The sequence below is a fragment of the Balaenoptera borealis genome (assembly GCF_965194805.1).
Source record: "Balaenoptera borealis genome assembly, chromosome: 3".
NCBI lineage: Eukaryota > Metazoa > Chordata > Mammalia > Artiodactyla > Balaenopteridae > Balaenoptera > Balaenoptera borealis.
Genome location: NC_138866.1, coordinates 55962445 through 56523970, shown reverse-complemented (window position 1 = coordinate 56523970; position 561526 = coordinate 55962445). Strand labels below are relative to the sequence as shown.

Below are 561526 nucleotides of genomic sequence, written 5' to 3'. Positions count from 1 at the left end.
TATAGATACAGTGGTAATTGTCAAGGACTGGGGGAAATGGGGCACGGGGTCTTGCTATCCATGGGCATAAAGTTTCAGTTATGCAAGATGAATACATTCTAGAGATCGCCTATGCAACATTTTGCATATAGTTAACAGATTTTTAAGTGCAGAATACAGTATTGTTAAGATGGTACTTTCATGTTGTGTTCTTATACCACAATAAAAAATTCACATAGAGAATGTGTGTAGACACTGATACACATACACACATACACATGTACAACTGGTGAAATCAGACTAAGGTCATCGAATTGTATCACTGTCAATTTCAGTTTTTTAACTATTTAGGATAATTTTGCTCTATGGATCTAAATATTCTAATATCAGAATGTGTTCACCATAAATTTCAAAAATATACATATGTATATATCCACATATTCACATATGTGTGTGTGTATGTGTGTGTGTAGGTGTATATCATGAAATTGTTCCTTCATATGGGCCATTTTACATATGCCACTTATATAATAAGCTAGAAGCATGGTTCTGATTATGTCACTCTTGGATTTGTAAACATTTAATCTTTTACTAGATAAAGTCCAATTTTAAAAATCTGTCTTTAGGGTAATTCTGTCTTAAGCTGACCTAACAAGACTCTTGCTGAGGGCAGGTGAGGTTGATAAGATATTGAGAGTGAGAGGATGAGGAATTTGATCATATGTATAAAGGTTGGGGGGTTTTAGCTACATTGACCTGGCAGAATTATAGCTAAAACTGGGTTAACAGGCCAAGGACAGAAGTCAAGGGTGAGGTCTAGTCAAAAATAGGACTCAGAGGATTCTGACTAAAAAGTTAGTTAAGGAGGTAATTTTTCTCAACTCTGAGATGGATGTTCTTGTGCCAAGTTTATTAGGAAGAGCTTTTGTAATCAATCCCTGTGGATGAAGAGGAAGAAGCAGAATTGGGAAGAGAAAGAAGATACTGTCACATGAAGGACTCAGCTCTTCACCTGCAAAGCTTTGAAGGCCTGCATATGATTTTAGAATTTTCCTGGATATGGAATGAGGGGGGCCAGGCCTTTACACCCTCACCTCTACTAATCTTGGATTCAGGCTGTGCCCATAATGGGTCATGATTTGAGTAAGGCAGCCCTTTTTAGCGGATCCCACACAGGGCTGTCAACTAGCAGGACTCTTAGTACCTGGGGAAAACCATCCTTAGCCCAGGGAGATTAGAAGATCACGGAATACCATCCATTTCAGCTAAAAACCAAGGTGCTCCAGTTATTTCCTTCCTTAGGACTGAGAATTAAGGACAGTGTGACATAGAGAGAGCAGCCTCTCTACGATGGCTGGGCTATTAATAGTTGAATTAAGGAGTTAGCCACATTTTCCACCTCATTGCTTAGGGGAAAAAAAACTTCCATTATCCAGAATAAAGAATTAAACAAATGTGAAGAGAGAAAAGAGGCAAGAGATAAAGTGAAGGTCTTCAACTTGTTTAAAGTTTTTTTGGGGGGTAAGGGGAGGAAAATATCCATTGTTTTGTGATAAATCTTTATGTCCTAATGATGAAATTTTCTTTTTATACCCTTTAGTTTACAGGAGATTCTGTTACCTTCATGTAAAAGACTTCTAATTAATACAGACAATTAGCTCTGTTACTTGTTAACTGTAGAGACGGGTATATTATTTAGATATTTTAAGCTTGAGTTTCTTATTTGTAAAATAATGATAATGATAACTACTTGAAGGACAAATAAAATTAAATATAAGAGCTAAATTCTCCCTATTGAAAATAAGGTAGGGACTCCTGTTTTCCCTTTTCTTAAAGCATTTTCAAAAGCACTTAAAACAAAACTTGTAATTTAAGATCTTTCTCTGGCTCTTTGAAATGTATGATAGTTTAAAAGCTTGATAAGCCTCTTGCCAGCTTTAAGACCCAGGAAGGTCTTTCAGAAGGACCTGGTTCCCATCTGTTTGAAATGTAATCATCAAGAAAGATAGTGCTCAAGTAAATGAAATAGAAACAAAGAAAACAATAGCAAAGATCAATAAAATTAAAGCTGGTTCTTTGAGAAGATAAACAAAATTGATAAACCATTAGCCAGACTCATCAAGAAAAAGAGGGAGAGGACTCAAATCAATAAAATTAAAAATGAAAAAGGATAAGATAACAGGCACTGCAGAAATACAAAGCATCCTAAGAGACTACTACAAGCAACTCTATGCAAATAAAATGGACAACCTGGAAGAAATGAACAAATTCTTAGAAAGGTATAACCTTCCAAGACTGAACGAGGAAGAAATAGAAAATATGAACAGACCAATCACAAGTAATGAAATTGAAACTGTGATTAAAAATTTTCCAACAAACAAAAGTCCAGGACCAGATGGCTTCACAGGTGACTTCTATCAAACATTTAGAGAAGGGCTAACACCCATCCTTCTCAAAATCTTCCCAAAAACTGCAGAGGAAGGAACACTCCCAAACTCATTCTATGAGGGCACCATCACCCTGATACCAAAACCAGACAAAGATACTACAAAAAAAGAAAATTACAGACCAATGTCAATGATGAATATAGATGCGAAAAACCTCAACAAAATACTAGCAAACAGAATCCAACAACACATTAAAAGGATCATACACCATGATCAAGTGGGATTTATACCAGGGATGCAAGGATTCTTCAATATATGCAAATCAATCAATGTGATACACCACATTAACAAACTGAAGAAGAAAAACCATATGATCATCTCAATAGATGCAGAAAAAGCTTTTGACAAAATTCAACACCCATTTATGATAAAAACTCTCCAGAAAATGGGCAAAGAGGGAACCTACCTCAACATAATAAAGGCCATATATGACAAACCCACAACAAACATCATTCTCAATGGTGAAAAACTGGAAGCATTTCTTCTAAGATCAGGAACAAGACAAAGATGTCCACTCTCACCACTGTTATTCAACAGAGTTATGGAAGTCCTAGCCACAGCAATCAGAGAAGAAAAAGAAATAAAAGGAATACAAATTGGAAAAGAAGAAGTAAAACTGTCACTGTTTGCAGATGACATGATACTACACATAGAGAATCCTAAAGATGCCACCAGAAAACTACCAGAGTTAATCAATGAATTTGGTAAAGTTGCAGGATACAAAATTAATGCACAGAAATCTCTTGCATTCCTATATACTAATGACGAAAAATCTGAAAGAGAAATTAAGGAAACACTCCCATTTACCATTGCAATAAAAAGAGTAAAATACCTAGGAAGAAACCTACCTAGGGAGACAAAAGACCTGTATGCAGAAAACTATAAGACACTGATGAAAGAAATTAAAGATGATACCAACAGACAGAGAGATATACCATGTTCTTGGATTGGAAGAATCAACATTGTGAAAATGACTATACTACCCAAAGCAATCTACAGATTCAGTGCAACCCCTATCAAATTACCAATGGCATTTTCTACAGAACTAGAACAAAAAATCTTAAAATTTGTACGGAGACACAAAAGACCCCGAATAGCCAAAGCAGTCTTAAGGGAAAAAAGCGGAGCTGGAGGAATCAGACTCCCGGACTTCAGACTATACTACAAAGCTACAGTAATCAAGACAATATGATACTGGCACAAAAACAGAAACATAGATCAATGGAACAAGATAGAAAGCCCAGAGATAAACTCACGCACCTATGGTCAACTAATCTATGACAAAGGAGGCAAGGATATACAATGGAGAGAAGACAGTCTCTTCAATAAGTGGTGCTGGGAAAACTGGACAGCTACATATAAAAGAATGAAATTAGAACACTCCCTAACACCATACACAGAAATAAACTCAAAATGGATTCAAGACCTAAATGTAAGACCAGACACTATAAAACTCTTAGAGGAAAACATAGGAAGAACACTCTTTGACATAAATCACAGCAAGCTCTTTTTTGATCCACCTACTCAAGTAATGGAAATAAAAACAAAAATAAACAAATGGGACCTAATGAAACTTCAAAACTTTTGCACAGCAAAGGAAACCATAAACAAGACGAAAAGACACCCCTCAGAATGGGAGAAAATATTTGCAGACGAATCAACGGACAAAGGATTAATCTCCAAAATATATAAACAGCTCATTCAGCTCAATATTAAAAAAACAACCCAATCCAAAAATGGACAGAAGACCTAAATAGACATTTCTCTAAAGAAGACATACAGATGGGCAAGAGGCACATGAAAACCTGCTCAACATCACTAATTATTAGAGAAATGCAAATCAAAACTACAGTGAGGTATCACCTCACACCAGTTAGAATGGGCATCATCTGAAAATCTACAAACAAAAAATGCTGGAGAGGGTGTGGAGAAAAGGGAACCCTCTTGCACTGTTGGTGGGAATGTAAATTGATACAGCCACTATGGAGAACAGTATGGAGGTTCCTTAAAAAAACTAAAAATAGAATTACCATATGACCCAGCAATCCCACTACTTGCAAATACCCAGAGAAAACCACAATTCAAAACGACACATGCACCCCAATGTTCATTGCAGCACTATTTACAATAGCCAGGTCATGGAAGCAGCCTAAATGCCCATCGACAGATGAATGGATAAAGAAGATGTGGTACATGTATACAATGGAATATTACTCAGCCATAAAAAGGAACGAAATTGGGTCATTTGTAGAGACGTGGCTGGATCTAAAGACTGTCATACAGAGTGAAGTAAGCCAGAAAGAGAAAAACAAATATCATATATTAACACATGTATGAGGAACCTAGAAAAATGGTACAGATGAACCAGTTTGCTGGGCAGAAATTGAGACACAGATGTAGAGAACAAACGTATGGACACCAAGGGGGGAAAGTGGTGGGGGTGTGGGTGGTGGTGTGATGAATTGGGAGATTGGGATTGACATGTATACACTGATGTGTATAAAATGGGTGACTAATAAGAACATGCTGTATTAAAAAAATTTTTTAATTAAAAAAAAGGAAAGATAGTGTTCTTATCTTAGCCTATCTAAAAGGTTGAGATTTCATCCTATCTTTGCAGTCTCTTAGCAGATTGCCTGTGATGCATATTACTTTCTGGATTCATCCTTATTCAGAAATAAAATTGTTTTCCCTCCACCTTTGTTGGTAGGTTTTCTGGGTTTTGAGTTTTTTTTTTTTTTAAATTCTATTTCTCCAACACTATACAACTCTCAGAATATTTTTGTTTGTTGTAGATTATGTAAGTAATTGTATCATTATTAATATTATTTCTACTAATTCTCATTTTGAGAGAAATTTGAGTTTCTGACTTGTTTTTTAATTTCTAAGTATTCATTCTAGTACCTATAACTGCTGATTATGTATTTACTGAATGAATAAATACATATATTTCTTCTGAGAAGTTCAGAGCTGTAGTGGTATTGATCTTTGTTCTGTCTCTCTAGGTTAGAAAATAACAAGTGATAGTGAAATATCTAGTAAGCTAATCACTGAAAATATAGTAAAATATTGGGCATTAAAACACATTGATATTATGCAAATAGGTATATATTTTATTCACCTTCGTATCAGCAAATCAGAAACTTAAACTGGGTAAGTACATGTGAATTAATGCTTATGTCAACTCATGTGAATCTTGTTATGTTCTAAGTCCCCATAGGCTGGATTTATATATTCTTCAAAATATGTGAAATGTACAAGTAAATTAATATTGCACAATCATTTAAACTAATATTTTCAAATATAGAACATTCTTTATGATTTATTTTAATGAGTCATAAGAACATAATATTTTCATATTTTTCCCCACAGCCAGTAAATATATATCAACTTCTTAATATAGCTAAAAGCTAGAACTCACATGGGCTCTTTTTATATTTAAATTTTTAATTTAAAACTGTTGTATAATTTTTTATGCATTTGTATTATCTATTATATTTCTAAATAATGTTTTATTGAAGCATAGTAGGTTTATAATAGTATATTTGTTTCAGGTGTACAGCTTAGTGATTCAATATTTTTATAGACTATACTCCATTTAAAGTTATTACAAAATAATGGCTATGTTTCCCTGTGCTGCACAGTATACCCTTGATGCTTATTTATTTTCTATATAGTAGTTTGTATCTCTTAATCCCATACCCCTATGTTTCCCCTTCCCTCTTCCCTCTCCCCACTGTTAATCACTAGTTTCTTCTCTGTATCTGTGACTCTGTTTTGTTATATACATTCATATTTCTTATTTTTTAGATTCTCAATACAAGTGATAACACAGAGTTTTTGTCTTTGTCTGACATTTCCTTAAGCATAATATGCTCTAGGTCCATCCACATAGTTGCAAATGGCAGAATTTCATTCTTTTTATTTTGTGTCTGAGTAATACATGATTTTGTATGTGTGTGTGTGTATAACATCATCTTTTTCCATATCTGATGATGGACACTTAAGTTGCTTCCATTACTTGACAATTGTAAATAATGCTGCTATGAACATTGTGGTTCATGTATCTTTTTGAATTAGTGTTTTTGTTTTCTTTGGGTGTATACCCAGCAGTGAAATTGCTGGATAATATGGTAGTTCTATTTTTAGTTTTGTCAGGGACTTTCCATAGTGGCTGCACCAATTTACATTTCCACCAACAGTGTATGAGGGTTCCCTTTTCTCCACATTCTTGCCAATATTTGTTATCTGTAGACTTTGTGATTTTTAACTATTCTGACACGTGTGAGGTGATATCTCATTGTGGTTTTGATTTGCATTTCTCTGATAATTAGTGACATTGAGCTTTTTTTCATGTGCCAGTTGACCATCTATATGTCTTCTTTGGAAACATGTCAAGTCTTCTGCCCATTTTTAAATTGGGCTGTTTGTTTTTTCAATACTGAATTGTATGAGCTGTTTATATATTTTGGATATTAACCCCTTATTGGTCATATCATTTTCTCCCATTCAGTAGGTTGTCTTTTTATTTTGTCAATTGTTTCCTTTGCTGTGAAAAGAAAAAGTTTTAAGTTTTTTAAAAACTTAAAAGTAAAAAAAAGTTTTAAAAAAGTTTAAAATCTTTCAAGGTAAACCAACTTAGCATTCATAGTTTTCTAAAAGTCTTAGGGTTTGTACCCACATAAATTGTGGGCTTCGAATGATAATAATGAATCAATGTAAGTTTATCAGTTGTAAAAAATATACAACCCTGGTAGGGGACCTTCACAATGGGGAAGCTATGCATGTGAGGGGGAATGGGTATATGGTAAGTTGCTGTACTTCACCTCAGTTTTGATGCGAACCTAACGGTGATCCAAAAAAATCTATTAAAAAATAAGAGTGGGTATTTTAGTTATCACATTTGGAATCAGTTTATTTTCAGTAACAGTAATAAAATCCTGAGGGCATAGCTGATTGTAAAGATAATAGGAAAAGTGCTAAAATACCTTTAAGCACCTTGATGACTTTTGAAATGCTAATGACAACCCCTTCTGTTACCTTGGAATTCATTCTTACTAAATTTTACATTCAGCTATATAAAGCAACCATCTGTGAACACAAAATATGAAACCAAAATGATGCAAACTGTGAAAACAGCTTTATTCTCTATTCTGTGCTTAAACTTTTTTTCTACATAGTGGGTAAAAAGGTAGAATCTTACCCATCCTTACAAAAATAGCATATTTAACATGTTAATAGACTTCACAGAAGGCTAGAGATACAATCCATTCTATTTCTATACTATCTGTAAAATCTCAGAGAAAGAGTATTATCTCTGGGGTTGCTAGTATTTTCGTGAATCGACTCCATGATATTTTTCACCTGAAGCCTTGATATTGATTTATAATAAGTTTTAAGTCTCTAAAGACCTGGAGTGATACTGGCAAGTCTATAAATAGGGAAGTTAAAAATAGTCCTGATTTTATTATCTAATTGGGAAATTTTTATGTGTTTGACCTAAAATAGAGTGCCAGGTATGTCTTCAGCAAAGATGGGTTTATTCAGGATCAGCAGAGATTTGCAATTTGGGATCTGCTACCATGATGAGCCACATGCAAATCCCTGTGAGGCAAGGGAATGGGAACTCTTATAGAGGGGAAAGGAAGTTGTGAGGGCTACAGTAAATAAAGTGTCCATGGCTTTTCATTGGCTGAGTCCTTGCCAAACAGAAGAGTCTTTCTTCTTCCTGTTGGGCTCTGCTGTTGTCACAGGGTGTGAGAGCTCCCCTTCTGGTCTTCCAACTCTACTTAATTGTGGTTTTTTGCTTATTTTTTACATATCCAACATTATTGCTTTTTTTATTATAAAAATTCTCTTTATTAGAAAAAATTCTAAATAAATTTGGAAATATTATTAAGATTTATTTTTAAGGTTCCATTTCTTATGTATATTTTAAAATTCTAGGCGTTTAGGCATACCTTCAATAATATTTTGCAAGACAGGATAGATGATATTGTAAGTTTTGAGTTGGGTCAATCTGATCTCAAATATCGTTCCAAAAATATTAGATTTTTACCCTTTTATCAGTTCTTTCAAAAATAAATTTTGGACCTTGTATTATAGAGTCCTTCAGAGAACCTGAGAATCTATCTATCTATCTATCTATCATCTATCTATCTATAACTCATAATGTCAAGTAGCATTATATAGAAAGATCACAGTTACTAAAATAAAATAAAGTTTGAAAAATACCAGTATTCTCACAGATTCAATAAATGTTCTTGACTTTTATAATGGTCTTTAGCTTTTTTATATTTATATATTTATCTGTAATATGGAGACATTGATAACGGGTAGGAAATTTTGAATCCTTTATTTGTGCCAAAATTGTTTCAAAGTTGTGCAAAAAGTACACTTACTCATTTGATTCTCACAACAGCCTGTGAGGTATGTACTATGGTTTCCAGTTTTACAAATAAAGAAACTGAAGCACAGAGAGATTAAATATCTTGCCCAATGCCACACAGTTTTTAAGTGGTAAAACTAGGACTGGAACTAAAATACTCTGAATGCAGTGCCCAAATATAAATTACTAAGCTTTATTGCTTCTCTGTAATATATGCTCTAGTACTTCCTTATAATTATATGACAATATTGTATTGTGGTAACTGTACTCTTTTGTCTAGTAACATACACGTTAAAAATATAGAAATAAGTGAAAATGCAGTCTGTTTTTAAGGCATTTTAATACTAGTGGGAAAACGTATATAAAATGGGATAATTATTATACAGTATACAGTGAAAACACACAAAAGGGACACACTCTCTGTGTCCAGGTGTCCAGCAGTCAAGCAGTTCCTAAGCAGCAACTTTGTGGAAGCCACTGGATTGGCTTGCCACACTTGCATAGATTTGGCTTATAAGGGACAAGATGCCCAAATGGATTTATATAGTTTATTACTTATGGAACAGCAGGCAGCATGAGGTTTTTGTTTGCATTGTTTCCCAAGCCCCCAAGTTCCAATGGGACAAAGTAGAGGCAGACTCAGGTGGATTCTGTGCACACTATAGGTCTGTGTCACAACTGAGGATCACTGAGCTTAGGAAACCCCAAATCTCATAAGGGGTCTTCTGGGAAACTTTTGAACCCTCCCCTCTGGAAAGAGACATTATCTTCACTTTTCTAGATTATAAGCAAGCCTTCAAAGAGGGGAAGGGAGAGTTCTTTATCTTTACCAACCTTGAATATTTCTAAGAATGGAGTTGTTCTCTTTCTGGAATTTAGATAAGCCTGAGCAAATTGACTGTTAATTCCTAGTTGTACAGAAATGTGAGAGATTTGTGGAGAATTATATCTCAAAGTAGGACAATTCTGGACAGGCTTTACAGAAGAAATAAAAGCTAAAACTTGAGGCTTGTGAAAGAAGATGAAAGATACACGCATTCCATCAAAAACATAGAGGCAGCAATAATTTTGATATGACTGGAATATAGATACAGTGCCTTGGCAGATTATGTTGAAAAGACATCCAGCCATAGCATTTTAGGGCACACTAAAGAGACTAAATAGTTTAGAGTTGATCCTGAGACTGATAGAGGGCATTTGAGTGCTTTTATAATACATAAAGACATAGGTAGAATTGCTTTAAAGAATGTAACTCTTTGGAGCTATGACTTGCAGGAGGAAGTTCAGAGCTAATTTTGCCTTTTCTACTTTGACCAAAACATAAGCAAACCTTATCCCAAAGTAAACCCTTCAGGTCACATATTTGTTTTCCCCTATTCTTACTTCTTTTCTGATCCAAGTTACTACTTCCTTTATTCTCCTAAATTTTTATGCTATATGCTACCAGCCCTGTGTTTAATAAGAATTCAAATTTTCCATACCCCTATCACTCCCAAGGGTCCTTTTCTGCACATGGCTCTCATTTCTCCCTCAGTCTTCTCAAGGGTGACTATGATTTCTCACACAGGACCAGGAAATAGAGACTATATTCATCCAGTTCCCAGTGCTGTCTTCATATTACATATCTTATGTTCTTATAAAATGTTTTCTCATTCTTGGCATATGAAGCTTGGTTATCTACTTTGACTGTTGCAATGTGTAAGTTTTTACATATTTATGGGAATTTTTGATATATAGTAAAATTTTACTTCTCTATCTCAGGTTGTGATATTGTCTTTGTTAATTTGTGTGCCCTTACAGAAACTCCTACAGCATTGGCAAATTCCATTTCTTTACTTCTTTAAATCCAAAACATTTCAGTTATACTTCATTCCAGCTACTCAAACACACAGTCATATTATCCAACATAACAGTACCAGCAGTTACTTCATCTCCAGAGTAAGACTGTCTACAACCACTTTGTTAACAATCTATTTTAATTGTGCTTATTATTTCATCGTCCATCAACCACCACTTACTTGATGTCTTGATTTCCTACCAATGAAAAGTGCCCTCCTTATCTTCAACTTCTTCTCTATGTAGACTAAGCTTAAAGTACATAAATTCAATTTTGATGATGTAAATGCCCCAACTCTATTGTTCCCTTACCCTTTCTCACATCTGCTGAGAAAACACAATTATAAGTTTGTCAACTGTTTGTCTTTTTCCATCCAGGTCTCTGAGTACTAAAGAAAATGATCCAAGCAAGTACATCAGGGACAACTTCAATTCATTGTGATAAATATCATCTAGGTCCCAATCAATAATTTACAGAACCATTGATATTTAATTAAAAAGCTCCATGGGATGTTATCTCTGAGGTCTTTGAACTAAGTCTAGCAAAATATCCATGAGATTCAGCAAATGTCCTTTAATCCATTGAGTATTTGCAAATTGGAATAAGAGGGATTATCCCTTATGAAAAGCACAACTCAATACAATATAGTTCTTGAATATTTGCATATTTATAGAGATAGTAAGAGCTAATATTAATAATAATCATTAAAACAACTTGGGTGGTAGATGTTTAAAAGTCAAAACCAGGTATTTCACAAATTGCTACCAATACAAATTTTATTATTTCAAATAGATTTATCTTGTTCTTTAGTATCTCTGGACATGGAAATTCTCAGTCCAGTACTTAATATTTATTCCTTGATGCAAAATTTACTTATTTTAGATGTATTTTCTTTGAAGTGTAATTCTCAAGTATGTTTTGTTTTCTTTGTGTGAGTGTGTGTTTCAGACCTGGTTTTATATTCATATACAATGGTATACAGATTTAATTTATTATACCTATCACTAAGACCTTTAATATTATCATCACATGCCAGAAATGTCCACATTTTTCTTTTGTTGAGTGTAAGATACTAGAGGGCAGGATATGTGTCAAAAATATTCTTTGATGGCCTTGCATTAACAGAAGGCTATTTAATGACCTTTCAAAAATGGTGATAATTTAAATATATCTAAAAAATTTCTGACCTTGCTGTTATGCCCTTCTTACACTCCTCTCACACATGAATACAAAAACAAGCAATCTTTCTGTACAACAAAAATTCGTTAGTGTGCCAGCATAATACAATATTAGTGCTTAAACAAAACTAGGGAAAAAGAAAGTCTACTTTTTTTTTTTGAGACTAGAATATTTGTTTCTGGCTCTCTAAGTTTCTGTTCCATTCTACTTCCTCTCTTTCATTGCTCTGACTTGCCAATGGTACCAGTGTAATGTTACATACTCTGACAAGTCCAGTGCCTAATTATTTAATCAATTTAGTTTCATATTTCTCCTATTTCAAATTTACAAAAAGGAAAAGTATGCTTGTTTGACTTCCTTAATCTATTGACCTTCATTAGACAAGTGTCTCCTTTCGGTCCAATAATATGCATAAATCGGTTTTCATCTTAGCATTCTATATTTTCAAACTTTTCTAAAAACCTTTATTTTTTGGCTTCTAATTAGTATGAATTAATGAGGTTCTTGCTGTAAAATTCATTCCAATTTTCTCCCTAATCAGAATTCACTCTTGCCTGCTATGATGGTGTGGTTTGGTTGATTGAATATTATGTTCTCTGTGGTTTCTCCACTCACAGGTCAATTAACTCCTTTGCTTCAACTCCTCTGTTTGGAAATGGATCTCTTATTGCTTGTAATTCAGCTTTCTCACAGGAGTGCTATGAAGTATAATGAAGAAGGAACTAGCATCGACAAATTGAAATTGAATGAACTGAGGATTCAAGGACCTATGATTTGCACCTGGTCTTGTTAGTTAAGAAACACTGTAAATTAAACAACTTTTCTACATCTAAATTGTTCTTGCTTAAAATATTGGAAGGAATTTTTCTGTTATTGTTGGAAAGACTTAAGTACCACCTGTGAGAAAATAAGTAAAAAAGGGAAATAATAGCCAAAAACAAAAGTAAAGAATATTTAAATTGAGACACTGAAAGATGATGATTTTGGAAAGAAAAAGAAAAGGAGTGAAGTGGAGAAGTTGAGAAGAAACATCGGCAAATCCTCCTGTTCAAGAGGGAGAGGACTGGGACTCATTTTTCCAGAGGTAGTTGTAGGCACATTACAGTAAAAATTCAAACTAAGAAGTAAGGTATGGAAAGAGCTGGCAGTGTGAGTGTGTGAAAAGGTAGAATAGAATAAGTAGAAAGTTGATCTTTCTTGCAATAGCTTTGCTACCTGTGGATTTTCTTCTAACCAAAGAGGTGAAAAAGATGGGTTGAGAAAGAAAAATACCCATACAGAGAGAACATACAAGTCACTAGAACATCTAAAGTCAATCCTTTATCTGACCACATTCAGAGGAAATGGTAATGAGTGGACCTTTGGGTGATTTGAAAGATATTAATAGTGCCTCTCACAGGTGCTTAGGTATGGGAGAACATGCTGAAAATTCTAGAAATGTATGGATATATTTAAAAGATTTATTGGAACAAACATGATTGAATTCAAGAAATACAGGATTTTGTTTTTCTTTATATTCCAGACACTATCTGCATTGGCTTAATATCAATATTATCAAGCAGGGCAAGTGTAAAGTGTCTTAACCTATTTAGAATTTTGTCATTTCCTCAGATGACAACTTCCTATTTAAAGAGATCAACTTCATTGCTATTCATGAGATTTCCAATGTGATTGTTGGACTATGAAATAAGGTTGAATATAATAAGAAAGGTATTAATACCTCATTATTAATTATCCTTTATTTGGAGTAAAGAAAACCTGTCACAAGTATATTTAGTGGCATGACATCAGCCATAAATACATAAAAAGTCAAATGAATGTGACTCATATTTACCTACAGACCTGTGTCCAAGGAAGACTACACTAGAGATTTTTATATCAGCATATATTTGTAGCTTTAAAAAAATAGAGAAAACTGACATATGACCACTAAATCTTAGGTCAATTTGAAAGTCATAGATTTGTATCAGAATTCATCAAAAGCACTACTCAAATATGAATAAATTTGAAATATTTTTATTCTTAAAAATCCACTCCTTAACAAACCCTGAGGTTTGTTTCTGTTAAGTAGGGGGGAAATTAGCTGCACTTTAATGTGATTATTTGGTAATATTACCAGTACAGAAATTTTAAACTAATGTACTTATTAAAATTTCATTTGGCAACTACTCAGTGAAATGTATCCTTCTCTTATACTCTTATCTTTCACACTTCTAAGTGTTTTCTCTTTTGCTGATTCCTCCTGACCCTTAACTCCCAAATGGATTCTTTCAATGAGGATAATAAAACAGTAGAAGAAACTTCTTAAGTAGATGATGGCTCATGAGTAGAATAAGGATCTTGCATGGCTTTTCAAGGCTATTACTTTGCTTCTCCAACTGCTGGGGTGGTTACCTACCGTTTCCATGCTGATGATAATGGCTACAGGGATACATATCCTATCTTCTCTGTATATACTTAGCATTGCTTTCTCAGCCCTAAAACTCTTCCTTCTTGGCTAATGTCTTGTTCCCTTCGATTGAACTACCAGGAATTGTTTCTAATTTCTCTCTCTGAGCCATGAGGGACCAGAATGGTGGTGTTCCTCCAAACTTAGCAAGCCTCTTACATTCTGAAATATCTATAGGAAGAATGAGCAAGTGCTTGTTCATTACTCCCAAATTCCAGGGATATTTCTGTGAATCACTATTCTTATCACCAGACAGGAAAACACATTCAAGGAGAAACTATTTTAAAAACCCCAAAACTCTAATACCCAGAAATTTTACTGTATCTATTGTGGTGGATAGCTTCAAAGGTGGTCCCCAAGATTCCTACCTCCTGGTGTTCATGTTCTTGTGAAATTCCCTAACCTTGAGCATCAATAGGACCTGTGAATGGCTTTTAATAGAATACAGCAAAGGAGAGGGGATGTATGTGATGATGTGTACTTGATTACAGTACATGAGGTTGTCACCCATCTTACAAGGAAACTCCTTCTACCTCACCAGCTTTGAAGAGGCAAACTGACCTGCTGTCAGCATCCATATGGAGAAGGTCATATGGCAATGAACTGAGGGTAGCCTGTGACCAACAGCCAGGAAGAAAGAAAGATCTTTGCCCAGCAAGGAGTGGCTCTTTCCAAAATCATACCTCAGATGAGACTCTAGCCCTGGTGGACATGTTGATTGCAAGTTTGTGAGATCTTGAGGCAAAGGACTGAGGTAAGCAGTGCCCAGAATCCTGAACCACAGAAACTGATATAATAAATGTGAGTGTTTTTAAGCACCTAAATTTGTGACAATATTGTTACAAAGCAATAGATAACCAATATCTTGAGGAAAGATTAATCTCTCTTCTCTAGCAAGTTTTACTTTTTTATTTTCTGGTGAATGAGAAATATAATTGGGGAAAAACTAGTCCTCTTGGTTTGTATTGACCTTGTTTATCTCACAGTGACAAGTTCTGCCCTCAGCCTTACCAAGAGTGATGGAGGTGGGTGAGGAAAGGAAGTAGAAATGATCCTGAGGGATGGAGAGAAATAAAAGGTGACTATGCTGCAGTTAGATGGAAAAAAAGAGAGAGAGAGAAAGTTTCCATTTGAAACTGTAATATAGGAGGAACTGTGGGAAAAAGGAAGAGAAAATGAAATGAAAAAATGCCTATTAACAGTGAAAGAATTAGTAAAAGAAAACAGTCATAAAAATAATTGTATGCTTTAAAAAGTATGTCTTTTGTTAATCCATCAAAATAAATAATGAAGGAAAGAGTAAGCAAATGGGAAACCACAAGACATCAAATAAGATTTTTTAAATAGAGTTATGAGGAACAGAGGTTAGCCTGATGTTACTAGAGAAAAATTAAGGTCAGAAATTAATCAATTTTAGTAAGAAATAAGTTTCCTAAACATACCTAAGCATTGAATGAGGAAAAATTTTTTTAAAGTTTACTCTTACAGTAAAACAAACCAGATTCAAGGGAGCTTTGAAAGATAAGCATGTCAAAATCAGTCCAGAAAATAGCAAATCCCATTAAATGTGTGTTTCTTAATTCAATCAGTGAATATGGGAGGAGGCAGAGAATTAAAGTATGGAGAATTTTGTGGACACGATATGACTTCCTCCTATGTTATAACACTCACCAGTTCTGAAAGCAATAATAAATCCTCAGGAAATAGAGAATGTTTTAAAAGGTTCCATAGGAAGAGGGAACTCTTCACTAAATTTAATATTTTTCTAGCTGTTTATGGTAACCATTGGCAAGTGTTTTCAGTGTGATTACATATTGGAGAAAGGGAAGATCAAAATATAGGTGGAAACATTTGACAACTCTAAACCACATAAAAATGCAAAGCATTATTTTAAAAAGAAAAAGAGAAGGTACAAAATTTGAAGCTTTAAAAAATTAAACCTGTCAATTATATCTCAATTAAAAAAACTAAACTCAAAATCTCAGATATTTGCAGGAATTTACTGGAGTTTTGTTATTTCTGACAGAGTGATATATCTGATCTAAAATAAAAAGTAAAAAAAAAATCACAGAATGCTTCATTAATTTATGAGAAATAACTGCATTTGGAGACAGAAGAAAATAGAGTACTTATGTCTGATTTCAGAGCAGCTATCTGACAATATATCTGGTATTATGTTTCACAAAATATCATGTTACTAGTTTTCATCAAATTTGGTATTGAGCTAGATATTAGCAAAGGGAATAGAAAAGAGAAAAAATAAATTTGTAAATACACAGGCATTTGTCTGTTACCTAAAGATTTTTATTCAGCTTTTAACCCTGAATATATACAATGTGTAAAGGAAAGGAAAGCAGCAGGTTGAACTCAGTGCTAGCCTACAAGGCATATGATTTTGTATGGTGTTAGTTGTGAAGAAAATACATTATGATTTCCAAACTTTCACTCTGTGCATGGTCAGAGAGAGAGGATGATCAGGAAAAACAGATCATGAAGGCACTGAATATGCTGCTATCCTCTATTGTTGCATTTAAAAAAGTATGTGAAAGGCCCAAAGATAACAGGGAAAAATTAATGAACAGTTTCCTTTGCAAGTGGAAGGCAGAGGGAATGATTCCTGAACTAGAATTTGGAGATAAACAAAAACCAATAGGTAGAGTAAAGAAGGGCATTCTAGAAAGAGAAACAACATATGCAAGGGAATGTTAACAGGAAATAGAAGTAGTTTCTTGTTGCTGATTTTGTCTGCTAATGAGAGGCAGGAAGAAAAATGATACAGTTTGGAGACTGAGACAAAACACAAATTAAAAAATGATCTGAGAGATAGTTAAGTATCAAGAAAACTTGGTGACTAATTAAATATGGGTGTGAAAGAAAGAATGGAGTAGAGGATACTTAAACTTACAGATAAGGACAGCCAGGTAGATAATGGTGTCACCAACAGAGACAGCAGGTACAGGAAAGATCAGTTTTACAGTAATGAGTGCAAACAGATGACAGAATAACAAGAGAAGTTTAAGATAACTTGACTTTAGAGGATAGAAATGGGAATGCCATTTAAGTCACTTGATATAACAGTCTGAAATTAATTTATAATGTTAGTGATTTATAAATTTAAAAATGTTTTAAAATATCTTACATTTTTTTATTGAAGTAAAACTACCTGCAGAAAAGTGCACCGATATTAAATATTTAGCTCAGTGAATAATCATAAACACACACACACAGGTGTGAACATGCACGCTCTTGTTAACACCAGACAGATTGTGAAATGGAATAAAAAGACCACCTCAGAAGACCCCTTCATACTATTCCAAAGCACCATCCACTCTGCATCCTCAAAGTTCACCACTATATACATTTTTAATATCATGGGTTTGTTTTGCCTGGTTTTGAACTTTATATAATGGAATCATGAAGCATATTATTTTGTATATGACTTATTTTCCTCAACATTATGATTTTTAAATATCTTCACCTACACCTGCTATTGTCTACCTTTTCACTGAGAAAGAGATTTTTTTAACTTATTTTTTTTTCACTGCTTTTTCTCCTCTTGGTCACCTTCATTACTGACTTAAATGACAACTTTTTTCACCCTTATAACTCTTTTATTTGTCAAGATCATTCTCTCTGCCCTCATCTAAATATGCAGCCACTATTTTCAGAATTTTATATATACAAATTTATTTAATTCTTATGACAATCTATTAGATAGGTATTATTACTATTACCTGTATTATATATAAATGACATGCATCATTATATTATTCCTATTATAACATATTCTATCATGTAATATTATAAAATAAACTATGACTAATATTATAATATTATTATACATAATAGTGGAATATGAGACTCAAAATGTTTAAATGACTTGCTTATTAACTAACTAGTAAGTGGCATAGCCAGGATTTGAACTTATAAATGACTTGAATTTTAAAATTTTATTTAACATTAACATAATAGAAAAACCTACATGAGAGTTCTGTTCAGATACCTGAGAATCTAAAATTGTAAGCTCCAGAAAAGGAGCATCAGCAACAACTGGGAAATATTTAGGAATGCACATTCTCAGGTTGTACCTAGATTCATTGAATCTGAAACTGTGGGCCTGGGGCTCCAATCTGTATTAACAAATGTATCCTTATGCGTGCTAAAAATTTGAGAACCACTGCTCCAAAATATTCTTTGCTGTAAAGTTTGTGTGAGGCTGAACTAAAATGAACTGATTTTATTAAGGGCACAAGCCCTTAATAAATTATTACTTTATTAATATTTGTCAATGGCCAAGTGATTAAAAAAATATCTTCAGGGATATTAATGCAATGTTGTGTAAGAATAGAATATATAGAGACATGTTTAAAATATAAAAGACTTCATTTAAATTTTAGTTGGTAAGGCAGGTAGAATAAAAATGATATTTCAGAAGATAGCTTCAAGATGGTGGAGGAGTAAGACGTGGAGATCATCTTCCTCCCCACAAATACATCAAAAATACATCTACATGTGGAACAACTCCTACAGGACACTTACTGAATGCTGGCAGAAGACCTCAGATTTCCCAAAAGGCAAGAAACTCCCCACGTACCTGGGCAGGGCAAAAGAAAAAAGAAAAAAAAAAGAGACAAAAGAATAGGAATGAGACCTGCACCTTTGGGAGGGAGCTGTGAAGGAAGAAAAGTTTCCACACACTAGGAAGCCCCTTCACTGGCGGAGACGAGGGGTGGCGGGGGGGAAGCTTTGGAGCCATGGAGGAGAGCGCAGCAACAGGGGTGCAGAGGGCAAAGCAGAGAGATTCTCGCACAGAGGATGGGTGCCGACCAGTACTCACCAGCCTGAGAGGCTTTTCTGCTCACCCACAGGGGTTGAGGGGGTGCTGGGAGCTGAGGCTCGGGCTTCAGAGGTCAGATCCCAGGGAGAGGACTGGGGTTGGCTGCATGAACACAGCCTGAAGGGGGCTAGTGTACCACAGCTAGCCAGGAGGGAGTCCAGAAAAAGTCTGGACCTGCCTAAGAGTCAAGAGACCATTGTTTCAGGGACTGCAAGGAGAGGGTATTCAGAGCAATGCCTAAACGAGCTCCAGAGATGGGTGCAAGCTGCGGCTATCAGCACAGACACCAGAGACAGGCATGAAATGTTAACACTGCTGCTGCAGCCACCAAGAAGCCTGTGTGCAAGCACAGGTCACTATCCACACCTTTCCTCCTGGGAGCCTGTGCAGCCTGCCACTGCCAGGGTCCGGTGGTCCAGGGACAACTTCCCGAGGAGAGCACACGGCACACCTCAGGCTGTTGAAACGTCCCGCCAGCCTATGCGGCGGCAGGCTCACCCCACATTCTGTACCCACCTCCCCCCCCCCTCAGCCTGAGTGAGCCAGAGCCCCTGAATCAGCCGCTCCTTTAACACCCTCCTGTCTGGGTGAAGAACAGATGCCAGAGGGTGACCGATCTACATGCAGAGGTGGGACCAAACCCAAAGCTGAACCCCAGGAGCTGTGTGCATGAAGAAGAAAAAGGGAAATTTCTCCATGAGCCTCAGGAGCAGTGGATTAAATCTCCACAATCAAATTGATGTACCCTGTCTCTGTGGAATACCAGAATAGACAACGAATCATCCCAAAACTGAGGCAGTGGACTTTGGGAGCAACTGTAGACTTTGGGGGTTTGCTTTCTGCATCTAATCTGTTTCTAGTTTTATGTTTATCTTAGTTTAATATTTAGAGCTTATTATCACTAGATTTGTTTATTGATTTGGTTGCTCTCTTTTTAAAATATATATATATTTTTTTCCTTTTTCTTTTTTTGTGACTGTGTATTTGTATGCTTCTTTGTGTGATTTTGTCTGTATAGGTTTGCTTTTGCCATTTGTCCTAGGGTTCTGTCTTTCCTTTTTTTCTTAGTATAGTTTTTACTGCTTGTTATCACTGGTGGATTTGTTTATTGGTTTTGTTGCTCTCTTCTTTTTTTTTTTTTTGAATTACTTTATTTTTTTTATTTTAATATATACTTTTATTTTAATAACTTTATTTTTTTTTCTTTCTTTCTTTTTTGGTTTTTCTCCCTTTTCTTCTGTGCCATGTGGCTGACAGGGTCTTGGTGCTCTGTCCAGTTGTCAGGCCTTAGCCTCTGAGGTGGCAGAGCCGAGTTCAGGACATTGGTCCACCAGAGACCTCCCGGGCCCTCATATTATCAATTGGTGAGAGCTCCCCCAGAGATCTCTGTCTCAATGCTAAGACCCAGCTCCAGTGAATGACCAGCAAGCTCGAGTGCTGGACACCCCATGCCAAAAAACTAGCAAGACAGGAACACAACCCCACCCATTTGCAGAGAGGCTGACTAAAATAACAGTAAGTTCACAGACACCCCAAAACACACCACCAGACACGATCCTACCCACCAGCAAGACAAGATCCAGCCTCAACTACCAGAACACAGGCACCTGTCCCCTCCAACAGGAAGCCTACACAACCCACTAAACCAACCTTAACCATGGGTTGCAGACACCAAAAACAATGGGAACTACGAACCTGTAGCCTGTGAAAAAGAGACCCCCAAACACAGTTAGTTAAGCAAAATGAGAAGACAGAAAAATACACAGCAGAAGAAGGAGCAAGGTAAAAACCCACCAGACTAAACAAATGAAGAGGAAATAGATAGTCTACATGAAAGAGAATTCAGAGTAATGATAGTAAAGATGATCCAAAATCTTGCTAATAGAATGGAGAAAATATAAGAAACGTTTAACAAGGACCTAGGAGAACTGAAGAGCAAACAAACAATACTGACCAACACAATAAATGAAATTAAAAATTCTCTAGAAGGAATCAATAGCAGAATAACTGAGGCAGAAGAACAGATAAGTGACCTGGAAGATAAAATAGTGGAAATAACTACCACTGAGCAGAATAAAGAAAAAAGAATGAAAAGAATTGAGGACAGACTCAGAGACGTCTGGGACAATACTAAACGCACCAACATTCAAATTACAGTGGTCCCAGAAGAAGAAGAGAAAAACAAAAGGCACTGAGAAAATATTTGAAGAGATTATAGTTGAAAACTTCCCTAATATGGGAAAGGAAATAGTCAATCAAGTCCAGGAAGCACAGAGAGTCACATACAGGATAAATCCAAGGAGAAAAATGCCAAGACATATATTAATCAAACTATCAAAAATTAAACAAAAAGAAAATTATTAAAAGCAGCAAGGGAAAATCAACAAATAACATACAAGGGAATCCCCATAAGGTTAACAACTTATCTTTCAGCAGAAACTCTGAAAGCCAGAAGGTTGTAGCAGGACATACATAAAGTGATGAAAGGGAAAAACCTACAACCAAGATTATTCTACCCAGCCAGGATCTCTTTCAGATTTGATGAAGAAATTAAGACCTTTACAGACAAGCAAAAGCTAAGAAAATTCAGCAACACCATACCAGCTTTACAACAAATGCTAAAGGAACTTCTCTACACAGGAAAAACAAGAGAAGGAAAAGACCTACAAAAACAAACAATAGCAATGATCAGTAAACTAATTTAGTAAATTTAGTAAAACTAAAATTTAGTAAAACTAAAAGCTGGTTCTTTGAGAAGATAAACAAAATTGATAAACCATTAGCCAGATTCATCAAGAAAAAAAGGGAAAAGACTCAAATAAGCAGAATTAGAAATGAAAAAGGAGAAGTAACAGCTGACATTGCAGAAATACAAAGGATCATGAGAGATTACTACAAGCAACTATGCCAATAAAATGGACAACCTGGAAGAAATGGACAAATTCTTAGAAGAGAACAACCTTCCTAGACTGAGACAGGAAGAAATAGAAAATATAAACAGACCAATCACAATCACTGAAATTGAAAGTCTGATTAAAAACCTTCCAACAAACAAAGGCCCAGGACCACATGGCTTCACAGGCGAATTCTATCAAACGTTTAGAGAAGATCTAACACCTATCCTTCTCAAACTCTTCCAAAATATAGCAGAGGGAGGAACACTCCCAAACTCATTCTATGACCAAAACCAGGCAAACATGTCACAAAAAAAGCAAACTACAGTCCAGTATCACTGACGAACATAGATGCAAAAATCCTCAACAAAATACTAGCAAACGCAATCCAACAGCACATTAAAAGGATCATACCACATGGTCAAGTGGTGTTTATCCCAGGGATGAAAGGATTCTTCAATATACGCAAATTAATCAATGTGATAACCCATATTAACGAATTGAAGGGTAAACACTGTATGATCATCTCAATAGATGCAGAAAAAGCTTTCAACAAAATTCAACACCCATTTATAGTAAAAAATCTCCAGAAAGTAGGCATAGCGAGAACCTACCTCAATATAATAAAGGCCATATATGACAAACCCACAGCCAACATCATTCTCAATGGTATAAAACGGAAACCATTTCCACTAAGATCAGGAAGAAGACAAGGCTGCCCACTCTCACCACTATTATTCAACATAGTTTTGGAAGTTTTAGCCACAGCAATCAGAGAAGAAAAAGAAATAAAAGGAATCCAAATTGGAAAAGAAGTAAAGCTGTCACTGTTTGCAGATGACATGATACTATACATAGAGAACCCTAGAGATGCTACCAGTAAAGTACTAGAGCTAATCAATGAATTTGGTAAAGTAGCAGGATACAAAATTAATGCACAGGAATCTCTTGCATTCCTATACACTAATGATGAAAAATCTTAAAGAGAAATTAAGGAAACACTCTCACTTATCATTGCAACAAAAAGAATAAAATACCTAGGAATAAACCTACCTAAGGAGACAAAAGACCTGTATGCAGAAAACCATAAGACACTGATGAAAGAAATTAAAGTTGATACAAACAGATGGAGAGATATACCATCTTCTTTGATTGGAAGAATCAACATTGTGAAAATGACCATACTACCCAAAGCAATCTACACATTCCATGCAATCCCTATCAAACTACCAATGGCATTTTTCACAGAACTAGAACAAAAAATTTCACAATTTGTATGGAAACACAAAAGACCCCGAATAGCCAAAGCAATCTTGAGAAAGAAAAACGGAGCTGGAGGAATCAGACTCCCGGACTTCAGACCATACTACAAAGCTACAGTAGTAAAAATAGTATGGTACTGGCACAAAAACAGAAATATAGATCAATGGAACAGGATAGAAAGCCCAGAGATAAACCCACGCACATATGGTCACCTTATCTTTGATAAAGGAGGCAAGCATATACAATGGAGAAAAGACAGCCTCTTCAATAAGTGGTGCTGGGAGAAACTGGACAGCTACATGTAGAAGAATGAAATTAGAACACTCCCTAACACTGTATACAAAAATAATCTCAAAATGGATTAAAGACCTAAGTGTAAGGCCAGACACTATAAAAGTCTTATAGGAAAACGTAGGTAGAACACTCTATGACATAAATCACAGCAAGATCCTTTTTCACCTACCTCCTAGAGAAATGGAAATAAAAACAAAAATAAACACATGGGACCTAATGAAACCTAAAAGCTTTTGCACAGCAAAGGAAACCATAAACAAGACTAAAAGACAACCCTCAGAATGGGAGAAAATATTTGCAAATGAAGAAACTGACGAAGGATTAATCTCCAATATATAGAAGCAGCTCCTGCAGCTCAATGTCATAAAACAAACAACACAATCCGAAAATGAGTAGAAGACCTAAATAGACATTTCTCCAAAGAAGATATACAGATTGCCAACAAACACATGAAATGATACTCAACATCATTAATCATTAGAGAAATGCAAATCAAATCTACAATGAGGTATCAGAATGGCCATCATCAAAAAATCTACAAACAATAATTGCTGGAGAGGGTTTGGAGAAAAGGGAACCCTCTTGCACTGTTGCTGGGAATGTAAATTGATACCACCACTATGGGAACAGTATGGAGGTTTCTTAAAAAACTAAAAATAGAACTACCATACGACCCAGCAATCCCTCTACTGGGCGTATACCCTGAGAAAACCAGAATTCAAAAAGAGTCATGTAACACAATGTTCATTGCAGCACTATTTACAATAGCCAGGACATGGAAGTCACCTAAGTGTCCATTGATAGATGAATGGATAAAGAAGATGTGGCACATATATACAATGGAATATTACTCAGCCATAAAAAGAAACGAAATTGAGTTATTTGTAGTGAGATGGATGGACCTGGAGTCTGTCATACAGAGTGAAGTAAGTCAGAAAGAGGAAAACAAATACCGTATGCTAACATATATATGGAATCTAAAAAAAAAAAAAAAAAAGTAGTTCTGAAGAACCTAGGGGCAGAAGAGGAATAAAGTCACAGACGTAGAGAATGGACTTGAGGATACGGGAGAGGGAATGGTAAGCTGAGACGAAGTGAGAGAGTGTCATGGACATATATACACTACCAAATGTAAAATAGATAGATAGCTAGATCTAGTGGGAAACAGCTGCATAGCACAGGGAGATCAGCTCCGTGCACTGTGACCACCCAGAGGGGTGGGATAAGGGAGGGTGGGGGGAAGACATAAGAGGGAGGGGGCATGGGATATATGTATACATACAGCTGGCTCACTTTTTTATACAGCAGAAACTAACACACCATTGTAAAGCAATTATACTCCAATAAAGATGTTAAAAAAAAAACAATATCTGTCCATCATATTTAAAATGAGTATATGGGAATTCAGTCTTGCAGTGGCCAAAGGATTTTTTTTTTTTTGATTTGGATGAATTAATGTTTTGTTGTAATATTCTTTTTTCAAAGATTTATTTATTATTTACTTATTTATTTTTGGCTGTGTCAGGTCTTAGTTGCTGCACGTAGGATCATTGTTGAGGCATACGGGATCTTTCATTGTCGTGCGCGGTCTTCTCTCTAGTTGTGGCGTGCAGGTTTTCTCTTCTCTAGTTGTGTCGTGCAGTCTCCAGGGTGCATGGGCTCTGTAGTTTGCAGCACTTGTGCTCTAGATGAGGCACGCGATCTCGGTAATTGTGACACTCGGGCTTAGTTGCCCCACAGCATGTGGGATCTTAATTCCCTGAACAAAGATCAAACCTGCATCCCCTGCATTGTAAGGCACATTCTTTACCACTGGACCACCAGGGAAGTCCCTGTTGGATTTCTTTGACAGTCCTCATCTCAAGCAAATAAATTACTGGCATTTATAGAATGGATATCATTCTAAGAAAAATGATTTGGGATAGATAGGAGAACAGATTGAGAAGAATAGAAGAGAAATACAAGAATTTATAGCACTGTCCCTTTCACAGAACCTTCCTCCTCTTTTCTCTGCTGTCTCTGCTTCCTCTGCTTCTCCTGCATTTCTTTATCCCTTCCTGCGTCAGTCTGACTCCTGGGGAAGGGGAAGTGATGATCTTTTAGTTGGTGGTTCCCATCATTCATGCATTTTCACATAAAAAGGGATGAGGACACAACTTCTTTAGCTGGTAATGAATTATGTGCTCCGTTTGAGGACACAGGCTTGTGTTCCTGGTGGCTTAACCCTGAGTCCACTTCATATCTTAGTCCAGATTCCACCTCCAAGAGTCCCTTCTCATCCACACACCAGGTAGCTAGGAAAGCAGATATGGTAAAGAGACCTGATCAGGGACTAAGGAGAACTTAGATAAAGGACTATGCCCCTTATGAAGGCAACAGCATGGAGGGTTGTGACTCTACTTAGGCAATCAAACAAGGCATTAATCTGATAAATGTAAACACAGAGAGAACAGAGTGCCATATAATTTAATTTTTCTTGTCACAGGGCAAGGAAAATCAGCCTTATTTGGATCACCAGGAAAACTATTGCCATTGAGAAGCTACTCAGGACTGAAGGTACCCCTACTTACTATCTATGTGAATTTAATTTAATTGAGCCTAATATGAAACATTGAAATAATAATATCTGCTTTAGCATTGTTGAGAGTTAATAATGTATGCAAATCTCCTGATATATTTTTGGCACTTAACAGGCATTTATTTAATGATAGATCTTATTAGGGTTATAATTATCATAATCATAATTAACCAATGAATCACTTGTAATAAGAGCATCAGGCTCAACATTTAATAAGTGAGCTGCTTTAATCTTTCAAGAAACATATACATCACTGCCATAAGTAATTAAGTTATCTTTTATTGTGGAAATAAAATACGAGTAAATCAAGTCTAATATCCAGCTAAAATTAAAATATACCACAATGGTATTTTTCTTTATTTCAAGGATGCAAGTGGGGCAGGATAATTTATTGAGATACTAATTTGAGTTTTATTCTCCCTTGTACTCTCCTTCCCTCATTCAAGTTGGTAGTGAGACTGTTGGTTTCCTTGCCCCAGAAGAGATTTGTGTTGCTAGGCTAAATATGAGAAGCATGTAAACAACTGTGTTCCTGGTTTTTTAGTTCTTGATACTTGATATTAATTCAGATACTTGATATTCCTGAGGGTATTTTGCTATTAGAGAGGAGAAATAGGTGGATGGCTTTTAAACTTGTGAGAGAGGGAGGGGGGATTCCCTCAGACTCCAAATAGATGCCAATGTGAAAAGTATACTGTGACGCATTCTTGAGACACACCAGGATGAAAGTGAATAAATACCTAGGGCAGTGTTTGAGTGTGGACCTTAAGGAAACTGGAGCTTGGTTGCCATGGCTCCAACTCCTAGTAAAGATTTCCAGGCCCAAGTTTGACTCATGCAGAAGAACTGAAAAATTCAAGAGTCCTTATATTCTGGAAAATTAGATTACAGAAAATCATGATGTGATAAAGAAAAAATACACTTTCTGCAGTTTCTAATCATTGCTTAAGACTCCTTGATTCTTCTGTAAAAAGCCTCAGTAATGACTGAGAGTGATTTTCCTAACAGGGTGTCAGCACATGTTCTGAACCATATTTAATCTGACCATAAAAAAATAATATGGATTTTTCTGATGTGTTATCTCTTGCATGATAAGTATTGGTATAAAGTTCACATAAAAAGAGAATTTAATATTTTATTTTATTTTTTTTCTGGCAATCCACTCTTTTTTTTTTTAATTTATTGAAGTATAGTTGATTTACAATGTTGTATTAATATCTGCTATACAGCAAAGTGGTTCATTTATACACACACACATATTTATTTATTTTTCATATTCTTTTCCATTATGGTTTATCACAGGATATTGAATATAGTTCCCTGTGCTATATAGTAGGACCTTGTTGTTTATCCATTCTCTATATAATAGTTTGCATCTGACAATCTACTCTTTTATTTTTTAACTTTGTATTTTATATTGAGGTATAGTTGATTAACAATGTTGTGTTAGTTTCAGGTGTACAGAAGAGTGATTCAGTTATACATATACATGTATCTATTCTTTTTCAAATTCTTTTCCCATTTAGGTTGTTACATAGTATTGAACAGAGTACCGTGTGCTATACAGTAGGTCCTTGTTGGTTATCCATTTTAAATAGAGCAGTGTGTACATGTCAATCCCAAATTCCTTAACTATCCCTCCCCCCACCCTTCCCCCTGGTAGAGTTTAATATTTTAATATAACAATCTATCATCTAAATATATCAAGGTACAAAAATAACCTAAAATGGTGTATAAAACAAATTTGACAATATTTGACATTTCTTCTTGATACTCATGATATTTCATCTATCTTAGTTGGAAAAATCATGGCACTTCATTCTTAATCCTCTTGTTTTAACTGGACAGTAAAGATAAGGAGTCCGACAGCTCAGGTAGGTTCCATGAAGAGCCCGCACTCTGTGCTACATGAGTCATACCTTATAGGAAATTGAGGTAAAGACCATCTGGGCCTGTGATGGTAACTTTCTCTGGGTCCAAGATGGGGGATAACATGGACTTTGTCCTTTGATGCCACACCCTTCTTTTCTACAACATCTATAAAAGCCTACTTTTAAAGTATTTGGTTTAAAAATTGATTCAATTGAATTAAACATCAAGGGAGAGAAAGAAGAAAGAAACTAGGTGAAGTATAAAATCCTCAAACTAACCTGAAATATATTCTGCAACAAAGATGTCATGGTGAAGGGCTGGTTGATTAGAGCAGACATTTTGAGTTCAGTGACCCAGCAGCCCTTTGGAGCGTTGGGAGAGAGCTGCCAATTTTGAGAAACACACTTTTCTGTTTGGCTTTACTGATTATTTGAAACAGTATTGCCAAGGCCCTAATGTCGGCCCCATCTTTATTGTTGCTTGGCCTCTATGATGCTTATAAGGTGTGGCTCTTCCTGGTCTTCCCACTGATGTTTGGTGTCATATGAGAAAGGAGCCACAGGAGTACCAGTTTTCTACTTGGTTTAGGCACTAAGAAAATCCTGGGGCTTCCAGCACAGCTGCTTCTCAAAGCTGTTGATTTGCACTATAAAAATTGATCCAAGTGGTTTGTCCTCCATCTGTCCCGTGGCTTGCTCTTGCTCCTTCAGTTAGGAGGTGTTAGTGAGCTCCTCCTAGTATCTCTTCTCTGGCTGTTTCTTCAGTTAGTGGAATTGTGTGTTGAAGGTATCGCCTCCAATCAGTCTAGCCCCTCTGCACTTGACTAGGGGAAAACATCATCATCAACAACAATAATACCATAAATTTCTCATCTGCACAATATACTTATCCTTATTCTCTTATTTTTTTTGTGCATAAGAAGGGTATGTATAGCTTTTTAGTAATTTCAGTGCACATATGGATGGAACATAAAATGGATCCCTGAGCGATCCTTGCACAAAAGTAAATATGTATTACATCTATTCCTATCAACATATATAATTGTTTAAAACAATATTTTAACAAGGTGATCCCTGATCACTTTAGTCAAGAGTATGTCATTCTTCAGATAAATATCAGCTCTGAAACAGTTTTTTAAAAAGGCTTATATTTCTGTTTTCTACAGTTCACATTCATTCCATAAACAATGAATGTTGAATTGCTGAATGAATTGATCAATTAATCAATTCACTAATAATGTGTAGAGTGAGAAAATGATAAATAGGATGAAAAAGATCTTGTGGAAAGGAAACCATTGCATTTTATGCCACCAGAAGGCTCATTTAAGTAATGAAGGAAATAAAATGTAGGGACAGGCAACAAAAATATTTTTTAAGTACCCTTGTGGCATAAACTAATTTTTCCATACAATAAATGGTCATGCCTCATATACCATTGATTTTATATTAAGTTACAGGTTTTAGGATAAGAGGTGGAAAAACTGCATGAACAATATTCCAGATCAACTGTTTGCAACCCTAAAGTATTCCTGGAAGTGTCTGGAAAGGATTAATTCTGGTGTCTATATATAACTGCATTTTAAGAAACAGTGGCTATTGTACTGTAGGTACAAACCTGAGTCAGCATCGTCCAGTTCTGACTGATAATTTTTTTTGTCCTGTCTGTGTTTCTCTTCTCCCCTTGGAGCAGCCAAGGGATACATACACTTTCTATTAGGTAGAAAAGAAGTAATGGCTTTCTTAGTATCTGAGCTCAGCAGCAAAGAAGTCTGCAATTACAGCAAAAAGAAAAAGACAGAAGAAAAAGAAAAAAACCAAGAAGCTTGCCCCAGTTTTACTTAGAAGCCTGTGACTTATGTTCATTTTTCCATGAAAAGAGGCAGGTGAAGTGTAACCTCTACAGGCAGCCTCTTGAGAAGGTATGATAAACCTGGCAGATAAGACAGACCAGCAGGAAAGTCAGAGTTAGAGATTGGGAATTATGAGTACTTAGTTAATTATGAGTATCCGCTAGTTATTGTCATTAAACCAGGTTTTAATTTCACAGAACCTCTTTTAAAAAAAGTAAGCTATTATAGAATTATCTCATCCAGCTCAATTTTTGTCCTTATTCATGAAATTTTTTGTTCTACAGAATAGTTGAGTCAGTGATACACAAAAACAAAGATACAAACACTGATACATATATTTTTCTTCTAATTAGAATGTTTGGCTTATAAAATAATGTGGCATGGCTATTTTCAAAAGATTGGATTTTAGCACAACTTTATCAGTAGAACTATATATAGTAAACAGTGATGGTTTTACTTATTATATAACATTATTTTACTTAAATTTAGGAATGTAAAATATGCAAAGCTCTGACTTATTAGATTATTTGAAAGTAATATTTTATAATAAAATTTGGCCTTGAGATTTTGGATTCAGTGAGTTCAACCCTGAGGTTCATTCTTATAATTTCTATCCACATGGTTTCTCAGATAGTGATTTTCGTTGTCAGTCCTGGCGTGGTAGCCCAGCCTACAAGATGGCCTCTGGTAATTCTGCCTCCTGGTATTCACACCCTTGTATAGTCCCTCCAAATTTGCTAGGATGTTGGATTCTGTGAATAGTAGACTATGATGGAAAGGATGGATGCCACTTTAAAGAATAGGTTCTAAAAGACAGCGTGACTACTGTTTTGCTTGTTCTCTCATGCACTGTTTCTCTGAGATCACTTGCTCTGGGGAAAGCCAATCTTGCCACCTCTTCAGACAGAAATATATATGCATATATATATATGTATATATATCTTCTTTTTCAGATCCTTTTCCCTTATAGGTTATTACAAAATATTGAGTATAGGTCCCTGTGCACAGTAGGTCCTTGTTGGTTATCTAGCCTGCTGCCTGTTTTTGTATATAAAATTTTATTGGAAAACAGCCCCATCCATTCATTTAGATCCTATGTATGGCTACTTTCACTGTATAACAAAGACATTGGGTAATTGAGACCTCATGGTCTGCAGAGTCTAAATATTTAGTATCTAGCTCTTTTCAGAAGAGCAGTTTATAGATCCTTGTTCTAAGCCAAGTCTAATAAGTCTGTAATGAATTTAGTTCTCTTCGTGTTGAAATCATACAAATAAAACAATGTATAAGGAATGCCATGGAAAACTATTTTCATAAAATTAAAGTATGTGTTATGTTCTTTTTTCCTCCCATCTAAAATTCATTTCAAAGAGTAATAAAAATCATCATGACCCTAGGGATTCCAAACTATTATTTTTTTGTAACTTTGGTAAAATTTTGTTCTTGTTTTTATTTTGTTTCATTTTGGAATACATGAAGGCCCAAGTTATAATAAAACTTTCTACAGCACTGAAATGACCCCAAAAGACATTATTTAAACAGTTGGCTATTTTCTCTCTGAAAAGTCATTCCTCCAAACATTTTAATGTTGCCTTCATAGGTAACTAGAATAAATCTTGTTTAAATGTTTGATGTGTAGCATGAATAATGGATTAAAAAATTTTTTTAGCAAAAAGTTAGGGTTTGAACCTTACAAATATCACCTTTCTGAGGCAAAACTCACATGTATGTATATATTCTATAAGAGTTAAAGGTCATTACTTCTTGGAACTCTGGAACAGGTTAGATGATGACACAAGTTTTATGAACTTGGGGTATTTATATGGGGTGAGCATACTGCATACTTAAAGTGATTATATATATATAAGTCAGCCTCTAAATAAACAACATAGATGTCTGACAAATAAGATGTTGGATTCTGAAATATTTACCTTTTCTTTAGTATTTCATGCTGTTTCATTTTTAAAGTAGAAGTTAATTACAATTATTTTAGGTTGTTTATATTTCATACTTTGTTTCAGTGTTTTAATGAATATACACCCATAATATTGGTCTAGTATACTCTCAAATATTTCAATTCTACCCAGTGTTTCAAAATTAATTATATTGACAATAAGCATATAAATAAATTATTAGCACAAAGTCCTCTTGAAATATATATGCTGCATGTGAGTGCATGTGTTTTCTCAAAAGACATTATAGGCAGGCATATTTTGTGTGATAAAAAAGGAAAAGCCAATTTTTCAATAAATATTTATAAAAATATGATTTTTCCACTATAAGTTAATTGGAAAGTAATTTAATATTTGAAATGTTTTAGCTGCAATAGAAAACCTTGTAAATTATGGTATAAAATATGAGAGCAGTTATTATTTACTCAAGAGACAGGCAATCCAGACTATATAGCTGCTCAAACATGTTAGCAGGAATCTCAGCTCTTTCCAGCTTTCTACTCTTCCCATCTCAGTGTTTTGGCTTTAGCCTTTATACCGGTTGCGAGATGACTATCACATCTCTAGATGTGAACTATTATCATTAGCCTCCCAAGTATGAAGAGGCAGAGGTCAAAGGTTTTTTTGTTTGTTTGTTTATTCTGTGAGACTTTATCAGGATCCTTTAAGCATTCTTTCTCTTTCTTTGACCATATCTGAGTCACATGGTAGCCCCTAGTTGGAGGAGGCTGGGCAAAGCCATATCTGGCCAAAGGGAAGGCAATTGACATGACTGACTTAGACTGATTATGGTTATTTTGGGAAGTTGGGCACATTGTTGACCTAAACATATTTGGGTTCTATTAGTAAGAAAGAAGGGGTCTGGGGTGGATGGGGAGCAGGGGGGAAGTATAACTACAAGTTAGTCAGTATACTGTGTCTGCAACAGAAATACAATAGAACAAGAAACATATAATTCTTATTTGATTTGGAACTTTATTATTAAAATTATAATCTTTAGTGAAATATAAGATTATAAAACTGAGGCTGACATTTTTAGTAATTGAATATTCTAAAATATTTTTTTTAATTTATTTACTTATTTAGTGATTTATTTAGTGATTTGATATTTTTATAGATTATACTCCATTTAAAATTATTACAAAATAATGACTATATTTCCTTGTGCTGTACAATATATACTTGTTGCTTATCTATTTTATACCTAATGTGTTGTATCTCTTAATCCCATACCCCTATCTTCCTCTCCCCTTCTTCCCTATTCCCACTTGTATCCACTAGTTTGTTCTCTATATCTGTGAGTCTGTTTTGTTGTATATACTCATTTGTTTTATTTTTAGATTCCACATAGAAGTGATAATATACAGAATTTGTCTTTATCTGATTTATTTTGCTAAGCATAATACTCTCTACGTCCATCCATATTGTTGCAAATGATAAAATTTAATTCTTTTTTTATGGCTGAGTAACATTCCATTGTATGTATATGTGTGTGTGTGTGTATATATGTCTCACATCTTTATCCATTCATCAGTTCATGGACACTTGGGGTGCTTCTATATCTTGTCTACTGTAAATAATGCTGCTATGAACATTGGGGTGCATGTATCTTTTCAAATTAGTGTTTTCATTTTTTTTGTATATACACCTGGAAGTGGAATTGCTAGATCATATGGTAGTTCTTTTTTTAGCTTTTTTGAGGAGCCTCCATACTGTTTTCCAGAGTGACTGCACCAATTTACATTCCTACCAACAGTGTAGAAGAGCTCTCTTTTCTCCCTGTTCTCCTCAACATTTGTTATTTATAGACTTTTTGATGATAACCATCCCAACAAGTGTGAGGTGATATCTCATTGTGGTTATGATTTGCATTTCTCTAATAATTAGCGGTGCTGAGTATTTTTTCATGTGCCTCCTGGCTATCTGTATGTCTTCTTTGGGAAATTTCTATTTAGGTCTCCTGCTCATTTTCTAATCAGGCTTTTTTTTTTTAACTGAGCTGTATGAGATGTTTATATATTTTGGATATTAATCCCTTATTGATCATATCATTTGCAAATGTTTTTCCCATTCAGTAGGTTGTCTTTTCATTTTAAGACATTATATTTTATAGTACTCTACACACTTTCCTTTAAGTTCATTAATGGATTATAATATTGATACATAGAACACACATCATTCCTCAGTTCTTATTTTAAAAAGCAAATATCTTTTTAAACTAATACTTTTTCAAATACTTGACTAAAAGAAAAAAGCTGGCTACATTTTTATTAAAATTTACTTAACTCAGCTATGATTTTATATAATAAATATGAAATTTAAAGTCAGTTGAGAGAGGTTAAGTCCTGATATATTTAAAACTATTCTTTCTGTTGATAAATGCATTTAATCAGCAATACTGTCTGTGCTGGTAGATAAAATAATGAATATTTCATTCAAATATAATGTTGAAATTTTCAGTGGCTTTCCAATAGCACCAAATTTTGGCTTAAAGCCCAGATATTTCTTAAGATTCTAGCCAATAAAATGTTTGAAATTGTGAGGAAGGATGGAGGGTAAGGGAGTAATCAAAATGCTTTGATATTATAAACTTTGTAATTTGGCTGATAAATACATTACCTGTAGTTATGTGTAGTACTATAACGGCTTTCAAATTATTTAATTATGACTATGAATAATAAAAAATACATAAACTCTAAGGGAAAATAGTTTAAACCCAGGTTAGATGAAGTAGGTAAGAAAATAATTCGCTAAATCTTGAGTAAGTCCTTCATCCCAGAGTCTCATTAATAATCACAGAAAGGCCTTCGGTAAATAATAAGCTCTTGAGATGATGAGGCTCTTTACTTCAGGGCAAGAGGGCACCATTAGGGTTATGCTTCCAAGCCTTGTTTTCTATTTGGATTTGTTTATATCTAATAATTTAGAGTCTCCCTTGGGATCAGGGGCATAAGCTTAACAGATAGGGGATAAAACTCAGAGGCACAAATTATAGCTGTAGAATAGGGATAAGTGGCCCTAATAGGGATAGAACTACACAAAGGTTTTACTACACATTATACTATATATGTGGGCCCTGAAGCTTCTGCATATGGCTGAGTAATGAGACTCAGTAGAAGCATTTCCTTTTGCATTTTTATGCCCCTAAACTTCCCTACAAGTGTGTTCAAGGAAAAAGAGCATTATGTAAATAACTCTTAGGAAGTTATCATGAAATACAAAACATCATCAAAGGGTATAAAAGAAAACATAAGAAGGTTTACAAGGTGAATCGAAGCTACAAATAATAGAATCTTTCCTTCTGGCCCATCTTTGTCACATTTCTCACTCTATATACCTCTTGTCTATTTATCTGAGTAAAATAAGAGAATCTTAACATGAATTTATATGAAAATATGAGAATTAATGTTTTCTTTTAAACAAAGTTAAATAAGTCAAACTTGAGGTACAATGTCATGGAAATGTTAAAACCCATTCCCTTCTCTGTGAAAATGAAAGCTTCCTTCAAACTCTGTGGACCAGATAAAATGAACTTCTTCCAGAAGTAATATGTGACTAATAGTTAACATAAATGACCTTTATGGATGGAATTGTCAGTTGAAAACAATTCTTTTAAATTTTTATCCAGAATTGAAGGCTATCAGGTTTCCTTCTCCACTAGTAAAGTGTAAATCATTCGAGTCACTGTATTGATCAGGGTCAAGTCAGGAGACAGAAACCATGTCAGTTATTTTAACAGAGAGAATTTAAGATAAAGAAATATTATGTTGTAACATATATGTATATGTTACAACATGGATGAACCTTGAAGACATTATGCTACAGGAAATAAGCCATATACAAAAGAACAAATATTGGATGATTCCACTTATACGTTGGATCTAGAATAGCCAAATTCATAGGCACAGAAAGTAAAATGGTGGTCTTAGGCACTGGAGGAAGAGGAGGATGGGCAAGTATTGTTTTTAGGAATACAGAGTTTCAGTTTGGGATGAAAAGTTTTGGAGATGGACAGTGGGCATGGTTGCACAACTGTGTATGTACTTAATGCTACTTGAACTGTACATTTAAAATGATAAAATTAGTAACTCTTATGTATCTTTTGCCACAATAAAAAAGTAAATTGAAAAAAACCTGTTAACTAGGGAGTGAGGAAGGAAATAAACAGTAAGGTATCATACAGGTGATAATTGCAGGAAACACCAGTCAATCTGAGGGTGGAGGAATAAAGGAAAAAGTTTGGAAAAATTAAAACTTAGTATCTTAAAATAAGTGGCACATGGAACTGATATCAAGATCTCTGAGGAAGGGTACTTCTCAGCTAGGACTGATCCTCAGGAATTTGGAGGAAGGATTTCATATAGCTGAGATCCAGGAATCTGGAAAGTTTATTCCATAAAGCAGGTACTCATATCTCTGAGGGTACAAGATAATGCTGATTTTGAAGTTACTGGACAAACTACAATCTGAAACCTAGTGTTGCTATTAGAACAAAAGGTTATTGTTGGTATGAATGAACATTGTTGGGGTAACTCCAGTAAGAACAGTAGGAAAAGAGAAAGGATCCAGTTCCTTTCTGCTTGAGCCCAACAGGGAGCCATTTGGCCAAAGAAAAATACAGTTTGCAGAGTCTTGGCCCCAGTAATCAAAAAGGAGTATACACAGGGATGCGCAGGGAGATGAGAGACCATACGTTAATAACTGTTGCAGTCATCTTTGAGTTACTATAGATTCTAGCACAGTATCATGGATATTAAATATTTAGTGAATAAATAAATACTTATTTTATGCTCTTACTCTTTTCATGGTCTTTTGTTAACACTATACAAGAAACATTATGAACCCTGAGGTCTGTGATCTTCAAGATCTTGTGATCATATGAGAAATATAGACTTTAAAAGTTGCTTTTATTTATAAATTTTAAGTACCACATGATTTGTATAATTAAAAATATTTTCTAAAATACCATACATAGTCTTAGAAAGTGAGCTATTCTTTCTACTTTATTTCTGAGCATGAATATTCCAGCATCTCTAATTCCTGCACAAACACTGTCACCAGCTCATTATCATGACATTAAAGATACCTATGAGCAATTTGCAGAGTGTCTGGGCAACAAATGATCTTTTTAACTGGATACTCTTTAATGGAGAGCGTACTGCTGATTAAAACTACCTTTAAAACATCCTGTAAATTAGAAGAAAAATTCATGGAAATGCAATGAAGCCAAAGTTAAAAGAGAACTAAGATTCTTTTCAATTATGTCAGTTCTGTGGTTAAAATGCATAAAACTAATGAGGCATTCATGCAACTATGAGTTTATATGCTGTTCACTGATGCAGCTGTTCTTAGTCTTCCAACGATATGCTATATTGAAAATAATTAAAAGATAAAAGATAGTTTTGGAGATGAAAATAACAGCAAAGAGGTAGCTTTTGTTGTGTAGCCCAGAATCATAAGAGTGAGGAAAAACAGTCTACTTAGGAACCTGGGCATTCTCTTCTTTCTAGTTCCTGCTTTTATTCACCTGAACAATTATAAATACTACTATTATTTTTCATAAAGATTATTTATTTCTACGTTTACAGTTTAGACAGTAATTGCTGTGTAGTTATCAGAATTGAACAAATACAAAATACCTCTAAAAGATATTAAAATACAAAAAAATACATTAATACCATTGAAAGATTCAAAACACAGACATAACTACATGTTACAGAACACATATTAGACCCCACATCAGAGACTAAGACATCTGATCTTCAAATCCCAACTAAGTCCTCTGAGTCAGTAGCACAAATTGGTCAAGACCAGATTCCAATAAGTTCCTTCAAGAACCTCTTTTAATTATCCTTATAGAGGCATTTATTTCTTCTGTGCACTCTTGTCTCCTTCCCACCAGGTTCCACTGATTGGTAACAAACTTATGCATCAGGAATTGTTGACTGCACATCTGGATCAGTCAAAGGTCAAACAGGGCTAATTTTCTTAGTGTAACATTCCTCTAATAGCTTGGTTCCAGACTTGGATGGGTTCTATTCCTATAACTACACCGTTAGGTCCTTTGCAGTTCACCAGAATCATGGAGGCTGGCCAGAAATATATTGTAACTTAAGTAAATTCAGGATTTGGGAGTTTGTAACTTACTTAAGTTCACTGAATTTATTGCAATAATATAAGTAATAATGATTTGCTACTTGTATAAGCAGCAGGCACTTATTGAGCCCTTAATATATCCAGGTGCTCAGATTCTATATGGAATGTCTTATTTAATATTTATAATGATCCAATGATGAAACTACATTATTCCCAGTTTAGATGAAAAAACTAAAGTTTAAAGAGCCAAAGGGTGGAATATTATTCAGTCTTAAAAAAGAAGAAAATTCTGGATAAAGAAGATGTAGTACATATATACAATGGAATGCCACTCAGCCATAAAAAAGAACAAAATAATGTCATTTGCAGCAATATGGATGCAACTAGAGATTATCATACTAAGTGAAATAAGTCAGAAAAAGAAAGACAAATACCATATGATATAACTTATATGTGGAATCTGTTAATAAATATGACACAAATGAACCTATCTAAGAAACAGAAATAGACTCATGGACATAGAGAACAGACTTGTGGTTGCCAAGGGAGAGGGGATTGAGGGAGGGATGGTGTGGGAAGTTGGGGTTAGCAGATACAAGCTATTAGACATAGAATGGGTAAACAACAAGGTCCTACTGTACAGCACAGGGAATTATATTCAATATCTTATGATAAACCATAATGGAAAAGAATATTTAAAAAATGTGCATGTATGTATAACTAAATCACTTTGAGGTACAGCAGAAATTAACACAACATTGTAAATCAACTATACACCAATAAAAATATAAATTAAAAAATAATTTTTAAAAATTCTGCCATATGCAGCAATATGGATAGCACTGGGATAGCACTAAGTGAAATTAGCCAGTCACCTAGGGGTAAATATTTCATTATTACACTTATATGAAGTACACTCTAATCAAAAAGCAAAGATTGTCAAACTGGACAAAAAGTTAAAAATAACTTGAAACTTAAAAGATAGACAAAATATGCAAGTAGCACTCATAACTGAGGTGGAATGACTATAGTAAAATCAAATACAAATACTTAAAGAAAAAATTATGCTAGAAATAATGATGGACATTTTATAAAAATAAACATCAAATTTTCATGAAAATGTAACAATTATACATGTATACACCCAAAACTAGAATCCCTATACACAAGAATCAAACACTAACAGAATTAAAGAGAGAAATAGATGACTTAAAAATAATAGTTGGAGACTTCAATACTCCAATCAATAATGTATAGAAAACTTAGGCAGGAAAATTGGTTATTATATAGAAGACATGAAGAAAGCTAAAAATTAACTGGATATAATAAAGAATCTATAGAATACTTTATCCCAAAACAGTAGAATACATACTTTTATCAGATGCACATGAAAAATCCTCCATGATAGTATGTATGGTGGATGGTAAAACAATCCTCAACAAATTTAAAAGGAATGAACTCATACAAAGTATGTTCTCTAACCACAGTGAATTAAATTCCAAATCAACAACAGAAGGAAATTTGGGAAATTCACAAATGTATGGCAATTAAAAAATACACACCTAAATAACAAATAGATCAAGAAAGAAATCACAAGGGAAACTAGGAAATATTTTGTAATGAATTAAAATGAAAGCATAAGAGCAAAACTGAATGGCTTCAGCTAAAACAAGCTTAGAGGAAATTTAAGTTGTAAGGCCTATACAAGAAATGTAAGCTGTAAGGCCTATTTCAAGAAATGAAACATCTCAAAATAATAATCTTCTACTTAATCTTCTACCTTAAGGAAATAGAAAAATAACAAACTTTCAGCCAAGAATTGTATACCCAGCAAACTACATGTTAAAAATGAAACCCAAATATAGACATTCCTGGATTATTAAAGAATTTTTAAAAATAAAAATAAAGACTGATTTCTAAAATATACTAAAAAACTGCTTCAAGCTGAAAGGAAGTGACACCAGATAATAACTTGAATCTTCTAAAGCATATGAGAAAAAAGTTATGTAGGTAATTATTAGAGAAAATGTAATTTTTCTTTTTCTTTTTTAAAAGTGATTTAGAAGACAATTTTAAAAACAACCATTTTAATAACAATGTATTATGTGCTTGTATGTATATATCAATTTTGTAAATTCTAACAATTTTAATTGCCATATATTTGTGAATTCCACTCCCCCTAATATATATATATATTTATGCAGAAGGAAGAGGGAGGGAACGGATATATATGGGAACAAGGAACTGACACCAGACACTGAAATCCAACACAATATTTCCTATTCTATGAATCTGTGTTAATAAAAACCATCCAGAAGACATAATGACCATGTAATTTAACATATTTGTTGCAATATTAGGGTGCACATCAAAATGACAAAGATGCTTTGAAATATGGAATGTGATTAGATATAATTTCCTCATTCGAAAATAAATATGAATGGTATATAACATTACACAAATGCTTATAAATTGTGACCTGTAAAAAAAAAACTACAAATTAAAATAAACACTGGAAAGTAAAATAAAAACATTACCACACTTCAGTTTGTTCAGGATGCAGTTGAGTGTGTTTATGTATGGTAAGGAGGGTCTATATTCAACTTCTGGTCCTGCCATTACTAAACATCTGCCATTTATGAAACTTACCTCTCAGTTTTCTCATCTGTAAAATGGACGTAGTAATATCCCCAACCTCATAAAGATGTTGTAAGGATAAAATAGTTAATATATTTAAAATGCTTAGAGGATTACCTGAACTATTCTAAACACTAATATTTGATTTTCATTTTTACTTAGAGTTATATCAATTTTTTTGAGTAATTAAAATAACTTTGAATATAATAAATACAATTTTATTGAATTTTATTTAAAAGAAAACTCCCAAACATGTCTTTCAGCTTTATGTATTGATCTCAGCTGCAAAAACAAATATTTCAAAGCAGTTCAGAGAGGAGAGACAAGACAGTTCTAGATGATGTTCTGTTACTCAGAGAGGTCACAAATAGTGCCCACATACAGGTATTGGGTTGGCCAAAAAATTCGTTTGGGGTTTTCCATAACATCTTAACGGAAAAACCCGAATGAACTTTTTGGCCAATCCAATGTAAGCCTGTTCTTTTCTTGTGGAAACAACTTCATCTCTTGTATGCTTCCTTGCATTATACTAATTAGTATATATTTTCTCTGCTATTTATCATTTAAAATAACTTGACTAGGGCTTCCCTGGTGGCACAGTGGTTAAGAATCTGCCTGCCAGTGCAGGGGACATGGGTTCCAGCCCTGATCCGGGAAGATCCCACATGCCACAGAGCAACTAAGCCTGTGCACCACAACTACTGAGCCTGCGCTCTAGAACCCACGTGCCACAGCTACTGAGCCCATGTGCCACAACTACTGAAGCCCGCATGCCTAGAGCCCATGTTCCACAACAAGAGAAGCCACTGCAATGATAAGCCCATACACTGCCACCAAGAGTAGCCCCTGCTCACCACAACTAGAGAAAGCCCACACACAGCAAAAAATAAATAAAAAAATAAATTTATTTTTAAAAAATAATTATAAAATAAAATAACTTGGCTATACATTACAGAGAAAAAGAACTAAGTAAAATGTGATTCAGCCTTCTTTCTCTGCCTTCTAGTAAAATTATTTTCATGTCCTTGCTTTCGTTTAAGACTTACAAATTATCTCTTTCTTTAAGGTAATTAATTTTGAAGTTATATCAATCAGAAACTTTTAGGTTTAAACCACCCACTCTCTTCAGTGACATCACCGGTAAGCTCTAACTTCATGCAGTTGCAGTTATTAGGGACCTAGAAAAAGGAGCACTTCTGTATTTGCTGGTCCTTTCTATCTCAGTTAGGAAGGACCAGCAGCTGTGCCTACTCTCTTCAATTTATTTCTTGATTAGCATAATTAACTCCACCATCTATTGGTGATTTATGCTAAGATGGAAAATGCCCAGAAAGAACTACATATATTGGCATGACTAACTTCCATCCTTTCTAAGATATGCTTTTCATTGCCAATTCAGAAAAGGATTTATTGGACCTATATTTTGTGTAGCACTCAGGCGATGTCTGTCTTCAGCTATGTGTTAACTTGTTCTGCAAGAAATCTTAAGTGATGAGATGCCACTCTATTTCATAGATTCCAAGACGTACCTGGTGACACATTTTAACATTTGAAGAAAGGAGATGGCTCATAAACAATGGCATCTTATAAGTACCGTCAGCAAGGTGGCCAGAGTAGATAGTTGTCACGGGCTGGGCAGCATCACGTTGGTCACAGGGGTTCATATAATTACACTTTCATTTAATCTATGTGCAGTTTAGTGCATTTTGTTACTAAACATTTTGGGTTTGCTTGAGTATTTAAATTGTCTTCAAAAGGATTGAACTAAAGTAATCAGGAGAAAAACAGTTAAATTCATTAGACAATATTCTACAGGATACTTGTTCATTATGCCTTAGAACTGTCAAGGTCATAAAAAACAAAGAAAGAGTAAAGCAGTGTCAGAGACCAGAGGATGCTGAGGAACCATGACAACTAAATATAATATAGTACCATGATTGGATCTTGGAATATAAAGATGAAAGATGATATCAGAAAAACTGGTGAAATCTAAATAAAGGCTGGAGTTTAATTGATAGTAATGTAATGTATCAGTGTTTTCTTAGTTTTGACAAATGTGAAGATGGTAATGTAAGTTAACAATAGGGGAAACTGGGTGACAGATATGTGGAAATCTCTGTACTATTTTTGCAACTTTAATCTAAATTTACTCAAAAATAAAATGTTTACTATAAAGATTACATTCTGATTGATAATTGAAATGGAAATATTGAGTGCACAGAAAGGCACAAAAACAGAGCATGAATTTGATGCTATCAAGCAAACACTCATTATTGGAGAAATTATGGCAATTCCCTATCTTCTTCCAAAGCAACAACTGTTTTAATGAGACCTAGGAATGGCCAATGGATAGATAAAGATATGTTAATGCTTTACTAGTGAGTTAAGTGCAGATGAAGTGCCTGTCTCTCAAAGTAATACAACAGAGGCTGAAAAATTGAACTTTCCCTCCCAATGGGCAAGAGGAATGTCAAAGCCCCAGCAGAGCTGGTGAACCAATTCATGCTCTGCATGCACAGAATAATTGAATGTCGTTTTCTCTGAAGTTCATTGTTAAATTTTTGAGAATCTGCTTATATGCTAGAAGCAATCAACAAAAGAAAAAAAGAAATGAAATTTTGCCAGATGAGAGAACTTCAACATTTTTAGAATGACTATCACATTTTGAATTTTAAGTAAAATCCTGAGTCACTAAAACCCTTGGAACACAAAGAAAAATGTTTTCAAACACATGGATATCAACAATTCTGAGTAAAACATTATTCAGAAGTGTAAATTTCTTAATTTATAGACATTTTAGGAATTTATTAAAAATTCCATTCACTATTTTATTTTTATGAATATATGGCAATGATATATGACTAAGTTTAAATAAGTAAAAATTAGCTCTTTCAATAAGTATAAAAAATTCTATCTAGTAAAAAAGCATTGTACAATAGCTTAATCAACACTGTATTAACTTTGTGGTATATAATGTCATATTTTATAATCTTTTTTATAGGCACAGTATGCATATATATACACATACATATATTCATATATGTACAAATATATACATATACACATAAGTTCATATATATCTATATACACACATAAATACAACATGTATGTTTTTTAAAGGAAAAATATTTATGGATTCTTGGTTACCTATTGGAGTAGTTTACACTTGTTTGTTCCTAGTATATAATATATAAATACACTTTGAAATTTTGTATTCAGAAATGTTACTACAATCTCATATATTATTATTAATTTTATATTTATTAACAGTAATATTTTAGATAATAAGTTATTAGATAATATTTTTCTAATAATTCTAAATTTTAAAATGACATAATTTTTTTCTTTGTAAGTTTTATACATTTTGTTTTTTATATTTTTACTTCAGTGACTGGTACCTGAAATAAAATGCTGAACAGAAATGGTTCTCAAACACAAAGAGAAAACTTTTAAACTTTCAGCAATAAGTAATTATTTTAACAATCAGTAGTTTATTATTTTTATCAAACATATTCTATATTACTATATAATTTTTTTCTATTTTAATTGTTGATATTCTGTATTAATTAATTGATTTTCTAATGTTAAATTAGTTTGCATTCTTCAAAATGCAAAACTCAATCTGATCATGGTATACTATCCTAGTTATACTTTGCTGTCACTACCTTATTTAAGATTTACATTTTTAAATAATATTGACTTGCAATTTTCTTTTCTCATGATCTCCTTACTTGGTTTTTCTAGCTCCTTATTTAGTTGTGCATCATTTTGTAGATGGCTTACATGAGGCCTAATTTGTATATTAGATTAAGCCTTTTATTTCTAGAAGTTATCTCTTTGTCTCTATAAATGTGTTTTACTATAAATATGTTTTATTTTATATTAAGAGAGCAACCTCCAAATTTCTTTTAGTTAGTTATTGCATGACATATTTTTCATTCTTTTCTTTTACTTTTTAAAAAATTCTTGCATTTCATATGTCTTTTGTAAAGACCTTATTATTTGTTTGTTTATTTTATGCAGTCTAAATATTTCTTCTTTATCTGGAGCATTCAGTCTATTTACATTTATCTTAGTTGCTCCTTTATTGGGTCATATTTATTTAAGTGCTTTCTACATTTGCAGCCTGTTCTTTGTTAATTTTCTCTTTCCTTTTTTCCTTTTTCTGGAAGGATGAAGTGTGCTTTTTTTTATCATCACCCTCATATAAGAATCTGAAAGTTATGTTGTCTATTTCTGTTCTTTTAGTGTTTATTCCTTTATTGTAGCCAATAGACATTTCAAAGCATGGCCAGAGACATATCAGATGGTATCTGTTCTGTCAGATTGGGTTCTGAAGCAGGGCATGTAGTTTAGAGCACCCAGCCTACTTACAATGATTGTATTGTGTGTGAGAAAAACTTGGTTATTATAAGCGACTAAGAATTTTGTTTATTGTTACTGCAATATAACTTAATATATCCTGTCTAATGTATAAATTATTATCAGTGGTAAATATCATACAAAAATTGAAGTTGTGTGTGTGTATGTGTATTCTGTAAATAAATTATTATAGTAGGCTGGAAAGATGATGATGCTATTTATGTAGTGGCATATTATTTGGTCAACCTGTGTCTGTGGAAACATGGAAGCATATCAAGTATGTAATGCACTTGTAGCTCTAGGGGAAAAATTTGGAAGTAAAATGCTAGTACTATGACTTGATTTCTGTGGACATATTTGGTAAAGTAATACAAGGTAAGAAAAGAAATAAATATATCAGAAAAGATTTAGCTAGTTTGAAAGCAAAACTGAAAAAGACTAGAAAAAGCCCACAAATTTGGCAATTTGCAGGTTTGGAATTGCCATTGCTTCTAATCCCAAAAAGTAAAAGTCAGATTTGAGAAATACTTTCAGCAATAATTGCCAATTAAACTCAGTGTTGTATCAAGGACCAAGTGAAGTATACAATGGTCGCACCCAATAGTCATAATCACTAAAGCTATAAAAATTTCTCAGACTTAATGTCCAATTAATGATGTGTCATGAAATAAAATTACTTCACTTAGAACAAAGGACTTAATGGAAAGGAATGTCTTTCCTACTAAAGCCTGATAAATAATCATATTTAATCTAAGAGATAGTCATATGGGAAGAATCATGGAAATGTGAAAAAATATAACTATATTTGACACTTACTGAAGTATACCTGACTATAAAATTCTAAGGAAAAAAAAAGCAGGGTCTTTGATTATGCAACAGTTACTTGCATATGATACCAATAGCGCAAGTAACAAAAACAAAACAACATAATACTTATGAGTTTTAAAAATTAAAATTTCTTACACTTCAAAGCATACAATTCAGTAAAAAAGATTATTAACAGACTGGAAGAAAATAGTGACAAATAATATACCTGATAAAGGTCTTATGTCCAAAACATGTAAAGAATTTTTACTACTCAATAACAAAAAGGCAAATGACCCACCTAAAAAAATGGATAAAAGATTAGGGTAGGCATATCTGCAAAGAAGATATAGGATTGAACAATAAGCATATCAAAAGATGCACAGCATCATTGGTGATTAGGCAAATGTAAATCAAAACCACGAGATATCACTTCCCACCCACTAGAATGGCTATCGTGAAAAGATAATACAGAGTGATGTTGACGAGAATGTGGAAGAATTTAAAACCCCACATATTGTGACTGGGAATGTAAAATGGTGCAGTGACTTTGGAAAAGTTTTTGTGCACAGTAATCAAAAAGTGGAAACAATCCAAATGTCCATCAGTTGGTGAATCAGTAATAAACGTGGTTATACATACAGTGAATTAGTACTTGGCCATAAGAAAAAACAAATTGCTGGTACATGCTACTACATGGATGAACCTCAAAAACATGTTAAGTAAAAGAAGCCAGACACAAAAGAACTCGTTTTATGATCCCATTTATATAAAATATCCAGTAAAGGCAAATATATGGAGGCAAATGTAGGTTTGTGGTTGCATAGTACTGGGAGTGGGGATAGAGAATGACTGTAAATAGGCATAAGGTTTCTCTTTGAGGTGATAGAAATGTTCTAAGTTTATATTGTGATAGTTGCACATTTTTATTAATATGCTAAAAATAATTGATAGGCTTAACACCAGCGTTTATTGAAATACATACATATTAATTTAATGAAACAAAGTATACTGATAATAACTCTGGGTGCAGCTATGAGTACATGTACCTAGATCAAACAGACACAAAGCTAGGTACTTTAGATTTATACTGACAAAATAAAAATCAGCTTGGACTAAAAGGTATTGTTATTGTGGCTTAAAACTTTTGAGAGGCAATTTTCCATAGGTTTGTCATGTTTCTTCATGTTTTGTGAAGTGTGGTTCTGATTGCCCTTGTTTCAGAATATCTGTTCAAGGATTTCTGTATGGAAAATAGCTTTGAAAAACACAATGACTCGCTCTGTACCAAAGGGGAACGTAGTGATAGTGTCTCCCTACAGAGCAAACGGTGAGCGTACTTACTTACCTTTTAAGAGAGATGGAGTGCACTAAATTTAGGAGTCCTCACCTGAACCACAATATGGTTAATATGCAATGTCACCTGGCCTTTGCCATGTCACCATGTGAGAATTGGGGCTCAGTGAACTGGAACAAAACAGACTGAAACTCTATTGCTAATGCTATAGATAATAAACTATCCTTCATCTCTGACTCAGGCATCTCATGTCTTCTACCAGCAACCATGATGTTTCTTGCATGTAAGATAAAATCTCATTTTTCATATTTCATGACAAAAACAGCCCTTACACATGAAATAGATTGAGAAAACTCCCACCAATCAGGTACCTAGTATCATGGGGACCAAAATGTTATTAAAGAACAAACCATTATACCCACCAAATTTTGTGTAAGAATATAAGAAATACCCTGGAAGGTGTCTCTGTTATGGAGTAGGAACAAAATACACAAGAAAGCCACCTTGAGCAATGGAGTGGAAAATGCATATTCCAGTTGTTCAGTTCTTTCACAAGAAACTTTGTTTGACTCAGAGATTACACAGCCCAGCAGAGGAGAGCATTAAATGATAGAATATCAGGCACAATGGGGAAAGTATAACATTTTGATTCAAATGATAAAGTTTTCAGAAAGTAGTGTTGCCATGAATAACATTGGCTTTGAAATTCAATCATTCATTTATCTAACAAAGTCTGAGGCAGGTCCATCTATAAATGTTTTGTAATCTCCATCTGTGGATGTTTTGTAAATAATGGTTTAAAATATAACTTGTGGGAGAAAGAGGTTTACTATGACCAGCTACTCAGTCTTTGGGAAGAACTCACCACTTACGTTCATAAATACTTGTCAGTGTATATACACACAGATGCACAGATTCACAGTTGATTAAATTTATCAGATAAATAAGAATTGGACTGAAAATAAAATAATCTAATCTGGCAATTTTGTAGAATCATGGATAAAATAAATGATTGCTTTTTTAAATACAATGTTGATATGCTACACTTTTTATTCTTTTTTATCACTTAAGTATATAATAGTGATTTTTGTCAAGTGACCAAGTATGTAATTGAAGTGAATAAGAAACCCTTTTACTTCTAGTTATAATGGACTACTCATTCTTCAGGAAGGAAATATTTTATGTAACATAAACACTTATTTTTAATGACTCATATTTGCATTGAATGAACAATGTTCAATCTCATATCTGAGAGTGGTATTTGGTAAAGCTTATTTGGACAAAACAGAATTATGATGCTGAGTGATATATAGTACTGGTGATTTTTCTGGCTTGTGAATCATTTTCCAGGGTTTAGAATGGCAGATTTTTTTCTAACAATGTTATGAATTCAACCCAATGCCAATTATCTACCATATTCTTCTCTATGAATTGCTTTTATGCACCCTAAGGACGTTCAGAAAGGACAAACATTGTATATTAATGATTCAGATTTGTAAGTAAGTTTATTTGAGCATTTTATAGGACACAAAAAGTTCAAATCTGATTTTCATATGCTTTCTTTAATCTGAAGTATTGCTTAGCTTCATTCAGCAGCTTAATATATTAAGCTGTGATATAACTCAGAGTAATAAGTTTCACAATTATGATTAATGATGAAATTTTTAAGCCCATGTACAATATAAAAAACTCTATGTACCAGTTCTAAATTAATAAAATACAATATTACAAAATGAATCAGTGATTACTTCTTTAAAATATCTGTAGGTGTGGGAACTCAAATACATATATTCCTTTCTGTAAGAAAGAAAAGCAGAGGAATTGAGAAAAATATGGGTCACAGTTCCACAGAATTTTTAGTTTTGCAATGTTATGTCCTTTGATGCCATTTTATTATATTATAGAAAACATCTTAATATTACAATTTAGCTAAGTATGACTTCAGACCATATCAATATAGGGTCTATTCAGAGTGCTTATGTATCTATCGAGAACTTCCACTTCTTTTGGTATTTGCTTTATGTCCATCTAGAGTGCTATAATATTTATTATTTTCATTATATAGTGTATGAAATAATATTATTTATTATATATGCCATAAGTAGACAGTAGACAATATATGTCATGAATATAAAGGATATCCAATATATATTGTAATTCATTTAAATAAAGAAACTAAATGATGATTTCTTTTTCTAAGAATTACAAATGTCACAAAGTTAATATTGTACTAGAAATGCATTTTTTGAAAATTTAGAAGGAAAAGCCTATTTGAGTTAACATATAAAAATATCTAGGCTAGAACTAGGCTAGCCTAGTCTAGGCTACTCATTCTGCAGGAAGAAATGTTGTATATAATAGAAATATTCATATAATTTTAATACCTACTACAAGAGAGTCAACATTCTAAAAATAAGTAATTTTTGGATTTTGCTTTATTTTCATAGCTATAATTAAAAATGAAATACTATATAAATTATATTTTAAATATATATTTCATATTCTATTATATCCTATAATAGACACATCAACTTATTCTAATTAAAACCTTTTGGAGAAAATATATCCTAGCCTTAGAGCAATTTGTGCTACCTGATTCTCTATATTATTTTTTAAATTGTTGAATTTTCAAAACACTGTTCATGTTTTCCATTATTTAAAATAAGTGTGTAGTTTCCAATTATTTCTATTTTTTTACAATGAGAATGCATATTATTTCTTTACTAAATTCCAAAAGCTTGAAATTTGTGAAATGCACATGTTTATTTATTATCTTTTACAAACAATGCAGAAATGACAAAAAGTAATTTTTAAAAAGATTATAAGTACTAAAATAGAAAAGTAAAGAAAAAGGAAGTGTGTCTTTAATGGACATAATTTGGCTGAATTTCTCAAGGAGAGAAAACCAAATGAATACAATGATTAGAAAGGAATGCTTTAGAGATTGAGGTCTTTATAGGGCTGCCCCAACCTCAGAGGTCCAAGAAACAATAAGTAGGAAAGTATGCTAGGGTACTATGTAAGTGATTAACTCATGTACCAGATTTGAAGAAATGGGGATATGTAATGGACACAGGAAACATATATACCATTGAGTGCAAATATTGAGGCACAAAGAAATTCAGTGCCTCCAGGTAGACATGGAGCCCAAAAGTAGTGTTTACCTACCAGGAAAACAATTATTGGAACAACATATTGGTATTATGAATTGTTCCTCCCAACCAAAGCTTCTGAGGCAGACCATAGTACACAAAAGTAGCTTCCATAGTCTAGGGCTTGTCTTTGAACTTTTTTAATCTGGTGAATTTTCTAAACAAATATTTTCATCTTGTGTTTTAGAATTTATTACTCCTTTCCTTAAGACTTTCTGGGTGCTGAGTCATAATTAAGGAAATCTTTATCTCCCCTTGAACTATTGAAACAAATATAGTACTTGTGCTACTAAATAACCAAGAGATTACTGAAGAAATCAAAGAAAAAATTAAAAAATACATAGAAACAAATGACAATGAAAACACGATGATCCAAAACCTATGGGATGCAGCAAAAGCAGTTCTAAGAAGGAAGTTAATAGCAATTCAATGTCACTTCAAGAAACAAGAAAAATCTCAAATAAACAATCTAACCCTACATTTAAAACAACTAGAGAGGGACTTCCCTGGTGGTGCAGTGGTTAAGAATCTGCCTGCCAATGCAGGGGACACGGGTTCGAGCCCTGGTCCAGGAAGATCCCACATGCCACGGAGCAACTGAGCCCACGCGCTGCAACTACTGAAGCCCGCGTGCCTAGAGCCCGTGCTCCACAACAAGAGAAGCCACCAAAATGAGAAGCCCACACACCGCAACGAAGAGTAGCCCCCGCCCGCCGCAACTAGAGAAAGCCTGCACGCAGCAATGAAGACCCAAAGTAGCCATAAATAAATAAATAAATAAATTCATATTAAAAAAAAAAAAAAAACTAGAGAAAGAAGAACAGAGACAATGCAAATTCAGTAGAAAAAAGAAATCATAAAGATCAGTGCAAATGAAATAGAAACGAAGAAAACAATAGCAAAGAACGATAAAACTAAAACCTGGTTCTTTGAGAAGATAAACAAAATTGATAAACCCTTAGGCAGATTCATCAAGAAAAAAAGGGAGAGGACGCAAATCAATAAAATTAGAAATGAAAAAGGAGAAATCACAACTCACACTGCAGAAATACAAAGGATTATAAGAGACTATTACAAAAAACTATATGCCAATAAAATGGACAACCACGAAGAAATGGACAAATTCTTGGAAAGGTACAATTTTCCAAGACTGAACCAGGAAGAATTAGAAAATATAAACAGACCTATCACAAGTAATGAAATTGAAACCGTAATTAAAAACCTTCCGACAAACAAAAGTCCAGGACCAGATGGCTTCACAGGTGAATTCTATCAAACATTTAGAGAAGAGCTAACACCAATCCTTCTCAAACTCTTCCAAAAAATGGCAGAGGGAGAAACACTCCCAAATTCATTCTACGAAGCCACCATCACCCTGATACCAAAACCAGACAAAGATGTCACAAGAATAGAAAATTATAGACAGTATCACAGATGAACATAGATGCAAAAATCCTGAACAAAATACTAGTAGACAGATTCCAACAACACATTAAAAGGATCATACACCATGATCAAGTGGGATTTATCCCACTTGAATGCAAAGATTCTTCAATATACGCAAATCAATCAATGTGATACACCACATTATCAAATTAAGGAATAAAAACCATATGATCATCTCAATAGATGCAGGAAAAAGCTTTTGATAAAATTCAACACCCATTTATGATAAAAACTCTCCAGAAAATAGGCATAGGGGAGCCTAACTCAACATAATAAAGGCCATATATGACAAACACACAGCAAGCATCATACTCAATGGTGAAAAACTGAAAGCATATCCTCTAAGATCAGGAACAAGACAAGGATGTCTACTCTCGCCACTATTATTCAACATAGTTTTGGAAGTCCTAGCCACGGCAATCAGAGTAGAAAAAGAAATAAAAGGAATACAAATTGGAAAAGAAGAAGTAAAACTGTCACTGTTTGCAAATGACATGATACTATACATAGAGAATCCTAAAGATGCCACCAGAAAACTACTAGAACTAATCATTGGATTTGGTAAAGTTGCAGGATACAAAATTAATGCACAGAAATCTCTTGCATTCCTATACACTAATGATGAAAAATCTGAAAGAGAAGTTAAGGAAACACTCCCATTTACCACTGCAACAAAAAGAATAAAATACCTAGGAATAAATCTGCCTAAGGAGGTGAAAGACTTGTACTCAGAAAAGTATAAAACACTGATGAAAGAAATCAAAGATGACATAAACAGATGGAGAGATATACCATGTTCTTGGAGTGGAAGAATCAACGTTTTGAAAATGACTATACTACCCAAAGCAATCTACAGATTCAATGCAATCCCTATCAAACTACCAATGGCATTCTTCACAGAATTAGAACAAAATACCTTACAGCTCCTATGGAAACACAAAAGACCCTGAGTAGCCAAAGCAATCTTGAGAAGGAAAAACAGAGTTGGATGAATCAGGCTCCCTGACTTCAAACTATGCCACAAATCTACAGTAATCAAGACAGTATGGTACTGGCACAAAAACAGAAACATAGATCAATGACACAGGATAGAATGCCCAGAGATAAACCCATGTGCATATGGTCACCTAACTTATGACAAAAGAGGTGAGAACATACAAGGAAGAAAAGGCAGCCTCTTCAATAAGTGGTGCTGGGAAAACTAGACAGCTACATGTAAAAGAATGAAATTAGAACACTCCCTAACACTGTACACAAAAATAAACTCCAAATGGATTACAGACCTAAATGTAAAACCAGACACTATAAAACTCTTAGAGGAAAACATAGGAAAAACACTCTTTGACATAAACCACAGCAAGATCTTTTTTAACCCATCTCCTAGAGTAATGGAAATAAAAACAAAAATAAACAAATGAGACTTAATGAAACTTAAAAGCTTTTGCACAGCAAAGGAAACCATAAACAAGACAAAAAGACAACCCTCAGAATGGGAAAAAAATATTTGCAAATGAAACAACAGCGAAAGGATTAATCTCCAAAATATACAAACAGCTCATGGAGCTCAATATCAAAAAAATAAACAATCCAATTAAAAAATGGGCAGAAGACCTAAATAGACATTTCACCAAGGAAGACATACAGATTGCCAAGAGGCACATGAAAAGATGCTCAACATCACTAATTATTAGAGAAATGCAAATCAAAACTACAATGAGGCGTTACCTCATGCCAGTCAGAATGGCCATTATGATAAAATCTAGAAACAATAAATACTAGAAAGGGTGTGGTGAAATGGAAACCTTTTTGCACTGTTGGTAGGAATGTAAATTGATACAGCCACTATGGGAACAGTATGGAGGTTCCTTAAAAAACTAAAAATAGAACTACCATACGACCCAGCAATCCCACTACTGGGAATATACCCTGAGAAAACCATAATGCAAAAAGAGACATGTACCACAATGTTCACTGCAGCACTATTTACAATAGCCAGGACATGGAACCAACCTATTGACTTTTTAAACATTTTGTTTTCAGCAGTTACAGTTTGAACTTTTCAAGGACACGGTTACAACTTAATCTTCTTCATATTCTCAAGGTTTATAATAGGGAGAGCTACACAGTAGATGTTAGACTAAAATGTGTTGATTTTCCTACTGCAATAATTTAAATAACAAGTTTTACTGTTTCAATTAGAGTACTTTGTAATAAACTTTAGAAGAAGTATCTATATATTTGTATTAGTCTCAAGTTTATCCAGAAATTACTTCTTATAATATTTTTATTTTATTTATAAATCTTTATATTAATATCTCCCATAATTAATTTTTGTAAAGTTGTACCATTCTGAAACCATAAGATAGACTCAAGCTTCACAAAATTCAAAATATATAATTAGTGTAATTATATTGTTTTCTTTCATACTTTTCATCATTTCTTTAGTACTTGCTTTTCTGTCACTAGAAAAAAATCAAATTGATCTTTGAAATAGTTGCATCCCTGAAATATGTTTAATTATCACTGCCATAGGTAACTGTGCCTACTATGTAGTTTATTGCTACTAAATGCATATTATACTCAGATAAGTATAGCAAAGTGATAAAATCATAGTGATAAATAATAGAGTGAAAGCAGAGGTGTTAATTTATATAGAAAATATGTCTCCTGATAAATATGTAACAATTTTTATGGAGTGGCTAGTATGTGCCAATCAATATCTTATACCAGTAAACAAAATAGCTTATGTGATTTTAGCTTCATAAAATGAATATGGAATAATGAAAAAATGACAAAATTGAGAACTTAAATCCAACTTAATGAAAAATTTAACTAAATGTTTAAACTTAAATGTAACTTAATGTTAAAAAAATAGGTATTACTTAAAGGAATTATAATCTCTCGGCTATAGAGACATTCAAACTTTAGATACTAGCATTCCAAGGCTTTGATTCATGAAAGAGGCCGGCTTAGAAAAGGTAGCATGATGACCCTAATTTTTTTTTTACTGCTATTTTGGGAATGTAAGAGCTGTACTTAAAGATTATGTTAATTATTTTAAATGACAGAAAATGCTCTGTTAAAAAAAAAAAACAGAGAAAAATACAAATGGGGTCTAGTACATCTTAAGAGATATAGACTTTTTAGTTAAGTGATGTGGGTGATGAAAAAAAGAATGTGGATAATCTGTAATGCCCCATCAGCTACATTCATACATAGATAATTAGGCAAAGGTAGTGGAGAAAAGTTGCAATGCCATATATGTTGAGGTGTACGATTTTCTTACAGAAACCACAAACTGGAAATGACATGGTAGAACTTTAGATGTAGAATTGAGGGAAAACTGAACCAAAAGAAATTTAACTAACTTGTCTATTAACAAAATAAGTCTAGAAATTATGTAGTTTGTTTCAGATTGAAGAATGGAGGAAAATAACTTAGGTAAAATATTTTATAGTAAAAAGGAAAATTAAGAACATCCTGGAGATTTAAGAGATAATACTTCTTAAAATTAGGTACTATGGGATTCTAGTGTCATAAAACTGGAATATTTAGCATATATTCTTTAAAAAAAGCAATTACACAAAGAAAAAAGTATTATAAAGAGAGGAAACACATACAAAAGGAAAGCTAGACATGAGCTATAGAAAGGAATGCAAGAAAATTATCATAAGAAAAATTTACATCAGAATTATTAAAATATTAGAATGATGGCACAGAAAATGGGTTCAATGAAATAAAGAATGTCAAGACAGAAGAGAAGGACAAAAATGTAAATAAGGTAAGAAATTAGAGAGAAAGCATTCTGCTAAATGTTGTTTTCCAAGGAATTTAATTTTTAAAATGTGAAAATCAATAGTCTATAGCACAGTAGGAGAAAACATTTATGTGTCAAGTAGAGAATTTTGTGTGTGAATTCTATAGAATTCAGGTTTCTATAAAAAGTGAATGAAAATATAACCACAACAACCTAAATATAGTGTGGGGTTTAAATAAAAATAAAAATATTTATGGTAGATTTACTTTTAGTTTTTTAAGGAACCTCCATACTGTTCCCCATAGTGGCTGCACCAATTTACATTCCCACCAACAGTGTAGGAGGGTTCCCTTTTCTCCACACCCTCTCCATCATTTATTGTTTGTAGATTTTTTGATGATGGCCATTCTGACAAGTTTGAGGTGATATCTCATTGTAGTTTTGCTTTGCATTTCTCTAATATTTAGTGACGTTGAACATCTTTTCATGTGCCTCTTGGCCATCTGTATGTCTTCTTTGGAGAAATGTCTATTTAGGTCTTCTGCCCATTTTTTGATTGCATTGTTTTTTTTGATGATATTAAGCTGCATGAGCTGTTTGTAAATTTTGGAGACTAATCCCTTGTTGGTCACATCATTTGCAAATATTTTCTCCCATTCTATGGGTTGTCTTTTTGTTTTGTTTACAGTTTCCTTTGTTGTGCAAAACCTTTTGAGTTTCATTAGGTCCCATTTGTTTATTTTTGTTTTTATTTCCATTATTCTGGGAGATGGATCAAAAAAGATATTCCTGCAATTTATGTCAGAGTGTGTTCTGCCTATATTTTCCTCTAAGAGTTTTATAGTGTCTGGCCTTACATTTAGGTCTTTAATCCATTTTGCATTTATTTTTGTGTATGGGTTAAAGAATGTTCTAATTTCATTTTTTTACATGTAGCTGTCTGGTGTTCCCAGCACCGTTTGTTGAAGAGACTGTCTTTTCTCCATTGTATAGTCTTGCCTCCTTTGTCATAGATTATTTGACCATAGGTGTCTGGGTTTATTTCTGGGCTTTCTATTCTGTTCCATTGATCTATATTTCTATTTTTGTGCCAGTACCCTACTGTTTTGATGACTGTAGCTTTGTAGTATAGTCTGAAGTCAGGGACCCTGATTCCTCCAGCTCCGTTTTTCTTTCTCAAGGTTGCATTGGCTATTTGGGGTCTTTTGTATCTCCATACAAACTTTAAGATTTTTTTTGTTCTAGTTCTGTGAAAAATGCCATTGGTAATTTGATAGGGATTGCATTGAATCTGTAGAGTGCCTTGGGTAGTATAGTCATTTTGACAATAGTGATTCTTCCAATCCAAGAACATGGTATATCTCTCCATCTGTTTGTGTCATCTTCGATTTCTTTCATCAGCATCTTATAGTTCCTGGAGTACAGGTCTTTTGTCTCCTTATGTAGGTTTATTCCTAGATATTTTATTCTTTTTGATGAAATGGTAAATGGGGCCATTTCTTCAATTTCTATTTCTGATCTTTTGTTGTTAGTGTATAGAAATGCAATAGATTTCTGTGTATTAATTTTTTATCCTGCAACTCTATCAAATTCACTGATGAGCTCTAGTAGTTTTCAGGTAGCATCTTTAGGATTTTCTATGTATAGTATCATGCCATCTGCAAACAGTGATAGTTTAACTTCTTCTTTTCCTATTTGGATTCCTTTTATTTCTTTTTATTTCACCTTCTTATTAAATTTATTTTTGAGTAGTTTTGTAGTTCATGTACCACAATGTGCAATATTTTTCTGAAAGAGTCAGAAAAATTATGTTGCCAGAGAAGTGCACCTCAGATAGCTTAAGCCCAGGTAAATCTTAGCCTGGATTCTGGAACTGAAACCCAAGTGTCAATAGAACATAATGTTTCTGACTTTTTTTCACTAGGATTTCTATTTTATCTTTCTTCCAATTGTGTGTTTTCATTTTGTTCCTCCTTTGTTTACAATCAATAAGTTTTTCCCCACTAGTGGCAAAGATGACTGGGTATTTAGTTTTGTGGTCTGACCATTTGATGATCTCTGTAGATTAATAGTAAATGTCTCTTCTCTTTTGGTAGAAAATCTAGTTTGTTAGTCTTTTTCTGTTGATTTATTTGTCTATATTTTTAGCTTATATCAGTTAAGAATGTATGCTCCCAGTGAAGGAGAATCACTTTCTGATATCTAAAAATGTGAATTTTTGTTTTTTTCTTTACTCTTTACCTGTATCTGAAGTTACAGATGTGAAATCATAAGTACTCTGTGTCTATAATTCAGAAAACCTTTACCTCTCATTTGGCAAATCTGTAATGTTTTTCTATCTTTAGAGAGTATCAGTATATTATAAACTTTCCAAAATAGATGTTATCTGATGGCTTGGAGATTTGAATAAGCACACATATGTTCCTAAAATTCCCCTGAAATAAGAAAGTTGAACTTTTAATACATTAAGGGTGATAGAGTTGAAAATAACTTTCTTTTAATGGAAACTAACTCATAAATATTTTATGAACCCACACACATAAAAATAAAACATTAAAATAACGTTTTGGCAAACTAGTCTACTTTAATAATTTTGTGTTTTAAAAATCTATCTTTTCTCTAATTTTTCAGTATTAAGTATTATACAAGCATACATTTATTCTACTTCTTCTTTTTTCCTTTTCTGAGCTTATACAGGATGACTAGTCAAATAAGTTAACATTATTTCTGAGTAATTTTAAAGATTATTTTAGCAGTACTCATATTTTGTAGTATGCCTGCTTGATGTTAATTTCCAAGATATTCAGGTAACTTAAAATCTTGGATTGATATAAAAAATTGATTTTAATTAATGTATAATCAATAGATTTCTAAATAATTTCTAATGGGGAAAGAATTCTGAAACATTCATTATAAAGCATAAATTTAAGCTTATATACTTTTACTTCTTATTTTTTTGTTATATATATATAGATTATGTCTTTTGGTAATATTACTGATTTTGTTTGTTCCTGCCACTTTAAGAAGATGAATAAGGGATGTGTGACTGTAGAGTTTGTTACCTTTGCTCACAGTTTTGATAGTCTGCCAAATGCGTGAGTATACCAGACAGTTTTCAATTGTTCATCCCTAGTCCCCAGTTTTCTCTGTAAAATAGAGGTTAGTTAACTGGCTAAAGGTAATTAATATGAGTAGTTGAATCTATACTAGGAGCAGTAGTGACAGAGGAATACAGTTATGGAGATGCTTTTGTTTTACAAGGAAAAAAGCAGTTTGATCTACAGCACTGAATCTCAAACTTCTTTGGTTTCCAGCCCTCTTTATACTTTTGGGCTTACTGAAGTCTCTGACGAGCTTTTGTTTATGTGGGTTATAACCATCAATGTTTACCATGTTGAAAATGTGAAACTTAAAAGTCATTAAGTACATATGTTCAATTCATCTGAAGATAGCAATGATGAACATAGTGTATTTTAACAAAAATAAGCTCTTGGTGTATTGTGAAAATAGCTTTGACTTCATAAATCCTCTGAGGGAGAACTGCTGACGTAAAGTATTAGTTTTTCTCAGAACATGAAATAATAATGGATAAAACTTGGAAAGTGAATTTCATTTGCTTTGTTTAGAAAAACTGAGTTTGTAAAAAAAAACAATAAAATGTGTTAAAATCAAGAAAATTTCACTCAAACTTGATGGGTTTGCCTCCTTGGTTTATTGATGAATAATTTGGCTGCAATATGATAGATTTTTTTATCTTACATGTAATCTGTCTTGTTAGAAATGATTTTATTTCTTAGAATAATTTTTTGTGCTTTTTGTTGAATCTATTTCTCTTTCATATTAAAATCTTGGTAACCCACAACAAACTAGTAAACTCCAGTTGTGTAAACTAAAAATTTTTTAAGTGATATTTTATTCTTACTGACTTCCAAATATTAAGAAATTTACTAGATTTACTAGATTTCTTCCTTTTCATGGAAATGCACTGATTTGCAAATGTTCAGTAAGCATTCATCCACATATTGCTAGGATATATTTAGGGTTTATTTAGTCAAAGCAATTGTGTAACTGAGATCTTACCTTGAGAATATTGTTCATTTAATCAGATAGAAGAGACCACTTTTAAGAAATAAATGTTGGCTGTATTTGTAGAGCCAGTACCTACAGAACCTCCTCAGAAATGGGGAAATTCCCAGTTTTATAATGAGGGCTATTGTTATGATGGTGGATACTGTTGGATTAAATTTTTTTGTGATTGTCATTGATGGAATATATTAGACTAATAATAACAGCTATTATAAGAAGTATTGATGTAATGGTTTGTGTTAAAAATATTTAGTGGATGCTTCTATGGCTCCTGGGTTAAATATGTTAAGACGGGCATAATAGCTAGTCTATTTATTTTGAAGCTGATTTTAATTATTAATCAGTGTGAGCTTATTGGCTTTTAATAGTTCAATCCAACTTTCCTTATGAAATCTTTTAGTTAATAGTTTAGTAGTGATATTTACGGTGTTAGGGGTTGGTTATTCAATACTACGTGGCTGTAGATTTGCAAAGCAAATTAAAAAAACAAATGTATGGTTAATTGACATTCTCCTTGCACTTATATAAATAATCAGAACAACATAATGGTGGCAGGTTTTTGTGATTTGTTTTTGCCTCAAGAATAATCTTGCTTTGTGATCATTATGCTCACAGGCGAGGAGTACTAGGAAAAATGGTACAATATTGAAATGGGCAAAAACAATTACTGGATGTCCTCTAGAGCACACTTTGGGGTTATCTCCTGAGCTATTTAAAACTAGGTACATTATTAAAAAATTGAATCATGTGGATGGTAATACACATGATTTTTGTCCATAGGAATCCAAATGAACTTTATGAGATACTTCTGATTATTGTACTGTGAATATTGACAAGTTTTACTTCTATTTGGAAATTTATTTCAGTATTCCTTTTTGCCTAATTGTAATATCTTAATGGTACCATCATTGACTAATTACATACATTTTTGACGTGTATTTTTTTTTACCAAAAATAGTTGGCATTAGATTTTTCCTCTCATACATTAAATATCAAAATATACTAATCATATCATTGTTTTAAGATAATAAGAGAGTAACCTATCAAAGAAACTTATTCATCTGTATAAGCAGCAAAAACACATGCTCAGGTTTTCAAGAAATGAGAAAATGTATTCCCAGTGAACACTTCAAAAATTAGTTTTGTTTGGTACAATATTACTCTCAGGGAACAAGAAATTACATAAAATACTGGAAAATCTAAATAATACTTCTAAATCCAAAAAGTGATAATAATTTCCAAAATCTAAGATGTTATATATAATAATGAGAATTTAATAATACTAATATATACTAAGATTATAACCATAGTTAACAAATATTAGAAGAGGGATAATAAAAATATATTGTGATTTATAGAGGATCAAATGACATTATGGGTTTTGACAATAAAAGTGAACTAATATATTAATAATCTTAATGGGAATATTAAGTTGATCAGAAATTTGTATGTATACATTTCTTGTATTATACAATACTGTATAATACAAGAAAATAAAACATACAAATAACTAAAAACAGAAAGTGAGTTTTACACAAAGCCTAAAAACCAAAAGGATAGAATAAAATTGTGGCATAAAGTAAGGGTCTTTATAATTAGTGAGTAAAGTCTTAATTTTGCAATAAATATTATTTAGAGCACTAGCTAAAGATTTTGGAAACAATAAATATGGTCTCCACTTTGAATTTCCTTGAAGAACACTCTAAATTGTTTTTTGGCATCTCCTTGGAAGTTGAAACCTGTGCAGTCTGCACAACTGTAGGAGGCAATCCTGAGTACATACCACAACCTTATTCCAAAAGGGTAGGTTAAGCATTGAAAATTAAAGCTCCAAACCACAGAAGAATTAGAAAATGTGAAAGAATATAGACGTTCACAAGTTTGAAGGCAAATGAATGAATGGAGAATTTTCAATTATATGATAAAAGTTGTAATCCTTAATATACAAGTGTACCTCTAAATAGTGTCAATATACAATTAAAACTTATTTGTGTATATCTTTTAATTGCTCTCCCAATACTGTAAATTTTATATAGGAGATCTCAGTAAGTTTAATTTTACAGTACACATATAGAAAGATACATACCTCAGTAGAAAAACAGGTGAAGTATATTAACATCTATTTTACAGAGAATAATTTCAAAATGCCAATAAACAAGTATTACTAGTGATCTAGGAAATGCAGAATAATAGAGTTTTTTTCATTTACCCAACTTGCAATGATTACAGATTAAAATTCACGTGCTACTTAGATTTTATGTAAATAGTTATAGTGTATAGATGTTAAAAGAATAAATTAGCATGAAGTTTCTGAAAATACAAAGTTGTAATAGGCACCAAATTAAACAAAACATGGTATCAATGACCCAGGAATTACATCACCAATAAATTATGTTAAAAGGCAATAAATTTGCAAATTTATATATGTAAGTATATTCTAGACAGTACCACAATATTGTAAACCAAAGAAGTGACTGTAAATATAGGTATATTTAAATCTATTATAACATATCTGCACAATGGAATTGTATTTAGTTTTAAAAGATAAATATAAATGTATATATAAAAATAAAAATATTATAATGATGTAATAATAAATGAAAATACTAAGATTAGTAAAACAGTGTATGTACATAGATAATTATAAAATAAACAAGATTGTGTTATTAAAATTTTTCTAAACACACCCACAGAATTAAGAATAGTAAACAATCTTTTCAACAAGAATGTGAAAAAGGGGAAATAAACCTATTGATTGGATATTCTTTTTAGAGACGTATATGACATCTGTCTTTCCACTGACTCCCTTTGTTCCATGACGAGATACTTTCATGGCCTAGGCATTTGTCCTTTTGGAATAGATGTAGGTGATGGCAACTAAATTTTCATTAGCTTCTTCTGAGTCCTAAGTCTATTCTCTTATCTTTCCCTCAAGTACCTGTTTGAAGTGGGAAAATGTTTCACTGAGCATTCTTAAAACACATTAACTGCAATAATTTACAGTGTTCCTAGAGCCTACTCCCTATTTTCAAGCAGGGCTGACCTGTTCAGCTATTTCCCTAAAGGAAAAGTTTCTACTCTTCAAATAGAACCATATCTTTCAGTAATGTGTATTGAATTTCATCAGGTGCTTTTATCTGAATGTATTGAGTTCCTCACAAGGTTTTCTTCCTCTCATCTTTTAGAATTGTGAATTATTTACATAGATATTTCTAATATTAACCAACTTCAAATTCCAAATAAATCTTTCTTGGTCATTATGATCTATTTTTACTTTTTACACACTGATGGATTCAATTTGTTAATATTAAATTAAGAATTTGCAGTATATAAAAGTGAGAATTGCCTAAATGTTTCTTTTCTTGTACTGATTTTGTGTAGTTTGGGTATCAAGTTGAAACATCCTTCATTAACTGATTGAATGGGATTTTGACATTTTCTTGTTAGATTTTTATACTCTGACCTAGTCAGAATAGGGAGGAATGAGGCTGCAACTACTTTCTTACTAAGAATGACAGTTTTCACTAATCAACTGTTCTGATCTGATCTCAAAGAGTTATATACAGTTACTTTAGATTCAGACTGCATTTTAAAACAAAATATGATCAGTGTTTGAACTAACTATAATCTGTGTTTTTTTACCCCCCTCCTTCTCAAGGGCTGATGACATATTAACCAATCCCACTTTTCCCTATTCTCTAATTGTCATAATTTTTTGAAAATATGTGTTTTTTAAATAATGTATGTTAATACTTGTCCTAATACTTTCTCCAAGTACTTTGCCTTTAAAATGTTAGTATCATCAACAAAAATTTGAAAGGTATTTTATATTTTCATATTTAATTCTTCCATCTACTAACAGCTTATGTATTTTGAAAGATATGTACTTCACATTTAATAAGAGTAAACAGAGGCAGTCCCATCTTAATATTATATATTTTTCATATCACAAAATGTAATCTGCCTATTTAAATGTGCAATATTCTAGAAATCCAAATGATATGAAAATTATCTATGAGGTGATTTTAATACAAAAAACTATAATACATTGGTATAAATATCACATGAACTGATTGTTCATTTTCTCTCTTGCCCAAAGGGATTCATGAAATTACATTGTCAAAAAGCCAAAGGATACTTAAATTTTACAATGCCTATGTGATTTTTATATTTTTGTAGCAACATGTAGAGTTGGAAAGACAACTCAAATTATTATAGAATCAAATAAAAATTATAGCATATGAAAATATTTGATTTGCATACAATTCCTAACTGAACCTTATGCACAAATGCAGCTGACAATTACTTTTTTTTTTTTTTTAAAGACTGAGGGATTTTAGTAGCAAGCATACCTTGATATTTATTTTCCCCAAAGGTGAAAAATCATGGAAAAAATTACCTAGCATATAATTTAAGTTTAAATCTCAGTTGGTGAAATGCATTACATTGTCTCCCTCACATAAAAAGTACGTGTTTTATTTGATAAAAGCTTTCAAAAATATGCTTTTAGGTTTTTTTAAATAAATTTCCAAAGTAGCTAATTTTTAAATATTCATGTCTATTTTATGTTGCTTATTGTCATATACACATTAAATATTTGATTTATAAAATCAATTTTATTGTAATAAATGTAGAAATCATAAATAGAATCACTACTTAACTTGATTCAATTATTTTCATTTGGTCTGATATTCTAATTATATTTTGACTAATAATTTTGAATTTCTCTAAATTATAATTATCTCTGGTCTTTCTAAAGCATTATTCATTTTGAAGCTCTCTATGACTAATGAATTAAGTGGCTAATTAAGAAAAAAGGAAATTGAACTTAATCATACTGCTTCTGGAAAGAGTGGAAAGTTACTACATGTTTTGTTTGATAGAAATGATTTACTATAAATCTTGATTATATTAGGCCTCTTATCAATGAAAGGAATGTGATAGTGTTTCTTTTTTTAGTATTTTGCTTAAGGTAAATATAGAAATATTATAAATATTCAGGGGATTCATTCTTTTTTTCAAAATTATGTACTGATTACCTATACTTTGCCAGGAACTCAAAAAATAGTTGAATATTTGCAAAATGGTGACACACGGGTGACAAAACAGATAAGAGCCCTATCAAATAAAGGGCCAATTGGGGAAAAGCTGGTGATAATAAAACAAATAAATAAACAATAAAATTGTGGGAAAATAAAACAAAATAGCGCACGACTTGGTGGTGGGGAGAGGATAGTGTTTAGATAGTATCATCTGGGAAGCTCTCTGAGGAAGTGACATGTGACCAGCAGTCCTAATTACAAAGACAAGCCAGCCATGTGACAGTCTGGAGGAAAAGTGTTACTGGCTATCAGAAGAGGAGGTATAACAGTCTTGAGTTTGAATGATCCTGTTATTTTCTAGGGACAGTCAGATTCTTTAACTGGAGCAAAGGAAGATTTGTAGAGGAAGTCCACAAGACAGGGAGGAGCCAGATGATGTGTGGCCAAATGAGCCATATTAAGTGTTTGAATATTATTATATATACAATGGAAAACCATTGGAATGATTTAAAGCAATAGAATAATATAACCAGCCTTTTTTTTTTTTTTTTTTAATGCAAGCAACCTGATTAGTATAGGAGGTATAATCCTCTTTGTCAGAGACAAAAATCAAAACAGTAAGATTCTTAAGTAAACCAGAGAGAGTTTGATTAGTAGATGGTGTTGGAGAAAGTGAAAAATGGATAGATTTGGTATATACTTTGGAGTCAGAACTTGCTGATGGATTGGCTGATGGAGGAAGGAAAACATTACAAAATGAGATCAAAGTTAATTATATTTGAGCTGTTATAAAGACTGTCATCAATCTTATCAGAGTGAAATATTCTACACAGAGCAAATAGCCTTACGGTGAAAGCCTTTCCACAACAAGGAGCCCTGACCATTTAAGAAACTGTAAAGTGCCCAAGTATGTCTGTAGTGCTGGTGGAGAAACAAAAGAGGAGAAAAATTCAGAGACAGATAAAGGCTAAATATACAGAGTTGTAATTCACGTTTATAGTGTAGATGTAGCAAAAACAACAAAAAGGTCTTGGCTTAAGACTTTATTAAAATGTCCTAAGGTCAGAAGAGCTCAAGATGACTAGTTGGGGTGGGAGGGCAAGATGAAAGAATTTAATGGGTGTATTGCAGGAGGCAAGTCAAAGTTCAGCTCTGTTCCAAGAATTATCTTTTCAAATTCTCAGAAAGATTGAGAAAACTGAGGTTTTGTTAATCATGAGACAACCCTTCGTTTACTCTTTATATAGCCAAAATTGCTAGAAAAATTTTTTTTCGAGTACTTAAGCATGCCAGCATGTTCCTCTTTCTTGTAAATCTTAAGACAATGCAGAAGGAAAGTGAGAGTAATGTATGATGTTCTTGGTGAGAGGGAATAAGTAGCATTTTTTTATTTTTAATTTACATCATTATAGATTATTAGAACAGGAAGAATTTTTTGATAATGTCTAATAAATAGCACTAACTTACAGATGAAAAATAAGGTTTGGAGAATATATTATATGTGAACTTAGTGACAAGCCAGATGTAGAATTTAGAATTAAACATCTGAATTCTAGGTGGTGAGTGTTCCTGAAGGCTTGAAAATTTAGTGATATTCTCATTTCAATTTTTAAGGAATGGTAAGACAAAATAATGTGTTAGCCATGTTCTTTCCAAAATGATTTTTTGTTTTATAAGTGACATACAAGTATTCCTAATTCCACTCATACTACACTGAGTAAGAATAATTATCCCTATTTCAGAGCATCTGAGTTGGAACTCGAATAGCATTTTATGACTCAATCCTGTAATTAAGTCAAAGCCTTTCATTATATTGTAAAATAATACACGTATGCTCTGGATCAAATAAAAATCTCTCATGGAAGTTAGTGTAAATGACAAAATATATATTTTTATAGAGAAATGATACTGAATTTTTTCAAACATATTTTTAATGGAAGAAAATGGTAACTTTTACATTAAATTCATCTATTTCCATGGGGAATGATGTTCGAAGATGTGCAGCAGTATAGGAACCAGTACAATAGAAGGACCTAAGGGAAAATTAATGTTTTAGCAAGATAATGGTGAAGAACATGTAAATGCATCCATTTATTTGCACATTTTTATGTTGATTCTGGCGATATAAAAATACATTAAAGTAAATTTTACATTCCTTTTAGCTTTGGAACTTTAGCTATATAATTGGCAAAAGTTTAAAGAATTTTATTAACAATGATTTGGCACCTGTAAAGTGAAACATAACTTATTGTATAAAAATGTATTAATAATTATCAAAAGCTGTGACAATGTTAATATATGTTGAACTAAAGATGCATCTTATAATAACTGAACCAAAAAAAATAAGTGTACACAGAGGTATGAATTTATCAAAACAATAAGAAATCCCCTTTAGTCGATTAACACTTAACTATGTCACAGGCATTTTCCTAAATGCATTAACATTTCTGATTATTATTTGACTGAATAAACAGATAGAATTGACCTGATTTTGTAATATTCTGTGCCATATTATAGTTTTCCTTCTCATACTACTCCACCTAATTAAAAACCTATGGCTAGGAATCTTTCCTGGGGATGATGGGTAAGCACCATTGAATGATTGAAATATACACAAAATCTGTGTGTACACGCAAATGGAATCTACTCACAGAGATTTGTGACTCCAAGATTTAAAATTCTTATGTTATTTAAATTAGCAATACTTTGTGTTAAGAGTAATCAAAAATGTAATTATTTTGTATTCCCTCCAATAGGTACTATATCGTTAGACTAATTTTAAAAACAACTGTTATCACTGGTGAAACACCTCATGAAAAATATCAAGAATTCTCAGTAATAAGGGGGGATTTTCTGGGCAGCATTTCAGCCTCAGAGGATAGATAATAATACATATTTTTTTCCCAATAAATAAGATTTTATTAAACATCTCTGAGGACATGCCATATAGAATTCATGGAATACATTCACAGATATTTTATAAAAAAAACATTTGCATGATCAGGAAAACATGGTTTCAGCATTTCACAAATATTTAAATCACAAAGAAATACAGTTGAGGGAATTTTTTATTATCATTGAATTTTGGACAATAAAGAATGAGACCCAACTACCTAGCTACAATAAAGCATGGGTCTGATAGATGCCAGCAATGAATCAACTGATGAATATAAATCAAAATAGGATGCAGAATTGGATCAGGGTATGACACAATCCAAAGAGTAAAAAAGAAAAGAAAAACATGTCATGGAAAAAATACATGTTTATATTATATCCAAGAACATGGGATATCTTTCCATTTATTTTTGTCTCCTTCAGGTTCTTTCATCAATGTCATAGTTTTCAGTACAGGTCTTTCATCTCCTTGGTTACATTTATTATTATTAAGTATTTTATTGTTTTGGATGTTATTGTAAATGGAATTGCTTTCTTAATTTTCCTTACAGAGAATATCTTGTTAGTGTATAGAAATACAACTGATTTTTGTGTGGTGATTTTCTATCCTGCAATTTAATTAATTCATTTATTCTAACAATTTTTTGGTGAAATCTTTAGGGATATGTGTGTGTGTGTATGTGTGTCTGTGTGTTTGTGTATACATATATATATGTTTGTGTGTGTATATATATATATATTCACAATATTTGCAAACAGAGACAAATTTACTTCTTCCTTTCCTATTTGGATGCCTTTCATTTCACTTTCTTGACTAATTGCTATGGCTAGGGCTTCCATTACTATGTTGATTAGAAATGATGACAGTGGGGCTCCTTGTCTTGTTCCTGTTCATAGAGGAAAAGCTTTCAGCTTTTCACTGTTGAGTGTGATGTTAGCTTTGGGCTTCTCATACATGGTCTTTATTATGCTGAGGTAGAGTCCTATACCAAACTTGTTGAGAGTTTTTATCATGAAAGGATGTTGAAATTTTTCAAATTCTATGTCTATTGAAATGATCATGTAATTTTTATCCTTTGTTTTGTTAATATGGTGTATCACATTTATTGATTTGGGTATGTTGAATCATCCTTGTGTCCAGAGATGAATCCCTCTTGATCGTGGTGTATGATTCTTCTAATGCACTCTTGAATTTGATTTGCTAGTATTTTGTTGGGGATTTTTGAATTGATGTTCATCAGTGACATTGACCTGTAATTTTCTTTTCTTGTAGTAGTGTCCTTATCTGACAGCAGTATCAGAACAATGCTGGATTTACAAAATGAGTTTGATAGTGACCCTTCTTGTTCAGTTTTTTGGAAGAGTTTGAGAAGGATTGGTATTCATTCTTCTTTAAATGTTTAGTATAATTACCTGTGAAGCATCTAGTCCTGGGCTTATCTTTCTTAGGAGATTTTGTATTACTGATTCAATCTCCTTGCTTGTTATTGGTCTGTTCATATTTTCTGTTAGTGCATGATTTAGTCTTGGTAAGTTGTATGTTTCTAGGAATTTATGCATTTCTTCTAAGTCACCTAATTTTTTGACATACAATTGTTCACAGTGGTCTCATGATCTTTAGCATTTCTGTAATATCACTTGTAATATCTCCTCTTTCATTTACAAATTTATTAATTTGAATCATTTCTCTTTTTTAATTAGTTAATCTAGCAAAAGTTTTGTCAATTTTGTTAACTTTTAGAATAACCAGCTCTTAGTTTTGGTTGCTCTTTCTATTTCTTTTCTAATCTCTATTTTGTTTATTTTTGCTCTTATTTTATTATTTCCTTTTCTCTGTTAACTTTGGGTTTAGTTATTTCTTTTCTAGTTCCTTAAGTTGTAAGGTTAGGTTGTTGTGTTATTTATTTACCTATCCACAGAATCTGAAACCAATAAATTAATAGGAAGACCATAATGCATCAACCATTTACAGTTCAACCTGCTATTGATTTTGTAATTGTGGATACAAATGACAAAACTTAACTGTCCACTAATCATATTATTAATATGAATTAGTAAAACTCAGGTTGGTATTTTATTGTAAATTCAACCACAATATAATTATAAATTGATATCCATGGTTCTTTAAATGCCTCTTGAAGGAGTAATCTGAGTATGAATTTATTATTTTCAATAGAGAATTTCTGAGAGATTTTGAAAAATTATTTTGTTCACTAAAATAATGTCACTTCCTGTGAAACTGAGTCATCAAGTGCAAAGAAAATTATGCATTTTCCCAGGTAGATGGAAATTGAAACGTTTCTTTGGGTGTATTTTCTCCATTACTCAAGTCATGATGTGTATAACTTTAATATTAAATAAGAAGCTTTTGATTAATTTTTGGATACACTAAGTCAAGAAAACATTGTCTGATATTTTAACTAAAAGATTCACCATTAAGTTTTATATTACTCTCCAGTATTTTGTATGTGATAGAAACATATGTCAGTACAAGGATTTTCACATATTTCCATCTATAATCGAGCCTTTCTAATGGATGTTTTATATTTCTGAATCACATTCAAAATATTTTTGGCTCAATTTGAGCCCTATAAAACTTTTTTTAAAATAAATTCAATCAATAATTCTTTTGGATATGTTAGTATTGATACTACTAAATGCCATTTCAATAGCTAATTATTTCATTTGATTTGAAAAATACATAAATTGAAAATTATCTGAGACATTCTATCCTGGATAATAACCTAAACTCTTGTAAGAAGAGTCAAAAATTTCTGCTTTTTTCCCCCATTACATAATCATTGGACCGTATGATAAAGGAGATTGTATAGAGCAGAAAGTCACATTAAATTTATTTATTAGTACCTTTTAAGCATACTATTGGAGGAAAATTACCTGCAAATATGATGGCTAACAATTCCTTTCATCTCTGTCTGGATATGCCTCTCCTCTCATCAAAAGGTGGAGGCCATTTCCTTATCTTTTGAATCTTGACTAAGTTTTTGATATGCTTTTTCCAATAGAAAGTGACAGAAGTGACTTGCCTAGATTTCTGAGCTTATCTATGTTTTAAGAAAACTTTCAGGTCACATTTTCACCCTCTTAGAACCCTGTGCCACTATGTAAAAATTCTGACCTCTCTGCTGCATAGAGTTCCAGCTGGCTCTCAGCATTTCCAGGTATCCCAGATGAGGCTCCAGAGAGAAAAATAAAGTCATCTTGAATGTATAAGCCCCAGCCTATCTCCCAACTAAATTTAGGCATATAAATAACCTCAACTGACACCATGTGGAGCAAAATAACTGTATACTTGAGCCTGGTCACGCAGTAAAGGATTAAGCTTACCCAAGAAAGGTTTTGTATTTTCCCAGCCCCCTGAGAGGTAACCCCTAGACCTTTGGAATCTGCCTGATAATAATATTTGCTTTCCAGGGGGGCTCTGATCATGCTAAATAGTCTATTTTAACAATGTGATTTATGATGGGGGCCATGCAAGCCATGGGGTACCAGGTCAGCTTCTGGAAGGGCTGGAGACTAAGGTCAGCCATGTCTACACAACACTCCCCAATAAAATCTCTAGACACCAAGGTTCAGGAAAGCTTCCCTGGTTGTCAGTGCTCCATTTATATTGTCACACATTTTTTCCTGGAAAAATTAGACATTGTGGAGAGCACAACTGGAAGTTCTGTGCTTGAAAGTCTCCTAGACCCTGTCTTGTGTGCTTCTTCCCTTGGATGGCTCAAATCTGCATCCTTTCATTATAATAAATCACAACCATGAGAATAACATTTGTACTGATTTTGGTGGGTCCTTTTAATGAAACATTGAAACTGAGAATGGTCTTGGCCACCCACCCACCCCACAATAGCCTTTATGTCAGAAGCAAGAATGATCTTGGAGACCCCTGAACTTGCAGTTGGTGTCAAAAGTGAGAGTGGACTTGGAGACTCCTGAAATTTGCACAAGCCAACCCACAGGTTTATGAGAAATAATAAGGTGAAGTTGCTTTAAGACATTCAGTTTTGTTGCAACTTGTTATATACCAATATATAAGATGGGCGTTACCAAAACAACAGACCAAAATATGATAAATTTTGAATTTTTAATTTCATATAATTCAAAAGAAAATGGTATCTGCTTATAGATGGCAGATAAACTTATTTTGGAGACTGAGAAGGAAATTGTGTTTATCAGTAACAACATATTTAGTAAATGTACTGTCTACAATAACTTGAAAAGCAAATCAAGTGACTACTTAGCCTGTAGCTCCAGGACATAAGATTGCAAAAAGCTGGTACATTATTGAATATTGACTGTTGCTTGCTGTGTTTAGCAAGATATTATAAGAAAGAGATTAGCTCAGGCAAGAATTACCCAGTTTTTAAGCAGACATGAAAGTAAGTTACATCTATAAATGTAAGACTTTCAGAGTGAGAGAAACAAACTTCTTCTGGATCTAAACAACAGGAAATATGATGAAAAAGTTTATGAACAACGAATATCCATTACAAGTTCTCTGAAAACAAGGGGTCTTGGCCTTGAGGCAAAGCTCTGATTAAGTATGTTGACCTCCCACTCAGACTATTATTTTCACCTGGCTCAAAGTTTTCTATTAAATTAAGAAAGATGACAATAAAGCAAAGAAAGAATAAATAAATAAATAAGGAAAAAAGAAAGCAAAGAACGAAAGTTGACTTGATACGCTAAGTCTCAGAAAAAAAATGTATTTTTTATTAACAGTACATTAAATGGAAGGCAAAAGTAACAAAAACATGATTTTTTTCTACTTTTAAAATATTTCACTTTGAAATAATTTAGATTTATAGGAGAATTGTAAAGATAGTTTGGACAGCTTCTCTTTATTCTTCAAACGGCTTATCTTAATGTCAACACCTAATATAAGCATGGTACATTTATCAAAAAAAAAAAAAATATTGGTACAACACTTTGAACTATAGATTTTATTTGAATTTACCTAGTTTTCCTTATACTAATTTCCTTTTTCCTGTTCCAAGATCCAATCAGGATAACAATTTTTCAGTTTTTCCTTGTCTTTCATTATTTTTACATTTGAAAACTACTGGTCAGGTATTTTTAGACTATCCATCCTTGTGGGATGGTCTGACATTTTCTCATGATTAGACTGGGGTTATGGCTATGAGGGAAAGTATCACACAGGTGAATGCCCTTCTCTTGGTATCATACAAGTGGGTACATAATAGCAACATGAATTATCACTGGTGATATGAACCTTCCCTTGGAGTGAAGGTGGCATCTGCCAAGTTTCTCTACTCTAAAGGCACTCCTCTTTTTCATACTCTAATTATCAGAAGAAAGTGATTTAGTCCAGGCTACTCTCCAGGAAAGAGAACTTAAGGTTCATCTCCTGGAGGGAAGATTATCAAATAATTTGTGGGCGTATGTTAGAGCTATCATGGTAATTAATGAATATTTTGGAAGAGGCAATGTGAGGTATGCAAATATCCTGTTCCCCAAAGTCTCACAGATTAATTTTGCCATTCATCAGTGGATCTTGCCTAAGAAGAATGATTGCTCTCATGTTCTAATACCGATTTTCCATTTCCTTCATTCTTTCTTACTGATATGATTTGGACTTTTTCAATAAGGAAGATTTATTCCTTCCTCCCCACTTATTTTACATATCCAATCATGTATTTATACTAGTATGGATTCATATGTATATATTATTCTTTGAGTTGTTGTACAATACTATAGATATTTATTTACTCAAATTGTGCCAGTTTGTCCATTGGGAGGTCTTTCATTTAGCTCCTGTGTCTTTCTCATATGTCCCATCCTTTTATTGCTGTTGTTGTTTTTAACATCACAAGATACTTCAGGCTTATCTTGTATATATGCTGTCCTAGCTTTAGAATCAGTCATTTCTCAAGGGAGGCCTATTTCCTTTTACAGGAGAAAAGTATTTAAAATCTAAGATGTCGGCATTTAGTATGGTTATTGCTACTGGTTGTCACCACTTTTGACCCTTTCAGTGAATGGTGTTAGAAAGTATATGTATGTAATATATGTACAGTTTCAGTCTATCTAGCTATCCATCTATCATCTATGTATCTATCTCTTAAAATGAGTTCATTCTGACATCTCCAACTCTAATTCAGTTACATAGGGTTCATTCTAGCCTTACCCTTTGCCTATTGTAACTTTTTTGACATGAGAAACCTTACTCCCAATATCTATATATCTATATCATTTTAAAATTATTTGTTCAACCTAGTATACACCTAGATTCAGAATCGCTAATTGATATTATTGTGAGCAACAAGTTTAACTGGAGTACAGTTTTGATGTACAGTTCTATTTTGACTTTATATTTAGAGTATCCATTAAAAATATGGCTCTCCAAAATTACTTATACAGCTCCTTTTTCTGCCTACCCTTTTCAATGAGGTTATATCATACATTTCTAATATAGTTAGATTCATTTCTGACAGTCTGTACTACATCCCTGCATCCCTCAACACACCCTGGTTGGTTGTTTTTTTTAAGTGCATACAGTAAAATTCTCCCTTTTTGATGTATACTTCCATAGTTTTTGACAGATGCAGAGTTGTATATGCACCAACACAATGCTGTACAGAACAATTCCACCACCCAAACAATAGACTTGTTCTGTCCCCTTCTCATCAACCACTCTGCTCTCCCTCAACTCCTGACAAGCATTAATACATTTTCTTTTCCTGTAGTTTTGCATTTTCCAGAATGTAATAAATGAAATTAGGCAAAACGTAGTCTTTTGAGTCGGACTTCTTTTACTTAGCAAAATACATGTGTCATCCATGTTTTAAAAGGATCTATAGCTGATATTTTAAAATTGTTGAGCAATATTTCACTTTATGTATGTACCAGAGTTTATCCATTCACCTGTTGAAATACAACTTGTTTTATTTCCAGTTTTTGGTGATTGTAATAAAAGTTGTTATAAACCTTCACAGGCAGCTTTATGTGAACATAAGTTTGTAGTGCACTTGGGAAAATACCTAGAAGAAGGCTGTCGTGTGGTAAGTGTATTTTTAAGTTTATAAGAAGTCATCAAACTTTTCAAAAGTGGCTGTGCTATTTCACATTCCCACCAGCAATGTGTGAGTGTTCCAGTTCCTCTACATCCCAATGTAAACTTAATATTGTCTGCCTATTTGATTACAGCCCTTTAGTGAGTGTGAACTGGTATCTCATGGTATTATTAGCATTTCCCTAATGACTAGTGATATTGAGTATATTTCATGTGCTTATTTGCTATCCATTTATATTCTGTGGTGAAAGTTCTGCTCAGATATTTTGCCCATTTTTCAAATATTTTTAAACTTTATTTTGAACTAATTCCAGGTAACAGGAAGTTGCAAAGATAGTACGTAGAGTTCTCATGTACCCTTCATCAAATGTTACCAGTGGTTACATCTGTTATTAAGTATAGTATCAAAACCAAAGAATTAACATTGGGAAAATGTGAGTGTATAATTCTATGTCATTTTATGATATGTAGATATTTGTGTAGTCCACCACTGCAATTAAGATACAGAACAATTCTATCACCACAAAGATCTCTCTCAGGCTACTCATTTATAGTTTCCCCCAAACACCCTGCTCCTCACTATTTCTAGCCCCTTCTACCCACTCATCTATTCTCCTTTTTTATAATTTTGTCATTTTAAGACTTTTTTATAAATGGAATTACACAATATGTGACCTTTAGAGATTGGCATGTTCACTTACCATAATGGACTTAAGATACATCCAAGTTGTTGCATGTATCAATAATCCATTCCTTTTAATTGTTTAATTTAATTTTAATTGTTAAGTAGTATTCTATGATATAGATATATCAGTTTGTTTAACCATTCACTCACTGAAAGGCATTTGGGTTGTTTCCAGTTGCTGACTATTAGAAACAAAGCTGCTATGAATATTTGAGTGTGAATTTGAAACCGTGGGTAATCATTAGTCAAATCCATTTCACCTGCCTTCACTAATCAAGGTAGTTTTAAGACTTGTGTGTCCTCCAAGCAGCATGTAGCTTAAACAGTAAGATGTTTGCCGGAGTTGTTTTTCAGCAACTTGGAGTCAGCTGTGTCTAGTTAGAGTTGAAGTTGAGTCAGCTGTGTCTAGTAAGGCTGGATAGGACCAGAGACCCTCCCATTTGGCCTGCGCGAGTGTCCGCTCAGTGACCTTTTCACATCGGAAGACCCAAAACTCCATCTTCAGAACATGCTAATCACCTCCATTTTTAAATATGCAGAGGCCTGCAGCTTAATTACACCTGAGAAGATTACTGCACCTTTTTCCAATCACCTTTCCCCACCCTCCCCAAGCTCCCCATACCTCAGAATGCCCTGCTTCTTTATTCTTTAACCCACAAACCTCCCAAAGTCCTTGCCCTCGAGGTGGAGGTTCGGAGACTTGCTCTCCCTTCTCGTTTGGTTGCATTGGGAATAAATCCTCTCTGCTGCACACCTCAGCTTCTCAGCGGTTTGGCTTGCTGTGTGCCAGGTAAAAGGAACGTGGTTTGCTAACAAGTTTTTCTTTGTTTTTTGTTTGTTTGTGCCTGTATGTGCATGTTAATATAACTTTAATTTCTCTGGAATAAATGCCCCAAAGTACAGTTGCTGGGTTAAATGGTAAGTAAATGTTTAGTTTTGTAAAAAGACTGTTGTAGTCTTTTCAGTGTGGCTGTATCATTCTAGATGCCCACCTGCAATGTATGAGTAATCTAGTTCTCTCCATCCTTGTCAGCATATAGTATTATCAGTATTGTGCATTTTAGTCATTCTGACAGAGAGAAGTGGTATCTCGTGGTTTTAATTTGCATTTCTCTAAAGGCTAATGATGTTGGACATGTTTTCATGCTTATTGATGGGTCTTCTTAGGTGAAATATATTTTTATGTCTTTTGTTCATTTTCCAATTGGAATTTTTTAGTTGTTATTCTTCTGTTGTTGTTTGTTTTGTCTTACTGTGGAACCCTGAGAGTTATTTACGTCTTCTAGACACAAGGCTTTTGTAGGATATATAGTTTGCAAATATGTTCTCCCAGTCTGCAGCTAGTTTTTTATGCTCTTGACTGAGTCATTTGCAGAGAAAAGTTTTTAATTTTAATGACATCTATTTTTTATAAAGGTTTCCTTTTGTGGGTTGTGCTTTTGGTTTGAGTCTAAAAATTATTTGCCAACCCTTAAGTCCTGAATTTTTCTTCTATTTTTTTCTAAAAGCTTAGATTTTTCTGAGTTTTCTTTTCCTAGAAGTTCTCCAAAAGTGATTCATTTTAGTTAATTTTTGTATGAAGTTTGAAATTTAGTTCAAAGTTCCTTTTTTTCCCTACGAATGTCCGATTGTTCCACATCGTTTGTTTAATAGGCTATTCTTCCTCCACTGAATTGCTTTTGTATTTATCAGTTAGGCATATTGGTGTGAATCTATTTATGTTTCCATTCTATTACATTAATCTGTGTGTCTATTCTCCACTAATACCACACTGCCTTGATTACTATGGGTATAAAGTAGATGTTAATGTCAATAGAGTGATTCCTTCTTTATTCTTCTTTTACAAAATTGTTTTAGCTATTCTAAGTCCACTGTCATTCCATGCAAGTTTTAGTATGTCTGTCTATATATGCAGAAAAGAAAATCTTTCTGGAATTTTTGTAAGAATTATGTTAAACTGCACATATATTTGGGAAGATATCTTTAGTATGTCGAGTCTTCCACTCCATGGACTCCGTATACCTTTACTTGTTTAGATATTTTTTGAATATTTATCAGTAATTTTAAAAAGTACTCAGCTTAAAAGCCCAGTACAAGTTTTGTTAGATTAATGCAAAAGTGTTTCATTTTTATGAAATATTGGAAATAGTACTATTATTTTTAACTTTGGTTTCTACATGCTATTATATAGAAATGTGATTGATTTTCCTGTTGTTGATCTTGTATCCTGTGAACTTTCTGAACGAAAAAGTCTATTTGCAGAGACTTTTGAAGATTAATTGAGATTTTCTATGTAGACCATAATGTCATCTGCAAAAAAAAAACTCTTTTCAATCTGCAGGTCTTTAATTTCTTTGTCTTGCCTTATTGTGCTGGCTAAAACATACACTATATGTTCTCATGCTGGAACATCACTATTGATTAGAGTGGTGACAATGGATATGCTTTCTTTGTTCTCAAAATTAGAAGGCAGGTGTTCGGTCTTAACATCATTAAGTACAATGTTAGTTGTAGGTTTATTTTTTTTTACTAGGTGATCTTATCAAGTTGATAAAAATTATCCTCAAAAAAAAAAAAAATTATCCTCTACAATGTCCTGATAGTTTTTTATCATAAATTGATGTTGGATTTTGTCAGATGCTCTTTCTGAATTAACTGATGTGATCACATGATTTTTCTTCCTTAGCCTGTTGATATGGTGGATTATTTTGGTTGGTTTTCAAATATTAAATCAACCATGTATACTTAGAATGAATTCTATTTAGTCATGGTATACAATTTTCATACAACTCTAGATTATTCAGTTTGCTAATATTTTCTTGAAGACATTTACATATAATTTTATGATAGAGAAACTTCTTTAATTGTTATGCTTTTTTCTGATTTTGTTACCAGGGTAATGCTGGCCTCAAACATTGATTTAAGAAATGTTTCATCCTCTTCTATATGCTGGAAGAGATTTGCTAAATTAGTATTAATTCTTCTTTACATATTTGGAAGATTTCTCCAGTGAAGTCTTCTGAGATTTGTTTTACAAAAAAATTTTAATTAAAAATTTATTTAATATGATTACAGTACTATTCAGTTTATCTATTTCATTTTGATTTAGTTTTGCTAGCTTGTAGTTTTGAAGTTGATCCATTTCTTCTAAATCATTGGATTTATGAGTAAATAGTTGTTCATACTATTACCTTAATGTCCTTTTAATAGCTACAGTGTCTGTAGTTCTGTACAAATGATGCTCTGTCATTTCTAACATTCATGATTTATTTCTTCATCTTTTTATTTTTGCTAGAGGTTTATCAATTTAATGATTTCTCTTTCACTTTTGAAACATTTTTGCAAGGTAAGAATTCTGTTTCAACATTTTTCTTTCAGAAACTTGCAGATGTCACTTTATTTATGGGTGAGTTATTTACTTAAACCATTTATTTATGCTTTATGATGGGAAGTCTGGTATAATTCTCACCCTTTTTCTTTTAGAAGTAGTGTGCTCTTTTTCTCTATCTGCCTTCAAGATTTTGCTTTGCTTTTCATATGAATCCTGCTTGGTGCTCTCTGAGCTTGCTAGGTCTGTTTTAGTGTCTGTCACTGTTTTGGGAAATTCTTATACATTATTTCTTCAAATATCTTCAACCTCTATTTTCTCATTCTAGGCTTCTAATTACATATGTTAGACCATTTGGTATTGTCCCAGAGCTCTTGGATATTCTATTCTGTTTTTTATTCAATATTTGTTTCTCTTTCCGTTTTAGTCGGGTAGTTCTGATTATACAAATTCGTCTTCAAGCTTATTGATTCTTTCCTTGGCAGTGTCTAATCTGATGAATCTATCAAAGATAGTCAATCTCTGTCACTATAGTTTTATTTCTAGCATTTCCACTTGCTTCTTTCCTCTATGTTCTATTATCTTTGAGTGAATTATTTGTCTAATATTTATGTTTTATAACTTTTCAATTATAGCCTTTATCATATTCATCATAATTATTTTAAATTTACTGTTTGATAGTTCCAACATCTGTGTCATCTGATTCTTATCCCAATATTTGCTTTGTCTCTTTAGACTGTGTTCTTTCTTGTCTTTTGGTGTGCCACGTTACTTTTTGTTAAAATCTAGGTGTGCTATATAGCACAATAATATTGATATAAACATTTTTTTCTGTTTGGAGATGAGTACACCTTTTTTTCTGGCTAGGCTTTTAGAGTGTAGGTTCCTGTTATTCTAATCTGACGTTGAGCTCAGTTTAAACTTTTCTCTATGCATGGTAAGACTTTTTAAAAAATTATTTATTTTTGCTGCTCTCCAGAAAGAATATTTCTCTTGCAGTTCTTTTGGCTGTTCCTATTATTTTCATTTGATGCTTGTTTGCCTGGTGGTAGGGGCTGGGAAATGGGGTGTTTTCTGATTGTTGTGACAAAGATTCAGTCTTAAGTAGATACTCTGAACCCTTTTCTTGATGGTGTGACTTTCACAAGGGATCTTGTCTGTAGGAGTCTACTATAGCAGCTATAATAAGCTACCACAAAATCAGTGGCTTAAAACACCACAAAGTAAAATCATTATCTTATCATTCTGAAGGTCAAAAATCTATAATCAAGGCACTGTCAGGGCTATGTTCCTTCTGGAGGATTCAGGGGAGAATCTGTTTTATTGACTTTTCCAATTTCTAGGGGAATTCTTTGGCCAAGGGCTGCTTCTTCCATCCTCAATGTCCATTGCTCTAACCTCTGGTTTTTTCATCACATCTCATTCTAACTTTTGCAGTTGGAGAATTCAATTTAAAATGCATAGCAATAGCAGTTGTATGGTATGGCAGATTTATTAGAGGAATTGTTCACAAAATTTGATTTTGGCAATAAATGGTTGGTAATTCTGTATTTGTTTCCTATTGCTACTGTAACAAATTGCCATAAATTTAATGGCTTAAAACAACATAAATTTATGATGTTACAGTTTTGAGGATCATACTTCCAAAATGGGTCTTGTGGGCTAAAAATCGTGGTGTCAGCAGAGCTGTGTTACTTTGGAAGGCTACAGGGGAGAATCTTTGCCATTAGAGGCTTCCTGCATTCCTTAGCTTGTGGACCCTTCCTCCATCTTTATAACACAGTATTTTATCCTTTCCCCCCCCATCCCCAGGAGTGGTTTATGTTTATTTCTTTTAAAAATCATTTTAAAATTTTATATTCAAATAATGAATGCACATGATTTTATTTTATTTATTTATTTTAAGATCTTTATTGGAGTATAATTGCTTTACAATGGTGTGTTAGTTTCTGCTTTATAACAAAGTGAACCAACTATACACATACATATATCCCCATATCTCCTCCCTCTTGCATCTCCCTCCTACCCTCCCCGTCCCACCCCTCTAGGTGGTCACAAAGCACCAAGCTGGTTTCCCTGTGCTATGCGGCTGCTTCCCACTAACTATCTATTTCAGTAGTATATATAAGTCCATGCCACTCTCTCACTTCGTCCCAGCTTACCTTTCCCCCTCCCCATGTCTTCAAGTCTATTTTCTACATCTGTATCTTTATTCCTGTCCTGCCCCTAGGTTCTTCATAAACATTTTTTTTTCCCTTTAGATTCCATATATATGTGTTAGCATATGGTATTTGTTTTTCTCTTTCTGACTTACTTCACTCTGTATGACAGACTCTAGGTCCATCCACCTCACTACAAATAACTCAATTTCATTTCTTTTTATGGCTGAGTAATATTCCATTGTATATATGTGCCACATCTTCTTTATCCATTCATCTGTCGATGGACACTTAGGTTGCTTCCCTGTCCTGGCTATTGTAAAAAGAGCTGCAGTGAACATTGTGGTACATGACTCTTTTTGAATTATGGTTTTCTCAGGGTATAAGTCCAGTAGTGGGATAACTGGGTCGTATGGTAGTTCTATTTTTAGTTTTTGAAGGAACCTCTATACTGTTCCCATACTGACTGTATCAATTTACATTCCCACCATCAGTGCAAGAGGGTTCCCTTTTCTCCACACCCTCTCCAGCATTTATTGTTTGTAGATTTTTTGATGATGCCATTCTGGCTGGTGTGAGGTGATACCTCATTGTAGTTTTGATTTGCATTTGTCTAATGATTAATGATGTTGAACATCCTTTTATGTGTTTGTTGGCAATCTGTATATCTTCTTTGGAGAAATGTCTATTTAGGTCTTCTGCCCATTTTTCAATTGGGTTGCTTGTTTTTTTTATTTTGAGCTGCATGAGCTGCTGGTAAATTTTGGAGATTAATCCTTTGTCAGTTGCTTCACTTGCAAATATTTTCTCCCATTCTGAGGGTTGTCTTTTCGTCTTGTTTATGTTTTCCTCTTTTATCCTTTAGTTATGTCATTACGTCAGCTTTATCTGACTCTCATCCTCCTGTTTTCCTCTTAAACAGACCCTTGTTATTACATCTGGCCCACCAGAGACTCCAGGATAATCTCATCATTGAAAGACTCTTCATCACGTTCTCAAAGTCCCTTATATAATGTAAGCTAACAACATATCACAGGTTCTGGCACTAGGATGTGAACAGTTTTGGGGGGTCGTTATTCAGCCTACTGTGTTGCTCTTCCTCCAGATACAATGCTAGAACTAGTACACATTCCTGCTCTTCCACAGGCTAAAGCTGTTTTTTCCCATTCCCTTCTCACAGCTGCAGTGGATTTCCAACAATGTATTCAGACTAAAATTCCATTACCCCTGACTATGTATATTAAGGATTTGTTATTTAGGGGAAATAGGTGACATAAATTTGGGTGAAGTTTTGGTTGTTGTTTTGGCTCTGCCCCAAGCTGCTGTAGGTAATCTCTTATACCCTCCGGAAACCATTTCCACTTCCTTTTCCCTCTGGAAGCTTAAGTTTTGATTCTATAAATGGTATAGGGGGTGCTGTTTGGGATGGAATATCATCAATAGCTGCTATTCTCTTCCCTCAGCCAATATCATGGGGACTATTTCTCAAAATTCTCCTCAACCTTCACTGTGAGCACTCACTAGTGTTCCTTGATGGAAAAGCCTGGAATAAGGTACAAATCCCTCTATGTTCATGCCCCATAGGGGTTTCCCACTTTCACTTTAGTCCTCAGCAATTTATTAAAATTGTCTAGCTGAGCCTTCTCATGGGGTTATACAGTGTCCTACAATGTTTGGCCCAGGTAAGCAAGTGATTCAATTCTATTATGTGCCTGTCTCCCTTCAGTTTTCAGTTGTTTGCCACATGACTGCAGTTCTCCAATGGGTTCAAAAAAATCCTTAATTTGACATTTTTCTAGGCTTTATATGTTAGTTTATTTCAAGAGTGGAAATAATGCCCTTTCAGGTCTGTACCACTCTTGAGTTCAATCCAGAATAACCTATTCTGACTTACTAATTTTATTTTCAAAAGAAAGAAAAAAAAGGAATATAACAACAAAAAAATTTCTAAAGCAACACTTGAGGCCCTCAAACTTGCCCGAGCAAAAAGTGAGCTGTGAAATCTTCTCATCTCTATAGCCCCCAGACATAAGCCCTAAAGATCATTTTCTGTCAATGAAAGTTCATGGACAAGAAAGTTCCATCCAGAAATGGATTCATTTTAAAAAACAGGAGTATCTTCCACTATAATACAAGGGCTCCTCATAATTGTTTAACATTATTTCATCATTGCTGTAGATTTCTCACTCTTTACTGGATGGAATTTTTCTTTCACCTTTTCTGTCACTGTTCCTCATCATCATTTGCATGGAGGTCATATGGGTCACCCACTATGGGAACATGCGCCCTGAACTGACAGAGAAAGCATTGCATATTACTAAAGAATTTGAAAGTCTTGACTATGTATTTATTACAAACTTTTCTCTCTAGTGGGGCTGTACTCGAATATCTTGTGGCTCTGTGTAGCCTCTGAAATCTCTGTGGAGAACTCTAGGCAACAGTTTTCTGCTGAGACATCTGGGTCATACCTTGAGTATGCAGAACTTAGGAGTTTGGCCAGCAACCAAGGGACGTTCCATGCATATTTTTAGAACCCCTTTTCTGTGCCCCCATTCTATTACCTACTCCCTCAAATACCCTTGTCAACACCAATGTTTGATTTCTGCATTTTCTCCTCCAAGTTCCATCATTCTCTACTTGGACTGTACTTCCCTGATCTCAGGTTTTGACAGTGCCCTGCAGGAATGAGCTGAGTTTAATGTGGAGCTCACCTCCTGAGCTTATCCTTCTTTCAAAGAGAGTAGAATGATTTTAGTTTATGTGGAATGTCTCAAAAGAGACTTTGTATATAATTTTTTTAGCTTTTACTGTATTGAGCTACTCTATCATGACTGGAAAAATACATAAAACATTTTTAAAAGAAAGATAATATATTTGAATAATGCATAATTAACAGATCATTCAATAAATGAGATAACTGTGGGAATTTATGGAAACAATATGACAGATCCTCATCACCTATAAATTCTAGTTAAAGTATATCATTAAATGTAAAATCAGAGAACCAGAAATAACCAGTGGTAAATATTTTCCTTATCTTGTCTGGGGAGTGTCTTTCTAAGCATATAAACAACAAAAGAAATGAAAAAAATAAATTTCACTAGACCTAAGCAAATAAGCATTTAAAATTGCTATACATCAAATTTTATATATATGCAATAACAACACCAAAGTGTGGGCAAAGGTATAGCATGAATAATTCAAAATATCTTAACATTCCAGAAAATTAATGAAACATGTAATATTTTCCATGATAATCTTGGTAGACAAGTCAAATATTAGGAAGTAAAATGGTATAAAAATGATTAACAATGCTCAATAAAGAAATATGATTAAGAAGAATAAGTAAACACTTAGAAATAGTTTAAAAAACTCTTTAATATTCAACATTTATTATGGTGAGTGGAAAGAGGCACTCATTAAATGCTAGTGTGAGCATGAAATGACTTTTCTGGAAATAAAAATTTGGCAGTATTCTTTATGTCAACAAAATTCCAAATTCTAAATATCTAATAGCTAATATGTAAGCTAAGCAGTAATTACATGTAAATAAAATGTTCAAACATAGATAATACTTATATAACTTATTCTTACTTTACATGAGAAAATATCATTAGACAATCTTGTAAACAATTCCCATGCCATGCTATAATGATAAAAAGGATAGCATGATTCAAGAATTTATGTAGAAAATGAATCCCACAACATAAGTGAATTTATAATATCTGAGTTTGTACATCTAAGATGGGAGGCACAGGAAGAAAGGAAATAAAATTCTAACAAAACCTAAAATGCTAACAAAACCTATCATTGGGCAATAGAAATACAGGCTTTGTTTTCTTTCCTGTATTTTTCTCAGTATTTTTAAAGCTTTTCAAGAAACACATTATGAAATTTGAAAAATAATTTTGACTATATGGTCCACTTTAGATGGTATTTACTATAATTGCACATTTTCAACTTTTCAATTAATAACAAAAAGTAAATATGTGAAATGAAATAGACGTAAACTGAGGCTGAGAAGAAAATTTGTCAAATTTGTTTACAACATCTTATTTACCGTACATATGCATATAGAGGGAGCACAAGAGCAAGAAAGGCAGTATATATAGTATATTTATTATACAATACATAGGTGAATGACTATGTACAGTATATACAGTATATATATGCAGTATGTATAAAGTTGAGATAAAAATGTTCATTCAGAGCATAAAAGTTAGAGGGAAGGGATACTGAACGGCATGAAAAATGAAAAAAGGATAGAGCATGCAAATTGAGTTTTTTGTTCAACTAAAGTACATTAACATCAAATCCATCTATAGAGAATGACTTTAGCACATGATATACTTTATGACAAAATAACATTCTCAGATGCTTGTACCAAATGGGTAACATCAAGCTTGGAAAAGTGGCCCAACATAATTTGAGCCTTAACACTTGTTCCAGAATTGCTACTGGGTCCATCAACCACCTGGCCAGTGATTTCATCAACTGGTTGTGTCATAATAGAGATGCAGCTGTTTCTTTTCTTACTCCCTTAAGCATTAAAACCATGTGAAAACCAAGCAGCAAAATTTCAGATTTATAATAGATCAGTCATAAAGTTTAGATATAAACTCTCATATGTTCATAATCATTTATTGAGCACCCACAATGTCCATAGCTGTATACTAAGTGTCATAAAAAAAAAAAAAAACAAAAGGGACGAATTGATTTCCTATACTTCAAAGCAGAAAGTATGCACTTGAAAATTTGAGATCATTTCTGTGAGATCAGGGAGAATAAATTTTGCTAAACTATAGCTATCAGAGAGTTTTAATCATAACTTAAAGCTGCCCTTAGCATGAGGAAAACAAGTATATTCAGAGGTTAAAACATATTTCAAATCTTTAAAAAATACATATTCATTGGTGAATTTTTACTGTCACAGAAATGATGAAATTTGATGACTAATTCTATGAAAGTAAACTGGATACATCTGCTCTTTGCTTCTGCCACAAGTCCCAGCCACATCCTGGCAGCTTTGGGAAGATAGGATCTGCCCAAACTCAAAGAACACTGGAATTGGGAGTAAAGATCTATAAAAATTAAAATTTTAGTAGCCTAAAATCCACTATTCTTGAACTAAAGTATAAGGTCATTAACTTTTGTAAAAATCTTTGAGCTAAGGAAATTACACTAGCCTCATTCTTTGTAATTTGCTGTCTTTAACTTATTAAAAGCTTTTAAAAGTCAAAAAAAAAAGTTTGAGATCAGTTATATAGAGCATATATTAGTAATGAATGGTACAAATACATGAATTTGAGCTTTGTAGCTTTGTATTTCAACAGCAAAAATTCATGAATGGAAGGAGAAACCACTTTAAATAGCTTTCATTATTCCAGTGTTTGAACTCTTCAGAAAAATAAATTTCATAAAGTAATGGAGACTGCTGGCTTTCCAGAAGTCAAATCTCAGCCCAACAAAATTCACTTCTTTGATAGGTGGATTGACAACCAGCGTTTGAGGAAGTATTGAGGAAGACATGGTTTAAGTGTTAATTAATTGACTCGATAGCCCATTTTAGAAAATGCAAACTGCTAAAACAGCTAATTTTCTCTACATTTTAAAATCCTTTATTTCTTTACATTTTTATCCCTGTCCTTTTAAACAACGTAACTTTGAATAAATCTACGCGTGACAGACATGAAGCACCACTGCTGAAACTAAAATAGTTGCGGCTTTGGAGTAATGGCAGTTCCCTGCAGCAACAGAGCTTTAAAATAATAAACAAAAAGAAAAACAAAAACGTTGCTTTGAAATTTAAAATGGATCCGAGTTTGAGATGAGAATTATCCCTTGGAGAACCTTAAGTCTTATGTCTGGGGCTTTCCCAGTCTGGCTTACCAAGTAATTACCTCATCTGGAGAGGTTTGATGTATCCCGTGGCCCTAAAGTGTTCTCTTGCCTAGTGTGCCTACATTTTGAGAAAGTCACTCAATTTTTTTCATTTGTCTTTTTTTGTTTCCTAAAAAACGATAAAAGTGTTTGGTTAGTGAACCAGTAATACTGACATTACTTGGCAGCTTGTTAAAAACAAAACATCAGGCTTCACACCAGACCTACTAAATCAGAATCTCCATTTTCTTAAGGTTCCCAGATGAGTCATATGCATAATGTTTGAAAAACACTGGACTACCTAATTACATGTTCTCTATTGGCTCAATATTTTTCCTCCTTCAAATGAGAGCAGTGACTACTTTTAATGGTAGCATACAGTGGCCCTTATCATACATTTCCCTTTTGTTTCTCAAATAGCAAAGTAGCTGTTAGGTTTGTGAACATAGGATGTTAATATTTTGGTAGAGTTTTGAAAATTTGCAAAACCTTGATATTAAAAAGAAAGGCATTGTTCTTGGTTTTGAGAAATTGATGGTATTATATACATTTAGCTTCTTAACTTAGCAATTTATAATTTCTTCTGTGTCTTTAGGGCAGACATTTTTTGAATAAGCAGGATTCATTTAAAAGTATGGATATTTTGGTGAAGATTCTGAGTATGTCTAATCTTATTTTCAATTTACATATAAAAAACAACCTTTTTGAGTAAAATATATATAGCTTAAGAAATTGGAAAATGATCTCTAACCTAGTCCATATATTTTGTCTTTCCTCTGTGATGAGTCAAGTTATTTCCTTCTGCCCAGTAATCATTTTTCTGAATTCCATTGCCTCAGGTTATTTTCAGCAGTTATTATGTTGAAGATAATAAGCATGAAAGGATATTTGAGAATAGTCTTTTAAAGATACATGTAATATTCCAATTACATGTTTAAAATAAATACCATAACTTCATTTTTGGAGTTCCTTTACAAGTCTTCTCCACGTATTATTCACACAGCAGGTATCTCTCTTGCTGATTTTCAGTTATTTATCTTAAGTAGGAAGTAGGTCAAAAAACACCATGGATTTTTTCCTTCTGCCAGCCAGCACATTTAAAGCACTCATTTGGGGATCCATGATCAAAAATAGTTGAGAATATCAACACTAAGTATTGGTCTTAATGCATATATAATTTCCTTCAAAATTTAATAGTTCCACAGTGATGAGCAATATTGTCTCAGCTATTACTAGCAAACCAACATTGTGGATTTGCTTGTAATAAAACAAACTGAAGGTAGCAGTAGGTTTGGCCATACCAAAATCTTTGGTTGTTCTCAAGTTTTCCAGACTCCAAAATATTTTGTCAAGTTATTTTCCATCAAGCAGATTGAAAATGGCGTGTAACCAAAGAGCAAATTGCAAAAGAACCAGGATATGGCAGCTTCTGGATCTTCCCACACCTGTGGATACAAAATTTTCACTGAAGTACTTAAATCAATTAATTAATATAGAACTTAGTCAAGTAATTAAAGTATAGAAAATGTATTAACTACAGTAAAAAGTACTTTCATAAATTATTTTCTTATTTTCCTTATAATTTTACCACTTATGTATCAATCTCTAAATGTATGGCTAAATTTTGAATGTTTTTGCATGTATGGAATTATATCAGAGTTATGAGTCCCCCAAATAGAGTGTGTCACTGTTACCGAGCCCAAGCTCATACTGCTTGCCTCTTGACAGGCCAACAAATCAAGAGACAACGTATTAGGGCAAGGAATAGTGACTTCATTAGGAAAGCCAGCAGACCAAGAAAATGGTGGACTAGTGTTCCAAAGAACCATCTTACTCGAGTTAAATTTAGTCTTCTTTTATACTAACAGGAGAGAGTGTGTAACTGGTTGTTGCAAACTTCTTGTTGCTGGAATCCTTTGTTCTTGCAGCTGTCCACATAGGTCTGGTCACAATGTTCCTATAAATCTCCAGCAAGACAAATGCTATTATCTGTTCCACACCTTTTTTTCTCTATATGAATGAAAAGTGATATACCTTTAAAGGTCAAGCCTGGGAGTCAGAGCCTTTGAGAATGGGCTATCATGTACATTTCAGACGATAGGCAACATTCTTTTAAAAAGTGCAGAGCCAGCATAACTAAGCACATGCAACAGAGCACAAAGGTTAGATCTAAAGGAATAGGTCAGATATGGAGTCAGGTTTGTTCTTCTCTGTTACATCACAGCTTGCTGAACAGATTATAGCACAGCCTGTTGGTTTGGGTCCCATTCAATGAATGCTGATTTGGAGTTTCACTGATATAAGGGACTAGGTAGAAAGTCCAAGTGAAGCACATACTGTCTCAGGTATCCTACAAGGTCCTTTTTAGGTGTGTGTGGGTGGGGGGGTCTCAACAGGCAGCAATTATTTTTTCTTCCCTAACTGCCAAAAGGATTGACAGTGTGATCTGCCCACATAGTCCCAATAAACTTTATGTGGTGAACAATCCCCTGAATTTTGTCTGGTATTTCCAGCTATCTCTGCGGGTGGAAGTGAGATAGTGCCATCAGTGCTGTTGATATGGATGCTTCTGACTTGCCGACCAATAAAGCATCCTTTTTTAGTGAAAGTTTTTGACATATGACAGTAGAGGTACTTGCACTAAATCTTGTCCTAGGTTCTGGAGGCAAAAGGCAAGGAAGTTTAAGTACTCCTGAGAGACTTCTGCAAATGTATATTGGAGGCCTTGCCATACAAATGTAAATTGATCATGTTTTTATGTGACAGGAGGGCAGAAAAGAAGGAGCTGGAAATGTCCATGATAGCATATCAAAAATCATCAGTTTTTGCAATGGATTCAGTTATCGCCTTGATATCTGGAAAAACCAGGACTGCCAGATCAAAATTAAAATTAGTTGGTGATAATCCTGTGTAAACCTCCACCTCCATTTGTCTTTTCACCAACTGTAGACCATATGGGGCTTTTATATTGAGATATCATGTTACTTTACTACATCTGTAGAGTTTAAGTTCTAAATCAAGCCTGTGATTTCCATTTCCCCTCCTGAAATTCTATATTGTTTTTCTTGGACTGCCTGAGACTGAACTGGGAAACAAATTTGGAGCTATCCATGTGTCCCATTGGCATTTCTATACATGAATTCTTCCTGATCAAAATAATCCTTTCTATAATTTAACATTTTCAGAGAGCAAGCAAAACAATACCATTATGCATTCAGCAGAAGTGGCTAAAACTATAAATTGAGTTGGCACAAAGGGCACCACGCACAAGGTCATGTTAGCTTCCCTTCCCCATTGAAACCTCATTTACACTTCGCCAGTTAAATCTGGGTTCCCCCTTCCTTCCACAAGACTGAATAGGTTGATCATTCAGACACCTGAATCCAACAGATTGATAAAACTTGAGTCCTTCCCCTTTCTGAAGTTTCCCACATACTCAAATGGGTGAGTTCATAGCACTTTGGTCCCTCTTGGCGACAGCGAAAACTTGACCACATCTCTCTCCACCCTTCTCTCCTACCTTCCCCTAAAGAATTTAAGTTCATTAGGAAGGAGGGAAAGATTAGAGGACATAGGAGAGATTGGATCCATTCCATTAAACAAGATGCATTTACATTTGGTTTCCAATATTGTAGCAACTGCTTCTAGTTCAACTAAATGAACTTCTGTTGTTTTTCGTCTACCCAAAGCTTTGAATCATATGGTATGGTTGTGATTACTAACACCATTTATTTAGCTTTGGGAACCCATTTACTAAGCAGCCATAGACACATGCTTTTGGACTAGGGCTGTGAGATTTGCACCATTTGGCTCGCTTCTGCTTGACGCACAGGGTGGCAACGATTTTTAAGGAGGCTTCCTTAATATGGGGCAACTCCTGCTCCATTTCCAAGAACATATCTTTCAAACTTTCACCCATTTTCTTTTTTTTGAATGTTAGAATTTTATTTATTTTTTTATACAGCAGGTTCTTATTAGTTATCCATTTTATACATATTAGTGTATATATGTCAATCCCAATCTCCCAATTCATCACACCACCACCACCTTCCCCTGCCACTTTCCCCCCTTGGTGTCCATACGTTTGTTCTCTACATCTGTGTCTCTATTTCTGCCCTGCAAACTGGTTCATCTGTACCATTTTTCTAGGTTCCACATATATGCATTAATATACGATATTTGTTTTTCTCTTTCTGACTTACTTCACTCTGTATGACAGTCTCTAGATCCATCCACGTCTCTACAAACGACCCAATTTCGTTCCTTTTTATGGCTGAGTAATATTCCATTGTATATATGTACCACAACTTCTTTATCCAGTCGTCTGTTGATGGGCATTTAGGTTGCTTCCATGACCTGACTATTGTAAATAGTGCTGCAATGAACATTGGGGTGCATGTGTCTTTTTGAATTATGGTTTTCTCTGGGTATATGCCCAGTAGTGGGATTGCTGGATCGTATGGCAATTCTATTTTTAGTTTTTTAAGGAACCTCCATACTGTTCCCCATAGTGGCTGTATCAATTTACATTCCCACCAACAGTGCAAGAGGGTTCCCTTTTCTCCACACCCTCTCCAGCATTTGTTGTTTGCAGATTTTCTAATGATGCCCATTCTAACTGGTGTGAGGTGATACCTCATTGTAGTTTTGATTTGCATTTCACCCATTTTCAATATAAGGGACAATGGAATTTAGATTTCTTTATATCATTTTCTCATTCTCCAGTAAGTCACCTTTATTAACATTGTAAACCCAATCCAGAGCAATAAGAACCTGAATTCTAGCCAGTCCTTCTATGTTTTTCTGGGCTAGTTTGTTTGTCTCAAGGGTAACTCCCATAGAGGGCAAAAGATCTCTTATGCCAACTAGGATGAGACCTTGCATTGCCATCTCCAAATTGATCAAAATTTGGCATGATAAATGCAGCATAAGTAGGGTCATAAGACAATACAGTTGTTGCCATTGTTTCTTAGAAAGCATTACATATCTTTACCTCTTATCTAAGTGGACCAGCCACAGTTCTAACCATTTACTTGATGCACATCCACAATGCTTGTAAGTTTCCTTCTTTACCTGCTCACTGATACTGTGTTTCTGTAACTGTTGTCTGAAAGGATTCATAATCTTATGCCCATCCAAGATGTATCTTAGTGCTATGTTAGTTATTATAAAGGGGCAAGCTGGAGGTTGATAGACAGATTGGTGAGGAAACTTTCCCACATGGAGGAGAGTCAGCAACATTCATGGCGCTGTTCAGGCAACAGTAATTTAACTTATTTCGTGGTATCCAGAAATGGGCAATAAATAGACATGATTTATTGCCTAGGTGACCTAGAGTTTGGTCAATAGGTTGACTGCTGAATTCCATGAGCTTTCCACATTTTCTGTTAAGCAGTTGTGAGGCCTTCATTCTTCATTTTTGGAAAATCATGTTTCTTTCTTTTTTTTTTTTTATTGAAGTATATGCAGTTTGCAATATTTTCACATGAAAAATATGGTGATTCAATATTTTTATAAATTATAATTCATTTAAAGTTATAAAATATTGACTATATTCCCTGTGCTTTACAATATATCCTTGTTGCTTATTTATTTTATACATAATAGTGTCTCTTAATCCCACATCCTTATCTTGTTCCTCCCCCTTCCTCCTCCCCACTGGTAACCATTAGTTTGTTTTCTATATTTATGAGTCTTTTTCTATTTTGTTATAGACATTTATTTGTTTCAATTTTTAGGTTCTACAAATTAGTGATGACATAGAGTATTTGTCTTTATCTGACTTATTTCACTCTATACTCTCTAGGTCCATCCACGTTGTTGCACATGGCAGAATTTCATTTTTTTTTTTTTATGGCTGAGTAACATACCATTGTGTGTGTTTATGTGTGTGTATACCACATCTTCTTTATGCATTCATCTGTTGATGAGCACTTAGGTCACTTCCATATCTTGGCTATTGTAAATAATGCCGCTATGAACACTGGGGTACATGTATCTTTTCAAAATAGTGTTTTTGTTTTCTTTGGATATATACTCGTATGGTAGTTCTATTTTTAGTTTTTTGAGGACCCTCCATAATGTTTTCCACAGTGGCTGCACAAAAGTACAAAACATCCACAGTGTACAAGGTTTCCCTTTTCTCCACATCCTCTCCAACATTTGTTATTTGTAGACTTTTTGATGATAGCCATTTTGACAGATGTGAGATGATAGCTCATTTTGGTTTTGATTTGCGTGTCTCTGATTAGTGATGCTGAGCATTTTTTCATGTGCCTCCTGCCTGTCTGTATGTCTTTTTTGGAAAAATGTCTATTAAGGTCTGCCTATTTTTTAATCTTGTTTTATATTGAGTTGTATGAGCTGTTTATATATTTTGGATATTAGCCCCTTATTTGTCATATCATTTGCAAATATTTTCTCCCATTCAGTAGGTTGTCTTGTCTTTTTGTGGATGGTTTTCTTTGCTGTGCAAAAGCTTATAAGTTTAAATAGGTTCCATTTGTTTATTTTTGCTTTTCTTTTGCCTTGGGAGACAGATCCAAGAATTATTACTACAATTTTTATCAAAGGGTGTTCTGCCTATATTCTCTTCTAGGAGTTTTATGGTTTCAGGTCTTACATTTAGGTCTTCAGTACATTTTGATATTTTTATATATGATGTAAGAAAATTTTCTCATCTCATTTTTTTTACATGTAGCTCTCCAGTTTTCCCAGCACCACTGATTGAAGAGACTGTCTTTTCTCCATTGTATATTCTTGTCTCCTGTGTTGTAGATTAATTGACCATAAGGGTGTGTGTTTATTTCTGGGCTCTCTATTCTGTTCCATTGACCTATGTGTCAGTTTTTGTTCTAGTACCATGCCGTTTTGATTACTGTAGCTTTGTATTGGGTTGGCCAAAAAGTTCATTCGGGTTTTTCTGCAAGATCTTATGGAAAAACCCGAATGAACTTTTTGGCCAACCCAATAGTATAGTCTGAAGTCAGAGAGCATGATAACTCTAACTTTGTTCTTTTTTCTTAAGATTGCTTTGGCAATTATAGGTCTCTTGTGATTCCATATATATTTTAAGATTATTTGTTCTAGTTCTGTGAAAAATGTCCTGGGTATTTTGATAGGGAATGCATTAAATCTGTAGACTGCTTTGAAGTATAGATACTTTAACAATATTAATTCTTCCAGTTCAAGTATATGGGATATCTTTATATTTCTTTTTATCATTTTCAAATTCTTTCATCAATATTTTATAGTTTTCAACGTATAGGTCTTTAACCTCCTTGGTTAAGTTTATTCCTAAGTATTCTTTTTGATGCCATTATAAATGGGATTTTTTTCCTTAATTTTTCTTTCTGATAGTTTGTTGTTAGTACATAGAAAAGCAACAGATTTCTGTATATTAATCTTGTACTTGCAACTTTACTGAATTCATTCATTAGTTCTAATAGTTTATTGGGAGAGACTTTAGGGTTCTGTCTATATAGCATCATGATATCTGCAAATAGTGACAGTTTCACTTCTTCTTTTCCAATTTGGATCCCTTTTATTTCTTTTTCTTTTCTGACTGCTGTGGCTAGGACTTCCAATACTATATTAAATAGAAGTGGTGAGAATGGGCATCCTTGTCTTGATTCTGATTTTAGAGGAAAAACTTTCAGTTTTTCACCCTTGAGTGTGATGTTAACTGTGGGTTTGTCATAAATGGACTTTACTTTGTTGAGATGTATTCACCCTATACCAACTTTGATGAGAATTTTTTGTCATGAATAGATTTCAGTTTTTTTCAAAAACTTTGTGTATTTGAGGTTATCATGTGATTTTTATCTTTTCTTTTGTTAGTATGGTGTATCACATTGATTGATTTGAGAATACTGAACCATCCTCGCATCCCTGAAATAAATCCCACTTGATCATGGTGTATGATCCTTTTTACATATTGTTGAATTCAATTTGATGATACTTTGAGGATTTTTACATGTATATTTATTGGAGGTATTGGCATGTAATTTTCTATTTTTTAGTGTGCTTTTCTGGTTTTGGTATCAAGGTAATTGTAGCCTTGTAGAATGTGTTTGGGTGCGGTCCATCCTTTTCAAATTTTTGAAATAGTTTGAGAAGGATAAGTATTAGCTCTTTATATGTTTGTAGAATTCATCTACAAACATATAAAGAGCTAATACTTATCCTGTGAAGCCATCTGGTCATGCACTTTTGTTTGCTGGGAGTTATTTAAAATTACATATTCAATTTAAACTAATGATCAGTCTGATCAGATTGTCTATTTTTTCCTGATTCAGTTTTGAAAGGTTATATATTTCTAGAAATTTGTCCATTTCTTCTAGGTTGTCCAATGTGTTAGCATATAACTCTTTACAGTACTCTATTATGATTTTTGTATCTCGGCAGTATTGGTTGCTATTTCTCCTCTTTTATTTCTTATTTTGTTTATTTGGGCCCTCTATCTCTTCTTCTTGATGAGCCTGGCTAAAGGTTTATCAATATTTATGTTTTCAAAAAAGAGGTATTGGTTTTATCTTTTCTATTTTTTGTCTCTATTTTATTTCCTGTCTGATCTTTATTATTTCTTTCCTTCTGCTGACTTTGGGCTTTGTTTGTTCTTCTTTTTCTAATTCCTTAGATGGAAGTTTAGGTTGCTTATTTAAGGTTTTTCTTGTCTCTGAAGGTAGGCCTGTATTGCTATAAACTTCCCTTCTAGAACTGCTTTTGCTGCATCCCATTGATTTTGGAAAGTTGTGCTTTCATTTTCAATTGTCTTGAGGTATTTTCTGATTTTCTCTTTGATTTCTTCTTGACCCATTGCTTTATTTTAGTAGCATGATGTTTGGTCTCCATGTGTTTGTTCTTTTCCCATTTTTCTTTCTGTAGTTATTTTCTAGTTACATACCATAGTGTTCAGAAAAGATGCTTGATATAATTTCTATCCTCTTAAATTTGTTGAGACTTGTTTTGTGGCCTAGTATGTGATCTATCCTGGAGAATGTTCCATGTGCCCTTGAAAAGAATGTGTATTCTTCTGTTTGGGGATGGAATGTCCTGTAGATATCTATTAAGTCCAACTGCTCTATTTTGTCATTTAAGACCACTGTTGCTTATTGATTTTCTTTCTGGATAATCTGTCAATTGATGTAAGTGTGATGTTAAAGTTCCCTGCTGTTATTATATTGTTGTCAATTTCTCCCTTGATGTCTGTTGATATTTGCTTTATATATTTAGGTGCTCCTGTATTGAGTGGATATATGTTAATGAATGTGGTATCATCCTCTTATATTGATCCCATTATCATTATATAATGCTCTTTTTTGTCTTTTGTTACACCATTTGATTTAAAGTCTATTTTATCTGATATGAGTATTGCTACCTCTGCTTTCTTTTCATTTCAATTTGCATGAAATATCTTTTTCCATCCCTTCACTTTCAGTCTTCGTGTCTTTAGCTCTGAAGTGAGTCTCTTGTAAACAGCATACAGATGGGTCTTGTTTTTTCATCCAATCAGTCACCCTATGGCTTTTGATTGGAACATTTAGTCCATTAATATTTAAAGTAATTATTAATATGTTTTTACTTATTGCCATTTTATTACTTCTTTGCTGGTTGTTTTTGTAGTTTTTCCCTGTTTTTTCCTTCTGTTAGTGTCTTTGCTTGTGGCTTGATTTTTCTTCAGTGTGTGGTGTGTTCCTTTCTCTCTTGTTTTTGTGTATCTATTGTAGGTTTTTTATTTGTATTACCATGTGGTTCATAAATGTTGACCAATAACTATATCTATTTGTTTTAAACAGGTAGTCCTTTAAGCTCAAACACTTTATAGAAGATCTACATTTTCCAATCCCCTCTCCCACGTTTTGTGTTTTGATGAATGTCATATTTTACATACATGTTTATCCCTTTACTGATTATTGTAATTGTGCTTGATTTTACAATTTATGTCTTTTAATCTTTGTACTAGCTTATTTAAGTGGTTGGTTCTCAGCCTTTACTATATATTTGCCTTTACTAGTAGGATTTTTCCTTTACTATAGATGCTTACTCTTATAGCTTTTTCTTTTCCATTTAGAGAAGACATTTTAGCATTTCTTTTAGAGTAGGTTTAGTATTGATGAACTCTTAGTTTTTGCTTGTCTGAGAAGTTCTTTCTCTCTCTGATTCTAAATGATAATTTTATTGGTTACAGTATCCTAGGTTGCAGGTTTTTCCCTTCCAGCACTTTGTATATGTGTCACTCCCTTCTGGCCTGAAATGTTTCTGCTGAAAAATCAGCTTTTAACCTTATGGAGGTTCCCTTGTATATGACTTTTGCTTTTCTCTAGCTGCCTTTAGAATTCTCCCTTTATCTTTAACTGTTGCTGTTTTAATTATGATATGTCTTGGTGTAGATCTCTTTGGGTTCATCTTGTTTGGGACCCTTTGCTCCTCCTATACCAGGATGTCTGTTTCCTTCTTCAGGTTTGGGAATTTTTCAGTCATAATTACATTAAATACATTTTCAACTCCCTTCTATCTCACTTCACATTTTGGGATCCATATAATGTGAATGTTGGTACGCTTCATGTTATTTCAGAGATCCCTTAAACTGTTCTAATTTTTTTTTTAATTTGCTTTTCTTTTTGCTGTTCTGATTGGGTGATTTCCATTATTCTATCTTACAGATCACTTATGCATTCCTCTGTATCACCTAATCTGCTGTTTATTCTGTCTAGTGTGTTTTCCTTTTCAGTTATTGTTTTCTTCAGTTTTGACTGGTTCTTTTTATATTTTCTAGGTCCTTGTTAAAATTCTCAGTGTATTCGTCTGTTCTTTTCTCTAATTCAGTTAAAATTCTTATTACTATTTCTTTGAATTCTTTATCTGGTAAATTGTTTATTTCTCTTTCATTAGTTGTTCTTTCAGGTGTTTTTTCCTTGCTCTTTCAATTGAGATAAATTATTCTGTCTTCTCATTGTGCTTAACTTTCTCTGTCTCTATGAAGTTAGGTGAAACATTTGCCTGTTGTGGTCTTTAAGGGGTGTCCTTGGGTGGGAGCATCCATATATTGTCTGTGTGTGGCCAGTGGTTTTGGTGTGAGATCTGGATTTAAGGTGGACATAAGTCACATCTTTCCTTGGGGTGAGCTGGCAGCTATCACTGGTAGGAAGTAAGGCTGGAGATGGAGGGGCTAGGGCCAGAACTGAGAATGAGCCAGATCTTCTCCTATGTTCAGTGGCCATTACTGCTCCATAAGAGGCAAGTGTAGGTCCCAAGTTGCTAGAGCAGAAGCCCTGAACTTCAGGTCCAAGCTGGCTTAGTTCCCTTCAAGTGTGTACTGTCACTCCTCCCAGCAGTGTCACCCTCATTGGCATGGTACTCAGGGAGGCCTGGGGTGCAGGCTGTGGCACTCTGGCTGCCATAAGATATCTGAACTGCCTCTGATGCACCACCTGTGTAAACACTGCCAATGGCTGCCCCTGCTCTGCTCAGATACCATTTTACTGCCTCAGTGTCTCACACCATGGTGTTTCTGTGGTCATAGCAGCTCTCATTCCAGTGTGGAGCTACAATGTAAGGCAAGCAGGGCTGGAGAATTTGCTTGGCTCATGCATGCGCAGGGATGAGTGTGGGAAATCAGTTAACAATGTATGTTCTCAATCCACTCTCTCTGCCCTGCTTTGGGAGTAAGCAAATCTTTGCCTACTCTTCACAAGTGCAGTCCAGGATTTCCACAGCCCTCCTTTGAGTCCCAACAACCCTCCAAACAGCCAAGGGGGCTTGTCTTCCTTTTGTTGGACCCCAAGGCTGGGGCACCCTCCACTCACTCCCCATGGAGGATCTCTGCCCCTGTAATCTCCCTTTTCTTTTGAGTCCACCCCTAGGGGCACAGGTCCCAAACTGATTGCTTCTCTTCCCTTCCTACTTAATTTCGTGTGGATTTTTCTTACAACCTTGGTTGTACAAGAGTCTTCCTGCCAGTCTCCAGTTAGTTTTCAGTGAGAATTGTTCCACATGTAGATGTATTTTGATGTGTTTGTAGGGGGAGGTGAGTTCCACATTCTCCTACTTTGCCATCTTCATCTGAGTTTTTAGGAATCTCACCATTTCTGTAAGTCAAAAGTCCAGTGCCACATGACTGGGATATCTGCTCAGGGTAACACAAAGCTGACACCAAGGAATTGCCCAGGTTGAGCTCTTATCTAGAGGCTCGGGAAGAAAGTCCACTTCCAAGTTAAATTCTAGAGCAGTTAAGTTCCAAGCAAAATTCAGTTTTTTGCAGTTGTAGGACTGAGGTCAGTGTTTCCTTTCTGAGTGACTGTCAGCTGGGGCCTACTCACAGTTCCTACATTCTACCAGCATCATTTGCCCCAAGGTGTCCCCTTCATTTTCAAGCCAGAAAGGGTACATAAATTGTCTGATTTCTCTTGTCTCTGGCCTAGATCCACATTTAAAGATTTTGTGATTAGGTCAGGCACACCTGAAAGTCATGTTTCTTTCATTATTCTATCCTCGTAATCAAAAGAGTAACAAATGGTGAAGAGCATGAGATTTTAACCAACATGCAACCTAACAGATTTGTCATCCATCATTCATGATACTGTGGTAGACTAAAAGCACAGGACGGACTTCAGGGTCAAAGGACAATTTATTACTCTCAGCATTAGCAATAACCACAATATCATTATTTTGGCATCACTTCTTGCTATATACTGAATGTTTGTGTCCCCTCAAAATGTATATATTGAAACTTAATCCCCACTGTGAAGGTATCTGGAGCTGGGATTTTGGGGAAGTGACTAGGTCAGGAGGATGGAGCCCTCATGAATGGGACTAGTACTCTTATAAAAAAAAAAAAATGACTCCAGAAAGCTTCCTCCCTCTTTCTACCATGTAAAGACACAGTGACAAAAAGTTATCTAGGAACCAGGAAGTGGATCCTCACCAGCCACTAAATCTGCTGGTGCCTTCATCTTGAACTTTCCAGGCATCAGAAATGTGATACATTTCTGTTGTTTGTAAGCCACCTAGTATATGGTATTATGTTATAGCAGCCCAAACAAACTAAGACAGTTCTCCCAGCCCCAATTCCCAAAGGCCAATGGAAGGAAGACAGGTGGCACTGGCCATGCAGTAAGTTGTGGTACAAGAGAGGACACATGAGCCTACAGAATCCAAGTCTTTAATACTAAACAATATGATTGTTAGACTGCAGTTCCAGAGGGAAACACTATCTTTATCTTCCAAGCAAATTTGTCCTTTTCTCTGGGAAGGAAACACTGTATCTTTCAAAGATGTTTGCTGTACAAATATTCTTGAAAAAAAAGTCCAGAAAATAGTACCTTTGCTCACAAGATATTCAGAAATGCAAGAGATCCATGAAGAATGGTCTTCTAAAAATATATTCTTACTGTATTTGTCTTTTTGCCCTCACATGTCCTGAGAGGTGTTTGTTGAAATCTCTGATTATATCATTGGCCATTTGCATATTTTATTGTTTAGTTCTAACAATTTATCATGACCCCACCCTAGTCCTGCAATTACAGTTTTACATTAGATAAAATAGTCCTTATACCTGTGCTACTAGCTTACTTATAACCACCTTCCCCCAAAGAAGAAACAAAGGAGAACTGAAATTTTAAAAGATTATATTTTTGTAGTATATGCTTCTAGAGTGTACTATGCTTTATGTATCCTCTATCACTCAAGTCACAGAATGATCTATATGTCAAGTTTTATTTTCCTTGGAGATGAACAGCCTGACATTCAGAAAGATAAAATAATATACATATGTTATTCCACAGCACAATTTGGTTTTAATTTGGGCCTATTAATCTCAAAATGTTCTGTGTAATGACATATCTTCAGGCAGAAATTCTTTGCTTGCTTTTCATTGATAACCTTGCTTTTATGGCTTATTTTTCTGTTTTATAATATCAAAATTTATTTAGTACTGATCTTGACTATAGCAATAAATTGTTACGGTCTTTTTATAACAAGTTTTGGAGTTAGAAAATTCTGTCATTTAATAGAAGAGCTTATTTAAAAAGACAAATTATTGAACAATACTAAGCCTCAGTTTCCTCAGATGTAATATGAGACTATATCTTAATTCCCAATATTTTTTGTAAATATTAATAAAGCAATACATAAATGACATACATGGTTCAGTATGTGGGGCATGGTGTACCTTCAGCAAATAGCACTTACAAATGTCATATCAAAAAAAATGTATAGATTCCAATATCTACATTATAAAAGTGCTATCTACAGCTGGTTAACTGAGAGCTTTATTATCCAGAATACCAAATAAGTTTAAGAGGATTTATTTGAGGCTAATAATGTGTGTTAAAACTGAATTATATTTACATACCAGGATTTCTAACAAGCCTGTGTTGGTACCATTAAGTATAATGGCAGAAAAATATTTGGCCTTCCTATAGTGGAGGTGTGGGTGCAAGTGATACCATGAAATACATACTATGCAAACACTACATGTATACAAAAAACTAATGGACCCCCCCCCAAATCATGTTATTCATTATTTTAACATAAGTAGCTGTATTTTTTTTTAAAAAGTTATCAATTCACTTGTTTAAGAAATTGCTAAATAAATTTGTTCCATCCCACTCTCTTAGCACATAGAAAAATGGCAAAATTGATTAATGTTGCCTTTATTTCCTTATTCATAATGTTCATTTTAATTACTCAGTTGTAAAAATGCAATAAAATGTTTCCTTCCAAGTAATTTTTATAAGTGCTTCTGTTCATTTCAATTATTTTCATGGGCATGCCAGTAACAATGTGTTTTAAAGTTGGCATAACATACAGAAATGAAGAACAGGGCTCACTCTGCTAGACAAGATATTTGTCTGCATTTTATTCTAAGCAGATTATCATCCATAAAGGGTTCATCTGCAGCAATATCTGAAATATTCTGCATAAGTGCCAGTTAAGTGCATTTGTTTCCTAAATCTACCCAGCATAATATTAGACATTATATTTTTGGACCACATAAGTGAATGTTTCCACCAAGCAATTTCAATCAATTGTAACTATTTTGCAATTTTTCCTCTAGTGCCAGTTGAAAATGCATATGCTCTACCATCTCCCTTAAATTCTTATATCCATTAAAACATGTGATTAAGGTGGAAGCCAAGCATTTTAACATCATAATTTTCATTTACATGAATTTTTTTATGTTTAAAGCACGTTGCAAATCTCAAATTTTTACATTATACCTTATAGCAAGGTTTTAGTAATTTTAATAATTGATCACCTAATCTTTGGAATGACAGAAAAGTAGGGTACCTATGAGAATTTTGAAATAAGAATGATACAGAAATAAAAGGTGACTGTAACGGGTCTTTGCTTAGCTCAGAATAATGGCCTATATTTGAAAATATCTGACTGCCCTAATGATATGGAAGAAAAAAAATTAGAGATTGAAGTTAATTACCAGAAATATTTTTAGTAATTTTTTTCATATAACTTAATTTCCTTTATTTATTCTGAGAAATAATTGAATTAAGGCAGCTAACCCACTATGCTTTTGCTATATTTTTTATATTTAATTTAATTTTATTTATACTTTAAAAAAATCACCAACAGACTATTTTAAGGCATATGAAAGCTGGAGTTTTTATTCTGGTTGTCAAAGTTTTCTAATTCAATAAAAAGTGGTCAACAGAAGATTTGCTAACCAGGTTAAGACATTATAGTTCATAAATAATAGGGAATATGGAAGCATTTCGTTTACTCCAATCAACTGGAGAAACTTAAAGAGAAAATATCTGTAGATTATGAAATTTTAAAAGAAGTGGACAGTTTTCTTCATTTTGTATAGTATGTGGTATATAACATGATGCTTGGCTCATTGATTTATTATTGGATATTATAGACAAATTCAAAATTAGACCAATAATACATTTAATTTATAAATATGCTCTATAAAATAAACTGAATTTAAGTGCTTTTTGGCTGCTGCAGTACCCCTGGGAAGTAATGTTCATTGTTTTAAAAGACTATTAACATGCCTGGTTATAACATATTTTTAATTTTTGTAGAGTTACAATCCTAGGACAAACATTTAGAACTTCTTGACACTGTGATGTTTTACTGAAAATGCCTTATTGAGCTAGATAATATAATATAGTAATATGGACCTTTTGTAATCTGGATCTACAGGGTGTATTATAGTTAATGATAGTACATAGAGTCAAAGTAGGCTTTTTTTTTTTTTTTTTTCCTGCCAGATGGCAATACAAAGTGTTGGAATGTGAATCAAGGTTAAGTCTGATTACTCCTACAACATGTGTTCTTTTTGGGTTTATTGTCAGTCACTGCCCACCTGAGGTCCTGAGAGTTGTTATGATTTGTCATGAACTAATTCTGTAATTAGTCAGCTGAAGGAATAAATTCGTATCGATAAGAGTTAGAACCAGAAAATGGAGAGGAAGATGAGTTTTATGTGCTAATAGATGGGAATTTACTACTGGACCAAGCAAGATGATCATCAGCCATCCAATTAAACAACCGGTATAGTTTATTTGGATTATTTCTAAGCGTTCTAGTACATAGGTCACTCTCTAAACTTAAGGGTGTAACCATTTTGAGGTGATCCAGAAGAGCAGCTTGGGAGGCTACCCCCTGATATTTGCTCCAAATAACTTTACTCAGCTGAAAAATTTGATTAGCCCTGGACATTCAAGGCCTTTTAAGTTCCATTTTTTACTTTTGGGGGAAAATAATCTCTTTCAAAATATGCAAGATCCTAAATTTCTGGATCTTTTTTATTGCCTTTCATTTTTTTTTTTAATTGAGGTGTAATTTTCATGTAACATTGGTTTCAGGTGTACAACATAATGATTCGATATTTGTATATATTGCAAAATGATAACCACAATAAGTCCAGTTAACATCCATCATCATACAGTTATATTTGTTTTTCTTGTGATGAGAACTTTTATGATCCACTCTCTTCACAACTTTCATATATTCAGTACAATATTACTAACTATAATCACCATGCTGTACATTACAACTTAGTGATTTATTTTATAACTGGATATTTGTGCTTTTTGGTCCTATATAATATAGTAATATGGGCCTTTTGTAATCTGAATCTCCAAAGATGTATCATGTCTAATAATTGTATATAGAGTCAAAATAGACTTTTCAATATGAGTTTATATGAAAATTTTAGAAGATGATGAATATTACCATAAAGTTAATTTAGGTACATTTTCACATATGGTCAATCAAGCTGTGTGTTTTCTATCTATTTAAATCTCAGTGCTATAGTTGGATATTTGTGTCCTCCAAATTATATGTTATAATCTTAACCCCCAAAGTGATGGTATTAGTATGTGGGGGCCTTTCAGAGGTGTTTAAGTTATGAGGGTAGAATCTTGAATGGTTGGAATTTGTGCCTTATAAAAGAGATCCCATAGAGCTCCCTGGTCCCTTCTACCATGTGAAAATAGTCTATGTAAGTATTTAAGTAAGAAGTCTATGACCCAGAAGAGGGCCCTCATCCAACTGTGTTGGCACCCTGATCTTGGACTTTCAGCCTCCAGAACGATGAGCAATAAATTTCTGCTGTTCATAAACTACCCAGTTGAGGCATTTTTTTTCCTAGCAGCCCGAATAGACTAAGAGACTCAGAAAGATCAATCAGAAGTGTCTTAGTCCTCTACTCACAAAATATTCCATACCAAGCATTAAGTATTATATGTCCTGTGAGGTAAGCAGTATTATTACTATATTGAGTGAGAAAAATAGGGTGAACAGGGGGAGTTTAATGTAAAGAATTATTAACTAATAATGAGAGATTAACTACTAATGACTAAAAATAATTCTAAAGGATATAAGGAGAGCAGATACAGGGATCAGCCACTACCTCCAGGGCGGAGGCAGAGGACCCAAGGCAGAAACAAATTTGGAAGAGCTTCCTCACTTCCCACTAAGGCTGAGGTTCAGACCGTAGTGAAGATGGTGTTGGCATGGCTCACTGGAGAGTGGAAAAGTTCACTGAGGTGCTGTGGACAGGGACTGCCTGGGGTGCCAAATAAGCTCACCTCTGGCAGGCTACTTGCTGGGGTGCTGATGATATTTGTGGGAAGTTGCCCAAACACTATGAGAAGCTGCCCTCTGGGTTACTAGTGGAATTTGCTGGGAAACTGCCTGTAAGAATGCCACTGAAAACTGTGGGAGTGCTCACATTCACTGAGGGGTGAGTACCTTTGCGTGTTCTGCGTACCACTGGCCACTGTGTGCTGCAGAGCCAGAAACGAAACTCATTAGGAAGAGGAACCCCTTTGCCCTGCCATGTACCTCTAGCACATTTTATCGACAAATCCTAACACTGCACCATCCGGCAAAAGCAGAAATGTTTACCGGGTTTATTGCCAGAACTGCAAAGCAGGGCAAAGAAGGCTGGATTTGGAGCAGAGAGGAAATGCATTGATAATTGGCATACTTTTGTATTTGTAATTCCTCTTAAATGTTAGCAACATTGTAAGCTCCTTGGGGGCAAGGGCAATGTCACCCTTCTTCCCCCACCCCCATGGGTATATGGCAAAAACATGAGGAAAATCATGTTAAGAGAGGATGTATTACATATTCAAATCATTTAGCTTCTTTCAGTGTATTGTTTCTTCAGAAGACTGTAGCCTAGTATTTCCTCTTTTGAAGAAGCAAAAGTGGTGAAGAAGGGATAATTAGTGAAAATCAAGGTAAATAGTTTGATTAATTTCACTCAACTCTTTGAAGCATATACATTAAATAACTTTTATTTATTTATTTATTTATTTATTTAATGCCACCTCTATGCCCTTGCAACTTATCCCCACCCCCACTATTCCACCTGAGTCTCGGGCTTCCTCAATGATATCTCAGTAGAAATCTTTAAATTTTCAGTTGATTTTGGTTGTTAAATTCTCTTGTGGCTTTCAAATTTTAGAGTAATTCAGTTTAAAGCATACGTTTTATATTAGATTCAAAGCTGTTCTCTCGCTAATGTAGGCTGTATGTGTGTCTCCAGTGGTCTGAGAGGAGAGGTCAGGGGCCTGTGAAGCTCTTTCAAAGTCACCTCTCTTGCCCACCAATTTATTTTCCTTGGTGAAAAAGGCTAAGAAGAACGGGAAGATGTTCAATGAAACATATTTCTTTGAATGAGTATTTGAGTGTGTGTCAACTGGCCATCTTTTCTGTCATAACAAATCATACAAAGGTAGGAGAGATGAAGTTGCTGTCCTTTCCACTCTTCTTTTTGGTCATAACTGATCTAAGTCATTGTCTTTAGTCTTACAGTGGCAATATACAGGCCACAGCAAGCTTTGCTGAGTCAGCTCAAACACCTGCCTCAAACATTAGTACTATACCAGTGGACACTTAGAAGTGTCACCTTACTCAATTTGACACCTAGGAGGGAGGCCTAGTGGCATGTGCCTAATATGCCTGAAACTCTGAATCACACTCTGGCAGTCCCAGCGAAATATTGCCAGGTAAATGTGTAATCTGTCCTCCAAACCTCTAATCATGAGCCTGTTCTTATAGGCAAGGGTAAAGTCCATTTTCTGTACCTCTTGGGAAACGTACATTTAAGGGTTTTCCTTACCTAATCTTGGCCTGGCCACAGCATTTCTCCTCAATCCTCCTGCCTTCATTAATTCAGTATCACATGCGAAAGTCATTAAGGCCAATGGCTGAACAGATATCCTATTTGGGACGTAAATAATTAAGCCTGCCTTACAAGCAATTCTCCAATGACTACTACATGCCACGGTGGTAATGAAAATCAGTCAACATCCCCTCCTAGAGAATAACTTCTTTTCATCATCTGTCCTCCCTCAAAAGACCACCTTTGTCCCTGTATCTCAACAGTTCTCTTAAATAGGGAAAGGCAAGTGGGAGAGGATCTTAATGACAGTTTTCCTGAAACTGTGCCTTTCTTTGGGCTCTGGTCTCACAGCTTGCTCTTCTCTAGACTCAGAATGTAGGATACTGATAGGTTGGTTTTTCTCAGTTGTTGGCTATACTAGTCAATTCTATGAAAACTAGTCAGTTTCTCCAGCTTGACAATTTAATCTACCATGTTCCAAAAACAATGCATTCTGTCATTAGAATTATAAGGAATTGTAAAGATAAACATTTCATCTGCTTCATGAGTCAGAACGAGACTAGGAGAAGGGCCTGAGAAATAAACAAGAAATATCATACTTGCCCTTTTTATTTTTGCACACTCTTTGAAGTTCATGCAGTAATAATCTCTCTCACCATATTTTAAACTTTGCTTTATGTTTTCTACAGAGCAATCTATCTTGTGAAGAATTAAGTTATTTTAAGGAAATCTGGGAAGGAATTTTCAGAGTTTTCTTAAGCTTTAGTGTTTAAGAGTACTCCCTTATGCTGTAATGCTTGTTAAAAAGGGATACAAGAGTTCCATGCAGTGATCTGTTACAGAGAGACTAAGGGATACAGGAAGACCAAGGGGGGAGAATAAGGTGGGAACAAGGATCCATTTTTTTTTTTAAGAAATTCACGTTCTTTTTTATTTATTTATTTATGACTGTGTTGAGTCTTCGTTTCTGTGCGAGGGCTTTCTCTAGTTGCGGCAAGTGGGGACCACTCTTCATCGCGGTGCACGGGCCTCTCACCATCGCGGCCTCTCTTGTTGCGGAGCACAGGCTCCAGACGCGCAGGCTCAGTAATTGTGGCTCACGGGCCCAGTTGCTCCGTGGCATGTGGGATCTTCCCAGACCAGGGCTCGAACCCGTGTCCCCTGCATTGGCAGGCAGATTCTCAACCACTGCGCCACCAGGGAAGCCCAGGATCCATTTTTTAAAAGCAACTTAAATATTTCTAATGAAGAGTAATAGACTATAATGTAAGAAACAAGGGTTTGATGTGTTTTTAATAAATTTTAGCATATTTTATAGGATATTGAAACTTTCACTCTCAGTAAATTTAATGATCTCTCTAGAATGATATTTACAATATTCCCGCTGTTTTATCTTATGTATGCATTGTAGAAAAAAATTGAAAAGTGTTAGTGAAAAAAATTATAAACACTTCCATAAGGATAAAACATAACTCCATGTAAATAAAAATAGCAATTAAAAATGTTGCTTTCCCTAAAAATTGCTGGCAAATTGCAACACTGAAAATACTATAATTTGAGAATTAAAAGTAATAAATTTAAGGACACGAAAAATGATGTTCAATATGAGTCAGTGACTTGATGATATGAAATCTGAAAATTTCCCAAAGTCGAGAAGAGCTTCTTGGCATAAATGATACCTATTACAATATTTTAAGTAACTTTCATGCATGTTGTACCCTTTAGGAAACAGTGCAGTGGAGGGTATTTGTTCTTCTTGGTTTTTCCCCTGGGAGTAGTTCTCTACATGAGTTTTGAAAAATTCATAGGTAATAAAGTTAATGGTCTATGAAATAAATACTTGTAAGTAGTTTGAAACATTTTAAAATTAATTAGATTTTAATTAGTTTTGAAAAACTGATGTATAGTTGTATAATATTAGTTTCAGGTATACAATACTGTGATTCAAAATTTTTATGGATTGTATTCCATTTAAAGTTATTATAAAATACTGGCTATATTGTATGTGCTGTACAATATATCCTGTAGCTTATTTATTTTATACATAGTCATTTGTACCTCTTAATCCTCTACACCTATCTTGCCCCTTCACCAGGCTGTCTCCCCACTGGTAACCACTAGTTTGTGTTCTTCATCTGTGAGTCTGTTTGTGTCTTGTCATATTCACTCCTTTGTTTTATTTTTATATGTTATAAGTGATATGTTATAAGTGATAACATAGAGTATTTGTCTTTCTCTGTCTGACTTATTTCACTAAGCATAATACCCTCTAGTTCCATGCACCTTGTTACAAATGGCAGAATTTTGTTCATTTTCATGACTGAATAAAATTCCATTGTAATGTATATACGACATCTTCTTTATCCATTCACTGTTCATGGGCACTTAGGTGGCTTCCATATCTTGGCTATTGTAAATAATGCTGCTATGAACATGTTTAAATAGTTTCAAACAGCATTTTTCTTTTCAACATTTTGACTATTAAAAATTTTTTTATTCTATATTTCCGTGTTACTCACTTGATCTAAGTTTCTGTAGAACCAGTTCTAGTTTTATTTATTTATTTTTTTCTGTTGGTGGTGGTGGTGTTTGGTTTTGTTTTTATGTGTAGAATAGATTGAGATATCATCATAGATTAAAGAGAGAGAATTAGGAAGTATAAGAACTAATTTCTGGACCTGCTTTTTCAGCCTTATACTATATAATGCTGTGTAATAAATTTTTAAAAGAATACTTGTTTATCTAATTTTTCAGTTTATAAATCTACTTTACATACATTGTCTAATTTTATCATCACAGCACACCATGAGACATAAGAAGGCAGGTATAACTGGTGTTATTTTCCTGAAAAGAAAAATGAACCTGGAGAGAGAGATTGTTTTTTTTTTTCCTGGTCAAAAATATGAGAGTATTGTTTTATTAATATTACCTCTTATGCCTCTGTCCTTATGATTCCACATATTTATAGGTCAGAAATGTTTTTTTCCGCAATTTTTCCGGTATATTACTCTGCACAACAGAGCATTTAAATGATTACCAGCATGTAATCAATAAATTTATCATAATAGTCCTTAATGGGCAGTAAACTGGAGACCATCCACAAAGTGCAAATGTTATAATAATCTGACTAGAATTTCCAGAATAGATAAAAAGATACAGACCTCTAATTGAAATAAAATTGCAGCTACTTTTTAGTTTTCAGTGAGTGTTAAATTGTGGAGCCAAGCTCCAGGTTCTAGGAACCACAAAAGGTGGGATAGCAATTTCAGTGAAATGTTTCTCTCCTTGAAGGTTGATATTCATTTTGTTTATTTTCTCTAAGGTAATTCACATGGAGATGGGGAACAGAAAATAAGCCTCTAATCAAGCTAGAGGCAAGATATTAAATCAGGAAGATGGAATATTAAGTTAGGAAGAGGGCATAATATTCTAACTACATCACAATGGTGGTACCTGTGTATTTCTCAAAACCTTATCTTTATAGAGATTTTCTTAAATATGTGAATTATTTGTAATAGCTCCTATCAGGGCTTACTGAAAGGATAATTCTCTATGGTCTTTTGTCCTTCCAGTTGGATAAATCAAATATCTTTCTGAACATGTTCCAACCATTCTACTCTAGTATACAAAATGTGAAACCTCCGTTTTTGACCTTTTGATCCCCCAATTCTGGAAGGATGGATATTGTTATTTCTTCATCTGATGAGGCAGTTAGTTTAAGGGAAAGATTTTGATCTTATTTCTCACCAAGGATTTATTGGGTTTAAATCAGTGACAGCTGTAAAGTTCACCTTTGCCCAGTGCAAGGTGAAGAGTCAGGTGATTCTTATCTGAGACCAATTAGCTTGCAAAAAATACAAAGGGACAGGGCATTCCATGTACAAGTGAGTACAGGAAGAAAAATTACCTGAGATAGTGAAAAACATTTTATTTTTAATTTTTTAGGAACTGACAAAAGAAACCTCCAACGTAAATCTATCAATGAGTTCCATAGGTAAATTGAGCAAAACTCCCACAAAACACTACTGTCAGAAAAATAGGATAAATAAATTCACAATATGGAGTTGTCACATCTTGGTGAAAGAAATAAGCTCCAAAGCACTGTTGTTCAAAATATGATTCATGGATCTGAAGCATTGGTATCACTTAGGAGCATGGTAGAAATCCAGATTCTTATGCCCCACTCCAAACTTACAGAATCAGAATCTTCATTTTATCAATGCAGAGTCACAGGAGACTCCTGGATTAAGTCTCCTAGAGAGACACACTGCTCTGAAAAAACTTGTTCTAGGATATGTAATCTGATGCAGTTTATAACATAGCACAATTAATTAGCAAGAGATTTTTTGCAGGAATTGTGAAACGAATATGTTTTTGAATCTCCTATCAAAAGCCAAATTCGCATAACATCATTTTTTAAACTGATGTCTCGATAATCAAATTTCTGTTTAAACATTTGTAGTGGCTTCATATAATACGTATGTATACATGATTACATTCAGTTTATGTTACATATTTCAAAAGTAACAATAAATATGACCTTTTTAAGTGTATATGCATTTATGCACTGTATTTTTGACTAACAGAAAAAAATGAATAAAATACATTGATTAAAGTCAGACTTGGTCTGTATATGATGAGTCACTACAGTAAAGTTTTTCAAGGGCAAACAAATGTAATTAACAATAGTCAATACAAAAGTAAGAAAATGTTCCTAAAATGTCTAGAGGCCTTGAAACAGTTTTTCTCAAACAGAGGTTTCAGAACCAAGGCATTGCAATTTCCTTAGTTGCTTGCTATAAATTCAAAGGTTTGGACTCCACCACAAGCCTACTGAAGCAGTCTTTGGATGTGGGATCACTGAACTCTGTATTTTAACTTCCTGGTGATTCCTATGAATAATAAATTTGACAATCATTGACTTAAAACATTTTATTGCTGTGTTATAAAAAACAAATCTATGTTCTAGTAATTAACAGTTGATTGAAAAAATTAATTTTCTCAGCCAAAAAATGTTCCATATATCTCTTTTTATTGAAATATAGCCATTATCTATATGTGTATTCTATTTCCTAATCTGTCTATTCACTGAAAGGGCTCAGAAACAAACATGTCCTCGTAATAATGAACATACATAGAGGCCAGATCTTGATGTAAAGATCATTAAAAGGAACTGGGACTTTTATGAGAAATGTCTTATTCTAGGGCAGGGGAAGGGTAGGTACTAGATAAACAAGAAGTATCTTGTTATATCAGACAATAAGGCCACACTTAAAAAGTGATAAGAACATGTCCAAAAGATGCATAGACCAAATTGAAGAAATCCCCAATACCAAATCTTGGACAATTTGATCTTAAAAATAATTAAGGAGCATAATGAAATATAAATCATTAAAAACAGGGGAACAATGAATGGTAATAAAAATGAATGAATGAAGACACTCTTTACAGAAGAATGCTGAATGCCAACTGGTAAATGTGAAATGAGTACTGGAATTGAAAAATCATTTTGCATCCATCAAAATTATAAAAATTAGTGTAGGAAAAATTAATAGATGTTAACTCTGAAAAAAACTTGATGAGGTCAGGATATTTTCATACTCTTAATGTGTGTTTCGCAGGTTGCTTTGTATTTACATGAGAAAATATACGAACTGTAAAATGGAGAAATTGAAGAACACCATGACTGATATGAAAATTTACATCACCATGACAGAGGCAAATAGGCCTTATATGTCTACAGATGTGATATTCTAAGAAGGATCTACAATTCACTTACACAATATCCACCCTGAAGATACATAACCTGCATCTAAACATAAAGCAACATTAGACAATAAAAACTCTAAGTGGAAAATGTTCTAATGAAAAAATTAAGAAGCAGTCTTCAAGTTACCAATATCATAAAAGACAAGTGAAATGGAAATCATCCAGATTAAAAAAGACTAAAAATATATGATAATGATACGGTAGTTCTATTTTTAGTGTTTTGAGGAACATCCATCTTGTTTCCCATAGTGGCTGCACCAATTTACATTTCCAACAACAGTAAATTAGGTACGGGTCCCCTTTCTCCATATCCTCACCAACATTTGTTACTTGTAGACGTTTTGATGATAGCCATTCTGACAGGTGTGTGGTGGATACCTCATTGTGGTCTTGATTTGCATTTCCCTGATGATTAGTGATGTTGATCATCTTTTCATGTGCCTGTTGACCATCTATATGTCATCTTTGGAAAAATGTCTATTCAAGTCTCTGTCCATTTTTTAATTGGGTAGTGTTTTCTTTTGATATTGAGTTATATGAGCTGTTTATATATTTTGGATATCAACCCTTTGTCAGTCATATCATTAGCAAATATTTTCTTCCATTCAGTAGGTTGTCTTTTCATCTTGTGACTGTTTTCTTTGCTATGCAAAAAGTTTTAAGTTTAATTAGGTCCCATTTGTTTATTTTTGTTTTTGTTTCTTTTGCCTTAGGAGACAGTTCCAAAAAATATTGCTACGATTTAAGTCAAAGAGTGTTCTGCCTATTTTTTTCTAGGAGTTTTATGGTTTCAGGTCTTATATTTAGGTCTTTAACCCATTTTTAGTTTATTTTGTATATGGTGTGAGAAAATGTTTTAATTTCATTCTTTTACATGGAGCTGTCCAGTTTTCCTAGTACTACTTATTGAACAGAGTGTGTTTTTTCCATTGTATATTCTTGCCTCTTTTGTCATTGATTTATTGGCCGTAAGTGTATGGATTTATTTCTGGGCTCTCTATCCAGCTATTTCATTCCTGGGTATATATCCAAAGAAAAAGGAAAAACACTGATTTGAAAAGGTACATGCACCCCAATGTTCATAGCAGCATTATTTATAATAACCAAGCAACCTAAGTGCCCATCAATAATGTATGGATAAAGAATATATGGCATATATTTTACAATGGAACATTACTCAGGCATAGAAAAAAAGAATGAAATTCTGCCATTTGTAACAAGGTGGATGGACCTAGAGGGTATTATGCTGAGTGAAAGAAGTCAGAGAAACAAACATTGTATGTTATCACTTATATGTGGAATCTAAAAAATAAAGCAAATGAGTGAATATGACAAAACAGAAACAGACTCACAGATGTAGAGTACAAACTAGTGCTAACCCTTGGGAGAAGGAAGGAAGGAGGGATAAGATCAGGATAGAGGATTAAGAGATAAAAACTACTATGTATCAATATAAAATAAGCAACAATGATATACTGTACAGCTAAGAGAAATATATCCATTACTTTGTAATTACTTTAAATGGAGTATAATGTATAAAAATAGTGAATCACTATGTGGTACATCTGAAACTAATACAATATTATAAATCAACTATACTTCAATTAAAAAATGAATTTAGATAATTAATATCCCCAAACAAAATGTCTATTTCACAGTATTTAAAAATCTTGCAGCCAATAAAAAATATAACTTTTACTTAAAAATATATATAATGAAATATCTAATTCTAGTGTGTAATTTTGACTGGAGAAGAGAGAAAAAAAGCTATGAAGGAAATTAATTTCCAAATTGAAATATTGGACGCAGTTTAGAGGTCAGCAGACATTTGTTAACGTCCAAAACACTCATAAAACATTTAGCTGATAAGACATTTGGTCTGCACCAAAAGATCCTAGATATTTGCAGGACAATTTGGTCCTGTCCAAAATGTACCTAAGTCATTTGGTCCATGCCAAAGGTCCTGTCCAAAACCATTTGGCATGGACCAAATAGGCTCATGGGTGTTTCGGATAGGACCAAATATCCTGCAAGAAGTTTAAATCATAGTATTTATAATGGTTAAATGTATACAACATCTTTAATCTTAGAAACTAAACACTGAAATATTTAGAAGTAGAGCACCATGATGTATGTAACTTACTTATGAAATTGTTCAGAAAAATGTAGTGTATCTTACATAGAACATCAGCATGTAAATAATGTGTGGATGTATCATATTTATGCAACCAATCTCCTAAATTTGGAAATTTACATAGATTCCAAGTTTGCATGTTACAAATAGTATTGCAATGAAAAATCTTTTGCATATCTATTTTCATATTTTTAGAAGTATATCTTTAAAGTAATGTCTTTAAAGATATATTGCTGAGTTAAAGGGAAAATGGATATATGTTTGTTATTGACAAAATTTTCTTCCATAGGGATAGAACCACTTTGCACTTCCCTGCAGCAAAGTCTGAGAGTGACTATTTTCTGATAGTCTCACTAATAATCTACTTTGAATTTTTGCTAATCCAATATTTCAAAAATTGTATCAAATTATAATTTTAATGCAGTTATATTCTGATAGCCATTTTTAATATTTAATAGCCATTTTTATATCTCTGAGTTATCTCCATATGAATTTTGTCTAGGTTTCTATAGAACTATAGTTTTTTACCTAGATTTTTAAGTTCCTCATATATTAGTGATATTAGACTTTTACTTGTTTATGCTGTTTTTTTTCTTGTTTTTGTTTTTGTTTTATTTTTATTTTTGGCTGCGTTGGGTCTTCGTTGCTGCTCACAGGCCCTCTCTAGTTGTGTTGAGCGGGGGCTACTCTCTGTTGTGGTGCGCAGGCTTCTCACCACAGTGGCCTCTCCCATTGCAGAGCACTGGCTCCAGGAGCGTGGGCTTCAGTAGTTGTGGCACGTGGGCTCAGTAGTTGTGGCTCGTGGGCTATAGAATGCAGGCTCAGTAGCCGTGGCACATGGGTTTAGTTGCTCCACAGCATGTGTGATCCTCCCTGACCAGGGATCGAACCCGTGCCCCCTGCACTGGCAGGCGGACTCCCAACTGCTGCGCCACCAGGGAAGTCCCTATGCTGTTTTTTCATTCAAATTTTTATGTAGTCTGTTCTGTCATTTGTTTTTCTTTTACTATGACTGAACTTTTAAAAATCATAGTTAGAAAGCTTTCCCTCACACTGAAATTATGGAAGAATTTGCCCATATTTTCCTCTAGTATTTCCTTTGTTTCCTCTTTTGTGTTTATACAGAACTCTAATACATTTAGAGTTAATATTTTATATAGAATGATGAATGAATCTAATGTATATTTTTTCCAAAGGGCCACCCAATTGTCCCAACACAATTATTTAATAACAGCATATTTTTCTCAGTGTTCTGAGATTGCCATATGCAGATGAAACTGTTTTTCTGAACTTACCCTTCTATTCCATTGGTGTTTTTGTCTATTCATGTGACAGCACCATATTGATTTAATTATAGAGTTTATATATTTTAATATCTACTAGTGATCATCTCCCTTCATTCTTTTCCAGAGTTTTCCTACATATTCTTACGTTTATAAATTCATATGAATTTAATTACAAAATTGTGCAACACCATTAAAAAAAAAGGATACTGGTGTTTTTGTGGTGATTATATTAATTTTATAAATTGACTCAGGGAGACACTTCATGTTGATGACACTGAGACCTCCTATCTGTGAATCTTTCAAGGGTTTTTTTTTAGTTTTCTTTAAAAAAATATTTTGAATATTTTTTAATTTCATAGTCTCTTTAGAGAAATAAAACTTCTTAATTTTGAAATAGTTCAACATCTCTCTTTTAATGATTAGTGTCTTTTTCATCCTGCTTAAGAACATTTACTTACTCCAACATCACAAAGTTAGGCCTCTATGTTTTTCTTTAAAATCTTTACTGCTTTAATTTTTACATTGATATCCACAAACCACCTGGATTGATTTTTCTTCACATATGAGGTAAAGTCCCATATACATTTTTTTCCATATAGTAATCAACTTGATCCCATATAATTTATGACAGTAAATTTTTGCCACTGTATTGCAGTGCCATATTAGATAAACATATATGTATTGATCTGTTTCTGGATTCTCATACATACATTCCATTTGCCAACTTCCTTATTCTTGCATTAATACCACGCTATCTTGTATATTGTAGCATTGTAGTGATTTGCACAATCTTGTTGCCTAGAGAGTTTTTTGTTTTGTTTTGTTTTGAACTTAAGGTAAACCTAGGGATCTGTTTGGGAAGAAATAATATTTCAGAAGTGTTGAATCTTTAAATTAATAAACTTGCTAAGGCTCTCACCAATTTAAATCTTTAATTTCTCTCAGAAATATTTATAGTTTTCAGTGTAACAATCTAGCAATCTACTTCATTAGAATTATTCTAATATTTGATTTTTTTAATTGAAATATAGTTGATTTACAATGTATTAGTTTCAGGTATGCAGCATAGTGATTGTTTTTTTGCAGGTTATATGTCATTATAGAGTATTACAAGATATGGTATATAATTTTATTGTATATAATTTCTTGTGCTATACAGTAAATCTCTGTTGCTTATCTATTTTATGTATAGTAGTTTTTATCTCTTACTCCCATAGTCCTAATTTGTCCCTCACCCTTCCATCTCCCCTTTGGTAACCATAAGTTTGTTTTCTATATCTGTGAGTCTGTTTCTATTTTGTATATACATTCATTTGTTGTTTTTTTTTTAGATTCCATATATAAGTGATATCATATAGTATTTGTCTTTCTCTGACTGATTTATTTCACTAAGCATAATATTCTCTAGGTCCATCCATGTTGCTGCAAATGGCAATATTTTGTTCTTTTACATAGCTGAGTAATATTCCAGTGTGTGTGTGTGTGTGTATCACAAATTCTTAAGCTAATCATCTGTTGATGGGTCCTTGGGTTGTTTCCATATTTTGGCTGCTGCAACTAGTGTTTCTATGAACACTGGTGTACATGTATCTTTTCGAACTAGAGTTTTCTTTTTTTCTGGATATATACTCAGGAGTGGAATTGGTGGATTTTTGGTGGAATTGGTAGTCATATTTTTAGTTTTTTAAGGAACCTCCATACTATCCATACAGTTTTTTATAGCGGCTGCACCAATTTACATTCCTATCAACAGTGTACTAGGGTTTTCTTTTCTCCACATCCTCTCCAGCATTTATTATTTGTAGACATTTTGATGATAGACATTCTAACTGGTGTAAGGTGATACCTAATTGTGGTGTTGATTTGAATTTCTCTAATAATTAGCAATGTTGAACATCTTTTCTTGTGCCTGTTGCCCATTTGTATGTCTTCTTTGGGAAAATATCTCTTCAATTCTTCTGCCCATATTTTGATTGGATTGTTTGGGGGGTTTTTGGTGTTGATTTATATGAGCTATTTGTATAGTTTAGATATTAACGCCTTTGTCAGTCACATTATTTCCAAATATTTTCTTGCATTGCACAGGTTACCTTTTCATTTTGTTGATGGTTTCCTTTGTTGTGCAAAAGTTTGAAGTTGGATTAGGCCTTATATGTTTATTTTTGCTTATATTTCTTTTGCCCTGGAAGACTGATCTAAGAAAATATTGCTATGATTTATGTCAAAGAATATTTTGCCTACATTCTCTCCTAGGAGTTTTATGTTGTCATAAACTTAGACTTAGGCCTTTAAACCATTTTGAATTTAATTTTGTATATGGTGTTAGGGAATGTTCTAATTTCATTGTTTTACATGTAGCTGCCCAGCTTTTCCAATACCACTTATTGAAGAGACTGTCTTTTCTCCACTGTATATTCTTGTCTACTTTGTCATAGATTATATAACTCTAGATGTGTGGGTTTATTTCTGGGCTCTCTGTTCCACTGATCTATTTATACGTTTTTGTGTTAATATCATCCTGCTTTGATTACTGTAGCTTTGTAGTATAGTCTGAGTTCTGGAAGTGTTATACTCTGAGCTGTGTTCTTTTTCTCAGGATTGTTTTTGCATTTCGGGGTCTTTTGTGGTTTTATATAAATTTTAGGATGATTTGTTCTAGTTCTGTGAAAAATGTCATGGATATTTTGATAGGGATTGCATTAAATCTGTAGATTGCTTTTGGCCATGTTAACAATATTCTTCCAATCCAGCAGCACAGGATATCTTCCCATTTCTTTGAATCTTCAATTTCCCTTTTCAATGTCTTATAGTTTTCAGCATATTGGTCTTTTATCTTTTTTAAGTTTATTCTTAAGTATTTTATTTCATTTTTGATACAATTTTAAACGGGATTGTTTACTTTCTCTTTCTGATATTTCATTATTAGTGTATAGAAATGCAACAGACTTCTGTATATTCATCTCATATCCTGAAACCTTGCTGAATTCATTTATTAATTCTAATAGTTTTGTGTGAAGACCTTAGGATTCTTTATATAGAGTATCATATCATCTGCAAGTAGTGACAGCTTTACCTCTTCCCTTCTGATTTGATATCTTTTATTTCTTTTTCTTGTCTGATTGCTGTGGCTAGGACCTCCATTATTATGTTAAGTAGACGTGGTGAGAGTGGGCATCCTTGTCTTGCTCCTGAATTTAACAGCAAGGCTTTCAGTTTTTCAGTGTTGAGTATTATGTTGCCTATGGATTTATCATAAATGTTGAGAGAAGTTCTTTCTGTACCCACTTTGCTGAGAGTTTTTATCATGAATGGATGCTGAAATTTGTCAAATGATTTTTCTGCAGTTTTTGAGATGATCATTTGGTCTTTGGTTTTTCTTTTGTTAATGTGGTGTGTCACATTGATTGATTTGTGTATGTTGAACCATCCTTGTGACAGAGGAATAAATCCCACTTGATCATGGTGTATGATCCTTTTTATATATTGTTGAATTTGGTTTGATAATAGTTTCTTGAGGATTTTTGTATCTATATTTATCAGATATATTGGCCTGTAATTTTCTTTTTTTGCTGTGTCCTTGTTGGGTTTTGGCATCAGGGTAATGATGGCTTCATAGAATGAATTGGGGAGCATTCCCTCCTCTTCAATTTTTTGGAGGAGTTTGAGAAGGATAGGTATAATTTCTTTATATATTTGGTAGAATTTCCCTGTGAAGCCATCCAGTTCTAGACTTTAGTTTGTAGGGTTTTTAATTTTTATTATAGATTCTGTTTCACTTCTAGTGATGGCCTGCTCATATTGTCTGTTTCTTCTTGACTCAGTCTTGGCAAGTTGTATGTTTCTAGAAATTTGTCCATTTAAGTTGTCCAATTTGTTGGCATATAACTGCATCTTGCATTCCATTGACATTTAAGGTAATTATTGATAGTTATGTACTTATTGCCATTTTATTTCTTGTTTTCTAGTTGTTTTTATAGTTCTTCGTTGATTTCTTCTTTTTGTTTTTCTTTTTTGTTTGGTTTTCTTTTGTAGTATACTTGAGTTCCTTTCTTTTTGGTTTTTGTATATCTGTTGTATTTTTTTGATTTGCAATTACCATGGAGTTTATGTGTGTTGACCCATAACTATATCTACTTGCTTTAAACTGTGATAGTCATTTAAGTTCAAACACATTCTAAAAGATCTATGTCTCTCCCACCCCCACCACATTTTGTGATTTTGATATCCTATTGTACTTTACATCTTCAAGCTTATCCTTTTACTGTTTATTTTAGTTTTTTTTTTTTTTTTTTTTTGATTTTTTAAATCTATGTACTGGTTTAAGTGATCTTCAGTCCTTTTTTATACTTGCCTTTCCTATTGTTATTTTTCCATTTCCTGTAGACTGTTGATTCTTTTCCATTTAGAGAAGACCTTTAAATATTTCTTTTAGGGTAGGTTTAGTATTGCTGAATTTTTTAATTTTTTTTTTTTTTGTCTGAGAAATCCTTTATTTCTCCTTCTATTCTAAATGATATCCTTGTTGGGTAGAGTATCCTAGGTTGCAGGTTTTTCCTTTTCAGGACTTTGAATATATTATGCCACTCCCTTCTGGCCTGCAAAGTTTCTGCAGAGAAACCAGTTAGTCTTACTGGTGTTCCCTTGTAACTGACTCTATTTTTCTCTTGCTGCCTTTAGAATCCTCTCTTTAAATTTTGCCATTTTAATTATGATATGTCTTGGTGTGGGTCTGTTTGAATTCATCTTGTTTGGGACCCTCTGTACTTCCTATACCTGGATATCTGTTTACTTCAAGTCTGGGAAATTTTCAGCTATAATTGCCTCATATACATTTTTGATCCCCTTCTCTCTCTCTCTCTTCTTTTGGAACCCCTATGCATAGGTTTGCATGTTTTATAATATTCCATACATCTTATATGTTGCCTTTTTTTTTTTTTTTGTCTGCTGTTCTGATTGAGTGCCTTCCATTATTCTATCTTTTGGATCACTTATTTGTTCTTCAGTGTCATTTAGTCAGTTAGTCATTGCTTCTAGATTACTTTTTATCTCAGAAATTGAATTAACTATTTTTGATTGGGTCTTCTTTATAATTGTTAGTTCTTTGCCACAGTGATCTGTGTTTATATCAATAATCTGTTTTAATTCAGTTAGAATTTTTATTACCATCTTTTTGAACTCAGGGGCTGGTTGACTGGTGATCTATGTTTCATTACTTATTCTTTCAGGGGATTTCTCATGCTCTTTGAACTGGGAATCGTTCTTCTTTTCATTTTACTTACTTTCTCTGGTTCTATGAAACCAGGAATAACAGCTAGCTATGGTGGTCTTCAAGGGTTTTTTTTGTTTGTTTTTTGTTTTTTGGTTTTTTTTTGTGGGAGCATCTCTGTGTAGACTGTGTTTGTCCAATGTCTTTGGTGCTTGGGCTGGTTTTGATGGGGATGCCAGCCATGTCTTTTCTCAGGGTGTTCTGGCCCCTATCACTTTTATAGGAGGTGTAGTTAGTGTTGGGGGAGCTAAAATCTGTGCAGGGTGTGAGGCGGGACATCCTCTCTGCTCTGTGGCTGTTCCCACCCTGTTAGGGTCTGTGTCTGCTCCTCAGTTGTTGGAGTAGAGGCCCTGAGGATTGGATTCAATCAGGCTCCATTCCCTTTGAATGCATGCCCTATCCAAAGGAAGGGGAGTCCTGTAGCAAGTGAGGCTTGTCTGTTCACAGAGGTCCAACTTGCTACCTGTGTAGCCATCCACAACTAAGCTCAGATGCAACACAAGGTTGTGTCCCTTTCCCTGTTGTGATCATCCTAGATCTAGGGAAATGTTATGACATGGAATGAGCTGGGCTGGAGCCTTTGCTAGGATGGAGCTGGGGATTGGAGCATTGTGGTTGCAGAAATTGATGCAGCTACACTGACACCAGAGATCTGGACTGCCTCTATGGTATTCTTCTCTCAGGACCTGTCTGCTCCAGATCCAGCACAAAGCTGTGTTATGGAGTGGGCCAGTGCACTTGCTCAGCTGGGAGATGGACTGCCACCTGCTGATCATGGTGTTTCCCAGGGGGCTGCCTGAATAAGTGCCGAGAAGGTTACTGCCCCACCCAGACCACATCACAGGCCCCTGGGCCACCTCTGCATCCCTAGATCAGTCTTTTCTCCAGGCCTGTATGCTTCAGATCTAGCCCCAAGCTGTGGTGTGGAGTGAGTGGGGCAAGGGTGTTTCCCCACTTGGATTGGGAAATGCAGTGGGGTGGTATCTACCAGTGCAGAGCTCTCTCAGCCGTGTTTGTTGCAAGCCAGCACTTGTGCAATCTTCATGAGTAGAATGTAAGCTTCTCTAGCCCTTCTATCTATCCCAGAAGTTCTCCCAGCAGCCAGGTAGGCTTGTCTCCTCTGCATAGGATCCCAGGACTGGGATGACCAGTCTGTGGCTCAACCCACTCCCTCCTCAGGACAAGAGTCTGCTTGTGCAGACATTCTCTTCCTTTTGGATCCCTCCCAGGGGTGGACGTTCCAACGCTATGCCTTTTTCCTTCCTATTCTGTTACGTGGAAATCTTTCATGTAGCTTTTGTTATATAGGTGTTCTGACAGTTTCCAGTTAGTTTTCCATGAGAATTATTCCACATATATATGTATTACGGATGTGTTTGTTGGAGGGGGTGGGGAGGTGAGCTCCATGTCTTCTTACTCTGACATCTTAATCTGATCCATAGATATTTGAGGTTATTGACATCATTTATCATGTTTCATTTTTATTGGCAGTCTCAAATTACAATTACTGTTTTATCAATATATTTCCTTTAGTAACAATGCTAAATTTGCTAATCTTAATATTTTTTCAATAAATTTGCTTGAATTTTCTATACATATAATATCACATATAAATAATAAAAATGTTTTCTATTCTTTACTAATTCAATTATTTTGCTAAATATATGAGGGAGATTGGGCTATAATTTCTTTGTCTTATGAAAAAAAACTTTTACTACCATTGTAATTCTGGTCTCAAAATACAATTTGGGAAATATATACTTGTTTTTCACTTCTGTGAGAGATAATTATAAGATTGATATTTTTGTTTAATCTTTTAAAGAGTTGACTTTGAAGAGATTTAGAGATTTCTGACACAAGGACTTTAATAATGATTTACTTTATTTAAATATGTGACCATTCAAATTTCTTATTTCTCCTGGCAGAAATTTTGGTTGTATATCATGGATTATGTATGTATAACATATATATTCCATTATATAAAATATATATATTTAGTAAATATACTATATATGATATATATATATATATATATCCATTTAGTTAACATGATTAACTAAATGGATTAACATGATTAACCAACTATAATAAAAATGTTATCTACTCTTGGGACCTCTACAAATTTGCTTAAAAATGGAAAACTATGGGACTTTGGACTAGACTTAGTGGGTACAGATGAAATAGAAATATGGAGTTTTCTATACAGCAGCTGTATTTGTGTAAGAGTCTCAGTTTCAACTTTTTGCCTTCTGAGGATAATGTATTCATCTCCTATCCTTGGATGTGTTTTAAAAATTTTGGACTAACTCCCTCCTCTCACATCCTCAGAGTTGCTGCAGCATTAGCTTACATGCTCAGGATTCTGGTATTCAATGCTTTCTTTATTACTGACACTAAGTCTTCTGTTTTTCTTGTAAGCCCAGAACATTATTTAAAAACATTTTTTTTTTATTGAAATAGAGTTCTTTTACAATGTCGTGTTAGTTTCAGATGTACAGCAAAGTGATTGTCATACATATATATACAAACATATATATATATTTTCATATTCTCTTCCATTATTGGTTATTACAAGATATTGAATATAGTTCCCTGTGCTATACAGTAGGTCCTTGTTGGTCATCTATTGTATATATAGCAGTGTGTATATTTTAATTCCAAATTCCTAATTTATCCCTCCCTCCACCTTTCAACTTTGCTAACCATAAGTTTGTTTTCTATGTCTATGAGTCTGTTTCTGTTTTGTAAATAGTTCATTTGTATCTTTTTTTTAGATTCCGCATATAAGTGATATCATATGATATTTATCTTTCTCTGTCTACCTTACTACATTTAGTATGATAATCTCTAGGTCCATCCATGTGTCTGCAAATAGCATTATTTCATTCTTTTTCTGGCGGAGTAGTATTCCACTGTGTACACATACCACATGTTCTTTATCCATTCATCTGTTGATGGACACGTAGGTTGTTTCCATGTCTTCGCTATTGTAAAAAGTGCTACTATAAACACTGGAGTGCATGTGTCTTTTCAAATTATGTTTTTCTCTGGATATGTGCCCAGGATGGGGATTGCAGGATCATATAGTAGCTCTATTTTTTATTTTTTTAAAGAAACTCCATGGTGGCTTTACCAATTTACATTCCCACCTACAGTGTAGGAGGGTTCCCTTTTCTCCACGCCCTCTCCAACATTGATTATTTGCAGAATTTTTGATGTAAACTACCTCACTTTAGTAATGATTTGCATTTCTCTAATAATTAGCAGTGTTGAGCATCCTTTAATGTGCCTTTTGGCCATCTGTGTCTCTTCTTTGAAGAAATGTCTATTTAGATTTTCTGCCCATTTTTTGATTAGGATTTTTGGGTTTCTTTGACATTGAGCTGCATGAGCTTTTGGTATATTTTGGAGTTTAATCCCTTGTCAGTTGCATCATTTGCAAATATTTTCTCCCATTCTGTAAGTTGTCTTTCTATTTTGTTTATGATTTCCTTTGCTGTGCAAAAGCTTTTAAGTTTAATTAGTTCACATTTGTTTATTTTTGTTTTTATTTCCATTACTCTATGAGACAGATACAAAAAATATTGCTACTATTTATGTCAAAGAGTGTTCTGCCTATGTTTTCCTCTAAGACTTTTATAGTATCTGGTTTTATATTTGGGTCTTTAATCCATTTTCAGTTTATTTTTGTGTCTGGTGTTAGAGAATGTTCTAATTTCATTCTTTTACACGTAGCTTTGCAGTTTTCCTAGCATCACTTTTTGAAGAGACTGTCTTTTCTCCATTGTATATACTTGCCTCCTTTGTCATAGATTAATCGACCATAGGTGCATGGGTTTATTTCTGGCCTTTCTATCCTGTTCCATTGATCTATAGTTCTGTTTTTGTGCCAGTACCATACTGTTTTAATTACTGTAGCTTTGTAGTATAGTTTGAAGCCAGATAGCCTGATTCATCCAGCTGTTTTTCTTTTTAAAGATTATTTTGGCTGTATGGGGTCTTTTGTTTTCCCATACAAGTTAAAAATTTTTTTATTCTGTTTAAAATGCCATTAGTAACTTGATAGGAATTGCAATGAATATGTAGATTGCCTTGGGTAGTGTGGTCATTTTAACAATACTGAATCTTCCAATCTAAGAATATAGTATATATTTCCACCTGTTTGTGTCAACAGCAATTTCTTTCATCAGTGTCTCATAGTTTTCTGAGTCCAGGTCTTTTGCCTCCTTAGGTAGGTTTATTCCTAGGTATTTTACTCTTTTTGATGCAATGGTAAATGGAAATGTTTCCTTAATTTCTCTTTCTGATAGTTTGTTAGTGTATAGAAATCCAACAGATTTCTGTATATTAATTTTGTGTCCTGCAACTTTACCAGACTCATTGATGAGCTCTAGTCATTTTCTGGTAGCATCTTTAGGATTTTCTATGTACAGTATCATGTCACCTACAGACAGTAACGGTTTTACTTCTCCATTTCCAATTCTATTCCTTTTATTTATGTTTCTTCTCTGATTGCCATGGCTAGGAATTCCAAAACTATGTTGAATAAAAGTGGCAAGAGTGGACATCCTTGTCTTGTTCTTGATCCTAGGGGAAATGCTTTCAGCTTTCCACCATTGAGTATAATGTTAGCTGTGGGTTTGTCATATATGGCCTTTATTATGTTGAGGTAGGTTCCCTCTATGCCCACTTTCTGGAGAGTTTTTATCATGAATGGATGTTGAATTTTATCAAAAGATTTTTCTGCATCTATTGAGATGATTATATCGTTTTTATTCTTCAATTTGTTAATGTGGTGTATCACACTGATTGATTTGTGGATATCCAAAAATCCTTGCATCCCTGGGGTAAATCCCAGTTGTTCATGGTGTATGATCCTTTTAATGTATTCTTGGATTTGGTTTGCTAGTATTTTATTGAGGATTTCTACATCTATGTTCATAAGTGATATTGGCCTGTAGTTTTCTTTTCTTGTGGTATCTTTGTCTAGTTTTGGCATCAGGGTGATGGTGGTCTCATAGAATGAGTTTGGGAGTGTTCCTACCTCTGCAAACTTTTGGAATAGTTTCAAAAGGATAAGTGTTAACTTTTCCCTAAATGTTTGATAGAATTCTCCTGTTAAGCCATTTGGTCCTGGATTTTTGTTTGTTGGGACTTTTTAAATCACAGATTCAATTTCAGTACTTGTAATTGGTCTGTTCATTTTTTCTATTTCTCCCTGGTTCAGTCTTGGGAGATTGTACCTTTCTAAGAATTTGTCTATTTCTTCCAGGTTGTCCATTTTACTGGTGTATAGTTGCTTTTTGTACACTCTTATGATCCTTTGTATTTCTATGGTGTTGGTTGTAACTTCTTTTTCATTTTTAATGTTATTGATTTGGGCCCTCTCCCTTTTTTTCTTGATAAGCCTGACTAAAAGTTTATCAATTTTATTCACTTTCTTTATCTTTTTGAAGAAAGCTTTTAGTTTTGATTTTTAATCTTTTCTATTGTCTTTTAGTCTCTATTTCATTTATTTCTGCTCTCGTCTTTATGATTTCTTTCCTTCTACTAATTTTTGGCTTTGTTTGTTCTTCTTTCTTTAGGTATAATTTTAGGTTGTTTTTTTTGAGATTTTTCTGGTTTCCTGAGGTAAGTGTATATCACTATAAACTTCTCTCTTAGAGCTTCTTTTCTGCATCCCATAGGTTTTATATCATCATATTTTCATTTCCATTTGTCTCTAGGTATTTTTGATTTCTTCAGCGATCCATTGGTTGTTTAGTAGCATGTTGTTTAGCCTCCATGTGTTTGTGTTTTTTCCATTTGTTTCTTGTAGTTGATTTCTAATCTCATAACGTTGTGTGCAGAAAAGATGTTTTATATGATTTAATTTTCTTAAATTTACGGATGCTTGCTTTGTGGCCCAGCATGTGATCTATCCTGGAGAATGTTCCTTGTGCACTTGAAAAGAATGTGTATTCTGCTGCTTTCAGGTGGACTGCTCTATAAATATCAATTATATCCATCTGGGCTTATTGTCATTTAAGGCCTGTGTTTACTTATTGATTTTCTGTCTGAATGATCTGTCCATTGATGTAAGTGGGGTGCTAAAGTCTCCCACTATTATTATGTTACTGTCGATTTCTCTCTTTATGGCTGTTAGTATTTGCCTTATATATTGAGGTGCTCCTATGTTGGGTACATATATATTACAACTTTTATATCTTCTTCTTAGATTGATCCATTGATCATTATGCAATGTCTTTCTTTCTTTCTCTTAACAGTATTTATAGTCTATTTTGTCTGATATGAGTATTGCTACTCAAGCTTTCTTCTGATGTTCATTTGCATGGAATAACTTTTTTCCATCCCCTCACTTCAGTTTGTATGTGTCTCTAGATCTGTTGTGGATCTCTTGTAGACAGCATATATACAGCTCTTGTTTTTGTATCCATTCAGCCAGTCTATGTCTTTTGGTTGGAGCATTTAATCTGTTTACAAATAAGGTAATTATCGATATGTAATTTTTTACTGCCACTTTGTCAATTGTTTTGGATTTGTTTTTTTTAGGTCTTTTTTCTTCCTTTCATTGTTTCTCTTTTTTTTTGTGATTTGTTGACTTTTATTACTGTTGTGTTTGGATCCCTTTTACTTTTTTGTGTGTATGTCTCTTACAGATTTTTGGTTTGCAGTTACCATGATGTTTTGATATAGCAGTCTATATATATACATGGTTATTTTAAGTTGCTGATCTCTTAGTTTCAAATGCATTTCAGTTATCCTGCATTTGTACCTTCCTCCTCTCATGATTACTGGTTTAGACACATTTGTGTGTGGCTGCCTTCCTTCCTTTACTATATGTTTACCTTTAACAGTGAGCTTTCCCATTTCATAATTTTCTTGTTTCATTTGTAGCTTTTCATTTTCCACCCAGAGAAGTCCCTTTAGCATTTGTTGTAAAGCTGGTTTAGTGGTGCTAAATTCTTTTAGCTTTTGCTTGTGTGTAAAGCTTTTGATTTTTCCTTTGAATCTGAACAAGAACCTTGCTGGTTAGAGTATTCTTGGTTGTAGGTTTTTCCCCTTTCATCACTTTAAATATATCATGGCACTCCCTCTGGCTTGTAGAGTTTCTGCTGAAAAATCAGCTGATAACTTTACAGGGGTTCCCTTGTTGTTTATTTGTTGCTTTTCCCTCATTGTTTTTTAATATTTTCTTTTTATCTTTAATTTTTTTCAATTTGATTACTATGTGTCTTGGCATGTTTCTCCTCGGGTTAATCCTGTATGGGACTTTCTGCGCTTCCTGGACTTGGCTGTTTCCTTTCCCATGTTAAGGGAAGTTTTCAGCTATTATCTCTTCAGACATTTTCTCAGGCCCTTTCTCTCTCTCTTCTCCTTCTGGGACCCCTATAATGTGAATGTTGGTGTGTTTGACATTGTCCCAAAAGTCCCTTAATTTCATTTCAGTTAGTGTATTTTTCAACTCTGTTTGGTTGTTCTTTATATTTCCTAACACTTTATTAAAAACTTCTTTTAACTTTTTGTTCTGTCCATCCATTCTTTTCCCGAGTTCTTGGATAATCTTTCAATCATTACTCTAAACTCTTGGGTAGACTGCATATCTCCACGTCACTTAGTTGTTCTTCTGGTGTTTTACCTTATTCCTTCATCTGGAACATATTCCTCTGCTGTTTCATTTTGTCTAAATTTCTATTTATATTTTTATGTATGTGGAAGGTTAGTTATACTTCTCGACCTTGGAGAAATGGCCCTCTGTAGGGATATCCTATGTGTCCCAGCAGTATACTCTCCTCTCATCACCTAAGGGCCAGGGAGCAGCTGGCCCTGGGGTAGGTTCTGACTCAGTTCCACAGGCTGTGGGATTTTAGTTTTCTTTGTTTCTGCTGTCTGCCCCCTGGTGGATGAGGCTGTTCTAGATTCTTGTGCAGGCTTCCTAGTGGGAGGAGCTGTTGCCTGTCCACTGGTGGGTAGAGCTGGGTCTTGGCCCCTCTGGTGAGCCAGGGCCATGTCTAGGGGCATGTCTAGAGGTGACTGTGGATTCAGGAAGTTTTTAGGTAGCCTGTCTGATGATGGGTGGGGCTGTCTTCAGCTCATTTGTTGTTTGGCCTGAGGTATCCTAGCACTGGAGCCTACAGGCTATTGGGTGGGGCCAGGTCTTGGTGATAATGACCCAAGCAAGATGTCAGCCTTCAGATGAGTACTCCTGGATATGTTCACCACCAGCTTTTATGTACCCAGACAGCTACACAACCCCCTGCCTGCCCTGGAGACCCTCCAAGACAAGCAGGTAGGTCTGGCCGAGGATCCTTTGTTGTGACTGCTTTTGTCCTGAGTCCTGGTGCATAGGAGACCTTGTGTGTACTCTCCAAGAGTGGAGTCTCTGTTTCCCCCAGTCCTGTGGAGCTCCTGTGATCAAGTCTTGCTGGTCTTCAAAGCCAAATGCTCTGGGGGCTCCTCCTCTTGATGCCAGACCACCAGGCTAGGGGCTCAGAACTCTCACTCCCAATGGAGGACTTCTGTGATATATAATTATTCTCCTGTTTGTGGGTCGCCCACCCAGGGGTATGGAGTCTGATAATTTCACAAGCGCAACCATCCTACTGTCTCATTGTGGTTTCTTCTTTGTCTTTGGATGTAGAATATCTTTTTTGGTAGATTTCAGTCTTTTTATTTTATCAATTGTTGTTCAGCAGTTAGTCGTGATTTTGGTGTTCTCATGGGAGGAGGTGAGTTCAAGGTCCTTCTGCTCCACCATCTTGTCCCCCCAGAACATTGTTTGTTTCACATTACCCTATATTTTGAAAGAGAGGCATTTTGCTTTATCTATCTTTACATAAAGTATACATTAAAAAATTTACATATATTTATACACATTATACATTTATAATATTAAAATAGAGAAAGATATATGCAAAACTGTAACAGTATGAATTACTGAGGAGAAAATAAATATGAAGTTCAGCATGGGATGGTGACTCTCTCTTTATTTGATATGTTACACTTCTACATTATTTAAACTGTTTATAGATGAAAATACTTATTAAAATTTTAATAGAATTTAAATACAATCAATCAGTACAGAAATACAACTTTATAAAACTGAATTATAAATACATTGAAGACAAATGTGTGAATGCCCCCATTCAAAGACAGTATTTTAATTATGTTTCATAAAATAGTCATACTTGGAAAGGTATATAGAGATCATCAAATACAATATGTTCAAATCTGTGATTTACAGTCTCAGGAATTCTCCTGGAGATTAGATATTTGTCCCATTCCCTTTCAATTAGCACAGCCCCACTTAATCTCTCCCGCCCCCACCCAAGTCTTCTATTATATACTACTTGAAGAGCAAGATTATGGCTAAACTGGAGTTTGCAAATCATTGACTTAGGCCAATGTAAGACTATCTTGTTTTCCTCTTTGGATTGATATTTCTACTTTTACAATGCAAGTTTTGTTTTACTGTGATGTATATTTCTTAAAGTCTGACTATGTCCTCTTATTTCTCTACAACAAAAACATGCAAATGCATTAACATCTTCTGTACTTATATTGTGCTCTTAAGTCTAATTTTTAAAAATTTTTCTGACTTTAGTAATCTTTATAAATAGCAAGCAATTGATCAACACATTATAAATAGAACACATTTAGATAATTTGCAAATATATAAAGTTTATTGGAATGTCCAACTTAATGAAATGGATGTTTTGTATTATCTTCATCAGTTTATGTATTTGGATGATAATTTCTGAATGCTGCAATGAGTAATCACTGAAAAACTTTTTCATAAAAATAATTACATGGAGGGACTTCCCTGGTGGTCCAGTGGTTAAGACTCTGTGCTTCCACTGCAGGGGGCACGGGTTCAATCCCTGTCAGGGAACTAAGATCCCACAAGCTGTGCAGCCAAAAAAATTACATGGAAATAATTTCACTGAATAATCTTCTTCTGATTTATATGCCAAAAAACAAACAAAACAACTCACAAGGTAATTTATCATCAGAATTTGTTGTAACGTTATCTCCATGGATAACTAGATTAAGTCATCTTCAATTTTATTGAAAACAATGTACTGGTAACTACCTGACCTGTACACAAGTTTTCAAGTAAAATTAGACACCAATATTTTTATTTGCTTTTATTTTTTTCCTTTTTCATCCCAATGGTATTCATTTAAAGTGAGAGAAAAATGATAAAAGAGGTCTTGAATTCTGTATTAAGGGAATTCCTTCTTTTAATGACTCTAATTAAGTGATTCCTCTTACTACCAAGAAAGGCTTTTATTTGTTTTCTAATAAATATATATTTTCTTCCATGTATCTAATTAATTTTGTTTTGGAGTTTTTGTGTATGAACTCCCCTTCCTGCATGTGCTTACACACACACACACACACCTAATTCAGGACTATATAATTCATAAATCTTTTTGTTCTGTGATTTTTATAATCAGCCATTTCTGTTTGTGGGTAGTCACTTACAGTTTGTTCCTAGGTATTATTCTTCACATCTACTCTTAATTCTTGAAAATCTTTAGGAAATTTTTCAGTTCAAATTCCTAAGTAAGTGGGTACATTAAAGATAAAAGTATTTTTGTGATTAAGGATGATTGATTGATTATATTTTATTTTAGTATCAAAGGTGCAGATAAAATAGGTTATTTTTTCTTTAAATGCATATGCCTTAAAGAGACACAAATTCAATTTCTAGGAATATGAATAAAATCTAAACCAATTTTACTGCTACTAATCATCTTCCAAACACCTAGTAGAGAGGAAGGGGGAGTGCGGCCCAGTGTAGTGGGGAGAGGTGAGGGAACAAGGGTAGCCAAAGTAATTAATTGTTGGATAATATGGTTTCTTGATGTCCCAGGAAGGATTTAATAATGCAGAGGTAGGAACAGTTGTTTCTACTATCTATGCGTAATCAAAAAATGGTTTGTGATGGTTAATTTTATGTGTCAACTTGACTGTGCCACAGGGTATCCAGATATTTGGTTAAAAATTATTCTGGATGTATCTGTGAAGGTATTTCTGGATAAATTAACATTGGAGTCAGTAGACAGAGCACAACAGAGTGCCCTCTCCAACGTGGACAGGCCTCATCTAATCATTGGAGACCTGAGTAGAATAAAAAGCTGAGTAAAGGAAAGTTTACTTTCTCTTCCTAATTGTCTTTGAGGTGGGACATTGGTCTTCTCCTGCCTTTGGATTCAGACTCATATTGGAACTTCCGCCACTGACATGTACTTTGGACTTCGACTGGAAATTACGCCATCATTTCTTCTGGGTCTTCACCTTGCCAGCTGCATATCTTGGGACATCTCAGCTTCTCAGCCTCCATAACCACTTGAGCCAATTCCTTACAATAGAAAAAAGGTATGTATATTTTACATATATATATATGTTCTGTTTCTCTTAAGACTTCTAATACATGGTTGCTATCCAGTTGCTTAGAAAAGAAAAAGTGCTCCTACATTATATGGAACAACCAAACGTGAATTCTATTGGCCTCCTTTTGGGGACCAGCTGGGTACAGTCTTACATATACCAGGAGGGAGGCAAGGTATTTAGTTGCCACACAATTAATCCAAGTAAAGTGACATAGGCATTCAGGTGTTGAACTGCCCAAGAACTAGTAATGTATTAATGAGTTTCAAACATGGCAAAACACACACCAACATTTACATATCAAACAAGTAGTAGTGTTTAAATGGAAACCTGCCAAATTATTATCAATTTCATCTAATTATTTGGTAATTAAACTCTATGTGATTCAAATACTTTAGGTTATATATGAGGAAATAAGAAAAACAAAAAAACCTCATTGCAAAAAGAGATTTACCATGACTCCTCAAGAGTGAGTGAGAGTGTAATAGATAATTTGTAAAAAATAATCTTTGTATCCATGTACTTTCATGTGTAGTTCCTCCCATGAAAAGGTGTCTATTATTTCCCAGCCCCTTGAAACAGAGCTTCAGCCTTCTCTCTTAGAACATTGTGACTACCATCTGAATAAGTTCAGCCTAGCTTACTGGATCAAGAGAAAAATCTTGGTTATGCAGTACTATTAATGGCAATAGATGATATAGAGGGAATTGTTCTACTCACCTGGTACCAATACATAGGCCTTATTAAACAGAGGTCAGAGGGAAGAATATGGCACACACACTATTACTATGCATTTAGAAGGACTAGGTACACCTTTTTTTTCAAAGACTACTTCAATACAATAAATAATTTGATTTGAATCAATAATTCAAAGAATGAATTTAATTACAAATTAAATAAGGAATTAATTTGATGTAATGAACAAATTGTTTAAAGGTATGAAAACTGTGCAAAAACATTACCACAAAATCATGAGAGAGATAGAAAATAGATATAGATGCCAAGGTGGATAAAAATATCATAGTTAGGAAATAGCAATTTTATATTTCAAATAGAAAGCCTTCTAACATAATCATTATAATAAATATTGTTCTGGAAATTCTAATTAACTCCATTAGATAACAAAGATAATAGTATAAATATCAGAAAGGAATATAAAACATCATTTTCAGATAATATGATTAAATATCTACAGATATTACAGTTAAACTATTGTAAGCAGTACAAAATTTTAAAAGACAATGATATGCAAATTAATATGCCAAAATTTGTAACATTTATACATATAAACTAATTATAAAATAAATTGAAAATCTTATAATATTTGGTGACATTAGACAGTATCTGTTCTAGGTGCTGAGTATAACTCATAAGTCTTACAATAGGTATTCTTATTATCCTCAAGTTACAGGTGAAACTGAGACTCAGGGAAGTTAAATGGGCCATCATCACATAGCTATAGAGGTGACAACAAGATTCCTATCCCAAGCATACTGATTCTAGAATCTATTCTCTAAACTTCTTATATTGTCCCTTGATCTAAACCATAGAACAAACACAAAATATAAAACAATAAAGAACTTTGCAGGATTAATGAAGGAAACAAATAAAATTGACATAAAAACATAACTCGAAACTTGGAAGGCAGAAGCCCTATTATTTTCCTGTTTTTACAATTAGTACAGTGCTGGGCACATTTATTAAGCACTTAATAAATGTTAGTGAATACATAAACTAGTAACACCTAATATCGTAGAGATGTAGGATAACAGGCATTCTTATCTGCTGTTTGTGGAGTGTACATTTGAATAATTTTTAAAGGAAAATTTGATATTGTTTATAATTGAAATTCTGTATACCATTTCTTCTACATAAATATTCTATACTGTGTACAGGTGCTTCTGACACAAAGACCTGAAAACTTGATAAATCATGCCTTTAAAAATAGAGTCTTTTGTTTTCCACATATAATTGGACATAGACAGTGTTTGATGTTGGCAAAGAAGTTCAACAATCTAACCCGTTTGGGGACTCTCTTATTCTTCCCTGACAGACATCCTTAAAGCATCTTGTGTTTTTCTCCCTGTACTTGTTTCATCATAGTTTCTGATGATGAGTTTGACATTGAAACCAAGTCTGTATTCCAGGAAGAAAGAAGGAGAAAGGGACAGCAGCAATGCACACTCTCTTCACTCCTGTCACTTATCAGAAAATAAGGTATCCTTGAGAAGCCGCCCACAGATTTTATATTGTCTATTTATTTACAAACGAGTTACTCTAAATATAAATGACTAGAGGAAAGAACCTGGCTTTCAGTACTCAACCGACACTTTCACAATCATTGCTGAAATACATATGTAAAATAGGTAGGCATGTACCACCTATATGATAAGAAAAAAAAGGCTAGAAAAACACTAAGTAACTATCAGTAGGAGATTAATTATCACAGCCATGTAAGGAAAAAAGGAGGAAAATGAAGAAGTAGGAAATGCCCCTCATCATACACCTTAGCTTTGGGTGAAGTGCTGAAATAGCTAATCATTCCTCTAATTGTTACGGTGTTAGGAAAAGTCTAAACTTACTTAGGAGAATACTGAAATGCATAAACGATGTTCTCATCTTAGTTAAATTTTAAAATGTACTCTTCTGCTAAACTGAAGACATTCACATTTTAGATCTCAAGACTGCAAGCATCAAAATGACCTCCTAACAAACAATCTGGGAACCACTTGGTCTAGCCTTCAGTATACGACCCAATGACCCAGTGTCACAAGCTACTGCAAATAGGGGACTGATACTATTAATAAAACATTAATTCACATACTTCTTTTTCTCTCCTCATCTTCCTTGTCCCCAAAATTGTTTTTTTGTTGTTGTTGCTGTTGTTTAGACAGGTTTTCTAGGTTGACATGCTTGCCTGTCTTTATATTTTCATTTCCTAGTTTTAATCAACAATATTTATGACTTCAATATTTATAAACCAAATAAAACAAAGACATGCAACGTTCCATTGTTGCAGTTTTTTTAAAAAAATTAAAGCTATTCTCCCCATCCATAAATATTTCAACACAAAGTGAACTAGTCATAGAGAGATATATTCCTAAGTCCATATTTTAGCATCATAAATTGGTGGTAATCTGAATCATGGTCCATTAGGTGTGATTTATGCTTCTCATTAAATATAGCTATAGCAATATTTTTTTTCTGCAAAGAACAGTTAATAGTAAACAAGTTCACTTGGAAGAAATTTAGATTCTCCATAACACTTCTATGGGACTTCATCACTTCTGTTTCGATACAGCTAATTAGTAGACCAAATCATGATATATGTTGAAATCTCTAACAAACTTGTTTAATATTCTTTGTCACAAACTAAAGCAATGCAAAGAAATTATAAAAAGCTGTTCAAAATCTTGTTAAAATACTGAACTCAAAAGAGCCTAAGTCTGGGGAAAACAGAAACAAATGTTTCTGAAATATAATATTTCCTAATTCTTTTTTATGTATAACACGAACTGAACATTGTAGGTATTTTTCATAAGGAAAATTTAGCCAACTTTGGAGTTGTACTTACATAATATGGTATATTTTGTTATTATTCAGAAAATATTAATCTTTCTTACCCACTTCTAGGGGAGTATTTTATTTTCCCACCCTGTGAGTGTTGCATTTGACTATGTGATTCCCTTTGGCCAAAACAATGTTAGAGGGTATGACACATGAGCATATACACATATATACACATACATACATGCATATAAGCATACAATACATATACATGTATATGTATGCATCTATGTTCATGAATACATATATATACAAACACATTGATGTATACTATTAAAATAGGTAATAAGTACTATAACAAAGCAAAACCTGGCAAAGACTATATAGCTGAAGAAAGATTAGTGACCTGGAAAATATATGTGAAACACAGATAGAAAACATGAAATAGTGATTGAGATGGAGGATTAATTATATGTTATAACAACTATCGATTAAAGTTTAGATGTAGAGAAGACCAAAAATGAAGAAAACATAATATTTAAAGAAATAATGATTAGAACTTATGAAAGATATAAATCCAAATAAATTATTTGTAAAAAATTCTAGCAGGATAAATGAATATAAATTCATATGCATTTTATCAAATGTCAAAGAAAGAAAAAGGTCTTAAAAACAGGCAGAACAATAACAAAAGCAGGTTACCTAATAACAATGGACAAATAAAAATAACAGAATTTTCAACAACAAAAATATAAATAAAGTGAAGTAATATCTAGCTGTCAACCTAGAATGCTGAACTCAGAAAATAAAATAAATATTACAAATGAGAGTAAAATAAAAATATTCTTAGTTAACTAAAATGGGAAAGCTGCTTATCTGGATCTCAAATGTATCTACACATAAAGAACACACTGAAAGAAGAAAGGAAAAAGATAAATGTAAGCTGACACAATGAAATAAGAAATACATTTTATAAAACAGTTTTGGTAAAAAGGAGCAGAAAGCATATTTTGTTATCAAACAAACAATAGGTGAGAAAGATTTTTAGGAAAGAAAAATTAAAAGTCTAAATACATTAAAAAGATTAAATGCATTGAGTGATATTCCCTATTTATTATAAATACATGCAGTCTCCCCAAACTGATCCATAGACACAATATAATATGAATCAAAATCACATTGTGATATTTCATGGAACTAACAAGTTGACTCATATGTATATAAGGATCAAGAGTAGGAAGAAAACAAAACAGAATTATATAATCATTCAAAATGAGCAAGTTTCTGGTAGAGGAACTCTTTATAGGATATAATGACATTATAAAGTTCTGGTAATTAAGGAAAGGTGGTATTGGCACAAAGCATTAAACATTAAGCAGTCTAAACCAGACCTTTTCATATATGTACATTTGATGTGACAGAGAATCCATTGTAGATTGGGAGGAAGGGATGTACTATTCAATAAATTTGCAGGGTAAATTTGTTATCCATAAGGAAACAAAATGAATTTTAATCTCTATATATTTTATCATACAGCTTAAGATGGGTATAAGTAGTGAATATGGAAGGCATAATTTTTTAATATTTAGAAGAAAATATAATAATGACACAAAATCGTTAACCAAAAATATCAATGTGGGAGATGTAAGCTAAAAAATTTCCAGAGCTCAGACAGGGCATGGAGATATTATAAGCTCTAGACAGCCAAAGTTAGGAGTGGAAATTCTTACTGATCACCTGAGGCATTCAATAGGGAGAGCACACACACAGATCACACCCTAGTAGCAGAGCTAAACTATCCCTAGATTAAAGCTAGGGAAGGCATAGAACTCAAGTAGCTTTATTAAAGAGTTAATTTTTTGCCATGTATCATGGAGCTATGCATCCATTGTTTACTATTCTGCAAATACTAAAAGGAATTGCTATGCAGATTTCTGGTGGTCTTTCCTGTATAGCTTCCTGTTTGGGGGAACATTGTTTGACAACATCCAGCCCCCTCAGCCAACTTCAGCTCTGATCTGTTTCCTCATCTCAACAGCACCACCATACTGAAATTCTCCTCCTTGCATTGTAGTCCAGAATGTGTTTATAAAAGAAAAAAGCAGGGCAGTCACTAACCTCATCTCAATTGTCATCTTTCTCCCAGAGTTCACAGTTCTGCACGGACTGCTATCCAGTGTTCAAAAACCATTGTTCCATATATTTCATCCAGTTTTCTAATTGTTTTTGGTGGGAGAGTGAACAAAGTTTCTACAATAATGATCACCTCTGAAGGAAAAGTAAGGTGAGTTTTACACAATAGATATAATAGTAATTTGATGATGGGTTTATTAATGTATTTTTATTTTCAAAACTCCTATATCATACACATAAACACACAAACACTATCTTTTATCAAATATTCCAAAAACTGAAAGAACAGAAACAGGATAACAAGTTAGATGATTACTGCAATATTAATTTGGACAGCCTAAAGAAGGTGGAGATGGTACATGGTCATTAGTTTCACTGCCTACTTTGAAAGCAGAGTTTCAGGATTGGCTAATGGGTTAGTCCTAGGATGTGGAGAAAGAATTTAGAGAAGGATAACTGCAAGTCTTCTACCCCCAAGAAACTGGGTTAATGTTTGTGCTCTGGCAAAGATGTGAAAAAACTGAGCCATGAGCAGATTTGAAAAGGGAATTAAGAAATACTTAAGTTTGACATTGTGAGTTTGAGATGCCCATGAGACTTCAAAGTAGAGATATAATAGGTATTTCATGAGAGAGTTCAGGGTAAAACATTAATTTGGACATATCTGTGCATATATGAGATTTAAATCTATACACTTAGATAAGATCATCTAAGGAATAAGAATAATTAGAGTGGAAAATGTCTGTAGCCAGAGCTCTTGTGCACTAAACCATACAGGGAGGGTTTCTGTAGGGTAAGGAGTTAGGAAAGGAGGCTGAGGAAGAACAGAGGGTCATATAAAAGAAAAACTAGGAGAAGGCAGTATATTGGATGTTTGAAGAGAAAAGAAGTTGTTAGTCATTTCAGAAAATGGATAGTAAGGAGAGATTGGGAAACTAAATAAACTAGTCCTCACTCTATGTCAGTCAATTTGGCCTATCCGGAAAAAAAGAGAAAAAAAAAGAGAGAGAGAGAGAGAAAGAAAAAGAAAAGGAGGAAGAAGAAAGAGGAAAAAAGCCTGAATAAGACATTTGACTAAAGTGTCAAACCTGTTTATATGAGGTGATAAGACAGGACAAAAATTGAGTGTTTTGGAAACCATGTAATTTATTATGTATATTAGAGTTTAATTTTGTAAACATAATAATTTATTGCTGATGGTGCTTAAATGTATTTATTTATTATTTGGAACTTTGTAAAAGAAGCCAATTATTCACAGAGACATGCTCAGTGTTTTATTATATAACTAGTCCCTTGAAATGTAACTTTGTAAAATGGAGCTGATGATTCAGGTTGCCAACTTATGCACCAGCATAAAATTTGTTTCCCTTGGTAGTGCTAATAATAACACAACAACTCTCCTAGGGACACAAACAGATTGTGCAAAGTTGTTTACTTCTGCTGTTAAAGGACGCTACAAAAACGATTATCCCCTACCTGAAATATCCTAAAGGAAAATTACCTCGTGATAAATATTTTAATTTTTGAGTCTAAAGCAACATTCCATTCTCTTTTATCTACATTAATATATGGTTCCCTCTCCCAAGAGCCTCTTTATTTTGGGGGGAACAATGACTAAAATTTATTAATCTACAGATAAATTTCAATCCTTTTAATGGTCACCTTCATGCCTACTTGCAATGTTCATCACAAAGAACAATAAAAGGGCTTTGACCTGAGCAAGTAGAAAGTTACTTTCATTCATAATAGCATTCACTCATTGTGACTAAAGGTCAGCTTTACAGCATTTGTAATTAGATTTTTTTCTGTTTTAAAAGATGCTTAAAGATATTACCTTACAAAGAGTTAAAAATCAAAAGGGAAGCATAATATATACCAATAAATTTGTTAAATAAAATGGACAATTTTTGAAAGACAAAAAATGAAAGAAGAAATAAAAAATTCAAATAGTGCCTTATCCATGAAAGAAACTGAAATCATAATCAAAACCTTTTCATAATGAAAATTCCTTCCTAGAGTGCTTTGTAAAACATTTAAGGAAGAAACTATACAGATCCCACACAAAAACCTTTCTAAAAAAGAGGAGGGTACAGTTTGTTTTATGATAGCATAACCCTGACTCCCAAACCTGACAAATAAAATAAGAAAAATACGAATCAATTTCCTCATAACTGTAGACACAAACATCCTTAATATAATATTAGCAAGTTGAATCCACTCATATATAAAATAATAATATATTGTGTAAAAGAATAGTTTTGCCATGATTGTAGTATTATTAACATTCAAAATTTCTTCAGTTAAATAATACACCGCATTATTACAGAATAAAGAAGGAAAAATAAGTGATTATATCAAGACGTAGAATAAGAATTTAATAAAATTTAACATCTACTCATAATCAAACTGATAATAAGTTTCTTAAAAATTAAATAGTGTCATACATATTGGTGAAATATGAGGACATCTCTGGTGAATTTCATAAAGCACTTAATGAAAAATTAATACTAACTTTTCACTACCTCTTCCAGAAAATAAGGGAGGCAAGAACACTTCCAGACTCATTCTATAAAGTCAGTATTACCCTTATACTAAACCCAGAAAAAGATATCACAGGAAAAGTAAACTATATAATAACATCTGCTATGAATATAGACATAAAATTTCTCAACAAAATACTAGCAACCCCAAACCAGCAATGTTAAAAAGGATTATACATCAGGACTAATTAGGTATTATCTCAAGATGGCAAGGTTTTTTTAACATTCTAAAATCAGTTAATGTAATTCATCATATCAATAGAATAAAGGGGGGAAAGCACCCGCTGCTAATAGAAAGAGCATCATACAAATTACAATACCAATTCATGATAAAAACACTTAATACACTAGGAATAGAAGAGAATTTCCTCAACTGATAAAGAGCACCACCAACAATAAAAAAAATCCTACAAATAACATCATATTTAATGGTGAAAAAGCAAGTGTTTCCTCCCAGCCAGGACTGAAAGCAAGACAAGGATATCTACTCTGACTACTTTTATTCAAGGCTGTACCAGAGCTTTTAGCCAGGAAAATTATGCAAGAAAAAAATTTTAAAATTCAGGTTGGGAAGAAAGAAGTAAAACTATGTTTATTCACAGATGACATGATCTTGTACATAGAATATCCCAGGATATCCACTAAAAATCTACTAGAACTAACAAATAAATTAAGCAAGGATAAAGGATCCAAGAGCAATATACAAAAATCATTTGCTACACTAGCAGTGAACAATAAAAACATTTAAAAAACAATCCCATTCATATAAATATCAAACATATGTAGGGATGTGATTAATAAAAGTATAATATTTATACTGAAAACTATAAGAATTTGTTGAAAATAAAGATATAAATAAATGGAAGGCATTTCAAGTTCATAGATCAGAAAATTTAACATTATTGAGATGGCAATATTCCCCAGATTGGTTACCTGATTCAATACACTTTCAATTAAAACTCTCATCGGACTTTTTTGTAGAAATGTAAGAACTGGTTCTAAAATTAATATGGACATGAAAAACCTAATGACCAAAACAATCATGAAAAAGAACAAAGTTGGAAGGCTCACACCTGTGAATTTCAAAACTTACTATGACACTATAGTCATCAAAACCATGTAGCACTTGCATGAGAATAGATATAAAGATAAATGGAATAGAATAACATTTATGATCAATTGATTCTCAGCAAAGCTGTCAAGACAATTTAGTTGGGGAAAGAATCGTCTATTTGAAATGCTAGATATCCACATTCAAATGGATGAACTTGCACCCCTACCTCACACCACATTTTTTAAAAACCTCAAAATGAATCCATAGATCTAAATATATGAGCTAAAGCTATTAAACTCTTAGAAAAGAATGTTTGAGTAAATCTATGTAATCTTGGGTTAGGAAATTAGTTTTTAGATATGAAAGTAAAGGTATAAGTAACAAAAGCCAAAATAGGTAAACTGTACTACATGAAAAAAAAAAAGTGCTGCAAGAAAATAAGAAGAAAACCCACAGAAAGAGAGAAAATATTTGCAAATATAGATCTGATAGTGGGTTTGTATACAGAATATATAAAGAACTCTTACAGTGCAACAATTAAAAGCCAAAATTTCAATTTATTAAAAGGTTATAGAGAATAAGAAGTGATATCATTCATGTGGCAAAATAAGAAGTCCATAAGAGTAAGAAGAGAGACGGTCTTGTTGCCTCACACAAACACCAATTTAGCAACAATATAAGGACAAAAATACCTTTATGAATCCAGTTAAAAAGATATAGTACCCATTAGAGCACAAAACCAAGAACAGCTGCACTATAATGAGTAATAAGAACAATTTCATCCTTCCAGAATCAGTTCCTCCCCCAAGCAGGTACAGCCCAGTGCCTAGAGAGATCTCCTCAACCTGAAGCTTCCCCTAGGGGAGAGAGGGAGAAGGTGGGGTGAATGTCCAACATCCCTGCCCTTTCATTGCACTTCCTGAGATACCAGTTTGTCTTACCTCACACTAAGCACTGAAAAAACCAGCAGAGTCTGGACACCTGGTTCAGCAAGGTACAAAGGAAAAGGGGCTGGCAGCTTCCTGTGACTGCCATGACTGTGAGATTTGGAGAAGGCACAGAGTTGAGGCTTCTCCTCCAGTAGGGATGGAGAGAAGAGTGGAGTGTGACTTCATCATACAGGTCTTTCAGTGCACTGCCTGAAAAGCTGGTTTCCGGTTCACCTCACACTGACAGAAGACATAGTAAGACACAAGAGGGAGTAAGAGATTATGAGCTGAAAAAAAAAAGACTAGACATCTGGGGGAACTAGGGACAAAGGCACAGAATCTCTAGCTAGACTGGTGAAGGTCTTTCCCAGTCAAAACCAGTCCATAAATACTGGGAGAGGTGACTGTTTTTTCAAATGTGTAAACACCAACACAAAGCTACAGGGAACATGAAAATTCAAGAAAATATGATACAATCAAAAGAACAAAATAAATCTTTAATAATCAGTCCTAAGGAACAGAGATTTATAAATTATTGACAAAGAATTCAAAATAATTATTTTTTACAAGTTATTTATAAGAGAACACAGAAAACTAAATGAAATCATGAAAATGGTACATCAACAGAATGAGAATATCAACAAAGAAAGAAACAATTTAAAAAACCAAATAGAATTTCTGTTTTATATTCTATAAAATGGTAACCAAAAGAGATCAAGAGTGACTATACTTAGACAAAATAGACTTTAAGTCACAAATTGTCACAAAGGACAAAGAAGGCCATTGTATAATGATAAAAGGGCCAATTCATTGCATAAATATATACATCACCCACATCCAAGCACCTAAATATATAAAACAAATATTCACAGCTCTGAAGGGAGGAATACACAGCAGTAATAGTACAGTAGGAGACTATTGCCCTACTTCCAACGAGGACAGCACATCCAGATAGAAAATGAATAAGGAAACAGAGGACTTAAATGACACTATAGTCCAAATAGACCTAACAGACATACACAGAACATTCTACCCAACAGCAGCAGAATACATTCTTTTTCAAGTACACATGGAACATTCTCTGATAGATCATATGTCAGGTTAAAAAACAAGTCTTAGCAAATTTGAAATAATACCAAGTATCTTTTTTGACCACAATGGAATTAAACTAGACATCAGTAAAAAAAAAAAAAAAAAAAAAAAAAAATTGGAAAATTCACAAATATGTGAAAATTAAACAACACACTTTTCAACAACAGTTGCGCCAGTGTAGCTCTGCCAACATCTTGACTTTAGTCCCATAAAACCATACCAGTTTTTTGACTTCTAGAACTGTATGATAATACATTTTTTAAGCCACCAAATCTGTGGCAATTTGTTACAGCAGTAATAGGAAACTAATACAGACTTACTAACCATTTATTGTCATGTTCCTGTGTTATGGAAATTTTCTCTAGTGAACCTGGCATACTATCACACTGCAATCAGAAATCTCTACCATATAAAAACTAAGAAAGCTCCCATGATGTATTAGCTCCCATCATGGAAGGATGGGATATTCTATTTAAAAGTTTTATTGGAAGATTGTTATGTTTTTTAAAGAGCTTTACGGGGCTTCCCTGGTGGCTCAATGGTTAAGAATGCCCTTGGAAGGGACACGGGTTTGAGCAGTGGTCCGGGAAGACCCCACATGCCACGGAGCAACTAAGCCTGTGAGCCACAACTACTGAGCCTGCACACTAGAGCCCACGAGCCACAACTACTGAAGCCCGCATGCCTAGAGCCTGTGCTCTGCAACAAGAGAAGCCACCGCAATGAGAAGCCCGCACACTGCAACGAAGAGTAGCCCCCACTCGCCGCAACTAGAGAAAGCCTGCACGTAGCAATGAAGACCCAACGCAGCCAAAAATAAATCAACAAAATAAATAAATTTTAAAAATAGCTCGATAAAAGAAAATAGGAAAATAAATAAAGAGCTTTAATTTCACAAATCTCCAATGTATTAGGAAATAAAAATAACAGTAAGATTCATTATTCCAAATGCAATGTACCAGAGAGTAGAGAACATAATTCTATTTTGGCAAGTCTTCTAGCCAAAGTACTTTGGGCCATCGTATTAATTAACAAATTAGGCAGGTGGCTATTTTGCATATTTTTACACATATCGTACCTATATGATATACTGAGAACCTCAGAAGTAGCCTTTGAAGCCATTCCATATAAAAATAGACAGTTGTATATCCCATACTTAAGGTTCCTACCCAAGAACTTCACTCATACCTTTGTTTAATCATTACTGGACATTGCAGCTGGTGAAAAAAAAAATGGAATTTGTCTTGAAGATTTATAATTGCCCAGTGTCTTGCATGACAATCTCTTTCACGGGTCCACACCAAAACATAGGAATGATGCAAAATAATGTGTGGCATAAGATGCTTTAGAAAAATATGAGGAAGTTTACAAGAATGAGATAGACTGAAAAACCAGTACAAGACTCCTACTGCTTAGGAGATTTTCCATTGCCGGGCTCCTGCAATTTGGACAGTGGCTTGCTGGCTCCTTTGATGCATGGCATCCAGCAGCATCTACTATCGTCTTTTTCACCAGCAACTCTCTCGGTGCCTCTGGAAACATATATCCATTTGAGCTGTTACTGTAGCAACATAGAGTGTGACTTTGCATCAGTTTCCACTGGTGTGGCACCACGGTGACTTCTCCGCCTTTCAGTGAGTCATGGTTATGCCTTCACCATCACTGTCTAGATCTCAGCCTGGGGCAGAGAGCTCTTCCTCAGGCATCCTCGAAGCCCTAGTGTAGCGGATGCTCTTTATATCTGCTGTTCCCGTGTTCTCTAGACCTCTCTTTACTTCTTACTAGTCAATTATTACTCCAATCCCCTATTAATGTCAACAGTTCTTTATATTAAACTTTCTCTGTTCAAATCACTGTGTAGTTTGTTTCAACTGGACCATAACTAATAAACTGCTTGAGTGCTTTTTATCCCATAGAAGCTCAACTGACATTAGTTGAACAAGCAAATGGATGAGTGAGGAATGTTCACTAATTTTCAAAACCGCCAGTGGAGGGGATGGGGGAAAACAACAAAAATCTCTTGGGCATAATTAGAAATGGCTCATGAACAGTTTGGCCAGTGTGGCATATTGCGCAAGTTTAAGTAGCTATTTCTGAACAGAATCAGGGAAAGCAGAGACTGATAACATCATTGCTACATAATGCTTCTTTTTAGCCAGACTTGGCAATAATCTCAATCAATTTGTGAGCAGAACTGCTACCAGTGGAAAACCTGGCATGAAAAGTTATACCTTAGGAAGGGTCATCTGTAGTTCTGGAATAAAACCATTATTACAATGCAATCACTGAAACTGATCTGGGGGAAAAAATGCTTACTTGACTACACCCAACAAATTATGTTTGAACAAGTTGTTAATGATTTAGTTATTTTTCCAATTCTGTGCTATTTGAAGTGCAATCTCAACTGCTGTTCATAATTTTGAAGCATCCAGTTAGTTGGCTTTAACCCCAAAAGAGTTATCTGGGCATCTAGAGGCCCCCTGATATTTCCAGAGGTATTGAGCATGTTGCATACTCGCTGGTCTCAGGCTTGCTTACCAAGAGGGAGATCTCTCTAACCTCTTGCAGTGCCAATGCTTTGCTCTTCGGTGTCATTTTGCAGCATAATATAATTTGAAAGCTCTGTCTGTAGCTGTATTGAACACTGGTTGATCAAGGTACATCCCCCCAGTTAGTTTTTTTTTTGTTTTTATTTTTTTATTGGAGTATAATTGCTTTACAATGTTGTGTTAGTTTCTGCTGTACAGTGAAGTGAATCAACTATGTGTATACATATATCCCCTCCCTTTTGGACTTCCTTCCCCCCACCCATCCCACACTTCTAGGTCATCACAGAGCACCCTGTGCTACACAGCAGGTTCCCACTAGCTATCTATTTTACACATGGTAGTAAATTTATGTCAAACCTAATCTCCCAATTCATCCCACCCTCCTCTTCCCGCCCTTGTCCACATGTCCGTTCTCTACGTCTGCATTTCTATTCCTGCCCTGCAAATAGGTTCATCTGTACCATTTTTCTAGATTCCACGTATATGGGTTAATATACGATATTTGTTTTTCTCTTTCTGACTTACTTTACTCTTTATGACAGACTCTAGGTCCATCCACATCTCTACAAATGACCCAATTTCATTTCTTTTTATGGCTGAGTAATATTCCATTATATATATGTACCACATCTTCTTTGTCTAATCATATGTTGATAGACATTTACATTGTTTCCATGTCCTGGCTATTGTAAATAGTGCTACAATGAACAATGGGGTGCATGTGACTTTTTGAATTATAGTTTTCTCAGAGTATATGCCCATTAGTGGGATTGCTGGGTCATATGGTAGTTCTATTTTTAGTTTTTTAAGGAACCTCCATACTGTTCTCCACAGTGGCTGTATCAATTTACATTCCCACCAACAATGCAAGAGGGTTCCCTTTTCTCTGCACCCTCTTCAGCATGTTTGTAGATTTTTTGATGATGGCCATTCTGACCCGTGTGAGGTGATACCTCATTGTAGTTTTGATTTGCATTTCTCTAATAATTAGTGACGTTAAGCATCTCTTCATGTGCCTCTTGGCCATCTGTATGTCTTCTTTGGTGAAATGTCTGTTTAGGTCTTCCACCCATTTTTCTATTGGGTTGTTTGTTTTTTTGATATTGAGCTGCATGAGTTGTTCATATATTTTGGAGATTAATCCTTTGTCTGTTGCTTTGTTTGCAAATATTTTATCCCATTCTGAGAGTTGTCTTGCACAGCAAAGGAAACTATAAACAAGATAAAAAGACAACCCCAACTTTGTTTCTCAATATTTAGGGGTAAAATTTCTGAAATAAAGTCAAGCAACAAAAAACAAGAGAAAAAGATAGACTGATGTGCTGTGTACTTTTTTAAAAAGTAGATGAAGTCTCTTCATATTAAAAATTAATATGTAATGTTATATATTATATATGTGTATATATATTATATATGTATATATATAACTGAATCATTTTGCTGTACACCAGAAACTAACACAACATTGTAAATCAACTATACTTCAATTTAAAAAAAAGAAATCAAATGACTATGTGTTTCTAATTGAGAGCTGACATCAAGCTGACACCATGGGGTATGCGTTGACAGTTAAAAATTATCTAAAATCTGTGCATGCTTTTCTTTTTTTTTAAGTTACATAGTAAACTCTTCATTGTTATGTATTGATTCACTGATTCCTTATTCCCATTAAGGTAGATTATCTGAAATAAATATTTTCTCTCAACTAGGAAAAACTTTTTCCTGGGTCAACCAGAATTTGTATAAATTCAGAGGGGAGGGCATTTATCAATAAATGTACATTTTATATTAATATTTCAGGAGAACAGTCAAGTTGCTATCAACACAGATATCCTTTGAAGGGCTAAGGGACATAATTTTGATGTTTACTCTTACATCTACATTATAAAAAGGAAAAAAAACAAGAAGGAATTATTAGGAAAAAGTGTTATTATTCAAGATGGCAGAAATTTATATCTATATCTATTATATTTATACCTATAGCTATTATATTTATACCTATATATGTGGTTTACAGAGGTATGACATAAGGAGCCTGTTAAAAGCTATTATCTTTTTCTCTAATCATTACTTTCAACTATGATCATTAGGTTTCTATTTCCTGATCAATAAGAATATTTCAGGAAGATCCCATAGGTTATTGATCACTCTCTCATATTAAATGTTAAAAACAGTTATTTAAAAAGCCAATCTTATTGCTAATTAAATCCTATGTAATCCTTCAGACACACCCAGGGTTGTTTCTTATAGTAGTTGGAGTGGAATTTCTTATAGTAGCTGGAGTGGCATTCGCCACTCTTATTTCTTCTCCTACCCCAGCACCTTGCACAGGAAGAAGAAGGGTATTATGGTCTGATTCTTAGATAGTTTTCCTCTCTGTTTTGAAGATTCTTATTCTGAGACTGAGTGATTGAGGCTAAGAAGAACAATGGAATAGGCAGTTAACTTCATTTATAATCTGTTCATCTTTGATAAGAAAGATCTACATTTTCATTTTGGCTTGCTTTGTTTATGTCTCCTCCTAGTGGCTTCAGACGACAATGTTCATAAATTTCTGGGAGCCATGTTCAGCTTTACCCTATTTCCTGCTTTCTGTGATTAGCTCTCTGCAAAGGAGAAGTTTGTCTCAACATGGCTCCAGCAATGGTCCATTATAAACTATCTTTGAGTAGTATGACACTTTTACAGGTGCAGCAGACCCTTGGGCAGTCCCATGTCCATCTCTAACTTCCACGTCCAAATATGGAGCCAAAGGAACCACTGAGTGCCCCTCACTGTCTTCTTCCCAGGCATAGATGCCATAGATTCTTGTTGTTCCTCTGCTTAAGCTTCTGTCAAGTTACACCACCTCAAAAAAAGCACTACACACCAAATCCAGGAACATGTATCAAGTTGTGCAAAGAGCTCATTATGTTATTATAATAACATAAGGGAGATTCTGAAATTCAATGGCCCAGTAAGCTTCTAGTAGGAAAATGAGATACCAGTCTCCTACCCTGCAGGAAGCTCCAGTGTCTATGTCTCTAAGAGTAAATCTCTACCTGTAAGTTCTCACTCTGCTTTGGTAGGAAAGAATCCTACTTTTTTCCCAAATAGGCAGGGGAGTAAAATCATTTTATTTCTAACATCAATAACCCAGATTTTTCTTCTTTTCTCCTTCTCTTTAGTTTTTTTCATTATATACCCTAGTGGGGAGTGGAATGGAGTAGGAGCAAGGGAGTAGGAAAAAGGGAGTTCACTGAGGAAGAGAAGGTTTGGTCTGGTTTTGTAAGCCCTGGAAGATAGTGTCTGACTCTATTTATGAATTAACTTTTTAAAAATATGGAGCATCTAGTATCCATTGTTTATTACTGTGGATTCTAGCACTGTTTTGCAGGGTCATCGGTAAAATTCTTCAGTCAATATCCAGTCAAAAACATCACTTCAACTCATGCTACATTCCATGCTTTCAGGTGTCTTCTACTGTCACTGCTCCCTACATTGCCTTCCTATCTTGGTGAATAGCAACTTCACTTTACAGTTTTTCCAGCCAGCTTAGAATTGTTATTGATCCTCCCAATTTTTTTATACTTCACATCAAAATTAATGAGCAAATATTCTCAGCTGTACCTTCAAAAATGTCCATAAATTGAATATTTCTGACCTGGAACACCACTGCTATACTGGTTTAAACTATCTTTAACTGTCTTCTGAATTATTTCAATAGCTTCCTAAGCAGCCAGGGTGCCGATGCTTTAGCCTTCCATCCTTCACTCCAATTCTCAACAAAGCAGACAGAGTAATTATTTTAAAAGATAAATCTCATATTTCATTCCACAAATACTTTAAAAAATCCTCCAGTGATTTCCCATGTAATTTACAGTGACTCTAAGGCCTTTAGATCTGTCTCCCTGACCTACTTACCTCTGCGCTATTCTTTAAAAAAAGGTTGGCACATTCTGTTTTCAGGATTTTTGCTCTTACCAGTCTGCTGGCTTGAAATTCCGTCCCCACAGATATGTACATGGCTCATTTCCTCAACAACTTGCAATATCATCATTATTATGAAACCATTTCTGACTTCCTTATTTAAATATTTTATTCTACCTATCATCCTCATTTCTATACCTTATCACTAACTTATTCTTCTCTATAGAATTGATTATCTCAAGGATCTCTACGTAGCAAAAGGAATATTACCTATTAATAATTGCCAAATAAACAGTCATCAAATCTCAGCGGCATCTAACAATTAGATTTTCTTTTTCATGTATCTATGGGTCAGCTGAAAGTTAGCTCTGGCCTACTTTTGGTTGCAGCTTGTAGTCTAGTCTACTCTGATTTTTAATTCTGAGGCCCATGTTGGACAGGCAACAGCTACCTGGAGGAAACTCTTCTCTGTAATGGCAGTGACCAAAGGGGGCATACTGACTGCATACACACATTTTGAGCATCTATTTTCATCTTGCCTACTAACATTGCATTGCCTAAAATAACTCACGTGGTTAAGTCCAAAGTCAAGGAATGGATGTGTATACAGTCTGCCCATGGAGATAGAAGGGTATGAAATTTTTTGTTAAGTATCGAATGTATCATATATGTAGAAATAGAATTTAACCAGCTGTAACAGGTGAAAAGATTTAGATTGGACAATTATAGAAGTATTCTAACTTCTAATATATACGTCAAATTGTATTCAATTAAATTAGACAAATATAAGGATTTTCAAGTGGAAAATTAGAGTCCACTTTGATGTTGGCTTTGGCACTTAGTGTCAAAGGATGTGTGTGATTCAGATAAGTGAAGGAGAAGACAGAGGAAAGTCTTCAGCAAGAAAGCTAGTTAAGCAAAGGTTCAGAGGAAGGAAAAAACAAAGTTTTCAAGTAGTGTCTAAGTTCTCCTTTACTCTCACTTCTCAAACAATTCAGTCCAAAACCATTAAGTGAGACTGGGTGGCCCAGGCCTTGCAGAAGCCCCAGTAGGGGGAGAAGAAAGACCATATGTTAAGATTACTTTTGTGGTGTAAAATAGCTAGCTAGTGGGAAGCAGCCGCATAGTCCAGGGAGACCAGCTCGGTGCTTTGTGACCACCTAGAGGGGTGGGATAGGGAGGGTGGGAGGGAGACGCAACAGGGAGGAGATATGGGGATATATGTATATGTATAGCTGATTTACTTTGTTATACAGCAGAAATTAACACAACATTGTAAAGCAATTATACTCCAGTAAAGACGTTAAAAAAAAAAAACATTACTTTTGTGAATATTTCATATTCCATCCTGGGTTCTTAATTCTAGTTTCCTTACTGCCTCTTCCTTCTTGTCCCTATTATTTGACTCACTTCAATATATTTCCTGATAAATTCTATCTGTTGCACTTTTTATTTTATACGTTTTCTGATTCATAGTTATCCTTTAACCTCCTTTGGAATACAAGAAGTTTTACTCTTTTTGTTGTGTTTAGCTAGTCTATATGAGAGCCTAGGTGAACCAACCAACTGCAGGGCTTCCCTTCACATTCTGAATATTCACAGAGATGTCATTTTTTCCATTCTCAGTGCTCTGATTATAAATAGCCAACCTCATGATGTGAGAAACTTATAATGTGAGACTATATTGTAAGACATCACAGGTTTTAAGGAAGAATGAATAAATCCTCCATTATTAGGTCCTTTCTCCATCTGCTACTTATTCTAATTCCATGATGGATTAACTAACCCTTTCTTCACTACTCACATTTAAATTCTGTAACCAAAACATGTCATTAACTTAGCTAGTAACTATCCTACAAGGCAACTCAATGGCAGGACCATTGTGCAGGCTGTTGGTCAGAGTAGACGTGGCTGTTTTGAGATCCAACCACATTTCCTAGTCTAATCATTACACTGTGGTAAGATAATTTGGTACAAATTGCATTATTCGTTCATAAGGAATCCCTCATGAGAGAGTTACATCCATGCCAGGCAGTCTGAGGCTTCTAAATAAGGAGGATACCTGCCTGGTACATTTCCACTTCAGAACATCAGCAAACAGACTCTCCATTTTCACATTCTACAATTCTGAACTATCCCCTCCTTCTGCTGTTCCTCCCATGACTCACCACACAAACATTTCATTGTTGTTGTTGTTTTTTAACAATAACATGGCTACATCTCTCCTGAATGTATGAGTTTAAACTTTTCCTTTATCTTTTAGTTTGTTTGTAGTTTATGTCCTAAATATACTTCAACCACTAAAAATAAAGATCCACTAATTAATGTATGGACATAACAAAATCGTTACCTTTGCCCATAGATCACACAAAGAGATCAGAAGTACATTATTTAGAGGTATTTAACAGATAATGTAACTCGATTATATTCTCATTTTACAGGTGATTAATGAAGAATATTGAAGAGGATTCAGAAGATGTTATTTCAAGTTGATCTCTGTCTCCAAAGTGTCAATATTTTGGGGGGGGTGGCACATTTTAAGACTTCTCATCCAATTTTGTAAATTTTATAATAAGGATCACAGAGGATAAGTTACTTGCCCTAGAGCCTTGACTCCCAGACTTTCTACTATAGTACTTATGTCATTAAATAATTGTTTTCTCATAAAAGTCATAACATCTGATCTGTAGCTTATAAGGAAAAGTCTAATTTAATTTTTATTGTCCTTTCTTAAATTATATGATTCTATGAACTAAATTTGTTTATTTAATCCTCTCCTAGACCTCAACTGGATATATCTGCATTTGGCATATTCTTTAATCCCTTTCCTCTCATATGGAGAATAAGGAAAGTTTAATCCTTTTCCTCTCATATGGAACACAGGTGCACTGAAAACACCCTAGAATCCATCCCAGCATAGTTGCTACTGCTCTACTGCCAGTTTCCTTGGTTAATGCTTATGGAGATTTGCTATACTTGACATCTTTCAAGAGTGTACAGAGTAAGTACATCACTGCTTATAGTTTTATATTAATGAATCCTTATTAATATTTCTATGTGATATGGTATCACATTTGTGTCAACTTTCTTAGGTTGCTTTATCTATTTCCTTTTCTCTTTGTCAATTTCCCCATATTAGAGAGAAAAGCATTTCTCATCTAGGTTGGAAAACCTCTATAATTACATGTCTAACCCCTATCATCACTTTTCTTTAGGTCTATTACAATATTCTTTCATTTGTCTTGCCAAACATCACTCACAGCATTTGGGGTATAGTGACTCTTAGAGTAGCCAGTGAATAAATACCTGTTTCAGAGGTTTTATGTTTTTTTTTTAATCTTAATAGGTAGAAGTGAAGCAAGTAGCAGTCTCAACTCTCCCACACATTTAGCATCATTTTCATATTAAGCAAATGAGAATAGACATTTTAAATTGTAATAAAGTTTTATAGACTAGCAAAGTAAAACATTCATCTAAACTAAATGTTATTTCCTGATCAAATGTTAATCAATGGGATTTCATAAATTTAAACTTTATTCTGGTAAGATATTTGTAAAACTACAGCTTACGTTTTCCTTGCAATGCATGAGAATATTTAGCAGTAAGGAAAAGTGACTTTTGCTGCTAGTCAGAAAAAGACCCAGAAGACTTCCCTGGTGGTGCAGTGGTTAAGAATCTGCCTGCCAATGCAGGGGACACAGGTTCGAGCCCTGGTCTGGGAAGATCCCACATGCCATGGAGCAACTAAGCCCGTGTGCCACAACTACTGAACCTGCTCTCTCTCTAGAGCCCACAAGCTACAGCTACTGAGCCAATGAACCACAACTACTGAAGCCCGCACGCCTAGAGCCTGTGCCTCACAACAAGAGGAGCCACCACAATGAGAAGCCCACGCACCGCAACGAAGAGTAGCCCCGGCTTGCCACAACTAGAGAAAGCCTGCACGCAGCAATGAAGACCCAACGCAGCCAAAAATAAATAAATAAATAAATTTATTTTTTTAAAACCCATATATTTAAAAAAAGATGCATTTATTAAAAAAAAGAAAAAGACCCAGAGACTTATCTCTCACTGTCTCACTGATAATAAGCCAACATTTATATAACTCATAGCACAATAGAATTTCAAGACAACAGATAATGTTAGAGATTAATAAGTACAAACCCTCATGTTACTGGTAAAGAATATGAAAACTACAAAAGTGAAATAATAATAAGAGTAAAATGATTTTGAAAACTAGCATTTGTTGAACACATAACACAATTATGCACTTAGTTGGCATTATACCATTTTATACACAGAACAATCCTTGAGGTAAGTGCCATTATTAAAAAAGAATTACACATTAACATAGAGGAAGAATTAGAAACTGTGTTTTCAAATCTCAGCGCAGGGTTATTTTTAACTCACTAGTCTACATCCTAATTGTAAATATTTTTTAATCATTAAAATATTTTCCAGTTTCTGTGGATTGCATGAGGCATATTATGCTAAATAAATATAGCACATATCATATTAAAATTAAAACATAAGCATGATTTACTATAGGATTGATTGTCAAATACAAAACCATAAAGACTAAATCTTCTTTCTAATGAATTTAGTAGAGGAAAACGATTCCAACAATTCCCATTCAAGCTTACCAAAAAATCCATCCTACACTTAGATCAGGCATAGCCACTCACATTTCTGTTAACTATAATAAAGTTTGTGACTCATCAGTAAGAAAAGTCTATGAAAAATGCTTCAGTATATTCATGACAGCTTCATAAACTTCGTACCAATGATATTTTAATTAACCATGGAATAATTTGGCAACTGGTAATTTTGGTAGCATACAATACAGATAATTTTTGCTCAGCCCAATCTATTATAATAATTGATTCATCCAAGACGTACTACATTTTAAAACCCATAGTTAAATTTAATTTAGGGTTCTGTAATGTGTTGGAAAGAAGAAAGAGAGAAGGTATACGTATAAAATAACATTTCTAAAAATCCAAAGTATAGCTTTTAGATTTCGTTTACTTCCATTGAACTTATTCAAAGAAAGACTTATTCTTGTAGTTTAATATCTACTAAATCAACTTAACAATAAATCCTCATTTTTAAAGATAAATCTAAAAGATAAAAATGACATGAAATATGATATACTTTGGATAGTAAATACCATGGAAATAATTTATACCTCTATCTATTTGTTCAACATTGTTTGATGAAATTTCTTATAAATACTAGAGCATGATATTCATAGAGTATGTTCACTATGGGGAAAGGGGCATTGAAAGGAAATGGGTGTATGTGGGGCAGTGTACATAGGTGAGATATAGTTTATGCCCTCAAGAAGCTTACATGAAAGAGAATGGATTATGTATTCCAAAATCCAGGAGTCCAAACAAAAGAAAACCCTACTCCCATGCAAAATCTCTACAGAAATAAAAGAAGTAAGAGTTCTGCATTTCAGGGTTGGCTTGCTGAACCAGCAAAGATATTTGACTATATACTTCCAATATTGGAAGTGTTTTTCTTTATTGTACTATCAGTTGTGTTCTCTTCAATAAATCTCTTACAGAAGTCTCTACCTCAGGCACTAAGTGTTAGATATGGTTAGCATATTGATACCAGAAAAACTTAGCTAGGACTTCCAACTTTTTAAGATAATTTAAATGTAAAATTCAACTGTTAACCAGCAATTTAATGTCATGTGATGTGGAATTTGGATATTGTATGAACAGCTAAGGAGTTACCCATTCTGGTGCCAAAGATCACTCTGCTAATTTTGTTGTGTACAGTTGATGTAAAACTTTATGGTGGGGACAGACTCTGCTCAGGGCCTTGTCTCTAGGAAGATTTTGTCAGTTCCAAATACAGTTTAGAAGATTCAGAAAAAAAAAAAAAAAAAGAAAGAAAGAAAGTAAGAGAATGGGTTAAAATAACTATGCAGATAACAATTATACAAGTTTAAGAGCAATACCTGGACTAAGAGAGCTATAGTATAATACAAAAAATGTAGAGAAAAAAGGTCTGCCTCCATCAGCAGCAGCTCCAGAAGTTCTACGTAGGAAGAATTTAGTGGGACTCTGTGCTTAAGGAAGGTGATGAGGCAAGGGTGGGTTGGAGGCTGATCTTAGAGCTCTGTTTTCTACGGCCAACAGTGACAAGTATCTGAGGGAATGGTAGCTATCTGAGGTACTGACTGGAAAGAATATGGTGGTGAGAAACAAAAGGCAATACTTTAGGAGAAATAAATAACTTCACAGAGGGGTACAGATACAAGAAATGCTCTTTCAACAAAAGAAATTAAGTTTCTTCCATCGTGAAAAAAATATATAAGAGGCAGTTCTAATCCTAACGTTTGCAGGGACTTGGAGAAGACCCCAGAAATAGATTCACATATCATATAGCCAAATATATAAATGTTATAAGTATAGCAAATAAATTGTTAAATAAAATATGTTCTATTTTTGTACCTTGATAAATTTACCTCATACTTTATTTAACAGTTTGTTAGATTTATTTATTTGACTCCTCTTTTTTCATGGAAGCAGGGAAGGAAGAACCGTTTCCTAACCCTGGCCCATACTGAGTCTCTGCTTTGCCTCATACAGATCTCACATACATGTCTGTAGACATCCCAGCCCACATGGGTAAACTCCTTCCAAATCCCCACTGCTTGAGCTAAGGAGTGCCCATACCAAGACTAATTATGGTCTTTGGGAAGATAGATCTGTGGAAAAGAACTGAGCAGATGCTAGACATTGAGCTGAGATAAAATGAGAATATTGGGACTATTTTCTTGCCCATATCCAAAAATGAGTGTATACACTGGATAAGGGCTAGAAATTACACAGGTGTAAGATTAGATATTCTGGTAAAGATATAAACAATGTGACTCAGGGTGGGAAGTGTGCAAATGTCAGCACATACAGTGGAGTTATGGCAAAATCGAGTGTTGTGACTTTAATATAAAATTAAGTTTATACCACCTATGAGAGGTCACTAATCATAAGCCATATTTTTTCCCATATTTTTATTAGTCAGCCATCATCCCTCTCCCATCAAACTCATTGAAGCTATCTTGAATTAAATATGAGTATTAAAAAATAGCTAATTATTTGAAACAATGTATCTGAACTGTTGAAATAAAATTATCACTATTGCGGATAAATTTCTGGTTAACATATTTTGTTTTATTAAAGTACCTTAAAATATGGTTAATTAAAAGGCCATGGATGTCTCAAATGTCTGATTAAAATTTTTCCATCTTTATGGGAACATAATTAACTTCTAAATCCTATAAATACATACTAACTTAAAAACCTTTGATAGAAAAGACACTGGTTGGAGGTGCATCCACGAGAAGACACACTGTGACAAGTAATAATTCATACACAATTTCTTTCTTTATCCACTTGTATAATGAAGATCACAGGATCAAGAATCAAGTAGAATTGAATTCCTATGTACAGTTGGACATATTCTATGTGAAGTAATTGAGACTCTTAGCTATTCTTCACAGTCCATACTATTCTTCTCCAATAATGTATATGTAGCAAAGGCTGTGGCTAAACCATATTTAAAATTCTTCCTTGTAGTTGTTATATATATATAGCCATGCAACTAGTTCTTGCCAAACAATTGTGAAAAGAGAGGCGGTGCTATTTCTTTTTCCAATACATTTAAAACAGCAAGTTTGAGAGGACCTTCAAGTTGGTGGAGGAGTAAACATGGAGATCACCTTCCTCCCCACAAATACATCAAAAATACATCTACATGTGGAACAGCTCCTACAGAACACCTACTGAATGCTGGCAGAAGACCTAAGACTTCCCAAAAGGCAAGAAACTCCCCACGTACCTGGGTAGAGCAAAAGAAAAAACAGAGACAAAAGAATAGGGAAGGGATCTGCACCTCTGGGAGGGAGCTGTGAGGGAGGAAAAGTTTCCACACACTAGGGTGGGCAGGGGGGGAAGTTTTGGAGCCACGTAGGAGAGTGCAGCAACAGGGTGCAGAGGGTAAGGCAGAGAGATTCCCTCACAGAGGATCGGTGCTGACCAGCACTCACCAGCCTGAGAGGCTTGTCTGCTCACCCACTGGGGAGGGTGGGGGCTGGGAGCTGAGGCTTAGGCTTCGGAGGTCAGATCCGAGGGAGAGGACTGGGGTTGGTTGCATGAATACAGCCTGAAGGGGGGGCTATTGCACCACAGCTAGCCAGGAAAGACTCCGGGAAAAAGTCTGGAAATGCCTAAGAGTCAAGAGACGATTGTTTCAGGGTGCGTGAGGAGAGGAGATTCAGAACACTGCCTAAATGAGCATCAGAGAGCATGAGCCACAGCTATCAGCACGGACACCAGAGATGGCATGAAATGCTAACACTGCTGCTGCAGCCAACAAAAATCCTGTGTGCAAGTACAGGTCACTATCCACACCTCTCCTTCCAGGAGCCTGTGCAGCCCACCAGAGCCAGGGTCCTGTGATCCAGGGACAACTTCCCCAGGAGAACACACAGCACACCTCAGGCTGTTGCAACTTCATGATGGCCTCTGCTGCCGCAGGCTCGACCCTCATTCAGCTCCCTCCACTCAGCCTGAGTGAGCCAGAGCCCCTAGCCAGCTGCTCCTTTAACCCCGTCCTGTCTGGGTGAAGAACAGATGCTAGAGGGTGACCTACATGCAGAAGTGGGGCCAAATCCAAAGCTGAACCCCAGGAGCTGTGCAAACAAAGAAGAGAAAGGGAAATTTCTCCCAGCAGCCTCAGGAGCAGCGGACTAAATATCAACAATCAACTTGATGTACCCTGCATCTGTGGAATACCGGAATAGACAACAAATCATCCCAAAATTGAGGCGGTGGGTTTTGGGAGCAAAAATAGACTTGGGGTTTGCTGTATGTGAGTGACTAGTTTCTGATTTATATGTTTATCTTAGTTTAGTTTTTAGCACTTGTTGTCATTGGTGGATTTGTTTATTGGATTTGCTGTTCTCTTTTTCTTTTTATTACTTTTTTATTTTAATAATATATTTTTAAAATTTTTTATTTCATTTTACATATTTATTTTTTCTTTCTTACTATTTTTTCTCCCTTTTCTTCTGAGCTGTGTGGCTGACAGGGTCTTGGTGATCTGGCCAGGTGTCAGGCCTGGGCCTCAGAGGTGGGAGAGCCGAGTTCAGGACATTGGACCACACGACACCTCCTGGTCCCACGTAATGTAAATCAACAAGAGCTCTCACAGAGATCTCCATCTCAATTCTAAGACCCAGCTGCACTACAGCAAGCTCCGGTGCTGGACACCCCATGCCAAACAACTAGCAAGACAGGAACACAAAACTACCCATTAGCAGGCAGGCTGCCTAAAATCATACTAAGTTCACAGACACCCTAAAACACACCATCAGATGCAGTCCTGCCCAGGAAAAAGACAAGATCCACCCTCATCCACCAGAACACAGGCACAAGTCCTTTCCACCAGGAACCCTACACAACCCAATGAACCAACCTTACCCACTGGGGACAGACACCAAAAACAACAGGAGCTACAAACCTGCAGCCTGTGAAAGAGAGAACCCAAACACAGTAAGTTCAGCAAAATGAGAAGACAGAGGAATAAGCAGCAGATGAAAGAGAAACGTAAAAACCAGCCAGACCAAACAAAAGAAGAGTAAATAGGCAGTCTACCTGAAAAAGAAATCAGAGTAATGATAGTAAAGATTATCCAAATCATGGAAATAGAATGGAGAAAATACAAGAAACGTTTAACAAGGACCTAGAAGCACTAAAGAGCAAACAAAAATGATAAACAACACGATAAATGAAATTAAAAATTCTCTAGAAGGAATCAATAGCAGAAAAACTGTGCAAAAGAATAGATAAGTGACTTAGAAGATAAAATAGTGGAAATAACTACTGCAGAGCAGAATAAAGAAAAAAGAATGAAAAGAATTGAAGACAGTCTCAGAGACTTCTGGGACAACATTAAATGCACAAACATTCAAATTACAGTGGTCCCAGAAGAAGAAGAGAAAAAGAAAGGGACTGAGAAAATATTTGAAGAGATTATAGATGAAAACTTCCCTAATATGGGAAAGGAAATAGTCAATCAAGTCCAGGAAGTGCAGAGAGTCCCATACAGGATAAATCCAAGGAGAAATATGCCATGATACATATTAATCAAACTATCAAAAATTAAGTACAAAGAAAATATATTAAAAGCAGCAAGGGAAAAGCATCAAAAAATGTACAAGGGAATCCCCATAAGGTTAACAGCTTTCAGCAGAAACTCTGCAAGTGAGAAAGGAGTGGCAGGACATATTTAAAGTGATAAAAGGGAAAAACCTACAACCAAGATTACTCTGCCTAGCAAGGATCTCATTCATATATGACAGAGAAATTAAAAGCTTTACACACAAACATAAGCTAAGAGAATTCAGCACCAAAAAACCAACTTTATAACAAATGCTAAAGGAACTTCTCTAGGCAGGAAACACAAGAGAAGGAAAAGACCTACAATAACAAACCCAAAACAATAGAGAAAATGGTAATAGGAACATTCATATCGATAATTACCTTAAATGTAAATAGATTAAATGCTCCAACCAAAAGACATAGACTGGCTGAATGGATACAAAAACAAGACACGTATATATGCTGTCTAAAAGAGACCCACATCAGACCTAGGGACACATACAGACTGAAAGTGAGGGGATGGAAAAAGGTATTCCATGCAAATGGAAATCAAAAGAAAGCTGGAGTAGCAATTCTCATATCAGACAAAATAGACTTTAAGATAAAGTCTATTACAAGAGACAAAGAAGGACACTACATAATGATCAAGGGATCAATCCAAGAAGAAGATATAACAATTGTAAATATTTATGCACCCAACATAGGAGCACCTCAATACATAAGGCAAATGCTAACAGCTGTAAAAGGGGAAATCGACAGTAACACAATGATAGTAGGGGACTTTAATATCCCACTTTCACCAAAGGACATATCATCCAAAATGAAAATAAATAAGGAAACACAAGCTTTAAATGATACAATAAACAAGATGGACATAATTGATATTTATCAGACATTCCATCCAAAAACAACAGAGTACACTTTCTTCTCAAGTGCTCATGGAACATTCTCCAGGATAGATCATATCTTGGGTCACAAATCAAGCCTTGGTAAATTTAAGAAAATTGAAATTGTATCAAGTATCTTTTCTGACCACAAGGCAATGAGACTATATATCAATTACAGGAAAAAAACTGTAAAAAATACAAACACATAGAAGCTAAACAATATGCTACTAAATAAAGAAGAGGTCACTGAAGAAGTCAAAGAGGAAATCAAAAATTACCTAGAAACAAATGACAATGAAGACATGACAGCCCAAAATCTATGGGATGGAGCAAAAGCAGACCTAAGAAGGAAGTTTATACCAATACAATCTTACCTCAAGAAACAAGAAAAATATCAAATAAACAACCTAACCTTACACCTAAAGCAATTAGAAAAAGAACAAAAAAAACCCAAAGTTAACAGAAGGAAAGAAATCATAAAGATCAGATCATAAATAAATGAAAAAGGAATGAAGAAAACAATAGCAAAGATCAATAAAAATAAAAGCTGGTTCTTTGAGAAGATAAACAAAATTGATAAACTATTAACAAGACTCATCAAGAAAAAAAGGAAGAAGACTCAAATCAACAGAATTAGAAATGAAAAAGGAGAAGTAATAACTGACAGTACAGAAATACAAAGGATCATGAGAGATTACTACAAGCAACTATATGCCAAAAAAACGGACAACCTGGAAGAAATGGACAAATTTTTAGAAAACTACAACCTTCCGAGACTGAACTAGGAAGAAATAGAAAATATAAACAGAACAATCAGAAGCAGTGAAATTGAAACTGTGATTAAAAATCTTCCAATAAAACAAATGCCCAGGACAAGACACCTTCACAGGTGAATTCTATCAAACATTTAGAGAGGAGCTAACACCTATCCTTCTCTAAGTCTTCCAAAAGATAGCAGAGGGAGGAACACTCCCAAAGTCATTCTACAAGGCCACAATCACCCTGATACCAAAACCAGACAAAGATGTCACAAAAAAAAACAAACTACAGGCCAATATCACTGATGAACATAGATGGAAAAATCCTCAACAAAATACTAGCAAACAGAATCCAACAGCACATTAAAAGGATCATACACCATGATCAAGTGGGGTTTATTCCAGGAATGCAAGGATTCTTCAATATATGCAAATCAATCAATGTGATACATCATATTAACAAATTGAAGGAGAAAAACCATATGATCATCTCAATAGATGCAGAGAAAGCTTTTGACAAAATTCAACACCCATTTATGATAAAAGCCCTGCAGAAAGTAGGCATAGAGGGAACTTTCCTCAACATAATAAAGGCCATATATGACAAACCCACAGCCAAAATCATCCACAATGGTGAAAAACTGAAACCATTTCCTCTAGGATCAGGAACAAGACAAGGTTGTCCACTCTCACCACTATTTTTCAACATAGTTATGGAAGTTTTAGACACAGCAATCAGAGAAGAAAAGGAAATAAAAGGAATCCAAAAAGAAAAAGAAGAAGTAAAGCTGTCATTGATTGCAGATGACATGATACTATACATAGAGAATCCTAAAGACGTTACCAGAAAACTACTAGATCTAATCAATGAATTTGTTAAAGTAGCAGGATACAAAATAAGTGCACAGAAATATCTTGCCTTCCTATACACTAACGATGAAAAATCTGAAAGTGAAATTAAGAAAACACTTAATTAACACTCCATTTACCATTGCAACAAAAAAGAATAAAATACCTAGGAATAAACCTACCTAAGGAGACAAAAGACCTGTATGCAGAAAACTGTAAGACACTAATGAAAGAAATTAAAGATGATATAAACGGATATAGAGATATACCATGTTCTTGGATTGGAAGAATCAACATTGTGAAAATGACCATACTACCCAAAGCAATCTACAGATTCAGTGCAATCCCTACCAAGCTACCAATGGCATTTTTCACAGAACTAGAACATAAAATTTCACAATTTGTATGGAAACACAAAAGACCCTGAATAGCCAAAGCAATCTTGAGAAAGAAAAACGGAGCTGAAGGAATCAGGCTCCCTGACTTCAGACTATACTACAAAGCTACAGTAATCAAGAGAGTATGGTACTGGCACAAAAACAGAAATACAGATCAATGGAAAAGGATAGAAAGCCCAGAGATAAACCCAAGCACTTATGGTCACCTTATCTTTGATAAAGGAGGCAAGCATATTCAATGGAGAAAAGACAGCCTCTTCAATAGTGGTGCTAGGAAAACTGGACAGCTACATGTAAAAGAATGAAATTAGAACACTTCCTAACACCATACACAAAAATAAACTCGAAATGGATTAAAGACCTAAATGTAAGGCCACACAGGGTAAAACTCTTAGAGGAAAACATAGGCAGAACACTCTATGACATAAATCACAGCAAATCCTTTTGGACCCACCTCCTAGAGAAATGGAAATAAAAACAAAAATAAATAAATGGGACCTAATGAAACTCAAAATCTTTTACTCAGCAAAGGAACCCATAAAGAAGATGAAAAGACAACCCTCAGAATGGGAGAAAATATTTGCAAACGAAGCAACTGACAAGGTTTAATCTCCAAATTATGCAAGCAGCTAATGCAGCTCTGTATCAGAAAATCAAACAACCCAACCCCAAAATGGGCAGAAAACCTAAATAGACTTTTCTCCAAAGAAGATATACAGATGGCCAACAAACACATAAAAGGATGCTCAACATCACTAATCATTAGAGAAATGCAAATCAAAACTACAATGAGGGGCTTCCCTCATGGCCCAGTGGTTGAGAGTCTGCCTGCCAATGCAGGGGACATGGGTTCGAGCCCTGGTCTGGGAGGATCCCACATACCGTGGAGCAACTGGGCCCGTGAGCCACAATTGCTGAGCCTGCGCATCTGGAGCCTGTGCTCCGCAACAGGAGAGGCCGCGATAGTGAGAGGCCCATGCACCGCGATGAAGAGAGTGGCCCCCGCTTGCTACAGCTGGAGGGGGCCCTTGTATAGAAACGAAGACCAAAAACACAGCCATAAAAAAAAAAAAAAAAACTACAATGAGGTATCACCTCACACCAGTCAGAATGGCCATCATCAAAAAATTTACAAACTATAAATTCCGGAGAGGATGTGGAGAAAGGGGAACCTCTTGCACTGTTGGTGGGAATGTAAATTGATACAAACACTATGGAAAACAGTATGGAGGTTCCTTACAAAACTAAAAATAGAACTACCATACGACCCAGCAATCCCACTACTTGGCATATACCCTGAGAAAACCATAATTCAAAAAGAGTCATGTACCAAAATGTTCATTGCAGCTCTATTTACAACAGCCAGGACATGGAAGCAATCTAAGTGTCCATCAACAGATGAATGGATAAAGAAGATGTGGCAAATATATACAATGGAATATTATTCAGCCATAAAAAGAAATGAAATTGAGTTATTTGTAGTGAGGTGGATGGACTTAGAGCCTGTCATACAGAGTGAAGTAAGTCAGAAAGAGAAAAACAAATACCATATGCTAACACATAGGTATGGAATCTAAAAACAAAATGGTTCTGAAGAACCTAGGGGCAGGACAGGAATAAAGATGAAGATGTAGAGAATAGACTTGAGGACCTGGGGAGGGGGAAGGGTAAGCTGTGACGAAGTGAGAAAGCAGCATTGACATATATACACTACCAAATGTAAAATAGATAACTAGTGGAAAGCAGCCGCATAGCACATGGAGATCAGCTTGATGCTCTGTGACAACCTAGAGGGGTGGGATAGGGAGGGTGGGAGAGACATGCAAGAGGGAGGGGATATGGTGATATATGTTTACCTATAGCTGATTCACTTTTTTATATAGCAGAAACTAACACAATATTGTAAAGCAATTATACTCCAATAAAGATGTTAAAAAAAAAAATTGGCGCTGGATCCAAAGGTTCATATATGGATAAATATGGGTACATGAGAAATAAAATACCAATCTTATCCTTTTTTTATTCTATAAACATAAATCAATTGAAGATGTAAGTGAAAAAGTAAGACAATAAAGCATAGGTAAGATAACTAGAGAATATCATCCAACCTTGAAGAAAATACATTTTTTAAAAAAAAGAACAGAGAATTCAAATAAGAAATTGATAACTTGGACTGACTACATCAAAATTGGGAAGGTCTATTCATTGACACATATCCCAAGAGAGTGAAAAGGCAAGGACAGAGTGGTAAAGGGATTTTTCCATTTAATACATTCAACAGTGGACTCTTATCCTGAATATATACAAAGAAATTCTAAAGAAATAAAAGGAATCCAAATCGGAAAAGGAGAAGTAAAACTGTCACTGTTTACATATGGCATGACACTATGCACAGAAAACCCTAAAGATGCTACCAGAAAACTACTAGTGCTCATCATGAATTTGGTAAAGTTGCAGGATACAAAATTAATACACAGTAATCTCTTGCATTCCTATACACCAACAATGAAAGATGAGAGAAATTAAGGAAACAATCTCATTTACCATTGTCAACAAAAAGAATAAAATACCTAGGAATAACCTACCTAAGGAGGCAAAGAATATACAATGGAGAAAAGACAGTCTCTTCAATAAATTGTGCTGAGAAAACTGGACAGCTACATGTAAAAGAATGAAATTAGAACCCTCCCTAACACCATACATGAAAATAAACTCAAAATGGATTAAACATCTAAATGTAAGGCCAGACACTCTCAAACTCTTAGAGGAAAACATAGGCAGAACACTCTATGACATAAATTACAGCAAGATCCTTTTTGACCCTCCTTCTAGAGAAAAGGAAATAAAAGCAAAAATAAACAAATGGGCCCTAATTAAACTTAAAAGCTTCTGAACAGCAAAGGAAACCATAGACAAGACAAAAAGACAACCCTCAGAATGGGAGAAAAGATTTGCAAACACAGCAACTGACAAGGGAGTAATCTCCAAAATATACAAACAGCTCATACAGCTCAATATAAAAAAAATAATAATAATAACAAAAACAACCCAATCAAAAATGGGTGCAAGATCTAAATAGACATTTCTCCAAAGAAGACATACAGACGGCCAAAAAGCACATGAAAAGATGCTCAACATCACTAATTATTAGAGAAATGCAAATCAAAACTACAATGAGGTATCACCTCACACCAATCAGAATGGCCATCGTCAAAAATCTACATACAATACAGGCTGGAGAGGGTGTGGAGTAAATGGAACCCTCTTGCACTGTTGGTGGGAATGTAAATTGATACACCCATTATGGAGAACAGTATGGAGGAGCCTTAAAAAACTAAAAATAGAACTACCATATGATCCAACAATCCCACTCCTGACATATATCCAGAGAAAACCATAAATGGAAAAGATACATGCACCCCAGTGTTCACTGCTGCACTATTTACAATAGCTGAGACATGGAAGCAAACTAAATGTCCATCAACAGAGGAATGGATAAAGAAGATGTGGTACATATATACAATGGAATATAACTCAGCCATAAAAAAGAACAAAATGATGCCATTTGCAGTAACATGGATGCACCTAGAGATTGTTATACTGAGTGAAGTATGTCAGACACAGGAAGACAAATATCATATGATATCACTTATATGCAGAATCTTAAAAAAAAAAGGGTACAAATGAACTTATTTACAAAACAGATGTAGAGTCACAGATGTATAAAACAAACTTATGGTTACCAGGGGATGGGGTGGGAGGAATAAATCGGGAGATTGGGACTGACATATACACACTACTATATCTAAAATAGATAACTAATAAGAACCTGCTGTATAGCACAGGGAACTCTACTCAATACTCTGTAATGGCCTATATGGGAAAAGAATTAAAAAAAAAAAAAATTGGATACATGTATGTGTATAACTGATTCACTTTGCTGTACACCTGATACTAACATAACATTGTAAATCAACTATTCTCCAGTAAAAATTTAAAAATTAAATAAGAAATAAAAAAGAAAAAAAAAACTATACTCCAATACAAATTTTAAAAATAAAGAGAAAAAAATTGGAAAAATAAAATTAAAAGATTGGTTACCAATTTTTAAAAATTGTCAAAAGATTCTGAATTCTCCCCAAAAGTGGATGCTCAAGGTTTGAAAGCACTAACCAAGTATTCAACCTTATTAGTTATCAGGAAAAAAATAAGTAATTTAAAACCTCCATGAAATGACATTACACACTCACCAGATAGTTCATATAAAATACAGACAATACTAATTATTGATGAGAATTTGGAACAATTGGAAGGTCTATAAATTAGTACACCAATTTGTAAAATGTTTGGCACTACTAAATCTGATCATATCCATATATAGAAATTGACCCAGCAATCCCAATAAATATGTGCATTTCTGTGAAAAAAAAAACTTGTATTAAAATATATGTAGCTGTTATATTTGTACTAACAAAACCTGGAAACAACATAAATGCACATTAATAATAAAATGGATAAATCCATTGTGGTATATTTACATAAAAGAATATTATTTGGAAGAAAAATGGAAGAACTGCTGCTACATGTAGTTTCAGTGTATAATATGAAAAACACACACATAAGAACATTGGAGCAAAAAGACAAACACAAAAACATACATAGCCTATGGTTCCATTCATATTCAAATACAGGCAAAATTATATCGCTATTATTAGCAAGCATAATATATATACATATATCCATAACCTTCGAAGAATTTGGGAGTAGTGATTAGAAGGGACATACATTGGGAGTGCTAGATATATTTTATTCTTAATAAATACAGGACACAGTTACACATCTGTTCAATTTGTTATAATTATTTGAAAACGAATGATTTTTATACTTCAATATATATGTTATACTTCCCTCAAATATATTTAAATAAGTATATTTATTATCTATTTCAGTAAGGTTTTATATTAAACTGTTAATCTGTAGTTAAATTTTTCTAGTAAGAGGATCTTGCAACATCTGGTTCTAAATAGACCCTATGCTGTATGTGACAAAGTTAAATTGTTTCATTTTTTTTTTTATATAACAATATTAATTAGGGTGCAGTTGCCAGTGAGGCATCTGGAAACGGCGCTGTTCTCCCTTTTGGCAAACAGCCATATAACTATGAAAATTTTAACTTTGAGAGTGGGTTTGGCCTTTGGAACTTCTAGATGGATCCTTGCCCAGTACTCTATTCTCTTCTTGTATTTAAAAAAGTATTTCAATATTTTATCTCACGAAGAGAATCTTGAAATAATGATTTATACCTTACAATCACTTCATACCGTGACTTCACTTTTGTTCTCTCCAACTTTTTATTACTTTACTTTTACTCTTTTCTTATTCTTCACCTTTCACTTTTTAGAAAATAATTTACTATTTATCTGCTTTTCTGCCTTATAAACCATCTATTCTTCTGATTGCCAGTAATCCTATTGTACCAGGCATTGATATCTCAATTGGAATTCCCAGAACTAAAGATAAGTCAGACAGGCACAGAGGGTGTTTTATTTTAACCTAGGTTTTAGTGTGTGAGAGAAACACCAATTCATTAAAGCTTTAGAAAAATGGGAATACTAGAAAGTCTTTACAAATAAGGAAATGAATAATTTCATTTTACAATTGTGAAAGCTAAGAGGAAATGTGACAGGCTCTGTCCATAAACTATAGACAAAGCTGTATGATCTTTGCTAGTTATGTAGTTTATACTTTGACTCTCATTACAAAAATCATTTGTAGAGACAGAAACAGAGTCAGAGACAGAAAAATAGAGAGAGAAAATGAGAAAGAAAATGAGAGAGAAAAGGAGAGAGAAAGAGAAGGAGAGAAAGAGAGAGAGGGACACACCCAAGGGGAATAGCAAACTTGGCTGGCAACCTGCTCTATGTTGCCTGAAATAGTCCTTTTCACCGTTAGGCAAATCCCTGCATAGTTGCATTAGTACATAGGTATAGCATGAAGCCCATTCAAATTGTATTAATCAAACACTGGCTTGTTCTCCAATTTAATGTTCACAGTCATTATTCAAATATTGAAAATACTTTCCAAATCTGAAATAGTCCCACTCAAACATGATCTTTTGCTAAAAACTGTTAACCTTCAAGCATACTTGATGCCAAGCAGGGCCCTGTGGGGCTCCCGGGCACAGAGGCCTTTTTGTCGCCTGTTTCTTTAGGCAAGACTCCAGCCTCCATGACCTTCCCTGAGTTACAAGGGGCAGATTCAAACAGTTGCTAATCAAGGCAGGAGCAGCCATGAAACCACCTGAGGCAAGATTAAAGGGACCAGAGAAGCTCATCAAGATTAGGAGACCCAACAACCTGAAACCCTGCACACACCCTTATCTTGTCAGCAACTCCACCCCTTTGAAACTTTGCAGAAGAAAGAAGAATGCAAGACTGTTACTGCCTTGATCTTTATCACATACCTCTGACCAAAAGTCTTGACTATATAACCTCTCCCTATCCCCCAGGGAGGAGGCACAGTTCTTGAGGCGCTAGCCAACTGTGTTCCCTCTTTGCCTCGCAAAGAAATAAAGCCACTCTTTCTCTCTCCTCCATAACTTTGTCTCCGTATTTCTGTTCGGCATCCGTACACAAAGAGCCAAGATTTTGGCAACATACTTTGGTCAGATAAACCAGTTTCACAAATCTCAAAGAAATTTTGGTAATAGAATGACGTTTCCTGCTGAATTCAATAATCATCAATGCACCTTTATTTTACCTGTAGCATTTTTTCCATTTGAATAATAGCTTAGAATTTACTATTGTTCCTGATTACACTATTTCCTTTTTTAAAAAGTATCCTTAAGTATAAGCAGAAGAGGCAACTATCATGTAAGAGTATATAAAAAGTAAACAACAACAACAACAACAAAAAGTGAACAAAAAAAAAGAAAAGAAAAAGGTAAGCCACACTCACTTTTACAAAAATTATTATAGACAACTCTATAAACAACACTGCCCCAAATAGATTCTCCAATAGTGTGCAACAGTGCCTGATATTAAAGACACATTTTTGGAGATTCATTTGCTTCCAAGAGACCATATTGAGATAACACTTGAAAAATTCAAACTGATATTTTTAAACTTAGTTTAGCCTAGCTCTCTCTGACATGGAACATGCCAGATACCAAGGTCAAGACACAATTTACATTTTTAAAAGTCCTGCATCCCCAAAGATAAGCAGGAATTACAATTAAAAGCTTAATATCAAGAAATAGGACACTGCAGTTTATTTCTCTTTGTTTGTTTGTTTGAATATAATCGATCCCAAACATTACCTGAACAGAACTTATGACTGTCATGTAATAATATGGATGATAAATAAAGCCTTTTCTCTTTTATCTGAAATCTTGGGTGTCCCAGAACCTGGATCTCCTTGCATTATGCCAATAAATTCTTTCATGAGATTTTATTGTATACCTATACATATAACACTCAGTCTCCATGTATCAGCATATAATTTTGTTCTAGTTTTTTTTATTCTATTCTTTTTTTTTTTAATTTTGGCTACACAAGTATAAAATCTCCAGTAACTGATAGTATCTATTGTTAAAATTTGATAACATAAGATGTACAGAGAAAATGTTATGGACACTGCTAAGATAGATATTATCTTGGAGGTATGTCCTCTCCATGCAGAAAAAATATATATAATGGCACTGGTTGTCGATGGTCTAATATTAAGAAAAAACATTTTAAAAATAAGGCAAATACATGTCTTTATGGTTTTATTAGAGCATTGTGTAACAAGTTTGCCAAAGAGTTATCTTTCTCTCCAAGGGAGTATAACATTGTCTAATTTATTATTCACTACTGATTCAGGTCCACTCTTTAAAGTTAGATGTTAAATTGTAGAAAACTGACAAGATACAAAAAATTTTTGTTGAATGAGGTTTCAATGATTTTTGTCAAGTGGAACTGATAACCCAACAATTATGTCTTTATTATCCTTTAGAACATTAAGTTTTTTCTCTCATTTAACAATCATATTCCAGCATTCATTTTTTATTGAAAATACGTGAATTTCTCATATCTTCCTTTGGACTAGTTTTGCCATCATGTTGATTTCCTCACAGAGTTAATTTTTTTAAACTGTGCTCAGTATAAAGCAATTATATTTCAACATGTTAAAAAATATACTTTTACATTGGGATTATATTAGATAAAAGTAGAATTCTGAAGGAGGACATTAAGAGTCAAACAAAATTGTGTATTGTGATATATGAATAAATATATATATATATATATAAATCAACATTTATCCACCTTTGGCTCTCCCATATATTGTATATCATGAATATATCTACCACTGAAAATACTATTTGATCATTCAAGCCAGTAGTAGTAATTTTTTAGTTGATTTCACATAATAATTTCACTACAGATTTTTGTTTGTTTTTGCATTGTTTTGTTTTTCTCTACATATAGCCATTCAGTGGGAATGGAGGGCCAAAACAAAACAAGTAAATGATAAGGAATTAGGCACTGTGACAGAAGCACTTCAATTATAAAAGATACATAATTCAGTAAAGATAATCTGACACAGTTCAATGAAGCAAATTGTGCTAATAAGTGGCATTCTTCTAACTCTCAATAATTTATCCTAGGTATTCATTAGAGTATATAGTTTGAAGATCACCAATACTTGACTCCATAATGTTTAAGATTCACTTAAGGTGAGAAGAAATTCCAGCCTGAAAATTATAAGTTCATCCCATGTCTATGGGGTTCCAGCTTGTCCTGATCTTCCATTCCTTACAGCTTTCTGTACAGATTTCAGACTTGCTGAGCCAATCTTCACAACTGTGTAAACCAATTCATTCTAATAAATGTCCCATATAGGTAGATAATATGATAGATAATAGAGAGAAGGATATAGATATGTACATATACATACACATATATATACATATATAGATTAGATATCGATATAAAATTGATATAGGTATAGATATATCCTACTGGTTCTGTTTCTCTGATTGAACCCTCTCATAAAGATTTTGGTACTAGAATTGGTTCTATAGGAACAGAATATTAAGCAGGAGTTTTCTAAATCAAATCTGGGTTTTCTGGAATCTAATCTGATTAAATTTAAAGGCACTAATTACTCTCTTTCCAATAATAAATAAGACTAATATTTCATGGCATAATGCAGCAAAGAATTACTAAAATAATCAAACTTTGATACCTGTAATTGAGTATCAGTAGAAGGCAAGGGCTGACTCACCAATATTTGCTCACTTTGACTATTTGTCAAAATAAAGAGTAAAATGGGGTTGGTTGGTTGTTTTTAACTGCACGGGAGAAAGTGAGGACAGAATATCACAACATTAAATTTACCATATTTCTTTGCTTTGTAAGGTAAAATTCTGCAGTAGTACTACAAAATGTGTGTATCTGTGAAGTAGGATGCTTATGGATACAAACTATCAACAATATTTTTTTGAATCAAGAATGCTAGTGGTGGGACTTCCCTGGTGGTGCAGTGGTTAAGAATCCGCCTGCCAATGCAGGGGACACGGGTTCGAGCCCTGGTCCAGGAAGACCCCACATGCCACGGAGCAACTAAGCCCGTGTGCCACAACAACTGAGCCTGCGCTCTAGAGCCCGTGAGCCACAACTACTGAGCCCACGAGCCACAACTACTGAAGCCTGCATGCCTAGAGCCCGTGCTCTGCAACAAGAGAAGCCACTGCAATGAGAAGCCTGCACAACTGCAACAAAGAGTAGCCCCCGCTCGCCACAACGACCCAACACAGCCAAAAATAATAAATAAATAAATTTAAAAAAAGAAAAAAAAGAATGCTAGTGGTACCCCAGTCAGAATGGCAATCATCAAAAAATCTACAAACAATAAATGCTGGAGAGGGTGTGGAGAAAAGGGAACACTCTTGCACTGTTGGTGGGAATGTAAATTGATATGGCCACTACGGAGAACAGTATGGAGGTTCCTTACAAAACTAAAAATAGAACTACCATACGACCCAGCAATCCCACTACTTGGCATATACCCTGAGAAAACCATAATTCAAAAAGAGTCATGTACCAAAATGTTCATTGCAGCTCTATTTATAACAGCCAGGACATGGAAGCAATCTAAGTGTCCATCAACAGATGAATGGATAAAGAAGATGTGGCACATATATATATATATAATGGAATATTACTCAGCCATAAAAAGAAAGGAAATTGAGTTATTTGTAGTGAGGTAGATGGACCTAGAGTCTGTCATACAGAGTGAAGTAAGTCAGAAAGAGAAAAACAAATACCGTATGCTAACACATACATATGGAATCTAAAAAAAAAAAAAAAAAATCGTCATGAAGAACCTAGGGGCAAGACGGGAATAAAGATGCAAACCTACTAGAGAATGGACTTGAGGATATGGGGAGGGCGAAGGGTAAGAAGGGTAAGCTGGTATGAAGTGAGAAAGTGGCATGGACATATATACACTACCAAATGTAAAATAGATAGCTAGTGGGAAGCAGCCGCATAGCACAGGGAGATCAGCTCGGTGCTTTGTGACCACCTAGAGGGGTGGGAAAGGGAGGGTGGGTGGGAGACGCAAGAGGGAGGAGATATGGGGATATATGTATATGTATAACTGATTCACTTTGTTATAAAGCAGAAACTAACACACCATTGTAAAGCAATTATACTCCAATAAAGATGTTAAAAAAAAAAATGTTAGTGGTAGTACTGAATTACCTTCCTAGTATCTATATAGAAAAGATATTATGAAATCTTTATCCTATAAAGAGGTGATCAAAAATAGTGAAGTTATACATCTTAGGTGGCTATTAGGCAGTTAATTAATAAACAGATTGTTTTGTTATTCTGAACTTTGTGATGTTTTTGGCATTTTCAGCTTTATTTGCTGTGATTTCTTTTGTCATTTTAACTATATATTTATTTTCATAACTAATATAATATTTACAATTTTGTATTCCTTTTCTTAAGGTTGGTCCACCAAAATTGTATCATTTTCAGGCCTCTGCAAAATCTGGATTTACTCCTTTCTATACTTGTATGTGGAAAAATGGGAACTAAAGAAACAGTGTGTGGTAAAGTATAACAACATGGCCTAGACTGCCTGAGTTTGAAACTTGTTTCTGTCATTTATTGGCTGTGTGTTGCTGACAAGTGATCTAACTTCTCTGTACCTGAATTCCCTTATCTGCAAACTCAGGATAATAACAAAACTTACCTGTCAAGCTGTTGCAAGGATTATATAGAGCACTTAGGACAGAAGTGCATGGCATATAGAAAATATTCGCAGGAATTTATGATTAGCCAGGGTTCAATTAAAACATAATCTATGACAGGAAATAAATAAATTGAGAAAATATGGATATTATTTTTATTCTGAACTTCTGAGAAATCTGAAAAGAACTATTATGGATTATTTTCTACATTTGCTTACATGTTCTTACAGTCTATAGAAATACAAGGTAGGATTGAATTTCAAATATTTTAATGGAAGAAATATAAAAATCTCACTTCAAATGATAAAATAGTGGACTAACACAATATCACTCTCTACTCTGTGAAGTACAGTTATTGCTATATATTTTTCACTTTAATTGTGTGCTGTGCATGAGACTAACTTTCATGTTCATGCCTCTGTTCTAGTAGAGCATAGTTGTTTGCTATCTCAAGTGTCGATATGACATGAAATCAAAGCTCTATACTGAAACTACTGTGACAACATTGGGATGTAGGCAATATATTAAGACAGAGGACATCTCGTTTTAAATAATTATAAACAAATTGTGTGTTGTTTGGTAGTGTAGAGAAAGTTGGGCTTTAGGGGAAAAACATTAAAACTACACAAATGAATAATTCAACTGAACTTTATGCTTCTAATTTTTGAATATGTAAGTTATTCTTAAAAGTTTACTTCAAATAAATCGAAAGCTATATAAAACTATATTACAATTCCATTAATTTAGCAAATTAGAGCAATTGGAAAATGTCAATTAATATAAAAATACTAGATTTCCAATTCAGAAAAGTGGTATCTGCAAAGCTATATTTCTATCCTAGATGCTTCTGTAAGTAGTATGAATTGATATTACAAGAGTAATTCTAATTATAGATAGACAAAAATTAGCTAAGATATAACCCCTAAGGTCAACTGATATTTTGATTAGATATGTGTCTTGCTTTTTGTAGAAACCTGTTTCTGGTGAGTAGAACTCCTAAAATTGCAAGATTATTAAATCTGATATGACAGAGTATACCTTCAGGATTGGAACTGTACTCATCTTTTATACTGGCTCTCTTCCCATCACCCGTTCCCTCTCTTCAACTAGAAAATAATTACAGGCATATTTCATTTTATTGTGCTTCACTTTATTGTGCTTCACAGATATTGTGTTTTTTTACAAATTAAAGGTGTGTGGCAACCCTGTGTTAAGCAAGTCTATCAGCGTCATTTTTCTAACAGCATTTGCTCACTTCCTGACTCAGTGTCACATTTTGGAAATTCTCGCAATATTTCAGATTTTTTCATTATTATTATATTTGTTATGGTGATCTGTGATCAGTGATCTTTGATGTTACTACCATTACTCACTGAAGGCTCAGATGATGGTTAGCATTTTTTTTGCAATAAAGTTTTTAAATTAAGTTATGCACATTTTTAGACATAATGCTACTGCACACTTAATACCCTAGAGTATAATGTAAACATAACTTCACGATTCTCTTTATTGCAATAGTTGCTTTATCATGGTGGTCTGGAAACGAACCTGCAATATTTCCAAGGTATACCTCCTTGAGAAATACGCCAATATTGATAAAACCTAATTTTATAGTGTACAATTAATTATGACATTTTACCCTAAACTATATTCATTTATAATATAATGATTTTCAAAATGTGTCCCCCATCAAAATTCCTTAGATATAAATATATAATTTCATATATATATGATTCTGCACACTTATATTTGAATAACATGGTTTAAATTCCTAGAATATCATAGTGAAAACCTTACAATGACTGTAACTTGAACTATTTTTCCTTATTTTTCTTAGTGGGAAGATAAGAAGCACTGAAGACTAAATTATTTTTTCTCTGATATCTGACACATGAGAAAAATGAAAATATATTGCTACCTTTAATATACTTGGAAAGTATTAAATGCTCTTTAGAAAGCATTGATAGTTTCTTACATTCAGTGTTTTTGTGTGAAATTAAAATTGTCATCAAGTTTACAAACCTCATTGTCATTTCATTAATTACACTTTCAACTTTGGATTAAAACTGTGCATTTGGTGGCAGGTGTGAGGCTTTGAGACAATTTTGCAGAAGTGTCTTTCATTTGTTAATTATCATAAATTCTCAAATAATGGTCTTATAAACTTAATTACTTTATAATTAAAATCTTTAACATAACTATGTTGTAGTGTAGTTTAAAAAAGGAATTCCACAAAAATTCTAATTTATGGTTTTCCTTTTCATACTTTAGTTTCCAGTGTTAGAGATGCCAAAACTGACAATGTGTATATTCTGTATTCTTTCTGAAATTATTTATCACATACTACCTCAATTATTTGTTATAATTACACATATTCTAAATGTTCTATAGTTCACAAAAATAAATATCTTTGAAAGTTATTAACAGTCTAGGAAAGCAATTCTTTTATTTGGAAATACTGCTATTTTTCATTTAGAATTCCTTTTAACCATCAAACCTTAAATGTTTACATTTTATTTCATTTTTCTTCATTTTCTTTCCCTTAACTTTTTCTTCCTTTCATCAGATCTATTTTTACCATTCCTACTATGTGACCAACACTATGATAAGGCATTCTCTGCCCTTGATCTGCTCACAGTAGTGGCTGGATGCATGTATAAAATAATCAGGATGGACACATAATTCCATTAAAGCATAATTACAACATGATTAAATTATAAACCTGAAAAATACGTATTCTCTCTTTTTGGATATAAAGACATAAGGGGCACAAATAATATTGCAGTGGAACTAGAAAGACAAGCAATATTTTATGCATGGGGAATGGTATCTAGAACTATGTACATATGCAAAAATCACAACTTTCTGCATGAAAATTATAAAGATCAGATGGTTAAGTGAGTACAAACTATTACATTCCTATTCATTATGATATGATCAGGCGAAATGAGGGAGATTATTGATAATTATTCCTGAATTCACCCTCTAATCTTCCTCTTCCCATTTTGCCCATTATGTCATATGCCCCATATGTCTCAGTCATAACTAAGCCTCGTCACTTCCCAAGACCCTGGCACCTTTTGACTAACCTCATGGTATGACTGCACAATAATAGAGTCACTAAATAAAAGGAGATACATTCAGTATATGTCATAGAGCATTTAAAATTTTGGTCATATCTAATAAAGTAGATTATTAATCTCTTTCTGAGCACTGAACTTCAATTGGAGAAGAGTTTTATTAAAAGGAGGCCTCCAAGCTTTAGCATCAGAGAATCATGAGTTTTTATCTAGACTTTTTCCTAGATACTTTCTACTTTTGCCACTTTGGGTATGTTTTTAAAGGGCAGGATTCTGATTTTTCTTTATAGAATTAAGAATGCAACTCACACATTTGTTGAGAGTATTATATAAGATACATGCGTAATATCTAACACTGATGTGAGAAATCAATGATTTAGTGTCTAGTGCTGAATATAATACATGACACATTCTAGGTAACCAATAGCTTTTTTAACTTCCTTTATCTCCTAACATATAGTAGAAAAAAACATTAAACATATTAATTAAATTTTTTTTAATGAATGAAATACGGAGTTTATTGGTTTTGTGGGAAAAATAGTGCACTTAACTGGTTTACTATTTATTCAAATATTTTGGTTTCTCTAGGCCATTCTTTGGTTTAAACTTTTGTATTGTATGTCATTGTTGCCCTTTGCAGCTGTTTTTGCTTGGACATTAGATGAACAGGGAAGTATATGTCTAATGCCTGCCTGTAATCTTTGGTATTGTTTGTGTTTATACCTATTTAAATCAAAATAGATATTTAAATATATTGAAAATATTTAAGAATCTTAATATCTTTTCTTGGTTTTGGTCCTAAAGCTTAATGTGGCTAAATGATCTGTGGAAATGAAAAATTTGCCACAAAAATATTCCCATACTACATATCAACATCTTAAATAACGTATAGCAAGCCTAGAAGAAAAGTAATATAATCTGCCTTATTTTTAAGGCTTAATTAAATATGATGCTAATACAGACATTCAAGAAGCTTTGAATCATCTCTTAAAGAGTAGTCCAAGTAGAGAAGGAAAATTTATTTATTTTTAAAAATAATTGTATAAGTGTACTCTCTTACAAATGTATCCACTATCACTAACAAGGATAGAAGGCAATTTGGACCATCATTTTGGTATTTCTTACATATTTCAATTTTTAGCAAGAAGTAGGAGTTTATAAAATAAGATGATTAGAAATGTCTAGTGCTTTCAAAAATAATCATGATAATGATAGTTAACACTTACTGGTCATTTTCAATGTATATAACTCTAAGCAAAACATTTTACATGGTTTATCTCAGTTAATCCCCCCAACACCCTGGGAAGATAAATCTCTAGTATTACGCAGATTTTTAACATTAGGAAACTGAGAATTAATTTTCCAAACTGCCATGGCTAATAAGTTGAGGAGCTGCAACTCAGACAAAGGCAGTAAAGAATAGTTTAATTGGAAAATATGTATGGGTTTGCTTTATATATTGACAAGTACATTACATTCTGATCTTGTATATAGAAAGAAAACAAAATAACCAGATTTGTAGACAAATATGTGAATGTGGTCCTGTTTACATTGTGTTTATTTATCCTACAATATCCCAAGCTTGTTTTCTTGACCTATCACTATTTTTGTAAAACCAACTAGGAAATAAGCATATTCTCTGTTCATTTTATGTATTAACTGATTTGCAATGCAGAGTCATTAAACCATTTAGAAGTATTTACTGTATATTTTAAATGAAATACTGACAGAAAATTCCTTCCTCTATGAGAGTATTATGCTATTTGAAGTAAGCTAGATGAGTGGTGTTAATTAAACAGCTGGCATTCAACCTCACTTTACTGTTTTCCCTTATCCAAACAACATTCTGCAGAGGGAACTGAGTACTTTAAAAGCTTGATGAGTAAAAATAGCATCCAAAAACATGAGCATTTCATTATAATAAAATTTTACTATAAGTTTTAGGTTATCATCATTTTTAATCAGATTAATTTGCAAGATTTTGCCCTTTCTTATGCAAAAACATAAATATGTTTCAAATAGAGCAATGCATCATTAAGCTGATACTATTACTTTCCTAAGAAGAGGCAAAAGTTATTTATAAAACAATAGACCAGTCTTCCTTCTAGGACTGTATAACATTAAAAATAGAACACATGTGATTGTATACATAAACATAGATAGGTTTAGCATATGCATACGACTAGCATGGAGATCCTATAAACTTTTTCATCACTAAGTGGTATAGCCAAATTTGCATGTCTAAGATTAAACATGAGAAAAGATATTTACAGATTGTGACACAATTATTTTAGATTAAAAAATTTCTCTCTTAGATAATGATATGGTACTGAAAATTAAGTTTCCCTTAGCTTTACTGCCTGGTGTGTGATTTAAAATTAACTAATTAATGACATCTTTTAACCATTGGTTTTGAACCAAATGCAAATAGACAAAGGAATCCAGAATGGTAGATTTGATACAGGAACGCACATGATGTATCGTCCTGTGAATGAACATAAGGCATCCCTCTGGCCTTTGCCCTGCAGGCCATAGGTTTTGGAAAGTCAAGCTTGGGCTATATTTCAGCCTTTAGTGGCCCCTATGACAGATACCTTTGTGCAGGGCAAAATAGCACAAAAATATGTGACTGTTCTGCTTTGCCTTAAGGCCAACATGGGCTTTCTACTACTCCTTACCCTTTGGTAAATGAACTTCTAGTGCTACAACTGTCACAAATAGAGAAGCTGGGAAAATGCAAGCTTTCCTAGTAGTCTGGAGAAGCCAGTACCATTGACAGTGATAGTAAATAACAACAAATATTGTTTTAAGAAGGCAGGTCCTAGTGAATGAAATGGAGGAAAAGTCTGAACCTAAGAGGTCAATGGAATTCAGGCTTACTACAGTTATCAATATTTCTCCAATTTGGGGTGGAGCATATTGTGGATGTGGAGAAAAATTAAGGCAGGTAATAATCTTTCAATATTGCTCCCTAAGGGGGAGTACAATTAATCGTCCATCTATGAAAAAAATTAGACATAAATATCCATCTAGTAGGAACAAGCATATGCAAATATGGGAGTGACAAGATTTATCTTTTAAAAAGTTCACAGTTTCAAGGAAATAATGTTTTTTAATTAAATAGGAAAAATTATCATCATTGTCAACTATAAACAATTAGCTTAAAATGAGCTATCTGAAAAAAAGGATAATTTGCTAGAATATAGTAAAAACCCCTTTAGATTAATCTTTATTGACAAAATAATTTTACAGAAAGGATAGTGACATTTCATTGATATACTTGTTAGTCAATAAATTATTCCCAAGAATTCATTGCAAACTACACACCCATCATTCTGGCATGCATTCAATAAATATTTGATGTGCATAAATGGTGTGCTGTGTTTTGTGCTGGGCCTAAGCAGTTCACAGATTTGGTTTATAGTCTTTGTCTTCAAAGAGCTTATATTCAAAGATGGGGAGACAGACAAGTTGATAATTACCAGAGGATGCCTTAAGCGTTCTGATGGAAATAAATCAGTGTATGGGAGGAAATAAGTGGAGCACTCAACAGAGACTTAGTAATTCAGCTAGGTTTCTAGAACAGGTGTTAGCTATGGTGAGCTGTGAAGAGTTAGTAGAAATTAGCCTGGTAAAATAAGAAAGGCTAGAAAAAGAGCCATCATGGATGTATGTACATTGAGACAGTAAAGAGCCTGGTAATATGGGAATGAAATATTTCAGAATACTTCAAGGTAAAGTGAGGAAAAGGCAGTGATAAGGGATAAAGTTTGAGAGAGTGAAGTCAAGATTATGAACGTGTACTAATTTTCTATTTCTGCTGTTATAACTTATCACAAATTTAGCAACATAAACAACACAGATTTATTATTTCACAGTTCTATAGGTCAGAAATTATGGTCGGCTTGATTGGTTTCTCTGCTCTGAGTTTTTACAAAGTCCATACCAAGGTGTTAGCCTTCTGGGCTCTTATCAAGGAAAGATAAGAAAGATAAGAAGATCTGGAAAGGATCTTCTAAGTTCATTCTGGTTGGCAGAATCCAGTTTTTTCATGGTTATAAGACTGAAGTCCCATTTCTTTGCTGTCTGTCATGCTTTGTTCCTATATACTGCCCGCATTCCATTTCATGTTTTCCATATCACCCCCTTCAGCAATGGAGGGTTCAGCTCCTCTCAAGATTTGAATCTCTCTGACTTCCCCTTCTAACTGTCGACTTAAAAAAATATTCACAACCTAAAAGTTGAGAGTTGTTTTATTCGATGGGAATTTTTAGGACTTCAAGACTGGGAGGCAGCATCTCAAGTAACCCTGAGAAAACTGCTCCGAGGAGGCAAGGTGGGGAGCCAGGTTATATAGAAGTTTTGCAACAAAGGGCAGGTAGTTGGAACATCAAAAGATTATTGTAATTTAAAGAAAACCAGATATCCCAAGTTAAGGAATTTAGTGCTTTTCTATGTGTGGGAAGATGCAAGAGTCTGGGCTCACTGCAATCATTCCTTTGATATGTACCTCAGCTACCTGGGGCCATTATCCTGTGTTTTTACATCCTGAGTTACCTCCGTGCTCACTGTAGAGAGTGGCTGCAGTCTGATGACTGCTAAATGGCAGGTATTCTTTCCCTTCCTGAGTTCCCTTAGGGCTCACCAGATCACCACTGTGGTGGCTGCAACTGCTGATGACTGTGACATCCTTTGTTTACTGATATGACAGACAATATTCCATTTCTCATACCCTTTCTCTATGACTGATTCTATCTGTATCTCCCTCCTGCCTTCCTCTTTCTCTAAAAGCTCATGTGATTAGACTGAGCCCACCATTATAATCTAGGGTAATCTCCCTATTTTAAGGTCAGTTGAAAGGTAACCTACTCCCTTCACAACAGTACCTAGATTAGTGTTTGATTGAATAGCCAGAGGATAATCTTGGAGGAATAGCTTTATAATTCTGACTGCCACAGAAGGCTATTTTTTCATGTAAAATTAAAAACATCAGCTTTATCTTGAAGAAAATAATTCTAAGAATGATTCTTTGCATAGAAGTAACAGAATCAATGTCACATTTTAGAAAGATCACTGTGTACAGATTGAAATATTAGAGTGGAGGAGACTGGATGGCTTCAGAGAGACCAATTAAAATGTTCACTTCGCAATTAAGTTTAGAGCTAAGTGAACAGGAAAATAAAACAACATGAGCAAGGAGATTTCAGAGGGGATAGATTTGGATGGCACTTAGGAAGTAAAATCTGCTGTGCTTTGTTCCTGATTGACTATAAGAGAAGAGATTCAAGGATGACTTTCCTTTTTGGCTTAGGTAACTAGATCAATAAGGTAACCTTTACCAAAGCATGAATATTAAACCAAAGAAGAACAGAATTGAGTAAGAAGGAAATATTAGATACAGGTTTAGAGAAAATGGATTCATTCTTGTTTACAAATGTTGATTTTCATACGCCCATGGGATTAGACAATTTCTAATCAGTTATCATAAGATTTGAATGTAAAAAGTGGATTGAATTGTCTATGGAGATTTGTGAGTAATCACTGATTGGTACTTCAGAAATTTTATACCCATTTAGAATAGACATCAAAATTATAATTTTAAGAAACATTAGCAGAAGTAAGAGAATGAGTAAAAGAGATAATGGGCATAGTAGAAGATGGGAAGTGAAAAATAGGCAAGTAGTTAATAAAGTATAGTTTGGGAATATTATACAGACGTTAGGAAATATTAATCACTTTGTAAATATAAAACATGTAACTTAAAATTATCAAGAGAAATCATTTAATTGAAAACAGTAATGTTCATCACAGGGCATATATTTCTCTATTTGTGTTGATAAGAAGGGGATTATATCAACTCATACACATATGTATTCACAAGATACTTAACTCTGTAGAGTGGGAAGAACAGTCACTTTTCATTATACTTGTGTCTATTTAAAGCAAAAATAAAAGCACTTGCATTATTTTCAAAATGTTATAAAATGAAAAGGGATATATAGGCATCCATAAACTGTAATTCTCTATAGAAGTGCTCATGTATTAAAAGGATATTTATGACCTAAATTCATACTCTATACTGATAAAACCTGTGTATACAACATTATTTAGAGTACGATATGAACTTTGTAAGATGTTATACTCACATATAACAAACATGTTTTCCTTTCCTCTATTTTATTCTTAAAATATATTACTTTTAAAAATAGGGGGAAAATCACCAACCTTATTACCAAAAAGTGAGGCAGAATATATTGAATAGAAGATAATAAATGAAAAAATAATTAAATTAATGGTATAAAGTGTCTGAAAAAATGGGAGAAGATGGGACTCGGATGACACTTGTAGTTGTTGCTATAAATGGCAGTAACATCTCCTCTACTAAAACTGGAAGAAAGGTTATAAGGATGATTGATGATGCTGATAACTTTGGAGGTGGAAGACCTGGAAGCCATTATGTTCTCGATTAAGTAGGATTCAAGGTATTCTGCTGAATGTAGTGGGGAAAGTGGCCAGGCAAGGGCTTTGAGAATGTACAGTAATGATTAGAAATAACTATTGTAGGGACTGGGAGAGAAAGGTGATTAGGGGAAAAGGACTAATTGTTCTCTGAGAGTTTTATATGGTTTCAAGGACCATTACAGAGTTATAGTAATTGAGACAGTTTGAAAATGATACAAGAATAGACAGATAAAACATTTCTACATGATAGAAAGCCCAGAAACAGACTCGTAAGTAAACACCATGCATGAAAGAGGTGCCACTGGACAATGGGTAAGGTTAGGCTTTTTGATAAATGATATTGGGACAAGTATTGATCCACAGTTAAAAAAATGAAATCGTATCAATTTCAGGGATATCAAAGATTTAATTTGAGAGGAAAGCTGTAAAGAATTTAGAAGTTATTATGGAAGAATTTCTACCTGACTAAATTCTACGAGTCTCTATCCTATGTGTAACATAACAGGAGGAAGGGCAAATAATATTCATTGGGGGGTCACTCATGTGTGAGGCATGCATTGTTAAATGTCTCTTGATATTTCCTCATCTCATTTTGTCCTTGCAAAAAACATTAGGTATGTTTTAAAGTCATTTACTATACACAAAGATAAAAAGTAAATAATATTAAATAAATTCTGTTAAATTACATAATTGTTTGGCAAGAGCTAAGAATAAGGTGGGTAGCTAATAATTTAGGAAGCTTCTTGGCCTGACTGCAACAAGCTGACTTAAAGCCATTGTTGTCAATGTGATACTTACAAGAACAATGCAGCTAGAATCTTTCTGGAAGAACAAAAGTACTAGACATTGAAATCCAATATGGTATTTTCCATACGTGTACTAGAAGTCTGAACTCTCCCTTTCTCACGTATGATCTGGTAATTGTAGTCCAGATAGGATAGAACAGATGTTTCCACTTTTCCCACATCTGTTAGTTTTGCCATTTTAAAGTTGGGAAGAGCCAGAGTCTAGAGTTACTTCAACCTCTCCTTCTCCAGTTCTTGTGGAAGAATCAAACAGCTTCTTATCAAGAAATGTTTGCAAATTATTTTTTCCTACATTCTTTGGAAAAAAGAAAAATCATAATGTTGTTAGATACTGCCAACAAAAGTGATGCATCTTTTAATCTTTACAATATTTTCCAGATCAGTTTATTCAAGTTCAAGGTATTCATTAGAAATTCAAAATTAAAAAATCATATCTAGACTATTAATATTTAATCTACTGAGATAGTTTGATAATGTATAAATGCTATCTAGAGATTAATCCATTAGAATGAATGCAAAAAGTACTGATAACTGTTAAAGCTGAATAAGGGACCTTTAGGGGATTGAGCATGCTTTTCTCTTTATCTGAAAAATTTCACTATAAAAATTTAATGAAAGGATTTTGCCTCTGAATATAATATGTGAGTATTCATATTTACATCTGAATTCATGCATCTCTCTTTCTTTAAACTTGTGTCCACAGCCGTGTAAGTATGTAGATGTATAATCTAAATGGTAATACAATCCACCCACATGAGGCCTGATAAGGCTATTCAGGATATCCTACACAAAAATGCTTAAAAAGGAAATCTAAGTGTGTAAATAACACCTGACTAAATGACTGGTTCTCTGGAACATCCATCATGGAAAGGTACATGTATAGCTTGAATGTTACTGCTATTTTAAAATATCAAGTATGACAAGCTAAATAAGAAACTTTTAAAATATTGTGATTTTTTCATATTCTTGATGTTTATTAATTTAAACCACTTGTTTCTTCTTATCAAAAATAATTCAGATTTATAAGAAGTATCAGTCTTATTTTATTTCATTTTTAGGCATTCCCTAGAAACTGTCACTAACATAATGCTTCTAAATGTTTACATAATTAAAGGCCTCTCACAAGTGGCCTTGTTTAAATTCCTCTAAATTATGCTAGATTGCACACTTTAGTTATTAAAGTGTGATCTTTTGGAAAAAAATAATTTTTATAATTGATGATAATTACTGCACTAAAAAACTTAAAATGGAAACTATACAAGTTTTAAAAAATATATGCACCTTGAACTGATTAGTATATCACAACTTTCCAACTTTTCAGTGGTATGATAAAATTTATGTGCACTCTTTGTGCTGGGAACTCTCTCTCCTGGCACTTCTTTTCATTTTTAAAGACATTTTCAATGAGTCTCTTTATTCTTTACTAGTTCTCTTTTAAAACTTGAGATCCCCAAGAAGGACATTACAGCTTAACCAGTTATTGCAAGAAGAGGAGGTCTGTTTCTTTCTCTCCCCCTCCCTCCTAGCTCTCCTGAACAGAGGAGATAATCCTAATATCATGTCCCCTTAAACATGTAGTGGACCAGTACATGTTAAAAGTTCACATATTTTTGTCTCTGTTGTCTCTTCATTTAAGAGGTTCCTTATCCTGTCTCCCTTTGGCTCCCCCTCATCCTCCCTATCTACCCACTTATGAGTTGTTCATCAATGTTTAAAGTTTCTATTCTAGCTGATGGCATGAATTAAATCTGGCAACGGGGAGTGTATGGTCTCACTTAGACTGTGAGCCCAAGTTGTTTGGCCCAACTCAACAATGAGCACTGGTGTATCTGTCATTGTAGCACTTGGTTTTCCTTTAGTTCTTATTCCTTGTGTGCAAAGATCTCTTAGAAAAATAATTGGCCAGGGTGTTTTTGTTTTTGGTAGAAAACAACTACTATGAAATGTTTCACATTTTTTTCCTCAGGTCCTCTTGTGGTGCCACTATTGGCAGAACCTACACATATGCTTGCTCTTCTGGAGAGCCTAAGAAATGCACTTTTTTCTTTATTCCACATTGTATTGTATGACAAGCTAGTTAGGATTAAAATTAGCAATGAATATGCCAATGTGCAGAAAGTTTTGTTGTAGGCAGGGCAAGATACAGACACCCCTGTGTCCCTTTACTACATATGATTAAAAATTCCACTAACAGCCATATCATATTATCTCACAACATATCGACAGAGCATAGCACTTGGAAGAAAATTGAATTTTTATTTATCTCATTGTGAAATGCATTCTTGGTCATGTAGTGAAGCATGATGGAAAGGAAATAATCTTTAGAGTCATGTTTTGGGTTTCAGTGTATTCAATTGCAGTGGGTATTTTAATAAATAGCTGAAGGAAAATTAGCTTTCTTGTATATAGACCTATATCATTTTCTCTGAAAAATATGGAAAGTAAAAGTCTTAATGAACATTTAATTCCTAAAGCAAGAATTAAACAGGAAAATGAGAAAATAATGTTCCTAAAATATTCTAGCTCTAAGAATAGAGCTATGGGACTTCTCTGGTGACACAGTGGTTAAGAATCCGCCTGCCAGTGCAGGGGACACAGGTTCAAGCCCTGGTCCGCGAAGTTCCCACATGCCGTGGAGCAACTAAGCCTGTGTGCCACAACTACTGAGCTGGCGGTCTAGAGCTCGCGAGCCACAACTACTGAGCCCATGTGCCACAGCTACTGAAGCCTGTGCGCCTAGAGCCCGTGCTCCTCAACGAGAGAAGCCACCGCAATGAGAAGCCCGCACACCGCAATGAGTAGCCCCCACTCACCGCAACTAGAGAAAGCCCACACAGAAACAAAGACCCAATGCAGCCAAATATAAAAAAATAAATAAATTTATAAAAAAAAAAAAAAGAATAGAGCTATGATAACATCTTAAAGGAAAACGAATGTTTTGTGGTTAAAATTGCAAGATTTGCTATATAAATGGAAAATTAAGAATGACTCCAAGATAGAAGTCAAAGTTGGAAACAATTTCTTTTGTAGAAATATTCGAGTTTTGAGGCTAGTTGTTTTGATCTCACATCTCTCTTTTTAATCCAGTAACACCTGAAATACTTTTCTACACTATGTCCGTATGTAAACAGAGCTAGCAATGAGATGAATATACCTCTTGTCTTCATATTAACCTATACTTAACTGATTTTAAAGATTTGGATAGGAAAGAGGGGTATTTTCCCATTCATTTTAGGTCATGGAGGGGTACAGGAACTAGAACTAAAGGAGAAGAAAGATACATTGAGTGAAAATTTTGAATAAACCCCATAAGAGGATAAGAATTAAAATATCAGTGACAACCCCTTAAATGTGCAGGAAGGAAACCAATAATAAGAACAATTAAGGAAAGTCCCTTATATTGCAACAACTAATCTTGTGGATAAATTAAAATTTAAACATATTTGAAATAAACACATAAGGAACATATTTAAAATAAACATATATTTTACCATAAAAGTCTTCATTAACATGCTGGCCATTATTTGATTTCTTATGTCATGCAGGTGGCTGAAAATTGGTGAGATTTACAATCAGGCATAGGCAGTCTTTTGTTCTAGCACTGGCATTGGCCCAGCTTTAAAAGAGAAATACTATTTTTCTTTCCTCTTACTATTACACTTTTATTCTATAACTTCTATCAAAATTTTATTGGGCATGATGGGGATGAGGTGTGGGAAGGGTCAGTGGAAGATTATGACACATTTTATTTTTTGTTTCTTGAGTCAAATTCCATTAGAACTGCTACAATTGCCACCTTAATCAGTGTCTTTCTGGGTCAATCAGAATTCTCAAAATGGATTGAAAAGTAAACAGTTTACTTTTCCCATAATTACTGCTCAGTCAGACTACAACCAGATCAATAAGCTGACTGACTTTGGACCGACTTACTTTCCTATATCTGAAAGGGATCTAAAAAGAGGTATGAGATTACTCCGATTGGATGTAAGGGTGAGATCAATCCTAGCATCGTGGGACAGCAATCAAAATGTCACTGTAATAAAGAGAGAGACTCCATTACTGATGTTTGTCCTCTGAGAGTTTTCAAGTCCTCAAATTTCCCCTTGTTCTTTGCCCCACGTCTGTGCAATCTGAAAGAAAGCCCATTTTTCTCTCTCCCCTCGGCATTCCTTGAAATTTCAAATCACATGAGACCCAGGTTACAGGAGGTCACCCCAAACCATGCTCTACCCTAACACAATTAAAAATGCAAAACCACTTGCCTCCTTATGACTCTACCACCCTGCTCACTCTGCACTCCTCATCTTGTTTCACTCCTGACTGAATCTGAGCCCTTCTCCCTGGGGAATCCTTTTGCTATTTACTATGTGAGCAATAGCTTTATTTTACATCTCTTGGTGCCTGTGTGTCATTCATACACATCTATAAATTCCTGGAATGAGAGGAGAGGGATTGCCCAGCAGTTAGCAGAGAATGCCCAATAAAACACTGCTGCACCAAACAATTGTAACAGGTGGACGGATGGACGGATGGATGGATGGATGGATGGATAGATGAATGAGTGGATGGTTGGATGAGACAGAAGATATACCTCTGAATACAAAGAAAAGAAGGAATATAGGTGTGTTAGTAGAAAGTAGACAGCAGAAACTAGAAACCTGACAATTATACAAACCTCAATTATGATAGTGTTCTTAATTCATAGTTTTAAAGTCACCTTGGCTCACCCCTCTTAAAACCATACCACAAATATACAACTCCTATGGGTAACAATATTGTTGCAAAGTTTATTTTATAGGATTTATGTTTAAAAGGCTGTTTATTAATTCATCTTTTTTGCACAGACACCATTTGGGCAAACTGAGCTTTGCTGTCCTGGCAAAATGCCTATTTACAGATGAAGAAATCCATTTTAAGTTACAATAATTGACTTATGTTAAGAGTCCTTACCAGGTCACTTAGAGGAGAGATTTAATGGAATAAGTAACATATACACATATATATTACACACATATATACATATATATAATCTAAGATGCTTATGTATATGAGTATATCATGCTTATGTATATGAGTATAAATATCTGATATTATAAGATGTGCATTTATTTGCCTCTTCACAAAGCAACTACATTGAAAACAAATAGAAAGCAGAAAAACCATTCTGTCAAAACTGATGAATAAAAGTTAGATTTTAAAATGATTAGACCTTTTAATTTTCTTTGTGCATATTTTGCTTATTTTTTCATCTAGATATCTTCCAGAACTTTAAGCACTTACTTCTTAAAATATTGTTTAAAGCAACAGTAAATCTGCAAAATGCTTCTAGGAAACCTAAGACTTCACCCTTCTGTGCTTTGTACTGGGAAAGAGAAATGCTCAGCAGGATAATTTTTGAGAGCAATATAAAATCTTTGTTCTTTGCGATTTTCTTCCATTACTTGTCCATAAATACAAGTAAACATACAGCACACAAAACCCGATGGCCTTAACCACCTCGCTCACCCCCAGCCCCACCCCACACAAAACTATTAAGACTGAGAGGGTACTATGTACTCAGCATTTGAAAACTGTTAAAAGCTAAGAAGAAAAAAACAGCAAAAACATGTTTGTCAACCTTACAAGTGTTTGGATGTGACAGTACTGACTTTTTTGACATTACGAAAACTGTAATGTCTGAATTCAGTTTGACAATTGGTTTTTCCCAGGCATTCCACTTTTGCATTCAGCATAGAGTGCTGTGCAGCGTAAGTAAACCCCAGCATTCAGAAACAAGTCAACAGAAAAAGCTGGCCTTGTAATAAATTTTAAACAGAAACCATCAACCGATTAATTGCAGATGCAGTTGTCCCCCGATTTGACATGGACTGAAGTATAAACATATTTTGCCCATGAATTTTGACTTCATATTTGCCACAACTGCAGTTCTGACTTTGGTTTCCTTTTTTCAAATTTAAACAGATATGGACTCAGATACAGGTACAGATAGATATAAATAGATATAAATTTGTACATATAGATAGACATAGACATAATTGTGGAGGCAGAGGTAGAGATAGTAGAGATAGAGAGAGACTGATATAGATTCTTGCCCTCTCGTTAGAGGATATTTGATTATGGACTCACATCAATGATTGATGTTCACATAACTCATCAGATAATCCAGGAAAGAACAAATTTCTGGGACTGATTTTTGAATTCTATCTTTTCATTTTCTATAAACAATAAGACATATGTAAAGTTTAAAATGGAAAAGGTTACTATTGCTCTATGACTCTGAAGGTGTTAAAACTGTTCTTTTATTAGTACTAGAGTTTTCTAATCAGCCCATGTCAAATAATACATGTCATATTGCACATTATTTACCTAGCCGTGGAAAATGTAAGTGTTAAGACCAATCAAATCAACCAATCATCATGCAATTATTAAATAGTGAAAATAAACCAATTTACATGAAAAATTATCTTTCCAGATTTTACATTTATGTGATGTTGATGTCAGGAACATCTTAAATATTTAAAAATGGCTAACACAACTTGGAATTACTACATATGTATTTTTTATAATCATTTTTTAAAATATCAATTTTATTGGAATTAAAACATAGATATAGAGATGTTCAAATATATTTTGCATTTCTTTCTTTGGACTATAATAAAATTCCTTTACAACTGTATTTTATATTTTTTCCTATATATGTAATTTTCTAACAGTAAGCAGAAAATGCCCATGTGCTCATTTGAGCATAGAACTACTCACACTTAATAGGTCATGACATATTTTATTGAATAACTGAGAGAGAAAACACTAAATTATCTTGAGAGAAATCTAGGAGGGATAGAATGAAAACAGCATTTGGATGGAAAGAGAAAGAGAAAGAATCTAATAAGAGGAGGAGAGTCTGATAATGTGGTAAATCAACTATACTCCAACATATAATAAAAAATTTTTTAAATTAAATCAAAATGAAACCAATCCCAATCAAATGAGATCCCTGGACAGAAAAAGAACATTCGGTAAAAATGAAGGCAATCTTAATAGAGCATTGTCTTTAGTTGATAATAATGATGTACCAATATTGGTTTTTTAATTGTGACAAATGTACTGTGCTGAGGTAAGATGTTAACATTAGGGAAGATAAGTGATGATATGGGAACTCTCTGTACTATCTTTGCAGCTTTTGTAGAAATCTAAAATTATCCCCAAATAATATACTTTTTTAAAAAATAATGTGGAATAGCATATACACAGTTAAATTATTTACATGCTGAGACAGACTCTCCCTAGCTCCCTATCTTAGGTGAAGTGTGGATTACTTGTTCTCAATTATTCTGTGCCCTTCCATACAGGAGGATCATATTTTCCAACACTGTCGAACTCAGGTATGGACATGTGACAGGGCTTACTTTCGACAATGCAATATGAGCAAAATACTGAATCATTTCTGACTAGAAGTTACACAAACCAAGATGTGCTTCACTCAGCTCTTTTTCTTCTGCCTTTTGGAATGTTCTTGGTAGGAGGTATTCTGGCAGCTTGTGTCTGGGAACAAAAGAGGGTGTGGAATAGAGCTGCAGCTAACCTGAGATGTGCATTCAGCATGAATTAGAAATAACTTCAGTTTTATAAACCGCTGAAGTTGAAGGATCACTGTTCACGACAGCAAAACTTGTGATATAGAACACAAAGACTTGGTGTATATTTTGTTATTTGTTTGTTTGCTTCTTATCAGTTGAAATTTACTAAACAGTCTGAGTATCGCTTTTTGGCAAAAGTGGTAGGCAAGAAATGAAATAGCATTAGCAGGATGATGGGATGATCCATAAACTAGAGTAAACACATGGAAGTAAGAGCACAGAATCCAAGATAATCATGAGAGCACAAGCCCCACACCCCAGTATCTTAGATAATTATTCAGAAAGGAATTGGAAGTTTCATAATTTATGGAAATGGAATTGGAGTCATTCTTACTACTATTAAAATTATACACTAAGATAAAAAGATTATTGACTACTTAAAATAATTATTTTAGCTTGATTTGAATGAAACTATTTCTTTTCTTTTTTTTTTCTTTTGGCCGCACCACATGGCATGTGGGATCTTAGTTCCCCTACCAGGGATCAAACCCATGCCCCTGCAATGGAAGCACAACATCTTAATCACTGGACTGCCAGGGAAGTCCCTGAATGAAACTACTTTTGATATATCTCTAAAAAAATCCTCACAATTGCAATATTGTATCTATTTTTTTTCTTCTGGTGTGGTTATTTGATCATCTTAATATCCATGAGTAAATCAACCTTCCTTATAAATAAAATTAGTGGTTTAGAGTATTTGTGTGTTCCTTCTGGTAGAATAGTTATGACATATTTTCTGGGCATCAAGCCATGAACCATGTGAGGTTTAAGATGTTCTTTCAAGATTCCAGGTAAGTTTATTAAAAACTTTTTTGGTGTATTAATGTTATAATCATTAGAAAAGATGCAAAATGTTTTTTAAAAAGCAAAATTTTAACCTCCTTAGAAAGAAATTCTATAATTTTTTTGATTAATTCTTTACCTTGCAAAAAGGTTTTGTAAAAATGTAAGAGTGATAAAAGTGGGATATAAATTCAGAGAAATTTAAATAAGCTATTAGCAGAAGAGCTTCCAGTTACCATTATTTATTATTATTTGAGTATTCATTGATCTCACATATAAAATGAAATTATATTTTAAATATTCTATTAAATTATAGCATATACATTCCCTATAGTGATCTTTGAAGCACCAACAAGGACATTAAAAAAACCAAGAATATTTATAGCCAAATATGATGTTTAACTGAAATTAGATAAAGCTAGTGATAGGATTAATTCCTCTACATAATTTGTTTACAGCAAGTTGTAACTATCAAGCATATTCTGTGCTACAACATGCTCTGGTTACAATTTCACCAAATGAATGTAGCATTAGAAGAGATCTCATAGATAAAGGGGAAAAGTTAAACCAAGAGTTGTCTTACATCTTCTTTTCCAATTTGAATTGTTTTTATTTCTTTTTCTTCTCTGACTGCCATGGCTAGGACTTCCAAAACTATGTTGAAAAAAATGGTGAGAGCGGAAAAAGAAATAAAAGGAATCCAAATTGGAAAAAAAGAAGTAAAACTGTCACTGTTTGCAGATGACATGATACTATAAATAGAAAATCTTAAAGATGCTATCAGAAAACTGCTAGATCTCATCAATGAATTTGGTAAAGTTACAGGATACAAAATGAATACACAGAAATCTCTTGCATTCCTATACACTAACAATGAAAGATCAGAGCGAGAAATTAAGGAAACAATCCCATTTACCACTGCCAACAAAAAGAAAAATACCTAGGAATAAACCTACCGAAGGAGGCAAAAGACCTGTACTTAGAAAACTATAAGATGCTGATGAAAGAAATCAAAGACAACACAAGCAGATGGAGAGATATACCATGTTCTTGGACTGGAAGCACCAATATGGTCAAAATGACTATGCTACCCAAAGCAATCTACAGATTCAATGCAACCACTATCAAATTACCAATAGCATTTTTCACAGAACAAGAACAAAAAATTTTACAATTTGTATAGAAACACAAAGAACCCCAAATAGCCAAAGCAATCTTTAAAAAGAAAAATGGAGTTGGAGGAATCAGGTGTCCTGACTTCAGACTATACTACAAAGCTACAGTCATTAAAACAGTATGGCACAGGAATCAAAACAGAAATATAGATCAATGGAACAAGATAGAAAGGCCAGAGATAAATCCACACATCTATGGTCAATTAATCTATGACAAAGGAGACAAGAATATACAATGGACAGTCTCTTCAATAAATGGTGCTGGGAAAACTGGATGGCTACATGTAAAAGAATAAAATCAGAACATTCTCTAACACCATACACAAAAATAAACTCAAAATGAATTAAAGACCTAAATGTAAGGACGCATACTTTAAAACTGTTAGTGGTAAATATAGGCAGAACACTCTCTGACATAAATCACAGCAATATTTTTTTGGATCCACCTCCTACAGTAATGAAAATAAAAACAAAAATAAACAAATGGGACCTAATTAAACTTAAAAGCTTTTACACAGCAAAGGAAATCATAAACAAAACAAAAAGACAACCCACAGAATGGGAGAAAATATTTGCAAACAATGCAACTGACAAGGGATTAATCTCCAAAATATACAAACAGCTAATGCAGCTCAATATCCAAAAAACAAACAACCCTATCAAGATGGGTGGAAGATCTAAATAGACATTTCTCCAAAGAAGACATACAGATGGTCAAAAAGTACATGAAAAGATGTTCAACATCACTAATTATTAGAGAAATGCAAATCAAAACTACAATGAGGTATCACTTCACACCAGTCGGAATGGCCATCATCAAAAAATCTACAAATAATAAATGCTGGAGAGGGTGTGGAGAAAAGGGAACCCTATTGCACTGTTGGTGGGAATGTAAATTGATACGGCCACTATGAAGAACAGTATGGAGGTTCCTTAAAAAACTAAAAATAGAACTACCATATGATCCAGCAATCCCACTCCTGGCATACATCTGGAGAAAACCATAATTCGAAAAGATACATGCACCCCAGTGTTCATTGCAGCACTATTTACAATAGCCAAGACATGGAAGCAACTTAAATGTCCATCAACAGAAGAATGGATAATGATTTGGTACATATGTACAATGGAATTTTACTCAGCCAAAAAAAGAATGAACTAATGCTGTTTGCAGCAACATGGACGGACCTAGAAATTATCATACTAAGTGAAGTAAGTCAGACAAAGACAAATGTCATATCATCTCACTTACATGTGGAATCTAATAAAAAATGATACATATGAACTTACTTACAAAACAGAAACTGACTCACAGACCTCAAAGTCAAACTTATGGTTACCAATGGGGAAACAGGGAGGGAAGTGACAAATTACGAGACTGGGATTAACATATACACACTACTATATATAAAATAAATAACTAAAAGGACCTACTTTATAGTCTTTATAGTACAGGGAACTCTACTCAATATTCTATAATATTCTATATGGGAAAAGAATCTAAAAAGAATGGATATATATATATATATATATATATATATATATATATATAACTGATTCACTTGCCATATACCTGAAACTAACAACATTGTAAGTCAACTATACCCAATAAAAATTAGAAAAAAAAAATTGTAGTCTTGTTGACCATCAGAGGTTTCCATTTTACAATGACCAAATGCATCTTGTTTTAGAATTGAATGCTATCTAGAAATATTAGAAAAAGAAAGCTTCATGGCAAAGTAGATATAAATATTCTAGAAAACATAAGTGTTATAAGTTTCAGATTTACATGTAACTATATTCAGGCATAGATGAAGATAATATAAGCAGAGACTTTAAAGAATGCAAGGGGAGTTAAGAGCTAGAGTTAAAATAATGGAAATCCTTGAGAAACAGATGAATTTCTTGATTGCCATAAAACTTAACTTGATCATCATAAAACGGTCTCTTTGGGGGATCTGTGGAGAGCTAAATAAATATAGCTGTTGTTTAATGTGTCTGTTAAGTAGTAATTTTTCAACTGACTATTTTTAACACATTTCTGTTTAATTATCCAACACTTCCTTATCGTTCCAATCTTGTCTGAACACTCCACCAAAGCCATTTCCATAGCTTCTCTAACTCTAAAATTGTACCTTTCCAAGTAGAATGGTATTTTCAGTAGCACATTGGTTTCAAGTTTTCGTATAAAATTTCGTATAAAATTCTGGCTCCACCAGAATTTCACAGTGGCTGATTTTAAAATAGACCATATATTTGTTTGCTCTCTGTGCTATACAGAGCAATTAATTTTGATTCTAGAAAAGATTAACCTCCATTCACCTGAAAAACATGTAAATTTAAAATGGGTGAATATATTAACCTGTAAATTAATCATATCAAAATACTTTTAGCAATATTGCCTCTTAAAATAATTATTATGTTGTTTTACAATTTAAGTAATTGCTGTAAGAATTTGGATGATTTTCTATTCCTTACTCAATCTGCTATAAATGTTAAATATCAATGAAAAGTCACAGTGGAGACCTTAATATAGAAGATAGTTAAAATTTCAAGTGCTTTAAAATCTCTAGTATGATACAAAGTATACAATGTAGTTCTTAACTGAAGATTATTTTTATACTAACATCTTACATGTTTTCTATATAATGATAATATGTTTTTGAACAACAAAACCACCAAATCATGCTATAAATACTTGGTAAAATATTCCATCTGCCTATGTCAAATATATACCTTTTATGTTTCTAACTAGTTCTCTTTTGGAAAGTAAAGTTCAATGTTTAGGTTGATGGTGAATTTATGAGTGTAACTCAGGTTTTGTTATTATTGGGATATGCAAAGATTTTACTCTGCACTAAGCACCAAGCTCACAAATTTTCATACCTTCTCACATATCTGATCTAAAATTGGATTTCCTATGAATTTGCTTACAGTCTAATCACTGATGAGAAAACTTATCGAACCAGAACATCTGCAAGTTTCCAAAAGTATAACTTTAAGTGTAACTCAAGTTATACAATGTTTCTTAACCTCATGAAGCATTTTGGAAATAAATTAAGAAAAAAATTCTCCTTTCTCAGCATTTTCCCTCTATATTCACTTTTAATTTACATTCTGTTGTGTCTCTTTGTTTTCTTTCTCCTTCTCTTTTCCTATCCTCCTCCTTTTAAATTTCCATTCATAATCCTGAAGTTCTGCCTTAAGACCAGGATAAAAAATCTGTTGAATCATATAATTGTGTTATCTTATTTGACTATTTGTTTAGCTCTCCTTAGCTAGGAACAGCTGAAAAGAAATGGAGGAAGCTATAGTGAACACGTTTTACTGCTGTTAAAAATCACATGATCCAAGGTGAGTTTGACCTTACTTTGTTTCTATTATTGCAATGGATATTTTGGGGCAACACTAAGAGAATTGTTTTGTGTTTTCCAACTGTTAAGCACATTGTTGGTGCCATCAGTTTCTGGCAAAGTCTCCAGATCCTCAATAATTGTCTTCTCTACTTTGTCTCAAGTTCAGAACAGCTAATGGCAGGACCTTGCCCTTTTGTGTACACATGAATAAAGTGAGTGCCAAAAAGCAGGTAACTCATAATGGAAAAGCTTACATATCTGAGTCCTGCTAGAAACATTAATTTTGTTTCCTTCTACTTTAGAAATACTTTACCAGGTCCAGAAGAATACACTGGGGCCACAGGGTGAGTTAGGGCTCTAGGTAATAACGACCAAAGTCTCTTGGGACAAAGTCTCTTTCTTGAGACCTTTAATACTTACATATTTCAATGTTTTTCTTTGAAATATCTATAACTGATTCTTCTTCTTTATCTCAGAGCTAGGATGTTTGTTAAGGCCGTGATCTTCTCTTGTATACATTTGCACTAACTAATCTGTCTTCTTGTCCTAAATACCTCCTCTTCGATAGTTGTAAATAATTCTGTCTTAAATATAGGTAAAGCAGGTGAATTATTTATTCATAAGTTCAATACAATGAATATTGGTAAAACTATAACAGAAAAATTTGTGCCAGTTAGACAACATAGATATTGTAAAATAATGATATAGCATAGTATATCTCTTATATAATATAAATATGTAAATATAAATTCACAAGTATAAATATAATTTTATGTATATAACAGAATTATATAATACATCCATGTAACTATATAAGTATAGGGACATATATATAAAACAATAATATGAAGTAAGGAAAAAATTGTGTAACTTTTTATTATAATTTTGATATTTTATTTTCACACACTTTATCAATTCCACTTTTTATCATAGGAAATGGTTGTTGTTTTTCCTGAAGAGTAATGTGCTATTCTATTTGAAACTAAATCCAACTTGACATTTCTATGTACAAACCTTTTCAGGTGTTTATGGGTGCACTGACCATGTCCAGGTAGCTATCACCAAACAGTATCAGCAGCAAAAGTATATGGTGCAGTGAATGCTAAGTACAGGACTCTGCCCATCTAAATGTCCTGTACCTGATGTACAGAAGCCACCATCTGGGCAGCAAGGGCATGCCTCCTGATTCTTAGTTTTGCAAACATTAACAGCCTCTTGAACTATAAGCTGACTAGGCAGCAGGAAAATTAGCCCCTGGGAATAGGGACAGGTGGTAACCATTTCCACCAAAGCATGTTGACGGAAGAAGTGCCTACGTTAAAATAATTTCTGCGTCTGAGCCAAGAACTGCCTGCTCCTCTTGCCAGCTAATCGTTCACTATTCAGCCTCCTCACCTGCTTCATTCTCTTGGGAGCTATACAAGCAGTACCCACCAGCTGCCCTGATGGAGAAGGCTCCGCTGTGACACTAGAGAAAAGCTGGGCTGAGAAAGCAGTGAGTACGAACAACCAGGTAAATCAGTGTAAAGGTAAACAAAGCCTTCTTTGCTCTTTGTTTATTTTTTATGCTTTTCTAGAAAGAAACCAATGTATGTAATGGATGTGAGCAAAAGTCCTTTAAAACAGAATCTATTTTTCAAGAGCCTTATTGTACACATTTAAAAATATAGTGAAGGCTAATTAGGGTAACAATTAATCTCCATATCTAGTAGACACTCATTAAATAAAGTTGGTAAATTCAAATACTAACACTGATCAATTTTCTTTAAAGCTTGTTCCTGTCTCTGCTAGCTCCTGCTTCCTTTTCCTTGCTTTTTTCTTCTTCCTTTTTTTTTTCCTGATTACATAGAGATTAGGAGCTACCCTCTTTCTCAGCAACAATCTCTATCCTGTTTCCTTGCTATGTGAAGTATGGTTCCTGGAACAGCAGCAACATCATCACACGGGAACTGATTAGAAAATACAAAATCTCACACCCAACCCTAGACCTACTGAATCAAAATCTGCATTTTTATCAAGCCATCTATGTTTTCCCAATGCATGTTAATATTGGTTAATACGGTTTGGTGTTAGTGATTATCAGGACCGGGATCACATTAAAACTACCTGAGGAGTTTAAAAACTACTAATGCCTGGGACACACTACCTGACTGTGATTTAATTGATCTGGGAAAGTGCCTCAGAATCAGTGTTTTTCAAATGTCCCTGAGGTCCTTCTAAATCACATTTGAGAAACAAAGCTATACATGAATTCCTAAAATATATTTTGAAAAGCTTAAATTTAAACATATATTAGGGAATTCAGTTCATACAGAATTGTGAAAATAATGTCTGGACCTAGAATAGAATTATAGGAAAGAGGAACTGTTTTGTTTTTTTTTTTTTTTTAATTCTACAGGACTTTGTTTTTTATTTTATTTTTTATTTTTGGCTGTGTTGGGTCTTCGTTTCTGTGCGAGGGCTTTCTTTAGTTGTGGCAAGCGGGGGCCACTCTTCATCGCGGACCTCTCACTATCGCGGCCTCTCTTGTTGTGGAGAGGAACTGATTTTGATAGAGGAAAATACCTTTGGTAGATAACAGAAGAATTGAATAACAAAGGGGTTTTTTTTAACTGACTATAGATAATGATATATGTTAAAAATCAATTGTGCTGGGCTTCCCTGGTGGCGCAGTGGTTGAGAATCTGCCTGCTAATACAGGGGACACGGGTTCGAGCCCTGGTCTGGGAAGATCCCACATGCCGCGGAGCAACTAGGCCCGTGAGCCACAACTACTGAGCCTGCGCGTCTGGAGCCTGTGCTCCGCAACAAGAGAGGCCATTATAGTGAGAGGCCCATGCACCGCGATGAAGAGTGGCCTCTGCTTGCCGCAACTAGAGAAAGCCCTCGCACAGAAACAAAGACCCAACACAGCCAAAAATAAATAAATTAATTAATTAATTAACTAAAAAAAAAATCAGTTGTGCTATAAGACTTGGATTTTGAAAGGACATATTGAATTGATAATATTTTCTATAACTTATTAATAACTATACATAATAAATGGATTTTTAAAGCTAAACTTTTATAGTGGTGAGAATTTCTTAAGCAATCTTCAGTAAAATATTGTGAGGATAATTAACACATTGTTATGTTTTCTTACTGACTAGTTATTATATGAGACCATTGCACTGTTTTACAAAAAAATGACATCATTCACTCCACTAGGAAATAGAAAAGCAGTATATTAGAAATGGAACAGTTTTCCAAGAATCTGTTGGACTTAACTCTAAACAAACAATAACAATGATGTAATCATTCTAATTCTAAAAGAGGAATGTACAGAAATTAAAAAAGATTGCAAGACAAAATATAAAACTGTACCATCATTCAGTTCTTTTATCTTGTGAAAACCTGGGTATTTTTACAGAAAGTATGAGAGAATTACAAAAATATATTATTTAAATTCATGTAAAATAGAAAGTATTTGTCTAAGGTAGCACTATAGTTGTCAAAATTGCATCCTTTTCTGAATTACCCATGAAGAAGGATAAAGACAACAGGAAAAACATAATATTAGCATATAGGCTGTTAGGTATATTTATTTCTTAAAGAAATTTTAAAGCATGTATTAGCCTCTATCATAAAGTTTACATGTTTATGGGTATTGTTGACAGAAGATTAAAATGAAATTTCAAAATAAAATTCCATACACCACTGTGGGTTTACATAATGAGGTATTATATCAATAAAATTATGAAATCAACCTGCTAATTAACTTTTATCTAGTATGTTATTTAAATTTACTAGAACACCTTTTATATTTTTTTGAACTCAAAATTTTGTCAATTGACATTTTAAGATAAAAAAAATAATTATAATTTCCAAATTGCATATAGACGAAGTTAGCCACAAAATGCATAGTTCATTTTTATAGCCCCCATTTGTAAATATCATTATATTTATAAATGCTGTGATTTTAATACATATAGTGCTCAAAAACATGTATTTAAGCTATAGCTAATTCCTGTCAAGAAACCGATTTCTTGCCATATAATTTGCTACATTTATTATACTTTTTTCATTATATATTCAGCCTTGAACAGAACATTGTTTTCTTAAAAACCTTAGCTTTTGGCAGTTACTAATATAATAATGGGTGGAAAAATGAGAAGAGAATATTAATGAAGGTAATGTTTAGAAGAGTCAAAGTTTAGCAAATCTCATAATGAAGCTTTGTTAAGGCATTGAATCTATCTTGAGGTTAATTCACCTGAAAATAATTGAAAAAATATCCTTTCCAGGAAATGTAGCTGCTTAGAACACAATTCTATTCCATTACAAGAAAAACAACAAAATAATCATCAAACAAAATTATAACTATGAAGCATTTGTACATACACTTAAAAAAATAATTTTTGCAAAACTACTATGTGCCAAGTACTGTTCTAGGCACTTGATAAATAAAAATGCAACAAGGTATAAATTCTAAGGAGCCAACATTCTCCCAGGAAACTCAGAAAATTACAAAATAAGTTAATTTCAGAGAGTGATAAGTGCTATGAAGAAAATAAGACAGGTGATAATGCTAATGTGCAACCCATGGATTTCTACAGATTTGATTTGTGGTAAAACTTTCATCATTTGATGAAGATTTCAGTTGATTCCAGTATTGGACTGTTATAAAAATATATAGCTGCTAATATTTGTGTACATGTCTTTATGTGGACATGTTTTTATTTCTTTTGGCTAAAAACCTAGGAGTGGATTGCTGAGTCTTATAATGGGAGTAACTAATATAATTTTTGCCTTAAGGATTACACTCTTAACAGATATATAAGCAAAGTCTGAATACAGACTTCAAATAAGTCTTGAATGATTTGGTATAAATATATATCAAAAATATTAATAATAGTAGATCATATTACATGTTGGTTTTAAAGGGAAGGTACAGTTCTTTCAGAAAAGGAATATAGACATGATTTGTCATTCCCACATGTTAGAGAACGAAAGCATCTTTTAACCTACAGAGTCATCTCTAGGTGACTAATGGTAAATTACCTCTATAATTATAATTAATTACAACATATATAGCAAATATTATGTTAAATCCAGTCTTATTTTTACATAATTTTATTTCAGTGATAGACAACATGTAAAGAATTTAATATTTACTTAAATATTTTAAACCTTCAACTCTGACTTTTCCTTGTTAAGGAAGTTGTTAAACTATACATTATTACTCTAATTCTTATTACATTATTAGTATTTTCACATATCAGATACTAATCTTCTAAAGGGAAATATCAAACTTCCCAAGAATTGAACAGAAGAGTAATATTGGAGAAAAGAGAAGCTCATGATAATAGGAATAGATACAGAATGGAACAGAGGTACCAGCATTTAAAACTTTCTACAGTATTTTGTGGAAAAGGTCTAGACTATTTATAGGCTATGTTGAAGATCTAAAAAATATTTTACAGGAAGAATTAATAAAAAGTCTGAAGACCTCTTCTTGATGGAAGGTTTGCTGTCGAGAGTAGACTGTGGAGCCTGCTTTATAACAAAAGAGAAAAAAGACTTTGGACCTTCAGGGTACTCTTTTTTTCTTTTTTTTTAATTTAACCAGTATTGGAGCATTCTGAGAAGTTATCTCATTAGGTAGTCCAATATTTTCTTTTACCTTCAACTTGATTTATTGAGTTTCTTGCATTTTAAGGAGTGTTTAGTTTCCTTATGGGAAAAAAAAAAAAAAAAAGAAAGGCTTTCACGTTGATTTGTGGCTTTCACGTTGATTTGTTTCAGTTCTCCCCTTTTCTCTCTGTAGGACAAATTCTTTAACCAATTAGGCCTGCTTAGATTACTGAGAAATACAACATATGTGGTTCTGCAATATCCCTTGAGAATCAAATCAATGCTACAGTTTGATATGCATGTGAAATCATAACTATTGTGCAGATTTAATTTTGCTTCACTTTCCTACCTCATTGACATTTGCCCAATTACAAGGAGTTCATTCTACCGCTAGCAGGGAGCCTTGAGAAAACTCTGTCTGAATTTTTTAACAGATTTTTATTCCAAGCTGTTTTATAACACAATATTAGTTCAGATCTCTCTCTTCTTTTTAAATTAGGAAACAATAATACAAATACCTTAAAATATAATTTATTATTGATATGTATAGCTTAAAAGAAGTTTCATTAATATTATGTGCAGAGAAAATACTTAAATCTTTGTTAATCTATTGCAAAGTATATAATAAAAATTTCTTTGAAAATTTAATTTTGGTATAATATAAATCACACAAACACAGATTTCCAAAAATCAAACTGCGTAAACTTAATAACAAACAGGGTTATAGAGATCACATTGAAAATAGAGATGATTTTAGAATTATATTAAAGTAAAAATCAACAGAAATTAGTGACTAATGAATCATAATGTTTAAAAGGAAATCAGGGGATTCCCTGGTGGTGCAGTGGTTAAGAATCCACTTGCCAATGCAGGGGACACAGGTTCAAGCTCTGGTCCAGGAAGATCCCACATGCCGTGGAGCAACTAAGCCCGTGTACCACAAATACTGAGCCTGTGCTCTAGAGCCCACGAGCCACAACTACTGAGCCCATGAGCCACAATTACTGAAGCCTGTGTGCCCTAGAGCCTGTGCTCTGCAACAAGACAAGCCACCACAATGAGAAGCCCGCGCACCTCAACGAAGAGTAGCCCCTGCTCGCCACAATGTGCAGCAATCAAGACCCAATGCTGCCAAAAATAAATAAATAAAATAAATAAATTTTTTTAAAAATTAAAAAAAAGAAAATGAATACTTAATATCCTGAAGCATAAATGACTGAGATATCAGTGAGACTTCTAAAATTTCTAAAAATTATGATTCTCAAAGGTAGCCCATATTTGTAGAATGAGATTGAGAAGTTCATATTGTTGTGATAAATTAGCAATAAGTAAACTGTTCTTAAGTGGTGACTTTTTGTGTTTGTGTGTGTGTGTGTGTGTGTCTGTGTGTTCAAATATAGAATTAGAAATTAAATGCTAGGTAAATGCTAGAAATAGGGCATGTTTTTGTATTCATGTTAACTATTCAATAAAAAAAGCATAGATATATGACATAATTTTTGAAATTACGTTTAGTTGCAAGGCCAATAGTTCCTACAGCAAGAATGCATGGTGCATGGTTAAGAAGTGAGCCACAATACTCTCCTTGTAAATAAAACTATTCTAGGGCACAGAATTCATATCTCAACATAGTTTTTTTATTCTTTACCCTGTTATTACTAAACAGAGCCTCTTGTAAATGGATAAAAATGGTATTTATTTCTCTCTGGCAGACAGTCCAAGAGATAAAGTAAAAAATAATAACAAAAAAAAATCACCTATCAGGATATAAGAGTAGGAAATATTGCTAAGAAAATATTGGTTCTTAGCCAGATAATGGTTTTATATGCATTGAAGGTGGAATGTCCTTAGTGTATCTAAAGTATTTCTACAATGATGACTTGATAAGTAGAGAATATGCTATTATTTTAAAATAATGAAAATTATAAAGTGACCTATCAAGTGTAAAAATTACTCACGGAGTCACAGATGAGAGTTTAGTAAAGGCTGAAAAAGCATTAATCATGTAAGAGTATATGCACACATGGAAACTTGAATCAATATGACTGACTTTGGAAAAAAATACAAATCTTAGACACCTTCATGAAGTTTCAGGCAGAGATGAGGCCACTGAAGTGAACATTACTTTGAGTAAATGTTGATTTGCATATGTTACAAAAGATATTTCTTCCAATAAACTAAAATATAAGGGAAATGGCATTAACTGACTATGTGTCACAAAATTATTTCCAACAGATCTAAGCATGCCCATAGGTGAAAAGGATTATTGGGTGGAATAAATGTTCAAATCAATGAAAATAGCCTTATGGAATATAATAGTTCCTTGAACATATATTAATACAAGGAGGGGAGGGAAGGTCATAATTTAATTTGGCAAATGACATTTTCATAAGTTACAATCTACTAATTAAATGGAACATGCATGAAATAATATTGGCCTTGGATCTCTACATGGTAATTTTGTAGAGACTATTATATTTGTAAAAGACAACTACCAGTCATTGTGCCTTAAGAAAGAACCTATGATATGCATAAATCATCCCTTACAGGTACTTCTGAAGAGCCAGAAAGTCAAGTGAAGGAAGACTATGCCACCTGGGTGAAATCACTGTGTTCTATGGCTGGTAAGTTTATTATGACACTCACTCAAACTACTGATTGCTCTATATTTTTTATCTTATTTTCAGGTTTTTAGATACAACATTTAATACTAATGTTAATATTAACTACAGTCAATATTACTACAGTCATTCTACAATGCCCACTGTTGAGTACATTTAGAATCTTTCAACCTCTGAAAGTTTTATCTTAATTTTTATTTACAGGCTCATTAAGTGTAAGATGTGTTTTATTGTTTAATGGGGGGAAATACAAATATGTGATTTGGAGTATTTGTGGTTTTTGGAAATGTTCATGGAGTCAAACATATCCTGATAAAAAGACCTTTAACCAAATGAGTTCAGTGGGTTGAGGGGTGCAGAGAAAGAGTAAAAAAATCTGTGGAATGCTCAGAATTGGGGGGTTAGATTAACAGAATCATGAAAAGTAGTTGAGGAAAAGCAAGATAGATAGATGACAGATAACAAGCCAGCCAGCCTGCCAAGATCAATACAACTGTCAGCTAAATAGCATAAAAGTTAATAATATATAATATATAATATAACATTTATATATATATAATATAACATTTTTATGTGAAAGCAAAACCTTAAAATTTAGATTTTGATTTGAAATCATCTCTGTATCTAAGGGATCCATGCAGAACACTTACTATGATAATTTAAGTGTTTATTCTGAGAAGCTGTGAGCAAAATAAAAATCATTAACTGAAACTATAAAATATATGTGCACCTGAAAGTACAAAGAACAAAGTGTTGGTCTGAAAATGAAAACGTGGCATTACTGTCAACAGTTAGTGTTAATTTTGATACCAGTTTTTCATTTGAGTTTAAATACATTTTTTTCAAATGGCATATTCTGCCAAGTCGAATATTCTTGCTTGCAGCTTTATGTATCAAATATTACTAAGTGCAAGCTAAAGGAAAAAGAAAAACAAAGGAACTATCCGCTGACTCAAGATGCCATGAACAAGGTTCTTGACATCACAGAGAGATGACTCAAAGGATTTCAACTCAATGCCCCACCTCTGTACACCAATTTACTTTGAAAGATCAGCCACCCCCTATTTTTGCATAAAGCAAGCAATTTTAAGGTAAGTGCTTTCTTAAGTGTCCTGGTAATTTTGAGCATAATTTTCCTAGAATTTCTAACATATACAATTATAAAGTAATTATGACATAACTATATGAAGTCTACTTATGGTTGCGATTAAAAGATTTGTTCATTTTGGATACAAATAAAATAATGTAGGCCAAGATGCTCTAATGAATTTATAAGCATAACTAAGTCAGGAAGAGATCAAGTAAAATACTATGGACACTTTTCTGTCAATGCTCATTCTCATTGGTAACAATATGCAGGACCAAAATAAGAACCACTGTCTCTAGACTAACTATACAGCTATTCACGTAAATATCCTCAATAAGCCAATTTTATTTTTTCTAAATATCTATAATGGAAAATATACGTATATTTCTATTATTGTGCTGCTATCCATCTAGATAGATAGATAGATAGACAAACAGATAGATGTATTCCCCCAAATTATTATATTTGTGACTCTAGCAAGAGTTATATCCCTTCCTTAGGAATTCTGAGGTCTCAACACTGGCTAACTGAAGTTATAATTATATTGTGTCTCTAGTCGTCATGGGAAAATCTCTGAAGGGGGCTTTGGGATTGACAGCACTCAGAGCAAAGAGATTAAAACTCTGGAGGAATTAAGGGTCAGAAAAAAATAATGGGTGGTGAAAAAATTGCCCTTACAGACATGTTAGTAAAGGAAAATTTCAGTTGCACTTAGTACCAGTTATTCAAATTTCTTGTTCTGCAAAATAAAATGGGAAAAATTGAAGTTTTCTGGAAATAGGCCAGATAATGAAAAACCATAGACTAGGGGAAATGAGGGAGAAGGGTCCTGTAGTCTTAGTGGAAAAAGAAAACTCATAATTATGGTGACAAATTGGCAGGTGTGGCTGTTAAAGAGGAAATCAAAGCAGTGAAAATTACTGTAGGGAAAATAGCCATTCCCTATTACTGTAGGGAATAATCTGTTTGTTGTAGGACCAGGATCTTTCACTGGTACAATGTAGCCTACACTGGTTTATGCCATAATCTCTAATTACTTCCTATGAATTGTCAACGACGGATGCTAAACAGTAATACCTTTCGTGAGATTATTCTGGCTAAATTGAAAAAAAAAAAAAAAAAAGCCACATTTCATGCTTGTAGTAACATGTGTTGAAAAAAGGGTTGAAGAAGCCAGAGGTTAGGTAAAATCAAGAATTTAGCAGAGGAGGAGGAACCAAGATGGCAGAGTAGAAGGACGTGCTCTCACTCCCTCTTGCGAGAACACCAGAATCACAACTAGCTGCTGGACAATCATTGACAGGAAGACCCTGGAACTCACCAAAAAAGATACCCCACATCCAAAGACAAAGGAGAAGCCACAATGAGACGGTAGAAGGGGCACAATCACAATAAAATCAAATCCCATAACTGGTGGGTGGGTGACTCACAGACTGGCAAACACTTATACCACAGAAGTCCACCCACTGGAGTGAAGGTTCTGAGCCCCACGTCAGTCTTCCAAACCAGGGGGTCCAGCAACGGGAGGAGGAAATCCTAGAGAATCAGACTTTGAAGCCTAGTGGGAATTGATTGCAGGACTTCGACACCACTGGGGGAAACAGAGACTCCACTCTTGGAGGGCACACACAAAGTAGTGTGCACATCAGGACCCAGGGGAAGGAGCAGTTATCCCAGGGTAGACTGAACCAGACCTACCCGCTAGTGCTGGAGGGTATCCTGCAGAGGCGGGGGGTGGCTGTGGCTCACTGTGGGGACAAGGACACTGGCAGCAGAAGTTCTAGGAAGTACTCCTTGGCATGAGCCTTCCCAGAGTCTGTCATTAGCCCCAACAAAGAGCCTGGGTAGGCTCCAGTGTTGGGTTGCCTTAGGCCAAACAACTAACAGGGAGGGAACCCAGCCCCATCCATCAACAGTCAAGTGGATTAAAGTTTTACTGAGCTCTGCCCACCAAAGCAACAGTCAGCTCTACCCACCACCAGTCTCTCCCATCAAGCCTCTTAGATAGCCTCATCCACCAGAGGGCAGACAGCAGAAGCAAGAAGAACTACAATCCTGCAGCCTGTGGAACAAAAACCACATTCACAGAAAGATAGACAAGATGAAAAGGCAGAGGGCTATGTACCAGATGAAGGAACAAGATAAAACCCCAGAAAAACAACTAAATGAAGTGGAGATAGGCAACCATTCAGAAAAAGAATTCAGAATAATGATAGTGAAGATGATCCAGGACCTCGGAAAAAGAATGGAAGCAAAGACCAAGAAGATGCAAGAAATGTTTAACAAAGACCTAGAAGAATTAAAGAACAAACAAACAGAGATGAACAATACAATAACTGAAAGGAAAACTACACTAGAAGGAATCAATAGCAGAATAACTGAGGCAGAAGAACGGATAAGTGACCTGGAAGACAGAATGGTGGAATTCACTGCTGCGGAACAGACTAAAGAAAAAAGAATGAAAAGAAATGAAGACAGCCTAAGAGACCTCTGGGACAACATTAAACGCGACAACATTGGCATTATAGGGATCCCAGAAGGAGAAGAGAGAAAGGACCAGAGAAAATATTTGAAGAGATTACAGTCGAAAACTTCTCTAACATGGGAAAGGAAATAGCCACCCAAGTCCAGTAAGTACAGCGAGTCCCATACAGGATAAACCCAAGGAGAAACGTGCTGAGACACACAGTAATCAAATTGGCAAAAATTAAAGACAAAGAAAAATTATTGAAAGCAGCATCAAGGGAAAAACGACAAATAACATACAAGGGAACTCCTATAAGATTAACAGCTGATTTCTCAGCAGAAACTCTACAAGCCAGAAGGGAGTGGCATGACATATTTAAAGTGATGAAATGGAAGAACCTACGATCAAGATTACTCTACCCAGCAAGGATCTCATTCATATTCGATGGAGAAATCAAAAGCTTTACAGACAAGCAAAAGGTAAGAGAATTCAGCACCACTAAACCAGCTCTACAACAAATGCTAAAGGAACTTCTCTAAGTGGGAAACACAAGAGAAGAAAAGGACCTACAAAAACAAACCCAAAACAATTAAGAAAATGGTCATAGGAACATACATATCGATAATTACCTTAAACGTGAATGGATTAAATGTTCCAGCCAAAAGACACAAGCTTGCTGAATGGATAACAAGACCCATCTATATGCTGTCTACAAGGGGCCCACTTCAGACCTAGGGACACATACAGACTGAAAGTGTGGGGATGGAAAAAGATATTCCATGCAAATGGAAATCAAAAGAAAGCTGGAGTAGCAACACTCATATCACATAAAATAGAATTTAAAATAAAGAATGTTACAAGAGACAAGGTAGGACACTACATAATGATCAAGGGATCAATCCAAGAAGAAGATATAACAATTATAAATATATATGCACCCAACATAGGAGCACCTCAATACATAAGGCAACTGCTAACAGCTTTAAAAGAGGAAATCGACAGTAACACAATAATAGTGGGGGACTTTAACACCACACTTACACCAATGGACAGATCATCCAAAATGAAAATAAATAAGGAAACAGAAGATTTAAATGACACAATAGACCAGATAGATTTAATTGATATTTATAAGACATTCCATCCAAAAACAGCAGATTACACTTTCTTCTCAAGTGCTCACGGAACATTCTCCAGGATAGATCACATCTTGGGTCACAAATCAAGCCTCAGTAAATTTAAGAAAATTGAAATCATATCAATCATCTTTTCTGACCACAACGCTATGAGATTAGAAATTAATTACAGGGAAAAAAACGTAAAAAACACAAACACATGGAGGCTAAACAATACGTTACTAAATAACCAAGAGATCACTGAAGAAATCAAAGAGGAAATCAAAAAATACCTAGAGACCAATGACAATGAAAACATGACGATCCAAAACCTATGGGATGCAGCAAAAGCAGTTCTAAGAGGGAAGTTTATAGCTATACAAGCCTATCTCAAGAAACAAGAAAAATCTCAAGTAAACAATCTAACCTTACACCTAAAGGAACTAGAGAAAGAAGAAAAAACAAAACCCAAAGTTAGCAAAAGGAAAGAAATCATAAAGATTAGATCAGAAATAAATGAAATAGAAACAAAGAAAACAATAGCAAAGATCAATAAAACTAAAAGCTCATTCTTTGAGAAGATAAACAAAATAAATAAACCATTAGCCAGACTCATCACGAAAAAGAGGGAGAGGACTCAAATCAATAAAATTAGAAATGAAAAAGGAGAAGTTACAACAGACACCACAGAAATACAAAGCATCCTAAGAGGATACTACAAGCAACTCTATGCCAATAAAATGGACAACCTGGAAAAATGGACAAATTCTTAGAAAGGTATAACCTTCCAAGACTGAAACAGGAAGAAACAGAAAATATGAACAGACCAATCACAAGTAATGAAATTGAAACTGTGATTAAAAATCTTCCAACAAACAAAAGTCCAGGACCAGATGGCTTCACAGGTGAAATCTATCAAACATTTAGAGAAGAGCTAACACCCATCCTTCTCAAACTCTTCCAGAAAATTGCAAAGGAAGGAACACTCCCAAACTCATTCTATGAGGCCACCATCACCTTGATACCAAAACCAGACAAAGATACTACCAAAAAAGAAAATTACAGACCAATATCACTCATGAATATAGATGAAAAAATCCTCAACAAAATACTAGCAAACAGAATCCAACAACACATTAAAAGGATCATACACCATGATCAAGTGGGATTTATCCCAGGGAAGCAAGGATTTGTCAATATATGCAAATCAATCAATGTGATATACCATATTAACAAACTGAAGGAGAAAAACCATATGATCATCTCAATAGATGCAGAAAAAACTTTTGACAAAATTCAACACCAGTTTATGATAAAAACTCTCCAGAAAGTGGGCATAGAGGGAACCTACCTCAACATAATAAAGGCCATATATGACAAACCCACAGCAAACATCATTCTCAATGGTGAAAAACTGAAAGCATTTCCTCTAAGATCACGAACGAGACAAGGATGTCCACTCTCACCACTATTATTCAACATAGTTTTGGAGGTCCTAGCCACGGCAATCAGAGAAGAAAAAGAAATAAAAGGAATACAAATTGGAAAAGAAGTAAAACTGTCACTGTTTGCAGATGACATGATACTATACATAGAGAATCCTAAAGATGCCACCAGAAAACTACTAGAGCTAATCAATGAATTTGGTAAAGTTTCAGGATACAAAATTAATGCACAGAAATCTCTTGCATTCCTATACACTAGTGATGAAAAATCTGAAAGAGAAATTAAGGAAACACTCCCATTTACCATTGCAACAAAAAGAATAAAATACATAGGAATAAACCTACCTAAGGAGACAAAAGACCTGTATGCAGAAAACTATAAGACACTGATGAAAGAAATTAAAGATGATACAAACAGATACAGAGATATACCATGTTCTTGGATTGGAAGAATCAATATTGTGAAAATGACTATATTACCCAAAGCAATCTACAGATTCAGTGCAATCCCTATCAAATTACCAGTGGCATTTTTTACGGAACTAGAGCAAAAAAATGTTAAAATTTGTATGGAGACACAAAAGACCCTGAATAGCCAAAGCAGTCTTGAGGGAAAAAAACGGAGCTGGAGAAATCAGACTCCCTGACTTCAGACTATACTACAAAGCTACAGTAATCAAGACAATATGGTACTGGCACAAAAACAAAAACATAGATCAATGGAACAAGATAGAAAGCCCAGAGATAAACCCACGCACCTATGGTCAACTAATCTATGACAAAGGAGGCAAAGATATACAATGGAGAAAAGACAGTCTCTTCAATAAGTGGAGCTGGGAAAACTGGACAGCTACATGTAAAAGAATGAAATTAGAACACTTCCTAACACCATACACAAAAATAAGCTCAAAATGGATTAAAGACCTAAATGTAAGACTGGACACTATAAAACTCTCAGAGGAAAACATAGGAAGAACACTCTCTGACATAAATCACGGCAAGATCTTTTTTGATCCACCTCCTAGAGTAATGGAAATAAAAACAAAAATAAACAAATGGGACCTAATGAAACTTCAAAGCTTTTGCACAGCAAAGGAAACCATAAACAAGACGAAAAGACAACCCTCAGAATGAGAGAAAATCTTTGCAAACGAATCAACGGACAAAGGATTAATCTCCAAAATATATAAACAGCTCATGCAGCTCAATATTAAAGAAACAAACAACCCAATCTAAAAATGGGCAGAAGACCTAAATAGACATTTCTCCAAAGAAGACATACAGATGGCCAAGAAGCACATGAAAAGCTGCTCAACATTACTAATTATTAGAGAAATGCAAATCAAAACTACAATGAGGTATCACCTCACACCAGTTAGAATGGGCATCACCAGAAAATCTACAAACAACGAATGCTGGAGAGGGTGTGGAGAAAAGGGAACCCTCTTGCACTGTTGGTGGGAATGTAAATTGATACAGCCACTGTGGAGAACAGTATGGAGGTTCCTTAAAAAACTAAAAATAGAATTACCTTATGATCCAGCAATCTCACTACTGGGTATATACCCAGAGAAACCCATAATTCAAAAAGACACATGCACCCCAGTGTTCATTGCAGCACTATTTACAATAGCCAGGTCATGGAAGCAACATAAATGCCCATCGATAGACGAATGGATAAAGAAGTAGTGGTACATATATAAATGGAATATTACTCACCCCTAAAAAGGAACGAAACTGAGTCATTTGTTGAGACGTGGATGGATCTAGAGACTGCCATACAGAGTGAAGTACGTCAGAAAGAGAAAAACAAATATTGTATATTAACATATGTATGTGGAACCTAGAATAATGGTACAGATGAACCGGTTTACAGGGCAGAAGTTGAGACACAGATGTAGAGAACAAACATATGGACACCAAGGGGGGAAAACTGCAGTGGGGTGGGGATGGTGGTGTGCTGAATTGGGCGATTGGGAGTGACATGTATACACTGATGTGTATAAAACTGATGACTATTAAGAACCTGCAGTATAAAAAAACAAACAAACAAACAAAAAAACAACTAATACTAAACTTTCTTTGGGTTATTTGTATGGAAATATGTTAATATAAATGTTTCAGACATTACATGAAATTTCTAAAAATCTTATATGTTCTGGTATAATGTTATAAGTCATAACTCTAGTTATTACTTTAAAATGTATATCTCAGAAATAACTAAATTTCCTTGTCAATTGCATTACTATGAACTTTCATCAAATCTTTAACCTTGGTCATTTTTAAGTCTTTTGTCATTTACAGACAGTTCTGGGTGTACTCTGATGCTTTTGTAAAAATGTTCAAATAAAATGGTTTCACCTTCAAGGAATTCATGGAAAAAACTCTGACAAGTACAGGTTTCTGGTATCTGAGTATACTGCTGAACTGAATGAATAAGCATTTTCAGAACTCTAATGGAAAACTGATGAATTCATCAAAGTGCTAACAAAAGATCAAGATGAAAAAAAAATTAATTACATGGGACTGAGTGAACTGATGAGGATGATTATAATTTTTGTGACTTTCTGTTTGAATAAAAAAAAAAAAATCCCCTCCCCCCCAAAAAAATTACCTACCAACTACCAGACACAGTGCTAGGCACTTCCATGTAGTTTCTCTCTTTTTAACATCAATCCTTGCAAGTAAGAAAAATGGAAACTCAGAGATTAAATTGACAGAGTTCATGCAGTTAATAAATACTTACAACCTCCCCCACCTCCGCCAAAAAAAAGAATTTAGCAGAAATGGAGCAAAAGCTCACAAGAAAAATGTAACCTCTCCAAGATCTTGAAATCACTGGAATTTTCACAGGGTTCCCCTTGGCTCATGGGATAGAAGTTCTTGACATTATTGCACTCATTGGGGTTGTATGTTTTGATAATGAGGGAAAGAGGGGTATCAGAAGTCTGGAAGTTTGGGTGATTTTGCCAGGAGGTTAAACCTTAGGTTAAAACAGAGGTTGATACTTAGAAGGAGGAGTACAAGGAATGCCATGGAATACAATTGAAGCCACTGTTTTTCAGTGAAATGGGAATATCACTCATCATGTGTTTTCTCTTTCTCTCTTTTTACTTCCCTCTGTTCTCTCACATTCCAGATTCTCTCTGCCTTTAAAACTACATTCTGTTTCTGACTCTCTTTGTCACTCATCCTTCTATGATTCTTTAGGTTCTCCCTTTCTTCCTTCTTTCTCTTTCTCTCTCTCTCCCCTCCTCCCATCTTCCCTCCCTTCCACCCTTATTCACTTTGTGTGTTTATGGGGGGTGTTTGTGTGTTTCCTCTGTCCACGATCTCTATTCTCAGCATCTCTGTAGATTTGCTCTTTTCTAACATGTGGATCAGGTTTTAGTTTCCACTACTGTCTAACCTCAGCTTGAGGATAGTTTTGAATTGTCATGGCTCCATTTATCACCCCAATGATGCATGAATTGTGACTGGGCTTCCCTTGCAGCTGACACATATTTTTAAATGTCCCAATTCAAAGTTCTCACAAAAGAGCATTTGACTAAATCAACTTGAGTTTGGTGTATGTCACTGGTTATATCATATGTAGGTGAGGAGGCAAGGTCAGCTGTTCAAATTGTTCCCCAGGTCCACCCCTTAGGAGCAGCCATAGGTGGGGAAGCATCATTTATAAAAATGTATGCTTGAGGAGGCAGTAGCTATTATCTTTACTATAGCCCATGATAATTTTGAATTTAAAATTTTTGTGTGAGATTCCAGAAATGTTGGATTTTGACACTTCTTTTTTCTGGAGATTCTGAGTTGACATGATATTTTGAAGTAACTTATGAATTTGGAGACCCCAAAATGAAAATGAAGTAGTGCTAATTACCCATTTGGTTATCAACCAAGTTTATGATTGTTCCTGAGGGTAACTTAATCAGGAAAAAACACAGACTACAAAATATTACATATGTTTAAGAACCCATATTATTTCCTACTCTACCATGACTCTTCTGATAAGTAGGAAACCTAAAATCATCAGGGAATGAAACAAAGCCAGAAAGTAGACATGTCTGCACCTTTATGTTTTGGTAATCTTATATGTGGGACAGTAAGAATTGCTCATAAGGAAAAGTCTTAGAATCCTTGCTTCATTGATCACAAAAAGACCATTCAGGATATTTCTTATTCATTATATTCTTAGACCATTGTACAGATACGATGTAATAGTAGCCATATTGCCAAATTATATATACACATGAAATCATGAAATTAGCTTTTCATGTAATTCTTTGTGAAAACCACACTGTTTTGCTTTGAAGGTAGCTAAAATTATTGTATAAGGTTAGGATGACTAAAGGATCATTATTGGGATCAGAGGAGTCTAAGAATAAAATTTCAAAAGACTTTTAAGTATGTGGAGGAAATCATTAATTAACTAGCTAGCAGTGCAGTTCTATTCTCAGACACTACAAGAATAACTGATGACCCTGCCATCATCTTCTAACAATCAGCCACCTACCCACTTGACCTCCTATACCTTTGCTCACATGCCAGGCTGAAATGATAGGAAGAACATCTGGGCATCTTGCCTACCCAAAGTCTCCAGGGCTCTTGTTTCTGCTCTGAGCTTAATCTTTATTTAACCTTTGTTTTAATGATGAAACATTGTCTCTCTGTCAGCACTTCTCCACCTACAGTGCACTTTTGTCACTGGTTCCCAATTTAAACACTTAGGGATCAGGAAGCATGACTTTGCCAACCTACGTGATTTTTTTTGTTTGCTTTCTTCCTAAAATTCCAGTAAAGCTTAATCTACTGACCTTAAATATGAGATAGTTGAGTCAGATTCTCCTTGTGCATTAGATACTCCCTTGGCATAAATTTGGCACCATAGGAAGCTGCATTAACTTTTAACACATCAATATGTCTCTTATCAAATCACACATCAAAAATTGTGAATGTTTCAACTTTCAAAAAACTGCTTTTGGCTCTTTTTGAGATGCTAATGCACAGAAAACTCTGACTCACTGTTTTAGTTGAATCATCAGTTTACTTAATAACATATATTTTTAAAAGCATGAGAAAAAAATCTTAAGTAAACAACCTAACCTTACATCTAAAGCAACCAGAGAAATAAGAACAAACAAAACCCAAAGAAGGAAAGAAATCATAAAGATCAGAGCAGAAGTAAATGAAATAGGGACAAAGAAAACAGTAGAAAAGATCAATGAAACTAAAAGCTGGTTCTTTGAAAAGATAAACAAAATTCATAAACCTTTAGCCAGACTCATCAAAAAAAATGGTAAAGGGCTCAAATCAATAAAATTAGAAATGAAAAAGGAGAAGTTACAACTGACACCACAGAAATACAAAGGATCATAATAGACTACTACAAACAATGATATACCAATACAATGGACAACCTAGAAGAAATGAACAAATTCCTAGAAATGTACAACCTTCCAAGACTGAACCAGGAAGAAATAGAAAATATGAACAGACCAATCACACATAATGAAATTGAAACTGTGTTTAAAAATCTTCCAACAAACAAAAATCCAGGACCAGATGGCTTCACAGGTGAATTCTATCAAATATTTAGAGAAGAGTTAACACCTATACTTCTGAAACTCTTCCAAAAAACTGCAGAGGGAGGAACACTCCCAAAGTCATTCTATGAGGCCACCATCACCCTGATATCAAAACTAGACAAAGATAGCACAAAAAAAGAAATATACAGGCCAATATCACTGATGAATATAAACACAAAAATCCTCAATGAAATACTAGCAAACAAAATCCAACAGTATATTAAAAGGATGATACATCATGATCAAGTGGAATTTATCCCAGGGATGCAAGGATTTTTCAATATCTGCACATCAATCTAGTGTGGTACACCACATTAACCGATTGGAGAATAAAATCCATATGATCATCTCATAGATGCAGAGAAAGCTTTTGACAAAATTCAACACCCATTTATGATAAAAACTCTCCAGAAAGTGGCCATAGAAGGAACTTACCTCAACATAATAAAGGCCATATATGACAAAACCACAGCTAACATCATACTCAATGGTGGAAAGCTGAAAGCATTTCCTCTAGAATCAGGAACAAGGGAAGGATGTCCACTCTCACCACTTTTATTCAACATACTTTTAGAAGTTCTAGCCATGGCAATCAGAGAAGAAAAAGAAATAAAAGGCACCCAAATTAGAAAAGAAGAAATAAAACTGTCACTGTTTGCAGTGATGTGATACTATACATAGAAAATCCTAAAGATGCTACCAGAAAACTACTAGAGCTCATCAATGAATTCAGTAAAGTTGCAGAATACAAAATTAATACATGGAAATCTCTTGCATTTCTATACACTAAAAAAGAAAGATCAGAAAGAGAAATTACGGAAAAAAATCTCATTTACTATCACATCCAAAAGAATAAAATACTTAGGAATAAATCTACTTAAGGAGGCAAAAGACCTTTACTCTGAAAACTATAAGATGCTGATGAAAGAAATTGAAGATGACACAAACAGATGGAAAGATATATCATGTTCTTAGATTGGAAGAATCAATATTGTGAAAATGACTACACTACCCAAGCAAATATACAGATTCAATGCAATCTCTATCAAATTACCAATGGAATTTTTCAAAGAACTAGAATAAAAAAAATTAAAATTTGTATGGAGACACAAAAGACCCCGAATAGCCAAAGCAGTCTGGAGGGAAAAAAACGGAGCTGGAGGAATCAGACTCCCTGACTTCAGACTATACTACAAAGCTACAGTAATCAAGACAATATGGTACTGGCACAAAAACAGAAACATAGATCAATGGAAAAAGATAGAAAGCCCAGAGATAAACCCACGCACCTATGGTCAACTAATCTATGACAAAGGAGGCAAAGATATACAATGGAGAAAAGAAAGTCTCTTCAATAAGTGGAGCTGGGAAAACTGGACAGCTACATGTAAAAGAATGAAATTAGAACACTCCCTAACACCATACACAAAAATAAGCTCAAAATGGATTAAAGACCTAACTGTAAGACTGGATACTATAAAACTCTTAGAGGAAAACATAGGCAGAACACTCTCTGACACAAATCACAGCAATATCTTTTTTGATCCACCTCCTAGAGTAACGAAAATAAAAACAACAATAAACAAATGGGCCCTAATTAAACTTAAAAGCTTTTGCACAGCAAAGGAAACCATAAACAAAACAAAAAGACCATCTACAGAATGGGAGAAAATATTTGCAAACAATGTGACCAACAAGGGATTTATCTCCAAAACTTACAAACAGGTCATGCAGCTCAATATCCAAAAAACAAACAACCCAATCAAAAATGAGTAGAAAACCTAAAGAGACATTTCTCCAAAGAAGACATACAGATGGCCATAAAGCAGATGAAAAGATGCTCAACCTCACTAATTATTAGAGAAATACAAATCAAAACTACACACCAGTCAGAATGGACATCATCAAAAAATCTACAAACAATAAATGCTGGAGAGGGTGTGGAGAAAGGAATCTCTCCTACACTGTTGGTGGGAATGTAAATTGATACAACCACTATGGAGAACAGTATGGAAGTTCCTTAAAAAACTAAAAATAAAACTACCATATAAAATTACTACCAGCAATCCCACTCCTGGCATATATCCAGAGAAAACCATAATTCAAAAAGATACATGCACCGTAATGTTCATTGCAGCACTATTTACAATAGCCAAGACATGAAAGCAACCTAAATGTCCATCAACAGAGGAATGGATAAAGAAAATTTGGTACATATATACAAGGGAATTTTACTCAGCCATAAAAAAAGAACAAAATAATGCCATTTGCAGCAACATGGATGGCCTAGAGATTATCATACAAAGTGAAGTCAGTCAGTCAAGGACAAATATCATATGATATCACTTATATGTGGAATCTAAAAAGATGATACAAATGAACTTATTTACAAAACAGAAACAGACTTCGAAAACAAACTTTTGGTTACCAACGGGGAAATGTGGGAGGCAGGGATAAATTAGGAGGTTTGTATTAACATATACACACTACTATTGAATATATATAAAATAGTTAATCAACAAAGACCTATTGTATAGCACAGGAAACACTACTCAATATTCTATAATAACCTATATGGGAAAAGAATCCAAAAAAGAATGGGTATATGTATAATTAACCAGTTTGCTGTACACCTGAAACTAACACAAGGTTGTAAACCAGCTATACCCCAATATAAAATAAAAATTAAAAAAAAAAATAAAATAAAATAAAAATTAAAATTAAATAAAAAATAAAAGAATGAATTAGAGAAACAAAGCCTTTTTGGTGCATGTATCATAAAGTTTAGGTATCAGATACACTTCCACAAACCAGAATAATGCAGATGCTAAGGAAAGTGCTGACTGGAGAAAAATAAGGAGGCAACTTGGCAAATCACTTTTGCAGATACTGGAGTTTGTTAGGTATTCTTCTGTGAGAGGTGAACGCATGCTGGGTTTTGCAGCTCATGTGGAGAAATGAAATGTCTATTAGTAAGTATTTAAGGAAACTAAAAATGATTAAAATTTTTTTCCAAAAAGTGAAAACAAGTCTGTAACAAAGTTGTAAATGATTGTATATAGTTATGTTTTTTCTTATTATGTTAACAGCCAGAACATCAGCTGGAATAGATAAATAGCACTATGGTATGTTTACCTTGGGCAGAGCTCGTACATGTTCAGCAATGGTAAGATCCTCTGAGAAAATAATTGTTTCACGCCAGATAACTCACAAGTGTCAGGCTGCTTAGCACCCAGACATAAGTGTCATAACCTCTACTGATTAATATCAGTTCACATTATCATCATCATCAGTTAAACAACAGCTATTTTCAAATTCATGCATGTTAACAAAGTGAAATGAAAAATGTCTCTAATCTGAATTTCCATAACAATAATATAAACACATCAGCCTTTATATAAAAGGGTTATGATAAGAAGGAAAAACACATGCGGAGGATGTGGTATCATCATGGAAGTGTCAACTGGGATAAAAATGATGAAAGGTATCAATCCAATACATTCCTGTCAGGCTGTAAACTTACCTCAAAATACTTCTTTGAAACACCTCATTTTCTTTCCATCCAGATAATTCTCCTTCTCATTCTCCCAGAAAAGAACCACTTGCTCTACTTATAGTTCAGTATTTATTTTAGTCCTTCAAAGATCTACTTATCCTAACCCCCTTCCCTGAAGTTTGGGTATTTTTTTTATCAAAGTGACGTCTCCCTGATTCAGCTACTAATCTTGCAACACCACCTATTCTATCCTCTTCATGGGTAAATGACCACACCAATCCAGTCCCTCAGAACTGGTTAGTAATTCAAACAAGTACAATATTTAATAGGAAATTAGGAAAGGGATAGAAAATTCTGAGAGTTTGTAGAGCTGTGGCCTATTTGATTGCTGCTGAAATGGATTTTCTGTGATCAGTGGCCTGATTTTGGTCCAGAGGGTTCTAACACTATGTGCTCCAATCTGTATTTTGGGCTTTGTGCTTTTAATAACTGGAGTATGGGTGGGAACTTATTTGGGCCTTTCTGAAGTGTTACATGCATAAGGAACAATAGTGAATTAACTTTGGTGCACCAAGAACTGAAGACAAGATGCCCAACCCTACCCCACATCTTAGAAAACTTGGCACTGCATAACCTCCTTAGAACATAGATGTCACCTGAAGAAAAATAGGAGTGAGATTTAAAATTTTGTTGAATTAAGTTTTCAAATGTATTTAATTTGTCAAATAAGGGACTTTGAAAGACTTACAAACTGAGGTTTCATCACTGGCATACTTACACTTTCAAACTGAGATTTATATTCCCTCTAAATTGATAACAATTAGCAGACATCACTTTGTAATCAGTATATTTTTCTTGCTTTTGAAAATTATACTGGATCATTGATGTTAATCATCACAATAAAAATTCATTTTCAGATATAAGACAACTTTTCATTTATTATTTTTTATTTAAAAAGTATTATTTTTTCTGGATATCTACCACAGAGATTTCAAACCTAATGTATTGATACTTATGGCTTCCAAGATCTGTTTCAAGGTAAATTTCTAGGTACATACTCATTATAACTCTATACTCTTCATTCCACTTAGAGGCTAACTAACCAATTTCTAGCTCAGTTTTGGCTCCTACTTTTTCTTTGATGGTGAATACATTTCCTCCACTTCCAAAAACATGGAATTCTTTTTACCTTCAAGACATATGGGTAGCTTGATGCTTGTTAGAATTTTAAAAAATATGCATTTATACATACAAACACACATATCTATTTCTATATCACTCTCTCTCTCTCCACAAGTTAAACTGATACTTCAAATTACAATCCAACTCTGCAGAATTTATTCTAACCTTCTCTGTTAGTTTGTAACTCCTTTCTCTAAAAGTGAGAGACTTGGCTCTCATTACCTCAATATATCTACTTATTTTTGGAAAATTTATAATCCTTGAAGATTTATAAAATAAGTTTGGAATTTCTAACACATACTTCTATGGAACACAAACTACAAACTAGAGTTCAATATTTGTGTATAGTACTTTCTACTGGAAAGTACTTTAGTACTTTAAAGTACTTTTAGTACTTTCTCCTTAGAGTATATAACCAAAATACTGCTTTTCCCATGTTACTTTTTCCCAGATTGGTAGTGCTTTTCTTCCCCACCCCGGTCACAGTGACTATGTGATTCATTTGTTACTGTTTATACTGCATGTGGGTCCTATTATGGGTTGAATTGTGTCCCCTCCAAATGGTATCACCCTTCATGCGTTAAAGCCCTGATTCCTATTGCCTCAATTATTTGGAAGTAGGGTCTTTAAAGAAGTGATTAAGTTAACATGACACTGTTAGGGTGGGCCCTAATTAACCTGACTAGTGTCCTTACAAGAAGCAGAGATTTGGACACACAGAGACACCAGGGATGTGCACACACATAGAAAAGACCATGTGAGGACGAGACAGGCTGGGACCTGGGACCCTTTGCTGCAATGCTTGCCCCTGGACACACGTTTCCTCAAGCAACAAAATACAAAGAAACTGTATGGGACTAAAAATAACTGTGTGCATGTGCAGTTGGGGAAAGATCTGGACAAAAGATACAAAAGACCAAAAAACCCCAACTGCCACTTCTGAAGAGCCGGGATCATTTCTACCTACTCCCTGTAGATTAACAATATTATTAGTATTAGTTTTTGGTTTATCCTTCCCTCATTCCCTTCTCTCTCTCTCCTTCTCTCTCTGGTTTCCTTCCTTCCCTTTTTCTTTCTTCCCTTTTCTTTCCCTTTTCTTTCCTCCCTCCCTCCCTTTTTTCCTTTTTTCCTTTCCTCCTGCCACCCACCATTCCTCTCTCTCCCTTCCTTTCCAAAAATGTTAAAAAGACACAAATACTATATATTTCCTAACTTCTTCCTCTTTCTTATACAAAGTAGCATATCATATATAATTTTTGCACATTACTATTGCCAAATTCCTTTCCAAAAGTACAATTTTTTATTCCTACCAGCAATGAATAAGAGTGACTGTTTCTCCAAATCAAACATTTCTTACCTATCAAAGCAGCAAAAATCAGAGTTGGAATGAAGTGAAGTATCTACAAGCAACTCCATTCCTATCAAGGAAACTGCTTTATTATTGCCATGGCCACATTGCTTACTGACTAGGCATTAAGTCAACTTAAGACCCTCCCACTGTGCCTTCACTTAGTTGAAGAAGAATGGATGTCTAACTAAATATATCTAGAAGATGCTGTGTGAGCCATCACCATTTTAGACAAGCAGGTATAATTGAGGAAACGAATCAGATTCTCTTTCAGGGACTTTTTACTCTTAAAGGCATGAAAAGAAAAAAGTCAGTTAGTTCGGAGCTAGAGATATAGAGACAGAAGCTAAAATATTATTCAGGAATATCATTTTACTGTTTCTGAAAGACCAGTTACTTAAGGTCCAGTTGATTGCCTAGAATTGCTGATGGACTTTTAGAATTACTTCTGTGACCCGAACAGCTTCTCCTTGGAAGAGACATGGCCAGGTGTTTATTTCTATCTGCCTTACTTCTCTAAGTAATCTTGGAGAGAGCGCACTGTAAGTTAGATGACTGAACGTGTCTCTGTTTCTTAAAACTTAAAATAGCTGAATACCACTGTTCCATCTAAGGAAAATAATTCCTCAGTTGCTTCATTCTGAGGAAAAAAATGTTTATATTGGCAGAGTCAAGTGTACTTTGTCATTGTAAATTTTTTGAGAGAAGATAAGAAAATGTAAATTTTATGAGACAAAATAAGAAAATGTAGTCTATAATCTGTCAAATATTCAAACAATGAGCTCAGGGAATAAAAACATTCAAAAAATGTCCTCTATGTTTCTTATCAGTTAGAAGAAGTGTCTGATTTTTTTTTCAGTTTTAATATGAACCAGTCATAAATTCTCTAAAGCATCTACCAAGAGGAAGCATTTTGAGCAGGATCTGAGGAGTGAGTTTAAGGTTGACTCTGACTTTATCAAAACTAAGTTAACATCTACCTATTTTAGTCTGATCCCTATTTTAATAATCATAGGTGATGATTTTAAAAGATAATGTTTGATGTTCCTGACACAAAGCAAGGACTCAAACCCAGCTATTATTACTATTTTTAAAATGACAATAATATTTACTTCATATGATTTCTACACACAATAATAGAAATAATGTATTTAAAACTCTTAATACAATGCCAAGCACATATTAAATAATTGGTAAATATTTAAACTGTATTTTATAGATTACATAAATGCTCTTGGTGCTAAGTATATTGATGTGTGCTCCATATCAATAGAGAGATTTTAAAAATTAAAAACTTCCCCTAAGAGTGAAAATTTTAGCAGTTTAGTGATAGATCCATTTTGTAGATAATCTGTATTGACTTAGAGAAACTTAGTAAATAGATAATAGATCTGATTTTTATGTAAAATAATTGTATTTCTCTATATAAATTTGCCATCTATACTACTGAGAACTCAAGAGAATCCAAAGTTTATTTTGGAATATAAGAATTAGCATCTTGGGACTTCCCTGGTGGTGCAGTGGTTAAGAATCCGCCTGCCAATGCAGGGCACACAGGTTCAAGCCCTGGTCCAGGAAGATGCAACATGCTGCAGAGCAGCTAAGCCCATGTGCCACAACTACTGAGCCTGCGCTCTAGAGCTCGCGAGTCACAACTACTGAGCCCTCGTGCCACAATTACTGAAGCCTGCGTGCCTAGAGCCCGTGCTCCTCAACGAGAGAAGCCACTGCAATGAGAAGCCCTCTCACCGCAACTAGAGAAAGCCCGCGTGCAGCAACAAAGATCCACCGCAGCCAAAAATAAATAAATAAATTAATTAATTTAAAAAATTAGCATCTCAATTCTCTCACCTTTTAATAATCTTCAAATATACAGGGAGAGTAACTTCATCTTTAGAGTAGAATATATCCCTTAACATACTATATATATATATATATATATACATACATATATATACACACACACACGTATACACACATATATACACAGTAACATCTCTTTTTTAAGTTTTTGAACACAATTAAATTTTATACATAGATATACATTCACTTGGGGTCAGAGATATGAGTGAAAATTTTAAAAATGACTTTATAAACTTAAAAAAAAAATGCTATACCTGCCAGTATGATTTAGGCTTGACTGCTGCCTAAAGGAGATGAGCAGCTAAGAGATACCTATCTTCAAATAAAAATTGAAATTAAGAAATATAGATGTACTCTATTGCACTCTGGTGGGGAAATGCTGTTTCCTTTCCAATGGTCTGGAGCAAGAGCTGTGTACCTCCAAATTTCATATTTAGCTGCATTATCATGGTTGGCTTCAACCCAGCAGCAAAATAATCTGACAGAGTCATTTAAAAAAGGGCTGGAAGTGGATGGTATGACAGCAGTTTGCTAAATTCAAATAATAACATGATTATTGGTCTGGAAAAAAGTGCTAATAAGGTGTCCTGCTATCTGACTCTGTGCCTTATTTTCAGTGATCTGTGGTTGGATTCATCATAAGACTTATATGATGATGAACATTGTGGTACATTTATGAATAAAATGACTAAAAAGTCAAAACCAGACCCATTAAGCAAAGTGACTTTAGATGCTAAAGTGCTAAATCAAATGAAAGGATCTTATTTGGATTCAAAAAATAGCATTACATGGACCGAAGCTGTCGTATGAAAGAATGAGGCAAAGCACAGCAATATAATAGGCACTAATCCTTGCTTTTATAAAAATCAAGGACATATTATATCTGTGTACATTTTGCTATGATGCTAACATAGAATACAAATTAAGCCTGACTTTAAAAAATAAGTCCAATGATAAGTATAAGAGAATAAGAAAAACATTTCAATAATAGGAGTTAAAATGACAATCACATTTATTGTTCTAGTTGGATAAATACAATAACTTAATGAAAATGTCCAAGGAAAGTCTTTGCAGGTTTTTAATTGAATTTAAAACAAAAATGCCCATATCATAGCTTTATACCTGATATTTTATATCAGTTGAACTTTGCAAGAAGTAGTAATTTATCTTTCAGCTTTCACTTTATTTTTAAATGATGTTAATTTAATAGATGCTTTTAAGAATTAAATATGATTTAAATGGTTATTACAAAAGGGAACTTGCTTTTCTATAAATGTGAGGAGGAAAAAAGAAAACAGATTTTAACAAATACCAAAAAATGAAATGAAAGATTTTTCCTAAAGTTTTTAAGTGTATAATAAAATACTTTATTATTGGACTGAAATTAGTATGTTTCAATCATAGAGAATGACACAGAGAGAGAGAGAACTAAGAAGTTTTTTTAAGAGTGACCTAGACCTACTTGTCTTTAAAGGAAAGTGAGTTGTCATGAGCAATGTAAATTTAATACCCAAGATCTTGTTCCTTAGTCAGTATTTTTTATTTTTCTACTTTTCTATCTTTGTTTACTGCTTCGTAAAACTGAATTTTTAATTTTATCATTTTTACAAATGTAGAATGGATACCTTAATAAATGCATCAGATGTAATTAAATACCTATTTTATAGAACTACATATACATAATTTTTTATACAGCAATGTTGGAATGGTTAATTTTAGGTCAACCTGGCTGGCCACCAGGTGTCCAGATTAAACATTATTTCTGGATGTGTCTGTGAAGGTGTTTCCGAATGAGATTAGCTTTTGAATTGGTGGATTCCGTAAAGTAGATTGTCCTCCACAATGTGAGTGGATATCATCTAATCCAGTGAGTTCTTGTAGAGAACAAAAGACAGAGGAAGAAGAATTAACCCCTTTTTTCACCCTGCCTGATTGCTTGAGCTGGAACATGGATCTTCTCTCACCCTCTGAGCTCCTAGTTCTCAGGTCTTCAGATCTAGACTGGAATCTACACTATCAGTTTCCCTAGGTTTCTAGCTTGCAGAGGGCAGAATGTGGAACTTCTCAGACTCCATAACTACATGAGTCAATTCTTTAAGATAAATCTCTTCAAATATATATATATATATATATATATATATATATATATATATATATATATGGTTCTGTTTCTCTGGAGAACTCTGATTAATAAAAATGTTTAAATCTGTTTAGTAATTTTTGGCTATGGTGTATGTCTCTCTCTATATAAGTATTCATTTATGATAGGTAAGGGTTTTTGGTTGTTATTGTTTAGTTTGTGGGCTTATTTTTTGCAAGTCAAGTACAGTAGTATACCTCAAATAAATGCATATCTTTAAGTATCTCCTCCAAACTCCAAATATTTTAAAATATTGGTGTGCACTAAATTTAGGCTTAAGATTGGATTCCTGCTGCAATAAAATTTAAAATATTTTAGAATTTTATCTGTTTAAAGAAACCAAAGTAACTAGTTTTCATCAAACAGACAAATACTACAAGCTTGAATTATTTAAGCATTGAAGGGTTGGAGATTGAAGAGATGCTTTAAATAAAACACAGATTTCTTATTGAAAATAATTTGCAGACAGGAGAAACATTTTTGGTCTCCTAGAAGCCCCTGGAAACCATGGTAATACAAGGAAATTGATACAGATAAGGATAAAATCGCCACAGGCATATTGACTAAACCTATGCAGTATATGGGAGTAGATTTGGTACTGGTATTCTCATTATATTCCTTATTTGAAAGGAGTAAGACTGAACAGTAGATTTTAGCTGTGATGCACAGAAATAAAGGTTTTTCTTTCTGAGTCTTAAGATTGCATAAAGATTTTCTCAGAAAAGACAGTTAACATAAATACCAAGGTAAGGACTAAATTGAAAACTTGATATCTATAAAGAATACAAATACAGATTTATTTTCAACATATAAGAATTGCTTCTCTTTAAAGTAGAGGAGTAGAACTAATTGCTGAATAATCATCGACAGGAAGACACTGGAACTCAACAAAAAAGATACCCCACATCCAAAGACAAAGGAAAAGCCACAATGAGACGGTAGAAGGGGCGCAATCACAATAAAATCAAATCCCATAACTGCTGGGTGGGTGACTCACAAACTGGAGAATACTTATACCACAGAAGTCCACCCACTGGAGTGAAGGTTCTGAGCCCCATGTCAGGCTTCCCAACCTGGGGGTCCAGCAATGGGAGGAGGAATTCCTAGAGAATCAGACGTTGAAGGCTAGAGGGATTTGATTGCAGGACTTCGTTAGGACTGGGGGAAACAGAGACTCCACTCTTGGAGGGCACACACAAAGTAGTGTGTGCATCAGGATCCAGGGGAAGGAGCAGTGACCCCATAGGAGACTGAACCAGACCTACCTGCTAGTGTTGGAAGGTCTCCTGCAGAGGCAGGGGGTGGCTGTGTCTCACCACAAGGACAAGGACACTGGCAGCAGAAGTTCTGGGAAGTACTCCTTGGCGTGAGCCCTCCCAGAGTCTGTCATTAGCCCCACCAAAGAGCCTGGGTAGGCTCCAGTGTTGGGTTGCCTTAGACCAAACAATCAACAGGGAGGGAACCCAGCCCCACCCATCAGCAGACAAGCAGATTAAAGTTTTACTGATCTCTGCCCACCAGAGCAACACCCAGCTCTACCCACCACCAGACCCTCCCATCAGGAAACATGCACATACCTCTTAGATAGCCTCAACCACCAGAGGGCAGACAGCAGAAGCAAGAAGAACTACAATCCTGCAGCCTGTGGAACAAAAACCACATTCACAGAAAGATAGACAAGATGAAAAGGCAGAGGGCTATGTACCAGATGAAGGAATAAGATAAAACCCCAGAAGAACAACTAAATGATGTGGAGATAGGCAACCTTTCAGAAAAAGAATTCAGAATAATGATAGTGAAGATGATCCAGAACCTCGGAAAAAGAATGGAAGCAAAGACCAAGAAGATGCAAGAAATGTTTAACAAAGACCTAGAAGAATTAAAGAACAAACAAACAGAGATGAACAATACAATAACTGAAAGGAAAACTACACTAGAAGGAATCAATAGCAGAATAACTGAGGCAGAAGAACGGATAAGTGACCTGGAAGACAGAATGGTGGAATTCACTGCTGCGGAACAGACTAAAGAAAAAAGAATGAAAAGAAATGAAGACAGCCTAAGAGACCTCTGGGAAAACATTAAATGCAACAACATTGGCATTATAGGGGTCCCAGAAGGAGAAGAGAGAAAGGACCCAAGAAAATATTTGAAGAGATTATAGTCAAAAACTTCTCTAACATGGGAAAGGAAATAGCCACCCAAGTCCAGGAAATGCAGAGTCCCATACAGGATAAACCCAAGGAGAAACATGCCAAGACACATAGTAATCAAATTGGCAAAAATTAAAGACAAAGAAAAATTATTGAAAGCAGCATCAAGGGAAAAATGACAAATAACATACAAGGGAACTCCCATAAGATTAACAGCTGATTTCTCAGCAGAAACTCTACATGCCAGAAGGGAGTGGCATGACATATTTAAAGTGATGAAATGGAAGAACCTACGACCAAGATTACTCTATCCGGCAAGGATCTCATTCAGATTCAATGGAGAAATCAAAAGCTTTACAGACAAGCAAAAGCTAAGAGAATTCAGCACCACCAAACCAGCTCTACAAGAAATGCTAAAGGAACTTCTCTAAGTGGGAAACACAAGAGAAGAAAAGGGCCTACAAAAACAAACCCAAAACAATTAAGAAAATGGTAATAGGAACATACATATCGATAATTACCTTAAAAACGTAAATGAGCCTTATAATAAGTAGAATAAGCCAGACACAAAAGAACAAGTATTAAATGATTCCACTTATATGAAATACTTAGAAGAGACAAATCTATAGGGACAAACAGTAGGTTAGTGGTTGCCAGGAGCTGAGGAGAGGGGGAATGGGGAATTACTTGTTAATGGTATGAGATTTATTTTGGGGGTAATGAAAATACTCAATAATTAGACATTGGTGATGGTTGTACACCTTTGTGAATACACTAAAAAGCACTATAATTTACACTTTAAAAGTGAATACTATGGTATGTGAATCAAATCACACACACAAATAATAATAAGGGGTGAGGCAAAATGCCTCAAATAGGATAACTCCTTATGGAAACTAAACTGTTTCATATGTTTATAATCTGAAGAATTTACACAGACCTCTCACTTAGGCAAGACTTCTGTGCAATATATGGACCCAACTTGGAGCCCAGTGAAACATTTATTAGGAAGTCTGCTGGGAACACCTTTCCCAGACTTCTATAGTATTTATAATTCTCATTCCATGGTAATCAAGTTCCTTTTAGTGCTTATATTTGACTGAAACTTGGTTCTCTTCTGCATTTCTGTAGCCATCTTATGGGGAACAAGTTCTTGGGTTAGAAGTAAGGTTTTTATTCTCCTAGTTACTGTGACCATGCCCAAAATACCATTCTTACTATCTCATATAAATAAAACCAGAACTTCTCCAATGAAGTTCTTTCTGGTTAATTCTCCCTGATACCACCTTGTTATGGTCAATTCTAGATACTCTTCCAGCAAAAACCCCCTTCTAAAATGATTCAGTCTTCCCGGATCCCACCTTAAAATTCCTAGGAAAGAATATGATTCTTTCTAGGCTTACCCGATGAAATTTATTTCAGGAATTAGTTTCTTCCTGGTTACAATCTTTTCTCTTTATTTTTATCTTTACTCATATTACAAACATGATGAAGGTTCCCAGAATGTGGCTCCAGGTTTAAGAGATCGAGTAACGGTTCTCCAAAAAAGGGTATGGATTTAGCAATTATCCCTACTAGCACCACAATACAAGCATACCTCAGAGATATTGCCAGTTTAGTTCCTGACCACTGCAATAAAGCAAATATTGCAATAAAGTGAATCACACAAATTTTTTGGTTTCCCAGTGTATATAAAAGTTATGTTTACACTATATTGAGTCTAAGTGTGTGATATCATTATGTTTAAAAAAATGTACATACCTTAATTAAAAAATATTTTATTGCTGAAAATGCTAACCATCATCTGATCCTCCAGGGAGTCATAATTGTTTTGCAATTGTAACATCAAAGATGACTGATCACAGGTACCATAACAAATATGGTGCCAATAGACTTGCTTGACCCAGGGTGCCACAAATACAATATTGGTGAAGCGTAATAAAGTGAAGTGCAATAAAACGAGCCATGCCTGTATTTTTTTTTTAAGTTTTTTTTTTTTTTTAATGTAGACTATTTTTAAAGTCTTTGTTGAATTTGTTACAATATTGCTTCTGTTTCATGTTTTGGTTTTTTGCCCATGAGGCATGTGGGATTTTAGCCCCTTGACCAGGGATTGAACCCGCACCCCCCACATTGGAAGGTGAAGTCTTACCACTGGACTGGCAGGGGAGTCCCCATGCCTGTATTTTTTAATTAAATGGGATACTTAGACATGGCTGAGCCTGAGATTTAAACATAGGTTAAAATGACACTGTGCTCCATTTGACTAAATTATATGGCTCCTTGAATAACTTAGCCATATTTGAGTGCAAGAAACAGACTCCCCAAACTACATCAAATAAGGGGTTACATTTTTAGGATAAACATAAAATCTCACAGAAACGTCAGATTAACTACATGAAAACTGAAGTGGAAATATGATTCTAGCAATTGAAGCTGGAACTTAATGCAGAATTCGAAGTAACTCTAGGGACTTAGTCAGTGGTTCTTATCGCTTCACTCTAGTATTCTGCCACAGATAGATCAGCGAGCTTCACATGGCCACTCCTAGCATCTGTTCCTGTATAACTTCAATTTACAAATCGTTCCTCATGGTCCCTAAAACATTATATATTGCACTTATACACTATTATGTTTGGCTAACGCTTTTTTTTACCTGGTTCTTTTACAACTTTTGAGAGAGAACAATTAGTTCAAGTCCTATTAAAAAGTAAATTCACATATAAATATGGAATCTGTGCCCTTGGGTCAGTTTTAAACCCCTTGAACTGTTACTAGCTCTCTCTGTTACCAAAAAGAGTACAGTTTGGGTTGTGAGTGAGGCAACAATCCTTAGAAGATAGTATAAGCAGCATAGTTACCCTGAGTGACACAATTAGTACCAATATTCTTGAATGCCATGCCCCAACGTTTTCTCTCTATATATAGTTTCAAATGTTTTTCAGCAAAAATGTTCAGACTTTCAAATGGGCAATATCAAAAACTCTCTTTCCTTCCCTCACTGGGAAAACCTCCAAGCTGTATCCTACATTTTTCCTAGAGATGGTCTTTTAAGTTCCTTTGTGGCAGTGGTTCTCAACCTGGTTAACACGTTACTGTAACCTGGAGAGATATCAAAAAGCACTGATGTCTGGGCCCCATCCCAAACCTATTAAATTAGAATCTCTTGGGGTAGAACACAGATACTGACATATTTTAAAAGCTCCCCTGATGATACAGATCCATAATTTTCAAACACTGTCAATCTCAAAGTCCACAATCCCCAGGTGATGACCATTTCTTTTCAAAACCTATAATGACTTATTCCGGGGTTTTATTTACTCTCATCAGTGGGCAGCCAAACTACCACAAAGTGGCATAGGTATAGATGTGGAAGAAAGTACCGAATTACACAGGTTCAGTTTCAGCTCTAATGTGCAAAGTGCTTGATCTCATCACTCCTGTTCTTAGAACAAGATAAAGCTACGCAAACTAAGAATCAATGGTTTTTCTTGGGCACTAAGGTTGCAGGGCACACAACTGCCATAACACCTGGAAAGACAAGTGCATCCAGAGAGATAGAGCAAGGTGGGTCTGATTACCTGAAGCAGAAACTACAGGATCAATACACTGGTAGAAACACTTAAATGGCGATTTTGGTGAGTTGCTGGAGGCAGAGTATGGAATACAGAGTGAGAAACTTCTGAGGAGAACATTCTTAGGGATTCCCTAAACTTTCATGAACTTCCCCTCTAGGAACCTGACCAGGTTCTCAATTTTAGGGTTCAGGAAAATCCTCTGGGGGGCTTCCCTGGTGGCGCAGTGGTTAAGAATCTGCCTGCTAATGCAGGGGACATGGGTTCGATACCTGGTCCAGGAAGATGCCACATGCTGTGGAGCAACTAAGCCCATGCACCACAACTACTGAGCCCGTGTGCTGCAACTACTGAAGCCTGCATGCCTAGATCCCATGCTCCGTAACAAGAGAAGCCACCGCAATGAGAAGTCCACGCACTGCAATGAAGAGTAGCCCCCACTCACCGCCAACTAGAGAAAGCCCACTGCTGGTTCTGGAGGGGGAGGAGGAGAGCAACTATTATGAAGTGTGGCCAAAGCATTTTCCATAAAACAAGCCTAGTCTCCAGGTGAAAGGACTTTGCCAGAGCTCAATTCTGGAAACAAACTCTGGCTGGGGGAGAGAATTTCTCCCCATTCCAGCACTCTCCAGCCTTCCTGTTTCACCTAAGGGGTGAAAAAGCATTGTCAACAAGAGACACAGCTTGAAGGAAATAGATTGTGTATGTTGCAGTCAGGGAAAGAGTAGGGGACAGGAAAAAAGCTATACCACTGAAAGGGAGAAAGAAACACTTACAAAAACGAGACCCCAAATTGAGGATAATTGGAACTGCTGCAGGGACGTTTGGGTGTGCTAAATAGCACTTTGCCAGGCAGCCACATGAAAGATTAGTGAGGCCTGTTTTACAAGTCAATAGGATAATGCAGTAAAGAGAATTATGATAAATCAGTGGACAAATATACATCTATTTTTAATACAGTGACCCCAGCCAGTGGTTAGCTTTACTTTAAGGATGTAATTCTAGCCTGTCCAGCTCTCCATATTTCACCAATAAGATAACTCAATCCATCAACAGGAAGGAATAAATAGAGGGTATAAAAACACCTAGATTGTTCACTCTAATACTATACATTACTGAGCCTGAAGCAAAGTCCCCTCGTTGAAAAATGAGGACAGATGCCAACAATATTGGTGACTTCTAATATGTTTTGCCCACATGCCATACTTGGAATAGTCATCCCTCTGGTTTTTTTTTTTGTACAATCAGTAATTTGTTTTGGTAAATTTCTTCGTAAAGTGATCTGTAAAATATTTGAGGAGTGGAGAACCATTGATATATTGATCTCAGTGTGAACTAAACATAGGCTTTTGTATGGTAGGTTGATGTTTTCCTGGCCATATACGTGTGGGACCTTAATGTTCATGGGAATATCATGGTTTATGATGAACTAAAGACAAAACGCCAGAGGATTCCCATCCGCAATATGTGAAAGATATTAATACTCAGCTTTAATTGATCCTACAAGACCAACAGGTCTACCCCCTTCTTACAATATACATTCCCCATTAACTCCCCTTCCCATAGCCCTGTCAGAATTGGCCACTGCCTGAGAATGCTGATGAAAGACAAGAATGTTTATTATAATATAGAATATTCATTTATAGGTCTTAATCTTTATTTCTTTACAACCTTTTCAAAGACTCCTCTCGTATGGAAAGTGTTTTCATGATTGTATAGCTGGGTCCCTGCCAGAACCCAATCACATGGCCCCAAATGCAAGTTGGCTGAGAACTGTGCAAGTGCTCATGAATATTCAATGATTGTTAATTGTCTGCCACCAACTTCCAGGAGCAGAGTCCTAATATGACTAGGTTCTTCCTAAGTGAATTCTCTCAGGGAAACTAAATTTGGGATATTCTGCTTTGCTCTCACTTTGCTAAAGCCCAGCAGATATAACCAACTCAATGCACAATTATTAAATTTTTAAACACTTTTAAATTATCCTATGATTTTAACTATGCAATTCCACAAAGTATTCTCAGGGCTTTAATTGCCATGTATATGTAGCATTGCAAAGATCAACAAATCCATATCTCTAGTCCAACCACTTCTGATCTTGAAACCCCCATAGTTCCCCTATTGGATATCTCCACCACAAGGTCTGAAATATGTTTCAAACTCATAATGTCCAACAATAATTCAATCCTTCCCTTCGTCTCAGACCTATCCCTTTCCTTTTGTTTTTCATCTTATTAAAATGGTATTGACAGTTTCCTAGTAGTTCAAGCCACAGACCTGAACATTACTGTTATTCCTTCAATTTTTTTTCTCTGCCTTTCCCCATTAAATTTGTCAGCAAGACTGGCTGATTTTATCTTATGCTATCTTATTTCCAACTCTATTTCTCCATCCCCCTGTCTCAGATCAATAGTGTCTCTTTCCTTGGTTGAATGATCTCCAATCCATTCCTCACTCTACAGTCAGAGTGACCTTAATAAAAGACAAATCTTATCATATCAGTTTCTTACTTAATGGAGTCAAAGACTCAAAGACTCTCATTACCCCTAAATGTGTTTCAAAATACTTAACATTTACAGAGTGCTGCAAGGTCTGTTCCATGTCTAACTCTCTGGGCTTATGTCTCATATATTTCAGTCATTACTGACCTTCTTCCCTTCTCTCTTTCCTCTTTGATTTGCTATTCATACATACTGGTTCTGTACTTGAATGATTCTGCATCCTCCTCCCCATACACTCTCAACCCTTGTCAGGTTAATCCCTAACTTTCCTTCAAGTCTCACGTTAACTATTATTTTCCTCAGAAAGCTTTATTTCATTCTTATATACAAATTAGGTATTTTACCTATGTAGTACTGCAATTCTTCTATTATAGATCTAATGTATATCTAATTATAATTATCTACTCTAATGAATAAGTCTGTTTACCTTGCTCACTCCTCTTGACATTGAACATTATTTAATTTTAATCTAAATTTTACTTAGATTTAATATGTTAAATTTGATTTAGTTTTATTATTTCATTTTAAATTTTTGATACTGTACATTTTCTAAACTGAAATCCCATACTATAATATTCTCATTTGTTGAACAGTTGTATTATGTTGAACAGTTACTGAGTATATACTATTGAACAACTGCTTTTACCTATATAGTTCTGCAGTAATTAGTAACAAGCATCATTGAAAAAAAATTTACGAGTACTCATATTAACTGTTCCAAAACTCCTGCTCTAATTATTAGCATTTTAAAAATTGCTGTGTCAGGACAAATAGAAATTAATGTACATCATATGATCAATAACCCCGAAAAATAACCTTTACCTTATCAGTGTTTGTATAAAAATGAGAAAGCAAAACATTATATAAACCCTATCTTTAAAACTGCCTCTCTGAATATGTAACAATGGGGAAGTTGTGCCTACTGTATTTCCTAGAATATAAATGAAAATATTTTTATAATAAAAATGTGGTTTATGCTTTACGTAGTTAATCACTGTAAATTTCATAAATATTTATGACACTATACATAGGTCCATCCCAATAGTTATTTTGATAAAGTTTTTAAAAATATTTTAACATGAAGAAATGCCAGATATATCTTCTGATATTTATAATGTTCATGGTGCTGTTTAGCTTGCAAATGAGATCCTATGTCTTAATATACAATTATTCAAAACTGAGAGATGGCCTTAGCTAAACGTTCAGCTGAAAGAAATTAAAATCAAACAAATCTCATGCGTAAAAAATCTCACACATGTAGAAAGTTTCCAGTCTTTATAGTTTCGCATTTACAGAGTTGTTTCTCAGGTATTACTTTATGAAGTAATTCCTGCAGAGTTTACTAAAATATTGTTTAAAAGAAACAGTTATCAGACAACCACTGTGACATGAGTGGACTCTATAGCTAGGAGAATCAAAAGGAGGCGACCCAAGTGGAGGGATGGCATAAGCCCAGTGAAAGGGTTATCTCCTGGACAGATTGATGCCTTCTCTGACTGGGCTTTTGGTCCATAGTGTGGACACCTGGGCGCCAATAAAAGTTTCACTCAGTATCAGTAAAATTTACTCTAAGGAAATGGAAGCTCAGCATTTTACAGTAGACATATTCAACTTGATTCTGAAAAACCATTATTTTGTCAATTGATAAGAGAGTTCAAATAAGTTGGAAAACTTGAAAAGACATAAGTGAAAGAAAATGGGAAGAGTTAGGAGATAAAATTAGTATTTCTAGAGGAAGAATGATAGAGCTAGGTATTTGCCTTGTGACTTTATAAAATGTTAACTGTAGACTTGAAAGTTGGGAGTAAAACAGGCATACTAATATGCTTACTGCAGCCCGACTGGCAGGTGCTCCTTAATTTCCAGATAAGACAGGTTCAATCCTGCCATAAATCCTCTGTGAAACTAAGTGCTTTCTCATTATCTGTCAAGAACTTTCTTTTGATTGCTATTTTCTATTTACACCTGGCTGTGATTTTCAACTTTTGATGAATTCTCATATTCCATCTATTTGCAGTGGTCTAATGCTGATCCAATTTCGGAGCATGAAATCTCTTTGTTTCCTCTACCCTATGCCACAAATAATACTACAGAAAATAAATTATTGGCTGGAGATTTAAGTATAACTAACTATAGGAGATGCTATATGACAGCACGCTACGGAAGATGGTTTTCAGATGGCCCCCAAATTTCCAACTCTTAAAGTCTTCAGCCCCATCCATCAACCCAGCTACCAGCCTCCGACCCTATTGTTCTGCCTTCTCTCCTCTTCCCACGTATCACTGTCTTTTCTCATTTTTGATCTATTACATCCCTAGATGCCTGTTCACTTTTTAGTAGACAACTTAGCTAAACATTTTACTATCTCCTCACAGCTCAGGTTCATGAACCCTCAGCTTGTATTGATGAGACAAAATATATTTCCCTAAACAAAAGGAGTTACTTAACGAAATTAAACTTTTATGTGAGTTTTTACTCCAAGTAAACTAACTCTCTCCCTAGTAGGCACCCTTCTTAACTCAGCTTTTCAACCATAAGTAAATTCATTACAAGAAATTCATCTCAACTCTGTTTATTTCTGTTCCACAATTATATATCACAATGCCCGGCAAACAGGTGATGCTTTAAAAATGTTAGGAAGATGGATGGAAGAATGAATGATTAATTGGTTAATAAGAAAGGCATTAATAAATACCCTTTGGGGATATCAGAGTCATTCATTAGAGTAAAAGATTCCAGTACATACTAGCTGCAGTCCTTCCAGGAATCAGAGAAAATGGGAATAGCTATTTTGCTAATAATGCTACATATGTAGATGCAGCATAGACTGTATCTTTGTAATGAAAACTTTTGTTAATAGGAACAGTAATTTCACTGAGTACAGAAATCCAGCTCAGTTTTATGTTGATTATATAATACTTTATGTAGAGTGCCTATATTAACACATAGACATTAATATAAAAGAAATGTGGGACTTTATTTTGGAAGTTTAGGTCATCCTAACTTGTTCAAGATAGTAATAATTTAGGAGAAAAACACATTAAAGTAGCTATGTAGCCTTGGAGAAAGCTTTGACTTGTACAAGTTTTATGAAGTTTTGCCTTCTTCATATCAAGAATACAAATGGCAAGTCCCATTTTAGAAGGACATTCTCAAAGGAATTATAATTTATTGTTGATTTATAAAACATTATGGCATAATGCACACTTTTGAGCTCAAAATATTATAGATTCTAAACAATACTGTACTGCACTCCTCCTAAAATTCCACTTGACTGATTATTTTTCTTAAATGTATTTCTTTATCAAAACCCTTTTTATTGTTACATTTGTGGACAAAGTCATCACTGCAACCTTTAACAATTACTCCCTAAGACACAGATTTAGGGACAACAACATTTGAATAAAAGTATTTTCAACATTATAGTCAGTTAGTGTATTCTGAGCAGAAAGGTCACTCTAAGAGGCATTTGATACACAAGCAACCATTGGTTATGACGTGTTATTTATTAGCACTAACTAATATTGCATGAACATCAGAAAGTCAATGAGTATGGAAGATTTTCTTTAATAATGTATGAATATTACTTCATAACAGAGAAAAGAGTTGCAATAATTAAATATCAGAGAATATGATTTTTTAAGATATCGAATAATGTAATAGCAGCAGAAGGAAATTTACCCAGAGAGAAATTTAACACAATATTTTGACCTCACCCGTCTTTCATGACACTGACTGTTTTCAGAAAATGACTCTAACTTAAAACCAAACTGTCGAGGGAAGCCAAAGGCTTACACTATTTGGTTTACTGTTCTAAGAGTATCTTTATACCAAGAAGGCAAAACAGGAAACACTTTATTATTTTCACTAAGAAGTCCTCCAATCTGTATCCACTGGAAATAAAATTTGATCCCTCTACTGCCTGGAACCACTAATTTTCTTAACTAAAGTAAATCTAGCTTTACTAATCAAAACTAATGTTTAATATCAATAAATGCAGAATAACATGGATTGATTCTACCATTCAAATGTAGTTCCAAAGATTAAATGTTAAAATCCATATTAAAATGGTCATTGCTTTAGTTTACTAAATGTTTTTGCTTATTCTGTATTTTCAGTCATGTGAACTTTAGTTCACTCTCACACTTGTTACCTAACAATTATAAGCTACAGTTTATACTATCTTTCTATTTTAGAGACAAAACTCCCTTAAAAATCAGAGTTGCGTGATATTCATAAAGCTACGTACTGACTGACCTCAAATGCAATTCAGCCCAATTGAGAAAAAAAAACAAGTGAGTCTCCTTCAGTGTCTTATACCTAAAAGTTCATATTTCAGATTTTTAAGTAAATATTGCATTATTTTTATTACCACCACATAATTTCTTATCTTCATACCCCTACTTTACAAAAAGTGAGTCCTATTTTAGCATCTTCTTTTTTAAATAAACATGTTTAGGTAAGTGGCAATAATACATATTTAATAAGGGTTATCCGAATTCCCATTAAAATTTTTAAAAGGGGGGACCATATTGTTTTTGCTAGAAATACAATGAGGTTAACAGCTAGAAACTGAAATTATCTTTCATTTCACTTGAATTAATTCAGTTATTTCCACTTAAACTACCATAGCTGTTTAAGCTTTTGAGCACAGCGCCTGCTGGTGATAACAAAATTGAATCTGTCACATTCTGTTGAAAAATCTTGTTGAAATATGTATATTGAAATAAAATTAAACTGGGTCAAATACTTTGTTTCTATTTGTCCCATTCAGCTCATTTAATGCCTTAAATTTTTTTTTTTAAACCAAGAAATGTCAGTATGCAATGACTATTTAGATAAACAAATAAAGCAAATAAAGTCTGTTACATTTGACTGTGAAGTCATATTTCTGTGTTTGACCAGCAGAAAGTATCAATTTAGAACTATGTATCAATGATGACCTTTAGGAGGAAGAAATTTTCAGAAACTCAAAAGAACTACTGAAACTACAGTGGTCTCTATCTGGCTTGTAACAGTTGCTTTTCAACTGCAAGGCATTTAGCTAATTAGTTAAATGATACCAAGAATAAAATCCGAAATCAAAGAATTTTACTCTCAGAAGCTAGCCTTTATATATTGACCAGTAGTGAATATTTCAATCATCTCCGATAGAAATGTTGCTTGTTGAACTGCCTCAACTAAATTTTGTTGTTTGCTTTATTTAAGTTTTAATTTCATAAAATATTCTAATCTAATAGTTTAAGTTTCTATATTTTTAATGTATAGAATATTGTACTAAACATTTTGTACTTAATTTTTTATAAAGTATATATGACCATTTGTATATTCCTATGGCAGTAGGTACACTTTGAATGTTCATGTGATAACGGCTCAATATTATAGGGAATACATGCCACATACTTTGAAAACCTATTTCTTAAAGTAATCATTCCCTTCTCTGGATGCCTGTAGTGATTATGGACTTCAGTATTATTTTAATTCTTTCTGTCTCTGATTCTATTTAACTATTCAAGTTTATAAATTACCTGTCCTACCTCCCCAAAAATAAATAAAACATTTAAGTCATTGAAGAACCATTTACTCCTATATATTTTATGCAAAATATTCCCTCATTAAGATACCTTACTAAGTATATTGCACAAAGTATGAAATCCCTAAATATTTATGCATATGTTTATTTTCATATTTGAAAACCAAACCCCAATGGTGATAGTGAATGGCATTTTGCATATTTACTTGAAAAACTCCATTATGTGGTAACTATGTTTTCCCATGCTAGAATGAATAGGTTTCTTCTTCTTTATAAATGACAAGTTAAGTTGCCACACTCTTAAGTTTGTATTTTAGTGATCTTTTTCCCTAAAAATATCATCATCCTCACAATTGTTGCCACAATTATTCAGTTAATTAAAACAAAGCTGTGTAACTATGGAGGAAATGCAACCATGGAGGAATTCAGGATCAAGAACATGGTTGATTCAAGCAATGCTGGAAATTTGTATTTAGAAGAGAATTGCATTCATTCCTATAGGCCCAAGCTTAGAACTGCTTCTATTGGCCTAGAATTTTATTTATTAGACTGTATGTTTCTTTTATTAAGGAATGGGGGTCAATTCTATATTACCAATAGGTCTACTTACTTTTAACACTCCAAGGGAAAGAATCTTGGATTTTGAACCTTGGATCTGAACTATATTAGTCCACAAAACCATTAAATATTCATTTTACAGGGATGATGCTATCTGCTCTGGAATAAAAATATCAGAAAAAAAGCAAAATGATAGCGATAATAAAAACATCCAGTGACTGCCAGAGGTTTGTGTTTGGTGTGTGTGGTGGGGGGTGGCAGGGAATGAATGAATAGCAGAGCACAGAGGGTTTTTAGAGCAGTGAAAATACTCAGTATGATACCACCATAATGGACACAAATCATTATTCATTTGTCCAAACCCACAGACTACACAACACCAAGAGTAAACCCTAGTATAAACTATAGACTTTGGGTAATTACGATGTGTCCATGTAGGTTCATCAACTGTAACAAATGTACTACTCTGGCGAGGGACTTCGATAATGTGGGAAGCTAGGCATCTGTGGGGCAGGAGGTATGTAGGTGTAAGGAAGCAAAATTTGCCACCCCAAAATGTCTCACTGGTATGAGGATTATTTCAGGTTGATTTTTATTAAGAAACAGAAGGCTCAAGAATTCTTTCTTGTTATCTCGCTCTTAGCTCCTTAAAGAATTTAGGTAAAGGGTTATTACCAGAGATATCTGCAAAGAATATGGGCTAGATGTGGTGGGAGAGACTAGGCAGTGCCTAGAGATCAGAGTTCACTCTGTGTCTGATTGTCTCTGAAAGGCCCAGCAGACAGGTGTTTACCAAGCACTTGCTTTTCCATCTCCATGTGAATTTTTTCCTCCCCTTTGTAGTCCCAAACCATTACCCCCAACATCCTTTTTTGTCTTTAGCTGAAGATGATGTTTAAGGTGAGGGCTTTGGCCATCTTGGTTACTCAGTTTTCCTGGGTCTCTCCCATGTATGTATGTTATTAAATTTTTGTTTGATTTTCTCCTGTTAATCTGTCTCATGTCAATGTAATTCTTAGACCAGCCAGAAAAGCCTATATGGGTAAAAGAAAATTTCTTCCTCCCAGATATACGAAATCCCTGTAATGTCTCCTAATATTGCTGTGAACCTTAAACTGCTGCCCCCACCCCAAAAAAAAAGCCTTATTTTTTTTTTAAAAAAGCGAAAAACAATATCAGACGAAAAAGAAACAATATAAGCTAAGGCTGGCATAGACTATGTCATCCAATCAACTAAATCTATACTCCAGTTACTCTGATTTACATTGAAACATTAAATCATTATTTTACATTGAATAGAAAAAGAGAAACTCAAAGTTTATCTTCATGATTCTAAAATTATTTCATTAAATAATATTGAATCCTCTGTATATACCAGGCTCTTTTCTATTAAATGTACATGTACTTTTGAATTAATAAAGTGCTATCTTTAGTATTTATTATTGTATTTAGCTACTTGTGTCTTTATGAGCACCATATTAGTCTCCATGCCTCAAATCAAAAGCCAGTTAACTTTCATGTCTTAAATGATTTCTTAACACAAGAACCCTCCTCTTTTCCCACCACTGGGCTTCTATGCTGTCAATATAAGGCAGCAGGATCTAAGACTGAAAATTCTGTGTAGAAGCCTATGACCTGCTCCCTGGAGAGGGAATAGCTTCTTAAATTTAGCAGTATCTGTGTTCTAATTTGTAACAGCTCATTCATAGCAAATTTGTAATTATTTACTTAAACTTCAAATAATTTAAAGTTTTTATCTACTTTAATTCCCGTTAACCCATGGAGGATGGAGTAAGAGGGGAACTAATTATGTAGTTTACACAAACAAAAATGCTGGATTTTAATTTCCTTTAATGTTCCAAGAAGGTGTATTTAAAGCACATACTTAAGACAAGTGAAAATATTCCATCAAATATCTCTACAGATTGATATTATTCATCTTGTAAAATTGTTCCATTGTCTTCCTTCTAGAAATTTTTTTAAAAAGCACAAATAGCCAAACAAAAATCTCTTGGACATAAGCCCTTCTTTAATTCTGCTATTTCTCATTCCTTCCCCTTATATTTTTACCTCCTTGAGAGAAGTGTTCATATTCAAGATATTCACTGTCTCTATTCTCAACCAACTGAAATCTATTTACCTCTGTTATTAAAAAAAAATAACTTTTTTTTTTTTTTTTTTTGGTCACGAACACTATGATATCCTGGTTGTGGAATGCAGTAAATGACTTTCTGATCTGATGTTTCTAGAGCAGTGTACATGATGCTTCTTTTTGAAACTTTTTCTTTCTTTCTCTGGCACCAATCTTTTTAACCCACTGGATCTCCTGCCACCCCCACCCACCCTGCTCTGTTTTTTTTTTTTTTTCCCTGCAATGGTAAATGCTTGTGAATAGAGATGAATTTTGTTGCAAATATGTATATAAAGTTCATAGGTTTCTCTATCCTCTTAAAAGCAGTTAACTGCAGGATTCTGTTCATGGTACTGCTGTAGCAGAAACTAGTTGAGGCACCCCCATTATGTTAGCCCTTATTCAGCCCATTCAACTGGTCTCCTACTGATTTTTTTTTTATTTTCTCCCTCTCTTGCTTAATTTCCCTGTGAAAATGATTGCCCTCTAGCTAAGGTTGTACTATGCACCTGATGTTTACTTCTCCAAGACAACACTCCCTAACTCTCCTTTCCTTTGTGAGCATTCTTCATTCCAAAAAGAAGGTCACAGAATGATAACCTTGAGGACCACCAGAACCTATTCGGGAACCACCTGATGCCAGGCCTAATGATCTCAATGTCTCCAGAAAGAAAGAATGCAAGACTACATCAGCCCTGATCCTTATCTACAGCCCTATTTTCCACCCTGAAACTATAAGACCCCTTCCAGCTTCCCAGGAAAGGGGGCACAGTCTTGAGAGCATTAGCCCCCTGTTCCCCTCTTTGCCTGGCAAAGTAATAAAGCTACTCCTTTCTACTCCCCAGAGCTCTGTCTCCAAGTTTCTGTTTGGCACTGGTGAACAGAGACTGAGTTTTTTTGCAGCAGTACCAGTTCTCTTCTACTTTTTAAAAAAATCTTTTTCTCTCTTCTCAAGCTGTCTTCTTTACTTTTGTCCTCTTCTCTCCTATTCCTTCCCTTTGTGTGCCTTTCTTCCATTTTCACTCATACACATCCTAGGAAATCTCACTCACTTCAGTGACTTCAACTACCAACTATATTTTGAGTATTCCTAGACCACTGTCATTGAAATCTGAATTATATCTTGACCTCTATATCACCTGCTATGTATCTTGAAATTATCAGATCAAAGGCAGATTTCAACACCCTCCATCTGTATTCGACATTTTCTGTTTCAGAGTGTAAAATCAACATCATCCAAGTGACCAAAGTTAGAGGATGAGGAATCACCTGCATTTCCCTCTCCCTAACTCCTGCATCCTTATGGCCTTACAAGGCATGCCTCAGTTATAACCCCCAATTCTCTCATTTCTTCATCACTGTAGGATCCTTCTTCTTTGATGCAGAAACATCAAATGAATGAATGATGAACTTAGTCCATGGAGTTCAGAGAGCCTGATGTGCAATAGAGTAATCCAAAGTAATCCATTTATTAGATTTAGCTATGTATGGAGTATGGGTACTCAGGGAAAAGGCATTTCTTAAAGTGTTATACAAATGAAAAGCTAGGATATTAAATAAAATTGTAACCAAACACAAAGATAATATAAATAAGTGGAGATTAAAAATGGGACCAAACAAAAACTGGTCAAAAGACCATGAACATACAGAAACAAAGAGTAATAGAATGGACAAGAGTTAATGGATCTAAAGAGGAAATCATGTACAGTAAGTCCCCTACATACAAACCTTCAAGTTGCAAACTTTCAAAGATGTGAGTGTGCATTCACATGTTCAATCACATCAGTTAGTTCACATATCTGATGTGCATTGTCAAGTGCATGCATCCTCTACAAGTGGTTGTGATTTGTGTACTTTACTGTACAGAACTGTATAGAGTACAGTAGTACAGTATATTTACTTCAAGCCCAGGATGTCTGGAAGCAGGTGTAAAAGCAGTGGTGATGTAGCTGGTACTGCTAAGAAGCACCAAGCAATAACGATGGAAACAAAAGTGAAAATAATTGAAAGAGTGTAGAGAGATAAAAAGATGGTAGACATCACTTGTTCTTACAACACGAATCATTCAACCACTGGCACACTTCTAAAGAAAGAGGACAAGATCATGGAACATGTGAAGTCTGCTGTGCCAAGGATGTCGACAATAATATTGAAGAAACGTGGAAAAGTGATGGAGGAGATGGAGAAACTCCTCAGTGTGTGGATGCAGGCTCAGCATCAGCATTGAGTCCCACTCAGCTTAATGGTGATTCAAGAGAAAGCTAAAAGCCTTTATGAAGACTTGAAGAAGAAACACAGAAGAATCAGAGGGTGCATCTTTTAATGCCAGCCATGGCTGGTTTCATTGGTTCAAGGCTAGAGCCAACCTTCACAGTGTAAAAGTAAGTGGTGAGGCAGCGAGTTCAGATACAGTAGCTGACAGGGAATTTCCTGAAATGCTTTGAGAAATTATTGATGAAGGTACGTATTTACCCAAGCAGGTTTTTAATGTGGATGAGACACAACTGTACTGGAAGAGGATGCCAGACCGAAGTTACATCAGTAAGGAGGAAAAGCTGATGCCAGGCTATAAAGCAGCAAAGGATAGGCTAACTCTGTTGTTTGGTGGCAACGCTCTGGTGATATGAAGCTGAAGCCTCTCTTAGTTTATCATTCAGAGAACCCAAGAGCCCTTAAAAACATAGCCAAGGGCTCTCTTCCTGTTGTGTGGAAGAGTAACCCCAAAGCCTGGGTTACACAGGCCACTTTCCAGGACTGGTTTTTCCACCACTTTATCCTGGAGGTAGAGAAATATTGCTTGGAGAAGGATGTCCAGTTCAACATTCTTTTGCTGCTCAACAATGTTCTGGGTCACCCCCCATTCATGGACCACTTTCATCCCAACATCAAAGTAGTGCATCTGCCCCCAAATACTGTACTATGTTGCTCATTCAACCTATGGACCAGGGAGTTAACAGCAACTTTCAAGAAATACTATTTATGTCACACTTTTTGTAAAGACAGTAAAGGTGAGTGATGAATCAGGAATAACCTTGCAACAATTTTGGAAGGACTATAACATCTACAAGGCCATAAAAAACATTGACTTTGCTTGGTGTGAGGTTAGAGCCATCACCATGAATGGGGTTTGGAAGAATCTTTGCCTGCAGTTTGTTCAAGATTTATGTGGATTTGAGAAGGTGGATGAGGAGTCCAAAGAGGTCTTCAGCAACTTTGTGACACTCAGAGAGAAGCTGGAGATAGATCTGCAAGAGGACGACTTCATTGAACTCCTTGTTATGCAACACGCGTTTACTAGTGAAGACTGGATGGAATTGGAGGCCCAGAGAAGGATGAAGAGAGACAAGAGGAAGAAGAAGTAACTGAAGAACTGAAGAGATTCACGGCACAAGAAATGGCAAGGGGATTTTCTTCATTTGAGGAGGCACTGTTAGTTTTTGAGGCACAGGACCCGAATGTAGAATGGTATGCAAAGGTTGCAGCAGCCATTCAGAATGTAATCCAGTGCTACCATGTCATCTATGATGAGAAAAAAAAGAGCTACTACCCAGGCATCACTGGATTGTTTCTTCAAGAGGGTAGATAGAATTGAATCCAGCAAGGAATCAGAAACTGTGCTTCAACATCAGGCGTGAGTGAAACGGCAGCTCGCCTTCCATCTCCTATTGCTGACGATCCTTCAGCTCTACCATCTCCCACCTCCTTTCCCTCCTCCAGTCAGTAACTCTTCTTGCCTGTTCACTCAAAGCCAGCCCCTGTATGCCAGATGTTGTACTGTACTACTGTACTTTTCAAGGTACTGTACTGTAAGATTAAAAATGTTTTATTTTTTGTATTTGTTTTTATGTATTATTTGTGTGAAAAGTATTATAAACCTATTACAGTACAGTACTATATAGCCAATTGTGTTAGTTGGGTACATAGGCCTAACTTTGTTGGACTTACAAACAAATTGGACTTATGAACGTGCTCTCGAAACAGAACTCATTTGTATGTAGGGGACTTACTGTAAAGCAGTCTTTTTAATGAATGAAGTAAAACTTTGCATACTGGAAATTATTTTAAAGTTATCAGATTAAAATGGGCACCTATAAATAGAAAGTATATTAATCTATATCTCTTTAATTTCCTCCTGGATTTTTGTAACATGTTTCTAAGTGGTATCCTTTCCCTGCTGTGTTTCATTTTTTTTTTTTTTTAATTGGAGTATAACTGCTTTACAATGTTGTCTTAGTTTGTGCTGTACAGTGAAGTGAATCAGCTATATGTATACCTATATCCCCTCCCTCTTGGACCTCCCTCCTACCCCAACCCCATCCCACCCATCTAGGTCATCACAGAGCACTGAGCTGAGTTTCCTGTGCTTTATAGTTTGTTCCCACTAGCTATCTATTTTATACATGGTAGTGTATATATGTCCAACCTGATCTCCGAATTTGTCCCACCCTCCCCTTCCCCCACGGTGTCCACATGTCCATTCTCTATGTCTACATCTCTATTCCTGCCCTGCAAATAGGTTCTTCTTTACCATCTTTCTAGATCCCACATATATGTTAATATACGGTATTTGTTTTTCTTTTTCTGGCTTACTTCACTCTGTATGACAGAGTCTAGGTTCATCCATATCTCTACAAAAGACCCACTTTCATTCCTTTTTATGGCTGAGTAATATTCCATTGTATATATGTACCACATCTTTATTCATTCATCTGTCATTGAACATTTAGGTTGTTTCCATGTCCTGGCTATTGTAAATAGTGCTGCACTGAACATTGGGGTACATGTGCCCTTTTGAATTATGGTTTTCTCAGGGTATATGGCCAGTAGTGGGATTGCTGGGTCATATGGTAGCTCTATTTTTAGTTTTTTAAGGAACCTCCATACTGTTCTCCACAGTGGCTGTATCAATTTACATTCCCACCAACAGTGCAAAAGGGTTCCCTTTTCTCCACACCCTCTGCAGCATTTATTGTTTGTAGATTTTTTGATGATGGCCATTTTGACTGGTGTGAAGTGATACCTCATTGTAGTTTTGATTTGCATTTCTCTAATAATTAGTGATGTTGAGCAGCTTTTCATGTGCCTCTTGGCCACCTGTATGTCTTCTTTGGTGAAATGTCTATTTAGGTCTTCTGCCCATTTTTTAATTGGATTATTTGTTTTTTTGATGTTGAGTTCCATGAGCAGTTTGTGTATTTTGGAGAACCTACCTAAGGAGGCAAAAGACCTGTACTCAGAAAACTATAAAACACTGATGAAAGCATCAAAGATGACATAAACAGATGGAGAAATATACCATGTTCTTGGATTAGAAGAATCAATATTGTGAAAATGACTATACCACCCAAAGCAATCTACAGATTCAATGCAATCCTTATCAAATTACCAATGGGATTCTTCACAGAATTAGAACAAAAAAATTTACAATTTGTATGGAAACACAAAAGACCACGAATAGCCAAAGCAATCTTGAGAAAGAAAAATGGAGCTGGAGGAATAAGGCTCCCAAACTTCAAACTATACTACAAAGCTACAGTAATCATGGCAGTATGGTACTGGCACAAAAACAGAAATATAGATCAACGGGACAGGATAGAAAGCCCAGAGATAAACCCACACACATATGGTCCCCTAATTTATGACAAAGGAGGCAAAAAAATACAATGGAGAAAAGACAGCCTTTTCAATAAGTGGTGCTGGGAAAACTGGACAGCTACATGTAAAAGAATGAAATTAGAACACTCCCTAACTCCATACACAAAAATTACTCAAAATGGATTAAAGACCAAAATGTAAGACCAGACACTATAAAGTTCTTAGAGGAAAACATAGGAAAAACACTCTTTGACATAAACCACAGCAAGATCTTTTTTGACCCACCTCTTAGAGTAATGAAAATAAAAACAAAAATAAACAAATGGGGCCTAATTAAACTTAAAAGCTTTTGTACAGCAAAGGAAATCATAAACAATATGAAAAGACAGCCCTCAGAATGGGAGAAAATATTTGCAGATGAACCTACTGTCTTTCATATCGCTTCAGGAGTAATAGATGTAAAAGACAAAATTTTAATCCTGTCATTTTTGTTTTAAAATCCATTATATAGTGCTCTTTTTCACTCAGAATAAATACCAATCTCTCTCATACCTTAGAGTGTCCTTCATGATCTGAAAACTATAGACCACTTTAATTAGTCTCTTGCCACATTTTCCACTTGGAACTCAACCCTAATTACATAAAAATAATTCACCTTCCCAAAATGCCATGCTCTTTCAAGTTACCTTCTTAGTACGTGTTTGATACTTCTGTCTAGAAAGTCTGCATGTACAATTCCTTCAAATCATAACTTATATTTTTAAGGAAGAGTTTCCATTTCTTCCACCCAAAATATCCAACACTATTATTTTATTGAAATACTTATCTGACTACATCTCTTTATCCCCCCCAGTATCAATTTTTTTTTTTTTTCAGATATCAAAAAGCACTTCTCCCTATAAAGGACCTAGAAAGGGGTAGGTACTTGGTAACTGTTTATTTTACTTCAACTATAAATAGAATTATAAGAAAGTTTTATGAGGCATAATAAAATACTGATAATATAAATAAAATAATTGAAATAAATTATAGCTTGCTTGTCTTGCTCTTTGTACGGATAGCAGTACATATAACCAGGGCTGTACATTTTGCCTTTTCACAAACTCTTGAATCTAGAAAGAACTAAAGTTTAGTTGTAACCTAAATTCCATAAATCAGTTAATAACATTATATACAACACAAAATTAGCCTTATACAGTTTTAAAAATTAATTTTAAAAATAACCATACTATATGCCTACAGAAATTGCTAAGGGAAAGAATAAATTTCAAAATGTTAAATCATTTTCAATTGAGTCATTTGTTATTACAAGTATTCAAAAGAAAATTCTTAATATTCTTCATGTTGTCATTATTATCTGGCTTCCAATTTACTAAGGAGTTGTCAGTTGTCACCCTATCACTGACTTAAAGGAAATCTTTTTTCTTTTTCTATTAGCATTTATGATTTATTTTTAGTGATTTTCAATTTTATAAGTATGTATGAACCGTTTTTAAATTATTTATTGGTGTTCATCAGTGAATTTTCAGTTACTGTCTTCTGAATATGCCTGTCACATTCTCTTTATTATATCTGGATATATCTACATATATCTGTCTATTATCTATCTATCCATCCATCCATCCATCCATGCTAGTCATTCTCATTCTAAAACTTCTTATTCTAGTTTATGTTTCTTAACATTATACAGTTTTCCTTCAGTATCCACAGGGGATTGGTTCCAGAACCCCATGGATAACAAAATTCACAGATGCTCTAGTCCCTTGTATAAAATGGTGTAGGACAGTCGGCTCTCCAGGGCCTCTGTTTTGACAGTGCTGAGCCCTTGGGTAGGGATACGAAGGACAGACAGTAGTCACTATTTCTTTATATCTTTGTATGTATTATGGGTACTTTATTTCTTTCCCCCTAATATAAGAGCAAGTTTTAATTTAACAATTAAAATATTTCCTGAGATTTACTTTTGTACTTTTACAAGTCTACTTGTATTTCCTTACTCACATTTTCATCCCCACTTTTATTTCTTCATACTTATTTTACACCCAAATCTGATGACCTGACTGTCTATTGAAACTGCTGACTCATCTCTTTATTTCTGCATTGCTTCCTTCTTTCCTTCCTCTCTCTTTTCCTCTCTCCTCCTCCTCTATTTCCTCCCTTTCCTTACTTGCTTCCTTCTTTCCTTCTTTCCTCCCTCCCCCACTTCCTCCCTCCCTCCCTTCCTTCCTTTCTCTGTCCCTTCCTTTGGAGGATGGCATTGATATGTACTATATTACATATTATATATACACTACTATATATAAAATAGATAACCAAAAAGGACCTACTGTATAACATAGGTAACTGTATTCAATATTTTGTAATAACCTATAAGGGAAAAGAATCTGAAAAATAATATATATATATATCTGAATCATTGTGCTGTACACCTGAAACTAACATGATGTTGTAAATCAACTATACTGTAATTAAAAAAATAAATTAATTAATTTTTAAAAAGATGAGCTCCATAGTTTTAGATTCCACATATAAGTGAGATCATATGGTATTCATCTCTCTCTGACTTATTTTACTTAGTATAATGCCCTCAAAGTCCATCCATGTGTTGCAAATGGCACGACTTCCTACTTTTTTATGGCTAAATAATACTTTATTATATATTTCTAATATATAATATATTTATTCTAATATATATCACATTTTCTTTACCCATTCATATGTAAATGGACACTTAGGTTGTTTCCATGTCTTTGCTATTGTGAATGGTGCTGCAATGAACATGGGGGTACAGTTATCTCTTTGAGATAGTGATTTTGTTTCCTTTGGATATATAACCAGAAGTGAACTGTTGGATTATATGCTAGTTCTATTTTTAATTTTTGAGGAAACTCCATACTGTTTTCCATAGTGGAAATTTACGAATTATACTCCCAGCAACAGTGCACCAGTGTTCACTTTTCTCCACATTCTCACCAACAATTGTTATCTTTTATCTTTTTGATGGTAGCCATTTTAATGGCATGAGGTGATATATCATTGTGGTTTTGATTTACATTTCTCTGAGGAGTTACTGATGTTGAGTACATTTTGATGTACTTATTAACCTTTGTATGTCTTCTCTGGAGAAATACCTAGTCAAGTCCTCTACCCATTTTTTAATCAGATTGTTTGTTTGTTTGTTTGTTTTTGCTCATGAGTCCTATGAGTTCCTTATATATTTAGGACATTAACCCCTTATTAGATATATGGTTTACAAATATTTTCTCCCATTCTGTAGATTGCCTTTTAATTTTGTTGATTGTGTATTTTGCTGTTCAGAAGCTTTTTAATTTGATGTACTCCTCTCTGGTTTTTTGCTTTTGTTGCTTGTGCTTTGGTTTCATATCCAAAAAATCATTTCCAGAACTGATGTCAAAGAGCTTCTGCCCCTATGTTTTCTCCTAGGAGTTTATGGTTTCAGGTGTTACAATTAAGTCTTTATTTCAAGCTAATTTTTGTGAACGGTGTAAGATAGGGGTCCAATTTCATTTTATTGCATGTGAACATCATTTATAGTATAATTTATAGATGTGACTATATTACCCCATTGGCTCCTTGTCAAATATTAGTTTACCATATATGCATTGGTTTGTTTCTGGGCTCTCAATTCTGTTCCGTTGGTCCATGTGTCTGTCTTTATGCCAGTACCATACTGTGTTGGTTACTATAGCCTTGTAATATAGTTTGTAATCAGGAAGTGTGCTGCCTCTATCTTTGTTCTTTCTCACGATTGCTTTGGCTATTCAGTCTTGTGTTTCTATACAAATTTTAGGGGTTTTTTCCTATTTAGTGAATAATGCCATTGAAATTTTGATAGGGATTACATTAAATCTATAGGTGGCTTTGGGTAGTATGGGCATTTTAGCAATATTAACTCTCTGATCCATGAATATGGTATATCTTTCCATTTACTTGTATCTTCTTCAATTTCTTTCATCAACACCCTATAGTTTATGGTGTATAGATCTTTCACTTCCTTGGTTAAATTATGTTTTCTATCTCTTTGTTGAACTTCTTATTTTGTTCTTGTATTTTTTCCTCATTTTGTTAAATTTTTATCAGTGTTCTTGATGTCTGAGCATGTTTACAACAATTATTTTAAATTCTTTGTTGAGCAATTCATGTATCTCCATTTCTCTGAAGTCAGTTACTATTAGTTTACTGTGTTTCTTTGATGGAGCCATGTTTGATTCTTCCTGATCCCTATAGCCTTACATTGGTATCTGCACATGTAAAGAAGCAGTCTCCTCTTCACCAACAGGTGGGACATGTTATGACCCCAGGTCTACCTGTGTAGGGTGCCAAGTGCAGGACTGTATGGCAGCTCTGGGCCCTAGGGGAATGTAATGTCTCATTGGCTCAGGCCACTGAGACTCATCACATTGACAACTGCATGGACCTTGACAAGCACTGCAGGAGGTTCTTACTGGCTGCAAGGCTGTTGGGCTCCTCAGCAGTGCCCCCAGTTTCAGCAGCTAGGGACCAGGGCATGTAGCCGTGATGGCCAGAGTAGGTGATGTGCACACACTGTGCTGCGGGGACCAATTGCAGGTACTGGCGTAGTGGCAGGGGTCAGTTGCAAACACATATGTAGTGGTGGGGGTCAGGGCCAGAAGCAAGTGCCTGGGCCAACTGTGAGCACACTGGCAGCTGCTGAGGACTTGGCTGTTGGTGTGTACTACTGTGGTGGCAGGATGACTGTCCAGCAGTAGAGGGCAGTGAAGAGACTCAGCCTAGTGGTGTGAAAGTACACAGCTAGATGGGTTAGTCCCAAGCACACTCCCAGCAGTGGGGGTCAGCTGTGGTGTTCTAGGCTAGTGTACTGAACTCACCCAGCCACAGAGGTCTAGGATAGATGTGGGTGTGGATCCCCTGTTCTTGTGGGGGCAGGACAAGGGCTGAGGAAATGGAGAGGAACTCAAGTGACTGGCATCAGCCAACATGAATACCTGTGGGGCAAAACCAGTGAAATCTGCAGGGGGTTAGCGGCAGCTGTGATGGCCATTGGTTCTTCAGTGGTGAAAGCAGATAGTCCTCTGAAGAGGACTGGGAACCATGGCTGCTCATGCTTCATAGCTGATATTGGTAGTCCCTGCTCTTCCTTCTTGTTCCGAGCCATTTCTATACATCTCAGCTTTGCTGGTCTTTGGGTGGGATGAAGCTAAAGTAGGTCCATTGTGTGCGGCCCTGAAAAGTTGGGGAAGCTGGTTATTCACCCTGCTCTCCACTTGTCAGTGAGGGGAACTCTTTCCAGCTGGGAGGTTTCCTCTTGGCACTGAACAATTCTGGCCTAGAGGATTGGATGATGCAGGCAAAATGAAACTCTTCTTCCTTTCCATTTTGTGTAGTTATTCTCAACGTTTTTGTTCCACTGTGTTGCTGAAGTTTCTTAAGTGCACTCCTGAGCTCTCTCTGAGCCATTTGATTTTCTGTGGATAGCTATTTAATTGTTGATCTCTGTGGAGGCACAGAGGTTGCGGTATCCTACTTCGCTGTCTTAGAGGTGTTACTCCTCTAAAATAAACTCTTTGCTTGAAGGTTTTTGACAGTAAAATTTCATATATTTCCATGCTAAACCCTCATGAGCACAGGCTTAGAGGTTAAAGTTTATTTTTCATTCATCTTTATAATGTGGATAAAGCCCTTTGGCATCCCAAGTTTATCTTGGATGCTCTTTGACTTGCTGCCTTGGGTAAGCCTTAATCTTTAATTCAGCTCCAGTGTCCTCGGAAACATTTAAAGCAAAAGCCCAAGCACATTAGGGTTCAGAGCATAATGTCAGATCAAGAACCAGATTTAGTATTTGTCTGTCTTCACACCTTGCAGCTTCCACTTTATTTTTGGCCTCTAAGGATTTGCTACTTTTTGTCAGCTGGGCATTAGATTTGAAATACTAAGTATTTAAATATTTTATCCTATGTTTTTAGTTGTTTTCAATAGGAAGTTTATTCAGTGTCTCTAATCTGTGATATTGCTGGAAATTGAAATCTTAAGTACCCATTCATTCTCTTAATCACTTAGTAGTTTCTGGCTGTGAAACTGATTTTCCCAAATTCGTTTTATATATTCCTTTAGCCAAGTTTCTGTTTTTAGAAGATATCTAATTAGAGTAATTTGAATGGATTATCCATCCTTAAATCTTTCCACAGGTAAAATATAGACTTTTTCCAAACTAGTTATTAATCTGTGGTTATATATTATAAATATGAATAGTTCATTTTGAAATATCATCCTTCTCTTATTTATTACGGCAATTTGGTACATATGTTTATACATTTGACTGGGCAATTATTTCCTACAGAACATCATTTTCCAACTTCTCTGGGTACAGCCCTTCTTTCCTTTGGCACTGTCATACATTAAACCATATGGGAGGAGATGACTAAACCCAAATTTGGGTAACCTTTACACCAAGCAATAGTCTTAATGTGTCACAAGCTAAGTTACTCAAGTCCTCTTTTGGTAATTTGTATTTTGAGTGAATACACCTATAGTCAAAAGACTTTTGAAACTGAATCGCCTGAGGTTTGTGCCTGAAAGTGAGATCCCAGAAGTGTCATGGTCACTTGCCATTATTAAGCTGCCTTCAGTATGTTAGCAAAGCAGTAATCTGTCAGTATATAAACGTTAATTTTTTAAAAATGTCACTTTCCTTCGTAATAAGAATTCTTTGATATTGATAGACACCTCATCTTAAAGTAGCTTAAATTTGAAAAAAGAAAGAAAAGATTAATAGGGAAGAAGGACGGAAGGAATGTAAGGAGGGAGGGAGAAAATAAAAGAAAAAAAGTAAGAAAGACATTTGTTCACTCATCCATGAAAAGTTTCAGACATGGATGGACTCAGGGCCCCAAACTACTGAGTATGGTACAGATTTTCTCTTTCTCTTGGTGATGACCTTCTCTGTGTTGACTTCATTTTCTGGGCATCTCTATACAAGCCATCAATAAGAAATATGGCTACAGCTCCATTGTTCTGTCATGATCTACATTTCAGATGAACAGAAAATATCTCTCCAGTTAAAACCAAAGAATGTCCTGGAAAGATATCATTAGAGAAAGAAAAGTAATTTTCAACCTAAACAAGAGTGAAAGGGCGCTCTGAGAAAGTCTAGGTTATGAGGTCACCTCAGGAATCTAGAAGGTGGAGTGAGCATCACTCACAATTATGTGGACCGATGTGGTATGAATAGTGGTTCTTCAAAAGGAAAAATCAAATTCAAATGGAAGAAGTGATACAATGTCAACCAAAGAGCACAATGGCCATTATACTTTTTCTTGTTTTCCATCCAAATAACACTAACTGAAAAAATGAAATACAATAAAATAAAACTTCACATCATTTGCATTTCTTTTGAAATATATCCATGTGAAGATGTACACAAAGCTCGATCTTTACTGATACTTAATCACTAATTTTTTTAAAAAAAGAAAAATAAGGACTTAAAGTGCAAAATATAAGATGCATTCTATTTTATTTACAGGTATGTGCTTTTTCTCAAGGGCTGATCTGAATTAGCATCATGAAAATTTATGCCATTTGTTAAAAAGACATAAGATAGTAACAAGTTGACTAGATCAATGAAAATATATAACTTAAGTATACAACACAATTCAATTCAGGAGAGTGCTTTTATCCTCGTATTTAGAGGATGGTATGTTTTTATCAACAAACCTGGCACTGACTACCATGAATTTATTTTTGAAGAGAATGCTGCTGCGTGCAGCTCATGCTATAAGTTTTTTTTTTCAATGATATGTTTAAAGTGATCTAGTGTGCTTGATTTTAGAACTGAAAAAATTAAACCAATTTTTTTCTTGTGTGAATGATTAACTGAGAAACTCTTGTCTTAATTTATATCCTTCTTTATAGATATATGTATGTTATTACATATGGAGGTTCAAACTATCTACCTTCCCCCATAATCAGAGTAGGCATTATTACGTAGTCAGAAGTGTGTGTCCTTTGGAAAGAGGCTCATTTTTGAAACCTGAATCTGTCTTTTAAAATTGTGTCATGTTGGACAGGAAATGTAACTTCTTCATGGCTAAGTTTCTTCATCAGTAAAATAAAAATCGTAAAATCTGTTTCACAGAGTTGTCAGAATAAATTGGACGATATATTTAAAACACCTAATAAGTCTACCCAACTGAAATTATTTAAACGTTTGTTCCTTTGCTTTAAGTTATTACATCCTTGCCCCTTCTTCTCACACATAAGTGCTCAACAGTACAAAGTTCAACTATACCAGGTTGCTCACCATTATCTGTAATTTCTGGTCTCTGTGGTTTAGATCAAATATTACCTCACAGTGAATCAGAGACAACTCTTGCTTCTCCTTCAAGGCCCAGATTAAAAGTATTTATGTAGCATTTCCACTCCCTACTCTTCAAAAATTGAATTAATCACTGTCCCCTTTGTCCTCCATAACCATTTTGAGCACTTACCACATTCTCATGTATACTATAATTATGGTTATAAATTTCTCTCTTTCAGCATATCAAATCACTAGAAGGACAAGAGTTGTAGGAAAGAACCAGGGAACACACATTCTTATACAGGAGCATTAACTGTAATTTTGTTTCTCTTCTCTCCCTTAAAAACCACCAATAAAGAGTTTTTTTTTTTTTTTTTTTACTCTTCTCAATATGTGGCACACAAGCTTTTAGCACTGTGCCAAGTATACAGAGAATGTACAATACAGAAAATTATCATTTTGTGGTCAGTAGAGCCTATGGGAGGCAACATAGCTTAACACTGAGGAGATGAGACTCTGGAGGTGTCTACATTTGAATCTCAGTTCCTCCACTTTCTGAAAGTGTGAAATTTAGTTAATCGTAAAGTGGGATAATAATACCTTACCCCATTGGGTTATTAGGAAAATTCAGTGAGTGATTTTTTTCAGTAACTGCAATAGCATTAGAAGAATACTTGGAGCATAGTAAGCACATATTGAACAGAGAATACCTAAGAGTTAAGCTCTGGGAATCATATTTTTTGAATTGGTGTTATACCTTCTCCTATCTGGGGGAAATTGTGGCAGTTATGTAGCCTTTCTATACCATTATTTTTCATTTACAATGTGTGAATACTATGCCATGATTTAACCTGGAGTATTAATTGAGACAATGCTTATGTAGGGTCTGGAACAAAGAGATCTCTGAATACATGATAGCTACCATCATCATTTGCCATTTCTTAAAAAATACGTTCTTGACTGCTCCATATTCTTTATTTTTGCCATTGAACTCTTGGAGAAAACACTTTACACCATTGTGTCTTATCTTCTAGATATCAGAATATCACATAAATTATAAGAAATAAGATCCCTTTTGGAAATATCTGTTAGTACCTGAAATTTAGCTACTCAGAGGCATATTTTCATAATTAACTCTGTTCAAAGTAATTAAAGTGAGGTACCTTAGGCTAAATAAATTTCCAGAAGAGGCACTATTTTCTCATCATTAGTCACCTAAACATAGGCAATGTATGTATAATCCTTAAGTAAATCAACACCTCAACACCTTAAAGGCAGGTGTAAAGCAGCAGGGAGGGAGTTACTCTTTTAATTATCTCAGGTTAATGTCTAGGAAAGAAATCACAAATAAAAATATAAATAATTTTGACATATAAAAATTGAATTCTTAAATAATCTGTACTAAATGTGGCAGTTGTACAAGGTTCAATTTCCGATCAAGATTCACACAACCGAAGATAACAATGTTTACAAATCCACCGTTTACTGCAGAAAAAGACAGTATAGCAACAGCATTAATTGAAACATGAATCACAACCAAGGGCTGCCTCACAGCAAGGAGTCTGAATAGATCTTGTGTGATTCCCCAATTGCCTTACCTTTGTAAGGTCTGTACCAGATATTCTTCTTTCTCAAATCAGGAACCAGTGTTTTGGCCATGAAACTTTTTGGAACTAAGACAGGGTTCCTGTAGTCTGCTGGTCACCTAGGCATATTGTTTTTATGTAACCAGCCCTAAAGACAAAGCTCTCTGGGAGTCTTAGAAGGACCAGGTGCAACTCACAAATCTCACTGCTATTAAAAAGAGTGCTGTTAAATTGGTGCAAACTGCCCCCAAATTCTTTGAGTATATGGTTAAAAAGCAACACTATTAACCAGTCTATTTGAGCCAGACAAAGTATATATAGTATAATAAAGCTCATGAAAACCAGTTGGAAGATAACCAAAACTCAATAGACAAATGAGATGTATAATACATACACATTCAGAAAAGGATAAACACACAGCAAAATAATATTCAGATTCAAAAAATTAAACAAATCAACACAATTCAATTTTTCTCTCTTCATGTTAATTTTTATCACCTTTCAAGAAATAAAGTTTACAAATATTATTATGATTAGCAAGAATTAAGTGAGGCAGGTACTCTCACACCCTGCTGATGGGACTATAAATTAATACAGGTAAACTAGCCTGAATTTGGTAACCAGATATCCATATTAGCTGTATGGCTCAATTATTTGTCTAGAATGGAAATCAGGAATTTGATCTATCCTTCTACTTTCAAGCTCTTATACTATCTGTTTGAACTTTTCACACATAATTTTTAAATATCATCAAGTTAGATTTCCCTTCTTTTATTTGAGTAGAGTGAATATGAGTGATAGATATACTGTAGTTTCCTCTTATGTAAGATATCACTGGTACTAAACCTTTACCCCTTTAATGCCTCATCATATATATTAAACAAATGACATATCCATATCTCCTAAAACATCCACTTTTGTTTACTTTATATTTAAGTTTAGTACTTATCTGAGGGGAATTGTAATATTATTTGTATTTCAAGTCAGGAGATTCATATTCTAATTGTGTTTTTGTCCCAAACTGGCTATATATTATAACTAACTTGCTCTTCAGTTCACTTCAATAGTTAATTCAAAATTCTCTCACAATTCCCAGACTTTGATTCTTCCTCCTTCCTCCTCCCTTTTTCACACCTCACCTCCCCATCTCCCTCCTCTGCTTCCCTGAGAATACAAAAGTCATCACAATAGAAAACACCGCAACTTTCTCAGTCCACAGCCATGCGCATCTGCACAATCCTTCTCTGCTATTGTTGGCTATTGAAGGCCCTCTAGCCTTCTGGAAGAATTTTAGTCACTGAGTCTCCCTGATCTCTCATATAATTTTCTAATTTTCCATTTAAATCTTATCTTTCTTTCATTATTTAAAGTATATAACTAAAAATTAAACAGAAGTGTTCTACCCCTTTACTTTACTCTCCAAATAATACATTATACCACCTTACCCTTTCGTAGCAAACTTTTTGAAAAATGATTCATATTTATTATACATTGTTAAAGAAAAAAATATTCAATGACACTTTTTAAAGCCTGGTAAGGAAGACTTTATTTGGAGACGGGTCATTATATTAATAGGTATAGGGAACAATATGATGAAATTTTGCAGTGTGGAAGAGAGATTGGGTTTAACTCTGAATACAACATGGGCAAGTGGGAATTTATAGCCAAAGAACAGGGTGGTGGTCAGTGTATGGAAAATAAGAGAAAACATCAGGGATATGGGGGATTCTGGCTAAACCAATCTAATAGATCTAAGAGGATTCTTGCTAAAGATGGGCAGGGTAATCAGATATCACCTGGGGGATTGTGGAGAATGAGAAACCTTATCAGATATCAGTATGATCAGATATCAATGGTGGGGGAGATTCTGACTAAAGTGACTTAGCAAGATTCTTGCTAAAACTGGGTTTTATAAGGAAGTCCACAGATGGGCCTAGGAGAAGGTTCAGGAGCCTGAGTAAAGTTTAGTCAAGCAAAGAATTTTGTCACTATCTCCTTAAGGTCTCCTCACAAGGACTTCCCTAATAACTTCCAGCTATAGTTTGCTCCATCAATCTATAGAAATCACTCTTTCTAATGACAAAAATGACCTACATGTATGCAAACTTAATATAAACCTAATGGACATTTTGTACTTCTTATCTTACTCATTCATTTTATTGTCTGCTTCTTGAAAGTCTTTCTTCCTTTGATCTTTTCTGGATTTTTTCCTATCCAGATATTCTTTATATATATGTCATAGTGCTATTTTTATTCTTCTATTTTTATACTGCCTATTAATATTAGAGCTATTCAAAGCTCAATTCTATGCCATTTTCTCCTATTATATTTCATTCTCTATGGCTACAATTACATTCTATATGCAAATGTATATCATACATTTATATCTCTAGATTATCTCCTTTAACACCCCAGTCCATAATAATCACTATATCAGAATTTTCTAGTATCCCTGATATCTGATTACTTTTAAGAGTATCAGTCCTGAGTGTCAGACCAACAGAAGCAGTGGAATATGGTAGAGAAAGCTCTGCAAAGGTTTCAGGGCTTCCCTGGTGGCGCAGTGGTTGAGAATCTGCCTGCCAATGCAGGGGACACGGGTTCGAGCCCTGGTCTGGGAAGATCCCACATGCCACGGAGCAACTGGGCTTGTGAGCCACAATTACTGAGCCTGCGTGTCTGGAGCCTGTGCTCCGAAACAAGAGAGGCCGCGATGGTGAGAGGCCCGCGCACCGCGATGAAGAGTGGTCCCCACTTGCCGCAACTAGAGAAAGCCCTCACACAGAAATGAAGACTCAACACAGTCATAAATAAATAAATAAATAAATAAATAAACGAACGTGAATTTCTAAAAAAAAAAAAAAAGGTTTCAAAGAACAGGTATTTTTTTTTGTCCTCAAACTAATTATGTGACTTTGCACAAGTAATTCAGCTTCTACTGACCTTATCTGTTCCCTTATCTATATGCAAATGCAAGATCTGCATTATTAAATAATCTTTAAGGCCCTTCCAACTCTGAAGTTTTATTAGTCAATTTCAGCCTGGCTAGCTCAATGATCTTGATACTGATATTGATAAGTAACGTCACCTTTTATTTCAGTGTTGTAAGGCATGGCATTTATATAGATAACAGAAAATGCATTTAAGGTCATGAAATAGTTTATAATAAACTTTATTCTCCTATAAATATACTTAGACATGAACTTTTTAATAAGACATTATTGAAAGGAAAAAGGAAGAAAGATTAAAAAAGAAAGAAAAAAAGGAAGAAAGAAAGGACTGAACCAAGGAAGAAATCTTAAAAAAAAAAATGAATTAGGTTAAAAAAAATTAAATACACACAAAATTATGGCCAGATATACTAGAAAACAAAATATAGAATTAGGACTCATGAAGTAGAGAGATGAAAACAGAATACTTGGAACAAGGTAGGTGGATGGGAAAATTGCCCAGGAATGAACAAGGGTTGTAGAGAGAGGTTCATCTCCTGTGTGTGCCTATGCCAGAAGTAAGGGTTGCACATCTTCAAAGGACAACTGATGATAAAGTTTCTTACTTCACAATGTCCTCTAAGATAGTTTTGTCCACTACAAATCAAAATCTCCTGGTTGATACAGTTTAGAAGAAAAGAACACTCTTTAAAAACAGAATCTTCCTAGTCATTGTCCCATGGTAGGAATTTTATTGTCTAGGCCCTAATATATAGATCTTTTTATACCAAACTCCAATTGAAAATTAGGCATATAACTGCTTCTACGCAAAAAAAAAAAAGAGAGATATAAAAATATAAAACTACAAAATTCACAATTTAAACAATAAATGATTACCTAAACAATGACTGATTTTAATAAATTAGGGAACACAATTTTTATAAAATCGAATAAAGAATAATGAAGATATAGGACACTAAATTGAGAGACATAAGTAGACAGAATATGTGACCAAACAAGAATCTAGTTCAAAATATTCACTTCATTCATTAATTCATTCATTCATAGTTGTGTTGATGAATAAATATGTTAACCACTAATTTTTAAAATATGGTTATATAATTTTGCTCAAAAAATTGTGTTTAATAGGGAACACAAATGTGAAACAACTAATTACATTGCAATGACTATAAATAAGAAAAATAGTGAGGACACAATGTTTTAAAGAGATTTAACAAAGGAGATGAGACTTTGAGAATCATTCTTCCAAATCAGGTGGATGATGTGAAGTGAAAGAGATTATGAGATTACAGTGCACATTTTAGGCCACAAAACAAGAGTCAATAAGTTTAAAAAGACAGAAATCGTATGAAGCATTTTTTCTAAACACACAGTAAGAGACTAGAAATAAACTACAAGAAAAAAACACACATGCATGAAGAGTAAACAAGATGCTACTAAACAACCAAGGGATCAGTGAAGAATACAAAGAGGAAATCAAAATATATATATATATCTGGAGACAAATGAAAATGAAACACAACAATTCAAAACCTATGGGATGCAGCAAAAGCAGTTCTAAAGGGGAAGATTATGGTGATACAAGTCTTCCTTAAGAAACAAAAATCTCAAATAAACAACATAACCTTACATGTAAAGGAACTAGAAAAAGAAGAACAAACAAAATCCCAAATTACTAGAAGGAAAGAAATCATAAAGATTGGAGCAGAAATAAATGAAATAGAGACTAAAAAAAATAAAAAAAATAAAAAAAATTGAAAAGATCAAGGAATCTAAGATCTGGTTCTCTGAAAAGATAAACAAAATTGATAAACTTTTGACCAGACTCATCAAGAGAGGCAAACAATTGCATGCCAATAAAATGGAAAACCTAGAAGAAATGTATAAATTCCTAGAAATATACAATCTCCCAAAACTGAATCAGGAAGAAATAGAAAATATTAACAGACTGATTACCAGTAATGCAGTTGAATCAGTAATAATAAAAAAAACTCCCAACAAACAAAATTTCAGTATCAGACAGCTTCACAGTAGAGTTCTACCAAATATTTAAAGAAGAGCTAGTACCTATTCTCAAACTCTCCCCAAAAATTTAAAAGGAGGGAATAATTCCAAACTCATTCTATGAGGCTAGCATTGCCCTGATATCAAAACCAGACAAAGACACACACACACACACACACACAAAGAAGAAGAAAAGAAAAAAGAAAATTGTAGGCCAATATCCCTGATGAACATGTAAATATCTTCAACAAAATATTAGTAAACTGAATTAAACAATACATTAAAATGATCTTACCTCATGATCAATGAGGTTAACTCCAGGGATGCAAGAATGATTCAATACCCACAAATCAATCAATGTGATACACCATATTAACAAGATGAAGGATGAAAATCACACAATCACCTCAATAGATGCAGAAAAAGCATTTGACAAAGTTCAACATCATTTGTAATAAAATCTCTGAAGAAAGTGGGTACAGAGGGAACATATCTCAAGATAACAAAGGCTGTTTATGAAAAACCCATTCCTAACATCATATGCAAGTATGAAAAGGTCAAAGATTTTCCTCAAAGATCAGGAACAAGGCAAGGATGCAACTCATCTCTTTCATTTAACATACTATTGAAGTTCTAGTCAGAGCAATCAGACAATAAAAAGAAATAAAAGGCATTCAAATTGGGAGAGAGGAAGTAAAACTGTCACTATTTGCAGATGGCATGATGCAAATCGTGCATGATGCAGATTTTCTATATATAGAAAATCCTACAGATTCTACCAAAAAACTATTACAACTAATAAATAAGTTTAGTAACTTTGTAAGAGACAATATACAGAAATCTACTGCATTTCTGTAGACTAATAATGAACTATCACAAAGAGAATTCAAGATAAAAGTCCCATTTACAATCACTTTAAAAATAATAAGATACCTAGAAATAAATTTACCAAGGAGATAAAAGGACTGTACTTTGAAAACTAAAAGACATTGATGACAGAAATTGAACACAATACAAATAAATGGAAAGATATATCATGCTTGTGGATCAGAAGAATTAATGTGTCTAATCTTTGAACAACACCAGAGTTAGGAGCACCAACCCTCTATGCAGTCAAAAATCCACGTATAACTTTATAGTGGCCCTTTGTATCCACAGTTCCGCATCTTCAGATCCAATCAACCACGTATCTTGCAGTACTGTAGTATTTACTATTGGAAAAAAAAAATCCACCTATAAGTGGACCCAAACAGTTCAATTCCATGTTGTTCAAGGGTCAACTGTATTATTAAAATGTCCGTACTACCCAAAGCAATCTACAGATTCAATGAAATCCCTATCAAAATACATTTTTCACAGGACTAGAACCACTAACACTAAAATTTGTATGGAAAACCAAAAGACCACAAACAGCCAAGCAATCTTGAGAAAGAACAACAAAACTGTAAGTTATCATGCTCCCTGATGTCAAACTATATTCAAAACTATAGTAATCAAAAGAATATGGTAGTGGCACAAAAACAGACACCTATACTGATGAAACAGAATAGAGAGGCCAGAAATAAACCCATGCACACATGGTCAATTAATCTATGACAAAGGAGGCAAAAATATACAATGGGGGAAAAGTCTCTTCAATAAGTGGTGTTGGGAAAACTGGACAGCTACATGTAAAAGAATGAAACTAGACCATATTCACACAACATATACAAAAGTAAATTCAAAATGGATTAAAGACTTAAATGTAAGACATGAAACCATTAAACTCCTAGAAGAAAACACAGGCAGTATGCCCTTTGATATCAGTCTTATCAATATTTTTTTAGATGTCTCCTCAGGCAAGGGCAACAAAAGCAAAAATAAACAAATGGGACCACATCAAAGTAAAAAAAAGGCAACCTACTGAATGGGAGAAGATATCTGCAAATGATATAGGTGATATCCAAAATTTATAAACAAAACATACAACTCAACACCAAAAAATCAAACAACCCAATTCAAAATGGGCAGAAGAACTGAATAAACATTTTTCCAAAGAGGAAATGCAAATGGTCAACAGGCACACAAAAAGATGCTTAACATTGCTAATCATCAGGGAAATGCAAATCAAAATCACAATGAGATATCATCTCACAGCTGACAGAATGGCTATCATCAAAAATAACACAAATAACAAATGTTGGCAAGGATGTGGAGAAAAGGGAGCCCTCATGCACCATTGGTGGGAAAGCAAATTGGCACAGTCATTATGGAAAATGGCATGGAGGTTCTTCTAAAAATTAAAATAGAACCACCATACCTCCCACCAATTTCACTTCTGGGTATTTTTTCCTAAGAAAACAGAAACACTAATTCAAAAACATATATGCATATGTATATATATATAAAATGGAACATTACTCAGCCATAAAAAGAATGGACTCTTGCCATTTTCAACAGCATGGATGGTTCTATAGGGTATTATGCTAAGTGAAATAAGTCAGTTGGAGAAAGACAAATACCATTAAGTTTCACTTATATATGGAATCTAAAAAATAAAAAACAAATGAACAAACATAACAAAAGAGAAATGAATCAGAGACTGAGAGAACAAACAGGTAATTGCCAGAGAGCAAGGGAGAAGAATGGGAGGATGAGTGAAATATGTGTGGGAGATTAGGTAGTACAAGCTTTCAGTTGCAAAATAAATGTGCCATGGGAATAAAATGTATAGCATGGGGATTATGGCCAACAAAATTGTAATAACTTTGTAAAAAATGTTGTTTGAATTTAGCTGTGTCTGTATTGATTCTTTATTTTAATATACAGTAACATTTTCAGAAATGCAAGCAGTTTGTACAGAATGGGAAACCTGCACTTGGGTTTTTTTGCAACTCTACAATAAGTTGTTCATTTTTGGGAAATTATATCAGCAATGACTACACTGTTCCTGATATTTCAGTTACCTACCAATTCAATATCTTTGTAATAGTCTATGTCACTGATTATGATGCATTACTGTGCCTTCTCATGTAGTGGTTTTTCAGGGCATACTTATTGAAAGGCATATTACTTTAAGTTATTTTTTGGTTTTTCCTTTATGTTAGTGTTAGTATACTACATTAGTACTTCAAAATTATTTTATATGTTATATTCTATTTTTTCTATAAATTTTGTTTCAGAAGTATGAAGTGAGCATTAAAAAAGGCTTGTTATAAAAATGGAATTTCAGTTTGATAGAGTTGAAAATCACTTAGTTTATGGTAAAGGCTTAAACTGGGCCAATAGTGGTATAAATGTAAGAGAGAGGTTTGAGTGAAATGTATTACACAGAATCAGTCCAATTTGCTAATTTTTTGGTTGAGGGACAGTAGGTGTTGTCAAAGCCCATCCACACCCCACTGGCCTACATCTGAAAACTCATTTTCAGTACTGTAGATATTTTATATACACTGTCACTCCTGTCTTTTAGTTTCTCTGTGAGCAATTTCTCTAGCCCTTAAAAAAAATCAGTCCAAACTAAAGAAGAATTTGGTGGATAAATACTTAAGCTTTTTCATCCCTCAGTGAGACAATTCTGAGACACATTTTACCCAAATGTAGAGGGTCCTCATTTGCACACAGTGTAACCTGCTCTGCAGTTCACACTTTACTGGCTTTTCTCCCATCCCTGTATACCTGTCCCACATCCCACTCCTGCTCTCTATGATTATTTCCAAATACAATAATCTCCACTCAAATTTTTTTCTCAGGTCTATTTGGGATGGGAGTGGTGAAACCCAAGCTTAGACAAAGAAGAAACATATAAATAATTTTAAACTTTGTAATTGCTATTTTACTGCCTGGACAAAATTTCCCTCAGACATTTTCATGGTTTGCTCTCTTTCTTCTTCAAGCTTTGGCTCCAATGGCATGCTGTTAGTGAGGATTTCCCTGATATCCTATTTAATATAACATGCACCCACAACAAGCACTTCTTATAATCCTTCCACGTTGTATCTGAGTTTTCTAGAGGATGCAAGAGTGCATATTTTTAGGTGAAAGTTGATTTATAACCTCTTGCCTGGTAGATAGGTCCAGGCAGGGAGAAAGATGTAGGAATCACCAGATTGCTGATGCATAAGACTGCACAGGAAGATGAGCAAAGTGGGAGGGATTTGTAAAATATAAGGATTTCCTACATCAGGAAAGATTTTAAACAATAAAAACAATAAAAAGGCACAATTTACACATCAATTTCTCTCCAGGAAAGAGAAAAAACACTCACATGAGCATTTTAATGTTTAGCCAATCTAAATTTATATTACAACCTAAACTTACAAGTGGTTTCTGCCTCAGGCTTCTATTAAAGATATAACTTGCTTTTATGTAGTTTTAGTTACTCGAAAGAAACTTCATTTAATTTCTGTCACCATGGAGTAAATTTACAGTCACATTAGCATCAGACTATTCAACTAAAAACACTAGTATTCATTTCTCATAACTAAAATGAATTTTCAACAACTGTTGTCATTAAAGAAAAGTTATCTTCAATACTTATTCATTTTTAAGATTTCTTCCCAATCACTTTTGAAGGTAAGCCTGCTGTGAATAGGCTCTCCTTAATGCCTCCTTCTAGAATATCAAAATATACTTCCTTATAGATGTTTTTACTTTAGATATGCACATTGAAAAAAAACTGGCTTTTGATTGTACTTCCAAAGATTAAATTCATCATATAAATGTAAGTATTAAGCTTTAGAAATAAACTCATAGCTAAATTCTCAGAGTTTACAGTGAATACACCTTGGTTTATAAAGAGAATTTCTTAATGCAAGACTGTGAATGATAATAAAATTTTTAGACATTAGTCCAAAAACATGTAAAACAAAAATGTACTAATTCAAATGAAAGACAATTAATTTTTCCATAATAGATTATTGCAGAAGAGACAATAAAGGATTATGTAGTGTGATGGGTAACTTTATGTAGCAATTTAACCAGGTCATAGGGTGCTCAGATATTTGGTTAAACATTATTCTGGGTGTATCTCTATGGGTGTTTCTAGAAGAAATTAACATTTAAATCAGTAGTCTGAGTAAAGCAGATTGCCCTATCCAATGAGGGCGGGTCTACCCAATTCACTGAACACCTGAATAGAGCATAAAAGGCTGAGTAAGGGAGAATTAACTCACTTGGCCTGATTATCTTCAAGCTGGGACAGTGGTCTTCTCCTGCCTTCAGACTCAGACTCAGACTTGAACTTAAATTTTTAAATGTGCTAATTTCTTTTTAAATTGAAAAATACAGGCAGTGGGAAGATAAAAAGTATTTACACATTGTCTGAACATCTGGGGATAAATAATGTTACTGTTATTATATTTCTAGTCTATTTTGTGACTTGGTATATTCTATAAGAACACAAGTGCATCTACAAGAAAAACTTTTGGCGTTGGAGATACAAAGAGGCATTCCATAGAATCATTTTGCTAAATAGACAGTAAAGCTTACAGAGCATTTGGAATACATATATGAGACTATTATTTTGTGTCAACTTGCCTGGGCTAAGGGATACCCAGAGAGCTGAGATGAACATTTTCTCCTGTCCTCAGACATTGGTGGCACTTGTGATTCTTGGGCTCTCAGACTCAGATAGGGTCTTATACCACCAATACCTCAATTCACAGGCTTTTGGACACTGACTGAATTACAACATCAGATTTCCTGATTCACCAGCTTACAGATGGCAGATTATGGCACTTCTCATTTTCCATAATCCCATGAATCAATTCCTATAAACATCTCCTCTCACATATATCTATATATCACCTATTGTTTCCTATACGTAGTAAACTCTAAAGTTTCAACAAATATTGCTAGAACAAACAAATTCAGCAAATGGTAGCAGACACAAAGTTAAAACACAAAAATAGTTCTGTTTCTATACACTAACAATTAACAATCTGGAAATAAAATTAAGAAAACAATTCTATTTACAATAGCATAAAAAAAAAAAAAACCTTAGCTAAGGAGGTAAAAGACTTGTGCAGTGAAGACTACAAAACATTGTTGAAAAAATGAAAGATATACATAAATGGAAACACATCCCATATTCAAAGATTGGAAAATTTAATATTGTTAATACTGTTAAGATGTCAATCCTATTCAAAGTGATCTACAGATTTAATGTAATCACTATCAAAATTCCAAAGAAGTATTTTTGCAAAAATAGAGACACCATTCTGGAATTCATATAAAAACTCAAGGGATGCTGAATAGTCAAAACAATCTTGAAAACAAAAACAAAGCTGGAGGTCTCATATTTCCTGATTTCAAACTATATTATAAAGTATAGTAATCAAAACACTATGATACAAGCATAAAGACAGACATATAGACCAATGGAATAGGACAGTGAGCCCAGAAATAAAACCTCACAAATAAGGTAAAATGATTTTCGATGAGTGCCAGAATCATTCACTGGGGGAAAGGACAGTCTTTTCAACAAATGGTGCTGAAAAAACTGATATACGTATGCAAAAGAATGAAGTTGGACACTTACCTAACATCATGTACAAAAATTAACTTAAAATGGATCAAATACCTAAATGTAAGGGGTAAAACTATAAAACTTTTATAAAAAATTGGGCAAAATTTTCACTACATTGGATTTGGGAGTGATTTCTTAGTTGTGACACCAAAGACTGAGGCAACAAAAGAAGAAACAGAAAAATTAGACTTCATGGAAAAAAAAAAAATGTGCATCAAAAGATACTATCAACAAAATAAAAATGAATGGGAGAAAATATTTGCAAATCATATATCTGATTATGGATATAACACAGAATGTATAGAGAAATCCTAAAACTCAACAATAATAAAACAAACAACTGATTCCAAAAATGGGCAAAGAATGTAATAAACATATCTCCAAAGATTTTTGGATGGCCAATAAGCACATGAAAAGATGCTCAAAATTCTTAATCATTAGGAAAATGCAAATCAAGGCTGCAATGATACCACCTTAGACCCATTAGGATGGCTATTATCAAAAAACAAAAATCCAGAAAATAACAAGTGTTGGAAGATATAGAGAAATAGGAACCCTTTTTCACTGTTGATGGGAATGTAAATATTATAGCTGTTGTGGAAAACAGTTTGAAGTTTCCTCAAAAACATTAAAAATAGAATAATCACATGATTCAATGTTTCCATTTCTGTGTATATACCCCAAAGAATTAAGAACAGGGTCTTGGATAGATATATGCCACTTCATTTTTATAGCAGCGTTATTCACAACAGCTAAAACATGGAATCAAGCCAAATGTTTATGGACAGGTGAATGGGTAAGCAAAATGAAATACACACACATATATATGTGTATATATGTTTAGACACACACACACTGGAATACTGTTCAGCCTTAAAATGGAAGGAAATTCTAATATATGCCTCAACATGGATGAATCTTGAGGACACTATACTAAGTAAAATAAATTAATCACAATAAGACAAATATTGTATAACTCCACTTATTTGAAGTATTTAGAGTAGTCAAAATCACAGGGACAAGAAAAAGAATGGTTGTTGCCAGGAAATGGGGGAAAATGGAATATTACTGTTTGAGTACAGAGTTTCAGTTTTGCAAGGTGAAGGAGTTCCATTAGATGGATTGTAGTGATGCTTGCACAATATTAATGTACTTAATATCACTGAACTGTACATCTAAAAATGGCAAAAACAGTAAATTTTATGTTACATGTATTTTACCACAATTTAAAAGAAGAAAAAAACGTTTAAAAAGGCTTACTCACAGTAGGGTGGAAGCATATTCTGACTAGAAATGTTAACTGACTTAGAGTATAGGAAAACAGTTACTTTGGTGTTTCTGGTGCTTTTGGAACTTTGCTTTTTTTTTTGATGTTTCCAGTAATCCATGAATTTCTAATTGTGGGGTAAGTTTAATATCTATTTTGCCCAGGGAGTCTTGGTTTATCCTCGGTTATCCTTGTACCAAGTACAAATATTAATAGAATCCCGTTTAAAAATTATTTAATGATATGTTGACACTAAGTAATGGACTTTTGGGGTCATTTAAAAGGTAAAAATGAGCAAAGTTTTGCCTGATAATGTATTATATTATTTACACTGAACAGATGGTGTGTAGATTTTGTTATTCCTTTGAACTACAGAAGAACTTACACAGATCTATTTCTCTGAACTAGTGCATCTACGTATAGTTTAAACATCATATTACTTATAACTTTTAACCAAAGAAACTAACTTGTATTTCACAGAGAAAACTGGGATAGGGTGATGTTGATAATTGTGCATGATCATACAGCAGCCTTTTACAGCAAATTTGCAGAGCTCGTGAAAACATAACACAGCTGTCTACAGCCATACACATCATTTATACAGTTCTCAAAGGGACAGAAATGAATGTTCAGGATAGACCTAAAGATATAGTCTTTCTGCAGCATATAAAAATAAAAGGTGGAAGTATATAAAATTAAATTAGGCTTAGTTATCAATGTAGCATTCTCTTACTTAGAAATGTTCTAGATATCTTATGAGTATCCGTTAACTCAACCTACTATCAGTCCAAGTATGCAAGTTACCTAAAGTTTTTTGAAATTATCTTCTGACACACTATAAAATACAACTATTATTGTAATAGTTTGTCAGAATAATGATTCAATTTGGTTTAAAAATTTATATTTTCATAATTATAAGTAGAAGCAATTCTAGCTTATTCAATCAGTAAATCTGTATAAGTTTAGGGAGAAATACCCAAGTAGAATAAAAATGTATGTGTATATTATATTTAATACTGATAAATCAGAAAACGCATAGCTGTTTTCATTAAACCAAAAATATTAAACTAATCTTGGAACCAAGCAGAACCCTGCCTGCCCCCCCGCCCCCCAAATACAAAGGCCCCTCCATGTTTCCTGCCTCTTGTTTTTAGAGAAGCTGAAGTCTCCCAGGTCTTCATGAGTCATAAAGGAGCAGGCTCAAGCAGCTAATGGTTAGGACTATAGAGTCACAGAAAGTGTCTGATGCACATTCCTGAGTTGTTTTACACATACTGTAACTGCTACCAGAGGGGAAAGGCTGACTGCATGGTGACCAGACTGCAGCCGTGATATAAACTGCTCTATTTTGATCAGTACTGAGTCTATGGCTAACACAGTTCCAAGAACTGGCCTTAAGAGAACGGGATTAACACTATTGCTCAAAATAATCTATATCTTCGTGGACATCAAAATAATTGTAGCTTGTTCTGCCCATATATGTAAACAGGCAACTATAACTGTCAGCAAAGAGATGCTACAGACCCCTGTTGACATCTTCCACTCTAAGAATATGGCATCCTACGTCAGCATGAAGAAGTTACAGAAGATGGACTTTTGCCCATGATCCCATAAAAAGGAATGATGTTCTGACAAGTGGGGATTTGTAAGCCCCTTTTGACAGGGCAGAGCTCTTTGCAGGAAAGAGCTCTCTGCAGGAGGCCCCTTTGTTTTGTCACAAACCTTAAAACCAGGCACAGCCATGCTCTACTCATGTCTGGCCCTAGCACACTTTTTAAATCTTTGGACCACAGAATACCTTGCCTAATTTGTTGGTTCTTTCCATACATCCAAGAACTAGAAATGAAGAATAACTAATTAACAGAAGACCAGATCTCTTTCCTAGTTTCCCCTTCAGTAATCTCACAAACTGTGCGAACAAGATAGCATCTAAAGAAAAAATCACAAGAAGTTGACAAGCCTGCACACAAGTCTGCAAACAGTGGGGGATGGCGATGACTCTGACCCCCATTTTAATGCTTAACTGAGATTACTTCCCTTTTTCCCTTTAAAAACTTTCATGGCCAAGCAGAATCTTCGGAGATGGTTTCTGGGGGACACTGAGTACACCATCTCCCCAGATTGCCAGCATTCTGATTAAAAGCAATTTTCTTTCTACCAACATTTGTCTCTCTCACTTGAGTACTGATTTCTTGAGCAGCGAGCAGCCGAATCTGATTAGGTAACAATCTCACCTATCAAAGATTTACCTTAATTATGTGAACTTGAATTCTTAAAAATGTCCAAATTGGTTTCTTAAAGGATACTTTTAAAATCTCAGAATTGAAACTCTCAGAAGTTAATTCAGTTTTCTTATTTTCTATAAAAGAAATTGAGAATATTGTATTTATGTAAGGTCTATATGTCTATCTCTAATCCAATCAGAATATAGTTTTTTTATGAGGTTCTACAATCTAATTTGGTATTACCATCTGACGGGAGGAAATATTACACGCTTAATGAGTGGTAAAGACTTCTCTGAATTACAGACACAAAAATGTACATACAGACACATATCAGAGCTTATGAACTCAATTCTAAAATCCCATCCCTGGATCAGGAGTAAACACAGATATATAAAACTCACAGGTCCATATCAAAGATCTATTTTCTTCTCAGTGCGGACACATTCTTAATTGATTTGAGCTCAAAACAGAAAAAAAACGAAAAGAGTAATAAACCAGATTACCTGTTGTCTCTTATCCAATAATGCTAAGAGCTCTATAAGCCATTAATCTGTTTATAGAGATCACCAAATTGTTAGACCATAAAACCAAATTCCCAATGGGAAATAACTTATTGGCTGTAAACAAACCAAAAATAAAACTCAAAGCAGAAGAAACAAGCACTAAAATCAAGCCAGTACTCAAAAATAATCAAAATTAAATTCTTGCCCTGCTACACATGAGCAAGACTCAGAAGCGCAAGATCAGGTGTTAAACTTCCTGTCTGGTCCCCAGGTTACCAACCAAGAAAGGAGCAAAAAAGACTCATTTTTAAAGGGAATTTAAAAATGAGTCATGGCATGAAAACTGTAAAAGAAAAAAAAATGCATTGGACAATTAAGAAGACTATTTTATTCAGGCTATTTTAATAGGGAGAAAGTTCATTTCTGCAGGAAAATGTCTTAGAGAAAAGGAAGTAAGCCTTAAGTTGTATAGAGGCAGTTAAACAAGGGACTCACAGGGAATGGTGGGCAATGACTATCTTAGTCATGAGGAAAGGCGGTCCCTGCAGTTAACTGTTTCCAAAGATAAAGTGATGAGGAATTTTACAGCCATCACTGCTTTCTAGGTGTACAGGGATCAGGCAAAATTCAACATTGTTAAGAATATGCATTGTTCCCCATCCTTGCTCCTTGGCAAGGAAATTCTCAGGGCAGTGACCAAGATGGTCTTAAAGTTCCTCTCAGCTGGACTGTACTTCAGACAGGTTCGCTTCTGGACATGGTCCTGACATCCCTTTTCCCAGAGCATTTACCTTGAAAATTTATAACTGCAAACTCTTCTGCCTCTCTGCAATGCATGTAAATCTCCATAGAAGCCTCTTGACCACTTGAGGACCCAGGGAATGTCTATCTCAAGGACCTGAGAACCATCTCTTTGAAATGTAAACATCAAAGTAGATAGGGCCCCAGTCTCCCAATCCCTGGAGGTAGGAGCCAGTGGGCATCCATAAGCAAACAAATGGCCTAATCACAGAGAAAAACATTTGCAAACTCAGGAATAACTTCTATTAATTCCCATTAACTCACAAATAACATCCCATTGATTTACCTTCTCCCTAAAGTCCCCCTCCAGTACTTCTCCAAAAGCCCAACCCAGCACTGAAAAACCCTCCAGCTCTTTTTTTTTTTTTCCCCAGCAGAATTGAGTTCAAGTCTCTCTTCTCTATTGAAATAAACTTGAATAAACTCTTTGCCTGTTTAACTTTGTGTGGTGCAATCTTTGCTTTGACAGAAGTAAATGAGGCAGTCATAAGGCTCACATTTCTTGTTTCTCATGTCTCAAGTATCACTGTCATTCATTGCCTGAAGTACTAAAGCTTGGCTGGAAGCAGAAATATGTCACACAGGTTAGTTTCAATTATTAAGAGAAAACAATTGTCAACTGAGAGCAATAATACTGAATTAAGCTGGAAGCTCATTGGTTAGATTCACTCAATCACATACTGAATAGACTGAAAAGATTCATTCCATAAACATAAGAAAAGTTAATAATTGAAAATAATATAAAATGTTTAGGTTTTTTGTTGTTGTTGTTCAGACAATCACACTGATGTTAAATCCATGAAGGAAGGAAACGCTTTTCTCCCTCAGTCCTCTGACCGTATCAAGTTCTCTCTGCTTTTATGCATAGCTCCAAGCCAATGTGTCAGTCTGAAAGTTTTTGATTCCTCAAGTGATTGTCTTTAACTTGCTTTTAAGATTTCACTGTCAAAGGAGTTTGAGATCACGTAATTCAAGTTGGAAATAATTAGAAAAAGAGAACTAGAACTTTGGAACATCAAAGGACACAAAGCTGAAACGACAGATCAGGAGCAGAGGTAGAGATAAAAGGGAGATGAGACAAAGCCAACCCCTTCAGAACTATTTGCAGCATCCTCAAAAAGAAACTGAGCTAAAACCTGTGAGACACTGAAGGACTGAAGCTAAAATGATTTACCCTATTCTAATAAATAAGTTTGTGCATAAAATTGTCATGGGTGGAGTAAGATTGTGTATTTATACAATTGAATGGGAAATGTGGAGTAAGAACTTCTCTGGTAGGTAAAGATTTGTTTATAGGTTTGAATAATACGATAAAGAATTTAAATCTAAGAAGTCTCAGTGCAAAGAAGAGAAAAATGTTACAGGTATCCTTTGAAATGAACATTTTAAAATCAGTAACAAATTTTGAAGAGAAATTGATTGACACTAATTAATGAGCCTTATAAGTCACAGATTTATTTGGTATTTGATAATACATAAAATTATACCAAATTTTTCATGAGTTTATTTTAATCTCTTTTTCTCATTAGGTTTTTAAGATCTTTAATCATAATATTTGTGTATATGTGGGACCAAGAGAAGACACTGTGTTTGTGTACGTATGTTTTAACGGTCTCTTTCTCTAAAACATGAGCTTGTTGGGAACAGGACAAATTATTAATCATCTGTCTATTTCCAATGGCTAACCCAGAAATACAATTGAATTTCAGTTGAATCAAAATTGTAGACTTAAAAATGTGCATGTACGTGTTCAACACGACATCAATGAAAGCCAAAAACAGCAAAATTAAAGCTTCTATGGGAGAGTTTTCATATTTTAGAGCATCTATTAAAGGTATATAATACAGATGGTGAAATTAGGCTTATGAAAACTATTCAGGAACATGGCTAACTATTTATCTTATAATATTAGGCAAAGAAATGTGATGAAATATTACAAATAAATTATGATTTCAAAAGATTTTTTAAAATATGTATGTAAAACTAAGTGAAGGAAATCAAACAACTTTACAATGGTAGCATTTTTGGAAGCATCCAAGATGTATATTTTGCTATTATTTTATTGAATTTTCTTTAAATTGTTTTTAATAATTCCTTGAATCATGTCTGAGAACATATGTGTTACCACTAGGGAATTAAAATCATACTATCAAAGGGATGAAAAGCAGCAAAAAATATATATGATAGTATCCCAACAGTAGTAGCCAAACTAAACCCAGCCAGCAGATTATGGAATTGAAAATCAAAGTTGCACAGTATAAAAATACAGCAGGGACAACATAACAAGCTTAAGCCATTTTGCCTATATATTTCAATGTCTTTGTAAAAAAATACTGGCCAAACACTCTGGGAAATGTACTCTATTTCTCAAACGTACACATGTACAAAAGGCCTTTAGTTATCATTTTGGTTTTAGAGTAAATAGAATGTGTGGGCTACTGAAAGACTGAAACAGTTCAGTGAACAACAATAAATTAGAACTTGTAAAGGATACCTAGGGGCCACAGGTAACCTTTCATTGTAATTTTTAGCTGTCTTTTTTCAATGTTCTCCAACAACTACAGATTAGCGCTGGGCCTAGACATCAAGTACTTGATAAAGCACAATTCCTGTCCTTTATTTTGGCTGACTCTATTAACAACCTCATCACACATTTTTCTATAATAATTTCTGATAAAATATTCTCCTTCATTATCTTCTTTATCCCAATCTATAGCTATGTTTCCATTTAGGAAGGACAAAGCATTATCACTCTCTGATTTTTCTTTTTTACCAGAAAACATGTAATTTTCTTTTTCTTTTGGGAACTAGGCTCTGTCCCTATGCTAATAAAAAGGATATTTAATCAAAAATATACATTTTTAATATCTGGTTGAGAAAATACCTAGTGTACCTTCTCAATTTTATGCTTTCAATACTTTGTTTTGAGACTGTATAGACTTACCCTGATTTCCACGCTTTTCTGAAGAGAGTCACACAAGACCTGCTTAGCTTTGCAAAAGATTACAAAGAAGCAACAAATACTTACTTCCTTTAAGGTTTTAGGTTTTGTGTATGTGCGTGTATGTGTGTGTATTTCCTTATTGTCTGTTGAAAATATGATATGTAGTGACTGAGTCATAGCCATCTGCATCTCTAAGAATTGAAACCTAACATCAACCACTATGTTCATATCAACCACAAAACAATTTAATATTAAACCAGCAACTTAAGTGGATCAAATAAGAATTGATGCAGGATAATCCATTTGAAAATTAGCATTATGCCTTATGCAATATTTTCAAATTAAATAATAAACATATTAAACACATACCTTATGATTCTCATATGTAATTCTTGAATCACTGAAAGGCATCTTTTCAAATGTGAAGTAAACATTTTTGGTGTACAGTTTTGTTCTTTATTTTTTCTTGTTTTTATCAAGAAGAAGACCCCATTACTTAATTTCTTTAAAGGAACTCAAATCTTAATGAAACTTCTCACCAGTTAAAAATATATACTTTTATATAAATTTTAACTCATATGGTTTATATGCAGTCTCAAAATAATTTTAAAGAGGAAATTCATGACAGACACATATAAGTGAACATAGGTCAGCAATTTCATTTTACTTATTAATTATTGAGGAAATCAGTAAGATATTTTAAAAAATGTTTCAGAGGAGAATGTAAACAACAGACACATTTATAGGCAATCAGAACCGCAAAATTGACTTATTCTACAATGGTTTTAATAAATTCTTTCTTGAGCTAGAAAAAAGTTCATTTGCATTTTGTGGAAATAAACAAAGACCAAATTATTTGCACTGGTCTGTGAGGCAGGCTTGAACAACAGGATTATAAGGCATATGCCTGTGTTCTATGCTGTGATTCTCCTTCTTATGACAAGAACACTTTTAGACTGCATAACACAAAACAGTTAACAAGGACAGCAAAGAGAGATGAGAAAGAATGGCCTGGTTCCAACAAGGATGCCAAACAAATAGGAACCAATAATAAAATCCAGGTACCAAACCAAATAATAAATAGCCCAGGAACTCAACATAAAGAGAATGAAAAAAATGGAGTTCAGATCCCCGTGCTGACTTACTACATCTTCACAGACTAGACAACTCGCAAGTAGCAAGGCACAAGGGACCCCTGTGGATACTGTACCTGGTCGAAGGCTAGGGCCTGCGGTGAAGGGCAGTGCAGACTGGTGGGCTTTAGTGGGACTTCCACTGTATCTGTGAAAATAAACAAAGGCCAACCAAATAAGAACAAGCAAAGGCTATTTATTAGAGCTTGCTATAGCAAGAAAGTCAGCCACTGTCACTTGCGTTTGGTACAGACTCAAAATCAGGCAGAGCAGTGGAAAAGATTTATAGTGAACAAAAAGAGAAAGCTTTAGGTGTGCCTTGATTGGAGATCATTGGTATGGGGAAGCTATCAGCAGGCTAACTAGAAGGGGGGCATCCTATATGATTGGTTAGGGATGCATATTTGGGCTTTCTCTGATTGGCCCTAAGTTGGAAACTGGGACAGAAATCAGGGAAATGCTCAGTTATTAATCAAGCCCTGGCCATGTTGAGCTGATTGCTATAGAAGTTATTGTTTGATTTCCTGGATTGTTACTAGAGACAGCAGTTTGACTTCTCACAAACCTTATATACAAGACTTAGAGCAGCCTGGTTTCCGGCTAGGTTGTTTTACATAAGGGATTGGTTTCCAAAGATATTAATAAATATTAACGTCTACCATTTATTATTTAAGTAATTAAGACTCTATTAAAAGGTATCTAAAATATTTTTGTCCACTTAAAAATCTATCCTAAATTTTTATGAGAGTAAATATAGATTTAATATACCTAACCTATATGTGTATGCAGTAAGACCATATATAATACATACTTATCCTATGTGTGTTCATATATGTGTGTATGCGTACATATGTATGTGTGTATATATACATTTTTAGCCATTAAAATTGCCACTTTTTATTTCCCACCATAGATTTCAAAGAGAAAATCAGCATGTAAAGTTAAATTTCATGTTCTTACTAAGTGATTTATTCTTTCCTTTGATCCAAATACTACACAGATCTTCAAACTGATAGTCTGCATTTGGGAGAGAGAATGGGGAAAGATTTGAACTCTACCAGCTGGGTAATAGTAGTTGTTGATATTTTTCATCGATGTAACAATTAAAGGTATTCATATAATGTCAAACAATTTTCTTTACAATTTTATATTTTCTATTATTTGTTTTTGTACTTGAATTCTAAGAGTATAATGTGTTCCACTGAGATTCAGGAAAAAAAAAGTTGCAGTGGATATTAGGTAATGATAATGAAAGCTCTCATTTACGAAAAGCCATACCCTGTGCTTGTAACTATTCTAAATGTATTTCATTAGCTGATTTCATCCTCACAGAAACAGTAAGAATTATTATCATCTTTCCTGCTTTACAGATAATAAGATGATTAAGAGTTGTAGATTCTCTTAAGGTTCTTGGAACTATCTCTGAAATGTAGTCACAGAAAGAGATAGCACCTCTATCTCCCAGGCTCTGAGGGAGGGTATGAGCCTAATTTCATTGGGCACAAATTAGCAAACATAGATGGTCTGATCACAAAGAGAAACATTTGCAAACTCAGGAATAACTCACATAATGCTTGGCACATCCATTGATCAACCTTACCCCCACTCCTTTCTGAATGTCCTCCAGTGCTTTTTCACTAGCTTACCCAGTGCTTAAATCCCCAGCCTACTCCCAGCCTTTCTGTTCCCGCAGTTGAGCTGGGTTCTGTTTCACTCCCCTACTGCAGTAGTATAAGAATAAATTCAACTTCTTTTTTCTCCTCTTGTCGGGTGCCATTTTTTCTTAATACCTAGAAGGTATTTTAATGTGATGCTTACCTATAAAACAGCTTCAATACAAAGGCTTCTGCCTAATTACTAGTAAATTATGTGAAATACATTTTGAAAAACAGTTACATCTGCTGTGAGGATCACTGTTTACAGTCTGGAGCTTCAAGTTAGATATATAAGAATGGGAGTTGTCTTTGCAGCACATTGTGTTATTGCATTTTTAGGACCCTCTTCTGCAGTAACAAGCTCTAAGGTGTTTTCTAGAGTAATAAAATATTTAATAAAAGTAAGAAAAAGAGGCACAGGAGACCTTAGCAGCTCTTTTGCCCTTTGAAATACATTACTTGCCTGAAAGCTATTAGCTTAATACTCCCTTCTAGTAAAAACTATAATTCATCCTCTAAAAGCAAAGCGATTTCACTAGACCTATAAAACTTCTCTTCCTTCATTCAAGGTCCTAGACCTGATCTAATATAAAATCATCTCTTTGCATGCACAGGGTGATAATGTGAGGGACAAGATATTACAGTAATGTCATTTTCCCTATCAACTAACAATCAACAAATCTTCAGTGCTAAAAGGACAGTGGTAACTTGGTCAATTACCTCCCAATTCTGTGCACTGAGGTGAAGAAATCTTAGATGAGCCTGCCACTGACCTTATGAGGTTACTCTCCCATGAATTGTTAATGATTATCTTCAGAGAGTGATAGTATCCCTGGGTCATCCATTTCATTTTTCTTAAATAAGAGCTAAAGTTCATGGGCTGGACAAACTCTGCCACCAAAGCAAGCTCTCCAAAATGAAGAGACATTATTAAAGCCACGCTTGTGTACATCAGTTAATTTTTCTTTTAACATTCTGTATTTTCAGAGGTCTTTTTGATATTGCATAAGAACCCAGAAAAAAAAAAGTCTAAATATTGTCTCTTTTTGAAGAAGAATATATTGTCATACTACAAAACCAAATTATGGAATGAAAACAAGGAAATAATCCCAAGAATGAACTATGAATATTTACTCTGACTTTTCAAAACAATTGATAAATTTTATGATGTTAAGAATTTTTAAATGTGCTGACACTTGCTTAAAATGCCTATTGACTTATAAATAATTATCTTAAAAGTCATAGTAGGTTGCGTGAGATTTCCCTTTTGAAAATTTGATAAGATTGTTAAACGCAGCAATGATAACAATGTATTAAGCATCTGCTATATGCCAGTAGTCAAGCATGCATTATCTAATTTAATATTCAAGGACCCTATGAGGTATTCACTATTATTATTCATCTTTCACATATAAAGAAAAAGTCAGAGTAGATTTATATAATGTAGCAGAGCTAGTGAGTAGTGAGCAGCAGAGCTAGAGTTTGGAACTGACCCATCTCCATCTAATAACAACAGTGTTTCCTGCTTCTCAGGGAAAAAAATGCTTCCATAGAATTTCTATTTAATTTTAAAGAAATGAATACTGCCATTTCTTTTATCTCCTTCTTTGTGTGACATTCCAATCAGTGATACTAGTTTGGGTCTTTGGCTTTCCCGTTAGTCCTGCTAATTTGAAATGTTTTTACAGTGGAAATATAGGCTTAAATCATCTTTATTACAGATGATCTGTATCATCTATATCATGTTGATTCCTATGACATTTTTGATGAAGTATGCAATCCAAGCTCTTTTATAGAAATGGCTAAGTATTCACCCAACTGTTTGATACTAAAAACCTAGCAATGATCAGAATGGGAGGATGAGGTGTCTGGTCCTATTCCAAACAGGTCTGAAGCAATATATCTAACCCAGAAATTCCCAAGTGATGAATGATTTTTCTCATGGTGAATCTATATTTGTAAAAGAATTATTTATGATGACAGAGACAGGGACACATTTTCCCTGCAGGAGAAACTCAGATGTAAATATGGCCAGAGGAGACCTAAGGGGATAACCATACAAGCAGTCAATTATCAAGGAAGCTTGATATGGGGTGATGGGATCAGTAAGATAGCTTCTGCTACAGAGGTCAGCATAATGTGATCTCCTGGTAACAGTTCTGAGTTGCAACTCAAGGTGGGCAGTTTAAGAGCTCCAAACTAGGAGGTATTAATAGGATAATGATGTAATTTACCATCTTAATTGAGATACTTGTCATATTTAAATGAAGCCCTATGAATAATTAGGCTGGAATAACAAACTGATACTCAAAGGGACAAACCAGGGCATATTATCTCCTCAAATCTTTGAAATTGAAGTCATAGAACAATGAGTATAAATTTCAGTTCTAATATAACTCCCTGTAAACTTTGAAAAATTACATTTGATTCCTCAGGCACACAATGATAGAAACTATTCTCAGGGGGTTGTTTTTGCAGGTTAAATGTGTTAAATGTTCACACAAGTGCCTAGCCCTAAGACGTGGCCAGTAACTGAAGCCTCAATGTGTATAGACCTTTATTCCAGTTTTAACGAAGTAGACTTTGAAGCCTGAAGGCCTAGGTTTTACTACCTGCTCTGCTAAATACTAGCTGTATAACCTTGGATAACAAGGCTGCCTCCGTTTCCTTATGGGTAAAATTGGAATAGAGTAGAATGATTTACCTTAGAGCATTATTATGGGGATTAAATAAGTATACACACACATTTAATAAAGTATGTTATCAATATTTAACATTAAATTATTGTTATTATTATTAGTTGAAATTCTTTACAATATTTTTAGTACATTGGCACACTGGCCTTCTTTTTGTATTTTGGTTACAAGAAGAGAAGAAGGAATAAAAAAAGGAGGAAAGTAAAATTGTCATAAAAAATGAAAAGTATTAATTAATCATATTTTTAAACTACATGTATATTTAGCAAGACAACTAAATAATTATCTCTCTTCTGGCATTCTTGAAAAGAGGTACCAAAAAGAGTTTGGCTTTTTTTATATATCTTCACAAATTTCAAATTATTATTTACGCAAAATTATTTCAAACTGTGAAAATGTGGGAAGTTTAGGGTGACATTTCTAAAAACCCTAATTTTTGTGCTGAAATATCATGTAATTCTTTTTTAGCTTGATTTTTATTTCTCTTGACAAACTGATTTAGTATACAGATATTTCCTCACTTTTGATACACATTTAGCAAAGGAAAGTTATCCATGAATAATGAGCCCTCCTTATATCATCTCGGATTTGAAAAATCTTAAACTCTTTACAGAAAAAAAAATTATTGAAAGAAATGTAGATAGTGTTCACTATAAACAAGTATGTAAGTGACTGACTTAAAAACTCATCGGTAATTAAAACCAAAGGTAAAATGCAAATCATAAGAATTGTCAGGTAAGCACATGAAAATGTGCCCAACTTCACTACACTTCATATAAATGAAAATAAAAAGACAATCTGTTGCCAAAATTCCTGCCAAGGACAGGAATTTTAGCTGTTTTGTTCACTACCAAATTCTCAAAACCTAAACTAAGACCTAGCATATAGAGGCAGGCACAAACATTTGTTAAATAAGTAAATTTTTACCCAACAAACATGCAAAAACTTACATTTTGATAATATTAAATGTTAGCAGAAATATATATCTGGTGGGAGTATAAATTCATATAATTGTATTGATAGAAAGTCTTGTAGCCATTAAAATTAAAACTGTATGTCATCTATTGAAAAAATACATTTAATAATCGCTATTCTAAAGCTCAACTTTCTCACCATCACAAAGATATTTGGTTGATGCATTGTTTATTAAATGCAAAATAACTGTGACAATTATGATTTCCAAGTGGTAAATGCTTTTGCAGTTTTAACATTACATTGAGCTATCTAATTTTAAGAAATTTAAGAGCATTATAATAAAATACTTAGTAAAAGGGTTTATTTTGTTATGGATTGAATCATGAATTAGAACAATTATGACACTCATTCATAAGGTTGTGAATTTTTTTCAGGATCAAGCTTTTTAGAGAAAAAAAATTTATTACAGTAGATGTTACCCGATCTATCAATTATGCCCCTCTTCAAACTAAACCTAAACAGTAATGCAAATCATGTCTTAATCACTCTTAAATTAAAGCATCTACTGCCACCTCAAAGAGAGTTACAAGGAAACTTTAATATCCTTTATGGAAGTACTTAATTTAAGGTAGAGAGCTATATTCCTCCCTGTTATAAGGCTGGTTTTTCACTGGGTGAGGCATGTAGGGGGTGATTTTTCCCAGGAATTTCTTCCAACTTTTCAGATTAGATATAAAAATTTTCTGAATTAAGACATATATACAATTAAATTGTGATTATCTCTACCAGCTGCACTTTGCTATATAAGTTATGGTAGAATATGTTTACAGCTATGGACACATAACCCAACTGAAATCAACATCTGTTCTAGGTTTACAAATGAAACAAATGATTCGCTTTTGAAAGATTTGCTCATTAAAAGTTTTGCCTCAGAAGAGGACAGGACCCCATGGTGAGGTCCGCCGGGGCAGCCAGTCTGAAATGATGGTTCTGGATCCTTTGTGAGCAGGCCCTGAGCTCCCCCAGTGCCGACTCCTCTGCTGGATGGAGCTTGGAGTCTGTATCTCCACCACTTCCTCGCAAACCCCCAGCCTTCTATTGCCTTGTCCCCCAACTAAGGTGGCCCTGACATGTGCTAACTGCCTCCTGGCCTCAATGACAACCAATCTCTGGCAGAGTCAGCCCTAATGCTCCACCCAGTCTCAGGTTTATGCCCCATGCCCTTCTGTCTGTGAGTGCTCTGAAGACAGCAAGGAGCGAGATTAAAATTCATATGGAGTTTCAAGTTGTTCTTGAATGCTGGGTGTTTTTAATAAATTAAAAAATATTTCGAGTAAACGAAAATAAGAGGTTAAATAACATGTTCCTGCACAACAAATGAGTCAAAGAAAAAATTTAAAAAGAGAAATTAAAAAATATTCTGAGAGGGCTTCCCTGGTGGCGCAGTGGTTGAGAGTATGCCTGCCAATGCAGGGGACACGGGTTCGAGCCCTGGTCTGGGAAGATCCCACATGCCACAGAGCAACTGTGTCCGTGAGCCACAATTACTGAGCCTGCACGTCTGGAGCCTGTGCTCCGCAACAAGAGAGGCCGCGATAGTGAGAGGCCCGCGCACCGCGATGAAGAGTGGCCCCTGCTCGCCGCAACTAGAGAAAGCCCTCGTACAGAAACGAAGACCCAACACAGCCAGCCATACATACATACATACATACATACATACATAAATCCAAAGTTTAAAAAAAGAAATGGTGTAGTTTGCTTTGCATCTTAAAAAAAAAAAAAAAAAGATACATCTACTTTTATTTATAGCTTTGGTTATCTTAATTAAATGAAAATGTTTATTAATAAAATATCAACAATGGAAAGAGGGCTTTCCCAGCCTTTAGAAAAAGGATGAATAAACAACCACATTTTTTTCTGAATTGTGATTACCAAAGTTTAATTTTGGAGACTCATCAGTCTTACTGAATTTAGTTGCATTATTTTACTATGCAGGTTAAAAGCAATTAAATGCAGACTGTTTTCACAGTAAGTGAAATATAATCAAGGCACATTTAAAATGAGGCAGCATTAGAGCAAGAGCTGGTATTTAAACCGTGTGTATCTCCTTAGGACTGACCATGTTATCAGAGTAGCTAGCTGTTACTGTGAGCTTCAGGTATCACACCTAAAAATGGAAAAGCAGACTTAGTAAATCCCTTTGGGTAGTGATAATCCCTGGATTTGTGAAGAAAGCAGTGCACATGAGTCCTGATAATAAGACACATCAGAAAAGCATTTTGGGAAAAGACACATTAATGAATAGATGCATATATATGTGTTGTAGTTTCTAGGCTGTAATTGTGTAATCTGAAAAATAAAGTGATTGTAGAGGCTACTAAGTTTTCTATCAATTCTAAAATTCCACAAATTAAAAATGGATAAAATGGTGGTTAACAAATCTACGTAATTTTATGAAATGTAAAAAAAGGATGAAAAGTCACGATTTTTGTATATACTCTAATTCCATACAATATCAGGGTTTTTTTGGTGTTATAGAAATGACCATTTAATTATTCAAAGAAATCAATTACTAAAAGGTGACTGACAAACTGAATTGTGAAAATGTTTAACATAAAATTATAATCACCTATTTGAAAAATTGTGGAAGTCTGAATAGATGAATTCTAATTAAACTTATCTGTAGACATTAAACCAAACCTTTTAAAAGAATATAAAATGAATATCATATGTCCTACTATTATGAATAAGTCAAATGAAATTTCATTTCCAAGGAAGATAGAGAACAACATGTAAGACCTTTGCTCTTGTGATAATATGAAGTAACTTGACAAAATAAAAGCCATACTTTTCAATGGGACTAACAAAGAAAATGGAAAGCAAGATCAAGGAAGCCTTGATGAATTAAATTCTAGAGACAGATAAAGAATGACAGGTTCATAGAAGATCAGAGCATCCTGGAAGTTGTGGACCATGGGGGTGGAAGGTTACCATGGGCTGAATAACCATGCAAGGATGAAGGGGATCAAGCACGTTTTGGATCTCATTGTGGGATTGTGAAATTGGCTGGAGTCTAGAAAAGCCCCAAACACTGAAGTAGATTCCCTGGCCCAATAACCCTTATCTCAACCACGTTAAAAAAGTAGCATTAAAAAGAGGGGAGAAGTGAATATAACACTCTTCCAGTTTAATTACTAAAGTAGAATTATAAAGGCCACCACTTGGTGATTGGGAGTTGGTATAATTACAAGGGAACTCTAGTCTATTAAATCTGAAACTCTAAGCTAGCTGAACTTTACTGCAGAAGGAGTGAAAGTGATTAGTGCCCTCCTCTACCCACATGCACACACTAACTCCCAGAGGTGAAACGGCCTACACTTTCTGGGAAATAAAAAAAACAAAACAAAATTATGCTTCAGTTTCCAATCAACTTTTATACACAATGTTGATAATACAATAAAAATTGTGAAGAGATAGGAAATTTTAGGGGACTATACGGATAATCATAAAATATATAGTTAAATATAATATCTAAAATAAGAAAGGTACTAGATAGGTATAACAACACATTAGATATTTAGAAAAAATATGAATAAACTTGAAAATTTGGAAAATAGGAATTTTTCTAATTAAAGAAGAGAAAGAAGGGGAAAAAACCCCTGAAAAACAGAAATCAGAGAATATGTTCTCCTGAGAGCCTTCAGGTATCCATTTTTCTTGGTAACTTCTAACCTATAGAATGCAATTTCCTACATTTGCATACCCGATGCCATGTACTTATGAGAATTTCTAATGGAGTACTACCTTGCTCCAGATACCACATTCTTGTTTCTTTTTTCTGTATCTAACTTATTTGCTGGTACAATATAAAAACTCTGCTAATTATCTGAAAGTAGTTGTGACAGGATCCTCTGAGATGGCTCTCAGTGACCTCCAACTCCAGGTAGGCGTTCCTTACATAACTTCTTCCCTTCCAGAGTGGGTTGTGACTAGAAACTTGCTTCTAACAAACAAAATATGGCAAAAGGGATGGAATGTCACAAGCAAGAAAGATTTTGAGCAGCATATAAGGGGAATCCTAAACTGATTTCAACAGACTGTTAGTAGAAATCTGGTTTTGAGGATGCTGTCTAAAAAGGAGATAATAAAAATGACTAAAGAGGAAATAAGAAAAATGTCATCAGAAACTGGAAAAAAATAGAGATCCCTTTGAAACGAAGTGGCAAAGAGCTTAATGAAACTGTTCTCTGCAGTTATGTGGACGTTTAAAATATGTGTAATGAATTTGATTATCTAGCTAAGGGGACTTCCAAGCAAAGCACTGAAAGTACTGTCTGGTTTCTTCTTTCTACTTAACGTAACACGTCCTTGAATGGCTACTTTAGAGCTGAAAAATTTTACCTCTCTGGAATAGAAGCAGAATTCTTCCAAAATCTATTCAACCACCATGCATGCATATAAATATGCAACAAACTGATTTCTTGATGCACTGCATTTCTCTAGTTTCTGAAACTATTATTTTAAATTCCTTTTGAAGCCAATATTTTATTCCAACAATCATTGAGTTCTGAGTGGTCATTATTTATTTTTTGATATGGAATCAAGAAATGTAATCTAGGTAACAACATATGTGATAATACAACAAACTTAAAAGGAGTTTGAATTAGAAAATCATATTTAACACATACATAAAAAGAAAACAGCTAAAACTAAAGTTTCCTTTATAAATATGTTGATTTACAAGGTTTGATTTTGAAGAAACAGAAAGAAAAGCAATTATTGACCCAAATAAAATCAAATTGCTAATAACCACTCTTCAGCACACCTCCATCTTTCCTGCCTCTGATCAATCTCCATCGTGGTCCTAAGCAATTCACTTAACCTCCATGAGCTACAGTGTGTCCTGGGCAGTGATGACTGCTTCAAAGCACTGTTATTTAATCAGCATATTATTAGTGATTACACGTTGCACTAAAACTTGGCAAATAGTAGGAACTGTGTAAAGGTTAATTGACTCTAAATCTGTATAATTGCCATAATATTGAGATGTGACAATCTTACTTCTTCAGATGAGCATCAATTTGCATTGCTTTTCCACTGATTCACTGACTTGCATTTCCTTTAGCAAAAAAAAAAAAAAAAAGAGAGAGAGAGAGAAAAGAAAGAAATTTTAAAAATTATGCCAGACCTAATCACCTCATTTAAAAGTCCAATCTCTATTCTGAACCATCTTCCACTCCTTTTAGAGTCCCTTTACCTGGCTCTAGTTTTCTTTTAATCTGTAGATTTTATCACCGTCTAATTTAAGTTTACTTGTGCATTATGATTATTTGCTATTATCTAACTCTTCTAGAAAGTAAATCCATTTCTATGTGTGCAGATTCTTTGTCTATTTTGTTCACTAATGTAGTCCAATTACCTAGAAACAACCTTGCATATAACTGGTACTCATAATAACTGTCAAATGAATGAATAAATAATTCTCCAATTATTCCCTAAAAGTTAATAATTGTTTGAGATATGTTGCCTATGAACTAAAAGGAGTTCCATACCTCTCAACCAACTGGAGCTGACCAATTACCCACCTGTATCCTAAATCCTGCTTCACAACTTAGCTTGTCTCTAAGAGAAAATCTTGGAAACAATTAAGTGTCCTAACTGTACTGTGATTAGAATTTGGCTCAAGCAAATCTTTAATGACTGATACTGAAGCCACACAGGGCAACTGACAGTTTTAAATTTTGATACAGAAACATTCAAGAGAAATGAAAAAAAAATGCTCTATTTCTATTATGCAGATTCTACACTGCAAACAGATTATTTGTTTCTTTGGAAGACCAGCATCTTTCAATAACATGAAATCATGAATTCCTTTAATTTCCTAAATTTCCAGGGTGGGTTGATCCCCATAAAACCATTTTTGAAATTAGAAAATGCTTCTTTCAATGAGAACTACAGTTGTAAGCCCTTCCTCGTTACCCCACTGCAAACGCAGGCAGTTCTGTTATATCCAGCCAATGTGGCTAGCAGGTGCTATGTTGGTTGCTGTGGAAAATAACAAAAGCTTCTGGACTTCTACCGTCCAGCCATTCTTTGATAGTCTAACTCAAACACACAGCAACACAGTGCTCCTCCACCTGCTGTTCATGTTTTTCTTGTTACTGCCTAGAAACAGATTTGTCTTCAGCACGTAAACTAACACACTGTGTTACTGAACCCCAAGCTTTTGTTTTATTCCACATATTTTAGAAAAACACTAAGCTCTTTTAGTCCTTTCCCTGAAAATTCCAGATCATATGTATTCCTTTACTTTGGCTAAATTCCAAAGTCCTTTTACTAGGAGAAAAAGACGGTGTTTATATCAACTGAGTAGTTAGTTAAATGTCTACTAAATATTTAACGGTATTTTAAATATTAAAATCATAATGAGAACAAAATTAGAAAAATGTATATATTGATGGCAGGTATATTACATTTTTGGGGGATTTTATTTTATTTTTTAACATCTTTATTGGAATATAATTGCTTTACAATTGTGTGTTAGTTTCTGCTTTATAACAAACTGAATCAGCTATACATATACACATATTCCCATATCTCTTCCTTCTTGTGTCTCCCACCCTCCCACCTTCCCTATCCCACCCCTCTAGGTGGTCACAAAGCACCAAACTGATCTCCTGTGCTATGCGGCTGCTTCCCACTAGCTATCAGCTTTACATTTGGTAGTGTATATATGTCCATGCCACTCTCTCACTTCGTCCAAGCTTACCCTTCCCCCTCCCCGTGTCCTCAAGTACATTCTCTAGTAGGTCTGTGTCTTTATTCCCATCCTGCCCCTAGGTTCTTCATGACCATTTTTTTTTTTTTTTTAGATTCCACATGTATGTGTTAGCATACGGTATTTGTTTTCCTCTTTCTGACTTACTTCACTCTGTATGACAGACTCTAGGTCCATCCACCTCACTACAAACAACTCAATTTCGTTTATTTTATGGCTGAGTAATATTCCATTGTGTATATGTGCCACATCTTCTTTATCCATTCATCTGTCGATGGACACTTAGGTTGCTTCCATGTCCTGGCTATAGTAAATAGAGCTGCAATGAACATTGTGGTACATGACTCTTTTTGAATTATGGTTTTCTCAGGGTATATGCCCAGTAGTGGGATTGCTGGGGTGTATGGTAATTTTATTTTTAGTTTTTTAAGGAACATCCATACAGATCTCCATAGTGGCTGTATCGATTTACATTCCCACCAACAGTGCAAGAGGGTTCCCTTTTCTCCACACCCTCTCCAGCATTTACTGTTTCTAGATTTTTGGATGATGGCCATTCTGACTGGTGTGAGATGATATCTCATTGTAGTTTTGATTTGCATTTCTCTAATGATTAGAGATGTTGAACATTCTTTCATGTGTTTGTTGGCAATCTGTATATCTTCTTTGGAGAAATGTCTATTTAGGTCTTCTGCCCATTCTTGGATTGGGTTTTTTTTTTTTTTTTTTTTTTTGATATTGAGCTGCATGAGTTGCTTGTAAACTTTGGAGATTAATCCTTTGTCAGTTGCTTCATTTGCAAATATTTTCTTCCATTCTGAGGGTGGTCTTTTCGTCTTGTTTATGGTTTCCTTTGCTGTGCAAAAGCTTTTGAGTTTCATTAGGTCCCATTTGTTGATATTTGTTTTTATTTTCATTTCTCTAGGAGGTGGGTCAAAAAGGATCTTTCTGTGATTTATGTCACAGAGTGTTCTGCCTATGTTTTCCTCTAAGAGTTTTATAGTGTCTGGCCTTACATTTAGGTCTTTAATCCATTTTGAGTTTATTTTTGTGTATGGTGTTAGGGAGGGTTCTAATTTCATTCTTTTACATGCAGCTGTCCATTTTTCCCACCACCACTTATTGAAGAGGCTGTCTTTTCTCTATTGTATATTCTTGCCTCCTTTATCAAAAATAAGGTGACCATATGTGTTTGGGTTTATCTCTGGGCTTTCTGTCCTGTTCCATTGATCTACATTTCTGTTTTTGTGCCAGTACCATACTGTCTTGATTACTGTAGCTTTGTAGTATACTCTGAAGTATGGGAGCCTGATTCCTCCAGCTCCATTTTTCTTTCTCAAGATTGCTTTGGCTATTTGGGTTCTTTTGTGTTTCCATACAAATAGTGAAATTTTTTGTTTTAGCTCTGTGAAAAATGCCATTGGTAGTCTGATAGGGATTGCATTGAATCTGTAGATTGCTTTGGGTAGTATAGTCATTTTCACAATGTCGATTCTCCCAATCCAAGAACATGGTATATCTCTCATTCTGTTTGTGTCATCTTTAATTTCTTTCATCAGTGTCTTATAGTTTTCTGCATACAGGTCTTTTGTCTCCTTAGGTAGGTTTATTCCCAGGGAATTTATTCATTTTGTTGCAATGGAAAATGGGAGTGTTAAAGTGGGGTTAAATTAGCAGCTGATTAGGGGGCTCTGGCTGCCTCAGGCTGGGGGGAGGGAAGGGTACGGAATGTGGGGTGAGCCTGAGGCAGCAGAGGCTAGCATGACGTTGTAACAGCCTGAGGCGTGCCATGTGTTTTCCCAGGGAAGTTGTCCCTGGATCACGGGACTCTGGCAGTGGCAGGCTGCACAGGCTCCTGGGAGGGGAGGTGTGGATAGTGACCTGTGCTTGCACACAGGCTTCTTGATGGCTGCAGCAGCAGCCTTAGCGTCTCATGCCCGTCTCTGTGGTTGGCACTGATAGCTGCGGCTTGTGCCCGTCTCTGGAGCTCATTTAGGTGGCGCTCATAATCCCCTCTCCTCTTGAACCACGAAAGATAGAGGCAAGAAAAAGTCTCTTGCCTCTTCGGCAGTTCCAGACCTTTTCCCGGACACACTGCCGGCTAGCTGTGGCGCACTAGCCCCCCTTCAGGCTGTGTTCACGCAGCCAACCCCAGTCCTCTCCCTGGGATCTGACCTCCAAAGCCCGAGCCTCAGATCCCAGCCCCCACCCGCCCTGGTGGGTGAACAGACAAGCCTTTCGTGCTGGTGAATGCTGGCTGGCACCGATCCTTGTGAGGGAATCCCTCCACTTTGCCCTCCGCACCCCTGTTGCTGCACTTTCCTCTGTGGCTCCAAAGCTATCCCACGGCCACCCTCCATCTCCGCCAGTGAAGGGGCTTCCTAGTGTGTGGAGACTTTTCCTCCTTCACAGCTCCCTCCCACTGGTGCAGGTCCCATCTCTACTCTTTCGTCTCTGTTTTTTCTTTTTTCTTTTGCCCTAACCAGGTACATGGGGAGTTTCTTGCCTTTTGGGAGGTCTGAGTTCTTCTGCCAGTGCTCAGTAGGTGTTCTGTAGGAGTTGTTCCACATGTAGATGTATTTCTGATGTATTTGTGGGGAGGAAGGTGATCTCCACGTCTTACTCTTCTGCCATCTTGAAGGTCTCCCTCTTCATTTTTATTATTCATTTATTTTTAAAATTATATGAGTCATCCTATAAGTACTAAAGGGAACATACAGCATGGACCAGACCCTTCAACAATGTTTATATAATTCGGATACTTCTATACAATTCTTAGGAAGTAGTAATGTGCAATTCTTGTTTTTTATTTTTTTTAAAGATTTGTTGATGTGGACCTTTTTTTTTTTACATAAATTTATTTATTTATTTATTTTTGGCTGTGTTGGGTCTTAGTTTCTGTGCAAGGGCTTTCGCGGCGAGCGGGGGCCACTCTTCATCGTGGTGTGTGGGCCTCTCACTGTCGCGGCCTCTCCCGTTGCAGAGCACAGGCTTCAGACACACAGGCTCAGTAGTTGTGGCTCACAGGCCTAGCCGCTCTATGGCATGTGGGATCTTCCTGGACTGGGGCACGAACCCGTGTCCCCTGCATTGGCAGGTGGATTCCTAACCACTGCGCCACCAGGGAAGCCCTGATGTGGACCATTTTTAAAGTCTTTATTGAATTTGTTACAATATTGCTTCTGTTTTATGTTTTGGTTTTTTGGCCGTGAGGCATGTGGGGTCTGAGCTCCCCGACCAGGAATGGAACCCACACCCCCTGCATTGGAAGGCAAAGTCTTAACCACTGGACCACCAGAGAAGTCCCAATTCTTGTTTATATATACTTATTCAATCATGTTTGTTAAGTTTTCACCACTTAATTGAGTGTTTCTTTAGGTGACTAAAAATAATTTCTTCCCTTGTAAATATTAACAGTAGTCATTTGATTTATGGATATTATGTGGTTTTGAATACATGAATATTTTATATTGCAGTTGTGAATCTTATAGGTATTTATTTTAAAATAAAACTATTTCAATTATTCATATGTTTCCTATTCTCTTTGTGGTGGTAAATATTGTATACTTCCACTTAGTTTCTTTTCCCACCCAGCAGTCAAGCCCCAGGTATTCAATTAAAACATCTCAATCTACTGGCCAAAATAAGTGATTCTTGGTTCAGAAGAGCTCTGGTGTTCTTAAATAGAAATTTGTTATGACATTAATTTGCTTATACAAAAAAGTACAGGACTGATTAATCTGTTGTGTTTGTATGTATGTGTCTTAATTTGCTTATACAAAAAAGTACAGGACTGATTAATCTGTTGTGTTTATATGTGTGTGTCTAGGTTTAACAGAAATTAATCCCTTAATGTTTATTGATTATGATTCAATTTATGTGAAAGTTTATTTTCAAATATCTGAGAATATTTTCAGTATGATGCCTAGAGACCAAACACCTACTATTCTCTCAAAATGTGAATAAAATATCCCAAAATAAATTTTTATATAAAAATGAATTGTAAAACCACAAAACAGGTACCACCAGGAAGTCAGCATGTTTAAGCGTATGGAAATATTAATCTTATGAGAAGTGATTGAAGGAAACATCAACTAGCTCCTACCAAATTTTGACTGATTCCATGCAAAATAGAAAAAAAGTTGGTAAAGAATTTGTTGGTCCTTTCTAAATACACAAAGTTCAAGTCAGAGTGCAAAATGCAAAGTCCATTCATGGAACAGTAAGAAGGAAATCATCAAGATTTCAGGAAATGCTGGAGTATCCTGCAAATGTATTTGTGCTTTATTGAGAGATTCAACCTAATTCATATGCAATGAAGAGCAATCTAAGGAAAGCGATGATTTTGACACAGCTAGCCATTTTTATTGGTGAGGGAGCCAAAATAGAAATAAAGACAACTCCCCAACTAACTTCAGGGAAATAAAACGTATAAACTACAAATGATTCAGCGCTCCACTAGATTTCTGTGGTGTGCTTGTCTTCTCAGAAAATCTTTCCATAGTTACTAGTGTCAGATGAGTGCGAAAGGGATACATGTGGGGCACCAGCAGCAGTTTACTATACCATTTTCTTAATTACCTGAATGGGTCATTATTAACTTATCATGTTGAAGTTTGAGGGAACTCTTTTAGTAAAACCACTCTTTCACATGCTAGTTTTGGACTAATTGAAAATTAAGAGGTAAATAATACAGATGGAGATTAAAAGCCTCTTAAAATGGACATTTGTAAGTGAGGCTTAATCATAAGGTCAAGTGAGCTTCTGAATATCAGAATTAGGCTGTGACTATAGAACAGGTATTCATACTAGACCAATACACACCTCTCCCATAAGCAAGGCCATATCTCTAAGCGCACCTCATAACCATGAGTGATTAAAAGAAAGCACATTCTCCAGACATATCAGCTTCTAAAAAATAACATGGTTGGGTGATGCATTCCTGATTCCTCCAAATGTGAGGAAGAAGCATTTTTCCCCAACATCTCATTTCCACCTTTGATTGCAACAATTATTTATTTAACTTCTGTATCTTCAGTTTGTCAACAATATACATAACCTAGCAGGTGGTTGAAACAGAGCAGGACCCTGCAGGGCCCTCCCAGCTACAAGCCACTCCATGTCCCCCACCTCTTGTTTGTAGAAAAAGCTTTTGTATCCTAGGCCTTCTCTGAGTTCCCAAGAGCAGAATCATGCAGTTAATGATGATAGAAGTGGAAAATGCAGAAACAGAGGAAAGCAGTCAAGTAAGAAAAGTAATAATAGCTTGAATAATAGAGTCAGAGAACTCCTAGTTCCTCCTGAAGGGATATAGATAACAATCTGAAGCATATCTTTGAGTTGTTCTGCAGAAATTAAGACTCCTATGCAATGAAGGATGTTGACTACATGCTGATGAGAAGCACATAGACCCCAGACTCCCTGGAACCAGAAGATGATTAAGATTCCCAAAACATTGCCCTATTACCCACAACCAACCAATCAGAAGAATGTCCAGGAGCTGATCATGCACCCTGCAACCCTCATCCCTAATGTTGCCTTTAAACACTTGTCTGAAAGCCATCAGGGAGTTTGGGTCTTTCGAGCATTAGCTGCCTGTTCTCCTTGCTTGGTGCTCTGCAAATAAATGCTGTAATTTCCTGAGTTCGGTTCAGTAATATGGTCAATATATTTATTTCATGTTAATGATTGATTATGAAATTTAATATTAGTTAAACTTAAGCATCTTTATTTTGGTCTCCTAGGCTCAACAATATTTTCTATGAAACTATTAGTGTGTTTGTTATTGTAGAACACTGAGTGGTTATTTTCCCTAAACACAGGAAACCAGAGGTAGCTGAGTCCATCATTCATTTAACAAAACAGTGGTATCATAGCCTTATATCACCTTATTTTTTTGATACTCCGCTTATGTTGCAAGCTGCCTACAACAGATCCAAGCAACATTTTCAGTGAATCAAAACATCTAAATAGAGAAATGGAGGGAGGGGGGCTTCTATTTTTGCATCACTTTCTATTATAAGGGATGGCAAATTTTTCCTAGAAACACAATATATAACACGAACACATTCTATTTGTTCACACAGGCCAAGATTTAATCACATATGTTATTTTACCAGCAAAGATAGCTGGGAAAGTGAGCGCCTGGCATTTTCATATATACAGAGGGAGGCAGCCATTCCTAGAAAGGAGGAAGGGTGGGAGGTGGGCTCTGTAAGCAAAAAACAGTACCTGCCACTGCCTTTGTCTATTTTTTATGTAAAGTAATTACCTACAAAGGTATTTTTTGCTCCTGAAAAGTATCATAATATATATCTAACAGGCACATACATATACATACATTTAGAAAACAGATCATTTGTCTGTCATTAGTGCAGGGTATGGTATGTCCTCAAAAGTACTATGCAAAGAAAGGCCCATGTATTTGACTGAGAGGCAGGGCCAAGAAGAGGAAGTCAAAGAGATGCTTTTAGGAAAAGCCTTCATAGAAGTGGAAAAAACTGGGGGGACAAGGAAGAAAATAATGAGATAACAGGCAAAATATCTAAAATTTCTTTTTTCCCATAAAGAAGCCTGCCAGCTTCTGGTGTTCTATGTGTGACATAGCCTCCAGGTCCTGGAAGGGCATGAATTAGTCTATTTTTCAGAGAAAAAGAGCCAGCAACAGAACTGGACAGTAAATATCATATGTCTGAGGGCAGGTGTTAGAGATTTAAAGACACAAACCCAAAAAGATATAAATGCCACATACTGAGTCATTATGAATAAAATGTTTGAGTTAGTATCCATAAGACCTTTCACCCAATTATTTCTGCTTTTTGTACTGTTTTGGATACTACAGTAAATGAGGTATATGTACCATTTATTCCTGAGCTTTCTCTTCAGCCTATTGACAAATTTACTCTGTATCTAGCTTACATAGTATTTGATCCACTCTTTAAGTTTCTAACTATGTTAAAGGTCTCCAAGGCTACCTCAGACTTTGTGACTCACTAGAATGGCTCATAGGACTTAGAAAAGCTCTTATACTCATGGTGACAGCTTCTTACAGCAGAAGGATACACATTAACGTCAGCAAAGGGAAAATGCCCATGGGATGAAGTACAGGAGAAATCAGCCACAAGCTTCCAAGGGACCACACCAATGGAGTCTCACAGATGCGCTTAATTTTTTTAGCAACAATGTTTGACAACGTGTGTGAAGTATTGCTACCCAGAGAATCTCATCTGAGCCTTAGTGTCCATGGTTTTGATTGGGGGTCACTCATATAGTCATGCAGCATCCATATGACTGACCTCAGTAACTCAGACTCCAAGTCTTAGAACAAAAACAGGAATTCACCATAAACCACATTGTTAGCCTGTTAAACTGCTGATACGTAGGTCAAGGCATCAGGCACAGAAAAACATTCTTATCAGGCAGAATACTCATGGACTCAGCTTAACTTTTAGGAGCCATCCAAGGACCAGTCCTGAAGACAGGCCTTTCTTGGGGGATGTGCAGAATTTAAACAACTCAGGTCTGCTGAATTAACCCTTTCCTTCACAGACTACCTCTCTATTCCATGGCCTACATTCTGCAACAGCAAAATAATCAAAATTTTCTAGGCATTTATATTTAGTGAAGAATTTATGTTACATACACAGCAATAGTATCAGCACGAATATGCCTAGTATTTGGGGCAGCCAGTGTAGGGTGGGGATGGATTTAAAGAAACAACTAATCCATTCTATAAAGCCATTACATACATTTAAAAAATATTTTTGTACTAATTTAGTTATTTGCTTCCTCTCTCGATCGACAGTTACTTGTACCTTAAGATAAACTTGCATGGAAGTAGCAAGCATAGAAATCAGCCTGTGGTTAGCCAAATTCACTTTTTACTCAGGCAAGACAATTTTCATCAGTATTATATCCTAAGGAGGATTTACCTTGACTTCCCACTACATTTGATCATTCATATCAGAATTATTATAAAGCCAATTTGCTTAGTTTACTTGGTTAGGTACTTGAATCTTTCCAATAATGCCAGTGTTATACCATATTGCAGTATCCTCATGGTAAATTTCAGTTTTATTATAGAACAAATCAATAAGAATTACAAAAGTATTTGTTATACCTTCCTAACAAAACTGAATTTTCTCCATATATCAGAATTTATTATGGAATGATGTCATTACAACTGGCCATGATTCAATTATTTTGGGGTTTTAAGTCAGTTGAGGACAAAACTAGTCACCATTCATTAGTTCACAGTTTGTACTAAGGCTGGTTTCCCTTGTGTGCTGTGAGTAATGCACCTCTGTATTGATGCATCTCCCCCATGTCTCCTCACTTCAGAAACCCAGGTGGCCACTTCAAGCAACTGCACCAGGATATCCACTGGGTTGTTCTAATTAACTTTCAATCTGTGGCTGGGTTCTGATGGTCTTTGACATGCCTTACTGTAATGTGCTCCTTAAATTCCAATAGGATTTTAGTAAGTCCGTAACACTTAGAGGCATCCCTTTAATAATTCATTTTTTTATTGACCATCTGCCTGGCCATATGGTCAGGCCACTGGCCACCAGCCATGAGTTAGTATATACCCAAACATCAGGGTTTTTATTGGTATTCAATTATTCCATCACTGCAATCCAGTCCACTGAACTGATTTGTTTACTATCTTCTTTAGAGTTTTTCATTAGTCTGTAGTAATGTGTCAGCCTTCAAAATACGATGCTGTTCATCCACCTTGGAACTGCCATCTGTAAACATGGTGTTTTGCTGGTCAGTTGAGTGCTTTATAGTGTCCTTTGGGAACGGTTCATAGGGCACGACACTTGTAGCAATAGGATCTAGCAACTTAGGTGGTTTCGAAGCCAACCCTAGAGGAAGAGAGGCTACCTGCTCATGAACACAATGAGTACCTCCCTTCAGCAGGATGTTCGCATATAAAACTTTTCCATTTTATTATGGAACTTCTCTGAATACTGCCTTAGTATAGTGTTTCTGACATAACCCAAGACACTGTAGGTATTTCAGGTTTCAAGATTATCTTAAGTCCTTCAGTAATGGGGTAGTGTTAACTAATGCAGAATAATAAGCCAATTATTGTCTCTCAAATGGCATGCATCTTACCACTGTGTTTGGAAAATTTCTGGTCCAAAATCCCAGTACTTGCTATTGGGCAACACTCACAGGCTTTTGCCATAAGCTTCCACCTGCATAAGTTCAAACTGCACAGACTTCCAAGCCAAGTTGGAATGGGGTTATAAGGGCTAGAAGGCATGGAATGAGCCACCACTTTTTACAGTTCAGACATAGCCTGCTGCTACTGTTCAGGGCCCCATTCAAAAATGACTTTCTTTCAGGTATTTCTGTAGATAGTGTCTAGCAAAATTCCCAGATATTGAAACTGAGAAGGACCCTGTGTGACTCTTGAGCATGGAAGCCTTTTTTGTCCCCTGTTTCTTGTAGGCAAGACTCCAGCCTCTATGACCTTCCTTGAGTTCCAAAGGGTAGATTCAGGGAGGAGCAGCCAAGAAACCACCTGAGGCAAGATTAAAGGGAGCAGAGAAGCTCATCAAGACTAGGAGACCAATACCTGAGACTATATTAAGGGAGTGGAGGCCCTGCACACACCCTAGTCTTGTCAGAGACCCCACCCTCGAACTATTGCTATAAAACTCCTCATCAAATCCTCCTGGGCTGGGGCATATTGATTTTGAGGGCAGGAGCCCGCTGTGTCCCCCTTTGTCTGGCAAAGCAATAAAAGTATGCTTTTCTACTTCACCCAAAACCCTGTCTCTGAGATTCTATTCAGGACTAGTGCAGAGAGGATGAGCTTTCAGCATCCACATAGAATAAGAATCCTTCAAATCCAAACAAGTCCACCAGGCACTGTGTTTCTTGCTTAGTTATGAGGGTAGGCAATGACAGTGTTTTATTTTTAGTTGCCTATGAATGTCACAGGTAGCTTCTGCCTGTTATTCATAAGAATTTTCCTGTTTGGATGGCCCTTGGATACTTTGTTGGATTTATCAACCAGCATCTCTTAGTCACATGTGTCACCATTGAAAATTATCATTATGTCATCAGTGTAGAATATTATCCAACTGGGGACCAGCATTAATCCCTTCTAACCAAATCATTACAGTAAATAGGTGAATTCAAATAACGTTGGGGGAAATAGAGTAAATTCAAATTTTGATACTTTGCATGTGAAGGCACTCTGCAGGTTTTTTTTTTCTTTTCCAAGACTGAAATCAAGATAAAGCAATTGCAAGATCTATCACTGAGTACTGGTCTCCTTTAGGTTTTTCTTTTTTTTTTTTTTTTCCTGTTGAAACCAAATCAGGAACTGCTGACAATACAGGTGGTAGTACTTTATTCAAGCCTTTATTATCTTCTGTTAGTCTCCATGAGACTTGCACAATTTTCATGGGTCACATTGGACTATGGTGCTGAGAATTTGTTGGAAATAGAACTCTACATTCTAGCATGTTAGTAATTACAGTAATATCTTTTTATCTGCCAGGTATCTGACACTGGTACAATTGAAAATCTATATGACCACTATGGAGAACAGTATGGAGGTTCCTTAAAAAACTAAAAATAGAGTTACCATATTATCTAGCAATCCCACTCCTGGGCATATATCTGGAGAAAACCATAATTCAAAAAGATACATGTACTCCAATATTCATTGCAGCATTATTTACACTTGCCAAGACATGGAAGCAACCTAAATGTCCACTGACAGAGGAATGGATAAAGGAGATGTGGTACATATATACAATGGAATATTACTCAGCCATAAAAAAGAATGAAATAATGTTATTTGCAGCAAAATGGATGGACCTAGGGATTATCACATTAAGTGAAGTAAGACAGAGAAAAACAAATATCACACGCTATCACTCATATGTGGAATCTAATTTTTAAAAATGTTACAAAAGAATTTATATACAAAACAGAAACATACTCACAGATTTCAAAAACAATCTCATGGTTACCAAAGGGGAAAGGGGGGTGGGGGAGGGATAAATTAGGAGGCTGGGATTATCATATACACACTACTATTATAAAATAGATAACCAACAAGGACCTACTGTATAGCACAGGGAACTCTACTCAATATTCTGTAATAATCTATATGGGTAAAGAATCTGAAAAAGAATGAATATGTGTATATGTAGAACTGAATCACTTTGCTGTACACCTGAAACTAACACAACATTGTAAATCAACTATACTCCAATAAAATTAAAAAAAAAAAAAAGAAAAAGAAAGAAAAAAGAAAACTTGTATAAACTTGGAAAATTACATCAGTTCCTTTTTAGCATGTCCAAGTAATAGTTAACAAAGAACAAATGCATGCCTTCTGCTTTATTATGCAAGATAGGGGAAATGTTCCCCAGTCAGACATAATATCCATCCCAATAATCCTGGGTATAAGAGCCACAATCACTTTACATAAAGTCAGTCCAAGTATTCCAATTTTCATCCAAATTTTCACCTTAGTCCCATCAACCATTGCATTCTCATATACTACTAATCTAGACTCTATTAGGACTTCACCAACATATTTTGGAATCATAGTGCATTGGGATTTCCTGGCAAGAAATCTCAGAAAAGTTTCTTTTCCAACCCCTGGCCATTTCACTCACATATGTGCATATGGCTTTAAGTCCCCAACTGAAGGTCAGGCCAGCAGACTGTGGCCCTTTCATCAATACTCATTCTGATTAATTTGTCCCACTATCACCCCTGACATTTTGAGGTCAGTTTTCTCATTACCTTCTTTGCCTTCTGGCATCATAAATTCCTCCAAACTAGAGTAAGTAGAGTCATTTGTTTAGAACCCTTCAATATTGGGGGATCAGCAGAGCCTGTCTTCTGTCCACCCAACAACTGATAGTACAGAATTAAGCCCCTGTGTCACTCCAGTCAGGGTCTGCTAAGTTCATCATGTTCCTTAAAGTCTTCCAACCTCCTAGTGTGCGTCCCTTGACTATCTTTTGGGCTGTCCATATTGTCTTGTAGATCACTCTAATTTTCTTACCACATGTAAAATTCATAAGTGGAAGCTGAAACAAATCTGATACGGCTTCTCAGACCATTACTCGATTTTGTAGTAGTACGGTTACATGGGGTGCCCATGCAATAGAGCCCCTTTAATTGCAGCATTTATCATGACCTGAGTAAGGGGTATATGAGGTGGGTGAACATCCTGATCATTGTAAAGCCAGTCCAACAAGGCTTACATACGTAGCCCATCAGTCACTTCCTCTGTGGAATTCCAATTCTTGTGGAAAACAAGCTTTAATGTGGCTTTTATCCAATTTATCAGGCTAGCTGTCCCCTCAGGAATAACCTGCTATGTGTTTGGGTCATCTACATCCATTCTTATTTAATAGTAAGCTGTGGGTCCTGCAACAACCCAAACATGCTCCTACATTCCACAGTATGCCAAGCTGAAGAAACTAACCCTAAGTTAGTCACTTTCACAACCCATTTTAATAAAAGTTCATAAGGAAACTGATATTGATTCATAGTAAATATATAATCCATATTTGTTAAAAAAAATGAGTCTCTGATTCAATATAGCTTGCAAGTAATGGTGGACAAGAAAAATATAGTATTTTTCTTGCCTTGCAATATGTTTTATAGTTAGACCATGTATAAAATCTGAATATTTTATGGCTCTTTTTCTCTCTCTCCTTATATCAAGAAATATACAGACGCTTATGGATATAGATTTAGATAGAGGTACAGACAGAGATATAGATAAGAAACAGATATTATTGCCAACAAATAGACAAGAAACAGATACTAAGAGATTGTAACTTCAAATTATTGGGGTTTTAATGATTTCATTTAGGGGTTGAAAGCAATTTCTGACCATAGTTGGAAAATCAGTCTTTTTTTTTTAAATCTGGAAAGGACATGTGCATTTTTCATAGCTATTCCAATGAAAAGTTCCCCTTTTTCCCCCTCCAGCTATAAATCTGGACTTAACATGCTCAATATCTAAACACTATAGATTTTTCCCCTCTGTAAAGGTGTATGCATGAGATACTACTTGACTTGACTACATTGGAAAGCAGGAATACAGTAAGAGAAATAAGACTTGATCCTTCATTTACATTTCACTGGAATTAAGATTAAGAGTCTTAACCATATGTCAGCACAAACTTATCTGGTACCTTGCATTGTTAGATGCTTAACATATATCTGTTAAATGAACATATTAACTGGCATCATGCAAGAGATCATCATACACAACCACTTTTGCATCACTATGTATTGATAGCTAAAGTTTTTAAAATACCATCATTTAAATACTTTATTTAATAATTCATTCGATATCGTAATATCATACGATATTGACATACTTCTTGCAACAAACTGTTCAAAAGAGCAAATATGTATTTTTATAGTATAATGTATTCCTCTAAAAGATTATAAAAGTAAATCAATTAAAATAAATCAATTCTTTCTTCATTTCATAAGATTGTTAGCATCCAGATATATAAATAAAATTTGATGTCAATTAATATGTAAATAAAGGAACCAAGAGAAATGGTTACATCTGTTATGTTGCCATTGGTTTAAAAATAATAATTATTGAAAGATTATAGTAAGGTAGGGAAATGTTATTTTGCGAAGTATGCCGTTAAAATATGAAAAATTTATTAGAGCATAAAGGTGAGGAACTAAAGTCATTTTTGTTTACAGTTTTATCTCTTTTATGGTTTTAATTTTTTCTGTAGGCTGTAGGGGAGAATCCATTTCCCTGCCTTTTCTAGATCCCAGCGGCCAACAACCTCCCTGGGTTCATCACCTCCGCTCTCAAAGACAGCAAGTGCAGGTCAAATCCTTAGCACATAGAATCACTCTGATGTTTTCATCTCCACATTAATTTCTCTGACTCTGACTCTCCTTTTGCCTCCCTCTTCCACCTTCAAGGATTCTTGTGATTATGTAGTGCCCACCTAGATATTCGGGATAATCTGTCTTCTGATTAGCAACTTTAATTCCATATGCAATTGTAATTTCCCCTTGTTACTTGATATTATATTGATATCAAGTATTATGTATGTATCAAGTATTATGATATTATGTTACATAATCACAGGTTCCAGAGTTTGGAATGTAGGCATCCTTGGGGGCTATTACTTTGCCTACCACCGCAATATAGAATTTGGTTTTGCTTTTTGAATCTAATGTTAAAATCTCCATCTTTAACTGAAGAGACTGAACACTCATTTAATGTAATTATATATGCAACCTTAGTTTATAATCTTGCTATTTGTTTTCAATTTTTCATTGTTATTTTTCCCACTTTTCTGCATTTTTTAATAAACTGCATATTTTAATTTCATTTTATCTCTTCCAGTGTGATACTACATATAGCTTTGATGTTGTTTCATTTTATTTATTTACTTGAGTTGTTGCATCAGTTACATTGCCTAATTTTTCTCTTGCTATGGGTTATATTTGGAATACTAATTTGCTGAATGCCTAGATTTTGTTATGTTCATGTAAAGTGTTTTGATTTTTGTTTTAACAGGAGGTTTAGCTGCATGTAGATCAGCGTGATATTTTCGAACCTCGTTTTTAAACTTCATTTTCTGGCATGACTACATGACTATGAAGATTTTGTTTTTGAGTTAGTTTAGCTCAACTATTCAACTGATCGAACCACCTTACTCATTATTAGTCTGTTCAGGTTTTCTGTTTCTTCATAATTCAGTCTTAGTAGGTTGTATGTTTCTAGGAATTAGTATATTTATTCATGTTCTTTACTGATTTCCTAGTTAGTAAACAAAGTTTCTTTACTCAGGTTGATCAGGACTAGAAAATCTCCCTTCCCTGCATGACTCTAGGAATTGTTCTACTTAAACTTTGCAGTTGTTGCTCTTCAATACTGAGTCTTTGCTTAGCTTCATGCATTCTTGCTCTGTGCATGAGCAGCTTAGTTCTCAGCCAAAAATACCACCTCATGTGCAGCCCTATGTACATTTTAGGAACTACTTTTCATATAGTTCCCTCTCTGTGGTCCTTTGCTCCACAAATTCCAGTTACTTCAGCCTCTCCAAACTTCAATCTCCATCTCCTCAAATCAGCCAGACTGTCCCAGTCTGTTTACTTTCTCACATCTTGCATCTATATCGTGGTCTAGAAAGTGCCTATAGCCAGTAAGTAATGTGACTGTCAAACTCACCTTGCTTGTTGCCATTCTTTCAGATTACTGTCTTGTTCTGTTGTTGTCTAATGGTAAAATAATGTTTTCATTTATTTTTTTAAGTTCTCTTGTTGTTTACTAAGGAAGGCAAATCCTGTTGCAGTTATGCCATTGTGAACACAACTGTCTTATGATCCAGTCTCTTCTGGTATATTAGTGAAAATTCTCAAAGTTTTTCTACTATTTTCACTAAAATGTGGTGCCTTCCAGAATATTTACACATACTCTGAAAACTGTGTTCCTTGTGGATCCCAGATATAAAAGTAGAATTGTTTTATGTGTTATGTGTTTACAGAATAACTATAAAGCCATGTTATGTGTTTACAGAAAAACTATAAAGTCATGTTATAATAACTATAAACACATGTGTTTACAGAATAACTATAAAGCCATTAGTGTTTGATAAACTGAATGCATAATGTCTATTAAAACTTCTTGCTAATGTAAAAACCTTGGGCTTTAAAACATACTTTCATTTTATGCCTAACAGGCACATGACAAAAAATCTAAATTGTCATGACATTAATTAAATGTAAAATGGAACAGACAAGTTTTCAAAGTGAAGATGATAGCCTTGCAAAACAGACAGCTATACTGTATTCATTTACCTAATAATGATTTTTAAAGTGCTCTTTTAATAGCATGCTCCCAGCCATCACCAAGTTTCTGTTGACACATTTAATCTACTGATTATTCAGAAAGCAAGACTGATCTTACTTCTTAAGGAATAGAAGTAGTTAATCATCCAGCAGCAATGAAGCATAGATTTGGAAAGCATTTCCTATTTGGTTATTTTTCCTAAGAGAGCTTACAAATGCACACAGATAACAGTAGTAAAATGCCTACTAAAGTATTTATTGAACTAAATGTCAAGAATCAAAAATTGTATCAGGAGGCAAATGACTGTAATTAAAGTAGCACCACTGATTCTCTAATGAAATAGAACTACAGAAATTCCCCAACTTACAATGGTCTGACTTAAACGATTTTTCAACCTTATGATGGTGCAAAAGAATATGCATTCATTAGAAACCGTACTTTGAATTTTGATCTTTTCATGGGCTAGTGATACGCAGTATGATGCTCTTTCCTGATGCTGGGCGGCAGCAGTGAGCCACAGCTCCCAGTCAGCCACGTGATCATGAGGTTAAACAACTGACATATTGATACTAACAATCATTCTGTACCCATACAACTATTCTGTTTTTCACTTTCAGTACAGTATTTAATAAATTACATGTTATTCAACACTTTATTATAAAATAGATTTTGTGTTAGATGATTTTGCCCAATTGTAGGCTAGTGTAAATGTTCTGAGCATATTTTAGGTAGGCTAGGATAAGCTATGAGCTATAAGCCTTCTCAGGACTTAACCCCTTAAGCTGAGGAAGACTTGTGTTTAAAGATTTTCAAATCAAAACTATCTCAAGCATATTCCTTTGATCTGTCAGTAGGAATTACCCAACATCTTTGGAGAGTCTTTCCTAATATAGCAATACAAAGAAGAAAAAAAATTCAAATCTTCCCAAAAGTTTCAGAAGTGAAAATGCAAATTAGAGCATAAGAGTGAAGGCTTAGATGATAATTTCTAACGATGAAGTGAATGTTAGATTTATTAGACAATTACATGTTATGGTAAAAAAGAAAAAAAAAATTAGGATTATGTTTCATAATGCTAAAGATGAAAAGAAACACTAAAAGCAATCTAAAGTATGAGATATACAAGAGGCTTCTTTCAACAATAGAGTAAAATGAACAATAACAAAGGAAAAATAAAAGTTCATTGACAACTCTTCTAATATCTTCCTTTGTTATTTGACACACTAAGATTTTCTACTTCTTCTTTAACTTTAAAGTTCTCTTTACTTTTTTCTCTTCCAAATACATTTTTTAAAAGAGCATTTTAGATACAGAATCACTAACTGAACACAAGGCAGTGCTGGACCATTTCATAAAGGCTATTTCTTTTATTTCTTTAGCACTTTACACGAAGTCCAGAGCTTTTGGAGGTTCACTGAAAGGGACAGACTTCCCAGCCTTCTTCAGTGAAACAACATAATTCTTTAGAAACAGATATTTCAATTTTGTGCTCTTTGCTGTCACATGCTCAGATAGTGCTTTAGCAGAAGCAACAGTGTTGTCTAAGGAATAACTTTTCATATGGAAGGATATGCTTCTTCCTCCTAGTTAATTCAGATTTTCATTCTAATAAAATCTCACCTTTTTGATCTCTAAGAACATCTACTACAGAACACTGGCAGAACTGAGGTGTATGCAGCAATTGCCCAGTATGTCTTTAGGAGGTCTTTGGTATCTTCCATATTGCAATTTCTACATTATACAAACTGTAGAAAAATATGGTGATAGGTTTGTAAACTGAAAACGAATTCACTAATCTCTTTGCCATGATGCTTATCTTATCAACTGCAAACTCCAAATGTCCTCCACAATTTTTTAAAATAAATACAGCCTGCCAAACTACCACCAGTCCATGGTTAGATTTTTCTAAAGAATTCTATTACTGCTCTTTATTTCTTCAAAAACAGTGTTACTGAGGAAAATAACATGTGAAACGCTAGATGAAACTATGTCTCTATCTATCATCTTGATTTTGTCTGTACTTTCCACATCACCCTTCAAGTCACAAGTCTGAATAACAGGGTTACTGCTATCTTAGAATTAATCTGCCTCAAATTCAAGGTTTCTTTTAGCCTGTGAAACTCTCTCAACATGTCTTCATCCTTAGATTCCATTGTTATTAATTTTAAAATGGGATTTCAATAAAGTTTCATTTTTCAATTCAAACCAAAATTGACCATTACAAATAACCATGGGTTATAAAGTTATTAATTTCTATTTTAATAGTATTTTGATTAGACTATCATCTGTACAAATTCTGATTTTGAAGTAGAATTTTCTTTGAATTCTTTATTTAGAAATTCTTTTATAACCATTTTGTGTTATAAAGAAAAATAAATGTATGTGGTATTCAGATTTACATTTTTATAAATTACATTAATCTTGATAATTATCTTATATAAGGCTGTTTTCCCTCAATTTTACTAAATTGAATATTTAAAATCTAAAATTAGTATACTAAGGATATTGACCAAATTGGTGGAATAGGAGGACATGGAGCTCACCTCACCCCAAGAACACATCAAAAATACATCTACATGTGGAACAGTTCTCACTGAAACTAACTGGAAACTGGCAGAAAGACTCCTGTACAACCAAGGCTGTGAGAAAGATCCACAAGGAATTGTGAAAGAAGGGAAGAGAAGCGATCAGTCTGGGACTTGTGCCCCTGGGAGGGGAGTCAGAGGAAAAGGGAGATTACATGGGTGGAGATCTGCCCTAGGGAGTGAGCAGTTCAAGCCACATATTGGGTGCCCCAGTCATGGGATCCAACACAGGGAAGAGGAGCCCCATTGGCTGGTTGAGAGCCTGCTGGGATCAACAGTGGGGATGTGGGAAGCCTGGAACTCACTCCTAAGGAGCATGTGAGAATTGGCTTGCTCCTGAGGTAGGGCAGAGAGGGGAGGATTGAGGACTGCTCAAGTGGCTGCCTAGTTTCCAGTGACTACCTCAGGGGGTGTCCCAGCCTGAGCCAAGCAAATGCTCCAACCGTGCTTACTTTACATGGCAGGTATGCAGTGGACCAAAGGCTGCCATGACCAGGGATCTACCATGGGATGCAGAGGTGACTTAGATCTGGGTCAGGGTCTGAGTGGGACTATGGTGGCCATTGCTGGTGCTTTTAAAGGCAGCATATCCGGGGTGGTACCAATCTCTAAAGGAAGCCTGACCTCCACAGCCCACATGCCAATACATGCTGAGAGCCCATTCAGGCCCCACCTGCTTTGAAGCATGGCTCCATAAGAGGGCAGGGGTAATGGAGGCTTGGTGTAGTGGTTGGCTGTAAGGGAAAAAGGAGAATCAGACCAGAAGCTGTGACTAAGCAGGGTGGGGCATCCGTCGCTGGTGCTTGCACAGGTGGCACACTTCAGGTAGCCTGGACCTCTGTCTGTGGCTGGCCAACTGCAGTTCATCTCCATCATACACAACCCCCTCCTGCTCCAGCACTGCTCACCTCTGGGGCAAGGGTGCAGGTGCTAGGAGAAGGGAGAGCACACATCTAAAGGGAATAGAGCCAGATCAGACCTGATACTCAGGGCTTCTGCTCCAGCAACTTGGGATATGTCCCCACCCCCAATAGGGTGGTGACAGCCACCCAGCAGTGGGGAAGTTCTGCCTCACACTTGGCTCAGGCCCTAGTCCCTCCATCTCCAGCCCTACATCATACCAAGGTTATAGCTGCCAGCACACCCAGGGGAAAGACGTGACTTGTGTTCTTGTCAAATCCAGCTTTTTCACCAAAGCCACTGGGAACATGCAGACTCTATAGGGACACTCCCACATAAGGACACCCCTTCAAGACTGCAATAGCTAACTGTTTCACCTAAATTCACAGAGAGAGAGAAAGTTAAGCAAAATGAGAAGACATTGGAACTGGTCTCAATTGAAAGAGCAAGACAAAACTGAAATAATAAATAATGAAACAAAAGTAAACAATTTATCAGATAAAGAATTAAAAGCATTAGTAATAAGAATGCTAAGTGAATTAGGGGACGGAATAGATGAACACAGTGAGAATTTTAACAAGGAGCTAGAAAATATAAAAAAGAACCAATCAAAAATGAAGAATACAATAACTGAAATGAAAAACTTATGGAAGGAATTAAAAAACAGACCAAGTGATACAGAATAATACATAACTGCTCTATAAGACAGAATAGTGAAAATTGCCCAATAAGAATAGCAAAAAGAAGAACAAAATTAAAAAATGAGAACAGTTTAAGAGATCTCTGGATAACATAAAGCATACCAACACTTGCACTATAGGGGTCCTAGAAGGAGAAGAGAGAGAGAAGGGAGTCGAAAATGTATTTGATGAAATCATGGCGAAAGAGTCCTAATCCTAAAGAAGGAAACATATCTAGGTACAGGAGACACAGAGGGTCCCAAACAAAATGAACCCAAACAGAACCACACCAAGCCATATCATAATTAAAATGGCAAAAGTTAAAGATAAAAAGATAATTCTAAAGGCAGCAAGAGAAAAACAAAGAGTCAAATACAAGGGAATCCCCATAAGACTATCAGGCTGATATTTTGCAGAAGGTTTGCAGGACAGAAGGGAGTGGCAAGATATGTTCAAAGTGCTGAAAGGGTAAAGCCTACAACCTAGCATACTCTACCCAGCAAGATTATCATTTAGAATTGAAGGAGAGAGAAAGAACTTCTCAGACAAGCAAAAACTAAATGAGTTCATCAATACTAAACCTACCCCTAAAAGAAATGTTAAAGGGTCTTCTCAAAGTGGAAAAGAAAGGGCTATAACAAGAAGTAAGGATGTATAGGAAATGAAAAAATCCTACTAAGAAAAGCAAATATATAGTAAAAGCAGAGGATCAACCATTTAAATAAGCTAGTAAAAAGATTAAAAGACAAAAAATTGTAAAAGCAACAATAACTACAATGAGCAGTGAAGGGATAAGCATGAAGATGTAAAATATATCAAAAATACAAAATGTGGGGGAGGGGAGTAAAAAATGTAGATCTTTTAAAATGTGTTTGAACCTAAATGACTACCAGTTGAAAACAAGTAAATATCGTTATAGGTCAACATATATGAGCCCCATGGTAACCAAAAATCAAAACCCTACAATAGATACACAAAAACAAGAGAGAAAGGAACACAAACCTACCACTGAAGAACAATCAAACCACGAGCAAAGAAACAAACAAACAAAAAGCGGGAAGAACTACACAAACAACCAGAAAAGAAGTAATTAAATGGAAATAAGTACATACATATCAATAATTGTTTTAAATATCAATGGACTAAATGCTCCAATCAAGACATAGGGTGGCAAATTGGATGAAAAAATAAGACCCATCTATGTGCTGCTTATAAGAGATTCACTTCAGACTAAAGACACACAAAGATTAAAAGTGAGGGGATGGAAAAAGATATTTCATGCAAATGGAAAAAACAAGAAAGCATGGGTAGCAATGCTCATATCAGACAAAATAGACTTTAAAAAAGTCTATAACAAAAGACAAGGAATAACATTATATAATGATAAAGGGATCAATACAAGAAGAGATATTACACTTGCTAATATAACAAAGTTGGAGGTATCACCCTCCCTGACTTCAGACTATAGTACAAAACTACTATAATCAAAACAGCATGGTACCAATACAAAATCAAACACATAGATCAATGGAACAGAATAGAGAGCCTGGAAATATATCCACACATTTATGATCAATTAATCTATGACAAAGGAGACAAGAATATACAATGGAGAAAAGACAACCTCTTCAATAAGTGGTGTTGGGAAAACTGGACAGCTAGATGTAAAAACATGAGATTAGAACATCTCCTAATACTATATACAAAAATAACCTCAAAATGGATTGAAACCTAAATGTAAAACTGAAACCATGAAACTCCTAGAGGAAAACCTAGGCAGAACACTCTGACATAAATCATAACAATATTTTTTTGGATCTGTCTCCTAAGGCAAAGGAAACAAAAGCAAAGATAACCAAATGGGACCTAATTAAACTTAAAAGCCTTTGCACAGCAAAGAAAACCATGAATAATATGAAATGACAGCCTACTGAATGGGAGAAAATATTTGCAAATGATATGACCAATAAGAGGTTACTATCCAAAATATATAAACAGCTCATATAATGCAACATCAAAAAAACAAACAACCCAATTAAAAAATGGGCAGAAGAACTGAGTAGACATTTTTCCAATGAAGACATACAGATGGGTAACAGGCACATGAGAAGATGCTCAATATTGCTAATTATTAGAAAAATACAAATCAAAACCACAATAAGATATCATCTCATACCTGGCAGAATGGTTATCATCAAAGCCTCTACAAATAACAAATGTTGCAGAGGATGTGGAGAAAAGGGAACCCTTGTACACTGTTGTTGGGAATGTAAATTGGTGACACTATGGAAAACAGTCTGGAGATTTTCCTCAAAAAACTAAAAATAGAACTACCATATGATCCAGCAATTCCACTCTTAGGAATATAGCCAATAAAAAAAAGAAAGAAAACACAATTCAAAAAGATACATACACCCCAATGTTCAAAGCAGCATTATTTACAATAGCCAAGATATGGAAGCAACCTAAGTGTCCATCAATAAATGAATAGATAAAGAAGATATGGTAATGTATATACAATGGAATATTACTCATTCATAAAAAAGAATAAAATTCTGCCATTTGTAACCATGTAGATGGACCTAGAGTATTATACTTAGTGAATAAGTCAAACAGAAGACAAATGCTGTATGTTATCACTTATATGAGGAATCTAAAAAATAAAACAGACAAATGTATATAACAAAACAGAAACAGACTCACAGATATAGAAAACAAACTCATGGATAACAGTGGGGTGAGGAAAGGGGGATTTTTGATTTAAACCATAATGCATACTGTGATATTTTTGATTAATAAATTCATTGGAACCTAGTAACAAAAAGAAAATCTCATTGTAGGCATATGGGTAGCAGTCTTTTTACAAGTACCTGAATATGCTCCTAATAAATATATAATACATAAATATATTCCTAGTTAATACATAGACACTGAATCATAGTAATTATTTTTACTTCTACATAGGATTACTAAATTTTTTTTTTTGATTTGTCAGGGTTTATAAGATTATTGATCTTAAATTTAATAAATGAAAGATGACTCAAGATAAAATGCTGATAACATCAAACAGAACCAGTTATTTCTACTATGCTTTATTTTATAAGCTGAAGGAACAAATATTTTGTATGTGTGGCCATTTTAGGAAACCTTGATTAACTTTTGTGTTGAAAGACAGTTTAACAGGTTTTTTGTTTGATTTTTTAAAACTCTGAATGAGTGGCCCAAATTTGGGTCATATATAATACAGTAGGATTGTCAAAGGAGGCAAAATACAAACAAAAATCATACTCTTCAAAAGCAAAATAATTGATGTACTTGACATTTTGATAATATACAACAACTAAAATATATATGTTAGGAACATAATGTTATTTTCAAAATTAAACTGTAAAAATGAAAGTTCAGACTTAACAGAAAATCTTGGTGATAAAAAATAATCTCTGTAACTTGGCCACAGGGAAACTTGATGATTTTATAAAATGAAAACCAAAATTCTAATTTTAATGTTTTTTCTTTTGGCTGCACTGCACAGCACGTGGGATATTAGTTTCCTAACCAGGGATTGAACGCACATCTCCTGCATTGGAAGCACAGAGTCTTAACCACTGGACTGCCAGGGAAGTCCCTCTAATTTCAACTTTTTAAATATCTGCCATGTAAAAATTTATGGTTTAGGATCCCTAAGTTCTTTTCTTTCTTAATATATGCATTAACAATGAACCAACTAAGTCATCATATTTAGGCATTATAAATCCAGATTCCACATTCCTCAGATATTTTGTATTTACAAAATGTCCATAGGTTTGTTTTTATCTATGATTTATAAACTAAAATATTAAGACCAATGATCTTAATATACTTTTATATTTATATATTTATATAAACAAAAATGTACATATGTAAATAATAACATTTAGTCATTTACATTTTGCTTAAAATATAATTAAATTTTTAGCATATTAAATAAAATGATGCATGTATTCATATTTATAATAATTTACTCTCTTAATAGAGTATAATCGTTTCCTAAAAAGCTAATAGACAAACATACTTAATATCTTGTGTTCATTTTCAAATTTATTTGTAATCATTATACTGCGTGTTTTCTGAGCCATTTATATTAATTACCACCTTTAACCAAAGTAATCAATTTTTGTTTTATTTTTCTGGACAGAAGTTTACATTTATATCAGTTTATGTATCACTTAACAAATTTTAAAGTAAAGACATGTAAATATTGCTTAAATTTCACCTACTGTTTTTCTATAGCATGTCTATATAAAAAATTAGGAACATGGGTATGTATAGTCTAATAACTGACACTTCATCTTTTTTTTCCATCTGGAAATTGTCTAGGTATCCAAGTATTATATATTAATTAATTCAATTTAATACTATAGATATTGAAATAAAGTTGACTAAAGATCTAGAAGTTATGATTTAATGCAACAAATAATTTCCTTTCATTATTATTGTAGTATGCAAATAATTTACAATATTGAAACCTTTTAAAAAGATCGCAATGCAATTTCTAATTAAACATGTTTATATTTTACAGTCTTAAATAATTTGTAGAAACTATGATAACTTATTGGGCTCATAGAATTAATGTAGAAATCATGTAAAGTTTAAATCGTAAGTAATAAAACAAAAATCTTCTCTTAAATATCGTGCAAAAATTATTTTTATATGGTGATAACTTTAGGAAGAGGATAAAGAGTATTTTATAAGTTGATCTATAAAAACTAATAGTTTCAAAGAGTAAACTAATTATCAGGAATATTACATGAATTATTTTATGTACATGTAAATCTCTATATTTATATACCAAAAGATTCTATCTCTTGAATTTATACTAAAAGCTTTAATTGTATACTATTTCTTCTTGTCTAGGAACCAAAACTATTTTCCAAACTTACAAGCAATATTTTTTCTAAGTTTCAGTTTTGCAAGGAGAAAACATAGAAAAGATGCACAATGAATTGTTTCCTCTTTCTTTTAGAAATTATTAACCATTTAACTTGAGTAGATACTCTTAGAGTGTACACATAATGGAGAGAGAATTCTTGTTTATTGAAGTAATCTTCATAGTTTTCCCAGAGAAGATAAAAAGAGATGCAATGGAAGGAAAAGAGAAGAATTAAAATAGGTATGAAATTATTACTGTAAAAAGGCTAACTATAGTCCCTTTTCAAGGAGAGGAGGTGGCATTTGTGTAGAAAAACAAATTTTAAAACATGTGTATGTACAAGAGAGGAAATCTCTGTACTTTAAACAATAACTTGAACTCTTAGTACTTTCATCAAGAGTATGATAATACTCTTGTGTAATTAAAAAGCTCTTACTAATGCAGATGCCTTTTTTTTTTTTTAGATGGAGAAGATAGAGAATATCCTCACAAGGTTTTCTTCCTTTGTTTTTCTTTTTCTTTTTTACTTTTTCCTAATTTGACTCAAATCCTTTGCATGGTAAAAGTTCCTGAAGTTATCACTGTGATTTCAATTTTTTTCCTAGATTTTATATGAAGGAAGTAGGTCTTTGCCCTGTTGTGCCAAGTAGGCTGAAAACACCCCATAAAACTGTACCACTTTGTAAGGATAGTGCCTGTGCAAATTCTCATCTCCAGCAAGTTATTTCCTGGGGAAAGTAGCTAGATAATTTTACTTGTTTTTAGGTTCATTTAACATAGGGAAGGAAAAAATGCACACTCCAAAATTATTTAACATGAGGAAAGGAAAGAGTGTTTAGTCCTATCTAAAACAGGGACGGGAAATTATGTTGTTTCAGTTCTTACAGTCTCTCAAAATGAAGTATTAATAGATGTATCCTGTGCAAATGTCACCCAGGGGAGCAACCAGAGGGTCCCTAACCTGTGCCTAAAGTGTGTCTATAAAACACAAGGACACCTGCCTTAGACAAGGAAGCAAGGAAGCCCCCCTTATCCCCATTTCTAATAAAAACCTCCCTCTAGGCAAACTCGCAGAAAGCCAAAACTGACTGTGTCTCCAGCTCTGTTTACATGATGGGAACAAGAGGGCTTAACCACAAGAAAACGGTATAGGCTGGCTGAACTTCAAAACTGGGACAAAGGTCACTCTAAAGCTCATTATCATCTCATTTTAATGCTACTCTCCCATCTCCATGGCTCCATGTTAGTTCAACCTCCTTCCAACCCAAACCCTGAAGGACCATAAAAGGGCAGAAAAGAGGCATGGACCCCATTCCAGGAAATTTCCACCCATTTCCACGAACTTAAGTGATAATGGTCTCTGCCCCATACCACCCCTATACCTATAAAAAGCTTGTCCTTGCCTAGACCCAGGGAGAAGGGGCTTTCAGAGCATGAGCTCCCCTTCTCCATTCCTTGGCCAATGAAGTTTCTGCTGGCTGCTACAAAAAGAAAAGGATATTTCTTCTCATTGATGCGGATAATAACTGGGTAGGGAAAGAGTTGAAGGAAGGGTAGGCAACACAAACTTCCGAGGACCTTTTCTAAGAGACAGCTGAAACACACGCACATACATACACACACACAACACACACACACACACAAACTGTATCTCTTCTTTATCTTTCTTTTGGTTTGGTTGCCTGAAACATGAATATATCTTAAGTCACGAAAGCCTAGGCTATATTTGGAATGATGGAGGACAGGCTGAAAGTTTTCTGGATCCCTAAGGGACCTGGAGAGTAAAGGTACCTAGGGAGTAAAGTCACACCATGACTGCTTTTAACCACACCCTTTTATATGAATAATAAACTTTATTTTGAGTAAGACAAAATCTTTGGCATTTCTGCTGTTTGTAGCCAGATTTTTTTAAAAATTAGAAATGATTATTTTTAGCGGAATCACTACAATATCTGTAAAAGAGGCTGATTTTTACTTAAAGATACAGAAAATCTTTAAAGTAAATGTGAAAAATTGTTACCCTCCCCCAAACACAAAGCAGAATTATATTCTTTGATCATTTTCATCATATATTTTAAAAATTGAAGCCTCTGTTGAATTTAATAATTATATGTTATCTATGGAAATATTTTTGGACACACAACTAGTATAAAACTTTGAATTGGGGCTTTGCTTGTGGACAAACTTGCTTATTGATCAAACACACCCATGAACACTGGTGGGATGGAGGCACATTGGGGCACACACAAGAGATGGTAGCACAGAACTGGCAAATTTTTAATTTGCTCACACTAAAAGTTATGTCCAAATTCTCCCTCCTATTTAAGAATATTCAAAATTGAAATCCCCAGATGTGGGATAAAATTGTCCCCCAGGGGGAAAAAAAAACCTAATCAATTTTATTTCTGGAATTTCATTTATCTTTGAATCACTTTGCAAGAAATTTAAAATCGCTGCATTTTATATTCCTATGGGATTTTTTTTTTTTTAATTGAGGCTCTTAAAACAAACTGTTCTTAATGTTTCAGTATGTAGTTTGGAGCTTTTAAAGGGAAATTGAGCCTAGTGTTTGCTAGGTATTTTTCTAAGTTTCTGAATAGCTGTGCCATTCACATTATTTATATTATTCCTGTGCATCCTAAGTAGTTATATCAGAAATATATAGGTACCTAGTCTCAAATTCTAAGAAGATAAAGTATAGAAAGCTGTAAATTAATGGAATGGCAAAAAGCATACAGAAAGAGACTTCCAGCTCTTTTTATATTTCTAAAGAGCCAACTTCAAGTGACAATGGCTCCAAGTACTGGACTTAGGAAAATTAATGTTGACTACTTTTTTTTGCCCTGTTCATGTGTCATAATTTTATTTATTTCCAATAATTCCATCTTCTTAATTATGTTTTCAGTCTATTATATGTTGTTTTGTTTTTTCTTTGCATGAACTACCTGTAATGGACACAGATTTGTTAATATCTCCCATTATGGTAGCAAATTTTCCAATATCTCCTATAGAGCTTTCAATTTTTGTTCTATATATATTTGTTCATAAAATCTTCCCGGGCTTCCCTGGTGGCGCAGTGGTTGAGAATCTGCCTGCTAATGCAGGGGACGCGGGTTCGAGCCCTGGTCTGGGAAGATCCCACATGCCACGGAGCAGCTGGGCCCGTGAGCCACAACTACTGAGCCTGCGCGTCTGGAGCCTGTGCCCCGCAACGGGAGGGGCCGTGATAGTGAAAGGCCCGCGCACCGCGATGAAGAGCGGTCCCCGCACCGCGATGAAGAGTGGACCCCGCTTGCCGCAACTAGAGAAAGCCCTCGCACGAACCGAAGACCCAACACAGCCAAAAATAAATAAATAAATAAATAAATAAATAAATAAATAAAAAAGAAAAATAACAAGTGACAAGTGTTGGCAAAGATTTGGAAATATTAGAACGCTTTAAAAAAAAAAAAAAAAAAAAAAAATCTTCCCAATCATTAAAAAATCTGTATCATTATAGAGTAACCTATTCTTTCCCAAATATTTTATGCCCAGAAGACTATTTCCACTAATATTAGTCTATATTCTAGTTTTATACTTGTTAGTTTTTTTCAGTATATGCTTAACTATTTAATCGCAATCTTTGTTTTAGATGTATCTTTTGTAAACAAAACAAATTCTGAATTTCATTTTTAATCCAATCTGACAATCTTTATTTAAAAAATGAATTTAACACTTTTATCTCAATTATGATGTTCTTATACCATATTTTTACTTTTCTACAATATTATGTTGTTTTATACTTATTCTTTTTTTACTATTATCTTAGAATTTTTGACTTTTAAAATTAATTTTTTAAAAAAATATGGGGGTTTGATACTATTTATAAAATTTCATTTACTAATATGGAAATTTTATAATTTATTTCTTTTCTTTTAAAAATGTCATTGAAATATTGCCTTGACTAATTAAATGGATGATTAAATATCTTGCCTGTCCTCAGGAACATTCTAAAACTTTTATAAAAACTAGTTCAAAATACCTCCCCTCCCACATTCAATGCTATTTTTATCCAGAATGATATTTATTAATTTTTCTAGCTCTAAATTAAGCAACATTATCATTGCTATTACTTTATTTTTCACACACTATATCCTACCTACTTTACTAGTAGATTTAGCTTTGTTTTGCCTAATTTGTTTCTTCTTGAATGTTACCCTTTTTTCCTTCCTTCTTCTCTTCGTCCAATTCCAGATCATTTGCCTTCCTGTTTAATTTTTTTAATTTTTTTTTTTTTTAAAGCGAATCCTTCCCATATTATTTATTTATTTTTGGCTGCATTGGGTCTTCGTTTCTGTGCGAGGGCTTTCTCTAGTTGCGGCAAGCGGGGGCCACTCTTCATCACGGTGCACAGGCCTCTCACTATCGTGGCCTCTCTTGTTGTGGAGCACAGGCTCCAGACGCACAGGCTCAGTAGTTGTGGCTCACGGGCCTAGTTGCTCCGTGGCATGTGGGATCTTCCCAGACCAGGGCTCGAACCCGTGTCCCCTGCATCGGCAGGCAGATTCTCAACCACTGCGCCACCAGGGAAGCCCTGCCTTCCTGTTTAAATACATTTTTTGGGGTCAAAGATTTTATGATCATGTCTGTTAATTAGCAAACTCTTTCAATTTTTATTCACCTGAAAGTACTGTATTTACTCTACTTTTTGAACAATAAATATACTTTATGTACAATTCATGAATGAAGTATTATCTTGCAAACTTTAATAATAATTGCAAACCTGTTTAGCATTTAAAATTTACCAGAGCCTGGGAACATATAGTTTCTGAGCCTGGGAACATATAATTGCTGCTCTGTGCCTACTGTAACATATGTATTAATTATTATTTTTATCTCTCTTTTACTGGTGAGGAAATAGATGCACACAAAATTTAATTATCTTGCCTATAGTCATAGAGTTAGTAAATGACAACCATGGAATTTAACCTTGGCACACCTGCACTAGAGTCTGCTTTGTTAAGATCTGATCATCTATGGTCTACTGTTTTTGTTGAAAAGTCAGCACAGTCTAATTTTTGTTCTTTTGAGTAGGGGATACTTTTAATATCTTCTCTTTTCATTTTGTATTCTGCCCTTTTAATAAAATATGTCTACAAGTTAATTTATCCTACTTAGCACATAATTCCTATATCAATAAATTTATGGCTTTCTTCAGCTCTCAAAAATTCAGTTATTACTTTTTCATATATTGCCTCTCATCCATTTCTCTATTTTATTCTTTAGAAGTTCTGATTAAATGTATGTCAGAATTTGTCACTGTATCTCCATATATTTTGACTTCACTTTTATAAACTACAGCTGCTTTGATTTCTGCTGAATCCTTTGTAGTTACTTATGACCCAGTTCCCAAGTCACTAATTCCCTGTTCAATTCTGTCTAATTTATTGTTCAACCCACTCACTAAGTCCTTTTTATTTTTTTGAGTTTTAACAAATATATTTCTTTCAAACCTTTTTTTTCCAAAAGAATTAGTCATAGATGTAGCTTCTTGTGATGTGCTCATGATTCTCATCTTGTATTCTTTAAGAATTTCCCACATAAATATTTTATGCTCTTTATCAGATAGCTATGTTAGCTTTAGCTTTTGTGTTTGCTCAGGAAAATATTCATTCAATATTTAATATTGCTATTCCCTCAAATAATAACTTCCATTATTTATAAGTAAAAGCAGAAACATTTAGCTATCCTAAGTTAAAATTTTTTATAAATATCATTTCCCATGAGAACACTTCTATAATTTTTATTAATTTTCTCAAGTTAAAGATGAGTCCTGAGGTTATTATAATTGGAAAAGCATGCTTAAGCGTGGGGTTCATACAATGACTACCTACCTACCTACATAGACTTGTCTATAAACTTGACAGTTCAGTTGTCCATAGGTTGACATAGGTCACACAGTATTATCATGCATAGTGAAATCATCTGTTCATTAATTTGAATGTATCAATATATACACTCATATATACTTTATAAGGTGATAAGAACTACACTACACATCTTACAGACTCAGACAGGATATCAGATAGCTAAGAAAATTTGTGAATGCCCCTTCAGACTTGGGGGTTCTCCTTCAGTCTTAAACCGCCTCATATAAGCCCCTGTCATCTGGTTCTGTAAATCAGAGGGATTAAATTTTGTCACACATATCACTATGTGTTATTTCAATCAAATCTTGTTACATCTCTGTATGGATCTCTTTAAATAAACTCTTTGCCTATGGTGATACATGTGAGAAATTTGAATTTTAGTATTTTTAAAAGTTTAGAACATGTATTCTCAATGAGCATACATATATACAAGTTCACAGAGCTCTCATATAAGCAGAGACATTAACCTTTGCATCTTTTAAAATACCATCTCTTTTATGTAGGTATAATGATGTATTTCAATAAAATCACATTATTTTTTAGAATTTTGTTATTTGTTGCAAAACATATATTTATTAAGCACTCATAAATAACTTCTTGCTCTTCACACATTAACAGAAGATACTGAATTACACTGTGCAGAAGAATTACCTACATTTATTGACTAATTTCCTTTTAGTCCTACTACCTGGATTGCTTAAGAAACCAACTGGGGTTTCATTCATACACTCATCATTAGATTACATTCTCTAAGAGTGTACTTTTTTCCTAAAATTTTATTTTCTTGATTTTGCAGCTAAACCTCTAAATACCATTACATTATTATTAACCATTGTTTACAGAAAAGAAAAACATGGTATTATTGGTAGTGACTTTATGTATTATTTTGGAATCACTTGTCCTCTTCAATGTCTCATCAAAATTTTTTTATTAGAACAAATTGTTTCTGTTTCACACACACAAAAAAATTTGCTTGGGAGACACTTTATAATTGGTTGTAAAAAATAACCAACATTAGTAAGGTTTATCTTTTGTACCCTTACTAATAAACTCCTTTGTTCTATGTATAGAAACAATAAGAATGTGAGTATAAAGGCTGCCAAAAATAAAGTAACGGAATGACTTAAATCCCATTTGTGTCGAGTCAAGGAAACATAGATATAATCAGGAATTTTTTGTTTTTAATATTTATTAAATCTATGACAATTTTAATCAAATGCTCAGTGATTTGAAGTCTATTCATCCATACACTTATGAGAAATTAGTTTAATATAATAAATGAACTTATGTATATAGAAAAAACTAATGTGTATTCTAAAGAAAAATAAAACATGTTCATTAAAAAGGGATACAACCTCTGCAAAATCCTGCAATTCTAGGGAATGTGAGGTCTTCCTGCTTAGACCCCCTAGTCCGTCTCATCAGTAGCACTATAAAGAAATGTTAAGAGTATATAACGTCTGTCCCCAGTTATGAAGTTCATAGAGAAAAACTGTTTTATTCAGAAAATTATATTCTAGCCCAAGTCCCAGAAATTGAAATATGTTAGGTCAAGTTCATAATTCTTTAAGAGTCCCTAAATGTTGTATATAAAAAAGTGAAGACTATATTTATTTCCATACCAATTTACATATGAGAGTTCATAACTCTTACTGTCACCTGCTATGCTCTCCTTCATTTTTTTCTCTTAAAAAACAGCGGAAAAAATTCTATTAAGACACCTTCTAAACAATTTCGTAGATTTTAATATAAATCTAGATTTCAGCAATAGGAGTATTACATAAATTATTCAAATAAAGAGCATAAACTTGTAGGTTATTACTGTTCAAAGTAGTAAATCTGTTCTGTTATACAGGCTCACATGCTGAGAAGAGCATTATTATTGTGGGGAAAGATGGCAATATATAATGTTATTTAAAATTCAGCTTCTTTTCCTGCTAAGTTTTCTAAGTAGATACTGACTAAGTATCTACACCAGTATTGATAGTGTATTGGGTGCCTGAAAGAATAAAAATAAAATAGAAAATAGAAAGTAGAAATTAATGTGTAGAATTGAAAGAAGCTTTTCTAAGTCTCAGTTTCCTCATCTGTAATTTGTGGAGATTGGACTAGATCTTCTCTAAGGACATTTCTGCCTGTTAATTATTATGATATATATTTAGCAGTGTAGGAGAGAGAGAAGGAGTCACTCAGTTTTGTCATGCAGAAAGAATGGCTCTATTTAAACTAGATGGATGTTTCATTATCATTACAACTTTTCAGTGTAAGAAAGAGAAGCTTGCCCTAAGTGGAAATATAGTTCCCTCTTGACTGTAAAAATTATATAATTATGGTTGTACCTAAAACACAATCTTTCTCATTGGTGAATCCAAAGGGACTATAAAGGACACCCTGTGTCATCAGATGTAAGAAAATGATATTATGCTCAGACAGATGTGTACACTCTACATTTACTTAGTATGTGCTGTGTGAAACCCACGCCATTATTTGGACTGAGGAGAAATATAAAATTAAAAGGGAAAAGAACTGAGAAAGGAAAACAACATTCTTAGGACCTCTGAATTTAATATTGATTAATTCCCCTCTCTTTTCCATCCTATCCATTCTGTAGTGTTTCTCTTTCTAAAACACAGAAAAGAAAATATTATTTTCCTTCTCAAACAATAGCAAGATGTCAAAAGCTAAACTCCTTCACACAAATATAAGTTTCTAATCTGGTCCTTATGCAATCTACCTATAATAATATATTTCCCATTCCCAATCCATCTCCTCCTGAGATTAGCTTCCTCCTTTTAGACTCAACTCAAATGAATCATCCTACAAGAAACATGCCCTAATTTCCTCAGCTGCAAATAGTTGGTCTTATTTCTTTTTACCACAATATAGTATACTTATTTTTCAAGTTATATTCATTTCAATTTTTCTTTCCTTATACCAATGTATTCACATATCTGTCCCCCTTCCCTGCCCTGCCAATTAGGTATTAAGCACATTAAGGTTCTCATTGGTTGTGTTTATATTTGTTTGCTTATCTCTGGAAACAGAGTAAGGTACTCAGTAATAGATGTACTATTGAATGACTTGATCATCAAAGAAGTATATTGGGCAAAGTTGGGGGAAAAGGAGGAAGTATGAACTTCGTTTCTGAATATTAACCATATTAAACAGAACATCTGCTAAATTGTACTTATACTCTGACTCAACTTGTGATTAAATAAGAAAAAAAGGCACAAGCATGTGTTTTGAGATGGTAATAAGCATATTCAAAACCTTACTACAACAAAAGCAATCATTCAGTCTAGATGACGCAGACACAGCTTCAGTAGGTTTCTTTATTGTAGCACTTATAAAATCCATAAATCTTGAGAATGAAACAAGTAAGGATGTTATGCTACAATGCAGTTTCCAAAGTTAAAAATCCATGCTGTTAATCAGAATGAAATTTTACAAGTGGGTCACACTCATACTGCTTACAATCTTAAACTCTGTTTTAAGAGTCTCCACTTGAGGTTAGGGGGTGGGGTAGAATAGCAGAGAATCTGTTAAAGTACTGTCTATACAGGTTTGCCTGAAGCACTATTAAAATATAGCAAAAAAAAAAAAAAAAAAGTCTCTTAACTGAGGGAAGTCCTGGGGGAGAACTAATCCTGATGAAAGAGAGAACCAAGCTTGATGAAGGTACCAACTTAACATGCTGAATACAAAAGTAGAGGTAATTTGGAGAACAGAATCAGGACTAAATCAAATATGTATGTGGTCCAAATTCCTACACAAATGTCTGAAATCTTGAGGGAAAAGGGGTGTAAATAAATCTTAAAATCTCTGGTCTCTAAACTCTAAAAATGATCAAAGCATTCTTGCAGGACTGAATAGCAGAGAGAAGTGATGAATTCTCCTTCCGTAGAACTCTGTGCTCTTGACAGCACACGTGATCAAAGCATTAGTAGTGGGCTTCCTGGAGCAGTAGCAGGCACCAGAGAAAATGCTGACCCATGGGAAAACTTCACTCCTTAGTCAGGAAATGGTAAAGACGCAGCTTTACCCAGAGATTCAGAGACAGGGAAGAATTTGATTCTCAAGATGGATGCAGGTCTTTTGAGTAGGAGAGGGCAACTATCAGGGGGAAAATGCTGATGATTCTATAAAATTCCCACTAATTTTATTCAAAATAATGATATTCATTTCAATAGTCCATTTACACTAGAATCCAATAGAAGGCTGAAGGTGTAAGACTACAGAATTTAACTTGAATGCATACCCTTTCCATTTATAACACAATGAAATATTTCAGATTTACCAAAAAAATGTTTAGAATATAATGAACAACCACATACTCACATTTATTAAAGTAAATCAAAACAAATTAAGTGCTGCAAACAGCCATGGTCTGAATGCAGTATCCACAAAGTAAAGTGGAGGGCACAGGACCAAGCACACTGGCAGTACCAACACTTTCCATCATCTTACACTTATTTCAACCCCTACATTTTAATTTTTGCCATTTTTTCCAAGTCCTGGCCAAAACATGTTTATTTGGGATTTAGACTTAGTCTCCCAAAAGTAGGCACACTTAGTATAGGGTTGCTTACACTGTGACAGCCGTTTTCAATAGCACGGCAAATCAGTCAAGACCACATGGGAGGGTAGGTAAAGGAGAGGACACAAATGAAAGCTTTAATGCTTGGTATACCTTAACAATCTTGAAAGTAATATACCATCACTTCTGCTATATTCAGTTGACCCATCACACGGAGTAATCATGCAATGTGGAAGAACAATATACAATGGTGTTAATACCACATGGCAGGGATCATTGCTGACCATTTTGAGGCTAACTACTGATAAAGATTCTTTGCTTAACCAAACTTTAATCAGGCTTCTGAACCTTCTTCTAGGCTCATCTGTTCACTTTCTTTAAAAAGCTCATTTTAATGAGAACCCTGCTAGGTCTGATTAACCAGAACCCCCCACCCTCCATATCTGATCACCCTCATTATCTGATCAGGTCTTTCATCCTTCACCATCCCCCAGGTGATGTCTGATCTCCCTGGCCTGTCTTCAGCAAGAATCATGCTCAGTAAGTTTAGCCAGAATCCCCATTATCCTTGATGTTTCCTCTTAGTAATTTTTCATCCACTGCCCTCCATCCTATTCCTTGGCTATAAACAAATTCCCATGTGTCCATGCTATACTTGGAGTTGGACCCAATCTCTCTCATCTACTGCAAAATTCTATCTTAGTTGTCCCTATAACTATCACCTATACCTAATAGTCCTGAATAATGCCTTACCATCTTTAACAAGTGTCACACATAATTTTTTCTTTATTAGTACCTGCATTGCAGCTGACACTAACTACCCAGAGTGAGCACAGATATTACAGGTTAATGGCCCAGAGCCCACAAGACTGTCCTCACTTCAGACTACAGCTGCAAGCTCCAGGTTTCTCTGACCAACTGTGTTCCAATTTGGGAGTTCCCACTACTTCCTCAAGTTTGGTAATTTGTCTGAAGGATTTACAGAACTCAGGAAAGTGCCATATTTATGATTACATTTTTATTCTAAAAGATAAAAGACAGGACCAGGCAAATGACAAGACATATAAATTAAAGTCTGGGTGGTTCCCAAATGTGCAGCTTCCATTGCCTCAGTACTCATCACTCTCTTAGCACTCCATTTATGATTACCAGTGAGTAAAGTTCACTGACCTTCAGGTGTGCAGTTATTTTATTGGAATTTCATCTTGTAGGCATGATGGATTGAATCATTGGCCTCTTAGTTGAACTCAATCTCCAGCCCCTCTCCCTTCTCCAGAGGCCTAGCTGATATCACTCAAAGGCCTAACTGTCTAATCATCACATGGTCTTTCTCACACATCCAGCTACCATCCTGAAACCATCTAGGTGCCCACCATTAATAAATTCCTTAGTGTAAACTCAGGTGTAGTCTGAGGAGCCCATCATTAATAAAAAAGATACACATGTGGGGAAATTCCAAGGATTTAGAGTTTCTCTTCCAGGAGCTCAGAACAAAGACCAGACAAATTCTTTATTACACAGTATTATCCCACCCTGCCTCTTTGTTTTCCTAAAGGAAGTAAACTGCCTACAGAGTGAACATGCCATTATGGCATATGGAACTCTTTCAATATGACAAGAAGTACATAATAGTAGAAGATAGAAGCGTTCTTCCTCCCATATCAAATTGATCAGGTTATCATAACTCAGAATGCATTTACACATAATGTGTTTAAATAATATCTTATTGCAATTTCTCTAAAGAAAATAATGCAGATCATGATTTTTATTTTCATTTTAAGATGAAAAAACAATGATTGAAATACCAAACAAGTTGTATGATAGCCAGGACTCATAACTATTAAAATGAAGTATTGTAATATGTGTTCAAATTAATCTCCAAACTAGTACTATTTAATCAATAATGTTTGGACTTGATCCAGCCATTTTGTTTTATCATCTGTAGTATACTATTATCAAGGGAGTATTTAAAGGCAGTAAAATTTTCTTGGTCTACTTGTCTAAACCTTAATTGGCAAATCTTTATTCATTCAGGAGAAACAATGTGATTGTTTTTCACTTTGTTGGTATATAAAGTTGGTATGTTGATTGATTTGTGTACTTGCTCAGCTTTTATTCATATATCTTTTATATAATTTAGGGTTACTTGTTTGATATGAGTTTCTAGAAAGCCAAGTGTTATATATTTAATTCTCTTTGTCATGCTGCAAGAATAACTACATTTGGATTTTTTAAAAATATTGTAAATGCCATTACATGATAACAGCATCTCAAACTCACTAAGCAGTTTATGCTTTTCCATTTTGAGGCATTAAATTTTACCATGTAAATATTATCTGTAAAATTCAAATGTTTTAAAAACAATCAAATGAAGTACAAAATTAGAGGTGTTTATTGACCAACAAAACTATGGTGTTTTATTTTGTTTTTTTTTAAATCTCACACTTTTATCTTCCAGTGAACACTGTTGCATATCCTGAAGAACTATGTTAACTTGCAAGAACTGAACTTTGATAGATATGTAATATAAATTAAGCCCAAAGTCATTATATCTTTTTTTTTTTTCTAGTTTTGAAATGGAATCTATTTGAGGGGGCTTGAATAACTGCAGTGACTCCAATGCAGTTAAGCAACTAGTTGGTTACCAGGTCATTACTTTAGATGTACTATTGGATAAAATTATGAAAGAAAGCACATTACCTATTATTTATTTGAAGGTTAATACCATGATGCCCTTATCTGTACCATGACCTCTTTCAGGAGGAAGACTTCTTCAAATGTGTAGTGCAAACAATTATTCATCTAGTTATTAGTGAATAACAAATTGTGAATAACAAATAATAACTTCACACTTTTCTGAGGTAGTCTATTAATGAACATTATATTGAGATATAGATATGAGTGATTGACAATTACTATTTTAAATATAGTTATTATTAAATGTAGGTTATAAGAACTATGATAGTGAAATACCTGATAAAATAGAGGTAAGAAGATGATAAAACATGAGAGAATCATTATGGAAAAAATAGTAATTGATTTAGATCTACAAAAATGTAGATGGGCTTCTGCTTCCAGGACACAGAGTACTTTTCCCTATTCCACATGCTAAGTACAACTAAAAAATGTAGACATTACATATAAACCAAAAATAATACTCTAAGGAGTGAATAGAAGAAAGCAGACTTGGTGGGTTACTTCAGGACACAGGGAACAACATGGTGGGGGTTACTTGGGTTTTCTTTTTGTCTCGTATATACCAGGCTGGGTGTTAAAAAGGCTGCTATTATGGAAACTCAAAAAGACAAAAAGAACTACATCCAAAGCCTATTATCTCTAGCCAGAGTAGTAAGAAAGCTTTCTAGAAAGAAAAAAAAATAAAAAATGAAAAACAACTTTACATAATAACTGCTCTACTCCAGCTGAACATCACACACACATACACACACACACAGAAATATAATCCTCTATCCCCACACATGTAAGCAAAGGCAATGTGAGAATCCTAGACTTCCACCATAGAGAGACTCTATGAGGTACATCCAACATGTAATGTTGGAAAAGACCAAATAGGGAGCTAAGATTCTCACCTCCACTGGAAGTAGAAGCACTGTGCTTTCAGTAAACTCCACTTGAGTAGCCTAGATTTCCTTCACTTGCAGTAATGAGGTGCTCCTCCCTTTCTCTGCTAGAGTGATATCAGAAAAGGCCTAGAGAAGAGCCATGACTTTCACATTCCCTTAGCAATAATGAAGCTTTCTCACCAGTGTTAGTGGAGACCACTAGGGAAGTCAGAATTCCCATCACCATCCAGCAGTAATGAGGAGCATGCCCTTGTTGGCTAATGGAGGCCCAATGAGAAACCTGATGTTCTACCTCCATCTGGCAGTAGCAAGGTGGTGCCCTATCACTTGCCAAAGTAGTATCAGAAAAATCCAACTAAAACAGAAGGTTTAATTAAGATTTATTCTCATAATACTCAAAATGTCTAGTTTTCAATTAAAAAAATCACTCATCATGCCAAGAACCAGGAATATATCTCAAACTAAATGAAAATGGCAATGAATAACACTAAAATAGCAGGCATGTTAGAATTATCTGACAAAGATTTTGGTACAGCTATGATAAAAATGCTTCTGTGAGCTACTACGTACATGCTTGAAGCAAATGAAAATATACAAAGTTTCAGCAAAGAAATATAAAGTTGTAAGCAAAGAAAAAAAAGACATGACTAAGAACCAAATGGAAATTTTAGAACTGAAAAATACAATAACCAAATAAAAAGCTCAGTAGAAAGGCTCAACAGCAAAATGGAAACAATCAGGAAACTGGGAGATCAAAACAAACTACCCAATATGAACAAAGGAGAGAAAACAGGCTAAAGAAACTTTAAGAGAGCCTCAGGGACCTGTGGGACTATTTAAAAAAAAAATCTGGGCTTCCCTGGTGGCTCAGTGGTTGAGAATCTGCCTGCCAATGCAGGGGACACGGGTTCGAGCCCTGGTCTGGGAAGATCCCACATGCCGCAGAGCAACTGGGCTGGTGAGCCACAACTACTGAGCCTGCGCATCTGGAGCCTGTGCTCCACAACAAGAGAGGCTGCGATGGTGAGAGGCCCGTGCACTGCGATGAAGAGTGGCCCCCGCTCACCACAATTAGAGAAAGCCCTTGCACAGAAATGCAGACCCAACACAGTCGAAAATAAATAAATTAAAAAAAAAAAATCTAACATATGTGTCATTAGACTCCTGGAAGGAGAGGAGAGAAAGAGGGCAAGTCTGAAAAAGTACTTAAAGAAATGACAGTTGAAAACTTCCTCAAAATGACAATGAATATAATCCTACAGTTTCAAAAAGCTGAACAAACTCTAAACAGGATAAATTTAAAGAAACCCAATCCAAAACATATGTTAGTCAAACTTCTAAAAGTTAAAGAAAAGGAAAAAAATCTTTGAAGCAGCAAGAGAGAAATGAAACCTTATGTAGAGGGAAAAAAACAATTTGAATGACAGAACATTTCTCATTAGAAACTGGAAGCCATAAAGATGTATCACAATATTTTTCAAATATTTCAAAAAGAATTTCCAACTCAGAATCATCTACCCAGTGTAGTATATTTTAGGAATTAAAGGGAAACAAAGACATTCTTAAATTATTGAAAAGTAAGAGAATTTGTCACTAGGAGGTTTACCTTAAAAGGATATATGAAAATGTTCTCTAAACAGAAGGAAACCAACAAAGAAGGAATTTTGGAAGATCAGAAACAAGAAAAGAACATGATAAGCAAAATATGCATAGATAACTAGACTCTCCTTCTCATGCATCTTCTCAATTATTTTTGGCAGGTGAAACAAAAATTAGAACACTGTCTGATGAGATTATAAGTGTTTGTACAGAAATTATGTAGGAAGATTGTATTACAAATAGGGGAGGGTGAAAGAACTTAAAAAGAGCTAAAGTTGCTGCACTAGACTTGAACTGGCAAATGTCAAAATAGAATTTTGACATTCTATTTAAAACAGAATTCTCAAAAATGTCTGCTCAAGTAACTAAAGAGAAAGTAGAAAAAGTCAACAGATATGCCAAAAAAGACCAGAGAGAACAAAAAAATCCCCAAAAATTAAATGACAGAATAAACCCTAATATATCATAGCTGTATTAAATGTAAATAATCTAAATGGGTCAATTAAAAGGCAGATACTGCAGAGTAGGTTAAAAAATATGATTCAAATATATGTTGTCTATAAGAAACTTGCTTTAAATATATTGAGATAGGCAGGTTGAAAATTAAAGGATAGAAAAACATGTATCATGAAAATATTAATCAAAGGAAAAAAGGAGTAGATAATTTATTATAAGTTAAGTAGAATTCAGTACAAAGAGAGTTAGCAGAAAGAGACTGGAATAATATATAATGATTAAAGGGTCATTATACAAAGTAGACATACCAACCCTAAATGCGTATGCACCTAAGAAGAAGGCAGCAAAATAGTGAAGCAAAAACTGATAGAATTCTAAGAAATAGATAAGTCCACAGTTATAATTGGAACCACAAATACCCTCTACCACCAATTAATAGAACAGCTAGACAGAAGACAAAGAAGGACATAGAAGAACTCAACAACAACACCAAGCAACAGTATATAATCTATACACATTTTAAAAAAAGGTGACCCAGCAACATCAGATATACCTTCTATATAAGTGATCATAAAAGTATAGCAAGAATGACCACTTTCTAGACCATAAAGTGCACATACACACAACAACAAATTTAGAAGAACTGAAATTATACAAATTACCAATCTCAGAAATGAGACAGGAATAGGAGGACGTGGAGTTCGGATCTCCTCACAAGTACATCAAGAATACATTCGAATAATTCTCACAGAGCACCTACTGAACACTAGTGGAGGACCTCAGGATCTAAGTGGACAAGAAAAATCTTCAAGCAATGAGCTATTCTTTTAGTTTGCTTTTTTCTGCTTTTTCGTTTTATGTTTTCTGTTTAGGTTAGTTTTGTTTTTATTATTGGTTTTGATTTTTGGATTCTCTTGTTTATTTACGTGTCTTCTGTTTGTGTCTTCTGTTTTTTGCTTTCCTTGTTTGTTGTTGTTGTTTGCTTGTTGGTTTGTCTTTTGTTTGCTTAGATTTGTTTTCATTATTTTTCTTGGGTTTTATTTGTGTTTTCTTTTTTTTTGTTTGTATGTTTGCTTTTCTTTTTGTTCGGTTTTGTTTTATATTTGCCTTGGGCTTTGTTTGTCTGAGTTATTTTTTGTCATACCATGTGGTTTGGGGGGGGGGGTCTCAGTTCTGAGGCTGGGGATTGGGCCTGAGCCCCTGTGGTGGGAGGACTGAATCTGAGCCGCCAGACTACCAGAGAACTTCAGGCCCCAAGGAATATTTATCAGTGTGAGCTCTCCCAGAGGTCCTCATCTCAGCACCAAGAACCAGATCGATCCAATGGCCTGCAAGCTCCAGTGCTGGATGGCTCAGGCCAAACAACCAGCAAGACAGGAACACATCATCCATCAACAACTATGAGACGACAGAGAAATATGTTACAGACGAAGAAGCAAGGTAAAAACCTACAAGACCAAATAAATGAAGTGGAAATAGGCAATAGACCTGAAAAAGAATTCAGAGTAATGAGAACCAACATGATCCAAAATCTCAGAAATAGAATGGAGGCATAGATAGAGAAGATACAAGAAATGTTTAACAAGGGCCTAGAAGAACTAAAGAACAAATAAACAGTGATGAACAATAAAACAACTAAAATGAAAAATACACTAGAAGGAATCAATAGCAGGATAACTGAGGCAGAAGAACAGATAAGTGACCTGGAAGATAAAATAGTAGAAATAACTGCCAAGGAGCAGAATAAGGAAAAAAGAATGAAAAGAATTGAAGACACTCTCAGAGACCTCTGGGACAACTTTAAATGCACCAACATTCGAATTATAGTGGTCCCAGAAGAAGAAGGGAAAGAGAAAGCGTCTGAGAAAATATTTGAAGAGATTATAGTCAAAAACGTCCCTAACATGGGAAAGGAAATAGTCACCCAAGTCCAGGAAGTGCACAGAGCTCCATACAGGATAAACCCAAGAAGAAACATGCTGAGACACATATTAAACAAACTAACAAAAATTAAATTCAAAGAAAAAAAATTAAAAGCAGCAAGGAAAAGCAAAATAAAAAACATACAAGGGAATCCCCATAAGGTTATCAGCCGATCTTTCAGCGGAAACTCTACAGGGCAAAAGGGAGGGGAAAGATATATTTAAAGTAATGAAAGGGAAAAACCTACAACCAAGATTACTCCACCCAGCAAGGATATCATTAAGATTCGATGGAGAAATTAAAACCTTTACAGACAAGCAAAAGTTAAGAGAATTCAGCACCACCAAACCAGCTTAGCAACAAATGCTAAAGGAACTTCTCTAGGCAGGAAACACAAGAGAAGGAAAAGACCTACAATAACAAACCCAAAACAATTAGGAAAATGGTAATAGGTACATACATATCAATAATTACTGTAAATGTATATAGACTAAATGCACCAATTGAAAGACACAGACTGGCTGAATGGATACAAAAACAAGACCTGTATATATGCTGTCTACAAGAGACCCACTACAGAACTAGGGACACATAAAGATTGAAAGTGAGGGGGTGGAAAAAGGTATTGCATGCAAATGGAAATCAAAAGAAAGCTGGAGTAGCAATGCTCATATCAGACAAGATAGACTTTAAAGTAAACACTATTACAAGAGACAAGGAAGGACACTACATAATGCTCAAGGAATCAATCCAAGAAGGAGATATAACAATAATAAATGTTTATGCAACTAACATAGGAGCACCTCATTACATAAGGCAAATATTAACAAACATGAAAGGAGAAATCAACAGTAACCAAAAATAGTAGGGGACTTTAACACACCACTTACACCAATGGACAGATCATTGAAATAGAAAATAAATAAGGAAACACAAGCTTTAAATGACACAATAGACCAGATAGACTTAATTGATGTTTACAGGACATTCCATCTGAAAAAAGCAGATTACACTTTCGTCTCAAGTGCACGCAGAACACTCTCCAGGATAGATCACATGTTGGGTCACAAATCAAGCCTTAGTAAATTTAAGAAAATTGAAATTGTATCAAGCATCTTTTCTGACCACAACACAATGAGAGTAGAAATCAATTACAGGAAAAAAACTGTAAAAAATAGAAACACATAGAGGCTAAACAATACGCTACTAAATAACCAAGAGATCACTGAAGAAATCAAGAAGGAAATAAAAAAATACCTATAAACAAATGACAACGAAAACGCAATGATCCAAAACCTATGGAATGCAGCAAAAGCAGTTCTAGGAGGGAAGTTTATAGCAATACAATCCTACCTCAAGAAACAAGAAACATCTCAAATAAACAACCTAACCTTACACCCAAAGCAACTAGAGAAAGAAGAACAAACAAAACCCAAAGCTAGGAGAAGGAAAGAAATCATAAAAATCAGAGCAGAAATAAATGAAATAGAAACAAGGAAAACAATAGCAAAGATCAATGAAACTAAAAGCTGGTTATTTGAGAAGATAAACAAAAATGATAAACCTTTAGCCAGACTCAACAAGAAAAAAAGGGAGAGGTCTCAAATCAATACAATTAGAAATGAAAATGGAGAAGTTACAACTGACACTGCAGAAATACAAAGCATCATAAGAGACTACTACAAGCAACTATATGCCAATAAAATGGACAACCTGGAGGAAATGGACAAATTCTTAGAAAAATACAATCTTCCAAGAGTGAACCAGGAAGAATAGAAAATATGAACAGACCAATCAGAAGTAATGAAATTGAAATGTTGATTAAAAATCTTCCCATGAACAAAAGTACAGGGCCAGATGGCTTCACAGGTAAATTCTATCAAACATTTAGAAAAGAGCTAACACCCATCCTTCTCAAACTCTTCCCAAAAATTGCAGAGGGAGAAACACTCCCAAGCTCATTCTATGAGGCCACCATCACCCTGATACCAAAACTAGACAAAGACATCACAAAAAAAGAAAATTATGGACCAATATCACTGATGAAAATATACACAAAAATCCTCAACAAAGTACTAGCAATCAGAATCCAACAACACATTGAAAGGATCATACACCATGATCAAGTGGGATTTATCCCCAGGATGCAAGGATTCTTCAGTATATGCAAATCAATCAATGTGATACACCATATTAACAAAGTGAAGAATAAAACCCATATGATCATCTCAATAAATGCAAAAAAAGCTTTTGACAAAATTCAACACCAATTTATGATAAAATCTTTCCAGAAGTAGGCATAGAGGGAACCTACCTCAACATAATAAAGGCCATATATGACAAACCCACAGCAAACATCATTCTCAATGGTGAAAAACTGAAAGCATTTCCTCTAAGATCAGGAACAAGACAATGGTGTCCACTCTTGCCTATATTATTCAACATAGTTTTGGAAGTCCTAACCATGGCAATCAGAGAAGGAAAACAAATAAAAGGAATACAAATTGGAAAATAAGAAGCATAACTGTCACTGTTTGTAGGTGACATGATAATGTATCTAGAAAATCCTTTTAAAATGCCACCAGAAAGCTATTAGGGCTAATCAATGAATTTGATAAAGTTGCAGGGGAAAAAACATTAATGCACAGAAGTCTCTTCCATTGATATGCACTAATAACAAAAAATCAGAAAGAGAAATTAAGGAAACAATTCCATTTACCATTGTAACAAAAACAATAAAACACCTAGGAATAAAACTACCTAAGGAGGCAAACTACCTGTACTCAGAAAACTATAAGACACTGATGAAAGAAATCAAAGATGACACAAACAGATGGAGAGATATACCATGTTCTTGGACTGGAAGAATCAACATTGTGAAAATGACTATACTACCCAAAGCAATCTACAGATTCAATGCAATCCCTATCAAATTACCAGTGACATTTTTCACAGAATTAGAACAAAAATATTTACAGTTTGTATGGAAACACAAAAGACCTCAGATAGCCAAAGCAATTTTGAGAAAGAAAAACGGAGCTGGAAGAATCAGGCTCCCTGACTTCAGACTATACTACAAAGCTACAGTAATCAAAACAGTATGGTATTGGCACAAAAACAGAAATATAAATCAATTGGACAGGATAGAAAGCCCAGAGATAAACCCATGTACCTATGGTCACCCAATCTATGACAAAGGAGGCAAGAATATACAATGGAGAAGACAGTCTCTTCAATAAGTGGTGCTGGGAAAACTGGACTGATACATGTAAAAGAATGAAAATAGAACACTTCCTAACACCATACACAAAAATAAACTCAAAGTGTGTTAAAGACCTAAATGTAAGGCTGGACACTGTAAAACTCTTAGAGGAAAACATAGGCAGAACACTCTCTGACAAAAATCTCAGCAAGATCTTTTTAGACCCAGCTCCTAGAGTAACGAAAATAAAAACAAAATAAACAAATGAGACCTAATTAAACTTAAAAGCTTTTGCACAGCAAAGGAAACCATAAACAAGACGAAAAGACAACCCTCAGAATGGGAGAAAATAGTTGCAAATGAAGCAATGAACAAGGGATCAATCTCCAAAATATAAAACAGCTCATGCAGCTCAATATCAAAAAAACAAAGAACCAAATCAAAAATGGGCAGAAGACCTAAATAGACATTTCTCCAAAGAAGACATACAGATGGCCAAAAGGCACATGTAAAGATTCTCAACAGCACTAATTATCAGAGAAAGGCAAATCAAAACTACAGTGAAGTATCACCTCACACCAGTCAAAATGGCCATCATCAAAAAATCTACAAACAATAAATGCAGGAGAAGGTGTGGAGGAAAGGGAACCCAGTTGCACTGTTGGTGGGAATGTAAATTGATACAGCCACTGTGGAGAACAGTATGGAGGTTCCTTAAAAAATTAAAACTAGAACTACCATATGACGCAGCATTCCCACTACTGGGCATATACCCTGAGAAAACCATAATTCAAAAAGTCACATGCACCCCAATGTTCACTGCAGCACTACTTACAATAGCCAAGACATGAAAGCAACCTAAATGTCCATTAACAGAGGAATGGATAAAGAAGATGTGGTACATATATACAATGGAATATTACTCAGCCATAAGAAGGAACAAAGTTGTGCCACTTGCAGAGACATGGATGGACCTAGAGACTGTCATACAGAGTGAAGTAAATCAGAAAGAGGAAAACAAACATTGTAAATTAACGCATATATGTGGAATCTAGAAAAATGGTACAGATGAACCTATTTGCAAAGTAGAAACAGAGACACAGACATAGAAAACAAATGTATGGACACCAGGGGGGGAAAGGGGCGGTGGATTAATTGGGAGATTAGGATTGACATGTATACGCTACTATATATAAAATACATAACTAATGAAAACCTACTGTATAGCACAGGGAACTCTACTCAATGCTCTGTGGTGACCTAAATGGGAAGGAAATCCAAAAAGGAAGGAATACATGTATAGGTATAGCTGATTCACTTTGCTGTACAGCAGAAACTAACACAGTATTGTAAAGCAACTATACTCCAATTAAAAAAAAGAAAGAAATGACACAGAGGATGTTACCAAGGTATCAAAAATATAATAGGGAAATACCATGAATCAATAAACACATACACATTTGACAATAGATAAAATTATCCACTTATTGAAAAATATGAACTACCACAACACATACAGTGTGAAATCAATAATTTGAATAGCCCTAATACAAGCAGGAAATTGAATTTGTAAATAAAAATATCCCCCCAAAATTATTTTATCCAGAAATTTCAGTAGAGAATTCTTCCAAATTTTTAAAGAATTAAACTCATTACTAAACAATGAATACTTCCAGAAATTAGAAAAGCAGTGGTCACGTTCCAATTCACTTTTTGAAGCTAGCATTGTACTGATACGAAAAATCAAATGCAAAGTAAATCAAATAAAATATCCCTCAGGAATTTAGATGTAATAATGCTAAACAAAATATTAGTAAATAAAATTCTGCAATATTTTAGAAAAGACAAGCCATACACTGGAATAAAATATTTGCAAACCAATATTCAACAAAGGACTAGTATCTAGAATATATAAAGAACACTCAAAATTCAACAGTATTCTGTTTTCAGACCTCATTTTATCATGTTTTGTTTTACTGTGCTTTGCAGATGTTGTATTTATTACAAGTTGAAGATTTGTGGTTACCCTGCATTGTCAGATGATGGTTAGCCTTTTTATCAATAAAGTATTTTTAAATTAAGATATGTACTTTTTTAAGACATAATGCTATTGCACACTTCATAGACTACAGTATAGTGTAAATGTAACTTATATACAGACTGGGAAACCAAAAAATTCCTGTGACTTTCTTTATTGCTATATTCACTTTATTGTGGTAGTCTGGAATCAAACTGAAAACATCTCCAAGGCATGCCTGTATATTCATTAGGGATATTGATATATATTTTTTCTTTCGTTTTATTTTGTCCTTATCTGGCTTTGGTATCAAGGTAATGCTGGTCTCATAGAATGAGTTCGGAAGTGTTCCGTCCTCTTCATTTTTTTGGAAGAGTTTGAAGATAATTGGTATTAATTCTTTAAATATTTGGTAGAATTCACCATTGAAACCATCTGGTTCTGGACTTTTCTGTGTTGGGAGGTTTTTGATTACTGATCCAAAACTGATTACTCCTTACTCACTACTGGTCTGTTCAGATTTTCTATTACTTCCTGATTCAGTCTTGGTAGGTTTTATGTTTTGAAATTTATCCATTTTGTCTAAGTTTATCTAATTTGTTAGCAAATAATTGTTCATAGTAGTCTCCTATATTCCCATGTATTTTTCTAGTATCACTCATCAGAAATACATGTGTCCTCTTTCATTTCTGATTTTATTATTTGTCTTCTCTCATTGTTCTTATTTAATCAAGCTCAAGATTTGTCAATTTTTTTAAATCTTTTTAAAAATATCCTTAGTTTCACTGATTTTTTATTGTTTTTCTGACCTCTATTTCATTTACTTCTGCTCTGATCTTTGTTATTTCTTTCCTTCTGTTAAATTTGGGCTTAGTTTTTCTTCTTTTTCTAGTTCTTTGAGATATTAAGTTAGGTTGTTTATTTGAGATCTTTCTATTTTCTTAATATGTGCATTTATCACTATAGACTTCCCTCTCAGAATTGCTTTTGCAGCATCTCACACTTCTTGGTGTGATGTCTTTTCATTTTCATTTGTTTCTAGAGAGTTTTTTATTTCCCTTTTGATTTCTTTTGACTGCTTGCTGTTCAGGAATGTGTTGTTTAATTTCCACATGCTTGTAAAATTTCCATCTTTTCTCTTATTGCTGATCTCTAGTTTTCATATCACTGTAGCTGGAAAAGACACTTGATACAATTTCAGTCTTCTAAAATTTTCTAAGACTTGTTTTGTGGCCTATCAAATGATATATCATGTAGAATGTTCTATGTGCACTTGAGAAGAAAGAATGTTCTGCTACTGTTGGCAAATACAACACCCTTTCATAAAAAAAATCTCTCAACAACTTGGGTATAGAAGGAACACACCTCAACATAATAAAACAACAAAACCACAGCTAACACTATACTGAACTGTGAAAGATTGAAAACTTTTCCTCTAAGACCAGAAAAAGACAAAGGTGCTATCTTTCAACTTTTATTCAACATTATGCTGAAGTCCTAGCTAGAGCAATTAGGTAAGAAAGTAAATAAAAGTCATCCAAACCAGAAAGGAAGAAGTAAAACTGTCACAATTTGCAGATGATATAATTTTATACACAAAATCATAAAGACACAACCAAAAAACTGTTGGAACTAATCAATGTATTCAGTAAAGTTGCAGAATATAAAATAAAAATACAGAAATGAGTTGTATTTCTATATGTTAACAAAAGTATCTAAAAAAGAAATAAGAAAACTATCATATTCACAATACAATTAAAAACAATAAAATACTTAGTAATAAATTTAAATCTAAGGAAGTGAAGTATCTGTAGAATGAAAACTAGAAGACTTTGATGAAAGAAACTGAAGAAGGCACAAGCAAATGGAAAGACATCCCATGTTCATGGGTCAGAAGAATTAACATTGTTAAAATGTCCATACTACTCAAAGCCATCCATATATTTAATGCAACCCCTATCAAAATTTCAGTGTAATTTTTCACAGCAATAGAAAAAATAATCCTAAAATGTGTATGGAACCACAACAGAACTTGAATATCCAAAGCAATCTTGAGAAAAAACAACAAAGCTGGAGGCATCAGACTTCCTAATTTCAGACTATATTATAAAGCATAACAGTCAAAACAATATGGTATTAGTGTTAAAAACAAATTAATGGAACAATACAAAGAGCCCAGAAATAGACACATGCATGTATGCACACTTTATTTTTGACAAAGAAACCAAAAGTATACAATGGGGAAAGAACAGTCTTCAATAAATGGTGCTGAGAAAACTGGATAGCCTCATGCAAAACAAAACAAAACAAAAAACTGGAGCTCTATTTTACAGTATACATAAAATCAACTCAAAATTGATTGAAGAATTGAATGTAACATCTGAAATTATAAAATTTCTAGAAGAAAATATAGGGGTAATTACCTTGATACTGGTCTTGGCAGTGATTTCTTTGAATTTTACCCCAAAACCAAAGGCAACAAAAGCAAAAATAAACAAATGGGACCACATCGAACTAAAACACTTCTGCACAACAAAGGAAACCATCAATAAAAAGAAAAGGCAACATTTGGAATGGGAAAAAGATATTTGCCAACCACATACATGGTAAGGGTTGATATCCAATATACATAAATAACTAACACAACTCAATATTTTTAAAAAACCAAAACAGTTTAATTAAAAATGGTCAGAGGAACTGAACAGACATTTTTCCACATAGGACAATAAATAGGTGCTCGACATCACTAATCATCTGGAAAATGCAAATCAAAACCACATGAAATATTACCTCACACATGTTAAAATGCTATCATCAAAAAGACAAAGGATAACAAGTGTTGTTGAGGATGTGGAGAAAAAGGAACCATGCGAACTATTGGTAGGAATGTAAATTAATGCAGCCACAATGGAAAACAATATGAAGGTTTGTCAACAAATTAAAAATAGGACTACCAAATAATCCAGCAATCTCCCTTCTTGGTATACAGCCAAGGGTAATGAAAACAGGATATTGAAAAGATATTTGCACATCCATATTTATTGCAGCATTAATCACTATAACTAAAATATAGATATAACCTAGGTTCCATCAACAGATGAATAAATAAAGAAGATGTGGGATATATATACAATGGAATATTATTCAGGAGTGAGAAATGACATCCTGCTGCCTGAGACAACATGGATGGACCTTGAGGGCATTATTCTAAGTGGAATAAATCAGACACAGAAAGACAAATACTGTATGAGCTCACTTATATACGGAATCTAACTAAGCTGAACTCATAGAAATAGAGACTAGAATGGTGGTTACCAGGGGCTTGGGAGTGGGGGGAAAGAGGAAATGGTGGCCAACAAGTTCAAATTTACAGTTATAAGATGAGTAACTTCTGAGGATCTAATGTAGAGCATAGTGATTATAGTTAATGATATCTTATCATATACTTGAAAGTTGCCAAGAAAGTGAATCTTAAATGTTTTCACCACAAAAAAGAAATGATAATTATGTAATGTGATGTAGGTGTGGCACTATGCACTAACACTATGGTGGCAATAATTTTGTAATATATAAGGGTATCAGATCAACACCTTATACACTTTAAACTTACATGATGTTATATAACAATAATATCTCAATAAAGCTGTGAACAAATGAAAAAAAGGAAGATCTAAAATCAATAATCTCAGTTTCCACCTTTAACTAGAAACAGAAGAGTAAATTAAGTTCAAAGTAAAACAGAAAAAAGAAAAAAATAGAGCAGAAATCAATAAAGTCAAAAGCAAAAATCAATAGGTGAAATCAACAAAATGTAAAGCTTGTTCTTTGAAAAGATTAATAAAATTGATAAGCCTCTAGCCATGAACTAAAAAAAGAGGGAAACATAAATTACTAATATCAGAAATGAAAAAGTGGACATCACTACAGACACCATGAACATTAAAAGAATAATAAAAGAATACTATGAAGAAAACTATGTTCACAAATTTGATAACCTGGATAAAGTGGACCTATCCCTTAAAAGACAAGATTTGCCTAAACTCATGCAAGATTAGTCTATCTAAATCGACCTATATCTATTAAACTAATTAAATCAATAATTAATAATTTTCCAAACCACAAAACATCATGCTCAGATGGGTACACTGGTGAATGCAGCAAAATTTTAAGAAAAAAATTAAACCAGTTCTCTACAAACTCTTTTCGAAGATAAGGCAGAGGGAATAGTTCCTAAATTATTCTATGACCCAGGCATTATGCTAATACTAAACCAGACAAAAATATTACCAACAAAAAAGTTACAGACCAATATTTCTCATGAACACAGATGCATAATTCAAACTGACAGAATTAAGATTAAGCATCTCTGTTATAGCAGTAAACACAAATGCTTAAACCTGTACATATATTGTTGGTTATATAACAGGAATAGAAGTGATTTCATTCATGCTATTTCTTCTTCACATAGTACCTTTAAATGTTCATGCTAGTATATTTAAACTAACTTTTTATGTGAGTGTCTGATACATTCAAAATAATGCTTTCATAGTCACCCCAATCCTTAGATTTGAATCCTAAGTGCTATATATGTACCATACACTTCTCTTGATTTCACACCCCATCTAGGTTCTCAATGATAGGTGACTGGGCCACTTGGGCATTTGGACATTTGGCCAAAGAAAGAACAATCACATTTTCTCTGTTGGGAATATTAAACTGATCTAAATACATGATAGCTTAGTTTGAACCATAATGAACATTGTAAGCTTGGTTAGCCTGGAATGCCACTTTTCATTCAGTGTAGATTGAGAAACATAAAATGTTGATACGCAGATTTTTACAAAGTAAAAAATAACAGTACTTCTCTATAGGAGAAGTTGCCTAAATTTCTGATGGATGTCTAAATTTGTTTTAGCCCTTTCCTCAGGCTTGTCTGCAATGTGCGTCATTAAGTTCACAGAGAGATAATTCATGTAGCTATACATGTATTAAATATTTGAAGAACCTACTATGTGGCAAACAGTTTAAAATTGTGGTGATAAAACAGTAAACAAGAAAATGCCTCTGCCTTCATGGAGCTTCCCACCTAATGAGAGAGACAAGTATTAATCAAGCAAATAGATAAATACTGTGATTTTAGGTAGTATTGATAGGAAGAAAAATCAAGGCATATTTGAGAAGAGTATGGGTAGTTGTAGGGGATCATTTTGGGTGGTCTTTGAGGAAGTGCCTTTTGAGCAGAGACTTGAATATTGTGAAAAAGCCAGTCCTACAAAGATTGGAGGAAAGTATTAAGACAAAGTAAACATTTAATATAAAGAGAAATGGAAAGGAAGATAAAGAATTAAAAAAAGATAAACTAAAGAAAACTACAGCAAAATACCATCTTAAAGGACTTTCACAACAAGAATGCATTAATATATTAACATTTTAAAATATGCATGAAATGATAAAAATAAAATCAGAATGTTAGGTTATATGTGTATTGGAAATGAAGAAATTAGATCTAGAAAAAATATACGGTACACTACAATATTAACTTCAATTAGAACTGTGGATTCTTGGCTGCTTCTTGATTTGTTCTCTGTACCTTTTGTATATATTTGATAAAACTCATTAAAAGTATTCTTGATAGTGAATATGCTCAATTTGTTTGAGAAGAGCCAGAAGGCCAGAGTAAATAAAGTGATCTGAGCAAGTAAATGAGTAGCCAAAAATGAGGCAGAATAAGTGAACAGAAGCCAGGTAAGGCAAGGCTTGTTGCATTGAGCTAACGAGTTTGGCTATAATTCTATTAACTGGGATGGGAAGACATTGTTTGGTTTTAAGCAACAAGAGATATAGTCTAGATTATGTTTTTACAATATCAAATAAATTGAGGAAAATGTTCTGAGTAGTCCTACTCAGATGAGTGTCAGTCCGTGAACTGTTTTTACCGCTCTAGGATAAGCACAGGAATGGAGAGTAAACATTTGAAAACTTGTGTAACATTGTGACATAGTGGCAAGATAAAAGTGTGTGATTTTTTTTAACCTCATTCACTTTCATTGTATTTTTTAAGAGTGACAGTGTAAGATACATTGAAAACAAACAAAAAAAGCTGGTCATTCACCACAAAACACTTGAGAAGCACTTCCATAATACAAGTGCAAAAACACAGAAATCAAAGTTTTATTGCAGTAGACCCAGAATGGTAGATATATTTTGAAAATTAAGCCAACAGAAAGAATTGGTCAAGAGGTATGAGGGAAAAGAGAAATCGTGGATAGACTTTATACCTTTATAATAACTCTGTTTTTAGTAACTATATTGAATAAGTTTAGGTTTCTCCTACTTGAGCTGGAAGAGCTGTGACTGATACAGTTCCTATTTTATAGATATTAATACAGGAACTTAGAGTGGATGAGTCACTTCTCAGAATAACACAAATAGCAGGCAGTAGTGTTTTGACTTAGACCCAAGTCTATTTAAAAAAAAAACAAAAAAAAAACCCCACAGACTTCTGCCATTATTTTCATCACTTTGTTTAAAAATCTTACTATAAGAAAGTAATATGATTTCCCCTTTAGATTTAATACTATGTTGAATGATATATATCCCCTAACATTGAACTACCTAGGGAAAAAAATGCTAAGGCAGGATGTATAATGTCCAGTTAAATTGTTTCACTATTTTATTTAGGAATTTTGTGTTTCTATTCATAACTTAGATTGGTCTGTAATTATCTTTTTTAATCAATGCTTATCACCTATAAGTATCTAAGTCACTGTTTCAGAGGTGCTTGGAAGTTTTCTACCTTTTTCTAGGTTCTGGAGTAATTTAAATTGATTTGGAGATATCAGATTTTTGAAATTTTAGTAGAATTCTCCTAAAATATTATCTTGACTTGGTAGTTTTTTGTATTTTTGTTTGTTTTGAGAATAGTTCTTTGATTTTTTAAAAATTTCTTCTTTAGAAATTAATTTGTTTAAATGGTCTATTTCTACTAAAAACACTCAGATGTACTACAGAATTCATAAATTGAATCAATCACATAATAAGAATATTTGTAAAAATCTGAAGCATTGCCACTTATCAGAAATCATTAATTAGGAAAAGTAACATTAAATAATGCTATTGCTTATGGGTGGAATCTAAAAAAAGACACAAATGAACTTATATACAAAACAGAAATAGACACAGACATAGAAAACAAATTTATGGTTACCAAAGGGGAAAGGGAGGGGATAAATTAGGAGTTTGGGATTAACAGGTACATACTACTACATATAACATAGATAAACAACAAGGACCTACTGTGCTGTACACCTGAAGCTAACACAATATTGTAAATCGACTATACTTCAATTAAGATTTTTTTTTAATTTAAAATTTTTTAAAAATCCCAATCATAACATCACAAAACTGTAAGGTACCAACAAATAATAATGTGTAAAATTACAAAACACTGTTAAGGGTATGCAACTGAATAAGTAATGAGCCTTACTTTGTCAATATTGTTTTCATTTAAATTTCTCTCAAATTAATCTATATTATTTTATTAAATTCCCAATAGACTACTCATAGATCTAAACAAATTGATTGTAAAGTTAATTTAAACCCAAAATGAACATAAATATTTAAAAATATAAATGAAGATAAATTTGGAAATTAACGTCAAGAAAATAGGCATGTTATAAAATTTACATTAGATATCAGTGAGAAAATAACAAATTATTCAATTAGTAATATTGAGAAAATTGCCTTGGTAAATGAAAAAATTTGAATTTTCACAATATTTATCAAGTAAATTCCAAATGATTTAAGGACTGCATGTGAAAAAATGAATTAAAAAGCACCTTTAAAACTATTCAAAGAAATTAAAAAAAATTCATTTGTAGGGTCAAGTAAAAAAAGAACTCTTTATACAGGAGGCAGAATATCATAACTAATAAAGAAAATATTGATAAAGTTGGTACACATTAAACATGTTCACATGAAAAAATAAAATTTTACACTTAAAGACTAAAATAATTAAAAATAATATGGAAATATACTAAATGTCTCTACAAATCAATAAGACAAAATGACAAACAATGGAAAAAGAAGGTAAGAATTTAGGCAATCTGCATAATCAAAATCTTGAATAGCTAATAAGCATACAAGAGATATTAATTAGTAATTAAATACATGTAGTTGGAAATAAACATGAAAGACAAATTTATACCTATCAAGAATACAACATGAAGGAAAAATTGATAATGCCAAATTTTAGCGAGGGTGAAGTACAGACTCTCACACTGATGTTAGAATTTTAAGTTGTATCTCTCTTTGCAAAGACATTTGACAATATTTAGTGAAGTTAAAATTTTTGTTATCACTCAGCATTTCAACATGTAGATGCATGTTCTAGAAAAGTTAGTATGTGTAACAGAAGTGATGTTCATTGCTTTTAATTTTTAAAATGTGAGAAATCAAATATCAATCAACAGTAGATAGATGAGTGTGTTGTTTAGTCTATACATATCAATGTATAGAGATTATAATCTTGAGTGAAAAATAAGAGGAAGAGAAGGTAACATTTGCTCATACTTTCAAAGAACATACAAAGCAATGTAGTGTTACATAATAAATAAAGAATAAATATAAAATTATGAAGTAGAAAGGTACATATTAAATATATACAGTTGACCCTTGAACAGCACAGGGGTTAGGGACACCAACCTTCCCACCCAGTGGAAAATCTGCATATAACTTAACAGTAGGCCTTCTGAATCCGTGGTTCCTCCACATGGTTCCTTGGTATCCTTGGTTCCACATGAGCAGATTCAAACTACTGTGAATTGTTTAGTACTGTAGTATTTACTATTGAAAAAAAAATCCATAGATAAGTGAACCACTGCATCTCAAACCTGTGTTGTTTAAGGGTCAGCTGTAGTTGGTTACCTCTTTGGAGAGGAAACTGGTCATAGAATTAGAGGGAGAGAAATATCTATTTTATTTTCAGTATACTATTTGTTTTATATATAAAATATATTATAAACTAGTGCATCTGAATATTTAAAAATTCTGGGTGTTGAGGTCCAGAACCTATTAAAGTAAAAAAAAAAAAAAAGACAAGTATGTAGTAGACAAATCAAGCATTGGATCTTGGTCAAAGAGTACAAAGTAGCAATTATGTAAGATGAAAAAGTCTAGAGATCTAATGTATGGCATTAAAATCATAGTTAATAATATTATATTATATACTGAAAACATAAAATAAAATGTTTTATATATGCGTGTAGATACATATAACAAAAAACAGTAGAAAATTAATAAAATTGCCAAAAAAGAAAACAGACATAAATTACAGCCTGAAAAGAATTGAACACAGGGACAAAAACTCTTCCCCATTTGTTTTGTGTTGACTGTTTATTTTTATGACGAAAGCATTAGTATCATAAAAATGGAAAATATCTCATTCAGTGGAAAATAATTTTTTTAAAGATTTACCACTGTGAAACCACCTCATCTGGGCCAGGTGCAATTCATCAATCTTATTCCCACTCAACATGAAATGGCAGGGTGCACTACATTCAGACATAAAAATCCATCCTTTGCTTCTCCCCACCACCTTCCTCTGGTCCTAATTCATTCCTGAAACTGGAGTGAAACTCATGTTTAGGAGCCCTTAGACCAGCTAGATTTCTCATGCTGCCTTTGTTTGTACATGCTGAAGTTGAATTTAATTCATACCAGCCTAAATCATTACCCTGGTCTTTCTAAAATAGCTGAATCCATCAATGCCCAAACCTCATTTATGAGAGGGTATAAAATTTCTACCTATTTTTGTGGTGAATTACTGTCATTAAATGAATAAATATAAACACACATGCACATATTTCATAGCAGAAGACCTTCACATTTTTCTCCACTGAAGAATTTCATTATTTTAATACAGTTTAATATCTTAGGTGAATAAATATTTTTAAAAGCTTAAGACAGTGTTTTGTAATTATGCATAGCCACCTGCTCTGAGTCATGTATTTAGTTTAGAATGCTAAGCCTACAGATTTACAGTTTTTCCATTTAGACTCTGAATTCTGGCCTGAATCTGTCACATAATTTCTAAGTAGTTTTATACACAGAACAGCCTGAACCACAGTCCAAATCACTAAAAGCAAGCCACCAGTTGTGATGGAGGCTAATGTCTCCAAGTCAGAGGGCTTTTATCTGCTATTTATATCAAAGCATGTCCAGCGGCTGAGTCAATATAATAGTGCACTAAAAGTGAAGTGGATAAATATATTCTATTTGTTAGATAATTGTTTTCATATGTATAAATTTATTTTCAACAGTTCACTGAGGTGTAGTTATTCTATTTCCCTTGCAAAATACAGAAATGAAGCTTGAGAAAACTGTGAACAGAGAAATCAATTATAGCTTTACTGCTTGGTCTTTAGCCACTAATAAATCCTGAAATTTATTTATTTTAAAAATAAGTTATTAACTAGGAAATATAATTTTGAACATCATGTATACAGAAAATATGAGTGCAGAAATGTGGGTGATAAGCATAGGAACACTTCTAGCTTTACAAGTCTGTTACCTTTTGTAACAGCAAATAAACCCTCAAATTGCTTTAATTAAAATAGTTTCCTTTCTTTGCAGCATTTTACCCAAATCACTGGAGCTGAAAGTCAAGAACACCTCACCAGTTTCAACATCCTGAAGGTTGATGCTAATATTTCAATCTTATCTTAAATGCTATTTCAATGAAAAGGTATTTTTAACTGAACATATAGGGAAGGTGAAGTGAGTTGATGATTTCTTTTAGTAATGTGACAGAAAATAATAAAAATATATATGATCTCGATTCTTATGTAAGCTGAGCCTCCCATTTTTGGTCAAATATATTCAATCTGATCTCAAAAAGCAGCACTAACAAGTCAGTTTCTAATTTCATACCACAAAGATAACCATAATCCTTTATTTTAATGTACTCTGTGTTAAAACTTAATGCCATCTGTAACTTTTTTGAGAGTAGAAATGTCATTGTTATTTGTTCTCATTCAGCTCCCGCCTGCAATGCAGCATTATCTGTGAGTGATGCTTATATGTGGTGTCCAGGATATTGTAGTTAGATGTAGCCCTGTGGCAAAGAGGTAATCATATTGATTTTTCACTACTGCAGCAAATACTCTTGTGTCCAACTGCTAAGCTTTGGCAAAAAATAAATAAAACCACAAGTCTCAGATCTGCCGTTGAAGCAAGATTTCAAGTGCCTCCAAATCATCTGCTGCAAGGTCATTTCGGACAGTATTGCCCTCATAAGTGGGATGCATTGGATATTATTTGCAGCTCTCCAAGCTTTCCACTGACCGGTTATTTTGGGCTATTTTCTTCCCGACTATTTTTAAAGGTGTCAGCAAAAAATGTTAAGGAACAACTTGTTTTATAAATGAAGATATAAGCAATATGTGTGCTATTCTGAGTACCAAGGAAATAGAGTTAATGAAGCAATGTCGTGTTTTAGTTTTCCTAGAATAACTAACAAAGTGTTTTTACAACATGAATAAAATATAACTTTGAAGGAAGGAATGATTTTTTTTTTTTTAAAGAAATTCACGTTTTTTAATTAATTTATTTATTTATTTATGACTGTGTTGAGTCTTCGTTTCTGTGCGAGGGCTTTCTCTAGTTGCGGCAAGTGGGGACCACTCTTCATCGTGGTGCGCGGGCCTCTCACCATCGCGGCCTCTCTTGTTGCGGAGCACAGGCTCCAGATGCGCAGGCTCAGTAATTGTGGCTCACGGGCCCAGTTGCTCCATGGCATGTGGGATCTTCCCAGACCAGGGCTCGAACCCGTGTCCCCTGCATTGGCAGGCAGATTCTCAACCACTGCGCCACCAGGGAAGCCCAGGAATGATTTTTAAAAATGCTTTAAGAAAGGCTTGTTTTAAGTGTGGTCAGTGAAGAAGTTTTTTATTTGTTGATTCTAAATGTTTATTTTATTCTGGTTTCTGTTGTATTACTAGTATTTCTGTTCAGAAATACAGTAGATAAAATTATCTGATTTCCCTCTGACTGGGAATTATAAAGTATTTTTGCAGTTACTGCATTCTTCCATTTAGTATACCTACCTTGAGAAAAATGATTTTTATATATAATATTAGTCTTTGTTCAGGCCGTAAGTAGGGATATAAAACTACTCACTAATTTATTAGTTATAGAACTCTATTATAAAGCCCTTGAAGTAATTTTCATTCATTTCATTTCTTCATTCAATCATTCCCTTGTTCAAGATGTACACATTGAGTATATAGGATTCTCTCTGCCCTCAAGGAGCATCATATGTGGCAGGAAGCATAGACATGTAAAGAAATTAATGCAATTTCAAGTCAGCTCCAGAATAGAGATATGTCATGATGATGAAAGACCCTGTCACTTCCCTGTTTAACACCCTCTCATGGTGTTCTGGTGTACTTAAAGGCCACTTTTCCTATTAGGTTCTGCATAGTTCTACGTGATCTGGGCTCTCTCTTGTTATTGCTACTGTCACTAGAGTCCAACCACACTGACGTTTCTTCTCTGTCTCCTCCCTGTTCTTATCCTGGACCTCTGCCTCTTCCTATCCAGCCTCATCCTTTCCCTCCTTCTCTTTCTCCTTCTTCTTCCACTTTAATCAAAAGTAAATCTTTGATTTCTTGCTTAACATTTGGAGCTGATTCCTGTCAAGTTTGCCTGAATTCCCAGAGCCGTGTGGCTGACAGGGTCTCGGCACTCCAGCCTGGTGTCAGGCCTGATCCTCTGAGGTGGGAGAGCTGAGTTCAGGACACTGGACCACCAGAGACCTCGTGGCCCCAATGCAGGGCAGAAGTAGAGACACAGATGTAGAGAACAAACGTATGGACACCAAGGGGGGAAAGCAGGGGCCGGGGGTGGTGATGTCCATACGTCCATACGTCTCTCCCCTGCCCCCCTCTATCTCTCTCTCCCTCCCTGTCAAATATTATCTCTCCTCCATTGAAATGTACTCTATCTAGAATGTCCACAACTACAGTGCTTTGTTCAGAGTTGGTAATCAATAAATATTTGCTGAACGAATAGGCAATATTTTAAAACAATTCTTTGTATCCCTGGTGTCAATTTTAGAACTTTTTAATTACAGGTACTCAATAAATGTTTAGCAAATTATTGAACTCTATTTTCATAATATATATGAAAGATAAGCCAACATTTCAGGTTAGATAGGTATATTACAGACAGATAGAAGGTAAACAGACATGACAAAAGATAACATATATAGAAATATAGAGCCATGAATGATTTATGTAACTTGAAGCTATATGTAACTTTACATGGTTGGGACAAATAGTCCAATTTCAGGGTAATAAAGTGCTGGATAAGTATGATGTTAAAGAGTTAGAGAACATGAATGCGGAAATTTGCAATGAAAGTAAATTTGGATTTTGTCTATTAAATGATAAGGATTTATAAACAAGTAAAGAGCAGATGAGAGTCATCAGAAGTTATGATATTTTTTGAATATTATTTTATTTATTTCTTATACATCAAGTTCTTATTATTTATCTATTTTATACATATTAGTGTATATATGTCAATCCCAATCTCCCAATTCATCCCACCACCACCCCCTGCCCCTGCTTTCCCCCCTTGGTGTCCATATGTTTGTTCCCTACATCTGTGTCTCTATTTCTGCCCTGCAAACCAGCTCATCTGTACCATTTTTCCAGATTCCACATATATGTGTTAATATACGATATTTGTTTTTCTCTTTCTGACTTCACTCTGTATGACGGTCTCTAGGTCCATCCACGTCTCTACAAATGACCCAGTTTCGTTCCTTTTTATGGCTGAGTAATATTCCATTGCATATATGTACCACATCTTTTTTATCCATCGTCTGTCAACGGGCATTTCGGTTGGTTCCATGACCTGGCAATCGTAAATAGTGCTGCAATGAACATTGGGGGTGCGTGCATCTTTTGGAATTATGGTTTTCTCTGGGTATATGCCCAGGAAGTTGTTACGATTCTTGACTTTTTTTCTGATTAAAAGAATAGAAATATCCTCTTACTGGCAGTGTAGAGGGGGATGAGACTAGGAGAAGTGAGCACAGGTAGAAAATAATAATTAAAGAAAAAGAAGGTGAACGTCTGAACTAAGGCATTGTCAGAGAGGAAGACTTGGATTTAAGAGATACTTCTGAGAGAATGTTAATAAAATACAGAGAGACTATTGTGAAGTAACAGAGGGAGAAAAGAGTAAAAGATGAAGCCCATGAATTTGGCTAAGTTACTGGGTATGTAAGTTAGCAATGAAAGGAAAATATTTAGAGAATAAAGGATAATGAGTTTGATCTTGACAATTTGGAGTTTAAGTATCTGTTGTCATCTCAAAATGAGGATGTCTAGATAACCAGTAGGTACTGGACACATTAGGAATTAGATTTCATGTGAAGAGCAACACGGTCTGCATTGACTCAATAAGTATTATTTTGTGTGGTTAATTAATAGATTTTGCAAGGGTAAATAAATTCACTTCATCAGATCATAGAGAGTGAAAAAGGAAGAACCATGTAAACCTTGAAAATGTCTATATCTATATTTAGGTTCACCACTGTCTCCTACCAATGGTAATTGTTGATCACTGTATTTGGCAAAAATAAATTAAAGAGTGAATAATTTTATCAAGTTACTGTATGAACTTACTTTCCCAACAAAACATTTACAGAAATTTTTCTGGCTAAGTTAAATATGTAAAATTTAATGCTATTAGTGAGTTTAGTCAAATGCCACCAGACAATATATAATTTATCACTTGGTTTTACTTAGAAACATAGTTAATTAACTGTCCCTTAATTATCAATGTGTCTAGATTTGATATGGATGAAAGTATGTTCTAATGAGATAGAAAAGACACATCAAGGTGTAACCAAAACAGAGGTTACATTTTCAACTTTGTTGCCTATATTTTGGAAGGTGATCATTGGTCAAATGATGAGGATTTCTCTTTAGGAGAGCTATCCCTTTTTTATCCAGACATTTTCAACTGGCTCAAATAATGAGCAGAATAAACTATCGTATAGGTCCCTGAAGGAACAGAAAATTAAAATATATGGATATAATGCAAATATATCTACACTATGCAAATGATGTGGTGAAAAATAAAATATTTCCCTTAGAAACCTTTAGTTAACTTCTGTGCCCCATATCTACAAATCTAATAGTGAAAGGCAGCTCTACTCATGCAAGCCTCCTGAAGAAACGCCAATGAAAAAAGTAATAGCTTTGTAACCCTTAGTCAGAAAAGAACTTGCAAACAGAAAGCTACAAGGTAAATTTCACTTGATGACCCTGGGTTGTGTTTGTCTTCTGTTACACCAAATCAAGAAAAGTGTTGCCAAAAGAGCATTTGGGGTAAGGAAAAAACAAAAACAAAAATAACCTACAGACATTCTTGCCAAAAATCTAATTTCTAATACTAGTCTCTACAGTGAACAATTGTTGGAAACTTGTGATTTATTGATTCAATTACAATTAATCAGGGCTTCCCTGGTGGCACAGTGGTTGAGAATCTGCCTGCCAATGCAGGGGACACGGGTTCGAGCCCTGGTCTAGGAAGATCCCACATGCTGTGGAGCATCTGGGCCCGTGTGCCACAACTACTGAGCCTGCACGTCTGGAGCTTGTGCTCCGCAACAAGAGAGGCCGCGACAGTGAGAGGCCCGCGCACCGTGATGAAGAGTGGCCCCCACTTGCCGCAACTAGAGAAAGCCCTCGCACAGAAACGAAGACCCAACACAGCCAAAAATAAATATAAAAATAAATAAAATAAAATAAATAAATAAAAATGCAATAAAATTTTTAAAAAAATGAAAACTAATTAATGTAGTTTACCTCTAAAATTAAGAATAATTATAATTCCCTTAATTTACAATGTTTAAAGATTTATGAGAACTTTCTAAGAATCTAATTATGTTCAAATACCATGATACATGTTTTTGCTAATACAGATTATTAATATCACGGATGTCACATGGTTAGCACTTCTTGCATATCTGAACAGAGAGGGAAAAATGTTGTGGGTTGATGTTTTACTAGTATGTTTTTTTATTTCTTGTTATGAGAAAAGTAATTTCTTGATTTCTTAGTGTTCAGATTTATTTCTATTGTATGAGACAATTTACCAAATTAATTCCTAGAATGACTCTGAATAATGTGGCCATGTAAACAATTTGCCTCCTTCTTTATTTCTTGTGCAGTATTAAACTTACGAGTTAAGTAAACAGAGTTTCTAAATAGTATGTATACATGAAACTGCTTAGTGACTTGTGACCAAAAAAGTATGATTAGGGAGAAAGCCAATGAGGTGTTTGTCGCCATAGCTAAAGTGAAGTGAAGAGTTTAGGTAATCACTTGCTTAATTCAAGCATTAAAACTGTTTTTGCTTCAATTGCCTAGATAATCAAAATCAAACTGCTGGGAATTTTGCCTAAATTTTCTTAGCACTTTGTTCCATTTTTAAGTGGATTTGGCCATAGAAATGTAACTTCGGAATTTTGTAGTGTTATTATTTATAGGGAAATCAATGTAACTTGCTACTCTCATCACTCAAATGTTTGGGTAACTCTGGATTAAAGGCAAAAATGAAGAGTTTCCAAACTTTGTTTTGAATTACTCAGGTTATCTTCTGTTCTTTGCCTCTACCACTTGTTCCTCCTTTGTTCTTTTCCTTGTTTCTTATCTCTTTTATTTTCAATATGCACATACACACAAAGACATACACGTTTGTGTACTACCTAACTCTTTCCAAAATATTTAAGTCATTAATGTATACATTATATTATATTTGAAGGTATGCATAGCTTAGTGAAAACTGCAAGTTTAGTGACAAATTCCCTGAAGAATCAAGAAGTATTAGAAGTCAGAGCTGGAGTTACTCAAGAGGAGAAGGACAAGCAACTTTCAAAGAACATCATGATATGTTCAAGCATATCATGTAAGACTATCATTGTGAACAGAATACAGTGATGATTGTAGTACAGGGGTAGACAGAATACAAAGTAGAATGTCAAGAGATGGTCATAGATAAAAGCAGAGGCTTGAGAAGGAGCTGTGTGGACCTCCTGGTCTGTTCAATAGATCACCACCAAACTTCTTTATGTGGGAAAGGGATATAACCAGAGATTTGAGAGGATCACACAGGCATCACGGAAAATGGACTAATGTAGAGAGAAAAGAGTCACAAGGAGATCAATTAGAAGATGGTTATAATAGCCCAGCCTTGAAATAAGGGAATAGCAATAGGTACAGGGCAGAGAGTGAAGATTTTTGGAATAATTCTGAAGGATAATAGACAGAAATTGTAATGTATTGGTTATAGATCATCTAGGGAAAGCATATATATATTAGCAAGAAGAGAAGCAGAGCAAGAGCAAAATTATTGGAATCAGAAAATTATAAGGAGGCAACAATGGCGGAAACACTAATGACCTAAACTGCCAATAAACAGGGAAGAGAACCATAGGGAAATTAGTCTTCGTCCATGAATCTTTTCTTCAAAATGTATGCATGATTAAAATTATACTGTTCAGTAATTATTACCCAACATTTTTGCTTGCTTCAACTGAGAACTATCAAGTGAATGGGTCAAATATTTAAATGTGCAATAAAGCCTAAAAAAGGCAAATTGTTAATAGTCTTAAATATATCAATTAGATATTAACATTTATTTCCTATTCACATTTATTGGAATTTCCTGGGAAAACTAACCACAATTATTTTTTTTGATTTATGGAAAAGTTTTTGCAGCATTTTGGTGTAAATGTATATACTTTTCCAAAATCAAGAGTTTTGAAAATTAGAGTTATCAAAGGAAATGAGAACTTTTCCTCCAGGCAAACTTCTAATCTTTTACATCTCAGTACAAGTGTAACATTTGTTGTGAATACTATCTGATATCCATCTGTACTTTTGTACTTATATGGTTCCACTTTTTTTTCTCTACTATAATGCTCATTACATGGCAGTATTATTCTGCACATCTATCTTGGCATCCTTTAAAACCAGCACAGTGTCTGGTACTTATATAATATAGGGAATAGCTAAAATATTTTTTAAAAACATACTAACAGTTTTGCCAGACTAGTGACGGCTCTTAGATAGTATACTATCAAAAACAGTACCCAAGTCAAAAAAAAGAAAAGAAAAAATTGCTATCTCTAGCCTTCCTAATAAATTGTTTTTTTTAATTATTTTGAATTTATGGTCTTTAAATAATTTGTTTTTCAAAATGTATTTGATAATCAGAATGAGAGTGTGGCTTGCCTAGTAACTCAGTAGTTACTAGGTCCTTGGGGGACTTCAATATCCAAGTTAATTCTAGACTTAATATAGTTATTACCTCATAAACAGGAAGCACTTACCCACCCCCATTATCATTTAATTCCTATGGTACCTGTACTGAAAAGGTTTCAATTATAAATAAAAGTTGCTGCTGATCAAAGCACAAACAACTTTGCTGACAAAAATTCAATAACAAAATGAGTGAACCAATTGCTAGCATAATTTCCCTAAGGAGCAATCCTTCCCATGAAGCTAGCCAAAGAGTTCATGTCTTTTTCATGTTGCACCTATATTACATAGAAGAATATTGATTTCTATATTAACTCTCAGAGAGCCTGACCTCCTTATACCAGTGCATGTGTGTTTCCATCTGAAGTGCCACTGAGAGGGGCTGTGCACTTGAATCATTTTCCCCACTACCCTTGGGTTCTCCTTGAGAATAAACACACATACATATTTATGACATGGTTTCATTTATTTAGGAATCAAAAATAGCTGCATAATAAAAGCAATGAGGTATTTTAAAATGAATAGCAAATCTCATCATCCTTAATACGGATGCATGCTGTTAACCCTCAATCCCTAAATTTTTATGGAAGCAGCCTCCTCTCATCACCCTTAGAATAAGATGTTTAACTTTCTGCTTACAGACCTGGATTTAGGAACACAGGATGTAAGAAACACTACATTAAGATGGTCCTGTGACATATTTAGCTCTGAATTCTGACGTTTTGTCTCCGGCAGTTGTACATAGTGGCATATTTTCAGGAAAGTGTGGGAACTGAATCCACCCTTAGCCAGAAATGTGAACTTGGTCATCTTTATATTCAATTCCCTTTCCTCTGTTCTATGGCTCTGTGATTCTGTATGACTACTTCTTCCTGCAATAAGTATGCAACAACACCAGGCTCTCTCTCTAATTCCTTAATCTCATTTAAGTGTTGTATAAATTTAATTTAGTTTGAAAATTAATTAAGGGAAAGTCTTATATGATTTCCTTCACAAAGTTATTTCATCTCAATACAGGCAAATTCTTACTAACAAAATAAACAAGAATGGTTGAATTTCAGTCTTCAGGGGCAATTTTTTTTTTGGTGAGCTACTCTCAAACAATTACATGTATTTAGACATATACCCTAATTGCCTCATTGGATCCCATTATCCCCTAGAATATCTCTAACCTTAGAGAGGGCTCAATGCCACTTCTGAATGCTTTCATCTGATGAGGTCAGGGCCAAAAAAATAATCATTTTTATTCACTCAAAATTAACTGATTTAAGACTTTAATTATATCTGCAAAATCCTTCATCTTTGCCATATTTTACTGGCTAGAAGCAAACCACACTCTCACCCACAATCAAGAGGAGGGCATTACACAGAGCAAGAGCACCAGGAGATGGGGATCATGGGGGTCATCTTAGATTAATGCCTACCACAGAGGCACAGTCAACAGAAATTCCCCAAAGATTAGATAAATGGCTCAAGTAAAATAGAGAGTAAAGGACAACTCCTTGATTTTTGCCTGAACAAAAGGAGGGATAATGAGTGATGTTATTTACTGAGATGGGGTGACTAGAAGGAAATAAAATAATTTGCTTTGGACAATTTACATTTAAAATGTCAATTAGAAATCAAATGGGATATTGAGCAAACCATCTACCACACAAGTACGGAACACAGAGGAGAGTCCAAAAGAAGAGCTAGATTTCAATTTATACTGTTTTATTAAAAAAAATATTATATAAAGCATTATAAGGTAAAAACAAATCTAAAAATATATACCTCAAAATGATAGACTAAGCACACACAGAGAGAAATATATGTGCTTATTGCATTTTCATAAACCTTTCCTCAAATATTACATTCCAGAGTAACTGTAACTCTAAATATGTTAATAACTTTATCCTTTACTTGGAAGTCTCTGGAAGTAAAAACATATTGCCAGCTTCATTATAAATCATACAGACAGTAACTTTCATGTTTACTATTTCACATATATCTCTTTTCATATAATGTTATTGTCTTATTACCCTGTTTATTTCATTTGGTTTTAAGAGTTACAACAATATAATATGCTTAGATGCATACTTAAACACTAAGATTATGAAATTACTAGATTTGATCTGGATGATTTATTATTCTAGGTGAATAAATTCTTTCTTTTAATTATTTCCTGAGAAACAATAACATGGTAGATGAAATGAGAGAAAAAAATTAATATTTATGTTTGCCTTACCTTTCAGAGAACGAATTTCTGTAACAAAGATTTCTTTATTTATATTTTACATAATTAAAATGTTCATGCTCAGAGAGCAAATTGGATCCCATTATTAAATTAACCATTATGATGATGTAGAATTGAAAAAGAAGTGTGTACTGCCAGTGAGCATTTCAAATGGCTAAGCTTTGATGACATTCCAGATAGTAAAAACATCAAAGATTAGAGCTATGTGGAAACAATCTATTTCTGGCAAGTGTGACCCCAATTAATGTGTTCATTTGCAAACTATAAGTAAACATGTTTTATCATAATTTCATTTTTTTGTGCAAAACTGATGTATTGAAACAACAGTCTAGTCAAAACCCAGTCTACTCTGATATTTCCAGTGAACTGAATGGCTTAGAATATCAATCTCTGAACAGATATGGAAGCCATATGGCTATCACATAAGGAATTTTAAATTTTAAAGTATGAGCATGACTTTGCTAAAATTTCCCAGGAACTCTGCTCTGTGTGTACATGACTGATCTGAAATTACTCTCGTCTTTTCTAAGGATTTTAGTATTTCATTCAGCAGATTGGCCTGAGACAGAAACAGACAAAGTAATAAGTCCCTACCTTTTCTGAGCTTCAGTAAAGCAGGAGAGAAGGGAAAATGGAGTGATTTTTAAGTACATTTTTTAACCCCAAAGTTAAAATAATATTGCAAGTACAATAATATTCCCAGACTCATTCTAACCATACAGATTATAATACATATTTATGTGTGCCATAACTTATTAAATTATACTTTTCTCCATATCTTACTTATATACCTCTCAAAATAAAGTTTCCAAACTATTTATCTTTCCCATCTAACTGTGGCTAATACACAGTATAGAACATTTTCTCTATTATTGCTAAATATTCTATAAGGTAAAAATTTTAATATTTTTCCTAACACCCACTCATAGTAAATATTTCTTAGTGCCAGTTCTTTGAAAAAGTATGTAATTAAATACTGTTAAATTCACCAGCCTGGTAGAAAAAAAAAAAAAAAAATCAAGTATGCTGTTGCCACTTTATTTAGATTTATTTATATACTTTTCTTTGTAAAGCACCTCAATAATTTAATGCATGTATTTCTTTGTTTAGGCCAGTAGTTTGCTGCTCATAAGTATTTGATAAGCATCTAATCTCTTATGCTTCTCCAGAATTTAGTTAAAACATCAATGTTGTTAAGATTAGAGTGAAGCTGAGATATAAATATTCATTACAGACTGAGCATTTTCTTAGAGATGAAATCCCCCTAAGCGTGATAGCACTGCAACAATGTGGCTCTAGTCATATAAATAATGTATTTTTATGTTTTCTAGAATCTATGCAACATATTGATATATATATGGCTTCATCACTAAGGGGCAGCCACTTTTCTGATTAAAAGGACAGAATCACTAAAAAAAAAAAGTCTTTTTGCAAAATGTTAAAGCATAGTAATAACAAATTCTGTTGAAAAAAATCATCATGTAATGAAACTTCTTCCTGACATTATTGCCTAAGTGATTAAGGAAAAGAGAAATTTTAATGCCATTTACTACTTTAACACTCATAAAAAAACTTTGTATCTGCTTTAAAAAATTAAATAATCGCTCATACATTTGAGTTTTCCACACAAATCTACATGTAATGACTATTCTGGGCCATTATAATTAAGACAATGCTTTAATTTTGAAATTCTATATGGAATAATTATGAATGGCTCTTTTAGATAATATTCTTGCAGAAAACCAAACTTTCTTCACTGAATCATACTGTTTTACTTTCAAACTTGCCCTGATGACAAGGCCATGTCTGCATCCCTAAATACATGGCCTTGCCTCCATTGTCTTTAATCACATTCCAATGAATTTTTATTCCAGTCTTCCCACTGATACCTTGGACAGATCTCATAGCTATCCAGATGCTTTCTACTAAACAAACTCTCCTATATTTAGCTCTTAAAAACCAAAGACAAGGCTACATTCAAATTCTAATTTTGCATATACTGGTTTAAATGTCTGCAGTCTGCCTAACTCAACTCTGAACCACATGTCTGGGGGCTAGAAGAGAGGAGGGAGAAAAGGTGATGGAGAGAGTAGTTTTTTTCTTACTCCAACGTAAATTTTATCAGATTAAACTTTCCACATCTCCCAGTCCTCTGCCATAACTCCAGTTCCCTTATTTCCTTCTTGTGCCTGGCAAGTTCCACATCCCTTGGCAGCAGTGCAAGCCATTTTCATTGCCCTTTCTCCAGTTTCTATTGGCTCTCCTGACATAAGAAATGTGTACAAGCAGAAGGGGAAGGTTTCCTTGCCATGGATGACAGGGATGGTGGGTTTGGGTATGGTCAGGTGCTTTACTCCAGCATGTGCCTGTTTACCCAACAAATATTTAAAATTAAATATACTCCTCTTATTAAGTATGAATTTATTTTATAAAATAATTTTTCTATAATAGTTTTTAACTACTAAAAATATTTATGCTATTTCTTCAGAATGAATACATTGACATTATAAGTAAGAATTTACCTCTTCCTTCCATGAATTAAATTGCAAAATATTACAGTAACTGAGAAATAATGGTTCAATGCTCCAATTACTTTTAATTCTCAGCATTCTCTGACCAGAGAGAATTTTAGATCTCCCTGTTATATCTGTGAATCAGATAGCTAAAATAGCTTCAGGGACCCTACAGGAAAGTAGATGAAGCAGGTTAGCTAAGAGCCAATAGGGAGGGATAGGAATTTGTCCAAAAGAGAGTATATGTTCTACAGGAAAAAAACATAACAAATAAACAATAATACAGCCCCATATCCACCCCTCAAAAAAAACACAAATAAATAAACACGTCTATACATCAATTGAATTTATCTCTCTACTGTCATTTTGTGACCACAGTCTTAAAGCTGTAATGCAAATCAGGCATAACTTTTTTTCTAGTACTTATATGGTTTCAAATATTTACATTTATATGACTGATCTATGTGGACATCTTCACAATACACGGTGTGATATATAAATATATTGCTATCTTCTTGGTTTTCTCAATTCAGTTTATTAAGACTTTCATCTTTTCACCAGTGATTTGAGAGGCCACATTTGTCATATGCAAAATTTGGTGTATTGCTTAGCTTTCAATTCAGGTCCAATGGTAATATGACCATTCAGGCATCAAAACCGTACTATTTTAATTAAAGCAACTTTATCATATATTTTAATATATGACAGAGCTTTCTCCCCCTCCCTAATTTATCTCCATTTTCAATGTTTTTATGTCTGTCCTACTCATTTATTTATCCATATAAAAATTAAAATTAACTTGTCTAGCTAGAAAAAACTGTTGGCATTTTTAGTTGGATGATATTAAATTTATATACAAATAGGGAGAAATGATATTGCTTTGAAGTTGAGTATGAACTAATGTGAAAGGATAGAAACTGAGAAATACTCACACAAGGGCAGTTTACACCTACTCACAGGACCTACTCTACAGACCTTTGAGCAGGTGCTCACAAGAATGTTGGGTACAACATTGGCCTCTGTTGGGGTGCAGGCCTAGAGAAGTATACTGCCACTGCTGCAGGAAAGACACAAAGTTCCCCTTAGACACTTCCACCCACAGAAAATAAGCCTTAAGCTCTGGAGGAAAATTAATGAAGTCCACACTGCCAGTATGCAGAGGATGACTCTTGGCAGTGGGAGAAGGGTAATAGAAAGAAATCCACCATCCCTGTGGGTAAAATGTGACAAGCATCCTACACCAAATACTATTATAAGCCTCCAAACTTTGGAAGGACTAGCAGGAAATTCTCTACATAAACTCATTAAAGATACAAGGCAGAGTTTGGCTACCATGGGAAAGAGAGGCATGATCACTGTGAAAGCTGCATCTTTGAGACCTTAGGGACAAGAGCCTGCCTAGCTCTGAGACTGATCAAGATAATAGACAACATAGCTTGTCTACCACCACCAAGTCAGGAAACACCAGGAAAAAGAAATAGGAGACTGCACTGGAGAAGGGGCAAGAGGATTAAGAGAGACTTTCTCTGAAGTGCAGGTGCACAGAATAGGCTGAAAACTGAGGAGCAAGCAGAAACACGGAGAAAAACCCTCCATCACCCCAGCTGCAAGAGAAATGTAAAGCCATTTGTGCACTAAAGTTAACCATAACCACTACAAAATCCAAACCTGGCTTAATCCATGACTAGATAAGTAAATCAAACCCCACACTAGCAGCGTAGTATAAAAGAAGATGTGGCATTCCCTGGCAAGAATAAAAAATTATCACACATACATAACCACTGTCAACAATGACAGAAGCTGACTCATAGCGGACCCAGATGTTTGAGCTATCAGGTAAGGAATTTAAAATAACTATGATTGACATGTTAAAGGGTCTAATGGAAAAGGTACACAACATTCATGAACAGATGGGGAATTTCAATAGAGATGGAGACTGTAAGATAAAGTCAAATTTTTCTAGTCACTTCAACTAACTTATGCCTAAGGATTTTACTATTTGCACTGGGCCTTGTACTTTAGTCAGATTAATTAGCCTGACTTTGTTATTAAGTGTTTACCACACATTTGTAACTTGGTCTTAGATTGATCTTCATCTTGAGATCTAAACATCATTTTATCAATATAATTAATAATAAATACAATCTCAGTCTTTTTTTTTTTCCTGTGTTGTGACAACAAACAGGATAATTCGAAATCCCTGTGAAAGAACAATAAATGTGTTATGGAATCTGTCCCACATGAATGCAAAATGATATTAGCTTTTTTTTGAGATAGGTATTAAAAGAATGTATCAGCCCATTAATCACAGAATAACAATCTCCTTCAGCTTCTCGCACAGTTTGCATCAACTGACACTATTGGATGTATGATATTATTCAGTCCTGTATAGTGTACAATTAATCTCTAGGATCAGCCAGTTTTTCTCTTAGGCCATATTAAACTATAGATAAAAAATTTATGAGTATGAATACACCTGCCTCTAACATATTCTTAACTAAAGTTGAAATTTCTTGCTGTCAGGAATCTTAGAATAGTTTAAATTAACCAGCCTAATGTGTTTAGGTAATTGCAAATATTCTCATCTAGCATAAACAATTAAATAAAGATGAAAAGAATATTTTCAGCTCATCCAGATTCACAAGGTTTGGTTAAGGAAGAGTCTCCCCTTAAGATTCATATAATTTTGATGATACTTTCTGGTAAAGATGATGCAATAACCACACATATTAGCAAAAAATCTCTACTGAATGCTTTCTACCTTAGATAGTAACAAGGAAATGAAGTTGGTTCCTGCCATTTCTCATCATGACTGTACAGAACTGTATATGGCATTAGAAAAGGAATAAATATAAAACCAAACCAAAAAATTTTTAAAAGAAGTAAAATTGTATTTATTTAAAAAAGACATAATTATCTATATACAAAATCTAAGTAATCTACAAAGAGCTAACAGAATAAGTTTGCTAATTATAAGGTTTTTATAAAAATAAATTGTATTGCTATATTATAGCAATGAATGAAAGGAAATTGAAATAAACATATTAAGTACAGTCACATTAAGTACTTAGGATAAATTTGGAAAGATGGACAAAATTTGTGTACTGAAACCTCTCAAAAATTGCTGAGAGAAATTAAAGACAACCTAAATGAATGGAGTGGTATATGATGCACACTGAGAAGAGTCAATATTATGATTTTGTTAATTCTCCCAAAATTCATTGCAATTCTGATTAAAACCTTAGTAGGTTTTTTGGTAAAAAAAAAAAAAAAAAAAAACTAGCAAGCTGGTCCTACAGTTTATATGAAAAGATAAAGATTCTAGGATAGTCAAAAGAGGAACAAAATTGGAGGACTTTTACAACCTGATTTCAGAATTATGATAAAGCTACAGTAAGCAAGACAGTGTCATATTGGCATAAAGAAAAATATATAGAAAAATGAAAAATAGTGTAGAGAGTATATAAATAGATTCACACACATAAGTTCAACAGATCTGGAAAAAGTGCCATGACAATTTAATGAGGAAAGGATAATGTTTTCAACAAGTGGTGCTAGAATAATTGGGCAAAGCCATTGCAATTCTCCTGCATTGCTTGTGGAAGCATAAAATAGTACAATTACATTCTACCCCTAGGTGTTTGCACAAGATAAATGAATATCTATGGCCATACAAAGACTTACACTTGAATGTTTATAGACAAAACTGAAAACAAACTAAATGCTCATGAGAAAATGAACAGGTAACAATGAGATACCACTTAGACTTAAAGGAGCAAGCAATGGGCAAATGTGACATGAATGAATCTTAAACCAGTAATATCAGATGAATGATGCCTGTCAAAAAAAACCCCAAACACTACATGTTATTTGATTCCATTTATATAAAATTCTAGAAATTATAAACTAATCCACTGTGACACAAAAAGACTAGTGGCCCCTGAGATGGAGAAGTGTTTGGATTACAAAAGGGCATAAAGAAACTCTTGTGGACAATGTATTTATTGTCTTCATTGTGGTGATAATTTCCCAGGTTTATGCAAATGTCAAACTCATAAAAATATATACTTTATATATGTACAGTTTCTTTTATATCAATTATACTTTTTAAAAGTGGAAAAAATAAAGCTTATCCCGGTCACTCTCTTCCAAACAACAGTCCTAGAGGAATTATAGCTCTAATATGAAAGGTAAAACCATTCAGCTTCTAAAAGAGAATATATTTATAACCTTGTGTAGGAAAAAATCTCTTAAACAGAGCACAAATATTGCTTACCATAAATAAAGGTACTAATAAATTGACCAGGGCATCAAAAGCTACCATTGAGAAAGAGAAAAGTCAATTCAGAAAATAAGAGAAGACATTTGCGTAATATTTGACCAACAAAAAACTATTATCCAAATAAAATAAACCCCAAAATATCTATAAGAAAAAGACAGATAACTCAATAGGATAATAGAGGAAAGTTTTGAACAAGCACTTCAAAGAACAGAATATGTAAATGATTAATAAAGTTATGAAAAGATACTCAAACCAATAAAATCACACTGTGAAACCAGTCCATATGTACCAATAAACATGCAGCAAAATGGCCCAAAAATGTCTGAAGGCCAAGTTTTAGCAAAAGCAGTAGAAACTCAAACACTCCTGATCAGAGTGTAAATTGCTACAAATATCATGGAAAACTCTGGCATTTTTCACTGAGTTAAAAGATATTCATATACTGTCACCCAATAATTTTATTCCTAGAGATATATTCAACAAAATCACAGACACATATGTATCAAAGGACATGTATAGATTCTTCATAATGGCATGCTTCATAATAATTAAACACTGGTAAAAACCCAAATATCCATCAATAGTAGGATGGATATATAAATAATGATATTTTCACACAATGTAATATTACATATCTACAGTAAGGACTACTATCTATACATGAGCTACACATGTAAAACATAGGTGGATCTCACCAACATAATTTTGTGCAAAGAAATCAGACACAAAGAATACAAACTGTGTGATTCTATACATATAAAGAGACAATCCTGGCAAAACTAATCTACAGTGATATAAGATTATGCTTTTACATATATACGCATATATATGTATGTAACATTGCTTTTATTTTATTACTTACAATTATAGGATGGAAGAAGGGTTAATGATTGAGAGAGGCCATATCAGGAGACTGACAGTTCATTTTTTGTCTTAGGTTTTAGTTTTTCTATATGTGCATTATATTCAACAACATGATAAATAAACCAAAAAACTACAAAGATGGATATAAAATTTTAAAGAGGTATGCTAATTTGGAAGATATCAGGAATAGAACAACCTACAAAGATGTGCCTATTTTATTTTATTTCATTTTATTTTTTGAGACAGCCTCAGGAGAAAGAAATCAGGATAAGAAGAGACGGAAGTGATTCCTACAATGAAAGTAGCACAGGGAAATCAACTTGAGTGTATTATGAGCCAAATACCCCATGGACCTGAGATTAGTTGGTTAGTCTTCTGTGGGAACATTTCTCACTCCCATTTGCAAAGAGGCGAAGAGAAATTTCAGCAGCAAATGTATTCTTACTCTGAGCACAAGTGCAAGATATCTGAAATTTTCATGCTTATTTTCTCTTTCCTGCTCTCCCTGATATTCACCACCTCTCTTCCCATACCTTTATTTTTCCTTTTAAAATTATAGATCGTTACACTGCGTTATGTCCTTCAATTTTGAAAGTGATATACATTGACCTCTTTGCTTCAATCATTATGGATTGAGTTGTACCATTATACCAGGCGAAGTTTATTCTTTATTCCAGATATGCTTACCTGCCACCCTGCCAAGTTTTAGCCAATTGCATTATTTCTAGGTCAAAATAATCCTTCCTTTGGCTTATGCCATCACAGTAGTTGAAAAACCCCAGCTGCCTTCTGTGTTGCTGCAGCCGCCATAGAACTAGAAGCCCTCACACATAGGGCTGGCTGACACGAGAGACTGCCTCTGCTTTCTCCCTGACCATACTGCACGCACAGCAGATCTCTTCTTCAGCGGGTGCCTGGAAGGGCTGTGCAACAGAACACAGAAGTGCCAGGGAGGTAATGTCTCTTGGAGTGACTCTGAGCAAGTGAGAAGGGAATCTAGGACCATCCAGAAACTCGATGGTGCCATAATGCATCTCTGGAGACCCGGTACTTGGCTGAGAAGGCAGATGTGTTTATTGCGAAGCTGTAGCCAGCTGGTTAACACACCACATTATATTTGCTCCTCCCTGCTTTTCCAATTTTTCAGTCCATTTTTCTTGGGATTGCATCCCTCCAATAAAGCATTATGATGAAAGCTTTGGTTTCAGGGCCTGTGTTTTCAGGGAGCCCAGTTTAAGTCAGTCATTCATGCCATTTTTCTGTAGCCTCTCTTCTAAACAACAACAAGGTTAATAGGCAGTGGTTGTTATATTAAAATGGAGATTTTCTGTTTTAGAAGTTAATCTATATAGTGATAGACCAGTGACCCATTTTGTTCATTATTACACTAATCATCTGTATGGGTAAGTACGCTAAAGTAAGTTACGAATAAAATGTTAGAAAATAAGATAACTGGAAGAAAAAAAATCCTAGTGCTTGGTAAACAATTATTTTGAAAGAAATGCATGAATAATGAATGCTTTATCTTTTTTTCTTGCTTGTTACATGTTTCCTAGTAGTTTAACATTATTGTTAACTGTAGATTATCATAATCAAACATATTATATTACATAATGTACAATTTTCATATTAAGCACATTTTACTGGAAAAACTTGGGTTAAGGTCTTAAGTAAATGATTTTTATTATACTGTCTTTTTTAAGGTTCTTAGAGCATTAGGAAAATGTGCTGACCCAGGCAGAGGCAGATGACATAGGATCAGTGGCAGCTCACTGGCATTAAGTCATTTATCAAATGCTGACAAATTACTGATAATTTGTATGGTTTACTAGCTGAGCTTAGTGAACTGAAAAGCCAGATCCAAATACACACTGAACTGGAATTGGAAACTTGACTGCTTTCATCAAATCAAAGTCAAGCTGAAACTTTATTTCTGTACATTCAGCTTTGCATTTTCTATTAAACTGGACAGAACACTTGGTATAATTGTTCTAGATACAAGTCAGGTTTTGCTCTTAGAAACCAAAACTTTACCAAGAGTTTTATGAAGTTGCAGAGGGCTCCAAATTTGCATTTTGAAATGGAATCTTTCTACCAGGATCAAAGTTTAATTGCTTGACACTAGCAAAATTTCACTTGCTTCAGCATAATTTCAAAATATACATCTTAAAATTGTTGTTGCTTTTTTTAATGCATGCTATGTAGTAATATATTTGATATATTACACAATATACTGAAAAAGCTCACACATTTTTACCAATAATCTATTATTTCATATGTGCTATTAGAATGTACCTATATTTTGTATATTGGATCATGTGATACAAACAGATATATATTCTTGAATTCAATAGCTACAACATAAATCTATAGGGATCCTCTCCACATTTAACGGGAGAGCTAAGCTCAAAAATTAGCTTTATTTCTAAAACAAAAATAAAATTAAAAACTATTTATCTATTTCTTGAATTCTACCAAAACTTTCCCCTTTTCATCTTTACTAAGAAAACATATTTAAATTATATATTTTAATATACATTACAATACTTGTAGCTATAGCTATTCTCTCCTATTTATGGACTTTTCTGGAGATATATCTGAAAGCATACTTTAAATCTGAGAGGTATTACATTTTTTAGTATAAATTAATTTTCTGACAGTGATATAACACCTGTGTAATTTGACTCTCTGTTCTCTAGTGTAATAAATATATTGCCTTAACAGTCTTCATTTAGGTCAGCAAGCATATCGTCAAAAATCCAGAAATAGCAAAATTTAAAACACTAGATAAATAAAATAGTATTTTGCGAGGATATATTGTGTACCTAAGAAAAGCTCAAGAACTGGGAACTTTCAAATCCAAACTGACATGAAGCTCAGGGGCATGATGTAACAGGATGGCTTATAACCTGAAAGGTTGGTTGCTTAACCTTTATAATGATTGGTTATTAGAATGGGGTTTTCCAGACAGCAGGGGATTGGTTAAAAGTGATGATCTCATACCATTTTAGGAGGATGACTTAAGATTCTTTTATGATGAATACAAGTATTTCTAAGAAATAAACTAAGTTAAGTTTCACTTACATTCATGAAATAAGCTAGATGTGGTTTTGCTTACATGTCTTAAATGGTTTTGTCTGCTTGGGGGATTCTCAAGCTTGGTCTCCATTTTGGTTTATTTTAACAATATCAAAAAGATTCTTGTTAAAACATTAGTTTTGAAAACTGAAAATTACTACAATGTCTTTAATTTGTTAATCACTCTTCAAAGGTATTAAAATCATTCATTTGGAATAGAAATTCTTTAAAAAGGTACAATATACCAATTTTTGCATATTGAAAGAGTCACAAAATATTCCAGCTGGCCTTAATCTTCCAAAAATTGCATGTAGAGATGTGATGTTGTTTGCTTTATAGGCCCAAAGTGTCTAAAATAATGCAGTGTTTCCTTTTAAAAAAATTCACATAAACACAGGTCAGATAGAACTTAAGAAGCTTGTCTGACTCCCCTTGGCAGGGTACATGCTCTCCATAGCCACACCTGGTCAGTTTTTCACATTGCTATCACTTGCATAGACTCTTAGCATTGTGTCTAGTATTGATTTTCCTTTTACAAAGAGTAAAAGTGGCTGCTATCCCCTCAAGTTATTTGTATGTTTGAAATAGTTATAGAACTATTTATAGAAATTGTCCACTTATGAAGTGAAATTTCCTCAACAAAGATCTTTTCTCCTATGGTTTTAATTTCATCAAGAAATTTAGATTATATATGACTAAACTTGTCCACATTTTTAAAATCATATTTTCCTTGAAAACAGAAGCTTTCTCAAAAAAAGGGTAATATTTATGGCATTAAGAAAAAAAAGTATTATCATGGATAGGTGGGTCCTTTTAGGGCTACTATTTGTCACACAGAATTTTGGCTTGGGTTAAGGAAAAGGCTTTCTTGGAAAAAGGGAAGAATTACAAGATCAGGTTAGCAGCATGAAGATCCCCTAGTTCCTCTACCAACTCATGGAGAGGGGTGCCAGGGCCAGGCCATCTTTTGGACGTGGTGTGGGTTTCACCTAGTGGGGAAGACACTTTCCCACTGTGAGCTCCCTCAATATGGCAATCAAAGGAACGCTACTTTACACCTGGAGAATACATAGGCAGCTTGACATCAGGCAGTACTGATTTAGGTGGCAGCTGTTTAGAGGAATTGCTGGGAAAGCCAGCTGCTCTGTACCTGGAGATTGTGGAACAATCAGGCTATTGGAGCCTGTCTGTGGTTACAAATACCCCTGCCAAGTTGAAGAAGCCCAGAGTGCTGTGGGAAACTAAGCTTGGGCTTAGGAGAACTAAGCTTCTCCTGCTGTTGGGAGAAGTGAAGCTGGGCTCTCCTATCAACTTGTGGTCTGGGCCACCCAGGATCCTCCCTTAAGGTCATTTTTCAGAAAATCTTGTTCCTTGTAAAGCATATTTTATCTTACTTGATAAACACACAGGCATTTTAAAAAGATAAACAGACAAAACTAAGCTCTGGAGAGATTTACTACGTACATTTTAATTAATATATTTTGACCTTTACCAAATAGCTGATGATTCAAAACAAGATTTTAAAAAAAAAGAAAGAGTATCTTTTGAAGTGTGATAAGCTCAGCCTTAGCTAGTTGCTTTAGAAATACTTTAGAAATAAAGGGAAATAATACAGTTTACGGGAGTTGTTCATTAATTTTGTTAGTTTTGTGAATGAATGATACTATCGCAAAAAAAAAATTTTTTTAAAGAAGGTTGTTACAGAAAAATTTAGGGAAATTTTAATTTCCAGAAAAATTTTCAATGATTTTTGCATTTAGCTTAAAATATCCCAAAGACATTAATGTTTTCAACAACTACTGGGATTTAAGATATAAGGAAGAAATAGCTGTGGCATCATTGGATTAAAATACTACTCATTAAATCAGGATTTATGTCTTCACCACATGCCCCTCAAAAAAGAAATATGTAAACCCATATAGTCATCTGTTACCCTGGTACATGGTGCTCAAGGTCATTAGGGTCATTGTACTCTTCTAAGTCTACAGAATCATCCTTTAAGTCCACGGCAAAATGCTGAATTATCTTCATGCTCCAATTCTTTACATTTTCAATAGATGAAGAGAATAGTTATCTTTGAATTCCAGAATTCAAATTATTTATCTTTGAAACCAAGAGATATAAGAGAAGACGTTCAACACCTTAGCAACTTGGTAGCTTATGATTTGATTTTGCAACTAACCCTTGACTTGGTTTATAGTCAGGTTTTTAATAAACAATCCAAGCGGCATTAAAATGATGACATAGAGAATAAATGATTACAGTGTAATTTTGTAGTCCATTTTATAGGGAATTGCTAGTTTACCTGTATATTTTAAATTGATGTATCAAACATTTGAATTATAAATTCACCTATTGTTAAAAGAGATACTTTCTTTGAAATAGGTTTAGTTTAGTTTTGGTTTTTTAATATCCCTTGCCTAAAGCTGTATACCAGCTCCTGCAAAACAACAGCTGTTTTACCCGTGGGCTTCTATATAAAATCCATGAGAAATGAAAGAGCCCTGGCATTTGGGCAGAGTTCAGGCCAAATATATTTACATGACAAGAACTCTTACTCTGTTCCTGTTGACACCAACCCTGCAGAGGCACAATTCAGTCACATTCCCTTACATAGAGCATTCCTGTTTGTAGCATATCAAAGTCTGTGTGTGGTCGGAGTATTTCCGGGAACTGAAGCCACACGTCCTGCAACCTGCTGCTTCAATAACTGCCAATATTTTGCAATGAGCAGAAAGTTCCAGGTGCAAACCCACATTACATTACTAATTCTATATCAACCAGATGGAAAAAAAAAATCTAAAACTCTTCCAACTACCTTTCATATGTGACCCAGCAATGGCATTTGTTCCCTGAATATCCAAGTTTACCTCAAGAGAATATATATATTTAAAATTTCTATCTCAGGTAAACATATAAAAGTCTGTATTAGCTCATAAAAAGTAAATCCAAGATAAGAAGCTTAGTCTATTACAGAATATTTAACCAAGTCAGACACTCTACTTTTTAACTGTTAGTAAAAACTCTTCAATATCTTCTGTGGAACTAAAAACGATAGTTCCACAGAAACTATCCACAGATAGTCTCTGGGTAGCTATTAACAATTTTTTGTTGAAGTAGTTAAAACTCATCAAAGGGTGAAAAAAAATCGTGAAACATCTAACTTCTGGAAGCCTCATCTATAGCTTGAAAATCAGGCACCCAAAATATTCTAAGTAGTGGATTTCAAGCCAGTTTTGGAATTAAGGATCCACAACATTCTGAGTTTGTTACAGCTAACTTGTAAGTAGTATACAATTTGCAAAGCAATTTCACACATTATCTAATAAAATTACTGTACCAGGGGCTTCCCTGGTGGCGCAGTGGTTGAGAATCTGCCTGCCAATGCAGGGGACACGGGTTCGAGCCCTGGTCTGGGAAGATCCCACATACTGCGGAGCAACTAGGCCCGTGAGCCACAATTACTGAGCCTGCGCGTCTGGAGCCTGTGCGTCTGGAGCCTGTGCTCCGCAACAAGAGAGGCCGTGATAGTGAGAGGCCCGCACATCGCGATGAAGAGTGGCCCCCGCTTGCCGCAACTAGAGAAAGCCCTCGCACAGAAACGAAGACCCAATGCAGCCAAAAATAAAATAATTAATTAATTAAAAGAAAAAAAAAATTTAAAAAAAATTACTGTACCAATATCATTAGATATGTATAATTATCTAATGGATTCAAAAATAATGTTCAGAGTGGCTAAGTTTCTCTTCTAAGGTCACAAAGCCAACTAGGAATAAAGAGGATAATAAACCTAAAATTGCAACTCAAAGCCCTTATCTTTGCTTCTTCTTTTTTCACTTTCAGCCGTTACTTTTGAATATTTTCCAGGCAAGATCCGAAAGTCAATTTCTTTAATTTATTGAAAGATATATCATCTCTCCTAGAATTCAAATAAAATAATTCTTTTTTCTATAACATTTTTTTCTTGAATTCAGGTGTTTGAAATTTTGTTAACTCCTACTTGATGCCTTTTAAAGTCACAGATTTCTAAACTCTACTCAGTCTCCTTTTAAGGACCTGGCTTGTGCAAAATATCTAGATTAGGATGATTCAGTAGGATTTTCAGGTGCTGCCCTCTCAGCGCACTGCTTCTTTGATCCATATTGCTAATTTCTGTCTCTGATATCATTACTCAGTTATATCACAAATATCTTTTAGAAGTCCATAAAATAATATTTCCAGAGACTTGTCTGGTGATACATTAAACAGGAAGAATGTTAGTGTTCTCCTTGCTAGCCATTTAACTCCCAATAATACTTGTTAATTAACTGTTTAGAGAGACACTTAAAAAAAATTAGGGAAAGATGGGAGTAGCAAGTTTGGTTGGAAAGGTTTTCAATGAGTTAAATAAATCACTATGAACTACCTCCATGTTCCCAAGCTATGGAAGATAGATTATCATACAGATTTCAGAAAACTCTAAGGCTGTCGTGCCTGTTTGCCTTATTGATATCAGAGCACCTGTGTTCTGGCTCGAGTCAGTTTTTCCTGTAGAAGCCTTTAAAAGTGGATTCCCTACTTGAGCACTGGACTTCAAATAGACCTCACTGTCTCAAAGTTCTGCATGACTTTCTCGTATAATCATTCTTCCTCTCTTTCACATGTCTCTATATCATGATCTATTTCTGGTGTTGTAAAGTAATTTACTTTTCTTTGTGTGTTTCAAATGTGACCTTTTCTTCCTTTTTCCTTAAAGATTACACTAGAAACATATTCAGCTTTTATTGATGTTAAAGACCACTAACTTTCTTTTGACTCTGCCCTGGTTTTAAAATATTTCCTTTTAATTTCTCTCAGCCTTTCTATCTATCCCTCCTTTCCTCCCTCCCTCCCTCCCTTCCTCCCTCCCTCCCTCCCTCTTTCCCAAGGTGTCTAAATCTGCTGTAGGAAATGGCCTAGTAAAAAATAAGGACTCTAGTTCTGACTCTGCCATGGCTTTTTATTTGAGTTTTAACAAATCACTTCACCTCTGGATATCACATTTCTTCATGTCTATAATGAAGAAAGTACTACCACTTTATTTTAAAAGGTTTTTTTTAAAGAATAACTGATAATTACAATATGCCTACAAAGCATAAGGAAAGTGGTAAATAATAATTATATTTGTGAGCTGTAGATTTGAACAATCCAGGTTACATTTTCAAAATCAAAGCATGATGATTCCATGAAACAATTTCACTATACTGGTGAATAAAATTAACCATGAGAACCCATATTAAGACTGGCAAAATCTCAATATTTCCTTAAGTAATAATATAACAATTGGTTCATTGGCTTGCAGGGCTCTATAGAGAAGTGGAGGAAAATGAAGGCTTTGGAATTATAATTATTTTCAAATTCCAGTAGACCATTTTCTGTCTGACCTTGGAAACTTGACTTTACTTCTAAATTACAGGTTCTTTATCTTTAAAACAAGGAAGGTATCACTTAAATATGAAAGAAAATATGTGAATCATTTCTGATCATTTCTAATAATGTATGCCCATAATATCATGACATATACTTTGCAGAAAAAGAAACACCTCTGATTTTTTAAAAATAAATCTTTCTTATACTGGACTAAAATATTATTCACCTTGAAACATATTATTTCTGAAAGACAACACTCCTTGATTCTTGGACCTCTGTAAAATTTGAAAAGTTACACTCGTATAAATTTTTGATTGTTTTAGTCCTTATTATTCAAAAGCTACATTTTTAAGAGAGAATAACAAGAGATTTTGCACTCATACTAGTTATATACCAGCGTGGTAAATTAAGGCTGGCAGGTTTATAATTAACCTCATCCATCTAGTCAAGGGTTAGTCCTACTTTCTTTAAATACATATGTTGGCAGCCTAACAACCACCACAGCTTGACAGAGTATGCAGCAAATATAAATACTCACAATTTAAAAATTCTCTTATTTAAAAAAGCAGTTAAAAATTAATCTATGGGGGCTTCCCTGGTGGCGCAGTGGTTGAGAATCTGCCTGCCAATGCAGGGGACACGGGTTCGAGCCCTGGTCTGGGAGGATCCCACATGCCGCGGAGCAACTAGGCCCGTGAGCCACAATTACTGAGCCTGCGCGTCTGGAGCCTGTGCTCCGCAACAAGAGAGGCTGCGATAGTGAGAGGCCCGCGCACCGCGATGAACAGTGGCCCCCACTTGACGCAACTAGAGAAAGCCCTCACACAGAAACGAAGACCCAACACAACCATAAATAAATAAATAAAATTAAAAGTATGTGTCACATTAAAAAAAAATTAATCTATGGAAAAGATGAAATGGGAAATTAATAGAATAAATTTGGAGAGCTGAAACCACTTTTAGCAATCATTCAAATATAAAATAAGTTCAAAATAAAAAACTATAATATTGAACTAAATATAAAAGAGTATTATATTACTAAACATACCATATCCAATGCATCTAACATCAATTTTTTTTAAATGTCTTAAAAAAAGCCAATTTTCTTAGAACATTCTTTATGTGCTAGAACGGTGCTACGTCATTTACCTGCACTACCCATTGAATCTTCATGTGGCTCATTTTTAGGTAAGAAAACTTAACAGAAGATCTAAATAGACATTTCTCCAAAGAAGACATACAGATGGCCAAAAGCACATGTAAAGATGCTCAACATCACTAATTATCAGAGAAATGCAAATCAAAACTACAGTGAGGTATCACCTCACACCAGTCAGAATGGCTATCATTAAAAAGTTTACAAACAATAAATGCTGCAGAGGGTGTGGAGAAAAGGGAACCCTTTTGCACTGTTGGTGGGAATGTAATTGATACAGCCACGATGGAGAACAGTATGGAGGTTCCTTGAAAAACTAAAATAGAACTACCTTATGATCCAGCAATCCCACTCCTGGGCACGTATTCGGAGAAAACCATAATTCAAAAAGATAAACGCACCCCAATGTTCTTTGCAGCACTATTTACAATAGCCAAGATATGGAAGGATCCTAAATGTCCATCGACAGAGTAATGGATAAAGAAGATGTGGTACTTATAAATAATAAAATATTACTCAGCCATAAAAAAGAACAAAGTAAGGCCATTTGCAGCAAGGTGGATGGACCTAGAGATTATCATACTAAGTGAAGTAAGTCAGACAGAGAAAGACAAATATCATATGATATCATTCATATGTGGGATCTAATTTTAAAAATGACACAAATGAACTTATTTACAAAACAGAAACAGACTTACAGATATCAAAATCAAATTTATCGTTACCAAAGGGGAAACGTCAGTAGGAGGCATTAATCAGGAGTTTAGGATTAACATACACACAATACTATATATAAGATAGATAACCAACAAGGACCCACTGTATAGCACAGGGAACTCTACTCAGTATCCTGTGATAACCTATATGAGAAAAGAATCTGAAAAAAAATGAATATATGTATAACTTTGCTGTATACCTGAAAGTAACACAACATTGTAAATCAACTATATTCCAATAAAATTTTTAAAATTTTAAAAAAGAAATAAATAAAAAGAAAACTGAGGCAAGAGTAGGATAAACTGACCCAGGCTACTGTCCCATGTTACAGAGCTGGGCAGTGGAAGAGCCTGAATTTAAACTCAGGTCCATCTGAATCCATTGCCTGTGTTATATGTGTCATCCATAGATCAAGGTAATTGTAGAATTTGCTTTGGGTGACCTCCCTATTGCATCTTCTGCCCATTAACACCGGCTTACAAGATTTTTGTGGAGCTATAATTTCTGTAGTTTTTTTTTAAGTGAATAATACCTTTGTATAATTTATGTCTTAGGAAATTATTATCGGATTCAAAAACGTTTGCCAAATTACATATTCTTCCTTCACAGCACACCCTTTTGAAAAGTACTGTGTGCCAGTTTGAGCAGTGAGAATTATCATAGACTGCTTCATTTAATCCACAAATTGAATTTAACTATAATTAAGAATTTTAGATTCAGTTTTCTCCTTATTTCATAAAGAAATTTTAAACCATACCCATTACACATCATGTCTCTTAAATTTAGTACAGCGGGTAATCTTTATTTTTAAAAAATAAATGAATATATTTGTTATCATTTGAATCACATGTTTAGCATGACTCTTACTAACTTCTGGATGTGTTCATTAGTCATATGGAAAAGTCATATAAAGTAACATTGACTTTATTATTTCTTACTATAAAATGTAACTCTAGCTCTACACATAATAGCAATATTTATCATATTTGTTCCACTGTAATATTGTCATTGTTTTCAGGAAATAAAGGATTATAATATACAACTTTGAGCTCAGTGGCCCTTTATATAAGTAGTTTAAGAAACAGTTTGATATATTTGGTCTAAATACACACAGGGACACTTATCAATAGACAGTAATAGTTCAAATTCATGAACAATGAGACGTGCAAACACTATCATTTGTGTCACAATCCATTTTATTTTTTATTTTAGTGTTCAGCTGGGGATGAAGGGTGCAGAGTATACACAACTGATATTATTCTAATAATCCAGCTGTAGGTCTTGTGAAGAATTACAGAGAGGTTCTACTCCTTGAATTTCAGTGACAACAAACAACTTTATTCCTTGGTATGAAATTAACATTTGAATTCTTCTGTCAAAGCTGAATATATGTTTTCCTTGGCCCTGAAAATTATATTGTGTTTAGGAATGAAACATGATGTCTTATGTTTTAGATTTTCTGTATCTAAGTTCATCTTTGCCTTCATAAATTTAGAAATAAAAATTATCATGAGGAAGTCCACGGAAATATGTTAACATCTTGTTTCATGTTCGACCATAAGTAGAAAATTTTCCATTTATTCATAAATAAATGGCTAGTACCATAAATAAGTCATTTTTACTAATATTATGTTTTTTCTAGACCATCCCTGCTTAAAGCACTCAAAAAAACATTTTAATGAAACTATTTTATATATAAAAGCTCCTAAAACATTTAAAATGCACAGACAATGGAAATCCTTGGTTTAAAAGGGGCCAAAAAAATTTACCTTTGGACAAATAAGAGTGTAAATGAAAGCTATATGGCTTTTTTCATTAGAAGATTGCTATACAGGAAAATTATTTTCTCATAGCGGTTTACATTGTGAGTAAACAAGCTATATTCACTTTCAAATAAATACATTAATATTTGTACTTCATGACCTGTTCAGGAAACACAAAATAATCTACAATATTAAATATGATCATTTTAAAAGATTATACATACTGACAATTAGGTAAAACATACCTTTGTGTTGTCTTTCTAAGGATTACTCTCTATTGATAGGACAAGTTTCTAAATGCATCTAAAAACACTTAAGAATATGTCTAGATTAGATGTCATAAGTATGTGTAAGATTATCTCTTCTCTTCCCTTCACTTGTTCTATTTCTAATGGAACCTCACCAATAGCATTAGTATATGCTCTTCTACTTAAAATGAGAAACTCCCCCCTTGATCCCAGTTTTCCCCTGCAGAAATCTGCTACCCTTGCCTAACTCTCCTATTTCTTTCCTTTTCACTGATACTGGTTTCTTTGAATACAATATGGAGGAGGAAGAAAAGGAGTAATTTTTGATGTTTTTGCTGTTTCCTGCTTCTAGTAGATGTGTAATGCATATATGCAGGTACATGAATATATACATATATTATTTATATCAATATTTAAATTAATTTAATTAAACCCTCTAATGTCCACTTTGCTCAACTTTTTGTATTTGCAAGGTTTTAACCACTAGTTGGGAATACCAGAGTTGTAACCTTTTGTTTAAAGCTCTTTTTCTAATTTCTTACCTCAAGAAGAAGAGAAAATTCATTATTCACAGTAATTTGGCATCGTCTGAACAATTGTTCCTCCTTCTCTTTCTTCCTTAAACACTTATTGAATGCCCTCTGTGAACTACATGCTGAGGATGCAGAGCAAAATCTTTCAGGTTTCTTGCTGTTGAGAAGTTTATTAACTGGTTAAGAAAACCACTTTAAAGTTTCAAGCTAGAGTATGACTACTATTATAGAAAGATTCTTCTGACAGCTTTGTAGAGGATACAGGCAAATCCGGACTCAGGGAGGCCAGCTTAATGACTACTGAAATAATTTAGGAAAATATAATACAGGAGGGATATGGAACAGGATAAGACAGAAGTTAGAATGGAAAGAAAAAGAAAAGATAAATATGGACAGGACTAACATTGACAGCTCAAAGTGGGCAGAAGGGGGACCAACTTCAGATAGAGACTTGCATTTAATACTTAAAGATGCAGGAGGGAAACTTGATCAAGAAGTATCCAGAAGCCAGTGGAGAAATGTCAATAGAAGAAAGATCTACAGTGTTAAATTAAGGTAGGCTGAGTATGGTACGACAAGCACCAAAATACTCAATTCAATTTAAAAATTTGTTTTAATTTTTTCTCAATTTTTAAATTAGAGGTTATTGTTAACTTTTTTCGGAAGTACTTGTGGTTGTTGACGGTTTAAGTTTGGTTACCGTATTTTGAAGAGTACGTAGAAGGGGAGAAAATGAAGACAACGAATAAGTCAGTAGAGAAGTTAAAATAATACCCCTTTCTGGGACGTCCCTGGTGGTGCAGTGGTTAAGAATCCACCTGCCAGTGCAAGGGACACAGGTTCGATCCCTGGTCGGGGAAAATCCCACATGCCGCAGAGCAACTAAGCCCGTGCACCACAACTACTGAGCCTGCACTCTAGAGCCCGCGAGTCACAACTACTGAGCCCACGTGCCTAGAGCCCGTGCTCCGCAACAAGAGAAACCACTGCAACAGAGAGTAGCCCCCGCTTGCCTCAACTAGAGGAAGTCTGTGCGCAGCAACGAGGACCCAACGCAGCCAAAAAGTAAAATAATAATAATAATAATATCCCATTCTTGGAGATGAGAAAAATGAGCTGTTTATAAAACTAATTTTAAACAGCAGCATATATTAATAACTTTAGACTATAAAGAAGGTATTAAATTAGTTGTCATTCATTCAGCATCTCTTTATTTAGGTCCTATGATGTGTCCTATTCTGTTCTAGTTCTTGGTAGCAACATTCACAGAGGAGTGAACAGGAAAAGGTCATTGTTTTCATTAGTATAATGGAGAGTGAAAGTTAATGCACTAGATAATTTCAGAAACTGGTAAGTGCTGGGAGAAAAATGTGGTAGAGCTTGACTGAGGAGTTGGAGGATAGTTCAGTTGGGTGATCTATGTCGGGCTTAATGAGCAGATGAAATGTGAGCTGATGCCTGAATGAGCAGTCATGCAAAGGTCTAGTGTGGGACATTCTGGGCAGCAGTGGCAACAGCAAATGCAGCAGCAAACTTGCCATGTTTGAAGAACAAATGAAAGTCAGTTTTAAAGGAATAAGATCTAGATGTTTAGAAATGCACAGAAATCCCTCTTTCATAGTTTTTAGTATAATTTTACCAATATTCTTTCACCAAGATCTTTGTATATGTCAAAACTGGGAGCTAGGCACACATCAGTTAAGGGAGTAACAGGTCTTACTATTTGTTCAACTACTTGTTAGCTTAATGACCAAAAATGTGTTAACACTTTGCAATGAAAACACTCTTTATTTCACTAAAAATCCCTTTCACCATTAAAGGGCCACTGGAGTAGAAACAACCATTCAATACAAAGGTCATTTAATCCCCAAATTCAATGAAAGAATTTCTGGCTCCAAAAAGTGATATAACTCTTAGGAGGAAATGTCATTTCCCCATGGTTTCCAGTCTAGATCTATTGCCATTTTTGGACAAAACACACTAGTTCTTTATTCCTGATTTTCTTCAAAAGATGGATATAATGAAAACCAAGAACTATTTACTGAGTCATCCGTTTCTTTAAATAAAGTGGAGAAATTTGTTACAACCAAATTATCTTTCTTCTGAAAGACACTTTTTTTTCTATTAAGTTGCTTATGAAAAAATTGAAATGTTTTGGAACATTCCTATGCTTCCTATGTCTCTACTGCCACCCTGTTTCTTAGTTCGATGCATGAATCTGTTTGAATACACTCCCTTTTAATTCTTTAAAGAAACACTTATGCTCGAAGTCTCCATTTCTCACCTCATATTCTTTCTCAGATCAGCTTGAACACCACTGATGAAGGCTGCCAATGACTTACATCTCATTACTCCCAATAGTCAATTCTCTGTGTTTATCTCATTCAATTACAAAGCATAATTTATCATGGTTGGTCATTCCTACCTCATGGTAACTGTGGCAGCCACAGAGATGTGCCCCTCTGACAGTAAGTAAGAGTAAGGAGGGAAAGTGGCTGACAGCGTCCCACTGTTAGTTCTTTTTCAGTTCATGCCCTTCTTAAATGATCCCTGGCCAACAACTGAGAAAGGCAATGGTATAGAGCTAAGCCATTTCTTCCCAATATGGGACTCCAGTAACAGGAAATCTTTGCTCACCAATGGTCTGGCTGTGATTGTGTCAGGACCATATCACAGTCTGACAGCCTCTCTTACAAAATTCTGCTTCCTCCACTTTTTCTTTCAAAAATATTACCCCCGGAAAAACCTTTTGATTCCTGACTTTTATCTCAGTGTCTGTTTTCTAGACATTCAACCTGTCTCCATAATTCACTTGTCTCCTGCCCATTGGTGTGCTTTCTGGCTTGAACTGGCTCATAAGAGCTGATCTTTTAATTCTCATGTATTTTGTGAGCCACTTATAAAAATTAAATTATATAAACTCACAATAAATAATATTAAAAACTGAAGTAGTAAATACTCAAAACTTATTAATCAGTCATTTTGCTACATTTTACTATTACTATGCTCTTGAGATTATTTAGGTCTATTGCATATATATGGTGGAAATGCTCTGTAATATCCTACTGCACCTCTCTTCCCAACTCTGCCTCCAGTGACTTTGCTTTCATAGGTTGAAAGAAGCCATAGTGGGAGGGTTGACAACACAGGAATTGACACACACTGTAAAGTTGCTCCCCTCTGCCCTTCTGTAAGTCAGTTGTTAAACATTCACCAGCACACCACTGCTCCTATCTTTCTGATTGCTCCTTCTCAATTGTTTTTAACTCTTCTTCTCTCAGACTTCTCAATGTAGTCATAAGACTCTGGCTTTTGCTCTCCTCCCTAGCTCTGCTACCTTGTTAGAGCTTTGGTCTAGCTTTATGATAGATATATAGATAGATATAAAGACATAAGCAGACATAAATATATCTATATTTATATAGATATAAATATAATCAACTTTCTCAAGCAAAATTGTCAGCAATCCTCAGCAGTGTGGGAATGCTTTTGTCCTGGGAGGGTAGAACCTGAGTGACCCATCCCAGCAGCCACTTTAACGTTCCTTGGATATGCCAACTTTATTACCATATTATGGCCTTTACACTTACTTTTCTTCCTTTATGAAAACTTTTCTCTAGATGTCTATGCGGCTCCTTTTTTCCCATATTTCACATCTCATCTCAAGTACCCCTCATAAAAGGTGTCATACCTTTCTTGACCTTCCTAGGTAAATTAGTACCAGCTATTCATCCTATTTTCATTTCTTTTCATGATACTTGTATACAGTGTCAAATCATAGAAAGCAGTGGAATGTTTATTTTCTGCTATGTTTCTTCCTATAGAACACAAAAACTTGAAGAATAGGGCCTGTAACTTGTTTATTATATTTCCCTAGTACCTATATGAATATCTGGAAAATGTTAAGAATTCAAAACAATGTATTACATAACTAATATATTAGGAAGTTATAGAAGTATTTGCCTAATAATTCTATTACTTCACAGTATAGATATCAACCTACTGTTTTTGGAAAAGAAAATTAAGTACATTGTCACTAACCCAAGAACTAAAGTAGATATTGTAACACTATCAATAAAATTTGTAATATTTTTATAATAATAATAGCATCAGTGCTCTAGATTTTTGTCAATACATATATGCTAACCCAACAATTATGCTTATGCAGAACTACGCATTGGGATTTTACAGAAATGAAGAAAAGCTATAGTAAATAAATTCTTTATCTCTAAAGATTATTTTCTGCCATTCCCTTTGATTTTCTGATGAAATTAATGTGTTTAGGAAGTTGAACTGGATTCCTGAGACAACTCACGAGAATTCATCTGGTCAAATTTAGAGGAAAATTTCTCAGTATTTCATAGCTTTTCTTTGCCAGTTAGCTATACATGTCACATGAAGTAATGGGAAATGTTTCATAGTATTAAAGATTACTTAAATCATGTAACGGTTATAGATTTGTACTAACAGAAATGCAGTTAATGTTTGAATAGTTGGATATGTTCTAACTGCTGTAATTGCCTTGAAACTAGCATAGCTTGAAATGGTTATCAGCCAGTCAAATTGTTTCATTTGTTTTTTGCCATGCTCCATTAGGTATCCTACTATAAGGTTACATATTGCCAACTTGTAAATATCCCATTTACCTGTTCAAGAAAAGAAATGACCTTTTATGAAAGTTATCTTCAGGGAGAAAAAAATAATTAGGGTACTACAAACCAATAAACATGTAGCCTTTAAAACAAAATACTGATTACATATGGAACTATTTTGATTATATTGTTTTCCATTATAGCAGGGGAACATTAACTTGCTTACAAAGACAATATAAATATATCAGCATGCCATACTGACACATAGATGAAATGGCTTAACAGATATCTTAAAGATAGAATGCAACTGAAATACAAAATGTAGAATGAAGATGAGATTTATGCTAGTGTTCAATTCCTCATGCAGCCTATTCAGTGTAGGGTGGTCCTACTGACAACGTATTGAAATTTCTTCTGAGACTTTTGAATAACTTTAAATGCCATTCTGTACATCATATATACTATCATGCTGTTTCTGGCACTGTGAACAATGGAAAGTTCACTATAATTTCATAATTCTACAGGCCAGAAATCATGTTAATGTGGACACATTTCAGAACACATTAAAATAATTAATTACTGAAAATGATAAAGGCATAGTGAGTAAAATCTTATGTTATGGACTTAAAGCTTTGGTCTAAGGCTGCAATGTAAAGAATCCTTCATAAAATTATGTAATATTCATAAACATTTACTATTTACATTCTAAATATTTAAGGACTTCCAGCCTCATTTAAAGACATGAGAAGGTAAATATGTGCATATAGCTAACCAATAAATAATTTAAACTTTAGAAATCTTCATTCTTTATATTTCTGTGAGAGTTAATTCTGTACTTTTATCTGGGAAAAAAATTGGCTTATAGCCTCTCTTATTGGGATTTATGAAAGCTTTGTTCTCCGATAGCCTCAACTGTCTACATCAACACCTGGAGATGTGAAACAGGTTGCTGTGAGGACGGAATCTTTGAAGCTACCACCATTTTCCTTCAGCAAATACTATAATACCTCTCATTTTTTTCATGCTCCATCAAAATGAGGCTGTTTAAAAGAAACACAGTTATACCAGGTCCACCCTCTGAGTTTTCAGTCCGTCTGATATAAAGACGTAACTTTTAACTTTCTTGAGTGTTAGAAAAAGGCAGTGTGTATCTACTTTTTTCTGTAGGAGAAGAAAGTGTGTATCTACTTTTTTCACTCTAGGATATTACTAGACTATAGACCTCTCTATAGACCTCTGTATTTTAACTCCAGAATATAATGTTTATACTTTCTAATCATGACAAATAGAAACACATGCCACACTGTATGTCTTAAAAGTGAATGCCATTATTTTAGATCCACAACAGAATTGAGATTAGTACTGGTCAGGTCATTCTGACTAAAGCAATGTTTTTATTTCTCTTGCCAAATATTATCTCCCTAAGTAATAATAAATAGTTGAGCCAGTGTAAGATTAATCCCACTTTATACCACCCATAACTACAGAAACACTAACAATTCCTCTCTTAATGTCTTAGCTTTCCAGGAGAGGGTTAATTGGAGAGCTACTTTGCAATATTAAGTTAGATAAGGAAATACAGGACCCGTTCCATTCAACTATTTGTTATTTTTACTTTATTTCTAAATATAACCTTATACACTCCCTCTCTTTCTTCCCTTCATTACCTTCCCTCCCTCTCTCCCTCTTTCTTTCCCTCTCCCTCGCCACACACACACACACACACACACACACACAAACACACTACACTGTGCAACGTTCAGAATGTCATCTATTTGATGAACCAAAAGAAGTAACTAAAGGATAGACTATTCTAATGTACGTAATAATCAAATGCACCTTTTTTTCCTTTTCATTTTTTCCCTCTCTTTCCTTTTGCTTTCTCTCTCCCAGCAAACCCTTTGATGGGCATGTATTTTGCTTTAAATTTTTCTTGATCATATTTAATAGATATTATTGCTCATATGTCTGTTCGTCTTGGTGCCTTCATTTTAATTGAGAGAGTTCAAGACTCAGCATAAACTAGTTCACAGACCATCTATATTTTTAATTTTGATTTTAAGGTTTTAAAAAAATTTTCATTTATTTAAAAAAATTTTATTGGAGTATAGTTGCTGATTTTAGTTTTAATAAATGTTGCCTGATTAATTTCAAAACAATGCCTACACCTGCCATGTATGTAAATACTCTTCTAATCATGCCTCTGGAAGACATAAATAATTTTTAATTGTTTCATTGTTTGTATTCTGATATGTTGAAAGACCTATCAGTTTACAATAATTTACTTATCTTGTACTACTAATGAATTTGCACATTTTTCCACAAGTTACTTTATTATACCTTTTGTTGCCATCCATATCAAAAATCTATATTTTCCCATATCTATCATTTCTCTGCTGAGTATTTTATGGTATCTTTTGCTAAATATAAGTGATTTTATAGATGTAGATGTAGGTATAGATAGAGGAATAGAAATATGGCACACTTATTTTGTTAAGAATATTTTTATTCCACCTAAGCCTTTGGTTTGACTTATTATAAAGTATACTAATGATTTTTGTGAATGAATCAGGAGACTAAATCCCATCCTAGAGCTCATCAGTATTAAATGAGTAGTTAAGGGGAAATGGTAAAATTGCTTTTGAGAAAGACAATTATTGGAATTTTATCCTAGTTTTAAAAAATATGAAAAGTTTGCTTAAACCCTAAAGAAAGCAAAATTAATAACTATCTGTGCAGATGTAAACAATTATCTTTTAGATTCTCACCTTCAAGGCTATTAAAAGAAATTGACTGATGAAAAAATTCTCAATATTGACCAAATAAGTGAATATAACCACCTCCAAAATTATACGTATTCAGTAGGTTTATAGCCTGATAAATAATTCCCCAAATTTGGTGACAAAATATCTATAACGAATACACTGTCTTGAAATAACACTTAACTAATGATAAATTACTTAGATGAATTTTTTTACTATATGCTTTTACTATAATGGTTGGTGGGAAATGTAAAACAAATCCCCAAGGAAACTGTAAGCATATGATATTTACACTTTCTTTTTCCATAGAAGTCCTGAGTGAAAAGGACTTGAATATTCTTGAAACACATTTTAGTTGACAAGATTGGAAAACAGTGAGTTTTAAATGAAATATATTAAAACGCTTGTCAATATCACAAATTAAGGCACTCTAATTAGGAAAATCCACAATTAAAGCTACAGCTTAATTCTGATTATGATAGTAATCATATGAAGTTAGTAGGAATTTCTCTCATCTATATGATTTAGATTCTGCTAATATCAGGACTTGTCATATGTAACATTTCTTCATATTACAACCAGCTATAATCAATTCTAATTCCTGCCTCTGCAGGTATTTTTTTATATCTTTATTGGAGTATAAGTGCTTTACAATGTTGCGTTAGTTTCTGCTGTACAACAAAGTAAATCAGCTATATGTATACATATATCCCCATATCCCCTCTCTCTTGAGCCTCCCTTCCACCTTCCCTATCCCACCCCTCTAGGTGGTCACAAAGCACCCAGCTGATCTCCCTGTGCTATGCGGCTGCTTCCCACTAGCTATCCATTTTACATTTGGTAGTGTATATGCTACACTGGTATGTCAATGCTACTCTCTCACTTTGTCCCAGATTCCCCTTCCCCCACTGCGTCCTCAGGTCCGTTCTCTACATCTGCATCTTTATTCCTGCCCTGCCACTAGGTTCATCAGTACGGTTTTCTTAGAATCCATAAATGTGCGTCACCATCCAGTATTTGTTTTTCTCTTTCTGACTTGCTTCACTCTGTATGACAGACTCTAGGTCCAACCACCTCATTACAAATAACTCAATTTTGTTCCTTTTTATGGCTGAGTAATATTCCATTGTATATATGTGCCACATCTTCTTTATCCATTCATCTGTCGATGGACATTTAGGTTGCTTCCATGTCCTGGCTATTGTAAATAGTGCTGCAATGAACATTGTGGTACATGACTCTTTTTGAATTATGGTTTTCTCAGGGTATATGCCCAGTAGTGGGATTGCTGGGTCGTATGGTAGTTCTATTTGTAGTTTTTTAAGGAATTCCATACTGTTCTCCATAGTGGGTGTATCAATTTACATTCCCACCAACAGTGCAAGAGTGTTCCCTTTCCTCCACACCCTCTCCAGCATTTATTGTTTCTAGATTTTTTGATGATGGCCATTCTGACCGGTGTGAGATGATATCTCATTGTAGTTTTGATTTGCATTTCTCTAATGATTAGTGATGTTGAGCATCTTTTCATGTGTTTGTTGGCAATCTGTATGTGTACTTTGGAGAAATGTCTATTTAGGTCTTCTGCCCATTTTTGGATTGGGTTGTTTGTTTTTTTGATATTGAGCTGCATGAGCTGCTTGTATATTTTGGAGATTAATCCTTTGTCAGTTGCTTCATTTGCAAATATTTTCTCCCATTCTGAGGGTTGTCTTTTTGTTTTGTTTATGGTTTCCTTTGCTCTGCAAAAGCTTTTAAGTTTCATTAGGTCCCATTTGTTTATTTTTGATTTTATTTCCATTACTCTAGGAGATGGGTCAAAAAGGATCTTGCTATGATTTATGTCATAGAGTGTTCTGCCTATGTTTTCCTCTAAGAGTTTTATAGTGTCTGGCCTTACATTTAGGTCTTTGATCCATTTTGAGTTTATTTTTGTGTATGGTGTTAGGAGGTGTTCTAATTTCATTCTTTTACATGTAGCTGTCTAATTTTCCCAGCACCACTTATTGCTCTGCACTTATCTTAAAAACTTATTCTATCACAATTATTCTCTATGCCTACACCGAAAAATTAATAAATAAGAATAATGAAGAGGAATTACATTTTCAGGTCTCACAATACTCTATAGTGCTATTGTAAATCAATTATTGTGTTTTTAGCACATAAGATAAATAGGTCAAAGTAGCAACAGAAATCCATCTTTATGCTCATATATATATATTTGTGTGTATATATATGCATGTATATATATAAAAGTTATATTTCATATGTGGGGAGAAGGTTCAACAACTTTGTTGTCCATTTTCTGGTTATTAACTATACTTCCTTGAACACAATTTTATTTTTTCAGCTATGATTAAATATGATTTTAATTAGGACTTTTATTGAAAGGTTACAAATGTCAAATGAAAATGGGAAGGAAGGAAGGAAAACAGAATAAAGGAAGGAAGGAAGGAAGGAAGAGAAGGAAGGATGGGGATGACATTGGCTCTTTCAATGATAAATCCCTGGGAATATTGTTTTAAGGTACATCTTAATCAAAAGACATTTTTGGCATCTACTACCTAGATTTGAATGATGCCTGGTACATAGTAGGTTTATTTGTTCCCTAGTATATTTTTTCCTGTGTACATGGTGCCCTTAATCACTAATAAGCTGCATCACTTTTGAATATATTGTCACAAATTCTCCAAACAACGATTTGAGGGAATCTTTTGACACATGAAGCAACAAAGTCAATGGATGTTCTGAGAATTCAAATAAATTTCAAAAGTTCACAAAGGTAGAAGTTAGTGACGCTCAGAACTGAATGCATGATTTCCTCATGCAAAACTTGTTATTAAAATTAATTAGCTATATTGATTATTCTATTAGGAGAATGGTATAAAAATTCTGGTGTCTGTATGAAGTGGATGGTTGGCCCTACAATAAGAAATGTGACTGTAATAAACAGAGCCATATAAAGCTCCAAAACAAATTAAGCCCTTCCTCATTTACCAGCTGATGACATTAGTACAAGGATTTACCTTTAAATGAAATGTTTCTGGGAAAGAAAGCACTCTCACTATTATTACACTATCAATCCTGAGAGTAGAAGAACAACTTAAGGGTGATATATGGAGACAAGAAAGATGGTTTGAGACAGCTGGACAAATTAGGCATGCTTAAGGCAAGAATAAAAGAAAAAGACAAAGGGGGTTGGATTTAAATTTCAAATTGGCCATATTCAAATTCCGATCACTTACATATTTTATAATTTAGAAAGAGTAGATATATTTTATGAGCATCCTAAGTTTACAAATTAAGAGTAGATATGTTTTATGAGTATCTTAAGTAATACAAATTGAGGGAAAAAAGTGACCTCAAGGAGTCTTCAGTTGATTAAAAGGTTTTGTAAGCTCAGTCCCAGCTATGAAGTAGTTCACCAAAAATTAGTTTTAATCCCTCATCCAACTATCCATTTATCCCAATTTCTCCGTAGAGTAGTAGTACTCCCTTACTTATCAAGCCCCCTTTGGAAGCTGCACCCAATGGGTGGCAATCACCAAATGTCATTAAGCTACTAATTTAAAATATCAAAGTTGTGGGCTAATGGCTGTGAAACAGAGAGCCATATTTTAACATTGTAACTTTGATATTTCCCAAGCAATATACTTGGTTTTGGTGAGACACTCTACTTATAAATGAAGTTTATATGTAAATCCTCCTCTTCTTTTTTGTTGACAGCCAAAGACATTTTGATTTATAAAATATTTTAATTATTTTCGTAGGTATTGTTTTCATTTTCTCAGCAATGAAAACAGATGATATATCTCTATTGCTTCTTTAGTCAAATGCATTATCAACATTTCACAGGGAAAAATCTAAAGAAGACTGCACTGATTTATGAATTTTGGATGATAACACATATATTTCTATTGTGTACAAAAAACACAAGAGGAAGTTTGATAATTTCCTTAAGATGCTTTTCTGGTTTGGAATATACAAAATGATTTAAAGAATAAAAATGAAAATAATTTTGTTCTCATTAGGCAATGGCCTAATATAACATTACCAAAAGCAGAAAATGAGTATTAAATTAAATTCAGGTCTAAGAATATTTAATTCTGTCTGAAAGCAAGGCTGCAGAAGCTATAAGAAAAATGTCTGTTTCCAACAAACACAATGTTTAGAGCTTTAAAAGTTATACCAATTTACATTTCATTTGCTGTATTTTATTAGAATGTTGGCGAGTTATGTGCAACGGTGAACTAAGATGCTGTAATAATGATCTCAACTTATAAGAGATAATCATAAGAAAGCAAATAATTCTTATAAAAATACATACCTACACTTATTAAAATTTTACAGAAAAAGGGTAAAATAATTAAGGCACTTAAAACTAATGGTTAGAACATCCAATAAAATGAATTGCTAATTTAAGTAGAATATCCCTCATTGCACAATACATTTTGCCAATTTGAAGTTGAGGAAGATATAAAAAAGTATTTGAAAGTATTCCCTGTGCTTGCTGAAAAAGATGAGGCGTAAAATTATATAGGAACATCAAAAGCGAGATGAGAAGAAACTTGGGGATGTCACTGGCATGCTCATAAATGGAAACAGAGCAAAAAGTTACTGAAGTGTTTAAGGATATAGGAATAAAATGAGATCTGACAGGGAAGGGAAAAGAACTGTGTTGAAAGATGTTCCCAGCTGGAAAAAATCATTTCCAGGTGATTTTTGTTTCCATCAAATCAAGTCAGGCCATGAAACTGGAGATAGTATCCCATAATTTTTTAAAAATAGTTTCCACTAGTTAAGATGTTTGGTTTAGGATTTTGACAAGCATCTGAGGGCTATTTGTTACCTGGTGATGGAAAGTGAGAAATAAATTTGATTCATTCCTTATGGAAGTAAATGGAATAAATCTACCATACTGAATATTGTTTTTTAAATATATTGTTAATAGTATAACATGTGCATCTTTGAATATGTAGTATAAATCATGCTATACTTAATCCCTTAATTTTCTTTTTTTTAATTATAACTCTTTGGGATTTTCTCACTATATTTTTAAGTATATATAACTCCTATTGTATATAGTAAGATTCTGTTTCACTTTCAGTTTGAATCATTAAATATTATTGAACACTAAGCTATAAAATGAGTGTCGCTGATTACGTTGATCTTTTTGCTATAACCCATTCATTGAACAATATTGAGCACCTACTTGCTATCATAACACTTAGTCTTGAGATGTTTCACTGAAAAAAAAAAAAGACATGATTGCTTGTCCTCAAAATTTACCATCTAACAAGAAAGACAGATAATGAGAGCTAAGGGTTGTCTACATTTATTACCACACATATCTATTTTCCTGAGTTCAGGGGTCAGTCCCCATCAGCACTTACCCCTCACCTTGAAACACTGAGATAGGACTGATTATGTCCAATTTCCAGCTTCAATCCCATTTGAAAATTATTACATAGATTTCTTTATAGCACTTGCAATTCTATAACATAATACTCATTTACACATTTTTCTTATAATTGACCTCACATTACTTAGAGAAGATCTCATACTTTAACCACTTGTGTATTTCTAGCATAGTGTAATACCTGAAACATAATGGTTACTAAAATGTATCTGTTGTTTAGGTCTGAGTAGAATTGGTATATAAGAGCATTAAAGTTGTTTTGTATAATGATAATAAGTTTATGTATACCGTAGTTTAAAATAATTGTTCTTCCTAAGAAACAATGTATTTGAAGTTTGATAGACAAATTTTTAGATGTGAAGAACAAGATATCAGAGAAATTCAGTGCCTGGTCTAAAGTAATAAGCCAAGTTTAGAAAAAGAAAGCCTCGACTCCAAATTATGTGTTTTGCATATTTCACCTGTTAAGAAAAAATATCCAGATTTGGAAACAGGTCAATGGGATTGTGGATTGTTCTTTCAGTTTTGTGCTGGGTGTTACCTAACAGGTCCATATGAGGATTATCTCATATGTACCTTTGTCTGATTTTCTATTCATTGATATTTACTTGTAGCAAAGCAACTGATTATAGGCCTAATAGTAATGTAATGTAAATGTCTCTTTTCTAATAGAAAAGATAACAGTATTAACTGTAAATTTCTTTATTAAAAACACCTTATTTCTGCATGCCATTTTAATGTACTTATATGTATCTCAGTTCTTCAAGTGATATTTGAATCAGCTATACCATCTCATTAGTCTCCTAATTAACGAGTTAGTTAATAAATGGTTGACAGGTTTTTTTTTATTCTTATCATTCATGCTTCTAACTTTTTGAAGTTTATATTTTAATATAACAGAGTTGATTTTGTCTGTTCAGAGACTCCCTCCTTCCTTCTTTGAGTAACTGTTCCTTCCCCCCATCTATTCATGTGAATGCGGTGGGGCTGCCTTCCTAGTATATTTCTTTCCCAGCCATAAGTTTGAGAATGTGTTCCAGGACATTCAGTTATAATATCACATTCTATTGTACATTTGTTAAATTAAGACAGATCTTTATTCTTCCCCAGATATATGTTTCTTTCATTTTAGGAGCTTAAGGAAAAGGCAGATTTGGATAATACAGCCAGCTGAATGAGAATCAGGAATTATCAACCACATTTTTCTCAGCACACTGAGAAGTGGAAGAGAGAAAGGAAAACAGGAAGAATGGATTTTGATAATTTCTCTAAGTACCTGCATCGAGTTTTGCTTAAAACCACATTATTTCTAGTCTTCCCAAGTCAGGGGGAAAAAAACGCGTTTTTGCTAATGGGAGTTTGATTTCTTTGTTTCCTATAATCAAAGAATCCTGAGGGTTAAGCAATGGAAATACTGAAATATGGTTTTAGAAAACAAAACAGTAAATATGGACATATTTTACATGAAATAACAAAGCCTAAAATTACAGTAAATTTTAACTTACTATTATAATATTTTGAAGATATATTCAAAATGCATGTGTTTTATACATTATTGATTTTTTTACTGGAATCTCTTCAGTTAAAAATGAAATCACAGGTGATGAGATTGCAATAATATTAACAATTCAGACATAGAATTAGAAAATTTTACTGAGAATTACAAAACAGAATTATAATAGAAATCAAAATAAAAGGTGCTGGGGCTTCCCTGGTGGCGCAGTGGTTGAGAGTCTGCCTGCCAATGCAGGGGACACAGGTTCGAGCCCTGGTCTGGGAAGATCCCACATGCCGCAGAGTGGCTAGGCCCGTGAGCCACGACTACTGAGCCTGCGCGTCTGGAGCCCGTGCTCCGCAACAAGAGAGGCCGTGAGAGTGAGAGGCCCGCGCACCGCGATGAAGAGTGGACCCCGCTCGCTGGAACTGGAGAAAGCCCTCACACAGAAACTAAGACCCAACAAACCCAAAAATAAATTAAAAAAAAGAAAAAAAAAGAAAAGGTGCTGTAATAGTTGATAGCTCAGTAATTTTTATGTTTGTTAAAGATCTTAACGTAACATTGGAAGTTAAATGGATAAACTGACATTTTGAATGAAAGTATATCTAATCATGAAGTACATCCTTTTTAACAGCCTAATAATTCGGTATGTAGGACACTTTTGAAACTATAGTAGTACAGATTTATTTTATAAGTATTTTTTAGTAGAGTGTCAAATAAAAAATAAAAATGTGGGCTTCCCTGGTGGCGCAGTGGTTGAGAGTCTGCCTTCCAATGCAGGGGACACGGGTTCGAGCCCTGGTCTGGGAAGATCCCACATGCCACGGAGCGACTGGGCCCGTGAGCCACAATTGCTGAGCCTGCGTGTCTGGAGCCTGTGCTCCGCAGCAAGAGAGGCCGCGATGGTGAGAGGCCCGCGCACCGCGATGAAGAGTGGTCCCCACTTGCCACAACTAGAGAGGGCCCTCGCACAGAAACGAAGACCCAACACAGTCATAAATAAATGAATAAATAAATAAATAAAAGAACGTGAATTTCTTTAAAAAAAATAAAAAATAAAAATAAAAAAAAAATAAAAATGTAACTGTTTAAAATTATCATGAAGACATATTTTGTGCTTTCAAGGGACCATATTCCTTTAATTACAAAACATTGAAGAGACAACTGATGCTAGTATAAAATTATTTATATTACATTTTTTTATCTGAAAAAAAGGAATGGCAAATTTTTCATACTTGCTGGAACTGTCTTCTTTGCCTTTAATTGGTGTCTAAATTTTATCACATGTAATCTCACATAGATCTTCTTACTGACAAGTGGAGCAGGAAGTGGAGGGTGAAGGAAAAGTTTCAACCACTGAAATCTTTACCTATTGTAAAGATTGTTGTTTTCATCTGTTGTCTGTTGTTCTTTTTATCATTATCATAAAACATTTGCAGACTGTTAATTCAAGTGCACTACTCTAGGAATTTGACTTATCTATTAAAACATTTAAAATGTATTATTGTGATTACTTTGTACGTATAGCTTTCACTACATTCTTCCTGATTTCTGGAAAGCAGAGACAAGATATTATTCATCATTTTTATCCACAGGACCAAGCCCTGTATTATAAAAAGTTAAATCTATTATCTATCTATATTAATTAATCAATATGATAGTTCTTAAATTCACTTTTCTATGAGAGAGTGGGTTCTAAATAAATATCGCCAACTTACATTTGATCCCCAAAATACTTGCCATTATGCTTAACTCCTCCTCAGGCATACCATTCTGTTGACAGACTGTTTATATGGTATTGAATAATTTAAAAAGAGAGATAATTTTACTATCTCTTAGGAATTTATATGTTTTTAACCCATTGCCACTCTGATATAGTTCTGAGAATTTTTTCAGCTTGCATCTGGCAGCTGTACAGGGTGATGAGAGGGCAGGCAGACTCACCATTTGGCCTTGCAGACACTAAAAGTTCAAGCTTATTAAACTTGTTTAATGAAGGCATTAAATTTTCTTATGTTTCTGGTGATGTGTAATACTCTTCTTTCATCCACAAAAAATATGTCTACTAAGAATTTTACCTCTTTTTAATAGTTTTATCTCTTACCTACTTTTTTATTTCTGAGAGGTTACATTTTAACTTTCAGTTGGATATTAGTATTATCATTTACTTAAAAATATTCATTATAGAAGAAAATAATTATCAAATTGGAAAAATATATGGCTATTCACTGTAAAAATGAAAATATCTGTTATATCGTTGGGTTTTTCCATATTACTTGTATCTATTTTATGTTGACACTTACATTTTCAGAAATGCATGACATTGTATACCTTTTCTATATAATTCACATACTTTCTACTTGTTATTGTTCATAACATACAGCAACCAATTATGTACATTAGCTCCTTACTGGATTTGTAAGTATTCTTCTTTGTTGTTTTCAACATGTCAACAATGATGATATTTAATAAGACTAACGCATGTGTAGTTCTTCTCCTATGCCATGAGGAAAGCTACTCATACAAATGTATGTTTTCCTCCAAAAATAACACCAGATGTTAGTAGCTCCACTCATGTTTTATCATTTCAAACTGGCCACACCTTTATATTTCAGAAGAAAAAAAAATCAGTATGGGAATCAAATGTTTTACAAGAGATTGCATTAAAATATAAGCTGTTACTCCTGAGCACGGGTACATTGGATAATTTAAAGACAGTGATCAGAACTTGCTTTAACACGGTGCCTCCAGCGCACAGGGCTTTTTATAGGTCCCAAGGGACTCAGGTCCATGACGGATTTCACATATCCACCTGCTCTTTATTGCAAATAAAACAACAATTTAACATTGAGTAGATCTGGCATTATATATAGGCAAGCCAGGTATCCTTCAAGTGAAAGCAATTTGCTTAGATTTGTCCAAGGCTTTATTAAAAGCTGTCACTCCAAAAACAAAAACAAAAAAAGCATTTCAACCATTTTAGAAGCCTTAGAGCATCCTATGGCTGTAGAATAAGCAACTAGAGTCAGTCCTGTTTTGCCACTAGGTGTCACTTCGCCTCTTGGAACTATTTCCTTCCTCTAAAGTAAATACTTAAGATTTGATCTCTGTGATTCCCTTCAGCACTAACATTTATGATTATGTGTAGAGATAAGAAACAGAAAATATGTCTAAATGTTCATTTCACTGGATGGATAATGACCTTTTCCAGTAATCTTACTCTTCTCAGTGAACCTGCTCCCTGCAAACTGCTCTGGTTTGTTCTTTTTGCCTGTAATGTTCTCTCCTCAGATTATTAACCTGGCTATCTTTCTCAAGTCTTTGCTTATCTGTCACCATCTAAATGAGGTCTATTCCTGACTATTCTACATAAAATTGTAAACTTCCCTCAATCTTTCTACACCAATAAGCTCTATTCCCTTTTATCCTTACTCTACCTTTTCTTTTATTCCTGGCACTTTTCTCCTTTTAACTTAGTATTGTATATTACTTACTTATTTACTGTGCTTATGATGAAGTATCCATATTCTTCCTGCTGGACTATAATGTCTCCAAGGGCAAGAGTCTTTGTTTAAATCACTGGTGTATGTACAACACCTAGAACAGTGCCTGCACTTAGTTATCATTAAATAAATATTTATGCAATGAATGAATTGCTTAGAGATCCTCGCTGACATATGTATCATTTTTAAATGATCTAAAAACAAAGTATGCATCTTCAAAATAATAAATCCATACTCTCTCAAACTAAAAGAGACTGAGAAAACTGTAGAAAACATATAAGCTGATGTGAATACGTAGAAAAGGAGAAATTTACCGAATACATACTTTCAATCTAAATTTTAAAAATAGAATCTTTTTTTTTTACCCAAAGAATGCCCAGAGTAAAAATTAGGGCAGGAAATGAAACAGCAAAAAATACAGAGTTTGGGGGGAAAAAAGCTATCTCTTTGGTTGGTGTGAGGGGAAGCAAATCCCACCCATTCATCACCTCCACCCCACCCCAACCCCACCATTCAATGGAGCCCTTGCCATTTTGGAAACAAAACAAAACAAAACAAAACAAAACAAAACCCTAGGATGCTAAGAAACTGTTTCAAAAACATCACCTTAAGGAAGGAATGACTAACAAAGGCTAGAGCCAAAGTTGACTAAAGATAGTGATGGGATAGCTACCCAAAATCAGAGTTTGATGGGTCTTACATGCTTCGTTCAGTGGATTATGACTTTTTCTATAAGCACAGGAAATTAGGGAAGTGATTAAAACAAATATAACAATCCAAGTGTTTGTATATTCTAGAAGCATAGAAAGAATTTTAAAAGGTTTGCTAAATTAATGAGGTATTCATATAATTTAGGTAACATAGTATACATAGAGATCACATATTGTATATTTCTAACTTGCTAAGATAAGATGCACAGAAGAGAACCACTCTTTTCCTCATTTATACTTCCACTAACCACATCCATTGCATGGCTCTCTATCAGAGCAGAATAACAAAATATAAGCAACAGACCTGAAACTTTATTTCAGTTCTTTAGTCTTATTGTTATCAAATAAGCTTGTGAAATCTCCAAATCACTTTCAAATGAACTGACATACAGACAAGGCCTGTATACTTGCAGTGACCATTTTTATTCTCTGACATTTCTATTACTGGTTACTTAGTATAAACACATGCAAATGAGCTGTGACTCTGCTAAACTACTCAGTTTAGCTGTCTTAGTGGTCTATCTGGACCACCAAATGATAAAGTTTCAAAACATTTGTATAGATTGAGTGCAGTGACCAATATGAACCTAAATTACCTGTTGTGGTATCCAACTGAAACAGCTCTGATGGTTCAAAGTCAGGTTATGCAAATTGTGTCATGATTATATATTTTCACAGAAATATTGAAACATGATTTTATTGATACTTCTTTTAATACAATGTAGTACCAACGGTGTCTATATTCATTCAACTCATAAAATTCACAGTGTGAAGAATCATTAGACCTTATGTTAAAACAAAAAATGTTAATGATTAACAGTCACAAAGAATCTTCTCTAATCTATGTTCAAGTAAAGTAACTGCAAAATGGAATACTGATGAGCGGAATTCCCTTGTTCAAGAAGTCTGTTGACTTCACTTTCACACTCCCTGGACGGCTTATGTAAAACTCAAAACTCTGTTTCTTGCATAGCTCAAGGGCATACTACTAACATACATAGCATTTAAATTAAAGTTGAATTTTTATAATACATATACTTATTCTAATTGATGCATCCCTATTTATTAATGTAAGTTGATAGTATAACAATTTTGCATATAAATTGTTAATAGTAAAATTATTTTATATACATTTTGCTTAAATTCAGAAAATATAGTGGCCAAAAACTGGCGGGGGGGTTGCCCACAATGTCTACCAGAGAAAGATTTAGCAAAAGTGTATTAAAGAGAAGAGATTGTTACAGATTTCTATCAGTATTCCTCCTATGCACCCTTATATCCTTTATCCTAGTGTTGGTCCCAGTTTGTCCTAGTTTGTCCAGTATCCTCATATCCTTTGTCCTAGGGTTGGCACAGACTTTTTATACCTGTGCTCTAAATCCCACATGGTTATTTCTGCTTTAAATAGATAATTATCTTTCAAGGAGATTAAAAATATGAAAATGTCTTTTACATTTACTCACATATTTTCCACCTCTGGAGCTGTATTTCTTTACATAGATCCATGATTTTATTTAATATTATTTTTGTTTGAGCTAAATAACTTCTTTTGACATTTCTTATAGTTCAGATGTAATGGTCATAGTAGATCCTCTCAACTTTTTTAATTTGATATTTCATTATTTTGAAAGATTTTATTTTCATATAAAAATCTAGGCTCCCTTTTTTATCCTTCATCTCTATGTGCCTCACTTTTCAAAAACTATTTATTATAATATCTAATAATTATAGATTCAAAGGAAGTAACTAATAAATAGACAGCAAGGCCACATACACTCTTTACTCGGGTTCCTCTAAAGTTAATACCTTGTGTATGTATAGTACAAGATCAAAGACACAATTGGTACAATCCACCTTGTATAATCAGATTTCACCAGTTACATATTCACTCATTTGTGTGTGTTTCTCTGTGTGGGTGTGTGTATAAATCTATGCAATTTTATTATATGTGTAGCTTCATGTAACTACTACCCCAATTAAGTTACAAAACTACTATCATCAAAAGCTCCCTTTTAAAATTCCTTTCTTCCTATTTCTTTCCTTTTCCCTTTCCTATTTCTTTAAAGGCATCCTCAACTACCCCCATCTTTAACCACTAGCAACCACACATATGTTTTCTTTCTCTATAATAATATCATCTTATGAATATTAAATAAATGGAATCATACAGTAAGTATTCACTTGAAATTATCTTTTTTCATATACCATAATTCTCTTAAGGTTTATTTAAGTTGTCCCATCTATTAATGGTTGGTTCCTTTTGATGGCTGAGTACTATTTCATGTTATGGTTGTACCATATGTTTGTTAAACCATAGAATTCTAGAAAAGTTTTTACTTTTTCTTTAATCTTTAAGCACTTCAAATATATCGTTCTGTTGTCTTCTGAATACAGCAGCATTGATTATTTGGTTTTCCTTACCTCTGATTTTCTATACATAATGTGTCTTTCTGGAAATAATTTATGATATGAATTGGGATGTGTATGTTTGTTCATTTTTTTTTTTTAATGTATTTCCAGCTTGACATTCACAGACTAAATTAGAATTCTGGGTTTATAGTTTTCATCCAATTTGGAAAATTTTTGGCTATTATTTTTGCAAATGTGTTTTCTTCCTCCCTCCTCAACCTTCCTTTGTCAATTCCAATTATACATGCACTAGAATATTTAATACTGTCCTACAAGTCACTGATGCTGTTAATTATGTTTTAAGCATAATTACAGGGCAGATAATCAGTCTTTTTTTCTCTATGATTAATTTAGATAATTTCCATTGATATATCTTCAAGTTCACTACTATTTAAATCTACTGTGTCCACTCTGTGAATAGTACCATCCAGAAAAGTTTTATTTCAGATATTTGGGGTTTTTTTAACATCTTTATTTTTCTCCTTATTATATTTATTGTTTTCTTTAAATCATTGAGCACATTCATAATCTTTATGAATTTATGATTAGGAATCATGCTCTTATTGGTTATTTTTCTCATTTTATGGATAATATTTTCTTGCTTATTTGATTAGTAAATTTCATGATGAGAAAATATTTCTAATTTTATATTTTTAAAAGCTGAATTTAAAAAAATTAAAGAGTGTTTAATTTTGTTCTGGCAGGCAGTTATCTACAGATCAGCTGAACATTTTGAAGCTTATTTATATGCTTTTTTTCAGGGAACTTCTGGAATAAAGCCTATAGTCTACTACTAAGCAGTGAACCTTTCTGATGTCTAGTGAATGCTCTATATATGCATAAAGTTGTTCTACTCTGGCTGGTGTGAACTTGAATGATTTATAAGCCTTTATGTGTTCTAGGAATTGTTTGGTTCATGGCTTTCCTGAAATAATTCTTTCCTGGCATTTGTTCTTTGCTTGAATTCATGAAATTTCACCCTGTGGATATAAGCTCAAGAGGATGCTTTACTGATTTCTGAAGCTCTGTCTTGGCATCTCTCTCCTTCCCAGCACTTGCCCTGAAAATTCTTGTTCAGTCTGCTTCCTTGAACTCTGTTCTTTGTCTCTTCAACTCAAAAAAACTGCTGGACTCTCTTTTCCCTTCCCAGCTTTGCTGTCTGGAGATTGTCTCCAGGCAGAAAGCCAGGGCTTTCCTAGGTTTTCCTTCATTTGTTTTCCTTCTCTTAGTGATAGAGCACAGTTCTTTGCTGACTGTCATCCAGTGTTTGAAAACTGTCATCTAACAGTTGTTTGGTTTTCTAGATTTTTACAATAGGAGGATGGATATTATTTTATTCATACTTTAAAAATCAGATTTGTTTTCATTTGAGGGTATTTCTTTACTGTAATGGGTTCAAACAAAAAGGTAGCTAAAATCAACTAGATTATTATAATAACTAGTAATAGAATAATAATTAGTAGTAGTGACATAATAATAGCCAGTAATAGTAATAATTGCTACCAATAAAACCATCGTTTACTCTACACTAAGCCCTTGGTGAATTATACATAATCCTCACAGTGATATTATGATTATTATAATATTATAGTCTTTAAAAAGATGAAGATTCTGAGGCTCAGATTATTGAGAAGAATTTGACATCACATATCTAAAAATTAGCAGCACTGCAATTCATTTATTCTTTTATTCAAAAATTATTCTTGAGTGCCTACTAGTCTAGGCTTGGGGAATAAAGCAATAAAACAGAACAAAAGCTCATGTGGCGTTCATTCTAGTGGTCATATAAAGAAAATATCAGTATTAATAAATACAATATATAATATAGATGTTGATAAGCTCTAAAAAATAAAGCAGGGAAATGGCACAGGTAGTATTTGAGAGTAATCTCAATTTAGATAGTGTAGCTAGGAGATGCTCTGTGAAACAGAGCTAGCCTTGTAGCCTTGTAGCTTGCTAGCCTTGTAGAAAATGAAAGTGTCATTTGAGTTAAGATCTGAAGTAGGTGAGAAAATGAAAGTGTCATTTGAGTTAAGATCTGAAGTAGGTGAGGGGCCTGAGGGAGACTCAGGAAAAAGTAGTAAGGGATGAGATCAAAGAGTTAGAGGTAGAGTGTGGCAAGCACAGTTTGTAGAACCTCATAAACCATTCCAAGAATTTTGGCATTTATTGTGAGTGAGAAGTATTCCCCACTGTAGTATTTTCTTTAGAGGAGAAAAAAGATCTGACTTTGTTTTAAAGAAACATTCTGGATGCAGTGTTGAAAATGAACCTAGGGGGCAGGCACTAAAGCAGGAAGAGCTATAAGAGGTTGCTGTAATAATCCAGGTTTGAGATGACTGTGCTTTGTATCATAGCAGTAAATGGGCAGGTGGTGAAAAGTACTCAAATTACATATCTATTTTCAAACTTGATATTTAAAGCCAGGCCTACCTTACTCCAAAATCTATGTGGGTTTTAATTTTCTCCTTTACTTTATAATCTCCATTTTACTATTTACCATAGTATTCATAGTATACAAGTATTTAGAATTTAACAAATTATACATAAATTGTTGAGTTAATTAATAATGGTGAATTTCAAAACTCTCTGGATTAAATAGAAACAAGCTTTGTCTCTCTCTCACATACACACACGTGTGTGTGTATATATAATTGTCAATAATTAAATTCAAAGGGCAGGATCAAGATGGTGGAGTAGAATGATCCTAAGCCCAACTCCTCCCATAGACACAGCAAAACTAAAACCGCCTACAGACCAACTCTCTCAGAACAACCTAAAAAACTAGCAGAACACCTCTTTTACAATTAAGGAGATAAAGAAACAACACACTGAGATGAGTAGGAGTGGCAGAGATGCAATATAGTCAGGACCCACACTTCCAACTGGCAACCCACAAGCAAAAAGGGGTATCACAAACTCGGAAATCCTTTATTAGGAGAAAGGTGTTCAAATCCTCCATTGGGGACCCTGTCCCTGTGGACCAGTGTTGAGAGGACAAGCCCCCTTCACTGGTTTGCTAATATTTTTTGAGGATTTTTTTGTCTATGTTCATCAGTGATATTGGCCTGTAATTTTCTTTTGTTTTGTAGTATCTTTGTTTGGTTTTGGTGTCAGGGCAATGCTAGCCTCGTAGAATGAGTTTGGAAGTCCTAGACACAGCAATCAGGCAAGAAAAAGAATAAAAACCATACAAATGGGAAGAGAGGAAGTAAAATTGTCAATCTTTGCAGATGAGATGATACTATAAATTAAAAACCCTATACATTCCTTCCAAAGACTATTATAACAAATAAATGAATTCAGTACAGTTGCAAGAGACAATATACAGAAATCTGGTGCATATCTATACACTAACAGTGAATTATCAGAAAGAGAAATCAAGAAAACAATCCCATTTACAACCACATCAAAAAGAATAAAATGCCTAGCAATAAATTTAACCAAGGAGGTGAAAGACCTGTACTCTAAACACTATAAGACACTGATGAAAGAAATTGAAGATGACATAAATAAATGGAAAGATCTACTGTGCTCATGGATCAGAAAATTTAATACAGTTGACCCTTGAGCTATATGGGAGTTAGGAGCACCAACCACCCATGCAGTCAAAAATCCCTGTATAACTTTATAGTTGGCCCTCTGTACCTATGGTTCCATGTCCACAGATTCAACCAACTGTAGATTGTGTAGTACTGTAGTATTTACTATTGAAAAAATTCTGTGTAGAAGTAGACCCACATGGTTCAAACTCTTGTTGTTCAAGGGTCAACTGTATTGATAAAATGTCCATACTACCCAAAGCAATCTATAGATTCAGTGCAATCTCTAGCAAAATACTCATGGCATTTTTCACAGAACTAGAACAAATAAACCCCAAATTTATATGGAACCACAAAAAGCCTGAATATCTAAAGCATTCTTTAGAAAAAAGAACAAAGCTGGAGACATTATACTCCCTGACTTCAAACTATACTACAAAGCTATAGTAATCAAACCAGTATGGTACTGGCACAAAAACAGACACACAGATCAATGAAACAGAACAGAGAGGGCAGAGATAAACCCAACACATATGGTCAATTAATCTACAACAAAGGAGGCAAATATAATGGGGAAAAGACAGTCTCTTCAATAAGTAGTGATGAGAAAACTGGACAGCTACATGTGAAAGAATGAAACTAGACCATTTTCACACACAATATATAAAAATAAACTCAAAATGGATTAAAGACATAAATGTAAGACCTGAAACCATAAAATTCCTAGATAAAAACACAGGAAGTACACTCCTTGACATTGGTCTTATCAATACATTTTGGATATATCTCCTCAGGCAAGGGCTACAACAGAAAAAATTAACAAATGGAAACTAAAATTTTTGCACAGTGAAGAATACCATCAACAAACAAAAGGCAACCTACTGAATGATAAAAGAAATTTGCAAATTATATGTCCAACAAAGTGTTTATACCCCAAATATATAAAGAACACATATAACTCCATATCAATAAAAAAATCCAATTAAAAAATAGGCAGAGGACCTGAATAGGCACTTTTCAAAGAAGACATACAGGTGGTCAACAGGCACATGAAAACATGCTTAACATTGCTAACCATCAGGTAATGCAAACAAAACTGCAATGAGATATCACCTCACAACTATCAGAATGGCTATTATCAAAAAGGCAAACTATAAGTTTTGGTGAGGATGTGGACAAAAGGAAACCCTTGTGCACTATTCGTGGGAATGCAAATTGGTACAGTCACTATGGAAAACAGTACGGAGGGTCCTCAAAAAATTAAAAATAGAACTACTATATGATCCAGCTATTTCACTTCTGAATCTGAAGTAAACAAAAACACTAATTCAAAAAGATACATGCACCCCAATGTTCATCACAACATTATTTACAGTAGCCAAGATATAGAAGCAACCTAAGTGTCCATCAACAGATGAATGGATAAAGAGAACAAACTTGTGGTTGCCAGAGCAGAGGAGGGAGGAAGGATGGGCAAGACAGGTGAAGGGGATTAAGAGGTACAAACTACCAGTTATAAAATAAATAAGTCTCAGGAATGTAATGTACAGCACAGGGAATATAGTCAATAATACTGTAATAACTTTTTATGGTACATAATGTATATTGAATCACTATGTTGTACCTGAACCTAATATTTAAGTCAACTATCCTCAATAAACAACAACAAAAAAATCAAATGTCATGATGCTTTGAAAATGTTAATACAAATAATGCTAGGCAAATGAGAAAACAAACTAGTTGGAGACAACCAGTGGAAGTGGGTTAGGGAAGCAGAGCCTCACTGAGAGTACATAAATATTAAAATTTGAAGAATGAGTAAGTGTTGAGAATCTAGAGACAAAGAATAATAAATATTTAGGATATAATGTCGTAAAGTCTAAGAAGGAAATAAAGCAGTTGCTGAAAAGGAAGAAGATACCACTCTGTTTATGTTTAGTTTATGCTCTGCAACCCATATGCCATTATCTGTAACATAGTAAATAAAGACTTACTCAAGAGGATCACCAGGGGAAATGTGCTGTTTCTCTTTTCAATAGGAAAAAGAGAGGTTGTCTGGTAAAGTTTTTAAAACTAGTTAGTTGGTAGAAATAAAAGCCCTCATTTACCATGATTCCTGAGACCCTGAAATTATATGTGTAGCAGAGGTATATGCAAATACCGAGGCTCAGAAATATTATGTGACTGGTTTATTTCTCCTGTCTGATGCCTTCCTTTTCTGGTAACAAGATTTTGGTCCAAACAGCTTTTAATTATTAATTATAATTATTAATTACTAATTTTTTTTTCTAATTATCTTCATCTGTGCATCAAAATCCTCTACTCAAACACTGCCAATATTTTATGGAGTAACTTGCTCTCTCACATAAGATGGGATGATAGATCATGCTGTTAGTAGGGTCAGAACTAAAATACATGAAAAGTATGATCCGTTCTCTTCAAGTCAGATCTTGCAAATATGATACATAATTTTATTAATAGCTAATATAAAATAATAAATATAATGTTACTCCTGAAAAACAATCTTTTGATAGTAAAGAGTACAGTGGTATGGTAATTTGGTCCATTATATGGGACATTCCTTGTATTATATAAAGACAAATTTACATTTGTAAAATTCATACTTCTTATTCCTAGACTGCATCTACTATTGTGATTCCAGCTAAATTATTGCTACTTGATTATGTCACTCATTATATTAATTATCCTCCATATTTCCCAGTAAGTCTGTGTAAATAATTAACAGGAATCCTTATGTCAAATCACATTAGTGAAGTAATACATCAAACATCTCTTACAGCAAATCCACAAAACTCATGGATTAACTTTTTATGATCCCAACTCAAGAAATTTGATAGCATGTGTTGTAGATAACAGTTATATTTATTATTGCTTATTTCGTGGCAAGCAATTTCAAAAGTAATTTATATGCATTAATTCACTTAATTCACCTGTGATGGTTAATTTAACATGTCAACTTGATTGGGCTAAGGGATGCCCAGATAGCTGTAAAATCATTATTTCTGATTGTGTCTGTGAGGGTCTTTGAATCTGAGTAAAGAAGATAACCAAGTACATCCTCAACAATATGGTTGGGCAGCATCCAATCCAATGAGGGTCAGAATAGAACAGAAAGCTGAGTGAACTTGCTTTCTTTTCTTGAGCTGGGACACACATCTCCTCCTGCACTTCGACATCAGTGCTCCTGGTTCTGATCCTTCAAACTCATACTGAATTACATCACTGGCTTTCCTGGTTCTCAGAGTGCAGGTGTCTGAGCCTGAGACTTTTTGGACTCTATAATCACCTGAGCCAATTCCTATAATAAATCTCTTCTTATATCTATATGTTTATCTATCTATCTATCCATCCATCCATCCACTCATCCATTCATCCATCCATCCATCCATCCACTCTATTGGTTCTGTTTCTCTGGATAACTTTAATACACCTCCCAACAATCCCATAATAAATATATTTTTATTATATTTATTTTGTTTTTAATAAAACTAGGAAAAAAAACACTTGAATAAATTGTCTCATGTCACCTAGATGTTAAGTGGTAAAGCTAAGAATGCAGCATAGATTTTGATGGGTATAGGCACAGTCTTCTATAAATGAATCTTCTATATGAATCTACATTTATAAAAGAGATTAATGCTTTACTTTATAAAAAATTATCTTCCACATTTTAATAGCAAATTTCATATTCATTATATGCTTACTTGTAACAACTTTCTCAGGGATATATCATAATATGACAATGTATAACTTTCAAATTCCTATTTTATGTATTTGGAAAACCTATTATAATAGATGGTACTGTACAGTGCTTTATATTTGGGCCTGAGATCAAGAATACCTGAATTTAAAGCAGAGCTCATAAATTTATTAATTGTATGGATTTGGCAAGTGTCATACCCATTTAAACCAGGAAAATAGAGATAATAATACCTAAACAAAACTTTTCTGATGAAATTAAATACGATAACATCTCAACTATGTAAGATAATTATGCTCAGAGTAAATGCACAATAAATTATAATCATTTTCTTTTATTTCTATAGACAGCTGTATGTTTAAAAACATAAATTGTCATACATTCATGTAGAGATGGTTCTAAATTTAATCAAGGAAATCTGAGTACTGAATTGAGTGCTCTTATGGTTTATGATGTCTATACTTAACAAAAATGCAATAATACCTTTTGCCACACATATGAATGTATGTTTTATACTACATGCAAATGTGAAATGTAAGGATCCTATCGACCACTTTGTGAAAATAAAAATGATTGATGAGTTTTATTATTTCAATTTAGAAATTCAGTTGCAAAATATAAACTCCTGTGTTACCATGGTAGCACATTACATCACTCTAATTATATAATATATGCTTAGTTCCTGAAGAAAGGCAATTTAGCAGGATTTCCATATTGATATTCAGTATATTCAATAAGGGATTTAAAATTTATTTTGAACTTTTAATTTCTTGTGACTACTCCCTTACTTGAATGCCAGAAAGACCTTTGAAAGACTTTTGCTTTAATTTATAAATCCCATTAATTTTTACACGATTGGAAGAGTGAACATTTATATATGAGCTGATAATCTTTCTTAATATTACTGTTGACTAAAATGTGTTTTAGAACCCAAATTAAATTTTAGTTTTTTTTTTTTTTAATTACTCAACAGGAATGCTTTTGTCAGTCACTTCAATTGCATCAATTGCAAGCAAAAATGAGATAGAATGGAGTTTTCACCTCAAAGTATTTATCTTTAGTATATTTTCTATTTACTAAAATTGTTAAGGATGGTAAGGAACACTATACACAACACAATATCCACAAATTGATATCTTAGATAAAATAGACCAATTGTGTGAAGGACTCATGCTACCAAAAAGCATGCAAAGAAACATACATAATTTTAATAGGCCTATATCTATTGAGGAAATTGATTCAATAATAAGCCCTCTAAAAAGAAATAATCAGGCACAGATTGTTTTACAAATGATTTAAAGAACATTTAAGAAAATAATTATACCAATTCTCCACAACCTCTTCTAGAAAATAGAAGCAGAGAGAACACTTCCTAATTCATAATATGAGGTAAGCAAGAATCCAAATATACCACAAATGTATGAAGAAATCTCACTGAACTAGGTAGGGAAAACAGGCTCTGACCTAAGTTTGGAAATGAGTGGACTATCTAAAGTTAAAGACAAAATAAACTGTATATAAGCAAGGTACACTAGCTGATAAAGTTAAACCCCAGAGGATATTGGTTAACAATTCTGGTACTACTATAAATATATACTAGAACTGAACAATTAGGTAAATGGATGGCAGACAATTGAAGCCAGTTTTCTCACTGTTAGTGTGGGAAATTGCAGATAAGCAAGGAGAGGGGAACTAGAATGACTCATTTGGTAACGGATACGTTAGAGTTTGAGACGTCATTATGAGATCAAGTTTAGCTTAATATAAACACAGACCGTAACATACACATATATTGATAGATATACATGCATATATATATGTTAGTATAGAAGCATATATTTCCTTGCTCTGTCAGTTGAGGAAAACTGAAAGCAATGACAATAGGCAAGAAGCACACCTAGCACCTATGTCTTGGTTTCTACCACCACTCTCCAATTTTAAAAACCCATGCTCCTAAGAGAAATGACTGATATTACAAAATATACATGAGCTAGGAGAACTCATAATACCAGAAAGAAAGGAAGTATGCAAAATAACACCCACAAGGGTTGTAGTATGCCAAATGACACAGGAGACAACTGAAAAACCTCCCCAAGTTCAAAGCTCTTCAGTAATTTGAATGACAAACTAAAGTTACATTTAATTATAACCCAAAATGTAGAATAAGTACACATGAGTCCATACTGATATAAATAAATAACCTGAATAAAAATGAGGGTAAACCTACAATGTAGAAAAATTCTAAATAATTTACATAGATACTCTGTCTTCAAGGAGGCAGAACATAATTCCCTACTCCTCACGTGTGGGCTAAGAATAGTAACTTCCTTCTAAGGAGTACAGCATGAAAGAGGTAAAGAAGAGTCCCTTTACAACAAAGAAGCCTGACAAACACTATGTCAGCCAAGTGCTCAAGGTCTTCATCAACTGTTGTAAGTCATGTTAATAGTATGTGATGAAAATGGCACTTTACCTCTATGTTCTTCCTCCCAAAAGCTATAACCTTTGATTCACGGTAAGAAAAAATGTCAGAAAAATCTCAATAGAAGGTCATTCTATAAAATACCTGGCCAGGGGGCTTCCCTGGTGGTGCAGTGGTTGAGAATCTGCCTGCCAGTGCGGGGGACATGGGTTCGAGCCCTGGTCTGGGAGGATCCCACATGCCGCGGAGCAACTAGGCCCGTGAGCCACAGCTACTGAGCCTGCACATCTGGAGCTTGTGCTCCGCAACAAGAGAGGCCACGACAGTGAGAGGCCCGCGCACCGTGATGAAGAGTGGCCCCCACTCGCCGCAACTAGAGAAAGCCCTCACACAGAAACCCAACTCGCACAGAAGACCCAACACAGCCAAAAATAAATAAATTAATTAATTAAAAAAAATACCTGGCCAGTGCTCTTCAAAGTTGTCAAGGTCATCAAAAACAAGGAACATCTGGAAAACTTGCACAGCCAGGAGTACCTGAAAGAGAAATGATGAATGAACTTGAATGATGGAATGACGAATGATAGAAAATTATGAATAATGTGATATTCTGGATGAGATCTGGGAGTGAAAAGGATATTAGGTAAAATTTAAGGAAATCTGAATACAATATGCTTAGCTAATAATAATGTATTTATATTCATCTATTATTTGTAAGAAATGTACCACACAAATGTAATAATGTTAATAACAACTAAAACTGTGTTTGGGTTACATGAGAACTCTCTGTACTATCTTTACAACTTTTAAAAATAAAACTAAATCTCTTCTTAAAAAAGTAAATTTCATTTAAAATAAAACAAAATATGTTACATAATTATTTATACAGCAGCAAAGTGTTCACTGAATGGATTTCCCATAATTCATTTAAACACTTTGCTGATACTAAGCATATAGGTTTATTCCAAGTTTCACAATCCATGCATCCATGCAACAAATGTGTATTAAAATCTTTATGTGTCAGATGCTATAGTAATATTTGAGATTCAGCAACAACAACAAAAACAATAGAAATAAGCCTCTGTAAGAGCATGCTAATAACTAGAGAGGGAGAGAGGCAAAGACAAATAAAATACAATTGAAGAAGAAGCAATCAAATAAAAATAAAAGCAGATATGTTGTTGGGGGGGGGCTTTTAAAAATCCCATCATCTCCAGCCTCTTTCTCTAGCTGCTCTATGGACAGGAGAATGAAGGAGTAAGAGAAGGAAGATCCCTTAGAATTTTATTGCATTGGCCTAGGAGAGAAATTTAGGTGCTGTGGGGTTAGATTAGGATGGTAGCAAGAGACATAGTAAGGAAGGATTGGTCTCTGAATGTATTACAAGGAGAAGTCAGAAGAATTCTCATTATTTGGATGTGAGTATGAGGGAAGACGATAAATCAAGATTATTTTTTTTTTTATTAATGAAGGTATTTGTTGCTATAAATGTCTCTCTTAGAAATGCGTTTGCTGCATTTCATACATTTTGGTATGTCATGTTTTCATTTTCATTTGTTTCAAGATATTTTTGAATTTCTCTTTTGATTTCTTCTTTGACTCATTGGTTGTTTATAATCATGTAGTTTAACATTTATATTTTTGTGAATTTTCTAGTTTTCTTCTTGTAACTGGTTTCTACTTTCATTCCACTGTGTACAGAAATGATGCTTCATATGATTTCAAAATTCTTAAATTTAAGATTTGTTTTGTGGCAAAACATATGATCTATCCTGGAGAATATGCTGTATGCACTTAAGAAGAACACGTATTCTGCTGCTGTTGGATGGAATGTTCTGTAAATATCTGTTAAGTCCATCTGGTCTAATGTGTATATTGCTCCTGTTTAAAAATGTGCAGAGGTACTGAACTGAAATTTTTCCAAAGAAGATATACAAATGGACAAGTACACAAAAAGGTACTCAACATCACTAATCATCAAGGAACTGCAAATCAAAACCACAATGAGATATTACCTCATACCTTTTAGCATGGATATCATCAAAAAGGCAAGAAATAGCAATACTGATAAGAAAAGGGAACACTGTTTCATTGTATGTGGAAACGTAAATTTGTTCAGCCACTCTGGAAAACAGTATGGAGGTTCCTCAAAAAATTAAAAATAGAACTACCATATGATCCAGCAATTCTACTTCTGGGTATAGATTAAAAAATATGAAAAGGGAATATTAGAGAGATATCTGCTCTCCCATGTTTATTGCTGCATTTTTCTCCCAATATCTAAGATATGGAAACAACCTAAGTGCCAGTCAATGGATAAGTAGATTAAGAAGATATGGTACACATATATGCAATGGAATATTATTTAGCCATGTGAAAAAAGGACATCCTGTCATTTTCAACTATATGAATGGACTTTGAGGTCACTATGCTAAGGGAAACAAGTCAGACAGAGAAAGGTAAACTCTGTATGATATCACTTATATACAAATGTTTAAAAAGTCAACTTCATAGAAACAGACTAAAATGGTAGTTACCAGAGGCAGGGGGTTGGGGAAAAAGAGGAGATATTGGTCAAAGAGTATAAAGTTTCAGCTAAAAGATGAATAAGGTCTGGGGATCTGATGCACAGTATAATGAATATACTCTAGCTGCTGAAAGAGTAGATCTTAAATATTCTCACCACAAAAAAAGGAAATGGTGACTATGTATTGTGATGCAGGTGTTAATAAATGCTGTAATGGTAATCATTTTTCAATATACAAGTGTATCAAATCAACATGTTGTACACCTTAAATAATGAACAATGTTATATGTAAATTATCTTAATAAAGTTGGAGGAAAAAAGTCCATGAACTAAGAAGCTAAAGAAAAACACCTTATACTTTGCATAAAGGTAATTAAAATGCACAACTTTTAAGTATTTTAAAACATTTGCGTAATTGTCCTAAATGCAGAAACAAAAACAACCAGTGAGATTGTTTAATCTATTTCCCCAGAATTAGTGCGTGCATTTGAATTAGGCAACTGCATAAAACAAAAAGCCTAAAATAAAAGTGAATGAATACAATAAATGCTTAATTTTTATATAAAAGAAGTCCAGAAGTAGGTAGTACAAGGCTTCTGTAGCTCCTCCATGATTATCAGAGACCCAGTCTCTTTCTATCTCATTGTGCCAGAATCCTATGATTTGCTGATTTTAATACTCAGGTATAAGAAAGATGCTCTCACGCCATACTTGTGATCCAGTTTTCAGAAAGAAACAAGGCAGAAAGGAAGGGCAAAGAGAATGCACCTTCTAGGAAATTTTGCCAGTACATTGTCTTTAACAGCCTTATCTGAAATCTCATCACCACAATCACCTTCACATCATTTGCTAGAACTACATCACATGACCAAACCCAGATGCAATCTACTGTACAACATAGTACCTATAGTTAACAATATACTATTGTGTACTTTAAAATAAGAGGATAGATCTCACATTAAGCATTCTTACCGCACATACACACAAACAGAAGGAAGTTTTTGGAGGAGATGGATGTGTTTAGTATCTTAATTGTGGTGAAATATCACCAGTGTATGCATATGTCCAAACTCAGCAAGATGAATACATTAAATGCATGCAATTTTTTGTACATCAATTATACATCATAAAGGTTAAAAATTTTTTTAAAAAAAGGTTTCCTAACAGATGCATTGTGATCCATAAAAATTCAGAAAAAAGTTTTTACTAAGGAGGAAGAAAAGTGTATCTTCAGTAGTCATTTACCAGTATATATTGTATTCAGTTACAATGAAAATATAGTTGACCCTTGAACAAAGGGTTAGTGGCACCAGCCCCCCAAGCAGTCGAAAATCCAACTTATAGTTGGCCCTCCGTATTTAAGGTTACTCCACATAAATGGTTCCTCCTTATCCGAGCTTCTGCATCCTCAGACTCAATCAAGCAGGGATTTTGTAGTACTGAAGTATTTACTATTGAAAAAAAAAATCTGTGTGTAAGTGGACCTGCACAGTTCAAACCCATGTGGCTCAAGGGTCAACTGTATCTCTCCTTAAAAATATTTTAAGTGTCATATGTCTGTTATAGTTTTATTTCCTAATTAGTATAAAGTTTAATACTTAGTTGCACGTTTAATAGTCATTTGTGTTTCTGCATGTCTGTATTTACAAGAAGGTAAATTATGAGAAAGTCTTGAGAGACAAACCAAGGGCTGAGAAAAACAAAACAACTGCCATTTAACTTAATGGTTAGAAAAGAGCCAGTTGTAAATTCAGAGTAACTGTTCTTTATGGGACAATTTTGAGAAGAACCAAAGTATTATATGACCCACTGTAATGTGGAAAGTGTAAATTCCCTGTTACTGTCATTTGTGTGATATGAACCACTATATCTCCAGAACGACCGTGTTCAAAAGTAATTATATTATCAGAGAAAGAAAATTATTAGCACATTTGCATAAATTAATTTATTGTTTAAATAGCTGTAATGGAAAATGATGGTACTCTCAGGGTTTGTACTAAGGTAAATCATGACAGAGGAAAGGAGAATAAAATATGGCAAACTGCTCCAAAAGTAATTCATATTAGGGCTTTTCTCTGTTATACCGGGCTAAATTTCATCAGAGATTTATTTCCTTAAGTAGAGTGGCATCCCAAGGATACAGAGATTCTGAAGATTAGTTTTCAGACTTTATTAAGGTCATCTTTGAATGGAATACATCATAAATTTTTACCACTTTAATTTTTGATATGTTGAGTTAAAAACATTCAAAGCATACATGTATTGGTGAAGTAAAGCATTACAAAACAATGCCACTTCGTTTTTCTGGAAGAACTAGGGAACATACAGATAATGACCCTGAGTATGTCCTCTTATTTTCTATCATCAAAACATAATTTTGGCTGAGTGCACAGGGCATGTGCCAACATCAAGATTTAAAAGAGTGCTTTGACTTCAGCTTTATTAATAAAACGTATGTCCTTGAAATCTACTTTCTCTCTTCCTTCATCGTGGTTGTAGGCCCAATCATTTCCTGGGACAATAAAGTTTATTCTCTGCTCCCAACCCTTAGTCATAATAGGTAAGGTGGAAAACTTGAAGGAGGAGGGTCAAAAATCTGTGAGGATTCTTCACTAATGTATTAATAAATTAAGAAATTGTTTTTTGAGCACCATTCTATCTCCATAAAGATAGGGGAACATGACAAAATGAATTCAACCAGGTGTAAACCAGGATACCATAGCCAAGAAATAATGAAAATCAAATGCTCTTACAAACTCATATCTAGTTAAGAATCATGCAATTTGATCCAGAATCTTGGATTCCAAACCAAGTCAACAAACTAAAAAAAAAAAAAAAAAGCAAGTGAAATAAAAGAAACCAGCACTAGTGTAGAAGAAAATCAGGGTATTTTTGGAACAGAAATAGGTCTAAAATCTAGGGAAAATCTAGCATCATTGAGAGAGAGAAAGTGAGCCCATACGAATGGCAAATTTAGGAAATGACCAATGGTCGTTTCATTTAATTATATTTAATATTGAGGTTAAAAGAAGGAGATAGATGTTTCTAGAATTTAATGCATTGACATATCCACTTTGTGATTGGCTGCATGTTCTGTGTGCGAAAAATTCAAATATCTAAGTGCCTGTTTGCTCCACCATTTGGTAGGGATCAGAAGTATCCTCAACCCCTATTAATATGCATTACATTTTTTAGAGGATCACTTCCAATCAAAGGAAAAAGCAAAAATATCAAAAGCAACAGCAACAACAAAAACCTTAATAATATCTCTTTAATCTGTAGAAGTCTATTAATTTAGTAATTTGTACAAAGTTCTTCATTATCATTTATTATTATTTAATATAGGCTTTAAAAAAAATCAAATATAGAGGGCATAAGAGATTGATTTTCCCATGGGAAACAGGAGAGCCTGAAATAATAAATTTTCAAAATAGGTCTATTTAATGTTCCAATTTTTATCCTGATAGCAGCCCAGCAAGCAACCAAGAAGAGATTATTCCTTCCTGGAGGTAGCTGCATTCAGTGACGAAACTGTCTTTCTAATGTGTATAGACCACAAAGAGGTGGAGGAGGTAGATTAAGAAGTCTTTTTGTCATTTTTGGAGGAAGATGTTCCAATGTGCAACAATAAAAGACACCAATAGATGATAGGAAGTGAAGAGGGTCCACTGAATATCTTAACTATCAGTGTATTGTTGAATTGCTTTTGTGATTAAAAAAATACCGTTGTTAGACTGTAAACGATTAATAAAAGTAAAAAAAAATGATACAGAGTAGTTTCAAGGGGCACCACATTGTAGCTCAGGTCAGTTGGTCAGAGTCGAACAGTAATAACAACCTTAAAAGGTATCAACAGTGGTGAGACATGATGTGTGGCCTTGAGCTGGGGTCAAAGGCCTGATATAGTCAATCTGCAGATGTGGAACACACACGGGAAACACCTAGTGCAATGAGATCTCCTCCACTGGGAGATAACCTAGTAAACTTTTGGCGGGAGTCACAGGTCTATCATACAGTGGTAGCTCAGTTTATAGTAGTGGATATGTTGCCATGTCTAGTACGATGATTGATCTAGGCAGTAATGGTCACAATCTGAGGAGTGCAGGCTTGATCAGCAGCTTGTTTCTAGTCAGTTGCATCAGAAAATGATATTTTACCATGGACATCCACATGAATTACCCAGGTATTTATATAAATAGCCATGATTCGTTTCCACATTTCATGCCCCCAAAGAGCAGTGTCCACAATTTGCCAGTATTTTATTTTTCAAGGGCAGATCAAATAGTGAGGCAATTGGGAACAGCCCAAGAATCAGTAGAAAAATATACCAAGGTTAATCTAAGGGAGTATTTGCCAGAGTTATGAGATGGCCTTAAGTTCTGCCCAATGAGTGGAGTAACTACGTCTGTTTTGGGTTCTGCTCAGCTGGTACTGCAGCAGAACAGCTTCAGCAGCCCGGTGGGCACGACTGGTCCTTAGCTTAGCCAAAATCCTTCAGTGTTTTCCTTTGCTCTTAAGCACAACTTGTAAATTTTTGGTGAAACCTGGACATAATGTATCAAGTAGTAAGACCCAAGGTAATTGGGTTTTTAATGAGGTTTTATGATAAACTGGTTTGTTGTTGGCATGTTCAGTGGTTGCTTTAGCATAGGTGCCTGGGGCTTAAATTTCCTGTAGTATGTTTGCTTTCTTTTTTCTTTCTTCCCTGTTGTCTTAAGAATTTCCTTAAGAAATTCTTTATTCCCGTCTTACCCCTAGGTTCTTTATGACCTTTTTTTTTTTTTTCCTTAGATTCCATATGTATGTGTTAGCAACAGACCTACTAGAGAATGGACTTGAGGACATGGGGAGGGGTAAGGGTAAGCTGTGACAAAGTGAGAGAGTGGCATGGACATATATACACTACCAAACGTAAAATAGATAGCTAGTGGGAAGCAGCCACATAGCACAGGGAGATCAGCTCAGTGCTCTGTGACCACCTAGTGGGGTGGGATAGGGAGGGTGGAAGGGAGGAAGACGCAAGAGGCAAGAGATATGGGAACATATGTATATGTATAACTGATTCCCTTTGTTATAAAGCAGAAACTAACACACCATTGTAAAGCAATTATACTCTAATAAAGATGTTAAAAAAAAAAAAAGAAATTCTTAAATAGTGTCTGTGCCTTTCGGCTCTCTGAGTAATCCACTGTTAACACATTGGAACCTTGTTGATTGGTGGCAAGCTGTAGGGGGATGGGAAGGATTCTATTATCTTACAACTAAATCTTAGTTGTTCATGGGACCTGAGTTACTTCATAGAGTTTTCAGGCCCGATACTCCCTTTCCTTTTGGCCCCTCATCTGGGCCAGCTGATAAAAGAGCCTGAGTGCTCCCTCCTTTGGCCCTAGGCTGCATGTGCAGGAGAACCATCAACTCAGTCCTACCCTCTAACCACAGTAAAATCCCAGCCAGTCTCCTTTCCTTGCCATCTCAAGCTATTTCTAGACCTGCTTGGAAGTCAGCCTTGTTCCTCCCAGAAAGCCTCATTATGTTAGTAATAGACCTTTACCTACCCTCTTGGTGCATGAGTGGTGTCATCAGTTTTGATATCCACGCCAAATTTTATGTGATGTGACTATCACATTTCTTTGAAGTGATCACAACATGAGGGGATGTTAACTTAATCACACCCTATAAAACCTGAAAAGCTATGATTTGTACACACAAACACACACACACACAATAATAGCAATCCCTGAAATATTACATGAATTTGATTGTCTGCTCAATCTTGGTACTTAGCCATTTCCCATGAAAAATTAGGCATATGGAATAATTGAAATAAATTCTCCCATTAGAAGGCCCAGTTTAATCAAAATGACCGTGGTTTGCTGAACGTTGCCCCCCCAGAGATGTCTATATCCTAATCGCCAGAACCTGTGAATATATTATCTTACTAAGTAAAAGGGACTTTGCAGAATCTTGAGAAGGGGAGATTATCCTTCATTGTCTGGGCAGGTCCAATGCAATTACAAAGTTTTTATAAGAGAGAGGCAGGAAGATCAGAGTTAGAATACATAAGAATGGAAGTAGATGCCAGGGAGAGATTACACTATACTGCAGACTTTGAAGATGGAGAAGGGCCATGAGCTAAGGAATGTAGTTATTCTCTAGAAGCTGGAAAAGGCGAGGAACACTGTCTCTACTACAGCCTATAGGAAAACACCTGCTTGCAGATCCGTTTTTTTACTTCCAACTTCCAGAACTTTAAGAGAATAAATATGTGTTGCTTAAAGCCACTTAGTGTGTGGTAAAATTTGTTAAGGTTGCAATAAGAAGTTAATATAGTGGCAAAAGGAAGGAAATGAGCTGATTATTTCCCCAGTGTTGCCTACAGAAGAACATGTTGATTTACTACTGAAAACTGAATCCTAAGAGCTACTCTGGCTTGCGTGGTTTCCAAAGCCTGGTTAAATTTTCCTTCATTTCTTTAAGCTAGCTCATGCCCTTATAATGAAATTGATTTTTTTTTTTTAAACATCTTTATTGGAGTATAATTGCTTTACAATGGTGTGTTAGTTTCTGCTTTATAACAAAGTGAATCAGTTATACATATACATATGTTCCCATATCTCTTCCCTCTTGCATCTCCCTCCCTCCCACCCTCCCTATCCCACCCCTCTAGGTGGCCACAAAGCACAGAGCTGATCTCCCTGTGCTATGCGGCTTGAAATTGATTTTTAATCAAATCAACTATGTTGTTTTGAATTGCCCACATTTAAAAAACAATAAATATATAATTTATTTTCCTGGACAGTTTCTAAACTCAAATGAGATAAAGCAAGCAATTTGCTCAATGAAAGATGGCCACTGTTACATAAACAAAGATGTCTCAGTGTAACATAAAAAAAGGAATAGTATAACACTGACACTTTGAATTTCCCTTCCTGAATCCAATATTTATCATTTCCTTCTTCCTTAAAGGTAGTCATTAACCAGATTTCAAAAACTGCAGTTATGATTTTGCTTGTTTCTAACCTTATATAAATTGAATTATATAATATACATCTATTATCTAGTTTTTTCACTCATAATAATGTTGGAAAATTCTTCCATGTGAATATATGCAAGTAGATTTCAATTATTTTTATCATTGTGTAAAATATTTCATATAAATAAGCTGTAAATTATTTATCTGTTCTTTTACTGATGTACAGTGTAGTTTTTTCTAGCTTTTGGCCTATATGGATAATGCTACTATCCACTCTCTCATGTGTATCTTTTGGCAAACATATACATGCATTTATGTTAGCTATATTCTCAGAAAAAATATTTTTTAGATCAAAGGATATTAATGTATTAACATCAGTAGATAATGACAAACAGCTTTCCAAAGTGACTATATAAAATCCCATTTCCACCAGCAATATATAAGATTTCTAATTTGTCCATATCATCACCAATATTTCTTAATTTCAAGCATTTTAATTTTAGCCTATCTGGTGGGTAAGTAGTGATATATCATTATGGTTTTAAATTTGCATTTCCCTCGTTAGTAATGAGCTTGACTAAACTTTCATACTTTCATTGCCTATTTAAACATTCTCTTTTGTGAAGCCTGTTCAAGTATTTTGCACATTTTCTCTGTGGATTTATCACTGATTTGTAGGAGTTCTTTCATTAGGTATATGTTTTGCAAATGTCTTCTCTGATCTGTGCTTTTCCTTTTACAAATGTTAACTCTATTTTTGATGAATATAAATTATTAATTTAAACCTAATTTGTCAGTCATTGCTTTATGGTTATACATTGTGTTCCCCATTTAAGAAATCATTCCTTATTCTAATGTAAAGGAGATATCTATTATCTTCTATAAATTTTGTTACTTTGCTTTTCTATTTAAATCTACACTCTACTTGTAATTAAATTTTGGTGTGAGATAGGATTGTGTGAAAAAGAATTAACATAACAGGTCTGTTTGCTCAGTCCTCACATGTCTTCAAAGCTGCCTGGAACCATCATGATCCCTTGGTCAACTCCCAAGAATGTGCTCCTTGGAAGGTCCTTTATGTTAATGACTGATGATTCTTTACATCTGGAATAATAAGTTGTGCCATATCAACTTATCAGTTTTGCTTTGCACAAACACCAAGATCGATAATGTGCACTAGTTTTCATTTTGGGGTTCCTATGTTTCAGTTACCATGGCTGGTCACATAACAGGATATGCTTATGTGACCAGCCTTCCATCAACACCCTGGGAAGGGACACTTTTCATGTGTCCCAGAAAGTCACAGGCCAGAGATAAATGCATTCTATCCAGTACCAGAAGTGGAAGAACATGGAAGCCTGTATGTTATTCCTCAGAAGTTTGCCCAATGCTTATCTTTTTTTCCTGTTTCTGTTGTTCTTTATCTGTTTGCTTATCATATATATATAAAACCTGCTATCAATTCTTATGAGTCCTTGGATCAAATCATCAAGTTTGAGTATGGGGGTGAGATTACCAAAACAAGCCAAGATTTACTGTCCTTTGTATAGACATTCAAATGACTCAGCACCATTTATTAAAATACCATTTTTCCCCAATGTCTCTGTCCTAAATTAAGATTATGTATAAGTATTGGGCTGTTAGTGTACTCACTAATTCTTTTCAGTTGACCTTTGTCTATCATTTATTCAATGCCACATCATCTTAAATACTAAGTTTTGTTAGTCTATAGAATGTCTTCTTAACTTGTTCTTGAGGAGGGAACACTTCCAAACCCATTCTATGAAGCCACCATTACCAATACCAGATAACAATACCACAAGAAAAGAAAACTATAGACCAATATCCTTGATGAATATCAGTGCAAATATTCTGAACAAAACACGGGCAAACTTAATTCAAGAACATATGAAAAGGTTTATACACCATCACCAAGTGGGATTTATCCATGGGATTTAAGGACAGTTCAACTTATGCAAATCAATAAATTAATACATCATATCAATAAAATGAGAGATAAAAATTATGTGATCATCTCAATAGAGGCAGGAAAAGCATTTGACAAAAATATAACATCTTTTCATGATAAAATCCCTTAACAGATTGAGTATAGAAGGAACAAACCTCAATGTAATAAAGGTCATATACTACAAACTAACAGCTAACATTATGCTGAATGGAGAAAAATTGAAAGCTTTTCCTCTAAGATCAAGAACAAGACAAGGATGCCCACTCTCACCACTTCTATTCAGTATAGAACCAGAAATCCTGGCTAGAGCAATTAGGCAAGACAAAGAAACAAAAGACATCTGAATTGAAAAGAAAAAGTAAAATTATCATTATTTGCTAATACATTTTTATATACAGAAAATCTCAAAAAGTCAATCAAAAAAATGGTGGTAACTAATCAATAATTTCAGTAAAGTTGTAGGATACAAAATCAACATACAAAAATCATTTGTGTTCTATACACTAACAACAAAACATCTGAAAAAGAAATTTTAAAAAAAGATCTCATTCACAATAGTATCAAAAACAATAAAATAGGGGGCTTCCCTGGTGGCGCAGTGGTTGAGAATCTGCCTGCCAATGCAGGGGACACGGGTTTGAGCCCTGGTCTGGGAAGATCCCACATGCCATGGAGCAACTGGGTCCGTGAGCCACAATTACTGAGCCTGCGTGTCTGGAGCCTGTGCTCTGCAACAAGAGAGGCCGCGATAGTGAGAGGCCTGTGCACCGCGATGAAGAGTGGCCCCCGCTTGCCACAACTAGAGAAAGCCCTTGCACAGAAACGAAGACCCAACACAGCCATAAATAAATAAATAAATAAATAAATTTTTTTAAAAAGATGCAACATGGGTAGCACATAACTCCTTAAAAAAAATAAAATAAAATAAAATTTTTAGAAATAAATTTAACTAAGAAAGTGAAAGATCTATGCGAAGAAAACTATGAGACTTTACTGAAAGAAATCAAAGAAGACACAAACAAATGAAAAGACATCCCATTGTTCATGGATTGGAAGAATTAATATTTTTAAAAAGATTCCATACTATCTAATGCTTCTACAGAACCAATGTAATCCCCATGAAAATACAGAGGCATTCTTCAAAGAAAAAGAAGAAACAATCCTAAAATTTGTCTGGAACCAGGAAAGACCCTGAATAGCCAAAGAAATTCTGAAGAGAAAAGAACAAACCTGGAGGTATCACACTTCTGGATTTCAAACTACACAACAAAGCCACAGTAATAATAACAGTATGGTATTGGCACAAAACAGACATATAGACCAATGGAATAGAATCAAGAGCCCAGAATTAAATCCCAGCATATGCAGTCAACTAGTAGGGAGCCAAGGACATCCAGTGGGAAATGAATAGTCTCTTTAACATATGGTGCTGGGAAAACTGGAGAAACACAGGTAGAACTATGAAATTGGACTGCCATATCAGAACACTCACAAAAATTAACTTGTTGTGGATCAAAGACTTAAACATAAGACCTGATAACATAAATCTTCTAGAAGAAAACATAGGGGAAGAAGATACTTGATATTGGTCTTGGTAAAGATTTTTTGAACATGATGCCAAAAGTACAAACAACAAAAGCAAAAATCGGTAAATGGGACTACATCAAACTCAAAAGCTTTGCACAACAAAATAAATAATTAATAAAATGAAAAGACAATCTACAGAGTGTGAGAAAAATTTTGCAAATCATATATTGAATAATGGGTTAATAACCCAAAAAAGGAACTTATAGAACTTAACAACAACAACTCGTCACAGAAACAATCCAATTAAAAAATGGGCAGAAGAACTAAATAGACATTTTTCAAAAGAGGATTATCAGTATGACCAACAGGCACATGAAAACAGGCTCAACATCACTAATCAACAGGGAAATGTAAATCAAAACCACCTCAGGTGAAATATCACCTCACACCAGTTAGAATGGTTATCAAGAAGAGAAGAAACAACAAGTGCTGGCAAGGATGTTGTGAAAAGGGGGTCCTTATACACCATTAGCAGGAAAGTAAATTGGTTGAACCACTGTGGAAAATAATACGGAGATTCCTTAAGAAATTAAACATAGATCTACCATATGATCCAGCAACTCCACTTCTGGGTATATACCCAAAGAAAATGAAAACAGAATTTCAATTTCATGCATTCCATGTTTATTGTAGCATTAGTCACATTAGCCAATATATGGAAACAACCTAAATGCCCACCAAAGGAATAATGGATTAAAAAGATGCAGCATACATACACAATGGAATATTATTCAGTTATGAGAAAGGAAGATAATCCTGCCATTTGTGACAACATGGATAGACCTTGAGCACATTATGCTAAGTGAGATGTCAGACAGAGAAGGACAAGTGTTGTATGATATCACTACTATGTGAAATCTAATAAAGTCAAATTCATAAAAAAAAGAGAATAAATTGGCAGTTACCAGTGGATGGGTGTTGGGGGATAAGACTGGTGTTGTTTAAGGGTACATATGTGCAAGAAGTAGTAAATAAGTTATCAAGATATGATACAGAGTATAATGAATATAGACAACAAATATCATACTGTAATTGTGTAATATGATAAATATTGCTATAATGACAATCATACTACAACACCTAAATGTATCAAAGAAACATGTACACATTAAATTTACACAATGTTACATGTCAAATTTATTTAATTTTTTTTTAAAGAAATTCGCGTTCTTTTATTTATTTATTTATTTATTTATTTATTTATTTATTTATTTATTTATTTATTTATGACTGTGTTGGGTCTTCGTTTCTGTGCGAGGGCTTTCTCTAGTTGCGGCAAGTGGGGACCACTCTTCATCGTGGTGTGCAGGCCTCTCACCATTGCGGCCTCTCTTGTTGCGGAGCACAGGCTCCAGACGCGCAGGCTCAGTAATTGTGGCTCACGGGCCCAGTTGCTCCGTGGCATGTGGGATATTCCCAGACCAGGGCTCGAACCCATGTCCCCTGCATTGGCAGGCAGATTCTCAACCACTGCACCACCAGGGAAGCCCTATTTAATTTTTTAAAAAGTACAGTTGACCCTTTACATCAAGGGTTGAACTGTGCAGGTCCACTTATAAGCAGAGTTTTCAGTAGTAAATATTACAATACTACACAATCTGGGGTTGGTTGAATCCATGAATGTGGAACTGCAGATACAGAAGAAACAAGGATATGGAAGAACTGCATATGGGAGGGCTGGCTATAAGTTATATGTAGACTTCAATTGCATGGAGTGTCTTTACCCTTAACTCCCCCATTGCTCAAGGGTCAACTGTATTTGGATGCTTCCTCTCTTTATTCTCTAGAAATATTTGCATGATTTTGGAATTATTTTTCTCTTAAATATTTGCCAGAAATAATGGGTAATATAATTCTGTTATGTAGTTTTATTTGTTGGAAGATTTTTAAGTATACATTCAATTTTTTTAAAATAGCAAGCTATTCAGGATTTCTATTTTCTCTTGTGTGAGTTTTGATGTTGCATAATTCAAGCAATATGATAAAGTCTAAATTTTTCACATTTGTTGACATTCAGTTTTATCTTTTTAATATCTCTCGCATTTACAGTATTCTCCCCTTTTTTATCTGAGATTGGATATTTTTGTCTTCTCTCATCTTTCTTGATTTGTCTTAGAAAGTGTAAGTATATTTTATTAATCTTTCCAGAGAGCCATTTGTTTTGTTGATTTCCTCTATTGTATTATTTATGTCATTACTTTCTGCTCGATATTTATTATTCCCATTGTTCTAATTTCTTAGAATTTAATTTGCACATCATTTTCTTGAGATGGATGCATAACATTTTGATATCTTAGACTTTTTTAATTTTAGTATATGGATTTACAGCCATTAGCTTCCCTTAAAAATTGCTCTAGCTGGGTCCGACAAATTGTGTTTGTTTGTTTTCCAGGTAAATATATTTTCAAATATCCATTGTAACTTTTTTCAAGCAATATTTAAGAGTACATTGCCAGGGCTTCCCTGGTGGCGCAGTGGTTAAGAATCTGCCTGCTAATGCAGGGGACATGGGTTCGAGCCCTGGTCTGGGAAGATCCCACATGCCACGGAGCAACTAGGCCCGTGAGCCACAACTACTGAGCCTGCGCGTCTGGAGCCTGTGCTCTGCAACAAGAGAGGCCGCGATAGTGAGAGGCCCGTGCACCGCGATGAAGAGTGGCCCCCGCTTGCCGCAACTAGAGAAAGCCCTCGCACAGAAATGAAGATCCAACACAGGCAAAAATAAATAAATAAAAATAAATAAAAGAGTACATTGCCAGATATATGGAATTTTCTATCTGATCAAAGACAATATGATGTAAGATTTTAGCCCTTTGAAATGTATTAAGACTTTTTCTATGGCTCAGCATTTAGTCAATTTTAAAAACCATTCGATGTATTCTAAAAATAAATTATACTGCAATTGTCAGCACAGTGTTTTATATGTGTCTACCGGATCATGTTTGCTCATTGAATTGGTTAAACTTTCATGATGTTTGCTGTTTTGTATGATTCTTACATCAGGTACTGAGAGTGGTGTATTAAGATCTTACATTATAGATTATTTTATTTTTCTTTGTAGTTACATCTTTCTGATGAGTGTATCATTAATCATTATCAAATTACCCTCTATTTAGCAATGCTTTTCTATTACTGTCTATTTTGTCTGATATTATTCTGGCTTCAAACTTTGCCAGGGGCTTTGACTATATACTTAATGTTTTTCTTTAGCCTTTCATCTCAATTGTAATTTTTTGAGATAATATATGCACTATTTATACTACAAGGCTAATTTTAATGAATGCGACAATCTAAAACATTATAAAAATATAATGCAAATATCCTTCCCAATTAGATAATAATATATTACTTATTTATCCATTTTAAGTATGTTTATATATCAATTTTTTCCAAAGATTAACCTTATCCTGCATTGAACTATCTATAAATTAATTGGTAAAATGCATTCCATAAATTTATAAAATATGAATACCTATTGCTATTTTGCATCGATTGACAGCTGTATAGAAAAGGGAAACTGAGTTACAACTCAATTTTTGAAGGACATGTTAATGGAATCTTGACTAGATGAGGAAACAAAGGTGGATGGGAAATAAAAACAAAAATAAACAAATGGGACCTAATGAAACTTAAAAGCTTTTGCACAGCAAAGGAAACCATAAACAAGACCAAAAGACCACCCTCAGAATGGAAGAAAATATTTGCAAATGAAGCAAATGACAAAGGATTAATCTCCAAAATTTACAAGCAGCTCAATAGCAAAAAAAACAAACAACCCAATCCAAAAATGGGCAGAAGACCTAAATAGACATTTCTCCAAAGTAGATATACAGATTGCCAACAAACACATGAAAGAATGCTCAACATCATTAATCATTAGAGAAATGCCAATCAAAACTACAATGAGATATCATCTCACACCGGTCAGAATGGCCATCATCCAAAAATCTAGAAACAATAAATGCTGGAGAGGGTGTGGAGAAAAGGGAACACTCTTGTACTGTTGGTGGGAATGTAAACTGATACAGCCACTATGGAGAACTTTATGGAGGTTTCTTAAAAAACTACAAATAGAACTACCATACGACCCAGCAATCCCACTACTGGGCATATACCCTGAGAAAACCATAATTCAAAAAGAGTCATGTACCACAATGTTCACTGCAGCTCTATTTACAATAGCCAGGACATGGAAGCAACCTAAGTGTCCATTATCGGATGAATGCATAAAGAAGATGTGGCACATATATACAATGGAATATTACTCAGCCATAAAAAGAAATGAAATGGAGGTATTTGTAATGAGGTGGATGGATTTAGAGTCTGTCATACAGAGTGAAGTCAGAAAGAGAAAAACAAATACAATATGCTAACACATATATATGGAATCTAAGGGAAAAAAAAAATAGGTCATGAAGAACCTAGTGGCAAGATGGGAATAAAGACACAGATCTACTAGAGAATGGACTTGAGGATATGGGGAGGGGGAAGGGTAAGCTGTGACAAAGTGAGAGAGTGTCATGGACATATATACACTACCAAACGTAAAATAGATAGCTAGTGGGAAGCAACCACATAGCAAAGGGAGATCAGCTTGGTGCTTTGTGACCACCTAGAGGGGTGGGATAGGGAGGGTGGAAGGGAGGGAGACACAAGAGGGAGGAGATATGGGGATATATGTATATGTATAACTGATTCACTTTGTTATAAAGCAGAAACTAACACACCATTGTAAAGCAATTATACTCCAATAAAGATGTTTAAAAAAAAAAAAAAAGGATGGAGTCTGAACACAGTGAGTCTGAGAGAGAGATGCTGTGATAACGTGGTTAAGAAGAGCTGCTTGAGGCAATGTAATCCTAACACTGGAAGGGTACGACATAGTAAATCAAGAGAGAAATTTCACCAAGATCTTAGGAAGCCTAAAATATTAAGCACTGATGATACTTCTGTTGTCACCTTCGTACAAGGAGATAAAATAAAATAGGACTGAATTTCTCAAAAATTAAAGGTTTCAAGGAACTCTGTGCACCAGATGTTGAGGAAAAAATTACCAAAACAAGTGCTGAATTTTTCATGAATAATTTCCTAATTAAAAGCAAAGCAACGTGGTCTAAACTCTTTATCAAAGAGAGATGTGTATCTTAGAGCATAGCAGGCAAATAGCAAGAGTAAAAAGAGGAAAGTGGCTAGCCTGCATTTAAGAGGAAAGAGCCTTTTAAAAAGGCAAAAGAAAAATGCTGAAGTACAATGCTTCCTTGTTTAATACAAGAGGTGGGCTGTATTATTCACAAATCATTTACATAATTTCCCTTCAGTTTTGTGGAGGTGAAAGTAGGAAGAGTCTTTGAAATAACTGTGATTTTATTTCTTCTGAGAAAAACTATATTCCGTTGCAGTGAGGACATTAAATACTACTGAAAGTTAAGAATAAAGAGATTTTTTTTTTTCCCCCAGAAGAGATTGCATGATCCACAAACACAATAAAACTGTTTACGAGGAGACAAATTACAGCCCTATGAAGAAACGTATTGAACCATATTGAAATAAACACACAGGGTGGCTTTATGAAAGAATGCCATGGGTATGAATATGGATGGAGGTAGGAAGTCCAGTGAAATAACCATATGGGTAAAGGTAAAGGAATATGCTTAGTTGGCTGAAATAACTGGCTCTAAAATTTTAATCACATCTTATATTGCAGTTACTGAACCAAGAACAAAAATAAGTTCCTGGTGGTAGAGGAGACAATATTCATCACACTTCCAAATGTCCCTAAAGAAGGCAACCGCATAATAAAATCTTAAATTTATTTCTGGGACAAAAAGTATCTCTCTGCATATAAATGTCCATACTCCTTTTGTCAGCAATGATTACTATTTGGACCAGAATATTTCCTCTTTCAACTTAGTCAGCAGGCAATAGAGTGTTAAAATATATATCCATTTACAAAGAAGCTTTAGCTCATATTCCTGGAAATATTTATTGCTTCTAAGACTTTCAAAGCATATCTTTATATTGCTTGCATTCTTTGCTCTCCAATTTACCTTATATTTTATTTTATGCTGCATAAAATCCCTCTTGAAATGCAGAGTATAGATTCAACAAATAGCTTTCCAACAAGCTGTTTAAAGTTTTTCTTTCCTCCCTCTATTCTCAACTTCTACCATATATTCATATTTTTAAAATCAATACTTTTTTATGTCTATGCCCTCTATGATACCGTTTATGCAGATTCTTCTTGTTCAGTAAAATGAAGTGTTTATGTATACATATCTGCTAAGAGTCCCGGTCTGCCTATTGATTTGGAGGACAGCTTTAGGCAGCCAAACAGGCACAGATGGGAGAGAATTCAGTACTGGCAAAGATACGGGTAGAAGGCAGAGTTGCACAGCCACTTTTGAGCTTTTGTTTCAATCCTTCAACCTCAGAAAAGGGATCAAGAAATAAACCGGGCAAGTGAGACAGTGGAAATATGTTTAGTCTGCCAAGGTTGGAGGTCTAGCTTTCAGATTTATGGATCATGCGTAAATTACTTATAAAAAAAGGTAATGCTGCCCCCAATATCTTAACTCACTAAGCTGCAGAAACAGAATATTATCAATCTCAACTATACTCTTGCTTTAATAACCTGCTCTACTACTCTGATATTTGAATTCGAATTTAGAAACTACTGATGAATAAAAAGAACCAGGAAAATAGTTTTTAAAAAGCTATTCAGAACTTAGCTATATTAGGAATCCTAGTAGAAATATTATTCAATATAGAAAGAAAACTGGAAGTATTAGAATTTTCTGAAATTGTTCCTGTTTCATATTCTTGCAATCAATTCAATATGTACAATTTTCATGTTAAAAGAAAGAAAAAAGTTAGTTATACGGAAATCCTAAAAAATTTCTATTGATATCCACAAAGAAACCAGTCTGTAACCAGACCTACATTTTTCTGTACAAATTTCTCATGAACTTTTCAAACATTAAATATATTTTTAAGAAACATATTTTGGACATGAAAATGTGTGTATGTTTATATTTGCATATTTCTGCATATTCCAAACATATCTGTAGAGAAGTCACACACCACACACACACATTTTTCTTTAGAAGGGGAAATATATTTTTTTAGTTTTATATTTTATCTTAAAGAGGATAAAACTCTAGCATCTGTTTCTGATAAAGATTTACCTTCCTTTTTATTTTTATAGGCATTGGATATATTGATAGAAGAGATGATAGAGTGCATGCCCTTTGGACACACAGAGTAGGTTCCTCTCGTTTATCAGCTTTGTAGACTTTTATAAAGATATTGCATTGACCAATATAGTGAAGTTGTTTCCTTCTCATTGTATTAAGCAAGATCTGACATCTCCTTACCTGTAGCTTAAAAAAAAAAAAAGATTATTTTTAAGCCTAACACTTAAGAAAAATATTCCTGCTTTGTTGCTTATCAGGCCATTGTTCAATGTGACCTTTACAATGGCTATTATTCCATTATGTGAATATACCATTATTTATAAACACACATGTTTTTATGTATGTTTTTAATATTGATATCTATATAGTTACATTAGCATGTAAGTACAGAGGATAATAGAGGATAAAAATTAGTACTTATTAGGTGGTTAATATTTATTGCCTCAAATGGGGAGTAATTATGTGGAGGGGAATAACTATAATAAGAACAGATATGTCAGTGATTATCGAATTTATGCACTTACATATTTCTATGTATGTTCATATATGAAATTAAATAAAATTACTTGAAAAAAAATGAAGTAAAATAAGGTTTTCTGATTCTCTCCCAAAATTTCTATAAAACTGAATTGTGTAAAGAATGCTGGAAAATTGTTCCTAAGCAACATATTTTAACTGATTTTTGTTGCTTTTTGTTGATGTTCTTGTGTTATTATTGTTGTTTCACCAAGGTTTTTATAAACAGGAGTCCATATTATTTGAGATTTTTTTTTGAAATTGGGAAAAAAACCAAATCAATGCATTATTTTTCTCAAATAACAACTCTACAACTTGTAAGGTGCTTGCTTTAATTTATTTGGCCTTTCATTCACTTACACAAGTCTAAAATTTAATTCAGCCATATACTCACATCTTCAGAACCTGAAGTAGCTACATATCTGCTTGGTCTCTTCAGCTACTGCACTCTCAGATCATCAAAGTGTAGCAGCATTTGGCCACATTTTTCCATAAATTTTTTTTCATTTTCTCCATCTTACAGCAACATCTTTTCAGGTTTCTGTTTATGTAAACAGTAGGTGGCTAATTCCTTTTTCATTCATTTATGAATAAATATTTATTATCACCTACTAAATTCCAGACACTCTCTTAGAATGTGAATAAAATTATTAGCAAAATGAATATGATGCCTGCCCTCTTGAATTTATAGCTCACTGAGATAGAGGTATATTAATAACCAGAAAAATATCTTACATTGTACAAAATGCTATTAAAAACATAAGTATACGGAAACATGAAAATCCATAATTGGGAGATCTAATTTAGTTCAAGGCTCAGGGATAGTTGCCTGAGGACATGATTTTTCTTCTGAGTTCTGGAATATCAGTAGCAGTTGCTAAACCAGTTGTCCTCAAACATTTTTAATTGTACATTCTGTAAGAAAAATTAGTCCACAAAATTTACATGTGTAATGTGTGTATATGTACCCAAGTGTATATATACACATATACATACATAGTTATACACTATCTTTATATGTACTACTCTACTAATACACTAATAACATTTTAATACATATTTAAAAGAGAAAGTGAAGAGGATGAAGTAAAGGTAAGAAACAAAGTACTAATAAACACCATAAATTATGACAGCATCAAAATGGCATTAATATTTCAAAGCAAAATGTACACATATGCCATTGTTCATCTGGAATAATAATATATGTAAGTCAGGACTTCACTGGTGGTCCAGCAGTTATGACCCTGCGCTCCCAATGCAGGGAGCCCAGGTTCAATCCTTGGTCAGGGAACTACATACCTCATACCTCAACTAAGAGCCTGCATGCCACAACTAAAATATCCCACATGCCGCAACTAAAGGTCCCGCACACCACAACTAAAGATCCCGCATGCCATAACAAAGATCCCGCACGTGGTAACGAAGATTCCTTGTGCCGCAACTAAGACCTGGAGCAGCCAAATAAATAAATAAATCAATAAATATTTTAAAAAAATAGCTATCAGTAGACATTTGTTAAAAATATATATATATGTAAGTCCATAGAACAAATGGTCTTTTTGATGATTCTTAACTTAAAACGCAAATGATTTTCAGATATAATTAGAGCTTCATTTCTTAGCACAATAAAAAATAATAAAAAAGGAAGAAAGAAAAGTACTAGGAGTAAGAGAAGAAAAGTTTTGCCAGCTTCTTGATTTTCAGTTTTCCTGCACTGTTAGGTTTATAATTTTTTCAGAAATTATTATATTTGGTTGACCATTCTAGTGAGAACTATGTACTAAAATCTATAAATCCATTTAACTCTTCACATGTATACTTTAATGCTCTGCATTCCATTAAAAGCGAACAAATGAAAGAAATCAAAGATGACACAAACAGATGGAGAGATATACCATGTTCTTGGATTGGAAGAATCAATATTGTCAAAATGACTATATCACCCAAAGTAATCTATAGATTCGATGCAATCCTTATCAAATTACCAATAGCATTCGTCACAGAATTAGAACAAAAAATTTTACAATTTGTATGGGAACACAAAAGACCCAGAATAGCCAAAGTAATCTTGAGAAAAATAGAAACAGAGCTGGGGGAATCAGGCTCCTGGACTTCGGACTATATACTAAGCTACAGTCTTCAAAACAGTATGGTACTGGTACAAAAACAAAAATATAGATCAATGGAACAGGAAAGAAAGTCCAGAGGTAAACCGGCACCTATGGTCACCTAATCTATGACAAAGGAGGCAAGAATACACAATGGAGAAAGAGAGTCTCTTCAATAAGTGGTGCTGGGAAAACTGGACAGGTAAAAGAATGAAAATAGAACACTCCTTAACACGATACACAAAAATAAACTCAAAATGGATTAAAGACCTAAATGTAAGACCATATACTATAAAACTCTTAGAGGAAAACATAGGCAGAACACTCTCTGACAAAAATTGCAGCAAGATCTTGAACCACCTCCTAGAGTAATGAAAATAAAAACAAAAATAAACAAATGGGACCTAATTAAACTTAAAAGCTTTTGTCACAACAAAGGAAACCATAAACAAAATGAGAAGACAACCTACAGGATGGGAGAAAATGTTTGCAAACAAAGTGACTGTCAGTGGATTAATCTCCAAAATATACAAAGAGCTCATGAAGCTCAATGTGCAAAAAACAAACAACCCAATCAAAAAATGGATGGAAGAATCTAAATAGACATTTCTCCAAAGAAGACATACAAATGGCCAAGAGGCACATGAAAAGATGCTCAACTATTAGAGAAATGCAAATCAAAACTACAATGAGGTATCACCTCACAACCATCAGAAAGGCGATCATCAAAATATCTACAAACAATAAATGCTGGATAGCGTGTGGAGAAATGAGAACCCTCCTACACTGTTGGTGAGAATGAAATTGACACAGTCACTATGGAGAACAGTATGGAGATTCCTTAAAAAAATAAAAAGAGAGCTACCATATGATCCAGCAATCCCACTTCTGGGCATATATCCAGAGAAAACCATGGTTCAAAAAGATACATGTACCCCAGTATTCACTGCAGCATTATTTACAGTAGCCAAGACATGGAAGCAACCTAAATGTCCATCGATGGAGGAATGGATAAAGAAGATATGGTACATATATACAATGGAATATTATCACCCATAAAAAAGAACAAAAGAATGCCATTTGCAGTGACATGTATGGACTTAGAGATTGTCATACTGAGTGAAGTAAGTCTGACAGAGAAAGATAAATGTATGATATCACTTATATGTGGAATCTAAAAGAAAAAAATGCACAAATAAACTTATTTCTAAAACAGATAGAGACTCAAAGACACAGAAAACAATCTTATCTTTACCAAAGGGGAAAGGGGGGTGGGGGGAGGGATAAATTAGGAGGCTGGGATTAACATATACACATTACTATGTATAAAATATATAACCAACAAGGTCCTACTGTATAGCACAGGAAACTATACTCAATACTCAATATTATATAATGACCTATAATGGAAAAGAATCTGAAAAAGAGTACATATACAGGGCTTCCCTGGTGGCGCAGTGGTTGAGAATCTGCCTGCCAATGCAGGGGACACAGGTTCGAGCCCTGGTCTGGGAAGATCCCACATGCCACGGAGCAACTAGGCCCGTGAGCCACAATGACTGAGCCTGCGCGTCTGGAGCCTGTGCTCCGCAACACGAGAGGCCACGATAATGAGGCCTGCGCACCGCGATGAAGAGTGGCCCCCGCTTGCCGCAACTAGAGAAAGCCCTCTCACAGAAACGAAGACCCAACACAGCCATAAATAAATAAATAAATAAATACAAAAAAATGTTTAAAGAAAAAGAGTACATATACATATATGTATATATATATACATATATATGTATAACTGAATCACTGTGCTATATACCTGAAACTTACAAGATATTGTAAATCAGCTGAACTTCAATAAAAAAATTAAAATATACAAAAAATAAAAAGGAAGACTTGGCTCTACCAGTTTAAAAAAGTAGATTGCTGCCAGCTTTACAGATGAAACATGTTGGGTAGACTTTTAGGAGATATTATTTATTTTATTAGTATGATAGTATCTCTATCATACTAATCCTTTATTAACCTTTCAGGAAAAAGCTGGAAGATGGCAATCGTGGAAGTCAGCCTCCTCTCTCATGTTTAATAGACTCAGGTTATTTGAAGATCTCTTTTCAATAGTGAGGTATAGTATTTAACTCAGTCTAGAATTTACCCTTTTAAAATTTTAACTGGTTTAATTCTCCTTAAAGGTTGCAAACTCTTTTTTTTTGGCAATTTACACCACAAGAACACTTGTTGATTTCTTCCCTCCCTTATACAGGAACACAATGATGTTTTATTATACAAATAGAAATCATTTTCTACCTTTAAAATTATCTTGTTTTTAGTAAAAATATATATTTGAATTTAAAGTATTTAATATTTGTGAAACATAGTTACCTCCATATGTTTATTGAGAATATATTTTATTTATTTAAGCTTAATCATTCAGTTAATGTGGTAAACTTTTCAAAGCAGTATTTTATTATGTTTAAATATATCTTAGTTTTCCTAAGTTGTATAAGGTAAAGGCACATCTAGTACACTTTGTTGAAAGCATATTTTATACTCATGCCACTTGAAACCACTGTTTATTATTCTGTCCTAAGTTGCTTACTTCCTTTTCCTTTGCTACAGTAGGACAAAAAAGTTCTTATTTGTCTGTATTTGAGCAGTATAATTTAACAACTGTGAAGCACAGCAATAATTCAGAAACACTGATAACATGTTCCTTGTTCATCATCTAGAAATTGGTTATTTTATGCATAATTTAACATATACTGTAAAAGTCAATACATACCATTAATACAAAGATGTGATCAGGGAAATATCTTTAAAAGTAAACAAAAAAACAAAAAATCCAGAAAAACAAAGAAAAAAACATTGGAATGACCAATGGTCATTTTACAGTAATTACTTTTTTCTAGACAAAAATTCCTTTCAGAAAATGATAATATTTTAAAACATCTTATAATTACAACAGACTACAACTCTAAATAACAAATTTTAGAGAAGACAGGTAGTAAATGTTTGTTCTTCAGGCTTTATAGGTAAATCCTCTTGTCAGCTTTTCCTTAAAATTATGTTTAAAATTTTTGCATGGATAAAGACATTGGAGTTTCATTTAAAGTTATATATTTTCATAAAACATGTTCTACATAGTGCATGGTAAAAACCAAGTATTGTTGATACAAATGTCAAAATAACATACTTTGTTTCTGTAAGTTTGCTTAAATTATACTAGTAGTTCAAGCCAAACTAACCACCTTTACCCAAAATAGCTTCATTTAAAAAAAAAAAAAAAAAACTGTTTATGAATCAATTTTTGGTGTCTGGGAGTGGAAGGTTTCTTAGAAAATAACTTGGAGGTTGTGAATGAGAATAGCTACACCATGACAAATGGAAGAAAGAGGGCGAGGCTGTCTTAAATTCAAAACATAATGATGTGGCCACATAGATCACAGATTTTTGACTGTGTCTTTGAATAAAATTTTTCAGGAGGCATGATTAGCTTACCCTCCATTAAGGACTAAGAAGCATTTCTAGGTGTTAACATATAGGGTTACTCAATGAAGCTGTCCTCAGAGGCTTTCTCCAGATTAATATCTCACTCTATGGGGGAGCCACCTATTGGAATCCCTACCTCATAATCTTGTTATTCGAGGAAAACATCTTGAAGTTCTCCATGTATATGCTAGTCTACTGGTAGACACAAAACATGCATTTCTGCAATCTTTGCCATTTTCATTGGAGATGGTATTGAAAATTAAGGAGAAAATCAATTAATGTGTACCTGTTCAATAGGTCACTGCTAAAACATTTCCTTCATAATCAGAAAGCAAACAGTAGAAAAACTGACTTCACTTAAAGTTGCATAAAAAAGACATGCATATCTAGAAGACAGGGTCACAGATTTGATTTTTTATGCTTTTAAATTATATATAATATAGTCCAGAATTTTAAAAATTTGTTCCTTCTAAATGTGATGCTTGCCGTGTTCATGTGTAGGAAATCTGCATGAGTTTATCAACTTTTTTGTCCAATTCTGTAAATATTATTTGCAGTTTCACTTATATTGATAGAATGCCACCTAGAAAAATACCATTTACAGAATGCCACAAGGAGAGAGTGGAGTAATCTTGAAAATGCTCTAATTTATAGAGATAAATTTGTTTCTATAAACTTGTTTTATTTTCATTTAGTTTTGATGTACTTTTTCAAGAAACCCTGCTTGAGGGCCCATCAGAGCAATAGGAAATCATCATTCAAAGAATCTAAAAAGAAAAGCTCATGTTACATCTGATTGGGAAAGACATGACAGGAGAAGATATTTGCATATATCTGATAAGATGTTAATAATATCCAAAATACATAAAGAACTCACACAACTCAATAGCAAAAAACTAAACAATTTTGGGTAGAATACCTGAATAGACATTTTTTTTTTTCAAAGAAGACATACAGATGGCCAATAGGCACATAAAAAATGCTTTAAATCACTAATCATCAGGGAAATGCAAATCAAAACCACAATGAGAAATCACCTCACATCTGTCAGAATGGCTATTATCAAAAAGGGAAGAAATAACAAGTATTGACAAGGATGTGAAGAAAAGGAAACCCTTGCTCATTGTTGGTGGGGTTGTACACTGGTGCAATCACTATAGAAAACAATATGAAAGGTTCCTCATAAAAACTAAAAATAAAACTACCATATGATCCAGCAGTTCCACTTCTGGGTATTTATCCAAAGAAAGTGAAAATATGAGCTTGAAAAGATGCATATTCTTTCCAGCATTATTTATGATATCCAAGATATCAAAACAACCTGAGTCCATTAATGGATGAATAGATAAAGAAATTGTGGCATATATATTCAATAGAATATTACTCAACCATAAATAAGAATGAAATCTTGCCATTTGCAAAAACATGGATGGACTTTGAAGGCATTATACTAAGTAAAATAAGTCAGACAGAAAGAGAAATACCATATAATTTCACTTCTATGTGGAACATTAAAGAAACAACAACAAAACAAAAAAATCTAAGCTCATAGGTACAGAGAACAGAAGATGGTTTTCAGATGTGAGGGGTGAAGGGTGGGAGAAATGGGTGAAGGGGGTCAAAAGCATAAACTTCCAATTACAAAATAAGTAAGTCTTGGGATGTAATGTACAGCATGGTGACTATAGTTAATAATACTGTACTGCACATTTAAAAGTTACTAAGAGAGTAGGTCTTTAAAGTTTTTATCACAGGAAAAAATATTGTAACTATGTAAGGTGATGGATGTCAATTAGACTTATTGTGGTGATCATTTCTCATTGTATACAAATATCAAATCATTATGTTGTATACCTGAAACTAATATAATGTTATATGTCAATTATACCTCGATAAAAAATAAAGATTAAAAAGACAGCAGGCCCAAATGGAGTCACATATTCTACATCCCACTCAGCTTTCCCAAAAATGGAATCTTAAACCAGTCAATCAAGAATCACCAGGTCACCCCAAGTTAGATAATCTACCTGACAGACCCCTGTTATCCCCTAAAGGAAAGTAACTTTACAATAACCAATCCTCTTTTTTGCCTTGTATAAATTCCTTGTTCCTGCTCTCTTCTGCTTGTAAAAGTCTTTCATTTTGTACAGCCCTTTGGAACTCCCTGTATTGGCTAGACTGGATACTTCCCAATTCATGAATCATCGAAGATTCATAAGACCTTTAAAATTTACTCAGTTGAATTTTTTTAATAATGACAATTGAAGAGTATGATTCAATATGCATGACTGAAATTTATATAATACATTTTATCTATATCGGTAAATATATTTAACATTTTGTTTTATTTTTTAAATGCTGAGTTAATCTTTTTCTCTTCTATACATTTTTAATATCACTATTTGAACTTCCATATTTTAAATTTATAAACACATTTTTACTCAAAGACATAGTCCATTCTTTTTAAGTTGTTCCCTTCAATGTGTTATTTTTAAAATGTAGTATTTTCCTTGTTGTTATGATCTTAAATCTATATAGCTGATTCACTTTGTTGTACAGCAAAAACTAACACAACATTTTAAAGCAATTATACTCCAATAAAGATAATAAAAAATATATATAATGGAATTGAAATGTTCACTCAATAAACAATTTTTGAGCATCTAATAGGTGCCATGGCATAGCATTAGCACTATGGAAAATTAATCATGCATGAATCCTTTCTACATTGAGGCTTAGAGTATAGAAGAGGAAATAATACATTTGCCAAGTAGTCAAGAAAGAGTAGAAAATGACTATTATAATAATAATAAGGTTGATACATTTATAGGAAATTGTCATAGAAATTTTTAAGGGAAGAAATTGCTTCCACACAGAGACTTCAATGAACAGGGGACTCATGAGTTGGTCTTTCAAGATCATGCAAGATTTGCCTGAGAAGACATGAGAAAGAGGCTGAGAACAATGTTTACAAAAGCAAGGAGATGTGAAAGCACTAGTTTTATTTAGATAACAACAGTTCGTTTATTGTACTATCATATATGTAAATTGAAAATTAGAATTGAAATTAAGAAAGGCTGGATAATCTACAACTTCATTTTAAGGAGTTAACCCTTAACTCTAAGTAATGTGGAACTAACATTGTAATAAGTCTGAGCAGGAGGTGACATAATCTGAATGATACATTAAAAATAGTCACACAAAAATACTGAGTGATGGTAAATATTTAACTTCTGAAAATTATTTGTAATAAATAAGCAAAATAACCAAATTATAGTTTCACCATTAGAGATGTCAGGGTGTGAAGACTGAGCGCTGATAAGAGTTCATGAAAAATAATTTTTAAAAGACAGCTTGGGATTTTTAACCTCAATAAACTCAATGAAACAAAGCATACAAATGAAATAATAGATAAAGGAAGATGGGTGTTTGATTTGGAGTATATTAAAGTTTGAGACTGTATTTAAAAAAATCAGTCCTTTGGAAACAGCTCTCTAACTAAGGAGGGAATTCAGTATTGGCTATTTCTAAAATTATGATAATCATATACAACCACATGTGTTAGTTGAAAGTATGAAATCAGTAAGAAGAGGTCAGATTTAGAGAGAAAGAGAAATCATAAGAGTGAAGGACAAAACATTAAGTAAGGATGTTGAGTGGGAATGAATAAACAAGGAGTCAATAAGAAAAAAAATTTGTGATGTAAGAAAATCAGTAAGATAGTAGTATAATCATACCAAAATCTAAAAGTTTTAAAAATGTGAAGGTAGCTAATAATGTCAGGCAACAGAGAGATTGAGAAAAAAAATTAATAGTGTAACTATAAAAAATGGATACAAACAATGGCATTATTAAAAATAATAGAAGTTTACTGAATTCTGATCATATACCAGGCACAGTGCAAAGAGACCCATATATATCAACATGAACCTTCGTTACAATTGCCGTAGCACTATTTTCCATGATATGTAATAGGAAATATCAGGTGGACGATTCAATCCCAGGTTTCTCTGACCCAAGACCAAAGTATGAAATTATTTACCTTTTGAGTGAAGAATGAGGCATTTGTGTAAGTGTAATCATGCATGTATATAAATAAGATTTTCCACTGTCCAATATAGGTATACAACTTGAGATACCCATTTTCTCAAATAACCTAATAAGCAAATCTTTGAAGAATCATCTCTACAGGCATACCTCATTTCATTATGCTTCGCTTTATTGTGCTTTACAGATACTATATTTTTTTTACAAATTGAAGATCCGTGGCAACCCTACATTGTCAGACAATGGTTATTATTTTTAGCAATCAAGTGTTTTTTAAATTAAGGTATGCACATTTGAGACATAATGGTATGGCACACTTAAAAGACTACAGTATAGTGTAAACATATATGCACTGGGAAACCAAATAGTTAGTGTGACTCACTTTACTGTGATATTCCCTTTATTGCAGTGATCTGGAACCGAACCTCCAATATCTCCAAGGTATGCCTGTATTAATTCTTTCTGCTAGTTACTGCAGGAAGATTTACAAACCAGCTTTCACATCCTGTGTACTCTAGTTTGTTTCATTATGTAAGAGCACTTTCTTAGAATCAAGAGGCCACTTTCTGCTAATAATTAACCATGTGAGGTTTGATAAGCCACTCTGTCATTGAATTAGGTTCCTCTTTTTATTAAATAAATTTGCTTTCATTTGTTAGAAGCTAGAATTTTATGAGTTAAAATGTATGAGTTAAAGTTTCTTTTGTTATATCTATAACTCAACTCAATAATTTCTTTAGAAAGAATTAACATCTATTCTCACAGAGGCCATGCCATATGTACCCAGATATGCTCATGTATTTTTTCTTTTAACAATAAAACCTAGGGGACACCTATATTAATTTTACTTCATACATAATTCCCAGGTGTATAAACACATACATGCACACAGAGTAATAATAATGTAAAAATTATATTCTGCATTCAATTAGCTTTTTAAAAAATTCAAATGATTGTCTTTAAAAACTTAATATTAAATCACTGAAAAATTATTTTACAGTGAGAAAATGAACTTAAATAACTTAATGCACATTTTCATAGAGTTCATTTACTTTACATTATTATGCAACTTTTGTGACACTGAAATGATAACTCTAAGTTTAGTTGTAAAATCCATTTAAACCATTTTAAAGTTTTTTGGATATCATATTAAATGGTTAAGCAAATTAAAGTTTAGTAATTTAATTTGCCTATGAAAATAAGCTTGCTAAATTAATCCAGAGCTAAAATAATTCAAATAAATAAGAAACAGGTTACAAGTTTTAACATAATCAACTTAATGAAAGTTCATGTAATGAAAAGCACCATCAGCATAATATTGAATTTATTATCAAAAAATAGTCAAACATCTCAGTTTTCTCTTAATCACTGATATAGTTAAGCCTTTTTACATGTGATAGGTCTTCAAACCAAAACATTGAGTCTGAATTTAGAAAGGAGTCTTAGAATTGCTCTAGTTTATATTTACTTGCTAAATTTAAAACTACCTTCTAGTCTCAGAGACAGCATAATCTAGTCAGTAGAATCTAGAAGCTAGCACATTTGGGACTGAAATTCAAAGCAGTCAAATCTGTTTGCTGTCTTCAAAATAAACTCTATTCTATATATTAATGAAAGGCAGAAGCAGTCATTATATTTAACTTGAAGGCTTATGGAAGAACCTTTTAAACTATCTATGCCTCTTTCCTCATTAGGAAAATAAAAGATATTTTGAAATGTCTAGCCAATAACTTAAGGCTCACTGCAAAGAATTACATGCAAATTAAAGAAATTTAAGGAGGATATTCTTTTAAGTATCTCATCCTAACATAGACCAAGAATTAGCAATTTACAGCTATTTTCTTTGATCAATTAATCTGTAGTACAAATATAAGTCCCTGATCTTGTGGACAGCGAGACAAACATATGGAAAATGTCTGTAATGACATGCCAAAACTTCCTTGAACAAATTCCTTCACAGTTCAGTTATCTTTCCACACAGTGGAATAATTTTTTCAACTAGAAACATTTCTCTAAAGAAAAATTCAATCAAATTACACACGGCTTTGTGACTCACTAAGAGGAAATGTAAAGAAAAAACACAGGAGTGTTATGTAAATTCATGGAATATAATTTTCAAAATTACTTTACAGTTACAGTCAATCATTCATACATAAAGTAAAATGATTTTGTATATCTCTTAAGATAACTAGTTAAACTCTTATCAATCCCGCTTTATTCTGATCAAAACAGCATCAACTCCGCACATATAACATCTAGGATCAACATACCTAATTGCTATGTGGATGATAAAAGATGAGAACAAATGAAATAAAACACTATTCTTTCATGTATGACCTACGATTTTTTGGTTTGTGCATTATGAATAAGTCTGAGGAGCTTCACAGAAAACCATGCTTTGCAATGTATCAGTAAGGAGAGGAGTTTTATCACAGTGGTGAAGCATCTCTGCTCAGCAACCAGAAACCCTGGTGTGAATTTCAGCTCCACCAGCTGTGTGATCTGAGCAATAATCTCAACTTTTCTGTGACTCAGTTGCTCCACATGAAAATGAAGATAATAATTATTCCTATTGTATAAGGTGTTATGAGGCTTCTATGAGTCGGGACATATAAATCATTTAGAAGAGTGTCTGGCATATAGAAAACATATGCCAGACACTCTTCTAAAGACTAGTAAGACATAATAAGACTAGTCTTTATTATTAATTTATATGAATGAATTAATGAAAACTATAAGCTTGAGTGTGACCTTAATATAATTCCTATTTCACTGGAAATGAGAAAATCTTTATTCCATTTTAATATATAATTGTTGGAGAAAAAATTAAATTATAAATTTCAATTAAGTTTGGTGATATTCACATAATTTATTGGAATACTGAGAAAGATTGAACCTTTCCTATTAAAAATAGTGACTGCATAAAGCATAACTATGTCAACGATTTTTGGATTCCACAGAAGACAAACATAAGATGACATCAGTTGGGATGTTGGGATGTTGGAGGAGAAACACTTACTAGAAAGTAGAACTGGACATCTGGGGATAAAAATCAGTTACAGTCTGGCTCTGGGGACCCAGTTTTGCTCCTTGAGATATTAACGTGGAGATACTAATCTCTTAGAGGCAATATCAAGGCCTTCCATGACTTTGGTAAATCCATAACAAGCATTAAATTCTTAGTTTCTATGGATTTGGTTACAACTGCATTATTTTCAGTATAATTTAGATTGCTGTTTTCTAGAAGAAACATTAAAGAACACCTATTTTTTAAATTTCATTCATTCAACTTAGGTGAGAAAGAAACAATTAACTACTGCTGCCAGAATGCCTGTAAGATTCACATCAATTTTATCCCTGTCCAAAGAGTGTACCATGTTGTGACTCCTTAAGTTTCAAGTGGAAACATGCTCTTCACAGTCTGATTGTGTGAACATTCCTGAATTATCTATATGAATCCAGAGGCTCTGTTGTTAGGCAATCTTATTTTAGCATCAATTAGCAGTACATGAGAATTAGAAAAATCATTTAAGATTATCCCATTCATTCAATAAAAGTTTACTTCTCACATCAATACTAATAACCAGAAGTGAAACAAGTGATTATTTTTTACAGTGGCTTAAACTGAAAAAAAAAGGTGAAACATTTCTAAATCTCTAAACTTACATCTACATGAGTGCTAAGTTTTTAAGAGGTTACTTAAAATGTCTTTCTCCAGTCATGCAGCCAAGAGTAAGCATTTCAGAATGCTTTAGAATAAAAAATTGTGTTTGACACCAAAGTGAAAAATAATGAAATTGTATCATTAGACTTGTGAGGTTAGTCACCATGGTTAATTCCTTGTTCAAACATATGGTCTTGATTTTCTTTCATTCATGGTTAAACATATGGTCTTGATTTTATTCAGAGAGAGACTAAGAAAGTATCTACCAAATGTCTACAACTTGAATTGGAGAATAGAGACAACATTTCTATGTAAACTAAGTCAAGATTCTATAAGATACAGCCTGATGGTGTTTTTAAAGGATCTCTCAAGGCAATGAATTGATAGGGATCCATTTACTACTGTAAACATTCACTATTATTTAATAAACTGTTTACTTGACAGCTGGCAGGTAGGTAGTAGTTTTTTTACCATACAGTGCATTTATGTACTTGATGAAAAAGTTTATTCATTTAATTTTAATGAAATTCTAATTTTTAAATAAAATTAAATAAAAGCATTTAATATTTATTCTATTCAAAATGTTTGTTTTATAATTTTAAAATGTATTTCAATAAAACAGTTACAAAGGAGAGATAAAAGTATACTTCTACACTGAAATAAAACTCTTGAATGACATATTATCAGAGAGAACTTTGAAGAAAGAGAAGAAATTTTGAAGAAGAAAGAATAGTGAAACATAAGAGACTAATCATGTAAAAATACTGGATGTGAATAATCAACAAGTAGAAATTCGAATAGGGAATATATGTTACAAATATTAGCACAGTACTATGAGTTACAGGAAAAGAATTAAGCTGTTAGCATGATTAAACATATGAACACTTTCCATATCAAAGGTTTAACACAGCTTGCAGTTTGAGATACCAACTCTATAATGAGAGCTACTTACACATTAAACAAAACATCACAGGAGCTAATATGATTTTAAAACTCAGCAGTGGAGTTTGAATCAGTGGCAACCAAAACAAAACCTCCTGGTAAAAGTCTGTAACCATTCTTGACTACATGGCCAGAATTTTTCAAATGTGCCAATAATGTTATGAATAACTGGTAAAAGCTATTAGAAAAAACCATCTATAATAGCTACTTAGATAACTATGCAAGAGTATAGAAAAAGCATGTATATTTAAGATTACAGTATTCAATACCTCTCCATTTCTAGTTTTAAAACCTCAGGTAACAGTTTTTTGAGCATGTTATTTTCACCTGTAAAATAAAATTTATATTACATGTCCTATGTGGATGGACAGGTTTAATTCAGCTAACTACTTAAAGCTGTCAGCATGTTACCTGTTGCATAATATGACTATTATTATAAAGTAGAACAGGTAATTTAGTGTAAACTATTCAGATAATGAAGTAAGACCTGGGCTTGGGTATTGTCTTATCTTTTAATAACTATCTTAATTATCTATCTTTACTGTGTAGACATAACCTTTATGTATAAAATGCAAGGATGCAAACATTGGACTTTGGCTTAAGGAGTCTTTGATTAATACTGCTAAGAATTAATTTGGAAGAAGAAAATGTCATGCTCCAAAGAGCTACAATGTGATGAAAATAATGAGAAACTCCTACTGACTCAAACTCTTCAACAAATCATCTTCTCGAATAAACAATATTGCAGACAAAACTTAAGTTGCCATAATAAAGTTGTATGACTGCTCAATTATATTTCATTTTAGATTACTTATCTTCCTAAGCCATTCCAATTTTGTACATTATGTTCTTTAAATCTGCAAAATATATATAATGTCCCTACTATTGTTTATGGAACAATAACATGCAAAAAGCTTGTCTTTCCAAAAAAATGTCAGTTCTTCAAATATTACAACTATTTCAATAATTTATGTATTTTGCAAGTAGAAGCAAAGAAATATTCCTTTACAAGATTTCTTTATTTAAAGGAAAGCACCTATGGGAATTCAGATTTATCAAGATGAAAAATATCAATACTAGCTACTTTCTTAAAGGTTTAACTATAAAACGTCTTTAAATATCAAGTTCTTTGTATTTTTTATAGATATTCATTACATAATAATATATAAATAGTAAATATATGAATTTTCAATAAAATATCTATGATGTAAAACAAAATATTACTATTACAAAAAAATGTCTAGTTACCAGTTTGACAAATATTGCTGCCTGTTTTGTGGCATGTTAAAATATACAAAAAAAATCATTTTTAAATGAGCAAAAGTAGGTAAAAACCAACAAGCATTTGTACTTATATTTGTATCATATCTATGTCAAAACTGTTTGACTGTCCCTTATGTTTTCTGTTCTCTTAATTTAGGTTGCAAACCTATTATTTCATGCTTCATCCTCATTACCCTTGTCTACTAACTTAAAACTTCATATCCTGTTTATACCAATAATATCTGAGATGATTTTTTTTAGCCTCTAACTTTTCAAGTTATAATTCACCTCAATTATAGATTCAAAACAAGTATTTCCATTTTATCTCTTTAGTTATATTATTCCTTCATTTAAGAATCACTGATTTCTAACTATATCAATTCATGATTTTCTGAGTCTAGCTCTGAAGGTCCTCCATAAAATGGTCTCTATCCCCCCTAACAAGTATACACCTATCTATATCTTTAATCATCTAAATATATGTGCATGGCAGAAGTGTGTCTCCCACATATATGTAAATGTATAAATATTACCTGGATGCTATATAAATACACATATACCTGTATGTATACATATGTTTAAAGCGAAAAACTCTCTCATGGTCATGAACTTTGCTTTTCCTACTTATTCTTTGATCATTCTTTGATTTTCACAACTCTAAATAATACATTGGTCAAAGAGGAAATCTCAAGGGAAATTTTAAAATATTTTGAACTAAATGAAAATATAATTTATCAAAAATTTTGGGATGCAGTGAAATGAGTGTTTAAGGAAACATAGCATTGAATACACATATTAGAAAACAAGAAATATTTAAAATCAGTAATCTAAATTATAACCTTAAAAACTAGAAAGAGAATAGCAAATTATATCTAAAGAAAGCAGATGGATGAGGCTCAGATATCTGCTGAGAGGATCCCTAAGTTGTTGCCCAAATGCTAAGGTGCACATGACAAGTTGAGATCCTTTATGTCTGGTCAGACAACATGTACTGGGGAGCTATCAGATGAAGGGATATTTCGAAGATCACACATTCCTGGAAGACATAGAAGTTCCAACCATACAGAATGGAAACTTTTGGCAGAATAACCTTGCTATTCAATTAAGACACCATAAAGATCGCAATTTAGGGATGTTTCTACAAGAGCCTTAAATTAAAGGCTACTCTAGACATACCTTAAGAAAGCAAAAAACAAGCCTCAAAAGAATTAAATTTATATTCCCTTTACACATGTAACTTTGTTGTACGCTTACAATAATCTCATGAGTCAGGTAATTTTATAAGCTCAAATTTCACAAATAAGAAACTCGAGTCTTAGAAACATTAAATGACAAACCAGGTTCACATGGCTGATTGACCCTGCAGTTCAAAAACTTAGGTGTGTTTAACTGCATTTGGTCTTTATCAACATTGTAATTTTTAATACTAAGAAGCTATTTCTCAGGAATGATTGAAATATTACTTATACGTTGCTTCGATGATGAGATTTCTTAAATCCTAATAGAAAGCCTAAGATATCTCTTTCCTGTCCCTACAGAAGGATAAAAAAAATCACCATTTTGTCTAAAATTAACTGGTATCAAGCAATAGACTTAGAATTTCTAATATATCTCTAAAAAGGAATTATCTAAATAACAGCACATTTAGATGATGGATATGCATCATTGAACACATACATTTGGTCAGAATAAGAAAAAAGTTGTTAGTAGGTCTCTACTAGTAGTTATTTTTCTTTACTCATGCATTCAACAGATGTGTACTGAAAGACTACCATGTGTTAGATACTATGAGAGGATATATATTCATGTTTTATACGCCACTCAGATATTCCTAATAGGACCAGCCACCTTTTACAACTAACTCTAAAATGGGAATATAAATAGCACCACCTTAATTACTGGCAATTAAATAAGATAAAATGACTGAAACAGCACCTGACGTCCAGGATACATTCTAGAATATGAGGAAATTTTAAATTATATTTGTAATTCATATTTAAATTGTACTTCTATACAAATTCATTTTCTTACTTGCCAGAATGTGAATGGATATATTACTTTGTTATTATCTTTCTGAAATAATCTAGCTATGTTAATATACTGTAGAAGCCTTCTACTATTGAATTGATTGTTCAAGTGGACCTTGCTCCTGAGAGTGAAAGGTTTGAACAATTATTGCTATTGGTTTCATTTCTGACAAAGTTATGATAAGAAAATATTTGAAAACAAAAATGTATGGCTGTGCTTGCTTTAGCATTATCAATTCAAATCTACTTATGTAGTATCCACTGGAAATATGCATTTAAATTAGGATATATTAATAACATTATGGAACAAATTTAATTAATTGAATATATAATGGAGTAAATCAAAAAAGAGTAAGAAAATTCTTGGTATTGTATTGTATTATATTGTATTGCATTTTAGAAAAATGCCAAACAAAATTTGCATGTACTCTGATTAAAGTTACATAAAATTATATATAAGAGTAATTTTATATTACTTATATGTAATATAAGTAGACATATGTCTGAAATAGAGCTCAGAAAAAGGAATACAGTTGTCTTGATATAACATCTAAAATGTGTTGGATACTTACTGTGTACAAGACACAATTCTGAATCATGTAATTCACCTAACAAAAGCACAAGGAAAGTGCTATTATTAGTCCCAATTTATAGATGTAAAAACCTGGCCCAAGGTAGGAAATTATAGAATCTGTATTGAATATCAGGCAGTCTGTTTAAAAAATCCACAATCTCAAACAAAATGCAATATAAATTGATAGTTAAATTATTGGTTATTTTTTTACCAATTTAATTAATATAATTTATAGTGTTCAGCTTATAATGAGACAGATTAACAAAAAGTCAATTACTGCATTAGGCTGGGTGTCAGTAGTATAAGAACAACCCTTAGTTAATCTACAAAAGCATACAAGGATATTTAGATAATTAAATTAGTGAATAGATTTAAACCAACCCGGATCAAAATTAAATGAAATATTACCATATTTCTGATGATTTTATATATATATGTATTATATATGTACATATATATAACCCATATATATGTGTGTATATAACTATGTGTATATATACATGATATATGTACATATATATGAAGCTATATAGATGAATTTCAAATTGAATTATTTGCTTGATGGATTATAAATATTACATACTGCTAATCCAACTGCAAAAGAGGAATATAAAAATGCATATATTTTGAATTGAAAATATATAGTTGAGCTTGCTGAGCAGATTATTGCAAAAGTCATAAGCATTTGACTATTAACAAAACATGCAACTAAGTTGCTACAGTATTTACGATGTAACAGAGGTACTCAGTTGACACTGAAGAATACAGGATTTTATTCTAAGAATTGTTCCTAATATTATCTTATTATTTCAAGAAGCAATATTGTGTTTATAATTAAATAAACTCAATATGTTGAATTTTAAAATATGAGTTACTTTAAGTAGAGTAATAAATACTCTCATGCTTTGCCTTTCTGAATAAGGTATTTCTGGACAGATCAGATGGCAGAATAGGTGTTTCCAGCACTTGTTCCCTGCAGAAACATCAATCTGAATGAAAGTACCTTTACAAGAGCTAAAGATTCCAGGTGAGAGATTATAGTACCTGAGTGAAGCATAGAATTAATAGAGGAATATAAATTAATATATTTATATTCCATTTATATATAAATATAAATATAAATATAAATATAAATATAAATATAAATATAATAGAAGAAGTGTATATCTGCTCTGGAATTAAACTAGATATCAACAACAGAAAGATAACTGGAAAATCCCAAGATACACGGAGATTAAAGTACACACTTCTAATTAATGCAAGGGTCAAAGAAAACATCTCAAGACAAATTAAAAATATTTTAAGCTAAATTAAATTGAACACACAAGTTATGAGCAGTGCTTAAAGGGTAAGTTATAACATTTAAAACATATATTAGAAAAGAAGAAAGATCTAAAATGAATAATTTATGTTTTTACCTTAGGAAACTAGAAAAAGGGGCAAATTAAATCCAAAATAAACAGAAGAAAATTAATAAAAATTGGAGCGGGAAGCAAAGAAATAGAAAAAGGAAATCAATAGAGGAAATCAATGAAATCAAAAGCTGGTTTTTGAAAAGGTAAGTAAAATCAATAATCCTCTCTCCTGGCAAACTAAGAAAAAAAGAGAGAAGACATAAATTACTAATATCAGAAATGAAAGAAGGGACATTACTATGGAGCTGATGAATTACCACTTTGGTGAAGCATATTCATAATGGCGGAGGCTATGCATGTGTGGGGACAGGGGGTATATAGAAATCTATCTTCCCCTCAGTTTTGCTGTGAACCTAAGACCTCTTTATAAAATCAAAGACAAAAATAAATCAATTTTGTAAAAAGTAACACACTGTACTTCTGAGCAAGATACACGTTTTCAGAGGCTACTGGAATATAGCCTATTACATTTTGCTACTTATCACTTCTGTTACTACATAATGGATCATGTGGCAGGCAGAAGACAAAAGGACTAGATGTCATCTGCTTTATTTTGACCTGATATGCCTTGAGTATACTATGGTTCTGGAATTTGTGAAAATCCGGTCAATTTTTACCAAGAATATTCACTTTTTTATGGTTGGTATATTAATGGACAAAACATATTCTCTCCAGATGTTTTAAAATGTCCTCTCTACTCAGGCGCACCAGACATGGGGTGGGGGTGGGGCGGGTGGGGATGGGAGGGACCCTAATAGGTACTGTTCGTCAATGTCCACTGAAACATTATTCACAATAGCCAAAAGGTAGAAACAACCCAAACATCCACCAACAGATGAACGTATAAACAAAATGTGGCATATCCATGAAATGAAGTATTATTCAGTCATAAGAAGAAATGACTTTCTGATAGATACTACAACATGGATGAACCTTGAAAATATGATGCTAAAGGAAATAAGCCAAACACAAAGAACAAATATTATAAGATCTCATTCACATAAGCCATCTAGAAGAGGCGAATTCATAAAGAAAGAAAGATAAGAAGTTACTAGGGGCTGAGGGTGGGGGTGAATGCTAAGGGTACCTATTCTGTTTGGACTGATAAAAAAGTTTTCGAAATAGATTGTGGTTATGGTTGCACAGTACTGTGCATGTAATTAATGCCACTGAATTGTACACTTAAAATGGTTAAAATGGAAATATATATATGTGTGTGTGTATATACATTCACTACTATAATTTTTTTTAAAGAGAATGCATTAGAATGTTTGATGAAAGAAAAAATTTCAAATATACTTTCTACAATCTATGAAGAATGCCATACTAGGTCTCATTTTTTTAATCATTAAAAGGGAGAAAAACTTTCATCCCTAAATCAGAGATAATTTTTAAAGTGTTATTATCTTTGATAGTAAAAAAATTGTCTTAAAAGTATAAAAAAGGTGTTGATGATTCACAGTCAATCATTTTCTTGAAGGTAACTCTGGTAGTTACTAGAAATATGAACAGATATTCCATTCCTCCTCATTCCAGGTACATTGAATTATTCTAGCTTTCTTTCCTTATTTGTAACTTCTTCCTCTGATAATGAGAAATCTGTCTCTAATTAATTACAATGTATTTGCTTATTTTTAAAACAGCTCTATACATCTTAAGTAGTTTCAGAATAGCCAATCCTATGAAAAATATAATATGTAAAGACATATCACTACATTCAATTAATAATAACTTTGAGAATATTTTGTATAATGTCCTTCTCAATTTTTAAAAAATCTGTAACTCAATGAAGGTATAATCTATGTGGCAAAAATGATGCATTAAATTTATTATTTGTACTCCTTGCCCCCAGGACTCATCCAACTTTATTATGGCTTGTATTACTCTCTTATACTGCTCATTAAGTAATATAATTTTTAAAGTCTTTTTATATATTAGAGATAAAATATTTGCTTTAACCTGTGCTGACATTTCAAATTAAGAGATACATTATCTCTAATACTTTGTCTCTATTCTATAACATACAATAGTGCAAAGGAATACTTTGATACTAAGTTCATAAAGTCAGTATCCTTAGCAAAAAATATTATGCTTCCTGTGTCTCAACTTATACAGTGTGTAAATTGCTATGTTAAGGTCATCTGTATTTTAATAATATAGACCTTTCTTTTAGTATGTGCACCTAAGTTCGGCAAGTTATTACTTCTATTAACGACTCTGCTCTTTTATTTTACTTATCACCTCACTTCTATTATCCAAACTTACTTATTATACATAGGTGCAAATGTATAATGTATTGTGTGTGTCCTCCTTAGAAGAAGGAACATGTGGGTCTTCCTGCTGGCTATGAGGGACTAAGTGGGGGAAAAAACCTTCCACTTGCACAGTTAACAACTAGAAACTGGACAAAATGATATGAAATTATTTTAAGACATTGGACAACAGGAGGCATAGAATATTTTAATCACTGAAAGAAAGGACGCAAAGTAAGTGAATATTTTGGTCATGCAATATATCTACCTGGAGGCAACTCATGAAATGAAGTCCAGGGAAAAGGAATTCAGACAGAGGACAGTAGCACTGATGAGTTTAGAAAAGATTAGAATATCTGGGACAGAGAACTGGGGAGGTAAGAGCTAAACAGAATAAGAGCTCCTGAAATTTCCTAAATTAACTGCTGAATGCTAAGCCAAACACACTTAGCGTGAAATTTTGTGAGGTCAGGAGAATACCAAATGGAGTGGGTAAATCAAATATTTCCCAGAGCGAAGGACTGAGAGAGATCTGAGCTCTGAACAGTACAGTAGAAAGTACCTGAAGGACACTACCAACATTTAGTAGAGATCTCAGAGAGGTCAAGCCTAACTAGTAAAGATAAACCAGGCCAGGGTTATGGCTACCTAAAACCTTCCCTAAGAGATCATTAAAAATAAGCCTTACAATAATACAGCTCATCTACAAGAAACTTAACTCTCTTAAGAAAAAGATAAAAACTAGATGAAAGAAATTAATCCCAGCAATGAATAATATAAAATTATAATGTCTAGCATCCAGTTAGAAACTGGCACAGATGATAATATATGGAAAAATGTGACTAACTGCCATGAGAAAAATATATCAATAGAAACAAGAAAAAAAAAAAAAACAAGAAATGACACATGTAATGTATAAGGAATTTAAATCAGTATTAGAAATACATGTGATATGATCAACGATTTAAAAGAAAAGAACAAAATGAAGAGAGAAAGGGAATACTCAAAGGAAAAATTCTAGAGATGGAAAATACAATATCTAAAATGAAGATATAATGGGTCAGATTAAGAATAGATATGAATCTACAAAAGACCAGCAAGCTTGAAAGCCTGGCAACAGAAATTATGGAAACTGAAGCATTGAGAGGAAAAGGGCTGAAAAACAATGAAGAGAACTTCAGTGACTGGTGGGACAATTCAAGTAATTTAACACGTGTGTGATTAAAGTCCTATAAAAGTTTGAGACAGAAAAATATATTATATAAAATAGTGTAAAAAATTTCAATAGTTGGTGAAAAACCTAAACCCAACCAAGAAGCTCAAAAATCCCTAGGCAGAATAAATACAAAAACAATAAAAACTAGAAAATATAATATAATATAGCATAATATGATATAGTAAACTATGGAAACCAATGATAATGACAAAACTATAAAAGAAGTGAGAGAAAAATGTCACATCATCACATGCTGTGTAACAAAGATAATAATCACAAATTTCTCATCAGAAACTCTGAAAAACAAAACAATGAAATGAAATTATACCTTTCAACTAGCAACTTAAGATTCTACATACACTAAATATATCATTAAAAAATATGGCAAAGTAAAGATTTTTTTAAAATCAAACAAAAGCTGAAAAAATTTGTCAGCAGCAGACTTGTACTACAGGAAATAAATCAGACAATTTTTGAGGCTGAGGAAATATGCTACAAGATGAAGTTTTTCAAAAAAGGTATAAAGAATGTCAGAAGTAAAGATCAGTGGAACAAAACAGAGAGTTCAGAAATAAATCCACAAACTTATGGTCAATTAATCTAAGACAAAGGAGGCAAGGATATACAATGGGAATAAGACAATAACTTGTAACTGTCCAGTTAGGAAAACTGGACAGCTACAAGTAAAAGAATACAATTAGAACATTTTCTAACACCATCTATAAAAATAAACTAAAAATGGATTAAAGACATACATGTAAGACCTAGAACCATAAAATAAGACTCCTAGAAGAAAACATAGGCTGTATAATCTTTGACATAGGTCTTAATATTTTTTTGGATCTGTCTCTTCAGGCAAGGGAAACAAGAACAAAAATAAACAAATGGGAGCTAATCAAACTTAAAACCTTTTGCACAGCGAAGGAAACCATCAACAGAATGAAAAGGCAATTTACTGAATGAGAGAAGATATTTGCAAATGATATATCTGGTAAGAGGTTAATATATAAAGGATTCATACAAATCAATATTAAAAAAACCCAAACTGATTAAAAAGTGGGCAGAAGACCTTAATAGGCATTTTTCCAAAGAAGACATAAAGGTGGTCAACAGGAACATGGAAAAATACTCAACATCACTATTTATCAGGGAAATGCAAATCAAAACCACAATGAACTATCACCTCACATTTGTCACAATGGCTGTTATCAAAAAGACAACAAATAAGAAGTGTTGGCAAGGATGTGGAAAAAAAGGGAACCCTAGTACACCACTAGTGGGAATGTAAATTGGTACAGCCACTATAAAAAATAGTTTGGAGATTCCACAAAAAATTAAAAATAGAACTACCATATGACCCAGCAATTCCACTCCCAGATTGTATCTGAAGAAAACAAAAACACTAATTTGAAAAGTACCCCAATTATTATGATGATTGCATGCCTATCTATCTATCATCTATCTATCACATTATTATAATAGCCAAGATATGGAAGCAACCTAAGTGTCCATCAACAGGTGAATGGATAAGGATGATGTGAGATAGATATAGATACACACACACACGGAATATTACTCAGCCATTAAAAAAAATAAAATTTGCCATTTGCAACAGCATGGTTGGACTTGGAGGGTATTATGCTTAATTAAATAAGTCAGAGAAACACAAATACTGTATGTTTTCACTTATATGTGAAATCTAACATAGCAAACAAATAAACAAATATGACAAAACAGACTGATACAGAGAACAAACTAGGTATTACCAGTGGGGAGGTGAAGGAAGAGCAAGATAAGTGAAGGGGATTAAGAGATACGAACTACTAGCTATAAAATAAATAAGATATAAAAGTGTAATGTACAGCACAGGGAATATAGCCAATATTTTATAATAACTTTATATGGAGTATAATCTATAAAAATATTGAACCATTATATTGAATACCTGAAACTATATATTGTAATTGAAGTCAACTATACTTCAACTAAAAGGAAAAAAGAAACCAATTTCTGTGGAACCCCAATGATGACAAATGTTACTATATAAATATAATCACAAAACTGTATTTAATCTCCCTGCACATTTAGACCTTACACATACATAACCTCTAAGTAAATTTATAAATTAAATACAAAAAAATAAATAAAACCAAACAATCTAAATTAAAAAAAAAAAAAAGAGGAGGTCTGGGCAAGATGGAGGAAGAGTAAGACAGGGAGATCACCTTCCTTCCCACAGATACAGTAGAAATACATCTACACGTGGAACTGCTCCTACAGAACACCCACTGAACTCTGGCAGAAGACGTCAGACCTCCTAAAAGGCAAGAAAATCCCCACGTACTTGGGTAGGGCAAAAGAAAAAAGAAAAAACAGAGACAAAAGAATAGGGACGGGACCTGCACCAGTGGGAGCGAGCTGTGAAGGAGGAAAAGATTCCACACACTAGGAAGCCCCTTCGCGGGCAGAGACTGCGGGTGGCAGAGGGGGGAAGCTTCGGAGCCACAGAGGAGAGCGCAGCCACAGGGGTGCGGAGAGCAAAGCGGAGAGATTCCCACACAGAGGATCGGTGCCGAGTAGCACTCACCAGCTTGAGAGGTTTGTCTGCTCAGCCGCCGGGGCGGGTGGGGGCTGGGAGCTGAGGCTCGGGCTTCGGTGCTAGCCGGGAGGGAGTCCGGGAAAAAGTCTGCAGCTGCCGAAGAGGCAAGAGACTTTTTCTTGCCTCTTTGTTTCGCGGCACACAAGGAGAGGGGATTCAGAGCGCCGCCTAAACGAGCTCCAGAGACGGGCGCGAGCCGCGGCTATCAGCGCAGACCACAGAGACGGGCATGAGACGCTAAGGCTGCTACTGCTGCCACCAAGAAGCCTGTGTGCGAGCACAGGTCACTCTCCACATCGCTCCTCCTGGGAGCCTGTGCAGCCCGCCACTGCCAGGCTCCCGTGATCCGGGGACAACTTCCCCCAAAGAACGCATGGCGCGCCTCAGGCTGCTGCAACGTCACGCCGGCCTCTGCCGCCGCAGGCTCGCCCCGCATCCGTACCCCTCCCTCCCCCCGGCCTGAGTGACCCAGAGCCCTCGAAGCAGCTGCTCCTTTAACCCCGTTCTGTCTGGGTGGGGAACAGACGCCCTAAGGCGACCTACATGCAGAGGCGGGTCCAAATCCAAAGCTGAACCCTGGGAGCTGTGCGCACAAAGAACAGAAAGGGAAATCTCTCCCAGCAGCCTCAGAAGCAGCAGATTAAAGCTCCACAAACAACTTGATGTGCCTGCATCTGTTGAATACCTGAATAGACAACGAATCATCCCAAATTCAGGAGGTGGACTTTGGGAGCAGCATATATTAATTTTTTCCCTTTTCCTTTTTTTGTGAGTGTATATGTGTATGCTTCTGGGAGAGATTTTGTCTGTATAGCTCTGCTTTCACCATTAGTCCTAGGGTTAGGTCTGTCCGTTTTTGGGTTTTTTTCTTTTTTTTTTACTTAAAAAATTTTTTTCCTAATAAATGTTTTCTTAATAATTTTTTCCTTATTTTCTATTTCTAGAAATAAAAAAAAATTTAAATAAGTTTTTTCATATTTTTTATTTTAAAAAATTAAAAAAAATTTTTTTCTTAATTTTTTTCTTATCTTTTATTATAAAAAATTAATCTATTTTTAAAAATTAAAAAAAATTTTCTTAATAAATTTCTTCTTAATAATTTTTTTTCTTATTTTTTATTATAATAGCTTTATTTTATTTTATTTTATCCTCTTTCTTTCTTTCTATTTTTTTCTCCCTTTTATTCTGAGCCGTGTGGACAAAAGGCTCTTGGTGCTCCAGCCAGGCATCAGGGCTGTGCCTCTGAGGTGGGAGAGCCAACTTCAGGACACTGCTCCACAAGAGACCTCCCAGCTCCACGTAACACCAAACGGCGAAAATCTCTCAGAGATCTCCATCTCAACATCAAGACCCAGCTTCACTCAACGACCAGCAAGCTACAGTGCTGGACACCCTATGCCAAACAACTAGCAAGACAGGAACACAGCCCCATCCATTAGCAGACAGGGTGCCTAAAATCATAATAAGGCCACAGACACCCCAAAACACACCACCAGACGTGGACGTGCCCACCAGAAAGACAAGATCCAACCTCATCCACCAGAACACAGGCACTAGTCCCCTCCACCAGGAAGCCTACACAACCCACTGAACGAACCTTAGCCACTGGGGACAGATACCAAAAACAACGGGAACTACGAACCTGCAGCCTGTGAAAAGGAGACCCCAAACACAGTAAGATAAGCAAAATGAGAAGACAAAAAAACACACGGCAGGTGAAGGAGCAGGGTCAAAACACACCAGACCTAACAAATGAAGAGGAAATAGGCAGTCTACCTGAAAAAGAATTCAGAATAATGATAGTAAAGATGATCCAAAATCTTGGAAATAGAATACACAAAATGCAAGAAACATTTCACAAGGATGTAGAAGAACTAAAGAGGAACCAAGCAATGATGAAAAACTCAATAAATGAAATTAAAAATACTCTAGACGGGATCAATAGCAGAATAACTGAGGCAGAAGAAAGGATAAGTGACCTGGAAGATAAAATAGTGGAAATAACTACTGCAGAGCAGAATAAAGAAAAAAGAATGAAAAGAATTGAAGACAGTCTCAGAGACCTCTGGGACAACATTAAATGCACCAACATTCGAATTATAGGGGTCCCAGAAGAAGAAGAGAAAAAGAAAGGGACTGAGAAAATATTTGAAGAGATTATAGTTGAAAACTTCCCTAATATGGGAAAGGAAATAGTTAATCAAGTCCTGGAAGCACAGAGAGTCCCATACAGGATAAACCCAAGGAGAAACACGCCAAGACACATATTAATCAAACTGTCAAAAATTAAATATAAAGAAAACATATTAAAAGCAGCAAGGGAAAAACAACAAATAACACACAAGGGAATCCCCATAAGGTTAACAGCTGATCTTTCAGCAGAAACTCTGCAAGCCAGAAGGGAGTGGCAGGATATACTTAAAGTGATGAAGGAGAAAAACCTACAACAAAGGTTACTCTACCCAGCAAGGATCTCATTCAGATATGATGGAGAAATTAAAACCTTTACAGACAAGCAAAAGCTGAGAGAGTTCAGCACCACCAAACCAGCTTTACAACAAATGCTAAAGGAACTTCTCTAGGCAAGAAACACAAGAGAAGGAAAACACCTACAATAACAAACCCAAAACATTTAAGAAAATGGGAATAGGAACATACATATCGATAATTACCTTAAATGTAAATGGATTAAATGCTCCCACCAAAAGACACAGACTGGCTGAATGGATACAAAAACAAGACCCATATATATGCTGTCTACAAGAGACCCACTTCAGACCTAGAGACACATACAGACTGAAAGTGAGGGGATGGAAGAAGATATTCCATGCAAATGGAAATCAAAAGAAAGTTGGAGTAGCAATTCTCATATCAGACAAAATAGACTTTAAAATAAAGACTATTACAAGAGACAAAGAAGGACACTACATAATGATCAAGGGATCGATCCAAGAGGAAGGTATAACAATTGTAAATATTTAGGCACCCAACATAGGAGCACCTCAATACATAAGGCAAATACTAACAGCCATAAAAGGGGAAATCGACAGCAACACAATCATAGTAGGGGACTTTAACACCCCACTTTCACCAATGGACAGATCATCCAAAATGAAAATAAGGAAACCAAGCTTTAAATGATTCATTAAACAAGATGGACTTAATTGATATTTATAGGACATTCCACCCAAAAACAACAGAATACACATTTTTCTCAAGTGCTCATGGAACATTCTCCAGGATAGATCTTATCTTGGGTCACAAATCAAGCCTTGGTAAATTTAAGAAAATTGAAATCGTATCAAGTATCTTTTCCGACCACAACGCTATGAGACTAGATATCAATTACAGGAAAAGATCTGTAAAAAATACAAACACATGGAGGCTACACAATACACTACTTAATAACGAAGTGATCACTGAAGAAATCAAAGGGGAAATCAAAAAGTACCTAGAAACAAATGACAATGGAGATACGACAACCCAAAACATATGGGACGCAGCAAAAGCCGTGCTAAGAGGGAAGTTTATAGCAATACAAGCTTACCTCAAGAAACATGAAACATCTCGAATAAACAACCTAACCTTGCACCTAAAGCAATTAGAGAAAGAAGAACAAAAAAACCCCAAAGCTAGCAGAAGGAAAGAAATCATAAAGATCAGGTCAGAAATAAATGAAAAAGAAATGAAGGAAACAATAGCAAAAATCAATGAAACTAAAAGCTGGTTCTTTGAGAAGATAAACAAAATTGATAAACCATTAGCCAGACTCATCAAGAGAAAAAGGGAGAAGACTCAAATCAATAGAATTAGAAATGAAAAAGGAGAAGTAACCACTGACACTGCAGAAATACAAATGATCATGAGAGATTACTACAAGCAACTCTATGCCAATAAAATGGACAACCAGGAAGAAATGGACAGATTCTTAGAAATGCACAACCTGCCGAGCCTGAACCAGGAAGAAATAGAAAATATGAACAGACCAATCACAAGCACTGAAATTGAAACTGTGATTAAAAATCTTCCAACAAACAAAAGCCCAGGACCAGAGGGCTTCACAGGCGAATTCTATCAAACATTTAGAGAAGAGCTAACACCTATCCTTCTCAAACTCTTCCAAAATACTGCAGAGGGAGGAACACTCCCCAACTCATTCTACGAGGCCACCATCACCCTGATACCAAAACCAGACAAAGATGTCACAAAGAAAGAAAACTACAGGCCAATATCACTGATGAACATAGATGCAAAAATCCTCAACAAAATACTAGCAAACAGAATCCAACAGCACATTATACACCATGATCAAGTGGAGTTTATTCCAGGAATCCAAGGATTCTTCAATATATGCAAATCAATCAACGTGATACATCATATTAACAAATTGAAGAAGAAAAACCATATGATCATCTCAATAGATGCAGAGAAAGCTTTTGACAAAATTCAACACCCATTTATGATAAAAGCCCTGCAGAAAATAGGCATAGAGGGAACTTTCCTCAACATAATAAAGGCCATATATGACAAACCCACAGCCAACATTGTCCTCAATGGTGAAAAACTGAAACCATTTCCACTAAGATCAGGAACAAGACAAGGTTGCCCACTCTCACCACTATTATTCAACATAGTTTTGGAAGTGTTAGCCACAGCAATCGGAGAAGAAAAAGAAATAAAAGGAATCCAAGTCGGAAAAGAATAAGTAAAGCTGTCACTGTTTGCAGATGACATGATACTATACATAGAGAATCCTAAAGATGCTACCAGAAAACTACTAGAGCTAATCAATGAATTTGGTAAAGTAGCAGGATACAAAATTAATGCACAGAAATCTCTTGCATTTCTATACACTAATGACGAAAAATCTGAAAGTGAAATTAAGAAAACACTCCCGTTTACCATTGCAACAAAAAGAATAAAATATCTAGGAATAAACCTACCTAAGGAGACAAAAGACCTGTATGCAAAAAATTATAAGACACTGATGAAAGAAATTAAAGATGATACAAATAGATGGAGAGATACACCATGTTCTTGGATTGGAAGAATCAACATTGTGAAAATGACTCTACTACCCAAAGCAATCTACAGATTCAATGCAATCCCTATCAAACTACCACTGGAATTTTTCACAGAACTAGAACAAAAAATTTCACAATTTGTATGGAGACACAAAAGATCCCGAATAGCCAAAGTAATCTTGAGAATGAAAAATGGAACTGGAGGAATCAGGCTCCCTGACTTCAGACTATATTACAAAGCTACAGTAATCAAGACAGTTTGGTACTGGCACAAAAACAGAAATATAGATCAATGGAACAGGATAGAAAGCCCAGAGATAAACCCACGCACCTATGGTCACCTTACCTTTGATAAAGGAGGCAAGCATATACAGTGGAGAAAAGACAGCCCCTTCAATAAGTGGTGCTGGGAAAATTGGACAGGTACATGTAAAAGTATGAAATTAGAACACTCCCTGACACCATGCACAAAAATAAACTCAAAATGGATTAAAGACCTAAGTGTAAGGCCAGACACTATCAAACTCTTAGAGGAAAACATAGGCAGAACACTCTATGACATACATCACAGCAAGATTCTTTTTGACCCAGCTCCTGGAGAAATGGAAATAAGAACACAAATAAACAAATGGGACCTAATGAAACTTAAAAGCTTTTGCACAGCAAAGGAAACCATAAACAAGACCAAAAGACAACCCTCAGAATGGGAGAAAATATTTGCAAATGAAGCAACTGACAAAGGATTAATCTCCAAGATTTACAAGCAGCTCATGCAGCTCAATAACAAAAAAACAAACAACCCAATCCAAAAATGGGCAGAAGACCTAAATAGACATTTCTCCAAAGAAGATATACAGATGGCCAACAGACACATGAAAGAATGCTCAACATCATTAATCATTAGAGAAATGCAAATCAAAACTACAATGAGATATCACCTCACACCGGTCAGAATGGCCATCATCAAAAAATCTAGAAACAATACATGCTGGAGAGGGTGTGGAGAAAAGGGAACACTCTTACACTGTTGGTGGGAATGTAAATTGATACAGCCACTATGGAGAACAGTATGGAGGTTCCTTAAAAAACTAAAAATAGAACTACCATACGACCCAGCAATCCCACTACTGGGCATATACCCTGAGAAAACCATAGTTCAAAAAGAGTCATGTACCAAAATGTTCATTGCAGCTCTATTTACAATAGCCAGGACATGGAAGCAATCTAAGTGTCCATCATCGGATGAATGGATAAAGAAGATGTGGCACATATATACAATGGAATATTACTCAGCCATAAAAAGAAATGAAATGGAGGTATTTGTAATGAGGTGGATGGAGTTAGAGTCTGTCATACAGAGTGAAGTAAGTCAGAAAGAGAAAAACAAATACAGTATGCTAACACATATATATGGAATCTAAGGGAAAAAAAAAAAAGGTCATGAAGAACCTAGTGGCAAGACGCGAATAAAGACACAGACCTACTAGAGAATGGACTTGAGGATATGGGGAGGGGGAGGGGTGAGATGTGACAAGGTGAGAGAGCGTCATGGACATATATACACTACCAAATGTAAAATAGATAGCTAGTGGTAAGCAGCCGCATAGCACAGGGAGATCAGCTCAGTGCTTTGTGACTGCCTGGGGGGCTGGGATGGGGAGGGTGGGAGGGAGGGAGATGCAGGAGGGAGGAGATATGGGAACGTGTGTGTATGTGTAGCTGATTCACTTTGTTATGGAGCGGAAGCTAACACACCATTGTGAAGCAATTATACTCCGATAAAGATGTTTAAAAAAAAAAAAAAGAATGTTAGAAATGGTAAACGGATGGTCTATATAAAAATAATTATTTTATTTTAATGTATTTAAGAGATAACTAATTTTTAAAATAATGATTTAATATAGGGATTATGTAGAAGTAAAATACATGGCAATAATAACACAAAGAACGAGAGGAGGCAAATAAAATTCTACAGTTTTAAATTTCTTATATTTGAAGTGATACAGTATTATCTGCAAATAGACTATAAAAATTTAAAGATGAAAACAGTAAATCTTAAGGTAAACACTAAAAAATAAAATATTTGCGTGGGGGCTAGCTACATAAATTCTGGTGTTCAATGCAAAATAAAAATGCTGAAGCCTTTTAAAAAACTTATTAAGAATTTCAAGATGGCTACATCAGAATATTAAACGAACCATGCAGCTCCTTTGATTGTGGGGTCTATATTATTACACTGATCACACACTAGTAAAATCTGTGCTGATAAGCCAGTACTGGGCTTAAGAGAGAATGTAGTAAAAATATTCAATCAAATAGAAGTTATTAAAAAAAGAACAAGGAAACAAAACACAGATGGAGAAAGTGGAAAACAAATAGCAACATGGGAGATACAAACTAAACCATATCAATAACTATATCAAATGAAAATTGTTTAAACTCTTTAAATTTTTGAAAACATAATTTTTAAAAAACCTGAAGAATAAGTCAGATCTAATTCTCATGGACAAAAATTCCACTTTAAAAATTTAAACACAGATAGGCAAAGCATAAGCACCTCGAGAAAATAAATTAATATGAGATACCGTACTTTTACAAAAAAGAACTATTAACTGGGACTTTTCAAAATTATGGGCAATTCATCAAGAAGATATAAAAATCTGAAATGTGAATTCACCTAATAACAAAGCTTCAAAATATATGAAGTAAAAACTGACAGACCTGCAAAGAAAAACAGACATATACACAATTATTACTAGAGATTACACGATTCCTTTCAGCAATTAATAAAAAGATTGACAGAAAATCAGTAAAGATAAGGAAGACTTGAAAAACACCATCAACCTACTTGACTTAATTGATATTTATAGAAAACTCCAACGAAAAACAGTAGATTAAAATTCTTTTCAAGTCATTACAGAATATTTGCTAAGACAAACAATATGCTGAGGCATATATCAAGCCTCAATAAATGTGAAAGGACTGAGGGGAGCGACGTCAGCAAGATGGTGGAATAAGAAGACCCTTCCCTTATCTTCCCTTCAACAACAATAATTTGGCACCCATCCACAGACAAAAGTGCCTTCATGAGAGCTTTGGGATCGATGTAGGAGACTGTGAAACCCTGATGTAATTGAAGACTGAGAGCCATTTTAAGAAGGCCAGTCCACATCCAGGTAGTTGACTCGACGAGTATGGTGCTGGCTACAGAGACAGAAACAGTTCTGTGCCCCTGATAACTCAACCAATGCCACCTTTGGCTGTGGGTCTGTTACCGTCACCAAGGGATCTGGGAGGAGTCATGCCCACTTGTGCAACAGGAAATAAATAGACTTACAGACCTCAGTCCCAGCTGTGAAGCCTGAAGTGGATTGTGAACCAGCTCTAGCCCCTCTTGGCTGCAGTCTGGAAACCTCTGGAGATAAGCCCACTAAACTTGGTCAGACTGTAGATTCTTAAATGGCTCTATAACTGGGCTCTAGCCCATCTCTGCCACAATCCAAAAATAAGAATCTTGCTGGAGACACTCCCGTCTTGCTGGCACAGGGATCGTGCAGAAGACACTCCTGTGTGTTCCTCTGGAGATCCTGAAAGGGCCCTATACTAGGTGGTAGTAGTCTGTGAGCAAGTCTTCTGACACAGGGATCAAGCAGGAGAAATTCCCATCTGGACCCCCAGAGATCAGGAAGGGGCTTTATATACAGTGCCACTTTCCTCACACTGATAATCTACTAGCAGTCCTGGGGTTCCAGGGCCCCATGGGAAACATTCATGTCTACAACCCAGAAGATTCTGAAAGGGTACTACACTAGGCCCCAGCTCTTCCCATCTGTAGTCCGTGAGCAGTCCTGAAGCACAGGGACCTGACAGGAGACACTCATATCTGTGCCTCAGGAAATTTGTATAGGGCCATATCTTCAGCTCTAGTCTTTCCAGCCATGGTCAGGGACCAGTTCAACCCACTCATGGACCTCATAGGAGGCACATCTATTCATGCCTCCAAAGCCAAGTATGCAGACCTCATTCTTGGCTGTGAAACTTGAAACAGCCCTGGGCTCAGTTCCAGCCCTTCTCAGCCATAGTTCAGGGCCAGTCCTGCCCATTCAGGGACTCACCCAGTGACAAGGAAATAGGCCCATGTCTGAGGTCCCAACTTTGGACTCTGAAACAGGTCCTTGTCTCACTGCCACCTTACTGAACAGTGTATTAGAGGCAACACTCAATGGTGGTCATCCATCCAATGACCAGAGAGGATCCACACCATACCAAGCACCTGGTAACAAGCTGGCCAACTGCAGACCCCATTATAGACAGTGAAAAACCCCAATGGTTTATTGAAAAGAGAAAACTGACTAACTTTTAACTAGATTAACCAAGAAAAAGGCGAGAAGACTATACATATATAAAATGATATATGATTCCTCCAAAAAAAAAAAAGAATGGAATATTGTCATTTGAGAGAACATGAATGGACCTTGAGGGCATTTGCTAAGTAAAATAAGTCAGACAGGAAGACAAACACCATAGGATCTCACTTATTGGTTGTTGTAAAGGCAAGGGATGGACTCAAGTAGGTAAAGGGGTGAAGGGGGTCAGAAGGTACAAGCTTTTGATTGTAAAGTAAATAAGTTATATGTGTGTAAGGTACAGCATGGTGACTATAATTAATGATATTGTATTGCATGTTTGAAAGCTGCTAAGAGAGATCTTAAAAGTTCTTATCACAGGGAAAAATGTTTAACTATGTGTGGTGACAGATGTTGACTAATTGTGGTGATCATTTTGCAATATATAGAAATACTGAATCATTATGTTGTACACTTAAAACTAATATAATTTTATATGTCATTATATTTCAATACATTTTTAAAGAGGCTACTACAAACAATTATGCAATAACAAATTGAATAACCTAGAAGAAATGGATAATTTCCTAGGAATACACAAACTACCAAGACTGAATCATAAAAAGTAGAAAATCTGAAAAGACCAATAATGACTATGGAGATGAAACAGTAATCAAAACCTCCAAACAAAGAAAAACCCAAGACAAGATGGTTTCAATGGTGAATTTTACCAACATTTATAGACAAATTAATGCCAATCTTTCTCAAACTCTTTCAAAAAATTGAAGAGGAAGGAATATTCCCAAACTCACATTACAAGGTCAGCATAACACTGATTCAAAAGCCAGACAAGAACACTCTAAGCAAACTACAAGACAGTATCCCTGATGAATATAGGCACAAAAATTCTCAACAAAATTCTATCAAACCATCTTCAACAGCACAATAAAAGGATCATATACAATGATCAAGTGGGATTTATCCCTGGGATGCAAAAATGGTTCAACATAGGCAAATCAATAAATGTGATACACTACATTAATAGAATGAAGGAAAGAAATTATACGAGCCTCTCAATAGATGCAGAAAAAGTGTTTGACAAAATTCAACACTCTTTCTTTCCTTCTCATTTATTTTTATTGTTTTTTTAATTAGGCATAATTGACATTTAACATTATATTACTTTCGGGTGTAAAACAAAATGATCCAATATTTGTGTACACTATTGTGAAATGATCACCACAATAAGCCTACTTAATATCTGTCACCATAAAATAGTCACAAAAACTGTTTTTTCCCTTGTGATAAGGTCTTTTAAGATCCACCCCTTTAGCAACTTTCAAACGGCAATACAATATTATTAACTATAGTCACCATGCTGTACATTACATCCCCATGACTTATTTATAACTAGTTATTTGTACTTTTTGACTCCCTTCAACACACTTTCATGATGAAAGCTCTCAACAAAATGAATATAGACTGACTTACCTCAACATAATAGAGGACATTTATGACAAAGTCACATCTAACATCACATTCAACAATGAAAATTGAAAAAAATTTCTCTATGATCAGGAAGAAGACTTCTCACCACTCTTATTTAACACAGTAATGGAAGTTCTAGTCAGAGCAATTGGGCAAGAAAAAGAAATAAAAGGATTCAAACTGGAATAGAAGAAGTGAAATCATCTTTGCAGATGACATTATCTTATACATAGAAAACCCTACAGTCTCCATAAAAAACTAAAAAAATTAGAACTAATAAGTAAATTCAGTAAACTTCAGGATACAAAAATCAACATACAAAAATCATTTGTATTTCTACTCATTAACAGCAAACAGTCAAAAATAGAAATTAACAAAACAATCTCATTTACAAAAGCATCAAATTCAATAAAATACATAAGAATAAATTTAACAAAGGAAATGAAAGTTGTCTACACTGAAAACTATAAGACATTGTTGAAAGATACTGATGAAGACACAAATAAATGGAATGATATGCCACGTTCATTGAGCTGAAGAATTAATATTGTTAAAATGTCCATATTACTCAAAGCCATTTACAGATTCAATGTAATGCCTATCAAAATTCAATGGCATTTTTCATAGCAATGGGGGGAAAATACCTAAAATTCATATGGAACCACAAAGACCCAGAATAGCCAAAGCAACCTTAAAAAGAACAAAGCTGGTTGCATCACACTTCTTAACTTCAAATGCTACTAAAAAGCTATAATATTCAAAACAGTATGATACTGGCATAAAAGCAGACACATGGAGCAATAGAACAGAATACAGATCCCAGAAATGGAGGTGCCATGCACATGCCAATATTTAACAAGGGAGCCAAGAATACTCAGTGGAGAAGGGGCAGTCACTCCAATAAATGGCATTGGTAAAACAAGACAGCCACATGCAAAGGAATGAAATTGGACTCCTATGTAATATCCCTCACAAAAATTAACTTGAAATGGATTAAAGATTCAAATGTAAGACCTGTATCCATAAAACTCCTAGAAGAAAACACAGGGGAAAGCTCCTTGACATTATTCTGGCCAACATTTTTTTTGGATATGACACCAAAAGCACAGCAACAAAAGTAAAGATAAACAAGAGGAATTCCATCAAACTCAAAAGCTTCTGCAAGCAAAAGAAACAAGCAACAAAGAGGCAACCTATGGGATAGGAGAAAATATCTCTAGACCATATATCTAATAAGGGATTAATATCCAAAATATATGAAGGCCTCATACTACTCAGAAAACCAAATAATCTAATTTAAAAATTGGCAGAGGACCTAAATAGACATTTTTCCAAAAAGATGTTTGAATAATAGATACATGAGAAGATGTTCAATATCACTAATCATCAGAAAAATGCAAATCAAAACCACGATATATTGCCTCACATCTGTTAGAATGATTATCATAAAAAAAGAAGATAACAAGTGTTAGCGAGGATATAAAGAAAAGGGAACTCTTGTTCACTGTTGTTGAGAATATAAATTGGTAAAACCACTATAGAAAACAGTATGTTTATTCCTAAAGAAATTAAAAACAGAACTACTAAATAATCCAGCAATTCCACCTTTAGGTATATATCTGAAGGAAGTGAAATCAAAAATCTCAGTGAGATTTGCACACCGTGATTGTTGCAGCATTATTCACAATAGACAAGACATGAAAACAATCTTAGCGTCCATTGAATGGACGCTAATGAATGGATTAAGAAATGTGATATATATCGCAAACAATGGGATATTATTCACCCATGAGAAAGGAGATCCTGCTATTAGTGGCAAAATAGACGGACGGACCTTGAGGTCACTATGCTGAGTAAAATAAGTCAGAGAAAGACAAATACTACATGATCTCACTTATATATGGAATCTTAAAAAATAAAAAAACAGACTCACAGAAACCAAGAGTAGGACTGGAGGTTGGGGAGTGGGGGATACGATGAGATGTTGCTCAATGGATACAAGCTTTCAGTTATAAGATGAATGTGTTAGGGACCAATAGGAAGGAAGGCTGACTATAGTTAGCAATACTGTATCATACACTTGAAAGTTGCTAAGGAAGTAGACCTTGAATGTTTTCATGAAGAAAAAAAGATTGTAATCGTATGATGTGATGGATGTTGTTAACTAAACTTGTCACAAGCATTTTGCAATATATACTTGTATCAAATCATCATATTGTACACCTTAAACTTACACAATTTTATATATCAATTATTTCTCAATGAAACTGGGAAAAATTGAAAATAAAAAGACAAATTATTCAGAGTATGTTATTTGTAAAGAACTATATCAAATTAGTGTTAAGCAGTAGAAACACCACTGGGAAATCCCCATTTGTTTGAAAATTAAACATACTGCTAAATCAATCATGGTAAAATAAAAAAATCAAAGACAACAGGAAATATTTTGAAATAAATACAAATTAAAACATAACATAATCAAATTTGAATAAGTGTATAATGCAGAGAAAGTTCCTAAAAAACTATCAATCTTGTAAAATAACAGCTATAAATTCTGGGGGCAGATTGAATCATAATTGTATTTTTTTGAGGTGGCTAAAACTATGAGAGAAAGCCCGCCATCTTTCTGGACATAGTAAAAAGAGAAAGAAGCCTAGGACAACAAAAACCATTTGAGCGTGAGAGAGAATCACTGGGTAAGAGATAGCTGAAAAAAATAGAACCTCAGATTTTGCATACAAACTGCCAAAGTCTCTTTCCGATCATGAACCACTTATATGTGAGGAGATTAAAATCACTCTAAACTGGAATCTGAACAACTCCTCTGCATAGGTGTAACAAAATTTACAGTTTGACTCTACATTAATTGTCTATAAAATCAAACACATCACCATTTTGGAGGAATATAATAGTATACAAAGTCCCAACAACATAACCGTTTACAATGACCAGGATTCAATCTAAAATGACTTGACATACTAAATATGACAAGACTCAAAAGGGAAAAAAAAGTCAACAGATGTCAACCCTGATATTACTCTGATGATGGAATTATCAAACAAAAGCTTTACATAACATATTATAACTATGGTCAATGAGGTAAAGAAATGCAAACATATTTATAATAAATAAAATGATAGAAAATCTAGCAAAGAAATGGCTTTCTTGCATTGAAGATTTTAGAATTGAAATTTCCAATGACTAAAATAAAAATTACCTGAATATATTTAAAAACAGAATAGAGAGACAGAAGAAAGAATTAAAGACAGATTGATACAAATTATCCAATCAAACGAAGTGGGAAACAGAGATTTAAAAACGAATAAAACCTAAGGATCTGTGGGATAATGTCAAAATGCAATATACATGTACTTTGAGTACCAGAGAACAAGAGCGAGAAAGGGGCAGAAAAATAAAGTTATTATGGCTAAGAACTACCCAAAGTTTGTATAAGAAAAAAAAAAAAATTACAGATTCAAGAGAGTCAGTGAACCCAAAACAAAACAAATACCAAGAAAACTATAAGTAGGCAAATTATAGTCAAGCTACAGAAAACCAAAGATAAAAGGAAAAATCTTTAAAGCAGCTAGAGGAATATAATATACAGAGAGAGAGAAACAACAATTCAAATATACATGGACTTCTCATCACAAACAATGGTAGACCAAAAAACAATGGAACATCATTAAAGTGCTTAAAGAAAAAATAGAAAATTCATAATTGTTTATCCATTAAAAATATATATTAAGGATGAAGGCAAAATTATGAGAATTTCAGGTAAAGGAAGACAAAAGATACTCTCCTCAATTGACCAGCTCCCTAAGGAATGCTAAAGGGAGTACTTCTGACTGAAAAGAACTAATACCAACAGGAAGCAAGAGCTTAAATAAATGAAAACCTTTAGAAACATTTATTGTATATAAATTTTACCTCAGTAAATGTAATTTTAAAAACTGTGGGTGTAGTTAAGAAATTGCTTAAAGAGAAATCATAGTCTGACATATAGTATCAAAAGAAAAAAATTCTCATGAGTTTAAAGTACATCTGTTAAAATTGCCAATTTAATTTCTCAAGAGAATTTAGAGAGGAAATGAAAACAAAGGTTTTTAAATTTTTTGTCTACCAAGGGGATTTATATCCCTTAATATTACTGTAATTAGAGCTATAATTGAATGATATTTCAGATAATGTGTTAGTCATCATACAGATGGTGTACACATTATAGGCTCAATTTTCTCCAAGTTCAATTTCCTTATAATAGCCTTATAAAGCAAGAATGTAATGACTAGAGCATGGACACAAAAAGCTATATTACATAGGCTACCAAAGCATATATTTTTGTAAGAAACACTATCATAGGAGAATGCTTGCTTTTTTCTGCAAAAAAACCTTTTCATAACTACAAGATACAGATTATTTAGTGGTATAATAGATTTGGAAATTCACTAACCACATCCCCCATGATTTTATTCTTTGAATCTTTATGGTAACTGATTTATTAATAGTCTTCAACAGGCTTTATCTTTACAGCAATGTTAATGAATAACCTAGTCTTCAGCATTCTCAAAAGTACTGTGTCAACAAATTTCTTTATCTTCATGGTTTCCAATTAATTTTATTGGAATATGTGCCTTCTGCCTTATCTATTAAATAGCTGAAGTGGAATTCAAAGTTTTATGTGTTTCTAATTTTTTCTATGTTTAGTGTACTTGACTGCAGTTTTCATTAATGGTTAAAGTATGCTATACCTATATTTAAATATCTGAAAGGCTATTAAAGAAAGAAAGATTAGATTTCTTTTGTTATAGTGGAATAACTTTCTAACTCTTAGGAATATCCAAAAACGGAATGAATTGCCTCAGAAGATGTTGATGTTACCATAATTATAAATTATTTAACACAGTCTCGAAAACACCTGGAAAGACTCTGAATATGATAGTACATAGCAAATAAAAATTTTGAAGCTGCTGTATTACTGATTTTAAAGTCATTTTTTTACCTTAATAAACTATGGTTGTATGACATGGCATTTGATATATCATACCTTCTAAATAGCAATACCTTCTAAAAATTTTAAGGTGTTGATTTACTTTAAACTCTTATGTAACAATTCAAAGCAAAATCAATTAAAATATTTGATACTATATCAAGTTCTTTCAGTTACATTCTCATTTCGTCTTTCACTCTATTGTAAATTTTTTTCTAGCATTTAATTTCTGTTTCCTTGTTATAGCTTCCCCTTCTCCTAAGTATCTCCTATTTTTTATTCTCTTCTTAATACCTTAAAAAGCTCCTAGAGTCAAACATTTCTATCAGTATAACTCAACTGTAAGGACCTCTTTGAGCCTAGTTACTGGCAAATAGGGTATTATTAAACTTGTAAATTTCATCCTTAAGGAATTTCACAATGACTCTCATTTCAGTTAGCTCACCAAAGACTATCACTTAGTTCAGTGAGAAGCAGATTATGTCCCATAGTAAACAATGATTTATTAGAATATAGACATGCCCATTCATTTTCATATTGTCTATGGCTGCTATTTTGCTACAGTGGCCAAGTTGAATAGTTGTAACACAGATATATTGTACCCAAAGACTGAAATATTTACATCTGGACTTTTACAGAAAAACTTTGCTATCTCTTTCTCAAAAGTTACCCATGGCATCTATTCCTTTAAACCAACGGGCTTTTTTTTTTCAGTTGTGCTTTATTTTTGACCCTTTTTATGAGACTAAAATGCAGTTAAGGAAGCAGTACAATTTGAGGTTAAGTATTCAGCTTCTAGAACTCTGCATCAGAGTGATATTTCAAACTCTGACACTTGCTAGCTGTCTTGTTGGATCAGCTCCTTACCTTCTTTAAAATTTGTAATTAATATATAAAATAAACAATAACAACATTGACACAGATGGTTTTGAGTATTTGATGAGATGATCCCTATTAAACTCACTGGCCTGGTATACAGTAAAATCTCAGGACATGTTATCTTTTTGTTAAAAGAGGTGTTGGAGGTTCACTGAGTTTAGATGACTTACCAGAGATTACTTGATTAGATTTGGAGGGACAGACTAAATTCTGGGCCTTAACTTCTCAAGCCAATACAAAATCTACTATAATTCCATTCTTTCTAGATCCAACTGCAGTATTTGGGGAAAATCTCACATTGATAACATTGATACCAAATTTAGACAATATATCCTCCCATCCTTCAATTTAACTACCTCATACCTTTTGTTGTTTCTTGAACCCTTCACCCTTCCCTACTCTTTAACTCTTACCTAATGCCCTCACCTGTAGTTCACTTTATCTGAAGAAAACTCATCTTCCCACCTAAATCCTACAAATTCACAGGTATTTGTACAAATTTCGTGTTCATTTAATACTGTTATATGACCTGTCTGTGTCAGGCCCCTCCCCTTGAACCCTGGATCCATTCCCTATCATCAACATAAGGATGCTGATCTAGCAATTAACACCCTCTCTATTACATTATTTTTTTCTCTACTTGAATCATTCCTATGAGCAGAGAAACATGCTATGCCCCAGTAAAAAGAAAAACAAATGCTTTAATTCTCTGTAACTCTTCACCATAACTCATATTCTTCATAGCTCTTTATATCAAAATTCCTCTAATTTTTTTTTTTCTCAAAATTCCTCTAATTTTTATATACTCACCAGCTTCAATTCTTTACCTCCTATTTTCTCTTAAACCCACTTCAATCAAACATGTGTCCAATTCCATGGATACAGTTCCTTATTGTTCACAATGACTCCCATGTCAGGAAATCTAATAAATAATTTCCAGTCCTCATGGTATTCAGCCATGCAGCATTTGCTATTGTTAATTATTTCCTCCTTTTTTATGTTTTACCCCATGCTATACAACACCATACTCTCCTGGTTTCCTCCTTCCTCGTTATGTGTTTCTCCTCATTTATTTTGTTGGATTATTTTATTTCTAATTAGTAAATAATAGAATTTCCCAAGAGTAACTCTTCAAGAACTTTTCTTTATTAAAAAAAACTCTGTTCAATCTAAACAAGTTTCATGGCTTGCTTTAAATACTAACTGTAGACTAAGTTTTTATCAAAGACTTTTATGATAGAGGGCAATAATTAGGTGCTGCATTAATGAAAACAAAATAACCTACATGATTGATGGGAAGCGAAGTTGTCACAAATCTATGCCATGTCTGCCATATTCATATTAAGAACCTTCATTTTGATATTAATAAGCAAGCCTAAACTGTACCTTCTCTAATATTTTCTAGCTCAGTAAATAACAACACTTATTCAGTTACTCAGACCCCAAAATGCCAAAAAAAATTATCCTTGAATTGTCTCATTCTCTCATAGTCTATGTCTCTCTACACTTGAGCAAGTCTTGTCAGTTCTATCTGTAAACTAGATGCCTAGTATTCTCACTTCTCTGTAATTTTCACTCTCTTATATTTGACCAGACCAACATCACCTCATATAATGGTCTACGAAATTTATTTTCTTTTACTAACTTAAAATTAGATGATGTTACTTCTTGTTCCAAAATTTCCCACAAATTCCTATCACTCTGAGAATACTGTATAAGGACCTATATGATTTGTCCCTGATGAACACTCTAAGAGTTCTATTTCCTTTGCCTGTCTTCATAGGTTTTATGACTTTCTAATAGGATATTTTATATTAATTCAGTTATTTTTCTTTTGTATATCTTCCTCTCAGAATGTAAAGTAATATTCTGTCTTAGTCACTGCTATATAAGCAATACTTGGAACAGGCCCATGACAGCTTTTTGATTAAAAAATGTTGATTCAATGAATAAAAACTCTCTTTCCTGACAAAAAGAGATCTCTTACAACTTGTGGAGAGAATTCTGATCACATAGTAATTAATCTTAACATCTGAAACATACTTTTTCAAAAACCTCAGATTTAAGAGGAGAAAAAGTTTTAACTAAACAGAGAAAATCTGACATCGGTAACACAAAAATTTTTTGTCTATTGTAAATAGAATATTATTTACTTAGCAAAATCTCTATTGACAATTTTGTAAGACAAATAATTTTGTTACAATTATATTTGCTTTATCTTAGCATTAATAACATGAATAGCACGCTTTCAGAATGATCATTACTCATTTGCATTAACAAAAGAAGTTGATAGGAAGCCACATTCTTTATATGACATAAATCCTTTGCCCTAAATATCCTATTGCTTTCAATTGTCTTTGTACATATTTATTCAAAATGAATCTTCTTGTGACATAAATTCCTTCATTAGTGTGACATGTTCTTTCTTTAATATTCCTGATTCATCACAGTTATTTTCCTTTTTAACATTTTATCTACTTATAGGAGACAAGATGTCAAGGTATGAAATCCCTATAAGCTTTATTCTGCAGAATCCATCATGCATGCTATTACTGCCAAAAAAAGAGTGTTTAAAATAATACTTGAATTATTGGAATCAGAAAAATAAACTTGCATTTTAAGACCTCTCAGAAGAAAAGTAAGCCACCATATTTTCATTAACTTTTTAAAAAAAATTTAGTTCGACCCATTGGGCTAGAGAAAAATAAGGGCTTTTACAGATATAGGATCATTCACATCCTCCAAATTCACTTTTACAGCTTGTAATAAATGACTAATTAAAATAAAGCTATACATAGGGATGTTCAAATATAATTATGCAATTGTATATAATTCATCTATTTCTTAGGATCCTAAAAACTATTCTACAAGTTCTAGTTCCACATTTCCAACTACTTACTAAAATATATTCTTGCACAATATGTTGTGCCCTCCAGCTCAACATGTTTAAATGAGACTCATCTTGAATCCCCATGGCCAGAATCTCTGACCTTCTTCCCTTTATGGAATTACTATATGTCTCTAGTCAATCAAGCTCAAAATTATAAATCATTTTAAAACTGTCTTTCTTCACGTTAATAGCTAATGCTTTACTAAGTAATGTAAAATATTTGAAATATATCTATTAGTTATGCTTTATTTCCTATTCTCATGGCTAATTTTCCAATCCAAGCTCTTATTTCCTTATTTCTAGACTAATGCAAGTTCTAATTGTTTTCCTGCCTCTAGCTTTCCTCCAATCTCCTCTGTACAGTACTAATATTTTTAAAGGACAGGTTTTTATTTCATGCTTTCTCAACAAAAAGCATATAATGAGTAAATGAATAACGTTCAGACTTTTCAGTTTGAGATTAAACTGCCTTTGTATTTTTAATTTTTTTCTTCTAAGTTTTATTTGTTACCAACTCTCTTTAACCAACAATGCTACCCAGCCCAACATACTCTCCTAAGCCCTGAATGCTTATCGAAAACCACCTATATTTAGTTATTTTTCAGTGATAATTAGAATATAACTCTAAAATTAACCTCAGAAAAATGTATTCATCTTATTCACTCAGATTTAACATCCTTAACATTTGGAATTTTGTTGTGTTTCATAGTATTGCACAATCATCTATCAGAGTTCCTTGAGCACATTTGGAAATCAAAATTTTGTTAGGTGACACAAAATGATATATCAGTGAAGTTAGGATTTGCTTTTGAATATTTTGAGGGGTTTTGATGTTTAACCAAAGAACAGATTTCTCTTGAGTACAATTATGGACACTATAGATTTGTCAAAAGTATTAGATGGAAAAATTATATATTGCAACATAGTAAGGCAATATGAAATATTTTTTATACTGTGCCCTTATTAGAGTGTGAAACAGAAGCTACACTGTTAAAACTAGAATTTTTAATAGGCAAAGAATACTAAAGTTTCAAAACTTATATAGCACCACATCTCAATCATGTATTATTATATCCTGGTAAATTACTATTTCTTAACATCATTTGTGTACATGCAATTTTGGAGAAAATGTAGCACAGTATAAAATGCCATATAAATGGAAAATTAGACTTAAATTGCTAGAAGTAAATTTATTTCATCAATTGCTTTGGTTTCCAGCAATATATAGCTTTTCTAATAAAAGTATTAAATAAAGGTCATTTTAAAACAAAATTTTTTATAATGAATTTAAGAATAATCTTGGAGCTATTTTAAATGCATATCTAAGACACAAGAAAATTATGTTTGCTTATGTATGTCACATTATTAGATTTAAATTTAATTTTATGGATATGTTCTAGAAAATGGAAACAAAGGATTTCATTACAAAATATTATATGACATACATCTCATCTGGGAATTATTATAAGTCTGAGGTTTTCAAAATAGGCAAAGATTCTTAAAATAGAAATATGGGATGGGGTCACTTGGTGATTTCTAGTGGTGGTGAAGACAATTTCATATGTTTTGATTGTAATCATTTTTTAACATCCTAAATATTTTAGTACAAAATTAGATTATCTTTTCTTACTACATATGAAAATATCCATTAGGTGATAGCAGTATGTTTCCTTCAAAAGTATATAAAACTGCCAGTGCTTTGAGAAACTGACATTTAATTTTATAAGGACAAGAGAATGTCTCTTCAGGCCACTTTAATAATAAATAAATGCAATAAATCAGGGGTCCCCAACCCCCAGGCCATGGACCAATACTGGTCTGCGGCCTGTTAGGAACCGGGTCGCACAGCAGGAGGTGAGCTGCGGGCAAGCGAGCGAAGCTTCATCTGCTGCTCTCCATCGCTCCCCATTGCTTGCATTACCTCCTGAACCATCCCCCCAACCCCGTCCACGGTAAAACTGTCTTCTATGAAACCTGTCCCTGGTGCCAAAAAGGTTTGGGACCACTGCAGTAAATGACTGACATAGGTTTTAACTGTTTTTTTAACTGTTGTTTAACAGTTTTTAACTGTTGATATCACCAATGATAGACTCCATTTTTCTTCTTTTGATTTCATCTCTGAGTCTATGATCTTAGCAAGTCTAACCTTATTATTGATACAACTCTGCTTTCTAATTACATTATTGTCTTCATCACCACTAGTTTGATTAACTGAAGTGGATTTCTTTTCACCACCAAATATTTAGCAAGATATGAAATATATTATGGAATATTTGCATTTTATTTAATATTTTCTATTCTAATATTTTCTGTTCTTCCCTGATTCAAAGCACATGGCAAAATTATAATTGTCTATGAGTTGGTGCCATGTGACAGGGTTCTGGCCAGTGATATACTCTTTCTCTCAAACAGAAATTGTCAATTTTTAGCTTGGGTCCATAAATGAGTTTCTGTTCTGACTGGTAACAACAAGTAGAGTGAAAAAATAAATAAATCCATTATTTTAAGCCACTGTGATTTCAGGGCTATCTTTTATTGCATAAACTAGCTAATCCAAACATATGAACCCCCAAGCAAATAATCGGCAAGAACATTCTGAAAACTAATTAGAATTCAGCTTTAATTCATTCATAAGTTTATTTCACCCATAAATGTTTATTAAATATATATTATGTTCTAGCTTATCTTGGCATGAGTAATACAATGAAGGCTAGGATTATTGTCTTTTTACTTCATTGTTCTGTTTCCAATATCTACATGACAGGCTGTCACATTTTAAATCTTCAATAGAAATGTTTTGCAAGAATGGAAAAGAAGCATGATAATGGATGATGGATGGAACAGACATTAATGAAAATGGCCAAAGAAAAATTATAATTTCTTTGTAACAGTTATTTACTTGAGGAAGATAATTGTTTTAGCAAGCCCTGATTAGACATCTTCTAAGTATAAGGATCTTTCTTTATCTTAAGTCTCCTAACAATAACTCTACCAAGCAACAGTTATAACCCAAATCATTCAATTGAGGAAACAATAATTCAAATTTAAAATTAAAAAATGTTACTTTTGCAATTGTAATAGGGAAGAACAAATCTGACTCGATGTTGGATCTGTTTCTTTTACTTTAACCTTTGCTTCAGTTGCTTTTGTTGCAAGTTACCGTAATCACTAAAAGGATGTTGTCTACAGCTATAAGCATACATAATGGCCTGTCTTGGGGAACCCTGCCCCCTCTGCCTGAATGTTAAACTAAAGTACCTTTGTTCAGCTCACAGGGAAACATTCTGACCCTGCCCACCGGTGAATGGCTGCAGGAAAGAAGAAATTAACACATCCCCTCCCCTAGTCTGGTGAAACCAGAAGATATTTTGCAAGGCTTATGGACTTCTTACTTTACCTCCTCACCTCCCCCTCTCTCTGTTCTATAAAGGAAATTAGCATCCAGACCCTGAGAAGATGGTTCTCTAGGACTCTCGTCTGCCATCTTCTCGGACATCTAGCTTTCCAAATAATGTCGCTATTCCTTGCCTCAACACCTCATCTCCCGATTTATTGGCCTGTCATGAGTATGGCGAGCAGAGCAAGCTTGGACTCAGTAACACAATATTATAGTACTTATATACAGCAGATGTACTGTTCCCAAACTTGTGCTATTTCTATTTCCAAGTTTTCACTCTTTCCATTTTGTTAAAATACCACTTCATTAAAAACAACATTAAGAATTACAGTGATGGGGCTTCCCTGGTGGCGCAGTGGTTGAGAATCTGCCTGCCATTGCAGGGGACATGGGTTCGAGCCCTGGTCTGGGAAGATCCCACATGCTGCAGAGAAACTAGGCCCGTGAGCCACAACTACTGAGCCTGCGTGTCTGGAGCCTGTGCTCCGCAACAAGAGAGGCCACGATAGTGAGATGCCCGCACACCGTGATGAAGAGTAGCCCCCACTTGCTGCAACTAGAGAAAGCCCTCGCACAGAAATGAAGACCCAACACAGCGAAAAATAAATGAATGAATAAATAAATAAATTAAAAAAAAAAACTTTAAAAATTACAATGACATAACTATACTACATATTTCAGAATAATTATAGTCATTTCTAAAGAAAGCCTTCAAACATAAATTTGAACATCATTCATAGTCAGATAGCTTCTTTCTAAATCACACACACACACAGAAACTTTAGAGAACTTCTGACTACTGACCCACATTTCAGTGGACTTCATACTAAAATGATCTTTTAAGAATTCCAAAATGAAGGACAGCATTCTACCACAAGTTTAGATATACTTTAATTCGTTGCTAGAATAAAGAACCTGAAGAACAAGACTTTCAGCCAAGATTCCTATATCCAACCAAACTATCTTTCTGAAAGAAGGAAGAAATTAAGATATTCTCAAATAAACAAAACAGAAGCTTCCTTGCCAGCAGGTACACCCTACAAGAAATATTAAAAGGAGTCCGTCAGGTTAAAATGGAAGAACACTAGATATTAACTCAAATCCACACAAAGAAAAAAAGAACATTGATTGATAAGGTAACTACTTAGACTACTAGACTAATATAAGGGACTTTATAAACACAGTTGGCTCTCGTATCTGTGGGCTATACATCCACAGATTCAACCAACTGCAGATCAACAAAATTCAAAAAGAAATGCCAGAAATTTCCAAAAAGCAAAACTTGAATTTGGTCCATTCTGACAACTATTTACTTTATATATACAACTATTTACATAGCATTTACATTGTATTTGGTATTATAAGGAATCTAGATATGATTTAAAATTTTTATAAGGTTATATGCAAACTATGCCATTTTATATAAAGGACTTGAGCATTTGCAGGTATCTGTGGGAGTGGTCCTGGAAACAGTTCCTCATGAGTACTGAGGGATGACTGTATACCCTTTTAAATTATATATCATTGGGACTTCCCTGGTGATCCAGTGGTTAAGACTCCATGCTCCCAATGCAGGGGGTGCAGGTTCGATCCCTGGTTGGGGAACTAAGATCCCACATGCTGTGTGTAATCGACATGTAATAAACTGCATCTATTTAAATAAATAAATACATAAATAATAAATTATATACCATCTTTTCATATTAAAAACAGATAATTTAAACAATTTTTAAAAGAACTGCAGAAAGTAATAATTAGAAAATTGCATTGATGGATTATAATGTATAAAGATGTAAGTTTCATGACAATGATAGCAAAAGGAAAAGGGGGGAATGGAGCTATATAAGAGAAACTTTTTTTATAATACTAAACTTAAGTTGGTATTCAAACTAAATGTTATAACATGTTAATTGTAATTCCCAGGTAACCACTACAGAAATAACAAAAAAAGAAATAATAAAAAAGGAAAAATACATATATAAAAGAGATAATAAGAGAATTCAAATGATACATTAGAAAACATTGATATAGCACACAATAAAACAGTATTGGAAGAACAGAGGAACAAAATGACATTAGACATATGCAAAAAATTGTAAAATAACAGAGAGAAATTGTAACTTATCAGTAATTACATTAAATGCAAATGGATTAAGCACTTGAATGAAAAAGTAGAAACTGGTAGAAGGGATAAACAAACATGTTTCAAATATATATTATCTACCAAAGACAAACTTTACATCCCAAAACACAAATAGGTTGAAAAGAATGGGAAAAGATATACCATCTGAACAGTAACTAAAGGAGCTATAGTAGCTACATTAAAATCAGACAAAATAGACTTTAAGACAAAAAATGTTAGTAGGGACAAAAGGCCATTGTATAATGATAAAAGGGCCAATTCATCAATAAAATATAATTCTAAATATAGATGCCTTTAATAACAGAAGCCAGAAATACATGGAAAAAAATCTAATAGATTCAAGGGAGATATCAACAGTTCACAAGATTAGTTTGAAAATACCCATATCACACTTTCCATAGTGATAACAACAACACAGTAGATCAACAAAGAAATAGATGAATTGAAATATAATTCAACCATACCTGATAAATATTTAATATCATCCCACCCACCAATGACAGAATATACCTTCTTCCTAAGTGCACATGGACTATTCTCTAGGATAAGTGATAGGTAAAGCCATAAAACAAATCTCAATCAATTTTTAAAAGATTGAAATTAACAAAGTATATTCTCTTACCATAATGGGATGAAATTAGAAGCCAACAAGAGACATACACTGGGAAAACTCACAAATACAGTAAGTCTCCTATATACGAATGAGTTCTGTTCTGAGAGCAGGTTCATAAGTCCAATTTGCTCCTAAGTCCAACAAAATTAGCCTAGGTTTACCCAATTACCCAGCTAATTGGTTACATAGTACTGTACTGTAATAGGTTTATAATACTTTTCACACAAATATTATATAAAAAACACACACAAAAAATAAAATATTTTAAATCTTACAGTGTAGTACCTTGAAAAGTACAGTAGTACAGTACAACAGCTGGCATACAGAGGCTGGCATCGAGTGAACAGGCAAGAAGAGTTACTGACTAGAGGAGGGAGAGGAGGTGGGAGATGGTAGAGCTGAAGGACCTTCAGCAACAGGAGACAGAGGGCAAGCTGCAATTTCACTCACGCCTGACGTTTACGGCACAGGTTCTCATTCCTTGCGGGATTCAATTCTATCCACCCACTTGAAAAAACGATCCAGTGATGTCTGAGTATTAGCTCTTTTTTTCTCATCATAAATGACATGATAGCACTGGATTGTATTCTGAACTGCTGCTGCAACCTTTGTGTACCATTCTACGTTTGGGTCTTGTGCCTCAAAAACTAACAGTGCGTCCTCAGATAAAGAAAATCCCCTTGCCATTTCCTGCATCATGAATCTCTTCAGTCCTTCAGTTATCAATACTACTTCTTCCTCTCGTCTCTCTTCGTCCTTTCTCTGGGCCTCCAATTCCATCAGGTCTTCATTAGTAAGCTTCCCGTGTTGCATAACAAGGAGTTCAATGAAGTCATCCTCTTGCAGATCTAGCTCCAGCTTCTCACTGAGGGTCACTAAGTTGCTGAAGACCTCTTTGGACTCCTCAACCACTTTCTAAAATCCATGAAAATAGTGAACAAACTGCAGGCAAAGGTTCTTCCAAACCCCATTCATGGTGACGGCTCTAACCTCACGCCAAGCAAAGTCAATGTTTTTTATGGCCTTGTAGATGTTATAGTCCTTCCAAAATTGTCACAAGGTTATTCCTGATTCATCACTCACCTTTACTGCCTTTACAAAAAGTGTGACATAAATAATATTTCTTGAAAGTTGCTATAACTCCCTGGTCCATAGGTTGGATGAGTGATATAGTACAGTATTCAGTGGCAGATGTACTACTTTGATGTTGGGATGAAAGTCATCCATGAATGGGGTGTGGCCAGGAGCACTGTCAAACAGCAAAAGTATGTTGAGTGGGATATCCTTCTCCAAGCAATATTTCTCTACCTCTGGGATAAAGTGGTGGAAAAACCAGCCCTGGAAAATGGCCTGTGTAACCCAGGCTTTGGGGTTACTCTTCCACACAACAGGAAGAGAGCCCTTGGCTATGTTTTAAGGGCTCTTGGGTTTTCTGAATGATAAACTAAGAGAGGCATGAGCTTTATATCCCAGGAAGCACTGCCACCAAACAACAGAGTTAGATGTAGAAAACAAACATGGGGGAAAGCAGGGGCGTGGGGGGGGGGTGAACTGGGAGATTTGGATTGACATATATACACTAATATGTATAAAATAGATAACTAATAAGAGCCTGCTGTATAGCAAAAAAAAACAAAAAATGTCAGAGTTAGCCTATCCTTTCCTGCTTTATAGTCTGGCATCAACTTTTCCCCCTTACTGATGTAACTTTGGTCTGGCATCCTCTTCCAGTATAGTTGTGTCTCATCCACATTAAAAACCTGCTTGGGTAAATACGTGCCTTCATCAATAATTTCTCAAAGCATTTCAGGAAATTCCCTGTCAGCTACTGTATCTGAACTTGCTGCCTCACCACTTACTTTTACACTGTGAAGGTTGGCTCTAGCCTTGAACAAATGAAACCAGCCATGGTTGGCATTAAAAGATGCACCCTCTGATTCTCCACCATGTTTCTTCTTCAAGCCTTCATAAAGGCATTTAGCTTTCTCTTGAATCAGCATTAAGCTGAGCAGGACTCGACACTGAGGCTGATCTTGCATCCACACACTGAGAAGTTTCTCCATCTCCTCCATCACTTTTCCACGTTTCTTCGATATTCTCGTCAACATCATCAGCACAGCAGACTTTACATGTTCCATGATCTTGTCCTTGTTCTTTAGAATCGTGCTGATGGTTGAACAATTCACGTTATAAGAATGAGCGAAGTCTACCATCTTTTCGCCTCACTCCACTCTCTCAATTATTTTCACTTTTGTTTCCATCGTTATGGCTTGGTGCTTCTTAGCAGTACCAGCTACATCACTGCTGCTTTTACGCTTGCTTCCAGACATCCTGGGCTTGAAATAAAGATACTGTACTACTGTATTCTATACAGTACTGTATAGTCAAGTACACAGAAGCACAACCACTTGTAGAGGATGCATGCACGTGACAATGTAAATCAGACATTTGAACTAACTTACGTGATTGGATATGCAAATGCACACTCGTATCGTTGAAAGTTCCTAACTTGAAGGTTCGTATGTAGGGGACTTAGTGTATGTAAAAATTAAACAACACATTCAAAAATAACAGAATAAAGAGGAAATCACAGGGCAAATTTTAAAATACTTTGAGATGAAAACAAAACACAACATCCCTAAACAAAGGATATAGCTAAAGCAGTGCTAAAGGAAAATTTATAGTTAACATCTACATGAAAAAAGGATCAAGATATCAAATCAATATCCTAAATATTCACCTTAAAAAAACTAGAAAAATAACTTATTCTCTTGCATAACCAAAATTGTATACACATTGATTAGCAGCTCCTTTCTCTTCCCCCCAGCTCCTGGCAACCACCATTCTATTCTTTCCTTCTATGAATTTAACTGTTTTCAATATTAATATGAGTGGAATTATGTAGTATTTTTCCTTCTGTGACTGGCTTATTTCACTTGGTATAATGTCCTTAAAGTTCATTCATGTTGTTACATATTACTGGATTTCCTAGAGATCAGATTTACAACATTATGCCTATAGATAACAATATTTAATTACACACTTAATCTGTTACAAGGAAACACCTCATGTTAAGTGTTCTTACAATAATAGTAACAATAATAATAATAATAGACAACTAAAAAACTAAAAGGAAATCAAACCCAAAATAAACAGAAGAAAATAATAACTATTAGAGTAGTAATAAATGAAATGGAGAATGGAAAAATAAAGACTGTAAAACAAGCCACAGTATGTTCTTTAAAAAGATCATCAAAATCAACAAAAACTTAGCTAGATTAACCAAGTGAAAACAGAAGGCTCAAATTACTAAAACAAAAATGGAAGAAGGCACATCTCTCCCAACCTTATAGAAAAAAAAACCAAAATGTTTTATAAGGGAATACCGTGAATAATTGTATTCCAACGAATATGATGCCATAGATAAAATGGACACATTCCTAGAAAGACAAACACTATCAAAAGTGACTCAAAAAGAATTAGAAAGTGTGGATAGACTTTTAACAAGTAAAAAAAATAAATTAGAAATTAAAAACTTCTCACACACAAAAAGTGTAGGTCCAACAGATTCACTGAATTCCACTAAATGGAATCACTATAATTACTATCAACCCCCCAACTGGCTTTTTGAAAATGTTTTTAATAACAATTGTATGTATTTAAGAAGTACAACATGATGCTTTGATATACACAGTGAAATTATTATTATAGTCAACCTAATTAACATATGCATTTCCTCACACATTGACCTGTCATGTGTGTGTGTGTGTGTGTGTGTGGTGAAAGCACCTGAAGTGTACTCTCTCAACAAATTTCCAATGTACAATACATTAACTGTAGTCATAATGCTATACATTAGAACTCAAGACTTCTTCATTCTACGTGACTGCAACTTTGTACCCTTTAACCAACCTCTCTCCGTATCTCCTATTTCTCAGGCCCTATAACCATCATTCTATTCTCACTTCTACATTTTCCCAAAGACATATAAATAGCAAACAGTTATATGAAAAGGTGCTCAAGACCATTAATCATCAGGGAAATGCAAATCAAAACTAAAATGAGATATCACCTCCCAATGGGCTTTTTGCAGAAGTTGAAAAGCTGATCCTAAAATTCAAATGGAAGTTTAAGGAACTCAGAAGAGATGAAACAATCTTGAAAAAGAGAAACAAATGTGAGTTGATGTACTCACATTTCCCAATTTCAAAACTTACTACAAAGCTGCTGTAATCAATACAAAATACAGTAATCAATTGATTGTAATACAGTAATAAATTACTATAAATAATCAACATGTTACAGTTTTGTTATAAGCATATAGATCAATGGAATACAATTAAGAGTCCAGTGTAAATCTTTACATTTATGTTCAATTGATTTCTGACCAATATAATTCAGTGGGTAAATTCTTTTTTATTTACTTTATTTACTTCTAGTTTTATTGAGGTATGGTATGATTGACAAAAATTTTATATATTTAGGTTGTACAATATATTTTTTAAGTTGTACAACATAATTTACTGTATGTATATATTGTAAAATGCATACTAGATCAAGTTAATTAACACATCCATCAATGTGTTAATCAATATTTTTTGTTTTTATTTTTCATGATGAGAACACTTAAGATCTACTCTTTTAGCAAATTTCAAGTATCATATACAGTATTATTAACTATAATCACCATGCTGTATATATATCCTCAGAACTTATTCATCTTATAACTGAAAGTTTGTACCCTTTGACCAATATTTCCCCATTTCTCTCACCTCCCACCATTCTTCTCTAGTTCTTTGAATTTGACTTTTTTAGATTACACATATAAGTAAGATCATATAGTATTTGTCTTTCTATGTGTGGATTATTTCACTTAGCACGATGTTCCCCAGGTTTATCCATGTTGTTTCAATGGGCAAACTCTTCAAAAAACGTTGTGACAACTGTATATTTACATGTAAAATGATAAAGTTGGACTCCTACCTCATACCATATACAAAAATTAACACCAATTGATATTGATTAAAAATGAATAATAACATAGAAGTTCAGATGGAGAAACTCTCCCAGAAGACTCTGTCTAGCAAGTGATAGAAATAGACAACAGAAAAAAGAGAAAGATGAAGAATAGAGGTAAAAGTGGTGATGAATATTAATGATACCAAGCAGGGCCCTGTGGGGCTCTTGGGCACAAAGCCTTCCTGTGTCCCCCATTTCTTTGATTAGAGGAAATAGTCTTCATTCAGCCTCCATAACTTTCTCCAACTTCCAATGGGCAGATTCAAGCACTTGTTAATTAGGGAAGGGAGTGGATGCAAGGCAAGGGAGAAACAAACAGTCAAGAGAAACAACAGTGCAACCTTGGGGCAAGGTCCAGGTTCCCCATCAATGGATATACACAAAGATATCTTTGAGCTGTTTTGCAGATACTAAAACCCCCTCCAGGTGGGAGAAGTTAATGATTAATGATGGTGTGCTGCCCGGAAGCACATAGACCCCAGACCAGTTGGAACCTGAAGGTTGACGTTGCTGACTCCCACTTACCTCACCACCAACCAATCAGAAGAATGCAAGCCTGTCACTTCCTTGATCCTTATTTATCACTTACCCCTGACCACGAGCCCTGACTATAAGACCTCTCCCTATTCCCCAGGGAAGGGGGCACAGTTTCTGAGGCACTAGCCTGCTGTGTTTCCTCTTTGCCTGGCAAAGAAATAAAGCTACCCTTTCTCTTTCCTCCAAAACTCTGTCTCTATATTTCTATTTGGCAATGGTGCACAGAGGGCCAATATTTTGGCAACATTAATATTCCCAGAAGGAAGGAGGGGAATAAGTAAAAAAAATAGTAGGAATATTTTTGGTCTTTTTTACTTTTATTTTCTGTGATTTAACACTTCTTTCACTGACCAATTGCTTCTGCTGAAATATTTATCTGCACCTCTGGTTTTGTCCTGAAACCTTAGAAGAGCACCACAAGGCATAAGGGAAAGGAATCTGGATTTGAGAAAGTTGCCAGGGTCAAAGTGGAATCCAAAAAGAAAAGGAGTGATTTGATCTAGAGATGTGAGGTCTCATCAGGATATCATTCCCTCCCCTGAGTTCTGAATACCAACCAGAGCAGAAAGGTGATCATCGGACTTGGCAGCATTTTACAAATGCAAAGCTGACAGGTCAGACTACCCAACCCTCAAAACATCACTATTGTAGGGGCTTGTGCAGTTTTTCATTGAGCAACAACTCGGCAACTAATGGCTCCTAATTTACCATTTTGGTTGGAGGTGAAGGGATGGGGAAGTGATAAATGCCAGGCATTTTCCCTTTGCCATTCCTACTATAGCTGTTTTTACTTACTGGTCAGGAAACAATATGTAGACTCTGATCTGCATTCAAGGGTTAGAAAAATGACTTCAGGGTAAGTCCACAGACCAACTCTGACACCGATTTGCACCATTAGTCCATCTATCAATTGACCAGTATAAGCTCCCAGCCTTAACTGTTGGCAATGATAATGTTTGGGGTTTACTACTTTGTCAGCTAAGTTACTGTATGAAATAGCTCTTTGGAGGTGTGGGTTACCTCCTTTTCCCAGCATACGTTTATCCTTGGAAATGGACTCAGGTGCAGTTGGGGAAAAATTGGGTATTAGCTATTTTATATTCTTGTAGATTCAGTCTCAAAAAAAAACCCTTAAAAAACAAACAAACAAAAAATCCCAGAATTTCTCTTAATCAATAGTCTCTGGAATTGGGAAGTAATTTAGTCTGGAATCTGAGCCTGAGATTACCATTTACTTTGAGGCAGCTGATGTCACCCTTCTGCTTCCCAGACTTTGCCTTTTTTCCTAGGTTATAAAATCCGGTAACACACTAGTTGATTTTCCATCTATTTCACTTCTATACCATGATCTCCTAGCCACTGCCTTAAAAGCCTGCAGATTAAGGCACCCTAATTTCTCCTCTGGCTTTGTTGCCCATGGGGCATTTTTTTCTTCATGACACTATGAAATGAACTAGTGAGGAGAAACTGGGGTCTTTGAGAAAACCTGTGTTGTCTCTCATCTGTAATTCAGTGTGACTGAGAGCTGTTGTCTTGCAACCCAGGTCTTCAACATCAATAAAAATGAGTCTAGAATAGCAGAATCTGTCTCCCATTCCTTCAGGGATCATAGTGGAGGTAGCTTCTCTGGCTCACAAGATAATTTCATCTGACTATGCCCAGTTCACTAAGTTTTCTGTTTCTCCTTCTCGATACTCTGCCAAGGCAGTTCTTATATCACCTACATATTTATTGCAGCACATTATCATGCACAAACCAGTGTCCTGAACACAACACTAAGTCACAAATCACAAGAGAGGAATTTTATGTCAATAAATCCTCCCCATCCAGTCTCGAGATCTACTTCCACACGTGTTTCCAATGCCCTCTAAATCCCCTCCACACAAATCAGTGAGATGATTCTTTGGAGGTGTGTACTACCTTCTGTGGGGAGCTTAGGCTGACTCTACCCTAATTGTTGGTTTGAAGATAGAGTGCATGAAGTAGGGGTAAATCCTGGTGTTGAACAAGTACATTTTTTGAGGGGGCTGACTCAGATTAGGAATTTCTAAGGGTCTCCAAGCCAGAGGGTTTTCTTTTAAAGCTGATAAAAGGGGCTGCTGCTACCAGCTTGGAGGCTGTAGGGAAATCTGAGCTAGAAGGTCCTTAAACTGTTTATATTAATGACTTTGTCCTAGGACTCAGGTCTCATTGTTTCCCTGTAGAGGCCCTGACTTCCATTTAAGAGACTTGTTGAAGCTATGTATTCATCTTTTGTAGCTCTTAAAATTAAATCCTTGATCTGGGGACTTCCCTAGTAGTCCAGTGGCTAAATCTCCGCTCTCCCAAAGGAGGGGACCCGGGTTTGATCCCTGGTCAGGGAACTAGATCCTGTGTGCCGCAATGAAGATCCTGCATGTGGCAATGAAGATACTTGAGCTACAACTAAGACCTGGTGCAACCAAATAAATAAATAAATACGTAAATAATAAATCCTGGGTCTGATTTTCAATATGTTTTGCCCTAAGTCTACAAGAGCTCAAGTTTCTTTTAATAATGCCTTGGGGCATTAGTTGTTAGTTCTGTGCCTTGATTTGTTGGTTGGCTATTCTGTATTTATGCAATTTTGGAAGGTACCTAAAACCTTTAACTGACTCCTCTGACTCTACAGTTCTTATAATTTTGATTGCCTTCATACATTACAAGTGATACTGCTACCTCAAAACACCAACGATTCACCTTCTGAAGACACCATAGTCAGGCGCTGCTCTCAACAACGTTTTATTTTATATTTTTTACCTCCCCACTTACACCAGCGATAGTTATCTTCACCATCTGACAACTTGGTTAATTACCACACTCAGAATCCCGTCCTGAAATTATACCTTCTCTAGGGCCACTACAACCAAGAGCTGTAATCTGGGCTTGCCCCCTGAAGCAGAGCTGGAGTCAAGGGCTTGCATGCAGGCAGACTACTTGGGGAAGTGACCCCAAGGAGCAGGAGTGAGAGACTGTGCAGAGTGAAACAGGGGAGGAAAACTGTTGGGCTGCACCCCACAGGCCTATAAGGCCTGTGCTTGCCCAGCTTCAAGACCGAAGAGCCCAGAGTCAGCAACAGAGCCCAGAGTCAGCATTTAATGAACGGGGGAGCTTACATGTCTGAAGCAAGGCCTGGAGTGACACCCCACCGTGTGCGGCTGTTGGCAGGCGGGACGAGGAGGTAATCCTTGCTCCCGGTGGAAGCCGGGTGGGAGGGAAGATTACCAGTTATAGGGGAATTGACGTCAGCTGGGCTCATTAGTTACCAGGGAAACCAGTAGAGGGACACGCCCCTCACCACCCCTTTGATGAGAACAATCACCAGCTGGGGCCTGGGGCAAGTATGTAGGAAGATCAGTCATGTGAATGGGGTGTAGGTGAATCAGGCACTGGTCGGGCAGGGGATGTACAGAGAGCAAGAGAACAGCCATCTTGAGTGGCCTAACTGTACAAAAAACATAATCCAACTGTGGTTTATTGAGCTAAATACTACACTGGGGAACTAGAGCTTGATCCCACTGGGGACTTTACAGGGCCATGTAGAACGCACCTGAGAACTGACTGCCTGAGTATACATATGTCAATCAGAGTTTCATCTTATTGCATTGAACTCCCTTACATGTCTGGATTTGCACATGAATCAGAATTGCTGAGCTGGTTCCCGCGGTCATCCCAGTGGAGGCCGCGATGACCCAGAACAGAATGTGAGAGTTATGCAACTGCTTGCCAAAGCAGCGAGGGTAAGTTAAAAGCGGACCAAATGGAACACCAGAATATTTTACATACTGAATTGTTGCACTTCCACCTCCATGTATTTAACAGAAGTTAATCTTCTGTACATATTCACAACGATTCACCTAGAAGGAATTTTTAATTACAGCACTGTTTTTACAGATCATATAACCAACTTGCATCAAAAGTCTCATAAATGGGAGAATGGCCTAAAAATGCAGTACAGGCTTAAAGTAGAACACTGTACAGAGAGAAAATGAACAAACTACTTTTACATGTAGAATATGACATCAAGTACATAAAATGGAAAAACATGGCAAAAATATCAGTGGTTACTAATAGAAAGCATATATAGGTGGTAAAATTACAAAAACCCAGAAAGGAAGGAAAGATACCAACTTCAGGGAGTGTTTACTGCTAGGGAAGAAGAGAAGCAAAGGAGTTGAGGGGGTGCTGCAGAGTGAGCTGCAACTGTCTCTGCAAAATTGTATTTATTTTTTTAGTATGTTAATCAACTGTTTAACTTTTAAAAGTGTGCATGATGTGTGCTTGAGATTTTATTGTATTTATTTCTACTTTGGAGTAAGGTTGGACTATTTTTTAATTAAAATGGGTTTCAAAAAGAGTTATTAGAAGGTAGAAATTTAGACAGTGTGTAGAGGCTATTCTGGTGAATTCTCTATGGGGACAAGGTTATGGATTCAAATAAAGACTTTTTGTTGTCTTTTTTTTTAAATGAGAGCAATGTGAGCATTTTTAAATTGAGTATGTCTACATATCTATTTCATTTTAAAACAATACAATTCCTGAGCTGCAAAGAAAACAACCTACATGTAAATGATAAAATATTAATATATAAAAATTTCTGTGAAGAAGAAAATAATTAATATAATTTTAAGAGATCCAAATACATTTAGAGGAGACTTAAAAATAGGAAAAAAACCTCAGTGATAAATGTATAAAATATATTCAACTCAGTAGAAATCAGATAAACTAAAAATATAATTTAAAAGTATTATATTGTATTATGTAAATATAAAAAGGAAAAACAGCTGTTATCTCTTAAGTTGGCTATATTTAAAAATAAAAATACTTATAATTATTTGTAAATTGAAATCTATGTGTTTGTATATATATGTCCCCAAAATCTGTATATATGTGTATGTGTGTGTATCCTCTTATATAGTACCCAGAACAAAAATTTTAAGGAAATTACGTAAAGCACAAAGAAGCTATTCACATGTTAACACAGTGATTTCATCTTAGAATCTCCCAAGAGAAATTCGCAAAAATGTGTAGAGCAAAGGTTTGCTTTTTCTTTTGTGCTTTGTTTAGTTTTTTTTAATAAACATGAATGTTCATTCTGGTATTTCTTATATCTCATATTTTAAAAAATGAACGGTTGATATAATAAAGTGTGGTGCATAATACGATGGAAATCAGATTTACTAAAAATGCTTTTGATTCAGAATATTTAATAGTATTGGAAATGTTCATGACATATTTGCAATTTATGTGTAGAATCCAATTAATGTAAAACTTGTGTATGCATGTATATATACAGATAATTTTGTGAGTATACTTCACTTTTTTATTTTTAGCAACTCTCTTCATTCCACCTCTGGATCATCATATCACATGTCATATGTTTTTATTTTCTTTTTAAGCTTTTCTCTAATTTACAAATCTTCTGCAGTAAATACATATAACTCTTTGTATTCTGATTTTAAAACATATTTTGTAAAAATATCAGAAATGTAGAGCTATGTTAAATTGCATTATATTCTTTTAAGTAATACATAACAGGTCATTTTCCTTTTCATGCTTTTGCTTTAATTCATGCTTATTCCTTCAAATTAGTATATTGTTAGTTATTATTGTGGAACTTCCTCATGTGCTAGAATTTATAACTTTAATTCCTTCAATAATCTATGAATAAACATATACTATACTATCTCTTTAAGGCCTGGCAATTTGTCCCTAAGACATAGACTCGTTATGTTTAAAGGGCACATTATGCTTTACTGATAATAAAGCTTCAAATATAATCCATTGTGAGCCCTAATTGGTTAATCAAGATTCTGTCAATAAAATAAAAGTCATTCTAGATATTTTAAGCAACAGGAGAGTTAAAGCAGAAAACTAGAGTCTTCCACAGCAGGGAACACCTGTGAAACAGTCATTCAGTCAACAAGTGCAGGATTCTCAAGGAAGCCTCCTTGGATGATTTCACCTGCTTGGAGTAACCAAGCTATTGATTAACATGAGCTTGTCCAGAAGATTCTAAAAACCCTAATCTATAGCCTTTCTGCAACTGCTATCACATTAGTTCCCCCTTTTCCATTCCCAAATCACTTGTGAATGCCTGTCATTAGCAGAATCTAACCTAGAAACCAGTTCGCAAGGAATTCTGAGAAAAGGAGTTCCCAGGCTTCTTCCCTCAGGGGTAGAAGGAGACAGATGATGCTGAGTTAATAATCAACAATCAGGTACATGCCAGACTAAAATCTGTAAAAGCTGAACTGAATTGGTTTCCCAACAATCCGAGTGGAAAGAGCAATATAAAAACAATTCATTTTATTTTGGCTTCTTAGAATTCAAATTTAATAGCAATTTCCTAATTTAAGGTTAATTTGGGAGCAAGAACTTATAATGCATACAAGAAATGACATTACGTGAGGGATATACATGTGGGTAGACTGGGCAATAGATAGAAAGAAACATCAAGGATGGAAAATATTGGTCTCAGTATATGAAATGGACCTGTCTAATGTTCATTTCATCAGAGTGATCAGTCTGTCCACACAATATGGAATATTTTTCTCTAAGTAGCCAAATCTTGTTATCTTGGTTTCTATTTTACTGAAGCCCCAACACTTACACTACTTTTAATGAGACTTTGGAAATACACTAATTAGTTAATTAAAATGCATGTTGATAAATGAAAGTTAAGCAACCTGCAGTTTATGATGTTTCATCTTGGAGTTTATCCATGAAGGTAAATACATATTCTGTCAATATTTTTAAAAAATATTCATTTGAGATGTACTTTGAAAAATAATGAGCATTATTTTAATAATAACTCCTAGGAATTTCAAGTTTATACTATTTATATTCTATGTACAATATCTGATTTTCAGTATTTCGATTATAAAAAGCACAATATAATCAATGCAGCAACAGTATTTTTTCAAATACTGAATTTACAAACATTGTATTCATTTAGTTGCCTTGCAAGGAATTTCAGGTCATACGTATTATTAGGCTTTTAAAAGTGATCAATGATTATGAAAAACACAGGACTACTTACAAAAGTAAAATGATACAGAATTTACTGACTGCCCACGTGGTTCAGTTGCTTTGACTTATTACAGATATTTTATTAAAAATAAGAAATTATTTTTATCCATCAGGAAATTGATACATTCTTAATCTTCTAAATAAAATAGTATAATTTCTAATTAATTTAAAAAAATAATACAACTGTGGATGTAACATTATTCCAGTCTTAATCCACACTGGAGGTTACTGTCTCAATATTTTATATGTAGTTTCTACAGATTAGTCTAAATTTTTCAATAAGTGGCTTATTACATAGGATAATTCCCCTAGTTTTATATAGCACACAATTTAGCATTTATTCTATTATTCTTTAATATTTTTCATTTAAGCAATCTATTAGATGTCTAATAAAATATATATGGCCAAAGGCTGTCATTATTTTTAAGATATAAGCAAATTTTCAAAAACAATTATAGTCAATATGTTAATCAAATAAATAATTCTCATAGGAGATGATAATCATCATTACCAACACAACCTACTAGAAAATATCATTAATTAGAACCAAAATAAGCAGGAATTTCACTGTTAATATTTAATTAATTGTACTATAGCTATTAATTGATTATTAATTAATATACATTCCTTTTTGGCTACATTGCTTCTCATCATATACATTTGGCCATTGCATATGTATTTGCTATAGGAAATTGGAAAATACCTACTGTTGAATATATGCATGAAAAGACTATGTGTAATTCTTGACATAATATTTCTCTCTCAGAGAGGAGTATTTTCTCTTCAGACTGGATTTCTACTAAACTGCTAAAGCAATTTATTTGGTCAGTTATGTTTTTTTTTTTAATGGAAGGAGATATATAGTTATTCTGTTTTAAGATTCATATAGAATTCTGACAGAAATTGTATGTGTCTCTGAGAAATCTAATAAAAATCCACTAAAAAGAAAAAAACATGTTTAGTTTTAAGGTGATAATACTGTTAGATATTCCATTTTAGGGAATAACTGGTATATAATCTATGTAGGTAACTTTGTCATGTTATAGAATATTTTATTTCTTGGGTGTTGTGGCTACTTTAAGCTCAGCTAAAATAGTAATTGTTTGTCTCATTAACACAGCTGTTTTCATTGAGGAACCTGGCCCCCAATGTGCTCTACTTGATTTAGCACACTGTATGAACTGCTGTGCTCACCTGCTCTGTTATTACTTATCTGCAAAGCACCTAATATTTGTCCTTAGCTGAATTTTGCACTAAATATTTATTCTATTAATTACTCATAATTAACTACATAATATCGCTCTGATTTAATTCATTAAACACTTGATAAAAACAGATGCTGTTTCTGTATTGGTGATGACTTTATAGTCAATGCCAGACACTATTTTAGCTAACTCTTAATTGACTGATTTTTGGCCAGCATAATTAGAGAATCATACATTTTAGAATACACCACTCCCCCAAATTCTCTATAGCCTACCACATAACCATGCTCAACCCTCTTGGGCCCGAGCATTAGGTGGGATTCCACTTTGAGAAGAGTCCAATTACTTAGATGTGGGCTTTATCTTTCTTATTAAGGGAATCACTAGATAGATTTACCTTCCTTTCTAACTCTTGTGTGTGCATTATACCAAAAGAAACCTTGAAGTTATTGGAATGAGGATAATTTCTTAATATCTCATTGTTATATTATTCCTTTCTTATTTATATTCTCTATTACATTTACTACACACATGAATAAAACACATCTGATTAGATAAACTTAATTGTCTAGAAGCCCATTTAACTAGTATTATATTACATTCTTCTTATAATAAAGAATAAAGACCCTTACTGTAGTTGAGCTAAGTATTAGCTGAAATAATAATCTCTGAAATCTGTGTCAGTACAAAGCAGATTTTTTTTAGAGCATGCATGAGTTTAGTTAATGGTGGTCATATAAACCAGAAGATACCGTTTCATCTAGTTATTCATGGATGAAGAAAATGGAGGCTCTTCAATTTTTGACAAGTGACTTCCAAGGTCACTTTGGAGATGTCCACACTGCCTACAGATGCAAGAAGAAATACACCGAATTCCTTCAGCCAGAATTCAATGTCATAAGCTTTCCTAGATGCAGAGGAGACAGGGAATTCTGAGTGGTGTGACCTGAGCAAATCATTTAACTTCTGTATGTCTCAGTCTACAACCTGAATTCATATATTCCTACCAAATAAGATTGTTTGGATTATCAAATTCAATGAGGCAATTCACTCATTCTGGCTTCTGCTCTCGTCAAGGCTTTAACTCTGTTTCCTTCCTACCCTTGGGGAACATAACAGCTTCCCACAGTTGTTGTGCCTGATATGTAACGACCATATATTTTCCCTTTTATCCTGCTAACACCATTAGGAATATTTCCTTCAACACAGTTTCTGAAGTTAAAGCCTTTAAATTATGCTGTCAGTATCCCTCCTGATGATTAACAGACAATTATTTAGCTTTTAAATGCTCCACTTGAGATAAATATATGTCTTGGGAAATATAAACTAATAAACCAATTTTGATTGGATATATTTTATGAAAAATCAATGATTTATTTCGTAAGTACATTGATAATATATCCATCATAATTCCACTGAATACTACCTGATTTATCTACCTAATATTCTCTTTTTATTAAAGATGTATTTTTCCCTTAAGATGTTTGACTTTTTATATGTAACTACCAAAAAATGAAAGTGATCACATTGTGTGTTTATGATTAGAAATCCAGTATTTTTATCATAAAATATGAATGGAAAATTCAAACGAAAATACATCTTACGAATTTGTGTCTATAACAAGTAATATCAATATGCATTTTGTGAGAAAATTGATGCTTTAAGCAGTTATTCAAATAAAATATAACATCAAGGAGCTGCAACATATACTTACAAAGATATTGAGAGTTATAAAAGATTTTCATTGTACATATAAAAGCAGGAAGTACAAATTTTCCAACTGATACTAATTTTGAAGATCTTTATGTATATTTTAGAGGTTTTTAAAGGTTTGGCTTTTTTTAAAAAAATTAATTAATTAATTAATTTATTTTTGGCTGTGTTGGGTCTTCGTTTCTGTGCGAGGGGTTTCTCTAGTTGCGGCAAGCGGGGGCCACTCTTCATCGCGGTGCGCGGGCCTCTCACTATCGCGGCCTCTCTTGTTGCGGAGCACAGGCTCCAGACGCGCAGCTCAGTAGTTGTGGTTCACGGGCCCAGTTGCTCCGCGGCATGTGGGATCTTCCCAGACCAGGGCTCGAACCCGTGTCCCCTGCATTGGCAGGTGGATTCTCAACCACTGCGCCACCAGGGAAGCCCAAAGGTTTGGCATTTTATAGTCATGTATTATATAATAAAGTGTTAATGTTTGCTTTATCAATGTGATGTCAAAAAACTATAATTATTGCCAACTCAATTCATGACTGACTAATTACAAAAATAATTAACAGTAAACCAGAACTAACAAGTTGTGATACAACATAACTGATAATCTTCTAGTTTGTCAAATAAATGAATGGGTTATGAGATAGAGACAATGATAATAAATGTCAATCTGTAGTGTCATTTATCTATGAGTAAAGATATTCATCTTTTGACATTATAAAATGCATAATGATTTTTGCATATAACTGTAATTCATTTCCTGTTTGTCCTATTGCAGCATCACATTTGTAACACTGCAGTTAAGACCCTGTTAACATTTCCCTTATAAAATCCATATTTTCAACTATTTATAATTATGTGATTAAAATTCTTTTCAGAATGAAACTTGGATTACAAAATCTCTTTCTAGGAGATATTTTAAATAAAATTTTAAAAGCTGAGTTTTACAGGAAGGTTATATCTCATTATGAGAAGAGTGTGTACTGACAAGTGATGGGCTATTGGTGGTTCTTAATTACTTCACGTGTTTCTGCTCCTTAATATTTCTGAGTAAAATAATAGATGGTGTTAAGTAATTCATTTTTCATTAAAGACAAACGAGTATTATATTAGTTCTATAAATACATATTTAAACCAAGGCTGGGACTTCCCTGGTGGTGCAGTGGTTAAGAATCCACCTGCCAATGCAGGGGACATGGGTTCAAGCCCTGGTCCGGGAAGATCCTACATGCTGAGGAGCAACTAAGCCCGTGCACCACAACTACTGAGCCTGCCTTCTACAGCCCATAAGCCACAACTACTGTAGCCCGTGCACCTAGAGCCCGTGCTGCACAACAAGAGAAGCCACCGTAATGAGAAGCCCATGCACCGCAACGAAGAGGATCCCCTGCTCACCGCAACAAGAGTAAGCCCACGTGTAGCAACGAAGAGCCAACACAGCCAAAAATTAAATAAATTTAATTAATTAATTAATTAATGTTTAATATTCATGAATCACATGACCCACTTTTTAAAAAAATTTTTTTAAATGTTATTTATTTTTATACAGCAGGCTTTTTAAATTTGAATTTTTTTTTATACAGCAGGTTCTTATTAGCTATCTATTTTATACATATTAGGGTATATCAATCCCAATCTCCCAATTCATCCCACCACCACCAGACCCCAATCCCTCTTTCCCCCCTTGGTGTCCATACGTTTGTTCTCTACATCTGTGTCTCTATTTCTGCCTTGAAAACTGTTCACATGACCCACTTATAATGGGATACTTCATGCTCTCTTCTAATCCCATTAGAGTGAATTTTCTAAATGTCTGCTCTCAAATCTGTTTGTTAGTTTTAGTTGAGTTATTTACTTGATAGTTATTTCATTAAATATTATAAACTATCTCATGAAATATTACATAAATTAGGATTTGGAAAAGAAATAGGGTGTTTCTATAAAATCACTGTTGAGGGACTTCCTTGGCAGTGCAGTGGTTAAGACTCCATGCTCCCAATTCAGGGGGCCTGGGTTCAATCCCTGCTCAGGGAACTAGATCCCACATGCACGCCACAACTAAGGAGACCACATGCCGCAACTAAGGAGCCTGCCTCCCGCAACTAAGGACCCTGCTTGCTGCAACTAAGAGACCCAGTGCAACCAAATAATTACATAAATAAATAAAAAAGAGAGACCCCTAGTTCTCTTAAAAGCACAGTTGAAATATTTAGAAAAACCTTGAAAAAGCCTTTCAAACTAGCAATGTATGCCAGGTATTTAATGGATGGACAAATTAACTAAAAATATAAGAATTCTATACACAGATTATTTCATGAGTGTCTAATTTCTTGATCATTTCTAAAGAAAAAAGATGAAAATAGCAGAGGATACATTGTACATGTGTTTTCTGCAAAAATTTTGCCAGAGTTTTATTACTATGTATTCATGTTAAAAGGAATTATTTACCTATAAAAAGCTTGGTGGAAAATGTGCATTTATACATTTTTTAGTTAAAATATTATATTTAAGTTAAATATACATCTTTAAATCTGTTTATTAGCTTATCAACTTCAATGCCATCAGAATCCAAGATATTTATAAAATTGCAAAGAAATCCAGTTTGGTAGAGTTGTTTCCATTATTTATTGTATTCATCATATAAGAAACTTTTGTGATTCTGTTTTACCGATATTATTATAAACCTGTTTATTGTAATTGTGCATATAATACTTATCTTCCTATCTGTCTTTATCCTATAAAAATGCATGGGTTTTCATGTATTTTTTTTGTTTGAACAAGATTTTGTATCACTCTTCTTAAGCTACCTTATTGGAGAATGGATTTTTAAGCAACGTGAATTAGGCGTTCATTTATGCAAATCCTCCATGTACTATCTTCATAAGTCAACCAAATAGAGTACTCAATACTAGGCCCTCAAAGAAGATAGGCTAGTGTGTAGGGGATATTATAACCTAATAAGTAAATAAATATGCAAATGGAAACAAACAATCAAACACGAGTATAGGAAAAAGGCATGACAATGTTAATACACTCCCTATTCTCCTAGCCGGGGTCCCAGTGGAAGAAACTCTAAAGGCCTGTATATCATGCAGGTCTGGATGGAAGCAGCTACTTATTTCTTTAGGACAAGAAACTTGACTACTTAAAAGCATTGATTTTCAGGTAGTTTGCTTACTTTTCTTGCTGGAAATCAATGGTCTTAAAATGTTATGTGAACAAGCTAGAAATATACTACAGAGATTCTACTGTTTGAAGTCATACCACAAATTCTTATTCTTGTTCATTAACACTGGTCTCCTCATACATCTGTCTAGACTAGTCTTCTACAACTTTCAGAAGAGAGCTCTACAAGTGCAGAGGTCTCTTTAGTATTTGCTCAAATATATTAACTTGATTAAGCTATGGAGTTTACTTATATTTAGAAAATAAAACACTCTCAGTGTAATTGCACATACTAGTGAAAAGTTTTCTTTGATTCATTCTGTATTTTAAATATAGACATGGTTATTTATTATTTAGTGTTGTTTCACTTGAAGAACCGTTCCTCTTCTTAGGCACATGATCATATTTTCTCTGACCCTCTAATGACTTGTATATTATTGACTCTACCTCTTCTGTCTTCAACCTCACCTTGGCCTCTTATCCTTCACGTTTAGAATTTAAACGCAGAAAGTTTTTATTAAATTAAAAAAAATCAAGCATGCCTACACGTTCCTCATATTCTGTATCCATTTCTTTATCTGACACTCACTTCTCAATTTACCTTGCCTGTTATTTCCATCGATACACTGAAAGAGCTATCATTAAGGTCAGAAATTACGTCTATTACTTGAAATTTAAAGATATATTTTATTTCTCATATAACTTGACTTTATATTTTTATTCTACACATTTGATAATTCTTCCAGTTGAATCATTCTCATCTGTAATTTCCTGAGCTTTTCCCACAACTATAGCCACTTTTTCTCAAACATACAGCTCTACTTTTAATCTCGGAAGTTCTAAAAATGTAGGCCTAGTTTCACTTCTGTGGATATTCTTGTCTTTAAGAAAGTCACACCTTTGTCACTGGCTACCCTTCCCAACAACTGCTATCAATACTTAGGACCCCCAAGTGCTTAGGAACTCCTTTGTCACAGGTCTCACCTCTGACTCACATGCGACAGCACCTTGAATGTCTCAAAACCATCCACAGACATCATGTCCATTGCTGAAACTTTTATCTCCTCTGCAAGATTAATTCTTCTTCCCCAACTCAGTAAGCATCACCAACCATATCTAGTTGCATAAATAAGAACCTAGGAGTCAATTCTACATTTCTCCCCACTCCACCACTCTGACCTTCCCCAAATCAATCTGTCACTAAGTCTGGCATACCATACCTCCTAGATAGCACTCAAGTAATTCTTTCTGTTTTCACTGGCAAGACACTGCCCAGAGATGCTTTAAGGGAGACAAAATTTCACACTATCTAAATTTACATTTGGTAAGTTACACAAAATCTTAGCTTCATTTTCCTCACCTATAAAAATGGAATTAATGATGAGGGTGATTTGAGGACTAGATAGACACATATTTAATAAATGCATAACAATGTCAGTAAAGTTTTGCTAAACTTAGCTTTTATATAGTCTTTTCTGTGAATAGCAGGAGAGAATAGCTATAAATATATGCTGAATATTCCAGATCAGTTCTCCACACAGGAGCAAGAACAGTCCTTTTGAAATGCCAATTTCACCATGCCATCCCTTGACCAAAACTTCATCAATTCTCTTCTGTCTTTCTTAGAAGGAAGCACAAAACAATTAACACTGCCTCTGAGGCCCTTAGTGATGTAATTTCAGGATTCTCTCCAAGTTCATTTCCAGACTCTGTTTAGTTACTCTTGCTTCTTCCTGACTTAGACCTTCCCTGATTTCACAGCCTAGGGTGGGCTCCCTATATATACATGGTTTGTCAATTATGCATATTTCCCCTTCAGAACATTGTCAGGGTTTAGAATTACATGTATATCTTCTTATTTTACTTATGTTTATTTGCATCCTTAGTCTACTAAGTTTCATGAGGGAAAGACTATGCTTTATAACTCATTCTTATAAAGCATAACATGTCCAAGGTCTAACATGTTATCTGGCTTAAAATGTTATCTGGCTTAAAAATGTTCAATTAACATTTTTTGAATAGATTTATGCATTAAGAGATGGGTGAATGAACTTTAAACACACTGTAATTTTACTTCTTTTTCAGGGGAAGATCATCATGTGCATAATTCCACAGACTATTCCTCTACACAAGATGTTGTCTTGATATTCTTTTCCTTGCCCTCTAGTCTAGATAATTAGCAAGAAAAACAGAACAGAAAACTCAAACATACATTTAAGGGAAGATAATGCATTTGTGATGGCAAAATGCTAGTAGAGCAAATAGAATCCTTAGAGAAATTTTGACAATAAAAATACCTGAAGATACAAGACTTATTTTTCATATAGTTTTCATTTGCAAATATTGATAGTAGAGTTATTATTTTTCGAGCAATATCTACTGAGTGCATATTATGTCCCAGACATTCATGCTGTGACTTAGGGCTAAAATAATGATACAAAATATTATGATGGTTAAGATCAAAGTCTCTGGTACCAGCTTTTCTGTGTGAGAATCCTGTCTTAATCACTTACTAGCTGCCCCGGGCAAATTATGTAACCTCTATTTGTTTCCCTCTCTTTAATGAATAGAAGATAATAATATCACCTAACTTCCAGGGTCATTGTGAGGATTCAATGAATGTAAAGAATTTAGGACTATAATCTGTGTAAAGAACTGTGCTTGGCATAAAGGAAGTTTTATATATTATAAAACATATCACTATCATTATTTTATAGCCTTAGTGCTTAGCTTACAATTAAATGGGAGAAAAAGCAAGTTAATAGACATCAGCAATATACAGTGATAAATGATATCACAGGGAAGTACAATGTTTTATGGAGTCATAAAGTGGGATGCGCTACCTGAATTTGTGGGTGCAGAGAAAGCTTGATGCATAGTGCGACATCAAACAGGACCTGAAGGGTGAGACCAAGTTAGTCTGTAATGAATGTGAACAGCCCTCTGAATGGTAGCATATACAGAATTAGCGTACACACTTTTCTTGACTTGTTAGTGTGGTGAAAGCCTAAAGCCTATCTTGTCAAACCATGTGGAGACAAAAAGTTTACACAAAAAAGGAAAGGTATCTCACAGTCTGCTGAAACCTGTGACTTACAATGGGAGCAATTCTTCACCTTTCCCTTAACCATCTGTTTACTTACAAGTATATTTTGTCTCCAAGAGAATGACTCTAGCTTAGGCAAACAGTCACTTAAACAACTCAAAGTATTTAAAAATATAAATTCTGTCTTTTGATAGGAATCATGATATCCTTTTTCTCCTTTTCTCTCTCCCACTTCCTTCCTATCTTCATTTTTTCTCTGCTTCCTTTCTTTCCTTTTTACTTTCTAAGTTTTAAAATTTTTTCTTCTTTATCATGCCTATGTTATTTTACTTCATTAAGTAAGTTTTGGTTTTTTGTTTTTTGTTTTTCCCTAGCACTGTAGGAATTCTAGATTGTTGAACCCAATCTGGGTCTTCTGGTTGAAGTAACTTTTTATTCCTCATTAAAGCATACAGACACACACACACATAAGATGTTAGCTATGAAACATAAATGAGCCAGAATATAAAAGTGATTTGAAGTATAAGGAAAGGAGATGAAGGAATAGAGGTCAGTCCAGCTCTGCTTTAATACCAGTTCTTCAGCGTGTTAATACTAGGGTTATACAATTTAAGAGAATCCACTTATGAATGATGGCATGGGTTTATTCAGAAGGTATTATTACATAAATACGTTAAACAGAAATTCATATGTGCAGATTATCTTGAAAATATATATCTGAACTGCCTTAGTATTACTTGTACAGTTCCATCAGAACAAGGAATTGGGGGGAATAAAAAATTGCTTTTTTTTTTTTAATGGGTAAATAAATTGTTTTAACTTTAATAGATTAGATTTTAGCAATAAAAACGACTGAACTACTTCATGCAATATTACTAATCTCACAAATACAACGTTGTGATTGAAGACATACATAAGAGTATAGTTTGTATAACTGCATCTATGTAAACTTTAAAAAGAGGTGAAAGCAAATCTATGATGTTCAAAGTTAGGAAAATACAAGGGCAATAGTAGGGTTTTCCTCCAAATCTACATGGTATCAAACAAAATAAACATTGTTGAGCAGTAATACAATGTAATATTTTTTCTTAAGTACACCCTGTCTTATTCCCTCAGGATCTTTGCTTTCAGGTCCACTTTACTTAAAAATAATGTAAGAACAAGGAATCTAACCAAAGTTAATATCCATAGCAATATATATGAAAAGGGCATGTAAAGAAACTGGAACTTTTTTGTTGCTTTTATCTAACAGATTGTTTTTGCTTTAATTTGATAATATATATATTTTTTAATTGTAGATTTTGTTTGTTTTAGATCCTTGAGTACATTAAAGAAAAATGTGTCTGTAACAATTTTATGAAGGCCATAGCTGTCCAAATCAAAATTCAACTTGATGTTTTAAGCCACATTCATATCTGAAATTATAAATCTCACAAATTGCTTACATAGAAATAGGTAAATGAAAGTGAAAAGTGTCAATGAGCTGGTCTGCTGAAGTGATTAATCTATTTGCCATATATACATATAAGTCTACTGTTCAACCAAATATTGCATGTTCATTATTATTTGATTAAATGTTTCTACAGGCCCTTAAATATTAATACAATTTTTGTATCCTGATTTGAAATAATCATCAAGATCTGTCAACTATGTTCCTTTGTAGTACTGGGTTTGGAGTGAATCCAGAAGACCTTTGTCATGTGTGTTGCTTTGAGATGTTTTATTCCTAGTGAGTGGAATGTGAGCTGACAAACTTGCCATTACACTTTGCCAGTATTGAAACTGTTGCAAAGGGATTATGAAATTTATCCAGGGCCAGAGTGCTAATCATTGACTAGTTGGCTGAAAACTATGTTGTAGATGCCTGATTCTTAACCCAATTGGCTGTGTAACATCCCTTGAGAACATTGGTGCTAAAAGATTCAGGCTGTTTCAATTTACTCTTTTAATTAAAACATGGAACTAGAGAAGAAACAAATAAAAGAGATGAGAGCAGGGCTTAAAATATCCTCTAGCTCACCCTCAGTATTCTTTGTCACAATTCTGCTGTAAGGCTCCACCAACATCTCTCTGAACAACTGCCACTTTTTCTTTTTCATTATGCAACATGCCACATTTATGGGCTCAAAATGATACTTTACATTCCATTTCCTCAACATAGCATCATTAGAAGGAACACATAATTCCAAGCACTGACACCTAGAAAATGCAATGCATTGTATTACTTCATTACACTTCCTTGTTTAGAGTTAAAAATGTAGATTAAAGAATCCATCAACAAATTTTACTGAGCACAAACTGTTTAGAAACTATTAAATATAGACAGTACTTTAATAGTAAAATAATAGAACTTCCTTTAAGAGAATGGTGTTAACATACCTGTGAAGAGAGAAGAACTAAAAGTTTAGTGCAGTCTAATTATTCATACATGTAAAAACAGATTTTTCTCCCCCAAAGAAAAATTTACTCCAGATTAAAGGTACGAATTATAAAAATAAAATTGGGGAGAATTATTTATTTTCCATTATGCATTTATTCATAAAACACAAGCAGGCACTGTGCTAATAAGCTTTAAAGAAGAATGAGATGGGCATGACTCTTTCCACAAGCAGCTTATATTCTACAAAGTGAGGCAGAAAACACATACTTAGTTACACAAAAACCAAATACTGATAAGTGGTAGGTCTCAGGAAGGAAAATCCAGGACAGTAAGAATTTGCCAGTCAATTAGCTGAGTATGTGACTTGTGAAATTTGGATACACTGCATTTTTTTCCAGTTAGTTTTTAACTATAATGAAAATAAACATGTTACTGAGTCCAGGCTCGCTCTGCTCACGGCACAACAGGCCAATAAATCGGAGATGGGGTGTTGAGGAAGGAATATTACTTTATTTGGAAAGCCGTCAAACCGAGAAGACGGCAGACTAACGTCTCAAAATAATCATCTGATCAGGGTTTGGATGCCAGCTTCCTTTATAGCACAGAGAGGGGGAGGAGATGAGGAAGTAAAAAGGCCATAAATTTTGCAAATATCAGATGGACTGGCCAGCCTTGGGGAGGGGAATGTGTTAATTTCTTCTTCTTGCAACCATCCACAGATGGACAGGGTCCGGATGTTTCCCTGAACAAAGGCACTTTGGTTTAACATTCAGGCAGAGGGGCAGGGTTCCCCGAGGCAAGTCATTATGTATAGACAGTATCCTTTAAGTGAACAAAAGCAGCAGAAAGCAAAGGTTAAAGTAAAAGAAACAGATCCAACATGTAGTCTGATTTGCCTCTTCCCTGTTACAAACACATATTCAAAAGGAAAAATAATTGAATTACACATAGTGTTGATAACATAGACTCTGAAGCCAGACATACTGTATGTGAATCTCAGCTTTGTCACTTAACTGAGATACATAATCTTGGACAAAGTTATTTAACCTACCTACTATCAGTTAATCCATCTGTTAAAGAAAGGAAAACAATATTATCTTTCTTACATGTTTTTTGTAAAGATTAATTGACTTGATAACCATATGAATGTATTAAAACAGTGCCAGGTTCATGTTATATACGCAATACAAAATATGGTGATGATTATTAGGCTTACAACCATAATGATGCTAAAATATTGAGAGAGTCAAATTTAAACTTATGGTACAAGATCAATAAATGGAATTGTGGACTCTGAATTTTGCATTGTCCTGCATACATACTTAATGTTCAATCAGGAGAGAGAAACAACACAATAATTTGAACAGGCAAGTTTAATATCAAGAATTATTAATTATTAGAGTATTAGAGTAAGGAGGGATTGACTATTAAGAAAGAGAACTCTAATTATAGAAAAAGCAGTCACTAACCCTAGGGCTGAGACAGAATGCCCATGGAAGACTCCTGCTTCCCCTAGACCAACATCCGGGTCTTGCAGAAAGCACCCCTGTGACTCACTGAATGGCAGAGAAGTACCTGTGTTGTTGCACTTGTGGTGGAACCTGCCAGAAATCTACCCTCCGGGGTGCCAGAGGAAGCCGTTCCCTGTTGGGTGCTGCTGGCTGTCATGCAGTGCAGAAGCAGGGCACTGGGGAAGCCGGATGTGACGCAGGGGTCCGAGGGACTCTGCTATAAAACTGCCTGAGGGTCGGGAAAAGTGGTGGGGGAGGGTGCCCACAGCTGAGTGCTCAGAGCCGTGCACAGCAGGAGCTGGGAACTGGAGAATTTACAAGCACTGAAGGAGCTGAGAGACTGCTACCAGAGAGCCTGGTGAAGGCCTACGCGCTGGGAGAAGCTTCTGGCTGCTTCGTGCTGTTCTCCCGTGTCCCACAGGAAAGGGCAGTGAAGAGGGGAAAGTGCTTGTAGGAGTCGCTTGCTATGAGTGAGCAGACCTGTGCTGGGAAGAAAAAAACCCTTCTTCCTGGAATGTCTCTTCAGCCCCTTCTACTGACAGAGCTTCCTGCCACCTGGAATGGAAAAAAAAGTCTTTAAAACGTCAAGTATCATTTTCACAGAGCAATCTGACAGGGTGAATGTGGAGCTGAAGGGCGATTAATCAATACCTGGCACAATACAACAAAAAATTCATTATGAAAACATAATTCTATTCCTTGTGCTAACTTATTGGATATGATTCATTCCAGTGTGGAGTCTAGAAATACTTATGAATTGGAAAATCCACAAATATCATTTGCATTTATAATATTTAAGACAAATATTGGCAACCAATCCTTAAAAAAAATAGGGTACCCTTGAGTTGAGCATCTGCAATATTGACCAGAGTGACACCAGATTTTAAAACTTTTATGGAGGTGTTTTACTATTTTAACATAAAACCAATCCCATCTTGTATTAGTTTTTAATCTTACTTCACCTATCAGCAGCATACCCTCATTGAAACATTTTAAATTTTGGTTTCCAAAATGCCAACTCTTTGACTTCCTACACTGCTGTCTTCTACTCTGTCCTTTCCACTTTCCAATTCATATAGGTAACAGTTTCTTGGGGACCTCTTATCTGTGTTTACTTTCTAGGCTGCATCATCCAATTTCATGCCTTTTAATACCACTGAAGATTCCCACTGACAAAAATATAGTACAAACATTACTGTTTTTTACTATAGTCAACAGACTGGGCTGTAGAGTAAAAGGAAAAAAAAAAAAATCCATATATGGCATCTTCAACAACACTAGGTAAGAAGGAACCCCATCAACTCTTGAACATATAGGCATATGTGACCAGGATCAGCAACTTCTCTGCAGAAGTGATAGAGGGAAAGTACAATACTGAAAGATTTAACAAGTCTCAGAATGAAAGTATTGCCAATAAAATTTATACCCCAAAAGAGAGGTACTTGGCTGAGTAGCTACCAGGTGAACAAATCTGAGAAAACTGACAAAATTCAAAATCCACACCAGCTTCAAGCTGTTGAAAAGTGCAGATAAAACTACCTCCTTTCCAATTGATAGAAATTTGCCACAAACTGCAGGCAGCAGAAGTGGTGGGCACAAATGCTGGGCCTCCCAGATATACAGAAGTAATATGAAGGAAGAGAGGTTCAGAGGAAGATAAACTCAGAATGTAGTATAGCAGCAAAATACATTCTTCAGAAACAAGAGACCCATTTAAAAGCAAAGGTTTGTAGAGCTCTGGAAGATAAAAATGGTACAAAGAAAGTACCTTTGAATTGATTTATCTGTGAGGGATAGAGATGTGACTTCACAAAGAGACATTTTTTCAATATCTCATGGTAAAAATACAAAGGGAGGAATCTGTACATTAGTTATTAGACTGGGAAAGCTAACCTGTTTTATCACTTTAAGTATCTCCTGATAACCTAGGAAAACACAACTCATTTAAGCATGAAAAATCAGTAAGAATTATTACCCATTCACCTATATATATATATATATATACATATATATATATATAGTAACAAAAGGTGGATATTAACCAAGTAACAGTACAAAAGTTGATTTTAAAACACACAGAAAAATTTTGAAGAAAATCAAAAATTAATTTTGGATGTCCGTATCAAGTGATTTATACAGGAAAGAAAATCAGTTCTTTAAAGCAACATTTTATTCCAAAACAGAATGGTGTAACATTTTTAGGATAGCTGGTTTTTCTATAAAGCAGTAGTGTCTTTCAAGAATAAATGAAACAAACAGACAATAAAAATGCAAAAACTCAGGGAATACTGATCTTATACAACCTTTCTTAGAATAAGATATAGGTAAGTAAGAAAAATTTGAAGACGATTTATTATGTGTTCTGGAAGTGAGCATTTAATGTTTTTAAGAATCTAGGAATGAGTGATGACAATGGATGCAAATATTACAGTCTCCAATACATAAAAATAAAACTAGGAAAAACAGATAATTGCTAGAATAAATAAATAGTAGAATTGGCTGCCTTACAGATATTAAAGTGGAATGAAAAAAATTTTAAATCAGATATTTAGAAAAAAAATAAGGTAGAAGAAGATATTTCTATGTAAATCTATTAATGTCTGTTAAGCCAATATACAATATCTTATACAACAAGGAAGTATGTGTATTTATAAGACATTAATATAAAAGTAGTTACTAGACCAAAAAATATTGCATACCAAAAGCAAAGAGACTATAAATATATGCAATATTATAAAATTATATATCATATATAACATGTAAAACAAATATTTTAATAGGTGAGATAGTCTATTTCTATTTTTCGATATTGCAAACATATTCGATCTAGTTCTGTAATTGCATGTGTGTGTGTGTTGTAATACATATTGCATATAATTATATAATATATATTATTAATTCCACATTAACCCCCTGACTTCATCACCTTCCATTCTTCCGCTTGCTCACATGCAGTTGTTCTTCTTAAGTACCTCAAGTATCTCCATTGTGTCTGTTATATAAAGAGGTAAAAAATAAAAGGAAGGGAGTACAAAACACAATCCTAAAGAGAAATTGAGAAAACACATTTTGAAGGGAATAGTCCTTTTTTTTTTTTTTTCATTAGTCAGGGTAGTATCAGACAAACAGAACTGTTCTTGTTCTAAGTAACTCAGATTTCCCCATATATAGTTTCTGTATTACTGTCAGAGTCAAATGCCTTCAAAATCAATGTGATTTTGTCACATCTTACTTAAAATTGCCCAAATAATAAATCTAACACAATAATAGCATGCAATGTCAGTTCTCCAATAACTGGACCCATCCTAAACTAATACCCAGAGAACCAAGCCAACTTCTCACCTATCACATAACCTGTATTCCAAACACACCCAACTTATGATTTCAATAAAACACACCCTGTTCTTAAACTACTCTCTATCTTTTCCCCCCTTCTGCTTCCTCTGTCTTGAATTTATTTCCTGTTTTATCTATTAACTATATCTTATTATTTGCAAGTACAAGCTTATTCATCACCTTTGTGTGCTCCTTTGCACATGGCTAACAACCTACTTTAAGTCATTAAACGAAATGAAACTAATGAGTTGAAATACCGATGTTCACTTCTAAATCTCAAGTCCATGGAGAGGATGGGTTGGTGTCTTATTTAATCTCCCTTTTAGGTACATTGTAGAGTGTTTGGCACATAGTTGATGTGTAACAAATATTGGTTAAATGAAAAAAAATGAATGAATGAAAGATGGAAGATTGTTATAGAAGTTCATATGGGCTAGGTTTGCATTAAGATAATCAAGGAGAATTTTTGCTGAGTTGTGTGAACTGAATCATGAAGGCGGAGGATAATTCAAGTAAAAGAAACAGGGTATGCCAAATTGTCAAAAAAAAAAAAAAAAAGTGAAGTGATATCAGAAAACATTAAGCTCACTTGTATTTTTTTGGAATGTTAGTGCTAAGGACAAGATAGAGATTTAAAAAAAAAAAAAATACAGAGCCTGCAACTAAACCCAGAAAGAGCACAAAGATATTCAGAAGAACAAAAACTTAAATATAAGGCCCAATTAGATATAAATTTATTTTCCAAGAAATCAGATAAAAAAGGAAAAAACCTTTAAAATTGTTTTGAGGAGACAGTAATAAAATAAATGTTAGAATCATCTGCTCTTATTTCACTAAATTGCTAGAATAAAGCAAGATATACAGCATAGTAAAGTTTTAGAATGAGTATTCTAACGGTAAGTCTAAGTTAAATGGTTTAAAAAAATAAAGCGATGACATTATCTCATTGTAATTGCTATTCAATCTCCAAAACACCATAGTACAAAATATGGTTTATTTTTGTGTTTTTGTGAAAAATGAAATACTTGTTTTTTTAGGCTAAATTAAAATATCCATTGAATCTTTTCTTAAAAATATATAAATCATACTTATATTTCTCTTTACCTATATAGCATAGAAAGTTGTGAATCTTCTTAATAAAAATACAGTACTTTCTATATATCTTTACCATATGTAAAAAGATAAAAATAACTTTTGGTGACTGTTTCTCTCATCCAATAACCATCATCTTCCTAGGAACAAGGATTGTGTCTTATATATCTTGGCATTTTCAATGTTTGCTTCAGTGACTTGCACACTGAATTCACTCATACAATAAAGAAGAAATAACAATAAGTAGCATTTATTATTTATTTTGTTCTACACGATATGCATTACGTGAATTACCACTTATAATTTTAGCAACAGCTGGTGCTATGAGTACTAGTATCTTCTCTCTTTTACAGAAAAAACTGAAGTTGAACAATGAATAGCTAAAGAAAGAAAACTCTTCTAACGTCATATCACTGTTAAGTAGCTAACCCAGAATCTGAATCCAGACAGGCTAGCTCCCAAGTCTGATTGATTCTGTAAATACCACAGGATATTCTTTTTCTAGAAGTGGAAAAAAGGCAGGTAATTAAAAGCACAATTACTTGTGTTTTAAAATTTGGGGCCTGTATTTATTTATTTTATATAGGTTTTATATATCTTTGTCCTGATGATAAAATCAGTGCATGTCAGTCAAATTTGATTTCAAATTGTTTCAGTATTTATTTAGCAATATTTAAATTCAAGTTTATGTTTCATGTAATCTATCTATATGCAGTACCTGTTGGGAAACAATTCTTCCTGGGTCTCTTATGTTTTGTATATTTGTAAGCAAAGAACTGACTGCCTTTTCTTCCAGATTTCTTTTTTAAAGGACATTTTTATAGCAAACAGGATTGAAAATAGAGATATTGTCACCCTCTAGATCAAAGGGCAGGCATACTAATTCCCCATTAGAAGAGATTTGAATTCTCTAAACTCAGCATTCCTTTCCTATAATACAATCCACCCCACCTGTACAGTTATCCTCTGACTCTTTGGGTCTCCCTGTAGGAACTGGAACTCAGAAATCTAGCACAAATAAAACTGATTCTCTGGCTACTGCTATTGCTTTAGCAATAAACTGCCCATCTTAGATTAAGGAATCTCATGTCATCTACCAGCATACATAAAACCAAGGCAAGTTAATTAATTAGCTTGTAAATATTATAAAATCGTAGATGATTTAAAGTTCCTAACTTATATATTATGTGTTTTTCTTACTACATATTATTAAAAGACTTGTTTATAGGAAAGAAAATTTGCTTATTTATCTAATATTTTAAAATATTTTAAAGACCCAAGATTTGAATGATTGGAAGAGTCCATGAAAATTCATCAGACAAAGATGTATGTGGATTTTTCAAATAGTTCAAATGCTTAAATATTTAATCTATTGCTGATAACCTTTAATATATATTTGGCTGGTATGGTATATTTTTAAAATATTAGACCAGCTTTTCACAAAAGGGGCCAATTTGTCTCCAAGGGAACATTTAGCAATATCTGGAGACATCTTTGGTATATACATTGCTTGAATTATATACGTTCATTGCTTCTCGAAATTGGGAGTGGTGGGGGATCCACTAATAGCATCCACTAATGCTACTGGCATTTAGTGGATAGAGACCAGGGATGCGGTTAGACATCCTAGAGTGCACAGGACAGCCTCCCCTAATAAAGAGGACCAATTTACTTGGTCCCAAATGTCAATTATGTTAATGTTTAGAACATATCTATATCTATATTTATATCTATCTATATATATACATCTGAAATTGAGATATATAGTTCTATTCTCTCAATGATAAGAATTAACCTGCATACAAAATTACAAAAATATAAATCTCTATATCTATCATGTGTCTATATAACAGTTATTCATGAAAATCAAACCATAACATAAACAAGAGCAAATAATCAGCAGAAAACCAAAATCTCAATTTTTTAAAAGTTTTTAGAATGTACTTATATATAAATATATCAGAGAAGTACAAACAAACCTTATTTTTTAAGTCATTGATAATAATGTATAGCCAGTAATGTATACACAGAAGAAAAAATTATCATGTATGTGGATTGAGGTGAATGGGTACGATCATTTTAAAAAAATTATCCTGTATTTGGTTCCCTAAGCCTATCCTGTTGCTATAGCAACAGCTGTCCTATATATCCATTTGGTATTATAGCAATCTGTCAAGGAAATTCTGACATGCAATAATTTGTATACATTAATTTTCAAAATTGTAAGAATATGTTTGAATATTATCTGCTTGTTAGAACAACCCTTAAACATCTATGACTTTACAAATTATACTTATAAAATTATAGGTGTGATCACCTTGTGTGTGTGCATATACATATGGGTGTGTATATATGCATATACAAACATATACACTTACATATAATCATATATACACTCATATATAGTCATATATACACTCATGTATAATCAGCCAACATAAACTGGACTTCTATGTCATAGTATCAGATGAAATTTGTCAGAATTTATCTAATTGGTATAGTATTATCTGATTCACAAATATGGACTAAAATTGTCGTCCTTCACATCATCCAGTGTTAGTAGGATCCATCTATATAGAAATTACAAATTTTATTTTTCAGGAGAAAATTAATGTTGTTTCAAAGACACTAAAAGCAATAAAAAAAGACAACAGTTTTACTACTTGGTTGGATAGTAACTGAATTTGATAGAACAGTGGGATAATGCAAATATTTGTAAATAAATTGAGTATAGCTTTGTAAATTGAACTGACACTTACGAGATTCCAAAGAAGAAAAATGAATTACTTACTATATTCACAATTTAGGAATACCATTCATACTTAACTCATTTAGACAAAAATTTCATCCTGAATCAAAATTTTAGCCTTCCTTTTACTCAGTCTATTAATTGTTGAATATATTTTAAATAGCAACATCTTCTTGTCTACTGAAATACTTATTTAAAGTAATTTATTTTCAAAATTCTGAGTAGTTTAAATAGATACATATATATTTACATTCTTTTCAGTTGTTTTTTAAAATGCAGCTCAAAGAATTTTCTACCATGAGAATGTATTTGTGTGCCTGTGTGGTTGTGCAGGTTCAGTTGTATAAAATGTAGTCGAAGAATCAACTGAAATAAATAATGAGAAAGAGACAAGAGTTGGTGGCAGAGATAGTAGTGGGGCTGACAGTGGCCCTGAACACGAGTCCCACTAAAACTGAGTTCCTCTGCTGAGTTTATGATTAACTTTTCTATCCAAAATGTTATTCCTTTTCTTGTCCAACACTTATTCTCCTCAAGATTGAGAAATATCAAATAAAACTGGAGATTGAAACTGAGCAGGACACTGTTGGCCCCTCCCAAATACAAAAGCCTTTCTGTGTCCCCCATTTCTTTTCTCTTTTTTTTCGGCTGTGCAGTACAACATGTGGGATCTTAGTTCCCCAACCAGGGATCAAACCCGTGCCCCCAGCATTAGGGAACACGGAGTCTTAACCACTGGACCATCAGGGAAGTCCTCCCCCCCAACTTCCTGTTTGTAGGGAAAATGTTTCAGCCTCCTAGACCTTCTCTGAGTTCCAAAGGGCAGATTCAAACAGTTACTAATTAGGGGAGTAAGGCAATGCAGAAAGAAACAATAGTGCAGGGTGGGGCCATCCTGGATCTTCCGCAGGGGATGCGCATAACAATTTGGTACATGTCTCTAAGTTCTTCTACAGGAACTAAGGCCCCCACCCAGGTGGAGGATGGTAATTTTAGGCTGAGCACAGCCTGTGGACCCCAGACTGGTTGGAACTAGAAGGCTGATGACTGAGATTCCTGGAACACCACCATGTTACCTCACCACCAACCAATCAGAGGAACGCCACACACTCTGCAGACCTCCCCCCAAATCTTGTCTATAAAATCTCTTCCCCAAAAACTATTAGGGAGATTAGGTCTTTAGAGCACGAGCCACCGCATTCTCCTTGCTTGGCCCTGCAATAAACCTTTCTCCCCTTCAAACTCCAACGTTTTGGTTTGTTGGGCCTCATTGTGTGTCAGGCACATGAACTGGGATTCGACAACAGCCCCAGCTATGGGACAGGCAGTAGCCATAGTGGCTTGTTGGACAAGTGGAAGATTGATGATAAGCCTGTAAAAACTGACAAATGGGATGTGTCAGCTGTGAAAAATTATTTGAATGATTCTGCCAAAATGTACAAGTATGTGGAGAATTTTGGTCTAACTGCTGGTTGCCTCACCATCTGTACCATTTCTTGTTTCTTTGCCACGGTGGCTTTGATTTGGACCCAGAGTCCTAGCCTGTTCTGGCTTTGTGCATCATATCCTATTTTGTGATGATGCAGATCTTGACCATTTATACCTCATATAAGGAGAAGAGCATCTTTCTTGTGGCCCCAGGAAAGATTCTACAGGGATGTATCGTGATGATATTTGGTCCATTCTCAAAAGGTTCGGTGACAAATACACTCTAAAGCTGACCTTCATCAGTGGAAGAACAAAGCAGCAATGGGAGGCCGAGTTCACCAAGTTCATTGTTAAGATTTTGACCACAGCAGAACACTGTTATGGATGCATACAAGCCTGAAATATCCAGGCTCAATGTCAGTCTCACCACAGAGAAAAAAAATAGCCAATTCTATAACCAGCCATCTTTCTGCTGAATCATGCTGAATTAAGGGGTATGGGAGAAAGAAACAGAACTTAAAATGGATAAAGTAAGAAATGTTAAAAAAAAAAGTCCCTAATTTGTCCTGAAAATTTAGTCTATTCTGGATAAATAGGACTTTCTAGGTCAGATATGAGAAGTTGTAGCTCTAATATCTAGCTATAGCTTCTTTAGTTTGCTGATTGTGTTGTTTTGATTTGCTTCTCTGGAAAAGCATTTTTGCTAAAAGTGGTACAGACTCCTTCCTTCATACCTAGCAGTACTTTATATGGTACAGCTTTGTGTCATGCAGTATTTGAGGCCTCAGTTTTGAAAACTGTTAACCTGTTGCTGACTTTATTGTGTTAATTCCTGCTTCAATGGCTGTTTCCCTTAATTCAGGTTACAACTTTTTGTGTATGTCAGCTTTCCTTCACACACTATTTTTGTGGGTGTGTATATATCTGACTTGGGGAGAATTGGGGGAAAAAAAACACAGCTTTTTAATTTAAAACAAATTTTCTACCTGTTACATTTTGTGCTTTTAACCAATTAAAGAAGCTAATGGCATTTTTTAGTTTTATCTTGCCTAGGTTGTCCACTAATATATCTCTGGTGATTTGTGTGTGCCCTTTAACTGCCATTTTCTAAAATTTTTTTCAATGAAAGGAAAGATGTGAAAAAATATAATGAGAGAAAAGTCAAGAATTATGAATTAAAATAGTATTTAAATAGAGTATTTAAATCTACAGAACAAAGATGTTCTACCTAGTTGTTATATTTAAAGAAAAAAGACGTCGTTTATTTTAATTGAGATGTAATTGATATATACCATTATATTAGTTTCAGGTGTGCAACATAATGATTTAATGTTTGTATATATTGCAAAATAATCACCACAATAAGTCTTGTTAACATCCATCACCACACATAGTTACAATTCTTTTTTAATAATGAGAATTTTTAAGATCTACTCTCTTAGCAAGTTTTATACATACAATGCAGCATTATTATCTATAGTCAACATGCTATGCATTACATCTCCATGACTTACTTTATAACTAAAGAATCAGATTTCTATGCCAGAAAACATGAACAAGTGAAAACTGAGAATTTTAAAATAACAGAATTTTCAAAGTAATAAGAAACTTGAGATATCATTTAATTATTCAATCTTGGATTTTAGAAATAATGCTCAGAAAGTCAGAGTAACTTGGTAAACTTCACACACGTAGTTAATGAAAAAGACAGAATCCACTTGTTCCAATATCATTATGTCTTAATATATTTTAAGACAACTCTGCCCCACACAGGCATACATACACCTCCTCCCAGGGCTCTTGGTGTTCTCCCTTCCATATTGACATAATTATCTAAAAGTATCAGGCAATAGCAATGTTGCTTGACGCCACTCCCTTTTTCTTCACACCATGTAATGTTTGATAACCATCAAGATACTCTGAAAGGGTAGCTTTGTCTCCTATCTTTCTTGGGGATTCTTCAACACCAGTCTTCTCTACATGGGTGGTCAGATCTGTACTGTGCTATGCAAGCAGTAATTCTGCATCCAAAATATATAGCTCAAACTTTTCAGAAGCATGAAAGAATTTAATGCTGTGTTAGATTGTGTCCTGGTGAAATCTGAGTTTTCTACTAAAGAGTAAAAGTATTAAAAGTAATCAATGAGCCAAATATGAAAGTCTATTTGACATTATTAAATATTTCCTAGAAAATCTCACTATATCTTCTGAGTTCTTTTATTTTTCCATGATCAAAATTATTTCTCATCTATTTCAGGTGGTCACCTGCACCCAGCACATAGAAAAATACACTCATTGCTGAACTCACTTCATTCAATGGATGTTTTGCTTTTCCAATGTATTAGGCTACCTCCCAGTTAAACGTTGTAATTATGCATTTAAATCATTCCCAACTCGTGAGAAGAAGTAACAGTGCATTACCCTCATTTAAAGCCCTTTCTTTTAACGTGCTGCAGACAATTCAAAAATATTCTTGACAAACAATCCTAAATAAAACTTTCTTTTTACTTTATTAATGTACCAGTTAGGGAGAATCTTGACTGGTGACAGAATTTCAGAGATTCTCCATGACGATCTTCAGAGAAACTACTGGCCATGCTACCATAAGTGTGCACAGTGCCTGATGTTGATTTTTTTGATGGTTCTTTTGAAACCGAGCAAAACCCTGTGGGGTTCCTGGGCATGGAAGACTTTCTGTCCCCCATTTCTTGTAGGGAACAGACCTCCAGCCTCCATGACCTTCCCTGAGTTCCAAAGGGCAGATTCAGGGTCCTGGTCCCACCTCAAGGAATACACATAACAATTCCTTTAAACTCTTTAAGATGTCAGCATTCTTCATACCAGAGAAAGATCACCTGAGGCTACATTAAAGTTACCAGAGAAGCTCATCAAGAAGATTACCTGAGACTAGACTAAAGGAGTGGAGGCCCTGCACACACCCTAATTTTATCAGCAACCCCACCCTTGAACCATTGCTATAAAACTCTTCATCAAATTCTCCCAGGTGGGGACACATATTTTCAAGGTCAGGAGGCCGCTTGTGTCCCCCTTTGCCTGGCAAAGCAACAAAGCTGTTCTTTTCTACCTCACCCAAAACTGTCTCTGAGATTCGATTAACCATCGGTGTACAGAGGATGCACTTCCGGCATCACTTTCTCACAGCTGTACTGGTCTTCTGAGGAAATTTAATGCCTTTTGTGGAATATATAGTTGTTTCCAAAAAAACAGAACCTTGAGTTATGTCATATCTGAATTTGCCAGTATTTTTGAAAATATGCATTTTAATTTTGTTATGTTATTTACATATTTCTATCTATATAAATTTAAAACAAAACATTTTAAAGGTGTTAGAGTTGACAGTTTTATCAATATTCCCTTTTCCAGAATATCTCAGGTATCTTTTCCTCAGAGACTTACATAATTGATAAAAGTTGTATATATATTAGAACTTTACTCATTTATACAGCCTTCTAAACTTACAATTTTTTTATTTTTTATTATCCAGCATTCATCTTTTAATTGTTTAGTTCTATCAAAAATTGTATTAAATTTAGCTCAAAAGAAAAAATATGTCTAGTGGATATCATATGTTAGGCCACAGCAGTGTAAAACATTGGTTTAGCCCATGCATTTTTTAACATTTATGCAAATAATTACAAATAACTATTTTGCTGAACTATATCTGCTGCAATGGAGCAAGTAAAACAATATATTTTAAAATCTGATAGGTTGGTAAAGAAGTAAGCATTCCAGTTGCATGGTCAAATATGATAGAACACATAAAAATTGTGTTGGTCATAGCATTTAAAGGCATATATAGAAATATATTCCTCTATGATTTTGTTTAAATAGAATTTTTAAAACAATAGGTTGTATAATAATTGGGTACAGTAAATGCTAGTCCCTACACTGTAAATTTATTCACATGATGAGTGCTTCATAATCTGTAAACAGTGATGGAGAAGGTATGCAGATGGAGATGCCTCCTAGGGTAGCACACGTGAGCATTTGGGCTCTGCACCATTAGGTGCTGACTGAAACACAGAGCATGTTACTCACAACGTCTGAGCCTAGTTCATTACCTGTAAAAATGGGAATGTGATAGCTACATTGCAGGATTGTTTTGAAAAATAAATTCAGTAATGTGCTTTTCATAGCACAGGGGCTGCACAAATGTTGACTTGTCTGTTTATCATAATGACCAAGTACTATTTTAGGAACCAATATTCTCTGTATACCTATGGATAATGCCATATTTTAAGTTTTGCAATATGATTGTTGGGGCCTCACCCCTTCTTTAGATGGAATATGTTGTAAAGATGTTTTGATTTCCCCCATCCCAATTTTAGTCACCTGTCTTGTCTTTTTTTCCCCACCTTACTATTACTATTTAAATAATAGCTTTTTGTTTTAAAAATAGTCAACATGTAAGGAATAAAAAAAAAATTATCAAATATCCATTTGTTTAAATATATAACATGATTTTGACCAAATTGACTTTTAAGGTTATCCTGAAATATGAAGTTGCTAAATTAATTGTGCTGTAAATAAAGTACAAAGCACCCAATCTAATATGAATATAATCAATTCCATTCATTTATTAAAATTTTCCACATTTAATCATAGTTGACTCAAGGGGACAATGATCTTGACCTCTGAATTCCTTTAAATGGATCCTCTAGCTACTATTTTCCTTAAGAAAAAAACATACAGAGGAGTGATATGCCCATACAAAAATTATGTACTGAAAGTATGGCCCTAGAGCAATCCCTCAAGAAAAATCAAGGTTAGGAAGAACAAAGTCTGAAGTTCTCACAAAATCAAGCTTTTTATTTTTATGCATAAGGGAAGATAGTTCAAAACTTAATGTCATCTAGAGATGTTTGTATCCATGAAAATCATTTTACTCCTCATCTTATTCTCCCTTTTAAATGTTCACACTTGCATGCTCTCTCTCACTCTCTCTCTCCTCGCCTTTAAGCCTTTCAGTTTGAAAACAAACACCTCTCCTTCTCTTTGGCAAGTCACCCCATATATGTAAGAGAAAGTGTTGCTTTGGGATCCCTTCCAAAATTCTCATTCTCACCTAATATCAGAGGTCTTAGTCAGGAGGATATAGGTGTTTGCATTTGCAAAGATGTAAAGGCTCAAGGTGGGTTATGAATACTAATCAATGAAGTTGAACTAAATTCTATTCCAAAGCTTCCTTAATGGAGAGGGGCATGTCAGTGGGCTTCTTTATGTTATCACATTCAAATTCATGTACTTAGCTCACAGTGAGGCCAAATAAACTGAAATGTCAGAGTTTGGAGCAGAGAAAGGTTATTGCAAGGATCAAGCAAGGAGAACAGTTGGCTGGCTCCTGCTCAAAAGACCAGAACTTCCCTATGGCTTTCAGGCAAAGGTTTTCAAAGACAGTGTAAGGGAAGAGGGTCATAGGATGCGTGATCAGTTCATGGGTCGTCTGATTGGATGGTGGTGAGGTAACAGGGTGTTGTCCCCAGAATCTCAATCTTCTGGTTCCAACCAGTCTGAGGTCTAGCGCCTGTGGTCAGCATGTAGTCACTATCTCAAAAATATGCGTCATATTGTTATCTACATCCTTTCAGAAGGAACTAGGAGTCCTGTGACTCTATTGTCCTAATCTTTAACTGCTTGAGCTTGCTCTTTAGAACTCAAGAAGGCCTGAGAGACTGAAGTCTTTTTCCTACAAAGGAAAGGACAAAGAAAGCCTTTTATTCCTGAGAGGGCCCTGCAGGGTCCTCCTGGGTTTTAAATCACACCCCTCCCGCCTTTTCTCTGATAGTCCTCAATCTTGAGGGGAATAGGTGTTGGACAAGAAAGGGAGTAACATTTTGGATAGAGAGGTTAATTATAAATTCAGCAGGGGAACTCAGTTTCACTTACATGGCAGTCTATAAAGTAAGCACCACTGTCTAAATCATTATTTTCTCTCTGTGGCAACAACCTAATATAATAGTATATTGAAGAAAGAATAGTCCCTCTGTTAGAGAGGATTTGGCCCTGTCCTCTAAGCACAGTGATATCTCACTATTGTGCTGAAGAATATGTCTCTTTTCTGCTCTGCCTGTGGTCTGTGCCACGAAATAAACTGCAATAATTGCTGTCCTCTTACTTTTCTGAGGAAAGAGTAGAGGCTCAGATTCCAGTTTTTCCTTTGAGATGGAGCCTTGTAGGAGATGCTATTTCTTTCCTCAGCAACAGTCTTGTTTTTGGCATAATGGCAGAAACAGGCCAAGAAGGCTCAGAATCATTTGTAACCTTTTTGAAATTACTCACTCTGATTTCTAAAACCAATGTGTACAAAGACCCAGTCTAAGTCTTATCTAATCAACCCTGAAGTAAACCTAGTTTCTAGTTTATCTAGAAGTACATAAGAAGATAAAATACAACATTCATCATATTATTTTACCAAATTTAGAAGTTATATGTCTAACAGGATTTGCAGCAATCTAAAACATTTACCAAAAAGGAAACAAATTATACCCTCTTAAAATTATGATTTACTTTCTTTCAACTTAGCATTGATCAATGCTATTCACTTCTTTCTTCTTCTCTATTTGTTTATTCCTCATACTTTGTGTGATGTTTCAGGCCAAGCATGTCTGAAATATAATGGATCTATGTGGCAACACGTTTGAATTTTCAAAACTAAAACTCTGTAAATATAAATATTTATTATCATATTCATAAAAATATACATGTAAATGTTACTTTTCACTGCCTTATATAGAATGATATTCAGATACAGTTACAGGAAGTAATACAATATTCATGCTCAGTAACAATTAAACTCAGAATCTAGAGCATGTTTCTCAAGAGGGACAGTATTTCCCACAAAGATGCATTTTGGAAATGCATGGAGGTATTTTCAGTTGTCATAATGATTGTGTAAATATTATAGGCAAGGGCTACTGATGTTCCATGTTTAAAAAAAAATGGGTTGGAGTAATACAATGAAGAGTTCTGTCTCCTCCCTAAATTTTGAAAGTCCCATAGAGAATCATGAAATCAAATATGGTTGTAATAGTATAATTGTATCATCTGACTGCATTTTACACAAAAAGATAACAAAACACATTTTGCATTGTTTTGGTATATACTGATTATTTTCCCAAGAATACAATAATACATAAATTCAGGCAAGTCCGGCTTTCTCTGGAATTTTGAGCAAAGTTATTCATCTTTTCAGAAAATAGTATGAATCATGGCGACATACTTTTTGAAGTACAATATTTGGTAATTGATAAGCATAGCTGCATTAACTGACATTTATAGCTTTAGCATTCAAAGATTATACACACACACACTTAGCCCTTATATTAAAATGTCAACTATAAAGAAAAGTCTAATCCGTTGAGTATTTTCTTACTCCTAGTAAGCGCGATGGAGAATTTTGTGACTACTTCATTATGTATACTTATCTATATAAACCACTATTATTAGATAGTTGTAAGGGACTTTCCTTCTTTCTTACCTTTACTCTCCTTTCCTGTCATTCTGCCCTTTCCCGGTGACAAATCTCATGAAAACTCACTCAAACTTCTAAAAAACTCAAAACCTTTCAAAAAGCTGAGACCCATTCTTGGTCATTGGAAGAATGGAACAGTGGATACTAATATTATACTTATGCTAAATTCAGTTGCCTTTTTAGGGCATAACTTGTATGTCATGAGTTTCTAGGCTTAATGCTCTCCCTCCATTATGGACAAGGAGAAAGCACCATCTTCTCAAATATATGTGAAACCTTATTTCCAATATTTATCCTTATTAAATACCTGAAAATTTAATGTTTAATTAATCAGAAACATATATTTTAAAACTTAAAATACTTTATCTTATAATTTTATGTGTTTTTTAAAATTTATAAGACTTTTATAGTATTTGAAAATCTTTAGATTATATAGAATGTCAGAATTCAAAGTAAAAATCTGGCTACTGCTTTAACAGTCGATTGTCCTTATTATTAAAATTAAGCCCCACATACTATTGTGGTATTGTGAGTTGCTAAAGAAGGCTAAATTTACCCTAACATATTAGTTTATTCAGTAATTATGAATTATGCCTTGTTAAGATACAGCATCATTATTTTGTGATGTGACATATACACTAACTATATTTTCTATGTTAATAAATATCTTTAAGTTTGATCATTAAATTTATATTTTAAAATGGAATGGGATTCTGTCTAACCATAGTGATTACAACTTTGCAAATAGTGTTTCAATATTAGATTTTCTAACTCATTTGTATTTTATAATTTTATATACAATTTTACATACTGTTTAATATGTTTCACTTTTATATTTTCTAATTCATTTGTACTTTCTACTATTTTTCTCCTGCACCTTTGGCCATCAATTGATTACTGAACTTATGTGAACTATATTTTTCCAAGAAATATCAGAAATTGTCATTTTCAACAGTTTCCCCTGATGTTTGTCATGTGAATATATTTGGATTCTCCAGTTTTTCAGAATGGGTTTCAATAAAGAAATAGAGTGCAGTGATACATATGAGACTATGTTAATATTAAACTGAATCTGGCTTTTGGTTTTGTAATTCTTAATAACGTCTTTAGAAGATTATGTTTCTTGATAAATAATCACCCAATAATTGCATTGAATAAATTATTTAATTCAGCTTTTTACTTAAATGAAAAAGCCTAAGTAATTAAGAAATAGAAGAGTTATTTTGGATTTGAAACAATGGAGATTTCTTCAAATGGGTAGAAGACTTTAGCACTGAGTTTTGCAAAATACACAATCTGTAATATATAAGGATGTCATCAAACATTTTGAGAACTTTCAATGGTTACGTTGCTTCAAAAGTAATTATTTTAATGGTTAAAATAAAATAAATTGAAAAAGAATAATATTTTGTGACAGGTAAAAAATTTTAAGAAATTTCATTTTCAGTGTCCGTATAGTTTCATTAGACCACAGCCATGCATTCTTTTTTTTATTTTACATTTATTTATTTATTTTTATTTTTATTTTTGGCTGTGTTGGGTCTTCATTTCTGTGTGCATGCTTTCTCTAGTTGCGGCGAGCGGGGGCTACTCTGTTGCAGTGCGTGGGCTTCTCATTGCAGTGGCTTCTCTTATTGTGGAACATGGGCTCTAGGCGCGCGGGTTTCAGTAGTTGTAGCACACGGGCTCAGCAGTTGTGGCTTGCAGGCTCTAGAGCGCAGGCTCAGTAGTTGCAGCCACACATTCTTTTACATATTGACTTGTTTTCATACCACAAGGGCAGATGTGAGTAAAGGCAACAGAGATAGTTTGTCCAGCAAAATTTAACATGTTTACTATCCAGAACTTTACAGAAAAAAAAGTTTGTTCCGTGAACTAAATAAATGAATTAATGTCTCAAGTATGAAAGAAAAAATGGTCAAAAACAAAGGCTTGATATTTTTCCAAAGTAGACATAAAAATGGCCACCGAGTAGTGAAAAGGTGCTTTACATCACTAACCATCAGTGAAATGCAAATCAAAACCACAAGGAGATATCATCTCACACCTGTTAAGCTGTCTATTTTCAAAAAGACAATAGATGACAAATGCTGGTCAAAATGTGGAGAAAAGGTAATCCTTGGGCACTGTTGGGGGAATTGTACATTGGTGCAGCCATATGGAAAACAGTATGGCAGTTCCTCAAGATTAATTTCTTCTTTAGAAAAATGTCTATTCAGGTCCTTTGCTCATTTTTTAATTGAGTGTTTTGCTTGTTGCGATTGAGTTTTATTAGTTCTTTATGTTTTTAATATTAACCCCTTATTGAATATGTGCTTTGAAAATATTTTCTCTCATTCTATAGGTTGCTTTTTAATTTGTTGAAGGTTTCTTTGCTATGCAGAAGCTTTTTGTCTTGATGCAGTCCCACTTGTTGATTTTTGCTTTTGTTGCCTTTGTTTTTGGTGTCAAATATAAACAAATAATTGCCAAGACCAATGTCAAGTAGCTTACACACTATGTTTTATTCTAGGAGTTTTATGGTTTCAGATCTTACATTCACATTTTAAATCCATTTTAAGTTGATTTTTGTGTATGGTGTAAGATAGGGGTTCAGTTTCATTCCCTTTCATGTGGCTATCCAGTTATGTCAACACAATTTATTGAAGAGATTATTCATTTCCCATTGTATGTTCTTGACTCTTTTGTCAAAAAGTAATTGACCATATATGTGTGGGTTTATTTCTGGGGTCTCTTTTCTGTTCCATTGATATATGTGTCTGTTTTTATGCCAGTACTATACTAATTTGATTAATATAGCTTTGTAACATAGTTTGAAATCAGAAAGTGAAATGCCTCTAGCTTTGTTCAAGTTTCTCAAAATCACTTTGGACTTGAGTTTTTTGTGGTTCCACACAAATATCAGGTTTTTTTTTTTTTTTCCTATCTCTGTGAAAAATGCCACTGGATTATTTTATAGGGATGTCATTGAATCTGTAGATTGCTGTGGATGCTATGGACATTTTAACAATATTAATTCTTCTAATTCATGATCACAGAATATCATTCCTTTTGTCTGTGTTTTCTTCAGTTTCTTTCATCAATGTTTTATAACTTTTGGTGTACAGATCTTTTACCATGTTTGTTAAATATTTTCCTCAGCATTTTATTGTTTTTAATATTACTGTAAAGGGATGGTTTACTTAATTTCTCTTTCTGACAGTTCATTGCTGCTGTATAGAAGTGCAACTGATTTTTTTATATTGATTTTGCAACCTACAACTTCACTGATTTTTTTAATTAGTTCTAACTTTTTAATGGAATCTTTTAGAGTTTTCTATATGTAATATCGTATCGTCAGCAAACAGAGATATTTCTATTTCTTCCTTTATGTTTTGTTTTTCTTGCCTAACTGCTCTGGCTAGGAGGGGAGAATGGACATCTCTGTCTTGTTCCTGATCTTAGAGGAAAAGCTTCCAGCTTTTCACCATTGAGTCTGACATTAGCTGTGGATTTGTCATATATGGGCTTTATTATGTTGTGGTACATTTCATCTATATTTAATTTTTGAGAGGTTTTAACCATGAAAGGATGTTAATTTTGTCAACCTGCTTTTTCTGCATCTACTGAGAAGATCATATGATTTTCATGTTTTTATGTTTCATCCTATTAATGTGGCATGTCACATTTTTTATTTGTTTGTATTGAGCCATCCTTACTTTACAGGAATAAATTCCACTTGATCATGGTTTATGATTCTTTAATGTACTGATGAATTTGGTTTGCTAATATTTTGTTGGGGATTTTTGCATCTATGTTCATCAGAGATATTGTCCTGTCATTTTCTTTTCTTGTAGTGTCCTTATCTGGTTTTTGTATCAGGGTAATGCAAACCTCGTAAAATGAGTTTAGAAGTGTTCCCTCTTCTTCAGTTTTTTGGAAGAGTTAGAGAAGGATTGGCATTAATTCTTCTATAAGTGTTTGGTAGAATCACCAAGTGATGCCATATGATCCTGGCTCTTCTTTGTTTGGAGGCTTTGATTACTGACTCAATCTCCTTACTAGTAATTGGCCTCTTCAGATTTCTACTTCTTCATGATCCAACCTTAGTAATTTATGTGTTTCTAGGGATTTATCATTTCTTATAGGTTTTTAAATTTGTTGGCATATAATTGTTCACAGTAGTTTCTTATGATCCTTAGTATTTCTGTGTTATCAGTTGTAATGTCTCTTCCTTCATTTTGATTTCCTTCTCTGAGTTTTCTTCCTTCTTTTTAGTCTTAGATAAAGATTCATTAGAAGCCCGATGCTCAGGCATCAGCTGGCAAAGAATGCATTTTCAGGAAAAAACTGGGAGATTGGTGTTTTTTTCTGTAACTTTTGCATTGAGCAGGGAGGAGGAAGGTGTAGATATAGGGAGTGCTCTGTCACTGTTAACATCTGCATCTTTCTTTGTTATAGCGTTATACATCTGTGGGACTCAAGAATACCAGCCCCATTGGCTCTCAGAAGTAGCTAATTTGGAAACTCATCCCTCAGGTGGCAGCCTTAAAAGTTGGGGTCCTATATGTGTGGTCCAAACCCTTCACTCCTCAGGGAGAAGCTGGGAGTTGGAAGTTTTCTCCCGACTATAAGGTGGTACGTTGGGGCTGGGCTTAAGGTGAGAGTGTGTCTCAGCCTTTCCTCCCCATTTCAATGTGGGTATTTTCTCAATCATCCCGTGTGAAGGAGTCACTCAACTAGTTTCTGGATTTCTCTCAGAGTGAATTGATCCATTTTTAGCTATATATTTGGTGTGCCCATGGGAAAGAAATTCAAAAGCTTCCTGTATTGCCCTCTTGATTACACCCTGGGATTCATTTCTGATTTTCTATTTCTCTCAACACCACAATAAATTATTCACTAAGTCCTGAAAATTCAATTTCTATATATTTCTTCAAATGACTATTACCTCTCCATCTTCTCTGTTTATGCATTAATTCTATTCTTTATCATGGGTAACTGCTTTACTCTTTACCCCATCAGTTTCATTCTTCACATTCTCATCATTGTTGTCTTTAACCTTAAATTATGTAAGTTCTGCTAGAAATTATTCAGCAGTTTTTCAAAACTATAAAGGTTATATGTAATTTCATTCGTAGACTGGATTATGGCTACTATGTCAGTCTTACTGTCAATGTGTTAATATTTACCTCTTCCTCCAGTTACACTCATAGGACCTTATAAGGATTAAATTAGATATTATATCCAAAATGCTGTTCACTGTGTAATTTGTGCCAGGCATTATTTTAATTGTAGCAATATGAAAACTGATAAAATATTGGCCATACATTTAGGATCTCATCCAGGATCTGATCTCAAGTGACTTTTAATGTAATTCTGGTGCAGCAAAATGCACTCTTTTTGTCATGGAATGACACTAACTGTTTTTCTATGGTTATCAATTTCAGTCCATTTGCATTCAATAACTTGCATTTCCCCAACCTGCTATATCCCTTCTTCTTTATGGATCTTTGAACATGTTGATTTTCTCCATTATATTATTAATTCTGAAATTACAGAGAGATTAATCTAGATTACTTTCTAAACTTGTACAGGCTTTTGTATAGTAATTTGTCCAAGTAATTGTTTATTAAGTGTTCATTTATTTAGTTGAAATATATGTACCTTTATTTAAAGCTAGATTCTATAAGGATTTTTTGGTTGGAGATATTTAATAAATTTCAGCTAAATCAGGACATGAGGATACCATTTGTTAAAGGAGGTCAGAACTGTGCTTGATACATCCATTGTTAAGTGTTTCTGGCTAATTGATTAAGATTATGAAGAGTGATTCAGTGTTTGGCTGGTCTATAGTGTTAATAAAAGTTCTAAACATTATTAGTATTATTAGGAAATAATGGAAACTGGGAAAATCATTCTGCAGGTTTTATAATCATGAAATATCATATGACATAAGTTTGATAGTTATGAAATTTTTTTGTCTAGAAACAATAAGTTGGGCTAGCTGGCCATGAAAAACCTTTCATCTCTATTTCTAAGGGAAAAAAAAATCTTGAAAATTGATCTCTGGGGATGAAGAGGTGAGCTAGACAGAAAAGAATGTTGATATCACTACTGCTTGTAGCATAAATGTCACAGAGCAGCTACAACTCTACTATATAATCTAACCTTTCTATATACTGGCCATTTATTTCTTTAATTTCTTGACAATAGAATTGTGCACTTTTCTTAGTTTAAATTAGAAATGTCTTCTAGACATTCATCTTCACTGTGACCTCCTATATAAGGCTCAGGAATTTTGCTACTCAGATACTTAATAGAATCTCTTAAATTCTTTAAAATATGGTACCTATAGATACAGTGGTGTTAAACCTGGTATAATCATTTCCATTTAAAAACATTTCATTTTAGAAATTATACATTATGTAATGTAAAAATGTAGCGCATTCAAATGATCATGTTAGGAATCAGTTACACGCACTGTTAGCCATGTTAAGTATGTATGAACAATAAAAAGCTAATATAAAAAAATCCACGTCTTTGTCAAATCACACATATTTTTGAAAAATGAAAATATTTATTATTTGTCATTGACCAGAATTTAAATGGAATTCACCTTAGGCAAAAATTTTGAAGTCTATCCTTTTTCCATACAATCTCAGATTGTATGTAACCCTTTTTTCTAGCATCACTAAACCCAGCTAATGTCTCTGCTGTCTGATTCTCCTATTTCTAGTTCATTTTACCTGACTAAAACATATTATTCTGAAACTTGCAGCAAGTAGACATTAGACATTATGATCTGAATCATTTTACTTGATTACCTTAAGTTTTAAACAAAAGGACTTATGCTTTGCTAAAATAATTTTGAGCATCAGTGAGGCACAGAGATTTTTGTGTGTGTGCGAGAGACCAGCTAGTAATAGACTTGAAATTGCACTAGATTTAAAGTGGACTAGGTTTGCTTTTTTTTTTTTTTTTTTAAAGAATGATATGAAAAAAAATGTGGTAATAAGCTTAGGTATCTCAATTTTAAATGTCCCACTGAGTCAAAAGCTATATGTACTGAGACACAGGTAGTGGAGACAAAATATTTTGTATTCTTAGCCACTGACTTCTTCTAATGTTAAATATTATTCCTTACACTTAATACTGTTTTGAGAAGTACTGAAGCATATCACTATGCCTGTTATTTCCACCACTGGGCTATAAGATTTCTTAGAAAGAAATGTAATGTTAGTCTACACTTTATTTTCAAATATAATTAGAGCTATATTTCTCTTTCCATTCTGTGAAGTCATAATCCATTTTCTTCTTCAAATCCATGAGGTTCAAATGTGAAAATTACATTGTGATAAATTATAAGAAAGTTAATATGTTATTCAATTTAGAATAAACGATTTATAGTTTAAACGATTGCTGTCAATTTTTTATGAGTTGGTAAAATGATAAGTACCTGAAAATTAAAATATCTATAATCGCTAATTCTATTTTTCTTATCCTTTTGAAAGTAAAACTCTATATTATTCTTTATTGTAACACATGAAACAGTTGCTACAGTATAAAATTATGGTTGTTTTCTATTATGACTAAAAATAGCTAGTGGGGATGTAATTCAGAGAAATATAATGCAAACCTTATTTTGTCTTTAAAATTTCTAAACATTACAGATGTTGCTTCAGCCCATATAATAAATAATTAAACAGTTCCATGAATAAACTCAATAGAAATAAAACTACAGGAACATTTTCTAGCAACATTATCATCTCAGGTAATTTAATAAGTTAGGGCAAAGCTGTGAAGAACTAAGAAAAAAAATAAATGTTTTCTTCACAATAGAAGAGTTTTACCAGGGAAGTAAGTTGAAAGTGGTACAAATTAAGAGAAGCAAAATAGTTTTGATAATTACAAGTGATATAATAAGTGAATATATGTGATATAAGCTGTAAAATAATAAAACACTAATTTCTAATCTACATCACTACATATATAAGTCAATATGCATACAGATAAAAGTAAAAACCTATAAACATAAAAATGTTTACATTTAAAGTGAATGAGTTATTAAGTCCTCCAAAAGAGAATTTTTTAAGAAAAACTGAAATGCTAGTGTTTTACAAATTTTAAATAAAAGAAAATTAGTCTAAATTTAGGTTTGATAGTAAATATTCTAAATTTTAAAGAAAAAATTAAGCATCATTATCATGTTTTCATTACCTGAGGGAAAATTACTTTCTCTAAATTACTATTGTATTTGGTTATTTATATAATTTCTCCCCATATGACTCTTCTCATTAATGATTTTGTTTTGTTTCTCCCTGGTTTCAGAAGAAATCTAAATATGAACTTCCTCCTTCTGATATTTTTGTGTACATGAAAAGTATATTTAGGTTGGTAAAATGTATACACATATAGACATATTGACTATATTTCTTACAGATAGGACTGTTCATACATATTCATATATATATGCACATATTTATCTATATGTACTCAAGTTCCTCCCCCTCAAGACTACTGCCTATATTTGAGTCCACTCATAGTTCCTTGATTTTAGGCTTAGGGGAAGTTGTAGTTCTCTTGTTAAAAGTCAATACTTCTGGGCTTCCCTGGTGGCGCAGCGGTTGAGAGTCTGCCTGCCAATGCAGGGGACACGGGTTTGGGCCCTGGTCTGGGAGGATCCCACATGCCGCGGAGCAACTGGGCCCGTGAGCCACAACTACTGAGCCTGTGCGTCTGGAGCCTGTGCTCCGCAACAAGAGAGGCCGCGATAGTGAGAGGCCCACGCACCGTGATGAAGAGTGGCCCCCACTTGCCTCAACTAGAGAAAGCCCTCGCACAGAAATGAAGACCCAACACAGCCATAAATAAATAAATAAATAAAATTAAAAAACTTAAAAAAAAAAAAAAGTCAATACTTCTAATTAAGATCTTGTATCCCACACATTCTACCTTTCTGAAAACAAAATGTTATTGTTTTCTTCATTTTCAAATTACAACACGCCTTAAGCATATATACCTGCCCAATATGGTGCTGGTAAAAATGATTTCGCTTAATGTTACATAATCCTTAAAAATAGTTTTCTATTTCCTTTCAGTATATTCCCAATTGATTTAATGTATATACACTTGTATTTTATGTTCATATAAATTCATTAATTTATTTCCCACCTGAAATTATTTTGGTTTTTTTTTTATCTGTGTCAGACAAGGAAAATAAAAGAATTTTTATAATTTTAAGGTGAAAGGAATGAGAATTAAAAATTACTATAGCTCCCAGTAGCAGCTCTTCCTGGATGTCAGAGATTCCCTTCTGACATTTCTCACACATAACGATCACAGTTTCTAGGAGTTCGATGTCATATAACTTTGTCTTTTCATTGTTTACCCACTGGGCAGTGTTTTCTCTAGCGTCACCACCAGTCAGACTCCTAGCAAGTGAAATAAAAACAGGCTTAGCATCCTGGACCTTGTCTCTCTTGCTCTGGTGTTTCAGCTTTTCTCTAGTGACTGCAGCTGCTGCTGTCTATGGCCTTTGCCTCTGTGCCTATCCTGAGCTTCGGAATATTCTCCCTCTCTGGCACCAGAGGACTGATATCTTAAACTTAGAGGGGACTTCTGCTCTCTAGCGATCCTGATAAGGATTAAGAAAAAACATGGACCCCTAGGGTTGCCTTTTAAGTCTTAGGACAGCACCGGATTGGAAGATCTTACAGTGCACTTTAGATATGTCATATCATAAATGGTAGTCTCCTTCTCCTCTGAATAGCGAAGATTGATGCCATGTCCTGCCCACTATCTGCTGCACACAGTAGGGTGTAGCTCTAGGACCTTGATTCAGATTTTTCTTGCTCCAATGGTGTGCTGAAACATTTCTGCTGGACTCCTAGACTCCCACAAGGCTTTTTAGCTCAGCTTGGTTTAAGAAAAGGAAAACAGAGGAGAGCAGCCAGGATGGCAGAGTAGAAGGATGCTAAGCTCACCTGCTCTCATGGGCATACCCAAATCAAAACTAACTGCAGGACAACCATTGATGAAAAAGACTGAAATCTCCCAGAAAAGATCATCTATACCTAAAGACATAAAGAAGGAACCGTAACAAGACAGGTAGGAGGGGCAGACTCACAAAATAAACAAATCCCATACACCTCGGGTGGGTGACCCACAAACTGGAAAAAAACTACATAGCAGAGATTCTCCCACAGGAGTGAGAGATTCTCCCATAGGAGTGAGATTCTCCCATGTCAAGTTCCCCAGCCTGAAGGTCTGGCACTGGGAAGAGGAGTTCCCAGAGCATTTGGCTTTGAAGGTCAGTGAGGCTCGATTGCAGGAGCTGCACAGGACAGGGGGAAATAGAGATTTCAATCTTAAAGGGCACATATTAAATCTCAAGTGCACTGGGAGCAAGTACAAAAGGAGTAATTTGATAGAAGCTTGGGCCAGACCTATCTCTGGTCTTGGAGGGTCTCCTGGGGAGGTGGGGGGGCAGCTTTGGCTCACCCTGGGGACATAGACACTGCTGGTGGACATATAAGGAAGCATTTATCTGCATGAGTGCTACTGGAGGCTGACATCTTGGCACCAAGTTCTGGCCCCATCCAACAGCCTATAGGCTCTACTGCTGGGATGCCTCAGGCCAAACAACGAACTGAGCAGGGAACACAGCCTCACGCATCAGCAGATAGACTATCTAAAGACTTCCTGAACCCACAATTGCCTCTAGACATGCCCCCAGACACAGCCTAGCCAGAGGGCCAAGGCCCAGATCCACCAACCCGTGGGCAGGCAAAAGCCCCTCCTGACAAGAAGCCTGCACAAAGCTTTATCAGCTTCATCCACCGGGGCGGGGTGGAGGGGAGACACCATAAGAAAGAAAACCACAGCCCACAGCCTGTAGACCATGTCTGTAAACACAGGCCAGATGCTACTTTGGGACTAGCCGGCCCCTGGCCCTTGGGTGATGAGAGGGAGAGTACTGCTGGGGTGCATAGGATGTCTCCTACAGAGGGCCACTTGTCCAAGGTTGAGAAATGTAATAAACCTACCATATACATAAAAATACAAATAGGAATTTAGCCAAAATGAGGTGACAGAGGAATATGTTCCAGACAAAGGAACAAGATAAAACCCCAGGAGAAGAACTAAGTGATGTGGAGATAAGCAATCTATCTGAGAAAGTGTTCAGAGTAATGATCATAAAGATGATCAAAGAACTCAGGAGGAGAATGGATGCACAGAGTGAGAAATTAGAAGTTTCTAAGAAAGAATTAGAAAATATAAAGAACAACAAAACAGAAATGAAAAATATGATAACTGAAATGAAAAATACACTAAAAGGAATCAATAGTAGACTAAACAAGGCAGAAGAAAGGAACAGTGAGCTGGAAGACTGAGTAGTGGAAATCATAGTCGCCAAACAGAAAAAAGAAAAAAAGAATGAAAAGAAATGAGGACAGTGGATGAATTTTATGGTGTGTAAACTATATCTCAATAAAGTCATTTTAAAAGGAGAAACAGGAGGAGGAGGAGAAGGAGAAGAAAACACCAAAGGAAGACATATGAAAGTTTGTGTGGAGGAAAATTTAAATTTAATTTGTGCTGTTCTGGTGGGAAGAACTAGAACTAATGAACCGAAGTGGAAAAAGGTAGATTTTATTTGATATAAGAAAAACTTTGTTCACCACCCTCTTCAAAAGAAACAGCCTGCATTATAAGATTGTTTTTCATCCCTGGAAGCTTAGTACTCTCCATAAAGAATATTATAAAATCAAGTTAGGAAGAAAATTGAAGTAAACTATCACTATGATGCCTCCCAAGTTTATGATTTTATGCATCCAAACCTTAATAAGTTATGTGCAAACAGTTTGTGATTTTGGTATCCAGAAACTGCTATATATTTAAATACAAACTGATTTTAAAGGGAAAGAAAAAGAAAGAAATGAGGACAGTTTAAGAGACCTCTGGGACAAAATCAAGTGTGGTAATATTTGCATTATAGGGTCCCAGAAGGAAAAGAGAGAGAGAAAGAGCCTGAGTAAATATTTGAAGAGATAATAGCTGAAAACTTCCATAAAGGAAACAGTCACCCAAGTCCAGGAAGCACAGAGAGTCCCATATAGGATTAACCCACAGAGGAACACAGAGATGGAGGAACATAAACCAGAATTTCTATCCTTTATTATCATTCTAGAGCCATGATCCCCACTGCTGCCACCAAATCCTCATACACTATTTTAAAACAGTGCTTGTCACCCCAGAAGTCATCTGATTGTTTACTCCATAGCTTGATGTATTGTCTTTATAATTCCCTGGGGTTAATCACAGAAGATGGCATTCAATACTTCAACATCTTTCTAAAATATTAACAGGGGCTCCTCTAAAATCCTATCATTGACATCTACTATTGGTAATTCCTTTCCTTCTTTTCCTTCCCTTCCTCTCTTCCTCTCTTTCTTCTTCCCTTTCTCCCTTTCTTTTCGTTTCTTTCTTTCTTTCTTTTTCTTTCTTTCTTTCTTTCCTTCTTTCTTTCTTTCATTCTTTCTTTCCATTTTCTCTTTTCTGATGTTACTTTCAGCTGAAGGCATCAGTAACAGAAAAAATAACATGTACATTTTGTATTAACAAAGATAACCCTATAAAAGTTATGAATACATAAACAAATCTCAATTAAAGTAATAAAATTCACTTACAACTACTCAGAGATAATCACTGACAGCATGCTGTATGTTAACTTTTAATATTCTATTATGCTTAAATTATAGTTACAATTGTGTATACATACACACTTATTATGTAAGCATAATAAGTAATTTATATTTTCACATATGAATACGAGTTAAAATTTATTTAGATCCTAAAGAAATAGGCTAAAATGTACAAGTTAAAATTTTTATATTTTTCTTTACAATTTCAGTCCAAATTATATAACATATGTACATTCTGAAATTTTAAATAAAATTTTTCTGATATTCCAGATTTAACATGTTTTCCTCTATTAATGTTCTTTACAATTCATAAACTTTCTCAGAATTTTTCAAGAAAAGAACTTCAGAGGAAATCTGACTGCAAGTGTGACTAAAGTAGGAATGAACACTTGTTCTCTGTACAGCTCAAAAGCATTCTCTTTCTAGTTCAGTTTAGAAAATGTCAGTATTTGTATGACATTTTGAATTTCATCAAGGCCATGTACTCATTAAAGGTGTTTTAAAAAATAGAGGAATTGAGAAATCATATAATTAAACTTTATACAAAAATGTTAGAGTTTCCTAATGATTTAAAGTTAAATCAAATCTGTGGTATTATGTGAAGAAGAGAAAGTTAAAACTTTTATTTATATTCTTCTCTAGTCTCTCTAGAAAAAAATGATTTATGGTTAAGTCTGTACTTTCTATACAATCAAGCTATAAAGCAAAAAATTAAGATTCTGTTTAATATAATAAAATTACATATATAAATTTAATTGATAAATTATATAATACATAATTTCTGTCACTTAGCTTTTTTTTAACATATTTTCTGTCACTTTTAATTTTCAGGGAAATACTATTTACATAAGATATTTTATTCTATAAATTGAATAGTCATGTTGAAATTACCTTTTGACATATAGATGATATTGCTATATTTATTATATACTTTCATAAACATACTATTAAAAGTTGCCCTGAGAAAACTGAGATATGATAAACCAATGACAGATTTAAAAAAACAAAAACAAATAAACATTTTTTTAATATTCTTAGGTTCTTTATTATCTTAATAATGAAATTAAGCCTGCATAAACCATTCTGAAGTGATGGCTCTAACAGCTGGAGAACTAATTCTATACAATCCCCAGAGCAGGTTCTGCCAGCAATACCATGACTAGAACGTACTGCCACCACCACCTTTGTTGGGGCTCACTACATTTCATACTCATGTTTAATCATAACATCAACCTTATGCAGTAGATACTAGTCTATTACTAGACTATGGATAATCAATAGTCATCAAATGGGTAACTTTGTGCTACATGAACACCAAATAAGATAGAGCAGGACGAGTCAGATTGCAATTACATAGTAGGTAGATATAATACAATTAAATATTTTTGTGAGACCAGAGACCTCACTGTGTGACTATGTTCCCTGAGAAAAGCCAGAAGTCACTTCTGCTGGGAGACAGGTCTTTATGTTTCTGTATATCTTGTAAACAGAGGTGTTGGCTCATACTACTTTTTCAAGTTTGTATTTATTTCAAAGTGCCTTAGCATATAGAATTTGTTTCTGTGGAGAAAAGGGAAGACTTATTTACTTGTATTCCATTATAATAAGTTTGGGTTTGCTAATAAAGTTGGAGTTCCTCAGCTGTGAAACAAACCACCATGTATGCAGCATTTACCTTAGGCTCTTGTTTTACCACTACAATATTGTAATTGTGGGGGAAGTATATTAGTTTCCTATTGCTGCAAAACAAATTATCACAAACTTAGTGGCTTAAAACTATACAAATGTATTGTCTCACAGTTTCTATAAGTCAGAAGTTTGGGCACATTGTGGGTGAATTTCCTATTCAGGCTCTTACTGGGTTAAAATCAAAGTGTGGAGCTGTGGTTCTCAGCAGGGACTTTTAGTTTGCTTCCAACATCATGAGATGTTGATAGAATTAATTTCTTTGCAACTATAGGGACTGAGGTCCTTGTTTTGCTGCTACCTGTGTGCCAGGTTCTGCTCTTAGCTCCTAGAGGTCACCCATAGTAGTGTAGATTATAGAAAGGCAAAGGTTAAATGGTAGCACTTCACCTTCAGAGAAAAGGCAGGTGTAATTATCATCAGCATTAATAGATAGAACATCTAGTAGAACCCTCACATTGGATTTATGACAGTGAAATGAGAATAGAAATATAGCAGAAAGACAAAAATGGAAGACTCAGTATGTGTCTACTTGCTTCAGCCAAGATAGTGCATCAGATGCATTGCTAGATTCCATTAGGAAATGCAGAGACTGGCAACACATCAAAAACTGTAATACGGGTTCTGAATCATATCCTCATTTAGACACTTGTCCGGATGCTGGAAAACTAGATGAAACATGGCAAATGATGGCAAACTACCAGAATCTTACACAAGCTGGACCCAGAACCAGCTGTTGTGTTGGAAAAGTGTCACTGCTACATTATAAATAGGAAAATGTGTTCTTTATTTTAATATGCCCATAAGTAGAGATCAAAACCAGTTATTCTTTTATGCAGGAAAGATAGAAGTAAACATTCGCTGTCTTATTCAAGGTTATGTTAACATTTATTTTCTGTAAAAATACAGTCTTCAGGGATTTTGGTAGTCTTGAACATTCCCAAGAACATCATGCTGATCCATTATATTGACGACATTATGCTACTATGGAATAGGATTTGATAAGGAGGAAGTGGTTAAGCTCTGCTTGCCCTAAAAAGACACAGGCAGGCCAAAGGATTGGACATAAACCCCTTGCAGATGCAAAGACCTGCCACTCCAATGAAAGTATCAAGGATCCAGTGATCTGTGTCCTCTCAGAATTTCTGCTTTAAGTTAAAAGTCATGTTGCTACACTTCTGTTACAGACAATATTTGTGTTCCCCTCAAATTCATATGGTGACATCTAAAAGCCCAATGTGATGGTGTTAAGATATGGGGGCTTTGGGAGGTGATTGGTTCATGAGGAGGTAGCCCTCATGAATGATATTAGCACCCTTATAAAAGAGACCTCAAAGATCTCCCATACTTCCTCTACCATGTAAGGACACAATGAGAAAATTGCCATCTGTGAACCTGGAAACGGGCCCTCATCTAATGCAGAATCTGCCAGTGCTTTGGTCTTGGGCCTCCCAGCCTCCAGAACTATGAGAAATCAATTTCTGTTCTTATAAACCATATAGTCTGTGGTACTCTATTACAGTAGCATGAATGGATTAAGATACTCAGCAAGTCAAGTGTCATAAGTGAAAGTAATAAGAAGTAGCAAATAGCATAAGTGAAGGTAAGTGAAATAGCAATCTGTCATACCCTAGAAATGGTACCTTTGGGATGAAGCCCAAATAGTACAATTTTTTCATTTTAATTACATCTGTTGCCCCAATGCCTCCTTCTTAAATTGCACCTAGGGCCTAAAGTGGGGGAAATAGTCTTTCCTAGACCAACTATTAGCAGACAAAAAGAGCTCAGTTTGGTTAACAGATGGGTTGATCCAATATGATGTATTAAGTGAAAATTGAAGATGAACTGCCACAACACAGCGAACCAACTTAGGCATGGCTCAGAAGGATACTGGTAAAGGAAATTCTCCCAGTGGCAGAATCAATAGCTAATATATCATATTCTAATACATGGAATCAAAAGACAGAAGTATGTCTGGTCTTTCTAATAATTATTTCTAGTGAACCGCTTAGAGAATTTTTGTCTCATATTCCTGAGTCCTTAGGCTTTGCTGGATCAGAGGTCTGGAGTCCTAGTACTAGTAGTGAGAACTGATGAAATTCTTCCACTAGGGAGCACAGGCAGATGTTATAGCTATTATCACCTTGCAATCAGCTTGGGCTCCATATATGGAACAGCAGGCAAAGAGTTACTTTACTTGCAGGGGCTGTTGGTTCTGATCACCATTAAAAGCCAGGTTTGCTGCTACACTATGGGTGTGGGAAAATGTAAGCATAAAATGCCTGGGACCTACTAAGTTGTCACATCATTCTTCCATGCCTGGTGATAGTGTAAATGCGCAATTCCAATAATCATTTCCCACAAAGGGTAAAGCAGGTAGGGGTTTTGATTTCTTCAGGGTAAAGTATGTGATCAAACAACCTAGAATTTCTGAAATACTAGCAAAGCGTGTGGACAATCTATAATTGATACTGGAGGAGGCAGATAATTCATGTTTGGAAAAAGTTGCAACAACAAGGAATGTAGCTAGTTCCAATAACACTCCTGAATTATGTATTTCGTAGAGAGTGCAGCCTATGTTCCTACACTACTCTAGGATTTATGGCAATTTTAGGTCCTTTCTGGTCTAAATAAATGTTTTTTGCTTTTGCTTTGATTGCTTGCACTCAAACTGAGGACTAATAGAAAACTGTATGTGAAAAAGAGATTGGTCCAGAAAAGTTTTGTCAAGTGAAAGAGCAAACAGCTGGGAATGTAACACTAGGGAATACCAATATGTAAGGTTTGTGTAGAATACAAAGCTCTAAAGAGAATGAAATTGCTAAGCCAGAAGGCAGTAGGTAACTAATAATGTTGAAGGTCTTAAGCCAAAGTAAGATTTCAAGTAGGAGGGAGTGGTCAATAATGTCAGTTATTGTACAGAACCAAGCAAGATAAAAATAGAAATATTCTTTATTATTTTTAATATGGAAATTACTAGGTATTTTGTTATTAGACAAGCTTTCTCTAATTGTAAAACTCAATAATAAGTGGACTTTGGGGGAGGGGGATCAAGATGGTGTAGTGAGAGGACATGGAGCTAACATCCTTCCACAAACACATCAAATATACATCTACATGTAGAACAAATCTCATGGAAAATTAACTGGAAACTGGCAGAAGAACTCCTATACAACCAAGGCTGCAAGAAAGATTGCACATAACTGGGTAGGATGGGGAAAAAGGCATCTGGTTGAGACCTATATGCCTGGGAGTGGTCTAAGAAGAAAGGAAAGACTGCACAGGCAAACTCTTGCCCTGGGATGTGAGCCACAGACTGGGTATCCCAGTCTTGGGGCCCTATATGGAGGAGATAATCCCCCTTGGTTGCTGGGAGAACTACTGGGACACATAGAATGGCTGGAGAAGCCTAGACTCCACTTGCAAGGAATGCATGGGTGCTGGGAGGAGAGAGCTTTGCACTGGTGGCTGCTGCCCTACCATTCTCACCAACCCAAGCTGGACAAACACCCTGGCCCCACACCAGGGATTGGCACAGGATCTAGGATAGCTGGGTCCTAGGAAAAGACTTTATCTAGTGATGCAGAGATGGCCAGGGGTCCTAGGGACTGGTCCAGGAGAGGTGGCAGTGGCCACTGTTAGCACATATTCAGGTAGTACCAGGGCAGCAGCCCAGACCTCTGGTGACAACGCAGCCACTCAAGCCCCCATGACTAGCACATCATGAGCCCCACTCCCAGGCCAGCAAATGCTCTGACCCTGCCCACTCCATGTTACAGCTGGGTATTGGATCTGGGGCTGTCAGCTTTGAGAAAAGACTCAATCTAGGGATGCAGAGGAGAGACCCCAGTGCGGGGAGAAGAAATAACATAAACTTAAAGAGAACAGAGCCTACTTGAGCCCAACCCTCAGGGCTTCCACTCCATTAACTGGGGAAGCAGACCCTGCCTCTGACAGGGAAGCTACAGCTATGGAGCAGAGAGGAAGTCTCACCTCACACCCTGCTCAGGCTTTAGCTCCTCCAACACCAGGCACACTTTCTATTAAGGTGATACTGGCCAGCACATCCTGAGGAAAGGCATGGCTGGTGTCCACATCAAATCCATTCCTGGGCACACACAGTCTAAATACAGACACCCCCCACACATAAAAATACCTTTTCAAGTTCACAATAGATAACTGTTTCACCAAAATTCATAGAGACAAAGAAAGTTAAGTAAAATATAAAGGCAGAGGAACTACTCCCAATTGAAAGAGCAAGAGAAAACACCTGAAAAAATAATGAAACAGAGAAAATTAGTCTACCAGACACTGGGTTCAAAAAGTTGGTAATAAAAATAATGCTAAATGAATAAAGAAAGAGTATCAATATAAATGTAGATCATTTTAACAAGGAAGTAGAAATTATAAAGATGATCTAATCAAAAATATATAATTCAATTTCTTTGATAAAAAAGACTCTAGAGGGCTTCCCTGGTGGTGCAGTGGTTGAGAATCTGCCTGCCAATGCAGGGGACATGGGTTCGAGCCCTGGTCTGGAAAGATCCCACATGCCACGGAGCAACTGGGCCTGTGAGCCACAACTACTGAGCTTGCACATCTGGAGCCTGTGCTCGGCAATGAGAGAGGCCACGACAGTGAGATGCCCGTGTACTGCGATGAAGAGTGGCCCCCGCTCGCCGCAACTAGAGAAAGCCCTCGCACAGAAATGAAGGCCCAACACAGCTAAAAATAAATACATAAGTTAAAAAAAAAATAATAATAAATAAATAAATAAATAAATAAAAACCGTCAATGAAATCCCGATTTAAAAAAAAAAAAAAACACTCTAGAAACAATGAGTAGCTGAATAAATGACACAGAAGAAAGCATTACTGATCTGGAAGATAGAATAATAGAAATCACCTATTCACAACAGTAGACAGAAAAACAAACAAAAAATTAAAGTAGCATATGAGATAGATCTATGAGATAATATAAAATGTGCCAACATGTGCATAAAAGAGGTTCCAGAAGGAGAGGAGAGAGAGAAGGGGATTAAAATGTATTTGAAGAAATTATGACTGAAAACCTCCCAAACCGAAAGAAGGATACAGATATCTAGGAATAGGAAGCACAGAGGGTCCCAAATAAGACATAAAGGGAACAATTGACAATAATACAATAATAGTAGGAGACTTTAACACCCCACTGACATCAATGGACAGATCACCCAGACAGAAAATAAATAAGGCAACAGAGGTCCCAAATGACACAATAGATAATTATCTGCCAGACACTACATCTAAATAAAGCAGAATACACATTCTTTTCAAGCACACATGGAACTTTCTCCAGATAGACCATCTGCTAGGTCACAAAATAAGCCTTAACAAATTTAAGATGATAGAAATTATATCAAGCATCTTTTCCTACCACAATGGTATGAAACTAGAAATCAACTACAGAAAGAAAAACAGGAAAAGAACAAACACTCAGAGACTAAACAACATGCTACTAAAAAAAAATGGATCAAAAATAAAATCAAAGAAGAAATTAGAAAATACCTCAATACAAATGTAAATGAAAACCACACTTCACAGAAAGGGATGAGGAAAAAATCAGTTCAAAGAGGAAATTTCACAACCATATAGGCCTTCCTTAAGAAACAAGAAAAATCTCAAATAAACAACCTAACCTACCACCTAAAGGAATTAGAAAAAGAAGAACAAACAAAGCCTAAAGTCAGAAGGAAGGATTCAATAAAGATCAGAGAAAAAATGAATAAAATATAAATTAAAAAAACAATAGAAAAGATAAATAAAATGAGCTGATTTTCTGAGAAGATAAACAAAACTGATAAAGCTTTAGCTAGGCTCACCAAGCAGAAAAAAGGATCTAAATAAACAAAATAAGAAATGAAAAAGGAGAAATAATAGCTGATACCATACAGATACAAAAAAAGAGAAAAATCGTAAGAGAATACTACAAACAGTTATATGCCCACAAATTGAACAAACTGGAAGAAACAGACAAATTTCTAGAAACGTATAACCTGCCAAGACTGAATCAAGAAAAAATAGACAATTTGAACACAACAATCACTTGTAGTGAAATTTAATTTGTAATAAAAATAATTCCAGCAAACAAAAGTCAAGGAATGGATAAAGTTTACAGGGAAATTCAATTAAACATATAAAAATTTAAAGAAGGACTTGTACATATCCTTCTCAAACTACTCCAAAATATTGAAGAGGAGGGAACACCCCCAAATTCATTCTATGAAGACACCATAACCTGATACTAAAAGCAGAAAAAGACACTAAAAAAAATAAAATTATGGTAAAAAATTTTGATGAATATAGATGCAAAAATCATCGACAAAGTATTAGCAAACCAAATCCAACGATACATGAAAAAGGATTATACACCATGATCAATTTGGATTTAATCCAGGCTCACATGGATGGTTCAACATATGCAAATCAATCAATGTGATACACCACACTAACAAAAGAAGAGACAAAAACCAAGTGATCATCCCAATAGATGCAGAAAAAGCATTTGACAAAATTCAACATCCATTCATGATAAAAAATTCTCATCAAGGTGGGCAGAAAGGGAACATATCTCAACATAATAAAGCCCATTCATGACAAACCCATAGTCAACATTATACTCAGCTGTGAAAAGCTGAAAGTCTTCTCACTAAATTCAGGAACAAGACAAGGATGCCCATTCTTGCTGCTTCTATTTAACATAGCATTGGAAGTCCAAGCCACAACAATCAGACAAGAAAAATAAATAAAAGGTATCTAAATTGGAAGGGAGGAGGTAAAACTGTCACTATTTGCAGATGACATGATACCCTATAGAGAACCGTAAATTCTCCACCCCAAAACCATTAGAACTAATACATGAATTTAGCAAGGTTTCAGGATACAAGATTAATATACAGAGATCTGTTGTGTTTCTATACACTAAACATTACATATCAGAATGAGAAAGTAAAAAAAAAAAAAAAAAAAAATCCTGTTTAAAATCACATCAAAAAAATAAGAAACCTAGAAATAAACTTAACCAGGGAGGTGAAAACTATACACTGAAAACTACAAAACACTGATGAAGAAAACTAAAGATGAGTCAAAAAAATAAAAAGATATCCTATGTTCTTGTATTGGAAGAATTAATATTATTAAAAATGGCCAAGAACCCAAAGCAATCTATAGATTTAACACAATCGCTATCAAAATAACCAGGACATTTTTCACAGAACTATAACAATCATAAAATTTACATGGGACCACAAAAGACCACAAATTACAAAAGCAATCTTGAGACAAAAAGAACAAAGTTGGAGGTTTAACACTCCCTGATGTCAGACTGTACAACAAAGCTACAATAATCAAGACAGTGTGGTAGTGGCACAAAAACAGACACATAGATCAATGGAATAGAATAAAGAGCCCAGAAATAAACCCACACACTTATGGTCAATTACTCTACAACAAAGTAGGCAAGAATATACAGTGGAGAAAAGAAAGTCTCTTCAAAAGTGGTGCTGGGAAAACTAGACAGCCACATGTAAAACAATGTAACTAGAACATATCCTCATACCATTTACAAAAATAAACTCAAAATGTCTTAAAGACCTAAAGGTAAGACATGAAACCATAAAACTCTTAGACGAGAACAGAGGCATAAAACTCTTTGACATAAACTGAACCAATATTTTCTTGAATCAGTCCTTCAAGGGGAAATAACAGGAAATAAAAGCAAAAATAAGCAAATGGGACCTCATTAAACTTAAAAGCTTTTGCACAGCAAAGGAAACCATTAACAAAATGAAAAGACAACCTATGGAAAGGGAGAAAATATTTGCAAATGATATGATCAACAAGGGGTTAATATCCAAACAGTTCATACACTGCAATATCAAAAACAAACAAACAATCCAATCAAAAATGGGCAGAAGACTTGAATAGACATTTTTTTGTTTCCAAAGAAGACACACAGATGGCTAACAGGCACATGAAAAGATGCTCAACATTGTTAATTATTAGGGAAATACAAATCAAAAGCACAATGAGATATTACCTCACAACTGTCAGAATGGCTATCATGAAAAAGTCTATAAAAAACAAATGATGGAGAGGATGTGGAGAAAAGGAAACCCCCGTACACTGTTGGTGGGAATGTATTAGTGCAGCCACTAGGGAAAGGGTCCTTAAAAAAATTAAGGAGGTTCCTTAAAAAAATTAAAAATAGAATTACCATATGATCTAGTGATTACACTCCTAGGTATATATCGGGAAAACACTAATTCAAAAAGATACATTCACCCCAATGTTCATAGCAGCACTATTTACAGTAGTCAAGACATGGAAGCAACCCAAGTGTCCATCAACAGATGATTGGCTTAAGAAGATGTGGTATATATATATACAGTGGAATATTACTCAGCCATAAAAATGAATGAAATACTGCCATTTGCAGCAACAGGTATGGACTTAGAGAATATTATGTTTAGTGAAATAAGTCAGAGAAAGACAAATACTATATCACTTATATCTGGAATCTTAAAAACAATACAAATAAATTTACATACAAAATAGAAACAAACTCATAGACACAGGAAAAAAAAACTTACGGTTGCTGAAGGAAAGAGGGAAGGGGGGAGGCACTAATTAGGGGTCCGGGTTTAACAGATATACAAGCTACTATATGTGAAATAGATAAGCAACAGGAATTTACTGTATAGCAAAAGGAACTCTACCCATTACCTTGGAATAATGTATAATGAAATATAATTCACAAAAATACTGAGTCACTATGCTGTTCACTTGAAACTAACACAATATTGTGAAGCAACTATACTTTAATTAAAAAAAAAATAGTATGTGCTTCCCTTGCATCCATTTTGTTTTACTCTAGTGACTGCATTTTCATATTAGTAATATTAATTTTTACATTCACTATTTTCAAGTGGTTCACATTTCCAAAATATTTTCTTATCTTTTTTTGGGAAATGTTTATGCTTATTTAAAATTTTTGATTTTGATGTTTCATTCATCCATCTGAAAAAAAAGAAACAGAAAATATAAAGGAAAAAAGATGTGAGCATACAAGAAGATGTATTAATATCCCTATAATAAGAATTCAAAATTAAGGGAAATAGAAGTAATAAAGGAGGAAAATAAAGGAGGAAAATAAAGGAGGAAAATAAAGGAGGAAAAAAGGAAAATAAAAGAAGTAATAAAGGAGGAAAATAGAAAATAAAGGAGGAAAGTAAAAAAGGAGGAAGTAATAAAGGAGGAAAATAAAGGAGGAAAATATTTGGAGAAATAATGATTAAGAATTTTCTCATATTCAAGAAAGAGAAGAGACCTTCAACTTATTGTATTCATATAATGAAAAACATCAATGTTGAAAAAAATATCCTTAACCAGACAGAGTAGTGAAATTTAAGAACACAATTCAACTAAAGTATGCACATTCTTTTCAACTGTACACAAAAAAGACAATATACAAAACTAAAGGATTTTTGTACACCAGCAATTAACAACAAAAATAGTTGAAACTATAGTTTAAAATTGAATCCAAACAAGTGAATTATCTGGGGATACATTTAACAGTATATGTGAGAGATCAATCAGGCTCCTGGTCAAAAAAACTATGTGTGGTTTTTCAGACCCAACCTTAGGCAATTACAAAGGCATTACCTGGCTGGTCCCATGAGGAAGACCTGTCTTCTCCACACTAGATTTGGTGCACTGTTAGCACACTGCAGTCTCTGAAGGTAGTTACAGCAAGAACTCTTGCCCCTCTGGCTGGCCATGTTCTTACGCATCTCTGCATTCCTTGCCCAGGCACCTCCACTTGGAGGTCTCCTTGTAAGGGAAACTTGAAGACATTTTTCTCCACTCTCAGTAAGTATTCAGTACTTTTCCACTCCTCCTACTTTCCCCTTCCTTTCCCACTGTACCCAGCTCCGTAAAATGGTAGGAGTCTTTTATTCAGGACCCTCTCAACAGTGTAATTATCCCTTGCAATGGCCTCTTATGTGCTGATCCACCTGAGTACAGTTTCTTGAGGGAAAATGGAACAGGAGGCAATGGGCACCTTTTCTGCTTTTAGACTCTTGCTTGTACTATGGCAGTAAGTGATTAAAGGCTTGACTGTCGTTTTCACCTTTGCCTTGTTGCTTTAAATGCCTATTCGGACACCTGGAAATGCAGCTCTCTCTTCAGCTCAGCTGAGTCCCTGACAATGTCTTTAACACTTGTACACTGAAAACTACAAACATTCTTGAGAGAAATTAAAGAAAGAGACATGTTATATTCAGGAACTGGAAGAATCAACATTTTGAAGATACCATGTCTCAATAAGTAATCTATAAATTCATAGTGATCTCAGAATCCCAGTAAGAGGTTTTTGGAAACAAAAACAAATTTGAAAAGTCTATTAGTCAAATGATTTGAAATAAAAAAAACAAAGTTGAAAGATTTGTATCTGACTTAGATATAGTATTCAAGAGAGTGTGGTTTTTAAATAAGAACAGGCATATATATTAATGGAACAGAAGAGAGATTCCAGATAGACCCACATACAAACGGTCAAGTGATTGTTTTATTCTTTCCCAGATTTTTTCTAACATTTCACGCTGAAATGATTTTTAACTTCCAGAAGAGTTGAAAATAGAGCACTGACACTTCCCAAAACCCTTCACCCAGCTTTCCATAATGTTAACGTTTTACATAATCATGGCAAATTTGCCAAAATCAAGAAGTTAATATTGGTAAAATACTAGTAACTAAACTATTGACTTTACTTGGATTTCATCAGTTTTTCTACATTTTTTTTGTTCCAGATGCAAACCAGGATACCACACCGAATTTAGTTTTCATGTCTCCTTAGTCTCTTGCAATCTGTGACAGTGTCTCTGTCTTTCCTTGTTTTTCACGATCTTGACACTTTTGAAGAGTGCCTTAGATCTCTCCCTGCTTACCTGAGAAATCATAGGAAAACTCAATCCTTTAATCTATTTAAGTCGTTTGTTCTACCACTGAATGTTATATATTTTGAGATTTTTCATTATAATTATTGATAAAAAAATTATTGGAAGTCATTTCATTAGGTTAAAAATATTTTACCAAATATTTTATCTCATGTCTTTGTGAGATTTCCTTTATCTCTTGCCAGGAAGTTATCATTTTTGCATCTCAAGCCAAAGTACAGAATATTAAATCATTTTCATCTTCACCATCTAATTAACCAACTGTTCAACTGCACATTGCCATTTCTCTTCCAACATCTCAAGTTTTAACTAGAATAAAAATTAAAACAATCTATATTTTCAAATTTTTCCAATATCTTTTGCTCAAGTTCTTTACTTTCAAAATGTTATGCTTATAGAGATGTCAAAATTGTATAGCTATATAATTAATACCGTGTTAATTTGTATAAAGTCATTGTTGAATTACTTTCTCTTCTATTGTAGTAACATTATTCTATTGTCATATATTTTGAGTAGATAAGCACTTTGTTTTCCTTAGTTAGTGGAGTTTTGTTGGGTATAGAAAACAATGTAAATATTTATTCTAGTGGCATATGTAAAGAGAGATGCAGTTTTTTACAATAGCTCAAACTACCTTGATCGGGAAGGTATAATGGGAAATTTTACATATCTACAGAAGATTTAAGTTATTTTTAATACTCCATTTTATTCTGATTTTATTTCTAATTTTTTACCTTTATGAAAAGTGTGTTCACAAGGTTGACAAAATGAGGTTAAAAACAGAAGGTTAAAAAAATTTACTCAATTAAACAGATATTCTACTTTTTCTACAAGGATTACCTTTTCTGAGTGCTGAAATCTATAAATAAAGCTGTTGAAATGCTTCACTTATGTCTCTGGCATTAAAACCAGTACAGAATTCAAATTAAATGTTCCAATAAACAAGGCTCTAATTATTTTACCTGACTGCATATTCAAGTAATACTTCTTGTATTATTAAAGTTTCACTATCCATTTTTCTTTTATAATTCATTTTGTAACTCATATAGGTATTGACATAAAAGCAAATCAATAGATTAGGAAAATATATTTTTTATTCATGCTAACTATAATATTTTTTAGTTTAAATATGAATCTCATAATGCAACCATCACCACATCACCACTCTGTAATTCCAGAATATTTTCATCATCACAGTTAGAAAATGTACCTATTAGCAGCCACTGCCTCTTTCTTCTTCCCCTCTGCCCCTGGAAACCATTAACATATGCTCTGTTTTTAGGGAAATGCCAATTCTGACTTTACATATAAATGGAATCACACAATAAGCATTTGTGTCTGGCTTCTTTCCAATGTTTAAATGTTTAAAGATTCAACCATGATGTGGCATATATTCACACTCCAGTTTCAAGTCTGAATACTATTCCAATGTATAGATATACTATATTTTATTTATCTTTTAATCAGTTAATGGACATTTTGGGTTGTTTCCATTTTTTGGTTATCATGAATAATGCTGCCATAAACATTCATGTACAAGTTTTTATGTGAATATGTTTTCAGTTTTGAGGGGTATATACCTAGGAGTTGAATTACTGAATCATATGCTAATGCTATGTCTGACTAATTGAGAGACTGCTAAAAATGTTTTCCTAAGTGGTTGCAATCTTTTATATTCCCACCAGCTATGTATGACGGTTTCAATTGCTATATATCCTCACCAACACTTGTTATTGTCTGTCACTTAATTAAAGTCATTCTAGAGAAAGTGAATTTTATCTCCTTGCCATTTTGATTTACATTGCACAGATAACTAAAGATGCTGAGAGTCTTTTCATGTGCTTATTTGCCATTTGTGTACCTTCTTTGGGGGAAATTCTATTCAAATCCTTGGCCCATTTTTAAATTGAATTTTTTTGTCTTTTAAATGTTGAGCTTTTAATAAGAATTCTTTATATAATGCAAAAACCTTATGTGATACGTGATGTTTTCCATGAAATTTGGGATTTTTCAGCAATTTTTTCTTCAAATAGTCATTCTGCCTTTTATCTCCTCTCCTGAAATCCTATTATGTGTCTGTTACTATCTTTTATGATGCCCCACAGGTCTCTGAGTTCACCTTTCTTCATTCTTTTTTCTTCTCTTCTAACAGACTGAATAATTTCAGTTAACCAATCTACAAGTTCATTGATTTTTCTCTTCTGTCTGCTCAAATCTGCTGTTGAGTTCCTTTGGTAAATTTTTTCCTTTCAGTAATTAAACTTTACAACATCCAGAATTTCTATTTGATTCTTTGTCATCTCTTGGTTGATATTCTCTATTTGTTGAGACAGCATTCTCATTTTTTAATTCTTTAGACATGTTTTCTTTAGTTCTTTTAGCATACTCTAAAAAATTGATTTTAAACATTTGTCTAGTAATTCCTATGCCTGGACATCCTCAAGGACAATTTCAATTAACTGCCTTTTTTCTCCTATGTATGAGCCATGCTTTTTGTTTGTTTGTTTATCTGTTTTGGTATATTTCTTAATTTTTGATTGAAAACTATACATGCTATGAAATATAAATTGGCAACTCTGGAAATTATATTCTTTCTCTTCCCTAGAGTTTGTTTTTGTTGCTCTTTGCTGCTTGTTTCCTGATATGATTCTGTAAGTTCTGTGTTGTCATTCACGGACACTGATGTGTTTGATTGATTAGCTTAGGGGTCAGCTAATGTTTCCACAGATATTTCCTTAAATGACTGAAACCAATAATTCAACCAATCTTTGCTGAGGGGTTTTGCATGAGTATTGAGTCTTTACACTTCACCAGGCATTTTACTTTACCTTAGCCTTTACTTCTTGATTGAGCAGAGCCTCAAGATTTTATCTAGAGATAAAAGCTTAAAGCTTTCTTAGGTCTTTCCTAAGCTTGTGCTCAGTCGTGATATGCACATGGTCCTATGACGCAAGTGACCTTCCAGATTCTCAGGAATATTTCATAGCATTTCTAAGCCTTTATGAACATCTCATTCTCCAGCTCTTTCTTTCAAGTTTATCTATAATTTGCTACAGCTGTTATCCACTGCTCCAGGAAGCCACAGAGTTAAAATAACTGATTTCAATGGTTTTTGATAGTGATCCCATGGAAACATATTTTTGAACTGGGTAAGTTCTGAGTCAGGTCAAATAAATCAGCTTTGCAAATGGGTTTTCCCGGGAAATTTAAAATAATGACAATTATCTGAGAATGAGGCTTTGAAAAAGCTTCAGTCACATTCTGACCCTTCAGGTGGCTGCCAGACTCCTGGCTTTTATCTTGATTGTGGGACTGTTAGTTTTTAAAGCTACTGCACAACCTTGGGGAAATAAGAATAGAGTCAGTTAAAATGCTACAAACCTTGCTGTTCTTACAGAGATTCAGCCATTTTTCTTGGACTAAATGCTTCTCATTTGCTGCACGCCTTTGGTCAATTTTCAGAAGTCTGAAAAAGTTAATTCTAAAAATTCTGTCCAGTGTTGTCATTGACTTTATGGAGGAGAGAATTTCCAGTGGTCCTCTCTCTGCCATTTCCCAGATGTCACTTTGTTGTTACTTTTAAGTGTCAATATAACTTACATGTCAGCTTTCAGTAGGTATACAATATACTACCACAACCACATGATAAGAAAATTCAAGTTGTAGTATGGCATATTATGAAAAATATGCCTATAATGTTTATCTAAACTCTTGATTTTCCAGTTTTATAAACCTTTCTTATAAAATAAAATATAACTGTGCAAGTGTTAAAATCACGCCTACTTAATGTATATAGAATCCAATACTAGTGAGAAAATTGGATAATTTTACATTCTACTGATATGGAAAATAATTAGTGGTAGATAATTCAGAGTTAAAATGTTAGATATATAGGCACACAAAATATATTGTCTATTTTGGAAATCATATTAGGTTTGGAAAGAGCAGACTGGAAAGAGGCTTAGAGATTTTGAGTTTGTTCAAGAAACACTTTATTATTAGGACTCACTATAATGTCTGAAGTCCCTAAATTACAACTCTTCATTCTTGCTTGTTGAAGAGGAGGCAGCACCAGTAATTCTCTCATGCCTATCTCTTTCATAGCTAAACTCATATCAGTAACCTGTTAGGAAGCAATTAATTCTTTCTCATGTATATCCCCTAAATTACTGAGTTGTTTATCAAGCCCTTTAACATGACATTGCTTAGAACTCTCAATCTTGCCATTATTACATGTAATATTCAATATTCTGGCTTGTCTTCTCACTGATGTCAAAGTGAGACTCTTCACTCATCTTCATTAAGTAGCAATTATCTATCTGCATAGATAGATGACCTGCAGATTTTGCATAGTCATATTATTTTTCAAAAATAATTCCTCCAGACTACCTCAGGTAGGTCATGAGGAAGTTCTTTTAGATATTAACATAATGTTTATGTTATCTTGTGTCAAATTACATGACGGGGTCTACCAGCCCCCTTAAAACACACTTTGAGACTAGAGAATGCTGATATAATACATTACCAACACACTAATATATCATTTAGTTCTAGGGCATCTCCTGATGATTTTTCATGAGAAAGCTTGTCAATAACAAATACAACAACAGTATTTTCTTTTTCTTCCTTTCCTTCTCTAGCCCCTATGTCCAAAGACCTCTGCTGTGATTCTGTTTGAGGGTGTCAGGGGAGAAGAAATTTTCCTCTACCTTTTTTGGTTCTTCTATCTGATCTAAGCATATATTGACATGAGACAGATTAACAAGAAAATCAAACGAAAGTTTAATAACATGAATTCTAATGTCTATGTTGAGGCAGTACTATTTATGTCCCAGTTATTGCCCATGGCTTTAACAAAATAGCTTCTTTGGAACCAATATGAAAACCAACCCTCTTTGAACTCTGTGGTAGGCAGAATAAATGCTTATAAAAAGATGTCCATTTCCTAATTCACAGAACTTTTGAATATGTTAAAGTTATATGTCAAAAAGGAATTAAAGTTGAAGAGGAAATTAAGGTTGTTATATTAGCTGATCTTAATAGCTGAGGATTATAGCCTGGGAGAAAGCCTCTCAGATAGCTCTGAGGAACTGTTCCAAAGAGGTAAGGGAGGAGCCAGAATATATAGGAACTTTTGCTGAAAAATAAAACATGTAGTTGAATGTCAAAAGATTACTACTAATCACAAAGAAACCCAGATATCTCAGGTTAATGATTTTACTGCTTTTCTACATATGGGAAGATGCAAGAGTGTGGGATCATTGAAATTATTCCTTTGATATGCATCTTAACCACTATGGCCAGTATCCTGTTTACATACTTACACCATGGGGTCAGCTGCCTGCTCCGGCTGATGGCTTGAAAGCAGGCAACATTCCTTGTTTACTGGAATGGCAGGTAACATTCTTTGTTTACTAAAATGGCGGACAACATTCTTTGTCCACAAACCATTTTAATCACGTGAGTTCTGGGAAACAGAGGAGGGAAACAGAAGAGTGAGTCAGAGAGACATGAAATAAGAAGAATCATCATTTATGACCTTGAAGATGAAGGAAGGAAGCCTTGAGGCAAAGAAGGTAGGAAATTCTAAAAGCTAGGAATGGCCTTCAGCTGACAACCAGAAACTAGACAGGGACATAGGTACTACATTTTCAAGAAGCTGAATTCTGACAACAACATTAACAAACAGAAAACAGATGTTTCCCTAAGCCTCTAGAAAAAAAAATGCATCCCTCTCCATACCTTACTTTTAGCCCAGTGAGACTCATGTAAGACTTTTGACATATAGAACTGCAAGACAATACATTTGTTGTTTTAAGCCACTAAATTTGTATTAATTTCTTTTCATAGCAATAGAAATCTAACTCAAACCCAGACATAAAACACTAGTCTGAACTGGAAGATAAAGTGGATCTGTTGATTTTGTCCCATTTCTCTCTTCTCTACCAATGTAAAAACCCTTTTACTTAACCTGGGTCAACAAGTTCATAGATGTGTCTAGGAGTGGACATAGTTTAGAATCCCACTATGTTCTTTCCTATGTAACAACATTCTAATATGAAGAGTGGAGCCTCAGCTTTGTCTACTCATTTCCTAATTATGATTTTTACACTTCATGGAAAAGTCTGTAAGTTTTACTTATTGGTAACTACAACAGAAGTCTTTATAGCTTTTATTGCTAAATGGCTTCTGGACTAACATTTTACTGATGACCATAATTTAGTTTTGCTCAGTACACTCATAGGTTGAAAAAATTTAGCATATTTTAACACACAGGCACTTATGGAAGATACAAGAGGCTTAGTGTGACTTAAATGTTAGTTTTTGAATCTATTTTCAAGAAAAGAAAAGAAAATAGCTATATTCAGCATTGAGAATTACTTTCCTTCCTAATCCCAAAAGATACTTTATATGAATATATTTATTTATATTATATAAAATATATATTCTTACCCAACTGCACCCAATAACCATTATGTCATGTAAATATTCTAAATTGGTCTTGGTTCAGGGAAAAATATGATTATTAGTTTCTAAGGACACTTCTGGTCTAAAAGAATTCATAAGGATGTTCTTAAGATTATGGCATTTCTAAATAATATTGGCAATTCCTCAAATTTCATCATTCATAGAATCTGACTTGCATTCAAATCATGCATAGAATTTAAATTGTTAAATGGTATGTATTAGTTAGTAAAACAGCTTGAATTTATATAGTATGAAAAACATAGGAAGCTGTGCCTCTTTTCCCCTGACTGATTATAGTAAAATGTGAGAGGAGAGAGATAAATTGAAGGAATTGTTAAACAACAAAACAAAACAAAACCAGAATTTGAAGTTTGGGAAAATTATCAGCCTATCCATATTGCAAAAAAGAGAAAAGTGTGCTATAGAAAGAATATCAAGGGTATGGTGGAAAATCATTTGATAAAGAGGTCATGGGCACAACTCATGGCATCCAAGCCATCTCTGCAGAAGCTAGGATGCACAGGTCTAAAAATCAAGGGGTGGAAATGGAAGTGGCACCACCTACCACTACCCCTCATAATAGAAAAATTTTACTATTACCCACTAGTATATTTCTTTCTGTCCCTGGCCCTTATGCTTTGCTGGTATAGCATTCTAAATTCCAAAGGGAGAAATGATTCCACCAGGAGACACAAGTCATTCCATTAAATTGGAAGTTAAGACTACAACCTGGCCACTTTGGGTTCCCAATTCTTCTAAATCAACAGGCAAAGAAGGGAGTTACAGTGCTGGCTGGGGTGACTGCTACTGTCTACACGGAGCAATTGGACTGCTACTCCACAATGGAAGAAAGGAAGAGTATACAGGATATCCCCAAGGGCATCTCAAAGTATTACCATGTCCTGTGATTAAAATCAACTCGAACCAGGTAGGACTACTAATGGTCCAGTTCCTTCAGGAATGAAGATTTAAGTCACCTAACCAGGTAAAGAACCATAATCATAGGAGGGCCTTGCTGAAACTAAAGATGATACAAATGAATAAAGGAAGAAGATAGCCAGAAATAACAGCTATAACCATTTGACCAGTTATAAGGACTGATATGTTTTACAAGTATTTCCTCCTTATTTTGTTATAAATATGTTTCCATGCCTGTGTCTGTCTATCTATCTACATCTATCTATCTATACATTTAGCTGATATATATATTTGTTTGAATACTACATATATAAATATATATATAAATGATATTAAGCAAAATCTTATTTTTCTCCCTCTATTATATTCTTATCATGTAACATAAGGTGTACTGACTTTATGTCATAGTATTATTTAAGTATTGTTAACTTTACATAATAGTATTTAAGTACAGGATATCAAGGAAAAGAGTAAACATCATCCAAGGTCTTTGCATCCTCTTCTGGGACAAGAGTACATTTTTTGGTTGTATGCAGGATAGTTATATCATGATAGTCAAAAGTATGACCTTGTTATTCTCTTTATTTGGAGATTAAGTATGGTTTAAAGAGCTGCATATGGTTGCCAAGCTGACAAGGGGTGGATTTGTGTTGGTAAATTTTATGTGTCAACTTATCTGGACCACAGTGCCCAGATATTTGGTTAAATACACTTCTGGGGGTTTTTGTTAGGGTTATTTTAGATAAGATTTAAATTGGTGAACTTTGATTAAATTAGATTGGTCTCTATAATTTGGGTGGACCTCATTCAGTGAGTGGAAGGCCTGAATAGAACAAAAGAGTGATCTCCCACAAGTGAGATGGAGTTCTCCACAGTCCACCTTTAGAATTTAACTGCAACATTGACTCTTCCTGGTTTTACAGCAGACCACTTTTGAACTCAAACTGACAATTTCCAGAGTCTCCAGCCTCCCAGCCAGCCCCACCAAATTTTGGACTGGCCGTGCTGCCACAATCACATGAGCTAATTACCTATATATGCTATTGTAATTTTTTTTCCTCCAAAGAACCCTGACTAACACACTAATACAGAAGATGAACTGAATTATGTAAGAATAAATAAGACTATCAGATGCTCAAAATTTGACATATTGAGAAATGTATAACATAATTTAGAAAAAAATGTCCAGTAATCAGCATTATCTAATGTACAAAACAATTATAAACGATTTTTAGGCAATAACTTTGACAAACTATTTTGTAACACAAATTTCGTAAGTTTGTGTGTGTGTGTTAGTTTCTGCTTTATAACAAAGTGAATCAGCTATACATATACATATAACCCCATATCTCCTCCCTCTTGTGTCTCCCTCCCACCCAATCCCACCCCTCTAGGTGGTCACAAAGCACCGAGCTGATCTCCCTATGCTATGCGGCTGCTTCCCACTAGATATCTATTTTACATTTGGTAGTGTGTATATGTCCATGCCACACTCTCACTTCGTCCCAGCTTACCATTCCCCCTCCCCGTGTCCTCAAGTCCATTCTCTACGTCTGCATTTTTATTCTTGTCCTGCCCCTAGGTTCTTCAAAACCATTTTTTTTTTTGATTCCATATATATGTGTTAACATACAGTATTTGTTTTTCTCTTTCTGACTTCACTCTGTATGACAGACTCTCGGTCCATCCACCTCACTACAAATAACTCAATTTTGTTTCTTTCTATGGCTGAGTAATATTCCATTGTATATATGTGTCACATCTTCTTTATCCATTCATCTGTCAATGGATACTTAGGTTGCTTCCATGTCCTGGCTATTGTAAATAGAGCTGCAATGAACATAGTGGTGCATGACTTTTTTTGAATTATGGTTTTCTCAGGGTATATGCACAGTAGTGGGATTGCTGGGTAATATGGTAGTTCTATTTTAAATTTTTTAAGGAACCGCCATACTGTTCTCCATAGTGGCTGTATCAATTTACATTCCCACCAACAGTGCAAGAGGGTTCCTTTTTCTCCACACCCTCTCCAGCATTTATGGTTTGTAGATTTTTTGATGATGGCCATTCTGACTGGTGTGAGGTGATACCTCATTGTAGTTTTGATTTGCATTTCTCTAATGATTAGTGATGTTGAGCATCCTTTCATGTGTTTGCTGGCCATCTGTATGTCTTGTTTGGAGAAATGTCTATTTAGGTCTTCTGCCCTTTTTTGGATTGGGTTGTTTGTTTTTATGATATTGAGCTGCATGAGCTGCTTGTATATTTTGGAGATTAATCCTTTGTCATTTGCTTCATTTGCAAATATTTTCTCCCATTCTGAGGGTTGTCTTCTTTCTTGTTTATGGTTTCCTTTGCTATGCAAAAGATTTTAAGTTTCATTAGGTCCCATTTGTTTATTTTTGTTTCTATTTCCATTTCTCTAGGAGGTGGGTCAAAAAGGATCTTGCTGTGATTTATGTCATAGAGTGTTCTGCCTATGTTTTCCTCTAAGAGTTTTATAGTGTCTGGCCTTACAATTAATCCATTTTGAGTTTATTTTTGTGTATGGTGTTAGGGAGTGTTCTAATTTCATTTCTTTATATGTAGCTGTCCAGTTTTTATAGCAGCATTTATTGAAGAGGCTGTCTTTTCTCCATTGTATATTCTTGCCTCCTTTATCATAAAAAAGGTGACCATATGTGCGTGGGTTTATCTCTGGGTTTACTATCCTGTTCCATTGATCTATATTTCTGTTTTTGTGCCAGTACCATGAGGTCTTGATTACTGTAGACAAGTAGTATAGTCTGAAGTCAGGGAGCCTGATTCCTCCAGCTCTGTTTTTCTTTCTCAAGATTGTTTTGGTTATTCAGGGTCTTTTGTGCTTCCATACAAATTGCGAAATTTTTTGATTTAGCTCTGTGAAAATGCCATTGGTAGTTTGATAGGGATTGCACTGAATCTGTAGATTGCTTTGGGTAGTATAGTCATTTTCACAATGTTGATTCTCCCAATCCAAGAACATGGTATATCTCTCCAACTGTTTGTATCACTTTTAATTTTTTTCATCAGTGTCTTATAGTTTTCTGCATGCAAGTCTTTTGTCTCCTTAGGTAGGTTTATTCCTAGGTATTTTATTCTTTTTGTTGCAGTGGTAAATGGGAATGTTTCCTTAATTTCTCTTTCAGATTTTTCATCATTAGTGTATAGGAATGCAAGAGATTTCGGTGCATTAATTTTGTATCCTGCTACTTTACCAAATTCATTGATTAGCTCTAGTAGTTTTCTGGTGGCATCTTTAGGATTTTCTATGTATAGTATCATAACATCTGCAAACAGTGACAGTTTTACTTCTTTTCTGATATGGATTCCTCTTATTTCTTTTTCTTCTCTGATTGCTGTGGCTAAAACTTCCAAAACTATGTTGAATAATAGTGGTGAGAGTGGACAACTTTGTCTTGTTCCTGATCTCAGAGGAAATGGTTACAGCTTTTCGCTATTGAGAACGATGTTGGCTTTGTGTTTGTCATATATGGCCTTTATTATGGTGAGGTAAGTTCCCTCTATGCCTACTTTCTGCAGGGCT

The 561526-nt window shown here is 34.3% G+C and overlaps 2 long non-coding RNA genes and 1 pseudogene across 3 annotated transcripts; 1 reads left to right on the top strand and 2 right to left on the bottom strand.

The window, feature by feature from the left end:
- Positions 1-127688: 127688 nt before the first annotated feature.
- On the bottom strand, positions 127689-284117 carry LOC309624985. The gene is made up of 2 exons (XR_014242280.1): positions 279581-284117; positions 127689-131921 (listed from the first exon to the last, which is right to left on the bottom strand). It is a non-coding gene; the product is annotated as an uncharacterized lncRNA (long non-coding RNA).
- A 2399-nt stretch (positions 284118-286516) lies between these two features.
- Positions 286517-510410, bottom strand: LOC309624987. Its single transcript, XR_014242282.1, has 3 exons — positions 509175-510410; positions 411839-411914; positions 286517-289888 (listed from the first exon to the last, which is right to left on the bottom strand). It is a non-coding gene; the product is annotated as an uncharacterized lncRNA (long non-coding RNA).
- Positions 510411-517520: 7110 nt separating this feature from the next.
- On the top strand, positions 517521-535998 carry LOC309626883 (signal peptidase complex subunit 2 pseudogene; annotated as a pseudogene). The gene has a single exon. The product of its transcript is annotated as a signal peptidase complex subunit 2 pseudogene (transcript).
- The last annotated feature ends 25528 nt before the right edge of the window (positions 535999-561526 follow it).